The sequence below is a fragment of the Camelus dromedarius genome, chromosome 13 (assembly GCF_036321535.1).
Source record: "Camelus dromedarius isolate mCamDro1 chromosome 13, mCamDro1.pat, whole genome shotgun sequence".
Classification (NCBI taxonomy): domain Eukaryota; kingdom Metazoa; phylum Chordata; class Mammalia; order Artiodactyla; family Camelidae; genus Camelus; species Camelus dromedarius.
The window spans coordinates 10,127,436-10,670,892 of record NC_087448.1 but is presented as its reverse complement, the minus strand read 5'-3'; the positions used below and the strand labels follow the sequence as shown (position 1 = coordinate 10,670,892).

The following is a 543,457-nucleotide window of genomic DNA, read 5'->3' as shown; positions in this document are numbered from 1 at the left end:
ATTTCTGGGTGTGTCTGTGAGGGTGTGTCTGGACAAGATCAGCATTTGAATTGGTGGACTGAGTAGAGAAGATGGCCCTCCCAGTGCGCGGGTGGGCATCAGCCACTCCACTGGGGGCCTGAATAGAACAAAAAGGCAGGAAAGGTGAGCTCTTGCTCTCTGCTTGAGCTGGGATTGAATTACACCACCAGCTTTCTTGGTTCTCCAGATGGCAGACAGCAGATTTGCCCCGGCCTCCATAATGCCTGAGCCAATACCTACAATTAAGAAAGTAATTAATCCTACTGATTCTGTTTCTCTAGAGACCCCCAAATAATACATATACATGTTCTTTTTCTTGGTGTTTTTTTTGGTGCAGACTTTTTCTTTTTCAGCTTTCTCCTCCTCCCTGTAGCCTTATGTCAGTTGCTCCCCACCCCCACCCAGTAATTCATGTTAACACTGTTTCTTTACAAATGGGTGAGGCCTTTACACACGTATACATAGACATACACAAGGGGTTTGAGCTGTTCTATAAATTGGGATCATTCTATATGTGACTTTACAGCTTGCTTTTTTTTTTTTACACCAGAAACTCCTTCTGAAATAGACCCAAGTATTGGTACTCCCTTTTTAAAAAATGGCTGTTTATTGCCCTTCTAACAAAAACTAAAAGAAGACTCCCAGTCAATTTACAATATGTCCTTATTTAGTTCTCCTCTCTTGGCTCCTCAAAAGTCCCTCAATTCTGCCCTTCATCTACAAAGAGAGTGCTGAAAACCCAAGATCAATGAATCATGTGGTTTTATTTATTTTAACATAGGAACTTGGGATTGAACCCAGGACTTCGTGCATGCTAAGCACTGCATTCCACCACTGAGCAATACCCTCCTCCAATCATGTCCTTTTCAGTTGTTTTTCCAGTTGTGCTAATGGATGTACTCAGACCCACTCAGGATCAGTGACATGCCTTTTTTTAATACAGCTGAAGTCCAGGTGCAGTTCTTAACTGTGTTAGGAGCAAAGTTAACTTGTCCACATGGGGACTGAAAAGAAGGCCCAACACCTCATCACGGCCCCGCCCGGGCCATGGAGATGCCGGAGCCTGAAGACAATTAGCTTTGCAGGAAGACTCTCCCTACCCGTGGGTTCTTAATGACCAGAACAATCTTTTAAAGCAAATAAAACAAGCTCGTATTGGTTTTCTGCACTGAAATGGAGTCGTTTTCCTCAGCTTCCTCCAACCTAAGATTTAATAATGAGTTGCTGGTTTCAGAGGTTCATCACACAGGTGGTAAAAAGAAATCATCCCTTACTTCGTTCATTCAAAGTGCAGACAGCTAAAGCTCTTTTCAGTTGTCTCCAGGCAGGGGACGGGGCGGGGCACTTGCGTCCTACGTTGATGACGCACATCCGGCGTCGCGGGGTTCCGGCGTCGCGGGGTGGGGGCACACGGCGGACTCCTTCCCAGGAAGCTGCCGCCGCCGCCGCTGTGGCTGCTGGGAGAATAAGCGGGAGGGCTTCCCTCAGGAGGACGTGGGTACGACGTAATCCTCACGGGTCAGATAAAAATGGGAAACGGCGCCCAGGCTGAGCCCTGCAAAGTCACGGTGGCCTCATGTGTTTCCACCGGCCTCTCCTAGTGGATGGAAAATACGACTTTGCTGTTTACCAAAGGAAGTAAAGTAACTACAGTTTTTAGCAGGGCAAGTGCCAGTTGTCGTGGCCCTTGAAAGTTATCCAGTTCGGGGTTGGGGGCTGCAGGGCGGTGGTGACCTGAAGGAACAGAATGCAAAAGTATATTACTTATGCAAATTTTGTAAAATTTGGTGAGCAAGGGAACCCATTACTAGGGGGCCTCAGAAGGAACTTGTGCTAATAGGGAAACCTGAAGCTTGAGCTGTTTGCTTTTGAGTAAATACACCTGCTTTTGAGGAGCCCTTGTGTGTTCTCTCATTGAACCCTCTCAACAATCTTGTGAGGTAGGTGTTGTAACTTACCTCCATGTTTTCAGGTGACTAAGAAAAGGAACCAATTTATTTTTCTTCTTTATATTTTTTGTAGTGTTTGAATTTTCTGTATAATATGTATTTTCTTTGTTATCATAAACAACAGTGAAGTCATTTTCATTTTGGGAAAATATGAGAAAGGAAGAAACGTGCCTGCAGCCTTTGTGTGGGGGGCTTAATGCTGTTTCATCAGGATATGGCAGTAAGCCTGGCATTCTGTAGGTCTTCAGTAATAGTTGTTGTATATTCAAACCCATAGTAAGTTTGTCTGAAAGTTCACATTCTTTGCATACCCTACAATGTCTCTAAAGGGCTCAGTGCCAGGCCAGGGGAAAGGGAAGACCACCTCAGGGATGCCAGGTCTGTATGAAACAAAGATCATGATCCCAGAGAAATCGGGAAAGCTCTTTGCTCCCAAATTCTCAACCTCTTCACCTTTACCATTATCACCCCTGCAAAAATAAGCCCTTATTCTTACGTCTGTTGAGGCTTGATATTTCTTTGATAAGAGGCAGCATTGTTTTTGCTTATAACTGGAATTAAGGCTTTATAATTCCTCTGGGATTGTGATAGAAGTCCCCCCTCTTAATGCAGCTGACTCTTAGGAACAGTTTTGAGAGAATGGTATCCTAAGGGTAGTTAGGCTCTATGGAACTGACTTCCAGGAAAAAGAGGGGGGGATTCTCCACCAGAACTGATAAAATTGTATTGTGCCGTGGAGAGGAAAGGTGGAATAAGTTCTCAAGACACTGCGACGAGACTGCCTGTTGTCTACCTATGTCTGTGTCTATCAGGAGGGTTTTAAAACTTTCTTCAGTTAGTCTTTGCACTTTTCTGTTCAGATCACCTGTTCACCACACTGGTAAAGGAGGGATTTCCCCACCCTGGGTAGTGTGTGATCACTGAACACACAACACTGATCCTGGACGGATGAGATGGACAGCAGTTTACACACTCACAGCCCCGGGGAGGAGAGCACCACAGGCCATGCAGGACCACACGGGGGTTGTGTACTTGGGAGCTGAGGGAGGCAGGCTTCCTAGTAGCTAGAGAGTGAGGTGTCCCTTGGTTCCACAGGAGGATGTGATTGGCTTGTTTGAATAAAGGAAAGAGCCTTGTTTGCATAAAGGGATGTGATTGGCTTGTCTGGATAAAGGGAGGAGCCTTTCCGCCTGGATATCCTGCAAGAGCTGAAGAACTTATGGCCCAGCCTTTGGGACCCCTTGAAGTTGAAAGATACCAAGGTAGCAGATGGAATTTCAGAACTTCAATGCCATAGCATGGCTTGTTAAATTTATTCCTGAGTAGTTTCTCTTGTTTGTTACTATCATAAATGGGGTTTTTCTCTACCATTATGTTCTGTAACTAAACAGTATTTAAAAAAAAAAAAAAATTAACACAGGCAGCAGAGTGAGGCGGCTGTCATTCAGAGACACAAAGACAAGAAGCCTCAGTTTTACAAAAGAAAAATCAGGAAAGACATTTACAGAGCAATTTAGGACCAGGCATTACCATCTGAGGTCAGTTACCCTGTCAAGCTGATCTGCTTTGGAAGTAGAAGAGCAACATTTGTAAATCCTCAAGAACAGAAAAGGCTACCATTAAAGATCATTCATTTCAAGGATCATTAAAAATGGACAATTTAATTTGCATCTCAAATGTAGACTCAGAGAAAAGATAAATTTGTCCCTGTGACTAATGGATGAAATTCAGTGGTGCAAATTATCTTTTGTCTTAATGGAAAATGCAATATGTAACAACAAGGTATAAAAAAAGGAACTAAAAAGATTTAAAAGCACTGATATTAATGATTTAACAAAATAGGAAGAAGATAATGAAACTAAGTGTCTCTCAAAAGGAACTTCAAACCATTTTTTAAAATCCATAAATAACAAGTCCTATTTATTTATTTATCCAACAGCCATCTACTGAGTGTCTACTAGGAGCCAGGATTCATTCTAGAAGCTGGCATTCAGAGGTCCGGTTTGCAATCCTGGCCCTCAAATTGCCCGCAGGCTTACAAGGAAGATGGACAAGCAAACGAGGTTGTACCAGGTACAACAAGGTGCTCTTCAAGTTATATGAAGAGGCAAGGAAGGGGCACCCACCCCAGACCTAGAAAGAAAAGGCTTCTCAGGGGAGGAGACACCTAACCCCAAATTTCTAGAGTAGAGAGGAATTTTCCAGGCAAAGAAAGGGAAGTTCTAGGCGGAGGGAAGAGAATCCACATTTAGGGACAAAGAACAGGAACATGAAGCAGCTGTGGCTGGAGCTTAGGGCAGAGGAGAGTGTACCTGGACAGGTAGGCAGGGTTTGGATAAGAAGGTTCTTGTAGTCCATGTGAAGAGTTGGATCTAAGTCTGAAGGCAATGGGGAGTGTTGAAGGATCTCAGGCAGGGGAGTGTAGGATCAGATACGCAATTTTGGAAAACTACTCTGGCCTCATTAAGAGGAACAGACTGTGGGCTAGGAGGGTAGGAAGGAAGGTGGCACAGCAATCCAGGAGGAAAACTGAGGGCCTGAATGCAGTGGGATTGGAAGAGAGAACATGGCATGGATATGAGTTATATTAAGGAAAGAGAATCAGCAGGTCATTGACTGGACTTGTAAGGTGGGGCAGGTAAGACTGTCCCCAAGGCTTCTGACTTAGATGACTGGGCTTTTAAGAAGTAAAGAAGATGGTAAGTTCTATTTGTCATGTGCCAAATTTATTAAAATTGGTAGCACTAAAAAGTTCATTAGACTAGATATTCTCAAACTTTTATATGTATGAGAATCATCTGGTGATCTTGTTCAGATGCAGAGTCTGTTTCTGTAAGTCTGGGATGGGACCCAAGACCCTGACAGGCTCCCAGGTTATGCTGATGCTGTTGGACCATGAACCACACTTTGTGGCACAAGGATTTCCACTATGAGGTCATTTAAATAATTACAGGTCTTGGTCTCCCATGAAAGAAATAAGGAAATATCTATTTTATAATATCTGAAATTTAATGACACAAATATAAGAGGATTAAGAAGAATAAACTCAAAGAATGGTTTTGGAATAAATGCTTTATTAAGTGCTTGGGGTGGGAGGTGAGATCAGAAGCATCCAGGTGAAAGATAGCTGTAAGCAGGAGGGTGGTAAAGGGAGCAAGATGACAGCACCCTGGGAGAAGGGCCACGCGGTCTGCCCTGGTGCCATCCCCCATCAGCAGGAGAGCACCTGTGGACACTGGTGGTCCTGTTGGACGGAGAGGGGGATGGATGGTATGGGCGCCTGTGCGCATGTACTGGTGCATGTGCATGGCAGATTATTTGAGGCACCGCTGAGTTCTGCATCCAGGCAGGCAGCGCCGGGCTAAATACAGAGCCAGCAACAAGGACAAAGTTGGCAAAGAGCCAGCTGACATCGGGTTACAGAAAGACCATCTCAACGAAGTAGAACTCACATTATGATGAAATGTAGTGCCACGGGACAGTTACAACATGGGCTGAATCCTCTGAAAAGAGTCACTGAGTGAATTTAAAAACCAAGCCTAAAGAGTTAATGGGTTTGGGATGATGTCCAAGACTCATTTCAAGTAAAAAGGCAAACTAAAATTAATGCCTGTGAAGATGTAAGAAAGGTGGGAGTTTTAATAATGATCTCTGACAAACAGACTTTAAGCAAAAGCCAGAGGAAATAACCAGGTCGGCACGTTAGAAGGATAAAGAGGTGCAGTAAGTAATGAAAACGGCGATCTTCATCAGGTGCCACACATTTCGTAACAACAAAGTATATAAATGCGAAGGTGACAGTTACCCAGGAAGAAATAAGTGAACCTCTATTAGGATTCCTTAGTACCTCGCTTCAGAATATAGCAGATCAAACACAAAAAAAGAACAATTTTTAAAAAAAAAAATCACAGAGCTGAAAAACATCACTAATAAGGTGGAATTAGCGGAGTTTGAGAACTACATGAAAAATGAGAGGATCTACCTTTTAACGGTGTACATGACTCTCACACTCCAAATAATCGTATGTTAGGTTGAGAAGTTTCAAGTAAATTAAAAGAATATGCAGACAGCACATATGTTGATAAAATTAGAAATATAAGAGCAAACCCTTTGATGATGCCTTGTGTTCCTGGCTTATTACTGTTCTGTGTGTGCGTATGTTTACAAATATTAACTCATTTAATTTTCACTAAATGAAAGCTTCTGAAGCAGGTGTTGTTATGATCCTCATTTTACAGATGAGAAAACAGAAGCAGAGAGAAGTTAGCTGGCCAAAGGCCTTAGCGGGAAGTGACAGTCACTCCACTGCATCCACAGAGGCAGCTGCACAACTCACAATTCTTTATTCTGTGACCCCCATGACCCTCAGGGCTGTTCTTCCCCTTGGACCCAGAAGCAGACACCTGACCCAAGCTCGGCCAACCGGATTTTCTCTCCCAGGTACTTAAACCTGGCACAGCGAGATCTGGAAGCTTGACTTGCTTTCTCAGCTGAGCCCATTAAAGCAAAGGGAGGTGGGAAGCCAGGCATCTGCATCTGAGAGCTGGCTGTTCAGCTCTTTACTAATGAGAGCTGTCCCAGAATCCTTCTCATGCTTTCTGCTTCTGCATAAGTTACCCAGTAACCAGAAGAGCCTTAACTAATGCTCCACAGCATTGAAAAACACTCCCCACCATAGCACTGGAGTTACAGAAAATTCACAAAAATTACAAACATCCTATTTTAAAGACACAAACTCTACCCACCAAGATTCATGAGTGCAAAATGTTATTTAGAAGAAAACATGTTTCTCTAAATATATTAAGAAGAAGGCAGAAGGAAGATGTAAGATAGGTCTCATAAAGGGTTTAGGAAAGGAACAAAGTAAGAGATTAAGCATTGTTCAGTGGAATAGCACTGAACAAACTAGAAACTTTAAAAATGGGAAATAAAGGAAAGTTAAACTGGCGATTATTTCCTCAAATGATAAACCATTGAATCAACTTAAAAAATTAAAACACAGGAAAAAATTGAAGTTGGAAAGCTATTAATGCCACAAGAGGAAGGAGTTGGCAGTAAAACTAAAGCCACACCTGTGTGATACAAATTCATGGGATTAGTTGTGTTTATCAGCTTAAACTACACGTTTATTAAATCTGTGTGTGGCTAAATGTATAAGCCACTGTGTGTCTTTGCCTCTTACCAGCTAATTCCTTTGGTTTTCTTCTTTTTTAACTACTAGATTAAGGAAACCTGCCAGGAGTTACAAATCAGAATACTCAGATCTCAGAGGATGGAAACAGATCAGCAGCAAAGGGTCAAATCCGGGTGCCCGGGGCATCTTCAGGACACTGGCAGCTGCACTCAGGGTCCTCTGAGGTAAGTGGGCAGTTAGATTAGTGTCCTTACCACAGCCCATGCCACTGTCCTCAGCACCATCCGAGGGGACCCCCCTGCCACTCCCATGTGGGGTGCTGTCTGCACCCCATTCTCCATGTTTGAAATCCACCCCCAACCCCTTGGTGCTGGCACTCCCGGAGCGTCTGCTAAATGCAGAAATCCTCAAACCATACCCTGGTCCTGTTTTAGGGGAACCTCAAATCACCTCTTCCTCCCTTGCGCCTCTCCCAGCCCTTCCTCATTCCAGCTTATCGCCTCCCGGGGCCTCGGGCTTTCACAGCCACAGAAGTGGGTGGGGAGTCTCTGCTGGATGCTGGTGTTTCTGCTTTTGGCTCAGCATCCCCCAAACCACTAATGAACCCTCGGAGTAATGAAAGGCAGGCGCTTGCTTCCTTGGAACGGAGAAGAGAGAAAATACAGCAGCAAGAGACAGATACGAATTAACATCTATCCTGATGCAGTCCCTGGGTCCCTGTGACTTGTGGGGAGGATTCTCTGCTCCTTGAGTGAGAGCTGGCCATGGTTCGAGGCTGTGAGCCTTGCTCCTTTGGGCATCCACCAAGGTCTATGTTGAGAGAAGGGAGAAGAGGGGCCACCGGGACGTGCCGGAAGGCTTCACAGCCTGGCTACTGTTCCTGCACGTTTTCTGTAAGAAGGAAGATACAATTTTTAAGAGGCCTACCTGCAGAAAGAGAAACCTATTTTTACTATGTTCCAAAGAAAATGAATCCATTCCAAAGCATGGCAGTATAACAGATAACTGTAACAAAAACTAAAGAGCTGGAGCTTTAAGGATTTCCTCTGAGGACATTGTTTTTTAAATTGTTTTTAAAATTGTTAGGAATAAATTATTGCACAAAGACAATTATAACTAAGTAGAGTCCTTTGTAAGTCTTTTTACTGAAGATCTGCCCAGTGTTTAGTTATTTGTTATAAAACACCCATTTCTGTACTTCCTCAGATTAATGATTCAAGATATTCAGATTTCATGTCTTTTGGAATTGTAAAATATAAGAACATTTTAGGATCTTAATCTAAAAATATATCTCAAAATGCACAGTCACAAAGCACCTGGAGCATTGTGCTACTTTAGATTAAGAAATTATCTGGAAAGAATAACATAACAGCTTGCTAATATATTAATATTTAGTAACTTGTAATTATAATGATTATACTATAACTATGATGATAACAATAATTATTTTCTAATAGCCAGTAGACTAAGTGCTAACTCATGGCCTGTCCTTTCCTTGGCACTGTACAGACAGTAACATACTTAATCCTCACAAAAAGGGAGTTATGATTACTACCCCTTTTATTGAGATGAAAATTGAAACCCAGGAAAGTTAAGACACTTGCCCCAGGTTACACACCTACTGCATGAGCAAGCTGGGACTTGCAACACAGGAATTCCAACTCTAGCTTTCTCTCTCTTCTATTTTTATTAAAGTAATACAGACTTATTTGTTAGAAGAAATTCAAACAAAATGGCTCCATAGCAAGAGGCTTCTTCGCTGCTTGTTCCTATGGTTACAGGACACGTGGGGTCTCCACCTCCAGGGTGGATTCCCAGCGATTTCCACAACGCAGCATCTCCCTGGGGGCTTTTTTCCCTGGCATCCCAAAGGGCAGATACTCATTGAGTTCTACTGGCGTGGAACCTTAGCAAGCCCATCTCTTAGTGGACGTGGCCCTACCCTCTTCAACACAGTCTATATCTCAGCCTTGGCTGGAGAGGGGTCCCCCTTTCAGGTTTCTTCCTTTGTTAGATGCTCTGCCTGGACCCTGGAGGTAGGGGCTGCTCCCTACACCTTCTTTTCTTGTATTCTTTATGGTTCTCTTCATCCTTTAGTAGCTAATTCCCCATTATAGTTAATAATTCTTCATATTAAACTCTCCTTGTTTGGATTACTGTGTAGTTTCTTCTTCTGATTGGACCCTGGTTGACACAGTGAGCTATTCCCAAAGTTTATAATAAAGGCTACCATTTGTTAAGTGTTTCTTATGTGGGAGACACTGTCTTAAACAGTAAATGTCGCGAACATCTGCCTTAATCGTACCAATAGCACTTTAATATAGATGTCACTATCTCCATTTTCATATGAGGAACTTAATGTTCAGTGTTACCCAGGTAAGAAAAGACAAGTCTGGTCTAATAGACTCAAAGCATGTGCTCTTTTTTTTTAAATGGAGGTACTGGGGATTGCACCTAGGACGCCATGCATCCTAAGCACACCCTCTACCATTGAGCTATACCCCTGGCCCCCTGAAAGCATGTGCTCTTAACCACCATACCAGCAGGAAGTACCACTGAGGAAACAATGCCATCTGGCCTAAGGCATAGGTGTCAGTGTACCAGTACTTAGTCTCCACTACACATACATGGACATACCACATCTATCCACAGCTGAAATCACAAGCTTTCTTGGAAAACCCATAAATAAGTAAAATTGCCTTCCCTTTTAAGCATGTCTATCTTCTCCAGGGCAAATTGCCTTCCTTGATAGTTTTCAGCTAATCAGCTTGCCCAAAGACCAAAAAATTAAGGGCAATCTCTGGTCCACAGCTGGTCTGCGAATTTTACTTCATAAACCTTGCCCTGACTTTGTTCAGTGACACTTGATTTATAGACAATTGATCTCCCTTGTATATGAGTTCAGTTGCAGCTGGGCTTTTAACTAAACTCATTTCTCTGAATTATCCTTTGACAGCTCTTCCTGGAGGGCCTGCTGAGATCTGCTCACGTGTTCATGGGAGCCTGGAGGAAGATGCAGCTTGCGTGTGTACCTCACCTAGACCCCTTGCACCCTGGCTCACCTTCTCTTGGTCCCTCTGGTGAGTGTCCTCATTATGCGCCAATTAAACTCTGTATCTTGAGCACTGATTCTACTTCCTGGCCAAGTCTAGTCCTGCTCTGCTGTGTCCATAGCCATTGTGTGAGGGACAAGGGAGCTGCCAGACAGGTCACACAGTGACAGTTCTCTGGAAATACTTTGGGGGAGCTCCAGAGCCATTCTTCCCCTTCCACTGGTTGATAGGCTGCTAATTTCCACAATGACTGTGATTCCAAGTCTGGTGGGTTTCAAGGCTACTGCGGAGCTGCAGAGAGTGGGTGTGGAGTAGGACCAGTTAAAATGCCACACAGATCATTATTCTTACCAAGATTTAGCCCATTTTCTTGAATAAACACCCTTTAGATTGTTGCAAGCCTTTGGTTAATTTCCAGAGTTCTGAAAAAGTAGATTTTGACTAGTTTTGCTGGTGTTTTTGTTGCTTTTATGGAAGAGCAGATGTTTGCAGGTCTTTACTCCCTTGTTCTAGAAGTGCTTTGGTAACAAAGTTGAAATAAATCATAAATTTGAGCCCTTGATTTGACTAACATCATTTCCAAACAAGTACAACAGAAAACAGCACAGAACAAAGTAGCAGGAATTAGCTACGCGTGCATTTGGAGGTACCTTATCTTGCCTACGGAGATTGTTTTCCATTGTGGGATTTTGGGGGCATTTCTGAACAGATCGATTTTTGTTACCTTTGGCTACCTTTGGAGGAGGTTAATAAATTAGACTATAAAGTCTCCTAAATTAAAAGGGCTCCTATTCTGATTGATTTCTAGAGATGGATAAACAGGATTTTAAAAATTCTCTGAGTTGCAGTTTATCAAGTGCTTAAATTTTTTCAATGGACAAGCATTCATAAGCATGTGGAGTTAAAATTTATTTCTTCCTTAAGTACTCTTGAATTGTGTTATCTTGATTTATACAAACATTTGTTAATCTCCATAAGGTAAAGTATTGGCCTGCCTTGCTTGTTAGTTTATAAGATAAAAAAGCAAGAAAAATACAAGTTGTTATCAGGCTGAAAAATAAAGAAAATACTAAGAAAACTTCGGAACTTTGCAACAATATAAAGATTTTTAGGGTTTTGGTACATAAATGCAGAGAAATTGTATAAGGTTAAGTGCAGGTAATGTTAATAAACATGGTTAATCCTTGGACAAATTATACTGCTTTTATACTTTTGGTTTAAAAAGAATTTTGTCTTCTCCCTGATTTTTACAGCAGTTTGAAAAAAAGTTAGCATAATATTCTAGCCAACAGAAGGCCTGAGTTTATTTTCACTCAGAAAGCTTAGTCAATCTGAACTTCTTAAATTTCCTATTCTGTTTTTAATGATCAAATAATATTTTCACTAAATGTTTACCATTATAAATGATTACTTATCATAATTGATGTCTTCCAACATATAGTTGACCTTTGAACAACTCACGGATTATGTGTACCCACTCTCTGACCCCCTACACAGTTAGAACTCTGAGTATAAATTGTAGTCAGTCCTCTGTATCCCAGGTTCTGCATCTGCAGATCAAAACATCTGTGGATGGTGTAGTATTATAGTATTTACTATTGCAAAAAAGTCACATATAAGTGGACCCAGGCAGTTCAAACCTCAGTTATTCAAGGATCAGCTGTAATTTAGTCTTACGAATTTCATGTAATGCTGCAAATTATCCAATTATGGTTTTCCACTTGTACTGTATATAAAATTTCAGGTGCCAAATTTCTTTCAAAAAACTTATTTTCATTGTCTGTACCATATTCTATTGTGTGGTTTCATCATACTCAGCCTTTACCCAATAAGTCGACATCATTGTTTCCACATCTCTGGCTATTTGCTAACGATGGAATTTTAGAAGGTGGTTATTGGACAAAGACTATGAGTTCTTAAGCTCTTAAGATGTAGAGGTAAATAACTTTACAGCAGTGCTATCCCAGTGGGCAGCTCCACCAGCCCCATTTAAAAGGGTCTGTTCTAACACATTGATCCTTTCGAACAGCTTTATTGAGATGTAATTCACATACGCAATAAGATTCACCCTTTCAAAGTGTACAGCTCAGTGACTATTAGTATATTCACAGAATTTGCAATCGTTCACCATTACTGAATTTTTAAATATTTTCATCAATCCCAAAAGAAATCCTATACCCATTGGCCATCACTGCTCATTCTCCCCTCCTCGAGCCCTGGGAAACCACTCATCTACTTCCTGTCTCTATGGACTTACCTCTTCTGGACAGTCCATGTAAGTGGAATCATGCACTATGTGGCCTTTGTTGCTAGCTGCTTTTAGGACAAAGTTTGCAAGTTTCAGCCATGTTGTAGCCTGTGTCAGGATTTTGTTCTTCTTTATGGCAGAATAATATTCCATCATGTAGGTGTACCACATTTTATTTATTCATTCCTCAGTTCGCAGACACATGGATATTTTCAATTGCTTTCTATATGATTTTTCTAAAGTAGAGGTTATTGAGGAATTCTTTACATGCAGTAAATTCACCCTGTTTAGTTCTGTGAGTTTTGACAAATGTCTATAGTTCTGGAACTACTCTCACCCCTAGAAGCCCCCACTGCTCCTTCATAGTCAGTACCCTCTGGCATCCCCAGTCCCGTGCAACCACTCATCTGTTCTCTGTGCTACAGTTTGCTTTTTTCCAGAATGTCATATAAATGAACTGATACAGTATGTAGCCTTTTGAGACTGGCAACTTTCACTTAGCCTAATGCTTTCCAAAGTTTGATCAGTTGTCCTGTATCACAGGCATTTTCCGACACCCCTTTGGTAATGTTATAAAAGCTCTGCCTCCCACCTCCTTGTCCCCCTACTTGAGAATCTCTGGGCTCACTACCTTCTAAGACCCCTCCCAATATTAGCATGTTATAGCTCATGACATATGACTCATAAAGCTTACTGCAGTTTGCACAGGAACAGGTGTGCAAATACTGATAAGTGTTTCCAAACTAAAGTCCAAGAAACCTGTGGGAAATCAAGCCTGAAATGTGAGAGTGACATGTCCATTCTACTTGTCTATTTGTGAACTTCTCTATCTTTTTCATAGTTTTTTAAATTTAATTTTAATTTTGATTACAGTGATACATGTACAGAATTTCATGCACAGATAAATAGAACTACTGAAAAACAATAGTTCCCCCAACCCCACCATCAACTTCGCACTCTCCAGGGATCACTGTTTTAGTCCTTTAATTGATTACTTTTCTTTTTCTTCACCTCTTTACATAACACCTTTCTATTGATATTTCTTTCTTTTTCAGCCTTAAGCAGTACTTGTTGACTTCCTGCTTTTGGGGATATGAGGATTTAACTCTTTCTTACTCACACCCCTGTGCCCCTATCCTCCGAATACAGTAATAGTATAATTTTGGTTAGAACAGTATCCAGTGTTGTATTCCTAGGACTGTATAAATGCCATTGATATATGAGCTACATAATATATTCTGATTATTTTCCTTTCTATTCAATTTTTGTTTTAACTGGAGTTAATAATGATCATTCTTAACAGCCTGAGTTTTCTATAGTCTTATCCACAAACTCTCCCCAGTTTGTATAAATCTCCTCTCAACATTTCCTTCCTTCCTTCACTTTTAAAAGAAATCTCACCAGGAATCTTGTAACATGCTCCCAGCGAGACTGGTTGATCTCTGAACCAGCTGTACAAGTTGCTATCTAAGGATATCTTTTCACCATCAGGTTGAGAATTCCCTCATCTTTCTCTTGTATTGGAATCTTAGCTATTTTTCGGTTAACTATTGTTTTGGTAGAATGCATTGTCCAGTAAGCTACCTGGAAGGTAAATGCTTTTAAGGCCTAAAAATGTCTTGATTCTGTCCTTCTATTTGGTTGGTGGCTGGGCGAGGTATGAGGCTCCGAGTTAGATGTCATCTTCCTTAGAATTCTGCTGGCATTTCTCCATTATCTCACACTTCCAATGCTGCTACTGCTCAGAAGCGTGCTCTTCTGATCCTTGATCCTTCATAGTAAACGTGTTCTCCCTCCAGGAAGCTTTTAGGATCTTCTTGTTGTCCCCAGTGACCTGAAAGTTCAGGGTGATGTGTCTTAGTGTGAGTCCTGGGCACCGGAGAGGACGTTTCAATCTAAAGATTTTTTTTTCCCTGAGGTATACTTTATTTAAAATACATTCACTTGAAATGCATAGTTAAGTGTGTTTTGACAATTATATACACCATGTAATCATTCCACATCAAGATGTAGAACACATTCTCACCACTCAGAAAAAAATTCCTTTGTTAATCTGCCCCCAGGCCAAGTCCCAGGCAATCACTGATCTGCTTTCTATAAATACATGAGTTTTGCCTATTCCAGAACTTCATATAAATGGATTCATGTAGCTTGTATTCCTTGCATCTCACTCCTTTGGGCACAGTGTCTCTGAGACTCAGGCATATTGCTGTGCATGCTCGTAAGTCAGTTTGTTTTGTTTTGTTTTGTTTTGTTTGCTGAACAGGATTCCATTGTATGGATATACCACAATTTATTTCAATAGATGGTGATACTTGGGTTGTTTCCAGTTTGGGGCTATTATGAATAATGCTGGGATGAACATTCCCACACAAGTCTTTTTGTGAACACCTGTTTTAATTATCTTGGGAAACTCTAAATGGCTTTCCAACACAAGTGTACCATTTTACATTGCAATTCATGGCAAAGTTTAAAAGCCGACCCACAAACGTCTTTTCAGTCTGTTGTATGCCTGATGCTATCACCATTGAGCTGGTTAAACAAACAAACAAACAAAACCTGTGGAAAAGAATTTCCTCACCATTTTTCTACTGGAAAACCAGAAACACTAGAAAAAATTTCGAAAATTTTTGACAAGGCCACACATGTGAGTCTCTCCCTCACTCCTCCATCTCCATAGATGCCTATGTGCTGACAACCCTCATCCTAGCCCTGCTTCCTGATGAAGCTGCTGAGCTGGCCTACCTCTCTTCCAAAGTGTCCCATTTTCTTTTTTTAAATGTTTTAAAATGAAGTATAGTTGATTTACAATGTTGTACTAGTTTCAGGTGTACAGCAAAGTGATTCAGTTTTATATATATATATTTTTTTTCAGATTCTTTTCCATTACAGGTTATTATAAGCCATTGAATGTAGCATCCTGTGCTATACAGTAGGTCCTTGTTGTTTATCTCTCTTTTGTATAGTAGTTTGTATCTGTTAATCTCGAAGTCCTAATTAATCCCTCCCCAGCCTTTCCACTTTGATAACAGTAAGTTTGTTTTCTATGTCTGTGAGTCTGTTTCTGTTTTGTGAATAAGTTCATTTGTGTCATTTTTTTAGATTCCACATATAAGTTGTATCTTATGATGTTTGTCTTTCTCTGTCTGACTTCACAAAGAGTTCTATTTTCTAGAGCTACATTCTTCCCCTTTCCTTCCTTTCTCCTACAAATCAAAACCTGCCTCTCTGTTCAGTTGTTCATATTTAGAGATTAGGGAGGCAATCTGATTAAATGGGCCCTTGCATAAAGGATGGGTAATCCCTCATGTCAATCTGAAGACTTAGATACTTCAGTTCTGGGAGATTTTCTTGGGTTATTTCTCTGGTGATTTTTCTTACTTCAGTGATTTTTTTCTGTTCTCTTTCCAGAACTTCCATGACCTGGCAGTTGAGAATCCTGGATTGGGCCTCTGTTTTCTTATCTTTATTTTCTACCTCTTTGTCTTTTTTCTTTGTTTTATGGAAGATTCCTTGAAATGTATCTCTTAAATTTTCTGTTAGGTTTTTATTTGTGCTCTTCTGCTTTTACTTTTCAGGACCTCTTGTGTTCTATGATTTTTTAAAGTGGCACCCTATCTCTGTTGATCGATAATTCAATATCTCTTGTACATTTCTGGGGATTATAATAATAGTCACTCTTGCTCTTGCTCTGGCTTCATGGTGTCTGCTTCTCTGCTTTCTGTTTGTTCATTCTGACCACTCTATGTTATTGGGGCGCTTTCCTCTAGTAACTGGGGAGTTGGCTCTCTGGTCAGAGGGAGCCTCATAGGATTAACTGGATGCTCTATGTGTATGGGGGGCTTGTTGACAGTTGGCATCAGGGTTGGGGGGAAGTGGCTTGGTTTACATGAGGTCCCTGTGTAAGCATCTCTCTCTTGATGAGATCAGATTGGTCTGATATTATAATACTGCTTGGAAGATAGAATGATTCCTGCCAGGGTTTGGGAGGTAGACACAGGGCTCAGGCAAAAGTGGCTAAAGTTGTAATATTCTGCCTGTGACCCTCCACTTCATCCCTCTGCCCGTGACCTGGCAACCCTACCCTCAACTCTGTCTGGTATTCCGCAGCCCGGAGGCAAACGGGAAGGGAACTGGGGACTTGCTTCTTAAGGGTCTCCTCTCATCCTGCACTTAGCCCCTCATTCACCTCCTCTAGATGAAATCGACAGTTTGGTGAGGAGCCCCTAGAGGTAGTCAGGTTATTTCTCAGCTTTCTCTACTGCTGGTTTACAATGCAGAATTCTTGGTTCTAGAAAGTCAGTTTGTTCTATGTATCCTTCCCAGCTTCCAAAACTGTGTTTGTTTGTTTCTTTCTTTCTTTTTCACTCTCTCTGTCCTCACTGTTAACGACTTTGTTAAAAATAAATTCCTTCACTGAGGATTTAAGAAGATGGGGAGGCTAATGAGCACATTCAGCCTGCCATCTTGTTTGGAAGTCAGAAATCGTTCCTTTTTTTTTTTTTTTTTTTTTTTTTTTGCCCAGAACTGTGAAATAAAAACAATTAGAAAAAAAACCCCAACCATTCATGACCCTTGCCTGTTCTTCCACTCTTTCTTCACCTCATATTTTGCTGTTGTTGTACTGAAGAGAGGAGCAAAGACGTTTGGCACTGGAGACAAATGACCAGAAATAGTGCACTGTCTCCAGGCAAGAGCAGTTTACATTGTCCCCAGTGCTGTTGGGAGATGCCAGGCAGTCAGGAATGGTGTCATTCACAGACAACTCCTAAGCATAGTGACAAATGTCCAGTATAACCAGAAATGAGCATCATCCATTGTGTGTTTTCTCTGTGGCATTAAAGGTCTGACACCTAAAGTAACAACAGGGACCTACTGTACAGCACAGGGAACTATATTCAATTTCTTGTAATGAGCTGTAATGGAAAAGAAACTGAAAAAAAATATATGTATGTATGTATAGGTATAACTTAATCGCTTTGATATATACCTGAAACTAACATTGTAAATTGACTATACTTCAATAAAAAATAAGAATAAATTTTTAAAAAGGTCTAATGCCTAAAGCGCCCGCAGCTACAGGCCAGTAGATCAGCAATTTTCCCGAAATGATGCATTTTTACACTGATTCGGTTCTTACAGTTCAGAGTCACATTCATTTTAATGATGGCACCAACAAAAGGCTCAAAGGATGAGCTGCTACAAGAATCACGGGCCCAGAGGACAGAAAGTGGGCCTGGGAGGGCTTTAGGAGAGCCTCCCTCAACATGGAGGAAGTGGGGGTTGTGTCTGCAGAGCAGGTGGGGCAAGTACACAAGAGTGTGGAGAGCGGTTTCCTCCACTTGACATACACCGAACATTTTGTATAGTAAAACAATTTTAAGGGAGGGAAATGAGAATGCTTCATCCTAATGTTCTGCCTCCCTGCCGGCTGCCTGGGGTTATTCAGCTAGCCGGTCCCCAGCATCTCCTCACATTGGCCAAAAATACGAGGTCAGGCCAAGGTAAGTTTTCTGTGGCAAGATGCATTTTCCTGCTGTTTTGCTCACATCCTCCACTCAGGATGCTGCAATATCCACTCAGGAGTGTCCTTTCAGACCAGGGGGAAAGATTACTAGAAAGACAGTCAGGAAGTATGTGTTCTAAGACTTTTGGCAAATCACGTATTCCTGGGCCTTGGTTTCTGCATCTGAAAGATGGTCCCTTTCCATGATCACTAAGACCTCTCCCAGGGCAGCCCTCCGTGATTGGATCTGTGGCTGAGTGACCTGCTGGTGACGTGACCTTGGCCGTGTTAGTATCTTGCTCTTCACATCTGGCCCCAGACGGGACTCATGGTTGACATCAGCCTGAACACGTGGGTAAGAGAATATTCCAGAGCTGGTGACTGGGACCGAGAGGGCGTCGTGAAGGGGTGCCTCCCCTGGTGAGTGTGTGGTTGCCTGAGAGGCAGTGACAATCTTCCGAAAAACCATCACCAGGAATCAAGAACGCCTTAAGCATTGAAGTCCCTGTCTCACACAGGTCTGCTGGTCCTGTCTATATACCATCTTTTTACTGATCTTTTTTGAGGTAAGGAGGTTGTGATCACAGGTTGTACAGTCATTTCCCTCTACTCCAGAGAGCAGATGGAGAAGTGTATTTTGTACTCACTCACTCACAGCCTCATCTGTGCCCTCTTTGGTATTGGTCTGAATGGTGGGTGCCGTACCCAGTAATTCTTCCAGAATTTTCCCTCCAGGTACACTGATCCATGTGGTGAAGGACTCATATGCCGGAAGTTTTGGTGCAAGGTTGTCTGTAAAAGCAAAATCTTGGTTATGGAATAGGTTTCTGTCCTGGGGGTGGGGTAGGGGGAGGGGATGGTAAATCTTGACACAGGGAGGGGTTGGTGGGGAACATCGCTGCTGTGAAGAGGGGTGGGAGGTCCAAGTGCTTACAAGTGCTTGAAATAGGCCAGGCTCAGTTCCAAGCACTTTATATGCATTAATTAATTTATTCCGCCAACAACCCTGTGAAGTAGATTCTGTTCCCTTTTGACAAGTAATAAACCTGAGCTTGGTCAATGGTGCAGCTAGTGGTTGAGCCGGGCTTCAAACTCAGGCAGCCTGATGCCAGAGAGCCCTGGACTTCACCACAGAGGGACACACACACGCACACACACTCACAACATTTCTGGAATGAGATAAGTACCGGTGGTTGCCTCTGGGGAGGGAAGGTTTTAAGGGGTGTGTGTCTCAGGTGAAAGCACAGTATTTATTATTGAACCCCTTTGGTGTTATACATTCTTCTTTGTCCAAATTATAAAAATGTTAGTCCCTTTTTACAAGTCATATGTTATGAAGAATGACAAAACAGGAAGAGTTAAACATCACATCTATGACTCTACCATGTGGAATATTTTTTTTTGGTCCCTCACTCTTTACCTTGACCTCCTGGTCAGCCTGCTGTCAACCTTAAATCCTGTGAAAATGGCTTTTCATATTTAGCTGCATTTAATGATACTTTTTTGAAACTACAGTGTTGGAATAGCCTTTGTAACATTTGTATGATAGACAAAATCATTCCCTTCTAACAGCAGTTTTATTTAGTTCTACAAACCATTTATTAAACCCAGTTTAACATTGGAATAAAGATTTTTAGTAATTATTTGTACGTGGCTTACCACAAAAAGCATTGCACATAATAAGTAGACAAGGTGCTTTTTTGTCTGTGATGGTAGAAAACCCAGAATGTAACCAACCAGCCTTCTAATTCTCAGGACGATGGTTGTGACAAATCACAGATGAGTCAGTCCTGCCTCCAGTGTTTTGTAGGAGACATTCCTTACATAGCTTATATACTTCCTAGAGAGTGTTCAGTTATTCATGAAGTGAGCTGCCTGAATTATGTGACAATTTAGACTGTCGAAAAGTGTTTCAAATTGCGGAGAGTGGGCTGTAGCTCAATGGTAGAGTGCATACCTAGCATGCATGGGGTCCTGGGTTCAATCTCTAGTATCTCCATTAAAAATAAATAAATAAACCTAATTACCTCTCCCTACCAAAAACAGTATTAATAAATATAATAAAATGGACAAAGAAAAGTGCTTCAAATTGACCACTGAGCCAGAAAGCTTCTTGGGGATTCATGGAATCAGTTCATGGTAAAGGATCTCAAGACATCTGCCAGTCTCATCATTCCCAAATCTAACTGGTCCCCAGAGTCATCTGGGGGGTCTTTTGTTGTTATTGTTAACAGAGATTGCTGGCTCCTCCCTAAGAATTCAGTAGCTCTGTGGTGGGACTTGAGAATTTGCAGTCCATCACAGTTTGACTGTTGATGCTCAACCAAGTTTGGGCATCACTAGTTTGGTTTATCCCACTCTGTTTACTAATGTAGTTTGACTCATCTAACTGTGCTTTAGTGGAGTAGCTGGTTAGCCAATGAGTAGCAAAATGCCCTGTAACACATTTATAAATACATCCTGCTGCATTTGTACAGACTGTATGAATTATAATACATAGAACAAAATGTGTTGGAGAACATAAGTGTTTAGCCCTTTATAGTTAATAAACGTCATTAAGAGATATTTGAATGGAGGTGATACAGTGTCGTGATCAAGAATACAGGTTCTGGAGTCAGGCTGCTTAGCTTCTGAAGATCAGAATAGACCACCCCCAAAATGTGCCATTTGGCGTAAGGATTATTTTGAACTGAAGGCAACTGAGAATCAATAGATGCAGAAAGAGTCCCCTGTCCTCCCTCATCTGCCTAAAAGCAGGGCGTAAATTTCTCTTTGAGAAAATGTTACCCACATACCAGACCAGAACACCTCCTGTCACTGGAGACAGGGAGCTGACACCAAGGCACCTTTGCACAAACTGACCTTATTAAAAATAGCCCTTATTTTCCATTAGTTCTCCCCTATATTTCCTAGTGACTTCCCTTTGATTTATCACCCCTAAAGCCAAAACCCCGTTTCCTTTGTTAAAATGATATATTAAACCCCTGAGTCTAACTACATTTTTGAACTTCACTTCTTTATTGTGAACTCTCATGCATGTAAATATTATTAAAATTGTTTGCCTTTTCTCCTGTTAATCTGTGTTTTGTTAGTTTAATTAACAGACCCCCAGTGTGTGAACATAAGAGGGTAGAGGAAAAATTTTTCCTCCCCAACATTTCAAATCTCAGTTATACAACTTTCAGTCTATGTGACCTTGGGCCCGTTTTCTTTTTTGAATTCTCTCTGGGCTTCATTTTCTTCTTCTAAATAGTTAATCTAAATAATACTATCATCAGGTTGTAAAGGTCAAAATAGTTAATACTTTTAAGCCCTTAGACCAGAGTCTGGTACTTAGTAATTACCTGGCAGATATTAACTGCTATTTTATGTGATCTTCACAAGGTATTATTACCACAATTTTACGATTGTGAAAATAGAAGTTTGGAGAGTTTAAATTACTTGTCCCAGGTCAGATGAAAGATAGAGGAAACTCAAGGCCAGGTTTTCTGATTCCAGGTTTCATGCTCTCTAGTTTTTAAGGATTTATTTAACATTATGGCATTGTCGGTAACTTTGATTCTTGCCAAGATGATTTGGGACAAAGATTTAATATTGCTTGGCAAGAGGACTCTAGGAATATAAGAAAAATTGGAAAGATACAAAACAGCAGAGAAAACTCACTTCCAAGACAGATACTGATATCAAACAGGAGAAGCTTTAAACAACAATAAGTAAAAAATGTAAGAATAAGTGTGGGTATGACATTGCATTAGACAAGGTGAGGTTACAACAAAAATGAAAAATCAGGTGTGCTTTTGCCAAACCTGCTACAAATAAGGGTAATTCAAAGAGCAGACAAGAGGGGAAGTTCTGCATCACAGTTACTGCTTCCCAGTAACTGGGTATCAGTTTCACCGATGTCACTTGGAGACTATGCATAGACTATTACCGTATTATTGTAAAGACACAGCCCACTCAAATCAGTACAACAAATTTCAGCTTGACACTGGGATTAAATTGAACAGGGATCCAACTAGTACCATCAGCCACAGGAAACAGAAAATTATAAGCCCCATATAATTTTATTTAAATGTGGCAAAAGGTTATAACTGAAGGCAGAAACCACAGGTGACAGTTTAATTTTTTAAAAATTAAAAGAATGGGGGCATTTGATACAGGTTCTTTGAGATGACAAGCTTTCAGCCAGTGATTAGTCTCTTTATAAATCAGAAAGTTTACCAAATATTTACAAACCTGTTACCATAAAGCTTAAGTTAAAGCTATATTTATTCTGTATCTTGTTAGCATCACATTATTTTCTAAAGTTCTTGTTAAGAATGATGAAGGGTCTTTTTTTTTTAATAGACTAAGGTGTTATTTTTAGTAGGTCTAAGAAATAATCACTTGTAATTTAAGATGTAAATACTCGTTATATGAAACCTGTTTTGTTAGAAGTTCTAATGGAGAAAACCGTTCATTTTCTGCGAGTTTATAACTATGATTAGAATGGGGTTTGACTTCACCTATTATATTTGTGATGATTTACTAGGTCCCCACTAATCTATCTCCATTTAACTAAAAGGCCTGTGTAAACTCTCTTAAATTCAGGGACAAAACTAAAGAATCTTCTACTTGTATAATTGTGTGGATTGTTTTTCTTTACAAGTGAAAAAGAAAATGTCTCTGTGTAAAAATCTTGACATGTGCATCAGTGGCTATTGAGAGATGACTTAGAAGTCTTGGCCACAATATGAATGCCTATATTTGAGCACTGAAATCAGCGACACAAAAAGGGAGGAGGGAGATGTGGGTAAGTGGGGTACGCTTACTTGTGAGCTAATTATAAACCAACAGGGCGATAAGGCTGCTAGAAAACCCAGTGCAGTCTCAAGCTGGATCACTAGATGTGCAGAGACAGATGAAGGAGATAATGTCTTGCTCAACTTTCCATCACAGCACACTCTTAGGTTAAAACCCAAGGACCGCCAGAAGAGCCAGTATGTGGCTGGATGTGCAGCCATGGAGGTACAGAGCTGAGATTGTGCTTCAAGAAGAACTTGCCCTTCAGCAATGAGGAATGTAGGTGAATGGGAGCCTCCAGCTTCAGCCTCTTAAGGCTCCATTCAGCTTTTGGATGAAGCCACCCTGTGCACAAGCAGCCCCCAGCCCATGCCTGGGCTCAGAGGGAGCACGAGGGCCTGGCTGTTTCTGCCCAGTGCAAGACTCCTCTCATGGGCAGTCGCCAAACTCCTAGTTGTGTTGCTGAAACACAGCCTCTGGACCCCACTTCCTGAACTGAGACTCGAGGACAGAGTTTTGGATGAAGTAGAAAAGGCAGCTTTATTTCTTTGCCAGGCAAAGGAAGTCACAGTGGGCTAATGCCTCTAAGACTGTGAGCCTGCTGGGGAGAGAAGGCAGGGTGTTTTATAGTAAAAGTTCAAGAGTTCAAGAGGCAGGACTAGTTTCCATAGAGATTGTGTAGGGTAGCAAATTGTCACAAAGTTGTCCTTGTTTGTGCAGGTGCAGTGGTCCCCTTCCCTCTGCTGGGTATGAAGTTCACCTCTGGCTTTGGGACTCTCTTAATATTCTTGTACCTAGAACAAAGGATGTGTAGGAAGGGGCTCCATGGAAAAGAGCTCTAGAGAAAAACTTGTGTAGTTTAAAGTCAGGTTGATAAGTGCTTTTAGCCTGATAAGCAGGCTGAGGCCTGCAGCTTGAACAACAGGATACAAGGAAACCACCAGGGGTCAAAAACAATGCAGACATGAGCATTTGGGGCAAGTTATGAACGTCAAGCTGCACAAGGCATCCAGCTGCCTTTTTTGAGGTGCTGGGGTCAAGAGGAGGGCACTGGGGGCAAGAGCAGGGCACTGAGCATGATCCCAGCATGCAGCAACATAAGGAGGTTGGGTGGACCACCCAAGCCTCCCTCCTCTCCAGCCTAACCCTGGTCAGCAGGAGCATGAGAAAAATCCTTTAAATCATTATACAGCTAAGCAGTTACAAACACCATTACAGATTTCAGATGGTCATTGATGACAATAGGGTCCTTCTCAGTTACAGTTGGATTGAGCAAAACTCTGAGGACTGCAACACAGTCAAGGCTCTCTGCCGGATCCCACTTCTTCCTCCTCTCCTTCCCCAGGTGTCAGATTATCATCGTGCTCTGAAGGCTTTCCATGCCTAATTCTCATTTCTCCCCCATTTATCTCCCAGAGGCATCCCTTCCTCCCTGCCTACCTTGCTTGCACTCCTAATGCTCTCCCAGCTTCTGTTTCCTGAAAAAGCGAAAATGAAGGAGCAGATCAAGAGTTCTTAATACTGTATCCTCTAATCACTCTATCCAAGAACCAGGTTACAGCAGGCCAGAAACTAAATTCTATTTTTCTCTCCCGAAGGATGTTTTAAATGTTGTCAGCCTCCTTTTTACACTTTGATAGTTGATATAAAAACCCCAGCTCTTGCTCTGTTGCCTTTGTGTTCCAGCAGTGGGATGTACGTCTCTGGTGAAGCTCCTGCCCTGATCTCTTCAAATACTTTGTAGCTTTAAAATTCTTTGGTTCTGCAAATAATTGAGGGTTGTCACATGAAAGTGAAAGCCGATTTCTTCTGGGTTGCTCTAACAAGCGGAAATAAAAGTAGTTATGGGGAGGAGGGTTTCACTCCGTATAGAAAAGAACTATAGAATCTAAAATGGAAGGGACTGCCACAGGAGGTTGAAGGCTGCCATATGAGTCAGCTCCGGCCGCATAACAAAGCACCACAGACGGAGTGGGGTGGGGGGGGCTCAAATAACAAAAACTTATCTCCTCGCAGTTCTGGGGGCTAGAAGCTCAAGATCAAGGTGTCAGCAGGTTTGCCTTCTTCTGAGGCCTCTCTCCTTGGCTTGCTGTTGGCCACCTTCTTACTGTGTCCTCACCTGCTCATCCCTCTGTGTTTGTGCATGTCTGTGTCCAAACTTCTTCCTATAAGGGCATCACTGCACACCTTTGGAACTGTCTGACTTACTGTATGTAAACCCTATTTTAAAAGACTATTAAAAGGTATTAAGCATAGTTAAACACAGAAAGAAAAAGAACATCTAAAGAGAAGATGAGTAGAACAACAGAAGTTTTCTTCTGTGATGTGTCCTACAGGTGCCCTGTGGTTTAAAATTGGGGAGGTACATGGTGAGTCCCTCATCCCCAGATGACAAGGCTCTTCCCTCTTAGTCTCTGCTGTTTCCCGTAGGTGATAGTTTCTAATTATCATTGCTTTTGTGCCCACCATTGAAACTTCAGTACTGATATTGGCCCCTCTCTCCTTCTCGTCTCTAGACTTTTCTTTGATCTTATCTTCCCAGAATTCTGATTCCTTCCCCTCCCCCAATAGTTTTCATCTTTTGCAAAAGGGCTGGCCTTTTACGCTTGTAACTGATCAATTAGAGGACTCCTTTGCTCTCCTAGGATAAACTGATCAATTACTGTCCACCAGTGGAGGTCTTGGGTCTTCAGCATTTCTGGGTTCTGTTTGTTGACTGTCTTGTTGGAGTTGTATGCACTCACCCAGGATAAATTCAGAAGAGTCAAAGGTAAGTATATATCTATATCTTTATCTCTGTTTTTGCTTTATATGATACAGCTCTAAAGCCTTGACTTCACATAAGTATACTGAGTCCTAAATAAATATGAATAAATATGAATCCATTCAGATCTTGGTGGTGGGCCATGATACAAGATGAAAAGGAATTTCAAAATACAAAATACTTGTTCTAGAGGAGAGTAGCAATCTGATCAGGAGACATCTGCTCTGAGTCTCACCATAACGGGAATGGAGCTGCCCTCAAAAATAGCCACTGCTGTTTGCTAACTCTGTGCCTCCCAAGCAGCCTCCTGGTTACTTCTCTGGCTTTCCAAGAACCATGATGCTTGGAAATGAGAACCTAGAATGACTGTTGGATGACTGTGCCTTCCCAGAGGCATGAGCAAAGCAGTGCTAATAAATCAGTCCATGTATCCTCAGAAATTAGTGAATTGACAATCTGGTTTATATACTATTAGTCTTTTCTGAATTTAATTAGCACCAGCCTGACCAACTGTGGGACATTATAAGATAGTGCTTTAAAATATATAAGATAGAGGTGGACTGGTGGCCGGAGGGAGGGCCAGAGGGAGGGGACTATATATATATATATATATATGATGGAGTATCTGATTTGAGAGTTTGGATTCTGGTAAGTGACTGAGATGTACACAAGGTACAGTCAGGCTGCGTCTGGTGACAGCTCCCTGTCTCTCCCTGAGCTTACTTCAAAACACAGCAATTACTTCACCTTGTCTCTCCTTTAGGAACATTCCAAAGTTGTCTCACAAAAGGACTGTGCCTACAAATTATATAAAATGGACAGGAAAACAGTCACTCAGACCCTCTTTCATCCTTCAGTATTGTAACATGACATCACAAGTGGCCCAGTCCAACCTTTGCAAGAAATTCTTTTGTAAAAAGACTGGCAGTTGTTAACCATTGAATTGCATTGCTCTTTCTTCTTTCTAATATATAAAGCTGTCACTTTCCAGGATACATTCTAAATGGCAAAACAAAAGGGAAAAGTTGCACAGAGCTAATTAAGTTATCCACTCTGAATGACAATTTTTTTTTTTTAAAGGACAGCTGTCCACCATTAAGTTACTATTAAGTTTCATGGGCAGAACTGAAGCAGTGGCAGTGCTCAGCCAGGCTGTGACTCATTTGAACCCACAAGCCAAATATAAGTCAGTTTAGGTCACCTTCATAAGAATAATCAAGCTCATCACAGTAAAAGCAGTAGTAAACAAACATCTGTGACACCTTCCAAATTTCTCATATTATTCCTTTGGGGGGAAATCTGTTCTTCCATTATTTTGCATTTTGAAATCATTAGATTTTTATCTAACATCTAGAGGATGAGACTGATGTGTTGATTCAAAGTGAAGGAAGTACTGGCTTACTTCCCTGCCCTCTGCTAATTTATATAAACCAGGCTGAACAGAAAATGATTCTAATATGAATATTATTTGTTAAAATTTTCCCCAAACACCAAATGTCTTTAAAAGGCCCCCTAACCACTGACAAGCCTACTCACATTTTCATTTAAATTGGGTAAAGGAGCTAGATTATAGAAATGGATAGTAATGAACATTTGAATTCTATTAAAACTATTACAAAATGAAAATGTTATTAAAGAAAGCTAGTTTCAATGTATCACCATAATCTAATTCTTTTGAAAGAGGGAATCTGACCCAGAGGTATCGTTAAACCATTAAAAAGGGCTTCGTATCCCTTGTTAATTGAAAACTAAAGAGTTTTTTTTTTCTGTGCTGCACTTCAGGGAAAATTGTTCAGGGCTAATTGTATGGAAGGAAAACCAGCCAAGTCATGCCATGCTTGGTCTCTCTGCCTGTTACGTACTGTCATTTCTAGGTTCTACTAGAAGATGTACAGCTGACCCATGGACAACATGGGTTTGAACTGCGCAGGTCCACTTATATGTGGATTTTTTAAAATAGTAAATATTACAGCATACATGATCTGCAAATGTGGAATCGCAGATACGGGGGACTGATTATAAATTACATGCAGATTTCCAACTGTGCAGAGGGTTGGTGCCCCTAAGCCCTGGGTTGTTTGAGGTGCAACTGTAGTTAACTCTCAGTAAGCTGAGGTATTTTCAGGTAGGGCATGATTCCTCCAAGCTTCTGGATTATTCTGGAGAGTCCAAGAATTCTTGATTAGAATCTGGCCTTCAGATTGTTATGAAGGAATATTAGTGAAGGTGGGCAAGTAGAACATATTTAACTTGGCGCTTTGTCAGCTTGGCCCTTCCGCTGAAGGACTCAGCCCTGTGGACTGTGGGCCTCCCTTTGCGCTCTGGCCCTGCACCCCACAAACCTGAGGGGCTGGTTTATGCCCAAGGCATCCACATCAGTAGGTGCTGGAGCGAGGCTGTGTTCCCAGGCCGCCTTCCTCCTGCTCTGTTTCTCCTCCAAAATACATTCCACATTGTGTTGGTCTCCTAGAACTGCCACGGCAAGTGCCACAGGCTAGGTGGCTTACAACAACAGGAAGTTTTTCTGTCGCAGTTCTGAAGGCCAGAATTTGCAGTCTGGGTATTGACAGGGTGGGCTCCTTCTGGAGGTTCTAAGGGAGACTCTGTTCCAGGCTTTTTCCCTGGCTTCTGGTGGTTTGCTGGCAGTTTGTGGTATTCCCTTATAGACACATCGCCCCCATCTGTCTTCTTGTTCACAATATAAGTCTGCTAGGGTAGCATAACAAAATACCACAGACTGAGTGGCTTAACCAACAGAAATTTATTTCTTGCAGTCCTGGAGGCTAGAAGTCCGAGATCAAGGAGCCATCAAAGTTGGTTTCTTCTGAGGCCTTTCTTGCTGGCTTATAGATGGCCACCTTCTGGCACTATACTCACATGGCCTTTTCTCTGTGTGCACCTGTGGAGAAAGGGAGCTGTCTGGTGTCTCTCTCTTCTTTTAAGGACACCAATCCTACTGGATGAGAGCCCCACCCTCATGACCTCATTTAACCTTATTACCTCCCGAAAGACCCTATCACCAAAAGCAATCACGCTGGGGGTTAGGACTTCACCATATGAATTTGAGGGGGGCACAACTCAATCCATAACAACTTTATGCCTGTCTCCTCTTCTTATAAGGACACCAGTCACATTGGATTAGGACCCAGGCTACTCCACTGTGACCTCATCCTAACTTGATGACGTCTGCAAGATGCTATTTCCAAATGAGGTCACGTTCACAGGGACCCTGAGTTTGAACTTCAACACATCCTTTGGGGGAACCCAACCAGTTGTATCAAGCGTTAATCTGTATTGAATGACCCTGCCATCCTTTTGACCATCCATGTGTGCACTAAGCTGTGATGCAGTGATGTCTTGAGGAAATGCTCTAACTGATGGTAGCTGCGGACTGGCCGCTCAAGGTGGTACCTGTCAGCAGATGGATGCGCACTGTGATCCTCAAGGGCTGGGTTTGGTTGGTCTCTTGAGTGAGGATTCTAGACCAGGGCATATGCACTATATAGACTTTCGCTGAGGAATTGCTTCTCTGGCTCCATCTTCTGTCTTGTGGTTGCCCAGTGTAATGGAGAAACATTGAGCTCACAGCCTGACGCTGGACCTTGAGTCCTGGTTCTGCTAATGACAAACTGTGTGGCCTTAGGGTAACATCTATGTCAGGAGTTCTCAAACTGCAGCATCCAGAAACCCATGGAGAACTTGTGAAGATAGACTATTGGGCCGCACCCTCAGGGTCTCTGATTCAGTAGGTCTGAGTGGAGGGGTGGGGTTGGGACATTTGGATTTTTAATGATTTTGCTGATAAGTTTGGGCCTGGGGACCACACCTTGAGTACTGTCTTTATAGGCCATTGCCAACTAATGAAAATCTAGTCAACCAACAAACTCTGAAAACATTTAAGTTTTTTTAAATGTATCAAAGTAGAGAGAACTGTAGAATGGATCACTGTGCACTTACTCCCGAGTAGGGCCAGCTCATGGGCATATGACCTGGGGGCACAGAGCTCCGCATTTGGAAGGACCCCATGTTTGTTCAGTGCCCTGCTGTTACCATCTTGAAATTCTTAATGATTTAACAAGGCATTTTCATTTCACACTAGGCCCTGCAAACTATGTAGCTGATTTACCAGTTATCAGTATTTTGCCAATCTTAATCAGCAAAATTGTATTGAAGACCAGTACAGTGTGCTGACTGTTGTGCTAGGTGGTGGAGTTCAAAGACGAATAAGGTGGTGTGGGGAGGGTATAGCTCAGTGGTAGGATGCATGCCTAGCATGCACGAGGTCCTTGGTTCAATCCCTGGTACCACCGTTAAAAAAAATAAACCTAATTTCTTCCCCTTAAAAAAAGAGTTAAAAAAACATAAATAAATAAGTAAATAAATAAACCTCATTACCCCTGCCCCCCCCCAAAGAAAGCAAAAACAAACAAATAAAAACAACAAAACAAAACAAAAAGGCAAGGCAGGATCCTGGCTTTCGAGGGCCTCATGGCCTAGTAGAGATAAAGCTGTTAGAGTTACCAAATACTCAGTTAAAGAAGGTCCTAGTTTAAGTCTGCCACAGATGTAAAATTTGGTCCCCTAGTTTTTCTGATGGCCACCCTATCAGTAAAGTTTGAGGGACACACACTCCACCATACGTTCATTTGTTTATGTATATGTTATACACATATGTTATCATTAGCTAATATTTTTAAGGCAAGAAACATTTTAATCTTGAGAGAAGCTATGTGTATATTGGTTAAGGGCTTGGGGGTTTGGAGCCAGACACAGCTGGGTTCAAACCTACCCTCCCTGGCTGTGTGGTTAGGCAGGCTGTTCATCTGCTCTGCACCTCTGTAAACTCTCGACAGCAGTGACGGCTGCCTCATGGGGCTGCTGTGTGGTTACAGTGTCTGGCACGTGATGATTGTACAGTGGGCACCATGTTGTCTCAAGACCCAGTGGGAAAGTTGATCATAAACGAAATAAATGGGTCATAGATCAGTGTAAACAGTCCTGACTCCAGCCGACTGTGGTCATTCCCAGTGTGGTCACTCAGACATCGCTCTCTCAGTTTTGAGTATTAATTGTGCTCATCATGTTTTTGAAACCGTGGTAAAATACACGTGACAAAATTTACTGTCTTAACCATTTAAGTGTACTGTTCAGTGGTGTTCAGCATATTCACATCACTGTGCATCCCATCTCCAGACCTTTTTTATCTTCCTAAACTAAAACTCTGTCCTCATTAAACAGCAACTCCCAGCCCTCCCTCCCTCCAGCTCCTGGCAACAACCACTCTACTCTGTTCCTGTGAATTTGGCTATGCTAGATACCTCGTGTAAGTGGAATCATAGAGCATTTGTCCTTCTGTGGCTGGCTTACGTCACTGAGCGTAACATCTTCAGGGTTCGTCCCTGTTGTAGCCTGTGTCAGAAGAGCCTTCCTTTCCTTCCTCCATCGTCCATATAAACTCACACTTTGTTCATCTGCTCATCTGTCAGTGGGCACTGGGGTTGCCATCACCTGTTGGCTATTGTGAATAATGCTGTCATGAACATGGGCATGTGCCTATTATTTTTAATCAGTTTATTCCATAATTACCAATAACCTTAGCTACAGTTATTTAATTATTTGCCCAGCTCACACCTGTACAACGAGGCACTAGAAGGGAACATCTAAACCCTGAGGCCATGGCCATCTGATACCTGGGTCGTCTGAAACCTGACCCCTCTGTACAGTAAAATATTTTGTTGAACAAATAGGGTTGAGAAAAGGACTACTTTGTACCTACCCTAAGGAGGTGTTTTTAGGCTCAGATGAGATAATGTGCTTTGGAAATAGTCCAGGTCTATATAAAGGTATAGGCGTTGCTATTATTTATTGGTGTGACCTTTTCTGGCCCGTTTCCTTCAGTTCACCTGCATGCACTGTCCCTACCTACTTAGGGAAGGGACTAACACCCCTGTGGTCCACAGAACCCTTCTTTATCGCTCAGATTTCATTCATTTTGGTGTTTAGTGTCTCTGTTTTCCTGCCTGCTTTCCACATTCTTCTCCCTTTGGCACTAATTCCCCATGGAATCAAATAGCCATTCCCAATGGGCCAGGTAGGATTTCTGCAGCTTTCCCACGGCCAGGCTCAGGGCTGCTGCCCCACTGTCCCTAGTAACTAATCAGCCGGGGCTCCCAGAAGAAGTTAAAGACACAGGAAGCCTGTCTCCCAGAAGGGGGAGGGAGAGGCACAGCTTCCTGTGAATTATTAATGCGTTCCATTTGCTACAAGGATGCAGGACTAACTAATTATCCCTTAAATAAGGGTCTGCTCATCTTTCTGCAGAGGCCTTGGGGATGGTTTCTTAAGGTCTCTGAGTCCTGGGTTTTGAGAGCTGCGGATGTGGTGAAAATGCCAATGATTTCCATGATGGAGTCAGTCTTCCCTCCCACCGTTGTCTGTGGGGCAGGGATCATGAAGCTGAGCGGGTCTGCTACCCAGCTGATGAGAGAACGCTGATGAATTACTGCAGGTGCCTTTTATCAGTTGTTGGGTCACCAGATGACTGAAGAATTAATGGAGAACGTTCACCATTGTCTTATTATTCATGATTACGAGACATCGGGTGCAGGGTATGGTTACAGCTTATTTCCTACTCAGGTACCTGCACCCCGATTTTCATAGAGAAATGCAGGGGCTGGGAGCCTAGTTCTCTTATCCCATGTAGCCCCTTGTGTAAAGGGAAAAAAGAATGGCTTTTCATGTGAGAAGACTCACGATGACCCCAAACAGTTGGAACCCGGATGAGCCAGGGTTGACGTTCATGTTTTCTCCTTTTGATCAGACCCCACTCACCATCCTTGGGAAATGGAATGTTAGATTTTGTTGTTTGGAAATTGCTTTCCCTAATGTGTTTCCACATTATACCACGTTTTAAAACCTTTCTCCCTGTCTTTTCTCCTGTTACCTCGTTATTTTTCACTATTGTTTCTCGGAAAAATAATTATAATCAGAAAGTTGCTTTTACAGCTGGGTAGGTCTGGGTGCATGTGGTGCTCTAACGTTTTTGGATAAGAGACCATGTCACTCATTGAATATGTTAAAATTCATGAGTCCATGTTGCAATTATTTGAAAAACAGCTCACCTATCCTAGGAGTCCTATAGAATCAGTGTATTGTTTTGAAACCTGGTTGGTAAGGGGGAAAGAAGGAATCCTTTGGTCTGCCTTTCCAATATGAGTTGTTTCCTCTAGATGTTTCTCTTTCTAGAAGCATTTCAGCCTCAGCTTTTATAAATGAAGAAGGAATGATAGAAAATCTGTAAATATTTCAGTATATATCTCTAAAATGTAAAACTTTTTTTCAATGTGTGACCGTGATTAAATTATCACATCTAAAAATATCCAGTCAGTGTCTAAGTGTTTGCAGATGAAATAAGGAGTTTAGTCAAGGATCAATGAGCAAACTGCATAGAAAGAGACAACCAGATATCATCTGCCTCTTGTTGAAAGTTTACAATTTCCATTTATAAAGTATTCACCCCCCCCCCAAATTGAACTGAATTGGAACAAGTCTTTAAATCTAACTACTAATTACAGGAAATTCTGCAGTCAGAGGAATGTGTTAGTAGATGTCATCAGCAAAATCCAGAATATGGGAAACTACAGTATACAAGACAAATGACCTGATTTTTTTTTTTCAACAACAACAAATTACAAGGGAAAAAAAACATGAAATAGAACCTGTACATTAAAAGAGATGTATAAGAGACACATTGACAAAATGCAATGTGCAGATTGTTTAGACCTTGCCTCCAGCAAGCCAAGGATACAGGCATTAATGGGACAACTGGGGAATCTGAATATGAATATTTTTAATGAAAATAATAGTACCATGATCATACATGAAAATAATCACATATGCACACCCCCGTTATACATTATACTGAAATATTTACAGGTGAAATTCACTTCAAAACGGTGCCCAATTGTATGTATCTAGGGATCTGGGGAGAAGCTGTGTGTGATCACAGGTGAGACAAGATAGGCCAAGAGTTGGTAAAGGTTGAAGTCGGCTCTTGAAAGTTCATTGTTATTGTGTCTACTTTTGCATATGCCTGAAATTTTCATGACTAAAGGTAAAACAAATGATGAATGAATGAACAAGCAAACAAATACGCAAATTCTCTCCTGTCCCTCCCTCAAGAAATGACATCAGGGGGAGGGTATAGCTCAAGTGGTAGAGTGCATGCTTAGCATGCACAGGGACCTGGGTTCAATCTCCAGTACCTCCTACAAAAATAAATAAATAAGTAAGCCTAATTACCTCCCCCCAAAAAACTTTAAAAAAAACTTATTAAAAAAATGACAGCATCTAGTGATGATTATGCCACTTTCCTGTTCAGAGTCATCCCAGCTCTGACCATTTGTTCTTTTGCTAAGTAACCTCTCCCACCTCAGAGTCTGAAGCACTCAAAGCCTTGGCTTTCGTTTTATAATCCTCTAAGTCACTGAGAACAAAAACCTATATTGATTCAAATGGCACCAACCTGTATAAGCAGTTAAATGGATACATGTCATGAAGCAGAATCAATCCGCGTGTAAATGTCATCTGGTTCGTAAATATTTGATACATTTCTCCCTGGCCCTTAGAAACCCTCCCTGTTTTCGTCATGGCTCTTGAAGGTGGATACTGTTTTCCCTGGGTATTGGAATAGCATTTTTACTATCAACTTGCCTTGAAATGAGGTCAGATTGATATTTTAAGGGTGGTTTTTTTTTTTTTCTTTCTTGTGCTTCCTATGCTTTTGGCCTACTTAGTCTGTCAGTTCTCTGTCCCTTTAGCCCAGTAGCAGGGCTTCTGCTGAATTATTGTCACTGAACCCAGACCTCGGAGTCCTCAGGCTCCTTTTGCAGGACCCAAAGGCCACTCCCAAAGTCTGCTGCCCCCTCATTTTAGAATAACAAGGAGAAAGCCCATGCGCTGGATTAAGAGAAAAGGTGGTTAATTTTTTTCCTGAATAAAGGGCTAAAAATCTTAAAAGGCTGTTAATTTTCAAGAGCAACCAGAACTTGAAAAAAATTTTTAATGAAAAGACTGCAGAAGTTCTTACTTAGAGATACTTTTTGACATTTCTTTGTTGTGCTGAGGAAAAAAAAAAGTACCCAAATGCAATAAAAACACCTCAAGGCACAGAATAGGCAGAGTATAATTGTCTCTTTTTAATTGATGTAAAGTAGCTAGTTTCTAGCCTTTAAATTAAAAAAAAAAAAAAAAAGAACTCCCAGGTCCTTTTTGAGACTAATTTTATTTTAAAAGCAGCGTTCATTGCTTCAATAAAAACATGCGTTAGTTTAACACTTTCCATATTCTAATTTAAGAAACGTTCATGGGAAATGCTAAAATATTCTACTATGTTTGAAGTGGGAGTAGAGGCTGAAAAAAATAGAGATTCTTTGAAAAAATAGTTTTGCATCCAATTTTATATTTCTCAGTTTTAATTTGTCTTTCTGTCAAATTCTCTAAACTAGGGGCAATATTCATGGTTTTGGTACTAAAAAGTGCCCAGAATCCTCTGATTTTAACATGTCAGGCATATTATGTCATGACTCACCAGTAATTACATCTCTGCTCTGAATGAGTGTCACTGCTATGCTACAGTCCCAAATTCCCATACATTCTGTCAGTGAAAACAGATTTTACAGAGCAAACAGGCAATGAATCTTAGTCACAGCAAAGGGTGTCCCAGTTTTTTGAAAAGGAGATAAGGTGAAATTCCAGGACCTTTAAACTATTATGTTTGGCAAGAATTTCTCACAAGCATTTAAAAATAATGATGATTACTGGAAGACTTTATGGATTGAATTAGCATAAGTCATACAAAATTCATCACATTTTCTTTTTTTGAAGTTGAGTCTAGGCTGACAGAGTCTGATGATGCTATAGTCCAATGTTCTTAATTTTACCAGGCAATTAACATCAACTTTTATGCTATAGATGGATACATATGGAAATTATTTAGAGAAGTAAAATAAATTGATCCTATACCTAGGTTATATAATGGCAGTGCATTAATTTAGGGGGTCAAGGAATATCACAGGACATGGCCCATGACTCTTCCTAGTGATGTGAAATGAAATTGAACGTGGACATGCACGAGGCTCTGCAGGTGACACGAAAATGGGAGGGATACATACCATGATGGAAATCAACCCAGGAGTTTCCAAACATGGTGACAGCTTGGGCCACTGGGCCAAGGCTAACAGGGAGAAATGTGATGAAGAGAAATGTAAACTGTTTAAAAATGTACCCGGAATTTGTTTTAATTTGATCTGGTAAGTCATGTAGACACAGAAATGACTGTCATGAAAGCAGAAGTTTTTATTATATTTGAAGTCCCCTAGAAAGAGGAGACATGTCACACCATGCCATGCAGGGCCATATGGGGAAGCACCAGGGTCCACTAGGAGGCAGAGAGAGTGAGGGGGAAATGTGGGTGAGAGCTTTTATTGTGGTTTCCTTGGGGAAGGCAAGGCAAGGGAGGAAGAGCTGGCTTAGGACAGGGTATAGCAACCATCCCTACATGTCTGGTACCTGGCCCTGGGATGGCAGGGGAATAGTGACCTGGAATGTGAATGCCCAGTAGAGGATGTGGTTGGGATGGGGCCCTGAATTGGTTGGTTTGCATTTGAAAGGTGTGCTGGCTGGAGAGTTTACTATCTCTAGGAATTGGCTAGCCTATTGGGGGGTGGGGGGTGGGGTGGGGGGAGTGCTGTCTCTCCAGGATCCACAAAGCCTCAAGTTGCCAAAGCATCAAATACAGAAACTAGAAAACATGGTTATTTACATAAACACAATGCATAAATCTCTTACTGAAGAAAGGTTACAAAGATCAGGTTTAATAATCCATGTAAAAAGAAATCTAGGTTTTGCTTTGTTTGATGATGGTTAATGAATCAATAGTGTGATACTTTGCTCTTCACACAGCAACTTGTCATCACTCAAGTCCAGGCTCAAAAGTCACCTCCTCGGGGAGGTCCTCTTTGACCGCCCTGTCCAATACTGCTTCCCATTCCTGGTCTCTCCCTATGACATTAGACTGTCTTCCTAGCACTGATTATCTGAAATGACCTAAGGGACTTACCTGTCTGCTTGTGTAATGTCTGTCTTCCCCTCTAGAATGTAAGCTCTCTCTCTTTTATTATTGGAGTATAGTCAGCTACAATATGTCAATTTCTGGGGTACAGCATAATGTCCCAGTCATGCATATATATATACATATATTGATTTTCATATTTTTTTTCATTAAAAGTTACAAGATATTGAATATAGTTCCCTGTGCTATACAGAAGAAATTTATTTTTAATCTATTTTTATATATATTGGTTAACCTTTACAAATCTCAAACTCCCAAATATATCCCTTCCCACCCCCTTCCCCCTGGTAACCATAAAATTGTTTACTATGTCTGCGAGTCTATTTCTGTTTTGTAGATGAGTTCATTAGTGTCCTCTTTTTTCTTTTTCTTTCTTCTTTTTTTTTTTTTTTTTTTTTTTAGATTCTATATATGAGTGCTATTATATGGTATTTCTCTTTCTGGCTTACTTCACTTAGGATGATGATCTCCAGGTCCATCCATGTTGCTGCAAATGGCATCATTTTTATTCTTTTTATCTCTGACTAGTATTCCATTGTATAAATATACCATAACTTCTTTATCCAGTCATCTGTTGATGGACATTTAGGTTGCTTCCATGTCTTGGCTATTGTATACAGTGCTGCTATGAACATTGGGGTGCATGTATAGAGTTTCCTCCAAACATATACCCAGGAATGGGATTGCTGGATCATAGGGTAAGTCTATTTTTAGTCTTTTGAGGAATCTTCATACTGTTTTCCATAATAGATGCACCAAACTACATTCCCACCAGCAGTGTAGGAGGGTTCCCTTTTTTCCACATCCTCTCCAGCATTTATCATTTGTGGACTTTTTAATGATGGCCATTCTGACTGGTGTGAGGTGATACTTCATTGTAGTTTTGATTTGTATTTCTCTGATAATTAGCGATGTTGAGCAATTTTTTTCATTTGCCTATTGGCCATTTGTATGTCTTCATTAGAGAATTGCTTGTTTAGGTCTTCTGCCCATTTTTGGATTAGGTTGTTTGCTTTTTTGTTATTAAATTGTATGAGCTGTTTATATTAGAGTGTAAACTCTTGTTCACCTTCATGCCACGTGTGGGTGACTTGCCCCTGAATCAACCTGTCTGGGATTGTGTTGTGAGTGTGTGCCTAGGGGGAAAGCCCTGCTCTTCCATGTGGGGCTGGGGCTCAGCTCAAGCTGAGGTCATCGTCTGGGAGGGTGTTGCCTTCAGCAGAAGCCAGATGGGGATGGGCAACCTCAGATAACATGTGGCATGCATGGGACCCTGACTTGCTCAACCTTCATCATCTAAAGAAAGCCTCTGTCAAGGGCACTCAAAGGCTGAACCCCTGACCAGCCTGACTTCACCCAGTTTTACCACAGTCCACTTACATATAGCCTGCTGGGTACCCATGGAGAGCAGTCCCTCTAGTTTGCTTACAACACTGGTCTCATCTCCCATGGTTAGTTTCATGTGTCAATGTGACTAGGCTACGGTATCCAGTTATTCAGCTATCCACTGACTAGGTGTTGCTGTGAACGTATTTTGTAGATATGTTAACACCTACAATCAGCTGACTTGGAGTGAGGAGATCAGCTCCCATTACCTGGGTGGGCCTCATCCATTCAGTTGAAGGCATTAAGAACAAAAGCATAGTTTCTGTGAAGAAGAAATTCTGCCCCAAGACTGCAGCATCAACTCCAGCTGGAGAATTTCTAGCCTGCTGGCCTTACGAATCTCAGACTTGTCAGCCACACAACCATAGGAGCCAATTACTTGAAATGAATCTCTTCACACACACATACAGACACACTACACTGGTCCTGTTTCTCTGATAAACCCGGTTGTTATGCTGCTCCTGGGTTTTGGGGGCCAGGTGCACCAATATGTTCTTTTTCTTCTGGCCACAGGGCTTAGAACAAGCTTTCCTTTCTGTTCTGTAGAGTCTGTTCATTCATGGAAGGTCTCCACTTGATGGACACTTCCTGGGGCAGGCTCTGCCCAGGGGAGCATGACACAGGCATTGACATTCTCAGGGGTCTCTGTCCTCACTTAATGTTTTTATCACCCCTGGACGGGGAAGAAAGGAGGCGCCTGGCATCCTCCATCCTCTTCTCTCCCCACTCCCAAATCTTCCTGCTGCCTACGAGGCCCTTCTGCAGAGCAGAGTCAGCACAGCCGGCCTGACTGCTACCCTGAGGGAGGCCTGCTTGCAAGGTTAGCCCCTAGTGGGTACCTGGAGACTTGGATTTTGGGAAGTTTCCCACCGTTACTTGGTATGAGGGGCTCACTGCCTCACCTGTGGTACAGACAGTCTGGTTTATGCTGAACACCTGCCTTCCTGCTAGGAGTCTGAATTTGGATGCATGCCAGGCACAGGGTACCATGGGGTCAGTCCTCCACGAAAGCCCTGGGCACGGAGTCTGTAATGAGTCTCCCTAGTAGGCAAGCTTTCACACACATTGTCACTACATGGAGCTGGGGGAATCAGTGTGTCCCGTGTGACTCCACAGGGGAGGACCCCAGAAGTTGCATCTGGTTTCCCAGACTTCACCCCGTGCACCTTTTGTCTCTCCTCCCCTTGCTTTGATTCTTTCACTGTAATAAATCATGGCCATGTGTCTGACTATCTGCTGAGCCCGTGAGTCCCCCTACAAATAACTGAACGTGGGGGTGGCCTTGGGGTCCCATGATTCAGCCTTGCACCATGCAGTCCAGGTACCTCTCTGGCCTCATCAGGGATCATGCTGCCCCCACTACTCTCTCCAAAGTCCCCACCACGTGCTGTTCCCTCTGACTAGAGTGCCCTCCACAACCCAACCACATACCTATTTCCTCACCTCGTTCAGGAGAGCCTTCCTTGACATCCCTGGTGTACAACTGCACCCACCTCGTCAATCTCTGTTCCCTCACCCTGCTTTCCTGTTCTTGTTAGCACTGACCACCACCTGGTACGTTTACACTGATTCATTTCTTGACTTAGTGTCCTGCACTCCCAACTGTCCACACCAGAATGAATCCTCCATTGAGCAGTGATGTTTCATTTCATTCTTGACTTGAGCAAACCACCCTGAAGGATGCCTGGGTGAAGTGACATGATGTCTGGAATTTGCTCTAAAGACTTTTATCGAATTAAAAATGCGCTGCTATGTCCAAGAGAACCAGGAACTCACTTGACAAATTGTCTAATGCTAAATACGTGTCTGAGTTTATGTTACTATCACATGATAAAGACAGTTTACCATGCAATGACTGCTGTAGGTATTTTACTATGAATTTACCATGGGAAATTCAAAAGAAAGGATCAGAGAGTAAATTCCCATAAAACAAAACCGAGAGTAAGTTATCATTCAAGATCTGTCACAGGGGGAGGGTATAGGTCAGTGGTAGAGCGCATGCTTGGCATGCATAAGGTCCTGGGTTCAATCCCCAGTACCTCCATAAAAAGTAAATAAGTAAGTAAATAAATAAATAAGCCTAATTACCCTCCCCCAAACAAACAAAAGATCTTGTCACAGTGGGTTCCTCTTTTTCCCCTTTACCGTCATATTTTAAAGCACATTTCAGATTCATGTCGTTTTTCCTCCGACATCCTTCAAAATGTATCTGTAAAAATTATGGACGTTTCCTTACATAACCGCAAGGCTAACACCTTAACACCTTGTCACACCTAACAAAATTAACAATAATTCTTGGAATCATCATACCTAGACCATAATAAAAAAAAATCCCTGGTTTCCTCAAAAAATTTTTCTACGTTTGTCTTGCTGGATTCAGAATCTAAATAAATTCCACACATGTTCTTTTGTTCTGTCCCTTAAGTCCTTTTTAATCTCAAACAGTCCCCCTTTATTTCTTTCTCATGCCATTTGTTGCATAATATTTTTTTCACTAAAATGTTTTTTTCAGAAAGACAGATTAGAACAACTAGGGGAACAAAAATGAAATTTACATGTGCAGTGGGAATAGGTCTGGTTAAAAACACTTAGAACCTGGAATTAAGGAGTAAGTATCTCACTGGCTTCTTGTGTAGAGCTTGCTGTGCAGACCTTGATTCAATTAAAGCCTGCTTTCTGCTTTTCTAAAGATAATAATGATTTTAATTTATGTGCTTTGTCAGGTGCTCATGGTAGGCTCTGTCTCTGGGACGTTTAGTTTAGTGCCTGGTACACAGGAGGCTCTCTGGAGATGGTTGAAAAATCAGACAATTTCATCAATAGAGATTCTAAAATAATGCATCAGTGTTTTGTCTTAACATTGACTATGATTGTCAGAATTGAATTATGACATGTGGTGACTCAAAATGAAGAGAACATGTTTCTAGACTCAGGTTGGCTGACTTTGGTTGTGGGTCCCTGGGGCAAGTCGATAATCTCCCCAGGTCCTCAGTTTCTTCATCTATAATGTTTTATAAAATAAATTTTAAAGTATAGCTGTCTTAGGTATGAATTTTTTCATAAAACATCATTTTTGGGTTACATGGTTTGGGAAGAGTTGTCTTGAGATACCAGGTGCAGTGGAAGAGACACAATCTGGATACAAGCAGCTAGTAATCGGGTCAGAAACCTGCTTTTTGTTAGTTGTGTCATTTTCACATTTGTTCCCTCTCTACCCTTTGGCATTTAGCAAAAAATTTTAAAAGCTGTAGTGTGTCTCTAAAGTGAAGAGGAAGCAATAGCAGGGATTGGACCATGCCTAGCATGTTAATTAGGACTCTCTTGACAATAAGTAGACAAATCAGCTCTGACCAGCTCATGTTACGATGGACTTTCTTGCTGGCGAACCGCAAGGAATGAAGGACCAGGACACAACCGGGCCTTATGGATGGAACCGGGACCTGGTGAACAGCAGAGAATCCAAGAACTCATTCAGTTTTGGGTTGAAGTGTGTTCCCGACCCCACCCCCAAAAGATATGTTGAAGTCCTGACCCCTGGTACCTGTATACATGACCTTATTTGGAAAATAGGTCATTGCCAATGTCGTCAAGTTCAGATGTGGTCATCCTGGAGTAGAGTGGGCCCTAATCTAATATGACTGGTGTCCTTATCAGAAGAGGAGAGGAGACAGGCAGACCCAGATGGAAGAACGCCAGGAAAAGATGGAGTAGCGACTAGAGTGATTACAAACAATACCAAGGACTGCAGGCAAACACCAGAAATAAAGAAAAAGGTGTGGAACAGACCCTCCCTAGAGCCTTCAGAGGGAGCAGGGCCCTGCTGACTCCCTGATTTTGAGTTTCTAGCCTCCAGAACTGTGAGAGAACAAATTTCCATGGTTTTAGACCATCCCAGTCTAAGACACATTGTTACGGCAGTCCTGTCTCTTGCCTTTGCCTCCCTCTGCACACCTGTGTCTCTCTCCTTTCACATCACAAACTACGTGTTTCTGTTTCCTGGTTCCTATGGTAGAAGTCAGTTGTCGACAGCAACTTCCAAGTCTATGTGATACGGCAGGAGAGATACAGACAGAGACTAAATAGATTCTCTTCATCCCTGTTCCAAATTCTCAGGGACCGGACTCACGGTCCATCTTGGATCAGGCGGCCATCTCAGGCCCCATCCCATGCTGCCTGGGTGGGATGGTGTAGGATGACATCTGTGCAGCCGAGGGGGCCTGATGTCCACTCCCCACGTCCAACAGAGGGAGAAGGGGAGAGGCCACGTGCTGGTAGGGTGCTGCTAGGGGCCAGAGCTTCTATGTGGGTATAATTGACAAATAAAATTTGTACATATTTAGGGTGTACAATGTGATGATTTAGTGTATGTATACATTGTGAAATGATTACCACAATCAAGTTAATTAACACAGTCATCATCTCACAGTTACTTCATGTGTGTGTGTGTATGTGTGGTGAGAAAGTCTCTTAGCAAATTTCAAGCATACAGTTCAGTATTATTAACTATAGTCACCATGCTGTACATTAGATCCTCAGAACTTACTCATCTTATAACCAAAAGTCTGTACCCTTTGACTAATATCTTACCGTTTACCCCACCCCCAGCCCCCTGGCAACCACCATTCTACTCTCTGCTTCTATGAGTTTGACTTTTTTAGATTCCACATGTAAGTGGGATCATACAGTATTTGTCTTTCTGTGTCTGGCTTTTTTCACTTATGATGTCCTCCAGGTTCATCCATGTTGTCACGAATGGCAGGATTTCCTTATTTTTTAAGGCTGAATAATATTCCTGTGTGTGTGTGTGTGTGTGTGTGTGCATTTCAGTTTTCTTTATTCTTTCATCTGTTGACAGACACTTAGGTTACTTCCATATCTGGCCATTCTGAGTAATGCTGCAGTGAACATGGTGGTGCAGATATCTCTAAAGGGTACTGATTTCATTTCCTTCAGATAAATTCTCAAAAGTGGGATTCCCAGATCACATGGTGGTTCTATTTTTAATTTCTTGAGGAACCTCCCTACTATTTTCCACAGTGACTGCACCAGTTTACATTCCCATCAACAGTGTTCAATGCTTCCTTTTCTCTACATCCTCATCAACACTTGTTAACTCTTGTCTTTATGAGAATAGCTATCCTAACAGGTGTGAAATATCTCATTGTGGCTTTGATTTGTATTTCCCTAATGATTAATGATGTTGAGCAATTTTTCATATACCTATTGATCATTAGTAGGTCTTCTTTGGAAACATGTCTATTCAGACCTTTTGCCCATTTTTTAATAGGGTTATTTGTCTTTTTGTCATTGAGTTATATGAATTTCTTATATATTTTTGATATTAGCCCCTTCTCAGATACATGGCTTGGAAAGATTTTCTCCCATTCTGTAGGTTGCCTTTTCATTTTGTCGAGCGTTTCTTTTGCCGTGCAGATTTGTAGTTTGAGTCCCACTTATTGATTTTTGCTTCTGTTGCTTGTGCTTTTGGTGTCATATACAAAAAAAATTGTTGCCAAGGCCTTTGTCAAGGACATTTCCCCCTATCTTCTTTTAGGAGTTTTATGGTTTCAGGTCTTAACATTTAAGTCTTAAATCCACTTCAAGTTAATTTTTGTGAGCGGTGTGAAATCAGGGTTCACTTTCATCCTTTTGATGTGGTTATCAGTTTTCCCAAAGCAATTTGTTGAAGAGACTATCCTTTCCGCATTGAGTATTCTTGGCTCTGTTGTCAGAGATTAGTTAACTTTATATGTGTGGGTTTATTTCTGGGCACTCAGTTCTGTTCCATTGGTCTGTGTGTCTGTTTTTATGCCAGTACCATACTGTTTTGATTATGATGGTTTGTAGTATAGTTTAAAATGAGTATAATGCCTCCAGCTTTGATTTTAGTACTTCCAACCTCCAGAGCTGTAAGGCAACAGATTGTGTTGTTTTAAGCCACTAGGTTTGCACTGATTTGTTGCAGCAGCAGTAGGAAGCTAATCAAATAGGCTCAACTAGCTCTTCAGCCAAGTCCTCGTCAGCTGGTGGACACACCCCTCACTGTCCAGACACCACCTCACCTGCTTATCTCTGAAGAGGAGTCACTGGATTCTGAGGAAAGTTTAAGTCTATTTTGTTCTAAAGTTCATACAGTTGATCCAAAACTATACTGTGGATGGAGATTCAAATGGAGACATGCAGGTAGAATCAGGTACTGGGCATCTGGTCTACCTACCTCCATCCTATGAGAGGCTGAGGTTCCCTATCCAGGCTGTCTGGCATGTAGTCCTTGTGGACCATTTTAGTTCCCTAAAATTTCCGCATTTTCTCACTTCCTTTGGCCCTCTCCCAGGTCCTGCCAACCTTCTTAGTGAAAAGAATGAAATTCCAGGCCCCTTTAAGTCTTCCTCATGTCCTCCATACTTTGAAGTCTCAGATGTTCATCAGTGGCTTTTCCCTTTGGCCCAATTACTAAGAACATGAAGTCGAAGAAGTGGGTTTGGATCTAGTATTTTTCATCAGGGGAAAGGTGGGCTTGCTCCTGAGGATGGGGGGTTGGGGAAGAAATGGAAGTGCTTTTACACCAGGCTTTATCTGGTTTTCTCGTCAACCCAAACCAACACACCTTCCCCCTGCAGGATCAGTTTCCTCACAGATTCTCCTCTCCTCCCCTCCATCTGGTCCACTAGAGTGATACACATTCCTTGTATTAACATACCTTTGATTCCAGTGTTCCTGCAAGTACTCTGGCTTTAGTTTGTTATGAGAGCATCTGTCTCTCCTCCCTCCAAGACATTCTCCTGGGTTGCATTATAGAGCTTTTTGGGTTAACTGACAGTAAATTGTGTCATTCCCAAATCAACCCTTTGTAATGCCTTGTTAGAAAGCACAATAAAGAAGACTCAGTTTACTCATCATGAAAATGCTATAAAATTGAATTCACATAAAATGAGCAAACTAACAGATGGACTCCATCATTCGAACGTGCATCAATCGATGTGGTTTGGATCTAGCTTTCCCAGGGTTTAGGTAAAAGAAGAAGAAGGCAAATAATACGAGAAGTTTAATTCTATCTCATGATAGCTTTCCCTCACCAAAAAAAAAAAAAATTCTCATTCAAGGTAGGTTATCTTTCAGTCTTAGAACAGATGGCTTGAAGGACAGACATTAACTGAATGTACCATCAAATGCAGTTAGAAAGCAATTAAAAAACATTAAGTAGGAAATAACTATTGTTTTGTATTAAAAACACCTGAAAAGCTTCATTCGCCCAGAAAAGACGGGTCTCCTTAAACTCCAACGTTCTCAGAAGACACTTGACAACAAGGTTTGAGATTCTACAAGGTGTAATTAATTCCACAGATGTGTGAGTAGAGTACTGAAAAGCAATTTTGGAGTGCACCTTCCTGGAACCATCTTTTCTGTTACCTGCTGATCTCACTACCTGTTTCCTACCCCTGTAGGTCCCGGCTTAGTGTTCCTTCCGCCCTGAAGGCTCCCTATGCCCTGTCTACCTGGGTGGACTTGCCTGTCTGGTCCCCAGTCCCACCTTCATGGTGCTAACCTCACAGTACCGTGCTTGCTGTCAGCCAGTGCATCTTCCTGACTGTGCTGGGGGCTCCTTCTGGCCAGGGGCTGCATAGCACAAATCCTGTCACAGGATGTGCTCTCAGGAATTTGAGGACTGTATCAATGGATGATAGAAATTTTTTGGAGATATTCAGGTTGTCAAAAGCCGAAACTCCAATTATGTTCAATGTTCTGTGACAAGAGGGGAGAGAGAGGTCGTGCTTCTGAAGGAAACAAGAAAAGAGAAGGGATTTCCTCAAAGCTAAAAAGGAAAAGGGGTCTGTGGTCCCGCAGGCAGCAGGGACTCTGCTTTGTCTATGGGCCCCAGCTTTGCCAGCACTGCGCCTGCCCTAAGCAGGGCATAGAAATAGTAGAGCAGCTGCACTGACCCCACATGCAGCCCAGGACAGTGATGTGGTCCCCAGAGGGTCTTGTAGCACCTGGATGTACCTGTAAGAGGTGCAAAGGAGGGGATAAGGTAAGCCCCCCATGACTGGGGCTTTTTCCTGCCTCATGGGTTGAAGTTTGGAATAGAAATTGATTTAAATGCTGTTTTTTGCATGCCTGAATGTGGAAACAAATACAGAGTTGTTTCCACCATGGGGAAAAAAGTCAAAGTCTGTTAATTCCACTATGGAAAAAAAAAAAAAACAAAGTCACAAGTTAATTACAGTGTGAATCTGTTTTGATGACTAATTTCTGAGAACTGAAGAAAAATTTAGAAGTAATCAGCATCATATTGTGTTAAGATAGCTAGTGATATCATTTTTGAGGTGACAGGAAAATTGTTTAGGTGACTGGTTCATAAACACTGGAATGGGAGAATTACTGAGAACAGGGAAGAGGAGCTTTCCTTGGAAATGCCTTAAAATAAGGAAGATTGATGACCTTTGTCTAGCAAGGAGCCTGGGGGATTGACTAGAGGCTGTTAAAAAGTCCTTATTAGGTCTTCTGATTTTATATCAACAGAAACCCAACTAAATAAGAGAACAGATATGTAATGTTCTCAAGTCACAGAAGGCTTTGGAGAACTAATTAAGTGTAAATCGGAAATTTTGTACTTTTAGGTTGTGGGGAAAATGCTAGAAGTGTAATAGTTGCATATAGAGTAGTATAATTTCAAATTTGGGAAAATTAGCTCAGTTTGCAGTAGCTTAATTCAAAGAAAATGTGAAAGTATGAAATGGTAGTTTAATTACAGCTAATGATGGTATAATTGCACATCAATACCCATAAAAAGAACCATGTAGGAATATTGATAGAAAGACTTCTACAATTAGGATGTGATTTTTGAGCCATTCATCCTGATTCCTCTGTTCTTTCATCTTGCATTCATAGGATATGCTTTGCATCGAGGAGGCATTCAGTTAATACTATAGAAATAAATATGTCTATAATGATGCTTCAGGTGTGTAAACACCGTGGGTTCCTTTTGTTGAGGACTGAGGGCTTCCACTTCCTTGTCTGTCCATCTGTCCACCCACCTCCTGGTTCCTCCCAGAAGAATTGCTAACTTACTGGATGGTGTGGACAGTGGGTGGAACCACACACCCTGAGGAGCTCTTATTCTTACGCCGGCCACAGTGGATGTGAGTGAATGATCCCAGGAGAGGGAGTACGAAAGGATCTTAAACGTAGGGAAAGGTATACAAGTTCAAAGTGAGAAGGAAGTCAAGCAGACCAGAGTATACTGAAATAGCATTTTTTAACCTCTCAGACCAGCAAAAACCTTAAACGTGTGACAATCCACTTTGGTGAGGCAGTGGGGCCACAGGAACTCTCACATGTTGCTGGTCTTAGCTGTAAATTTCACCAAACCCACAGTGGGCAGTTTCACGATGTCCATCCAAATTGTAAATGCATAACCTTTTGTCCCAACAATTCTGCTCCTAGGAATTGATCCTGTGGTTATATTCATGCACGTGCAAAGTGGCAATGGACAGGAGGGTTACCCCTGGGAGCACTGGTACTCGTAGTACCAGTTAGGAAATAATTAAGTGCCCAGCAATCAGTAACTTTTCAAATAAATTTTGGTTCAGCCATATAATGGAATACCACACAGAGATTAAAAAAATGAGGAAGCTTTTTAAGTATGGATATAAAATTATTTCCAAGATTTTCCCAGGAAAAAAAATAGCATAAAATTCGACCTTTTCTGTTAAAAAAAAAAAAAAGGAGGAAATATAAACATAAATCTGGATTGGCTTGAGTTCCCTAGTAAGATAAGAAGGAAGCCATTGGCAGTGGTGACCTCTTTGGGGGTGGGAGGTGGGATGAGAATTGAACAACAAGGGGACAGGACAGAAGGAAAGCTTTTTTGTGAAATACTTTTTAATAGAGTTTGGTTTGGAATCATGTAACATATTCTCTTTTTGAAAAATTAAAAGAGGATGATGATGTCACAGTCCTGCACGTTGTTCTGATGCACACTCACTGTTGCTGATGGGACCACCTAGGGAGGGGCAAGATTCCACTGTCTGGATTCAGGTTCCAGAGCTCAGGGTATTGTTCTAGGTCACTGGTTCTCAGCCTGGCGGCATGCTAGAATCTCCTGGGGAGATTTAACAACTCTTGATGCCCAGGTTCTACCCTGCACCAATTCCGTCAGGGTCTCCAGGAGGGGGAGGAGGACCCAGGCACCAGGGTTTGTCTAAAGCTCCCCCAGGTGACTCCAGTATGCACCCAAGATTGAGAACCAGTGGCTTCAATATATAAATAATAATTTCCTTGCTTTACACGCACTTACTGCTGTGTCTTTCTCCTGCTGGGATGTTGTAGGGACCTGGATGACCAGCAGGGACTGTTCAGGCATATCAGCCCTTGCCCAAGACATTTGTTACTAGGAATTGTTAAAACACACACACACACAAACAAAAAACCCATTTGCAAGAATATTAGAATACTCCAGTTAGAATCAATTTGGCAAATGAAAGATTAATTCCATATGGTTCATGAATTTAGATATTCATTATTAAGTTTATATTAAAATATACATATTAGAATATATGATAAGGATGTTTTTTCTTCATCTAGAGTTGAGAAATCTGGAGTGGACAGGGCGATTAATTGTGTGATAATAGGGCTAATTCTAATAATGTTTTCCAGTAATTTTTATATCAGCTTTATTGAACTATATTCATATACTGTGCAATTCACTCATTTAAAGTATACAATTCAGTGGCTTTTAATATAGTCACAGTTTCACAATCATCTATCTCCACAGTCAATTTTAGAACATTTTTATCAGCCCAGAAAGAAACCCCACAGCCTTAACAGTCAGTTCTCGTTCCCCTCCAACTTCCAAGGCAGCCTCTAGTCGGCTTCGTGTCTCTATGTAATTGTTTGCTCTGAGCATTTCACATAAATGAAGTCATATAATATTCAGTCTTCTGTGAGTGGCTTCTTTCACTTAGCATCATGTTGTGAGGGTCCATCCATGTGGTACCAGGTGTTGGTATTTCAGTTCTTTTTATTGTCGAATAATGTGCAGATATACCCACTTTTGTTTATCCATTCATCATCTGATGCAGTTTCAGGTTGTTTCTGCTTCTTGGCTGTCATGAATGATGCTCATAAGAACATTTGTGTACAAGTTTTGTGTAGACGTATGTTTTCCTTTCCTTTGCATATACCCAGGAGTGGAATTCGTCATTTTATTATTAAAAATTTCAGACTTACAACAAAGTTGAAAGAATTTTATAGTGAAGTGCTTCTCGTCGCCACCAAGTTTCTACTGTTAACGTTTTATTCTCCTTCCTTTGTCACTTATCTCTCCATCTGTGTATCCCTCCAGCCAGCCATCAGTCGACCTTATTTTTAAATGTATTTCAAGGTAAATGACATCAGTACTTTCCTCTAAATACTTAAACGTGTGTATCATTAACTAGAGTTCAATATTTGTTTTGTTTCATTTCTTGTCAGATAATGTTAACATATGTTGAAATGCACAAATCTTAAGTGTATATTCACGATGTTTTGACAAATGCATCTGTCCAACCCAATCCTCCATCAAGGTACGTTACCATCACTACAGAAAATTCTCTTGTGTACACTCCTTCAGTCCCCACCATTTGCCCTTCAAAGACAACCTCCACTCAGAGTTTTTCTCCATGTATTTGGTTTGCTTGTTGTAAAATTTCATACAAATAGAGAAGTACAATATACCCTTTTTTTGTGTGTAAAGTTCCTTTCACTCTGAGAAATGTTTTTGAGATTCATCCATGTTTTCCATTTATCAAGAATTCATTGCTTTTTCTTGAGTTATAAGTCCCTTGTGTATAAATATACCACAGCTTATTTTTTCATTCTCTTGTTGATGGGTGTCTGTCCCCTCTTTTTTAGTTTTACGAAAAAGCTGCTGGGAACATTTCTGTACAAGGCTTTTTGTGGACACACGTTTTTGTTTTTCTTGGGTAAATACATAGGAGCGGAATTTCTCAGTCTCACAGTGAGTGTATGTTTAACTTCATAAGAGACTGCTAGACTTTTTCCCAGAGTGGATGTACCACTTCAGTCTCTTCAGCATCAGGATGAGTTTCAGTTGCTCCACATCCTCATCAAACTTTGATGTTGGTAGTCTTTTTTTTTTAAATTGAAGTATAGTTGATTTACAGTGTTGTGTTAATTTCTGATGTACAGCATAGTGATTCAGTTATATATATATATTCCTTTTCATATTCTTTTTCATTATAGGCCATTACACGGTATTGAATATAGTTCCCTGCGCTGTACACTAGGACCTTGTTGTTGATCTGTTTTATGTACAGCAGTTAGTAATGTTGGAAGTTTTTTTAATTTTAGCAATTCTAGTAGATGCCTAGTGTGTTTTGTTATGTCTTTAATTTGAGTTTCCCAGACTGATAATAAGCTCTTTAGTAACTGGCTATTCATAAATCTTCTTTTGTGAAGTGTCTGTTCAAACATTTTGCCTATTTTTAAAAGTTTTACTATCTGATTTATGGGCCAGTCCTGAAGAACCACTAATAGTATACAGATCTACTCTATTTTTAAGCATTTCTAGGAAAGGAAGAGCTTATCTCTCTCTCTCTCTCTTTTTTTTTAGTATTGCAAAACTCCTAACTGTAAGGACTTAATTAACTTAAGATTACTGTCATTTAAGTCCATTTTTCTTGGTTATTCCTCAGCTAGATGTAAAACAGAAATATTTAGAGATGCTCTGTGATGAGGCCTCACACACTTAGGCTGTGTTTGAACATATAATAGGGATTTCAATTTGTTAAAAGATAGAAATTATGTCATAAACGACATGCCGTTCTTTCCTCCTTTCCACTAGTATTCTCAATATGTATGAAAAGGATAAAAAGGAATCATTCAAACAAGCGACTGATATGTCACTATGTTTGTCCACCTTCAGCCCCTTTACTAATGAGCTAAAGAACAGGGCTATTCTTCGGGAAAGCAACATCCCACTGCTTAGGGAGAAGGTGTGCTTGTAGATAGAATTCACTTTCTTTTCATGAATTAAGCATTAAAGCAGGTTCGACTCCATGCAGGAGGATAAAGAAGCTGCTCCCACCCAGGCTGTCAGAAAGATTTTCCCTACAGAGTTGGTGGTAATTTGGGAGTTAATAGGACTGACTGCCTTTGGCTAAAATATGTTGAGGGAAGATGGGAGACCAGCTGTCACTCATCCTATCCAGGTAGGGCCAAGTAGGGGATTTGTTTTTTAATTTCTCTTTTGACGATCCTTCAGCATTCATTAAATTTATGGATGTCAGCAGCAATTGTTGGGGGAGGGGAGAACATTTTTCTTTATTTTTGCCTTAAAATGTGTGGACATCCAATTTAAAGAAGGGGAGAAATATACAAATACATATGGAATTCCTACTGCAGATTTCTAAGCATTAGAGTGAGTTTGTGTGGACCATCACACATGAGATCAATAGCCCAAAGAGATCTGCTGTCTTGACCACGGACACAGACACACACACGTATACTTCATTCTCATTTCTGCTTCAGTTCTCAGTGCATTTCTGAATGATGAAAAATGCTGCAAGTAACCATCAACAATGATATACTTTCCCCTTGGGTATCATTTCATTCTCTGAGAATCAAAAGGTAAGATCACAGGCCAGATTCAAGATGATTCCAATCTATGACTTTCCTCTGCTTTCCTCTCAAATGTCTCCTTTTGAAAGTGAAGTGGAAAAAATATGACCAAAAGTCCTGACTTTTTATCCTCTTCTATTTTCTATCTTAAAAGAAGTATGTATTTAATACTTTGCTCCAGCTGTCCTAGATTTATGAATACAGAGGTAAAGCACAGCAGCATTCTGTCTGAGAGCACAACCCCTGGACTCTGACTACCTGAGTTGGAGTCACCATCTCTGCCATTTATTTACCAGCATGTGACCTTGGAGAAGTTACTTAGCCTCAGGTGCAAAAGGGGATGATGATAATCTTCCTGTTTCATAGGGTTGATGTGTCAGTTCAGTGAGTTAATATTCACTAAGGTACTAACGGTTTTATGTGTTAGCTATTATATGAAGTTGAGGGTTAAAATTTCAAAGCAATTCTAATCAAAGTGCAGTACGATTATTTTTAGAACTTGACAAAATGATACTAAAATTCATTTGGAAAAACAAATAGTAAGATTAGCCAGGAAAACTTTCAAATTATAGGGTATAAGTTCTTTCAGATAATAAAATGTATCATGAACGTTTTGTTACTGGGACAAGGACAGGCAGGTCAGCGGGAAAGAACACAGACTCTCCTACATGACAGAATTGGCATTTCAGACAAGCATAGAGAGCTGGGTCATGTCAATGGTGCCCGTTTGGGCATTTGGAAAAAAAGAAAAGCTGGGTCTGCATCTCCTTTCTTATGCCAAAACAAATACTATATTGATCAATGATATAATATAAAAATAAAACCATTAAAGTGTGAAAATAGTGATTTTTAAAAAGCTTTGAATGGAGAAGACCTTTTAAAGCATTTTGCAAAAATGTGAAATCATAAAAGCAAACATGGATGAATCTGATCATGTAAAAATGACGAACTTCTGGCTGCAAAAAAGAGCATCATAAGATCAAACACAGGAAAAAAAAATTCACAACATGATAGCAAAGGGCTAATTTCCTTAACATAGAACACATAAAGATGTTAAGAATCAACAAGAAAAAGACAACCCAATGGCAAATGAACAAAGGATATAAGTCAGTTCATGGATGAAGAAATGTCAATGGATAATTTAAAGATGAGATTCCACTTCACCTATAAGACTGACAAATTTTTTAAATTTGCTACTACCCAGCAAGGGCTACAGTTTAAGTAGGCAGCATTCTCAGGCGTGGTTGGTTAGTGGATGCTCTGCTTCTCTGTTGCTTTATAGCAAGCCATGAAGAGTTTAATGACATAAAATAATTTTGTCAGAGATTTTGTGGATCAGGAATTTGGAAAGAGCACAATACAGATGGCGCTTCTCTGCTTCATGGTGTCCTTAACTGGTATGCCCTAAAGGTAGACGGTGGCTGGCAGGGCTGGGGAAAGGGACAGTGGGGCGGGAGAACCCTCTGCAAGATGCTTCTTTACTCACCTCCTGGTTCCTGGGCTGAGATGGTCAAAGATGGGCTCATCTGGGACTGTCAGTGGGAGGGCCACTGTGTGGTCTCTTGCTTCTGGAGGTCTCAGGGTAGTTGGGACTTCTTAGATGGCAGTCAGGGCAAGATGGCTAAGTGTCTACAGAGGATAAGCTAGAAGGCTTTTTCTGACTGAGTTGCACAGCATCACTTCCACTGTATTGACTAAGTCACAGCTTGTCCAGATTCAAAGATAGATTCAAAAAGGTAGACCCTACCTCCTAAAGAGAGGAGTGTCAAGGGATTGGTGGCCATGTTTAAAAACCACCACAGTGGAAGAAGAAATGACTACAGCGTCTCTGGAAGGTGATTTTGCAGCATTTACCCAAACTTAATGACCCTCTTGAACCAAAAGGGTCCCATATGGACGTTCCCTTGGTTCCTATTCTCTGCCTTCCCCCTCTCCTCCGTTAGCCTTTCCTTACCTGGTTTCTGTCACCAGCACTACTACCCCTTGCCTCCCTGAGTCTAGAACCTTCTCTGTAAAATAATTAAGTCCCCACCCCCAGAACCCTTCTTGTACCCTGTAAGTTCTGTAATCTCATGTGTTCGCTTCATGGCAGTGACTTCCTCTGCGACTCGGTGGTTCTGTGAAAGGGCAGCAGCTGTGAGAATGGGGTAGCTCTGGTCCCGGGGGTGGCAGGGCTCTGGAGAGAGGAGGACTCCTTGCTGGGCTGCTGAAATGAAACACAGCTCAAAATCCCAGGATTTTATTTCCTTCCTGCTTTCCAGGGAGATTCATATTCTTCCTATTGATTTAATTTTTAACCTGCTTCTTCTAGCTCTCCTGCGCCTACCATGCTGCACTGTATGTGGTAGCTCCGTAGTGTTGCATAACAAATGGCTCCCAGTCTGAGTGGCTTAGACATTTACCCTCTCGTACTTCCTGTGGGTCAAGAATCTGGGCTTGGCCTGGCTGGTTCCTCTGGCTATGCTGCAGTCACTTCAAGGCTTGGCTGGAAAGGAGCCCCTTCCTACCTCACTCACGGGATTGTCACAGGATTTGGTGCCTCAAGGGTTGTTGGACTAAGGCTTCATTTCCTCGTGAGCTCCCTCTGTTCCTCCACAGGACCTCTCCCAACGTGGCAGCCTGTTCCATCAAAGCTGGCAGGAAGAGAGCGCCAGCAAGATGGAAGTCAGTCTTTTGTAAGCCAGTCATGGAAATGACAGCACTTCATGTCTCCATATTCTGTCCATTAGCAGAAAGTCACTCACTAGGTCCAGCCCTCTTCCAAGGCAAGGGGATTACACAGACCGTGACTGTTAGGAGTCAAGCCAGAGCCATACACCATCAGTGCTACAGGCAAATTCCTCTTCCCTGCCCTGGGTCTTAGCACATGTCCTCGTGTTACTGATAGCGCATATTCTCACGGCCAGAGATTAGTACTGCCTGAAACCCAGAGACTTCCCTGACTCAGACACATCCTAGTGGTGGTAGCGTGTGTTGGGGGTGGCGGGAACTGGTGAAAACTATGGAATAAGAAGTTGCATTTCACTGTGACATGTCATCAATTGAGTATAAAAGATTTACACACATACACTTTTGTGTAAGCTTAGAAAGTTTCTGAACAACTGTAAAAGCTGTTGGGAAAAGGTTTTCTGAGAAGTGGGATTGGGGATGCAGGGAAGGGTTCCTCCTGTGCTTTATGCTTTACTTAATATGCTCTAAATAATTCTTTAATTATTTCTTTTTTTAAAATTGAAGCATAGTTGATTTACAATGTTGTGTTAGTTTCTGGTGTACAGCATAGTGATTCAGTTATACATATATATATAAATACATATATTTATTACATATATACATATATTATTAATATACATACATATATAAATAAATATAGATACATTCTTTTTCATTATAGATTATTACAAGATATTGAATGTAGTTCCCTGTGCTATACAGTAGGACCTTTTTGTTTATCTATTTTATATATAATAGTTTGTATCTGCTAACCCCAGACTCTTCACTGCCCTGGGTTTTAGTGCAGGTCCTAAGGTGTGGGCCCAGCACTGCCTGGGAACCTGTTACACACACACACCGTCAAGCCCCTTTGGTAACCATAAGTTTGTTTTCTATGTCTGTGAGTCTGTTTCTGTTCTGTAAGTAAGTTCATTTGTGTCATTTCTTTAGTGATGTAAGTGATAGTATGGTATTTGTCTTTCTCTGTCTGACTTACTTAGTATGATAATCTCTAGGTCTGGTCTATTTCTTAATTTACCATGTATACACATTTATTATTTAAAAAAGTTAAAATTAATAAAAGGAAAAGTTAAGGACAGGGCACCTACTTAATTCAGAAAGATTTCTAATTAACTTGATGGCATGCGTTATAATGGGGACCTAGGTAATTATAAATTTTTGTAGTCTGAAAAGTGAGACATAAATGACACGAAATGACAAGGAAACACTGCAGTTTTTCAGAGGCTGATTTTCCTGGTGGTAGACTTTCCAGGCCAGGTACCCCTAGCTTTTCAGGTAAAGGAATTTTAAAAGTACTTTCAGTGAGATTTGAGTACAAAGCCTGGAATGTTTGTGGGAGCTGGCAGGACACTGGGGGTTTGCCAGCCTTTTCCAGCTGGACACCCCCCAAGTCTGCCCTCCTTTTTCTTTCCCTTCCTCCCCACAGGCTGCTACCCTCTGCCTATAAACCGTCTCAGATTGTGTCCTTTAAAAGTCACCTTCCCGCAAAACAAAACAAAACAGCATCAGATGTTATGTATTATAATCATAAGTGTGCTAAGAGCAAAACAGCACAAACCTTATTCCAGACATAGAAAGAAGATGAAGAAACACTATAGCATATGGAAAATGTCTGTCTTTCAAAGGAGGTGGCTGGGTAAATGTCACTTTTCTAATTTTCTGTGGTTTCTGCAGTTTTTTGGTTTTAGCTGTGAGGTTTGCCGTAGCACCTTGCTTGCTAGTTAGTGTAGTGCCTGGACTAGTAAACATAAAGGCTGCACCAGAGAGCCTGTTGGAGATATCATGTCTCAAGCTTCCTAAACCAAAATCTGCATCTACCATGATCTCCAGGTCTGCCACAAACCTGGCCAGGCATTGGAATCACCTACAGGACTTTAAAATACTGATGCCTGGGTTCCAACCCTGGAAATCCTGGTATATTCAGCTGGGGTGATGCCTGACATTGAGAGTTTTTAAAATCTTAGGTGATTTTGTGATTCTGAGACCCAGTACCCTAATCCCAGTAGTTCTCAAGGTGTGGGCCCAGCACTGCCTGAGAACCTGTTTCAAACACACACCCTCAAGCCTCAGTCCAGACCTCCTGAATCCAAAACTCTGGGAAAGGGAGTTTCAGATTCAGTGGGTCTTTGAATTAGTCCTGCAGGCGATTCTGATGCCCATAAAGATTGGAGAACCTGCGAAAGCAGGTCTGGTGTGGGGCCCAAGAATTTACATTTCTTAAAGTTTCCAGGTGCTGCTGCTGCAGGTCTGGGAAGCACCCTTAGAGAATCACTGGCCTGAAACCTCTGCTCTCTGGTTTATCCAGAGCCACACAGCTGCTTAGAACAGAGCCAAACCTCCAACCCACAATATCTTTTCTTCAACCACAAACTGCCCATCTGCTGTTCTTTTTAGATTTGAGGCCCATATGACCCTCTTTACTTCCAACTTCACCAGATATACTGGCGTTTAAAAAAAAAATACAGTTTTGTACCTCAGACTCAAAATATGTCTCTTTGCTCCTCTGCTCTTTGCTCCAGAAACGACCCATACCAGCTACGCACAAGCACCACCATACTTCTAAGTCACCCTGTTCTTGTGTTAACCCACTCTTCCACGGGTCCCCTGCGCTGTTTCTCTTTTGAGTTCAGTTGTGATCTCCTGCAGAAAACTGCCTCCAGGCTGGAGGTCGAAAACCTCTTTACTGCCCAAAAAGATCAGGATTCAGGAGCCAGCAGCCATCAGGGGTGGGGGCCCACTAGCCTCGGGATCTAGAAGAGGGTCGGTTTTGTTTCCAACCTGCTGACGTTTGGCCCTTTCCCTCCAGCGTAGAGGGTCCACCCCAGCGAGAAAACAGGGCAAGACCAGGGGCCGAGGAAGGGGGTAGGGAGATAGTAAACCTCAGCTCCCAGCTGGAGGGTGGGGACAATGACTTTCCCCTTCCTTAGTTCCCTGCCTGCTCGGTCCTGGATCTTGCTCCCTCCTCCAACGAATTCCAGGAACCCCGAAGGCGAACAAGAATCTGCGTACAGTTCCTAACCTATTCCACTCCTTTCCCCCGCGGGGCACTCCTCCGGTCCCGGGAGGCGGGGAGTGGAGGGTGGGGATTGTCGGGGGGATTCGCCGGGGTGGAGGACGCTGAGCCGTAGAGGGGGGAGGTGACAACTGCCCCTCCGGGATTAAGTCCCTCGCAGCCCAGGGTGGTGCCGGAAGCCTGCTCCTGTGGCCCCGGGGAGGGGGTGGTGCCCGTGGATCCCTGCCAAGCGCTGCTGCTCGCGCGACAACGTAGTTTAAGTCCTAGGTGGACCTACGGGCGGGGCTCCCCCTTGCACGACCTCAACAACGACTTGCCGAGTCCTCGCCGCCGATCGCCCTCCAGCTGCTCCTGGTTTTGCCCGTGTGCTTGTCTCCCGCTCCCCTTATCTCGCCTTCAACCCCAGCGGCAGGATTGGCGCGTCCGTGGTGGCGCAGCGCACTCCTCAGTGCTTCTTGCGCTCGGCTTGGCGGCGCCGCGCGGGGAGACCGGCCCCGGCTGCAGGACCAAGTAAGGCGCGGATCGAGGTGGGCTCGCCGGGCCGGGGAGGGGCGCTCCGGACAGGGAGCGCCGCGGCGCACCTGCCCCCGGGGCAGAGAGGGGCGGGGCGCGCCGGCGCGCAGGTCGCAGGCGCGGACGCTGGAGGGGGCTGTGGCTCTCCTGCCGTCCCCGCTGCTCGGGCTGCGCGGGGCCCGGGTTCGCTCCCCCCGCCGAGGGGCCGGCCCAGGCCCGGGGAGGGGCGCGCCCGCCTTCACTTCCCGCTCGCCGGCCTGGAGGCGGCGGGGCCGGCGCGGGCGCAGGGCTGCGGGCGCTCGGCTGGCGCGCGGGGCGGAGACGCGGCCGCCGCCCGCTTTGCACCGCTCCTCCCCGCGCGAGTGCCGCTCGGCCCGGCGTCGAGGCGGCCATGGCGACCCTGAGCCCGCTCCCCACCCACCCCTCCTGCTCCGCCCTCCCCTCCGCCCCGCGCCACCTTTGATGGTTCGGACCTCGGCCGGCCACCGCCAGCCCCGCTAGCGCGTCCGCGCCGCCGCCCGCGGGTATTAATAGCCGAGCGCCCCCGCTGCACGCGCAGCCGGAGCCGCCGCGCCCTCGGCCGCCCGGGGCTCGGAGCTGTGGAGTCAGGAGGCCGGGAGTGGAAGGCAGAGCCGCCTGCCCCGTGGAGGTAGGAGGCGCGCGGGGAACAATGACCGCGGCAGGCGGGCGGGCGGCAACTTGTGTGAGTCGGGCACCTGGAGCCGACCGACCTGGGCGCGAGTGGAGGTGGCTGCGTAGCCCTCGGATCTTGCTCCGAGGAGGTGGCGGCGGGTGAGATCCGGGTCCCCTACTAAGGCGGGAGACTAGCCCGCCGGGCCCGGGGCAGCCCCTGCAACAATAGCCGGAGCTCGGGGGCCTCCGGGCTCCGCGCCGCCCTTTGCACCCTCCGCGGAGTCGGTCTGCGAGCTCCGCGCGCGTCCCCTCTCGCCCCACCCACCCCGGGGCGCCCTTCCCCCGCTTCCTCCTATCCCACCCGGCACGGTGACAGCGCCGGACGCCGCTTCCGGACCTCCGGCCGCAATCTCGGCCCTGAGGCCGACCGAGAGCCAGGGTGGTGGCTGTTGGCTCGGGTGCCACCAGGCTGCCGGGTGTCCGCGGTTCGCCCACGCACGGCGCGAGGACCCCAGTGGGTGACAAAGAGGAACACACCCTCTGTCTAAGTTAGATTTTGTTCTTTACCGCCAGCCTTTATGGAGAGCAAAGTTTTTTTTCTTCTTCTTCCTTTCTTTCTTCTTATTTTCTTGTCTTTTTTCTTTTTTACGTAAAGGACACAGATTTTTGTGGTGAGCATTTCAAAACAACTTCTGATTGTGGTTTAATGATTTAAGTTCCGGAAACTGTAGCTTTGTGATTCCGCCAGACCTTTGAGAGAGAGAGAGAAAGAGTGAGACAGAGAGAGAGAGAGAGTGCGTGTGTGTGTGTGTGTGTGTGTGTGTGTGTGTCTGTTTTATTTGAGGGGAAAAATGAGTTCCCCATAACCAATCTGGATTTCGTTTATGGCAGTTGGAGCCCAGCTGGAGTCTGTGCAGGATTCCCCAGAAAGGAGAGAGGTGAAGCTCACAAAGAAACCTAGACCCTAATGTCAGATCAGCCCCTTGTGATGTGGAGAGATTGCCTCTCTTCTGGAATAGTTTAGCCGGCTCAGCCTGTCTCCGAGCCTTCTGGAGTACTATGGTGGCCTCTGGCTGTTTCATTTTATTACAGTTGTTAATGTCTTCCTAGTTAGTTTCCCAGGTTTGACTTGCTCAGCCTCGCCCTCCTCTGTTTCAGGTTCCCCCTGAGCCTTGGCTTTTGGGGACCCCATCTCCACCACCCAGCAGGCAGTATCTTCAGCAGAGTCCAAAGCCCGGACTAGCAGTGGGTTATGTTTAATGTGCTCTGCACGTGGTGACTTGGCCAAGCCCATTTCAGAACATCCTCCAGCATTGTCTTGCTTTTCTTATTCAGTCTAAACAGGCCTGGAGGAAGAAAGGCCTTTTTGGTCCTGAGAGCTCTGGGGCTTGTGCCTTAAAAATTGCCCTCGTTGTTGTGATCAGGCAGGGGCCCTTCTGAAGTCTCCCACCTTTGGCTTTCTTCCCACATTCCACAGCCTTCTTCTGGCTGGGGATTTAACCTCAGCCTTTCCAAAGGGTTGGTCTTCTGGATTTGACAGTTTCTAACGATGCACTTCATGTGTGGGTTCGGCATCCACATGGCTCACTTTATATTCCTGCAGCATCGTTCTGCAGCAAGGCACCAATATTGGAGTTATTCCAAGCACAACGAAACGTTTGTGTTTTTAGAATGTCTGGCTAATAGATCTGCTTCTGGGTAGAATAAATAGATACATTATTGGCCAGTGGCTGGCTTTCTGGGCGAAGTGTTGGTGGAAATAGTAAGCTGTTAGCCCAGTGCTTCCCAGAATCTCTTCTTTCTTTTATGTGGATGAGAACCTTGAAATACTCGGTGATGATGTAGCCGTTCTCAGTAGGGTCACAGATTTGGTAGCCTTCCCCTGCCCATGAGTTAGAGTGTGCCTTTTCATTTAAGGAGTTCTTCCCCCTGAGGGAATCCTGAAGTTAGGTTTTTAATGCCCCTTTTCACATAGATAGTCTCTTCTTGGAATTTATACAGGGATTTAATTCCTTAGGTCATAATAGAATACTAATGCTACTCTGAGGCCAAATTTACCAAAAGAAGATTTAAAAATCTATCCTGGATCATTTTCTTCTAGTGCATTGCAGTTACATCATGTTAAGAACTATGAGGAACCTGGCTGAGTATTTTTGTTTTGCTTTTCATGAAAGAAACTGTCCAAGGAAATGGTTTTTAAGAAGATAAGAATTGAATATAGTATTGAAAGGGTTAGTTTTTCCCCCCTTAGGTGGAAGTCATCCTCTAAGATTCATTGAGCATAGGAGTTTAATTCATTTGGAAAATGATATATATTTATAAGAATGGTGCCTATGACAGATTTTGAAAAAGAAAACCTTTCCCCATCCTTAAGGGTGTTAGAGAACACTGGAGGAGAGACGAGAGCCCAGTTTTTTGCATGCTGAACACTCTTTAGGAAAGACGGCATTGTGACTTTCCCAGAGGATGAGGAAAGTGTGGATTTGTAAGGTACCTGGTTAATGCTTTAATAAGTATGGTGAACCGGGCATTTTAAACAAACCCTTGGTAACTGGCCTTGCTTATTGCAGACAAGTGCCTAGTGTTTTTGAGAAATGCACTTGCCCCTCTTAACTGAAGATACTGCAGATAAGGGAGGGGCCCATGTAATCCCCAGATGCAGTCACTTGAGTCCTTGCTGCTTCAGTGCACAGGTGTTCTAGGTGTTGCTTACCATTGCCTGGGAGCAGACAGGGTGGGCTTTTGAAGGTTCCTGTGGCTGTGCCTCTCTTATTAATTGGTGCTTTTGATTGAGAGGAAGGCTCTCCAGGGCTGATTATTGTATGGGAAGTAGTGGGCCAACTCTTTCTCTTGCTTTTTAACGGTTAGAGTTTCTGCTGTGGCCTCACTTCATCATAGCCCCCTCACCCTCTGTTTCCGCCAGGTTACTGCCTTAACCATTTCCACATGTCCAGGCAGATCAGAGCCCAATGGTTTCCATTCAAATTACTTGAAATACTGATTTTGCCAGTCCTTTTATGCCAAATGCCGCCTTTGTTTTTAATCAAAAAGCCCCCAGAAAATGTTTATTTTAAAGTGGAGAAACTAGCTTTTTATAGGCTGTCCTCCTCCTGGTTTAAGTCAGTTAAAAATCTTTTGCCAAGTGGATACTTTAAGCAAAAGCATACAATTGATACATATTAAATAAGAGTGTTCTAAGCCTTTGATACTTGTGAAATAAGCCAGGGACCATCGGTACAGTGTAACCAAACAGAAAAGTGAGCGCATGCTCAGTGCTGCCTATGCACTCAACTCACAAAGGCAGTTTTTTCTTATTTAACATGGAACAAATTATAGACAAACGGCAGGATTGGCAATTGAGTTAAGGTGGGAATTCATCATTTACATGAATTAATTTCATATGGAAAATGGTCATATTTGTGCATGGATTTTCAAACAAAAGAGCCTCAGGTCAAACTGGATTACCTTTAACTCTCTATTATGATAATACTCCTCACCACGGGAATAACTTTGTCATATATGCTGACTTTGGACTTTCCATAAAGGTATCTTTTAAGAGAAGACTTATCAATCTAGTTTTATGACAACTTTAATTTTTTTGTTTTCATTCTGTTAATTCTGGATCTAGTATATTGTCTGACACATAGCAAACCCTTGCTAAATACTTGTTGAGTGAATAAGTAAACCTCATTTTTCATGTCCTTTCAAGTTAGTCTTTAAGGTTTTTAAGAGGAATTTAATATTAGCCTTGACAGGTTTCTGTTCCAGGAATTTGAAAATTTGATATCTGATTTCATTTCTGTTTTGTTCTAATTTCACAGTTTCAACTAACCTTTAAAGCTAGGTAATATTGTAAAAAAGATATAGGCTCATTTAAAAAAAAAACCAAGGCACTGAAAGCATGAAGAAGAAAGTAAAACCTACCTGAAAAATTCGCTTTGGGGAGGACTTTACTTCTTCCTGAGATTTTTTTTTTTTTTTTTTTTTTGAGAAGTTCCGTTAGTGAACATCTGTTGGGGGTAACCTCAGTTTTTATGTGCCTTTAAATTTGTCCTGGAATGATAAATTACCTGGGTGTGCAATTCTAGGTAGTTGTTCCTGTGTTAATCAACTCTGTTTTGGTTCCATTGTTGTGGCGCCTGTCGGCTGTCAGGTTAGTTGTTATTTGTAAATAGTCTATCTTTTCTCTCTGGCTGCTTTTACAACCCTTGGGAATTCTGCAGGTTTTCTGTGTCTAGATGGAATTTCTCCTCTACTTGTATTCCTCTCTCTCCTCCTCCATCTGCCCCTCCCCCACCTCACTCTTGACTCTTCCCTCTTGTCCTCTTGTCCTCTTGTCACAGTATCCCTTTCTCTTGCTCAGTAGTATTCCAGTGTCTGAATGTGCTACAGTTTGTTGATCCAGTCCCCCTTGGCCAACACACTGGTTGTTTCTAGTTTGGGGCTGTCATGAATAAGGCTGCTATGAACATTTGTGAACAAGTCTTTGTGTGGAGCTCTGTTTTCCTTTTTATTGCTAGGCCTTATAATAAGTGTATGTTTATAAGGAACTGCCATCTGTTTTCCAAAGTGTTTGTACAGTTTAACATTCCCACCAATGATTATATGAGTGTTCCACTTACTGTAATCCTCACAAACTCTTGAAATTACCCATCTTTTTCATTTTAGCCATCCTGCTGGATGTGTAGTGATATCTCGTTGTGGTTTTGTTTTGTATTTCCCTGATAGGGAAATGATAGGTTTTCACGTGCTTTTTGGCTGCTTGTATATTTTCTTTCGTGATATGTCCATTAGAACTTTATTCTTTTTCTTTGTTTTTGTCTGATTGTTTTATATAGCGTTTGAGTATAACTGACGTACAGAAAGCTGCACAGACTTAACGCCATCTTATCTTACGGTTATAGTTCTGTACGTATTCCGCGTGCAAGTTCATTTAGATCTAGGTCTTGTGAATGCTTTCACCAGTCTTTTTTTTCATCTCTTCCTTTTTTGAATGGTATCTTTCAAAGAGCAGAAGTTATTAGGAAATGTTGTACATGGTCTAATTATTGAACTTATTAAAGGTCAGGGGATTTATTCAGCTTTGGAAAAATAACATTTTTGTATGTAAGACATTAACTAATGTTCTGCTCAAGAGGTCAAACTCCATTTACTCGATGGGGATAGGGCAGTTTTGTTCTTTCCTAACTAACACTGAGTTGAAAAGACACAGAAATGAGAAAACAAAACAAAACAAAACAAAAATCCCTGCTTATTTTGAAAACCTGGGGAAACAAGGTATTTAAGATTCTGATCAAATAGACAGCTTTCCAAAATTCAAAGTTGAGTGGTATTCTTTTAGCACACAGAAGGATTGTGAGAAATAAATATTTTTGAAATCAAAACAAAAATGGGGCCCTGGGTAAAAGGAAGATGTGACATTCTAAAAAGAGGTCAGAATGGCACATTTAAATGGTTGTAAAAGGACTTTAGTTTCTCTGTTTTGACATGAATTCTATCTTGCTCTGTATTCCCTTCATTTTCTGCACTGGAGAACAAACATTGTCAGGTCAGAAAGTAGGTTTTCCTCATTTTTGTTCCTCTTGCCCGTAGAAGGTAAATACATATTGGTTGACTTGATTAAAATGTGTGTAATGAAAGCCCTATGACTTTTTAGAATACAGAAGTCAGAGGATGGTAGCAAAGGTAAGGAGAACTGGAAAATAGGTATTGAAACCAGACAGAGCTGCCCTTCTGTGTCTTGTCCACCTTGGAGATGTTGGGCAGGTTATTCGTACTCTTTCCCTAAAACTTTAAGAGTGCGTTTATCTTCAAGTGGTAGAATGTCTGACCTATAGCAGTGTAAGCCATCAGATAATTAGTTGCCTCAAGTAATAAGAAGAGGGAAGGGGCTCCCTGTTCAGTGTCTCAGCTCCCAGTAGCACCAAGGACCCAGGTTCTTTCTGTCCTTCCACCCCGCCATCCCAGCTTGTTGTTCTTTGTACTTGGGCTTGTTGCCTACTGGTTAATTAGGCTGCTGTAGCCTAATTAGCTGTTATGGAGAATGGCTGCAGCCACTCCAAGCGTCTTACTCTCACACATTTGGTATTGTCAGGCCAGTGATGGCACAGCCTTCTTCAAGCATCTTTTGTCATTAAGCAGGATCCTTCCTAGAAGCCTCCAACATCTGGATGGTCTTTGAAGAGGGATCTGGGGAATGTTTCTGTGCTCTTAAAGAGAGCCCCAAGGACTGGACTGAGTGTGATGCCTGGAACTACAGCAGCCATGTTGTGATTAGCATTTAGACAAAGGCAGGAAGATGATGGAACTGAAAGATGAAAGCAGAGTTCATGTGGGCATCCTGAGTCACTGACCTTGCTGCACCTGGAGCTTAGTATACTAAATAATGCAAACGTGGACTTAGTGCATTAAACAATGAATTTACCTACTTTCTAATTCTGTTATTGCCATCCAAAGCATCTTGACTGATACATTAACTGGAAGACTTTTTTTTTTAAATGTTTTTCTTTTTTTTCATTGAAGTATAGTTGACTGACAATATTGTATTAGTTTCAGGTGTACAACATAGTGATTTGATACTTTTATAGATTATGTACTATACAAAGTATATACAGTATTACAATATTATTGATTATATCCTCAGTGCTATATATTACATCCCTGTGACATATTTATTTTATAGCTTGTAGTTGGTACCTCTTAATCTCCTTTCCCTATTTTGACCATCACCCCACCCTCCTTCCCCCTGTTAACCACTCGTTTGTTCTCTGTATCTATGAGTCTGTTTGTCTTGTTATATTTATTCATTTTGTTTTTTTAGATTCCACATATAAGTGGTAACACACAGCATTTGTCTTTCTCTGTCTTATTTCATGTATCTTAAGTCCCTCTAGGTCGATCCATGTTGTCACAAATGGTATGATTTCATTCTTTTTTATGGCTGAGTAATGTCCCACTGTGTGTGTGTGTGTATATATACACCACATTTTCTTTATCCAGTCATTTCAGAGGACACTTAGGTTTTTTCCATGTCCTGGCTGAATAATGCTGCAGAGAACATAGGTGTGCATGTATCTTTTTAAATTAGTGTTTTTGTTTTCCTTGGATAAATACCCAGGAGTAGAATTGCTGGATTGTATAGTAGTTCTATTTTTAATTTTTCGAGGAGCCTCCATACTGACTTCCATAGTGTCTGCACCAATTTACATTCCCACCAGCAGTGCTGGAGGGTTCCCTTTTCTCCACATCGTCGCCAACACTTATTTCTTGTCTTTTTGATGATAGCCATTCTAACATGTTGGCAGACTGATTTATCTTTCATCTGCCATTTCATACTATCTATGAGAAAATGAGTTTCTTATTGTTAATTATGTGGAAAGTGACTTTGTGATCATATCAGGTCATTGAAAGCAATGAACTATTTTAAAGGACTTTAAATATTTGATGGCGAGTGCAAATCTTGTCACTGAGTCTGCATGAACTTCACCTTTCCTCTTAAAATGGCCTTGCAGGACATCTGCTTAGAATTGACCATTTGGGGTTTGGGATCACAGGACATACTTGACAATAATGTTTTATTTCTTTAAGAGAACAAATGATGGCAGTACCTGCCATTTCTGTCAACCTAGAATGGCATTTATCTGCACGTTTAATATTGCTTAGGAGATTTGTGAGGACATTATTAATGAGAGATTAATATCTTCCTTTATAATCCTACAGGATCTTTTGGTCCTCTGACATCAGATCTTAGGTGGGGCCAATGTTATTAGTGGAGTGGGCTGCTCGGAAATGTCAGGATTTGGATAAACCAGAGGTTTACCAAATTAAAAAATTAAACATATGTATTTGTGAACCTGTAAAGAAAAGTTAAATGGTTTCATAATAACCTCAATATTAATCCAAGCAAATAAAGCAGGTGTAAAATATCCAAGTAAACAACTTGCAGAGTATACAGCAATAGTTATTCTCTGTTTTCACTTAATTGATACGACTTTTAAAAACAAATCTGATCAAACAGCAAGTTCATACTGTACAGCACAGGGAACTATATTCAATATTTTACAGTAACTTATGGTGGGAAGGAATATGAAAACGAATATATGTATGTTCATGTATGACTGAAGCATTATTCTATATACCAGAAATTGACACAACATTGTAAACTGACTATAGTTCAATAAATACATGTATATGTATAAAAAAAAACTGGAAGGCAGGAAAAAATATATATTCTGTTACAATAAATAAAACTGCCCACATTTCATCAAAACAACAACAAAAAACCCAAATTTGATCATTCCCCCCCTTAGCATCAAGATGGCCATGTGACCAGGGTAATTTGCATATTCATTGCTTTTTTTATTTTTACTTCACTTGTGGAGTATCAATTCAGCAGATATTTATCGAACAACTGTGTTGAATTACTAGTTACCATTGGTGCCACAGAAATAGGGCTCAGTCCCTGCTGTCAGTGTAGCATCTGAACCAAATGGGAGAAATATCTAGATAATTATAAGAAAAGGTGGAATATGACAAGAGCCTTGCACAAAGTATAGTAACGGAAGGAGTCAGGATAGCAAGGCAGTAGATTCTAGTTAGAAGTGGCGTTTCATTTCAATACAGAAGTTTTGGTTTGTTAGCTTGTTTGTTTATTTTAATGTTCCCTTTGTAGTCTGTTTATTGTAACAGGATTAGAAAAGTATTCATGTATAAAACAGAAAGTGAAAATCCCTTGCAATCCTGCCACTCAAAATTTATGAAAATTAAAATTTGGTTTATTTCCATTTGACTTTTGGCATATTCAATGTATTCCTAGTATTTTTCCCTATACACACAAACATACTTTTTTTTTTTAATTGGGAGAGTGATGCATGTCCATTTAGAAGCCGTTTTTTCCCCTTAACATTGTGTAAGTATTTTCCATACTGAGTTTTCTTTGAAATGAAAATGTTTTATGTCTTTATATATTCCCCTATGTGGCTCTACATAGCATGTATAACGCTGCCTTTGATTGGGCAATTTTTGGTTGCAGTATTTGGCTGCAGTGATCATCTGTACATAAATCTATGGAAAGAAGGTCTGTTTTGTTGCAAGGACAGATGCTCAGATTGAGCTATATGAAGCAGAATAGGGGACTTTTGTGGCTCTCAGTACTCACCCCAGACAGGGGAGAGGTGGGTCATCTCAGGTGGAGATGAGGGTCCAAAGATGCCAGCCTTCTGGGGTTGCCCTCACCATGTCCTGTTTTTTGCTGGGTATTGGCTTCATTTTTCTGGGTCTCTCTACTGGCACTTTGGGACTGTTGCTGGGGATGGTGGGGCTGTCCTGCACATCGCAGGAAGTAGAATATCCATGGCCCTGCCTTAAAAGTCAAGTGGTCCTCCAGTCACGTGAACAACTATTCACACCTTTGCGCAGGTTCTGTTCCTTTGGATGAAGCACTCGTACCGCTCCTGCTGTGATGGAGAATCCCCTAGTGGAGTTTGAACCCCCTGTCCCTACCCCTCCAGGGAAGGACTGCTGTTTAGCTCAGTTGAGGGACCCCTCTTGTGGTGGGTGTGGGAGTTTGGGGTGTACAGGCATGGGATGAGGGTGGGGCACAGTAGCCTTTCCAGATGGATAGGATTGCCAGGGGAAGAAACTTCCTGGGGGAGGGACTGGCAGGGAAGAAATAGGAAGGAGAGGCATCAGTCCATCTCCTCCCAGGGCTGTGCGGAAGCTGGCGGGTTCCCATCACATAAATGTTGCTGTCTGAGAGCACCGAGAGTAGGGATCTCACCTAATGTTCCCTTCGACGGGTGTCATAAGTGATTTTCCCTCCTTAGATATCATCCCCAAACACCGTTCCTCTCACTTGTACTCACACACACCTTCCCGAGTGGGAGGAGAGGGGCAGAGATCGAACTTGCTTGGTGTGAGTTTCTAGCAAAACTGGCCCATACAGGAGCACGCCAGTCAGGCTGGGATGGGAGGGGTGCCTCTGCATTATTTTATTCTCAATGTGACAACCCCTTACGTGATCCCCTGTCTCTGCTTTTGTTCAGAAACACTTAGTAAGCCAAGGTGTTAATTCCTGGCAGCCCTAATCAGTCCCCAGCAAACAGGGCTGTTTCAAGACAACCATGTATTGAGAAGGAAGATGCTCCATTTGTGACACATCTGAGTCTTGCCTGTTTTTCAGATTCCCAGTCAAAGCCATGTCTATGTCGCCACTCCATTGGCTCACCATTTGAGATTGTACACAGACATGTTGGAGAGCTCCCAGGGCACTCTGGGGGAGGTGACAGTGGTGCCAGTGGCGGTGGCGTAACTGGTTTCATACACAGAGTATCTGGCATCGTTGTTACTTCCTGACATGTGAATTTTGCCTTTTTCACCAGTGTTAGTTTCTGGAGGTCAGAAGCCATGTCTCAAACTTCTATCCTGTCTTCCCAGTGCTTAAAAAAGAGCCTTTCTTTGATGGATTAATGGAAATCTTACCATAGGATCCTACGCAACTAGAAGATCACAACTCATTAAATTCTCAGTAACTTTTCCCAAGTTAGAAAGAGTAAAACTCATCTCAGTTTGAACGCAGATCTGTCAAGCACCTTTTATCCGGAGGGCGCTATTCTCGACATTCACATCAGTGAATAAAACAGTCCAAAACATCCTTGTCTTCAGGGGGACCATATATAGTTTTTGGTCCAAACTGAGACATTTTCAATACTGAAAGGACTTGCTAACTGCACGGGATGCCGGAACAGGGGGCGTCTAAGTGGATGGTCACCCTCGTGCTCAGAGAGTGGCCCAAAGTGGGGGCTGATTTTTCCCAGAGGCTGTCGGATGGATGCCTTTGGGACAGGCTGGGGACAGATGCAGCTAATCCCCTGTGACTTCAGGGATGAGCCCACCATTCACTCACCCAGGACACATTTATTGAGAACTTGTGCGAGTCTGCCTGTGTTCTCCTGATAGGTTGTTTGCTCCCAGGTGAGACTGCATTTAATAGGGACATACAGGTGGGAGATTCGTCCTCAGCTGTAGAGGAAGATAACGAATAGAATGGTTTGAAAAACACTGGGCACTTGAGATACAAATCACAGACTCTAAGTAATTTGCTTGTTACTTAGAGTAACAAGTCCTTTTGATCAGCATTTTTTGTTTATTTGTTTTTTCAAGATTTGGAAAGCCACAGGGCTCTAGTCCCTGAAGGTTGTTTAACAGATACATTTCTTCTTAAGGGAAAAGGGAATTGAAATTGCTTTAGAAGGGAAGCAACTGTGTGTTAAAATTTAAAAAACATTTATGTACAGTAAATTTATGTACAGTGAATGACTTTTTCCCCCTGTGTACTGTTCTTAAGTTTTACCACCTGGACTGATTTGTGTGCCCAACACCACAATCAGGACATGGAACATTCTGATCAACTCAGCAAGTTCCCATACGTTGTTCCTTTGTGTCACCCTCCCCTCTCTCCTTACCCAGCCCCTGTGAACCGCTGATCTTCCCTCTGTCACTGTTCTTTTCCAGGATACCATATAAGTGCAGTCACAGAGGAGGTAGCCTTTTGAGACTAGCTTCTTTCACTTACTCTTTGAGATACTTCTCAGCCATTGTGAACATCCATCCTCCTTTCCCTCCTGTTGCTGAGCCGTATTCCATCGTGTGGATGTGCCACAGTTTGTGTAGCCGTTCCCTTGTTGAAAGACATTGGGGTTGCTTCCAGTTGGGTCAGTTATGAATAGAGTGGCTGTAAACGCATGGCTGCTGGGAACTTTCCCCTGCGGGTTTCCATGTGGGCGTGACTTCTCACAGGCAGACACCCAGAAGTGGGGTCCTCACCAGCACTTAATGTTGTCAGTGCTTTTCATTTTAGCCATTTTAATAGATGTGTAGTGGGGTTTCAGCACGGTTGTTTATTTTTTTAAACAAAACACGCTGAGAAAACACCTGTACAAGGGGCTTAACCAAAGATATGACTAGATAGTTTCCTGGACTATCTAGCAGAGGCTTAACAAACTCTGTTAGCTGCCCGCTTTTTGATGAGGTAGATCGGAAAGAGCAATTGTGTATATAAAATGTGAGGCCCTGTGTGTAACAGTGCCAGCAAGAAATAGAGGCAAATAAGAAACCTGAGATATGTGTGTATATAGGTTTGATTTCAGTGAGTATCTTGTTAATTCTCAATATGAATATGCAGTGATAAGAATTAAAAGATAAAATTACTGAAGCAACTTGAAACGCAGTGTAGACGTGGAGGAGGGAATACAGGCTTCGGGGCATGTATTAATATCTACTGCTGCATGACAAATTACTCCTAAACTGAGTGACTTAAGACAGCAGTAAATATTGTCTCTCACAGTTTCTCTGGAGAAGGACTCTGGGAGTTGCTCAGATGGGCAGTTCTGGTTTGGTTATTTGCAGTACAGATGTCAGCTGGGGCTGTAGGATCTGTTTCCAAGAAAGCCCATGGGCTCCTCGGTTCGGGTGCTTGAGTGTCCTCACAACATGGTGGCCAGCTTCTCCCAGAGTGAGTGATTTGTGGGCAGACCAAGGTAGAAACTGCCGCTGTGACCTAGGCTGGTAAGTCATACATTGTCACTTCCACAGTACTCTTAGTCACACAGGCCAGCCGTGGATCAGTGCGAGGTGACTACACAGAATTGTGGGTGCCGGGGGCAGGGATCGTTGGGAGCCATCTTGGAAGCTGGCCATCATGGGCCTTGAGGGACCTGTGTTCAAATCCCAGCTGGTCCCTGAAAAGCTGAGTGGTCCCCAAGATTCACTGCATTTCTGAGTCCCAGCTTCCTCTCTTATTTTAAAAATGAAGATAATAATACCTACAAAATAATGCCTATGGAGACACAAATCATGGATTTAAAATAAATTGCTTATGAAAGTCTTGATCAGCATTTGTTAAGATTTGGAATTTGGGGAATTTGGAATTTCTTTTGGGAATTGAAGATAATATCTAAAAAGGGACTGTCTGGCAATTTATAAAAAGCTCATGACATGGTAGATGTTATTTGTATTATTAAACCATGAAGCTTTGAATCTTAACTCTGCAAAGATTAACACATTATGTAATGACATTCTTTAAAAACATTTTTTTAAACTGAAGTATAGTTAGTTTACAATGTGTTAATTTCTGGTGTATAGCACAGTGTTTCAGTTACATATATACACACACACACATATACACCTTTTCATATTCTTTTTCAAAATAGGTTATTACAAAATAATGGGTATAGTTCCCTGTGCCATACAGTAAAACCTTGTTATTTATCTATTTTATATATAGTAGTTAGTATCTGCAAATCCCAAACTCCTGATTTATCCCTCCACCCCTCTTTCCCCTCTGGTAACCATATGTTTGTTTTCTATGTCTGTGAGTCTGTTTCTGTTTCATAAGTAAGTTCATTTGTGTCATTTTTTTTTAGCTCAAGTAATGACATTCTTTTTAGCAAAGGTATTGGTCACAGCTCTTTTCACTTTCAGATTCTGTGTTTTTTTCTATGTATTTTTCTCTTTCTATTTTTTCCCTTTCCTAAATGGGGAAATCCAGTCATTGTGAATTAGCAAAGACCAAATTCCTCATCTGACTTGGTTCTCAGGTCTTTATTTTTAATAATACCCCCCAAATAAGAAGTATGTTATTTGAGGTCTGCTGTGTCGTGCTGGAAGGGCTTGGACAGACATTATTGATGGGTTTAGAGATGTCTGGAGAGCAGGTATGAAGCATTAGCTCACTGCATCACCGCCTCTTTATAGAGTTTTTAGAAAATGCTTGCTTGTAAAAGTCATTTTAAAATACATAAATCAGCTCCCTTTGACTTTATCGAAACAGTCCAGAAAGCTTTCTTTTTGAAGCGATCGCGATGTGGGATAATGTAGCTCTGCTGCTTTGAACTGCTTTTGTAACTGAGAAATGTGCCTGAAGGAAATCTGGGGTCTTTACCCCATTTTCTTTCCATGCCTCCTGTATTTCACTCTTGACCCTGCCTTGCCCCCCTGCCCCATCCCTACGCTCCTGTTTGTGACGTTCGTAAAACAAACCTCTGGAGCCCTCCTCATTCACATCCTCCCATCTCTACACCTGCTGCTTCCTCTGCTTGGGACGCAAGAGCTTTCTACCCAGTCTGTCTCAGCTCCAATGTCCACCTGTTCCCTGCCCACCTCCTTCCAGAAGATTTTCTGAAGGCTAAAGTCTACCGCAAGTGTCAACCTGGACCTTCTGTGTTTGTACCTGTTTTTTTCTCCCCCCAACTCCTTTTATTTATTTGAGCAGTAACTCGTAACTAGCACCTCTGAGTCCCAGGCTGCATTCTGAGGCTTTACATGTACAAACTCATGTGATCATCCCAACCACCCTGATTTTTAATCCCCATTTTGTATAATAGGAAACTGAGGCACAGAGAGGTTAAGTGATTTGTTGAAGGTCACACAGCTTTCCTGGTGGAGCCAGGAAAAAGGCTCAGAAAGTCTTTCCCCATTTATTGAGAGCAACTTCTGCTTAAGTGTTTCACACCCTCCACTTTCCTGATGCCTGGGAAAGTGCCCTGAATGTAGTAGGTGCTCAGTAATCATTTGTTACTTTAATTCTCTTCATTCACTCTCTTGTGTCTGGGGGTCACCTGCCTCTTCTTTGGGGATTATACTCTTAGATGAGCACATATGTTTAAAATTCTATGTAAAGTATATGTGTTCATGTGCATTGAGAAGAGGGTATTACCTATGTGTTTTTTTTGGATAAGAATAATATCAGTGGTTTTTATTTTTTCCTTTGAACTTTCCTGTGTTTTCTAAACTGCCTATAATGAATTTTTATTGCTCTTATAATTAGCCAGCCATGATTATTTAACATGAGAAAAACAAACTGTTTTTCAAGAGATGGAAGAAAAGAAAAACCTTTTAAGATTTTTTTTTTCTGCAAATTGAGCCAAGCCTGGCCACAAATGTAAACAGTCATCTGAGACATACTTGGGCATTGCAAGTCTTCCCCTGCTGTATTATTGAAACCGTCTACTCAAAGATCATTTTAGTCTTTGTAGTGTTTCCAAGGTCCCTAACAGGAATATTGATGCTCATGACAGTTGGGTGAGAGGTGGTCTTCTAGGGGAGACATTATCAAAAGGTATTTTTTTATTTGTGGGTTGGAAGTTTAAGGTTGTCTGAACTCTGTGCTTCAGGTCAGTGGGATGCTTTTGTTTTGGAGGTGGAATAATTCATCAACATGAACTCAGACTCCAGGTACGGTCTGGGAATAGTCATTCCAAGGTCACATAAATAAATCCCAGTGTCAGTGTTACCAGGTCCAGAGTTGGTGGTGAGGCTTAAGGCCTGTGGCAGGGGAACGGCGAGGGAACGGTTGCTTCTTCCAGGCTGGTAGGTAAATGAGCAAGGACTGCCAGGGACAAGAAACTGTGCTGATGGTTTGATTCCTGAGAGTCTGAGACACGCAGAGATTGTTTGCCCGCTCGCTGTTGCCATGCTGTCTGGGTACCCCTGCCTGCTTGTATGCAGGAGCTAAATATCCAGGGTGGGCATTGTCCATCCCACTGGCTCTCGTCCCCGGCGTCATTCAGTGCTCGGAATGGCCTTCAGTTCTATAGGCTGAAGATGCAATTAGAAAAGTCTGTCTGCAGGGCAATGGTAGGGAAAACCTAATAACCCGTCAGAACCCATTCCCTGAAAATTGCTTGAAAGTCTGCTGTACGCACTAAAAGGACAAACAGCACGTAGCAAACACATCTGGCTTCTCTTTGGAATCAGGATACGGGCTACAGTCTCATACCAGGTACTATACTATATACTAGACAGTGTGCTTGCACTTTGCATATATTTTTATTTGGTCTTTTGCTCAATGAGGAAGGTACTATCTTCATTTTACAGAAGAGGAAGCAGCGACTTCGAATATTAGTAACATGCCTACAGTCACGTAGCCGATCAGTGAAATCAGGCTTTCCTCAAGCCCACACTCTTTTCTGTGTCTCACTTTGGGGTCCTCTTCTAGTACAGGTATCACTGAGCCTGCCAGGCTAGGGCAGCTGAGGTGGATCTTGCAAGTTCAAGGTCAGACCAGGTCTTTATTTAAAAGTGTGTTATTCTGTTCATTGTGAATTTTAAATTTGGGGGGGGGACACGTAACTAGGTTTATTTATTTGTTTGTTTGTTTGTTTCTTAGAGGTACTGGGGATTGAACCCAGGACCCCGTGCATACTAAACATGTGCTCTACCGCTGAGCTGTACCCTCCCCCACACTGTGAATTTTTAAAAATTACATTTGTTTTTTAAAAAAATTATTTGTTAAAAATGATAATCTTAGTTACTGTGTGTTTTGGTGCCCCCCTGAAATTTTGTGCCCAAGGCGAGTGCCTCACTTGCCTGACTGGGGTCCCAGGCAGCCAGAGGTCCTGGACTCAGCACGAGGACAGTCTCATCAGTCAGCCAACAGAGGAGCTCCTTGTCCTTTTTGGCATTGTGATACTATTTTATTTTCCCTTTCAAGGCATTTTGGGGGAATGAGTCACTGGACTTTAAGGCATGTCCTTGGCTTCACTTTTGAAGGTGTTGCTTTGTCTCTGACACCATGGTGGTTGGTACCACGGCTTACTGACCGAAGTTCAGCTTTGAGAAACGGAAGCCCAGTTCTGATGAAAGCCTGTTAGAGTCACCGAGGCTGGCGTTTTGTCGCTTGGTGCTGATGTCAGGGCTGGGGTGGGGGGTGCGGGATGGGAAGAAGATGTGTTTTTAAATTGAAGCCACATAATATAGGAGCTGGGCCTGAAGCTCTCCCCTGCGCGATGCCAGCCTGGCAGGCAGATGCTGCAGTTCTGATGGTGGCCCAGCCTTTGCGGTGCAGGGCAGAGGCGCAGGCCAGCCTGGCGCAGGGGGTGGCTGCCGGCCTCTCCAATGCGATGCTTGCAGAACGGCTTGGGTGGCCTTGGTGGCCTAAATCGAGCCCAAGGCTAGCCCAATGTATTTCACATGGGAACTGGCTGTGTTTCACCGAGTCTTTTTTTTTTTTTCATAAAACATTAAAAAATAACCTTGTTTCTTTTGTATCTATCTTTTTTTTAATTGCAAAAATAATAGGATCATCATAGAAACTTGGAAAAGTAAAGTAGTAGTCTGGAAAAACACACAGATTGCTCTCTTCTTCATATTTGCCTTATATAGTTTTCTTTCCTTTCCTTAATTAAAAAAAAATGCACTTTGTTTTTTAGAGCAGTTTTAGGTCCACAGCAAAATGGAGTGGAAATTATAGAGTTCCCATAGACCCTCCCACCCCCCATTATCAACATCTGGCATTTTCTTTAACTTTTAGATTTTTTACTGTGTTTAATGTTTTCAAATGTATAATATATTGTACATATGTTTTGTGAATTTCTCCCCCCTTAATGTTGCTTCAGTAGTCCCTAAATGAATGTGGTTAAGGTCAGAGGTCTCTGAGGTTCACTTCCTGTTGACCTTTCCTCAGAGGAATGCGGCTGAGCTCACAGTGGGGGGTGGGGGGTCCCCAGATGACCTGCCCTTTGAATATTTATCACGTGGAGATTTCCCAGAGCCTGCTTAGAAGGATTTAGGGGCCAGGAAGACGCCCTGCTCCTGCCTCTTTTACCGCTGGATTTTTTTCCTCTCTGGTGTTTGGGGAGGGGGTGTGGGATCTGCTTTCTGTGAGAAGTGTGAAGCCTTCCTCATGAGTTAGAAAATAGAACCGGAGAGGAATGTTGCCAGAACAGTCTTGACTGTTAAAGGAAACATCTAACTCGGATGGATGCTTCTGGCAGTGCAGACTGCCCAGGCGCAGGCCTGCTGGCCGGCTTGGAGGTGGCAGAAGGTGCAGGATCTCCCAGGGAGGGAGTGGGTGAGAACTGGGGACCCGCTTCAGTGGTGTGTGCTGGGAAAAGTGCCTTCCCTTGTGGATCTGTGGACGCTGGTTTATTTTGTTCACTTCTTTGCGACTGCTGCCTGGCACAGGCCATGGCCGCGGTCGGTGGTCATTACGTCTTGGTTGAAGGAAGGAAAATGAGATCCCCTTTGGGGGCTTCTGAGTAGAATTACCTTGGACCTCTCACTCCTGAGCTGACCTTCTCACCGGCTGTTTGGCCCCCGTGGTCTGTAAAAGCCTTGAATTTATAGTCACACATTGATGACAAACCTTGATTGTCACCATCCCCTCAGACCCCGTTTATCCACTTTAGAGTAGCTGTCCTTTGGCTTCTGGACTTGATTTCAGCCTGTCTCGGGCACGGGCTTGGCCAGCCTCTTGTGAAGTTAGAGATTCTTAAGCAATGTTCTGTGAATGGCTGAGGCGCCTTGCAACTCAGGAGCTTCGAGATCTTAAAAACAAATGCCCATTTAGAGGGAAAAAAAAGCCTTCTTTGGGGGCCATGATATCCTACATTAGTGGCCTATAAATTGAGCCTAGGATGGCCTGTCCTAATACTTGTAATTATCCCCCTTGAGCTGAATTCTGAGTAAATTACTGGGTGGCTTGACTGTGAGTCATGCCATTGGCACCAAATCCGAGAACTAGTCTTACTTTTAGTGAAGAGTAGACCTAATAGCATTTCAGATTGTGGGGGAGTGGAGGGAAGGAAAGGACAAGGAAACTGGCATGTGGGTGTTTTGCCCCCATGGATGTTTGTTGATTGGCTGGCTGCCGTGGTCAGTTGCGAGGAGTGACCGTTTGTTTTAACCCTACGGAGTTTGGTTGAACACCTGGACTCTTCACTTGCCACCCACAGGGCAGCATGTCAGGGGCTCTTGTGGAAAACGGCATTTTAATTGGAGACCGAAAGAGCCAGAAAGTCTGGAGTGCTCTGGGTGAATTTAAGCTGAAGTCTCTTGATGCCTTCAGATTGACCCTCTTGACTCTGGATTTGTATTTGATCACACAGCAGAGTAAGTAACATGCCTGTGCCCTTCCCTTTATATGCATTTTTACGTACTGCCATGAGTCCAGTGGAGGCGTCATTAACCTTTCAGAGAGCTGAGATTTTTGTTTCATAGGAAACGAACTGATATTTTTAATTGTTTTAAGAATGACAAAGAGTTCTTCAGTGCTGTTGTTTTAGCCTCCTCCTCTGCTATCTCGTATTTACTCTTGGGGGAGAGGAACCTCTCTCTCTGTCTCTCCGAGAGAGAGCCCGTCTGGCAGGCCAAGAGCTTCAGCTCTTAGCATCGTCCCAAGTGATGATCTGAGTCTTCCTTGAATCCTACCCTACATCTTTAAACTGCCATGAAGTTTAGTTTGATTTAAAATTCTTTTGAGTCTATTGTTCAGTTTGTTGTCTTTTAAAACATTTAAAACTATACTGTAATCTGGCATATTATGCTGACATTCAAGGAAATGAAGTTTTCTGAGCAGCAGTATCTGTGTTTTAAGACAAATTGTTAATTGAAGGATTAAAAGGTATTATGAGCAGGCTGTTCTGCACGTGGACCAACAGGCCTTGGTTTGCAACCGCACTGATTCAACGTTCCCAGCAGTTTGAACTCTGTCAGGCTGAAGTTTGTTTTAACACAATACTGTGGGAACAAGATTTGTTAAGCAAATAGCGAAAATCAAGTTACATGTGGAACGTTTACTCTCTTTAAGAGAAGAGACTTTCCAACACTTTGGAAAGAATCACTCATGATTCTTGCCCATTAAAACAAGCTTGGTAGGACCTTTATATGATAACCTCCCATCATTTAAAAAAAATGTATCATTCCAGAAATATTTTATGCATAGATGTTTGACACAAATGGTGGCATACGTTGGATACTGTGTTGTATCTTGTTCTCTTTGCTTAAGACACCCTGAAGATTGTTCTATATTAGTGTACAGATCTGCCTCTTTCTTTTTATTGGCAAATAACATTCCATTTTATGGAGGTACCTTGAAGTGTCTGTAAAGTTGTCCCTGTCGATAGACATTTAGGTTGTTTCAAACATTTTGCTGTCAGAAACAATGCTGCAGTGAAGATCCTTGAAGTCTCTTTGTGAGTGTTTCTGAAATAGAAATTCTAGAAGTGGGGTCTGTAGTCAAAGGGTATGTTTGCTTTTAATATAGATATTGCCATATTGCCCTTCAAGAGTTTGTTCTTTTGCTTTATTAACTTTTTTTTTTTTGGCTTGTTTTTTTGGAGGGAGGTAATTAGGCTTACTTATTTATTCTTAATGGAGGTACTGAGTTTGAACCCAGGACCCTATGCATGCTAAGCACATACTCTACCACTGAGCTATACCCTCCCCGCTTAGCTTTAATTCTTACATAGTGCGTGCTTTGTGCTAGAAACTGTTTCAAGTGCCTTCTAGATATTAACTTGTTTCATCGTCAGAGCAACTCTTATAGGTATTAGCGTTGTTACAGCTGTACAGACGAGGAAACTGGGGTCACAGAGCTGACTTAACCCGGTCCAGGGCCACATCCAGTCAGTGGTGAGCAAGAATTTGAACCCAGGCCGTCTGGATCCAGAGTCCTCTCTTAATCATTGTGTTTCACTACCTGTTCCAGAGAGGAGCCACAGTGATGTCGAATGTTTTCACCTTTCCTAGTCTGATCAGTGAGATGTCAGGTTTTTTTTTTTTTTTTTTTCATTGTTATTTGCATTTTTCCTGTTGCTTGTTGAGGTTGGACACATTTTCAGATGTTGACAAGCCATTTGGATTTAGCTGGCTTTCCATCCACTACCTGTTCCTGTCCTTTGCCTGTTTTTCTATTTGAAAATATTTTTCTTACTGATGTGTAGTAATTCCTTTGCCTATGGAGAAGATTAGCCCTTTGTCAAATGTATTTTATTTTATTTAAAAATTTTTTTGGCTGAGGGAGGGAATTAGGTTTATTTATTTTTAGAGGAGGTGCTGGGGATTGAACCCAGGACTCGTGCATGCTAAGGAAGCGCTCTGCCACTTGGGCTATCCCTTCCCCCGTCAAATGTATTTTAAATGCTTTGTCCGACTTTGTACTTTGCTTCTTGGCTCTGTGCATTATCACTCTGCTTCCGCAGCGTCTGGGGTCTAGGCCATGTTTAGAGAGAGCTTCCTCTGTCTGAGAGCATTTTTTTTTTTAAATCTCATAACTTCTTCCAGAACTTTATGGTTTATTTTTAAAAATTTATGTTGGTTCAAAGAGTAATGTGGGATTCAAGTTAATTTTTTTCTGATAATATTTAGTGGTAATGACGGGCGGCTACACAGGAGTAAAAAGCAAACGCGTGGTAAAGGAGTATTTGGTGTCAGGCTGTTGTAGCTGACTCTTGATGACTTAGCTGTGCTGTTAGCTTTGTGGCTCATGTTTATCCCATGGCTATTTCCATTTTTTGCCCTATTTTCCCTTCCCTGCAGTTAAGAACTATCTAGCTTTTCCTCTGCTTCATTTTCCATATACTTACCTAATTCATTCCATGATTCTCACCTCTGGCCTAAATCTATTTCAGTATATTCAAATTTCATCAGATGCTTAGATATTTCCTGTTTTATCCCCAGTCTTCAAGGGTGATTTGTCTGGAGGTCTTCTGAGCTGCTCCGGTCTGGCCTGGTCAGCATCCTGCCATCTCCCCCATGCTTCCCCCGGGGGTGCCCTTTGCCTCCATTACCTGGCGTAGGATCTCTGGCCTGGTCAGCTTCAGGGATCTCCCTGGCTTCTCTTCCTGAAATCTGTTTTCTGGAGCCTGTGCCTTTCCATTTCCATGTTTTTCTTCCTCATTTTGGTGGAGCCCCTTCCTCAGTGTCTGGGGAGACCCTGTGGGCTGGGTGGAACATCTGGAGACAGGATGGTGGGCTGAAAGGCTGTTAAGGTCCCTGTGCGTCCTACTGCAGACAGTGACTTAGCTCTCCAAATCCCTGTCTCACCATGGTTCTCCTCCCCTCCCGCTCCCAGCGTGGCTGTAGGACAGTGCTGGGTAACTCATCTGCGGTGTGCCTGTTATTAGCATGGCATGGAGTCTTCACTGCTGAGCCAGGCACTGTCCTATGATTGTTTCCTTCAGAAACTGTTTTTCCTGGAGAGAATTCACTTCTTAAAAATTTTCATGATTTTCTGTGTACCCATGGCTCAATTCTTGCAAATAAGTTCAACGGACCTGCCAATTTTCCTGCAGCTACTCTTTACCAAACTTTAAAACACAGCCTGTAAACATTCAGTGCCTCCATCTTTTCTCCTTGGTGTGCACTGTCTGCAGCCCCCCGCCTCCAACTCTTGTGCCAGTGGGTTGTACTCTAGGCCTGGTGCACAGCCGTCATTCACAGACTACTGTTCTTCACTCCTGGACCCACTCTTTTCTGGACTCCACATCCTCTAATTTCATGGTATACCCCATTGTTTTAATAGAACACATACTCCAGTAGCTTTCTCAGAAAGATGCAAGGGAGATAAATTTCTTTTGATTCTTGGTGTCTCTTTACTGTAAGCTTAGATTTGCTTGAGAATTTTATTGCATGTGGAATTAAAAATTGAAAATATTACTCTTGACATTTTAAAGACATTGCTTCATTGTCTTCTAGCGTTCTTTGTAGGTGATTTATTTTTTTCTTTATCTCTCTGAAACATTTTAGAGTCTTCCTATCTCATATTTTGAAGATTCACAGTTTTTGGCATATATCTGAGTGGGTCCTTTTAAAATTATTTCTGCTGGGCATTTGTTTTTCTTTTTATTCTGGAGACCCTTGCCTGTCAGTCTGGGTTATTTCTTGAATTAAAAACTTTTTCTTTTAATTCTCTTTCTGTAATTCCTGCTATTTGGGAAATTTAAGAAAATTCTCTACTTTTTAAATTTCCATGCATTTTTTGCCTCTCCTTTCTATGACATTTCCTTAAATAAACCTTTCAATTAACTATAGAAACAAAAAATTTAGTTATCCCTATGGTTGATTTCCAAGAGCTGTTGGCTTTTTTCCCATAGCATCTCTAGCTATATTTTAAGACATGATATTCTTTCTGGGGATATTAATTCCAGATTTAAAAAAACTTTCCTCTGCTCCCTGCAACATCTGGATGTTTTCACAAGGCTTATTTTCCTCCTTTGTGTTTTGGTCCTGACTTTGATTTTATAGGCTTTCCTTAAATATTTGTTCATCTTTATCTGTTATTAAGAGCACGTATTTAGAGTAAGGTACAAAAAATCAGATCTGAATCTCTGTGCCTGTGGATGGGCTTGCCGATAGCTGATTTTTCGTTAAAGTGATGAAGCAGCGACTGGTGGTCTTGTCAGAGGAAACCCTCCAGTGTTAGTGTGTGTATGCATTCAAATTCTCCAGAGAAAAATCCCGCCAGCCTTGCCTGCGATAAGCCTGGGATAAGCTATGAGTATTCTGGAAGCAGGATGGAGGAAGGGGAATATGGGTCCCGTGGGGGAGTCACACTTTTCCTTAATTCCCACCATCTCTGGCTGGGTTTGCAGATACAGATCACGTCACTGTTTCTCATTGTGCCTGCTGGCATTTCTGATGTCCTTGGTTATCTTTCTTTGGATAATAAACCTCTTAGTTGGCGCTTGGGGTAGATAGGAAAAGGGGACCTGAGACCCCAAGATCCCTCCTCTTTATTGGACCCTCATCCTCTGTTCCACCCTGCCTGTCATCCTTCCCTTCAGCGGGAAACTCAGAGGGGAAGGTTTTGTTGGAACTCCTCTGAGCATCACTTAGGAGCTAAATCATCAGCTCCATCTCTCCACTTTCCATCATCTGAGTGTCAGTTGGATGTTTTGTCTGCTGATACCTACATATATATATACATACACATTTTTTGTCCTTTTAGAAAGATATGTTTACTGTCCTTTTGGTAGGTTTTTTGGTGGGAGAGGCAGGCAGGTGGTTTCTCTGCCATGTTCAACTCAATGTTGACTTTATTTTGCCAAAATGTGATATAAAATGATAAAGAAGTTTGTTGCAGAAGCAATAAAATACGAGACCTAAATTGTTCCAAAAATTGCAAATTTTTTCATTTTCTAAGGGTGCAGATTCAGTCTGATATTTATGGATCTGTCTAAGAGAATTTCTGTGATGCGTTATAAGCTATGTCTGCCGTTTGAACATACGTGTGCCCCCACATGTACCGGCACCCTTTTTCCATCTATCTCATTTTTGTCACTGTCACAGAAAAATCAAGGACAGTCTGAGTGGTTTGTTTTTGTTTTGTTTGTTTGTTTGTTTATTTAAATCTCTTGACCACAGATGGGTTCACTCTCCCCGTGGGTGTTTGCCAGCCTCACATCAGGTTAGCCGTTCTCTGCTGGATGAAACAGAGAGAAGGTGTCACTGATGACAGCTCAGGTCCTGCTGGCTTTCTCTGTGCAGTCCTGTGGTGGGGGGTGGGGGTGGGGGTGGGAAAGAGTATGAGAATCCTAGTTCTGCTTAGCCAGGAATGAGACATTTCTGAGTAGGAATCCAGCTACTGATTTAATTTTGGCCGCGGAGGGAGTTCTGGTGGCCCCAGGGAGGAAGTGATGGGAAGGAGGGAGAAATTGGCAGGATAAACAAGGCTCTGAAAATAAGGTGTCATGGGGGTGGGGGATGGGACCAGTCTCTGCCGGGCTCCTTTGCTGGTGCCACTGAGCAGTTATGTGACCCCCTCGGAATTTCCCCATGACCTCCCCTTTTGGCTGCAGCCGAAAGAACGGGACTCCCAGGGCTGCCTCTAACACAGTGCCCTTAAAGTTCAACCTGAAGGAGCAGAGGAAAATTACCTGTGAGCCTGCCACCTGCACGCTGCTTCTTCTTCTTCTTTTTTTTTTTTTTTTTAAGACTTTGGGCAAGTGTGCTCGTTCCCCTGTTTATTTTGGGGGGGAGTGGAGAAGCCGGAGAGAGAAGGAAGTGAGCTCATAACCAGCTTTGGGACACAGTGCTGACTCGTGCGTTTCTTTGTACAGGATTTTGCCAGGCCCTTGACATTCATTTAAAGCAAAAAAAAAAAAAACTTTCTCCTTGAACATCTGTGCAAAATCAGCTAGGGTGGAGGGCTTAGAGCCCAGCAGGAATGTGGGGTAATTTAGCACATTTCTGAAAACTGGGGTGAGAGACTACAGGACCCCCCCACCCCCGTTGTGATGCACTGGCTACAACCCAGCAGCAAAGGCAGGAGGACAAATTGTGCCAAGAAGATGTGTTCAGAGTGCGGCAGAATCACATGGTGAAAAATGTGCAGGACGTAAGTGGGGGAATACGCACTCTAGGGGTTTCATGAATAAAAACAATTAAGAATGTCATTCTCAGGTTTTTTTTTTGCTCCTGCCACATTGGGTATGCACATTTAAAAAAAAAAAAAGCCAACCCAGTTCGCTCAATCAGTTTGGCTTACCGCCCCTTTCAGATGGAGCATCATTTCATTGCATTTTGGTCTTTCTCGTAGCTGTAAGCCAGGAAATCTGTTTCATTAGGTCATCTGTTCCTGAGAGTTCTGCCCTTGCAAAAGCAGTAGAGGAATTTTTATCGGCAGTTGGCATAAATAAAAAAGTCAATGGCAAATTATTCCATGGTTTGCCTTATGTTTCAGGTGGACCTTATGAAAATTCCTTAGAAGGAATTTTGTGTTTTAGGATACCCATCAACCTGGGTGAAATTTCCTCCAGTTTCGGTTTTCATTGACTACAGGATTTTGCCTTTCAACCGGGAGCCTTTGGAATCCTAAGGGGTTTGCAACCCCTGGAATGCAGGCCTGTGAGCCATTTTCAGGATTTCAGGAAGGCTGTGACCAGAATCCCACAGTCATAGGGGCTGGGAATAGGAGTGGGGTGGAGGTAGGGGTGAGGGAGCACCTCCTTAAGTCCCTGCAAATTACAGAAAATATCCAAGTGTTGGGCTTGGCCAGATCTTTCTCACCTGGGTGTGACCATGCACCGTCTCATCCTGATCAGAAGGGCCCGTTGACCGTCCATTACTTGTGCCTTTAGTGAGTGAGTCAGAAGTAGGGTTAGTTGTTTAGCTGCATCCGAGCAGATCTGCTCTTCTGACCAAGGGATTAGGGCGTGATCTGGAAAGGGTCCCCCAATCCATAGAGAATCAAGTGTTGGTAACCCCAGTCCCCACGCTGCTCTGGTCACTCCCCCATTTGCTTTGACAAAGATGGCACAGTCCGGGGTTTGCAGATAGGGCCCCATTTGCAGTTACTGAGGTGAAAACCGGAAAGGGGTCTGCCACAGCCTTGACCTTAGAGTGTGGTGATGGGGAGGACTCAGCTGCCAGTGAGTGGGTGCATTCCACCAGAGTCCTGGCTTTCTTCTTCCCAACTGCAGAATGTTTATTTCATACATTAAAAATACAGAGTAAAGATGGGAAGGAAATTGACCAAAATGTTATCAACTTTTGTTTACCAATGGTATACTGGCTAACCAGTGACCAAATTTAGCAATGCTTTTGCAGTGATCGGCTTTCTGCCTTTTTAAAAATTTATTTTTATTTATTGACTTTTTGATCACCTTTCTGCTTTAATTTTGTGAATTATCAATAATGAGACTGACTCTGTTATTTAAAATTGAGATGAAATATATATATATATTTTATTAGTGTTTATCTAGAATGTTCTCAAAGGTTGATGACTTGAAGCACTGGAGAAAGTTTGAGGGGTGTAGTTGAGTCTAGCATGCCACTGGAATTCTAAAACACATGTAAAGTGTTGTGACAGGAACGCTAATGAGAGATGGAAGAAAAACCCTAGAACAGAGGCTTAGAATTTCTGCTTATCACTGCCCAAAAGTTTCGTATTTCTTCTTTTGTGGAGATTCCAAATGTTTTTGAAAGGCTTGAAAGTGAATGAAAACCCTCTGACAGAAACTTAGGGATGGAGGGGTGTCTAGTGAGTCACTGTGCAGAAGCATTGTATTGTTAGCTTTGGCAGTGACCATTCCGAGAGAGAGCTCTGCACAGTGACTCACTTTCGGGGCACTTGAACACTCTGTCTTGTCTCCTGTCCACTTGCCATCTTCCTTCCTTGAATAACAATAACCAACACTCTTAGAGCACATACTACATGTCAGGCAAGCTTCTAAGCACGTTAGAGTGTTCATTGTTTTCTCAAAACAATATTGAGGAGTAGATACTATTACATAACAAGAAACTGAGGCAGAGAGAGGTCAAGCAACATGCCTGGGGTCACACAGCTGGTAATCGGTAGAGCCATGATTTGAACCCAGGGTGGCGACTGGCCTGTGCCCTCAGTCACTGCCCTACCTCTGACTGGAGCCTGGGCCAGTGGGGATGGGTGGGTGAGGTTCAAGGTTAAAGTTAGGTTGAGGGTTCTGCTGAAGATCTTCTCTGTAGCCGGTGTTTAGGTTGCAGACAGTGGGCAGCTTGATGTAATTGATTTTAGCTTATCAACCAGTCTTTATTGAGGGACCTGTGTGTTGGCCATTCAAAACAGGAGGGATCAGCCATAGTTTCTGTCTTCAGCGAATTCACAGCCAAAGTTGAGATATGAGATACGTTCCTGTGAAAAATGACATAACACACCACAACTCCTTGTAAGGGACTTCATGCAGGCACGTTTGTATTTGTGCAGGGAGAGGAATAGGTTGTCATCTTGAGGGAGAGATGGAGATGAACCCAGAAGAGGCAGTTTCCTCAACTGGCCGCTTCTCCTCGTCTGTAAACAGACTCAAGTCTTTCCCATTTAAAACAACAAAGGTGAACTGAAAAGCTTCCTTCCCAGACTCCCTTCTGTTGACCTGTTCTTCACTCTCAGATGGATTTCTTGAAAGACCCTTCTTCATTTGTTCCTCAGCTACCTCACTTAACATTCATTTTTCCAGCATGTCCCAACCAGGCTTCCAGTGGAATCAGTCCACTGCAATATTTGTTGTCCTGAAACACATACACTTTTTAAAGATCTAAAAGTAGTATGTACTCAGTGCAGAGAAAAAAGCACAGGTACAAAGAATTACAGAAAGGAAATAAGATACTGATCATCTCACTTCTCACAGTTCACCAGTATTAACAGTTTCATGTGTATTCTTTCAAGTATTCTTTCCACTGAGTTCTTTATTAAGACTGTCGTATATAATTTCACAGCCTGCTTTGATTTTTTAATTAAAAAAACGCAGGCACATATATATTTTTTAATTTAACATTTATTTTATGAAAACCAGCTGTCATGTGCCTCGCCCCTCTGCAGACTAATTCTTAATACCTAGAGGCGATCATATCCAAATATTTTAATTCTTATTTTTCTCATGTTTATCTTCCAAGTTTTGGACTAATTTGTTTACGTAATCTAGATTGAGTACAATTCTTAATCATTCACCAGATGTAACCATAAAGCAGTATATGTAATTTCTTGATTTCTTTTTTCAAATTTAGGTTTTACCACTCTACTTGCTAGTATGGAAGATGAGATCTAACTCACTTGCGGGGTTTCCCCAAACACCGCCACTGTGGGATGTGGGACGGGGCCGTGGGTGGGTCTCTCTTCCTGGGCACCGAAGCATCCCCCATCAGAGCCAGTGAGATCAATGAGCTTCCAGTGTGAAGAACCATTGATCATTTGTCAGTTCTCTTTTAGGGTAATAATTCTAGATTCTTCTTTCCTTTAACTGTTTGAGTGGTTCCCATCTTTCCTGCTAGAAGATCTCCTAAAATACCTGGTTATCTCTGGCTGTGTAGATGCCAGAGTGAGGCACTGCAGCAAGGAGCGGGGTGGAGTCCCTGTGTTGATGGGGCTCTTGCCCTGGGGGGCCTCTCCTTTGTGTGACTAGGTTGAAACCCATCTCTTTTTCTTGGGAACCCCAGGGGGAATCCCTGTGGGTGGGAAATGTCCTGCTTCTGCCAGGCTGCCGGGTGGGGAGAGATTTTCCCAGTCTCAGCCGGGCCTCCCATATTCACCCCCTATATGTATGCTCACCTGGTAAGTTAGCCACTCCTGGTAATTATTTTTACGGTGCATATTATTATGTGTCCTTTGCCTTGTTTCTACTCCATGATTACTCATATTTGAAGGACGGTGAGTTGTTTGCTGAATGAACTGATGTGTTGAGGGTCAGAAGGCCGGGTGCGGAGTGTTGTGAAACATCCGCTCATGTTCATTTCATCCACTGTCCTTTCACCAACTCTATTATTTCTTCTACCTTGAGAATAATCTTCCCTCAGTTTTAAAAGTATTTTGATATGTCATTTTAAAGTTTCAGGCTATAATAAGGGTGTGGGAGATTACTTGATAATTGGAAAATTGTTCACATATATTGACCTTTAAAAGCAGTTTATAAATAAACAGTATCTGTGGTGTGATCCTGTTTTTGCTTTTTTCAAAAAAGTATGACTGTGCATTCAAAAATATTGGAAGGACAAAATACCAAAATGTTGTTCCCCAGATTTGTAAAGTCCATTCCACTCTTGCCTGTGGTGGCTGTGGGCAGTGGTCCATCAGGGTGTCTCAGCAATGGTAAGCTCTAGGAGTTTATGAGAAACTGATCTTCCTAACAGACCGTGTCAGTTACTGACCCTGCTCTGCTTTTGTGGTTGAAGCAAGATTCATTTTCATGTTTTTGACTAATACTAACAGTTGGTGATCTTTCAGCTTGTGATTGATTTTTAAGGTACATAATTTTATTGACGGGGTGCTTTGAATGGGGAAGGCCCCATTTAATGATCAGCTCTCTTGAAAAATAAAAAACAACACTCTGGTTCCGAGTGTGCGCTGATTTCCGTGGTGTAAATATTCCCACCACGGCTGATTTCAGGTTACCAGCGAGACATCACTGAACACAGAATTAGAAAGGGCTGCTCAGTGGTAGGGGTGTTCTAGAACATCGTCACTGTATGGATACCTTAGGTCAGATCACCCTGAAGAACACAGATCATAATGCAAATGTAGGAAGATAATTAGGAAGTGATGACATTGGAGTATGTACTACCTTTGTTTTTAATATAGTTTAAGGGCAAGTTTATGTAATTTAGTTTTTAATGGTGTCTTTATATAACAACTGGCTGGTAAAAATTCCTGAAATTTTCGCAGTGGTTCTCACAAGCTGATACGAACTGGCCTGACCAGGCAGGTAAAGAAGTGAAGTCTCCAGGCATCGGGGTTAATCTGGCTGGTTCAGGGGCTGTTCTGTTCTAGAACTTTATTCTGGGGTGGCTTCTTTTCTGTTTGAGGTTCTGTGTGATCAGAATACCAGTGGAAACCTTGGGGGAATAATCAGGTAGTCTGCTCTTTATCGTGTCTTGGCGTTTGGAACACGATGGTACCTTATAAAGCAGCATATATTCGTTCCTTCAGGGTCCTCTTAATGCCTCCCAGATGATTTTGATTCTTTGACATTTATTCACTCATCTTCCTTTGATGTGCTGGTAATGTATACATAACATAAAACTTAACCATTTTAATCCTTTTTAAGTTGTGACATTGTCCATTCACACTGTGCACCCACTGCCATCCCTTTCCAGAACTTTTTCATCTTCCCAGCCTGAAACTCTCTACTCATTAGACATTAACCACCATCCTCACCTCAGGCTCCTGGCCACCACCATTCTACTTTCTGTCTCTGTGATTTGCCTCCTGTAGATACTTCCTGTAAAGGGAACCATACAATATCTGTCCATTTGGGTCTGGCTTATTTCACATAGTATAATGTCTTTAAGTTTCATCCATGCTATAGTATGTGTTGGAATGTCCTTCTTTTCTAAGGCTAATAATTCACTGCATGTATATACTACATTTTATTTATCCACATGAAGAGGAACAGGACAAATTTTGTGGAGAATGTGGCCTTTGAGATCATCTTTGATAAAAAAAAAAAAAGCAAAATATCGCCAGGTAGAGATTTGGAGAAGGATGATCCAGGCGACAGTAAGGAACGGGGGCTCTGTGTCCTAAGGAGAGAGAAGTCTGGAAAGATAAGTTTGGATCATCTTAGGGGACTTTGAATGTCAGGCTAAATAATTTATTCAATTTTGTAGGTAATGGAGAACTATGAAGGGCTTTTTTCAGTAGGAGAATAACACAGTTGTAGCTGAGTCAAAAACATTTGAATCTGAGCAGCTGGGTGGATACCATGCGGAGCTAGAGGTTATATTTGCAAATGCCATTTGGCTGTTGCAATAGTCTAATGGAGAGGTTTGAGGTGGAAATGGAAGGTTGGTTCTCTTATTCCTATTTTCCTCTTGTTGATGGAATTTTCATGAGCAGAGTTTTGTTAAAGTTCTGTCCATCACTTTTTTTTTTTACCTTTATTCAAATCATGCTGTTAAATGTGACATATAATACATATGTTGAATATTCTTTGGGGAATTAGTCAAATCATTGAGGCAATTAGTTGTGACTTGAGAACAATAAAAACCCAGAGGGGTAAAGTGTTCAAATGTGGTCTTCTAAGCTGTGAGAGCAAATATTCTCCAAGCTCAGAAGTTCCTTTCAGTGCATGCATTGTGTGTTCTACTCAAAGAGTTGCGGTATTACTAGCTTGAACATGGCCATTGGTCCTCCTTCGTGGTGGGTAGACTCTTGCAGTGAGGCTGACCTGTCTTTCACAATTTGGCTGGACTCATGAAGGCAGGGACTCTATTTTGTTCCTGAATGTCTTGAATAGTTCCTGTAAGAAAGAAGCCCTGATAAATATTTTTTAAAAATTGTTTTAATTGTTTTATTGGCCTGCACATGTTTGAAGTATAAAACTTGATAAGTCTTTTTTTTTATTATTTAAAAAGTTGTTTGTTTATTTATTTATTTATATTAACATACAGTCAGTTTGCAATGTTGTGTCAATTTCTGGTATGCAGCGTAATGTTTCAGTCATTCATATACATACATATATTCCTTTTCATATTCTTTTTCATTATAGGTTACTACAAGATATTGAATATAGTTCCCTGTGCTATACAGTATAAACTTGTTTATCTATTTTATGTATAGTAGTTAGTATCTGCAAATCTCAAACTCCCAATTTATTTCCCTCCTAACCCCGTAACCATAAGTTTGTTTTCTATGTCTGTGAGTTTTTCTGTTTTGTAAGTAAGTTCATTTGTGTCTTTTTAAAAAAAAGATTTCACATATGAGTAATATCATATGGTGTTTTTCTTTCTCTTTCTGGCTTACTTCACTGAGGATGACAATCTCCAGGTCCATCCATGTTGCTGCAAATGCCATTATTTTATTCTTTTTTATGGCTGAGTAGTATTCCATTGTATAATATACCACAACTTCTTTATCCAATCATCTGTCGATGGACAGGTTGCTTGAATGTCTTGGCTATTATAAATAGTGCTGCTATGAACAGTGGGGTACATGTATCTTCTTGAAAATATCTGTTGAATGAATGAAGTTTCAAGATACAAAGGTGAGGGTAAGATATCCAGAAGGTTTTGGGTAATGCCCCAGTGCCTTGACTACTTCCCAAACTGCTCAAGTTGACTTGAGGGCCTGACGTGGCCCTGGCTGGTCATGAGGGCAGTGAAGGCTGAGCTGGCCCCAGCTAATGCCCTTTGAAGGACCTCCCTTCCTAGAGATGAGACCCTATATAGTCCTCCTTCAGAACTATTTGTGGTGTCAGACAGGAGTGCTTGTCCTGGATATCCATGGTGCATCAAGTGGGCCCAGTCTAATTCGTTAATTGATATTGACCTTATGTGTGCTGGGGAAACGCACTGGCCCGTTGCAACAGGATGTTTCCAAGTTTGAAACTCTAGGTTGGCTGCAAACCGATACGGCCCTTAGAGGTTTGCCAGCACTGTGGGTGTGAGACTCCCATTGGCTTCCTGGCATCCCTGTCCACCGGATGGTAGAGAGAGTGCTTCCTCTTCTACCTGTTGTGCGATGCAGGACCACTTACCATTCTGTTCCCAGGGAGTGTGCAGGGCTGGCCGGCCTGACGGGTGCTGGCTGGTAGAGATGTCCTCGTGAACTGGGAATGAGATTTTGGTGACAGGATGGTCAGTTACATGAACTCATGCTCTGTGATGAGCCTTTTTAAGTAGATCGGGCAGCCAAGGCAGGCTTCTTAAGGTTGTGATGGTCAGAAATGAGTATTTTTGTTTTGTAATCATGAAATAATATAAGAAAAGCATTTAAATTACATGAAAGGCCTTTAATTTTTAATACATTCTTAAGTCAATGTTTGGTGTCTACCCAGAATATCACTGGCTACTTTAGACCAAGTTTACAGAAGATGCCTGTTTTTTTTTTTTTTTTTTTTTTTTTTGCCACACTTTGGTCGTTGTCACAGGTAGAGAGTAACTGCTTTTGATTATGTGCGAATAATTAAAGATTCTGTTAAGATATCTGGTATTATAATGAGCAGTACGGACAAGGATTTGAATAAGTGATACATTAGTTAGCCAGGTTATATAAATCATAGGGATAGAAATTCCCTAACCAACCCAATGTAATATTAAAATTAAATACTTATTCATTGGATAGGATGTTTACTATTGCTGTGAATACTGCAAAGACATCTCCACGTGGTCATAGTTGAATTTTTAATTTAAAAACTAGTTGAGGTTTAACACAATAAATATATTTAAAATTTTTATTTTCAGCTCTCCAGAAAAAATTTCAGAGATATGTAGTAAGTTATGACTGGTTCAGGAATAAGAGCTAAGGTTTGTGATTCTTGTTAATAGACACCTTCTGGGTGATGCTTGTCGAAAATCTTAATTATTTTTTTCTTTATCATTTAAGTTCTCCATCTTCAAATTATACAATAGTTTCTTTACTAGAATGTCTGTTTTCAGTGACTGAGATTTGCCCCTGTCTTCTGTCTTCTGCGTGTTACCACTGTGTCATGCCCTCCCCTTTGTCCCTGCCTTTTGGGCTTCTTCACCCGGTCTGTAACAGCCTTTTTTAGCTTTTCTCTTTTTGAGTTGATCTACTGAAGTGTTGTTGCTTAGCAATGCCTAGACGTCTGCAGTGGTTGTGGGATTAAAGCGATCTCCACTCCTTTGTTATTTTCTTTTAAAGGTCTTTTACAATGGGCTCCTTTCTTCAAGGATGTTTTGCATTGATATATGAACAATTACTGTGCAAAACTTTTTAAAACAGATCCTCTGCCTCTTTGGTACCTTTACATCATCTTAAAAAAAATAGTAACACTCTGAAAAATTCCTCTTCTCTGAGGCTAATACTTTCTAGAGATACTTTCATTATAAATCAGTGTTCGAAGAAGATCCTACCTCGAAGTCTTTATTAACTCTCTGGCCATTTGGTACATTTTTCTCTCTCCCAAACTTATTAGAAGCAAAAATCAAGGTTGACTGATAGGTAATTTGTAGAGTCCATTTCCTTCCCAGCAGATAATTGATAAATAACAATAGTAATAAGACATTGCAAGTAAATCTATACACAGTAGGGTCTTAGTCAGCTCAGACTGTCATAGCAACGTACCAGAGAATGGATGACTTAGAAAACAGAAGTGAGTTTTCTCACAGTTCTGGAAGCTGGGAAGTCCCAAGATCAAGGTGCTACTTAATTTGATTCCTGGTGAGGGCTCTCTTCCTGGCTTGCGGCCACCTTCTCACCGTGTCCTTACAAGGTCTCCCTTGGAGGGGAGATCTCTCTCCTCTTATAAGACTGCTGATCCTGTTGGGTTAGGACCCTGCCTTTATGACTTCATTCAACTTTAATTACCTCCTAAAAGATGTATATCCAACTATAGTTACACTGGGGGTTAGGGCTTCAGCATATGAATTTTGGGGAGATACAATTCAGTCCATAGCAGTTCATAGCATATGGTTTCGTTTCTTTCTTTCTTTTTTTTCACTAACTGTTATATAGGTCGCCTTTGGCTCCAGAGCACCAGTGACTAATGTTCTAAATGTGCAACTGCTGGCCTTTTACCACCTCCCTTAGACCGGCTCCTGTCTCTGTCACCCATCTGTGCCCCAGCCCACCCTGAGAGTGGGAACTTGACACAACCAACATGGCCAGGGCTGTTACTCCCCATGCCCTGCACCACTGGAGTTGTGGTGGGAAACCCAGTCCTGCTCCAGCTGTCACAGTTCCCTCCGAAGCTGCTGTCCTACTGGGTTTCCCACAGTGGTCCTAGTTCTTCCTGCTTCCAAGAGCTCCGACCTACAGAACCCTGACCCTCCCAACCCCTGAGGATCTGCCAGTATTCTCAACATTGAAGACGTTTCCTTGGCTGGTCCCCCCCATGACACTCCCCGCCAGTGGAGCAACCTTAGAGGTCCCTGAAGCAGGTGAAGTGAACAGTGGGCTTAGGGTGAAGAATATACTTGTCAGTAGAAGTGAAACCCTACGTAGTAGTTAGCTCTTGTTGGTATGGTTGGTGAGCTTCATTGTGGTGGGAAATGGGCTTTTCAGGACTGATCTGAGAACGCCTCCACTGTGGAACCGTGGAAAATGCTTTTGGGGTTTCAAATATTCATCAAAATGGGAGTAAATATTTGGAATATAACTTGTTCATAATCTCCAGACTACCAAGATTAATTTCACTCCAATTAAGAAGGCATTATAGAAGACTCTACTACTTTATTTTAATGTTTTTTTCCATACTCCTCCTGCAGTGTAGCAGTAAAATTAACTTACCAGTTAAAGGAGAAAAATGACCACCATCCGGAAACCTCAACAGGTCAAATTCTTTGCATCTCTGGCGTGCATACTCATTGCACAGAAGTAATTTTACCTTTTCTCCTTTTTAACTTTAACATTATGACAAGTGGATTTTTCTGTGTTGCACAGTCCTTGTGTTTATAATTTTTGATTGTACGCTATTCCAGGCAGCAGGTGTACCATAGGTTGGGTTAACCATTCCTTGGGTATTTTGAATTGACATTTGTGTCAATAAGGCTACAAAGAACGCCTTTGTACTTGTAGCCTCTTTGTTCCTTGGGATGATTTCCCAAAGATAAATTCCCATAAATGGCAAATTACAGGGACTCTATAATACGTATTATATTGGGGCATATTGGTTTCTGTATGTGTCATGTCACATTTCCAGTGACACCAGCAAAATAACTTTGAATTTTGTTATTCTACTTTCAAAAAAAATCTCCCTCAATTTTTCCTTTCCCATTTTAATAAAAATCATTGTATATAGGAGGTGTTTTAAACTGACAAGAAAAGTGAGGAAGCCAGAGGGTTTTGTCCAGGTAAGTACTAAGAAAGGACTCTGCCCCTCAGTGGAGCTTCAGTGGATATTTTATCGAGCAAAGTAGATTCTATGAGATGTCTGTGTTTCTCCAGTCCGTCATTACCTAAGCAACAAGTTGTACATAGATGAATAGATCAGTCAATTAATCAATAGATCGATCGGGGCTCAGCCAGTCTTGTTCAGTAAGATGCCATGCTGCTAACCCTGATCTTCTGATAATTTTGGTGGCCAAGCTACCAGAAAACTGGGCTGTTTTTACACTCGTCTATTTTCCCTCATAGAGAAAGTGTGCTTAAGTAGAAGCAGTCAGCTGACTTCTTTATTTAGAGCCATCTGTCAAAGTGATGGTATCGTGGACTACGAAGAGATGTAACATGGGGCATTTAGTACATCCTCATTCAATTTCCTCCTGGCACTTCTCTGTGTTAGTGTTTTGTCATCCATAAAATGATTTGTATGCTATTAAAACCTGCACTGAAGCAATTAATAAAAGATAGCTGGTAAGTTACAGGGGTGGGGCCTTTCTCTGGGACTCAGTGAGAACTGGGGAGATGTTCTTTAATTATGCAAAACTTTTTGGACACAATGTTCAGTAACAACAGACTTAACTCTCCTGTCACCCACCTTTTAATCCTGTTTATTGCACAACCGTGTCATAAGCGTTTCTTCCAAACACCTAGCCCAAATCCAGCTGTGTTATGGCTCTAACAGTCTCCTGATCTCCCAGAGTAGAAATCTGTCAAACTCAGAAAGGAAGTGATTGTGGCCTGATTTGTTCTTAATGAAGCCATCTTAGTTTCTGGTCATTGCTTCCTTTCCCAGTTCCTCTTATTTATAACGATCCATTTTGGCAACTATCTTTAGAAGAGCATTTAAATTCAGGAACTACATAAAATTAATGCATCTTTTGCTTTCAGTGCCTGCTTATTTTCTAGATGGATTTTCTATTGCTTTGTCACGCTCTATAAATGTTCTGCATGGAATTTTGTATTGCAGAAAATCTATATATTCATTTAAGACTGTCCTGGCTACCATATTGTTGGTTCCTACTGAATACTCAGAGTTCTCTCTCCACTTACCCATGTCGTCTTTAAACTGTTAATTCGCCACAATAGATTATCATCATTGATCAAGATAACTCTTCATCACAATTTAAAACTTTAATAGACATCAAATATTAATGTTGGAATGGTAATAATTTTCTTAAATAAATGGCTGTAATAAATGTAGAGCTATAAGGGCTTTCAACTCTAAAACGGTTTTTTTTTTTTGTCAAAGTTCTCCTATCTGGGGCACATATAAATAAAACCCTGGTGATGATCAGGAGTGGAGCTCTACACAGTTGCCCTTTGTAGGATCCCTACTCAGAAGCAGCTTGATTACACATCACATCCATGGCCTCCCGTGTGACTTATTCGGTAAAGCAGAAATGGACGTTGGAAGCTGAGAATGTTTGAGAGTCAAGGATTTGAGAGTCAAGGGTTTGAAAGGAGGGGTCATGTGCTCTCTGCTCCTTGTTGAAATGCACCAACATTAAAGTTTTAAATGTATGAATTCCGGATATGGGGCCATTGGAATTATAACGTGTATGTGTGTGTATATATATATATATGTGTGTGTATATGTATAAATATACATGGATATAAATGAATATTTAGGTTCACTTTTCTGTTTCAAAATAGTGACAACTTTAAGACATTAAAAGTTACATTTATAGTTTTTTTTATAACCCAACCACAGGGTCCAGTGTCCATGGCAGCCTCTGCAGATAGGCAGCCACACATCCCCTGACTTGACCCAGGTTTCACCCAGCGCTCTCACCTGGTTATGATTGGGAGCCTTTCTGGGACAGTCATCTGCTCCAGAGGATGAACTGAGCAGCTCTTCTGGGGATCCCTCACAGACACATGTGTCTACCTTCTCTTGTTGGCCAAGGAAACTTCCCTGCCATTTGTCCTTGAGAGGGCCTGCCTCTCCTTACTGGCGTCACATGGGGACCTCTTTCACGTTGACTTTTGGACCTTCTGAAAAGAAGAAAAGTAGCAATCATTTCTCATCTCACCTCCCCCTGAAGCTGTATTTTGGTGTGTCTGCTACCAGTTGCTATTCAGTGCTGATGTAAATGTTAGAGTATTAATGAAGACTAAAGTTTCCATTTTTCAATGCCTTTTTTGACATTAGTAGGTATGATTGATACTATGATTTCCAGTTATAATGAATTAAGTGGCTAGTTTTTCATGGGGTATTCCATCTCAGAATTCCCAATTTAAGTATACGCATTAGTCAATGTAGCTATTCTTCTTTGTGTTTTTGTTATGTAGATGGGATTTCACTTAGAATTTCTGAGTATAACTTTTAAAATGTTCTGCTTGGGGTCAAGTAAAGTGAATTTGGGAGTATAACATTGTTTTTTTTAAAGAAAAGATTGTTTATCTGTTGAAAGTTTGGGAAAATTTCTCAGGCTTATTTATTTATGTAGACTTGGGGGACAGGAAATTTCCATTAATTATTTTCTAATTTTTCCTTTTTTTTTTTTGATCTCTTCATGTTTTCTGTAACAGATGATATACATTTTTAAATTTAATTTTTCTTAGTTTGTTTGCTTTCGTATTCTCTCTTCAGCTTCAAAATTCTTTAGATAAAGATTTTGTTCATTTTTCTTGCTTATGTTGGTGTAGAGGACATTTTCCTTTCAGTGGGACTTTGGTAGGATACCATATATTTGTATTTATATTTTCAGTGTTAAAAGTATTCTTTGTAACTTGAACAATTTTTTCTTTCATCCAATGTCTTACCATAAAACAAGGTATTTGAACTTGCAAATAATTGGTTGAAGTTTGCCTTATTCTTTGTTTCCAATTTTATGCTTTCTGATCTGAGAATGTGTACCATATACATAGGTGTTAGAGGTAGATTTTTCTGTTCCAGCAAAATTGTTATTATTTGAGAAACTGGTGTATAGTATTTTTTAAAGTATGTTTTTCAGTTTGCCATTTCTTGCTAGTGTTGTTTCTGCCCTTGTATATTGTACTGGCTAGACTTGTGTTTCCTTCATTATTGGCTTGTTCAAGTGGGCTATGGAATGTTGATGCCTTTTAGATTTTGGCTGCTACGTGAGTGATCCTCAGGCACCCTGTTTAAGAAACAGCTGGTGGCACCTACTTTTTTAGGTGGTGAGGAGGATCAGGGGGACCCCAGAAGTGAAGGGTCACAACAGGGCCTGGCGTTCAGCCAAGAGTCCACTGGGCCTTCTGTTCCCTCTTTTGGGTTCTCTAGCTTTTCACAGATCCTTACTGGTTCCCTAGAACCATGAACAGTAAGTGAAATAATGCAAACACGTGCTTAACGAATGGTACGTGGCATTAGGTGAAAGCACTTAGTGAGAAAGTGCAGTGATTTGAATGAAAACCTTGTGTTTTTTAGCAGTTACAGAAATAGAAATTGTGCTGTGCTTTGATGTCTCGTTTCACAAGGCGACTTGTCCTTGAGCCAGAGAGTGATCTGGAACTTACTCCTTAGCCCCCCCCCCCCCCGCCCCTGCTGTCAGCACGCATGGCACGTGCTTTGTGTCCGGCTTTGTATCTGTTTCAGTCCAGCAGTGTATTCCGTGGGAACGGAGGGTTTGCCTTGGGAGAGAAAGCGTTATCTTAATTTCCTCTTGGGCTTTCTTTGACTTTGCCCAGGAGTGTCTGCTGTGTGTGTCTCAGGTTCCTTCAGAGCTCGACAGTTTTCACTTTTAGGGGTGGTGACTCTGCCTGTGCTCCGAGTGTCTTTAGTTGTAAGAACTTAACTAATTCTCAGGTATTCCATGAATGCGCTGATCCACTCTGGGAGTAGATATTTGTGAAAGATCCTTGCTCATAGAAGGGAGAAATGTTTTAAGACATTTTAAAACGTCATAATTTAGAACCATAAAAATGCAGTACACCATAGGAAAACTGCACAGCTACATGTAAATGAATGCAATTAGAATATTTTCTGACACCATATACAAAAATAAACTCAATGGATAAAGGGCCTAAATGTAGGACTAGAGACCATAAACCTCCTGGAAGAGAACAGAGGCAGAACACTGTTTGACATAAATCACAGCAGTATTTTTTTTGGATCTGTCTCCTAAGGCAAAGGAAACAAAAACAAAAATAAACGAATGGGACCAATTAAATCTAAAAGCTTTTGCATAGCAAAAGAAACCATCAACAAAATGAAAAGACAACCTACTAAACGGGAGAAAATACTTGCAAACAATACAACCAATAAGGGGTTAATATCCAAAATATATAAACAGCTCATATAACTCAATATAAAAAAAACCTGATCAAAAAAATGGGCAGAAGACCTAAATAGACATTTTTCCAAGGAAGACATACAGATGGCAAACAAGCACATGAAAAGATGCTCAGTATCATTAATCATCAGAAGAATACAAAACAAAACCACTGTGAGGTATCACCTCACACCTGTCAGAATGGCTGTCATCAAAAGAACACAAATAACAAATGTTGGTGAGGATGTGGAGAAAAGGGAACCCTTGTACAGTGTTGGTGGGAATGTAAATTGGTGCAGCCACTGGGGAAAACAGTATGGAAGTTCCTCAAGAACTAAAAATAGAATTACCATATGATCTAGCAATTCCACTCTTGGGTATATATTCCAAAGAAAATGAAAACACTAATTCAAAAGATACATGTCCCACGATATTCATAGCAGCATTGTTTACAATTGCCAAGATACGAAAGCAACCTAAGTGTCCATCAACAGATGAGAAGATGTGGATAAAGATGTGGTGTAAACACACACACACACATATACACAGGAATACTACTCAGCTTTAAAAAATGAAAATTTTGCCATTTGCAACATGGATGGAGGGTATCATGCTTAGTGAAATAAATCAGAGAAATAAGTCTCTGACAGAGAAGAACAAATACTGTGTGTTATATCACTTATATGTGGAATCTAAAAAATAAAATGAATGAATGAATATAACAAAACAGAAACAGATTCACAGATGTAGAGAACAAACTTGTGGTTACCAGTGGGGAGAGGGAAGTAGGGAGGGGCAGGACAGGGGTAGAGTATTAAGAGGTAGAGACTATTATGTATAGAATAAATAAGTTACAAAAAATATATTGTACAGCACAGGGAATTATTGCCACTGCCTTGTAATAACTTTAAATGGAATATAATCTGTGAAAATACTGAATCACTATGCTATACACCTGAAACTAATATATAGCTGTAAATCAACTATATGTTAATTAAAAAGAAGATTTTAAAAAAAGAAAGTACACCATACTATTTATGGGTCTAGTAATAATTCAGGAAGCATTTCTGTTATTCCCCTTTTGGTGTCCTTAGCAGCTCATGTGGGTGATTAGCCTAGTAGCTTAACTGGCACCTCTGTGCTGGAAAAGGTGAGGTTTGGGGGAGACTGTGATTGTATCTAAAATGCCTAAGTCTAAAGTCACTGAATATTAGAGAGGGTGACAGCTTTAGAGATGATCTTGTCCAGTAGGGCCTGAAGAGGGTGGGGTTATGAAGACCAGCCTGTCTGCGATCTGGCCCTGTGCCTGCCACTTCATACTAGCTGGCTGACCGTGGGAAAGCTGAGTTATTCTCTTTTGCCTCGGTTTCCTCATCTGTAAAAGGAGTCAGTAACATTCACCTGATGACGGTTATGAGGATTAAATGAATCAGTATTTACAAGGCTCATTGAACAGTGCCTCCTTTGCTCTAGGAAGTGCTACATCAGGGTTGGTTAAAAATGATAATAACTCATTTTTTCCACATGTTATGATTGGGAAGCCTAAAATCCAGGAAAGTTAATTGTACCACCCACTCAGAAGGTTCAAAAATTAGAATTGGAGCCTGGTAGACAGTCTGACAGTGTCTAAATCTTTTCCCCTCCAGCAGTCCACGGCGAGAACGTGCTATTCATCATCATTGATTTTTTTAATGGACAACATTGTTTAATTAACTACCTTATTTATTAACCAGGCTGACATTTGAATTTATTTTTTCAAAAGATGTTTCACTTCTTTATTATGCTCCTTTCTTCCCCACTGACATTTCATTATTTTAATTGATAATTCTAGGGGACGTGTTCTAGGATGTAATCCACTTTACATCTCTGTTGTATTTTATTGTGTTATTTGGCCTATGATAATATTGCCTAGTGTATTTCTTGAATAATACTGAAATGGTGAGAGAATTGAATGGTCTATTCTTTAATGGTTTAATAGAAATTGCTTTCCTTTTCCCACCCTGAAGGGAAGCCCTGTCATTTATGATTCATTGGATTTGGTAAGCTGTAGGAAATGTTTTTCTTTTTTCTTAAAGTTGGGTGAAATAATGCCATTACTCACTCCAGAATGAATGTCAGTAGCGTGTTACACAGGATGCAGGGCACATTTCAGTGTTGGAGTTTGTTTTTTAAGCTTCGCTTCCAGAGTGCTCGAAACTTTGGCAGAGAATGACAGAGAGTGGGCTTTTTATTAAAAATTTCCTTATTAAATAATGAGGCTATTGGGGGATATCCTGGCTTAATTGAAAATAAACTTTAAAATTCTTTGCAGTCTATTCAAGAAAATACTTGGTGCCTTTTTTTTTTCCCACATAATGGAAACATTTGTAGTTATTTATTAAGTCCTGTCACTGTCTCATGAAGTAAAGGAGGAATGGTATCTCATAGAACTTTCTAGATAAACTAAGTTACCTGCCAAGGTTGTGGGCTTGACTGAGCCTGAAATTGGCAGCACACTGTCTGCTCACTAAGCCCCCATCTTGCTAACCTCAAGTTTCTAATCACAAGTTGAGCTGGCTGCCTTTGGAGGTAACATCTGTACTCTCCCATTTCTGAAACTGAAAGGCATCTCAGGGTAGCCCCGAACTGGAAGCAGTCATGATGTGCTTCACTAAGTGAATCTATAAATAAACCATGATCCGTCCAGATGATGGACTGTTATTCAGTGATAAAAAGAAATGAGCCATTCAGCCATGAAAAACACGGAGGAATGTTGAATGTATATTGCTGAGTAGAAAGCCAATCTGAAAAGGCAGCATACTGTATGATTCCAACTATATGACTTTCTGGAAGAGGCAAAACTATAGAGACAGTAAAATGATCAGTGGCTGTCAAGGGACAGGATGGCCAAGGGGACCAGGGATGAATAGATGGAGAACAAGAGATTTTTTAGGGCAGTGAAATTACCCCATATTATATTGTAATTGTGGATGCATGACGTTATGCACTTGTCAGACCCCAGCTGTACAACCCAAAGAGTGAACTCTCACATGCACTGTGAACTTGCATTAATAATAATGTGTCCACTGGTTGTAACAAATGTACCACACTAATGCAAGATGTTAATAATAGGAAAACTGTGGGAAGAGAGAGGATATTTAGGAACTCTCTTGGTAACATAAAACTGTTCTAAAAATAGTCTATTAAAAAAAGATGAGTATAGATTATTTGCTGTCTGCATTACTAATAACCACTCCGAGTCCGCCTCCAATCCTCAGCTGATACGTTTTTCTTCCTACCACTTGACACCCCAGTAATACCGTATCTAATGAATGAGCTTTTCTTATTCCTCATTTGCCTTGTTGCCCCGACAGCATTCAGCATTGTGGTTCCATCTCTGGTCCCTGATGCTCTTGCCTCCTTGGCTGCCTGCTATGATTTCAGAATGGACTTTCAGGCTCGCTCTCGTATAAATACGGGCTTCACCCGTCAGGGAGAAGGTTGTCATAGATGCTCTCCAAAAGCCTCTCCAATTTTGAGAACCTGTAATTCCTTTACCCAGCCTACCTTCTCTTCCCGCTCATGAATGTTGGCATGCACCCCAGGCTACCACCTTGGTTACTTCTTTCTGTGCTCTTTTCAGCCTCTCCAAGATATCACCCACTGTCACATCATCACTTCTGACTCGTATGTGGATGACTTATGAAGTCCCCTTCCTGAACCTCAGGCTTCTCTGCTCAGCTTACCAAAGTTGAACTTCGGAGAAAGCATTTGGGAGGAGGTAGCCAGGGTCTGAGGAAAGGTGTGTCAAGGAAATGGAGACCATGACGTTTAGACCTCCATGCCCTGCAGTCAGCTCCAGCCGGTCACCGCGTGGACCTCCCAGCATGTCCTTGTTCTGTCTCTCACTGGCGTCTAAGTTCTGGGTTTGCCCATAATTCCATCTTCTTCCTCCACATCTGATTTGTCATCAGTTTGTAAAGATTCTTAATGTCAAAGTATTTCCCAAATATGCCTCCTTTAACTGTAGTCTCATTGTCAATTATGGATGTTTCCTAACTGAACTGTGGACTCATCTAATCAACGCTTCACTGCCAAAGCTTTTCTTATAGCCACACGGTTTCCACCTTGTCTTAAAAACCACAGTGGCTCGTCCTGAGCCGTCAGATGACCTCCTGTCCCTTGGCCTGTTATTTCAGACAGACTGAAATCGGCCTCTCACCTGCCTTTCACCTTTTCTTTTCACTATTTTCTCACCTCTGTTTGTCTGTATCCATCATGGGCGCAGCTCCTGGCACACGGCGGATGCTGGAGTGAACTCCGGTAAGGAATGTGTCTTCTCCACACTTTTCCATCTGTCTTAAGGGCTACTTAAAACCTGTTAGCCTTTTCCCAAGGACCAGGTGACTTCCTTGGCATTAGGTTTCTGTAGCTTTTAAAATTCACATCATACCAATTGTCAGAAATAAACACGTTGCCTTCAACAGTTATCTCTGACTACCTGTTGTCTAGTGCCTGAGAATCTGTCCCATAAAGACGAACCATTTTGTGTTATGTCACTGCTTCGTGTCCCGTAGAGTGCTAAGTGTACCGGTCGAACCATAACAGGTCCTTACCAATGCTTGTGAGTGGAGATGAGCCCAATAATTGTGACACTTGAGTGATGGTGTACTTGAAACAGTCTGTTATTTTCAAGGACGTGGATTAAGCAGTTCCAGTAATAAACTGCACCCTCATTATGGGCTCTACCTGGGTTAGGTGCTTTCCACAGACACTTGGAGAGGCTGACCGGTGTCAATTGGAGACCGACAGAGGGCTTGCTTTGGTGAGTGGATGAAAATCATGTGTGTCAAGTAGAGCGAGTTTGACTGCAGCCTAAGAGATGCAGCCTTGGGTTCCCTGGCAGCGCCATTGTTTTGTGGAAATCTGAGAGGCTGCAGGCTGGTTTCTTATCTTCAAGAAGACCGCCTTTCTCCTTACAGTTTATTTACCCAGGCCTTTTAATTAGAGGAAAAAATGGAGGGGGAGCTAAAATGTAATTTTGTACTCTCAGCATCAAAAAATTGACGTTTTAAAAATGTGAATAATTAGAGATTTTTTTTTTCTGGCTTCCTGATTTTTTTAGTAAAAGAGCCTCCTCCCACCACCTTTTACTTTGATCTCCATCCTACACGTTTTTGTCTCTGCCTGTTTAATGGTGGAAATAGGTTCTACCAAATGAGTGAAAATACAAACAAAAGCATTGTCTTAAATTATCTTTAGAACAAGGTTGGAATACAAATGAAAATTTGATAGGAAAAGGAATGCCACTTTTCCTTGCCAAGGGCTATTGGGAAAAAATCAATTTGGTGCCTGTGTTTTTTTTTTTTTTCCTTGGTGAAGTTATCCAGTCAAGTAAGTGCTTGATTTGTGTCAGGTGGGTTAACTTACCTTAGCCGATCCTCACTGGGACCCTTGGAGGCAGAACAGTGGTCTCCGGCTGGAGCTGCATCTCCTGGGAGGCTTGTTAACACCCAGATGCCAGCGCACGCCCACCTTTCTGATTTGGCGGGCCTGAGCCCCGACAGAGAATTTACATTTCTAATGAGCTCCCAGGTGATGCTAATGCTGCAGGTTTGCAGCCACATTTAAGAAGCCCTGCAGGCAGTGGTCGGCTTTTTCTCCATCTTCTAGGAAAGGTATGTCGGTAGTGGAGACGTGGCTGCTTGAAGTTCTCACAGCCCCCAGGTCAGAGTAGGCAGGAGGAACACCACACACCCCCAGGTAATGCAACCAGACTCTTCTGCCCCTCTGTCCTTGTAGTGTGGTTTGCAGTGCGGGAAAAGAGGAGAGAGACCTGGAAAGCAAGTGAACTCTAATGCAAATAAACTAGCAAAATCCTAGGGAGAATAAAGTAAGTTTTTTTTTCCTCCCTGGAAGAGTAGATCAGGAAAGGCTTTCTGGAGGAGGTGGCATTGGAGCCGGTAAAGAAAGACTATTTTAGGAAGAAGAAACAACAGCACCAGTACAATCCAGGAAAAAATGTAGGTGTGCTAACTGGCAGAGTCCAGTTGGATTAGAAAACCGTTTATTTACAAGGAGAGAAATGGGGGCAGGTTGTTGAAATGCCTGGCTGGGAGTTTTCACATCTATCTTAGTATTGATTAGACTCAGGTTTTTGAGTAGAAAAGGAATATGGTGCAAACTAGACTTTGGAAATAAGCTCTATGATGTGAGAAAATTTCTGTCCTGCTCTGAGCTTTCCTTTAAGTACTTTCCAGAGATTTGTTAGAGGCAGTTAAGATAGCCTATTTCATTGTAGTTTAATTTTTTTCTCCACTATGGTTGGAGAGGAAAGACAGTGAAAAGATAATCTTTATCAAGTTTCCGCAGTTCCGTTCTTGTCTCCTTACTTTGTGGGTGAAATGGAGGCCCCGACGTGCTTAGAGTCCTGTTCCACTTCTCCCAAACCATCAAACAGGCCCCACAGTCCGTTGCCTGTTTGAAGCGTCTGGTTGATGTGAAACAGCTGACCTGCAGTTGCTACTTCTGCTAACAGGCTTTTTCGAAATAAGCCAGTCTAGCTGCCCAGATAACGTTGTGTTTTTTTTTGTTTTTTTTTGTTTTTAACTTTCTCAAAACCCCTTATCTAAGTCCTGAGAAAGGCCAGACGTGGCCGCGTTGGCTCTGGGGACAGGAGCACAAGGTGGCTTTGTCACCGGGAGCTGAGCCGGAATGACGGAGCTGGAGGGGATTGCACAGCCTTCCCCTTTGCCCACCAGGGCGTCTCATCTCAGCCTAGCTGACGCAGGCTCCTCCACCCCCAGCTGGAGGCCCCTAGTGCCCTGGCCGCTCAAGACCTCAGCCCAGTTCTTCCTGCAAATCTACCTCTCTGGCCGCTTCTCCCGTGAATGTTTCTTAACCTGGAATTTTTAAGTGGCTTCTGTTTAAAACTGGAAGAAAAAACTCTTGCCCAAGTTCCTCCTCAGCAGCCTGTCTGAATCTCTAATTGTCATCCTCTTTCCCATGATTTCATCTTACTAGACTTCGTGCTCTACGTGGGGCTGGATGGATAGCAGGATTCTGTCCTTTTAGAGAAATGAAATTTAATAAATTGTCTAATTATTTCTGAATGGGTAATAGGTACATGGGACAACATTTTAGAAGTCCCGACAATTGTAGAGGGAAAAGCAAACCGCAAGGCCCTCTCACTCCTGTCCTCAACTGGGCTGGACATCTCGGTGGAGCCAGCCCTCTCCCTGACTACTTCTCCGTCCTTCTGAGAGATTGTGTGTCTGTTTACATATCCTATTTAATGTGTAATTGACATATATCTTTGACCTGTTTTAAATGTACAATTCAAAAGGTTTCAGTAAATTTACAGATTGGTGTGACCATCACCACAGTCTAGTTCCAGAACGTTGCCAGCACCCCGCAAAAGATCTCCATCCCTCAGGCCCTTTGCTGTCAGTCCCAGCTGCTGCCCTCATCCGGGGCACCCACTCTCTGTCTCTCTAGATCTGCCTTACCTGGATACTTCATATAAGTAGGGTCATAGGCTGTGTAGTCTTTTGCATCCGGCTCTTGCACTTAGACAAATGTTTTGGGGCTTCATCCATGCTGAAGCATGTGTACCTGCATTTCATTTCTTTGCGTTGATAAGTAGTAGTCCCTTGTATGAATAGACCACATTTTGTTTATCCACTCCCCAGGTGATGACCATTTGGGTTATTTCCACCTGTTGGCTCTTTTTTTTAGCTCTGAACATCTCCATACACACAAGTCTTTGTTGAGACATTTTCATCTGTCTTGGGGAGATACCCAGGAGTGAAATAGCTGAGTCACTAGGGGAAGCCAGTGCCTGGGTTGTACGCTAAATGTATGGTTAAATTTTTAAGAAACTTCCAAAATGTTCTCCAGAGTGTCTGTACCTTTTTATATTCCCACCGTAGACAGTGTGAGAATTCCAGTTTTTTCCCATTCTCAGTAACACTTGTCACTGTCCGTTACACTGGGTGTGAAATACTCTCTCGTTGTGGATGTAATTTGCATTTCCTAATGAACAATGTTGACCCTAATTTATGTGCGTATTAACCATGTGTATATTTTTGGAGATTTAAATTCTCTTTTTATTACCACTTTGAGAATGTGGTGACCGTTTACTTTTACAGGCCTCTCACATCTCAGCTCCTTCCCATGCCAATTTTTTAGTTCTATTATTTTTTTTTTAGTTGAAGTACAGTCAATTGCAGTGTGTCCATCTCTGGTGTACAGCACAATATCCCTGTCATGCATTTACATGCATACATTCGTTTTCATATTTTTTCCATTAAAGATTATTACAAGATATTAGTTCCCTGTGCTATACAAAAGAAACTTTTAAAAAATCTATTTTTATATATAGTGGCTAACATTTGTAAGTCCCAGACTCCCTATTGTTTCTTCATTGTCAGCAGTTATGATACTCCACAGCTATTACAATTATTTTAGCCTTACCCTTATAGTATGAATGGATTTAAAGCTTACCAATAATTGTTTTCCTTGTTTCTCCACTTTGCCTCTTGTTTTGCTGTTGATCCTTTGGCATTTTCTCCCAGAAGGGTATGAGTTCTTGACTAAAAATGTTTGAATGAAAATTCAGCTGGATTTCATGTTCTGATTCATCTTTAATTTCTTTGAGGACATTTTTGAACATTTAGGCATTGAATGTTTCTGTGGATGAGTCTGAACTTTTGTCTTCCCATTTTTTTTTTTTTTTTAACTTTCTGGCTAGATGCACAAATGATTCCTTTTTAATTTTTGAAGGTCAGTGATGACACAGGAAGCCTACTTGGTGTTCATTACTGCATGTTATTTCTTGGAGAATGTGTTCATTGATTATGGAAAATCACTTGTTTCTGAAATGTTTTCCCAACTTATTCCTTAAAATTTTTTTTCTTGTGCCATTATTTAGTTTTTTTTCCCTTTCAAGACACCTATTGTGGATGTATTGGACCTCCTTTGTTTGTCTTCCATATTGATCATTTTTCTGCTTTAAATCTTTTGCTTTCTTTTCTCAATCTTTCCCCTCAAGACACTCATATTTTCACCATTCCCTTTTAGCTGCTTCTGTTTTGGTAATTGTCTAAGTCTGGGCTGATATAATAAAGTACCACAAACAACAGAAGCTTATTTCTCACAGTTCTGGAAGCTGGAAAATCTGGGGTGAAGGGGCAGTGGATTCACCTCCTGGTTCTTAGCCAGCCGTCTTGTGTGTTATGTTTCCCTACATGATGGAAGGAACATGAACTCTCTGGGTCTCTCTCATAAGAATGCTGATTCCATTCATGAGGGCTCCAGCCTCCCCATCCAATCACCTCCTGAAGGCCCAGCCTCCAAATACCATCACACTGGAGGTTAAGTTTCATCCTGTGAATCTGGGGGTGACACAGAATTCGTTCTACAGCACTGACGTTTCTATTCATTCTTCTGTTTTTTCACCCTGAAGTCTGCCCTCGTGCTTTATTTCCTTCTCATGCTTCCCTGAACTCTTGTAAATCCTCTTCTGTTTTTGTAGATCGAATCAGTTATTTCATTGGTTTGTTAATTTATGATGCTATGTTTGGGCACAATTTTCATCTGTTGCATATAACATTGCTTTGGTGGGTGTTTTTCATCTGTCATTTTCATTCTTCTCTTCTCACAGCATCTTTGAAAAGGTCCTTTTTGGTGATCAGACAAGCTCTTTGTGAACTAGTTATTTGTAGGAACTTCATGTGAGCAGGAGACAGGACCAAGTCCCACGCCAATGGGAATTCTCGTCACCTGAGGTTGTGTGTGTGTGTGTGATCCTTTCAACCTTTGGTTTTCTCTTGCTGCGACTAGTGGTGTTCCCAGTGGGGTCTCTCTTCTTCACCTTGCCTCGGTAATAGTCTGCTTCCTGCAAATATGGCTTCCCTGGGCAGTTTCTGCTTCAGTTCTGCCTTTCTTGCTTCCTGAGCTCTCCCACCACACTGTGTCCAGGGAAGCTCTGAGTGCTACCTGCACACCTGTTCCCCTTCTTCCCAGAAAGTTACTGCTGGGTTTGTTGCTGGATATTGTACTTCTGTGGGGAGCTTGGCTCTGCAGGCACGGGCGGCCTGCTCAGGCATCTTCCTTCTCCTCTGTCTGACCTTCACTGCAGTTTGGCAACTCTTCCTCATGTTTGGTGGTTCAGAGTCACAGAATGTCTTCTAGTTTCCTCTGGGATGGAGTTTGCATTTTTGTGTATGTGCTCTTTATTGCTTTTGGGTGAATTCCAAAAGGAAGTCTTTAAGCCAAGAGACTATGACAAGACAACTGTAATTTTATAAATCTTTTCTATGCCAGTTAACAATTTTATTACTTTTTTTGTTGTAGTTATTATTTCCTTTTAACTAACTTTTCCAGTTGATCTAAAAAAGAAAACAGTTTGAAAAACAGCTCTTTACTTTTCAGTTTGGAATGATCATGTTAGTAATAATGTACCCTAACGAAAAAAGTATTAATCTCCTCTCCCTGGAGTATTTCTTAAGGAATTCAGGAGTCGGAGGTAAAGTCAGAATAGAGCGTGGATTGACATTTATAAACAGGAGGCTTTTAGGTTTGTTAGATCTGTTTATGTGGAGGGCTGTGTTTTATTACTGGCCTTGCCAATTTTGATATCAAGCATCAGTTATGGTTACCCATTCATGATTCGCCAGCGTTCCTCAGATAGTCCTTTGACATTCTTAGGATGCTCAACTCAAAAGTCTTGGCTGGATTTATGTTTGAGTTAAACAGTACTTTCCATGCACAGCAGCAATCTGCCTGTGAGTATAAAAACAAAAAGTGTGACATGCTTTGTTGAAATGTTAATATCCAGAAGTGGAAATAATTCAGGCATGAGGTCATTTGAAGACTAAAAAATAAAGGAAGTTAAGGTACCCAATGTCAATTAATCACTAACTCATTTAATTTTTAAATGCCAGGGTGCTAAAAATCACAGTGTTCACCTGGGGATCTTGGGCCAGAGTGGAGGGAAAAGGTTCCGTTTCGGTGACGAGGGCCTTGCTCTTGGCTTAGGTAGGACAAACAGAAAATGTGTTTGGACGGAGGGGCCCCAGAGCCTTTGAGGTGGGGCAATAAGAGAGAATAAACCCTTTCTCCCTGCTGTCAGCTCCCTGGATGGGAATCAGCACAGCAGCCCCTCCTCTCCCTGACTCAGAGCGGTAGGAGGCAGTGTGGCCAGGCCGGGCGTCAGGGGTGGCGGGATGGGCCTGTCCACTCCGATGTCTGATGGAGAGCAGGGACCAGAAGGCAGGGTTGGAGGCAGTGGGGGGGGGGGCTGCCTCCCGAGGCAGGGAGGGATGGAGGGATCAGCACCCAAGGAGGAAAGAGTGCAAAGAGGGGGCTGGCCTTGGGGAAGGCAAACTGGACTGACGTCATCCTGTTCTCTGGAAGTGGCATTTATTCTTAACGTTGAGACGATGAACAGAAGACAGGGAAGTAACTTTGCCTGGCTTGTGAAGATTATTTTCAACACAACTGATGTCATAACTAATTAGATCTGTACCACCCACATTGGGTTCATTGAATGAATAGAGGTGATGTGTTTTTCAGTTTGGTGTAAGCCACTGTGTGAGGTGCTGTGGGTGAGCAGGGTCTAGCTGTGCCTGTTAAGACCACGAGATGGATCAAGCGAAGGATAATCACACAACCAAGCAGATGGGAATTAGGTTCTTAAAAAAAAAACTTATTTGGGGCAGAAATGAGAAAGGTGCTTGTCTAGCAGACCTGTGAAATCGTAGATGGCCATTCAAAAAAGAAGGAGCAGTTCTTGAAGGGGCTGGTCCTTAACCAGCCCGGCCTTGACACAGGGCTACAACCTCAAACAATTGTACAGGAATGAATAATAATCGCTAACAGGCTTGGGTGGGAAGCTGATGGGGAAAGTGAGAGTGGGAGAAAGTGGTAAATGTTTCCTAGTGGTGGTCAGATCCTGTCCCTGTCCAGGCAAAGCTCCTGTCTTTTTAGGCAGGGTGGTTTGTATCAACCACCCAGCCTGTTGAGGTGACTCCATAGTTTCTGATCCACTCTGGACCTCAGGACCAGCCCTCCGTGTCGCGGTGAGGATGTTCGAGGTTTCACCAAGAGGGAGAGGTTTCCATGTGGAATTTGGTGGGAAACTTCTGGGAACCTGACTCGAGGAGAAGGAAGAACCTTGGGCCAGAAGAACCTTCAGAATAAGATTTACAACCTGGATGGTTTTTCCTGAAGAAAAGAGATGAGGGTGACTTACTTTCAAATGTGTAAGACGCGCCATGAAGTCCATACCTCACACCACGGTGACCCCTTGGTGCCCCTTCGGTGACTTTGTTGCTTAAGACAAAGGGTCGTTCTTTCTCTGCCTCTTCCTCATCTCCTCCACTGACTGTTGTGTGAAATTGCTGGGGCGGCCGCATCAAAGCCCCGCAGCCTGGGGGTCTTCACGGAGCTTGATTTTCTCCCAGCTCTGGAGGCTAGAAGTTTTGATACCGGTGTTGGCAGTATTGGTTTCTCCCGAGGCCTCTGTCCTTGGCTTGCAGTTGGCCGCCTCCTCCCTGTGTCCCCGCACAGCCTTCCCCTGTGCATGCTTGATGTCTGTGTGTCCAGATTGCCTCTTCGTATAAGGACTCCCGTCAGATTGGGTTGTGGCCCATTTTAATGGCTTTATTTTAACTTAATCACCTCTTTTAGGACCCTGTTTCCAAATACAGTCCCATTCTGAGCTACTTGGGGTTAGTGCTTCCACATAAGAATTTTTTTTCGGGTGGGTAGGGCACAGTTCAGTCCGGAACAACCAAAATGACTGAGCACTTTTGTTTTTTGGTTTTTTTTTTTGCTTTTTGGGTGCCATGTTCTCCCCACCCCGGGCTTTCACTTTTATAGCGAGGTGGACTCTGAACCTACAGCCCAAATCCAGTTCCACCTCCCCCACGGCCTGCTGGATGTATCCTTTTATAACCCTCAACAGTGTCCCCAGTCAGCCTCAGACCTACCCCCCCCCCACTTCCTCCCTTCTGCCTTGATTTAAAACTTTCTGGTCATTGTTATACTTTTATCTCCTTCTCAGTAGCTAACCATTTACAGCATCGGGTTAATTTTTCCATAGAAGTGGGTTTTATGGCATCGTTTTATTTCCATTGCCTCTGTTCAAGTTACCCCTTCAAGCATGAATTGTTGCAATAGCTTTGTAACTGGACTCCCCCAGCCCCCGCCATCCTGTCTCTTTCCAGCCCATTAGTATATATCATCTTCTGATTCATTCTTCTGAAGTTCTACTTTTGTTTGTGGCATTATTCTTCCTCGCTGACTCCCAACTGCCTACAGGGTGAAGACCATGTTTCTCAGCGAGGCATTTGACGTCCTTTGTAGTTTGATTCCAGCCTAGTTTCTGAACGCTTCTTTAGCTCTGCAGCATTAATTCTCACTCTTCTTCTGATATGCCACCTGATTTCTGGTGCCATCCCACTTCCCTGGAATTCCTTCCCCTTGTGTGTTTCTGCTCCTTCCAAGTATTACCTGACGTTTGAGACTAAATTGAGTTCAGTTCCTGCCTTCTCCATATGGAAGCCCTCCCCCGTCTTTTTTTTTTTTAAAAGAACAATTTTATCTCACGTTGAAACCTCAATTCTCCGTGCTCTTGGTTACATTATTAGTACAGCTGGTACTATAAACGTACTGGCTGATTGGCCCAGTTGCTACGTAGCCGTTACTGAACTCTGCTCTGTGCCAGGTGTTGTGTCTTCGTAGGTGCTAAGATCCACAGAAGATTTAAGACTGGGTTTCTGCCTTAGCATGACTGTGATGTCAAGCGGGAAGGAAACAGGCAAACGCAAGTGGGAGCGACCGCAGGGTCGAGCACAGAGGAGGCAGTGGGACCCAAGCTCCGTCCAGGTGTCAGGGAGTGACCTTTGAACTGAGGTTTAAAACCATGGCCAAAGTTTCCAGGTGGAGAAAGTGTGCAAGGCGTTCAGCCCAAGAGAGCGACACAAATGAAGGAAGACCTGGAGCAAGACAGATGCGGGGTGGGGATGGGGAGGAGAGTGACACGTGGAGTGTGTCGTGAGAGAAGAGTGAACTATTTCTCGAGGAAAGATTGTGCTTCCTCTTTAGGAAAGCAACTTTGCCAATACTGTGATACACAGAATGTTTTCCTGTATGAGAAAGGGGGAACAATGGGTGGGAGTGGCAGGAAAGAAATTAATTAGGAGGTAACTGTCATAGAAACAAGCAGAAGAAATCAAGTGAAAAGACCCCGCCTTATGTCACTTGTGTTTGTGTGTTTGGTTTCCTCAACCAGATGACAAACTTGGAGCCACAGCATATGTTTTACCTATTTGTCTTGGTGATGCCCACGTTATTTAGTATGTTACTGGGTCCATGAAAGGTAACTAAGGTATGCTAATGATACGATTTGGCGCTGTTCATTATCTTCACAGAAGACTGGAAATGTGGAAAAAGTGGTGTCCAGCTCATTGTAGACCCTGAATATGCTGAACACAACTAAATCTATAGTATGAATAATTAAGAGCTGGCTGTAAAATCAAAAAGAGTGAACTATGTAAAAATATGCAGAAGAATAAAATACGCACAAATATTTGCATGCCTCAGTGGCTGAAGGTGACATTGTCTGTGAATGAACTGGAGCTTCGCTGTGTGATTCCTGTGCATGGGATAGGGTGGGAGTGGGGATAGCCGACCCTTGTATGCTTCTGGGAAATTCCCACAGTGAAGGATGGGAGATGGCAAATGTTACTTAGGTGGTTACAGTGAGTCTTCTCTTCTGACGTCTTTTTCTTTCTCTTTGCTTCCTGCAGATATTAAATAATCTGCTTTCACCATGGGAGAAATAGAGCAGAGGCCAACTCCAGGGTCAAGACTGGGGGCCCCAGAGAATTCGGGGATCAGTACCTTGGAACATGGACAGAAGCCACCCCCCATGCCTTCAGGAAAACTCATGTCCATCAAAATCCAGATGCTGGATGACACCCAGGAGGCTTTTGAAGTTCCAGTAAGTTGGGGGTCTACCTGTGAACTCAAATGTGTGGGCATCCTTTGGCATGGTGAGGTCCATCTCGTTCCTGTGTTTTGGTGACGCGAGGTGGCGGGACGAGGGTCTGTGTATTCAGCACCTCCCTCCCCGCCTCCCCCACCGTGCTCCTCTGGTTCTGGTTCTGAGCTGTCCAATTTTTAGGTTGATGTATGAACTGCATATAGTGATATCAGTGGGCATGTCGCTAGAATTTCACTCCGCTTTCTATGTACAAGTTTGTGTGTGTATAAGCCTATGTGTGGATTACATATATATTTAGATTCGAGGGCATCATGGTCTTGGGGCTGGATCTCAGTTTAATTTGCTTACATCACACCAATCCTTCTCCACGTTGATGCGTCTGTGTACGTGCCCTGTTGCTCTAGGTTACTGGAGAGGAAAATCCCGAGAGAACCATCAAAGAGCCGTACGGATAGTCTCAGGTCAGGAGAGAGATTGACATCCCTGTTTGTGGGTGAGGACTGGGGATGGAGAAGAACCCTGATCCGAACCTACAGGTGTGGCAGCCCTAGAATTGAAGAGGCCCCATCCCAGAGGCTGGGGAAGGAGAAAAAGGGGTGTCTGGGAGCCAGGCAGAGAAGAAGGAACAGCAGCCTTGGCCTCATCCATCAGCTGGAGCCTCACACCCCCATGGTTCTGCTGTTTCCCCAGAGCCCCTGCCTCAGGGCTCCCTGCCCTCCTTTATCCTTCTTCCCAGCCTCCTCCTGAAGTCCAGCTCCTGCAGGAGGTTGAGGAACCACCACCATTGACGTGCAGATGGAGGATTTGTCCCCATGGCAGGGAGAGTCCAGGGATGTGTGTTCATCTCTAGAACTGACCACATTCTGCCTCCCAAGAGGCACTAGCCCTTCATTGATTAGCGTCCACAGAACTCACAACACACAGTTGTGTTTTCCTGTGTTCCGTCTTGGGTACTAAACACCACATCACAGATGGCTTGTGGGGGAAGAAAATAACTCTTGAATCCCAAACAACCAAATTATAAACAAACGTGGGGAACACAACCTGTTTTTAAAGTGGAGATGATCTGTCTATTGTTCCTATTGGCTTGAGCGATTGGAATTTAATAGTGTTAACGCCTGCAACCCATCATTTAATCATTTATGTGATATGATTCATGAAATCATACTCATTTCAAAGACTATTGTTCCGAGAGTGTAAATTACCATTAAGTGTCTCCAGGAAGATAAACCTCAGAATAGCTCCGTTGAAAACTGCCAGTTTATTGCACATTGCAAACAACCTTTGTATCTTTCTCATTTTCTTGTTGTGGAATTCCTGTCTCTCGGGGGCCTGGGAACTTCTTCGTATTCTGAGGAACAAAGCCGCCGCTAATCTGCTGAAATTGTAAAAATAAATTGAGGGGCGCACCTGCCAGCCTGTTGGAATTAGGCCTTCTGGAACATGCGTCCCCTCTCCTCCTCCCCCAGTTTTTTTTTCTCTTGGTTGCCAGACTGGTTTGGTGAGGTATTTAGTTTCAGCGTTCCTCTTTGGTCTGTTAAGGATTTAGCCCAGGTATCTCGCAGCACGTCCTATGTGGTTTGGACCGAGGAGGCATCCGATGCTGCTGGTGTGTGCACAGACTACAGGAAGCATTGTACTGTATTCACTTGCAGCTCTTGTTTCCTTGAATCAAAGGTCACCCCTCCACTCCTGGCTAATTTTGCCTAGGACCTGTATGGGATCTCCCTGCCTAAGAAATAGGAATAGGAGTGCATTTACATCTTTTAAAATTATTTTCCTTGATAATTTCTGATGTCTGTGCTTTGTGTTTGTAACTCCTCTGCCTGGAAGGAACCTTTCTCAGATTCCCGCTTCCCTGGCCATAAATTCCTATGCACCTTTAGAAGCCCTGTCAGTTTTACCCAGATGCTAACTCTTTGAGTCAGTGGCTGGGGCTTTTTCTTCCCTCCTTCAGCCTCCTTGCTCATAGATCTGTCTGTGTGGAGCTGGACCCTCAAGGTTCAAATCCTAGCTTCTCCTACTGACTCATTGATCTCCTGGAGCATGGTACTTAATTTCTCTGTATTTCAGTTTTCTCCTCTGTAAAAGGAGGCTAATTATAAGCCTTACCTCATTTCGTGAGAATAAATGAGTTGATAACAAATAGTGTTTGGAACAACTCTTGGCGCATCATGTGATTAGTGGTACCCAGTGTGCCTTCGCCACTTCATTGCTGGTTTCTCGAGGCTAAGGCCTTGCCTTTTCTCATTCCCAGCACCTAGCACAGCAGCTGGCTGTAGTTAGGTTCTCATTAAATGTTTGCTGACTGAATATTAGAATAAGATTATCTTACAAGTAGAATTAATGTTACTGTTTTTCACATGCCTCAGCCATGCATATTTAATTTTTCCTTTTTGAGTTTGGTCAGAATGTTCCTTCGCAACCCATGGGCCACAGATGTTTTTCATAACTGCCTATAAAAAGGCAGATATCAGCATTTTTATTGACTAAGCTGATTCTAAATTGCTACCTTGTGCTCTTTAAGAACAGAAACCGCCAGGCCGCCACGCAGCTGGAAGGCATCAGGCAGGCCATGGTGACTCAGCCCCTGTACTCAGGATTGGAGCAGAGAGACACAGGATTGCAAGAGACTCAGCTCCCCACAACAGCTTAAAACTGCTCCAAAACTTCTTGCCGTGGATTCAAGAGCAAATGTACTGACCCTAGAAGTGTCCCTCACGCCCACACATGTTCCCTCCTTGGATTGGGCATCCCATGAGGGTGACTTGTCACTGCTCATTCACATTTGTCACACAGATGAGCAGGAAAGTGGCCAGAAGTTGTTACAGCTTCCCTTGGGGAACGTTCTTCCACAAACCATTGTCTTTCCTGGGGGGATTGAAGTTTCCTGGGCCTTTTCCTAATACTTTTGTTTTAGAATAATTGATGAAGGTCAAGTCGGCATTTTAAATGCAGTTTCCGTAAACACTTCCTGGCACAGATAACCAAACCAGTCTTCATCATTTACAGCCTTGGATGCCAAGTATTATGAAAGAGTTTAATCCTTTGAAAAGTTTGGGCAGTGAGCGGCAGACTTTTCTACTTCCTGGTTAGTTCTGCCATCATCTTTGCTGTTGAATTTGGACAGTCTTTTTAGGTATTTCCTCTATAGAGTGGAAAGTTCAAAAGCAATATTTATAGTAAATTCTTCCACAGCGTTTTGTCATCTTTATGTGAAAAATGCTGTGCAAATAAACCTCACCTGTGGTTTATGATATAGAGATTATAAAATGAAATGACTCGTGTAGCTCTGAAAGGGTTAATTGACCCCCACTCCTTCCCCCCATGCCTGCCAGGACCAGCCTCCACCTCAGGTTCCTGAGAAGGTTTTATGTGTCCTGTCCTCATGACCCCACTGGTAAACAGTGTTCCTACTGACGTTTGTAAGATGAAGCAGATGGTTTCTACCCCAAGTGTTTATTCAGTTTATGTGTTTTCATTAGTAAAGCCACTCCAGGAAGAGCCGGGGAGAGCAGCGGAAGTAAAATGGAGCCGTCTTTGGCTTCTTTTAGGCAGCCCAGGTGCAAGTGCTCAGGAAGGATGCTCACAGGTGATGTGAAGACGGCTGACGTCTGTCGGGGACTGAGCAGGCGCAGAGCACGTCATGTCTCATGCGGCTGTCCCGGGAAGTAATCACCGTGCCCTTCTTGTGTTTGTGTCTTGTCATTGCTTTACTCAGAAGCTCTTACAGCTCCCAGCTGCCTGAACTTAAAGTTTGAGTTTCTTAGTTGGGGGAGGCAGGGAGAGAGCCGTGAGGGCCGACTGCAGCTGGCCGGGCTCCCTGAGCTCCTGCCCCCGTCACTCCCACCACCGTGCTGGGTGGTTCATCCTCTGCATGAGCAGCTCATGCCAGAAAATTCTCTTACTTGTTTACATGCTTATTTCTGGCCTCCTGCAGGTAGAAGGGGAGCTCAGTGGGGGCACGGCCTCTTTTGTTCTTGTTGATCATCGAATTCTACACCCGGTAGACGACATAAGCTGTGACCGACTGCCAACACTTCTGTTCAATCATTTGCTTCTCACAAATGATGAAGGTGGTTGGTGCTGTCATCTCTTTAAGGTGAGGGAACCCCTGGGGAGAGCTTCCAGTCCCTTCAGCATATTTGCCGAGCGTGAAGATAAGACTTGAACTAGAGCTCAGCTCTCATGGCCCCAACATCGTCCGCCTTCCCCTGCCCTGCACTGCCACCTCTTAGAAGATCCGTGGTCGTCCACTGTCTTGCCCCATTGGATCTTCTCAAACTTGCCTCCCAAGGCTCCCAGACAGAAGGTACCACACCCTCCCTCCAGGCTGCTGTGGTTCTTTTCCCATTCCTAAACACCACCCAGCCTCCACTTCTAACAAATTTATCAAGATCCCACCAGCCATCCAGTCCTCCCCCCATGACTCTCCCTGGGGGCCATTTCTCTCTTCTCAACAGTACTTGTTGTTGGTACCTCTAATTAGACTTTGAATCATAGGCTCTCATCTTGCCTATCTCCCTAATTATTCCCGTTAGAACCCTGCTGAGACTCAGTTTGCTTATCTGCAAAATGAGATGTTTGGTCCAGATGATATTATAAGCTTTTTCCTCCTCCCTTTCTTTTTTTGGAAATCGGGACCCTCTGTTGACATCTTGTTGATGCATTAACTTTTTGTGACTATATTTGTTAATTCCCTAGGTAGGTGGTAAATAAACTCTTTCAGAAAAGGGATTTTTAATCTTAAAAAAAATCCAAAAGCCTCTAAAGCCTGATCAGACATCGTAGTTACTGTGTAACCAGTAAGTGCTAAAAACAAATGTGATGAAGTGCTATTCATGGAGCATCAGGAAATGTTAGGATTTAATATGTATGCGTGTGCGTGTGGGTAACTTATATAAATCTCACTGAACTAATTGGGCCAGACTGAAAATCGAAGGTAGAAGATGGAAAGAAATCAAATATTTTCTAGACAACACATCATTAACGGGAAATAAACACATTTGTTGGAAACAGTCATCTAAATTTTTTAAGAAAATGCTGTAAGAGACTGCAAATGTTTCTAACTAAGGGCAGAATCACCTGTGTTACCCCTGAGACCTAATTAGGAGTCTCGCATGGTCAGTCCATCAATGACTAAACATTTATTTCACTGTCTTTTGAAATGAAACAGTCGTTGAATTTCTTTAATTTTCACTTAAACCTGGGCTTGACATCAGTCAAGGGCTTGTTCCTCCAAGTGCTTTGTTGTTCTGCAAGAGGTCTTAAACGGCTTGAGAATTTAACAACTTACAGGTTTGCACTTAGAAAAAAGGATGTAGCAGAACTTTGTCTTTTAAAGAGCTCTCCGTGTCCCGTTGGGGATGCCCAGTTTGCACCGGGAACAGCTGAGGCTGACAGCTTGGAGCTGGGCTTGGGCTCGCGCACGGCACCTGTGTCTGAAGCAAAGCACAGTCCTTTTTCTGCCTTTGTCTTATTTTGAGTGACTTGGTTTCCCTTTTTAATGTCTATTTCAGCCATCTTAAGAGAAGATGACTTTTTTGATAAGCTGCTAAATGTTTTTCTTTTCTTTTCTTCTCTTTTTCTCCCCAAAGAGGTGGGATAGACATTTAACTGAAGATCTTGGGGGAAAATACATCTTCCTTCCTTAGAAGTGTTCTTCTCACTCTCCTGGAATCACAAGTCCCTGGCAGTGGGTTTGTTCCCTCTGGTTGATGAGATTATATGATATTAGAAAGCAGGTATGAGTTCAAGGCTGCCATATTCTCTTCTTTTGCATGAACTGCACATAAGAGGAGGTGGTGATGCTGGTATTGAGTCCTAAAAAATTTTTTTTTTTAAATTTAAAACCAGAAGGGAGCCATGTGAGTTCTTAAGCAGCTGCAGTTTGAACCAGAATGAGGGGTAGGAATTTCACAAGTTCACTCAGCTTTTTGTCAATATTTCTTTCCCCTTATCAGTGTTGCTTTTGGCTCCCTGTATTAGCAAAGTTTCTGAAATCATATTTATGTCCGCTCTGCTTTGCGTGGCCCTTTCGGTGTTATTATTTAACTTGAGTGATAAATGGTCTGTCTGTATCTGGCCTCATGAGTTTAAATCTAAAGGCTATTTTAATAGATTAAAATTTTTTTTTCATAAATCATTTTGGCAAAATACTGTTAGCCGTCCTCTCTAGTTCCTTAGAAGCAGAGTTGAACTAAACGTTGGCCTGAAATGTCGGTGTGCCCCTTTCAACTTCAGTTTAGACGCTTGATCAAAGTCATTTCTGTAGCTCTGACGTGACAGATGAAATTCTCTAACAGCTGTTTGCTATTTTCTTCCAGAAAAAGTCTCTCAATAGAAACTAACAAAGAGAATAAACTGTAATTGACAATGTCCATATCTGACATTAAAAAGGGCCTGTATTCTGGGGAAACGGAGTTTGAGAAGCTGCTTTCCCCCCCCCCTCTTTTAAGTGGAGATGATAAACTTCCTTGACTAGAAGAAAGAGCAGTTATAACAAGGGGAAAATCCAGGACCCTGCGTCCGGGCTTCGTGGCATACCGCCTGGGCGGCTTTGGGCAAGTAGATAAGCACTCTCAAGCTTTCTCCTTGTTTCTAAGTCAGGAGAACACACATTTCCTGGGGTCTGAGGTGAAGCCCAGGTGAAATGCCTTCTGTGCTGACACCTTGCCGAGTCCTGCACAAAGGTTAGGTTCTCATCACAGCTCATCTTTTTCCTTCCTTTCATGCTAAGCTTTACTTTCCTTCTTGTTCACAAACAGAATGGAGACTGTGCTTTCACTGTAGAGTTGTTGGGTAGGCGAAATAGAAAAGAAGAAAGCATATGAAAACACTTTTAAATTTTAAAAAACAGCGTACTTGCATCAGGTGGAGTCATTCCTCCCCCACCTCACATTAGATGTGAGCGTTTTTTTTCCAACTTTTAAAAAAATTTTCATTGAACTGTAGTTAATTTGCAATGTTAGTTTCAGGTGTACAGCAAAGTCATTCAGTTATACATATACGTACTTTTATTTTTTTTTCTCAGATGTGAGCTTTTTTTGTGAGTCTTCCCTGAAATAGTGATGAGAATCCCAGGTGGCTTTCAGAGGTCTCTGAGAACACGGTGCCACTTGGACACATATGATGAAGTCTCAGCTTCTGAAAGGAAGTTTACTTCCTTGTTTTGATATATCTGTGGCTTCTCTGAGCTTCAGCTCCATTAGTTTTAACACTGAGGGAGTATTCTTGGAGCTTAAACGTTTTATGTGCATCTTGGCTTTGCTGAATTTTTGGTCTCCTCTGTTGACTTAGCATTTTTCTAGTGCCAGGATTTTCCTTGAGAACCTCGCATCCCTCTGGCACAGACTGGATGTAGGATTTTAAGGTGGACGGAGGGTTTCAGGAGCCCCTAAGGGGTGTCTTCAAAGCATAGACTCTGTGGGCTCGTTTAAAGGGAAAGCTTAGCTGGCCAGGTATCCCTGGACTTGAATGTTAATATAAAACGTATTAATATACAAATTAACATAGTGCTTTTTAAATTAACTCCTATTTTACTTTTTATGATTCACTTATTTGCTGTCTTTCATCAGTTGGAACATTTGAATTGGGTCTAACGGTTTTAACTCCTAAGAAAGATAATTGGAATGATTACTCAATTTGGGATCTTTTGCAGATAAAATGATCATGTGAAAGCAATTCAAGATGAATACTTTATAACTGAGTGAGAGCTTTATACGTTTCTCTTTCCTCATTTCTATAAACAGGAAGCCAGACTTGATACCCACAATGGAATTTTGGGGCTTTGGTGTTATTTTATGGAATGTGATCTTGGAAACACGATAGGAGTCCCACCAGTATTTGTGGACACACACAGCAAGGTGCTGCTGATAAGAAAATGAATAAAAACAATGGCTAGCTACCCTTTTAAAAGTCCCTTGCCTTGTGCCAGACATTGTGCTAAGTCTGTATTCACATTATCTCATTTACGGCTGATCAGTGAATCTATGAGGTAGGCGTGAATGACCCTGGTGAGGCATAGAGGGCATAGAGGCTTGGTCTAGGTCATAGAGCTGGGGACAAGGGGTCAGGGTCCCAGCCCAGCACCTCCTATACTTAATTCTGCTTTCCTCCCACCATTGGATGGTCCAGGACCATAGGGAGCCCTTGTGACAACCCAGTTAGTTGTGCTGGTCCTGGAGGCAGGTGCCAGTGATTGGTGTTTTTAAGTGAGTGGGATGGGTTTGCAGGGCTGAGCCTGCAGGAGGAAAGCCCAGTGATTAGAGGGCCTCCCAGTGTCATATACACACAGTGGTGACTGATAAGGGGTCCAGATGGAATCCCAGGGAGCTCAGAGACACAGGAGACTTCGAGGAGGTAGACTTGATAGGACTTGGCAGTGCAAGGGAGGGGAGCACCCAGAGAGGGGGGAGCATGGACAGTCCTTAGATCTACAGCCTGGGTGGCTCCTTGCTGCCATGGAGGAGTAGGACATCAACTGGCACAGGCCTTTCTGTGACACCTGTTGTACTGGGAATCACATCTTCCTTTAGCTGATGTGAAAGGTGCCTTGCTAATGTTGCTAATAAAAGGCACTGCCTCATTTTTAATCACGAAGAATCCGACTCTGGAAATGAGCCTCAGATTCATTGCGATGTTGTAGCTTGTATAAATGGGAAGTATCACATGGAGGGTGATTGCTTGCTTTCCATTTATATTAGGAAAATTATGTTTGCTGACTGTATTTCAATTTCCTTGTTATCCAGGCGCTCCTCTGTTCAACTTGCCACACCTACGCTGACCCCAGTGCCTCCAAACAGCTGTTCAAAATCCTTAGATGGGAATGGGGGGATTACTTTCATCAGCTTGTCCATTAATTTTGATGCCGTTTCCTTACAAGGTGAACTAGAAAGTGATTATGGAATCTGTAAGGCAATGATGAAATCTTCCATGGTGGTTGGTCAGAATGTGTTTCCGTCGGCAAACAGAATCAAGGGCTCAGTTACCTTTGATCTAGATAGAAGGCTGAATGTCTGACACATTAAAAAGCAAGACCAAAGAGCATATATTAATAAGGTATCAGAACAATACCCTTTTCCTGGTGGCAGTCTGTGTTAGTGTGTCTTAGGGCTGTCACAACACAGTCCCACAAACTGAGGGGCTTCAATGACAGAAACTCATTCTCTTTCCCATCTGGAGGCTGAAGTCTGAAATCAAGGTATAGGCAGGGTTGGTTCCTTCTGAGGGAGAATCTGTTCCAAAGCTCTCTCCTAGCTGCTGGGGGTTTGCTGGCCACCTGTGGTGTCCTTGGCTTATGGATGCAGTGCCCTGATCTCTGCCTCCATCTTTACATGGCCTTCGCCTGGTGTACGTCTGTTTCCAAATTTCCCCTTTTTATAAGGATACCAGTGATACAGGATTAGGGCCCACCATCATGACCTCACTTAAACTTGATTACCTCTAGAAAGACCCTATTTCTGAATAAGGTCACATTCTGAAGTACTAGGGGTTGGCACTTCAGCGTATGAATTTGGGGGGGACTCAGTTCAACTCAGGGCAGACAAATATTTAACAGCGGGGAAATGTAGGGGAGAACAGAACATACATTTCACCCTGAGCCTTGAGATGGCTTTCCCTTGATACAGACCTTTTAGAAATAAAACACTTTAGTCTTCATTCTCCCTAAATATTTTGTAGAAAGATTTCCTTTTTAATACACTTTTTTAAAAACACTGGTAAAACTCATCGTGTGTAAGCCTGTCTGATGTGTAACTTAAAGCTTTCCTTAATTCCTGATTCAGAGTATGTGTTTCTTAACTTGAAACAGCAGAAACAAGAGATAAAGGCACGTGTGACTGATCTTCCCAGGGTCCAGGGGATGCTTCGGATGTGATAGATGTCCAGTGATAACTGTTGGGTACCATTTTTATGGAAGCCCAGCCCCGGTGTCTGATACTTTTCCTTGGCTGGCATTCAGTTGCTTTTCCGAATCCTCACTGATCTGCTTCCCCTTCTTGTCCCCTTCAGCCTCGTGGCGACCTCCACTCCCTCCACCTTCTTCTCCCAGGCACTCATACTCTCCCTTGCTTTGCTGGGATTCTGGCAGCAGCCACCATCCCTTTCTTCTCTGCTGCTACATGAGGCTGTCAGGAAAAATATGCTACAACAGAGGTTGTTGCCACTGTAAATTTACAAACTCAGATCTTACCTGGTCCTCGGAGCATCCCGGCTACTAAAACAGAGCGCCCTGCTCACTGCCTTCCTGGGTCCCATAGTCGCTGTTCCAGACCTTCCCAGTCCCTTCAGGTCCACTCTCATACTCATGTGACCCCACAAGCTGGTGGCATGCTTAATCTCTAAGGGGCAGGAAGAGGGACTGGGTCTCAAGCCAGTAATACTGCGGCTACACAGGAGGGGCTGGCCATTGCCAATGGCGATGGCCATTGCCAGGGCCGGGAGGGAACCCGAGGAGGGGTGGGTGATGACCGGCCCGCCCACCTGTCTACCTGATCACCGGTCCCTGATCAGTGTCTCCTGTCGCTGAACCAGAGGCCCACAAACAAGGAAGCCAAGGCGAGGAGTCTGTAGAGGCCAGTCAGCGGGGGCAGTGATTGAACAGCCAGGACATCCTTTCTCTTGGGAGATGCCCAAGACCTCCGCCTCGCAGAGAAAATCAAGGCCACCAGGTGTGGGTTCCCAGGTTCCTATCTCCTGAAACGTAGGCTTGTCCCACTTCCTCTGCCTTCGCCTGCGTCCCGCAGCCCCGCCTCTGACCCCGCCCACTGGGAATCCGTCTCCCGCAGGACGTGCTTCCCGGAGCAGGCGCCGACAAAATGCCTCTCGTTCCCGTGTAAACCCTGTGATTCATGGGCATGCTTGTATTTAATTCATAGACAATTTAATACTAGAATCCAAATGATTTTTTAAAAGATACGGCTGTGCGTAGTTACAGTATAAACGGAATCTCTGATTTTGAAATAAAACCGAGAGATTATTGTTCGCCATCTTACCATGCTTCGGCCTGATTTATTTTTGTAAGTATCCAGATGACATATCAGAGCGGTTAAATGGAACGTGTTTCGTAATCACCAAGAATTACTCTTTCCCTTTATTAACAGAGTTTCAGGTGTGTTGAACAGCTCGTGTATCCAGGGAGGTTTCCCGGGGATGGTCAGAGGTCCTGTTTGCTGACCTCAGGAGGAGGTGCCGGGACTCCCCCTCTCCGAGCTTTCCTGGTTTAAGCTCTCACCCGTTATTCACATCACAGAAGAAAACCTTCATTCCAAGCCAAGTCTTGGTGTCAGCCACCTGTGAACTTTCTAAACCTCTGACAAAAGTTAGTCTGTCTCCCCCGCGACTGGCTTCCTTTCCGTTCCAAAGGCAGTTTCTCTAAGGTGGGCTTTCTCTGTTAGTGCCCACTGCTGCCTTCTCTTTTGAAGCCCCTGACAGGTACATGGCAGTCTTAGAAAATAAAGTTCTAATTTTCTCCAGAAAACTCGTTCAGCCGAAACCAAGCTACTGCCAGCAGCCCTCGGGCACCCTGCCAACCCGGGGCTGTTTAAAGAGAGATTTATGTGGGTATGAGCCACATTGCTTAGCTTCCAAACTTATTTTTGCCCTCTGTCTGGCTCCAAAAATGCTTGACCAAGGGGCCTGGGGAGTTGATTTTGTTTTTGGTCATTGTTTCATGGTACACAAGGTACTAGATGAAAGCAAGTTCTTTTTTCTCTGTACCCTGTGCCCATGTGAACCTTAGGGCTGTCGGTGAGGTTTCTAAGCCGTACTGGCAACACTTTCTGCGTGGCACTGAGGTGATGCTTTCCTTGTAGTCCACGTTCCTGGGCTGGTCCATCCCTGAGTGCCTCAGCTGGACACTTGTTGAAATAGAACGTTATCAGTCTGCAAGGGCTGCTGCGACACAGCACAGGCAGGTTGGCTCTCACAGCAGAAATGGTCTCACAGCTCTGGAGGCTGGAAGTCTGAGATCTCCGTGTGGGCAGGGTTGGTTCCTCCTGAGGTGGAGAGGGAGGTTCTTTTCCATGCCTTGGCACCAGCTTCTGGTGGGTTGCTGGCCATCCTGGGGGCTCTTTGGCTTGTAGGTATATCTCTGACAATCTCTGCCTTCATTGTCACCTGGCATTCCCTCTTTGTGTCTGTCCCAGTTTCTCCCTTTTATAAGGCTACAGTCATACTGGTTTAGGGCCTACCCTAATGACCCCATCCTAACGTGATCAGTTGCAAAGACCCAGTTTCCAAATAAGGTCACTGGGGTTAGGACTTCAGCATATGAATTTTGGGGAGATACAGTTCACCCCATACATACAGCAAGTTTCATCGATTGGCATCTTTATGAAACATTTGAGAAGTGGTTGGGCCATTTGCTATTGTGACTTGTAAACATGCAACTTATGTAGCCAGTTTTCTACTCTGGTTCCTTTGGATCACAGTGTAGAATGAGACATTTTCCCAGGAGGTACAGGAGAATTTTCTCACATAAAACTCTTCAATCACACGTAGGCTTGATTAAAATGAGAACTGTAGTATGAGCAGTCATATTAGATGAGAAATCTTGGCTCTTTCAATCAAGTGAACTGTAGGAGTGGGTTGGTTTTGAGTAATTTCCCTTCCTCCCCCAGCATTTTTCAGTGCATCAGTAATGGGAGAGTGCCAGCTTGAAAATCACCGTGCAGGACCTCATCCTGTTGCCCTTCCACCATCATTCACTCTGATTCTGGCAAATATCCATTCTTTTGATGTATTAGTCCAGGTTGAAAAAATAAGCCTTCACTGTTGTTCCAGCATCCTCTCCGTCTTCCAATAGTTACGGCTAAGAACATTACTAATCATTAGAGAAATGCAAATCAAAACCACAATGAGAGATTACCTCACACCCATTAGAATGGTTGTTGTCAAAAAAAAAAAAAAAAAAAAAGGCAACCCAAAAAGCAGAATACAGCAACTGTTGGCGAGGATGTGGGGAAATTGAAACCCTTCTGCCGCGTTGGTAGGAATGTAGATGGCAGCCGCTGTCGAAAATATTGTGGCAGTTCTCCAAAAAAATTAAACATAGAATTACCATATGATCCAGTAATCCCCCTTCAGGGTATATACCTGAAATGATTGAAAGCAGGGTCTTGAAGAGACGTTTGTACACCTATACAGCACCATTCACAGTAGCCAGGGGTAGAAGCCACCCAAATGTGTGTTGATGGATGGGTGAATGGATAGTATGTGGTATATATCTACTATGGAATATTATTCAGTCTTAAAAGGAAGGAAATCCTGACACATGCTACAGCAGGGATGACTTGAGGATATTATGTTAAGGAAAATAAGCCAGTCACAAAAAGACAAATACCATATGAATCTACTCACATGAGTTACCAGGAGTAATCAGATTCGTAGAGACAGAAAGTAGAATGGTGATTACCAGGCATGGAAATGTAGAGTTGTTGTTTAATGACAATATAGTTAGTTTTGCAAGGTGAAAAAGTTTTGGAGATCTGTGTGACTCTATACTTAATACTCCTGAACCATAGGCTTAAAAATGGATAAGATAGGAAATTTAATTTTATGTAAGTTGTTTTGAACCCTATTTAAAAAAAAACGGAAATGAGGTAAAATAGCTACAGCTGATTTTCGCTCTTGACAAAAGTAGTCGAGACATTCATTTCCATGCACTGTTCCTTCAGCTGAATCCTGACGCTGTCCCAGGCAAGGGATATGGGAATGGAGTCAACTGTGGGTAAAAAGACTTGAAGGAAAGAAAAAAAATTATTCAAATAAACTAAAATACTAGCTCATAAGCATTGTGACCTTATCTCTAGTGATGACTGGTGAGGAGGCTTTGAAAACATCCAGGGCAATGTTGAAGTCTCACTCGTGTCCACGGCGTCGCATGGTGCTCATGTTTGTGTTTCTCTTGTGTTTATATATCAGTTATCATTTTATGGCTGATGCCTGCCAGAGAGATGGTAAATTTTGTTGGAGCTGGGACTGGGGTCTTTGTGACTTCCACAGCAGCTGGTGAGTTTCCTGCACAAACCAGGGGTAAACAGTAGACCTTTTCTGTTTGTTGATCCTCTTGTGATACCTTCAGCAAATCATTTCAGCCTAACAGTCAGTTCACGTTCAGTTGCATTATTTGCTGGATCTTAGGCAGTCTAATGACTGAGAACACTTTGCAGTGACAGAATTTCAAAATGACACTCAAGTTTCCAAAGGTGTTATGCGTTCTTTATTTTCTAGCTCTTTCTATGTGAGTTGACTAGTTGAATAAGTCTCATAACCTCAGAAACTGTTAATATTGTATAAAACATATATTCAAGGAAGCAAGCCAAGTATTATCTTCCTGCTGCGCTTGGCTCGCAGATCTGCAATTAAATATTGTTTTTGAGTAACGTATGACATTCTAAGCAGAGAGCTGCCAAGGCATCCCATTTGGACCTTGTTCTAATTAATTCCCTTGCAAGTGATACATTTTCTATGCTTTGCCCTTCTGCCCACATTTTCTCCTCCTTTGCAAAACTTTATTTGACAGTGAAGATGAAACAAGTCAAGATGGTATTTATTCTGCTTTTGTGTTGTAGCATTTGGAAATTTGTAGGCAAGACATTTTTATAAGAAATTGGAAAATGTTGTCCCTGAAGTAGGGCATTTGGGTCAATTTTCCCATTATGAAATCCTTTCTACTTATATTTTATTCACAGCTTGATGCCTGTGAATGACCTTGTGAAATATCATTAACTTACGGCAGCAACAGGACATGGAGCATAATCTCAGAGAAGTGTTTTTCTTAGAGGATACGATGACAGCACAGCATATGATGAAAACCAGGAGATGCTGGCAGCGCTGTGGAAAGCCATGGGGCGTGCATTGTCTCACCTGGGTTACTAGACCTCATTTATCTCTACTGTATTGCCCATTACAGGTTAGAGAAGTGGAAAAAGAAAAAGTAGACTGAATATATCCTTTTCGTATATGCGTGATTTAGGAATTATTCAGAAAACATTTAAAAGCCAGGTTATGATGGTCTAATGACGTTTCCTAGCAGGTTGTGTGGCGATCACTGGTCATACCTAAGAGCACAGGCTTGGGTTCTTCGTGACCTCCACAGGTCATGTGGCCAGTAAGTCCTTGCCTCTTAATTGCCTTAGAGAACTGGGTATCCCTCCCTCTCCTTCCAAAAAGAAAGTTGGGCATCATTGAAAGATTTTTCATTTTCCATGAAGCTGTCCTAATAGCTCATTTTAATAATTGCTTCTTAACATGATGGCTTTAAACATTAGATTTGGACATCTTTGAACAGATTTAAGAGACTAGAACCAGAGAAACATTTGGTCTTCAAAAGAAATGAACCCTAAAACCCTTCTTCAAGTCCCTCAATAGACTTACCCATAAAGCAATCTGTGTCCATTGTAGAAAAATGGGAAGATGCATGAATACTAAAAAAAAAAAAAAAAATCATCCAACCAGAAAACAATATTGATATTTTATAGTATTTCTATACAATTGTTTTATATATTTTATTAATTAAAAGTCTTGGGTTGGAAGCAACAGAAAATGATTCTGGCTAATGCAGGGGGCCTTTTCAGGTCATTGGGGCAGCTCCCCGTGGCCAGATAGTGTGGACATGAATTATTGTGAGCCAAGCAACCACCCCATTTGTCTTTGGGAATATCTTCTTACAAAGCCGGGACTTACTGTATGTATTGGGTGTTTCCCATTCTGTCTGCTTTGGGAAACAGTGTTACTGATGGGTGGAGGGATTCTCAGAGAGGAAGAATCTAAGGTATAGGAGGTGCACACAGAAATTAGCTTGTCAGCAGCCGTGTGATTAGCAGGCAGTGGCTTAACACTTGACTGAGCTTGGGGAGCAAGGTGAACCCCCATTAATTCCTGGGCCAAGCTGATTTTTGGCCAGAAGACTTAAGATCTGGACAGATGACAGCAGAAAAATAAAACCCTGGACAAGCTTATTGGCAGTCGGGAGATGAGAACAGAAGCAATAAGGCAGTTTATAGGGCAACACATATGTTTTCCCACTTAGACACTATTTTGTAACCCATTTCTATTGCAGACTTAGGATTCATAAGGGGACTTGGAGTATTTTTTCCTTTTCTTGTAGAAATAAGATACCCTCTTCAACATATGCCCTTAGACTCATTTTTTTTTTTTTGCATAACAAATGAATCTGTGAATCTTTAGGGCCCCCTTATATTTCCTTCTCGTAGTCTGGCTTTCCCAGTTAAGTCTTTGTTGCAAACCACAGTTTGGTGAGCAGTAACGTCAGGTTGTCTTTACTGTTATTTTGGGCAACTGCTAGAGTTTGTAGGAAAATAATGTTTATCAGAAAGAGTTTTCAAATTTCCACTGCTGTGAGGATAGAGATCATAAATTGGTACTAACGTGCCTAATTAATAAGGCATGTAGAGATCACATACTTACTAATTACATTCCTTCTGAGAATGCAGTGCTTTGAAACTGGATGTTTGGAGTGAAGTTTTTGATCCCAGAAAACGTTCATGATAATTTCCCCGTCTACAGAAGGTCACGAGAGGACCTCATGAAGGCCTTCCGTGGTGTGTGGTGTTATTTAGGAACTCAGATATTTGACGGCCCCTGTTGGCAGGTGTGTGTGTCCTCCTAGGCCTAATGCCTGCGGGCTTTGTGGTTCTAAATGAGCGGCGTTGCCTTGGGTTTAACTCTCTGGCCCACTGGTTAGGTTTTTCTCAGCAAAGTAGAGATGGTAGAGGGCATCTCACTGAGCCCATCTCACGTTTTTCGGTTAATAGAGTTCTTTGTTGAAATAAAGGAGTGGTTTAGCTTTAAGAGAGGGCAGTGTTAATAAATAACATCTTCCTCTCCGAGTTCAGAACCAACTGAGAAAAAGTGATCTACCACTGATCACAGCATCAATCTGATGCTGGCGGACAGACTTAGTGCTGGCCAGCCAGGCTGATAACTGTCCTGAATTGGACTCAGCGCCCAGTCACTGGCACACAGACAGGGGAACTGCAGCTCCCACAGTGAGTACTGTCTAGAATGCATGCTCTCTGATCGTGGGCAGAACTGACCAGAGAGCTGAAAGTATTGAGCCCAGAAGGCCTATCTCCTCCCAAGTTCATCCATCTGATAGATAAATAACCACCCCCCAGAAAGGAGTGAGCGATGGGTAGGGGGAAAAGCCAACCAAAGGCCCTGCATAGGGAACCACAGCAAAGAAATTGTGTTTACATGTTATTACAGGTGCTGTAGGAAGAGTCTATATATGTGAAGAAGTTTGACTTCTTAGGAGGAAACTGAAAAGCTCTGAGACCCACCCACTGCTCAGTTCAATTAGGAGGTTTTGAATTCCCAAGGAATATTTTTATCACTTTTCAAACTTCAAACATTATGGTTGAGGAATGACATGGGATTCTAACCGTTAATACTATGAACTCATTTGATATCTTCTGCTAGTGCTCAGATCTCAGATGTTACTTAGATTTTCCTCTCAAAGTGACCTGCTTAACTCAGGAAGTTTCCGACTGTCAATTCCACAAGGACTTTCTCTTATATTTCCTTTTCAAGTCATAAATTGCAAGGTTGGTGAAAGTTACTGTCCCACTTCTTCATTTGGTGTGTGTAAATATGTCTGTATCATACTTGAGGACTTCTTCCCCAATCAGGAAAAAACTGACGTTTGTAACCAAATTGTCAACTGACTAAGCTCAGCTGTTAAAAAATCATTGGATTCAGATGGTTTTATAGCAAGTCTTTGAAGAACAGATACTTTGTATATTATTAAAAGTATAATATGATATAACCCCAAACCCAACATAGATAATATGGGAAAGTATAGTAAGAAAACTGTCAATTTTACTAATGAATATGGAACAATTATAAATAAAATATAATTAATTTAATGACTAAATTAGAATGAGGTATGGTATTTTTAAAAAGTCAGCCCAACTAAGGTTTATTTCATGAATTCAGGGATGGTTCAACATTAGAGAATCTTTCAAAATAATAAATCAATTAAAGAAAAAATATTATTCAATTTTAACAATGTCGCCAGTTGTTTGTAGAAGTGATTTTTAATAGCTGATTAAAATAGCAGTAGATGGAAATTACTTAGAGATGATGAAGACTGATTATCAAAACCTGGCAATGTTTAATTAAATGGTGAAATACTATAGCTGTTCCCATTAAAACCAGCCCACATGGTTGCCCTCTCTCAGTACCATTATTTAATAGTATTTTAAAGGTGTTCGCTTATACAATAAGAAATTGAAAAGTCTGAGGGGAAAAAATGAAGAAATTTTTTTTGTTTTCAAAGGTTATCATCATATACTTAAAATCCCAAGATAATCTTTTAAGTACTTTTGGAAGTAAGTGGATTTGGATGACTAAATAAAAGAAATATGGAAACCACTAGCTTTTTTTTTATCCTTGGAATAACAACTGAGAGATGGGAGAAAGTTAAAAATTGTGACTAAGAGTAAAATAATACTCTGAAATAAATTTAACTAGGAGAGAGCATGTCTGATAGGAAGAAAAATGTAAAAGTTTACAGAAGGACTTAAAACAAGATCTAAATAGTGAAAGGACAGACCATACTCTAGGGTGAGAAGATGGCATCATAAAATACTAGTTCTCTCCGAAGGCGTTTACACGTGTTACACCCTTTCAGTCAGAGCACTGCTGTCACTGGGGAACGGGGACGCCGGCAGAATGGTTTAAATTCACGGGGGAGAAGAAATGTGTGAGGATCACCAAGACATTTTTGGAACATGTAAAATGGGCTTTGTTCTTTCAGATGTTAGAATTTTGGAGCCACTATAATTAAAACAGCAGATCCTGACACAGAAATAGAACCAAGCGTCTGGGTACATCTGGGAAATTGTATATGGTAAAAGTGCACTTAAATTGATGGGAAAAGAATGGTTTCTTTAATAAATGTTGCTGGCCTACTTAGCTGTCCATTTGGAAGGGAAGTTTAATTTTTTCATCTTATACCAGATACAAGAAAAATTCTGAGATGGATAAAAGCTTTAGTTCTAAACATGAAGATAAACAAAGCATTAGGAAAACATTTGGTAAACTATTGATACAGCTTATATACCTGGTCACTCATTCATTCCATTTGCTTTTCCTGCTGGAGCTACACCAGCTTCAACCTAATCTGACCGTCCCCACACCCCAGGGTGATTTTCAACCAGGATACATTGTTAAGGCCTAATCACTTTATATCCATAATAATTACTTTCCCACGTTGTAAAGTTTTCATAAGCACTGCTTTTAATGTCAGTAAAACAATTCACTGAGGATGCTGTAGGTGCTTGGGAAAACTGAAGTTGCTACGTTCGTCCTGTAATTACTGAAATCCCATTAGTAACTGAAAGTGCAGCTAAACCTTGGAGCCAGTCACGTAGGTGGTGGATTTGAGAATTAAAGCCCCTTGTGGCTTAAGAACTAATGGCTTTGTCTTTCCACCACCTTGCAGGTATCCTGGGTACCTCGCTGCATTTTTCCGTAGCATCCTCTGCCTCCCGTGACCTTTACTGACACAGTAGACCTAGCAGTGTTCTAGGGTGGTCTTTGTCCAGCCTGATTTTAAATTGTCTATTCTTGCAACCTACTTTGCCAATGCTCTGCATCAACATTCTAGTTCCAGACTGCAGTTCTGATTACAGGAGAGAGGGAGAATTAATATCCTCCATTCGCTTGCACCAAAGTGTCTCATTGGACATTTCCAATTGTGCTGCTTTACAGAGAGCTTATTCGTAGGGGAGGATGGGTGGGTCAGGAGAGAGGAGGGGGAGGGACTGGAGTAGGCTGAACAGAGGAATGTGGCTGATGGTATTTATTTACACCCAGTAATTCTCAGAATCATGAAAACACTCTTAGAAAAGTATGCGTGTATGTACACAACTGCACACTCATCTTGTGCCATGTTTCAAAACGTAGGCCCTAATCACTTGGCATTCTTCCTGAAAAACAACAAGCAGTTGTATTTTCAGTTACTCAGATTCTGTGTAGACATCCCAAGGAATGTTCCTTCAGGGTGGGATGGGGAAGGAGAGCAGTCAGAACTCACACTTCTTGGTTCAAGAGCAAGAGGCAGAAGAGGCATGCTCAGCCTGGTGTTGCCCTGGTTTTCAGGGTTCTCAAAGTCGCTGGCTCCTTTCTATGTGGGAGGAAAGTAACACTCCCGTGTTGGTCTCTGCAGCAGAGCTCCTGGGGCCTCCCCCACCCCCAGCCTGCCATCCCTTCCCCCACTGCTTTCAGGATAGCAATGCCCCCACCTTCCCGGTCCCACAGTTCTGGAGGAGCCATCCCCCATACAGAGGCCGAAGAACCTCTGAACAAAAAGTCCCTGTTGTGGCCGTTAACTCTGTCTCCTGGGAGATGTTGTCTTTACTTAGTTTTTGCCCGTAAGTCGTGTGTAGCAGTGTGTACCCAGTCCTCTCCCACCTCATCGCCTGCATTCTTCTTTCTATGAGCCGAGAGTATTCTTTGTCAGCTCCCTGACAAATGTCTGTCTCTGGAATTGACTCCTAGTTAGTTATTTTTCTTGAACTTTTTTGGGTTTTGGTGCACTTTTCTGGGATTTGGGCTCCTTTTCTATTTTCTATGCTAAAGGAAGTCTTTGGAAGAGAAAGCCATCTTCACTGAAGGCAGAAGACACAGCCTACTCATTTATTTCCCTTGCCTTCCATTCTGCGGTCCTAGGAAGATCCAAGGGTGAGGGCCCCCCCCCCACCAGGACCAAGGGTGAAATCCCCCAAGTCCAGGGTGAGACTCCCCACTGAGGATCAAGGGTAAGACCCCCCCCCCCCCGCCCCAGGATCAAGGGTGAGACTCCCTCAGGTCCAAGGGTGAGACCCAGGGTGCAAGAGTGATTGCGCACAACGTGTTTCAAGGCTCAGGCTGAGGAGAGTAGGTGCTGGGGTTGGGGTGAGGACTCAAAGGCATCCTGTCCACTTTGATTATCTACATGTCTAGATGATGATGGAGACAGACAGGCCCACTGCCCAGAGAGGCTGTGGCATCTCTTTGCCTGCAGAGCTCAAGGGGTAGCCAGCACCCTTCTGTCTGGGGCAGAGGAGGAGCCCTTTTGGGCAAAGTCAGGGCATGGAATTGAAAACAGCCTGAGCGCAACTCTTGTGCAGTTAGCGTTGGGGGGATCCAGAAAAGCTTAAGCCTAGGGTCTTAGAGTGTTTTTATAGCCATTAAGTAATTAAGCCCTTTGGCTTTTAAGAACACCCTGGTGTGGTAGACAATGTGAATCTAGAGATCTCAGCCTCCATGTTGAAATGGGGGTGTTGGGCGGACATGGCAGACACATTGGAACTCGGAGCCTCATCTGAATGTGAATTTCCCTCACCTCTGAGGGGACTGGCTGGGTTGGGACTCTTGTGATCCTGTTTGTCCTCGTCTCCCCTCCTCTCTGCCCGCCTTCAGATCTTTCAACCTTTGGGGCAGAGACACACAGGCCAGCGGGTCTGGGGACTTCTGGTGATGGTGCCTCTATCTGTGGGGTGAGGACTTTCCTGCTCCAGACCCATTTCTCCTGGGGGGCTCTTGGGGTGCCAGCCCGCTCTTGGGGTTCCCCTGTTCTCTTCGTTTTGGGCCTCTGCTTCCTGCCCAGTAGCAGTGCAGTTCCTGAGAAGATCAGTCACAAATGACATCTGGTATGGTTAGTAGTTTTCAGTGATAGGGTTTGTTCAGAGTGGCTGGTCTTGAAGGATGCTGGGAAGTGAAATTGGTCATTTCTTTGGAAGCAGCAACAACAAGGAAGTAATAAACAGTTGTTCTTTGAAGCGGACTATGAGTTTGCCCACATTTTATTCTTACAGGTGTGTAAATTAACTGTTGGATCTTCAAAGAAGGACGCATTCTTTACACTGATGGACCTCAATATCTGAGGTGTTAGAATTTATTCCTGAGAATATTAGAATTTATTTTCCCATAATTTCCTTATTTGGTGCTGGAGATATTAAGGCTTTTCTGTCAAAATGGTGTTTCAAGCTGCCATTTGCAGTGCGTTCTCCCAACTTGGGTTTTTAGCTCACACAATAAGAGAGAGTGACAAGTCCCAGGGTCTGCAGGGGTGTTAACAAACTGGAGACCCTGGAGAGCTGATGGAGAAGCCCTAGTCTGAAGGCCAGCAGGCTTGGTACCTAGGAAGAGCTGGTGTTTCTGTTTGAGTCTGACATCAGGAAAAAAGCTGATGTCCCAGTCCACAGGCAGTCAGGTATGGGGAATTTCCACCTCCTTGGGGGAGAGTCAGACTTTGTTCAATTCTGGCCTTCAACTGATTGGGTGAGGCCCACCCACATTAGGGAAAATAATCTGCTTTGCTTGGTCAACTGTTTAAATATTAATCTTGTTTAAAACATCCTCACAGGCATATCTAGAATAATGTTTTGCCAAATGTCTGGGCACTCCATTGCCTGGTCACGTTGACACATAAAATTAATGATTACACTGTCCAAGTCCAAATAATCCAAGTCTTCTTTCTACTAGAATGTGCCACTTTTTTCAAAAGAGCCTGGCTTTCAATCTCCTGGACAGTTGAACCACACTGAAACATATATAGCATCTAAGGCAGTGATACTCAAACTGTGGTCCATGCATCAGCAGCACCTGTGTCACCAGGAGCTGGTTAGAAAGAAATGCAGATTCTTGGGCTCCATCCAGGACCCACAGAATCAGAATCTGTATAGGTGGGGCCCTGGAATCTGTTTTCGGAAGTTCTCTAGGAGGTGTTTCTGTGGGCTCAAGCTTGGAAAATTGATGTAAGGAATGTGTTTTTCATTTTCATTTAAAAAATGTGTACAAACTTAAAATTAGCAGCCATTATCTTTACTGAAAACTTTCACAATGTATTATTGCTCAAAACATTTTTAAAGGAATGGGTGGAGTACTGATACTCACACAGTTTACAATTTTCTCTCATAACTTGGGAGTTTCACTAATTGGCAAGTCGTAATTCTGACAAGGCATCCACTAATGTTTACATTTGGATTGTGTAGTAAAGATTTGCTAAATGCTAAGCAAATTAACTGAGTAAATAAGGTTGCATCAAAAATAATGGCCTAAGCAATATTATTTGCCTATAAAACGTAGATTTTTGGCAGTGCCTCTATTTATCAGCATTTTGTTAAGTTAGATTTATTGGATATAGTTAAAAATGGCAAAATCAAACGTAATATTGTCTTTTAATAAATTGTGTCATTCCTGTTCTTGAATTTTCCCTGAGAGTGCCTGAATCTTCTAATTCTGCATTCCCCCTCCCCCACCCCAAGAACAATTTAAGTATGCTTAAGTGTAACACCTACAAAGACAGGCCAAGTATGTTTAAAATCAAATGTTTAACTCTTCTTCCTTGTTTTGGGATGTGTAGATGGAAAGGAGGCTGCTCAATTTAAAAAATAGTTCAAACAGGTACTATTAGATATATTAGAGTCATTATTAATATTCTGACTTTTTCCTTTCTACACCAGTTTGCTGGTAAGAAAATCATTTGCTGAAATCTAAAATATTTTTAAATACTCAAAGAACAAACCCATCGCTTTGGTTTCATTAAATGCTACTCTAAACATCTGGGGGAAATCATCACATATTTAATAATGCATTACTTAGTGAAACCTGAAGAAGTGAAATTGTATTAGTTATTGCTGAAATCATGTGACAGTGTTCACAAGCAGAGTATTTTTTGCATAAGATTAAACCTGAAATAAGTTGCTTTTCAGTTAGAAGTGTTTATAGGGAACAAAGAAGGAAGAAAATGAGTATTGGCAATTAGCAAGGATTTTGTAGTATTTCTTTGAAAGTGTATCTGTAACAAAACAGCCTCATTTGAAGACAGAAAATTGACCTGGGAATTTCCACTGAGCTCATCTGTCCATATATGAGCAAAATGCTCTGAAACTTTTCCAACTTCTCTACTTTAATGTTTTTTAAAAAACATTGGATTTGTAATAGTACCTTTCTTAAGCCGAGGATTAGTCACATCTTTTCAACGTTAATGATATCAAACAAAAGAAATATTATTTTATTTAGAGGATAAAGAAACATAGCTAACCAGGTTTCTTCCCATATTCCTCATTAAATAATAAAAAAAATAGATCAAACATTTTGAGGTGTCTCTTAACTTTGATGGCAGTAACATTGCTAGATAGATTTTTGTGTTGGTTTCAGAGTGGGAAGGGGAGATAGGTTTGGTGGTTCAGAGAGAAGTTACATTTATTCGTGGTCCTGGAATGAGGCATTCTATATCAGTCTAAAAACTTTTGATGGTAATAACTGATTGGTTTCTAACATAATCATTTATTTCCCTCTGACCTTCCTTTTTTGTAATAGTGGTCATACGATTCTGAGTGTAATCTCATCATTCTGAATTGTTCCGAGGCTGTGTTAAGAAACATGTATTGGAGACCGTATGCAGAGCACATTGGTTTATAGAACACCCCCAAATGAACTTTTCACTATTGTATATCTTTTTGGGGGAAGGGGAGGTAGTTAGGTTTATTTATTTATTTTTAATGGAGGTACTGGGGATTGAACCTGGGACCCTATGCATGCTAAGCCCATGCTCTACCACTGAGCTGTATCCTCCCCGTGCTACTGTGTATTTTTTTTAATGATTGAGGTTTTATGTTCTTTGCTAATGGTTGGGCTCTGTGGAACCGTGTCTGGTTTTGGTTGCTGTTGTACCCCACCTCTTGGGGCCACGCTTGGAACGTCGGTGCTGTATTCATTTTCCAAAGCTGATGTAACATGGTACTTAACACAGTACTACAAGCTGGGTGGCTTAAACAATAGAAATTTATTTATTTCTCCCTGTTCTGGAAATTGGAAGTCCGAGATCAGGGTGTCAGCAGGGCTGTGCTCCTTAGGAAGGTTCCAGGGAAGGATCTGTTCCAGGCCCCTCTTCAGCCTCTGGTGGTTCCTTGGCTTTTGTGGCAGCATCACTCCGGTCTTCTCATGACCTTCCCCCTGTGTGTGCACACGTGTCCAAATGTCCCCTTTATACAAGGGCACCAGTCGTATTGGATTAGTGGCCCAGCCGACTCACTATGTTTGCAATTACCCTGTTGCTAAATAAGATCACATTCTAAGGTCCTAGGGGTTAGGTCTTCAGGATATGAATTGGGGAGGGAACACAATTCAACCCCAAAGAGGTACCTAAACATGTGCTGAATAAACAAAAAATGAATGATATTACAGTGCTGATATTTTCAGTTGATGGATCAATTTTTGAAAAAAATTTTTCTGATTGCCAATTCTTCCTTTTGTTACTGTTCTTGTTCTTGGCCCTAGAAGCATTTTTTTTGAAGCCTCTAATTTGCTATTTCTAATCTATTATTTGGGAAAAAAGATCGCAAACATTGCTAGAAACCTGTGTAAAGTAAGAACAAATTCTGATTTAGACCCTTGTAAGTCAGGTACATAGGTTTTAGAAGATCTTTGTACTAACATTGTTGGATTTTGTGTGTGTATGTTCTTAACTAGATAAAGTTGTCTAATACGTATAACCATACACAGGACTATTTTTGTGACTGCCTTGTTTATCATCCTTGATCTATACTATGAGCTGAATTGTCTGCCCACAAATTCCTATGTTGAAGCGCCCGCCCTCAAGCATGGCTGTGTTTGAAGTAAGGAAGTAATTAAGGTTCAGTGAGGTCTAAGCCTGATCCTAGAGGATTAGTGTCCCTGTGAGAAGTCCCTATGAGAAAGGGACTCCAGAGAGCTCCCCTTCTCTCCACGTTGTGGGGACACAGCAAGAAGACAGCCACCCGCCAGCCAGGAAGAGAGCCCTCCCCACGAACTGAATCTGCCAGCACCTTGATCTTGACTTTCCAGCCCCCAGAACTGTGAGAAATCTGTTGTTGAAGTCATCTTCATCTATGGTATTTTGTTGTGGCAGCCTGAGCAGACTAATACAATATATGAACAGAATAATCTTTTTAAAATTTGCTTACTGCTTAAAAGCAACAGCAGCAGTGTAACTCACAGAGCCGGGTACTAGTCTAAGCTCTCAGGGAGGTGCCAGTATCATCCCCATTTTACAGACATGAAAGATCTGGTGCCCAGAGGTTAAGCCACATGCTCAAGGCCACACAGCTAGCAGGGGATGGGGTCACCTGGACCCTAGCGTTTAGCTCCGACTCCCTGTCTGTGTTCTCCACCTACGGGCTTGCTCAGCCATACGTTGGAGCTGCTCAAGACTTCACATGCCCTCCCCTCCGATTTCGGCATCAGTTTTATGAGAACTTTCTGTGGTTCCCCGTGCAGGCCCCCAGAGCCACATTCACAGGCATCTCAACCTTGTTGCACTACCCAGGCTGTTGGCCCTGTGGAATCCAGCGTAATATTCTAATAGAAATGAAAAGTCCTAGAAAAGCCATGAATGATCTGAGAGACACTGTCCAAGGAGAAATTCTGCTAAAGTAATTTGTATGTAACCTTTTGATAATGCCTGATATTTCTAATATAAAAGAACTCCCGAGGATGTGGTAAAGGGAGCTCAACCAGTTCTGGAGAGAAAGGGGAAGGCGGCCTGTGAATGCCTTACCTGCACTCCAGGTGGGAGGACAGAGCACGGCACAGCAGCTTTGAGTCAGGTGTGGTATCTTTCCAGCCCTCCCCTCCCCAACTTTTGAAAATTTTTAAAATTTCCAATTGTGGACAAAAAACGCATCGTATAAAATTGACCATCATGCCCAGTTTTCAGTGTACAGGGCGGTGGTGGTAGGTATAGTCATGTCTTATAGCCGGGCTCCAGGACGTCGTCACCTTGCAAACTGAAACTACCTGTTGAACAGTAACCCCCCTTGTTCCCTCTCCCTCAAGGCCCTGCCAACCAGCTAGGCCCATTTATTTATTTTTTTTTTTATGTTTTTTTTTCTCCTAGCTTTCTTGTTTTGGGAGGGGAGAATAACTTAGTTTACCTATTTATTTACTTACTATTTTTCATGGAGGCACTGGGGATTGAACCCAGGACCTTGTGCACGCTAAGCACACAGTCTGCCACTGAGCTATACCTGCCCCCTCCCCAGACCCATTTCTTTAAACTGCTTTATTTAGTATAATTCACAAACTGTACAATTTACTCATGTATGTACCACGCTCAATTTCTGAATATTTTCACCACTTCAAAAAGGGGTCTCATATCTACTAGCAGTCACTCTTCCCCCCCAGCCTCTGATGACCACTAACCCACTTTCTGTCTCTATAGATTTACCTATTCTGACACATCTTATAGAAATGGCTTCACAAAAGCCTTAAAAAAAAATCATTGATTAACTCATGGTGTAACCAAAGAAAGAAAAGTTGGCTTAACCATAACCATCCAATGACATTTTTTTCTTAAAAAAAAAAACAACTTCATTTGTAGCCACATAGAACTGAGTTTGCTAAGATGTTAAGATCTCCATCTGAATGTCACTTGCATGAAGACTTAAGACAAAGAAAGAGGCTTCCAAGCAAGAGATTTAATTAGAACCATAGGGTCATAAATCTCATCATATTCTACCTGATCAAAGATTTATTACTAAACCAGGATAGAAAATGCACAAACATTGCCAACATCTCCTGCACAATTTCTACAATACTGCTTGGATTTGTAGAGCAGGTAACAGAGGAGGCATGCTTTGTCTTTGTTACATTAGGGGGAAAACCCATTTCCTGTCTGGGAAAGATGGTTCAGGGATATGGACCACCTTTTAAACCTCATGGAGAATTATACCTCCTTATGGGTTAATACATCTCCCCATCCAGCAGAGAATGATCATTTTAATTATTGAAATACAAAATCACTATCCTGACAGATACTCCCCCAGAGAGTGAAAGTTGCTTTTGTGACACTTTCTAGGACGTACCTCCTTGTCTGTAGTGAAGATTTTAGGATGGCAGGGCTAGGGCAGAATGAAAAGAACTTAGCACCATCAGGAAACTCAATATTCCTCTTAAGTCAGGTGTTGAGTTTTCTCCTTTGACTTATGGTAAGTTACAAGATACAAATCTAATGTCCCAGATAGCAAGGCAGGAGATAAATCAGTAGAATGAAATTAAAAGACAAGATCCCTGCCCCGTGAAGATTCTAATCCAACACACACACGCGACAGCTGATGAATAGTTCTGGTGTAAAAATGTGGGCAAATATAAATGACTCGAGAATGGGATAAGCTGAATTCATAAGCTCTGATGGAATGCACAATCTGGTGATGTGAAGAGTTGAGGGTTAGGGTGGCTTTCTGCCGTAGATAAGCCTGATGTGAGGTTCTAAAAAAAGGCCCTGGACCAGTGGGCAGACTTCAGGGCCCTCGGTGTGTGTGCCGGCAGGACGGAGCCCAGAGTGCTTGCAGGGAGGGCACACGATGGAAAGCAGTGGGCCAGAAGGACACTTTGGAGGTTGCCTGGCGTGGAAGTGTTGAGCAGTGATCATGGGTGAGGCCCTTGTATGCCAGCACATTATGCTGGTTGGACTCTAGACACATGGCATGTAATGGGAGGGAACCTCTTTGGGGTGAGGGTCGTGGTTAATATGCTTGGCCTGAAATGCATGCCTTGGTTCTGTTCTTTGCTGTACACCTTGTTTATTTTCCTATTTTAGGTGAGAGATGTAGCAGTGCATCTGGTATTGACAGGCTCTGCTTAAAATCATTTTGTGTTAAACATGACCTGCTTTTTGCCTGGACCACTCTGAAAGTTATGTTTTAGATCTGTTAAAGGAACATCTTTCTTTCTCTCTTTCTCTCTCTTTAATTGAAGCATAGTTGATTTACAATAGTGTGTTAGTTTCTGGTGTACAGCATAGTGATTCAGTTACACCTATACATATATATATTCCTTTCCATATTCTTTATTATTATGGGCTCTTACAAGGTACTGAATACAGTTCCCTGTGCTATACAGTAGGACCTTGTTTATCTATTTTATATATAGTAGTTAGGATCTGTAAATCTTGAACTCTTAATTTATCCCTCCACACCTCCTTTTCCTCCCCAGTAACCATAGTTTATTTTCTATGTCTGTGAGACTGTTGAAACATATTTTTTTAATACGTAAATATTTTTTGTGTTCTCTCCTCCCCCAAGGCAACATAGAGAACCAGTGTCAAGTACCTGTGCTGGAACTAGTTTTCTAGATTTTTGTTTTCCTGGAATAACACTAAACATTCGCTAGCTGAATGGGAAACTTCACAGGCGGCCACTTTTCATGTTAAAGGGGGTTTTAAAAAATCTGGACTTAGTGAACATAAGTTCCATGTGTATGTGTGTATATAATACTACATATATCAAACATATATGTTGCTTCAGTCTAAGGTCAGTGTGTTGCCGGAGAATAGGTTCTTATCTCATGCAGGAAAGAATTCAAGAGCAAGCCATGGTAAAGTGAAAGTAGATTTATTCAGGGAGATACACACTCCATAGAGCGTGGTCCGTCTCACTCAGAAGGGAGAGTGGCCATGAGGGGTGTGTGGCGGGGAGGGGCTAATTATTATGGGCTGGGTAATTTCATATGCCAATGAGTGGGAGGATTATTCCAACCATGTTGGGGAAGGGGCAGAGACTTCCAGGAATTGGGCCCCTACCTACTTTTTGGCCTTTTACGGTCAGTCTGGGAACTGTCTTGGCACCTGTAGGTGTGTCATTTAGCATGCTAATGTATTACAGTGAGCCTATAATGAGGCTTAAGGTCGACTGAAAGTCAAATTTCCTGCCATCTTGGGCTGAGTTGGTTCTAACCAGTTTGTCATATCCTCAATTGCTGTGTCATTTTTCTAATGGTTATGTCCTCCTGTCTCAAATATTGATAGCATAATTGTTCTCAAAAGTTGTTGTCCAGTTTTATTTACAAAGTAGACTTTATATCCTACTCAGAGATAGTGGAAATGCCTAGGAAAAAATATATGTGCGTATATAATAGCATTTCGTTTGTTTCTTTCAAAGATGTAAGAATAATGAAACATATAGTAACAGAAAACACTCCTCAAGAATATTTTATAATGCATGAAAGCTTGTAAAATACTGATTTTATTTTATTTGTTTTTTTATTTTTAATTACAGAAATGTATTTGAGAAGACATTCAGATTGTAATATCTGTATGTTGCTGTGAATTTTATTAAGAAGTCAAAGCTTCTACATCTGTCTTTTTAAAGTGTATTTTCCATGGGAAGAGTTTAGGTTTTAGACAGTTCGCTCCAAGAAAGTGAAAAAGAAACTTTTACTGCTCAGTTTTGACTTTTATGTCTTTGTGCCAATGCTACTGTTCTTTCACCAGTGGGAAAAAGGTGCATTATATTTTATGGATGAAAGTTTTCCTTTTTCTATGAGGATCTGCGATGTTTCTCCACAAGCTTGGAGATGGTGAGTGGTAGTTTTCAGTGCTGTTTAACACAATGTTATAAAATCAAATGCACGATAAGACACAAAAATTAATATTGACATATGTTGGTTCCCAGTCTAGGATTTGAGGTTTTGGAATGTTTATTTATTAGTTTTAATATTTTCTTCAGCCACCTTAAAGGAAAACTCAGTGCATTATGGAATATGTGTCACCCTCAATCCATTGTTCCATTCTGTACAATAAAAAAATCAGTCACGAAGAGACTCGTATTGTTCTGTTCTACTGAGTAAGATGAATCTGTGTAACTTGCATGGCCCATTGCCCTTACAGAAAATCAATTCCCTTTTTTTCTAGCCTGATAAAGGGTCTCACTATTAACCACCACTTATTATCTTTGTAATGAAAACCGGACCTAAAATTGCTTTCACTGTTGAGTTTTTTGAGAAGGGTATTAAATTTTTACTCCCCTCCCACCCCTGCACACACATGTTGGATTTCATTGTAATTATAAAACATTCTTTAAAGTACATAAAACTTATAGTCCTATTACTAAATAATTAAAAAAGAAGCAAGTTTTCCCCCACCAACATCTTGTTTCTAGAATCTTTTTGTTTTTTTTTTTTTAATCAACAAACTCCTGAAAAGAATGTCAGTGACCAGGTTCCTTTGGGGCTATTTGACCTTGATTAAAATTTCAGAGAGGCCTTTTATTAATTAAATATATTCATGTAGATACTAGAGAATTCTGCATACTTTTAGAGGAGAGTAGAATTGGGTGCAGAATTTATGATGGAAATAGAGTAACCTCACCTTTCTAGCTGATTGTTTGTTGGCCAGTTGGTTTTCCCTGCAGATGTTCTTTCAGGAGAAGTAGCATATTGGCCTCGCCCACAGATGCTGTGGTGCTTCTTCCCATCCTAGTGCAGGTCCACTTGGGGAGTTTTGTGGTCCTTGGATGCCCAGGCCCTTAACCACCACTTGCACGTCATTGAAGAGTTTGGAGAGGGCTGCCTTTTCACCCATCTGAACAAAAGGCTCTATTTCTTACGTAAATTGGGCTTGAGGTAGGCGCTTAGAGGCGGAGCCATCACTGACAAGGAGCCTCTTGCTGCAACTTAGTGAGGGCTCAAAGTTCTGTTTCATTATTTTGCTGAAAGAAAATGATTGGCCAAGGCTCAGGTTGTACTAAAATGTGATATGAACACATTTTAGTGCCAAATAAAAGTCGCTGTTCTGCCCGGTGGCTGTAGATGGGGATGTGCTCTCAGGCAGTGAAGCCACCTTAGAGCGGGGCCCGCCCACTCACAGCTGGGTGGTGGGGAGCGAGGGAGGGGCTGGGCGCTTTTCCCCAGATTTGGTACCTCGTAAAGGAGAGCACAGAGGCCTCTCCGCCGGCACTTGTTTGAGTCTTGGGAAAGATTCACTTCTATTCCAGCCATAAATTAGACCAGAGAGAGGAATTTGATTTATTGCTAGCACTGAAGTTGAAAAGCATCTCCCTTTCCCAAGTGGTCCCTTAATTAGATGCATTAGTTTTAAAATATTAATTGGAATTGCTACTGTTCAATTCCTGAAAGGTTTTCAATTCAAAGAGAACACCTCATTTACCATATTACTGTATCCTGAGAAATCTACAGTGATTTTTGTGTAATGTTTTTTAATTTAAATAATGGGTTATTAATTGTAAAGCCTTATAGAAAGACTAATAAGACCAAATATCTCCCTTAATTCATGTTTGTCTTATCAGTTGCTTGATAAGCATTTTGTAGGATGTTTATATGAGACGTTAATGTTGATAAGAGAACAAATTTGCAGCTCCCTTGTGTAATTCAGTGTTTTGTGTGACAGTCATGGTACCTGAATAACAGAGGGTGCTTTAGTTGAGACAGATGAGTAATATGTGTAATAGACATTTTCTACTTATATAAACTCAAAGCTGTATTTTAAAAAGCCTTCTCCAGTTTCCTTCCTGGAGTAAAGTGGGTGATGAGACCTGAACTAGTTAGAATAGCAGACGTTTATTTCGTGATGAATACTTAGAGAAATCTTTTGGGGTCAGTAGAACAGTTCTTTAAAAGATAAACTTATGGAGGAGGATATAGCTCCGTGGTGGAGCGTGTTGTTTAGCATGCACGAGGTCCTGGGTTCAATCCCTAGTACCTCCATTAAAAAAATTAAAATAAGTAAACAAATAAATCTAATTACCTCCTCCCCAGGGGAAAAAAAACTTACTTGGTAATTACAGAGGAATTACGTGATTACCTGGCAGTAACAATTTCAGGTAACACAGAAAATACAAAGACCCGTCCCGTTCCTCTCGTAACTTTTGGAATGAGTTAATTGTTATGGCGTGATCAGGAGAGTAAGCTCAGTCTTACTCTTGTAACTTTTTAAAAATGAGATTCTTGAGCTTTCTTGTCTAGGAAAGGTGACTAATTTTTGTTGTGGTTAGATAATTCTCAAAAGTAAGGGTGTGTGTGTGTGTGTGTGTGTGTGTGTGTGTGTGTGTGTGTGTGTGTGTGTGTTTATATACTGTATTCCGTCCCTCCCTCCCTAGCCTTCCCCATGGAAAACTTAAAAAGCTCAAAGTCCTTAGTCACAGATACGGGAACAATGCTCTAAGGGGGGCATTTAGGAAAGTTTAATTTTAACCAGGTACTTGAACTGCAAACACACAGAATGACATCACTTCAGAACCCAGCGCTTTAGTGAATAGAGGCTTTGTCAGTGCTTTTCTAGACCAGAGCACCAAAATGGACATTAATTGTTAATTAGGTTGAAGTATCCAGCTGTGCCGGAACCCGTCTGGGCACTGTCTGCAAAGGACTGAGAGCTGAGGCTCCTTGTGTCCTGCACACCTGCCTTCTCAAGAGGACAGTCTTTCCTTCCCACACCTGGGAGGGATGCGTGCCATCTGCTCCCAAAGTCAGTGACATGCAGCCTTCCACACACCTGGCTGACATGGTTGGACCCACTGTGGTTCCCACATGATTTCTTTTAACTGCGCTTCAAAAAAAATCACATGACCAGGCTAGGTCACTAACACGGACACCCTCACTCTGAGTGTGATTGGTGTGGGCCGTCCCTACGCACCGCCCTGCGGTATGGAGCATCCTGGCAGGTGTGTGACCAGACCAAACACCAAGAGCAGCTTGAACTAATGTAGAGTGAGGAAGTGAACTAATCGTAGAGGCAGGAAGAAGATAAGCTCAGGGCTCTGCTGGCCTGAAAAGCCAGAGAAACCTTTCCTAAGGCAGAGCAGAGGTCAGATGATTTGCCACCATCCCCCCAACTTTACAAAGGATTAAAGGTAACTATAGAATCAGAGTGCAGACATTGTAAACTGAAAGTAGGTTTTAAAAAAAATCAAGGCAAAGGAGACTGAGAGCATGATATAAAGTGGATCCGAAAATTTGATCTGCAGATGTTACGCTAAGAACACACTAGTTCTCAGAAGACTCGCAGATTCTGACACTAAGACCAGAAATGAACCTCTCCAAGGGCCCTTAAGGGAACATCTTGTAGTGTAATAACCAGCATCCTCAATGTCTTCAGTATCACAGAGGCAGCTTCCTTGGACTAATTGCTCCGAATAGGCCAATGGTCACACCCAACCCAGTAAACAGGGGCTTATAGTGCCGGGACATGGGCCAGGTTCACGTCTGTCTAATACCTAGCTGGGGTTAAGTAGAGATTACGTAGTATCTAGAAGAGTAACAAACCAGTTCTGTTTGAAACTTTTCTGTGAGTTTTGAGCTCTTCCCACTGTATTTGGATGCAGTGAGACCCAGTAGTGGCCTGAAGGAGGACAGGATGGAGAAGTGGGTGAGCAGATACCTGCCTAGCAGGCAGTGTCTCCCTCAGGACTTGCGGATCACTGAAGGTAGTATGTTATCAAGGCCATAGAAGGAATAGGCTGTCCTTTTATAGGATGAAATCATGTTAGGAAAAGAAACACCTGGTGTATTTTTTTTAATCAAAACAAAATGTTTAGAAACATTTTAGATTTTAATATATTAAAGCTATGCTGGTTGAACTGCGGTCAGTCCTCGTTATATGCAGATTCCATATTTGTGAGCTGACTCAGTCCTCAGATTGACAACCCCCCCATCACTGCCTGCAGTGCTTTCAGGACCACTCATGGGCACGCAGAGCAGGGACGAGTCAGAGTTGCCAGCTGAGCACGTTGCCAGCTGAGGCTGAAGAAGGCAACACCCTGCCTTCTTGTTCCAGCTCTCACTGTAAACAGGGATCTGTACGGTGCCACCCTGTCCACATATCTGTGCTCTTGTATGGCCATTTTGCTGTTGAAAATGGCCCCCAGGTATAGAGCTGAAGTCCTCTGTCCTGTTCCAAAGCACAAGAAGGTACGGTGCCGTGTGGGGAAAAATGTTATGTGTTACGGCAGCTTCACTATGGAGCTGTTGGCCATGAGTTTAATATTAACGAGTCAACAGTGTGTATTAAATATGGTGTCTTTAAAAAGAAATGCACATAAAATAAAGTTGTGCATTGATCAGTTGATGACCGTGTTCTGACCAGAAGCTCTTAGGTACTTAACCCTGTATTCTCTGTAGGAGCAGTGGTTCAGTGGTCCCTAATTCAACAGTAACTTTATGGAACATAACTACAGCAAAGAGTGAGAATCTGCTGAGTTTCAATGAAGTGAATTAAGCAAGAACTGCTTTTTGTGTCACAGTTTTGAAATACTATCTAGTAACCAAATTTCCAAGTATCTTTTACGAAAATGGGCACAGATCAGGTGATGTTTTGATGGAACGATTTTACTGTTACAACCTCACCTTTGGAAATAAGCGTGCATAAGACTTCCTTGTTATGTATTGGAAACATCACAAGAAATTGACATTTCTGATGGTGTCGTACTTTTTTTTTTTACCTGATATGGTAGGAACTTAGACATTTGTGATATAAATAAAACGCTTTTGACAAGGGTCAGTCTTTGACCCCTTTATTTAGGAAGAGGACTTCTAAAGAGGACTTCATTTTTGCTCAGGGAGTATGCCATTAAAAAGAACTTTGCGGTCTAGTCAGTCTTACCTTTTCCTTATGGCGACAGTGATATTTTTTATAGAAGAAATTTTGTGTTTCCTCCCATCTTCTCCACCCAAGTTATTGTCTTTCGATGAGATATAAATTGTTTGGCTGTTTTAAATGATTGATGCCACACAGGGCTGCATCTCAGGGAGGCAATAGGGTAACCAGAGGAATGTCTACAAAAGAGAGATCACGGGGGGTCCATGTTAATAGCTGTCTTTAAGCATTAGAGAAGGAAAAGACCAAGGAAAACCTGGAGCCAGGACTCCTTCTTAGTGACAGTTTCCAGCAGTGGTGTTTAAAAAATGAAATTCCAGTGGGAAATGAACACTCTGGTTATCCACCTCTCGCCTTTCAATGACATACATGATGTTTGACAGCTCCTTCCCCAGTTTCTTTTGGAAGTCTTCAAAATTAAGTAGAGTTTTATTGTTTGTTTTGACCTTTTTTGAAACCTAATTTTTTAAAATTGAAGTATAGTCAGTTTACAGTGTGTTAATTTCTGGTATGCAGCATAGTGATTCAGTTATACATATATATATATATTCCTTTTTGTATTCTTTTTCATTATAGGCTATTATAAGATATTGAACATAGTTCTCTGTGCTATACAGTATAACTTTGTTGTTCATTTTTGGTATAGTTGTTGTAACTGCAAATCCTGAACTCCCGATTTATCCCTCCCCCTCCACCTTCCCCCTTGCCTCCTGGTAACCATAAGCTTGTTTTCTATGTCGGTGAGTCTGTGAAAACCTAATTTCTGGTCATTATAAATTTTCAAGCCCTTGAGCCTCAGATATGGCTAGTCACTTGATAAAGAGAGAAGAGTGTTTGTTTTTGTGTGTGTTAAATAATACATTACTTTAAATTTATTTATGAGATTTACTGATGACTTCCAAACACTGAATACTGGAGCTGTCCATTAACTCAATTGGATAAACTTTGGCACTTGGAAAAAAATCTGGGATTAAACCAAAAACAGAACTGAGTTTGTTGCTCTTTAAAATGTCACATCAAAGCTATTATGCTAAAATCTGAAACTATTTAAGTTTTGGATATTTTAGATTCTAAAAAAGTGTTCTATAATGCCAGTCTTTTGGGTTTGCCCATGATTTATTTTTTTCTTATGTAATCTACTAAAACTTTAAATTTTGAAATACAGTATATTTCCAAATGAGGGGATAAAATGTGTAAGAATAGTTTAAAGAATAATAACATAAACATCCAAGTTAAAATGGAGCCCTCCCCATCTGCCCCGCACCACTGCTGCCCCCCACCCCACCTGCAGAAGTAATCATAGCCCGAATTTCATGTTAATCATTCCTTTGCTTCTCTTTATGGTTTGGTACACAAGTGTGTAATTCTAAAAAAAATAGAGTGCTTGATTTCTAAATTACTTGTTCAATGCCTATTTTCCCACTTAAGTCTGAGACAAGGAATTGTGTGGATTCTGGTCTTCGGTCTGTTCCTAGCCTCAAGCACAGCCTTGAGCACATAGCAAGGACTTAATAGATGTTTATGGACTAAATGAATACATGAAAATGTTTCTTCTTGTAAAAACTGCAGTTTCTATTTTATGACTAAGGTGTGTAAATATAAAAGAAAGGTAGGTAATACTGCAGTTTATTACTGGAACATGAATTCACATGGACGGCTGGTCCCATGTGCGCATTTACAAACTAGAAAAATGAGGCTCAAACAGATGAGTCGTCCACTCAGGGTCATTTACCTAATGGTGGCCAAAGTGGGGCAGAATTTATGTCTCCCGCCTCCTTGTCCAGGGTTCTGTCAACTGGACCATGGGGCACTCTCAGGGCGGTTTTGTTCAAGAGAGAGAGTGCTTTCTTCAGCTTAACAGAAAGTCTCTCCTGGGGAGGGAGAAGGACAAATAACTACAGAAAGCCCTCAGATTCACACATTAGTGTTATTCAATGTAATATAAGGTTCCTGATCAACTGAGAAAACAGACTAGATTGGGATAATTGTGTTGTTAATTGTATCTGTATTTTAATGTTAATAGTCTGTATACTATTAGAATAAGAAAGTTAAGAGTAACTTGATTGTCAGGAAAATTTTTCAGAATACTTGCTGGAACATAATTTTGGTCTGTCCAAACTTCTTGATGATTCAGTGTGAGAACAGAGCTGAAAGAAAATTGGTTTATGCAGTATCACCCAGTAACTTCAGATTCCAAATGTGGCCCTTATCTAGTTGATATCCAGATGGGGGTTAGTAGACTCAGTCTAAGGTTCATGACCTGAACTTTTGTTTACTTTCCAAAAGATGGCATTTCCCAAGAGTAGTATCTAGGATTTGATGTTTGGAGACTCTCCTGACCCACTTCCCCACCACACCACCCTCAGGCATGCACACATATAGGGACATGGTGGTGATTTTATCACGTGACTTTGACATGAGTCCGTAGGCAAGCTGTTGGTACCCAGCAGATGTGCAAGAGAGCTGTGATGGCAGACAGGTCGGCTTGGTCTCTTGGGTACCACAGAATGCTCGGTACCTCCGTGTTCACAAGCTGCTGCAGATTGTGCCCTCCAAAACCACCAGACGCTTCTGTACTTTGTACTTGCAACACTTTTGAAGACTTTTATCTTTCATCTCAACCCAATTAGTTGCCTTTGCCTCTTGAGGGTCTGAAATTGTGTGTAAGTCAGTATTAAAGACAGCATCCAGTGATAATTTTTAAAGAAAGTTATCTGTTAAGCCCACTCTCATATTCAAGTCCACGACTCTGTGAGCCATGGTGATAATTTATACTTCAGAGGAATATATAAAAGCCTCAGAGTCTCAGGATATTATTTTTAGAACCCTTCCAAATTGTTTGACACCGTTTTTCAACTTGATTTTGGCAAGCATTGGACCCTTGAGATTTTAAAGTAGCTTTTATCAAAAGAACACCAGCTACTTGGTGAAGAGGAGGTAGAATTCCAAAGGTTGGCACTGACGCTGCAAGTGTGTGGAGTGGGATGAATTCATAGCTGTATGTTGATTTAGGCGGAAGCAGAAGTGATTCTTAAGCCAAGTTTGTTCAGCAAGGGAAAATGTAAAGTTTCTAAGCTTTGAAAAGGGTGCTTGGGGAGATAAAGTGATGTGAAGCATTAAGGAATGTTGTTAAATTTTATTGGCCGTGGCCCTCAGTGGAGACTCCTAGCCTCTATAACCCGGTGATGGTGGTGGTGGTGATGCTGAAAAAAAACATCAGTAGCTACTGTCGACGGTGTATTGCTGCAGAGGACTTCTTGGCCGCTGTCTTGGGAAGTGACCATAGCAACCCTCTTGAGCTGGGTATTGCAATGTGACTTATCAGTGAAAAAACTGAGATTGAAGTCAAAGATTTGATGTGAGACAAAAACTGGATTCAAATCCTGCTTCTGCCACTGTTTAACTGTGACCTGGATTTTGTAAAACGAGGATAATAGTACTCACCTCAAAGGGTGAGGATTAAACGATGTGTAATGTGTGTTTTAGTGACATGTAGCTTTCACAGTAGTGCAGGCTGTGGCTGCAGTTGCTGTTTCCGCCCGAGGTCACATAACCAGGAAATGTTGAGCTCAGTTTCAAACCCAGGTGTGCTTTGCTCTTACCTTTTGATTTCAGTCCTGCCTCAGTTTACAGCAGATTTTTGGGTAAACTGGGCCATGCACTCAGTTTTAGGTTTGCTGTAATGAGTACAGGCAGAATTTCTGGGTTTGAGGTCTGAACTCACTGTCACGTGAGAGCATGCATGCACACTTTGGATGAGGGATATGGAACAAATTGATGGTTTTGTCTCATTCTTCACAACACAGACTGGGGCTCATCACGGTTATGCACAGCTTTGAAAACAGCACTTAATACTTTTGTTCATGTGATCATTCCACTTGTGTTCTGGGAACAACTCCGCTCACTCACCTGTTGTTATGGGGACCCCTGAGTTTCTGGGCAGTGATGATACGAGTGGCGTCCCTGAAAAGCACTGTGTCCTCCTGCCTTGTCCTCAAACAGCCACCATGTAATGGCACGCTAACATGTGTCATCATTGGAGTCTGTGGCATCTTACATTTTGGGTTTGGAGCAAGAGATGAGTGTTCGAACCTTAGCTCCACTCTTCATAGCTGTGATTCTGAACAACCTCCTTCACGCTGGTGAGTCTCAGTTACATCCATTGTAAAAGGTGGATGAGAATACTAGCTGTCGACTTTTGAGCTAACAGTGGTGCCTGCAGAGGGACTAGGTGGCTCGTGTGAAATGATTAGCCAATTCTGGGTACCGAGAAGATGCTCAGTATAAAGGAGGTGTTCTCTCTCGGTGCTTGAACATGAAGCTGTCGTCAGCATTTTGTCTGTTGTATTTGTATTAAATCTATTAATGAGAAATGTATTCTTCTGCCTCTGTTGCTCTAAATGCAGAATGAGATTTAAGCCAAATAAGCCAAATGCATAATGGTTTAGCTCCAGTCAGCTGTTTATACATTCAGATTCAGCCTCAGCATAAATGGCCTTTCCATGAATCCACCAGAAATTGCTGAGTGTTCAGGATCTTAAGCTCACCGCTGGGATTAATTTTTTTTTTCAACAGACTGACTGTCTAGAGAGTATCCATGATTCTATAAATGAGAACATATGTTAGGGTAACCGATGGCAGTGGGGAAATGGGAAAAGTAACCATGGGATTTTCAGGAACCACTTCGCGGAGAAAGGCTGCTGACGTGGCCACTGTGGGGGCAAAGAAAAAGATGCATTTAGTACAAAGTTCCTTTTGTGGCACTCTCTTTGTAAAAAGATTGTTTGCATTGAGAAGCAAAGGAAGACATTTTTAGGTCTAGAAGAAATTTTTTGAAACAATGAGTTTCCAAAACCAGAGGGTTTAGCTTCATTTGAGAAATGAGATTTTGAGTGAGTAAGAGGAAGCAGGCGAGGGGAGTCTCTTCCAGCCCCCTTTGGCCACCCCAGATAAGCTCAGTAAATAAAATTAAAGTGTAGGAAATGTTGATTTTTGCAGATTTCTTATGAATGCAAAAGAAGTTGCAGTATCATAAAATATTGTTTGGCTGATAGGTTTAAAATATGAAACAGTACTCATTTTAATTGAATTGCCTTTCATGGATGGGTTTTGAAAAATCTTGGTAATAAGATGGAAATGTCTTTTGTTTATTGCTTCTTTTACAGTCTTCCATAGCAAATTTCTTTCATAGTTAGTAAAGGTGATATCATATCTTCTACCTAATAGAAAAAGTACTCTTCAGAAAATCTGATTCCTAGCTCATGACTGTTCATGATGTTTGTAGATTTCTTAAACCATCCATCAGGCAGAGAGCACGAGGGAAAGATCTGTTATAACCACGGGAAAAGGATGTGCGTTAGAAACATTTAGTGGGAACTGTAGACCATTGTTTGAGTATTAATGAGCCTTCTTTCCACCCCTAAAGTTCAGAGCCATCTATTTGAATATTAGGTGCATCATTAAAACGTAAAGCAACAACCCTTTTGGAGGGCAATTTGGCAACAGGTCAGAAATCTTAGAAATGTGCATCGCTTTGCTCTCTAGAGTCTAGAATGCTCTCACAGAACTACTAGAAGGAAGAAGCCCGTGGAAAGATGTTCATGGAGGTGATGTTAATAATAAAATAAAACCTTAAGTCCACTTCAATGATTGTATATTCATATGCAGAATTCTACATAACTATTAAAAAGTTGTTAAGTATTTTTGTTGCAAATAAAATTGAATACCTATATTATACTATAGCTTAAATAATGAATCAGTATTTGAAATCTGAGGGTTTGGGTTTTTTTTTTTGTATTATTCACAATTCGTGAAACCATGGGAGCTCATTGAGATGTTGGCTTGGTAGAGACGGCGTAGAAGGGTGGTTGCCAGGGGACTGGAGGGAGGCGGGGATGGGGAGTTAGTGATTAATGGAGACACGGGTCCAGTTCTGCAAGATGAAAGAAGTTCTGGAGGTGTATGGTGATGATGCTTGCGTAACCATGAGAATATGCTTAATAACGCCACCGAACCGTCCACCCCAAAATGGTAAATTTTGTGTTACGTAACCGCACCACAAATTCTTAAAAAAGGAAATGAAATGATAAAAAGAATGATGGATCATAATTAAAAAAATTTTTTGTGTATGTGGGCATCATTCACCCCTGGGAAGTTTTGCTTTCAGAAGGAAACTTTAGGTTTCAATGATAAACATTTTACTGTGCATCTCATAAAAGATCAAGTTTTTTTTCCCAACCTAATTACTATACCATTATCACACCTAAAATACTTAACAGAAACTCCTTACCATCACTGAATACAAAGGAAGATTTTTTGCTTAAAAAATACAATATTTATTCTTCTCAAATTCTTCAAGCTTTTTTGGAGATAGACTTACCATCTGTGTGCTTAGAACACCACTGGCCTTGGCAGTGTTCTGGAAGTTTTCAGACATGGTAAGATTTTATGAAGAGGGAGGGAGAGTGTGATAGGATTTGCTAATCTTTCTAACTGACAGAGTCTAATCATGTCAAATTAAAAAACAGAAAAAATGAAAATGAGTATATGTGTATGTATATATATATGCATGACTGGGACATTATGCTTACACCAGAAACTGACACATTGTAACTGACTATACATTAAAAAAAATACACTTTTTTTGGTCCCCTTCTGTTTTCCATCACCTTCTCATCCTCCCCTGCCATCTTCCTGCTCTTTATATACCTGTTCGCCTCCTTTAAAAAGTGAAACTGTAATTGATGCATGGACCACGATGAAGATATCCAAGCTATAACTTTTCATCTATCAAATCCTGATGTTTTACTCATTTTTGACCTAATGACCAGGACCTGATACAAGCAGGTTGTGAAGGCCTCCTAGTCTCACTATGCTTTTTCCTTTAAAAATGCTCAGTAAGAGTTTGAGTTTATACAATCACTAAGCAGAATGGTTTCGTGTCAAGATGCATCAAGACATCTTGATGACGCATTAGGCCACTTGAACCTCCTGCTTACTTATTTGCCATGTTAATCAGGTATCTTTTAATTTGAGAAGGTAAAGTTTCCAAGAGTACAGGTTAAAGTGAAAAAAACCTGCGTGGTTGTAAAGACGGTAGAGAAAGAAGAAAACCAGCGGCCTACGGGGCCGCTCTCCTTCCCCGCCAGTGATCTAGTTTCTTGCCCTCGTGATTAAGTGGCAAATTCTAGATCAACCCAGTAACGGTGCTGTCTGGTAGGATTTTTCATGTGTATTTGTGTGATTTTGTTTGTTTGATTTGAGGATTTAAGATGTGCTTGATTTCTGGCTTTTGTTGTTTTTTTTTTTAAATCAGCAGGCCCTCTTTGCTAGTCTATGACAAGTCTTAGAAACGTATTTGGGGGCTTGCGTGTTGCCTGTCTTCATGCCCACCTGCCCCCCAGTGCCAGGCCTCCCCCAGACTCAGCCCAAGGGACCAGAGGTTTGTACCCCCAGGGTTTCTGGCCACAGTCAGCCCAGACGACCCTCTACACCTAGTTTCACAGGGTTTGATTATAAAAATGGCAGGGTTACATTTTTAAAATTAATATTCCAAGAAGGTTTCTTGAAAACTTGACCTCTTGCACACTTTACAGAGAGAAGAAAAGAGGGAGAGTCTTGGTATTTGAGCTGGGGCTTGGCTTAAGCTTCAAACCAAAGGTGCCAGTTGGATGGAGGGGAGGTGGCCTGGGGAAGGTTCCAGGGGCCACAGAAATGGGAAATTAAAAAATACCTGGAAAGGGTGTCTGTGTATACGCATGGGTGGATATATGTGTCTCCATGTATATGCATGTGTGTGTGTGTGTGTGAGAAGTGCTGTGTGTCCTCGGGGTGGTTACACCTCTGAGCCTCAGTTCCAGCGCTCATAAAACGGGGGAATTGGAATAACTGATCCTTCAGGAGTCTTTTCTGCTTTTAACCCTTGGGGCTGTGGACTCTGTTAGATGTGTAAACTCCTGCATCTGCTAGATGGGCAGCCCGTTTCAAGGAAAATTCTAGTATAACCGGTCCTTACGCTGGTTAAATGCAATTAAAAAAAACTCATCAAGCTTCATGATTCATTTTTTTTACTTCATTGTCCACTTGCGTTCTGAGTGCCTAACTGCCTGCTGCAGGGAAGGGATGCTTCTTAGTTTTAATGAAATTGTTGGTCTCTTCTGCCTCCAAAAGAATATTTGTGTTCCCAGTGTTAGCTGGTTGAATAAATTACAGGGCTTCTTTCCATATTCTTATGTATGACTCTGGATACTAACATAGTTGCCACCAGTGGTTCTGGACACAATGGAAAAGGCAAAATACATTCTTTTGTGTGTTATTTACTCATCACTCATCTGTCTTAACATATAGAAACCTTGTCTTATATGTTAAGATGTTCTTCACCATGTGTTGCCCATTTACTGATGAAACGTTGCATCATTTGAAATGTCTCTTTGCTCCCCTTCCTCTGTTCCGTTTAAAAATAAACCAGCATGGCCACCTTCATCCACGTTGAGTTCAGCCATTGCAAATATTTACTGCTTTCCACATGAAGGATGCGAGCAGATAAAAGATCAGAGTTATGGTACCCAGAGGGCTGGAACTCAATCCAGCTCAACCCCCGGCCTATGAAGGCAAAACATGAGTGTTAACCTCAAGCTTGCCCACGGTGCTTGTTCTTTGAAAACTGCCGGGACTCCCTCCTTCCCCACCTGCCTTTTTAGGCCCCTGTTCTTAGAATCCCTGGTGCTTCAGCTAGATCTGCTTTTTCACGTTTTCCTAAGGTGATGAGTTCTCACATGAAAACTACATTCTGCCTCTAATCAACCTGTCCCGCCAAGAAGCTGACCAGTGTTTGGCATTCACGTTTCAATCTGCTACTTGCCAGGTTGGCCAGGCCAGAGCAGTGTTAAACGAGGCCACAGACAGGTTACAAAGAGTCAGTTCAACACAGAGGCGGGAAGAGAGACTTGTGTTAACATTTACCTCCTGCTCTGTTGGGGGCCTTTATAAGGGTATCCTTAGACTCAAGGATGGGCAGGCGTGGCAGTTCCCTGAGGGAGGGTAGGATTCTGAGATCCCCACTGATGTGGTAGGAATCAGATTGATGCTGATGGAGTGTGTGGCTCGGGTGGTCTCATGCCTTTGTTCTACAGGTGAGGAGGCCTGAGGCAGAGGGAGAGGAGATGATTTGCTCAGGGTCCCAGAGGGAGCACTGGTCCTCACCCATGGGTGACTCAGCACCAGGGATTTGTTGAGAACTGGCTCATCCTTGGGGAGAAAAATAATCTGTCTTCCAGAAAAATGTCTATCTCCTTTCCAGAAAGAAATCCTGGTGTCCGTCTACCTTCACGTCCCATTTAGGTATAACTTTTTATTCCTTACCCTCAGCATCACCTCTGTTCTTTGACCAGAGAGCATTCCTCCTCGTAGATGGAAATCAGCTCCCATAAATCTGTGTGACTGTGGACTTTTTTTTTTTTTTTTTTTTTTTTTTTTTGGCTGGGGAGCTTTGCTTTTTGCTTTGAGTAGAATGGGGATGGATGGAAAAACCGTGTGTGGGAAGGAGTTTGTGGTGCTGGAGGGAAGAACATTGATTGATGTTTGTAGAAATATCAGTTTGTAATATACATGCTATCTTTCTGACACATGACATGCTGTGTAGGGGTTGGGGGAAGACAGGAAAAGAAGCAACACGTGGTTTGAATTTCTCTGTGCAGATGATCCTTTGAACAGCCCTCCTTGGGCTAATTTTGCTTCCTCCAGGTTGATAACACGTTATTCTGATTTGCCAGTGATTCCTCTTCCCCCCAGCTCCAACTGTGTGATGTACAACACACGTGGCTTATTTTAGCTACACTTAAGCAGCTGGAGGGCAGCTTGTAAATGATTTCCCTCCGGGGCTGGGTTAGGCAGTCAAGTGTTTTTCCACTTAAGAGCATGGAAAGCTGAGTTCGTCAAGAAGGACTAGCAAAGCTCTCTCGTTAAAAAAGAAATGAAAAGATTGAATTATAGTTTTAATGGAAACTAGTCATTCCAAACATATATGTTCATGGAATTTGTGCATTTTGTGTTCAGTGCAGGTAACCTGATTGCATTACTAGCACTGAGTTAGCGTGTTAAAATGCCATTTTGATAGGCTAGTCTCATTTGAATTTTAGTTGAAAATGTTTTCAAGAAGTTGGAACAATGATAGAGGATAATGAATAGTCAGTCTTTCAGACCCAAGTTTAAGTTACCAGATCATTCAGTTACTGTTCATTAGGTTGTAGAGGTACTGGGTGTTTTTTGGAGAAGCCAAATATTGCCATGATGTGATATGAACATATAGGCTTATAAACATTTATGATGAGAGGCATTTACCGAATCTTCTTTTTTTAATTAATTATTCTTTTTTTTTTCTTTAGTGGAGGTACTGAGGATTGAACCTAGGACCTTGTACATGCTAAGCATGAGCTCTACCTCTGAGCTATACCCTCCCCCTCACCAAGTCTTCTTACTAAGCATCTCAGCCACTTTTGCTGGTACTTTCCTAATTATAGTTCATCTTAAACATTGTTTTTATTTACAATGTTAATATCCAGAGAGAATCTCTGGCCATCTCCCAAGATGACAAATACAAGGATACTTATGACTGAATTGGCTTTCTAAAGAAAAATTAGAAATGACTTAAATATCCATTAGTAGGCCACATCAGAAGATGGTATATTTAAACCAACACTGAGTTAAAGGAATAAACTCCAGTTAGAGAAATCAACATAGATTGATCTCAAGAACATTGTTGAGTGGCACAAGGGTCTGGTTTAATTTATTTTAAAAAGTTCTACCTACAGTTCCCTACATTTCTGTAGATCTGTGGATGTGTGTTTTAAATAGATTGGAAAGATACATGAAATACAGGTTAGTGATTGATTCTTCAGGTAGGAAGATAGAAGGGGAATAATTTAGTCTGTAATATTGTTTTTCTATTCTTTAAAAATATTATTTGTCATTCCTTGGTGGTGGATATATAGTTTCTCTTTCATCATTCTTTGTGCTTGACCCTATTTTAAAAACTGTTGCCCCCAAATAAAAAAAAAAATCTATGCCCATTATTCGGAACTCATAAGCTATTGAACAACATATAGAAGAAAATAAAGATCTCTCATGATCTCATATAAAGTACATAACTTGAATACATACTTCTTTGGCCAGTCCTCCTTGAAGGAATTTCTTTGAAGGAAGAGCTTTGTGTAAGTGCAGAAATCTAGCCTCATAGATGTCCAACAGTCTGGAGTTGAAAAATCATGGCATGCTGGAGAGCAGAATACTCTCCGAGCCTAACATGGTATGTATCATCTTAGAACTGATCTCATGTTTAATTATGAATCTAAGCCTTTTATACTGTGACATTCTTCTGTTGGTTTTCCATTTCTTGTCAAGTTTTTTCCCCAACTTTTTATTAGTTATTCCTACCTGTTTTGGAAAGATACTGACTTGTGTTATAAGCATTGATGCATACTTGATTCTAACTTTGATTTAGACTGATTCACCAGTGACCTTGGGGACATCACCTCCCATCATTCGTCAATAAATCACCATTCCCTGAGCCCAAGGCCCTAGATGGGAGGATCAGCAGGGCCCAGGGTGGGTGCCTGACACCCACAGAGCCTTACGTCTGCTTGCCCCTGTCCTGCTTTCCTCATCTACGAAATGAAACTGATGATTCCTGTTTCAAGTCCCACAAGTGGTTTAAGGAGCACCTGGGGAAATGCCCTTGGCACTTACACAGCTCGGCGGAAGAGCTTCCATCTTCTTCTCACGTTTTCCCTTCCCATGAAAAAGGTCCATCTCTGGTTCCCCAGATACCTTACCGCATGTGCGAGGCCGGGGCCTTTGCACGTGCCGTTCTCTCCTTCCAGGACGCCTTTCTTTCATGCTCTCCCCTACTTCCCTGCTGCTGTCTTGAAAACAGCTCCCCTTCCAAAGCTTGCTCACCCAGGATCTCATGTGGGAAGTCTGTGTCCCCTCTGTGTCTGAGATGTGCTTTGTTATGGAACCTGCAAAACAGTATTGTTACTACTTCTTCCATAGCACTATACCTGCCAGACTGTAGTGCATTAATGGAAGGATGCTTAGTTAATGTTATAATCCTACTAGGTGCCAAATGCAGGCCCTGGCACATATCAGGTGCTCAGAAAGTGTTCGTGGAAGTGAACTATATTCAAGGCACTTGGAAAAGTATGCAATGCTAAGCATGTGAAAGGTGGTATCACTGAGCATCTCTGAATGTGGTGTTTTGAATCCCTGGGCATGTCCAGGTGTTACACTGGACAATGAACATGATCTTTTTGTGTTGGCAGTGTCCCTCACAGCATAGCACACTCACACCTGCTCGTGAATTTATGAAAGTCCAGTGAATTCACACCCAGCTCTCAGGCATATAACGAGGTGATTTTAGCTGTGCCTCTCCAGGCTCCTTCCAGTTCTTAGTGCTGCATTCCAAAGGTGTTCATTTCAACCATATTTTCAAGAACACATGAACCCGGGGCTCCAGTGCTGCTGGAGGCCTTGGGTCCTGTGAGGGCGAGGATGCCAGCTCAGACTCAGTCCGAAGACAGAGGCAGACAGAAACGTTAGCTCCGTGTGAAAAGCAGAGCTAATGGTACAGATGAGTCGATTTTCTCTGTGGCACATTGTAAAGTTCTCTGCCCTGCCAGAATAATCCTTTGATTCCCAAGAGTGATGTTGATCATTCTATGTGACAGGAAGAATAAGCTAAAAACTACCAAATGACTTCTAAGTGCTTTTTTCCATTTTTTTTTTTCCTAGTGTGACTGACTAATGAGGGCAAAATTGGTGCCCAGGGGCATGAAATTAATAGATGCCATAAATCAGGAGAGAGACGTGGTGAGAATAAGTGACTGACGGGCTAGTGTTTTATCTGAGACGGTTTTCCAGCTCACTCGAGCAATGATGGTCATGTTATTTGATCCTTTTTCTGTTTAGTCCATCTGGAAGGCAGCAAGATGGGGTGGGGGTGGGGCAGGAGTGTTAATTTTGATGTTAAAGATCTGGGCTCAGGTTCCAGTTCACCCCGTCTGGGGCAGGTTTGCTCTCTGGGCTCCAGTGTCCTTCTCTATACAATGAGATTAACAACCCCAACTTTGTCCTTTGAAGGAAACCATGTAGAAGGTGCACCAGGGCCCAGCCTGCCGCCCACACCAAATTAACATCAGCTCTTATTACTGCAGTTTGAACATTAACACAGGGCTTACTCATTCACTTGCCTGGTGGAGAAGCCAGGGTCTAGGTTAGCTGTGAGTCACTCTTTGGAACAACCACCTTTTGGAAAGTTTTCTGAAGTCACAGATTTCAAGCCAGTTTCCAGAATGTCCAGATATTACATGTAGATTAAAGAGTGAAAGCGACCCCAAGATACTCTTTAATTATTAATAAAACCCATCATTGAGGGGGGGGGTATATAGCTCAAGTGGAAGAGCACATGCTTAGCGGTCCTAGATTCAATCCCTAGTACCGCCATTAAAAAATAATTAAATAAACAAACCTAGTTACCTCCCCCTCCAAAAAAATAAAAATAAAATAGAGCAGGGCTCAGCAAATGTTTTAAAAAAATGAATTTTTTAAAAAAATTAATAAAAAAAGTCCATCATTGAAAACTATAAAAAGATGGAGGAGAGGCACAGAGAAAGGGGTTATTTTTTTACGAGGCATTCAACAAATTAATATTATAGTCAGAAAAAATATCTTCACATAAACAGCACATTTTAGCCACAGGCTCATTCCCAAACAAGGGCCTCTATGTTTTTCTTTAAGAATCCCTCATGCTCAAACCCAAGTTGTCCTTGGGGCTTGGCTCGCTATATCACAGTTGCTGCTTTGAGAGAACTTGGCCTCTCTGCCTCCATCTGGCTGTTGGTGTGGACATGGAAGTGTGGGATTTGTAAATACAGCCACTTTTCCCCTCAGTGATGATGTAAAATGCCTTCCAGAGCCTGGCTGCCTCGCCCCAGACTTTTAGCTCAGACCTGTATTGGCTTTGCTCCAAGGCCTCTGTTGGGCCAGCCCCTTCCCATGCTAGGACTCCAGCCGGGCATCATAAAGGGCCCAGGGGATGGCGGCTGAGCGGGAGAGTGGCGGGGCGGGGGCCGTGTAGATCCTTCCTCAAATCCAGTTTTTTCACTGTGGGAAAGGATTCCACTACATTAGGCTCGCATGGGCTAAAGGGCTGTGCCTCTCAGTTCACAGGCCCTCAGGCAAGGTCAGTAGAACTATGACAGGAATCCAAGTAATGTCTGTGCCCTCACACAAAGGACTCTGGACTCTGGTTCACCGTGGCCTGTGGTGGAAGCCGGTATCTCGTCACTTCTGACTGCTGTTTTCTTGTCACGTTCGGTCAACCTGCCGGACATCTCACATCCTATTTCAGAATGAAATGGAGAAGCAAGATTCCGGGAGGGGTCAGCAGACAGCAGCTCATAGCCTAGATCCTGCCCACTGGGTAGAAATTCTTCTGCTTTTTTTTTTTTTTTTTATCAAAAAAATTTTAAATTGTAAAATGCACATACCATGAAATCAACCATGTTAACACGACTGAACTCTACACTTAAACATAGTTAAGTGTATTTGCATCATGGGGCAACCAACCTGCAGAACTTTTTCATCTTGCAAACCTGTAATTCTGTGCCCTTTTACAGTTTTAAATGGGTGAAAAGTAAAGAGGAGTATTTGATGACACGTGAAAATGTGAAATTCACCTTTCAGTGTCCATATTGAAAGTTCGGTAGGAACACAGCCCTGCCGTTCATTTACCTGTTGTCTGTGGTGGTTTTCCTGCTGCCGTGGCAAGTTCAGTGCTTGTGATGAGACATCTGGGCCAAAAACCCTAAAATAGGTACTCTGTATGGCTCCTTACTGAAAAAGTTTGCCTACCCCAAAGCAAGTCTAATTGACTACAGGGTCTGTTTATCCCTTCCTACAACTGATTTAAGATACTCTGTATATAACCTTATTGTACATCTGTAGTATTTAATAAATATTGCTGATTTATTGGCCCTATGTTTTAATATTAAAACAGTGATAGAACCCACTCCTATGACCCAAGATTGTCACCCCTTACTTTGAATCAGTCAACCCCATAGAAATGAATCGTCTTCACTTGAAGTTCTTATGATGACCTTTGCAGGCGAATATAATGGGCTTCTTTTTTTACGCTTTCTCTCTTTAATTATCCGTGAAAGGGGATGTAAGTGGTTACATGGGTATCACAAATGTAAACCATAAAATCCTAATAGATTATTTGAGCGCAAGAGGAAAATGAGCTTGAATTGGAAAGCCCTCTCCATTAAATTCAGATGTTAAGCAGGGCGCGCCCAAAGATGATTTCAGTGACAGGGTTTCAAGCCTGTGCTGTTAAAGTGGCCTCCTACACCGCTGCCCTCCAAGGTACATGGAGCATTTGTTGATCTCTACTTTGGGCAAATGAGGTTCAGAAGAGATTTGTCAGGCTCTGAAATGTACAGGGGTCAGGACTGCGGCTCAGATCAAGACCCAAAGGTGTAGATATGGGCATACTCCCCAGAAAGAATTCTGCTTTTATAAAACTTCTATAAATCCCTGAGGTTTGCTCTGTCCTTTCCTAAAGACTCTGTTGTTGTCTTGATGTGGGCCATGCACACCTCTCCTCATGGTTGTCATGGTTCCTCAAGTTACTCTCTCCTTTCTCCCTCTTACCCTTTTTTCCTCCTGTTTCCAACTTTTGTGTAACTGAAACAGATCATCCCAGTTATGTCCTTGGACTTGGAGGTGGACATTGACTTAAGCCCCCTGGAGCTTAGAAAATTCCATCGTCATTTGGGGGCATTCACATCCCCTGATGTCTCATCAGGCTTACCCTTCCTCTTGCCAGAGACCCTGTTAGTTCCTATAAATCACTAAAACTATGTATATGGACACCTAAGAAAGCCAATTAAATTTTTTCTTTAAGAATTTAAAACACACAAAAGTAGACACCTATGTGCTCGTTCCTTGTATTCAACAATTAACATTTGCCATATTTACTTAATTCACCCACCTACCCACCCATCCGTCCTTCCATTCAACCGTCCAACCTGTTGATCTATTTTATCTGTTGAGCCTTTTAAAAGTAAATTACAGACATCAGGATCTTTCTCTCTTCTTTTTTTAAATAAAGTTTTATTATAAGTAGATAACACATGTCCATATGTAATGAGAAGCATCCAGCTCAATGAATTTTCACAAAGCTTTCACTTTTAAATGCCTAGAGTGCATCTCCAAAAATTAAGGATATTTGTGTAACCACAGTACTAAGAAACTCAATTTTAATATGAAATTCTTTGGACAATGAGGTGATCCAGAGCAGGAACCTTATCCTTCTTATGGGCCAACCTGATATTTAAGTTTCCAGTGACTGCTTGATTCTTCCCCTTGTTACTGTGTGTTAAAGGAGGGGTGGGGGGAAAAGATTTTTTGTAACTAAGTTTTTATTTAACTAAGTTGATATCTGAATCATATTGCCTGAGCGAGTAGGAGGGTTGATAAAGAATCTGCTTTCAAGTAGGAATAAAAGTAAACTATTACTTAGTTAAGACTTACCATGGACCCAGCTGTACTGTTTCTAAGTTAAAGCCTTTGAGAACAGGTAATTTTATAGATGGGGAGCTACATAATCAACATTGCCAGGTAAACTCAGGGTTGTTTTTTTTTTCCAAAGGCATGTTTCACATTTGACCACTCAGGAAACATGTAATAAGCCATAATAACCCTTTCCTACTGGGTCAGGCTTCATCACAAGTCTCTATGGAGATTGAGCTGTTTGTGTATCTTCAGTTACACATAACTGGTAAATCTGACAAATTGTGTTTGGTGCATATTTTTCAGGAACTCCTGTAGGCTGCCCTGAATTCTCCATGCGGACAGTACTAGGTTGCACATCTGGTTTTAAGCATGTGTGTACATGGGCTTTGTTGTGTCTTGGTTTTTAAACTTTATGTGATTTGCAATGCCTCAGTGTATTTTTCTTGGAAGAGCCCATTTTGTTAATGTTCAACATGATGACTGCACTCCCCTCCTAGAGGCTGGGCGCTACGTGGGATCTCGAGAGTTCCTTTGCGTTAACAGCTGTGTGCATGTGGAACTGATGAGTTCACAGATACCAGCTTCATGCTGGCCTAAAAAAAACCCGCTAGGGAATGATGACGGACTGTAGTTACGGGCACGATCTGTATCAGTCATATAGCCCACCTGTGAATATTGTCGCTCTCTAGATCAGTTACATAGCTGAATTTCTTATTTGATGAGAACGATTTTCTTAGTCTGAGAATTGGAACAGCTCAAAAACTGAAACTGAATGTGTTTTTTAATTTTTTGGGCCATTCATTTGAGGCACTATATAGAGACAGTGTGCAGAACACAGTGGCCTAAGATCAGAAGGTCAATCCAGTTTATGAATCTAGGAAGCTGCCCTCTTGTAGGAGTAACTGTGAGTCACACAGTTGTCCTCTGAATCAGAGATCATGAAGTAAGAAAAGACACATCAAAGTTGTTCAGGCTCTTTTTGTGAATATGACTATCAGTTTTGCTGGTGCCACAGTAATTTTCCAAGTCACAATGACAGAAAAGTTGAAAACGGCCTACTTAAATTATTCAAGGAAATGGAGCTGTTTCTTTCATTCAGAAATATTTGAGAGTCTGCCCTGGTTTAGACACTGTGCTGATAGTTGGGGAAACGGTGCTCAACGAAAGAGACCTGGAATCTGTCCTCAGGAAACCTAGAGTTTGGAAGAAATGAAACATTCTACAAACAATTACACAAGAGACCAAAATTTTTCAGCTATAGGTGACAGCGGTGAAGGAACCATTTGGTGTCATTTGCTAAATGTTAACAGTTTGCAGAGTCCATCTTACCAGCCAAAGACGAGAACATCATAGACCCATCTTGCGTTGATGAGTGTATCTCATCTCATGCTAACGAATACATATTGTTTTTAAAACACAACAGAATAGCCCTTTTTATGCACTCTAAAAAAAAACCCAACAGTTATTACAGGAAATAATTTTAATTAAAGAGAAAATTATTTTTTATTGAGTTATAGTCAGTTTACAGTGTGTCAGTTTCTGGTATACAGCACAGTTCTTCAGTCATACGTGAATATACATGTATTCATTTTCATATTCTTTTCCACTATGAGCTACTACTGATATTGACTATATTTCCCTGTACAATACAGTATAAACTTGTTTATTTTATACATACCTGTCAGTAAATCTGCAAATCTCAAATTCCCAATTTATCCCTTCCCACCATCCCCCCACCTCCTGGCAACCACAATTCTGTATTCTATGTCTGTGAATCTATTTCTGTTTTATATAAAAGTTCATTTGTCTTTTTTTTCTTTTAAATTCCACATATAAGTGATATCATATGGTATTTTTCTTTCTCTTTCTGGCTTACTTCACTTAGAATGACATTCTCCAGGGACATCCATGTTGCTGCAAATAGCATTATGTTGTCATTTTTATGGCTGAGTAGTATTCCATTGTATAAATATATCACAACTTCTTTATCCAGTCATCTGTCAATAGACATTTGTTTCCATGTCTTGGCTATTGTAAATAGTGCTGCTATGAACACTGGGGTGCAGGTATCTTCTTGATTTGGGGTTCCTTCTGGGTATATGAGCAGGAATGGGATTGCTGGGTCATATGGTGAGTCTATTTTTAGTCTTTTGAGGAATCTCCATACTGTTTTCCACAATGGCTGCACCAAACTGTGTTCCCACCAGCAGTGTAGGTGGGTTCCCTTTTCTGCACAGCCTCTCCAGCATTTATCATTTGTGGATTTTTGAATGATGGCCATTGTGACTGGTGTGAGATGATACCTCATTGTAGTTTTAATTTGCATTTCTTTGATAATTAGTGGTACTGAGGATGTTTTCATGTGCCTATTGGTCATTCATACGTCTTCATTGGAGAATTGCTTGTTTAGGTCTTCTGCTTATTTCGGATTGGGTTGTTTGTTTTTTACTTATTAAATCATATGAGCTGTTTATATATTCTGGAAATCAAGCCCTTGTCGGTTTCATCTTTTGCAAATATTTTCTCCCATTCCATACGTTGTCGTTTTGTTTTACTTATGGTTTCCTTTGCTGTGCAAAAGCTTGTAAGTTTAATTAGGTCCCATTTGTTTGTTTTTGCTTCTATTTCTATTGCTTGGGTAGACTGGCCTAGGAGAACATTGCTGAGATGTATGTGAGATAATGTTTTGCCTGTGTTTTCTTCTAGGAGGTTTATTGGGTCTTGTCTTACATTTAAGTCTTTAATCCATTTTGAGTTTATTTTTGTGTATGGTGTGAGGGAGTATTCTAACTTCACTGATTTACAGGAAATTTTACCTTGGGGGTCAACCCATGACCTGCAAGCTCTTCATTTTTCCTCTTAATTCCTTTCTTGACCTTCCTTTGTGTTTGGGAGCTTAAGGAGTCTTTATAGTTCAGTCTTCAACTACAAATGCATGTGAAGAACTTCACTTAATAGCCTGTAGTTTGGGCAACTATGTAATGAGTTGGTAGTGGCTGCTTGGAGCATCTTGTTCAGAAGGACTTGGAGTTTGAGTTCGGGATCAGAGGTGCTGGGCTAGGTTAATGATGTCTGCTGCTGAGATGCCACAGAGGCTACTCCTGGATCTGAGCTCTAGTCAGCTCACATTTCAGGTATAATGAGTGAGGATTACAAGGAGTGGGCTGAGAATGGAGCCATGAGGGCAGAAAGAAGACCCCGGCTGGACTAAGAGAGGGTACCAGACATAAATACTTTCCATTTGGGAAAGGCCCAGGCCACACCTGAGTGTAAAGTATGCAAGAACCAGGGCCCGGTCTGATTTTTTCCCCCATAATAGTGTCTGACCCATAGGCATTCGGTAAGTATTTGTCAATTAACATTGAGTAAAATTGTAAAGGTGGTTGCTTATTTAGCTCCTGTGAGGCAGTGAATACTGTTTTGTGTGCAGGGAAATTGAAATTCCGAGACCACACCAACTAAGCTTTGTGAAGGCTGTTTCTGACTTCCAGGAAGGAGTTCAAGGTCAGACCGTAGAGGGACCAGCAGAGCAGGGATGTGAACGTAGGTTTGTCTCCTGACAGAACCGGTCTTCTCAGTACTACAAAAGGACACGTGAGAGTGATGTGGGCTAGTGGCAGGTTTTAGCTCCTTATAATCAGTCTCTTTGTTTAAAAACTGGCAAGACCTACAGTTTTACATGGCTAGGGATAAAAAGGACGAAGTTTGTGAGATGTGCCTCCTAAGCCTGGTCACTTCCAAGGAGGTGTGGACCCGAGGAGGTTTCCCTTCAGCGTGAACACTGTTTCCACTAATGCTCATGCGTTTGCTTCTTTGGGTTTTTTGTTTGTTTGTTTGTTTTTTGCCTCATCACACTTTATTTAGATGGCATCTGTATTAGGCGTGGTCATTTTTTGTCAGTGTGATCTCTATAGGGAAAAATTTAACAGATTTGACAAAAGATAAATGAGGGCACAAGATATCCTCAAGATAGACAGGCAAATTTCTTGGCAATTTCTCAGGGTGGTGGGGGGAAACATAGACACACACGGCTTAGAAAACACACTGCTGACTGGCCAGGTTTCTCTTTGTCTGAAATGCAGAGCTTCACAGACTCCTAACTGACGTCAGATTTCCCCAAGCAGGAGAGACTTAGGGAGGAAAGAGATTGTTATTTATTCATTCACCACTACTGGGGAAGGAGCTTGTCTCAAAATTTTTGCTTAAAAGACTCTATTAGCATAGAAGCAGTCTTCTTTTAAAACTTTTTTCCTTATCCCTCCCTTCCTTCCCCGATTTGCCATTCCTGCTTCATAAGATCAGAGAATCCCTGGAGGGTCCCAGTGAGAGGATTCAACCTAAACGTTAAGCACTCGCAAAGTTGTTGCTAAGCAGCTCCCACGCCAGTCTTGTCCGTTCAGAATCGTACACGTCAGGAGAAGGGTACCAGTATCATTCAGGTAAGTAAAAACCTTTAAAATCATAGGCAAATTTGGTATTCAAATCAATTCATTTCTCTTACAAGGTTTGAATTTAGGTCAGGTAATAGGTCCTTGGCTATATCGCCAGTTGTTAGTTCCCAAGTAAGATGATTTCATTAAGCAGCAATCTTCAGCCACACAAAGCTGTGCTCGTGTTTCCATCCTTGAATTAGTGAATTAGCTCATGATCCATGCTACATCCACCTGGCGAACACCTTTCGAAAGGAAGGAACGCTGCTACGGCTGCGCAAGGTCGTAGGTGACGCTGACTGGAGTGTCTTGCGTGTGATCCTGTAGTAAGTTAATGCCTTAACCTAGTCTCTAATGTGAGGGGTTTTACAAACCACACTAACAAGTGGATTCGAGAAGTAGACTTAACACACTCCGCTGTTGATGCGTGCAATAAATGATCTTGCTTGCACAGAAAATGGGTATGTGGGTGTTGTTAGGGAGATAAATGAGATGCAGTCTGCCGTGAGTTGACCATGGTGGAAGTTGGATGATAATTCGGTACATGTTTTAAAATATTCTGTAGTCAAAAAAAAATTAATGGATTTAATTATGTTTCCCTCAAGGCAAAATTTGACTTGTTTTTAGTAAGGAAAATGCTTGTCTGAGCAGAGGAATTGGTAACATTTTTAGGTTTTGAGAGGAAGTTACTTCTCCCCCCACCACTTCCCGCCACTTTTCCTTTTTCTGTATCTCTGAAAGACTGAGCTGAACTGTGGTGACAATTAGTTAATATAAAATGTCCCACTTTCCCAGCGACTGGTTGGCGCTGGTGGCTGAACAGTGTCAGGCCGGAGCAGAGAAGAAGACCTTAGACTGACGAATGGCTGACGTGTAACCTCCTGGTCACTTTCTGGGCAGGAGGCAGCGTGATTTGTGACGTGTTTCAGCACCGTTGAGAAACACAGAACACTCTTTCATGCGTGGACCTCCTAAGGCACTTGAAAAGCATTTTCATTGTGAAGGTGCAGAGTTCCGATCTGCATGTTAAATTAACAAGAGGTTGAAGGAGACTGGATGTAAACGTCAGAAGTCCTAAGTGACGCTGGCAGTCCCTCCTTCCTTTTCCTGAGGCCTGCAGACAGGTGGAGTCCACTTTGTTTGATGTCGGCTGCTCAGTTGGCTCATGATGGCAGGTCCGGCCGGCGCGGATGTGGTTAAGCATACCTGGAGGCCAGACTGCCGTGTTCAGCCCTCCCTTGGTTAAGGTAGTTGATGGAATGGGGACCCAAATGCCAAGGATGAGACCGGTTTCTAGACTATTGAGTGTTTCAGAGTCTCTGAAAAAGACTAGAAGAAACATTGGCTCTGGCTGATTTTGCCTGGGGTGTCCAGGATTTGTAAGCAGTTGTAGACCGAGTTCCTCCTTGGGCGCTCGCTACGTTCTACTCTGCCTATTTTATGCAGTTGTTGATTCAGACATTACAGCGTAACTGTCAAGGAGAAATGGCAGAATCTAAGATTATACGTCAGCCTTGATGGCAAAAGCTGTGTGGGGATACTGCTCCAGTAAACAAAATAGAAGACCTTAACTAGCTGATAAATACAGGTGTCCCCCGATTTCTGAAAGCTCAAGTTAGGCCACTTCACTTTTACAAAATATCTACGTTAGTACCTGTTTTCATGAACCAGAAGAAATCCAAACGAACTAAAGCATGGGATACTCTTCACTTTATGACATCTCTTTTTACGAAAGGTTTCGTCGGATCACATTGCTTTGGGATAGCAAGGGAAACTTCTTGCCTGTAGTTGTGTCAGGGTAAAGGGAAAATGGGTAATTTTTTTTCCTGTTTTAAAACTGTCTTTCATGTTATGTTATTTTTCCAGTTGGTTTTTTGTTTACGAAAGAACTAAAATAAGTCGGCTTTCTGGTATTCAAAAAGTTCCAAAGATGGAATTTTCCTATGCCATGGTTTAAATAGTGCAAAGGTTTAAACAGTGGTTAGGTTCCATGATGTAATTGAAGACGATGTACTATCTCCCCATGTCTTTCCCAAGACCTGATGACAGCTCCCAAACCCTGTGCAGAGGAAGGGGTTTCTCACTGCTGCCCCACCACCCACACGGGGTATATTTCCAACAAGGCGGGCATGACTGAGAGGGAGACGGAAGTTGAGATGGGGGAAGATTCCAGTAGCTGCTCACTTGTGGGATTATTTGCTCTTCTGTTCTAATTTTAAGATTTTCTCATACTTCTTTTTGATGGCAAAAGCTAATGGATACAAAAGCCTCAGCATTATAAATACAAATACTGATTTTGTTCAAAGTGATTTGGGAACTCAAATCAGGATACAGTCCCAGAGCATATCTGGGCTCTTGGATTTCCTCTGGAAAGAAAGATTTTAATTTTACTCTTCTTTTGTAAAATGATGATCCATAGCCACATGGATCGATCCCATTTGTTCAATAAGCACTTTTCCCGTGCTGGTTGCTGCCCACATACTGTGAGGAGGTGGGAGCTGGTGGTCCAGGGGAGTTGAGTGAAGGTTTGTCCTGAGCACCTCCTGGCTGCAGCCTTGGGGATAAGTTCCTGTAGTGGTGGCAGGACTTCAGATGGATTTGGTACAATGAATCTGGTTTCCTTGGGCAGACTTTGGGCACATGGCTGCCTTTTCAATTTCCCAAGCAACCAGGCACTTGGATCACTTTCCAGGTGATTCTGACGTGCAGCCAGGGTTAAAAACCCCTGACTTGGCAGATACAAGGATGTGGTTTTAAATTGAGCTTAAGGGAAATATTGTGACTTTTAAGAAGGGCTGTGTTTTCTCCCACGGGTCCGTAATGAGGCTTTAATGTGAGCACAGAGACGATGTGAAAGCTTTGTCTAATCCATGTGGTCGTTTCCAACTCTGTCTGCATGTTGGCATCCCCCCAAGGGTTCTTGAAAAATACAAGTGCTTGCCCCCACCTCCCACCCTTGACTGACTGTGAGGGGCACAGTCTGGGGCTGGGCAGTGGTGCACCACATGCATGAGAGAGAGAGAGAGAGAGTGAGTGAGTGAGTGAGTGTGTGTGTGTGTGTGTGTGTGTGTGTGTGTGTGTGTGTGTGTGTGTGTGTGTGTGTGTGTGTGTGTGTGTGTGTGTGTGTGTGTGTGTGTGTGTGTGACTCTCCAGGTGACCTTAGCATGCAGACAGCTTGGATCCAGTGCTTTATTTCAGTCTTGTCCCTGCGCTCATGGTGTGTAGCTACTTGACTATTTAGATCATACATTTACTGGCATAACTACTACTATCTGTTCAATAAACTTACATTAAAACCCACAGGACTTGTCAAAGCTACCAATTCCTAAATGTACTTTCAGCACATCCTCCATTCTGGTTTTCTGCCCCTTGGTTTAATGGACTACATTATAAGTTTAAAAACATGCCCTCGTGAACATTTTGGAAGACTTTTTGATGCCTATCATGACTAGGCGGCAATATTTCCCTTATCATTTGGATGTTATTTATCCACATAGACAGCATAATAAATGAATGGTAAGTTTAGATATGCACTGTGGAAAAACATTCTAGCAAACTGCTCCGACCTTTGAAATTTGTTGCTTCAATTATGATTCTTTGAATATTTTATAGCTCCCAAAGAATGTCAAAGTGGTGTTTATTTTTATTTTCCACATTGATTCTCTTTGCTGAGAATGTTGAGATGATCAGTGATGCGGGAGTGGAATTTCTCTTTTTATTAGTAAAATTTAATGTGTTCACTGCTCGCATATGCTGTTGAAACAGATGCCACACAGTGTGAGGTGACAGCAGTGCTGACAAGACTTCCTGTGACGAAGGAAACGTTCTGTGTCTGTGCCACCCTGGGGCCACTTACAATGCAGCTCTTAATAAACTAGAACGGGAAAGAATCAAAAAAAGAAATATACATGTATACATGTCTGTGTAACCGAATCACTTTGCGTTGCCCTTGGAATTAGCACAATATTGTCAATCGATGATGCTTCGGTACAAAAAAAAAGGCAGCTCTTGAGACCAAGAAACTGAATTTCTAGGTTTGTTTCATTCTAATCAATTTAAATGTGCAGTAGCCACATGTGGCTGGTGGCTCCCGAGTGGGCAGAGCAGGTTAGAGGTTTGTCCTGCTCCGCGTGAGAAGAGATTTGGCCGAGCCGTGAGGCAGGGGCAGCTGTCCCGCGCTGGAGGCCGCTCTGCCCGCGGACGGCACTTCTTCGGTCATCTCCTGCTTTGGCGCTGTTGCTTGTCAGAGGCTTGGGTAAGGATGAGCAATCTCAAGAGAACACGTGGGCCGACAGGCGCAGCTCATGGGGTAGAGACACAGGCCACGTGGGAGACTTGTGACCTTGCCCTGGCCTCAGGTCTCACCCCTGCCCATGTCCTCAGAGGGCCTGTTCTGATGCCCACAGTGCCTTTCTCAGGAGATCTCAACCTCTCCCTTTGCCCCAGCTCCCTCCCTGCAGCATATAACCCCGTCACATCAGTGCCCCGGTCCCCCGCCTCTTTGCCCCTTTGATGCCTGCCTTTGCCCGTCTTCCTCAGCGTCTAGCCCGACTCCCACTTCCCTCCTGTCGGTGTGCTGCTCCCCCACCCCCACCTCCAGTACTTCCACTCATACCTTCGGAAAGGGGCTTTCAGGATCAGTTCGCTCCTAGTACCACCTCTGCCCCCTTCCCCAGCCCCAAAAGTGCCACAGTAGAAACCCCAAACTGTTGCTGGCCCACCAGTTCCCAGCTTTGCCACATCCATAGCCTGGTGCCTTCCTGAGCCAAGCCCAGCCACGGTTCATCCAAGTCTCCCTCATCCTTGTGTTGGCCGAGATGCCCCCTCCTGCAGGAAGCCCTCCCGACCCATCCAGGGCAGTCAGGTGTCTGTCCTGGGTACCCCCCAGTCCCCAGTGCTCCTGCCTGTTTCCATGTTGCATCCCCAAGCCGAGCAGTGCCTGGAGGGACACTGAACCACTGTCTGCCCTGTGACTGTGTTTGCTAAATGAGCAACATGAACAAGTTAATCATTCAACCCAGCCCTTAGGTGATTTCTGTCTGCGCACATGTCTTTAAATCCTAAGTCTGATAAGTTAATGATATTTTACAGGAAATCTGACTGCAAGAACTTTATTGATTGGTTGCTCAATTTGATTGATTTCATAGTTCTCTTTTTAGAAAACACAATATTTAAAAAAAAAAAAAACCCACAATATTCTTGTTCACGGTGCTGTTCACCCACTCGCTTAGGGCCCATCGTATTTTATCCATAGACTATAGATAGCCAGATCCACATGAAAGAAAGCAGAAATACAGATAAGCTTGCCTTTGTTATGAGTATTTTTTTCTTTTTGGGAGATGGACGGGGATTAGGTTTGTTTGTTAATTTATTAATGGAGATACTGGGGGTTGAACTCAGGACCTCAGGCATGCTAAGCACACACTCTACCATTGAGCTATACCCTCCCCCCGTTATGAGTGAGTTTTTAAAGGACTTCATGCAATACTGTTTAAAAAAATCTTTTTGGACAAATATTATAAATAATAAAAGCAGAAATGAGAACATTTACATTTATGGGTAACAGGTGATTAAAAAATCATTAGTTTCATGAAGAGTTTTCAGAGGAATGACTTTTTAGCGGCATTCAGTCTGTTCACCATTCTCCTGAGTGAGGCGAGTGCTCGGGCCTGCCTCTGGCTCGCATTTCCTTGCTGCCCTGCGTTCACTCCCTGTCCCTACCTGCCCAGAAAACCAGCACAAGGAAGTCACTGACAGCAGGTCACCCAAATGCATTAAGCAGCAGCGAATTTGAACCAGAAAAAGTTGGCACTAACTGCAAATGACATTAGCTCCACGGTCACCATTGAAGATAAGCCTTTGGCATTTGGAAATTGATGACAGGCATCCCTAAGCTGTTAATGAGCTACAAACCTCGCTGATTATTGCAAGAATTATATGGTAAACTGAATTCTGGCTAATAGTAAATTAACCAGTTAATTTTATATTAATTGGAGTTTGGACTTGAGGTGTTTGGAGGCCACGCTTCTGGCCCCCCCCCCCTGCTTCTTTTAGCACATGTAAAACTAACGCAGATGGGGGTGGGAGGACCCGGCAGGCGGGTGAACCTCTGAATGCTTCACTTGGCAGAAATCCTCCCGCCCCTCAGTCCTGTCCTTTACTCTTTAGTTCCTCATTCAAAGCATGATTAACTCAGTTAACATCCAGCGGCCTAGTTATTGTTCCTCACACAGAGAAAGCTGGAAGCTTTTATTGGGCAGAAAGTGGATAGCTGATGCTCTGACTTTGAAGAAGTAGACGGTAACTCAGAAGCAGGCACAGAGATTTAGAGTGCTACAGTCAGAAGGGTAGTAATGAGAATGAATGCTCAATAAAAAGTTTAAAATTCAGCTCTTTAAGCACCCAAGGAATCATAACCATATTTAGAAATGACTTCTATCAAAGAGGATTAAAAGAGATTGGATCTTAAAAAAAGGAAGCTCTACCCTACCCCCACAGCCAAAATCTCTCAGACTAGAAGAACCAATCATGACTTTGGAAAGCAGTGAGAAACCTCGAAGGGGGCCTATTTATTGGTACCACTAATCCCCTTTGGGGGAATGAAATAATTTCATAAAGTGGTTGTCAGCTGAACACTGGGCCACTTACCTCCGCATTATCCCAAGTCCTCAGTGATTAGATTCTGGGCTTTGCAGGGAACTGGGGCGTTCAAGATTTCCCTGTGAAGACACCATCTTTCACCTTTCTGCTGGACAGTAAATACTACATTTTACAGTGCCTACTAGCTTAGCAGAAGATTCAGGCTGTTCCTTGGGCCCACTGTGAAACAGATCTGCGTGTATGCAGCTCAGTTTCAGCCTAGCAGTAACTCCAGAGCAGAAGCTGGCTCTGTCTCCCTGTTTAAAACTTGTTTTCTGTTGAGGCATTACCTCTCCCTACCTCTCTGTTTCCCTCCTAGATGTGAGTTAATATCCTTATGGCTGGTTTGTAACCTCAGTAAGAGAACTGATGTCATTTACTCATTTTGGAGAAAGAACCTGCCTTGAATTTTTCTAATCTCTTTTGCTGAAGGTTTCCATTTGGAAAAACAAGATGTCAGACAACCCCCTCTCCATTTTTTATATCTTCTTTATTATTTTACCAGATAAAAGTTGGGAATTGCCGGACCCCATTTCAGTTACTATCTAATCAAGGTAGAAAACCTGAATTTTACCCTTTAGTGCTCTGTCCTGCCCCTCATGGATCCTTGGTCTTAAGTATCATGGAAACATCTAATTCTTCCAGTTATTCCATGGCTTTTGCTGGGATTGTTCTGAGATTTCAGTTGAGAGTTGTTTGAAAAGCCTTGGATAGCTGACTGGTTCATAATACACTGGAATAGCTGAATCCACACTAGTAAGAGTAAGCTGTATAGGAATTAATGCACAATATATATTGTATAAATTTGTCGAAATTTTTTGGATGTGAATGTGTTATTTCAAGTGGCTCATATTAGTATTTTCTCAGACTTACTTGGGTGTTAAAGCAAACCCAAATGTGTATTTTTTGTTACAGAGCTCTGCTTTATAATTTTGTAATAAAGTTCCATTATAGATGCCTGTTCCCCCCCCAAAAAAAGGAAGTTCTAGAAAATTCTCTCCTGTTGAATGCTTTATTTCTTTGACATTGCTGTAAATATGAGATGTCATTGTACTCACTCTCTTAGAAGATGCATTTTACTAAAATTATGTTAAGTATGCATGTTATTATGCATTTCTGTGTAATGAAGGGCTTTATGTGCACTTGAGAGAATTCGTCTTCCTATACTTTAGAAAGGATCATTTTTCTTGATTAAACAGGATAACACTACATAAATGCTGTAATCTGTGTATGTGCTTTGGTGAATGAAAATGGCTTTCCTGTAATTTGACTTTGCTTGAAATTTTCATAAGGAAAATGAGGGCATCTTTAGTCACTCCAAGGAGGAAACCAGTGGGGAGTTTGAGGGGAAGCTGTTTATGCAAAAGGAATGTCAAGAAAGGCTACAAGTACTTGGGGTGCAGACCTATCCTCAGGCTCCTCAGGACTTGGACTGCAACAGGCATTCCTTTTAGAAAATGTTACTCATGGTAATTACAACCTTGGTGTGTCCTCTAAATGCGCAAGGGACCAGCAGAGTTTCCTGAGGTGTTGGTGTAATCAGAAGGCCTCGGAGGGAGGCCAGATAATGAAGACGAGGCCACAGAAATGGCTGGAATGTGGGTCACGGGTCCTGACAGCAGCCAAGCCTGAGATTTGTTATGGAATTCTAGGATGCTGTTGTTTTGGTTTGTTTGTTTTTTTATCTTAATTTGTTTTTTGATGATAAACTTGATTTTTATCAGCCAGTCCAGTACTATTTTTTCAGATAGTCCTTCTTACTTTGGAGAAGTAAAACTAAAGATCTGTGCTTTTACGTAATTGATGTACCTTTAACTGAACATTTGCCAGTATGGTTAGTCTGTATTTCTGAAGATGACAATTAATTAATTAGCTTGTTTATAAAACACACTGCTCCAAGTACGGGTTTTTGCTGACTATACCTAAGGATATACACTTTCCTTAATAAAATCCTAAAATTTTTAAGGTTAGAATTTTGTATTTGGATGTGCAGCTGACAAAGATGTTAGATTGTGTCTTCTAAGGCTACACTGTCCAATATGGTAGCCACCAGCCACATACGGCTATTTAAATTAAAATATAATTTCAATGTTAGTTCCTTGGTCACCTCAGTCGTGTTTTAAGTTCTCAATTGCTACATATGGCTAGTGGCTACCATATTAGACAGTGCAGATATATCTAGAACATTCCCGCCATTGCAGAAAGCTCTGTTGGTTAGCATTTGGTTTGCCATAGTCACCACCTCCCGACTATGTATAAATGTCTTAAAAAAATCAGAGATGATGTACATACCATAATTTTACCTACCTATGCCCTGGCCTGGCTCTGCCGTCACTACCTATGTAGTGAAACTCCATAAGAAATGTTTGTACATAAGAAATGAGCTTGAAATTGATCCCTAAGAACTCGGTGGTTAAGTTGGCTTTAGCAGGCACAAGGATACTTGGAAAAAATAGTAATAACTCTTTACAGTCTCAGTAATTGATTGAACAGGTTGCCCCTAGTATTCTCCTGATTATCCTAGGGATTCCTGGACTTTTTAGAATTACAAATCCCAGGTGTATCTTAGATGGCTGGCTCCTTTCTTCCTCACTGTCTTTTTCTGGTTATATTTGCAAGTGGAGCTTGATCTCACAAATGAGTTGAGAAGGTTAATTTTTAATATTATTCTGAGGCTCTCGGTGTGCATCAGGGTAACTTGTACATGAGATTAAAACCAGGCACAGGACCTGCACTTTCGTCAGCAACTGCTGGCTATTGATTCCCCCCTAGCTAAAGCACACATCGAGCTAATGCTCAGATACTCATTCCCTATTGGATAGATGAGAAAACTTTATTCCTGTATCAGAGATGAGTTCCCTGGGACCTGAAAGCCACACTAACAGTCTAACGTGGTCTGACTTGTGATCTGATTGCAGAACAAAAAATTTTGAAAGCTACCCCCACATTGCTACTTTTCAAAAATGTGCTGGTATTTTTATTTTAGTATCTAAAAAGTAGTGCTGATATTCTCATTCACATTTTTCAAGAAAGCTGGTAATCTAGATTGTGATAATGTACATTTCCCTTGATCAGACTTAACAAAGCTGTTTTAATTTTGAAGGGGGAAAAAATGTACACCTTGAAAATTTTTTTCTACGTTTGTTCTAATATGAAAGAGGTTCTCCTTCCCTCCCCAACCTGAAGACTATCTTACTTGTAAGGAGTTAACAAGATTGAAAGAAAACAGATTAATTTAGATTTTCTGAATCATGACCCAACTTCTTCCCAACAGCTACATTTTCTTTTCTCCTAGATCAGCTGTTCATTTATTTCATTCAGAATTTTCTGAGTGTTTTTGCTTCTCAAAGAGGCTCTGGGAAGATGTATGGCTGCCTAGTGATGTCACTGGCAGTCTGGGAAAGCCAGGTGCGTGCTAGACGTTAAAACATGCTCATTATCTTTCCTATAATCTGCCCCCTTGTTCTCACAGAAACTCAGAACCTGACTGGATCTTGGTTGTAGTGAATAGAATCATCATCAGTCCTTCTTACATCTGCCAGTGGGGTAATTTTGTTATGCATGTTTGTTCTCAATTGCTTTTTAATCCAATAGCCAGCATGCAAACTGCAGTCTTCTTTGTGGAGATAATCTAGTTCATGCTCCAGCTATTAGCAATCTTAAAAGTTGAAATGCTTATAGCAAATAGTTGTTGCTTTCCAACAATTGTTTGTGGTTAAAATAGTGAACTTCATAGGAGTCGTTATGTGGCACAAAACCATCCCAATGAGACATGAGGGAAGGAGTCAGGGCACAGCTATTAAAAAAATGACACAGCATTTGAGAATAGGTTAACTGGTTAGAACCAACTAAGTCCAAGATGGTGGAAGACTTGACTTCCAGTGGCCCTTGAGCCTCATTATTTGCTCATTGTAATGTATTAGCATGCCAAATGACACACCCACAGGTGCCATGACAGTTCTGAGGCTGGCCAACAAGGCCAAAAAGTGGGCGGTGGCCCAATTCTTGGAAGTCCCCACCTTGTTCCTAAAATAGTTAGAATAAGTCTCCCACTTGGTAGCGTATGAAATTACCCAGCCCCTAAAAACTAACCAGCCCTGTACCCTCGGGCCTCTCTTGCCTTCTCAGGTAGCCTGTCTGTGGAGTGTGTATCTCCCTGAATAAATCTACTTTCAGTCTACTCCCACTCACTCTTGAATTCTTTCCTGCATGAGTCCAAGGACCCTCAATTAGTGGGGTGGGCCACAGGGGCTCGCCAAAGACCTGGGACTTGACCATCCTCACGTGCCCCCATTCTCCTGCAACATCAGTTTTCACAACGTGTAGACTGAAGTCTCTCTCCAGGCTACTGTGTTCTCTCCAGTGGCCTCCTGGCCTCGTCAGTGGCCCTACAATGGCTGCCTGAATTGATTTTAGGCCACATATCCCTCTCTGTGTAAGCAGACCCAAGTATGACTTGGTAGCCCCTCTTTGCTGTTCCTTAGACATCAGATACTCCAAGCTCAGTGTGCCTGAAACTGAATGTACTCTCCCTTACTTGTCCCTAATGCTTTGTTCTTGAATCTTTTAAAATCACTGTTGCTTACAATCAGCCTCACTGGCCATACTGAGAGTCATCTTTGATTTCTCCCATAACCAGGCTTAGAGGAATCCTTAGACTGGCTGGTCTTACTGCCTCCCTTAAGGATTCCACTTTCAACTCACCCCTCCCCCAAGACCACTCATTGCTTGATTGATTGATTGATCCGTTCAGTGTCTACTCAATACGTGCTCTATCCCAGATACTTTATTAGGTAATGGGAACACATGGGTCAACAAAACAGACTCGATCCCTGCCTTCAGAGAGCTTCAGGTTTCTGGGGGAGGACTAACATTCAACTAGCAAGTGGCACAGTCAGGAGTAATGAGCAGTGTTCCAGCTGCGTTTATATATATCTGAGCATGTCATTCTTCAGTGGTTTTTCTTCATCTTTGGAATGAAATCCAAACTCCTTAGCCCCGTACACAAGGCCCTTCATGAAGCAACTGGGATCTCCTGAGGGGCGCACAGATCCCCAAGCTCACTGCGCCCCCTGGGTTTCACATCTGTGCTGCTTTGGACCGTCTTGGCCCCTTCTTTCTTGAGCAGACTTGAGTGTGGACCTCAAGCACTGTCACTTGTGAGCCCTTCCTGATTTCTTACGTGGGATGTTTCTCCTCTGTGCTCCCAAAGCCTCTCTCTACCCCCTCACCGGCCATTTCACCTGCAGAATTTTTTATTTTCTCCTCCAATAGATTCTGAGGCCTTTGAGGGTAGAAACAATGTCTTCTATCATTTTATCCTTGGAATCCAGCGTGACATCTGACATTTAATTGGTGCTGTTAAGTCTAATGGTAAGGGACGCCTGCAAATGGAATACTTGTTCTGATGAAGTTAGTAAGACCTGGTTTCCACAAGTGTTCGGGCAGACATGTAACCCCCCTTCAGAGAGCCAGTGAATGAGATTTCTGTATTTGGTGCGATATTGGCCTACGTGACATTTACATTTTCTGATTCTGAGTCGTTTCCCATTACATCATTATTTTTACCAAGCTCCCAAATGTCTTCATTGGGCCGTCATATGTTATGAATTCTATTTCTGGGCCTTGTAGGCACTGCTGTCCTAGTGCTTCTTTCTGTGTATGAGCGATTTGACTCAGTGGGAGGATATTTTATTTTGTAACTCATTAATGTTTGTGATCTGTGTACTCAAATATTCAGGATCAGCTGTCAGCTACTGCTGGAATTGATCCCATGGACCATTAGCATGTACTTCTATGCTGTAATGGTCCAATGCTGGGAATCAGGAGAGCACAGCACGTCCCATGGCAGACGGGGATCCATGTGCCTGGCCTCGTCTGTGTACACGTGGGCAAGTAAATCCAGTCATGGCTTCCTTTTGCCAAAGAAAGAATTAGCTTTAATGTTACTTGGGCTAATGCAGAGTATTGAGATTAAATTAAGCACAACATAGGAAATTCTAAGAGATTTTCCTCTTAGAAAATGGAGAGCAGTTTCATTGCTACTGAGTGTAAATCTGGCTGCGTGTATGGCGTCTAAGATCGTACACTTAATGTGAACTCCAGTTAACACCATTGTGTGAGGCTTAAAAACAAAACAAAATATCTTTTACAGACAGTAGATGACAAGCATTTATTTGAACTATCCTTGTAAGTAACCAATCTGTAAAATGTTCAGGTAACTGTTAATTTTCATTTGGTCAGTACCTACCACATCCAGTGACATTCTTCAAGCTTTCATTGAGCTTTTATTATGTGTAGGTCTTCTGTGAGGCACTTGGGTTAACAACAAATGGGACAGAAGTCTGCTGTCTGAGATCACCGTCCAGATAAAGAGATACTCTGAGTACAGTGATCTCCGTGTGGCTGTAGGCCTGACCTGTGCTGTATGCTTTCTCTCCTGCAAAACTCTAGAGGAAGACCTGCCGTCTTAGAGGTTAAGCCGTTGAGATTAGTCCTGAGGGGATAAGCAGCTGCTCTCCCTGAGGGCCTGGCATCTGGAACTGTCAGCATCTATTACGAAGGGACCTGATGAGATGGAATTAAAATTAGCCCAAGCAGAAACAACATGGGGACCATCAGTGAGATGCTTACTGCTGTCCTGAAAATAAATGGGAAAAACGTCGTATGTGGTCAGCTTTTTCTAAGAGGTGAAGGCAGCCATGTCCCCCGTGACACCTCACGTGCTGCAGGGTCCAATCGGCCTGAGGATTGCTGTGGACAAGCTCCCCGTTGTTGGCTCCTAGCTCAGGACAGGCATCCTCATTGCTCAGCAGACATTCGCTGATGCCCCTGCAGTGTTCCTGGCCCTGGGTCTGGACCAGTGACCCTGAAGGACAAGTCTGCTGTCTTCATGGAGTTTACAGCCTTCTAGGGGGACCAAGGTCAGGAGCCGGCCTGGGGGAGCACACAGCCCCTTGCTTGTGGGAAAGGAGAAGGGAATTAAGGGTTGAATAGGCTTCCTGACACAAGGGCAAGTATTTGACACACACACATTTACTTTCATGACTTAGTATGCGACCCTTTTATGTAGACAGATGTGCCCTCCCCTTTGAGAACTCAAGGGAATTCAAGGGAGTGCTTCAGAGAAGGATCTAGATGAGGATATAGTGAACCTAAATTTGAGTCCAGATCCAGTTATGCAGAACCATATTGGGTTTTTACTTTTTGGAGGTGGCGGGAATATTACCTTTATTTATTTATTTTGGCGGAGGTACTGGGGATTGAACCAGGACCTTGTACATGCTAGGTGCACACTCTACCACTGAGCTGTACCCTCCCCTCAGAACCACACTGTTTTAAATTCATTTGCTTTGTATAAATTAAATAGCGATTTTATGATCCATAGCTTATTTGATAGGTACCATTGTCACGTGACTCTCATTTTGCGAGAACTCTGCTTTGCGAAGGTGGAAGCAAAATATTCAAAGAGAAAAGCTACAGATATTAGTTGAGCACCAACTGTGTGCCAGGTAGGCCCTGGGGATAGAGGGTGACCCAAATAGACAGTACTCATCCCCGTGGAACCTGTGTTCCAGTGGAGGAAGAAGCAGAATCAAATGTATCATATGCCAGGTAGTACTGAGTTCTAAGAAGAAAAAAAAGCAATGGAGAAAGAAGCATGGATGTGGTGGTGGATGTGGATGTATGCACATCCATATTTTATTTGAGAATTTGTCAGGGAAGCCCCTCAGATGAAGTGACATTTAGCAGAGACTTACGGGAATTGAGAGAACAAGTCCTGCATTTGGGGGGTGAAAGTCATTTCAGGGAGACAAGGATGTGCAAAGGTCCTGAGGCAGGAGCATGTTCAGTGCATTTGAGGAACAGCAAGGCAGCCACAGTGGCTGGAATAGAATGAGCAAGAGATGGAACGGGAATGAGGCTCCCAGAGAAATAACCGGGAGTTCTGGTCAGCCAGGAGAAGGAGTATAGGTTTTATTCTGAGTGGCATGATCTGGCTTGACCTTGTACAGGGACCACCCCAGCTGCCGAGCTGAGCGGACAGCAGTGGCTGGGTGAGGAGGCCAATTGGAAAGTTGTTGTGGTCACCCAGGAGACCCATGGTGGCAGTTAGTGGTTGGGTCCTGGGTAGATTTCGAAGGTAGAGCTGAGAGGATATGCTAAGAATTGGGGAGGAGGTGTGAGAGTAAGATGTGCTGAGGATGACTTTAGGGTGAAGCCTGGGCAGGTGGCAAAATGGAGCTCCAAGTTCCCAGTTGGGAAGGACCAAGGAGTAAGCATGTGGAAAAGAAGTTGGCCCCTGAATCTTACCTGTTTGCTTTGCTCTGGGCAAGAGGAATTTGGTTTGAAAGGATGTACATCTCTGAGAGTAAGTCAATGTTATAACGGCCTCATTTTTGAGATGATTTGGGTGTGTGGCATTGGCCACAGCGTTCCATCACCGGCAGGGCTCTCTGACCATAACTGTGTTCAGTGCAGCTTGTATGGGCGGGTTTCAGGTTTGAAGGGTAACTGACTCACAGTGGGCATGTTTCTGCCAGCGGGCACCTTGCACACTAGCACGAGCATTCCTCACACTCAGCATGATTCTGTATCCCCATCCTGAGTGGAATTCTCTGGGACCTCCCACCTGCTAAGTTCCCCTCCCCAACAGCCAGGTCCTCCCCACCCCCCACCCCCCGCCCACTACTGGACATTGCCTCTAAGTCTCAACTCCTTGGCACTCAGTGACCCCACCACCTCTTCCTTGGTCATTCCGAGAACAGTCTGTGCAAACACTCCAAGTGGACACAGTTTGGCCCAGTTATTCAGTGGCATTTTCTCGGAGTGCGATTGTCTTTGAAAGCATTGGGACCGAGCCTTGTCGGAGGAGGGTGGCTGCGGAGAACAATCGCCCCTGTGTTCTCCAGTTTGCTCTCCAAAGAGGCTCTTGTAAACTCGGGTGGGCGGACACTGAAAAGGCTTTTCCAAGAGTGGGAAGCAAAACGCAATTCTCCTCCCCTGTCAGGCCTTTGCTGTTGATGCTTCCTGTTCCTGAACAAAGTGCAGTGTGTGCTCGGAGCGTGTGGTGGTGGAAGCATCCTACACACTGTGGATAATTGGAAGAGTGCCCAGTGATCACACCGGTGAGGGAAGGAAAATCGCTGGATTCAATATACGGCATCAGTATTAAGTAGAAACCTGAAGTTTTAATCTACCTCCCATTTTTCCATCGAACTGATTCTTTTGGGGGGGGGCGTGTAATTTGGCTGTATTTATTTATGTATTAAATGGAGGCACTGGGGATTGAACCCAGGACCTCGTGCATAATAAGCATGTGTTCTACCACCGAGCTATACCCTCTACCACCCCCCCACACCCCCACAACTGACTCAACATTTTCTTCAGTCAGGGGAATGGGGACTCTAAGTGATAGAAAATGCTGGTAAGTACTTTGTAGGAAAGCCCTGAGGGGAAGAGAACAGTCTGTGCATATTTTTGTCAAAACATGTTACTAAGGTAACAAGAAATGTATCTCAATGTCTGGGAGTGCCCCGTCCGATACACTGGTCACCAGCCACGTGTGACTGCTTAAATTTAAATTCAATCTAATGGAAGATACAGTTGCACTTGCCATCTTCAGGTGCTCAGTAGCTGTCCGTGCTAGCTCAGATGGGGAACATCTCCCTCGTCGTAGAATACTGTATTGGACAGTGCTGGTCTGGGACGTCACATGAGGACCATCGGTAAGAAATCGTCATACATTTCGCTTGTTGTCTGAATTGGCCCAAGGCCTGAGGGTAGAAGGTGTTGAAAGGCTTGAAGAAAATCTCCATTCTTATGAAATGGCGTGATCTTGGTGGTGCTGCGAGTGCTTGGTGAGGACAGAGTTTTTCATCCTTCGAAGCAGACCCCTCTCTCACTGGTAACCCTGCTTGCAGACAGTACTAATTACCCAGGTTGGAACGGTGCTCGCTCTGCTTCTTAGCAAGACGCTTCAGTAGAAACATAACCTGTTTTAGTCAGAAAGTGACGGACTTGTTTAAATCCATGGGGTCCGAAGACGTAGGCAGAAAAGTAGACGCAGAGGGGAAGGGAATCTTTAAAATCCTACACGTGTTGTCATCTGATTGATAAAAGCTAATCAGATGGAGGGATCTTTTCTTAACTGGATTGTCGATGGCCAACATATGATTGCCCAATTTATCAGTTACGTTTAAATAGAGTCAATTGTTTTTTAGTGTGAAAAGCAGGCAAAGGGTGGTTATTGTGCTTTGCAGCGGCCAGGCCTGCTGGATAAATGTTTATTAAGCTGGCTGGGCCGGCGAGGGCAGGATGGGGGCGAGGGGCCGGGACTGGGGAGTGTTCCCCTCCTCACAGGGCTGCCTCACACCACTGCTGCCAGGTACACCAGGAGCCTCGAGGTGATAACTTCAGGGGAGGTGAGTCCAGGCCACCTGACAGCAGGTACAGTGGTTTCCAAATCGGGACCATTAAGGAAAAGGGACCCCTCCTAAGGTACCCAGCTCCGTGCCTTGGGTGACCCCAGTGCCCATGGAAGAACTTGCGGGTGTGATGCAGCTCACCCACGGAAAGGTTTGGAAGCCGGCTTCAAATGGCCCAGGGACACAGTCAATACAACATGAAACGTAGTCAGTGTAAGTGACTGAAATTTCTAAGTTTGCAGCTTATCAAGAATGTGTGTTGGGTGAGGCCGGGTGCGCTGTGGGGGGGTGTTGTAATGACCAACAGTAACAGGAGGAGCCTGGAGAAGGGCAGGGCTTGGATTGATCTGGGTAGCTTGGGTCAGCAGAGAAGGTTCTCTTTCTGGCCAGAGGGGGACTGGACAGCCTTTGGGGCATGCGGGGCCATAGGGTGTAGTTTGATGAAGACGGCCACTTTGCTTACCCAGATCTTTTGCTTACATTCACTATTGAGTCAGTGAATCCTTTGATCATGGTTTCCAGATGTTTTGAGGACGGTGAGATAAATGTGATGACCCCTCAAGGTATGCTGGAAATCCATCTTGTAGGAACTACTGTAGGCTTGAGCCATTTCCCCCAGATCTGAGCCGTCTCAACATGCTGATCATTTTTCCTTTCTGAGAGGGCAGAATAAACACATATGTCCAACTGCATCATGCTGGCCCCAGGGCTGCTTCCCGTAAGTCTCATTTGCCCCTTGGCCTCTCCCCCAGTGAGGGCTGTGGGAAGCACAGCCCTGTGACATTCCCATCATGCTTGTCAGGAGCAACGGCCAAGCTGCAAACTTCAAAAGCACTGAACTTAAAGAGGGCAGATCTTTAGAGGGCTTGACAGGGTCAGTCATCACTGATCACGCCTCCAACAAATTTTGATAAATATTATTGTAATATTTTTATAAACTTTCTTTGTATCGTGTCATGTGGTTGAGTTGTTCTAGATGTCATCTTATTTTGAAAAAAAAACTGGCAAGGTAAAAGTGGTACCCTCACCACTTCTCTGTGAGTCTTTGCAGAGAAAGTCACAATGAAACGATACAAACTTGACCCTTGGCATGAAGGTGAATCTGATATTCTAACTTTTGGAGAGAGTATGTTCAAAGGCTATTAGGAGTTCAGGTTTGTTTGGGTTTTTTTTTCTTTTCTTATTTCTTCTTCCTCTTCCAGCAGAAGTGAAAAGCATTTCATTCTTCCCCACATATTTACATCCACAAACATTTTTTGTGCGTCCTCTTCTTTTTCTCTAAAAGGCCATATTGTTAGTTTGAATGAAAGGGATCAATGTCTTGGGTTCTTGCCTGATATAAATTGGTATTCTTTCCAAGTAGCCCTAGTGAGTGGCTCTTTTCAAAGTCATATTAAATCACAGGGCAGGAATCATAAATCGATTTGGATTCCATTGCTGAGTTCAGTTGATTCATGGTGGCTGTGAGAACCGTGTTGAAAGAGAATGGGCCAGTCCATGAGTGGTGGCCCTACTGGATGTGGGAAGGTCTAAGGGGCGGTAGACGTGACCCAGGTTTGCCGACCTGGCTACCTGGGGAGTGCTAGCCATTTAGACTTATGGAGGTTTGCTGGATCACAACCTCTGTTTTACCTGTTCTGCTTATAAATCTAGTTTGTCCATAAGATGACCTTTGAAAGCACTGATGCTCTTCCGATAAGCATCGGCTCCCAGGCCTGCCTCTCCCCGCACCTTGTGCTGGCTGATGAGTCAGTTCATGAACCCTATTTGACTTTTTGATCTTGTTCAGCAAAGCATCATGGCCTTAGAGAATGGTTTGAGGCATAAAGAGATTTTCAGAATTTTTTTTTACGCAGTCCAAACACATAATCAAGAAACTAAGGTCAGTTTGGATTTGTTAGCATCTGCAATAATAGGACATTTTGCATATCAAATAACACATGCGGAAATTTTTTATATCATAATGAAGATGGGGGTATGGGTGTGTGTGTCATTCTAGGAGCCTTTTCTCTCCATCCTTAAAAAAAATTTTTTTTTGCATTCTTAAAATTGATACACAAAATTAAAGGGAAATCATTGCTGCAATTCAAAGCCCAAGAGAGAGCCCCAAGCGTGGATGACCGTAGGTGGCTGCTTAACTTCTAGCCCAAGGCTCGTGTGCACCTACTGCACAACAGACTCCCGTGGGGGGCTTTTTTGAAAGAATACTGATGTCCAAGTCCCACACCAGGCTAATTGAGCCAGAGTCTTTGGGAGCAGACGGGGCATCAGTACACTTACAAAAGCTCCCCCGCGGAGTCTTGATGCATTTCTTGCTTTGAGAACAGCTGCTCCAGCAGATCTTTGTCTTTGGCTTCAGGTCTGTAAACCCCATTATCACCTGCAGGGAAGACCTTCCTGGATTTGTCCTGTCTACTTCTCCAGCCTCATCGCCCATCGCTCCCTCCTTTCTCCTGGCTCCCCGGGCTCCCGGCACACCTGGGACAGGCCCATTCTCACTTCGGTACCTTTGTATTTGCACACAGTTCTTTCTGCCTTGATTGCTATTTCCTCAGGCTCTCTGCACAAAATTGTTTTCCCCCTAAGAATCAGATGTAGTGTCCCTTCCCTTGTGAAAACCCTCCTTCTCCTCGAGGCAGACTTGGCCCTCTTCTCCTACGTGTCCGTGGCTATTGAAGACTGGGACCACCTCTGTCCACTTGTGTCCTCCACACACAGCACAGTCTGTGTTCAAAAAGCACTTGCCTAATGGATGAGTGGATGGGCAGAGCCGTCTGCCTTTCCTTGTCCGAGGTCTGAGCCGTGCTAAAGTGCTTGTCAACTGTATACACCAAAGTGGTTTGTGGTTATTACTGGTTCTGATCTTTAAACGACAGCACATGGATATTCATCTGCCACCTTTCTGTAGACTGCATTCCTCTTCCAGCCAGAATGTGGGACGTTGTGCTTTATTTACTGTTGAGAACGCGGTCTAGTTGCCCTCCAGGTGATGCAGCAGCCCCACCATCCCCCCGGAAGGACAGGATGTGGGATAGCCCGCCCCCTTGGTCCACCGCCAAGTGCAGCTCAGCTAATCAATCGGAGCTAATTAGATGATGTGTTTGCCTTGGGCAGCATCTCCGTAATCCCAAAACCTTGTCCAAATAACCGAGCCGCCCGTGAACTTTTATTATGCGGACTTATGTCTCTCAAAGCCATCTGTGAGCGTGGTCTTTTGAAGCAATTATGTTGCAGGTGTGCAATAGAAATGAAGTAATAGCTTAATTATTTGGAGGAGCAGCAGGCATTTTTGGACCGGAGACTGGCTGCACAAACTTCCCAGGCTTTCTTCATGCTATTTTGTTCTTTGGAATTTTAACACAACCTAGAGAGAGAGTTATTGGGACGGCAGCCAGCTATGTGTACAGTCATCTTAAAAAGTCAGCTTGTTCCATACTTAAATCATAAGAACTATGTATGTATGTGTATAATTGAATCGCTTTGCTGTACACCTGAAACTAACATGGTAAATTGACGACACTTCAATAAAAAATAAGAATAAAAAAACTATAAGAAGTTCTGCCTGATTCTCTTCCAGCTGTGGGAGAGGGACTCAGGGTAGGGACATGTGGTAATGAACTGTCTGAAATGTAAGCAGACTTGGGGTACACGTGTATGTTGGGGGAAGGGGCCTCTTTCATCAAATTCTCAGAAAGAGTCCTGTGGAGCTTCCTCCCGCCACCCCTCCAAGACAAATGCGAGTATTAAATGTTGTCTTATGTTTATTTGAAGTTGTCAGTAGTACCTAGAGGGGTAAAGATAGATCTTGAATAGATCTTGAAGGATCTAACTCTATTAAGGTAGATCTATTCTAATCTCGACAGACATAGATCTCCGTCAGAAGCCAGCTCAGTTCTAACTTGTCCGTTCTCCTGTACCTTGTTTGCTGTTGTCCTACGTGTTTGCATTTCGACCTTGACATTTCTGAGAACGGGCAGAGAGGTAGAAAATGAGATGAACCACAAAGCAGGATGTTTAGGAAAAGGATGACCCAGGAGCTCCTTGTAAGGCCGTGCAGGGCCGTAATGGGAACTCCCCCCACCCCAGAGTTGTGTGACACAGTCGCCCTGGGTGTAACCCAGCTTTCTGAACACTGACCATATGCCAGGCACTTTGTATGTACTTCCATTTTAAAGGAGGCTGGATCATCCCCATTTTACCAAAGAGAAATGAAGAAACTGTGGCTCATGTTTAAACATCCTGCAGTTTGGTGACTGTCCCTATTGCACGGTATGAGGATTGCACCGGAGATGGGGCTGCACAGAGATGGGGCTCCAGAAACAGCCGTCAAATTTAACTGGCTGGACTGGAAAACACGGTTCCCAAAGTGGTAGGTAGAACCTTTCATGGACCTGCACTTGGTGTTTCTTTTGGTACCATGAGCTGGTGTGAAAGATTTGGTTAGGATGCAAACATCAGCTTAATTCTGTGAGATTTACCCATGGTTTTCAATTATTGTGAGTTCTGCCAGCTGTCCCCAGTAATACAGCAAACTCCTCGTTTCGTTTTTATCTGTGTGTTGATGCTGTTGGCCTTTCACTCGGAATCTCCTTCATCAGACATTTATTAATTCTCTGGTTCTGTGTCTGTATAAGAGTTTTCAGACTTTGTGCTCAGTGAGGCTACCATGTTGTAGGTGGGGTGAGTTGCCAAATGCAGAGGCGTCCTGCTTGGATGCCATCTGGCTGGAGGGATGGGATGGGAAGACGGGGCTTCGGTTGGGAGCTCAGTGAGCAGGCCCAGGCACGACAACTGTCGCAATTCACGACTTCAGAAAATACCAATTCTGCTTTATTTTTTAAAAATTCATTGATTTTAATTCTGAGTAAGAAAGGCATACCTGTTTCTGTCTTTAAAAAAGATGGAACCCAAAGAAAGTGAAAAGAAGGGAAAGAAATTCTACTCTGCATAGTTGACTGTTGTTAGAAAATTCTGATGTCCATCTTTCCCTGAATAGGACATCCTGTTAATACTGACCTTTGCTAAAAGCAGCCTTTTCTCTTCACACCATCTCTGCCGTGCATTGAGAAGAAGGAAACCATTACCAGCCAAAAGACACAAAAGCATGCCCTGGCCAGCTCCCTTTGAAAGCTTGATCCCAGCAGGTGAAGTGTATGAAAACATAGGGGCCGCCTATTGAAGGGAGGAGTTGGACATTATGTGTGCAAATGATTTCTCCCTTGGCCTGTTCTACAGAGAACTCGGCAGCTTTGAATGCTGTGTGTAGAGTCATGCCCCTGGGGGGACAGCATAGTTCCTAAAGAAGGAAAAATGTTAATAAAGATATGGTCTCATCCAAAAGAATTACATTTAAGTCTTAACTCCAGTAATCTGCTTGGATACCAGAATTCACCAGTTACAAGAACTCTACACGGAAGATGCTTCCTTCTTTCCTTCTTTCTTTTTCTTTTATGAGGAGTCTTAGCCAAAAATGTAAATCTTTAATTATTTTCTCTTTGAAAGTTTAAGATGATAAATAGTAACAAAAAGTTGTTTGGCGGAGCAGTGTGGCTATAAAACATGACTCCATGTGCAAAAAGAGTGCTGACATCATTGCAACTTTAAAAACTGTGTGTTTGATTCTGGCTCTTTATTATTTTTTAAAAAACTTAATGAGGGTACTGAGGATAGAACCCAGGACCTTGTGCATGCTAAGCACACACTCTAGCACTGAGCTGTTACCGACCACCCCACAAGCACTTTATTATTTTTAAATAGTTCTTCTCTGTCTGTCTTTGCTTGCTTTGGGCTCCCCAGATTATCTGCTACTTCAGGTGTATTGTGCTAATCAATTGAGACTTAAATGCTACAGGAACATTGAAAATTCCCTCTTTTCTTCTGATTTCACCTTTGAATACTCTCTAATGTTCCCCCAAATGATCTTTTAAGAACTTACTGACAAACTCCCTCCAGGTCCCTGAAGTATGGCAAGAACCCCACCAAACTCAGATTCTGCCCGCACCCTTGCCCCGAGAGCACTGGATCTGGATGAAGGTATTTACTTAGGCAAAGAGGAAGTAGGTCTTAGGTTAGCATGTGCGGGTGTGATGGGAGAGTGGTCTGTGCCGCCCTACGGGTTTGGTGATGGCACCAGGCCTTCCTGCAAGTCACTGGGCAGTCACTGGGAACATATTCTTAGGGTCCTGGTCCACCTGTGTGGACCCTGTGACTCTCCAGATTTGGTGGTCATTATCCAAACCACATCGTTATCTTATTTTTAATAGGCTGTTCTTTGAATGGCAGTGAAGGGGGTTGGGCAGATGCTTGGGGTCCCTTTCAGTGGAGCATCCAGGATGTGTGTGCATTAAATTCTATTTTGAGTGGGTTGATTCCCAGGGGGGATTTTTATATTCTATAAAAGAGTATTTTTTAAAGCATATTCGAAGTGGAGCCTGTAAATGTTCTGACAGTGCCTCTTGCATGACGGCCGCATCAGCTCTGCCATCTTAGCAGCTGGAGAACTCATCCCAGTGGGGCCAACTCTCCTTGTTCCTTCTATCCTTTTTCTTTAAATAAAGAGGACAGAACAGCATTGTTACTACTGTTTTATTTACCAAATGATGGTTTTGAATATGTATGATGCTCTAAGTAGTCATTTCTTTGAAAAAAGACTTCTCCAGCCATGTTGGCTGCTTGGATACCATGGCTTCCTCTGTGCGGCCACTAAGTAGGGGCTCAGTGCCCTGTAAGGGACTCCGTGAACTCCTGAATGGTCGGGCTTGGCCTCGGTGGTCTCATGGGTCTCTCCAGCCCTGAAACGGATGATTCTGTAGTTGGTCTAGACCAGGGGTCCTCGTCCTCGACGGGGGCCCAGTTGGCAATGTCTGAAGACTGTTTTGGTTGTCTTCTGATGGCATCGAGTGCATACAGGCCAGGGATGCTACCGTCATTCTGCAATGTGCAGGGCAGACCCCTGCAGCAAAGAATTACCCACTTAAAATGTCAAGGTTCTGTGGTTGGGAAACTCCCTGTGGAGGGAGCCAGGGGAGGGGCAGTGCCTTCTCAATGCTCCTTTTCTCTCCTGTGGGCTTGGTTCATTTACCATCTGAAAGTTCTCTAGGTGAAGTGATGGAGGAGCTTGCTTCTGGGATAAGCCTGATGGGCCCGATTCAAGGAAACAGAGCTTCTATTGTGCGGAGCTGCTGGCGTGTGTGAGAAACCCCGAGTCACCACGGACACGGAGGTGTCGGCTTTCTAAGCCACGTGAAAAACGTGTGGCTCATTTTCTTCTCTGACTTAGAATTTTCCTGGCAGTCATTTTGAAACTTGGCGTTTGTTTACTTTTCCATCTTTCCCGTACATTCCTGGGACGTGGATTGTTAGAAGCTTAGCGGTTTTCTGGACTATAGTGTATCATTTAATCTTCCTAGGGGCTAATGCCTGAAGAAGAGGCGTTTTAACAGAATAAATTAACATGATTGTGTAAACCTTTTGGCAGGCTTTTTGGGGGTGGGTGGGGGCCAAGCCAAGAAATGGTGGTACATTGAAAACCCATGCAGAGGGACTTAACCTGCTTAAGGACCCCATGTTTTTATTGTTTGTTTTAAGTGCACATGTACTCAGTAGCCTATGGCTCAGACCTCTTTAAAAAGCAGAAACTGAAAACTGTCCTCTGAGCAAAAGCTGGGGCCAGGGCGGGGAGGTTGCCCAGAGCAACCTTGTTAATTAGGGTGACTGGATTTCACAAACAGAACAGATCAGCCTGGCTCTAGCCATTAACATTCACAGACTGAACATTATTTTCCCTAAGGAAGCTGCATGCCTTTTAAGGCAAACTTACTGTAGACACACCTCCATATTGACGGCATATGCAGACCCTCTCTGAGCACCTCCTGAACTCCCCTGCCGAGAAGCAGGAAGCAGAAAGGAATTTCCATGTTTGGGTTCAGCTGCCACTTTTTTTTTTTCTGGCACAAAAGCTGGGGCCCTGCCAGTTAGCTGTGATTCCACTCTTTGATGGAAAACCGTCATCACACCTCCAGGATAACAGGGTGAGTGCACTTACAGAATTTTATTCCTGCCACTTATGTAGCTTCTCCTGTGAGTACCAAGTGCCAATCTGGGTTTGTCATTTCGCCTGTTTCGAGAAAATCAGTTGTGTCTCAAATTCATTCCTTCACTCCCCAGTTGCTGCATTTGCCCTCTCCCACCACCTTTTTTAACCACTGCAGCCACAAGTCACCAAAGACAGTCACTTTTGCTTTCTGTGAGCCACTTTTCCCCAACCACGGGCAGACCTAGTTTACCAAACCCCATGTATTAGGGGCATGCTCAGGCAAGTGTTGTCTCTCTTCCCTGTCCTCCAGGCAGATAGAGAAAAGGTAAGATGAAGAGTAAGGAAAAACGTCTCCAAGATCTCATTGGGGCGACAACTGAACAGTTAGATCTCAATTGTGGGCTACATCTGTCCTCTCTAGAGAGCGAGGGAGCCGGGCAGCCCGGGTGATGCTGACCTGGGTGGAGGCAGGAATATTTCGATCTGCATCTGTGGATATTTTGAAATCAAGAGCGGTGGAGATGAAGGGAGTGAAAAGCCCACTTGGGTAAATGAGAGAAAAAGAGGTATCAGAGGGGCCCCGATCTGGGGAGTTCCTGGGCTGAGAACCAGCTGGGGTGGCTGTGCGGTATCTGCTGCAAGTCTGGAGGTGACCAGATGGCCTGGTGGAGTTTTCGATTTCCCTTGGATTTGCACTCTGGTTAGCAGGCTTTTGACTGTAAAGGGAATCTCAATAAAATTTACTTTGATGGGGCATGCACAACAAGTATGAACCTTAAAAAGCATTGTGCTAAGTGAAGGAAGCCAGGTCCAAATGGCTCTGTGTTGATTCCATCCATACGAAGTAGTTTATAGAGGCAGAAGTTGGGTGGTTGTCTAGGGCCGGGAGTGGGAGCAGGAACCAACGGCATACTGGCTTAACGGAACGTTTAGGGGAGATTAAAATGTTCTAGAACTGGATTGTGGTAATGTTGGCAGCCCACTATACAGTTACTAAAAATCACAGACTTGAGCACTTACAGTGATTGAATTTTATAGAATGTAGAGTATACTTTAGTGAAACTGTTGCATTTTTACTTTGATTGGATTTTGTTCGGGGGCTTGTGGGAGGACTTGAGTACAGACAAAAGGATTTCCATGGAATGGGCTTGGTCCCCATTGATAGTAATTCCGATTTGGGGAAACGTGTGTACGCATGATGATGTTACCGTCAGAACTGACAAGCAAAGTCCTGTTCTGTGAACTTGGTCCCTCAGCTTTAGTAAGGAGACCTTGTGTAATCCTTGCTTCATCTTCTGAAATGCTTAATATAGAAGAGCTCATCGTTTCTATGTGCAGGATATACACCCACACGTACAGGAGAATCTCAATAATTTGGGTGTTTGAATTTAGTCTGGATCACTAACATCTATATGTACGGAAGGAGTGAAATGTCCTAGAACCTCAGCATTGGGCAGGGCTTTAAAGGAGAAGAACTGGCGGGACGCACATGGTGAAGAATAGCAGACGATTGAGAAATTCAGAGACTCTGGAGTGTGTTTGGCTAGCGGACTGAAAGACCTCACAGTTAATGCATGCCCCTTTCATCACGAAGTTCATTCGTCAGAGATCACACGTTATTTGGCCGCAACGGTGGTCTGAATTTAATGGCGAGTCTCCTTTTCTTCTGGCGTTTAGAAAGCTCTCTACCTAACGATAGTCCAGTGTTTATTTTGGGAAATGCTGTGATTACTAGCAAGGCTGCTGACAGTCAGTTCAGGTCTGGTGAAAACGAGCACAGTCTCCCCTCCCATCCCCGCTCTGGTGGATTTGTCTCCGTTGGCAACCAGTGGGGGCCTGAGCCCCCTTCCCGAAGCTTCTCCTGCCGGATTTGACTATGGAGTTTCTAGCTGCTTCACTGAAGGTTTATGTTTTGACCTATATTCACCAGGAGTTTTGTCTTTTTTTTTAACTATGATTTATCTGAGGACCAAGTGGGCAAAATAATGATCTTCAAAGGATGACAGATTATAAAAGGCCTTTAAAGTGACTTCGTTGACTTGGTTCATTCATTCAGTCAGTCAACAGACATGTACCTTGCTAGATGGTGGGTCCAGGAAGATGCCCGAGTTCCTGCCTTGAGACAGCTTCAGGCTGGTGGGGAGGAGGGCTGCCAGGTGGTGGAGGGTCAGAGCCCAGAGACACAGAACAGGAGAGTAGCTGCGTGTGGTGGGCTTGGGCTGGGTGATGCGCAGACTTGTGTAAGGCCGGCAGGCACCATAACTTTAAGTGGCAGACTCAGGGACACCCGAGGAGTGGTTTGTGACTCGGCCCATCTCACATGTCGAAAGGCCTGCATTTGTCTCTGTTTCACACTCTTCCCTGCCCCTTTTCTCAGTACTAAGAAGTCATGACCTCGGCAGGCCTGGACGTAAATTCACACATAACAGGTCAGTGTATTTGCTTTTCAGCCAGCCAGTTAAAGCACAGCATTTGTATCGTTTGATTTAATCCGGAAAAATAAAAGAACATCTGCCACAAAGTAATGGCCTCTCCTCTTGCGTGAGCTTCTTTAAGCCTGTTTCTCTGGCTGGCCTGTATATTTTATGTTGAGTAGTGACCCATTAGGCATGACCATAATGTTTTTTGCAAGAGAGAAAGTGAAAGTAATGTTCTTTGTTTTAAAAAAAAAAAAAAAAAAGAGGGGTGGTGCTCAGTTAAGTTTTAAATGTGTGTCCTTTTCTCCCAGGAAAACCTTTCTTCATCCGCTGATGCTGTGGATTCTTTGTATTGATGAGACCGGCTGGTAGAAATGGAATCCTAGTACTGGCCCCCACACGGGTGCTTGTCACATGCCGGGCAGAGTGCCGGTTGCTTTAGACATGTAAACATGTCCCCTCTCATCTTCCCCAGAGCCTATAAGGCGGTAGGTGTATCTCCATTCCGTAGAGGAGAAAACATGGGCTTTGTTGGGTTAAGAAACTTGGTTAAAGTCACACAGCTGGCGGTGGAGCCTGCATTTAAAATGACAGTTGTTCTATGACTGAAAACTTTCCATCAAAACATTAAAAACTCTTCTTACTGTTAGTTCTACATGTACTGGGAAATGAAGACAATGGTAAAGCTCATATGTAGTTAGTACGCTGTCACTGAAAACACTGGAAACGCTGAGAATTTTAAATGTATCAGAGTAGTTTGAACAGTGAGTGCTTTCCTTCATCTCGTCCTATAATTGAGGACCCAGCGCCGTGAGCATCCTTCCTCTGCTGCGGTCGGTTGTCATACTCCTTTCTTAACGTTAGGATCAGCTTCCACCATTGTATCCTCTGTGCTTTCACTGTCTTGAAATATCTCTGAGGATTTCTTTCATTTCTCCAGCCTCACTTCTGAAGACATCTTTACCCTTTTCATCACAGCCCACTTTCCTCGTCGATGCCCAGAAACTCACCTTCACTGGGTTTCTCTGGCTGCATCTTTAGCATCTCTCGTGTGGCAGCAGCATCAACATTCTTGTGGTCCAGCTGTTTCCTGAACATCACTGGTGTTGATGTCTCACTTTGCTACATGTTTTATTTTCCCTCCTTTGCTGCACTTTTCATCTCTGTTGGTCAGTCCCCTCTTCAGTGATCCGTTTTTGTGAAATGTTATGTGAATTTATCACTGGGAGACAAGGTTGCATGGCCACACACTTTGCTGTCTATAGGCACTGAGTGTCCAGTGACCCATCACCTGGAAACTGACAGAGATTTGTGATTGGTCATTGATCATAACATGCATCTGTTCTTGACGGAGTGATTTGTGGGACTAAAGAGCTAGCGGCAAGGCTGTACTTGGTGCCAGTACTCACAGTTAAATATATTGTGGTAACTGACATTGAAACCGTGTTTTCAGGAGGGAGCCTGGTTGTACTTCACCAGACCGTGTACCGGACACTGGTGCCTATCAACCATCAAAGCTAGTGTTCTCAAAAATGCAGGGGAAGAGGAAATTGCCTGACATACCCCCACTTCAGTTCTCTTATTTAGAAGAAAGGGCAGGGGACGAACAGTTTCTCAACATCTGTTGTATCCCTGTGCGCAATGCTCACGTATTGCATTTTACTGGGAGGAAAAACAAAGCCAAGAGTTTTAATCCTTTGCTTGAATACAATTAGAAAGTGGAAGACTTAACCATTCTAACCCAGATCTTTCTAGTTCTGAAATCCATGCTTTTAACACTAGACCACTCTATGGGAAAGAAACCAAATATTGTGGTGGGAAAAAGAAGGAAGCCAACATTTATTAAATAGTGGGCTTGGGCTATGCCCTTCCAAGCTGTCACCTCTGTTCCTCACAGCCCCTCAACCCTTTGACAGTCTGCATGTTACAGAGGAATAAACACTGCACAACTCAGAGAAGCCACGAGACTAACCCCGTCACAGAGCTGGTCAATTGTAAAGAGTTAAACTTTGCAAAAGATGTGCAGAGTCTGGTCTTCACTCATGACCAAAATGTTTCATAGGTTTTGTTCTGCAATTTAATTCATCATTTATGGGCTTCAATGATTAGAAAGCTGGAGGGGGGAGGGTATAGGTCAGTGGTAGAGCACATGCTTAGCATGCATGGGGTCCTAGGTTCAGTGCCCAGTACCTCCACTAAAATAAATAGATAAATAAATAAACCTAATTACCTACCTGCCCCCAAAATGCTGGAAAAAGCAAAGGTTTAGGGTTTTACTTGTAGACATTGATTTTCTTTTTCCTTAAAAGGCAGTTCTGGCTGATATAAAATTGTCTATTTTGGAATTAGGTGGGGAATTTTACAAAATTGATTAGAAATTGAATTTGAATACCTTGCACATATCTTGTTATGGATGGAATTGGTGGAACTAATGGAAGAAAGTGTCCTTTTCCACTGAAGCGTGTTCCTTGCCCGAGGTCCATCATTGTCTTCCCTGCATCTCTGACTTCCAGTCCACCTCATGGGCTCATCCCTCACCCTGGTGCCCAGTGGGGTGGGTGTGCCCGAGGCTCTGTCCAGACTCCTTTTCTCTGACCCACAAGCCTCACGTCTGAGAGATTCCCACACCAGACACACGACGAGCCAATGTGGTTTCATTGGCAACCACTTTTCATCACGGGTCCCAGTCTCCTCCCGCTAAATAAAAACTTGTCACATCAGGGTCCTCATTTATCTCTTGCATCTCTCTGGTGCTCGGTTTAGTTCTTCACAGCCGCCAACTGGAAATGATGAGGACTGTTTTCCTTGTGTTTTTTGTCTCTCCCCCTCTGGTATTATTATACCCTTTGCCAGAGCTTCTAAATCCCAAATCTGATCACAGCATGCTCTTGCAAAACACCCCTCAGTGATGTTTCACTGCTCACAGGATAAAGGTCCAGTACCTAGCAGGGTATCCAAGATCTTTTACAGTCAGGAGGCTAGTCTACCTTCTTGCCTTATCCCTTCCCCCACCTTTTTTGCATCCTCTTTGTTGTCTGGGGGGAAGACTCTGCACATTCATGCTTCTCAGCCTTTGTGTGCTCTTCCCCTTGCCTTGGACCAGCCTCCCTCCCCTCCCTTGGCCAAACTTCCCGGTCTCCTGGGCTCTGAAACCCACAGAATTCATCGTAACTTCACCCGCAGTGGTTCCACAGCACAGACATTCCTTGAGTGCATTATGTATCACACTGGGCTTTGTTTATGTGGCTTTTCCCAAAGAACTGTGTACAGACCTTGGGGACAATAACAGTCATATCTGCATTTGTCGTACAGCGGGTATGGGGTAAATATTTACTCAGTAGATTTCAAGACCACTGCTCTTTCTGGTGCTCATTCAGGGCAAGTTAGGGCTGGAGGACTGGATTATAAGGATGTCCTTTGTTGATCCAGCAGCCGAGAACTTTGACTTGGTGAGATCGACAGATCTGATGCCCTCTGACATGGTGAGCTGAGTGACTCAGGAAGGACGGGCAGTGGAGAAAGACAGAAGATAGGATTATAGGCTAGACCAGCACAGTCTGACCGGCCACACCTGGCCAGTGAGCACTTGGAATGTGGCCCATCCAAAGAGAGATGGGTTCTAAGAGTAAAATACACACTGATTTTGAAAACTTAGTACCAAAAAAAGTAAAATAACTCAATTTAAAAATATTGATTATATGTTAAAATCATATCTTGGATATACTGGGTTCCATAAATTATATTAAGATTCATCAGTTTTTTTACTTTAAAAAATATCACTACTGGAAAAATTGAAATTTTATTTGTGGCTCACACTATGTTTCTCTTGGACACCTTGATGGGAGAGAAGCTATAGGAAGCTAAAGGGACCGGAACAAGGTAAGAGGCCAAGAGCCAATGCTTAAAAATGAATCAAAAGAGCAAAGAAAGGGGAGGGGCCCCATATTGGGCAGAACCAGGAAGAGCAGGTGCTGAGGTAAGTTAATGGGAGGACAGAAAACGCAGTGCAGTAGCTGCTGGTGGAGTAGGTGGTGGGCCACACAGCCTTTGTGGGCAGCCCCTTCCCGAAACAGGCCACCTTGGGTTCAGGCAGTAGAGGAAGACTTGCATTGTTTTTCCCATATGATGAAGTCATCTCTTTTTACTGCAGCATAATTAGAGGAGGAAACAAGCAAAAGGAGAAAACATACTTACCACCCATAATTCTAGCCTTCAGAAAGAATCCCCTTCAAGCTTGGTCTGTTCCCATCTTTCAGATCTTTTAAACTGTATTTGTGTGCATTTGTGTAGGGTTTTTATGCAAACGGGACCATTCTTTATATAATCTGCTTTTTTGTCTGCTTTAATAGAGCGAATATTTTTCCACAGTTGCCTTAGCTTAAAGATAGTGATTGACAAGTCCAGAAAATAGAGACGGGGAATGAGGGCTGTCTCCATGGTGCAGCGCGCTTGGCATCCCCCACCTGCTGGGTGTCCTCTCTTGGGGAGTGGGGCGGCAGCAGCTGTGACTCCCCGACCTAGATCTGGATCCGTAGACTCCTGAGAGACAGGTCGCCACTGGGCCTCCCTGCAATCGCTCGGTTAGTGGTATTTCCTCAATTCCACCGCTTAAACCCTTCCTCCTTCAGAGGATCATAGCTGAAGACTAGAGTAAACCTGAATATCAGTGCTTCAGGATTCAGGATGAAGCAGACACCGTTGTTACATGCAGCTGCTCACATGGCCTTAAAGCAGCCCAGAGCATGTCACATTGAGAAATTTGAAGCTAAAAGAAATTTTTTTCAATTACTATTCTTAATGTAATTTTTTTATTGGGGTATAGTTGATTTACAGTGTTGTGTTTCTGGTGTGCAGCACAGTGATTGAGTTATATATGTATATATTCTTTCTCATTATAGATTACTACAAGATACTGAATGTGGTAGTTCTCTGTACTATATACAGTAGGCCCTTGTTGTTTACCTATTTTATATATAGTAGTTTGTATCAGCTAATCCCAAACTCTTAATTTATCCCTCCCCGCTGCCTTTCCTCTTTGGTAACCATAAGTTTCTTTTCTATGTCTGTGAGTCTGTTTGGTAAATAAGTTTATTCCTTTCATTTTTAGATTCCACATATAAGTGATATCATGATATTTTTCTTTGTCTGACTTACTTCACTTAGTATGATAATCTCTACATCCATCCATGTTGTTACAAATGGCATTATTTCATTCTTTTTATGGCTGAGTAGTATTCCATTGTATGTATACACCACATCTTCATCCAGTCACCTGAACATTTAGGTTGTTTCCATGTTTTGGCTATTGCAAATAGTGTTGCTATGAACATTGGGGTGCATGTATCTTTTTGAATTAGAGTTTTCTCCAGCTGTATGCCCAGGAGTGGCATTGCTGGACATATGGTAGGTGTATTTTTCATTTTTAAAGGAATATCGATACTGTTTTCCATAGTGGCTGCACCAATTTACATTCCCACCAACAGTGTAGGAGGGTTCCCTTTTCCTTACACCCTCTCTAGCATTTATTGTTTGTGGACTTTTTAATGATGGCCATTCTGATCGGTATGAAGTGATATTGATATCTCACTGTAGTTTTGATTTGTATTTCTCTGATAATTAATGTTACTGAGTATCTTTTCATGTGCCTTTTGGCCACCTGTATGTCTTCTTTGGAGAAATGTCTATTTAGGTCTTCTGCCCATTTTTTGATTCGGTTGTTTGGTTTTTTGTTACTAGTTGTATGAGCTGTTTGTATAGTCTGGAAATTATTATTAATTTTAAAATTACCTAATACATAGGTTCTATATCATAGAGGTTATAACCTGAATTTGAAGGTGGCATGGTTATCAGCTACAAGTAGGAAAACATCGTAGATTTGGGGCATGGGAAGAAATGTTACCTGCAAGGCTGTGTGTAGACCCTCAGCTCAACTGGTGATGGTGAAGTGGGTCATCACATAGATTTGTTTTAAACAGTAACTTGATCTTCCAAGAAATAGAGTGCCTTTTAAATATCCTTGAATTGTTTGTTGAGATTTTAATTTTCCCGTTGGAGAAGAATCTTAGTTTATACTTCTTCCTGCACCACCCACTTTGCAAAGTGGTCAGAGGCATCCTTGGGACCCTAGGTCAGCTCATCCCTCTTTCCAGTTACCTGGTAAGGAGAGGTAAAGGGTGAGGACTTGCATTCCCAGAAATTGTTGGGAACGTTTGTGGGCTGGGGAAAGTAGGGGAGTTAGGAAGTTCAGCAGGAGACTTGCCTTAAGGTCTGATCATAACATCAGTGACAGTTACGGTGGAAATGATACTGCTCACAAATCAGCCATAGCAACAATGCCGTATGTCGAACTTCCGCTGTGGGCCCGGGGCACACTTTTACCTGGGAGAGTTTCAACCTTCACAACAAACCTGCAAGGGTCGTGGTATGATCCTCATTTTACAGACAAGAAAACTGAAGCCCAGAAAGGTCAAGGCCACATCAGAATCGTGGCTGCAGAGAGGCTGGGTGGGATTTTAGCCCAGGTTCCTTCCTTCCAAAAGGACTGTGGTTGCCAAGGTCCCAGCAGATCTGAAACCCACACCCCCAAACCCCCGTTCACTTTTGTGAATTTTGCCCTTTAAAATGTGCCCTTTAAAAAGTGCCTTTTAGTTCCGTGACAAGCTCTCTTAACCTTTTTCTGCCAGCTGAGAGCAAGGAAAATTGATAAATGGCAAATCCGGGGTGTGGTAGCTTTTTAAATGCAATTCCAGTGTTTTGGTAGGTGACCCTTTTCTACTTCAAAAATCTTCTCTTTCTAAGAGAAATTTTAAATATAGTTCTCAACTCCCAGAGAGGCCTTGTCCTTGAAAAACTAAACTTTGATGAGCAGGACTGGCCGTCTGTAATGATAGGTTTTCCTTGCTTGCAAATTGAGCACTGTTTTTAAGATGGTCTTTAAGATGGTCTTCCTGGGTTCAATCCCCAGTACCTCCAGTAAAAATAAATAAATAAACCTAATTACCCCCCCCCAAAAAAAGATAGTCTTTGCTAAATTATCAAGGTTCGTGTTTGCTCTCCAAATTGTAAAGATTAGAGACACAATAGGTAGATATCTTCTAGCATTTTAGTTCTGATATCGATGATGTGTGAAAAAAATGTTGGAATGCTTTTTTTTTTTCATGTGAAAAGAGGTTCACATAACTCAATGGAATAATTAAGTTACTCCCAGCTGTGCCAGGCTTGGGTTTTTTTTACCCCCAAGTAGGAGGATTTGGAGGATAGGGACATTATTTATAAGCAGAAAATTTAGAGAACAAAACAAGTAGACCAGCTCTCGCCCTCCATGTGCTAAGTGGAGGCAGCTGTGAAATTCACATTCTCCTCCCTGAGAAAGTGGAAGGAACAAACATTTTCCCAAGAGCCTACTCTATACCTGACGCTTTGCTGGGCACCAAAATGTATTCCTTTATTTAAATCTTTAAAAACACTTCCAAGCAAGTGATTGATCACAGTGCTTCTGAAGTGATCGAATAATAATTAAAGTTTCCCCCAAATAATTGCTACCTTTCAGGGCACTGTGAGGACAGACCAGGTAAAGTATACAAGGTACAGACATTACTCAGGAGGTAACTGTGGTTTCGGTTCTACCACACTAAAGCAAATGTCACAGTAAAGCGAGTCACGTGAATGTGTTTGGTTTCCCAGTGCGTGTGAAAGTTGTGTTTATACTGTAGTCTGTTGAGGGTGCAATAGCATCGTGTCTTAAAAAAACAATATAATTTTTAAATATTGCTAAAGCATGCTAATCGTCATCTGAGCCCTCAGCAAGTTTTCATCGTTTTGCTGGTGGAGGGTTTGAAATGTTTCAAGGATTACCAAGAGGTGACACAGAGACATGAAGCAAGCGAATGCTGTTGGAAAAATGGCACCAATAAACTTGCTCAGCGTAAGATTGCCACAAATGTTCAGTTTGTAAAAATAAACAACACAGACAAACAAAAACAGTATCTGTAAAGCACAATACAGTGCAATGCAGTAGAGCAAGGCATCACTGTACCTAGTGCAACTTGCACCATTTCAGTAGACACTCAGTAAATGCTGGTTTTTCTTTGCTTCTTCTAATAAACCTAAGAATCAAATAATATACTGTAAGGGACAGTGCTGTCTAAATGGTATTTATTATATTCTTCAAAGTACTGTTGTTAATTTTTCAATTGCATGGTAGCTTAAGAAAGAGGGAAAGGAAGTCTGTGGTGGAATCCTATGTCATTTGACGTGGCAGCAGTATCTGCTGTAAGGAAGTTCAGACCGAGGGTGGCATTTCCTGGGGTGACCCGGCCACTTCTGGGAAAGAGGATGGATCAGATTAGGGAAGAGAGAGCAGCAGCCCATCTGCACATACTGTGTTTATGTGTTGTCGAGAGAAACTTTTGGTTTTCCTGAGGACTCAGATTGGAGGCAGCAGATGGTTTACAGATCGGGAGTGAGGAGCCTGGAAAAGGACCAGGGCGACGACGTGGGGGAGAGAGGGGCTGAGGGCAGAGCAGCAGATGGATGACAGCACGGAGGACCTCTGGGGCTCAGCCGCGTGCCTCTTTGGGCCTTTTCAGATGGTTGCACAATAACAGTTGATTACAAATTAAGGATGAAATGTTTTGAGCAACATTTAAGATGGTCTATTAATATGGCTGATGGAGGGTCAAGTGAACTGCACAATTCAAATTATTTACCTGTGCCTGTTCGTTCCCCACTCCAAAGGGACTTTCAGGGCATAGATGGAGAATATGCAGCCTTAGATAAAAGGACCGTGTGCTCTGGAGGCATCAGCCTGTGTTTGGGAGACCAAGATAAACGCAGGCAGTGGTTCAAGTCAGTGATACATATTTGTGCTTTTCCTTCCTTCCCCTCGTGATGTTCCAGGGAAGCAAAGATGTAAAGGTTATCTTTAATGTGTGAGTCACTCCAGTGAGGAGAATTCACTGATGGTTTTCTGAGTTCCAGTTCAGCAGATGAGCATTTGGGAGGTAAGGAATTTCAAGCTGATTTTGGTTTCAAGTCTGAGTCATAATTATTATCCTCAAACAAAATAGCTCTGAGAACTTTGTCTTTTAGCCCCTAATTATCACTAATAATCTTAGACAGCTTCAAATATTCAGCAAATTCAGGCCTATCCCTCCTACAGATAGTACAGCTAGACCTTTCCGGCTATAAAAGTAAATGCAATCTTATGTAATGGGCCTGGGGGTCGTGGGGGAGTCTGTGGAAGGAGACAGTTTAGGGTGGATTATACAGTTCTGCTGACTATGATTGAATTCCTGTCTGTATCAGTGTTTGGCTGGGCTCTGTCCTCATTCAGTATTTGTGTCAGTCCGTATCTCGGGAAGCTGCCAGGCTGCCTGTACAACTGTGTGAATAGAAAAAGGTCCCCGTGTCCATCGAAAGATGACTGGATAAAGAAGCTGTGGTATATATATGCAATGGAATACTACTCAGCCATAAAAAAGAGTAAAATAATGCCATTTGCAGCAACATGATGGACCTGGAGATCGTCATACTAAGTAAAGTGAGCCAGAAAGAGAAAGAAAAATACCATATGATATCACTTTTATGTGGAATCTTAAAAAATGATGCAAGTGAACTATTTTGCAAAACAGAGACTCACAGACATAGAAAACAAACTTATGGTTACCAGAGGGGAAAGGGGGTGGGAAGGGATAAACTGGGAGGTCAGGATGTGCAGATACTAGCTACTATACATAAAATAAATAAGCAACAATGTTCTACTGTATAGCACAGGGAACTATATTCAGTATCTTGTAGTAACCTATAATGAAAAAGAATATGAAAAGGAATATATGTATGTATACATATGACTGAAACATTATGCAGTTGACACAACATTGTAAACCGACTAGACTTCAGAAGAAAGAAAGAAAGGAAGAAAGGAGGGAAGGGAAGTTCCCCTTGGATGGATGAGTTTTGGAAAGGTGAACTCCCCAGCCAGAGACAGGAGCCCCATGTGACTTGCTTGGAGCCCAGACAGTCCCTGCTCAGCTCCTTCCCACAGACTTGACTCTGCTCTGGGACCAAGGCAAGAGCATCAGTATCTTACCTGCTCCATCCCTGTGGTCCTACCCCTGGGACTGTGCTGTGCCCTGGGATGAGCTTGGTAGTCCAGGGGCCCAGGGGCCACCCCTGGGCCTTTGTATTTTGGTCTGGTTTGTGTCTTTTTTCCTTCCAGTCCCTTGGATTCCCTCGCAGAAGAGAGGGCTGCCCCCTTGGCTGGGACCAGCTGTCCCACACCCTCTTGGCCCCTTCTACCTGGCCTCTGGCTGTCATCCTGCTTCTGAAGCAGATGGGCTTTCTAAAAGAACAGCTGTAACAGCCTCAGTGAGCAGCAACACCTAACCATAACTCCTTGAAGTGAGTCCCTGCTGATGGTTAACTTTTAACGTAGGGGTTATGAGCCCCTATTTATTCTTCATGAGAACCCGGCTAGGTGGATGCTTTTGTCACAGATGAGAACATGAAGGCACAGAGGGGTTGAGGAACTTTCCCAGGGTCACACAGTAGAGGCACAACACACCTGGCACTCCAACAGCCATAGTGGACCCCGGCCCCGCCAAGCTTCTGATGCTGTACCCCCTCTCCATACAGGGCCCAGAGCCCCCTCCCCAGCACCCTGGAGCAGGCAGCCGACCCCAAGCAGCCCCTCGTTTGCGCAGTCATATTCCTCTCACTTGGGGAGCCTCCCAAGCCAGGTACACCTCATTTTTACTGCTTTTCCCACTAGAGCACCTCTGAGTGACAGGTTGCTTCATCACCAAAGCCATCTACTAACAGAGCTAAAATTCCATTCATAACAAGCTGATTCCAAAAAACCGCATTTCAAGCATGTTTATAATTTTACCCAATGACAATATTATTGGAAGATTTCAGTGAAATGGATCTTGTCCCCTCAAGTGGCATTTGGGTGGCCACTGATGTGATAGGCAGACATCAATTTAGGCCTGACATTTGAGCATGTGTGATGTGTAGGATCACTGTGAGGAGTCAACTCCTGCTTGGAAGCAACTGATGGAAAGCAAAGAGGTGTGTTCTTCTCATCCTGTTTTTGCTACTTGTTCTTGGTAGATGGTAAACCTGAGAAGGAAACCCTGTAAGGCTGATTCTAAGCAGACATCCGGTATTATGGTTTTTGCAGGAGAAGCTCTGGGGTAAGTGTAGGGCTTCCTCTGCAGGCAAAAGCCCCTGAGCTGTGCTGGGTTCGGGAAGTTCCTGTCTGCCCCCAGTTGCCCCTCGCTAGTCCCACCGTCACCTTGGAAAGGTGAGCTCTTATTTTGACCAGTGCTCAGCATCAAGGAAATCTTGTAGTGGACAGGAGAGATTTACAAATGAAACCCCATCTCAAGTGGTCTGCACTGTTGCTCAGAACTGGAGGCATCCAGTCGGTAAATATATTGGAAATGGAAATTTTGTTCTTGAGACAATTTCTTTTCCTTAGATTCTAAGGCCCCTTTCTGCTGTAAAGGTGATTGTTTAGTTTCTATCTACCTGTTTTCCAAAGGAAAAATGGAGTTGGAGTTTCTCAGTGGATCCCCTGTCTTTTGGGATAAGTGGCTATCTTGATCAGCTCCAGCTGCCATAACAAAATACCACCAACTGAGTGTCTTATACAACAGAAATGTGTCTTTTCACAGTTTCGGAGGTTAGGATGTCCAAGATCAAGATGCTGGCTGTTGTGGTTCCTGGAGTGATCTCTTGTCCTGGCCTGTAGACAGCCACATTCTCCCTGTGTCCTCACTTGGGAGGGGGAAAGGGAATGGGGAGAGAGAGCTCTCGGTTTCTCCTCTTATAAGGACACTAATTCTCTAGGATCACAGCTCCACCCTTCTGACTTCATTGGACCTTACTTACTTCCTTAACCCAAACTCAGCCATATGAGGGTTCAGGGCTTCAACATAGAGGAATTTTGAAGGGACACACAATTCTATCCGTATGCTGTCATCTCATGTAATCATGGAGAAGATGAGACCCAGGGCAAGAGACTGGGAGGTGGCCAGACCACCCTGTTTCCCCGGCATCTGCCAGTTGGAGGTGGCTGTTGCTTTACTGGGCTTCTTGCCACCTTCCCTGCCCAGTCTTGCTTTCTCCTAGGTGGTGAGGTGAGCTGGGGAGACCTGGACTGGTACACAGGCTGCTGTTGCTACCCAGTTCCTCTAGAGTTTCCTTCCCTGCCTCCAGTTCCAGGCAGTGGGTGATGAGGTTGCCATGGCTCATATGTGCAACTCACGGCTTTTGCTTGTGTGTGTTTCATTCATGCATCTATGTAATATATAAAATACATATGTCTTCAGATATGTTGCACCCTTTGGAGTTTAGTATTTAAACAAATAGTAAAATACTAGGAAGAGAAGACTATGATCCATTATGGAAAACCAAGAATAAGTTTACAGTCTACTTATTCCTCTACTTTTCCCCCATAAATTTATATATAAACTCGCAGTAGAGGATGTTTAAAAAAAAATTCACAACTCAAGTATAACTTGGTAGGAGCAAATTATTTTGGTTTCTCAAACATCGTGTTATAATCCACCATTCTAGAAATTTTTTAAATTTCAGCTTAATTGAGGTATAAATATAAAATATAACATTGTAAGGTTTTAAAGTGTATATTGTGACGATTTGACATATGTGTATATGAAAGGATTCTCCCCATTTAGTTAATTATCACATCCGTTGTCTCACATATTTATCTTTGTGTGTGGGTGAGAACATTTAAGTTCGACTCTCTTAGCAAATTGCAATTTTATACAATACAGTCTTATCAGCTATAGTCACCATGTTATCCATTAGGTCCTCAGACCTTCTTCATATTGTAACTAGAAGCTTGTACCCTTTCACCAACCTCTGCCTTTCCCCCCTCCCCCCTTGGCCCTTGGCAACCACCATTCTATTGTCTGTTTCTATGCGTTTAACTTTTTTTTTTTTTTAAGAGTCCATGTATAAGTGATACCATGCAGTATTTGGCTTTTTCTGCTTGGCTTATTTCACTTAGCATAATACCCTCTAGGGCAAAAATATTCTAGGATGTTTTTAATATAAATATAAGCCTCGTCTTTATTTTTGAAATCTGGATACCTGTATTCACTGAAAAAGACAGTCTTGTCTTGAAATAAGTTGGAAAAAGAGTTAAAAGTGTATTTCTGAATTACTTAGGACACCCGAGGTTATAAACAAAGGATAACTTCGATGGAAGATGGAAATTGATTTTCAGGCTACAAGAGCATCTCAGACACCAGGTTAGGAATGCATTTGAGGACTATGATGTTATCTGAACCTGGTCTGGGGGTCAGATGCACTTTGCTTCCCTCATGGCCCTGCTTTATTCACTCTATCTGGAGACCTGCATTCCTTGCTTCCCCAGGCCTCGTGGAAGGTGGAAGACGCCCATCCTGGGACGTGAGCCCAGAATCACAGCCCTTCCCCAAAGAGAGATGCAAGATCATTTTCTCAGTTGCAGTTCTGAATTCTTTTAAAAGCTCTGTGATTGGCCCAGGTGTGCTCAGGACTCCGTCTGTGTCCCCATCCTCTGAACAATCTGGACGCAAACCTCTTGCTGCCTGATTTTTGTTCGTCTGAATCTAGTTTTGCTCAGCTCGCTGGTTGCCTGTATTCGTCCTAAGCCTTGTGAGGCTGAATTTTTAAGATCATCTTTAGAAGGTGACAATGAAATGGAAAGGAGAACAAGGGTTCTCTTCACCTTTCCCTTCTTCTATCTTGGCAGCTGATGGCACAACACCTAATGGGATACTAAGTCAGATGAGAATGAGCAGATTCAACTTGCTTTCTTGGTGTCCATGTGACACTTTAAACCATTAGATAAAGCATAGGATTTATCTGTATTGAATTGTAAACAAAACTATCTTTAAGCAGTCATTTATTTGGAACTTCTCCAACAGTGACCTTTGGAAAAATGAAGGCGCTGTTCTTGTCCTTTTATTTCTTTCTTTCTTGCAAATTTATAACATTGATTTTCTTTGCTTTATTCCTTTTTTTGTATTCTATATATTTTATTTTTGTTCTAAATGCATTATTAACTTTAATTCTTATAAGCTGAGAAAGTAGGCTAGTTGGTATTTTATACTCATGCCTAACACCGTTCAAAAATATATACATATTTAAATTTAACTGTAGGTAATTTACAATATTGTTTTAGTTTCAGGTGTACAGCTTCGGATTCTTTTCCATTATAAGTAATTACAAGATATTGAATATAGTTCCCTATGCTATATAATAAATCCTTGTTGTTTATCTATTTTAGACGTAATTTGTATCAGCTAATCCCAAACTCCTAATTTATCCTTACCCCTCTCTTTTCCCTTTTGGTAACCATAAGTTTATTTTCTCTGTGAATCTGTTTCTGTTTTGTCAGTAAGTTGATTTGTATTATTATTTTAGATTCCACATATAAGTGATTTCATATGGTATTTGTCTTTCTCTGATTTACTTCACTTGGTATGATAATCTCTAGGTCCATCCATGTTGCTGCAAATGGCAATATTTCATTTTTTATGAGTAATATTCCATTGTATGTATATACCACATCTTTATCCAGTCATCTGTTGATGGACATTAAGGTTGCATCCATGTCTTGCCTATTGTGAATAGTGCTGCTGTGAACATTGAATGCATGTGTCTTTTTGAATTAGAATTTTTGTCTTTTCTGGGTATATTATACCCAGGAGTGGGTTTGCTAGATCACCTGGTAACTGTATTTTTATTTTTTTAAGGAACTTCCATACTGTTTTACATAGCAGTTGCACCAATTTACATTCCCACCAATAGTGTAGGAGGATTCCCTCTTCTCCACACCCTCTCCAGCATTTACTATTTGTAGACTTTTGGTGATGGCCATTCTGACTGGTATGAGGTGATACTTCATTGTAGTTTTGATTTGCATTTCTCTAATAATTAGCAATGTGGAGCATTTTTTCACGTGCCTGTTGTCCATCTGTGTATCTTCATCAGAAAAATATTTGTCTGCTGCCCATTCTTTGACTGGGTTGTTTGTTTTGTTGTTGAATTGTACAAGCTGTATATTTTGGAAATTAAACCCTTGTCAGTTGCATTGTTTGCAAATACATTCTTCCATTCCATAGATTGTCTTTTTGTTCTGTTTATGGTTTCCTTTGCTGTGCAAAAGCTTATATGTTTGATTAGGTCCCATTTGTTTATTTTTGCTTTTCTTTTGCCTTAGGAAACTGATCTCAGAAGATATTGCTACAATTTATGTCCAGGAGTATTTTGCTTGTGTTCTCTTCTAGCAGTATTATGGTGTCATATCTTATATTTAAGTCTTTAAGCCATTTTGAGTATATTTTTTATGGTGTGAGGGAGTGTTCTAACTTCATTGATTTACATGGGACTGTCCAGCATTCCCAACACCACTTGCCAAAGAGAATGTCTTTTCTTCACTGTATATTCTTGCCTCCTTTGTCAAAGATTAATTGTCTGTAGGTATGTGGGTTTATTTCTGGGCTGTCTGTTCTGTCCCATTGATCTATATGTCTTTTTTCGTGCCAGTACCATGTTGTTTTGATTACTGTAGCATTGGAGTATTATCTAAAGTCTGGGAGGGTTATGCCTCCAGCTTTATTCTTTTTCCTCAGAATTCCTTTGGCAATTCTGGGTCTCGTGTGGTTCCATATGAATTTTAGCTCTGTGAAAAATGTCCTGAGTAATCTGATAGGGATCACATGAAATCTGTAGATTACTTTGGTAGTATGGCCATTGTCAAAGCCACCAACTCTGCAGGTTGATAGGAGTTGCTGGAACTAAGTCTGGTTTCGACAGGAGCTAAAGCTGTTTGTAGTGGTCAGTGCTAACTCGCCATCTCTTCCACGTCCTCTGCACCAGGCCTGGGAGTCTAAATGCAAAATGGTTGTTGACGTTTTTCCCCTGAGGGACACCTCCAACTTGGGAAAATGCAAGTCTACCTCTCCCCCAACCCCAAGCCCCTCAATGTCTGACTCACAGATTGCAGTCCTTTGAGTTACATAAGAGGAGTGTGGACATAACCTCTCGCTGGCTCCTTTTACATCATGAAAGCTATGACATGGGAGTGTGCCTGTGGCTGTTGGTCTGATGCAGACAAACTGTCCAGTCCTGCTGGTCTGGAGAGCCAGGAGAGCCAAGCCACCACCGCTGAGCTCCGGGAATAGAGACCCCCTTCTCTTTTGGTCATTTTGCATCTGTCGGCTTGCTGCCCCTATGCCTTGAAATCGAGGATCCCATTTCTTTCTGTAGAGTCATCAAGAAACACAGCCTTCTCAGCCCTCCATCAGTGAGTTAACTTACTAAAGGTCTTGAGTCCAGGAAACTAAAGCAAACCCGAGTTACATGTCCAAGTGTTCACCTAAGTGTGAGTTAGCCTCACAGTTCGGAATGGTTGGGTCTGGAAAGAGATTCTAAGACTTGAAAGCAGCTCTGGGGCAAGAACACAGGTCACCACCTGATGGATCCAGGGTTTTGGTGGCATCCTGCTCTTCAGGTGACGGGTAGGATATGAGTTGGGTGGCTAAGGCAGCAATACTCGAAGACAGCTCTGGGGGAAAGTGGCAGAAGAGCCAAGGTGACTTGAGGTGGAGATAGGAAAACTGTGAAAACTAACCTTGACTAATAAATGGCCGACCCTTCTAAGAAATCAGTTAAGGAACGCCTCCTTGCCTCAAATGACCTTCGGATTTTAACTTCTCAGGTATTGAAACCATAGCTTATTGGAGCATTGCTGTTTGGAAATCTTACAGAATAGAAGAATGCCTGACGCCATCATCCCCCGGAGGGAACTGGATTCCTCCATGTACTCAGCCAAGGCTTCGGAGTCAGGCAGATGTGAACTTACGTCTCCAATCTGCCCATTAAGAGCTGTGCCACCCGGGGCAGACTACTCTTCCAGCCCCTTGGTTTCTTCTCTCGTGCTTCCTAGTTGGCTTTCTGTGAGGGTGAAATCAGACAGTGTTTGCACAGTGCCTGGCATAGGGTGTAGTGTCCGTCAGCAACACCTGAAATGTACCTGATGAAAAATAACTGCCAATGTTCAGAATCCTCGGTGGCGTGTGGTGACACCCAGGTCCCATGCCAGCCCGCCTCTGGCTGAGCTCACATGCCCCCGGATCGCTGTGGTGTGAGCTGCTGTCTGTCTTACCTTGCAGCAGCCGGGGGGCTGCGCCGTCTCCCCTCTCGGCTATCAGTGCTCCTGGGATGAATGTGGTTCTCTCGGAATGCCACAGGGTCCAAGACTGGGGTGCGGCTCAGGTGCCCCTTACCGGGCACAGAGGGAAAACTCTTGAGGAGCATGGAAAAAGTACAGGCTGTTGCCTGAGATTTATCCGAGGATTGCAGCTTGGTAGAATTTATAGTGCTGTGGAATTGGCAAATTTTAAATTTCGTTTGTCGTAGTAGCCATTGTACACAGAGACAGCCAAACCCAACCCAGTGAAAACACAAACACACGTACACACCACACACTCCACCCACATTAATGCCAGCAACACACAGAACTGCATTTTGGAAGTGGGTGTGTCTATCAGTTGTGATCATTTGTGGTCAAGGAAAGCATTTGTTGCTTACAATCAGTAAGATGAGCAATATATTAACCACCTTTGAGGGGGTGTGGGTTTTTTTTGGTTGGGGGTTGGGAGCAATTGCCATACACATATTTCATGAAAGATTTTAGATTTGTCCTTGCAGTTTTCATTAAGTAGTATAAGCAGGTGTGCCCAGGTGGTGGAATCAGAAAGGTGGCTAGATTTTATTTAAAATGTGGTTCACATCCTCTCTAGCATGAGAAATTCTTTGATTCATAATGAGCTTTTTAATTTTTTTCTTGTGGAGTTTCTTGCTGGCTTTGTAGATGTGGTTGTTAAGATAGTCTTTTTTCCCATCAGAGACTACCATTATTATATCATTAACAAATATGTTGAATTTATGCCTGTGAAATATTTTCCAGCCTCTTCCTTAGACATGAAAATATTACAGACTTGTTTTGATCTACATGTTTATCTGTTCATTCTGGATTGTTCTGTCTTAAAGGGAGATTCTTGAAGACCATCTTTGATGGTTTCACTAATTGCCACTTCTTTAGTTGTTTTTTTTTTTACTTTTAAAGGGGACTAGAAAGACAGGTCTTCATACAAAAAAAAAAAAGTCTATAGTTTATTTTGCTGCTATATACAGAACAAAAAACTTAGATTCTTACTACTTGTGGTTAACTTTATCCAGTCTCTAGGGGGAACAAAATGTCTCTCCTATTCTAGAATAACTCAGAGAATATTTGTAAAAATCCCATATTTTTGTCTTCCTGTTGAATGTCAACAATGTGATTTTTTTTTTTAGCCTTTAAGGAAGTTAACTGCAGAGCAGTTAAATACACAAGAACCAGAACAGAATGTAGTCATCTTTGTATATAGTAGACATTCTGAGCTGCATCACAGCTGAACTGTGTCTGAAGAATTGCTTGTAAGTCAGTCGTGTTACTTGGTTCAAACATTGAAGGTACTAGGACGATTTGCTCTTGTGGTCTGTGATTAAGGGTTAACATGATCCCTCACTTTATTCCACTTATAAATTTGAATTTTTATATAGTCCTGGTTTCGAAGATGTTTTCTCCATTCCAGGTGGCTCTTGGTTTTCTTTGTTCTAATCTGTGGCTTGGAAAAAAAATAAGAGCTCAAATCTCTCAGAGACTTTACTGCCCGATGTTTCATGAAGGAGATCCCGTTTTCATGAGGAAATTTTGCTCTGTCTAATCCAGCTTGTGTGTTTTGGCAATAGAGACAAGGAAAGTACAGTTCTTACTGCTCCTTATATAAGATTGATTTTGTAATGCGTGTCCTGGGTATTCAGCATTTTCACGTTTAATTTATAACTGTCTGCAAACTGTTACTGAGCTGAAATTCATGATTCAGTCATTGAGTATGAATAGTTGGATGGCATAATGATTTGACACGTTCTGAAAAGAGTCTACTTTGGGATATGTTGCCTTCCAGAGCTATTTTTCTATTGTCTTTAAAAGAAAAAAAGTATGACGCCCTCACTGGTCTGTTTTCTGTGGTCAAAGTATGTTGACCAAACCTGGTGTGTTTTTTGAGCATCTTCCAAATCCTGTGCCTTCACAACCATTGTTTTCTCAAATTCCTTTCCTTTTTCCCTTTGGGCCAGTAAGACCCCTGGAGGCATCAGGTCCTGATGAGCTGGACCCCATTTTGGGGGTCAGTGGGGTGTTACGCTCCTGCCTTTCACCGTCCAGCGAAGCCTCTCCAACCACTTGGCCTCAGTGACTCTTGGCTGCCTTCCTAACAACCATGGAGAGCATCGCAGGGTTCTGTTTGTTGAGACATTAACAAGGGAATTGAAATTTCTTAGCCAAACTGGATAGAGTGAGTGAAGTTGATGTTGTGAAAGCAATTCAGGACACTGTCATGAACTGTCGGGAAATAATGAACGTTTCCCAGCCTGACTGGCAAATAACTTCTAAAGAACATCCGTGGAAATAAAAAAAAAGAATAATAATCACTGGCTACCCAGTGACAGTTATTATTACAGAGTAATGAACAGCAGTCTCCTGAAACTTCATTATGCTTTTGTATGTGATGACTGTTATAGCCAGTCCTGCGTGTTTTCTGTTTGTACTAGAGACCCTTCGAGTGCATGATTTTTTATTATTGTACTTCAGTAGAAGTTCAGTCAGTACTGGGGAGTGGTCCTTCCCCTTGTTATCCGCGTTTCACACCTCTTAACCAGGATTCGAGTCTCTATGCTCATTCTTCGCCCAGCCTGGGAGGGATCCTGGCAGAAACGCACAGAGGCAGCGAGAAAAGCTGCCTACATCCAGGACAGAATAAGCATTCTGGTGAACGTCCAGAAGATACCTTTCGAGCCAGCCGTGTGTGAGGCTGGTGTGGCAGAGAGCTCTTCAAAACTCTTGCATGTTGATGTTGCAGAAACCTGACTGGAGGAGGAAGAATTCAGGGCTTAGGTGTTACATTTTAGGAACATAGAGTTAGGTTAATCATAAGAATAGATGAATTCTATCAAGTTATAACGATGACTTTTAAAAAACATTATTATCATAAAAAACTCATATAGAAACATGCCCAAATCACAAGGTGAACAACTCAGGTGTCCTTTATCCAGATCGAGTAATAGAAGACATTCAACCCCACAAATTCTCTCCTGGTCATAACTACTGCCCTGATCTTTAATACCATAGTCTTGTATGACACATGGGTTCATGATCAGTGGAATCAACTAACATCATCCCTTGCTATCTGCAGGGGATTGGTTCCAGGACCACCCCCCTCCCCTGCAAAACTAAAATCCACAATGGCTAAGTCCCTTCTATAAAGTGACAGAGTACATTCGGTCCTCGATATCTGCAGTTGGTGGAATCTGCAGACGTGAAACCCGTAGATGCAGAGGGCCAACAGCATCGATTCTTTCGCGTGAATTCTTTCACTGGGCGTTATGTTTGAGAGATTCATCCATGGTGTTAGGTCTGGCCACAATATATTCATTCTTATTGCTGGAATGAACACCAGAATTTATTCATTCTACTAATGAAGGATTGTTTCTCATTTGGGGTTGTTACATGTCTTTTGGCGAATACATACATGTACACTGATTTCTGTGCATGTTGATGAACTTCCTGGGTGTGTGCATACATTCAGCCTAGAAACTGTGCAGCGGTTTCCCAAAGGAGTGGACCCCTTTCCTCTCCCAGCAATTCTAATTGCCTCACGTCCTCACCAAAATTTAGTATCATCTGTCTTTCTCATCATATCTTTGAAAAGGTTTGCTAATTCTGGTAAAATACATGTAACATAAAATTTGCCGCTTGCACCGTTTTGAAATTCAGTGGTAAGTACATTCACATTATTGTGCAGCCGATTCCTAGAACATTTTCATCCTGCAAAACTGAAGTATATTTGTGAGCACCCAGAGCACGTGACGTAAGGTAAAATGCTTTGTGCAGAGTAAATCATACTAGAAGCTTAGTGACTTATTTCAGATGGTACCTAAAATGACAAATTGCAGTATGTTTTTCTTTAAGCTGGGAAACATCGAAGGGATTTATTCTTTCCATAAACGCAATTCATTTGCTAGCCTCCTTCCTTTTCCCTTTGGGCCAAAATTGGCTCCAATTTATGGGGAATCCAAACTGTATGCCTCCCGCCTTTACTTCACTCCTTTTATAACTAATCCTCTTAATCTTTAGGTTTTTTTCAGATGTCTTTTTACTATCATGTGTTTTCAATTCTGTGACTTCTTAGAGAATTTAAATAGACTTGACTAACCTTTGGCGGAAATTTTTTTCAAAAAGTGGCCGACTTCAGGTGTCTTTTAAACTGTGGTGGTAACATTGTTTTACTGGGGACGTGGGATGTATGTGTGGAAGTCAGTATGGAAAGATCTTGAGTCTTGGATGCAGGGGGAGGAATCAACACAGTGTTCAACCTGGACAGACAACCTCTAGACAGACAGTAGGAAACCAGCTGTCTCCTACAAGATAAATATTTATTCAAGATACAGATCACTAAGCCATCTGTAAACTTTGTTGTGCAAATAATTTGTGGGCACGCACACCCAAGCAGGTAGTCAGATCACCATTAATCAATAGATCCATTTCATTCCTTTCAAGTTGCTTGTACCATGTTGTTTTCAGTGATTTTTCTATTTCCCCACCAGATCAGGGTCTTCGTATCTGATGATACCTGAGCTTATCTAGATATAGAATATGCTGCCTCATATTATATAACTGTAAGCTTTCTTTTAAAAAAATAAACCAGCCATAGGCCCACCCAGGAGCAAGAAGAGAACTAGTATCTGACTTGGGGAGAAGAAAGCCCCCACAGGCAGGAAGGGCAACATTCTTCCTGAAGCCAGCATCTTCTCTCTTCCCCCATTTATGTTTAAACCCTGTTGGAGGTGGCAGCTCACTTCTTTCCAAGACAAACTGTTAAGCTGTTGAATATTTTTATTTTAGAGTGTTCATTCTCTCTAAACCAAAAATCTACATCCACAGTATTTGTCACTGGAATGGTCCCGGGTTTGCTCTCCTCGGGCCATTCTTAGGAAGCGGAGAACTAGATGTTCATTTTGCTAATGTTGAACTTTTTTTACCAGCCCTGCTCCCTGCTGAATCTCTTACCTCTCCCCTTGAACCCCTCCCACTTCAGCAGGAGCCTCTCTGCAGAAAGACAGTAGCAGATGTATTTTTCATGGATGGTCACATTCCCAGGAATATGGGTAAAGTCCTCCTACCACTTCTCTTTGTTCTAATGTAAAATTTGTTTTGTTATGGTCCCCAGGGATCTTAGTTGGGGCCGCTCTAAACAGATGCCATAGACTGAGTAGATTATAAACAACAGAAATTTATTTCTCATAGTTCCTGGAGGCTGGGAAGTCCAAGATCAAGGTGCTGGCAGATTTGGTGTCTGGTGTCAACCCAGTCTTGGTTCATAGACAGCTGTCTTCTCCTGTTGTCCTCACACAGAAGGGACAAGAGAGCTCTTGGGGATCTCACTTAAAAGGGCACTAATCACATTCATAGGGGCTCCACCTCCTAATACCATCACAATGTTGACTAGGTTCTAACGTATGACGTTTGGGAAGACACAAACCTATTCAGTCTTCTGTGCCAGCGGGTCTGAGTTTGTGCATTTGATGTTGCAGTGGGAGAAATTATTTCTTTCCTGTATTTCTACAGCCATCTTCCCGTGAGTACTGAAACAGTACTTCTAGAAATAGATACTGATTTTTTTTTTTTTACAATATCTTTAGATCCAACTTTACACTCAACTTATTACCGATTTGATTAATAATACCACCAACCATTGTTCCTGGGCCTCTCATGTAGTGTTCCTGGTATTTGGGTAACTATATGATCCTAAAATGAAGGCTCCTGCGTGCTTCATTGGGTGGCTGATTAAATTCAGGTGAGACTGGTCATTTTCGTATTAAACAGCCTCATCAGTGCTCTCCCAGCCTCTTCAGTCGTGAGCAATTGGAGACTTCTGGGTGGCGCTTGACAGGCTGAGATTCGGGGAAAGGCTTGTCCAGCCTTATCTCACTAATCCATCTGGTACCCATGAACGCAAAATCAGGTTCCTTAATTCAAAATTACATGTGTGTGTCAACAGGCATTGGTAAGTCGGAGAGGCACCTTCTTAAACACCTACTCAAAAGATGTCTCTGGAGTATTTCTCTATTTGTAGCTTTTCCAGTTTGGTTTTGATAGAGCTGTCATACAGAAAGAATTTGTAGCTGAGTACAACACAGCATGTTGATTAGAGGTGTGTAGTAATGTTTAAGAAGAAAGGAAGGAAAAACTGGAACCACCGAGTCTGAACTCAGCTGCACTTTGTTCCTCATACCCTGAAACCAGCACAAGCACCTCCACAGAGAAAACAAAGCTTTTTTCATCACTGCTCTTCGTAGGTTTGCCAGACAGGCTTGGAGGCACATTGAGCTAAAACGGAGGTATTTACGATATAATAAATGCCTTTGAAATTTTTCCAGTGGGCGATCCGTCAATAGATGACTGCTTCAAAAAAAAAAAAAAATGAATGAAAACCAAACATAAAAACACAAATGGCTCCCTCAACTTGGTGACGAATAAACATGTGTGTCGCCGGCCTCTAGTGTTTTAATTATGCTTTAGACTTTTGTCTCATGCAATTAATAAACCAACCTGGCTTGTATTATCCTTCAGGAAGGAAAGATCCGTTTTCACAGGCTCAGACTTGGAGATGTAGTCTTCCTGCTTTTCTTTCTTTAAATTGTGATTAAAAACACATAGAAAATTTCCCATCTTAGCCATTTTTAAGTGTACCCCTCGGTAGTGTTAAGTATATTCACATTGTTCCAAAACACATCTCAAGAATTTTGTCATCCTGCAAATCAGAAATCCCCAGCCTCTGCTAACCATCACTCTGCTGTGTTTCTGTGAATCCGTTCTCTGCTTTCTTTTACAAATATATTCATTTCTGAGTCTTCTCTCCTGTTTCGGTGCAATTTGGGCTAATCATGCCTTTAAGGAAGAGAGAACAATCTGTAACTTTTCACAGACATTTCGTAAAATAGAGTGCCAGCAGCATATACCTACGAGGATATGGGGCTCTAATTAGCAGTTTTTTTGGCATCACTGTTTAAAACACGTTAAAGTCATCTTGCACGATTAACTAAGAAATTAGTTGGTGAAAGGCCGATCCAAGCTTTAAAAACTAGACCTTTTTCCTGCCTCTCTCAGCCAGAACTAAGTCTATCCAGTTTCTAGGCAAATCTGTGAACTCTATTTCTTCTTTCTATCAGGGTGTATTTAATTTTCGACTGATGACAGACTCTGTTTCAAGAACAAGCTTATTGCCCTCTGATATTTTAGTTTAATTTGGCTTTATTTTTTTTTTTAACTTTATTTTCCTTTTTGTGGGTTGAGGGTAGGTAATTAGGTTTATTTATTTACTTTTTTAGTGGAGGTGCTGGGGATTGAACCCAGGACCTCCTGCATGCTAGGCATGGACTCTACCACTGAGCTATACCCTCCCCCTAATTTGGCCTTAGCACTAAGGTCATTGTTTATAAATTTGGGCAGAATTCATTTACTGAGTCCATACCATTGATAGAATGCTGTCACCCTGAAGAACTCAAACTCTTTACTGAGGGGAACACACTGAGTTTTCAGTTCCTTGCATCCCTTGCTGTTCATCACCACTGCAGATGAATGTTTCAAATGCTGTTAAACCATGGAGAACTGTTTTACTATTGTTATTTTAGTTTAGTTGATTTACAATGTTGTGTTAGTTTCAGGTGTACAGCAAAGTGATTCAGTTTTTTATATACATGTGTATTCTTTTTCAGATTCTTTTCCATCATAGAGGACTGTTTTTAATGAGTTCTTATTGCTTGCTTCTGTTTTTTTCAGAAACATCTGTATGTTTTGAAACGTGGCTTTTCTCTCAGTGGTGATGTTTGGATGCCGTAGACTGCCCATGTTGCTAAATTGTAATTGGGCAGGATTTTATGTAAGACATAATCTGCACCCATGCTTTTTCTTATATAGCTCACTTTTTTTTTTTTTTTTTGTCTTTTATTTTCCCATCGCTAACTGGGCAGTGGTGAGGCTACAGGAGAGTGAAGGGTCACTAAGATGCTGATTGCTCTGCTTTCAAATAAGGTTTCATAACAGGGGCTTGAACTGAGCCAAAACCTGAAAGCCAGTATGAATTAACAACAGAATGTGCTCCATCCAAGGGATCTTTCCCTGGACTGAATTTTGAAATAATCACACACAAGAGCAGACTAGTGAACCAGTTCAGGAGAAAACTGAAGTTCTGGATGCCTCAAAAGCACTGCATCAGGACTAGTCGGCTCCCTCATGTACTTTCTCGGGAGCATTAAGAAGAACACAAACCCTCCTTTTCTTTCACGTATTTAGAATATTCACAAAAGCTGTCTGAGGTGTAAGGCGGAGACGCCCCACAGCCAGTTACTGTTTGTGACGTGAGGGTTTCCCTCTGCCAGTGCGGTCTGCCTGTAGGTGTTCCTGTCCCTGTGTGACTGTCCCATAGCTAGATTGGTGCATCATGCCCAGTTTGACATATGATTCCTGATCAGTAGAAGATCGTCTTTTGTTTTCTCATATTCCTTTTAACATTTGCCCTGATGTTGGCCTTTCATGAGTGTTTTACATGCGTGGCTTTTGGAAGATGTTGACTCTTTGAGAAACAATTTCTTGAAATAAAAATAGATTCTCATTTTGGCTTTAGGATCTAGACCCCAGTTTAGAGTTGTTTTTGTTAAGTCTTGTGCTATTATAGTCTCTTCATGAGAATTACAGTTTTAAAGTGATTTCATTTGTTCACCCATCAGCAAATCTTTGAGTGCCTTCTGTGGGTCATCCTGTTCCAGTGGACAAAACAAAAGATTCATGTCTTATGGAACAACCTAAATGTCCATCAACAGGTGACTAGATAAAGAAGCTGTGGTATACTTATACAATAGAATACTGCTCAGCCATAAAAAAGAATAAAATAATGTCATTTGCAGCTACATGGATGGACTTGGAGATCATCATTCTGAGTGAAGTAAGACAGAAGGAAAGAGAAATAGCACATGATACCACTTATGTGAAATCTTAAAAAAAAAAAAAGACACAAATGAACTTATTTACAAAACAGAAACAGACTCAAAGTTGTAGAAAATAAACTTATGGTTACCAGCAGGGAGAGGGGTGGGAAGGGATAAAATGGGAGTTTGAGATTTGCAATATACTAACTACTATATATATATAAAATAGATAAACAACAAGGTCCTAACTGTATAGCACAGGGAACTATATTCAGTATTTTGTCATAACCTATAATGAAAAAGAATATGAAAACAAATGTATGTATGTGTAAGTATGACTGAAACATTATGCTGTACACCAGAAATTGACACAACATTGTAAACTGACTACTTCAGTAAAAAAAAAAAAAAAAAAAAAAAAAAGTCCAATTCTAGCAGAGCATGTGTTCTACCAGAGAAAGACTGCCAGATCTAAGAAACATTATAAAGAAATACATTGTTTTAGATGCTAGAGAGTGATAACTGAAAGCAAAAAAAGAAAAGAAATAGACCAGAATAAAAGGATGGGACCTGTAGGGGTTAATTGGAGTTTTAACTGGGGTGTTTAGGGTCAGTCCTATTGAGAAGCTGACATTTGTGTAAAGATTCAAAAGAGGTAAGAATTATCTATGAAGATTTCTGGGAAGAGAGTGTTCCCGGCAGCGAGAGCAACCAGTGCAAAGGCCCTGAGGCTGGTATGTGCCTGATACGCTCAGAAAACAAGGAGGCCAGAGTGGCTGGAACAGAGTGAGCAAGAGGGAAAGCAGTTGGATATTACCTCAGATGTGGGTGACGTGGTGATATAGGGTAGAGCAGGCCCCCTGGGGCTTTGTTTTCCATTGTAAGGACTCTGGCTTTTACTCTGAGTTTCAGAGGAGTGACAACATCTGATTTAGTAGATGACTGTTTCTGATAACTGACTTGAGAAGCTGGGAATTATTTATGTAATAAGTCAGATGGTAATCATAAGGGACAAAAGTCAAAAGCAGCAGAGAAATACAAGGAAATTGTCATGAAAAATAATGTCAACAAGGTATTCAAGGGGAAAGGTGTAGCTCAGGAGTAGAGCACGTGCTTAGCATGCATGAGGTCCTGGGTTCAATCCCCAGTACCTCCATTAAAATAAATAAGTAAAAAACCTAATTACCTCCCCCCAACCCCAAAACAAAACAGAACACCAAGTTCTTCAAACTGGGAAGTTCGAGGAGAATGCTGTAAAAGGGTAAGCTGGATGATGTCCAAGTTCTTGTGTGCCACGAATGTGTGTGTGTGTGTATCAGAATTGTTGGGGTGTGGGGTCCTTTTCCAAACTCTTCACACGTGTGAGACCCTGGATGTGTATGGGGTTAGAGGATGTGGATGATTTGAAGCCTCTGGGTAAACCTGATTTTCAGAGTCCCCTCTGAATTATTTCTAGACTGGAATTAGTTCTTCAATTAAATCCTGGCTGGTGATCAACGTTCCTTTCTGTTGAGTTTGTAAGAACTTAAAGAATCTGTGTGTAAACCATGCAGAATGATCTTGTCTGTCAGCACTGTGGTTTAGTAACCCCCAAAGAGCTTGTTGTCTGATTCTTAAAGGAAAGATGTGTTTAACTCCGACTGTTTCAGTCTTTCTGGTAGACTGTTAGTGTTTGGGGATATGCTTTCTACACTTTTGCTATATACATTTCTTTCTCTCTAAGTCTAGGGTCTGTGTGCTTATATTTTGTCTTAATATAGCAAGTTGCTGGTGGGAAAGGACTGTTATCAACAGTGAACGCATGTAATTTTTTTGCTTCTTAGTGGTTTCTTAGTCTGTAGATCATGTAGTCTGTTCCCCACTCCCCCTCCTTCGTCTAATGTCCGTTATCTCATTCCTCAGCCCTTCATTAGAAGATACTAGAATATAAGGGCAAATATAAATACTATTTCATAGTGGTTAAAGTGTGAGGTTTAAACATGCTCAAGAGGGAGTTTTCATTGGTACCAAAAGTTAGAAATAACTTGGAAAATGTTTCTACTAAAAATGAAGCATGATGGTTAACTATGATTTATTGAGTCTCTGCTAAATGCTGGCTCTGGTCCTTGGCACTTTATAGGTATTCATTTAATTCTCCCAGCCATCTCTTCAGGGAATATCATCATTCCATTGCTTGGAAAGGAAAATCAGTTCTCATCCTGGGCTCCGTAGCCAGGCATTGAAATTATAACCCGACGACACCAGAACCCATGTCTTCCCCCTCTGCGTGCTGCTCTCGAATGTAATCTCACATGTATTTATATGTAATGGTAATAGTTTCATGCATGGGAAATGTCGCAAGTGTTTGCTTCCTCTCTGTCTTTATTATGAAAATACTTTTTATGGTACTTGATTTTTTTCTTCCCCTTCACCTCTAAATTTACCAGTTCCTTCCATAGACTGTCAGTATTTGGGGGTATTTTTCCCATACTTTCTTATTGTGGTAAAATACATCTAAAATAAAACATACTGTCTTTAGCACGTATAAGGGTACGGTTCAATGACAGTAAGTACATTCACATTGTCATGAAGCCATCACCACCATCCGTCTCCAGAGTTTGCTTCATCTTCCCAAACTGAGCTCTGTCCCCATTAAACAAGAACTCTCCACCCTCACCCGACCCCCTCCCCCTGGAACTACCTTTCTACCTCCTGTTTACTTCCTGTGCTGCCTGCTGTCTGTCTCTTAGATATGCATCCTTTAGTTTTGCCATGTACTCATCTCACTTCTGAGTTCTCTTTCCCCAAGACTAGAGCCTCTGTGCTTTAATTTATCTGAGCTTTTCAAAGCAAGAGAAGTCCTAGCTCTTTGCCTAGAACTCTGACCTCCTTGCAAATACATAAACCTGGGGCTGCAGCCCACTCCCACCCCCCCATCACTTCCACAGTTAACAGACTATCAAACCCGAGAAGTACATGAAGAAGACTGAAAAGTAATCGTATTTGTTTGGGAGATTTTCTAGAGACTCTAGAGCCAAGAATTCTTAAAGGGTCCCTGGAAGCTATGTTTTCACACTTGATTGACATATTTTGAATGTAAAAGCCTTCTGCATAAGAAATAATTTTAAAATCCCTCTTCAGGATTGAGAAAATGTTCCCGTTCTCCCTACTAATTGAAAAACATTAAAAATGTTTTCTGTTGAAAGTGTCTGTGAACATTCTAAATGATTTTTTTCCCCTTTCATTTAATGTTCTTGGAGGTTCTCCAGGAACCTCAGATATTCGTTCTGGGGAAGGTTGTGTTCAGAAACCCAGCTGACAAGCTCTGTCTGCACATGGAGGTAGATGAGACACGGGAAACACGCGTGTCCCTTGTTTTACAAAGTCTTCATCTTTCTGTTCAAATGTTAAGCTAAAGTCAATAAAATATCTGCTTTGCATCTTCCTTTGGAAGAATAATTTTGTAGACCACGGTGTGATATCAGCTGTTTTCAGAGAGTTCAGGCTCACTGGGCTGAATGTACTTTTGAGGCTTAATTAGACCATGGAGTCCAGAGAGAAAAGTGCCAAACTAAACAGACAGGAGAAGGCCAGCATTTTTCTCTTGCCCTAAAGGGCGCAGTGCTTTCCTTGAGCAGTCAGAATCTGGCTTATATTTATTTGCCATATCCATTATCTGCGGGATACATTATTCCTGTCGAATGGATATTTAAAGTGTCAAAATGTCATGCAAGTTTTTTTTATTCAGTAAATCTTGGACTTTTTTTATTCATCTCCTTCTAAAAGTGACCAAAAGACAGTGAATTGATGAAGGTCAAGAGTGGATAAACGCAGCGCTACGAATGACCGAATTCTCCAGAAACATTTTTCTTCTTTTGCTCACACATGAAGGGTTTGCAAGAAGGCACTAGAAATCTTGTACCACGTGTGCATGCGTGCGCACGCTTGCGCGCACGCACATACACATCTCAGAATGAAGGAAGAAGGGGAGCTCTGTGCTAATGATGCTATGGGCTTAATGCAGCTAAATTATAGCAAAGGAGCTGAAAGGGCCCATTCTCTTCGTGGCCTGGAGTTGGGACTCTGAAATCCAATCTGTAGTGTGTTTAATGAGTGTTCTGAACGCAGGGGCTCAGTGCAGCAGGAACAAGGGGCACAGTGTCTCCCCACAGACGCCAGGGCCACCCTTGGAGCCTCTGCGAGGAGGAGGAATCGCCGTGTTTGTGCACCTAGTGGATGGGCAGGTCTAAACATTTAGCTACATCCTCCCTGATTGAAGACCTGGTCCCAGCGCCCCAGACTGCAGTTCTAAAGTTGTCATTCCTGTTCTCGTTCTGGTTGGCAGCGCCCAGCGTCGGTGACCACACTGCTGCCGAGGCTGCCACTGAGTCCGCTGTTGGGCTTCTAGTCATTTTCCTCCTCATCCTAGCTAATACTCAGTAGAGCTTGCTGAGTCCTGGGTACCATCCTCAGGCTTGGTGTATACTAAGTCATTTAGTATTCTCCACAATCCCATGAAGTGTTTCTGTCACATGCCCATTCTACAGGAGTGCAAGCTGAGGCCCAAAGAGCAACTCACCCCAGATCCCACCGCCACGGAGTGGACTTACGGGATTTGAAGACAAATGTCTCCAGTTCTTGTGCTTAATAATTACATTATGCTGCCTCTCTAGGTCTCTCAGGGGCTGGAAACAGCATGAGAAACACCTCCCACATTTCAGCTGTCCTATTTCTTGGTTACCTAAGGAGTCCTGCGTTTGCAGACGAAGGTCACAATTAGTTTATATGACACTCGCCCTAGTCTGCAGGGGCTGTGTTCTATGCGTTCATACTAACCATGTGCATCAGACTCTGTGTCCCAGTGACCAGCTTTAGTGCCTCAAGTTACAGGATTTTCAACGAGTCAAACTTCCCTTGGTTTTACCAACACATTTTCTCCATGGCAGTTTGGGTCATCAAAATTAGGGGGTGGAAGTCTTAAAAGAGTTTAGAGGGAACATTGTCTCCGAGGCGTAATAGTTCAGAGCAGATGCCCTGAAGCTGGGTTTGAATCCCAGCTCCACAGTGAGCATGACCTTGGTGCCAGCTCTGTGCCCTCTGGCCCAGAGTGTCCCCAGGTGTGCAGCATAGGTGAATTGCAGGTGTGCAGATGTACCTGTTCCTCTGCCCCCAGGGCAGTTGCATCTTTATTTACTCCGGCAGGTCGGATGGTCATAATATGGTCGGATCTCTGTTCTGGCTTCCAATGTGCCATCCGGAAGTCCTGAGCCATTCTGACCCACTAGCTTTTGCCTTTCTCTCTCCTAACTTTCAGAATCTTCTTTTCATCACTTGGGTTCCAAACCTTCCCAGTAATTTGCTATGAAATGGATTGTACTCGTTTATGCTGTGAGATACTCTCTCTGTTTTTCAACTTGAAAGTTAACACTCCTCAGTTCTGAAATTTTTCTGTATATTACTCTCAAGTAATGTCCCTTCTCCGTGGGTCTCTCTGTCCCAGAGTCACGTTAGTCAGATGCTGGAACTCGAGCTGAGTCTCTCCATGTCTTGCCTCCTCTCCTCACTGCCATCCCTTTGTCACCAGGTCTAGTTTCTAGGAGGATTTTCAACTGTGTATTTAAACTCTTGCAGTGACATTTTTATTTCTGCCGTGCTATTTTTTATTTTTAAGAGCGCTTTCTTGTTAACCAAATATTCCTTTTTATAACCTTTTGGGGTTATGTTAGTTATAAACTCTTAGCTATATGAGGAAACAAATTACAGTGTTTTCAAAGGTTTTTCACTCTGCCCTGCATTATCGGAAGTACCTGGCGTCTCCCGTTTCTGGGCTTTTGGGGGACTTCTGCGCAATTTGGCTCCTTCCTTATTGCAGCCTCTCCTCTCCTCTGTAATTAGGCTGCAGCTTTCTCCACTGTCATCTTCCTAAATTTGGGGGAAATCTCTCACCTGCTGTCTCTTCTCATTTTCTCTCTTTTCTGTGAATATATTCCTTTTCATTTTTTTCTCTTTTAAATTGAAGTATAGTCAATTTACAGTGTGTGAATTTCTGGTGTATAGCATAATGATTCAGTTACACATATATATATTCCTTTTCATATTCTTTTCATTATAGGCCATTACAAGGTGTTGAATATAGTTCCCTCTGCTAATCAGTAGAACCTTGTTGATCTATCCTTTTTTCATTCTTCTACTGTTTTTTTAAGCGGGATTTCTGGATGTAGTGGAGATAAACCGCGTGTATTCAGTCTGCTGTCTGTAGCCACAAGCCTCACCTTTTAATCATTTATATTAAGCCCAGTCTGGCAGTGGCTTTGTGCTAAAATTTGTAAGAAAAGTGATATTTATGGACGGATAGGTGGGTTCCCATGAAATTTCTCAATTTGTATCCTTGGACCTCTGCTTCACCGACAGCTCCTGACTCCATGCAGATGGGCCAGGAAAGGGGAGCCCTGGATAGCGGCAGGGGTGGCGGGAGCATGTGGGGGCTATGTGATGTCAGCCTGGACCCCACCCCTCCCACCTCACGGATGGGAGGGTCGAAAAAAGACTGTTGTAAAAAGAACTTCGTTTGTAGACTACTGCTCACATCTAGAGCAACAACAATGAAAAGAGGAACAGCACTTAACAGTTAGCAAGAAAAATCAATTACCTCCTATAATTAGTCCCCTACTTACTGAGTTTATTTGATTTTCGAGTTAGAGAAATGTTAAAGGCCAGAATGTTTCTGTTACCCGGAATCCACTTATTGGGTTATTATTTTGTTGTAATCCCTTAATCCGAAAGGGACTGTGCTGGATGTGACCACGTTGTCTCTGCCCCCGCGTGGCTAACGAGATGGGTCGCAGCGCTGTAGAAGGGGGCTGTACTGAGTTGGCTCAGGCTGTGGGAACGAAGTACCATGACCGGTGGCCTGAAACATCAGAAAGCTATTCTCTCCCAGTGCTGGAGGCTGAAAGTCCCAAATCAGGGTGTCAGCGGGGCCCTGCTCCCTCTTGAGACTCTGAGTGAATCCCTTTCCTGCCTCTTCCAGCTTCTGTGGGGGAGGCAGTGGGGGGCATCCATCCTGGGTGACCCCTGACTCACAGCCCCACCATTTGTCTCTGCCTCTGACCTCACCTGGCCTTCTCCTTGCATGTCTCTGTCTTTGTACCATCTTCTTATCAGGACACCAGTCGTGTTGGGTTAGGGCCCACCCTAATGACTTCATCTTAACTCTGTCAAGTCTGCAAAGACCCCATTTCCAAATAAGGTCAAGTTCACAGGTACAGGGAGTTAGGACTTTACCATATTTTTCTGAGACACAATTCAGCCCATAACAGTGGGTTTGGTGTTTTTCCTTTGGTTGAGTCTCAAGCTTGATGTTATCCCCAGATGGGAATCAGAGCCAGACACCACAGTGCGTGCCAGCCCTGCCTGTCAAGGGTCCACATGTCATTCAGCAGTGACTCATGGACGTGCCTGGCACCTTGGTCTCCAAGCAGAGTCTTTGCACCAGCAGCAGCCTCCCCTTGGAGAGTCTTGGGCCTCACCCCAGCCCCCTTGAATCGGCACCTGCAGCTTATCAAGGTCTGTAGATGATCGGGGGCACAGAAATTGGAGAAGCACTACTCTGAACCAGTTCCAGCAGAATTCTAGGGCAGAGTAAGCTTAGACCTAGCCATGGACTCTGTGCTGGGGGACACAGTCACATAGTATGCAGACTTGGTAGCCAGGGTCTCTGTTCTGTGACACTGCAGAGACTGCCTCTGGGGTTGGGAAATGGGACATCCTTCCCAGTGTCAACCCATTCCCCTGCCATTAATTCTATAAATTATCATTTCCCCCATCACAGTGGCAGCAACCGAAGTAGAAAACGTGTGTTACCTGCCAGGCCCTTTGTTAAGTACTTTGCGATCATAGTTTTATTTCATTTTCACATTGATCCTGAGGGGTAGACAGTACTGCCAGTCCTTCGTGGCCCGTGTACTGTGGACTGAATTGCATCTCCCGCTTCCTCACATTCGTAAGTTGAAACCCTGACTCCCAGTGTGGCTATCTTTGGAATAAGGAAGTAAGTAAGGTCAAATGAGGTCATAGACGGGGTGGGGGAGGGTGGCAGTAATAGCTCTGTGGCTTAACATGCATGAGGTCCTGGGTTCAATCCCCAGTACCTCCAATTGAATGAATGAATAACATAACATAACATAACATAACATAACATAACATAACATAACATAACATATAAATAAGCCTAAATGCCTCCCCCTCACCACCAAAAACAAAAAGTCATAAGGGCGGAGCCCTGACCTGATAGGATTAGTGTCCTTGTAAGAAGAGACATCAGAGTGCCCACCCTCCCCCCCACATAGCACTTACCATGTATTCTGATTTAGCTGGTTTATTGTCTCACCCTCTGACTCAGTGACACTTGTGTTGATTTCCATTCCCTCAGCTGCCAGCATAGTGCCTGCACATGGCTACTCACTTAATAAATGTACTGTGGCTCCTTAAGGCATCATAATTATTAATACTTCTATCCACCTGATCAAAAACTGCCAGAGGGCCAGGAGGAAATCTGAAATGTTAACGGCACCCTAAGATCAGACGTGGGTTATAGAAATTAATGGTAGGAGAAAAGGGGCCGAGGCCTTTGAGAGAAGCCATTGCCTTCCGCTGGAGAAGAGCATGCCCTGGTTGTCATGGTTACCTTAATCCCGATCCAGAAAAAAACAGAATGCTTCCAGAAACAGCTCTCTGAAACCTCAGCAGATGCAAATTTTGTAAACTTGGTCAAATGTTATCTTTATAGATTTCTGTCTATGAGGTTATTTCAGAAAAGCGGACATTAGCTTGTATCAAGGAGGGCAAACCCTTTGAGGAGCTGGGCGGAGGGGGTAGAAGATACCCCGAACCTGGAAAGAATTGTCTTTATTCTTATAGAGGAGAAAGAAAATACTCCCACATAAAACTTGATGTAATAGAAATAACCTGAAGGCACAGGCCTGTTTTAAAGGCACAATAAACCTAAGCAACTTTGATTCACAATTTTTAATAGCTTGAAGCTCTGTGTGACGGTTCATACTATTTATTATTCAGTGCTTAGTTGCCAGACACTCCTCAGGAATGTAAATCTCCTCCTAAAATTTAATTTTATAGGAGTCTGTGAAAAGCCTGCTCAAAATGGAGGGAGCAGGAGGGACACAGAGCAATCAGCCAACTTATCTGTGCACTAGATTGAAATTCAGATGCCTTTTGGAGCGTAATTAAAAGTAGCCAGTATGAAAAAAAGTGATTAAAATTTGATTATGTGGTTTCACTAATCACTGGTTTGTTCTCCAAAATAGAACATATAATTACTATTTGGTTTCTTTTCTGGAAAGAGGACACTGCTGGAATATTTTAATCGAGACTGGTGGTGAATGGTCAGCCAGACTCTTAGTTTATTAGACGTCTGCCCCTTCAGCCTCAGTGCAAATAATGTGGGGACAATTTTTAAAAATATCCATCACAAGATCCCTTTCATGTTAAACCACTGCTAACATCATATAGGTTTTCAAATGATGCTCAAGGGACTTGGTTTCCCTTCCTCATGTGTGATCATTTGTGCAGCCATAAATCTAAGTGTGTGTGCAGGTGTGCATTTTAAAGTAAGTTACTCTTTGAGAAAATACCTTTACAGATTAGTTTTCCTGAGAGTCTCTTCTTTGTTTTCTGCCAGGTTAATCTGTGCTGTTGCCACCTTTTCCCACATTCAGACTTTATTGAAACTCATGTACGGATTTGTTTTAGCATCAAAGGGCTAGTGGATTGGTAGCTGTTGGACCCCATCACCTCTCTAGTGCAAAGCCTGCCCCAGGTGCATAATTTGCGGTAACTTCCAACGACATTCAGATTGTGCCTTTTTTGCCAGATGCATAAAAGAGCCCTTTGTGCGGAGAAATATTAACAGCCATTTACTCGTACATGTGGGTATTCATTGATTCTCCCCAGGTGATAAGGCTTTCCACAGCTATTCTACTTGAGCTGGTCCTAACCCCTCTATTTTTCTAAGATCTAATGTAAAAAAAAAAAATGGATACTTTATTTTCTGGTTCAAAAAAAATTGTTTAGATTCTATTGGGAGTAACACTCTTAAATCGTTTATAAATGTGAACACTGGCCTCAGTTCTTTCTTTCCTTTTTTTTTTTTTTTTTTTGCCTTTTTCAAAATTTTGGTAAAAAACACACAGCAAAAGATGTACCATTTTAGCCATTTTTAAGTGTACAGTTCAGTGGCGTTCAGTACATTCACAATGTTGTGTAACCATCACCATCCATTTTACATTCTATGGTATGATTTTGAACAGTATTACTTTTTTATTGCAGTGCAGTAGATTTATAATGTTATGTTGGTTTCTGGTGTACAGCATAGTGACTGAGTTACACATACATATTTTTTCCTATTTTTAATTATAGGTTATTGCAAGTCATTGAATATAGTTCACTGTGCTATACAGAGGACCTTGCTTATTCTGTATATAGTAGTTTGTATCTGCTAATCCCAAACTCCCAGTTTATCTCTCCCCTCCTCCCCCTTTGATGACCATAAGTTTGTTTTCTGTGTCTGTGAGTCTCTTTTCAACAGAATTACTTTTAATGTGAAGTTGAAAAAATTCACTGGAGACAAATGTAAAGAAATGATGTTGTGGATTGACTAAGTGAAGCCACCCTTGGAAGGAAAGGGGAGATCATTTTCCTTAAAGGATGAGGATAAAACGCTTTTCCTGCTTCCCTTCTCTGAAATGGTTTCTCTGCAGCAGAATTTGGCCCTGGGTGCATCAATAAACCCAAACACTTCTACACCAACTCCTAAAAAAAAGGGAAACAGAGTCCCTGAACTTTGGTATCATGATGTCTAGAAGCACTTTAGGCTGGAGCTGCCTGGTGTAAATTGGGATGTTAGTGCTGTGTCCATTTGCCCGTGAAATTATCATGTAGTGACTGCATTTCAGCCCTTATAACCTTCTAGTAATACCACATGCTGGCTTTCCTTATATCCCGGAATATAGCCAGTGTTCATAGGAGAATTCATATAATGCATTAAAGGCATCTATTTTATAGATGAATTTTAGGAGCTAAAATATCATTCAAACTCTAACTTCTCCCTGTATAAAAAATTTTGTCCCATGAAAAGGCCTTTTGCATCAAAGATTTATCCAAAATAATCAATTTTAAGGAAATTTTTAAGACTTGAGAACAGACTTATTTATTAGGTAGATTCCAAGCATCTATTTCCAGTCTCTTATTATTACCAACATATGCTCAGTGCGGTCACAGAAATCTCTGCTGACTCAGTAAAGGTCCTCTGCCTCTTAGTGTATTGTCCAAAGAGCTTAGCTGAACATCTTCCCATAAAGCCATCCATTGTAGATTGATTTTTTTACATGTTTAGACTTCCAGCAATGAACTGTAGAGTCATTTCCCAGACTCTGTAAATCCAGATGAAGTTATCAAATTCACTTGGTTCCGGGAATTCTTTGGGAAACGCAAGTGCTTGCCAGCTGGTCAGATAATTGGTGGTTCATTTTGTAACAAATAGGAAACATCCAGAATTGTGAGAAAGATGGTGAAACTGGAATGTGGTCTTCTCCTCAAATCTTATGATAGAGAAATTTTCCCACAAATTCTTAGCCCCTGGCCTGTTTTTATCATGGTCTGATTAGTGTTTGCCGACTTTACTGGACAGGGAGGAGGGCCTCAAACAAGTGGCTCTTTGGAGGTAGGTGTGAGAACTTGAACCCAGGGCCCCCGTGAGCTGGGCTGGTGAATTCCCAAGTGCTCTCAGTATGACCTAGGGCGCCTTGCTGTGTGCCAAAGAGGTGAGAAATAATTTGGTGACCAGTAATGCATGCAGCTAGTAAGTCCACTGGGTAAATGCAGGTGTGTGTGTGCAGGTGTTGGGTATGTATGTCTGACAGACATGAATGGGGTTTTCACACATTACTTCTGCCACCAGTGCAAGTGACATGACTCTTCTGGTTACCCCTGGACCAGACATTCAAAGTCTAGAGCCTGATGAGTTTAGGATTATCCATGGAGAACACTTCCTGCCCTTAGACAGCTGTGAATATCTTCTGGATTTCAATAAGGAGGAACATGGGAGCATAAAGTGGTGTCGGTTTTTTTTTTTTTTTTTTTTTGAAGCTTTATCGTTGGACGTGGAAGCATCTTTGAGGTCCCTCAGATCGCACTGTTGGGCAGCCTCGTGGACATGCCCATCATGGTACTTGCCAGGTCCTGGCTCCTACTGCTCGTTGGTCCCCTGGGTGACTGACTGGCTCCTGCACTGCTCTGCTCTTACCAGAGGGGAGGTCAAAGTAGAAAACCGGTAACTGGAGACAACAATGTCTTTGAAACATTTTTCTTGCAGTGTTCGATCTGTGAGGTGGAATTGGATCTGTTTTGCTAGCGAGTCATTAGGAATCGACCAGATAGTGAAGAGAAACAAAAGCGTATGATTCTAAGCTCTTCAGAGTAACAACCGGGTTCTTGTATATGATCTTCCCTTTCCCTATAGATTCAGTATATGGAAAATACACATACAGTGTTGATTTCAGCAGAGGTTGAGTGACAGGTGCTTTGCTAGCCAACAGGAATATAGAGGTGACAAGTGGCCCAGAGTTGAACTGGGAGACAGACTTACAGATACTTAGCTACACATCATACAGTGGAATGAGTCATTTTATTCATTCATTCATTCATTTCAACAAAACGGGTTGGTATTTAGGCATCGCAGGTAGGAGGCCTTTACCCTGAGTGCATATGTGGTCTAGATGAGTCTGTACAAAGTCTAGAGAAGAAAGTCATGTGTACTGCTGCATTTGTGGAAGGGGGCGAGAGGAACAGGGCCAGGCTTTCAACTGCTGCAGAAAGGGCTGGGCTGGTGAATTGAAAACTTAGAGCCACACAAAACTGCCCGCAAATATGTGTAGCAGCTTTATTAGTAATTACCAAAACTTGGGCAACTGAAATGTCCTTCCGTAGGTGAATGGACAAGCAAACTGGGGGTCCATCCACACAGTGGCATATTATTCAGCAATAAAAAGGAATGAACCGTCAAGCCATGACAAGAATGGAGGACGCTAAATGAAAGAAGCCAGTCTGAAAGGTCCACACACTATGATCCCAACTCTGGCATTCTGGAAGAGGCAAAACCATAGAGACAGTAGAAAGATCAGTGGTTGCCAGGGGCTTGTCGGGGAGGGAGGTGAGGGTGAAATGGGGGGCACGGGATTTTTAGCTGGTGAAACCCCCCCGTATGGTCCTGTTGTGGGGCCTATATGATATTATGCATTGGTTGAAACCCATAGAACAACACAAGAGTGAGCCCTAATGTACACGATGGACTTCAGGTGATCATAGTGTATCAGTGTTGGCTCAGCCATTATAGCAAGTGCACCACATTATTGTGGGATGTTAGTAACGGGGGACATGTGGGGAGAGGTGTATGGGAACTCTCTGCGTGCACTTCCTGCTCAATTTTCTGTCAACCTGAAAATGAAATAAAATTAAATGAAGAAGTCAATTTTTTTTTAAAGGGGGATAGTTCCTGGGTCTGGGGTGAAGAGAAGACAGCAGAGAGTAGCGTCTAAGTGTGAGAGCAGCAGGACGGGCGGACCAGCAGTGTGCACGGGGCTGGTGGTGGCTGGCCTGCTGTTACAGCCTTGGGAATGAGGGACTTTTGTGGTGGGAGCCGCGGTTTGTTTCCATAGCTGCCTGTCTCAGAGGCGTAACTCCTGCTGTTTCTGTTCCCAGCAAAGAGCCCCCGGGAAAGTGCTGCTGGATGCCGTGTGCAACCACCTCAACCTTGTGGAAGGAGACTATTTTGGCCTCGAGTTTCCCGACCACAAAAAGATCACGGTAGGTGATTTCGATGTGATGTTGCTGTTTTGCCCTCTCTTCGACCTGGGAGAGGGGAATCACTGAGACCTTTCCTTGCTATACAGAAACGTACACAGGAGGAAGTACCCAGAAGGCCCTTGATAATGTTTTTGAAAGTACTGTGTGCTTATGATTAGCAAGTTCAAAGAGAGCATGGCGAAAGGACTGTCTCCCTATCACCCTCTCCAGGAGCCACCATCCCCAGTGTCCATGTATCCTTCTGGTAAAAGTCTTGAGTATATGTGCACACAAACGCAGACTGGTGGAAGAGCTTTCCTTTGCAGCATATAGAACCCACTTTCTTCCTTTTCACAGTTTCCTGCTCTTCCGCTGAGTGAATGTGCTGTAACGTCCGACCTTTGCTGTAGAGGCTGGGGTACTTAGGTTGCACTGAATCGTTGGCCATCACAGATAATGTTTCAGTGAACGTGGCTCCTGCGTTCATGTCTGCACTCATGGCCAAGGGTTTCTTTTAGTGATTCAGATCCAAAGGCACGGAATTGTGTCATCCATGAGTTCGACCATGTTAAAGTGTGCTAAGTATGTCATGTTGTTCTTTAAAAAGGTTTCACTGATTTGCATGCAAATTTTAGAACATAGCTTTACCGTTCTTTTTTTCTCTTTTGGCTGATGGCACTTTCTTAAGGCTGTATTCGAGTCTACCTCTCATTAGACACCCTTTGTGGGTATAAGTTCATTGACTGTATTTCTATTTATCCTTTCATTCAGTGCACACTGAGTGCCTGGAACTTTTGCTAGCCACTGCACTGGGGACCCAATAGAAATGAGATGGAGAGAATGTGGAATCCAGGTGGGGCATCAAACTGAGGAGGTGGCCAGTTCATGACACGTGACAGGTGTTCCACTGGAGTCAGGGACCATTGGACAGTGAGGGCAGCAAGCGACATTTTAGGAAATCCTTCCCAGATACTGCAAAACTGAGTCCTGTGAAGCCAGTAGGAGTTGACTTGATAGGTTGTTCCTGGGAGAGGGGACACCAGATGCACAAAGACCAGAAAGTGAGTGGGCTACCCAGGGTCCTGCAAATTGGGCTGAAGTTGAGAGGTGGGGGGAGGAGGGCTCTGCTGAAGGACATGAGAGAGAAAACATTAAAAGGTAAGCAGGGAGCCAGGTGTACCTCAAAGAGCTTTCTGTACCATTGGTATCCAGAAGAAATAAATAAATTGTGAGCCACATACTTAAATTCAGTTTTTTAGCAGTTATGTTAATCAAGTTTTTAAACAATAAAATCAATTTAAAAGTCAATTAAATTTAATTTGTTTCATCCAAAATCATCATTTCAACATGGAGTCAATATCGAAACCTATGAATGAGAAATTTGACATTTTTTTTTTCATGCGGAGTCTTTGAATCTGATATGTATGTGACACTCACAGCCATCTGGATTCAGATGGGCTGTATTTCAAGTGCTCAGTGGTCACGTGGAGCCAGTGGCCATTGTGTTGACAGCACAGTTCTGCACCAAGCTAATGTGTTTGGGAAGCTGTTAATGCATTTTAAAGGGAGTATGATATGATCTGATTTATGGTTTAGAAAGAGAACTGTGGCCAGATTGGAATAGAATACGACTTGAGTCGTGAGAGCTGTTCGAGGCTCGCAGTATTGGGCTGGAGACGGTGAATCTGGAACTAACGCAGAGTCGAGGGCATGGCTGAAGGGAGCGGGTAGCAGTTAGAGATGTGATGAAACGAATGGGCTTGTGAGAGAAAGGGGCTTCCAGAGCTCAGTTTTCCAGCTTTGCCGCCTGAGCAGGCAGGGGTGCCAATTGCTGGCATTCTGACCCAGACATGAGGGGTCAGGGGATCAGTGGACGCTGCAGTGGAGACGTCCAGCAGCCAGTACCAGTAGGTGGGTCTCCTAGAGCACTGGAAAGAGATCTGAACTGAAATTCAGATTCAAAAATTACATGATTATTTCAGGTATCAACTGAAGCTCTGAAACCAGATGAGAGTGTAGAGAGTAAGAAGAAAGGAAGAGCAGAACAGCAGCACTTAAGGGATGGAGAGAGAAGGAAAAACCCTCAGCGGAGGCATGTAGATGGGGAGGCAGGAGACCAGGAGGAGAATCCGAGAGCACAGGCAAGGCATTGAGGGAGGGTGTGGACAGGAGAGGAGGTAGGTGGTGAGCGAGCCACCTGGTTATGCACTGAAAAGTGGACACAGGTTGTGTTTCTCAACATACTCCTACCTCCAAGCACTCTACCATTTTCTAATACTTACACTTAATCTAAGCTGCCCTGACTCCCAGTCGTCTTTCTGATGGGACAAATGACCACAGACAGGCCGTATTCTAATTCCACATTCATTTATTCATCTAACAATTATTTTGTGCCAACGCGGTATCCAGCCTCACACTTCATACTGCAGAAGGCACAGGATATGAAGGGACAGATAGCAAGTAACAGCTACAGTTTCCAGTCATTAGAAGTGCAGGCTTAGAAAGGTTGACAAGGAAACAAATAATTATAATACGATGTACCAAATTCAGTGGAAGACTGTTTCATAAGCTTGTTTTCTGTTAAAATAATGATTCTCAGAACACCTGAAGATTTGTTGTCTCATTATTTCTAACAACCTTGCCCGCATTACTCAAGGTCCCAGTGGCTTTCCTGACTCCAGTCTTGTCCTGTTCCAATCCAGCTGGAGTTGCCTCTAAACCACAAATCAGCCGGGATGAGGGTACTAAGACTCTGAGAATTGTTCTCTATCTGGGTCAACCAAGTTGCTAATGGCGGGGCTACAAGTCTAACCGTGTTCTTTGGGCCTCAAGTTCAATGCCCTTTGTGTTAACCATAGGTGCTTCTCTTCTGCTGGATTTACATACCTGTTGACCTTCCTCCAGGGCTGACTTGTTGCAAGTTTCATCAGGCTTGATTTTCATGGCTTCACCATTTCCTTATCATACTTTTCAGGAATGTGTTCAACTGCAAAATTCAGCAAACCCACCAGTGATGACTTTAATAGATATTGTTACCAGTGGTGCAAAGAAAGCCCCCTACACGAGCGTTTACTGTGTGCCGGGTGCTTCTAGTCCCTGTGGACACAGTGGCGAATGTGGCCCACGTCCTTTATAAAGCCAGGACCAGCAATCTTTCTCTGTAAAGGGCCAGATAGTAAATACTGTAAGAGACTTTGCAGGCCAGAGGGTGTCTACTGTGACTGTTCAGACCTGCCCTTGGGATGTGCATGAATGGGCATGGATTTGCTCCAGTAGAGCTTCATTTATAAAATAGGAAGCTATAGTTTGCCAGCATACGCGCTAGGGAGTATTAACTCTGTACAAGGCACCAGAAATAGGCTGATGTGCAGTATTTCATTTATTCCTGCTCATTTATCCCAACCCATTATACCTCCTTTCTCTAATAAGAAAGATAGGGCTTAAAGAAGTTAAGTCATTTTCACAAAGGCACGCAGCTAGGCCACGATTGAGCCGGAATTCAAGTTCAGGTCTGTCTAAATACAAGCCCACATGCTCTCAGTCACCATTCTGCTCTGACTGTATCTCTAGTTTGCTCTATGTCAATTGAAAATCACAGTTTCACATAATTTTTTTTAAAAGCTAAATTCACATAATTTTACATGATGAAAGCTAATTTCACATAATTAAAAAAATAGGTGGTTGTGACAAAATGGATCTGTGATGTTAGATGGGGTGGTGTAAGTGACTGGTTTGGGTACAGGGGGGCTTCTGGGGTCCTGGCCATGTTCTGTTTCTTGATCTCAGTGCTGTTTCCGTGGGTGTAATCAGTTCCGTGGGTGCAGTGAGCCAGTGGGAAGGGTACAGCTCAGAGGTAGAGTGCATGCTTAGCATGCACAAGGTCCTGGGTTCAATCCCCAGTAGTGCCATATTAAATAAGTAAATAAATAAACCTGATTATTTCCTCCTAAAAATAATAATAATAAAATAAATTTATTTTAAAGAAAAAGCAGTGAGCTGTACACTTACAACATGTGCACTTACAGCACGTTGTGTGTATAGACACAATTTCCAATAAAAGTGTACCTTAAAAATACAGTAAAATAATAACACAGGAGCAGAAATAATGACCCAGAAGCACCCAGAGGCTGGCTGATGGACTCTGTTTTGAAAGAGCCAAGGACAGGTCTTGATTGCATGCACTGAGGGAGAGCCACTCACGGTGAGAGTAGTAAACAGTAGCTGGTTTCCCAGGAGGTGGGTTTTTGAAAGGATCAAACATGATAATATCTGTTGGCATGTAGCCCAGTGTCTGGGTCCTGTATATGTGGTGTTCAGAAAGTATTAGTTACAGAAGCTATCATCATCATCATTTTCATCATCACTGTTTTTTTTTATTGTGATCAGAAACAGATAACATGAACCTTACTGCCTTAACCATTTTTAAGTAAGCGTACAGTACCTGAGTGTTAACTGCCTTCACATCTCTGATATGCCTCTAGAACTTTTCATCGTGTGAAACTGAAACTCTGTACCTGTCAGCTCTCTTTCCTCCTCCCTCCAGCCCCTGCAACCACCATTGTACTTTCTGTTCCTATGAATGTGGCCACTTTAGATACCGCATATAAGTGGACTTGCAGAATTTGTTGTTTTGAGTCTGGCTTATTTCACTTAGTGTAATGTCCTCAAAGTCCACCCTGTGCTCCATCTGTGTTGCAATGCGTGTCAGAATTTCCTTCCCTTCTGAGGCTGATGAATATTCCATTGTGTGGGTGTACTGCATTTTGCTGACTTACGTCATCATCTGTTGCTGGCCATTTAGGTTGCTTCCCCCTCGGTTGTGAATAATGCTGCAAGGAGCATGGGTGTGTTGTCATGATTATTTTAAATACCACTGTTGTGATTATTACCTTTGCCAGGCTTCCTTTGGGGGGCTGCTCACATATCTGACAAACCACTACGAAGCTGGGTTGGTCTCAAAATGCCCAGGCATGGCTGTCAACTGGTTTTACCCATTTTTCTGTACGTGATAAATGAGAAACGAATTGTTCCCCCAAGGTCCCCGGCATGCAAGGTCATGGACCTGTGTCCCTAGGTGGGACGTTCAGGCAAACTGAGTTGCAGCTCAGCCTTCTGCCCGCTTCTCATCATTTCTACCATGTAACTAGACCACATCAGAGCATTCTTCAGAGTAAGGGTTTGAAAAAGCTTAAGGGGAAATCAAGTGATTTCCATGGCCTAAGATGTGTTTCTCAAGATTGGAAATAAACTAGTGATAATTAGTAAGCAATCAGTTGTGCCCTACCCTCAGTTAGACTTGCCCCAGGGCTTGTCAGTTAATAGAGTTGATGGCTGTCTTTGCATGCAAGCTGGCTCTTGAGTGCAGGCAGTTGCCCCATGGAATGGCCCCACAGGAGCAGAGAAGTCTTTGAATCAGCTTTTCTTCCCTCACTGATTTGGCTTCCCATGGCAGAGATGCTACTGAGCTTAGGAACCAAGACCCTGTGCTTCCTATGCCAGCTGACAGGTAGCTGGTAAAAGGCCAGGGGGACATTCAGTTGCCTCTAGGGTGGACTCAGAGAGCTCACTGTGCTTCAGCCTCTGCTGTGTGCTGGGGACTGTGCTCTAAACTGAAACGCACTTGGTTCATCCTTCAGATTAGGGGTCGACAAAAAGCCAGAGTCAACGTGTTAGGCTTGGCAGGCCACGCCGTCTCTGAGGCAGCCGCCCAGCTCTGGTGCTGCAGTGCAGAGCGGCCGTGGATAGCGTCAGTGAATGAGGTGGTTGGGTTCCAATAAAACTTTATTGATGGACATGGATATTTGAATTTCAGAGTTTTCATGTTTCATGAAGTATACTGCTGCTATTGATTTTTTTTTTTTTTTTTGGACCATTTAAAAGTATAAAAGCCAGTTTTTGCTTTTGGGCTACACCAAGACAGGCCATCGGCTGGATTTGGCCCGTGGACCTCAGTTCACACCAATCTTCACTTTATAATATTTCTCCGAGGTAAGTATTTTATCATCCACGTTTTACAGTGAGCAAATTCAGATGAACTGTCTGACCAGGCGTATGACCAGGACTCCCACGCAGACCTGTCAATGCAGGTGCTCTCTGCTTCCCTCGGCTGCCTTCTTCACATCGCCCCATCTCAAAGAGCTGCACAGGTCTGGCCTGCAGCAGAGACAGGTGTAGCCATAAGATCTATATCATAGGTCTGTTGCGGAAAGTGGGAAAAGCTACGTTCTGGCCTGTAAATCTCTGTTTAAACATTTGCTTTGTCATTTAGCAGCTGGGTAGTTTCTGAACGCCTTTGATTTTGTACTTTACCTGAAAAATGGGATTAATAAATGACTATTTTACAAGGTGATCATGGGGACTAATTCAGATACTTTACAAGAATGAGCCCAGCAGGATTCCTGGCACAGCAGTTGCTCAGATACCTGTTGTGTTTTGTTCTCGCATCCTAGCTCAGAAACCCGTGAGGCCGCCCACCAGTCTTCTATGAAAGCTGCAGTGTTCAGTGACCTGAGAAACAATCCTGGTTTTGTATAAATAAATACTGGTGAAGCTCGGGAAGAAGATGGGCACCTTTTCATTCATTTTGTAATCTTTATGCCAGGAAAAGTGTTTTGCCATTGGCAGGTGTCTTAGCTCAGACTGCCATAAAAAAATACCATGGATGGGTGGCCTGAACAACAGACATTGATTTCTCTCAGTATTGGAGTCCGTGATCAGGGTATCAGCATGATCAAACTCTGGTGAGGACTCTTTCTGGCTTGTAGACAGCCACCTTCTCACTGTGTCCTCAGACTGCAGAGAGCGAGAGACAGAGACAGAGAGAGATCACTTCATTTTCTTATAAGACTACAGCCCTACTACATCAGGGCCCACCTGTATGAACTCTTTAAACCTTAATTACCTTCTAAAGACTCTGCCTCTAGATACAGTCACATCGTGGGTTAGGGCTTCAACATAGGAATCTGAGGGACACGATTTAGCCCATAGCCACATGCACGCTTTCTAGGGCAGGAGGTCACACAAGGCACTGCTGCTTGGGATGACAGACACCCCTCACTGGTGGTTTCCAAGCCCCTCTGGGGTCTGATGGGCCTCCTTCATCTCTGCTTAGTTGCAGCCTCCTGACCTGGCTTCTCCCTGGGGGCCTGTGGACATCTGAGACCAGGAGGGGCTCTTTGTGGAACATGCCAGGTGTGAAGTATGAGGTGTACTGCAGACCCAAGGACAGAGGACAGTTTGGGGGCCAGCAGAGGTGGTGTGATGGAGCAGCCCCACGGTTTGATCCAACAGTGGCCATGTTGGCAGGGCAGGTGCCAGGAGAAGCAGTGCTTTCCTCCGGCCGAGAGTCGGGAAGGGCAGATCACTGGAAGAAGCACAGCGGTGGAATTTCACAGAGAACAGTTTCACTGCCCTGAAAACCCCCTCTATCCCTGTGCTGAGCCTTCTCTTCCCTCTGAGCCCCTGTAGCTGCTGATCTTTCCCTCCCGAATTTTCTTATTTTCTCTGTTCTTGGTGATCTGGCATCGGGAGCCTTGCTTGTGGAGGAGAGACTGCCCTGGTTCTAGCAAGTTCTTAGAGATAGCAAACGGTTCCCCTGCCGGCACACCTCCCATATTGCAACCAGACCAATATAGAGCCCACACCCTGAGTCACCACTTTTGTCTGGCTTACAGACAGGAGACAAAATTCCTCTGCCGTCATCATCCCAGGGCCAGATAGCAGACACCCGGAGACAGCTCTACACCCCATGGCCTGCTTAGATGAATCAAGTTTAGCCCATCGTAAGCTGCTTACCCTGACTTACCTTGTCTTTCCCCAGCAGGTACAGTCAAGGCTCCTGCCTATGCTTTCTTCTCACCCTTTCTGCCTCCTGACCAACCCTGGTGCTTCCCCATGTGGCCCTGCATGGTGTGGCATGTCCTCTCCTGGGGAACCATGGGTAACAAACTATCTTCTCAGTAGCAGTCATCTCCCAACCTGTTGGCCCCACCATCTCTGAATAATGAAGCCTAATTGGGTTTAAGAAAATATATGGAAATAGGTTTAAAAATGGATAGTCTTGAGAAGATGGAAGTGGAATCATAGTTTTCGGACCTTCCCAAATCCAAGATCCCACATAAAAACATCTACTTAGCAAAATCAAAAACCCACAGACAACATTTGTGGCAAAACTAGGTGCCAGAGTGTAAGCCCTAGATCCCAGAGTACAAGCAATTGCAAACAAAACATCAGCCAAACATAAAGTCTGCGTGCTGTCGAGGTCGTACAGGAGGAAGTAGGGGGAAGCAGCAGGGCATCTGTGTGGACCAGAGAAGAGAGCTCCCAAAGAGCCACTGGAAATCACGGGGGGACAGTTTGAGAAGATCAGTGGAAACTGTGAGGCCTGAAGGGGCTGGAACAGTTCAGCTCTAGTAACAGACCTTTCAGGACATATCACCGCTTAGGAGAAATTGTAGAGAGTAGGACTGAAATTGAGCTGGGTAAGGGCAGTAGAGAGGAATAATAGAGAAGAGGAGGGAAATAGAGCCAGGAGATGTTAGAAAGCAAGCCACCATATTTAAAAACATTTTTTATTGAAGTATAATTGATTTACAGTGTTAGTTTCAGGTGTACAGCAAAGTGACTCAGTTATACATATACATAATGTATATTTTTTTTCTTTTCAGATTCTTTTCCATTATGTGTTACTGAAAGAAACTGAATGTAGTTCCCTGTGCTATACAGTAGGCCCTTGTTTATCTATTTTATATATAGTAATGTGTGTCTGTTAATCTCCAGCTGCTAATTTATCTCCCCCTGCTCTCTCACCTTTGGTAACCATAGTTTGTTTTCTGTATCTGTGAATCTGTTTTTGATTTGTAAATAGAATTTGTATCATTTTTTTAGATTCCACATATAAGTGACGTTATATAATATTTGTCTTTCTCAATCTAATTTCACTCAATATGATAATCTCTAGGTCCATCCATGTTGGTACAAATGGCATTATTTCATTCTTTTCTATGGCTGAGTAATATTCCATTGTGTGTGTGTGTGTGTGTGTGTGTGTACACTACATCTTCTTTATCCAGTCATCTATCAGTGGACATTAGGTTGCTTCCATGTCTTGGCTGTTGTAGATAGTGCTGCTGTGAACACTGGGGTGCATGTGTCTTTTCAAATTAGAGTTTTCTCTGGATATATGTCCTGAAGTGAGATTGCCTCAAGCCACCATATTTTTTAAGGCTGCCCAAAAACAATAGAAGGGGAAGCTTTGGGAGGTTAGGAGAGCTACTGTAAACTGTACCTTATTCTCAGAAGGTTAGGAAATAATTTTCTCATAAAAATGAGTTATGGAAAGGTATCACAGTCATAATATTAAAAAGAAATACATGGCTTAAATGTGTTCTTCCTGACAACACCATGTATGGCCCTGCCGAAGAGACCAGTTGGATCCAGCTGCCAAATTGCACTAAATATAAAGGATAGAGGAACATATTGAACGGCACCATGTGTGTGCAGTCTGCAAAATCCAGCTTCTGGGAAATTCTACAGCTCAATGGACAAACTATAAGGAAAAGAGAGGGATGCAGGAAGAAGCTATAGGTGAAAAGATACTTGAATGACACAACATTTTTGAAACTAGGGAAGACTAAACACTAGTGTATAAAGATGCACCATTCGGGTAAATAAAACATCAAGGAATGTGCATGGTTACTGTAAAAATCTAGATAGTGGTTACTCTTAGAGCGAAGGGATTGTTTTTAGAATGAGGGGTCTGACAGTTCTGCTTCTTGACTTGGTTGATGGTTACAAGGGTGTTTGCCATTTAATAGTTCACTAAGCTATACATACGTTTTCAGTAGTTTTAAGCATCTGTTATTTTAACTTAGACAGTTTTAAAAGGGAGGAAAAAAAGAAAGTTAAAACAGAAGAAGCAAACTATAGATTAAAGAGGGAAAATCCAATTAAGTAACCAGAATACCCAAGTGAAATCCTTTGAACTGAATTTTTTTAACTAATGCAAATTAAACAAATGATTTTAAATTAGTTGAAACCAAGTAGTTGATGTGTTACAATTACTATGCCTGAGGTCTACTGCTGAGCCCTTCTTAAAAAATAAAGGTTCCCAAAGGTTAAAATTTCCCTTTGGGCAAAGGCCCCTTGAAGCCCCAAGCATTATATTATAATATTAAGTCTTGGTTTTATTTCAAAACTTTCCTTTACATGTATCTGGGATATCAAATACTGCCTAATGAATTTAATACACTCATGCATAAAGATAGCTTTCTTTATCCATTTCATTTCATACTTTGGTTTATAGATCTGTCTTTAATTCCTTTTTATTGAAAGCTTTCCTTGTAAATAAATAAAAACATATCCTCAGAATTTCAGTTCAGATTTTATTCATGCATTCCTTCAGTGGTTTATGTTTTTTTATTTGTTTTGTTTTGTTTTTAATGGGGGTTGTAATGCAGGGGACCAGACTAGATTAAGAGAGACTTAATGGACATAATCAGATATGAAGCATGGTCCTGGATTGGAGATTAGTTTTGGCCAATCACAGTAAGGACATTCTCTATTCACATGAAGGAATTTGAATATAGCCTCTGTGTTTGGTGAGATAAAAAGCTTACAGAATGGAAAGATGGAAATCATTGATGAAAAAAATTAGCTTATAAACAGTATGATCTTATTCGGGTTTTTAAAAGTGTGTGTATGTTTATACACACACACATCACTCATAGAAAAAGATGTGGAAGGATATACACGAAGGCAGCGGGTCTTAAGGCACAGTCCCTAGGCCAGCAAGCAGCATTAGCATCACCTGAGCAAGGCAGATTCTCAGGTCCTCACCCAGACGAGGAACCCTGGAGCAGGGCCACGCATTGTGGGTGTTCTAACAAGCCCTTAGGGTGATTGTGATACGAGATCAACTCTGAGAACAGCATCACTAAGGTGTTAACCAGTATCTCTTGGTGGTGGTCGACAACTTTTAAATTCTCGCTTATCTGAATTACCTAATTCTCTAGTGTACATATAGATGAATTATATACCAATAGGTTATTTTTAAATTAAGAGGGTTTTTTTAGGAGCATTCCACAAATTTTGATGTATTGTGTTTTCATTTTCATTTCAGTTTAAAATATTTTCAAATTTCCCTTTGGTTTCTCCTTTGACACATGTTTTTTAGAAATACGTTATTTCATTTCCAAATAGACAAGGATTTTCCACAGTTCTTTCTGCTATTGACTTTTAATTTAATTCCATGGTGTTTGGAGAATGTAGTCTGTATGACATGAAGACTTAAAAATAATTTACTATATCTCTTTTATGGCTCAGAATATGGTTTATTTTGGTAAATGTTTTATGTGCACTTGAAAAGAATGCACATTCTGGTGGGTGGGATGGAGCATTCATTCTGCATCAGTTAGATCATCTCCATCCTTACTGAATTTGTGCCTACATGTTCTATTAGTCACTGAGTGAGAGGTATTAGAATCTCCAACTAGAACTGTGGATTTGTCTATTTCTCCTTGCAGTTTGATAAGTTTTTGCTTCATGTATTTTGAAGTTCTGTTCTTAAGTGTATAAAAAGTTAAAAATTTGTATATACTTTTAATTAATTGACTCATTTGTCATTAAGAACTTACCTTCTTTATCCCTGATGATATTCTTTATTTGAATTCTGCTTTGATACTAATGTAACCATTTTAGTTTCTTAAAATTATTAATGTTAGCATGATACTCCTTTTCCATCCTTTTCCTTTTAATTTATGTGTGTCTTTACATTTTCAGTGTGTTTCTTGTAGTCAGCAGAGTTGGGTCTTGCCTTTTTATCAAATCTGACAAAATCTTTGCTTTTTAATTGAGAGTGTTTAGACCATTTGCATTTAGTGTGATTGTTGATATCATTAAAATCAGTCATCTTGCTGTTTGTTTTCTATTTATCCTATAGCTGTCTTACTTTTTCCTGTCTGCCTTTTGATTAATTGAATCCTTTGATGATTCTATTTTACTTTCCTTGTTTGGTTTATTAGTTATAGCTCTTTGATTTGTAACTTTAGTTGTTGCTTTAGGGTTTATAATACCCATCTTTAATTTATCACAGCCTGCCTTCAAGTGATACTATTCCACTTCACATGCAGTATAAAAACTTAAGTATTATTCTTCCATTTTCCACTTTTTGACCTTTTTGCTACTGTTGAACAGGTTTTTGTCCATATGTTATGAACCCCACATTACATTGTTATTATTTTTGTTTATCAGTTATATTTTTTATTGAAGTATAGTTGATAACCAGTTATCTTCTATAGAGATTTAAGTAGTTTAAATTCTTAAGATGTATATTAACCACACAGTTGACATTTTGGTGTTCCTCAGTTCTTTGTGTAGACACAGATTTCCATCTGATACCATTTTCTTCCTGCTGATAGAGGCCTTCCTTTAACATTTCTTACTATGTGGCTCTGCTAGTGATGAATTCTCTAGCTTTCATGTTTGGAAAAGTATTTTGCCTTCCTTTTTGAAAGATGTTTTTTGCTAGGTGTAGAATTCTAAGATGTTTAGAGTATGTTAAATCTTACACCATTTCATTCTCACTTACATTGTTTCTGACAGGAAATCTACTGTCACCTTTATCTTTGTTCCTTTGTATATAATGTCTCTCTTTTTGTTTTTTTCTGGCTGATTTTTGAGATTTTCTCTTTATCACTGTTACCACAATTTATGATGTGCTTCCATGCAGTTTTCTTCATGTTTCTTCTGCTTGTGGTTTGCTGAAATTCTTGGATCCATATAGATTTATAGTTTTCATCAAATTTGGAAAAATTACAGCCATTATTTCTTCTAATACTCTTTCCCCTCCCCTGCCATCTCCTCTCCTTTAAGACTCCAATTATAGCATATTAGGCTGCCTAAAGTTTTTCTTTAGAATTTAAAGTTCTTTGATGCTCTTCTAATTTTTTGGTAATTTTCCTTTCCATGTTTCATTTTGGATTGTTTTTATTTCTAGGTCTTCAAGTTCATTAGTATTTCTTCTGCAATGTTTAATATGTTGTTAGTCTCATCCAGTGTGTTTTTCAACTCACACCACATCGTTTTCATCTCCAGAAGTTTAGTTTTGATCTTTTAAAAATCTTTCATATTGCAACCTTTTGAACATAGAGAAAACAGTTATAATCACTGTCTTCATATCCCTTTTTACTAATTCTAACATCTGTGTCAATTCTAGGTCAGATTTGATTTTCTTTTTTTTTTTTTTTTTGTCTAATTATGGGTCATATTTTCCTGCTGCTTAGTATGTCTGATGATTTTTTTTTTAATTGAATGTCAGATATCATGGATTTTACTTTGTTGAATGCTTTGGAGTTTTGTATTCCTATAAATGTTGTTGAATTTGGGGGATGCACTTAAGTTATTTTGGAAACAATTTAGTTCTTTCAGATCTGGCTTTTAAGACTTGTTAGTTAGGACTGGTGTAGTGTATAGTCTGGGGTGAATTGTTCCCTACTCCTAAGGGACGACCCCTCAGCCTGCGAATCATGAAGTCTTCTAGTTTGGCTGGCGATAAGAGGTAGTAGTATTTCTGGCCCTTTGTGAGCCTGTTACCTCTGATCCTTCCTTCTTTTTTTTTTGCCCCCATCTTGTGTGCTTTCTTTACAAGCATGCATTGATCAGTACTCTGCTGCTTCCTCAAGGGTAACCCTCTGTACTCTCCTAAATGCTCTCTCCTCTCCTGTGAACTCTCTCTACCTTGATCCCCTGCACACTCAGCCCCAGCTCTTCAACTCACGGAGCTTGCCAGGTTCTGGCTGTGTTCTCCCTCCCTGTGCCATCACCTGGAAACTTGCTCCAGGCAGAGGCTGGCGCATTCGTAGCGATCATGATTTTAGTTTCTTGTCTCCCAGGGATCAGTGTTTCTCACTGGTGACCCAAATCTTCAGAACTGGCATGTGCTTTTCTTCTTTTTCTTTCTCTCTTTCTCTTTTTTTTTTTTTTTGATTGTTTCATGTCCAAAGATAAATCTAGTTCCTCTTATTCTATTTTGACCAGAATCAGAAATTTCTAAAAATTAATAGGTTTTTTAAAAGAAAACCACACTTAACATATAGCCATATGTAAAATTAATAACATAATTAAGGTCAATGTGAAAAATTATATTCATACAAAATATTACAAAGAAAAACTCCATTTCTTGTAGGACCCAGTCTGCAGAAAGATTCTTTGGTTGCAGTGAGTTCTAGACACTGGACAATTGTATCATATTTTATCTGGTTCCTATATGTCTTACAGTTGATGATGAAATGTTTTTGTTGTATACGCTTGATTTTTAAATAAGAAGAGGAGAGATGAACTTTTGTTGAGTCTTTTTAGAGGAGCAGCATATTATGTTGCAGAAAAAGCACAGATGTGGAGTCAGACGGGCTTGCAGTGGAATCTCAGCTGTTTGACCTTGGGCAACTCAAATAAGCTCTCTGAGTTTGGCTTCCTTCATGTGTGAAGCAACCACATTGTTGTGAATATTAAATGAGAGTGTATAAAGCACCTATTAAATGCCTGGCACACAGTGGGTGCTTAAGAAGTCATCTCTTCCCTGTGCCCCTTGCTGATGTCCTGTAAGTGACTCTTTTAATAAGACCCTTTGTGAAATAGCTCAGATGTTTCAGTTGCCTGCAAAATCCGTCTGAGGTGTCACTCACCAAAGTAATAGGGGAAAAGATGTTTAGGGAAAGAACAGAATGCATTTGGGGACAGTGATTCGTCTTGCTTTGCCTTTGATACCAAGGCATTAAAGCATTTCTTCTCACTGACCAGTATTTCAGTGCAGAGAACACATTCCAAAGGGGGAAGGTAACATTCACAGGGGATCAAAGGAAAATAGGGAGGCTGACTGATATGTAGGCAAGCAGGGGAAGACGGGGCTGGGCAGCTGTGTTGAAACTAAATTGTGGAAGATACGTGTTACAGGCTGCATTGTCTCCCCCCACCCCCCCACGTGTATGTTAAAGCCGTGACACTCAGGACCTCGGAATATGACTGTCCTTGAAGACGGGGCCTGCAGAGAGGTGATTAAGTTAAAATGGGGCAGTTGGAGTGGGCCCTAGTCCAGTCTGAACAGTACCATTTTAAGAGGAGGAAACTGGGAGATAACTCAGGAGACACCTGGGCGTGTGTGCCCAGAAGCAAGGCCTTGTGAGGACACAGCCAGGAGGCGGGCATCTGCAAGCCAGTGAGAGAGGCCTCAGGAGAAACCAGACCAGGGACGCCTTCAGCCCCCAGAACTGCTGTTTTGGCCTCTCAGTCCACAGTCCTTTGTTACGGCAGCCTGAGCAAACTCTGACTTACAGGCCCTCGGGCCCCAGCAGGGGACGTTCCATGATTCAGTGGGTCCTCCTGAGTAGGAATGGCATTTCTGGAAGCCCATTCATTTTAAGCAAATCCCTCTGCAGTCAGGTATGTGGGTCTGTAGCTGTGCCCTGGAGGCCAGCAGCATGATTTTAGTGAGAACAGGGATGTATGGCTTGGTTGAAGGGGCTGGGGAGGTGAGGTTAGAGATGGATGATTACAAGTCTGAGCCTCTAGAGACCCACTGGCAGGAAAAGAAAGATTATGGGGCGTTTGTTGCCTTTTGAACTCATCTGGAACTTGTTTCTGTTCTGCTTAGGTCGAATGAACAAGTGATTTGTCTAGGATGACCTGGTCCAGTTCAAATGCTCCCCTGTAACCCTCCCTATAAATCAAACTTGAATGCTTTCACTCTAGCCAAGCAGCAACCCTATTTTCCTTCCCGCGCGCTCCAGCTCATCCATTTCTAGTGGTTTAGGTCCTCCCTGTGCAAGGCCTTCCCTCTCAGCTCCACAAATGCCAGTCTAACCAGTAAACGGAGAGGTGCTTGCAGGCACCGCATTCTCACCCAGGCCAGTTTAGCTGTGACGTGACCCAGGCCTTGGAGCGCTCTGGCTGCAGAACTCGACCCAACGGGCTAATTCAGGCCAGTCTGATGTTCCCAGGCCTCCATGTTCGAAAACCATATGCTCAATTGGCTCAAATTGGTGCTTGTATTTGATGCTTTCCACAGAAATGCCAAAACCAGAAGAGAGATGTTTTAAAACAATGCCTGAAATTGGCAGCTACACTGACAGAGCAGAGCTGTTCTGTCCCGCATGGCCCGCAGCCATTTAGGTGGGCTCTGTGGCAGGGCTGGCCATGGCGAAAGATCTCAGAGATGGCTCCCCTGAAGCAGCCCTGGAGGCCAAAAGAGCACAGGGTGGCAGGCTCGTGAGCGGGCACTGGGCAGCCATTGGGAGCCCTCTAGAATTCTCTGGTTAATTCGCTCTGACATGCAGACACAACTGTGTCAGACCTTCTCCACCTGCCTCAGTCTTCTTGATGTTCTTCCTTCTGGAAACACGGCCATCCCATGGCTTCCACGACACAACTCTGTCTTCTGTTCTGTCCTCCTGTCCGGTGGTCGATGTGTCATCAGTGCTGATGCTTTCCCCCCCCCCGGGACTCTCCCAGGCCGGCCTGTCCTCCGTGGAGTCGGAGTTTTGGATGAGTGTGTACCACCATTTCCAGCCTGTCTCTTCCTCACGAAATCCAAGGGCACCTCATACAATGAAAGCATCTAGAACCCTCCGTCCTGGCCCTCTTCCAGTGCTCCCTGTCTCAGTGGGACCAGCATCCATCCAGATGCCTGCAGCAGAAACCTCAGTGTCATTCTGGTCATTGTCTCCTCTCTCGACCACCATTTCTAGCCCATCAGTAAATCCCAATGTATTTTACCTCTTAAATTTTTCTTGAGTCCACCTACTTTTTCCCAATTCTGCTTCTGCCCTCCTGGCCCAGAATACCATCCTTTTTTTGCCTGGACAATTATAGCCGGTAACCTGCACCTAGTCCGACCTCCTCTAGCTGGTCTCACACTGCCAGACTGATCTTTTAAAAGTACAGATGTGATCCTATCAGCCCCATATTTAAAATCCTTCCCAGTGCTCTAGGGAGAATGAGAAAGGATCTTAACATGGCCTTGGTGGGATCTGGCCCCTTCCAGACCCGCCAACCTTGTTATGCGGTCATGTTGGCCTCCCATCACTTTAAGTCACCTGGACAGGTGTTTTTACTTCTTGTCTTTATATGTTCTCCTCACCTCTCTTCCCCTTCGGATCTCAGCACAATGTCACATTCAGGGAAGCCTTCCTCCTGCCTCCTCCCCACCCGAAACTAGGTCAAACCTCTCTATCCTGACACTCACAGTCCTCTGGGACTCACCTTTGTTTCCTTTGTCTCAGGTGCCTCTTTTGTTAGGAGAGTTTTGGTACTTGTCTTTCTCACTAGACCGTGAGCTCCATGAAGCGGGGACTGTGGCTGGTCTCCCATCGTAGTGTCCCAGAGCCCAGCAGGGGGACACAGGGATGTGTTGTTGAATGAGTAAAGGGGTTTCACTTCCAGTGGTCTGCATCTCAGTTTTCTTATCTATCAAATGGAGATGTTTTTGCCATCTTTTAAGATTCTTGGGAGGAAAATAATGTGTCTTGCAAATAACGATTGTTGTTTTGGAGGATTACTCTCAGTTTAAGGTCGAGGCTTATACATAAGACAGTGGAGATGGTTCTAAGTCAACTCATGCTTTTTTTTTTCATATAAGAGTGTGGGAGAGGATGGGAGATACAAAAATGAGAATTTCATTATAAAATCGTATTTATTTGAAAAAGTAATGGGGAAGATTAACCTGAATAAGATGATACTTAAAATTTTTACTTTTCTCATTATGAGAATTCTGAGTGATCGTTTAAGATAATTTGGATAATGTAGAAAGACTGAAGAAAAGGCATCACCCTTCTGCATTGGTAATGTGTCATATAGACACATACTATATCATTTAATTGTTTATTTTTAATTTAGGCTATTGTAAAGTTTTTCACTATTATAAAAAATGCTGCAATTAGCATTAAGATAATTGCATAAATCTTGATTACATAAATGCATAATTTACCAAAGTCAAGTTACTGGATGCAAGAGTATGTGTATAAATACTTTAAGGCTTTAGATAATTATTCACTAATTATTTTTCAGAAGTGTTGTAGCAATTCATACATCCACCAGGAGTAAGAAGGTGCCCATTTCCTTGCACCCTCGCCAAACCTCAGGTTTATAAAATACAAACATGCACTGCAGGCAGGCATATCTAGATGTGTATTTAATGGGTGGAAATGGCATTTGATTAAACTTGCACTTGTAGTGCAGATTACTCATGAACTTGGGCATTTTCTCATTAGCCATGAACATTTTTTCTTCGATCAGTTACCTGTTATTCTTGGCATAGCTTTCTTCAGGAGCGTTTCTCTTTTTCATATTTATTTATAAAACTCTCTTTCCATTAAGCCCATTAACTGTATTTTTATCATAGATGCAAATAAGAGCTTCAGTGGATCCCTTTCACATGGTCACAAGTTCAAGGGTTAACTTTAACCACTTACCACTTTATTAATAAGGGCAGCTGGCTTCTCTCTCTCTCTCTCTCTGTCTCTCTCTCTCGAAAATTTTGCCACTCAAACTGCATGCTAAGAATATCCGTTTAAGTGTCTGGACTTTGAAATTGGACAGACCTGATTTCAGTCCTAGCTCTGCCGCACTCCAGCCGAGGGCCTGGGACAAATTACTGGGCCTTTGTAAGTCTCAGATTTCTCTCCTGGGTAACGTGAATCCTTCTGGCCTTGTTTTAAGAGGTAAATAGCTTATGGATGGTGCCTGGTACAGAGGTGTATTCTATAAATACTCGCTCTCTTTCTGTGCCCCTCAAAGATGTGCTGTTCTGTACATACGTCTACAGACATGTGTTTTGTTTCATCAATGAGCATGTATATTTTAGTCCATTGATAGCCAGACATGCAGTTGCTCATTAGTATTTGCAGAAAGCTGCGATCATCGTATAAATGAAAATAGAAAAATTCTTAATGAGCTCTCTGAACTCTTTAAGTCTAGGAGAGATTTTAATTTTCAAGCTCGGGGATAATATTAGCAAATTCAGATCTGTTCTGTAAGCGTGGGAGACAATGTAAGTTACAGCATTCTGGAGAAAGAAAGAAACAACCTTAAATACTCAAAAATACTTTGATTTTAAACAGCTCCTAGTAAAGTCTCCAAATACCTGCACCCTTTCACTGAGAATTTGTCTCATTCTGTCCTTTTTTTCTTTGTAGGTGTGGCTGGATCTCTTAAAACCTATTGTCAAGCAGATTAGAAGTAAGTATACGCCCCGTGTGTTTCACAGTGATGTCAAGTAAGAAGCCAGGCGTTTTCCTCGTGCAGACGTCCTGTGTGGCGTCGAGCCCTGGCGCTGCATGTTCTTTTTTCCCCATGGTTGCTTTTTCATCCTCCACTAATCCACATATTATTAAAATGTGTCTTCTGCAATTTTTCACATGTAACAATTTGGCAATCAAAACCTTGCTTGGGAAATCAAATGTCATTTTGATTAATGACCAAAGCATGCTATTAAGCCCTAGTCACTGAGCTTGTCCTGTCAATGCTTGTGTTTCTTCCTGTCGATTTTGAAAGGAGAGGGTGGACCCGTTTATTCATAAAACTGCTGTTAGTTTTTTTATCTTGCCTTTTCAAAGCCCGTGAAATCAGAATGCAAGTGGTGTTTGGAAAAATGAGGCACCCCAAAGTGTGTGTGTCTGTGTGTGTGTCTGTGTCTGTGTATCTGAATGGCAAGCAGGACGGAAGGGAGTCTGACTTTGCATTTAGACTGTGGTCAAGAAATGATTAAAGAGAGTCTAGGAGAGAAGTAGGGAAAGAAAACACTCTTTTCTATCTCTTTTTTCTTTGTGCATCAGCACTGGACCATCCTCCCCTCTCTCTGCTTTGAGGTCAAGTTCAGAGACAAGCTCTGTTCTCCAATTCATCCCAACGGTCCCTCACTGTGGCCAGAGACCCAGCAAGAGCCTGAGGATGGGAACCAAACGGCATGCCCTTAGTTGAGCATGAAACACAATACCTTGTGGGGCCGTTTTTATGTCTGATTAAGAAACCCCATCGGGCCACTTGCAGCAATTTTTGTGGGTGTTGAATGGCCCTCATGCGATTGACATTGATGTTGATCTTGTATCATTTAAATTAAGCAATTATTAACGCAGAAACCAAAACAGCCACTGTTTACCGTTTACTGGGTGGCTGGCTGCGGGTAGGACACATTGAGAGGAGCCCCCACTCCTGATGGCTGGAGGCAGCATAGTGTCTAGAATGATGATGCTTGTCCCCATGGGAACTTGCAGTGGGAGGTGCCGGCGGTGGAAAGGTGTCGCTCCAGGCCGGCGCCTGCGGTTTGGGGTCAGCACCAGAGCGGAAGTTCCCCTCCTCATCTTGTGCACTGTGACTCGCCCTGGGTGACAAAGCTGTCATTTTCCATTTGAGTGCCAGCATCTTCCTAGCTTTGGGTTTTTGAAAGATCCCAGTGGCCTCATTTCATTCCCCAGCTGTGAAGACTGTGGGAGGAAAGAGCTGGCCTTCCATCTCCCCCATTTTCTGTCACTTTGTGACCCGGAATCGACGTGTGAGGATTTCTGTTCATTTTTCGCGTGGTTAGCGGGAAAGAAGCCCCACTTCTCTTGGCTTCGGTGTTCCCCTGCCTTGTTGTTTTCCTCCCAATTTTATACATATTGTGACATCTTCACCTTATGATATCTCGTTTGGGGAGTTTTTTCTAAATTTGATTGTGTTACCATAGACATTATAGTACAGCATCTATTTTCTGTGATAGTGAGAGGTAGAGCAAAAAGACATTTTCTGCTTTTATGCAACTGCTGTGAAAATTTGGATTTTATTATAATACCTTATATTTCATAGAACATAAATTTACTGCTGTTATTCCAAATGGTAGAACCTGTAAGGCTGCCCTTGTATAAGTAAGTGGTAGCTTACGCAGCAAAACAAACTGTGACTCCGGTTACAAATTATTATTTTACAATCTATTCAATGTTCTGTTTTAATTCTGAAAAGTTATCTGTCTCACTCCTGGTCTCACCCTGTCCACCTCTTCCCAGATCTGCTTCCTAATTTCATCAGAACATTTCAGTAAGACAATGTATAAGACACTTAATGAAGGCTTTGGCTGGTCTGTGATAAACACATTAGCAGCTGTACCTTGGAGATAATTAAAATAATAAATTACGTAACTGATTTACATTTTCATTATCTCTTCCTTAAGTTATCCAAAGCCTACACTTGGACTAAGGCAGACAATTAGATAAATTTTTGTAAGACAAATGCCTGCTTTTAAAACCTGGGGTACGAATTAAATCTCCAGAGAAAAAGGTTAATGCCTCGATGTAATACCCTTTTCACAGTGTTTTTAAAAACAGGTATCTGTCTCCCCATGATATGAAAATGTGAATTAGTAACTGAACCCACCGAGCTGTTCAGTGACCTGGCATTGGCACATGTACTCTTTTTGGGGGGAGATGGGGGCAGGGCAACTCAATATTTATTTACTTACTTACTTATTTACTTATTTACACAGAGGTGCTGGGGATTGAACCCAGGACCTCGTACATGCTAAGCACGGGCTCTGCCACAGAGCTGCACCCTCCCTGCTACTGCCCGCCCAGCAGATGTACTCTTGGCAGCTTGGAATGAGACATTATCTGGTGTATAATGTAGCTTCTAAAGTCTTTTTTTTTTTAATGGTATTTGAAGCCCAAATCAATAAATGCTTTATTTTTCCCCCTTTTTTTAGGGCCAAAGCATGTTGTTGTTAAGTTCGTGGTGAAATTCTTTCCACCTGACCACACACAACTCCAAGAAGAACTTACAAGGTTAGTGATTTGGAAACTGGATATTGATGGATGTTCTAAGTTGACTGATAAATCATTTTCACAGTGTTTCCTTGACCAGCATCTGCTCTGGGCTGAACAGTTTAACCTCCCTCTCTCCCAGTTGTGCTCACAAATGTTGGGAGAAAGAAAGTACCTTGGTTTCCTTGAAAGTTGGTTTCCTGAAGACTGTGCTATGAAGTGCACTGGCCTTATTACCTGTTACTGTCATATTTTCCCCTTGTATCTCTGTCACATCACAAGACAGTTTGGGAAAATGAATCTCTTCTGTGAAACCAAGGTGTTAAGTCAGAGTTTCTCTCTGTTGCTGCAACAGATGAATGGATATGAGCCGGAGGTCAGTTTCTTTGAAAGTCTGGCCAAGCCCTGCCCTTGGTAGCTGTGTGACCAGCCAGTTACTTAATCCCTCTGCGCCTCCACTGATTCCCACGTCAATGTGATTGCAGTGCTTGCTTGGCCAGGGTTGTTTTGAAGATAAGCACTGTTCTACATCAGGTGACTGGAGCCCAGGAGGGATCTGTGAATGAGAACCGTCATCCTCCTCCTCGTCACTGCTGCTACCCATTTTATAATTTGCAGCAAGACACAGAGAGCAGAGCCTGGTGGGAACACAGGAAGATAAAATGCTCACCTTTCAAGGGTGCTGTCCCTCACGAGGACACTAGTCTGACCAGCCAGATCCTTGCCACACACACCTTTCGAGCTTTAGCTGTCATATCAAAGGCTGTCACTGCTTTCTCATCCCTCTTGGTCAGAGCACAGTATCTTGGATGGTTGACTATCATTTATTAAAGGGATGAAGACATGCAGGCAACAGTATTGATGAAGGGCACTCTGTGGGAAAGCCTCGTTGTAGGGACGGGGAAGATACCGATGAAGACAGGCCTGACTCTCATGGGAACAGACGGTGATTAAATAAACAAGGAAAATAGCAGATAATCGTAAGAGGTCTGTAGGTAATTGAAGTAGGTGATGTGATGGATGGTAACTGGGCAACAACATTACAGTGCTTGGTCTGAGGAAGTGACAAGGAACTGTCAGTCATTTTCGGAGGAAGAGCCTTCCAGGCAGAAGGTCAGCAGGCAGTGCCCAGGGCAGAAACAAGCTCCAGATTCTCAAATTTTTAAGAGAGGGCCTGTGTGCATGGCAGGGCTGTAGAGGGCAAAGTGCAGTGAGGTGAAGCAGAGGCCCGATGGTACATAGTGTTGAGATCAGTTGCCATGGAGACCAGGCGGCGGAGGACAGTGAGGAAGAGGCTGCAGTCACCCAGGCCAAGATGATGGCAACGGCACCAAAGGAGGTGAGAGGAGTAGAAATGGAGAGAGTGGTTGCATTTGGAATGTGTGCTGGAGGCGAGGTCAGTCTGAATTTGTGGTGGGTTGACGGTGGAGACCTAGGGAAGTAGAAGGGAGGTTTAAATTTTTGACTTAGGCAACTGGGGGGTGGGGTGATGACTTGAAGGGGAAGGGGTGGAGAGTCAAGAGTTTTGTTCTACAGGTCTCGGTGGTGGTCCCTGCTGGGCATCCCGTGGCTGTGTCAGGAAGGGCACCGGGCATGCAAACAGGCGATTCGAGGAAGAATGGTTGGCAGAGGCTCTTCCCAGGGCTTCACGTGCTTAGAACGAGTCCCCACTAATGGTTTACCTCCGCTTATGTCCCTCAAGTTAGTGAAGCAGTTAAGTGGCTAGGACCACTTCTGAGACCTACCTGCTGTCGGCTAGGATGCTTCACGTAAAGGAGTGACCGCTGGGGCTGCTACCCCGAGCTCCCAGCCGGGGGCGCCAATGCAGTTGCATCTTCATTTGGTGTCATTATCAGGGCTTCTGTCTCAGTTTCTGGGGCTGGTTTTCCCGTTGTTGGCACACGCATTGCTCAAAGCTCGGAATATTGAGATAAATCTATAGGCGAGTCCAGCTGTCGGTCAGCAGTGTATCTTTTTCTCCTATGTCTCACTAAGCCTTCATCCTGCTTAGGAAGTTGGTGGCGTAAGTCTTCACCCCAAACTTTTTCCCTGTTTTCTATTTTGCCATGAGTTTTGCCCCTTTTCCAGTTTTGTGCATCATCATCTCTAGAGGTTCATGCTTGTCTGACATCCTGGTCCTTGTTATAAAATTCCATACAACTTGGTACCATCAAGCCATGTGCCTGGTACTTTGCCAGCTTCCCCATCCATGTAACGACCTCCTCAAGTGACACAGGCTTGGCTGGACGGAGCAGGTTCCGGGTTTTGTTATCTCTTTGCTGGCTCCCAGTGTTAACTAGCATTTAATAAGTCTTTTCCGAAGAGAGAATCCTTCTGGCTCAAGGATGATGAAGTCGATAGGAAATTTAGAAGCTCCTTGCCACTTTCCCCTTTGTCTCAAGGTGGGACAAGTAGGGGACCTCCCAGATCCAGTTGTTTGACTCCCACACTTTCAAATTTCTGTTTTTGGCAGAAATTCAATGATGTGACCATTGAGATTCCAGGCAGTTTTCCTTGGCAGATGGCAAGGGAGGGTTTGGGAGAAGCTCTATATGGAAAGTACTTTAGGCAAGGGACGTGTGGACAAGAGTGAGACAGACAGGAACGGGCCTGCGGTTCCGCAGACGTTAAGTGCCTTGAAGCTGCAGTTAATTCTTCAGGCCTCCAGGAATAGCTTTCCGCTTCTCATTTATATAGATAGAAGATTGAATTGCACTTTGCTCTTAAACAAGAAGCTGAATTCCTTTCTATTTATTGAGCTGCACTTTCAGTAGAACTCTTGTCCTGCCGACACCAGGGCCCAGGCTTCTAGAAGGAGGCAAGTACTGACTCTTCGGTGGAAGTTTAAAACAGCAGGGGAAGAGTCTCTGGAAGAGAAGTTACCAGGCTTCCTTTGGGCAGAGCTCTGAGTCAATTTGCTGTGCCAGCGAGGCCAGACGTGCTTCTCTCTGAGCATCCCGTCTTCAGGGGCATCCGGTTTCTACTTGGCTGTGTTCTTCTAGGTGGAGGGGGCCTCTCAGAATTTGCCGCTACGCAGGGCCTGCTGCAGTGTTGTCCTTTGGCCTGCAGAGAAAGCGTAACTGACGCTAAATAAGGAAAGCAAGATCAAATGAAATAGATTGAAATTGGCATGTTCAAAACATGGCATCAGATTGGTGTGATGTGCAACCCCTGCGGCCCGCAGAAGTGGCAGTCCTCTGACTGGCCCCACTACCGTTGTCGCCTCCTCCGCACGCCCACCCTTCTGCCACGGAAAGTTCGTTCTGTTTGGAGCACTTTGGGTGAATTTGATTGGAATTTGCTTCAGTCTGTAGTACAAAAGGTGCTACTGAATTTCTGAAGTTAGCTCTGCAGCCAGCGCGCCTGACTTACAGCTGCTGTTAAGAGAGGACGAGAGTCGATGCCCAGGAAGGTCTTTCTCATATTACAGGGACCTTAGAACAGGATGAGTCAGCATAATCAGGGAGAGACGAGTTCTTCCCGCAGCCTTCAGCATTTGCCTTCTAACTAAACATGCAGCCCACATGAGACCCCCACCAGAGGGCCCCAAAGCCTGATTCTGTCCCTGAACACAGGACCCTGCGTTTGAACTGGTAGCTGGGAACATCTCGGAATGCCATGCTTTTCAAACATAAATTCTTCTATCTTATTTAGAAATTAACCACACAGATGAAAAATAAAGCCTGTAGTTCTAAGAAGTGTTGGCTTCAAAAAACAGTAACCACTGCCTAATCCAGAGAGATGGTTTGTGCCGCTTCTTCCCACATGAATCTATGTGCTGCTGTTGTGGTGGTTTTATTTTCTCTGCTTTTCTCCGCTTTGACTCTCCAGGGAGAAAGACAGACAGACAGAGACAGAGGCAGAGAATGAATAAACATTAGGGGGGTTGGATTAAGTTCAACTGTTGTCGACTGGTGGATCTGTGGGGATTTTTTTGGTTTTTTTATCTGGGCTTTTTTCTGGTTACAGAACGTCTCTATAGTTTTTTAGTTTTTAATAATAGAGTTTCCTAAATGATGTTTTTCTTTTATAAAAGAAAAATTGCCAACATGTATTGAATGTTTTTGTTCTAGTCACTATGCTTTCTATGTATCATCCCATTTAATTCTTACGGAAACCTCTATGGTTAATCTTGATAAAAGCCCTTATTTTTTTTTTTGATTCAAAGGAACTTTTTGTTATTACAAAAGTAGTCCATGTACAGTGTGGAAAGTTAGAACATACAGATAAACAAAACTGAGAAGCTAAAAATACCGTAATCCTGCTGCCCGGAGATGAGCACTGCAGACACCGCAGCGAGTAGCGTTTCTGATTTTTTTTCTCTACATACGTATGTACTTTTCATCTCATCTTGCCATACTCAGATTTCCCCTTTTGTCCCCTAGATGTCCTTTCAATTGTGTTTCAGTTCACTTTGATCCTTCTGTTGCTACTCAGGTTGTCCCGGCTTTGGCCAGTGGACGCCCCTTCAAGACTGTTTTCCCCCTTTTTATACAAACCATTTATATTTGAAAGCTGCCTTGCTCTCTGGCATAAGTAGATATTCCAGGCTACTTCGTACTTTCTCTTTCCCGCATTTGGAATCCACCGTTTGTTCAGGGACTTACCTCTTTACCCTTCCCGTGGGGAGTTGCACGAGAGCCAGAATCGGGTTGCTAAGGGTTGCTGCTGAAGTAAGGCTGCTTCTAGACAGTGGGCAAAACTAGCAAATTTCTTTCAAAAAAAAAATATGTTCATAATGATATTTTCAAATTGATTTTATCATCACACTGGTTTTATTTGATTTCTTTGATTTATAAAGCACCTATTTTCTCCTTTACCAAACGTGTTTACTTGCTTTATTCTATTATGTAAAGAAAAGAGTTTTTAAATAACTTAAGTTGATTTATTTAACCTCTGGCAGCTGAGGCTCATGGAAAAAGCTGAGTGAGTATTATACCACAAAAAAAAAAGATAGTCTTGGGTTTCCAATTCTATTGGCAAAACTTGTTCTAACCATAATAACCTACTGTTATCATAAAGCCAGTTTTTAGTGTATTCAACTGATCTGTGAAAAAATTTGAAGTGTTTACTATACCTTGCAAAAATATATAGGGTGGTGAGTTACAGTCTTAGTTGCTTATGGCTATAGCTCTCTGTATAAAATGAAATGCATTACTCATCATGTGACAAGATTACAGCATGTGTCTCCCGATGCTTTTAGGGAGTGTGATTGTTGACATTGCAGGCAGTAGCACCAGGAATTCGTTCCTGCCCGTGCAGACTTTTTTATTCCTTGGTTTATGTACCTTTCTTTAGGTCTTCCATGGGTGGACAGGTTGCCAGAAGTGAGCCAGACCTCCCCGCCCTCTTTGCTTCAAGCCTAGTCTCTATGTATATGATGCCATCTCTGTGTAAATGACATCATCTCTGTGTAAATGATGCCCGTCTCCATTTGTGTTTGCAGGTACCTGTTTGCTCTGCAAGTGAAGCAGGACCTGGCTCAAGGCAGGCTGACGTGTAACGACACCAGCGCTGCCCTCTTGATCTCACACATTGTGCAATGTGAGTTCTGTTGGCTTCCTTCAGAAAGCATGTGGGAAATAACATAGTGATCTGCTTGAAGGGGGAAAAAACGACACCCACCCAGTAACAATGCCTTTGTGTTATGTTGCTGTTAGCATGAATGCTGATGGGTAGGAAACAAAACTTGATTTCACATTCTCACCCTGACAAAGGTTGACCCGGGAATCCTTTGTCCTGGTGTTTGCTCTTTCAAGGATGAGACGCAGTTGTTGGTAAGTCGGTTGACTCAAAGGAGAAGCTTGGCTGGACAGTGGCCAAGTAGACTAAACTTGTTCTGCCCTATTCTTGGATTTAACGTTCATCATTGAATACACATTTGCCTTCACACAGAAAACTGTCAAGATTTCGCTTCTTGGATTCTGCTCTAGAGTTCAGTAAACCAAGACACATGAAGCTGGACTGAGTCTAAGTGAAGCTTAAAACTAAATCTTTTAACTTTCTTCATCTAGACAAAGGATAAATTAGATTGTGCTCCTTCGAAGGCTTATGATGATTCACCTGGGCGATTTTTTTCCTCTTGATCAAGGTGGAAGTTACTTGAAATGGAATGAACACACGTTTCAGGAAGGAAATTATGTATATAGACCAAGGTCGACATATATAAGCACTAGGACAAAAAAACTGTGCTGTTACATAATTTTAAAGTTTCTGTTGTATACAAAACAGTCCCATGTAATCAGCCATGTCCTGTTCAGATCATTGCCCAGTTAGCAAGATTTCCAGAAGTTGGTAGAAAGTGTCACTCCCTGTAATCAACCAGTTACCTTAGTCTCAGACGGCCAGGTGTTTTTAGAGACCATGCTTATCTTGTTATTTCTTGTACATGGGCATTGTTCAATATCTACCAGACTTAGCAGATAGATGTTTTCTTATTAATTTGACAAAATGATGTGAGAAAAAGACAAAAAGTGTGTAACTTTTATTAAACCTGAACTATGTTCCAGCTCTCTGTATATTATCTTGTCTAATTCTCATAACAACCCCATGAGATCATTTTACAAATGAGGACGCTTTGTCACAGAAAGTTCTGTCACTTTTCCCTTTCCCATGTTTGGCCTTGCCTCTTCATGCCGTGCGTGATGGGGGAGAGCGGAGGGCTTTGAATCAGGCCGACCTGGTCTCTGTTAGCTCACCCTGGCAAATTACTCACCCTTCAACCGCTATTTCTTTTGCAACATGGGATTAATAGAATCTTCCTCATAAGGCTGTGAATATTAAGTGATAGCATAAACATTCGGTATATGTTAAGTGTTCTATAAATATACTCTCCTTTCTTTATCCTCACTTACCTGTGCCCCTCCCTTTCCAAACGATGGGAAATTTTGAAATAAAGCTTCCTTATTAGAATAGCAACTTCAGAAAATGCCTCTGGCCCTGGGCTTTGGGTGAGCAGAAGAGAAATTTGCTAGACTCGACAATTCCTGATGCCATTTGGTCTTATACCTCCTTCCTCCCACGTTCCTTCCTTTTTAAAGTCTGTTAATAGAGTGAATCTTACTCACACATATGGGAAGTGGAGGTGCACTGGCATCTGGAAAACTGTGTGCTTGGTCTGATAGATCCTTCATCCCCAGATGCCAACAAGGGGCTCAGAATCCCGAGAGTCTTGCTTTCTCCAGTGGAAGTCGACGGGCTAGGAAGGTCTGCTTTTTGCATACTATTTGATGCCGTTGTGTGACACAGTATTCCTATAATCTTATCCTTACAAAGCCCCATTTCTGTATTTGTAAGCATCCCAGACATTCTGTCATGGGAGGAGAAATTTCAGAGTCCTGTATGAATAGCATGTGCATTTAAGTTATTGATAATTATTTACAATATCATTGAGGTCTGAGGGGTCAGCTCGTCCACCTTCTGCAGAAGCAATATTAACACTGACGGAAGTTTTTCTCTAATGAGCAAGATTTTCATCTCACCTGTTTCTATATATACAATCTGAATTTTTTTTCTAATTTTCTCCCTTTCATTTGAATTCACAGAGTCATCTTTCAGATAGCCTATATTTTTTTTCATCTGCTCCTCTGTGGGTGGGCTTAGATATCCCCTGTATATATTTCAGACTTTTAATTTTCTCTAATTTATTATGAATCGACCAAGTGGGACAAACTGATGAAGAGAAGACTCAGACACTAGAGAGGGGACCACTCATGTCACGGGGAAGCATGGGCGGGGCCACACACCTGCAGGTCGTATGTGTCTCCACCCATTATACCTGGCAGAACCAGTTTGTCCAAGCTTGTCCTCCCAAGATTTCATTTGGTAAAATGACAGGATTGGGGATTGTTGTTTTTCCTGGGTTTTTTTTGCTGAGAGTGGACTGCTAAGGAATTTATTATGTACAGCAGCTAATATGTAGTATCTAATAAATTAAATAATATATAGTAGGTCATATCTTGCACATTGATCAGTTCCTAAACTCTCCAGGCACATAAAAGTGCCTGTTTCCCATATTTCTGGGAAGAGAGCACATGGGAGAAAGTGGACTTCATAGTCATGTGTTGCCCTTGCATTTTAGGAGTGAAAAGCAAGTGTATTGGCCCTGATGCCAAAGGGAAAACTGGAATGCTTGACTCTTTGATGTCGAATTATGGAGAAGACTGTTATAAAATTCGGAAGTGTTAAGAAACCCAAGATTAAAGCTCATTAAGAGTTTTAAGTTGTTAGGTGAATTCCACCCCCCCCCCAATTTGCATTGTTTTCATGACTGTAGATTTCATGTTTGCAATTTCACCAACTCTCTAAAATTTATTTGTAACCCCAGAATCAGCACTTTCAGTGCTTTCATGGTGCCTTGTAAACATGCACAAGATGGTGAAAAATTTAAGTTGCCCTGACACACGTCCCCCCAGCTGAGGTCAAACGAGGTGACCCTCTGCGTTCCTGTTTTCAGCTATCAGATTATAAACAAGTGTCCTTTTCGTGATCTGTTTAGTGCCATGCTTTTTACATCTCTCTGCTTTTTGTTGGTGATTTCCCTGTTTAAAATGGCCCCCAAATGTCATTGCTGGAGTGCTATGTAGTGTCCCTAAAAGCAGGGAGGTTTTGATGTGCTTTAGGGAGAAAACAAACGGCAGGGTATGATAAGCTTCATTCAGGTGTGAGATATATAGTCCATGTTAATGAATCACCAAGGTACAAAGGGTAGGATGTCTTTCAAGAGAAACACACATAAAGCAAGGTCAATTGATAAAATGTTTCAAGTCTCACAGGAACCTAACCCTGTATTTCCACTGGGAACAGTGGTTTAGTGTGCACGAATTCGCTATTTGCGAGGACTTTATATAGCACCATGACCATGAATAAGGAGATGAACTGTGCTTTCTTAAGGCCAGATAGAAGGATGTACAGAAAGGACAGTGCCACCATCATCAAGGCGACCACTGAGGGTGGCAGTGTGGCAAGGAGGTCCTCCCACTTCTGTGCTGTTGTTTGCGATGGAGGGCGCCAGCTTTACTCAGGGCGAAACGCTTTCAGGAAGGGCAATGAGGAAGTAACGTTACTGACTGGCCATAGCAGCATGGGGCTGGTAAGTGAGTGATGCTTCCAGTGGCCCCCTGCAGGTGCCAGGTGAGTTGGCGCTGTTTGGTGCAAAGTAAACATTCTCATTGGATGTGATTTATAGCCACATAGAGGCCACATCCTGCGTGATGATAGGGGGAGTGCATTGCCCAAAATGTGACAAGCTGCTTCAGGTGACAAAGCGAACAGTAGGTTTCATAGCAGTGGTTTACTCGCTTTTACTCTAAACAGCTGGGCTCTGGCCACTAGGCTACTTTTATTAAGCTTGTTGCACAGACTACGTGATAAGGCGCGCGGTCCCAGCTGTAATAAACTGCTATTGGCTGAGCTTGGAGCTAGTGTCATTAAGGGACAATTATTTTAAAGCTCTATCCTTTAAATTTCCAGATGGCAGCAATTTGGGGACTATGTTGAGGTTACCCAAGAAAAATACACCTCCTATTTCTTGAAGATGAAAAATGTATAAGAATTTTCAATCCGACTGATCATTTCCGACAACAGAACTACATGAAATTTAACAAACTTTCATTTATTTTTGCTGAATTTGATTAGGTACCTTTACCCTTATTTATAACCACCTTTTCTCTACATGATAAAGCGTTTGGGGTTTGCACTCATGATTGTCATACGTGCATTTCCAAAGTTGATTGTGTCAAGTCCTGAAATTCTGGGGCTTTTTTAGAAGTCAGAAGGCCTTCACATACCAAGAATTTATTGCCTGAAATAGAAGTGACCCCTAGTTGGCTGTGGAGGAAGGAAAGAAACCAGGAACGTGGATGGCGGAAGATGGATGATTCTGAAGTCTTCTTCCCAACTGGTAGAGATGAGACAAAGTGGAAACTGTCATCTTACATTACAGCAGCGTTCTTAAATGTGTCCCCGCATCCACATCCTCCACATCCAGCCCTTATGATACCTACCAGCTGGAATTGCCTTATGTTGTCGGCTGGTTTTTCCAGTTTACTAGTTGAGCAACGGTCCACTGGGAATAGAACAGATTGTGAGGTATTAATCATATGTGGCCGGTTTTTCTTTCCCTCTTTCTTTGTAGCCGAGATTGGGGATTTTGATGAAGCATCGGACAGAGAGCATTTAGCAAAAAATAAGTACATACCTCAGCAAGATGCCCTAGAAGACAAAATTGTGGAATTTCACCATAACCACATGTAAGTCTCCTTCGTTGCTTCCAACTTCCTTTGAGCTGTTTCTCTCTGTCCTTTGATGTATGTGGGCGTGTGCGCACACACACACATACACACACACACAGTGACTACTGGGAAGAAATATGCAAAGAGTGAGGGAGAGGAGCACAGAGGCTCCCATGAGTGTTGTTACTCATCCTGGGCTCTTGGAAATGCAGGTTACCTACTCAAGACCAGACCTCTCGGCTCCTTGCTTGCTTTCCTGGGAGACCAGAGTAACCATGGAATTCTAGGACACCCCATGCTTTGGAGTAAAAGGGAGAGGATAAGACCAAGTCCTGGGAAATCAGAACAGGGACATGGAAGACTAGGGACAATTTAAGACTATTGTGGGGTGGGAGGGCAGAGAATATTGTGAAATTGGAGAACCTTTGTACTGTCTCTATTTTGTTTTTTTTGTTTTGATCGATAAAATATTTTCAAAGCCTTTTGTTTTTGTTGTTGTTTTAAGGAAGGCACTTGAGTCTTGGTGATAGCATGAAAGTGTTGCCTTAAACTTTGAAAGTTTAGGGCTGTTATAAGTGACTGCAAACTTGTTTCAACACAATGGTGTTTAGCTTTTATATGACCTTAAAGGAAATTCTTTGAGATTCTGAAAAGCTGGCCGAGTATGAGATAGACTTGGGGGTTTTGTGTTACACGAGCAATAGAGCTTTTGTTCTAGCTGCTCGACTTTGGGTTATAATGAATGGGAGGTTGGGTGTCATCTGATCAGGTGGCCCCATTGTTTGTGATGAAATGCCTTTTTATTTCCCAAGAGAAGGTGCTTAATCTCAAATTATTAGACACAGGGAATTCAAATCTCCTGGCCTTTCTCTTTAATTTTTGTTTTGTCAGTGGACAAACACCAGCAGAATCGGATTTCCAGCTCCTGGAGATTGCCCGTCGGCTGGAGATGTATGGGATTCGATTGTACCCGGCTAAGGACCGGGAAGGTACTAAGATCAACCTGGCTGTGGCGAACACGGGAATTCTAGTGTTTCAGGTAAGAGCGTTTAGAGGCCCGCTTGGTTCCCTTGGCAACGGAGAGATAAGAGTTGGTCCCTCGACTCTGATTCCATGTTGGGTGGTCCCAGCCAAGACCTCTGATTTTAGTTGTTTTTTAGGTGAACAGGGGAAGACTAACCTTGTCTTGGGGTTTCCCGTTTCTTCCCTTGCTCTCAGCTTCCCAATTTGATTTCCTTTGCCCTTGGTCTGGTTGGGGAATCCACAATTACAGATTTGTTGGCATTTATTGACTTTGTAGGACCACAGAAATCTGGATCTCTCCGTGAACCTTTGCTGGGAACATAGTATAATGGAGTCAAGATTTCAGACCCCCAGATAAACACCGTTTTCACACTTAAATATGATATTCATCTGGTCTTTTTTTTTTTAAACCTAATTTGTGTTTTACCTAAGTCAGCTTATTTGTGGTTTCACATTTACCTAACTTAAAAGTGTAGCGTGTTTGAAGCAACATGGATGGACCTGGATATTATCATATTGAGTGAAGTAACTCAGACAGAGAAAGAGGAACATCACATGATATCACTTATATGTGGAATCTTTAAAAAATGATACAAATTCTATTTACAAACCAAAAACAGACTTACTAACATAGAAAACAAACTATAGTTACCAAAGGGGAAAGAGCGTGGGGTCGGGGGTGGTTAATTAGGGGTTGGGGATTAACGGACACACATTACTATATATAAAATAGATAAACAACAAGGACCTACTGTGTAGCACAGGGAATGATATTCAACTTCTTGTAATAACATATAATGAAAAAGAATTGAAAAGAAAAATATATTTATGTGTGTGTGTGTGTGTGTATAACTGAATCACCTTGCTGTACACCTGAAACTAACATTGCAAATCAACCGCACTTCAATAAAAAAATTTTTTAAAGTATAGTATGCACTTGGAAAATGTGGCAGTTTTATAAATTCATAAAAACTACAGCCACGTCCTGCTGTAATTTTGCAGCAGAACACCTACAGCTTATGGATCCTTACCTGTGTTTTGTATAAGGACATGACATTGTACTCAGAAATGTGTGCCCCCTTGGATACTGTTTCATTGATTAGTGCATCTCTTTTTTGTAACAACTCCGTTGGAAGAATTGACACACAATAAAATGTACACATTTAAAGTGTAACCATTCTTAAACAGAAGTTCTCAAATATGTATATCCTGTGAAAGCATCAATGAAATCAAGACTGTGAATGTATTCACCACCCCAAACGTTTCCTCAAGACTGGGTTTTTTTACTTTTTTAAATTGAGATATGGTTGATTTATAATATTATATTAGTTTCAGGTGCACAACATAGTGATTGATGATTTTACAGATGATACGTCACTTAAAGTTGTAAAATACTAACTATGTTCCCTGTGCTGAACAACATATCCCTCAAGGCTTTTGTTTTAAACAAAAGTGGATAAATCCGTGCTTTGGTTTCAAAGGGGCAGGAAGAAAGCGTCTGACTTCCTCATGAAAGACGGTCAGCTTTCACCCAGCTCTGAAGGTGTATGACCTGAAACTCTTTTTTTGAGCTCTGCCGGGTTGGGTTGCATTTCCTGCTTTGTATTTTACCGAAATAACCCCAGGGATTCTCTGTTCCTGTATCAGTTATTTATGATGGACGTTAATTACCTCAGATTCATGTCCCAAGAGCAGTTGAGGGTGAGTTTCCTGTGGGACACTAGGGAGTGACATTTTGAGAGCAGTGTGGTATTTGAGGAGCTGACTGTCCCTAACAGTTAACGACCTACGGAAATAATCTTGGAGTCCCTGATGAGCAAAAGGACAATAAAACAATGTAGTTTTCAGTCCTGCCATTCCATTTCAAAATTAAAACCCTTAAAACATTTCTGAAAATCACGGAGATAAGAAGTGCCTGACAATTGAATTAATTTGCTTTGATTGTGTTGGATAATCTGAATGTTGAGAACTGCTCAGGGGTGCAGTCACGTACAAAGCCTGTATCTGGGAATTCACCTTCCGGTCGGTGCCTAATTGCTCCATCCTAACCAATTTAAATAAGTGGTCCTGGTGTTCAAGTGGGCTCGAGAGGCATTCTCATTTCAGCTGAGACGACAGGGGGGATGGGGGCCGGAGTCTGGCAGCTCCCCGCTGGTATTCCACCACGACCTGGCGAGCAAAGGTGCCAGTGTGCGTCCACTGGAGACCACTCTGGCCAGGAAGACACCTGGGGGCGGGGCCTCCCCTCCCCAGACCTTTCCGAGCTGGAAGTCCCCTGGGCATGGGAGCCAGACCAGTGTGGTTGCCGCTGTGGATATTAAGCACGGCTGCTGGTTCGGGCCCACACCCGGGAATCTCGCTCTGCCTCAGTAACTGTGTGATTTGGGACACATTAAAATCCAGCCACGCTGCAGTTTCCACATCTGTAGAAGGGAGATAATAAATCCAGCTGGCTGGGTTTTGTGTCAGGCTTGACGAGATAAGGTCTGTAACGGACTCGGGACGGCGCCCGGCACCCCGTTGGTGATGGTCGCTAATAATTGTTTGTGGTGGTTGCCATGGTTTTTATTTGTATTTATCTTTCTCTTTAGCAAGCCGCTTGGCCAGCCTCTTCTCTCCCTGGCGGCAGACTCAGTCTGAACGCCAAATCACATAATTAGCGAGAAGTACTGATCCAGGCAGGGAACGGGTGTCATCCCAGCGCTGCGGGTCCTGGGATTTCTCCAGCAAGAGGCGTCCTTCCGAGCAGTCGCACATCAGTCCTCCTTTCAGCTCCCCAGGAACAAAGCCAGCCAACCCCCAGCCATGTTGCTTCTTACGCGTTTCCAGGCTCACTGGCTGATACTTTCCTTCTCAGGGCTTCACTAAGATCAATGCCTTCAACTGGGCAAAGGTGCGGAAGCTGAGCTTCAAGAGGAAGCGCTTTCTCATCAAGCTCCGCCCAGATGTGAATGTGAGTGCCTCGGGGAAGGAGGGGGAGGCCTCCCGCTGGAGCGCGTCCTGGAGCCCGACTTGTGGCCAGCAGCCATGTCTGCGTGTCCCCACGGTGTATCCCAATGCTCGGTCACTCCCGAGTTGTCACCATCGGTAGGCAGAGGGTGAAGAAGCAGCAGCACAGATACGTGCCTGGGAGGGGCCCTGCCCTGGGCACCTACAGGCTGTCCCCTCCTCCAGCCTCGGCCACCTTGAGACCGCAAGCAGCATTCTGCCATGTTCCAGGCCTGTCCCTGCCCACACAGCAGCAGTCCCCGCTCCTGTCCCCAACCCCTGACAGGGCATTCTCACGAGCTAACCAGGCCCCTCTCCCAGCACACTCCCCGAGGTAACACACACGGCACCTGGTCAGAAGGAAGTGAGCCGCATCTTCCTCGGCCATAAATGGCAATGGAGGAGACAGGTGGCGTATTGCTGATGTCCCCAACCAGACCTGGAACGCTTTTCCCCGAGGAAGAAAGAAAGATGACAAATGGCAGTTCAGGCTTAGAGTAGCTGGGCCACATGAAGGGTGAAATAGGCTTCTCTGGCCTGAGCTGGGAAGCAGACCCCCATGGTAAGTGGTTTTCTAAGTGAAAAGTGTTGTGAGTCCCGAAGGCTGTGTACAAGTGACGAACTGCACCACAGGGTGTCAGTAAGTGGGGGCGGCCCTGCCTGGACCTGCGAGATTCCCTGCAAGGAGCTGGAGCGGCTGGGAGTGTTCAGGCCTGTGGTCACTTCTGTTGGTGTAATATGACCACTTCAGTTGGGAGCCTGCAGTCTGGGAGTAGAAAATGTCCATATCCCCTTTCCCAAATCAAAGGACATGAATTTTTCAGCCTTGAGTGATACTTTTGTGCTCCAGAAGAAGTGCTCATTTCCTGTCTGGGCCCTGGGGCCACCTGGAGGCTGGAGCCTTATGCTTTTTAATGGAGAAAAGGCTTAAGAGCAATATTCAAAGTTGGCCTGAGCCGTGAGGGAGGAAACAGAGAGAACTGGGTTTCAGTTACTTTAAGGAGGCCAAAAAGGAATTTCAGGACTTTTTTTTTTTTTTTTTTTAAGAAGGAGATGTAAGCTAAGTAAACAGAGTTTGTTTATGAATTCTGTCAAAGGAGATGCTTTGACTTCTGCTGAGTCCAGTTTGTTGTTTGTTTCAATAAGGAATTAAGTGGGGAAGAAAATGGTTGAACAATGACTAGACTTTGTCGTTAGGGGCAACCGTGTTTTACTAAATAAGTGAATTCATGGTCAGGCAATAATAAAATACACAATTGCAATTTTACCGGACACATTTATTTTCTGCCCCCTTTTCCATTTTTCAGCTGCATGCCTATGGGTAGTGGAAAAAAACCAAAGGGCTATTTTCTCTTTCTAGAGCTCATACCAGGATACCTTGGAATTCCTAATGGCCAGTCGGGATTTCTGCAAGTCCTTCTGGAAAATCTGTGTTGAACATCATGCCTTTTTTAGACTTTTTGAAGAGCCCAAACCAAAGCCAAAGCCTGTTCTCTTTAGCCGGGGGTCATCGTTTCGGTTCAGGTGAGGCGTCCCCTTCACATCTCCCCAGTTGCCAGGTGATCATTTTCCCCGAGACTTGCTTCGGGGGAGAGGTGGCTTCCAAGAGATTTGGTCGGTGGCATGCTTGCTCTGTCATCCCAGCAGGCTCCTGGCAGACCCTCGATGTGTTCCATTTGAACGTTGGCTACCTAGCCTCAGTCAACTCCTAAAGGAGCTAATTCAGAAAGGATTTTCTTTCTCTGTAGAAGATAAAGCACCTTGTTAACATTTGGTGTACCTTTCCCAAATGCTACATAGACTTGCCCATCATTAGTTCAATTTCTCACTTGTTCTTTCAACAGATCTTTGAGTATCTGTTGTCAAATTCTGTCGAGGCTTTGGGGATATACAGTGAACACAGCTGTCCCCGCCTTCAGGAAGTAGACAGACTCTTAGGATGGTTGCCTCATAACCAAACACAGGATTATTAAGTGATTTAGGTAAAAACTTTTTCTGTTACTGATAAGGGAAATATCAAAAGACAGAATAAACACAAAAGCATGTTTTTCCTTGGCGCTGCTTTTATTCCTGGCTGGCTGAGAAACCCATTCACCTCCCAGTTCTGGAAGGAGGGGAGGTGAAGATGGCAGAGTGCTGGGGTGGGGGAAGCGGTGTTAAATGAGAATGCCTTAGTGTCTCCCCTGCTTCTTCTCGTGCTCTTCCTTTTAGTGGTCGGACTCAGAAGCAGGTTCTCGACTACGTTAAAGAAGGAGGACACAAGAAAGTGCAGTTTGAAAGGTAAGAGAAGGTTCGATGCTTCTTCCAATTTGAGAGGAGTCATCCTCTCAAGGGAGCAGTGCCCTGCTGCTCGGCACCGCTTCCCCCAGGCTCGGGGAATTAGAGCCTCAGCCAGTTCAGTGTCAGGAACCTCTGAGGGCCTGGGGACACTCACTGGAGGATCAGATGAGACTCGAAGAATGGACTGAGAGTACCAAGCGAGGGGGAAGAGGAAACCAGCAGAGGGCAGGGCTGGAAGAGGAACAGGAGGTTACAGAGGGGATAAAGCACTGTCCAAACTTGCTCATCAGTGAGTCCTTAAGTATTGGAGGATTTGAATTGGAAGTATTTTCTATAAACTTCTTTTTTTTTTCAATAAAGTTTGAATGAAGAGAAGCAGGGTTTATCGCTGTTAGCAAATGCTCATAGCCCTTACTCTGTGCCACCCCAAGCTCTGGGAGGTCGGTGCTATTTTATTCCCTTTTTAAAGATGGAGACGCTGCAGTTCAGAGGTGCTAAGTAACTAGCCCAGGTCTCAGAGCTGGTAAGCGGCCCCTGGTCTTCCAACTACAGGGGCCACTACTCTTAAGCATTGTTCTGCCGCCAGAGAGTCACAGAGAAGAGAGTAAAGGGGTGAAATGATCCTGTGTCAAGCACTATTTAGTTGCGAGTGTGTGTTTATTTGTCATAACGTTTTTCTTTCTTCACTCTAACACATTTAAAAAAATCACGGCAAGACAGGATGCATGTTCTACCATGTTCCTACTACTTAGAATCAACTGTTAACATTTTAACATTGGCTTTGAGAGTTTTATTTCTTCTTCCCTTATTTGTAGCTATTGTGGTTACAGATGTAGCTAAACCCCTCTTTAACCAACTGTCTTCATTATTTCCCTCCTCCCCTCCCCGGAGGTAACAACCACCTAATGCATGTTACGTCTGTTGTAAACATTTATGCATCCAAAAAGAACAGGCAGCATTGCTCTGGGGGTGTCCTTTTTCATCTGATTCCCAGTTGATAAACATTCAGGTTGTTTGGTGTTCTGTTTTGCGTTTGCTGAAACAGACACACTGCTGTGACCATCCTTGTCTGTTTCTCCTGAAGCAGATCTGAGGTTTCTCCCTCCCTATATCCAGAAATGTAATAAGGAAGCTTATTTGCACGCGTTATCTAAATGGAACAAACACCCCATCATTTTCTTGGATGATCCACAGTTAATCTTTCAAGGATCATATAAGAAGTGGCCCACCTCTCTGTGACTCAGAATATGGGTGCTTGGTGTGGGGCACACACTAAGGGAAGGAAAAGATTAGAGAAAGAGGGGTTGATGGTGTGAAAAAACACTGTTGAATCTATAAATTCATTCCTGGGGCAGCCTGGTCTCTGATCTGAGTGCTGTGAAGGAGTTTGCTGCTCAGTGGCAATAGCCTCTATTATAGAACTGATCTGGAAAATTAGACCCAAACCACACACTGATTTCATATTGTTAGACCATTGCTTGCAATTCAGAGTGTCCGCAGGCCCAGCCAACTTCTCCCTCCACTGACATTTCCCAGAACTATAAAGTTAGTGTTCAGAGTCTGGTGCTCCTGACAAGCTGGCCCACCGCTCCAGCAGGACCCGGCAATGGCTGAGAACTTTGTCAAGGCTGAAGCAACCCCTGAATCCTACGAGTGCTGTGGGGTGGATGACTGGGTCTGTTTCCAGGGCACATTTATCCAAACTAGCTTGGGTGCCTTCATGGTGGAGGAAGTGCCTTGGAACAGTGGTTATTTTTCCATTAAAAAACAAAACAAAAAAACAACTCACCTAACTTTAGCTGTCTTCTGTGATTTCTCCCAGGAAACACAGCAAGATTCATTCCATCAGAAGCCTTGCTATGCAGCCTACAGAGCCGAATTCAGAAGTGCCAAAACAAGTCAGTGATGATGGTGTTCACTATTACAGCTCTGTCTGTCACCAGACTTCCTCTGCTGAGCCCTGTGTCGCCTAGCATGCTGTTGGATTCTCTGTCCTTCCCCTCGGGGGTGTTGTATGGAGGAGAGCCAGACACAGCCTGAGCTCTGGGCCCTGGGCTGTGTCCTTCCCCAGCTGACTCCCTCTCCCGTGCTCTCGCCCCAGGGAAGCTGGCTCTATTGGCCTGAACTCAGCTTAGGGCTGGAACCACCCATGGGAGCCAGAGCTGAGCCCACCCTCCAGCTAAAGAGCTGCGCTTGTGCGAAGAGGTCAGGACCTACTTCGCAAGTGCTGGGTGCAGCTCCCCTTGGGTGCCAAGGCCAGAACCTTGTGCTGGCACCGGACCAGGCGGTGAGTTCCCAGGGCTCAGATTACAGGGCAGCGGCCATGGTTGGCAGCAAGACACATGATCACTCTTGCCCAGAGGGTGGCCCGAGCTCATTTTCCCTGGCGTTGGTATCTGGATGAGTTTTCAGGGTTTTCTCTGTGGTAGAATAAGAACTTTGTTGGAGAAGAACACGAAGGCGATTTCATTGTGTGAATCTGAAGCAAGTCCTTAACCTGCCCATCGTACCCTTAGGAATCCAGTCAAAGAAATCTTTGTCATTTGTCTGAAGTCCATGTCAGCCGGCCTTGGCGGGGGTGGGGAGCGATCCATGATATCTTCTCTTCCTCCCCCTGCCGGCACCTCCTTGGGAAGCCCTCTGTGGGCTGGAAGGGCTCCCTTGTTGCACAGAAACTTTAGAAACCCAAGGTGAGACTGTGAGTCCCGGAAAGGAGAGGCACTGCCTCACCTGTGCTGCTGGGGACTCCGCAGTGTCGGCTTCCACACCGTGAAAGAATATTCCGGATCCTGACCAGACGCCCCGGGGAGTGCCCTGGGGGTTGCCCACTTACTGGCAGGGTGCTTTGTTCTAAGCCCGTGGAGGGCGGGCTTTATGTGGCAGTCGTTTGGGCCGCTTGATGCTGAAGGAGGTGCTGTTAAATTAGCCCCTGCGTCTCTCTCTAACCCTCTCCCTTTTCTCTTCATCTCCCCACTCCTTTTCTTGCACCACCCCACCCCCGCCCCAGGCTCAGCAGAGTGCCAGCCTTACCCTCGGAGAAGGTGCTGAATCCCCAGGCAGCCAGAGCTGCCAGCCGGGAAAGGAACTGAATGTTTCCGCCCAGGAGAGCGGGCCACCACGCAGCCCCGCTGCGCAGAAGAGCCCGGCGGGGAGCATGCCGGCCGACGGAGCCGTCAGGGCGACGGTGGAGGAAGAGGAGGAGGAGGTCGTTAAGGACAGGACCCAGCAGAGTAGACCTCAGCCCCCGCAGCCAAGCACAGGTCCAGCATCCAGGGCTGCTAGAGGCAGCAGCGCTTCCATTCCTTTCATTGACTGCAGTGACGTAGACAGTGAATCCGACCTTCTCAGGGAACACGCATCCCAGTCACGGTCCCAAACAAATGACAACTATGAGGGTGATTTGACCAGTGGTGTATATCTGCTCTCCAGGGAGGAGAGGCGAATAGAAGCTAGGCACAGGGCTTCCCCACACTCTGTGAAGTCCTCCCGGCCTCCTTCCAGAGAATTCCTTGACAATGATTCGGCAGACATATCCTTTGATGTGAGCGGGAGCCCCAGACTCCCAAGACATAGCTCTCTGATAGATGAGATGTTCGGGGGCTCAGGCAGCCACAGTCCCTTGGCCACCCCCTTATCTCCCAGCAGCAGAAGCTCAAGTCCAAATATGACTTGGGGCCGGACCAGGTCTCAAGGCTATGTTTCCGAAAACGGACATGACCCTAGAGAGAGAAGTGTGGGAGAAGGTACTCTCCCAAGCCCGGGTCCTCATTATGAAAACTGTTCTCCCGTCTTACAAAGGCCGTATTTAAAGAATCTTCCCGATAGATACAATAAGTCAGAGACAGATCCACTCATTCTTAGCCAGGCAGCATCACCCCCAGAGGCAGCGGATAGGCTTGATGGCCCCGGAAAGGGAGGAGTGGTTGGCCCAGCTGGCTTGGAAGGTAGGATGCTGGCTAATGGGACCCCTCTCGTGGGTCCAGCCTCCAAGACCCCCACTGCGCAGGCAGCCCATGCCAGTCGCCTGGGAGACCAGCTGGCCCCCCTGCAGGTGACCGAGGGCTCCACCAGCAGTGGGACTGAATCCAGCGATTCAGACTCCGAGATGGTGACCCCTCTGAACCAGCCCCTCGTGTTTGGTAATCCAGCCGTGCTGGGTTCCCCCTCTGTGGAAAGGAAAAAGAAGTCCCTGAGTGGCCTGCGTGTGAAGAAGGAGAGGGAGGAGAATGAGTGAGGAGACTCGAAGTCATGTCTTCAAGTGTCGGGAGCCTGGGTTCCTGAGTCCCGGCTTTCGGTGGAGATGATCTGTGCTAGCGACTTGTGCATTTTTAATCGACATTTGTTAGAGGAAGTTTGGGGCAGGCACACTTTGGATAGGGCATGCCTGACTTCTCAGAGAAACCGAACTTCACAAAGCCTGACAAATTACCAAGAGCTTGTTTATCTTTCTGGTGGAAGGCTAGAAAGAAATACTTTATTACGAATCTGATCAGTGTGTAGCGTGTCATATTTATGTGGAAATTTTCTTGTATGTTCAGTTCTGTAGACAGATCACCCTCCCATTTGGTTGAGTCTGGGGACTGAAATAGCACTGAGACCCCAGGAAAAGTGTTGGTTTTACTTTTAACCCCCTCTTGAAAAGGGGGGCTGCTTTTCTGTGCCTCGTAAAGTGAGAAACACAAAATTCAAGGCCAAATGTAAGTTGATTGCTAGTTGAGGTGAAGTGTTTGTGAAATCTTAGTTAAGACTAGTGAATATTTTAATCAGAAGCACATGGAATTACTTCTTTGCAGACTTTGTATGAAATGATACAAAAGTCATCGAATCTTCAGGAGCTGTAAGTGACATGAGATTGCTGGTTTGGTTTGGGTTTGCTTTGGTGGGTCAAATTTGTTGGTTATGTTTGAAGAAGCTGTAACTGGCGAGCAGAACCTCTTGGTGAAGCACAGACATGCTGTCAGGCGATGGTGCAGGAGGAAGTACATACTGTTGTCACCAGGAGGTTGGCAGACTGAATGCTGCCTTTGAATAGTGCACAGCACAGAGAAGGGCCGAGTCCCAGTCTCATTGCCTTGGTTGAGTTTTACGCACATTCTTAACATTCACTCTCTTGGGAACAGTGGCTTCTCTCAGAAGCTGACTTATGGCTGTTCCTCTGTGCAGGAAGAAAGAAAGTGAAAGTAGCAAGAAGTCTGGTTTCTTTTTAAATCTTGACCACCTACACCAGTGCCTTTCACCCAGCACTCCTGCATTTCAGATGAAGAGCCTGGTTTGGACTTGCTTTGTGTCTCAGCCTTAGCTGCACCTTGGAATCACCTAGGAATTTAAAAATTGGCATTGCCCGAACCCTGACCCTAGAAATTTTAAGCTCATTGAGCTGGGGTGCCTCTTGGGCTCCCCAGATGGCTCTGCTAGGCAGCCAGGGTCACTCCTCGGCCAAACACGATTGCCTTCTAGACTCTGGTGGAGTGTAAGGAAAGCACTGGCTGAAATTCTGGCTTGCTTGCTGAGTAAGAAAAGGGTCACAAATGAAGTACTTTACTTCATGCCTGTTATTTGGTACTTTTTAGTCTTCGGTACTTTTTTAAAAAAGATAAATTGTAGAGTAAAAGTTTTAGATCCTAAGTAACTATAAAATCCTCGAGCAGAGTTGTAACAATGATACATCTGATGTCCACCATGCCAGTGGCCTTAGTAAAACCTCATCCTGTGGCTTTGTCATGCGGAAGGGCTGATCATGGGTAAGAAACGGCGTAGAATTTGGCAGCAGTATTTCACGAACAGAAATATTGACTGACCTTGTGGTTCACAAGTGATTATCTGTCCACATGAATGTCCAGAGGTTGGTTTTAAAGATTCTGAAAACTTTAATCCATTTTTACACACACTTTTGCTCTGTCTTCCTAATCATTTGATTCAGTGCATGATGGATGAATCAAATTGATTATCGGATAGCTTGAAAGATGTTCATTGAAGTAGTCTATTCATGTCTTGCTTTAGAATTACATACTTAACAGTCACAGAATTTGAAAGCCAGAAGGGACCTTAGAGATCACCTAGGTTAAACCTCATTTTATAGATGAGAAACCTTCTTCCAGTGAAGAAGTCACAGAAGTCATACAGCTGTTGCATGACAAAGCTAGAGCCAGACCCTTGGTCTCCGGGCTTCAGCATTTTACTCTATGTGACGTCTGGATGCAATAGGTCGTTTTAGATTTAATACTTTATTTTTTGAGACTCTTGTATGCATTAATAATTAAAATCATGTGGAGACTAGGAATCATGTAGACTTGACTTAGGCAATGACAGTCCTACTAGGTAGGAAGACCTGCTTTTTTATATTGCGGGGTTTTGCATTATAACACATTTTTGCATATTCTGTTTTGAACTTAGAGAAAGATGTTAATTTGCTGTAGAAAAATTTAGTTAAATGGGAGTGTAGCGCAGTGACACTTGGAATCCTGGAGTTTATTTGTGAAGGTGGTCTGTTGAAATGAGTTTTCTTTTTACTTCTAATCATACAGCAGTCTGATAGTGAAATACGAATGAGCAAAAGGGTTGAACTTACCCAGAACAAAATGTGAATCATCGCCATGTCAACCCCCAAAGCAAAACACGCTCCAGTAATTATTTTGTTTGGCTTTTTCCCTAAAGAAGTGATTTTTATCTGAAGTGTTTTAAAAGCAGCTGATCAACAGTGGTGTCCCCTGTCCTGCACTGACAAGATTTTCCACTGTCAGGGTCACTGGTAGAGTTTTTCTCAAGTTGGTTTCATACCAGCCACGTAACTGAATTTTCTGCTTCTCAGCCAGCGTTTATGAAAGTGCCAATCCTGGTGTGGTTAATGGTGCTTAAAAGAAAGGAGGGGTGTGGTTTGTTCAAAAGCCACTTACCCTGAAGTGCTGAGAATACTCACTAATTGCTTCAGGGAGCGCTTGCCCCGTGCTGGTAAAGAGCACTGGTGGGACAGTCAACCTCCCGCCAGCTTTCTTTGGTCCTGGCGGTAGAGCCAGCTGACTGAGGTGGAGAGGTCAGGGAAAGCCACGAGTGTCCACCATCCCACCTTCTGTGCCCTCTGCTTGTGAGACTCCGGTCCCCAGGTCCTTACCTGGCCGCTGGAATCTCACTGCGTGGCGTAAGAAGGGCGGGCAGATCAGAGAGGGGGTCAGGTAGGAGGAATAAGCAGTGGAGATTAGAGACCTGTGAATTCTTGCAGATTTCCAGGCGGTTTCCCAAGACCTTCAGCCAGTTTTTCTAAGACAAGAGCTAGTGTAGGGTCTCCTGCATCAACAGGGAAGCCAAGGCTTCAGATCGCGGCTGCTCTCTGAAACAATGTCTTAGGGGCTTGGATAGAAGACCAGCTGTATAGAGAAATAAATCTTCAAGCCACTCAGGGCTACTCCAGGGCCTCCTTGCACTAATATCTTTTGTTAGATAGTGTTTCAAAATATGTAAATTATAGATAGACCCTTTTGGGTTGATTTTTATTGCTGCTTGTTCAAGGCAATATAAAAATGCAAGAAATTCTCTTAGCGTGAAGAAATGCGTTTAATGGGTTCCAGAACTTAAAACGCGTTGCTCCAGCTCCCTCAGCAGTCATCTGTGTGACCTTGACGACCTTTTATTAGACAGGCATTTAATTAAAGGAAGTCTGTGGGCCAGATTCTTCCCCACACATGTGGTTCCTAGTTGGAAATTCCTCACAGATTTATTTTCTGTGTTGCTGTGGCCTGCACTTAAAATGTGAATACTTCCAATTTTATTCTCGAGAATTTCTTTGAAGATTCAAACCAAGCAATGCTGCTTTAAGAAAAAAAAAAAAAAAGCTAGACCCTGCAAAACCAAAATGCAGCGTGAGCCTCTGGAAGTTTCTACCAAGTATATGAAGTCGGGCTGTCCTCAGTTGAATAGGAGCTCCACTTGCATCTTGGCTCTGGAATCATTTTGATTGTGCTGTAAAGCAGTTCCTAAAAAAAAAAAAAAAAGAAAGAAACACTGCAAATACTAAGCTGTCATTTTAAGCTTTGTTAAAACTGTTGTGAATGTGCACAGCTCCCTTTTTTCCTAACTGTAATCAGTGTTCACATTCAAATGCTTTTAATCAATGTTTTCCACTTAAAATGCTCTTCCATATTTCATCACAGTATGGGTTTGGTGCAATTGGAATCATTAGTGAGTAACTGAGTTCCAGGTAGGACCAACCTTCAATTAGGAAATTTGGGGGCCCCTTCGTTAGATTTATTTTGAGTTTATCTGCTTCTGTCTCGATCACTCTTCTTTACCAGGTCCTTGTTACTAGCCAGAACGTCAGAGCTTTCCAAGTTGTATCCCCAAGGAAGGCTCTTTTTCCCTAGGTTTTCTCCTTTGTAGTCTGTGAATTTCCTTCCTCTGATAATCAGGAGCTTAGTTCTCTAAGGCTGGCCTTCCTCTAGTTTCCTGGAGATGCGTCTACAGTTGACTCTTTTTTTTTTTTTTTTTTTTTTTTTAATTTTTCTTTAATGGAGATACTAGGGCTTGAACCCAGGACCTCATGCATGCTAAGCATGGGCTCTACCACTGAGCTTTATCCTCCCGCCTTTCAGCTGACTCTTGAACAACACAGGTTTGAACAGTGCAGATCCACTTACACTCAGATTTTTTCAGTAGTAAATACTACCCAGTCCAAGGTTGGTTGAATCTGCAGATGCAGAAGTGCAGTTACACATGGAGGATGGACTATAAACTTCATGTGGACTTTCCTCTGCTCAGAGGGTCAGCGCTGTATTTTATTGCTGCCAGTTTTACAAATCAAACTGCAGAAGAGTCCTTCCGTGCGGTCTCTGCAATAGAGTAAGTTTCTTTGAACCTGAAAGAGATGAACATTTCAAAACAGCCCATCACTGGTAGCTCTTGGATGAGTTTTACATTCAGCCGTGTTAGCCAAGTTCATAAGAACGTGTGGGAGGATTGGTCCTAGTGAGTGAACATATATAAGAAGGAAGTGATTAAAGAACTTGACTCTGGCAACATTTAAAGAATTTCCTGGCCCTGCTTCTTCCTTGTTAGTTTAATTCCATCTGTTTCTGTTTAGCTGAACAAAATGTAATACAGGGAAATGGGGTCTCTAGTGCACACCGTGCATACCTCTAACACCAGTTGCTGGTATTTAACTGAAGCCATGACTTTTAGATCAAAATAAGGCAACCCCTTAATGTAGCAGCTCCCTTTTTATTAAAAGTAACAATAATAATGAAAAGCAAAAAATATACATATCCATGATGACTTGACCTAGTGTTGTCAGCTCAAAGATCAAAAGTGGCCTGGTTGCCACCTGTTTGGATACATACTTGAAAAGGGTTACATCGTGTTTCCTGGGGGTAACCTAGGGATTTTGAATATTTCCACCATGAACAAAAGTTGCAAATGCTGATTTGTGCATCATGTATATGTTTGGGAGGAGGTGGATAGAGTCTTGTTTTTGAAAAAGGGTCTTCCTTCATAAAATTAACAGCACATCAGTCCCAAAAAACAGATGAAATCTACTTCCATCCTGGGGAACTTTTTTTTTTTCTTTTCCAACAAAAGCAGTTAAACACCCTGGTAGAAGCTAGGGTTGAATTAGAAAAATCTCCTTTTCCTGAAAGCTTTAGAAGTTGAGTAGACTGTTCAGGACGGTTTCAGTGTGGACGGACTGATACAGATGTCACAGCTTAGCCTTGGAAGCGGCCTTGGGCCGTAGTCCTGGGTTAGCACTTCTGGTAGGAGGCAGCTCATTTGCATCTTCATGTAGGTTCTAGATCAGGTTATTCTGATAGGTCTTGGGCTGGTTTTTATATTTGCAAGTAGGGAGAATTCAATTAACTGTTGACATGGGATAGCTGATTTTGTATAGTTGAGAGCCCGGGTGAAAAGTCAGCTGCCAGGCAAGTGCTGTTAATGCATCATGGAAATGGCATGGAAGAGGCTTGAGCTTGCTGCTGGGGCCAGAGGCAACGCTTTTGGAATATTGAAGCGCAGTTAGAAATCACTGCAAAACGCAACACAAACCAAGGGTACTAAGGAGGATAGGAGGGAGTGAGGACTGTGTGCACGTGTGTGTGTGTGTGTGTGTGTGTGTGTGTAGAAAGCATCGAACAGTGATTAACTCTACTTCTGAGTAAGAGGTAGAGGTGGCAATGGTACTGGGACTTTGGAGGCAGTGATTCTGCTTTATTCTAAATCGGGGTTGTTAACTGACTCTCAAATAGGAAACAGTGGAAGGGTCATTTTGGAGCCTGTGGTGGTGCAGTGACGGGCCTGTCGTTATTCACAGATGACCTTTCTGGCTCATGAAACTGGGCTGACGATTGCTTTTTCCTGGGCCTCAAAGTTCCTTTGTGAGAAATGAAGCATTTGTCACTCTGCCTGTGGTGATTTATGGAAAGACCAAAGATAGATTTTCCTTAGTCGAGAACACACACCCGCTGCTCTTTGCACACGCGCCTGAATGGCCGGTGGATTCAATCCCTTACCTTCTTTCTGCCTGGAAAATTGCCCTGAAAACCTGACTAACCCACTCTCACAAGCTTGGCCTGTATTATTAATCCAGTTCCTTTCTGTTCTCTCTGTGTGTATATTTAATATTTTATTAAAAATTTTCTAATATGTGGAATTAATTTTAAAATAGAAAAGGCTGGGGACTTCATTCTCATTTTTGTCATTTGTTGGATAAATTCGAAAGGACATTTTTCTGTTGTGCCATGGTATGCCCTGTTGTGTCAGCATGTACCTATCCAAGAGAAAAAGCTTTTTTTCCAACGTTCTGTCTTTATCCTCAAAGCATGGTGTACCTTCTATTCCCTGCATTGTTGGAGCACTGTCTGATGTCTTTTTTTTTTTTTTTTTTTAACACAACTGAATACCAGTTTGTACTTTGGAATACCTGTTTCCTCTAGAATACAGTGATCCTGGTCTGTAAACAGCAGGTTTTAACAGGCGGGCATCCTGGGCGGTCACACTTGGTGACACCATATTTCTCTAAAGGTGGGGAAACAGAAGGTGAACAGAAGACTTCACTTTTCTGATCTCATCTTCTACAAGCCTGCTCTTTGCACTGTGTGTGCCTGGAGCGGGTGGTGTTTGGACGGGAGCAGGATCACTGTAGTCTGGGAGAGGGCTCATGGAAACAGAGAGTATCTGTGGTCAGGCTTACATAGGGGGAGCCCGGACGGCCAAGCAGAGGATTGGCTTCTTGTTTGGAATGGGAACATCTATTCAAATGGGACTAGAAAACTGGATGTCGTTTGTAAAAGGATTTAGCTGTGTCTTCACTTTGTTGGGGAGTGCGGGTAGGTGGAAATAGAAGACCTCATCTAGCATAGCCCCAGTTGGCTTCCTCACCGCCGATAAGCTGTTTTTCAGTTTGCAGTCTACCCACGATGTAGGCTGTCACAGATACTGTCTGGTTTCATCTTCTCTCCACGGCCTAAGAGTGCAGTATCACAATAAAGCATGGATCTCTACCACCGGGAAGGTGGCCGGCTTCTCCGATAACAATGAGCTTGGTGATTCTTTTAAGCATGGAAGGCCAAACTCATGTAACAGTGTATGCACGGTGTTAATATCTCTTGTTAATCTCAACTGAAGAGGCTTTTACTTGTCCTAACAGGTATCTTGCTGTAAAAACTGTCAATTGTAACTGTGCTTTCCCTCTGATGGCTGAAGCTTTATCCTGAGTACAAGATGGTATTTTTCATTGGTACGAAGCACCATGTTCCCCAATCCAAACAATGCCACTGCTGCCGCCGCCGCCGCCGCCACCGCCACCGCCACCGCCGCCACCACCACCACCACCACCACCTTCAAACAGAGGAGAATCCTTTATCTTTTCCCCATAAGCAAGAACAAGCTAGTGCATTCCCTGTCATTTTTCCATTAGCATTTCTCTTTATTTTTCGGCAAGTTGCCTTGCTGTTGCTTTTCTGAATTGCTTGATGATGAGTGGTGACACTGATGGTTAGCAGCTTGTAAAACTCTTCCTAAAGGAACTTGGTCTAAGAAGTACATACCTTACCTGCAACAACCCAAGTTACCAAGAAGACCCCACTGCTATGATGGGTAATCGTATAATCTGGTTTTTCTTGTGGAACCTTGTCATTTCAATAAAACAGTGACAGCTCTTTTCCCATATTCCACTGTGGTGGGACCCAGCTTAGTCATCAGACTAGAGTGAATCCTGCCTTTTCTGGAGATGACCGGTAGTTAATCTATACAACACTGACCTTTTTTTTTTTTTTTTTACCGTCCGATAACTGGCTTTCAAATGCAGATGGTCTCCAGGGAGAGTTCATGGTCTTCTCTTTCAGAGGGATATCGTGGACTTTAAAAAGAGCCTTTTAAAAATAAATGAGAACCCGCCTCTGTAATGTATTTCCTCCGCGTGCCTTTGCAGCACCTTCTGGGTCCACAGAGATGTGATCTCCTATATTTTAGAACCAAGTAACAGGAGACAGGTCATCACAGATGTGTGGCATGTAGAAGTTTGCCACATATGTAACTTCAGGGGGATACTGAGGAATCCACACAGATACTTTTTTAGTAACTGTACTTTCTAAAATTTTGAAAAGAGGACTTGAGAAAGCAGTCAGCATCCTCATTTTCATCAGTATTCTTATTCTCAGATATTTTAATATTTAGCAGATCTCTGGATTACTATTTTTTAAATTGCCCAATTTTATAGTTCCCTCCTTAACAGGAAAAATAAAACTTACGGAATTAAAAATAGGACGTGCCAAAGAATGCAAAAAAAAAAAGCGGGGGAGGCCCAGTTAAAAACATAGGACAGGTGCAACGAAGTATTCAAAATGCCGTTTTTATTACTTGAAAAATAGATAAAAATTCTCATCTCCCAGACTTGCGTGCGTCTGTTCTGCCTTTAATATTGTCGGAGGAGGTGGGTGGTTACTAGGCGCCCTGTGCCCAGTCCTAAAAGGGGAAGACAGGTATGAGTTTGGCTGGTTGACTCTGTTCCTGCTGTGGATGTAGCTCTGGTGAAAAGCTGGTTAAGAGATGCTGACGTCTAGGTGAGGCTGCAAATCCAGCTTCCCCTGTGCAGCTGGGAGAGAAGAATTATGAAGTTCTCTTACATTCAAAAGATAAAGCAGCTAAGCTAGTTTCTGGGCTGGGTGATAAATGGAAATCCATAAATACGGCAGTGCTAATTTCAAGTTGCATAGTTGTTTGTGCCATGAGACCGTGTACACTTAAAGGGGTTTTTAAAAGCAATTACCATAAATGCCTCCCTCGAGAGTAGTATGTTTAGTCCGTGGGAGCGACATAAACTCAGGCCTCTTGATACAGATTGAGGGTGGGGAGGGGGACATGGAGGTTGGCTGGGGGAGGGGGGGTGGGAACTGTCACGATGTTATTTGGAAGAGGTGAGGAATTTGAGAGTTATTAATCAGAAATACAACTGAATGCCTAAAAAATGCAGAGCATTTTCTGAAAAGGGGGAAAAGTTTTTTAAGCCAGCATTTTGTTTTATTTAGGTTTTGTTTGTTGGTTGGTTTTCTTGGGGGGAGGTGGAAGTAATTAGGTTTATTTATTTATAGAGGAGGTATTGGGGATTGAACCCAGGACCTCATGCATGCTAAGCATGCACTCTGCCACTTGAGCTATACCCTCCCCCACAGGAAAAAAATTTTAAGAATCAAAAGGTTCCAGACTTTTAGGCTATAACTGATCTTTTTCTAATTCTCTTGAAACTTCTTTCCACCTCTTGCCTTAATATCCTGGTGCTTTCTCAGAAGTTTCCTCCAAATTACTTACCTAGAGCTCTTCACTGAAGTGAATTCCTTTGTGCCCATTTGACCCCAAGGAGCAAAATGATCAAATTCTCAGGCATTAGTAAGTTCATTGAGCAGCAGTGAACACCAGTCACCATTTCTCCTCCTCCAGGGCTGTGCCTTCCAGGCAGGTGACGGACTATGCGGGGTGAACAGGCTTCATAGGGCTGCACAAGTCGAGTGTGGACTCATTTCATCTAATGATACACCCGCGTGTGTTTGCTATGTTGCAGAATAGACTACTTCAGTGAAAATTGGTTACAAGTAGTTCTAATAACTGTAACCTTAGCTACTAACCATCTTTAAGACATAGCTCTTAACATGTGCCTGAGGGTGAGCCCTGCGTGGACACCAGTTTGTACAGACCTTTGGCATACACTGGCTGAAAGTCAAAAGAGAATTGTAATTATTCATCCAGCTGCCAAATTCTACCGATGACCCTTGTCAGCAATATCCCTTTGATGGCTGAGTGATCAATGAGCTACCTATTTTTGTTGGGAACCATGTCAGCTGTAAAGTTTCAAAGCCTTGGGTAGTTTGTCTTGCAAGGGGAGAAAGGGGGCTGTTCTCTGTGGATGCAGCTCAAATTAGTAAAATCAAACCTGAGTTTTGGACCTTTCCCTTTGTTAGCACTGCTGATAGATTTCTGGAACAAGCTGCTTGGTATTTATTGACTTATTGGTCTTACTGTTTAAATACACTCATCACCTTGGGTTTCTTAGGCCCCATAAGTAAACACTAAGCCCGCTCTGGAAACAGGAATAGGCTACCCTGATATGGTCATTCTCCGAGGTTGTGCGGTTCACGTGTAACGTCAGTGTCGCCCATCTGTGAGTGAGAACGTAGCTGATTCTTACCCAACAACCCAGAACTGCCCTTGACTACCCAGGAGCATGGTTGTCATTGAGTTCACTTTCAGTGTCCCACCTTCTGAATCGTCTCTCCAATGTGGTCCAGTGGGGATTCTTCTAGATTGCTATCTTCTTGGCAATGGGTCCTGCCTTCTTGGCAGGTTGGCACCTCTTCTGGATCTGTTAGCGAGTCTTCCCAGCGCATCAGGTCTACAGAACAGAAGTGGCCCCTGGGAATTCACAAGGGCAACAGCTTTCGACCTTTGGAGGGTAGACATGGTGGTACTTGAACTGGTTCACCCTTACTTCCTCCCTTGCCCTGTGGCAGCTGGTTTTTTATCTGCTGCTGGTTGCTGACCAGGGCCTGACTGGTACGGCTGCCCCACCCCCTTACTCTTCCTTCAAGGTAGCCTTTTTTGTTCTTGGCTCCAACTCTTTCAATGATGAGGCACACGCTTTCTCTGTTCCACATCGCTGCAAATTCAAGGCCCAGCATGTTCTCCCTTACACCCGCCTCACCTGGTCTCACACACAGAGTGTGAGCTGAAGGTAAGCCCCCAGATTCTGCCAGATGATGGCGGACAAATACAAAGTGACTCTCTGAACAGCGACTCACAAATGCATGAAATGTTTTGATCTCCAGACTGCCAGAATTTCTCTTTTCTGATTCCTATTTGTAGTGATAACATTTTTTTCTTTTTGTGATTCTTAAAAAAAAAAAAAAAAAAAAGAATAGTGTAGTACCTGAATCAATTGCAGTTATAATTGTTGTCACTATTTCTATCTGACAAATTCCAGTTCTCTCAAAATTATTGTATCCAGTTGTGCACTAGTGTCAATAAAATTGACATTTGTGAAGCAATTTCTGGCCTTTTTCTCCGGGTTTCACTGGGTCTGATGGTGTGTGGGGTGATTGGGTCTTGTCTAACATCAGGACTTTGTTTTAATGATGTGTCTGAAAATGCAAGGAATTTCAATGGAGGGTTTTTGTTTCTTTTTTTAAAGCGCACTTCTTCAACCTGACTTTTCCTGACGTTTCCTAATCTTGTTCTTCAGTGGGCAGGATGTCTGCTTTTCGTCGTTTTTGTGGGTGTGGTGGCTTTTCCCCCATGTGTTGGTGACACAGCTAGTGGATCAACCTGGGACCCGAGGGGAGCTGGTGGTGGTCTCTGCGTGGTTCATTCATATGGGGATGAAATTCACTATCCAACGTCATCAGCTCCATTCTAGGCTGACCTATCTTGTAATTTCTGTGGACAGGAATGAATCCAGAGAGAGAGGGTAGAGGTCAAGAAAATGAGGGGGACGCCCAGAAAACAGCACTTCTCCTTTCTCAATGAGATCCTTGATTGTGTGCGGAGTAGCAATGAGCATGAATCTGTATATAGGAAAACGGAGAAAGCACATGTGTAGTCTTTTCCTGTGACAGTAACTCACCCGACTGCGGGCTACGTGAACTTTGACCCTAATCCTAGTTTTTGCAAATCTGCATATAAATCTGTTAGGCAGAACCATTTGGTTTAGAAGTAGATTTTGAAACATCCCATTTAGTTTCAATAAGTTGAGATATCTGTATTTGCAAAAGTCTGTTGGCAAAGAGTTTCAGGTGCACGTCATCTCGTTTGGCTGACTCATCATGGGTAATTATGCATTTTCATATTATTTATTATAGTATCCTTTGCAGAGGAATAATTAATTGCCTGTCATTTTTTGACTCATCAAGGGGAATTGTGATCATGTAATGACCTCCAGCTTTGTGTTTTTAAATGATCACCTTTGCCTGTAAATGTGATGCTAGTGTTTCTGTCCCAAACAGTGAGAGAGACATGGAGTGACATCACCAGGTATAACGAGCTTGCTTCTGTTCTTCGTAGAAGGGGAGGTAGCTGCTTTCCCTTTAGCTGAGCCCCACTGCTCTGAGCCGTAGTCTGTCCTGGGTGTCCCAGTCCTTTAGTCTTCTATTAGAATAGCTCTGTTTTCTAGTCCTTTCCCACGTCTCCTTGTGATATAGACACTGTGTCTTTCTCGAGTAATTCTTAGAAGCTAAGGCAGTAGTTAGGAGGTAATGACTCTATTGGGGGATACACGATGCTTTTAAACTATAGTAATTATTCTCAAAGCAGAGTTCTCCAACTTATCATTAATGATGTAACTGTGGCTCCACTGAATGGTATCTTTAATATGAAGGCAGCTGCAACTTAGGACAGAAAAAAAACTAGAAAATCGTGAAGTGCATTAAGTATGTCATAAGGTAGTCAGGGTTCTTAAAGATTTGAAAAGGTGAAAGTTGTAAGTAGAAACCAGGTCCCAGAAGGAATTACTTTTTTTTTTCTTTAATACTTCTCATCCCCAAACAGGCTCCCTGACTGGTAGCCCTCACCTTTCAGAGCTGTCCATCAACTCGCAGGGAGGAGCCGCCCCTGCCAACGCCATCCTGTCCCCCAACCTGAGCCCCGACACCAAGCAGGCATCTCCCTTGGTCAGCCCACTGCTCAACGACCAGGCAGGCCCTCGGACGGACGACGAGGAGGACGGCCGGCGAAAGGTGTGAGGACGGGTGTGGGCTTATCTGCTCATCTTTTTTTTTTTTTTTTAATTTCAGTAATATACATAACATAAAATTTGCCATTGTAACCATTCCTAAGCATCCCATTCAGTGGCATTAAGTGCATTCACAGTGTTGTATAACCCTCATCACGATTCATTTCTAGAACTTTGTCAGCCTTCCAAGCTGCAGCTCCATGCACATTGAACACTAGCTCCCCACACCGCCCCCAGCCCCCGCCAGCCACCATTCTGCTTTCTGTCTCTGTGAATTGATGACTCTAGGAATGAACCTCCTGTAAGTAGAATCATACAGTAACTGTCTCTTTGTGATGGGCTTATGTCCTTGAGCGTAATGTCCTCAAGCTTGATCCATGCTGTAGCCCGGGTTGAAATTTCCTTTAAGGTTGAATGGTATTCCATTGTATGGAGATACCACGTTTGGTTGATCCACCCATCCATGGATGGCCAGCTGGGCCCTCTCCTCCTATTGGCTATTTTGTATCAGGTGCTGGAAGTATGTTCACAAGCATCTGTTCTCATCTCTACTTCGCGTGTATCTCCAGGGGTGGAATCTCATGGACTCTTGTGGGAAGAGAGCAAAATGGTTAACAATGAGGGATTTCCTTACTCTTTGGTCAAAAAGAAAGTGAAACCTATGGCTGGCCGGCTCTAGAGCGGAGCTGCCTGCCCACCTAACCCATGGACTTCTGCTTCCACCACCCTAGTCCCTTGGGATCCACCACCCTCCATGCTCCCACGAAGAACGTAGCTTCCATTTCCTGAACACCAGCGTCATCCACAGCACCCAGGCCAAAGGCTGCTGTGGTTTCTGTTTCCTTCCTTTCCTTGAAGGCTGCATCACTTTGATATTTTACTAAGTAGATTTTCAGACGCCCATTTCTGAATGACTAGTCCTGAGTGGTGGCTCGTACGCCCAGCCGGGACCTTTCACTGCGGGTGGTATTCACATGGAAGGAAACATTCCTAGACTATTTTCTCATCTTGGAAATCCATTCTTGTACCCTCATTCCTCTCACACAAAAAGGAGAATAAATAGGGTTTATTTAGCCTTGATAGTGGTCAACGAAAGATCAGAATGTAGCACTTTAATGAGCACTTTCTTATAATCAGGACGTCCTTAGAGACTGAGACTCAAAAATGGTATCTTTTTTCTTTTTATGGATTTCGCAGAGATTCCCAACGGACAAAGCATACTTCATCGCCAAGGAAGTCTCCACCACCGAGAGAACATATCTGAAGGACCTTGAAGTCATCACTTCGGTATGTGTATTCCCCTCAAGCATTAAATTACATAATTTATCTCGACTAATACTCAGCTTGAGGAGAAAAGCTGGATCTAATTAAGTGTTGGGTTCTCTGACTCCAATTAAAAGGATTTGGCTCCTGGGTTGTAGAAATGAGGCAGTAACAGTGTGTTTAATTTGGAATACGCTCTATAAAAGTTGTATCATTGTGATTTTTAAGTGCAAAAGGAAAGAAGTTTCTCAAGTGGAGAAATTTAAAAGTAAGCATTTTACCGTCAGCCTGCACCGACGCAGAACATCTCATGTTTTGCTCATAATTTTTGCCACAGGGAGACCTCAGAGGTAAATTAGAAGCCTCATTTTATCTTTGATAACAAATCGAGCCATGTCAGCAAAAGCTGCCAAAAAGACTGCCTTTTATTATTTTAATCAGTCCTGTTCAGTCTTGGAAAGGAATTCAAACCCTTGTGGATGTCCTTATGACCCTGGATTCTGCGAGGGCACTAGTCCACCAGAATCGCTGGGTTTCTGTGCCCCTGGGGCAGGCACTCACATAGAACCTGGCCTCCGCTCAGCAAGGTGAGTGATGTGTGCGAAGGCAGAGGCTTCACCTCTCTGGTTCAGCCACCTCCCTGCTTAGCCTTTCAACAAAGAGGCAGAGATGGAAGTTTCTCAAGGGCTGAACCAGGTCGTGCTCAGTGGCTTGAGTCAGTGATGACCAAGTGAGTTGGCCACGATGGAGGCTTTGATTTGAGCAGCTACCTGCTTGAGAGATTTATCCTGACTCCAGCAGGCAATTGATAACAAATTTCAGGGAACAGTCATAAAGCGCTGGGTGCTTCTCACCCAACCGAGTGGAAGCAGGGAAAGCAGTAAGGCCCAGAGGCCTGATGCGCTCAAAATGCTACAGGTGCAGCGGGAAAGGCCACTAGCCTCCCTGCGTGGCCACCTGCCGCGTTACCTCGGAAGAACTGCAAACCTTCATCCTTCGCCTTTACCTCTGAGTGTGTCCTCTTTTTATCCCCAGTGGTTTCAGAGCACAGTGAGCAAAGAGGACTCCATGCCCGAAACCTTGAAAAGTCTCATATTCCCGAATTTTGAACCTTTGCACAAATTCCATACGAATTTTCTCAAGGAAATTGAGCAACGACTGGCTCTGTGGTGAGTACAGTGGCTGGGCGTGACCGTCCTGTCTCGCCCCCACGGCCCTCCTCTGTCTTCCTCTCTCTCTCTTTCCGATATTACTTATGTGTGGTTCCTTAGCAGCAGCAGCCGTGAGCAAAGACAAAGCGAGAAGCTGGCTGAGAATAAGCCAAGCTTACAGTGATTTCTGGTTAAATCTACCTGGACTGGATCTCATCTTGAATTTCTTTTTTTTTTCCTTTGGCTTACAATTCTTCAGAATGCATGTCTTCTGCCAGGGGTGGAGGGAGGGAATGAATTGCAGAGGTGGCCCCGGGATGTTTTGGGGATGATGGAGTTGTTCTGTATATTTATATATAATCGATATTATATATATAAAATCTGTATCATGATATGAAAGCGGTGACATGCTATATACCATACACAGTTGACTAGGGGCGGTTAGAGGCACCAACCCTCCACACAGTCAAAAATCTGAGTATAACTTTACAGTTGGCCCTCTTTATTAGCCTCAGAATCAACCAACCGCCGATCGTGTACCAGTGTACAAATTTAGTGAAAAAAGCCTGCAGTGGGTGGACCCACACCGGCCAAACCCGTGATGTTCGAGGTCAGCTGTACACTTACTCACTGTTATTGTGTGTAAATTCTGTTTCAATAAAGCGGATTTTTAAGATGCTATAAACATATTTAGTATAAGTTTTGAAAAAGTCTAGAAGAATATACATTAAATTGTTAACAATGGAGATGAGATTACCAAAAAAAAAACAAACATGTTCTCTGGTGATAATTAAAGAAACGCCACAAAATAGAGATAGTAATTACTTCTGGAAGGACAATAAGGGTTTTAAGGAGTAGAGGCATATATGACAGACCTTTAGGGGTGTTGGTGATATTTTACTGGGTTTTGCTTTATTGTCATTGAAGTAGTATGTGTCTGAGTACTAAATAGTTCAGTATTATATTTCACAGTGTTTAAAGAGTGCTTTGAAAAATAGAGCCCTGTGCACCACACACATGCACACACATGCTTTTACCTTGAATCCCACTGCCAGGAATTTATTTTAAGGATATATTCTAATGTGAAATGACAAATGGCAAAGATACCCATGGCAGACTTAAAAGATGGGAAATGACCTAAATATCCATGAATAGCAGACTGATTGAAACTCGTATTAAGTCTGTTTATTAGACATCATATAATATATTAATCTATGGGTGCAAAAACTCAGGAAACATTTTGTATACTGTAGAATGCAAAGTCTGATATTCTCTTGCCTAAAATGGAATCTTTTACAGAAAATTCTCATGGGGTTTTTTTTAAAGATAGTTTTATATGTAGACGTAGGAGGTGATGGTCTCCTAAACATGCATTTGAAAAATGGCAGGAGATAATAGTGAAAATTTGCTACTGTGTTTTGGGCAGAAATGAAACCCGCTATGGAGTGTATCATCATCACTAGAGGTGGGAGTTTGGTTCCCAGTAGTGTCAGGGGCACTGAGTGACTGCGGGAGCCCTGGATGAGGCAGTGTTACCCCAGGCGATCCCAACCATGGGACTCAAGCATCAGGTCACAGATTCACAGAGCTGCTCCCTGGGTCCTGAAGCAAATATGCTTAGACGTTCGTCCTTGTTTTTTAACCTGGAGATAATTCATGTGAAGTTCTCTCTCCTGTGATAGAAGGAGGTGGGAGGTTTCACTAAGATGCCCCAGGGAGGAGGGCACAGCCAGGATGGACCAAAACCGAGTCAGCCTCACTGAAGTGGGGAGAGACTGAAGATGCCAGTTTAAAGTCTTACTCTAGCTTCACGCTGTGAAGGCAAAAGAAGGACCACTTCTCAAAATTTAAACAAACAAACAAAATCTACAGCATCTAACTTTATTTTACCCTCCACAAATTTACCTGAAAACTTCCAGGTGTATCCCACCATACGGCCTCCTCATTCACACAAAGCTGAATGATGCTTTCGTAATGGAGTCAAAAACCTCACAGTTCCGGAGAAATCAATTAACTGTTGGTTTTCTGGCCAATGAAATGTGTGTTAATGGTGTCTTCCCGTCGGCTCAGAGCATCTCAAGCTGGTGTCACTAGAGCAGTGTCAGTCCCCCTGGCAGTTGATTTAAATAATGTTGGGGAGGTCATGCACAGGGAGTGTCCTCAGTTGGCAGTCCCCTGGCAGCCCCGCGTGGTGGCCTCAGCTCCTGCCGCCAGGGAACTTGGGAGAACTGTAGGAAACCCTCGGGGTTTCTTGAGCTGAGGTTCTCCGTTTCCAGAAGGTACTTACCTGTTGGGTGAAACCCCACTCCTGGCTCCACATCAGGGTCACCTGGGGTTGGTGGGTCAGGGGAGTTTTGAAAAATACAGATTGCCAGGCCCCACCTGGCCCTCCTCAATCAGAACATTGGAATGAAACCCAGAAAAGTGTATTTTTAAAGTGTTTCTTGGGATGATGGTAATGAATAACTTTTCTGGAACAGATGTTGTGGAGTGCCTGTGACAAACTGAAGACCCTGTGATTCTTTCGCTTGCATTTTGCTTATAATTCTTGTTTCTTCTATAAGCAGTGAGTGAATGAATGCATGTGTGGGTGAGTGAGCGAGCAGGCATCAGGCTCTGCCTGCTGGGGACCTGCTGTCTCTGGGAGGAGGCAGGCTCATGGTGCAAGGAAGGCCAGGCCCTCTGGTGGACGCACAGCGACGAGTGGGCCACACCCAGTGTGGGCGGAGGGCATCCCTGGCCAGTTCTGTCTTGGAGGACACGTGCGCCATTTATGCCCACAGAGAAGAGGCAACTCAAAAGTGACTATGTTCAGTGCAAAGAATGGATCACAGGGAAGTTTATTAAGAAACAACTTTGCTCAGGGTTACTGACAGACCGTGCCTGTGTATGTGTGTTTGTATGTGACTTCACACCTTGAGATGGGAGACACGAACTGTCTCATGTCCAGGGGGATGGCTGCGTCTGCCTCCACCGTCACCCGTCAGGACCAGGACCTGAGGTCCACGTCCAGCTGTCCGTGGCCTTGGACGGCCTTGTCTCCTCACCTATAAGACGTGGGTATGGTCTCCACCTCGTAGGCTGTTACGTGACCTGAATGAGTCAGTGTTTGTAAGGGGCTTCCTGTTCGCCCCACACATAGAAAGAGAGGAAAGCTGACCATGTGTTTATATCAACTTTATTTTGAAGTTTTAGAGAGAAGCTGCTGTGACAGGGGAGTTTCTGCACACATACCCCCTCCCATCCCCTGAGGCCAACTTCTGTCACTGTGCACTAAGAAACCAGTGTTGGTTCTGTTAGAAACCAAAATTCAACTGTGCAAGTGTTAAAGACCTAACTGGTTTTACTGAATGATTCGTGAGTGGGTGGCACCCCATCTAGCAAGTGGAGGGGGGCTCCAGGAAGCTCCAGAAAGGAAAAGGTTTTTACAGGCAAAACAAGGAATAAACAAAAAACATGATTTCAGGCTTAGGTAACCTACCCGGAGGATGAAGGGGTCTGGCTGATGGCTTCATCTTCCTCTGGGGATTAGAGGGGCCCATGTGACAGATGACCTCATTGGTGCTGACGGGAAAATTCCGGACTAACTGGTTATGGGAACATTCCTGGGAGAGGTTGTAACTGCAGTGAGGTTAGGTATTAAGTCTTGATTTTAGCCCAGGTGACTCCATATTGGGCCTGTCCTTTCTCTTTTAATAGCATATTACTATCGACTTGACTCAGTGATAATATTTTAAATTATTTTTGTGAATAGAAAGAAAGCTGAAGTTCACAATGCTTGGGGTCCCCCAGATTTGGTGCTTAAGTGACACAGCCGCCGTGCTCTGCCTTTGCAGTCCTGCGTTAGGTTGTCAGGTACTTCCATCAGCAGTGGGAAACTACAGGGCAGAAAAAGTCCCGGGAAGACTTCCTAAGCAGTTAAGCTGAGCCCCGGCTCAGCACACACACCCGGCCCCGGCCCCACAGCTCGTGCTCCTAAGTCAACACACCTGAGAAGGGGATGGAGTGTTTCGTTCTGGTGCAAACCCACATTACCCTGTTCCTTCAAAAACAATGAGACAGGTTTGGTGACCTGTGAAACCGTGAAGCATTCTTCTCCTTTTGAGAGCAAAGATGTTTTTACTGAGCTGTTCAAATGCATTCAGAGAAAGGCACTAACAACCTTTGGCCTTCAGTCAGAAGCCCTGAGTTCCAGCCCTGAAATGACCTGCAGGTGCAGAGTCCAGGCTGGTCAGGTCCGTCCCCAGGGATGGATGCAGACCTGGCCCGGTACAGGGCGCCTTGGCTCTGCTGGGTACAGAACTCGGCTGGCTGCCAGGGAGCTGGAATCCGGGGGAGCCGGGGGCAGACAAGGAGGCACTCAGGGTTGGCTTCCAAGAGGGATCAGCTGAGTTTTTGTTGGATTTTTTTTTTTTAAGATCCTTGAGGTTGAGCCCCTTGAAAGGGGTAGAGAAGTGCAGCTAGGAGGGCTGGGAAGACGGGATGTCGAGATTCACCAAGTCGGCTCGTGGGACAAAGGAGGAGCAGGGGGAAGCCCTGGAGCTTTGAGCCTGGTTAACTGGGAGGATGTTCGTGAAATTTAAGACAGGCATTAAGAACGAAAGGGGAAAAGCAAGTAAAATGGAGGGAACATGAGCTTGCTTTGGGGCACATCAGTTTTGAGGGGTCAGTGATGAAATCGTACAGGCAGGTGGAAACCCCAGTCTCAGACATGGGGAGGAAGTCAGGCGCAGTGGTGTAGGCATGGAAATTATCCACAAGAATCAGATCTTTAAGGAAGGGAATAACTGAGACAAAAGAGGGCCGGGGGCAGAATCTTCCTGAATATACTTTGGGGGCAACTTTCCATAATCATAGCTTAGGGCGGAGCACGAGCCAGCAAAGGAAGCTTGAAGAAGCCACCAGATACGGGAAGAGAGAACGAGAGAGCAGGGGTGGAGGGTCCCAGAGGAGAGCGTGACTTGGGGACTGATGCCCAGGAGGGCAGAGATGGTTCAAGGCGGTGCAGGGATGCAGGAGTAGGCTTAGGGTGCCAGGGGGCTCTGCAGCGATCAGACACATGGTCGGTGTCTGTGGGGGATCACGTGCCCATCCAGAGCGGGAAGGAGGCTCCTCTCTCAGGGCGGTGACGTTCTTGCAGCCTGCAATTAGGAATTTCATAGGTGGACTGGCTTTGTCTCACCATTAGGCTCCAGGGGCTGAGCTTGAAGTGGAGCAGAAATGACTGAGTGGGTGAGAAAACTGTTGGTATCACCCCCAGAAAGATGTTCACGGGCATCTTAACAGTGGTGCCTGTGAACCATCATAGAGGAAAATGAATAAATCTTTTTCTTATCCTACCAGCTCTGGGTGTCATTGAAAGGTCACAGGGATTCCTCAAAAGAGTCAATATAGAATTACTATACAATCCAGCAGTTCCACTGTTAGGGATATACCCAAAAGAAGCGAAAGAAAGGACTGGAACAGGTAACTTGTAGTCAGTGTTCATAGCAGCGTTATTCACAGGAGCCGAATGGTTGAAACAAGCTCCTATCCATTGACATGTGAATGGATAAACCAAGTGTGGTCTATCCATGCAATGGAACGTGATTCAGTCTTTAAAAGGAAGGGCAGGGAGGTGGGTAGAGCTCAGTGGTAGGGTGCATCCTTGACATGTGCTAGGTCCTGGGTTCAATCCCCAGTACCTCCATTTTAAAAATGAATTAAAGTTTTTTTTAAACTAATATAAAACAAAAGGAAGTTCAGCCTGACACCTGCTACAACGTGGGTGAAACTTAAAGGCATGATACTAAGTGAAGGAGAAGTCAAGACCAATACGATTCCACTTACATGAGGTACCGAGAATACTCAGGTTCAGAGAGACAGAAGAGGGGATGATGGCTGCCAGGGGCTGGGAAGAGGCAAATGGGGAGTTAGTGTTCAGGGGATGTGAAATTTCGGTTTGGGAAGATGAAAAGGTTCTAGAGGAGGATGGTGCTGGGGGTTGCACAACAATATGAATGTATTTAATGCCACTGAACCGAATAGTTTAAAAAAAATGGTTAAGAAGGTAAATTTTAGGTTCTATATATTTTGCCACAATTTTTTAAGAAAAGAAAAAACAAATCATAGGGAATCCAGTGCAGGAAAAGACAAGAGGCTTCAAACCAGTGCCTCGTGTGTGAGGGCCACCATGCCTGTGGGGTTCTCTGAGGGACTCTGCCCAAGTGCTCTCGCGGATTAACTCATTGGAACCTCACGGAGGGGGCAGGTGAGCCTCAGGTGGCAGGTGTGTTTGCGGATCAAATTGCCTCCATTCGGACCCAGTCAGCATTCACAGCCAGGCCTTGATGGGTTAAGGTAAACGTAGGACCCCAGCTGAACGCTAAAATGGTAGCTAAGCTGAGAGCAAGCTCAGCTCTTATCATCCTACTGACTGAGGACACTGTCGCTGGTGGGCGGGGCTCACCTTTCCAGGTGCTTTTCTGTCTGAATGCAGAACTCCAATGCATCTCCCTTCTCTTCACCTTCCTCATTCTTGGAGGCTCTTTTCATCCCCCACTGCTGTTTCCCTGTATTGCGCTACAGCTCTGTGAGATCCAGGGGCTTGCTTTTAAACAGATGGGGAAGTGAAAACAGGCTTTTTACCCTCTTATGTGACCCGGTGAGGGGTATGGCGAACAATCATCCCAGGTGGTCACATGCCGCACTTTTCTCTCAAGGTGGAGATTTTTTTTTCTTCTTTTTTTTTTTTGTGGAGACTTTTTTTATTGAAGTATAGTTGGTTTACAATGCTGTGTTAACTTCTGGTGTATAGCACAGTGATTCAGTTACACATATATATGTTATTTTCATATTCTTTTTCATTATAGGCTATTACAAGATATTGAATGTAGTTCCCTGTGCTACACAGGAGGACCTTGTTGTTTTTCTATTTTATGTATAGTAGTTAGTATCTGCAAATCCCAAACTCCCAGTTTATCCCTCCACTTGCCCGCTTTTCCCCCTGGTAACCATAAGTTTTTTTTCTATGCATTTGCTTCTGTTTTGTAAAGAAGTTCATTTGTCTCTCTCTCTTTTTTTTTGATTCCAGATATAAGTGATATCATGTGGTGTTTTTCTTTCTCTTTCTGGCTTACTTCACTAAGTATGATAAAATCTCCAGGTCCATTCATATTACTGCAAATGGCATTGTTTTGTTCTCTTTAAGGCTGAGTAGTATTCCATTGTGTATATATACCCCAACTTCTTTATCCAGCCATCTGTTGATGAACATTTAGGTGGCTTCCATGTCTTGGCTATTGTATATAGTGCTGCTATGAACATTGGGGTGCATGTATCTTTTTGACTTAGAGTTCTCTCCAGTTATATACCCAGGAGTGGGATTGCTAGACCATATAGTAACTCTATTTTTAGTTTTTCAAGGAATTCCGAGGTGGAGAATTTTGATGTTAATAAACTCATCTTCTCTGGCCTGAGCTTGAACTTGGGATCATTCCAGGAAACGTAGAAAGGAGCCATGTGGCTGGACAGCCTGTGAGCTTGCTGCACCCCTGAGGGTCCTGTAAGCAGGGTGGGCAGGGACACTATTCTTTTTTCTGGCCCCTGAGGTGGCCACCATTCCCAAAGGCAGCCACCTCGACCTTCCATCAGAAGCAGTTTCTCATAACATCCTCTCTCAGTCGGGACAGCATCCCCTTGTGGTGGAGGCAGGAGCACACGCCATGTACTGCACACGCATGCCCACCCCTCCCCTCCTCTCAGCTCTGAGAGTCAGCACCACCACACTTCATCTCTGAATCACCAACAGTGGATCGAATCCCTGGCACCATACTTCTGAGAGGTCACCAGTGGCTGATGGCTGCTGCCCCACAGTGAAGCAGTGGCTGTCTCTGCCCCAGCGGATAGTTTATACGGTCCCCCACAAAGGGGATGTCTGTGGACTGTTTCCCACATCCACCTAAGCATAGGATCTGATTATTATTTTGTTGTTGCCCACGATGAAAACATTCATAGAGGCTGACTGTGGAAAATCCCTGTAAGTTATTCCACGGAGTAATCATTTGTGCCCCACACCCTTTGCTTCTGGCCGGCTGATTCTCACAGTGCAGCGGTCTCCTGTCTGCCCGTACTCTCACTACTGGCAATGCAAACTTGACTCAGAGTAAAATCAGCTGCAGGGCTGATTTTTCTTGTGGAACTTCCTCCCACTGCCTCACCAGCTTGAAGCGCTCCCAGCACGCCAGCAGTCATGAATTTTGTCATGAGTAGGAGGTTGGGGTTATGACCCCCGCATGTCAGGAATCCTGAGTCACTCTGTAATCCAGCAAAGTCAATTAACCGCATTGATTTTTTCACCTGTAAAACTGAGCTAGCCCAGTTCAGAAGCCATGAGTCCTCCTTCCCTCCCCCACCAACCTCCATCCCTCCTCCTCTGAACTCCCAGGGTAGTTACTAGCCTTCCTGGGTTGACCCCACCAGTCAGGGCTCGCCTGGAATCTCGGTTCCTCGTGCGAGCGTCTTAGCATCTGCCAAGACTGTAGTCTCCTTGGGGGTGGGGGTGGGGCTCCCCCGTGCCTCTTACTGTAGGGTGGCACTCCTGATAAGGGCTGCTTGTTGGAACAAATGGAAACTGTACCTCATCTCTTGTTCAGGCCCATTTTTATTATGGTTCTAAATCCTATGCCTCATCTTCCACATAGATTCTGAAACGGTTAACAAATGGAAAACAGTGTAAGAAAAAGAGAAACGAAGACATCTAAAGCTGCCCTGTCCCAGATGGTAGCCGCTAGCTGCTTGTAGCAGTTTAAATTTAAAATAATTTAAATTAAACATTCAGTTTCTCAGTAACACTAGCCATATTTCAAGGACTGTTAGTCCCATGTGGCTAGTGGCTACTGTACTGGACAGCAGACATTAAAAAAAAATTTTCCGTCATCATAGAAAGTTCTCTTTCACAGCATTGGGAGTAAGTAATTTCACAAACTATAGATTGGGTGTAAGATAGACTACAGAACTATATGTACAACATGGGGTACAGAGCTAATATTTTGTAATAACTGTAAATGGAGTGTAACCTTTAAAAATTGTATTAAAAATGAATAGTATGCATTACAACAAACGCAGGACCCACCACACAGTAGTTGCTCAAAATACTTAACAAATTCATGAAAATGTCTTGGTTCCCTCCAAGGTAAATTGTGAAGCATATTAAGCCTGCCTGTTGTTGTGTTTCAAAGGCTCAAAGCAAAAGGGGCCTGGGCAAATGAGGATGGACAGTGCTTTTATACTTACAAAACTAATATTCACATGCATTTTCCACTTGATCTTAAAAACCAGGGGTTGGCCCACAGCCAGATCTGCCACCTGGGTATGTTAGTAAAGCTTTATTGGAACACAGCCATGTCCATCCTTTTCCCCATCGTCCCTGGCTGCTTTGGTGCTGAATCCGCAGAGTTGAATAGTTGTGGCAGAGCTTGGATGGCCTGCAAAGCCTAAAATACTGACTCTCTGGCCCTTTACCGAGAAGCCTGCTGACCCCTGGTGAAGAACTTCTCCAGGAGGAGGTGTCATTGTTCCCATTTTGTGATTGAAAAAATGAGACTCACAGAGGTCAAACCCCCTGCCCAGGGCCACGCAGCTCATAAGTGACAGAGGTTTGACTTGGACTTTGGTCTGAGCTGATCTAGCTTGTGTCTTTGAAGCTGTGTCGTTGAAGTAGCGGGTTTTACACCTGCAAGGGGGCTGGGGCAGCATCTGCCGTGACTGCTTAATCTTCAGAGGAGAAAACGAGAGAGTGGCTGGCCCTGGGCCACACAGCAGACGCCCGCAGAGCCCCATCCAGCACCCGGGTCTCCTTTGTCCCCGCTCCCGGCTCCGGGAGGTCAGCGCTGCTGGTGGACAGGCCCTTCTGCTGCGAACACCCTCTAGTGGTGTCTGTCCTCTCGAAAGTGGCAGGAAGCACATGGCATCTTGTCAACACTCGCCTGTGGTGACTTTGTGGAAGTATCACCTTTAGGCCTGGAGTCTGAGGAAATGAATTTGAATTTTTTTCTAATCTACTAAGAGTTTCTGTGGCGAGGTGGCCACCGCTGGGATGGTAACCCAGAGTGACTCCTGTAGAATTTGACCTTCCACTTGCCCTGGGAGCCTGTCTGTCCGCTCCCAACCGATTGTGGTAAAAACAACAGTAATAACAGTGCCCGCCAGGCACTGCTCCAAGCACGTACACACTGTGTCTAGTTTAATCTTCTCCACGCTAAGATGTGGGTCCCGTTAAGGAAACTGAGGCTCAGTGAGACGAAACACCTGCCAAAGGTTGCAGAGTTAACCCTGGACTTGAACCAGGCAGGGTGGCTTCCCCGTCCTTGCTGTTCACGGGGCTCTGTGCTGCCTCTTAACCCTCCCGTTTGACTTCCTGACACAGCCTCTTCTCTCCCTGTGGCATTTCTTCCAGGGCCTTGGCTGTAAAACCATACGTACAGACTTTTTGCTAAAGGAACAAAAGGAAGAAGAAAAGTTAGCTCTCTCCACGCACTAAGTTTCTCCAAACCACATTAGCTGTTGGATGTTCTTCTGGTTAGCAGGCGTAAACTACAGGCTGTGTCCCCTCCCCTGTGAGTCTTTGGGAAGCTCTTGTGCTCGTTTGTTTCCTAGCACGTCTGTGATGTCTTAAGTTCTTTTGAAAACCCGTATTTTGTGTCTGTTTTCTTTACTTCCCGTAGTGTCTGGGGAATCCTGGAGCAGTGATATCTTTTGCTCTGGCTGAATCAGGCAGGAGGTGAGGCCTGGATGACAGAGGGATGTCTCCTGGACTCTCATTGGCTCTGATTGAGGTCAAGACAGGTGCTAAGACCTTACATCTCCTTCTGGGGTGTTACTGCTGAAGGAGGACTTCAATCTGCTCAATTTTGGAAGAAGAGTTGCTTTAGGATCTTGGTGATGGTAGCCTTTGCTCACAGGAGTTGAATGTTTCTGATACTCCAGATGCTGTTAAACCCTGTTCATGTATCTTGTCATTTAATCTTTACAAGAACACCATTAGGTAGATGTTGGGTTTTTGTTTTTGTTTTGTTTGGATTTTTTGTTTGCTTTTTTTAAATGGAGATACTGGTGATTGAACCCAGGACCTCGTGCGTGTAAGCATGTGCTCTACCACTGAGCTGTGTTCCTCCTCCTAGATGTTATTTTTGTTGTTGTTCTCCCAGGGGAGGAAAGGAGGCACAGAGAGGGTGAGTAAATTGGCAAACGTCACACAGCTAGTTCGGAGCACAACTGATTTTTGAAACTGGGTGGTCTGGCTGTCGTGATGCCTTTAGTTCTAGAAAGTTTAGGCCTAACTAACATTTGGACGGAAAGAACTCCCAGCAGCAGCTCCATGGCTGTTCACTTATAACATGAGAGCAACCTCCTGGCTCCCAGGAAACCGCAGCCCGATGCGGGCTCTAAAATAGTCACTTCCCCTCCCGCTCACCTGCGCTGCACACGCAGCCCACGCCGCGCCCAACCAGAGTACACCCAGGCACACAGCCTGCCAGCACGGGGACATGGATGGGACACTTTTCCTTCCTGGTTACACACTCGGGATTTTGGCGGCAGGAGCCATGTCTGCCCTGCAAGGCCTTGAGCTGTGGCCTTTGCGTTTATACTGTTGGTTTTAGGCCTTGCCGAGAGTTAAGAGAAAACAGGCCTTGGAGTCCCACAGACCTGAGTTCTAGTCCCGCCCCCACTCCCCCACTGACCACTGTGTGCCCTTGGGCAGATCCCTGAACCTTTCTAACATCCATGTCTTGAATTGTAAAGTGGAAATAACCTCTTGTCTGTGAGGGATGAAGGAGCTGATAAAGCATTTGGCATAGTTTCTAGAATGTTCGACACACAGTGGCTGTAACCCTCCCCAACAAAAAATCTGCAGCCATTCCTCTCCGCCACGCCCCCAACTCTGGCGCTGTCCCGAGAGCTCCGCCTTCCTTTGATAATAATGCCATCAACCGATGAAACAGCCCAGGTCCTTTGCCTTTTTGTTTTGTTCATAGGCAGTGGGGTCCGTGCAAATCCTCAGATGAGCAAGCTTGACTGGTGTGAACTTCTTTTGTTTGTTCAGCAAATATTGGCTGCGCCCATACTGTACGTTAGTCATGCGTCTCAGTGTTCAGGGAACAAAACAGGCCACGGTTGCGTTCTGCTGGAGCTTGCGTTCCGGTGACGTCTCTCGCTCTGCTGTGCACGGAGGAGGCAGCCGGACCCAGCCTGGCGAGAGGGAAGTGGAGCCTGGGGAGAGCGCAGGAGCTCCCGTTCTGTTTTCTGTTCATGCCAAGCCGGGAGGCCAGTGGGTGTCTGACCCCTTTCTCAGAACAGAAATCCTCGTCTGTCTTCTCGACGTGTTAGAAGAAAATCATAGCTTAAGACCAGAAGTGTGTAGACAGTAAAGCACTTTGCATCTCTGTGGTATCTTTTCGTTTTCCTTAAACTGTCTCCTTTGACAATCAAAACAATCTTGGGGATGTATCGCCATCTGTCCCCCTGTGGCAAGTGAGGCTCTGAGAGGGAGAGTGCCTTGCGAGATCGTTGTTCGGTACAAAGCTAGGAAGGACCACACCCCACTTCTTACTTTCCCTGGAGCCCGTGAGCCTGGGGCAGGAGAGGTAGTTGTCAACGTGCCTTGTTCTCCAGTTCGATCTAGAGCAATGCTTTCCAGCAGACTTGCGGTGGTGGGAATGTTCTGTGGCCACATTGTTCAGTATAATAGCCACTAGCCACAGGTGGCCATTGAGCCTTTGAAATATGGCTGAGGAATTGACATTTTCAGTGTCATTTCATGTGATGTAAAATTAAAATTTGAATAATTGTACATGGATACTGTATCGGATGGCACAGTTTTGGAGACTTAAAGGGAAGGACCTCTGAGTGGAGAAAAGACAGTGGACACAGTCTGCCTTTCCTACCATGACCCAGTGCCCCACCATCCACTTTCTTAGAATCCACAGTCATTGAGGTCGTATTCAAAAATGTAACTCAAGGGCGGTTCTCCGAGCCCTCCGTTCCCTGCTTCAGTCAGAGAGATCAGGGCTGCTTCTCGTGTGCAAAAGCTTTTGTTTGAAGATTGTCATTGGTTTTTAAAACAAGACTGCAAAAAGGGTTTAAAATCATTACTCTCAAACAACAATGAACTGAATTGCTTTGCTGTACACCTGAAACTAACATTGTCAAATGACTACATTTCAATGAAAAATAAGAATTAAAATAACAGTGCAACTCCTTGGAGACAAGGCAGTGCGAAACCAGCCTGGAAAAGTACACAGCGGAGGAAAGATGGAGGGAAGCCACGGCAAGATACAGATCACGGGTAAACCCTGAGGGGGAACTGTTTGTACATGTACTTTTTTTAATATAAATTTATTTAAAATTTCATCTTTGTTTCAAAGGCAAGAGAGACGTGTCAAGGACACCGTGGTCTCCTGACTGTATTCTGCCGCTGCTCGGCTGTGCACTGTCCACCTAGGGTTCCAGGGGCAGCGGCTGTTGGTGACTGCTTCATTTTAACACGAGTAACAGTGCGTGTTCTCACGCGTATGCAGGAGCTGTTTTTCTCAGGTTATCTGCCTTATTCCTGACTGTATAACCCCCTGTGCTTTAAGAGCAAGTTACTTTTATTTTAGAAAAATGAAAATGACTTTTCCAGTGGCCTGAGTTGCAGGTGGGTTTCTGCTGGAAAGCACTTGAGAGAGCACACTCTCCAGGCCACGGATGAATTGGAAACGACCCTTCTGTTCTGCTGCTTTTTAATACATGGCCCGTTAACAGCACTGAACCCGCCTCTCATCTGGATGCTACCAAGGCTGACCAGGAGCGGGCTGTCATTTCTGTACCTCTTGTTAGACTAGACCTGGTGTTAAACCTCAGAAGAACAAAAGTCATAGCTGTAAGCAGCCCAGTAGTGTAATTGATGGAGGTGAGACCCTGAGATCAGAGGCTGTCCTGTCACTGGTGCCGAGGGGCAGGATGGATCCCTTCCCCACCCCTGCAGGAGAGAAACTCGTGCACCCCGGCCCAGGGAGGACGCCTCAGGCACAAACGCCTTCCTCACAAGTGAGGATGTGAATTAATGTTCAAATGAATGCAATTTTCCTCTCCAGGGATTTCAAAGGATATTGAAATTCATCAAAGAATATTGAGATCCACGTATATTACACACAGCTAATATATATATTAATCTAATCTATTACTGTGGCTAATTTGTTTGCTTTTTGAACCCAGCCACCCTTCCCACCCTACATATTAATGGAAAATTTGTCTTGATTCATTTGCTCATTTACATGCTATTCTTTTATTTACATAGCTACCCAAACACACATTTAGAGTCACAGGATCCACAAGGAATAATAAGAATTAGGGTATGATGTTTGTTTTGCAAATGAGGCCTAAAAATGAGACTTCACAGTTTAATCTATTTTCCCAGGGTCAGAGAGCGCCCCAACACAAAGCCAGGTTAAAAAAGTCAGCCCTCTAGCTCTGAGCTGCACGGCTCGCCTCTGGGTTTTAATCTGAGGAGATGAGTCTTCACTTCGTTGTGAGAAGGGGAAGCCTGAACCTCGGTCTTTCTGCTGCTGAGTTGCTGACCAGCTCACGGAGTGGTGAATGAAGTGTTTGCAGAGGGTCTGGAAGACTCAGATTGTGTGTGTGTTTAAACCTGTGCTGAGATAACATGTAGCTGCTCCTGGAAGCACATTAATCATGGTGCAAGGGTCAGAATTCAGCATCTGGAAGGCTGCTTTGGTACGTGGGTTTCCAAAGTGAAACTGTCAAGAGAATTTTCAGCTGTGTGGCCTCGCGGTAATTACACAGACAACAAGTATGTGGCCCTATCTTCCAAACAAGGACCCTTTTCTTGTGAGGTTAACATCCGGAGGCTGTTCCGGAAGAGTTGTAATTACTTTTTCATGTTCCCCACAATAAAGTGACCTTTTAGCTCTTTACAATAAAGCAAATGCTTTAGACTCGTGGGTTTGCTGGCATTAACGTCTAGGAAGTATAAACACAACAGTGAGTCTATACAGGGCAGTGAGAGCACTGGGTCTTGTCCCCTTTCCCATGGGCTGAGTCCATATTCTGGAACCAAGCAGGGCGGCACGTGCCCTGTCTCGGTGGGGAGGGGACAGACCTGCCAGTACAGGCTGCACGAACTCCCAGGGCCTCAGCCTGGTTTCACCGCGTCACCTAGAGCTGCTCCCTTGAGTGGACTGACATCAGTGTCTCCCCTGCACACAGGGGACTGGCAATACTGCCCAGAGCAGTTTCTAAAATGAAAGTGAAGATGCTAAAGGCTCCGCGAAACAATAAGGTTCTGCTAGCAAGCCAGTGCAGGAGAGAAGGGCCCCTCGCGTCTGGGGTTTTAACATCAGTACATTTTCTTCTAATAAATAGTTGGCGAAAGAAGAAAGGAAGTGAAGTCAATGAAGTTTGGTCCCCTCTGCCTCTCCCCACTCCTCCTCCCAGTCTGCGTTCCTGCTTTTCATTTCCCTTGGGTGGGGACGCTCTCCGTGAGAGGGAAAAGGCTGCTCATTATTAATGGAAGCGGAGACCCCTGTTTCTCCCTTTGCCCACTCAGTCCAGAGGATTCTCGCTAAAATGTCTAAATTACATCCTTTAGATTAACTAGACCTTTCTCAAATGGCATGCCCATTTGAAGGTTTGGGGGTCAGTGATTTAAGTTCCAGATAATAGCTGCCTTCCCAGAAATCAACTGTAAATTGTGTCTTGCCTCTGTTTATTGATGTGTGGCATGTAGTCAACCTCAGGCCCTTCTGCCTCAGCAGTTGGGTCCTCCTTTGTTGTTCAGACGTGGGGAAGAGGGAAGGAGAACTTCCCAACCCCTAAGAGCTTCCTGTGATGCTGAAGGTGAGGTAGGGGTGGAGGGTGGTTCTGAATAGCAGAAAACCTCTGTTTCGGGCTGAAGCTCCTTTTTGTCCCAAGTGTGTAAGGTGAAGAACAACCAGTAAGTTTAGGTCTACACCCAGACGCACACAGGAGCAACAGAATGGCCAAATGATAAATGTCTCCATTGTGACTTCATTAATAATCATTTGCCAAAAATCCAGAGATGCCACAACCCTGTAGCTGACAGGCTGGAATAACACGTGGTTGTTAGCAGAGGGCTGAGGACTGTCTCGGAGGAGAGCCTGGTCCAAGGCAGATGCCTGAGCATTCTCCGGTGACCTCATTTGGGGGGAGAATGGGATCCGATGGATAAGAGAGACAGACAAGTGAGGGTAACAGACGCTTCTAGCCTGAGACTGAGGCCGAACGGTGAAGGAAATGGAGGAAGAAGACTGGGTTTTGGCAGCAAGATAATTAACTCTGCACGGAACATCTTGAGTTTGACATACCTGTGGGGTCACTTGAGCAGTTCCTTCAGGAAGGTATGAACTGCGGTGCCCGAGTCAGTAGCTACGCAGAACACTGGGGTACAGATTTGGCATCGTGAATCGAAACCACAGAGAGTAGAAGGGGTTGCTTAGGAAGAAGTGAAAACTTAGGAGAGAAGCAAGTAGTAATTATTACCATCATCCAACACGTCTATTTTGGCCACTAAGAGGAAGCAGAGGAATTGAGGGACTCTGTGTCAATGGGAGAGAATAGAACAGGTAAAGAAAGACAGCCCTAGGGGAGCTGCTGAAGACCCAGGCAGGGCTGGGAGCGTAATGGGTACCCCGGCTCCTTTTATTTTCGAGAAGCTTGAATTACCTAATGGGTCCTGGTGCTCATCTCCCCTGTGATGTAATTCACAAGGTATGCCCAGTTAGAACTGAGCTAGTGGAATATACGGTGTTCGTGCTGCCTGGTGGGGGCAGCCAGGGGCTAGGTGAGGAGCCGGCCTCCTCCCGCTCCCCCACCCCATTTTTGTCTGTCCCACCCTTGACTTTTCTACCCCCTGATGTGTTTCTTCAAGTTCATACATGTCTCTCTGCCCTCTTCTCCCCATCCTGGGATCCCTTATGAATCAGAGATGGAGCCAGCAGTTGTGGAAGGCTCCGAATGCCGAGAGGGGAGTCACTTCTCCCGGTGCTGGAGGTGTTGGAGTGGGGCATCTGTGGAGTGTCCGTCACTACCCCATCCCCCTGGGGCCTCGGGTTTTATTCCACTCTGAGCGCCCCTCACCTCTGACGGGAAGCCTTGTGCCCAGATTTTTACCTTTTTTTTCCCCCCAATCCATTCCTTTCCCTTTAAGTTGGCAGAATTCTAACTATCCTGAATGGTTGGTTTGAAGACAGTAGCCAGGTTCATTGTTGAAAATCATGTTATAATCGTCACTGGGAAATTCTTTTCTTGTCAGCAGGTAGATTTGCAGATATGCACAGGTATCCAAGTGAGAGGAGTGTAGACCGGGCTCCTGGGCTCGCTGCCTCATGATCACTGACATGAGACGAGTTGCTTAGTTTCTTGGTGCCTCAGTCGTGAGCATGGGAGTGATGGTGGTACCTGCTCGTAAGGCTGCCGTGAGGATCGAGTGAGGTGATGCCTGCCATGCGCTCAGCACTGTGGTCAGTACTCAGCCACTGCTGGCTACCAGTATCCTATTATTTTTCTCACTGCTGTCTAAGCCCCGGATTATCAACATCTGATACAACCAGGAGCCGGAAGAAATAGGAATATATACCCAAATACTCGGCTGAAAGTGCCCACATCTTGGTCACCTACCCCCACCTTGTCTAGGGGACCCCGACCCATCTCCGTACCTGGGACACCCATCCCGCTCTCTTCCGGGTCATTCTCCCCACACCCCTCTCTGTGCCTGAGTTTCTTGTACTTTCTCAGATAGGTTTCTCTTCCTAGGGGCTCTTCACACAGCCCTTTGTCCACTTCAGACTAAGGGCCCTTGGGAGCAGACACCTTGATTCTGAGGCTCAGTCTTGCTTCTTAAAATGTCTGTTAGTTCCGATCTGTAAGAAGGAATGATTTCAGGAGCTTGTTCCTGCAAGTCATCTCCATGCTGTTCTAACACTGAGAAAATCACCCAAATGTGGATGGAAAGAAAAAAAAAAAGTAAAATGAGACCAATTTAAAATGTCTTTCAAAGCAGAATTCTTTGCAGAAGGAGTGGGGTCACTTCAGAGTCTCCTTCTGGCGCTGACATTCTGTGACACGCAGAGGGGTGTCTAAATGTGGTTGGAAAGGCAGGCATCAACGTTGATACCTTGTCATCAGGGGCGGGAATGCCGTCCGGTGGTGTGTTCACTGCTAAGGCTCTGCTCTCCAACCCTCTGCTCTCAGGGAAGGCCGCTCGAATGCCCACCTCAGAGGGGATTACCAAAGAATCGGGGACGTCATGCTGAAGAACATTCAGGACATGAAGGTGGGCTGCTCAGGGGCTTGGGGGGTGGGGGTCCCCCCGGGGGACATGCCGCTGGGGCTGCCCGAGGCCGTGGCCGCGGTCCCCCTCCCACGAACACCTGATTCGGCAGTCTGCATGCAGCATGCCCCTGGGGACGCTCTCTGCCCCGCCCAGATAACTTTATTTGGCAGCATCAAGGAAAATCCAGTCACCCCGCGTAAGCACCGTCAGCATTTTTCCTCTTCGCAAGCTCCCTGTTGTAACCAAAACAACAGGTACTTTCTGTGTCTGAGTCATTCAAGACTCTTTTGAAAAATTACATAGGCAAAACGTGGGTTGACTGAACATTTCACTTTCAGTCCGTTCTTTTGGCTTCTTGTGAGTGTGAAAAAATGTTGGATTCAGGGCTATGTAGGAATTCCAGTCAGTTCTGTGATTTGAAGCAGCTTATCAGGTAAATGTATTTTTAACCATCCAGCAGTATCGACAATGGTACAGGAGAGTGAAAGTCCGCGCAGAGAGCTCAGGATTCCACCTCATGTTTGAAATCTGCCCCAGCTCTTCCATCTGAAATGTTCATTTCTGCATTTTCATTTTAATCCATAAATAATTCCTTTAATATGTACTATTTTGATTCACACAATTTGTCTTTTCAATACGAAGACAGCCTGTATTTGCATTTTAAAGCAATCTTCCTGCCCAGAGCCTGCCTAATAACCTTAACTAATAACTAAGAACAACCTTGTAACCCCCTAAAGAAGGCAGGTCACTTGTATGCCACCATTTCAGTCCGCCCAGCCATCCATCCATCAGTCCATCCACCCACATCCACCCAGCACTGGCTGAGCACCTAGAACATCTAAGGCACCCGTAGAGTAAAAGTTACTGTTGAGGTTTGAATTAATTCCCAAGAATCTAACTGGTGTTGAATTTGTTCCCCTTAGAATGATGTATCTCATGAGAGAGGACAGTCGGGGTGGAGCAGGGGGCAGGGGACACAGAAGACATAGGATCTGAAGCTAGTCAAGGGATTTCCTGTTTCTCTCAACGAAGTTCAAGGTTATTATTTAACAGACCCTGAGCCTACTGCTCACTTTTACACGGTGTTCAGAAAGCAACACCCCCCCTCTTCGGGGGATATCAGAGAGAGTCCCCAAAAGCCATCAGGATGGCAGAATCCTATGCAAAAAAAAAAAAAAAAAAAAAAAAAAAAAGCAAAGAGTTATCTCCAGTGTTCCGCAACTGCAGTATTTTTAATGCCATAGGTAAGGTAGATTACAAAACTCACACGTAACGGTAACTGACATCTTTTCACTTTCCTTAGTGTTTCCTATTAATATATCTTATTTTTAGAGCCATTTTAGGTTTACAGAAAAATTGGGCAGAAAGCTCACACTGAGTTCCCATATTCTTGGCACCCCGCCACGTGTCCGTCTCCCGTTAGTGACATCCTGCATTGCTGTGGTTGGTTTGTTACAACTGATGAACCAATATCGCTACGTTATTGTTATTAACTAAAGCCACAGGGTGCAGTAGGGCTCACCCCTGATGTCCTGCGTTCTGTGGGCTTTGCCAAGGGCATGATGTCCTGGACCCACCGTGACGGCAATCACACAGGGTGGTGTCACTGCCCTAAAACATCCTGCTCTCCATGCATTCATCCCTCCCCTCCCCCAGCTCCTGGTAACCACTCATCTTTTACTGTCTCCGCCATCTTTTACAGAACGTCATACAGTTGAAATCACACAGCGTGTAGCCCCTTCAGACTGGCTTCTGTCACTTGCTAAAAGCGTCTTCTCTCTCTAACGTGTGTCTGTGACTGGTGTTCTTCCCGGTTACTTTCCTCGTAGGAAGCATCTTTTCCCACGTGGTGCCCCTTTTCTTGACCCAGTTTTGTTTTTACCTTATTTGATGGTGCTCCCTGCACCTGAGATTACCAGAGCGGGGGCCATCACAGGCCTCGGGGGACAGTGGCGGAGACCTGCCAGCTTGCTCCCTGTCTCCTCAGGGACAGCCTGAGATTGTCCTCTCTCCCAGCTCTCGTGTCCCTCCCACAGAGGTCTGACGTGCAGTAGGCATCCTCCCTCCTGTTCCCCGAGCACCCAAGACCTCCTAGAATACACCTGATGTCCACCCCTGGCGAGTCTTCCTCTCGTCCAGTGAGTTGGCATTTTTGCATGTAGTCAGCTGCTTCTGCTGGGCTGGCGTCTTGGTTACTGAGCCGATGCCACGAGCATTTACAGCGTGGAGCTCTGGGCAAGCAGCATGAAAACAGACGGAGAGGCTCAGAGTCACTGGCAGCCTTTTGGAGAAACGTGTTTTGTTTTGTTTTTTAATTGTGGTTGTTATCATTAGTTTTAAATAATTTTTGTAAAGGGTGGAGGGGCGCAGCAGAAGGTTCTAGAGATGCAGAAGCCCTGGTTAGTACTTTCATCCAAGATGCTTAGGGTGAAATCCAGCTTGCAGTGTCTCCCCGTCTGAACCGTGCACTGACCGGCGCGCGGGGCTCAGCAAGGATTCCCCTGCAGCTGTTCCCAGACCCTCCACACAGGACTGAGGGAGCCGGGCCAGGGGCTCCAAACCCTGCCCAAAAGTCAGAGATACCCTGCTCGTGATCGCTAGCCCGGGCTGTGAACTTCCAACTGGAAACATCTGCCCAGGTGCCCAAAGGCATTCCAGACTCCGCACAAGCAAAGGGCACCATTGCCTTTCGTCTTGACCCTTCACCAGCTGTCCAGGCTGTGACCTTCACTCCTGGGCCCTGTCTCCTGAAGCCTCCAGGTCCTGCCTCTTCTCCTTCTTAAACTCCTACCACTTTATTCCCTCTGGGTCTCAGTTCTCTCTGTCCACGATGACTCACCCAGCTGCCTCCCAACCACACATCAGCCACCATTTGTATCACAGCCAGACTGACTAGGCTCAAAACTGTCCTTGTCTCTCTGTGGTTTAGAGAATGCAGTCCAAACGCTAAACATGACAAAGAAAGCCTTCCCTTGACGATCTTTCCAGAGCCCTTACCACCCCCACCATTCACATTCTACTCTGCATTCTGACAGCCTTGAACTCACCTCTCCAGGCACTCAGGGCTTGACAAGACCCCTGCCTCGGTGGGGAGCAGGCATTGGTTCATTTGTTCATTTAACACGTGCAGCCAGCAGGCATCTGTGGAGACCTACTGTGTGTCTCAGGCCCTGAGAATGTAGGACAGGACAGACTGCACATGTGAAAACATGCACAGAGCTAACACATGCGCGCGCGCGCGCACACACACACACACACACACAAGCGAGGGCATGTATGAGTGGCGGAATCCAAATAAACTGGATTGTCCCAGTGTCAGTTCCCTGGCTGTGATGGTGGGCTGTTAGTTAGACAAGATGTGAGCATTAGGGGAGGCCGGGTGAAGGGTGCCTAGAACCCCCTCTACCTGTCTTTGCAACTTTCTATGAAACCATATTTCAAAAAATAGGTCACAAAAGAAACTCGACAGGGAGACCATGTGATAAGGGTTAAGATGGACAAATGCAGCGGAAGTACAGGAGGAAGAGGAGGCACCAAGTTCAGGGAAGGGCTAGAGCTGACCCTGAACGTGGGCCGGGGCTTAGGGGGTGTCTCGGAACGGGCGTCTCCTGTGCGGAGGCTCTGGGCACGAGGGCCTGGCACATTCGATTGCAGTTGGTTAAGCAGGTGGCCCGCTGAGTGGTAAGAGGTGATGATGGAGGGGCGGAGGGTTTACACGATGAGGGCTCCGTGTGCCCTGAGACCCTGCAGGTTGTCCTGACATGGTGGGAGTTCTTGTCCCAGTCCAAGCAAGAGGTGACGTGCTCAACTGCAATTGATGGAAGTTCTGACAGACGCCAAAGTCAGGGGTCAGGTGTGCAGGCAGAGACCCCGATTCAGACACCACTTCAGTGGCCGAAACGAGGGCAGTGACCGTGGGGTGAAAACAGGAGCAGGCTTGCTGTTTTTAGGAGGTCAAACTGGTAGGACTTGGTGAAGGATTTAAAAAATGAGGGCATCTGGAGTCATCTCCAGGTTTTCCTGTCCTGAGGAACGGGCTGGTGGCAGAACCAGCCTGGGGTTAGTGAATCACAGGCAGCTGCAGTTGAGCAGGGGTTGTGGGCTTGGTGTCTGGACTCACTGCATTTCCAGCTCTTTATGAGCCTGGGGGTGGAGATTGCTGGACTTGGGAGTCCAGACAAGGGAGTCGGCTGCACGCAGTGAGCCCACTTCTGGGATGTGACCATGTAACACTTGAGGACCACAGCTGTTGTGAGGGATGAATTCCTTCTCAAATGCTCTGTCACCAAACTTCTTACCCCGCATCTGTCTCCACCACCCCGTTAAAGGAGAAAGATCTGCAACAACACTTGTTACAGGTGGCAGAGCACACTTCATTCAGGACCATCACAGTAGGTGTGGGGATGCCACAGGGCATTTTACAGTGGGGGAGAGACTGGGCTCAACTCCAAGTGCAGCCGCAGCCAGTGGGAATCTACAGCCAAGGACAGGGCAGGGCCCAAGGATGGAAAATTACTGTGAGGGGACGTCACAGGTGAGGGGGGATTCTGGCTGAGCCGACTTAACAGGATGCTTTGCTGAAGACGAGCCAGGTGCTGAGACATCCCCTGGGGGTGGTTGGGGGTGCAGACCCCAATGTCGAGAGTAAACAGATATCCAGGGTGGGAGGTTCTGGTGAAGTGACTTGGCAGGGTTCTCACTAAAACTGGGTTGTATGGGGAAGTGCACGATGGGTCTGGGAGAGAGTTCAGGAGCCTGGTGGAAGTTTGCTCAAGCAGAGGACCTTGGTCAGAGCCCGGTAGAGATGGATGGAGTCTTCGTCCCGTCCGCTCCCCAGAGTCCTGCAGGTGGTTCATGGCAGATGCTCGGTCATTATATGAGCAGAGTGGGGGAGTTGAGCAGAAATATGTACTTTTTAACTATGTGATGTTTATTGAGTGGCCCTGGCCTAATTTGTCACTTTTTGACATTTAGGAGAAAACCCCAAGCCCCCTGAAGGAGCTCCCATTCATTTGTTTCCCCACAGTTTTGCCAGCCTCCTTTTTAAAAGAACACTTACATGTCTAATGTTATGCATACATCTCTAGTATCTTATAATCCCTGCGTTATTTTAAACTGCTCAGCGCATTAAGAGCTTTTGATTTCGTCCTGAGAATTTAATTTGTGAAATATTAAACTTCAAATTAAATAAATGGGATGAAGTAATGCATGCAAAGGGGAGCTTTACTTCTGAGAGTCAGGCTGGGTGGACCACGTGGTTGAGTGGGACTCTCCTCCCCCTCGCCCCCTCCCCCTCCTCGCCCCCTCCCCTGTCTTCTGCCCACCAGCAACTGGCAGCTCATCTGTGGAAGCACAGCGAAGCTTTGGAGGCGCTGGAGACCAGCATCAGGGGCTCCCGGCGGCTGGAGAGCTTGTGCAGAGACTTCGAGCTGCAGAAGGTGTGCTACCTGCCGCTCAACACCTTCCTCCTGCGCCCGCTGCACCGGCTCATGCACTACAAGCAGGTCCTGGAGCGGCTGTGCAAGCACCACCCGCCCAGCCACGCAGACTTCCGGGACTGCCGCGGTGAGCGTCCTTCGGGGCGGCGCGGGGATACTGTGTCCCCAGGTTCCATAATGACCCGGGGCCGATACTTTTTAGGACCTGGTCCAGTAGTTTCTGTTTTCTCTTGCTCGTTCCCATAAAGAAAGCAGTGATGATCGTGACGGCTTCTCTTTTCCATCCCCTCTCGCATGCATTTTCTCCTTCCATCCTGAATGGTTTAGGGCCAAGAACCCTGGAGAAGCTCCACTTAGAGTCAGCCCCCTCCAGGAAGCTTTCCTCTACCCACACAGTGGAACCTCATCACTGCCCCCTTGGACAGGCCTTGGAAAATGACTTGTAACAAGTACTACCGCTCATTGCTGTGGGGCGTTTGTAAGGTCACCACCACAAGCACTTCACCTGTATTAGCTCTCAGTCTTCAGAAGCCGACAAGACAGGAGTGAGCTCATTTTACATATGGGGGCTGCTGAAACCAGAGAGGTTAAGGAATCTGCCCAGAGTCACACAGCGGGAAAGTAATTGACTTGTAACATGAACCAGTGTTCTTGACAATCTTTATCCTCCTGGCTCCTGATACTATTACCCTCTGTCCCTCGCTCAGCACCTGGGCCAGGTACTCTGCCAGGCATCTTACTTACCTAAATGCTTTGTTACTCCTTTAACAACCCCATGAGTGTTGTTAGCCCATCTTACAGATAAGAAAACTGAGGCTCAGAGTGGGTAAAGGACTTGGGAGTGTTGGCAAATATGAGCTGGCATTCCAGACCATGCTTTCCCCACTGTGCCTCGTGTTGTCTTTCTGACCTGTGTCATCAGTCTTGTGTTGTATGTGGTCTTCTGATGTTTGAGCTCCCCGGCCTGGACTGCAGGTCCCTCGAAGGCCAGGCCTGAGGCCTGTTGCTGGGGCCCCTACATTCTCCAGCTCGTCTGTGCGCAGAGTGCGCCCTCCGCAGGTGGCTCGACAGATTACATGAAGTCGCACACCTGTTAGTATGTCAAGGCCTGTCTCTTGCCTAAAGTACCGTACACTTAATCTTTGTTTTTAGAAAAACCACCCAGAAGATTTGGCAAAACAATTAAGACGTTGGCAGTTATGGAAGGAGAACAGAAATGCATCATGATGGGATTTTGGTTTGCTTTAGACGGCAGTCTTTAAAACAAGCCCTGCTGCCTCATGTCTCGGCATATTCTGTTCCTTCTGCTTGGACTCCTGGCCACCAGCTCCTGGTCCTTTCCCCAGTGCAGTCCTCCTCCTCCTTTAAGGCTCTGTCTGTGCCTAAACCTCCAGGCTTGGTGCCCCTCCCTGCCTGCCAAACTGTTGACTGGACTAAGTCAGCTGATCATGTCTGAAGACAGAGCACGCTCTGGGTTTGTCACTTTGGCTGAGACAAGGAGCACTCTGTGATAAGAAGCTGGAGGCATTCCATTTGCACCCCCAGGAGAAGCAGGAGAAAGGAGTGTCTCCCAGCCAGGCTGGAGGTGCGGGGGGAGGGGGTGTTCAGGGTCCTGAAGATCGCAGTTCCATGGACAGATGTTTCTTGCTTTCCCTTGACAAGTTGACCAAAATGCTCAGCTACTGTGGATTGGCGTGCCACCCAAACTCGTACCAGCTGGGCACTAGCTCCTTTTCCATATTGGATGCCCCTGGGTAGAGGGGAGATGTGCCCACAGTGGAGAATTGAGTTTGCAGTTGTTCTTTGCAACCATCTTGGTAAACATGTCTGCAGAAGGAGGAACTGGAGTGTGCTGGAACGTTCGTTACCCGAAGGTGCTGCATTATCAGACCTTTTGCCAGAAAGACCCTTCCTTTGCCCTAGATTTTCCCGTGGTCTCGCTGCTTTCTGTGCTCACTCTGCTCTGTCCTTCCCAGGTAACAGGGAGGAGAGAGAAATCTCTGTCCTGGGAACCAATTCTAGGCACTTTTATTCCTCTACTGTTGCCCTTGGATACCAACAAGAGATTCTCACTGAAGGACGGCTGTCCACCCGGAGCCAGGCAGGGGGCATTAACTTTTTCAAGATGGTTCAGGGGAAACTGAAGCAAAGCAAATCAATACATAATGTAAATCACTCACTTTCTGTTGCTGAGAAACAGCAGTGTTTTCTCTAGAAGAGGATGGTTTCTGACAGTTCAGCTGTGGGAGGATTTTACCCTGCAGAACTGAGCGTAAAGACGATGGGGGAAACGACCCTTTTCTGCCGTTAATGCTGAACTTTCTGTGTTTCCTTCCGTAGCTGCTTTGGCGGAGATCACGGAAATGGCTGCACAGCTTCATGGTACGATGATTAAGATGGAGAACTTCCAGAAGCTGCATGAACTCAAGAAAGATTTGATTGGCGTTGACAATCTTGTGATTCCAGGAAGGGTAAGTGGCCATGCTCTCTGTAGGCTTTGGAGGTAAAGCCAGAAAGGCAACATTGAAGTGACTTAAATGGGAACCTTTTAAATGTGGACATCCTGAGTTAAAATAGCCTCCTTCCTAAGGGACAGCTGGGAAAATGCCTTGAACATTTCAGTGTCAGTTTAAAAATCTTGTGTTAGGAGATAAGTCCACCCTTTGACCTCATATTCTGCTTTTTCTCCTTCTTGGCTGACTTGCTTATTTACTTTTCCCCCCACCATTTTCTGAGGGGATTTGAGACTGCTTATTTTTAATTTAGGGAAATGAAAATGGAAGATAAAGCATTTTTTTCAGAATTGGGTAAAATGGTGCTAGAAAGCAGTGTGTGTGAAGGCAGGCTGTCAATTTCCATGTAAATAAGAGTATTTTTTAAAGACGCAACTTTCTCTTAGTAATTAAAATACCATTTTAGCCAGAACACGATTCTGGGAGAGGCACACCCACTTCTTACTGACCTCACCTCCCGGGCATCCTTCATGACATGTAGGTGATTCACAGTTAAGGAAGCCTGGCTGCCAGATGTGCTCCCTCCAGGCCAACAGGCATTTTATGGTTTTGTTTGTAGTTTTTTTTTTTTTTAATGGAGGTCCTGGGGATTGAACCCAGGACCTCATGTGTGCTAAGCATGTGCTCTACCACTGAGCTATATACTTCTCCCACCCCCGTGAGCATTTTAAAAATCGAAGGTAACCTGCCTTTCTCCAGGTCTCACCCTAGGAAGCAGTCACTGCCCAGGAATTAAAAATACGAGTCGGTTGCTGCGTCTCATCGAATCTCTTTGTGGGCTCTTTCTCCAGTAGTGCCTCTTCTTGAATGACACCTCACCCTGGTTCAGAAGGCAATTTCCGCCTCTTTGATCCGCCGCATACCTTCCTTGGTCTTCAGACCAGCATCCAGTTGTCCGGGGCTTCTAGTCATAGCTGACAGGTCGCCTCCCTGGAAACTTTCACCCTGTGTAACTCAGGGAAGATGCAGCAACGTCCTTCATCTTCTGGATATTTGGGTGTTTCTGTTGGGAAGCCTAATTACAAAACTGACCAGAATACCGGCTATCCAGGCTTGTCAGAAGGGTTACAAGGTCAGTGCCAGGTGGAAATTAAAGCTGGGATTTACTTCAGCTCTGCCGGGGAGCAGATTCTGCCAGGCCTCAGCCCGTAACAGTCACGCTGACCCGTCCACATGGGGCCCTTAGTCAAGCTTTGTGGAATCAGTGGAATTTTCCCTTAACTTTGGATGTTATAAAATATTTAGCACATTATGCCATGTGGCAAACAGAGCATTTGTGAAGAACTGCTTACCCTGAGGCATAGTTTCCATGGGGCTATGAAAAGACCAGTGGATTGGAGTAGGTGGCCCTGGGTTCAATTTCAAGTTGAACCGGGGTGCTGGTTATGCACCGCAGACCCGCCTTATCTCTGTATTCTTTTGTCAACCTGCCTGATGGCCCTTCACGGTTTCAAGGCAGCCCTGAAGGAAATGGGAAGGAGGGACTGCGGCCCGCAGAGGGGCAAGTTCTAAGATGCCGCACGCCGCAGCTAATTGAGTTGCTTTCATTTCAATGACCGAATAACCCAATGAGCGGTAAGACGGCTCTGAGAGATTTACCTCCTTGTGGAATCTGAAAGATTGAGACAGAAAGGCTAGCAGATGATGTCAGAGCTCCCTGCAGTCCAGTTCCTACCATAGCTCCCAGCCGTAACGCCATGGCCCTCGGGGTTACCCTGCGGGCGGACTGAGCTGGAGTCACCCTGCCAGGCAGAAGGCCCCAGCACACCCTGGCCTGAGCCAGGCCCCATGCTGTGGTCTTCCGTCCTCGGAGCTCTGTGCCTGAGACCTGTTCCCCGAGGGTAGTTGGGGTCCGCTTGATTAAAACTCAGAGGCCTGGACACTGCACTTCCTTCCAGAAGGAAGCAGCCTGAGCTTAAGGACATCAGGGGCCTTTTCGTGTTCTCCCGTTTCATGTTTTTCTTAAAAAACAAAACAGAAACAGAAATACCATTCTGAGCAAGAGACATGTCTGTCTCCAGCCCTCAGACATTGATCCAAACCCTTCGCCCTTCTGGGGAGGCCCCTGCCCCTCGGGCTGAGCCCACCTGACCTTTTGCAGTGAGTGACTCATGCCAGCTGTCCTCCCCACCCCACGTCCCTAAGATCCGTTAAGACAGCACATGTGTAACATCAGCTGTGTGGGCTGGGAACAGGAGTGACGGCACCTTAAGGTCACCCCTCTTCGTCCCAGACCCCCTACTGGGATGAAGGCAGGCCCTCAGACGCCATCTTTTCACACCAAATTGTTACTGTCTGTTTAGCATCCATCCCATGGACCAGCGAGTATTCGATTTCTATCAATTTGCTGAACTCCAAAATATGTTAGTTAAATCACTAGCAGATATAGTCTTTGATCGCCATTTCATAAAGGACCAAAGGAAGAGTCGAGTCAGGCTGTGCAGAAAGTCTACAGAATCAAAATGAACTGGATGAGTCCCTCTTCTTGGCTCGTGAGCTGCCATGGGCACAGGGAACCTGTGGCAGGTGTTCAGGGACCTACCGGCACGTAACAAACTACCCAAGGTCTTAGTGGCTGAAAACAACCTTTGAGTATGTCATGGTTTTGAGGGTCAGGAATGGGGCAGGGCTCAGCCCGGGGATTCTTCTGCTCCAAGTGGCAGTGGCAGAGGGTCAGCTGGAGGCTGGGCTCGTTGGGGACCACGTATGAGAGCACACGAGGGGCCTCCTGAGCCTGGGCTCAAGGGGGTCTCGCTGCTTACGTGCAGCTCAGGGTTCCCAGGCACGTGTTCCCTTGGACAAAGCAGAGGCTCCGTGTAGCTTTATGACCTAGTCGTCAAGGTCACATAGCGTCACTTCCATACTCCGTCAAATCGGTCACCAGTCCACCTACATCTAGGGAAGGGGACAGAGACTGGCCGCTATGGAAAGACAGTCAAAGAACTTGCAGCTGTGTTTTAAAAGCAGCTCTGGGGAAACATAGTTGGGCAGTCCCTTTATACGTTAACCACAGAACTTCCATATGACCCAGCAATCCCACTCTGTACCCAGAACAGAAAATAGGTGTCAAACAGAAACTTGCACATGAACATCTAGAGCAGCACAGGAGCCAGAAGGGGAGACAACACCCGTGTCCATCACTAGGTGGGAGGACAGTGTGGTCTGCCTGTGCCACGGACCACTCAGCCACAGGAAGGACGTTCTGACAGACACTACAGTGTGGATGAACTGACTGCTCAGTGAAATAAGCCAGTCACGAAAGGCCACGTATTACATGTGTGACTTCTCTGAAATACTCAGACTAGCTAAATCCATAGAGACGTAAGACAGATTGGTGGCTGACAGGTGCTGGGGGAGGGGAAATGGGAGTGACCGCTTCACGGGCACGGATTTCCTTGTGGATGAGGACAAATTCTGCACTTAGGTGGTAGGGATGAGTGCGCACTGGGAACGCACTGAACGTCATGCAGTCTAAGTTTTATATGTATTTTGCCACAATTTTTTAAATGATAGTCTTGTGGGTTTTTCTTTTTAAGTGCCCCCAAATGGTCCTTGCCCTCAAGAGTGTACAGTCAGAAGGAAGAGCTCTTCAGACACATTTGCTTCTGGTTCTTTAATTCTGGAACACAGCTACTCGTTTTTGAGAACCAGATTATAAGTCATGGAGAAAATTCTTCTGTTCAATTCTCTCCTGGGGCCCGTCCTCCCCATCCCCTGCTGCCACTTTGTATCTGTTGGGGGTCCTTATCGCCTCCTCGCAGCCAGCAATGCACAGGGCCTGAGGGTTAAGCATAAGCCCGAGTGTGACCCAGCCCCACCGCCTGGGCCATTGGACCTCTGACTGCCAGCTTCCTCTCTGGCAGTGGAGCCGAAGGTGGCCCCTGCCTTGCAGGTGGCAGGGAAGGACACGAGCTTAGAGAGGGCATGGCACAGCATTCAGTAAACTGGAGCTATGGTCGCTGTGGTTTTTAGTGGGAAAGGGACCACGGTGTGCGCAGGCATCCCGCACAGAGCTGAGTCTCCGCGTGGCAGAGGGGTCACAGGCCCCCTGCCAGCTCATGGGTCTCTCTTCCCTGCAGGAGTTCATCCGCCTGGGCAGCCTGAGCAAGCTCTCCGGGAAGGGGCTCCAGCAGCGCATGTTCTTCCTGGTAAGTGGTGAGAGCTGTTTGTCATCACCACAATCAGTGACTGGGGCTGTGGAACCAGCACGGGGCATGGGGCTAGGCCTCCACCACCCCAGAGAGGGGACCCGGGCAGCAGGATAAGCAGCCAGGGCTGCTCAGGCTGGAGTTGCTGAGGTCCACGGACTGTCTCACATGGGATTTTGAAAACGTAGTTTCTGCACTTGTGCATTTCAAACGGGGCCCTTTCATCTCAGCCGCACTTGTCCTTGTTGTTCCAGTTCAACGACGTCTTGCTGTACACGAGCAGAGGGCTGACAGCTTCAAATCAGTTTAAAGTTCACGGGCAGCTCCCACTCTATGGCATGACCGTGAGTATGCGTCCTGGGCTCGGGACTGGGGCCTGTGCCTCCAGGGTACAGACCTGGCTAAAGGAGGCAAGAGCCAGTGACCATGACACGAGGAAGGAAAAGAGGGACTTGACAAGGAAATGAGAACATCACAGGCACCATGAGAAACCTGGGCCAAATTAGGGCCCTTAGAGGGTCTCTGGGACGTCAGCCCTCCTTCTGCATGTGGGATACACAGCGATGTTCCTTCTAGAACCTAGTGAAGAGGCAAGCTGCTGTGGCCACGTGGCGTGAACTTGCCTCTCACTGCCGGGGGCCTGGCCCCAGGGCCCTGAGGGGCCATCCTCACCATTCCTGTGCAGTAAAGACCAGGAAGCTGCCTGTCCTTCTCCCAGCATGTCCAGTGGACGGATCTCCGTCTTCTGCAGCCCTTGGGTGGCAGAGACAGATGGGGCACCAGTGCGCACGGGATTATTTGCCTGGATTATCCCCACTCTCCTCGGTGGTCGGCTAGAGGGAAGTTTACGGCTCAGCCAAAAAACTTCAATGCACTTTGACCTTACCTTCACCTTCCAATTGGGAATTTTCTAATGGGGTTCCTCCGACCTGTAACCAGTTGGGTGAACGTTTGAAAACACACTGAGTGTCCTGCTCCCTGCTTGGCAGTAATGTTACGAACACTCGCCCCACAGATCGAGGAAAGTGAAGACGAGTGGGGCGTGCCCCACTGCCTCACCCTGCGGGGCCAGCGCCAGTCCATCATCGTGGCTGCCAGGTAACTCAGGAAGCCTGCCCGTCTACCTCGGTACCCCACACCCCAGCTGCTGTGCCCTGAAAACCTGACCATCCTCTCTCCTCAGTTCTCGGTCGGAGATGGAAAAGTGGGTGGAGGACATACAGATGGCCATTGACTTGGCAGAGAAGAGCAGCGGCCCCGCCCCCGAGTTCCTGGCCAGCAGCCCCCCTGACAACAGTAAGTGTGCCCCGCACAAGCCCAGGGATTAGCCAGGAGGAGACGGATCACTCTGGCTGTCGAAGGGGATCCTATTGCGTTGAAAATCACTTTTCCCAGTGCACCCCGATCTGTGGTCTAAGTTTGTGTTTTAAGCTAAAAATCAAGGAAGTTACTTTTTCTAAGTTTATTTTTTAAAAAGCCTTAAAACAGTATGAGAGAGTGGGGGAATCCTGGTTTCTGGGCCAGCACTGCCACGTGTTGGCGTCCAGGGGGAGAAGGCTGTTAGGGGAGCCCTGGCCAAGCCCTCGGCTGTGAGTGTGACTTCCTGCTCAGTGGGTACCTGGGGTTCCCCAACTTCCCATTCGGCTCCGGGGAGCAGGTAGGAAAAGGGCCCTTCTTCTGGCACGCAGAGATGGCAGTGCTGCCTCTTGCCGCAGAGTCCCCCGAGGAGGCGGCGGGCGACCAGGAGTCGGAGGATGACCTCAGCGCCTCACGCACCTCGCTGGAGCGCCAGGCCCCGCACCGCGGCAACACCATGGTGCACGTGTGCTGGCACCGCAACACCAGCGTCTCCATGGTGGACTTCAGCGTGGCCGTGGAGGTAGGGCGAGACCCGAGCATGCGCGGCTGATGAGCTGGCCTGGACCTTCTGGGAACACAAGGTCCACCGTTTCTGGCCTCCATCTGGCCCCAGGCTGCCTATGTTGTTTTCTCTCGTTCTCCGGGCCATCTCCCCCATGTCCTCTTCTCTGGTGGAGTCAGCCTTAGAGTAGAGGCTGTCTCTGGGTGTCCGCGCAGAGAATTCTGGACGGACCACCCAGGTGCTGTGCTTACCACGCCCTGGAGCAGCCCCTGGAATCGGGTGCCAGGAGGCGGTGTGGTCTGAAAGTTGGTGCCAGCCAGGTCCACAGGGGATCTGGGTCATGGGAGAACCTGCGAGAAGCTGGCTCTGGGAGTTCCCTCAGAGTTGGCTTTGATTGGCTTTCCCCCATATCGCCACTGTGAACTTTCCCCATCCCCTAAGCGGCCTCCAGTCCAGGTCCATAATCCCTTCCCTTTCCGAACATGCCCAGCTCAGAAAGCTCTAAAACCACAAAGTTCTCTTCATATCTCATTGGCAGCAGAATGTGACCTGACCAGTCAGGGGGCTGTCAGTTGGTTCTGTGAGTGTCGTGTTTTAGTACAGAATCACTGTGTTTGATTCTGGGCTGTGGCCCCAGACCCCTCTACCTGGGGTGACAGAGTGCAGGCACAGGATTATCTTTCTGAAGCGTTCGAATTCCTGAATATGCCTGGCCCCAGAAATGTCATGTAAGAGACTGGGAGCCAAGAACAGTAGTTTGTTTGCTTTTTGAACCAGCAGTCTTGGAAACAGGCCAGTTTCGTTTTCGATCGGGATTCTCTGAGCTGCTTCTCTGGAAGTGACCTTCATCGTTCCACGGAACTGCTTTTGTTGAGTTTCCCTGCTGCAGATAATAATCTGAAACCCCTGCTTCCTCCTGAAAACATCTTTATCCTCAGGGGCTGTGTCCCTGCCACGTTGGTGGGGCTCCGCTTGCCATGAACCTTCCCTCTCTTCCATCCCCAGCAGGGGTGGACTTTCTCTCCCCTAGGGGCTCACTGTCCTCAGAGTCTCCCTCCCTTCACACTTCTACTGCATCCATTGGTAAAGTTGGCCAACTGGAGATTCCTTCCAGGGAGGCCATAAGTCTCAAGGTGTCAGGGGATCTTTCCAGCAAGAGGGAGCAGGGAAGAAGCAGTGACCATCTGATGCCCCCCCCCCCAAAAAACCTAATCAGAGCTGTTCTGTCCAGTTGAGCCCAGGGAAGCCAGGGGGCAGGGCAAGGTGTGGGAGTTTGGTGGGCTTAAAACCATCGTGCAGGCCCTTCAAGAATGCGGCCCAGACACAGCTTCTCGAGCCCGGCTCTTTGGGCGGACAGGCTGGCACAGGGGAGCCTCTGGTCGGGGTGGGTCAGCTGAGTGTCAGGGACCGGCCCGCACACTGTGGCCTACAGGTCAAATCCTGCCTGCCCAGACTGGTTACGGCCCGTCCACTAAGAACGGGGTTTCCCTTTTTTGAATGGTTGCTACAAGTATCTGATTTTACTTCTTAGCCCAAAAAACCTAAACTATTTGCTGTGTGTGGCCCTTTGAGGAAGTTTGCTGAGAGCTGCCACGCAGCAGAGCGACCCCCTGGGCACGTGTGGTCTGAAGATGGCAATGACAGACATAACCGTTCTGTCTCTGTAATGGGGATGATTGGGGGCAGGGTGGAGCTGAGCTGGCCTCCACAGAAAGTTCCTGGGCCAGGCAGGGCATGCTGGGCGCACAGCCGACGTGAGGGCTCTTGGTTCCTGTGGCTGCTCTAACAGTCTCACCAACTGCTTAACAATAGAAATTCACAGGGCTGGAGGCCTTAAGTCCAAGGTCAAGGTGGAGGCAGGGTTGGCTCCCTCTGGAGGCCATGAACAAAGATCTGTCGCAGGCCTCTCCTGGCTTCTGCCATGCTCAGCCTTCCCTCAGCTTGTGGACACATCACTCCAGTCTCTGCCTCCACCTCCCTGTGTATCTGTTAGAAAGTCCTCTTCCTATGAGGATGCCCGTCATTGGGATTGGGACCTACCCTGCTCAAGTATGACCTCATCTTAACTTGATGACATCTGCAGAGACCCTGTTTCTAAATAAGGCATTCACAGGTACTCTGGACTTGAATATATCTTTTGGAGTGGGACATAAGTCCGTCCACAGTAGGGATGGAGCAGCTGGGAACCAAGCAGAGGGAAGAGCAAAGGCCATCCTCCAAGAAGGCAGTCCAGGTGAGGGGGGCTGCTGACCTCCCCTGTCCAGGCAGCAGATGGAGAACTAGTCCAGGTTGGGGACTGACCCAAGGGTCAGCCACACAGACAAAAGGTTCAGGTTCTTGAGAGCACTGCTGACAAAGGGGGTGGGGGCAGAGCTCAGGGGCCATGGCACCTGAGTAGGAGACTGAAGTGGATATGGGAATGAAGCCCAGGGGTGCAGGGGTTCAGTGAGGGTGGCAACTTTGGAGGCCGCTAGGACAATGGGGAGCAAGGAAGGACAAGTGGATGCAATTATTAAGAACCAACTGGTCTCTAAAGATGGCAAGGCCAGAAGGACTTAGAGTCTATACCCTGGCATGTTCCAGGAGCATTTAAGGAGGCTGGCGTTAAGAGCCTCCTTGTGAACGTGCCTTGGGAAGAACACTGGCCTGGAACCTGACTCATTGGTAACTTGTGTCAACCACACTGTGGGATGGACTGTCTCTTGTTCCAGAGGTAACTGCATCTGAGAGAAAGGCTTTTTGGACTATCTGGAGGAATGTATTTGAATCGGTGTAAAAATATGAAGTAAAAGGAAAGGAGGATGTGCTACTGGCCTTCCCACCATACTAGACTCGCAGTCTTGTGTGTTGGTGCAAAAACATCAACCCCAACTCTGGCTGCCACCGTCCCCTGCTGGAACTCACCTCACCAGCTGCCACTCTTGGAAAGGCACAAGAAAACAGGGCACTCCATCTGCAGCACCACCAGCCCCCAGTCTCCCCATCGGACCGTGAGCAGCTCGAGGCTGGAGCCCTTCAAACTCAACTCCCGGCAGAGGGGGCCTTCCTTGAGAAAGCTTATTGGAGTAAATATGAGTTACTGGAGAGGCCCCAAAGGGGCAGAGTAGACACAGGGATATGTATTTTTAATTGTGGTGGGTTTGCCTGTTTAAACCACTTTGAAGTGAACGATTTAGTGGCAATAATTACACTCACAAGGCTGTGTGACCACCACCGTCCATTTCTCTCTGCTTTGGGGCTTCCTGGTAATGAGCTCCTGGCATGCCGAGGCCATGGAGGAGTCTTCATGTCCTCTGAGAGGTGACACTGAGGGGAATTTACAGCATCAGCAAGGCTATGCATACTCCACTCTGGGCATCCTCGCTCAGGAGCCCACAGGAGCTCTGGAGTTAAACTAAAATGCCTGCTTCTACCAGCATTCTCTCCTGGATGAGGTCCCTTTGGTGCAGGGGAGAGGATAGTCTGGAAGTACCGCGCGGACATCCAGTGTTCCAGCTGTGGCCACTAGGTGGCAGTTGGGAGCTGCTGGCACAGGGCTCAGGAGGGCATGTAGTTGAGGGTAATGGACCCTTTCCCTTGGAGACCTGAACCATTTGTCTCGCTATTCAGGAGGGCAGAAGTCCAGAAATCAAGGTGGCAGGAGGGCCAAGCTCCCTCTGAAACCTGCGTGGAAGGCAGCTGCCTTGTTTTGGGGCTTGTAGCTACATTCACCGCCGTGTGCCTCCAACATCTCTCTCCCTCCTCTTTTTTCATACAAGCGCATTAGTCATAGGGGATGACTGGCCTCTCTCCCTCCAGCATGGCCTCCTCACCAGTTACACGTGTGATGACCCCCGTCTCCAAACACAGTCACATTCTGAGGCACTAGGGGGTTGGGACTTCAAGGTATCTTTCAGGGACTGTAACTGAACCCATAACCGGTGACAAAAGTCAAAGCAGCTCCCCTCAGTCCACTTCCCAGGGGCTTCTCCCCTTACCGGGAAGAAAGGCATCTCAGTCACTCTCAGGAAGCCTGTTCTCAGACCCCCGGCCTGGGGGCCTAGTGCAGGGGGGCTGCCCAGCAATGCCACCGAGGGCCCCCAGGACTGTGACCAGGTTCTCCACTTGTGCTCCTCACCTGCCTGCTTGTCTTGCAGAATCAGCTGTCGGGGAACCTGCTGAGGAAATTCAAGAACAGCAATGGGTGGCAGAAGCTGTGGGTGGTGTTCACTAACTTCTGCCTGTTCTTCTACAAGTCACACCAGGTGCATGCCCGGGGGGGGAGAGCCTCACGGACCCTCACACACCCTCACACCACAGCTTTCCTCTGGAAGGAGGAAGACCTTCACCCCTGAGCCGCCCCACCAGGCGTGGAGGGCCACGGCCATCAGGACCCTCCACTCTAAGTGAAGGCTAACTGTTTCCACCGGGAGCGGGGCCGCGTGTCCGCTGGCGGGACAGGGAGCGGGGTGGATTCACCTATGGCTGAAGCACGGCAGGCCCACTACCGCATTCAGGCCCACACCGGTGGCCTTGGCTCCCAGAGTGGCTGCAGGCGGGAGGTTGCAGCCAGACTCAGCGCCCCCTCCTGTGCCCCCTTCCAGGACAATCACCCCCTTGCCAGCCTGCCTCTGCTGGGATACTCACTGACTGTCCCCTCGGAGGCCGAGGACATCCACAAAGACCACGTGTTCAAGCTGCACTTCAAGTCCCACGTGTACTACTTCAGGGCTGAAAGTGAATACACGTTCGAAAGGTAACTGTCCCCCTGCACAGGGCACCTGCAGGAAAAGGACACTCCTCTTCTGGGCAAAAGGCTTTCTCCCAAGCGAGTGAGTGGGTCGGGCCCCGCCCTGTCTTTACTGCCTACCAGGATGGGCTTGTCACCCCAACCCTGCCCGTTCCGAGCTGGCACAGATTAGTGAAGTTAGTTCACTGGGGACAGCACCAAGGTTTGAAACCAGGTTGGACACCTCCCCCAACCCCTAGAGCAGCGGTCCCTCAGCTCCATTGGTGCGAAGTGAGCCCAGGGCACAGCACTTCTCAAATGCGACCCAGGCTGGAAAACAGCTGGGAAGGCTGAACTTGAGGGCTGGGTTTACTGAAGCTGGGATCCTGTCGTGGTGCAGCAAGGGTCACGTGCCATTGCCGGGGAAGAGCCTGGCATTAGCGAATTTCAAAAGTGCTGCTCTAAGCACCACGAAGGCAGGAAGCTGGGCCCACCCAGCACTACTGACATTCTGGCTCAGATCATGCTTTGCTGGTGGGGCACCAGCTGTACCCCCTCCGTTGTGATAACCAGAAATGTCTCTGGATGGCCCCAGGGTATTTGAAAGTCACTGGTTACAAATGCTCAAGTATATAAAATGGAGCTCCCACAAAGCAGGGCGGGCTGCACCCTCTGGTCCTGAGAAGGACATAGCTCAGTTGCCAACAGCACCCCCCTCCCGGAACTTCTGCCGGGTCAGCGGTTCTCAAAGTGCATTCCTCTGATGTACCCGGAGGAACCCTTGGCCCCTGCTTTCATTTACTTGGGTGCTGGGCGTTCCTCTCAGGTCTCTTGTGCTGAAATGGCAGGACCATGTGTCAGGAAGCGGCTACAAGCAATGGACTCTCAGGGACCTGGGTTTCTGAACAGTGGTCCCTGACCGTCATGTTCTTGACTTAGGTGGATGGAGGTGATCCGAAGTGCCACCAGCTCTGCCTCCCGGGCCCACGTGCTGAGTCACAAAGAATCTCACATGTATTGATGGCAGGACACGTTTGTCGGTTTGTTCCGGCAGCGGCGCCTTTCCTGGAAGAAACCTCCTGTATTAATGAAGCCTAGTAAAATTAACACCTGTCTGGAAAACAAAAACGTGGTTTCCCAGCAACTCTCATCTGTCTCTGCAGAGCCGTTTTTCACCTTGTCTTTTCAGCTGTTAATCTCTCATCTGAATGGGACCTCAGCCGTCATTCTCTGGGTGGGCTGTCTTGAGCTTGTGCCAGTATTAAAACACTGTCATTAGTAGAGTGCCAAATGACATTTTCCCCTCCCCAACTGCACCTTAAAAGCAGTGTCAACACATCCATTCAACCGAAAGACAGGGCAAGTGCTCTTTTTCTTAGAAGATAAACTTTTGATTTCTAGGCTGCTGCATTTTAAAAAAATGGATTTTCCAGTGTTTGTGATACACGTGGCACAGTCTTAAGCAAATGAGATCATTTTCAGATTTCGTGTTTTTCTTCCCAATCTTTCTACTTTTATAAATGATAGAACGTTAGTAAGGTTTACATCTTTGATTAACAAGCAATTTGCAGGACCCCACATTCCACTCGGGGCTTGTGCTCCGGTGAAACGCTGGTTCCCAGACCTGCTGCTTGGCACAAGTTGACCAAATTGTGTGATGACTATTTACAAGCTGTAGCGGGCTGGCTTCCTGTCATGGGAGGTAGGCGGCCGGCGCACCCTCGGGACTATCAGTGTACTGTGCGTGGTGTGTCCGGTGAAGGTAGTAGCTGTGCTGTTTTGCTGTCTGTTTCATGAGCACCTCTGTGTCAGTGACCGGCCGTTTGTGAGCTGTGACGTCCACGCGGGTCTGGGAGCCTCCAACGGCCGCAGCTGCACAATGGGGCGTCGTCCTCCGGCTCCCGTCCCCTTCCCTCGAGCTCCCGTGACTGTGGTTTGGAACTGCACCCTCCATAGTGGTAGATACCGTGCCCATCTCCAGAACTGTTCTTTTCTCCTTATACTCATTCCCCCGGACCTGGGGTATGGACCGTAGGACACTGCACATCCTTAATAGTCGGACAACACAGGGAACAGGGTCCAGTAACCGCTGGGCCTGCCAGTCAAAATCCATTTGCCTCTTCTCTGTGGGGAGTGGGTGGCTGCTGGTCCCTGCGTTTTGTTAAGCCCTTTCTGATGCAGACCCCAGAGGGGGTGACCCCCACCACCACACTTCCCTTCCCCGAGACACACAGGGCAACCCCGACTGTGGAGCCGTGACCGGCACACGTGGAAACGGCAATACACAAATGGATGAGTAGCTTGAGATGTGTTAATCATTTGCCTTACAATATGTACCAGATGGTTCTACGTACTAACAAAAGGGAATAAAAATACCTCACGCCACAATCCAGCATATTGAAGTTTTAAGGCAAAACCACCAACCTTGTCTCTTGTCTTTAATCGCATCTAATGCGGGTGCGTCAGGGAGGGGCGGTGGGCTGGTCACTGCTGGGCGAGTGTCAAAGAACAGAAGCAGCTGCTCAGGGAGACCGACAACGTGTCTGGGAAACTTGCATTTTAGTTCCCCTGCTGCTTCAGCCTGGGGAAGCAGAACTAGGAGGCTGACCGTCCAAGGGGACAGAAGACAAGGGGAGAGCCCAGTGGGCAGCGAGGGGCTCCCTCTGCTTTCTGAAAAGGGCCCTGAGGCTCCTCCCACACCTGGGGGCCAGAGCCCTGGGGCTGGGAAGCATCTGTCCCCAGTCCCCAAACAGCTGAAATGGCAAAATCAAATTCTCCCTGCAGAAGTCACACCTGTCACACAACTTACTACAAGACCCCATCTGCTGCTCCCGTCCGTGACTCACACCCGTGTTCCCCTGCAACTTCAAAGAAAACCTAAGTCCAAATCATGTGGGTAATGTAGACCAAGCTGCCAGAAACACAGGGAGTTTTAGAGATACCCTGTCTCAGTCCATGCAGGCTGCTGTAACAAAAATACCATCGATTGGGTGACTTATAAACAACCAATTTCTCTCACAGTTTGGGAAGTCCAAGATCAGGGTGGCAGATTCAGTGTCTGGTGAGGGTCCACTTCCTCGTTCATAGACGGCCATCTTCTCTCTGTGTCCTCATGTGGCGTAAGGGATGAGGGGTCTCTGTGAGATCAGGGCGCTAATCCTAGTCCTGAGGGCTCTACCCTCACGACTTCATCACCCCAAAGACTCCCACCTCCTGACAACAGCACACAGGGGCTTAGGGTTTCAACATATAAATTGGGGGGGGGGGCATGGGACACAACACCACAAGACATCTATTCCCTCAACACACAGAAGTAATTGTTTCTGGGAACTTTACTGACCCCTGCATGATAGACCCTGTACTTAAGAACACACCTTGCAGCACGCCCCAGTTATCGCCATATTTTATAGCAGAAATACACACACCATGTTCTCAAGGAAGAAAGTATAAAAATGCTGATAAACAGACCATGTTTTGCCAAAAGATAAAATGCTGCATAAAAGAACCGAACCAAATTGGAAAATAAAAGACCAATTGGAAAATAAAACCGTCCAATTCAGAAGGTGTGTGGCACTTGGGTACAGGGAGACCATCACAAGACTGAGTGTTGCAGAGCCAGGGCCCCCAAACCACACCGGTAGCCACCTCGTTTCGTGCAGCCAGCCAGACACGAAAAGACAACTTCAAAAAGGTGTAAACAGCCAGTCAGCCCAATGCCTCCACTTCCAAAAGGCTGTCATGCCTGACTGAAGTCCCCCGCCACCTGCAGTGGAGGCAGATAAGGCACAATCTACTGGGGTTTAGCATCGGAGGCTTCCGAGTGTGAGGCAACTCCCCTTGAATGCCAAGTTCACAGGTCTGGCTGCACACCAACAGTGGTTCAACTGCCCGCAGTGGGTGCTGTTGTAGCCCTGGTACCTGGTCTGTCTTTTAAGAAAGGACCCGGAGTGGACAAATGCTAGCCTCCTTGGCTAAACAAGATGCCCTTAAAAACACATCAGCTGATTCTGTTTGTCTACAGCAAGTAACAAACCAGGAGAGACTGTATGCGGCGGTGCTCCACTTTCAAACGCCATTCAAATCAAGTCTTCCCCAAGAAGCTTCATCAACAGAAGCCATTTCCGTAAACTCAGTAACGTGCCGCTGTGTCAGACAGTGCCGTGTGCTCTCACCGCCCAGCCGACACACAGCATCTACTAACCGTTCGCACCACTGTGTGGTTGGAATCCAGTCTACGGTCCGTGTAACCGCTCCTCCTGCTTGAGGCTGGCATCGGCATCAGGTCTGGACACTGCTGCCCACGCGCACATCTGGAACGGAAAGCTGCCGTCCACGTGGGCTCTGCAGGACGAGCTGCACGTGTGGGGAGATCAGCTTCGTTTCCCTGAGGGAGTCTTTCTCCAGCCACAGACAGAACTCACCTTTGGCTTCTGCTCACACAGGGACACAAACAGCTCCCTCACACAGAATACTCTCCCAAACACAACACGAAACATTCTCAGTTTTTACCATTCAACTTGAACAGTCCTGCTGCAAAAAAACATGCACAGGAATGAGCAATTTGGTTCTATTTCCTCTAAGCAAAATGTATCCCTTATAGAAATTAATGCCAACCCAAATCTACTTGCAATTTAAAAAGCACAGCTTACTTTAAGAGTTTAAAAACTAGACTCCATTCCAGTAACAATCTCAGCAAAAACCACCCACTCAAACATCTCTGGCTCAGGCCTTTGTCCTCCCCCGTCACTGAGCCAGATGACTGACCTTCTGTCCCCAGTAACTTCCCTGTTTCCAAAAATCCTTTCTTTGTATTCCCCATCAGGAACTACTACTCCAACAAGTCATGACAGTGGTTCACATCAACAAATAAGAGAGGCTGCCACACGTACTCGAGTCAGGGCAGAACTGCTTCGAGAACTCTATTTCCCATCCCAGGGACCCAGGGACCACCAACCCCCGTGGAAGGCAAGCAAGACCCTGCCACAAGCCAAGAAAAATACAGACCCTGAGCTGACAAACCAGCGGACAACAAAGCAGCCCTCCATCGAGGTCCCTAGGAAGACAGAGCAGTTTCACAAAAATCAGCAAAATTCACCCATTCCTTCTCAGGACCATTTTTTAAAGTTGCAGAGGGAGCTGACCGGGACATGGAGCACTGTGAACGTAGGCACTCCTTCCTGGTGCCACACACACACACACACACACACACACACTCGGCAGGTACACTGCCCTTGCAAGAGTCACGTTCCAAGAAGAGGGTGCAAAATAAGTGTGTTACAAAATTTATTTGTGTAAGCATTCAGACATTTTTAGGTGGGAAAGATGATATGCAGATTTCACTACAAGGTGCAACAGAAAATCATACTGAAAGGACGCACAGCTGGCGCACAACTGGCAGTGGCACGATTCCAAACAAATGTCAGACGAGAGAGAGAACGCTTCGTTGGGGAGAAATTTAAAAATAATAATTTAAAGCTTCATGAGGCAAGGTATGTTCCAATTTAAAACACTAAGAAATAGTACCATCGATGAAAAAAGAAATCAACTTCTAAGTGTACCAAAAGGGCAAACAAGAGGAAAATTTGCATCGGCTGAGGTACAAATATAGGAGTGTTCCACGAGAGGGGCATTAATTATTATTAATGGCAAACCCTGCAAATACAAAATAAAATCCAAATCACTGGTCACATAATTCAAAATTTACATGTAATAAAGGCAAGGCAATAGACTCAAGTTATGGCCTGTCGAATATTTACTCCACTGACATTATCTACAGAAGCACTTGGCCAATTTGTACACAGTGATTCCTATGCACGCCAAAAGGGGTTCCGTAAAAATGACACTATATACAATCTGTACACTGACCCACCAGAGCGGTTCTCCGTCTCCCGGGGAGGGGGAGTCATCGACTTAAAGCAGGATACCTGAGGTTTCATTTCTTCAGTTGCCTTATCATAATCCCAAATATACATTTCAGGGCTTATTTTTTTGTTTTTAAAGACACTTTCCTTGATATGTGCACTACGGTTAAAATTAAAAACAAGAAAAATAAAATAATCGCTGGAAGGAGCTGCCCCTCCCCGCCCCACCAGGAGACGTCGTCAGGCCGAGGCCAGCGAGGGGCCACGTGGCCGGGCCGGGCGACCTCGCCGGGCGCACGGCCCCCCAAGGGCGCGCCTCTTCAGCGGAGTCAGCAAAGGCTCTCATTGACTTTTAAGAAGGAGGATGAAGAGGAAAACAAGGAAAAACAAAACCCCAAACGCCAAAGGAATTTCAGTGGGACGAAGTTCCTCCACCACTGAGAGAGTATCTAGGAAAAAACAGACAGAAGGAAATAAATGTCATTTCTCTAAATTAAAAATATTAACTTGCAAAACTTCAAACAATAACTGAAATCCTACTTTCTATAGGCAACCCCAAGTCGCAAACAAATTAAGCAGCACAAGTCCAGTTATCGCATAAAGAATTCATAAAAATTAAGAAAATCATGATTCCAGCACTAAAAACTTCTCACAGATAAGTTAACAAAAACTAACAATGTGCGAAGCCTCCCAAGAGAGAGGAAAAAAGAGAGGTGAGTAAAGTAGTTACTGACATACCTTTACTTACAATCAGTTTTTAAAAACCAGAAAATCAGTAACACCCAATGACCCGTAAGATCCCTGGGAGGCATGCCATGCCGGTTTGAGGATCTGTGCGAGACCCTTTGTGACCACAGAAACAGTGGTGCTTAGCAGTTCACGTAATTCGCTTCCTAGAACCGTTTCCTACATTTTTTGTAATTATAATAAGTAAGCGGCAATTCCGATGTCCAACAATAGAGAAATGGTTAAGTAAATTAAGCAAGCTCAGTGAAATAACACAACTGCAGACATGTTTAAGTCTAATGAACAATATACACGGATAAGAAGTGAACACAAAATCACACGCGTGCAGGTTCACCCGGTGACTCGTCCACAGCAATGGAAGGCCACCCACCAACACCACGACGACGGCCACGGGGCTAGAGAGGTGGGACGGGCATGCTCTTCCGCTCCCCAGTATCTCCACACAACTATCTTTGGAATACAAAAAAATGCGGGGAAGGTCCCTTCATGGCCAAATTCCCTGAGTCACAGGAGATGGCTGAGGACGAGTTTCTGGAAACTCACTGCAGACAGTCCAAACTAGAGCTCCTCTTTGAAGGAGTTTAAAATACAGGGCACTCGTCCAGAGAACAGACCAGAAAAGCACTTCAGCCACAGACCCCGAAACTCATTTTTCAAGAAATGCAAATGCCTAAGTCACAGGAGGAGCTGGTGCCACACACAGGGACCCACATGTCAGTTCAAACTAAGACACACATGAACCTCTGAAAACTCATCCGACAAAAGCTGGTGCTCCCGTTTCCAAGGCGTCCCCGGGAGTGACGCTTCTGGGAGCAAAGTGGGTGTGTGGTGCAAGCAGCAGCCCCTGTGGAAGGGGACACACGGGGAGAGCTCGGAGGGCCTGAAAGGGACCAGACGGGGACAAACCCCCCAGAGCACGGTCATCTGGTGGCTGAGGAGATGGTCACATGTCCTTAAGGACAAGAGAGAACTGGAGGGAATGGGAAGCAGAGTGGGAACAGCGAGCCGACGGCGGGCAGCTTGTCTGTGTCCCGTGGGAAACGCGACACCCGGGAAGTGGCGCGTTCACACGGACTCAGGCGGCTGACTGTGAAGCACACCGACTGCAAAGACTGAGCCCCACAACGGAGGCCAAAGGCCTGACTGGTGACCATCTACGCTGATGGCATTCTGAGATAAGATTCTGAAGCAGTGGGTTAAGAAATACATTATTAAAACAAATTTTACGTGTTCCTTTTTTTAAAAACCATTTTTTAACGTGACTACTAGAAAATGTAAAACCACACGTGTGCCTCGCGGTGTCCTTCTATTGGACAGCGCCGGAAAAGATCGCCATATATGCCAACTAGAGGAAGGGAACAGAGACACGGATCAGTTAAACCCGCACAGGCCACCGCAGCCACACCACCTGTGCCCGCAGCTGCGGGGAAATCGAGCCACATGTAGACGTTGTCAGTAACAACTTCAGGCAATTCGGGACAACATGGAAAATGTCTGTCCTAAGAGCGACACCACAAACGCAAGAAACAAAACTAAAGTCAGCACCAGTTTCTGCTCTGGTTCTACGTGTTTGACTTAAAGGATTTTTTTAATGAGAAATAAATGCCGCCGGAATGAGGTGTGGAGTGGTACCAAGTTTCTTGAGAAATCAGAAAAATGGACCACTATTAATTAACAGGAGAAAGTCTATGTGGTACCGTCACAGGATAAAACATTCAAGGGGTGTTATAACAAAGCTGTTAGAAATGTGATTCACACGTACTGGATGGACACATAAATGTGGTAAAAACAACGTGTGGGAGAGCATATGGGAGACGTTTTAATTCTATTTTCCTTTATTCCTGTAATTTGTTGTATGAAACGTGGGAAGGAGGAGGGGTGTTACCCAAAACGCAGACCTAACTCCTTCAAGTGCCTCAAAATTGAAGGTAGTCGAGTACACAGTCCTTACTCTCTAGCCTAGAGGTGAGAGCAGGTTGGGATCATCTTACGAGGGAGCCTGAGCTCCGGAGAACAAATCTGCAGGGTCAGGACTGAGATTTCTGAGTCCCACTTTAGAGGGACCCCTCACAGGGCGGCAGGCAGCCCCTTCAATCACCACTTCCACACGGCAGAAGTGACCCCACAGGCCCCAAACTGCTCTATATGCTGGCAAGTCAACATCTCAGAAAAGACCGGAGACACTCGCTCTTAATTCTCGTCCAGCCCAGCCGTTCTTTGGAAGGGGCTCAGCAGCTGGGACAATTCACCGGGAAGGTCAATACACGCCTGGGGTTTGGGTAAGAGAGAAAGGTGTGGAGTGTGGAGAGCTCGGGCTGCTGGACAGTACACCCCTACTCTCTCCAAACACCCCTAAATGACCGCACACTGGTGACCTCCTACACAGGGAGGCTCCTCAAACATGCTTGAGATAGCAGGCGGGGGTCCGATCAGCACCCCCACTTCCTCCTACTCACCCTGGAGCACATGGCACCAGGCCCACTGGTGGGGACAGGGAACTCCCTGCCACCGAGACAAGGCTTCCTGAAAACAGGCAGAGCTGTGAACAGGCAGAGTCAAGCCAAACAAAAGAGCACAGTGAACTCACTGAGTCCCAACTTCCAGCGTTTCTGGACACCTGACTTTAAAGCATAAAACCCAATGGAGAGTTACAGACATCTGGCTCTGGGTGCACTCCTCTGGCTGCTCATGAGGTCACCAGGAGAGCAGGCAGGTGTCCTAAAACCATCCTGTACTTATGTGACAACAGCTACAACCTCAAAGTTCTGGGGTCCTTCCCAGCAGCTTCCAGATTCAAATGGTTCACCCACATTGACTTCTCAAATTCAGAAAAGTCTCCTCTCACTGGGTCCTGCCTCCACCCTGTGGCCTGGGAGGGCACAGGCACAGGCCGGAGCAAAGTGCCAAAGTGACTGCTGCAGAGCCACCAACTCCCCCACCCCCGCCACCTGTCCCCACAGCACCCACCTCTGCAGCCGCTGCACAAGCTGGGCCACCATGGTGTCGGAGATGCCAGGGCTGGCCTCCTCTGCCAAGTAGATGGCCCCGCGCAGCTCTTCTATGGACCCCAGGTGGCCTCCGCACGCCTGGCTCTTCTCCTTCAGCTGAAAACACACAGACATGGACAACAGCATGACACACCTGACCACAGGAAGGATGGCAACTGTCTCAGCAGTCACACGCCGTGCGGCCCGGTCACCTCGGCTCCCTGGAGGCTGAGAGCACTAAGGCGAGGAAAGGGCCTGAGTCGAACCGAGGTCACTCCCTTCACCAGGGAAGGACACAGACGACCAGCTTCATGTGCACCTTCTCAGAAGGGGATCCCGGCAGCTGCCCTCTGCTTTCTTTTTCCATTTCCCCCGCATCTCACACCAGAAAAGCCCTCTGGTCTCCCCACTGAAGCTGCATGCGCACCTCCCAACGCTCATCCCCTGAGGTGAATGAGCTTCAGCCCCCAGGGAGAGTGCCTTTGGGGGCTAGAGTCCTGCCAGAATGTTTCATTTCATGTAAATGAGCAGTAGCCCTAAATCCTGCGAGTCCTCCGTGTCCCTCTCAGCACGCTGTTCCCACAGGAAACCCTGACTGTCCTCAGGCAGCTCTTGTCTTTCTGGGATGCGCCCCGAACACGCCAGGTGGAAGGGGGGCTGCTCTGGCCAGCACGCAGCACCAAGGGACCCAGAGCCGCTGGAACCAGCTCCCTTAGCGGCCGTGGGGACCACCGACCTGGCCTCCCCTCGGGAGCCCCTCCTCCATCTCATCTTCAGGAAACAGTGCACAGAGCACTCAGCCGTGGCCTCTCAGGCCGTTGGGACCACATGCCATTATCCCCGGCTTCTCCCCTCTCCCATCTACAGGGACAGACAGGGACAGACAGGAACCAGAAGGCCGTCTGCTCAGCACCTCCCAAAGCGTCTGTCCCCGAGTCCCACCCTGTGTGTCACCAGACATGACACAGTCAACCTGGAGACGTCTGTCTGGGACTCCCCACACCCCATAACGTTAACAACGAATCACAACAGGCTTCCCAAGTCCCGAGCTGCCCCCGCTCTGCTCCCTCCCACCTCCTGCAGCTACCTCCTCACCGCCTGCCCACCTGGCCTCCAACGCTGCGGGAGGCCCCGCCCCCTGGAGGCTGCGGCTGGGCTCCGCCCCACCCCCACCTGAGGGAGCCCCGCTGAGGGAGTATTACACAAACGATGCACTCTCAACACTCTGAACATGAGGTTAGCAAACAATAAAAACACACAGGAAGAGATGCCTTTGAGTCTACCTTTAGCACAGCTGAAAAAAATCAAAGTATTATTATACTTAGATTAGCTCATTAATTCTGAATAATGACTTCAGAATAGCTTTTTTCCATGTGCCCAATAAAAAACAGACGGCTTCAGACAAACGAGAAAACCTGTGCCGTTTTCCCGAACCGCCTGACTGATCCCAGTAAAGTGTGAGGTCAGGGTCGTAGGAAAGCAAAGGAGCCTCCGGAAAACCTGAAGGGCTAATGGCCCAAAGAAGCTAACCAAGCGTGAAACGGGGTCCCATGGGCGTCCCAGGAAGAGCGGAGGGCCTAGAAAAACCAGCTGAGGCTGCGGGCAGAGCGACACAGGCCTCCGCCTGCCCTGCAGCCGTCACCTTCCCACCTGGACCCGGTGTAGTCGGTGGTTTCAACCCACACGCCAGGCTCCAGCCACTGCCCACCAGCTGAGCCCTGACTCGCCAGGCTGGAAGGGCTGGAGGCACCACAGGCCAAGCTGAGCAAAGGGATGAGACCGTGGGCGGCCTCCCTTCCTACCGTAGACCACCCACCTCCAGCCCAAGAGCCCTGTGCTCCAGCTGCCCTGAGAGCCCTGCGTCACCACCCAAACAAAAGGCACTGAGTGACTCATTCCGAATTATCTTAAAAGGCAGCCTGAGCCCGGAAAGGGGCACAGAAAAATGACAGAAAGTGGTATTTCCAACCTATTTTCCATTAGCTACTAACAGAGAAAGGATAACGTTCATCTTCATGAAACCCACTCGAAACATCTCCACGTGTAGTCGGCATATACGTACTTAGGGGAGTGGGGGCCTGAGAGGGGACAGGTGGGGCAGTCAGTCATGGAACGGGGAACAGTGGCTGCTCACCTAGCAGTCCGGGGGCCCTGCGGGGCAAGGTGACTACCCAGGAAACACAAGGACTTAAGGGACTCCAATGTGTCCTTTAAAGTAAAAATCCACTTTCCACATCTCCATACATACATCTGTCTGAGGCAGAGAGAGGCTGCACTCAACTAGGTTTTGTAGAAAGCAGCACAACTGAAGCCAAAATCGCCTGGGGAACATAAGGACTGGGGTTGGTCACTGGCGTCCCATGTGTACACTCCCAGCAGTGGCACAGCGACACGTCCCAGGAGAGGGTGGACAGAAGACGGCCCCAGGGAAAGCAGGAAGCACTCGTGGAAGGCCGAGCCCCACCCCGGCTGGGCTCTAGGAGCACAAGGCACCCTCTCCGCCCACGTGTGCCAGCTGCTCCTATTACCCCAAATCCCACGGCCACACTGTCACAGAGCGAGTGCCCCCGTCCCCACTTCTTCCCCTCAAACCTCCCCCAAAAAGTCAATCGGGTATCTTACCTCTGCAAATAGAGGAGAAATAATCGTAGATAAACACTGAGAGAAAGGCCTCTTTGGGATGTCTTTCATCTTGGGGGAGAAAAAGGTAATTAGAAAAACGTAACATTCACACTTGCAATAATTCAATGAACTTAGACATGCGTTTGCCGTAACACCTGAGTAGGGCCACGGAGCACCGCCCCAAGTGCAAGGGCACTGGGGGGCCGGGAAGGGCGCCGCTGACTGGGCCCTGCAGGTGACAAAGGCCTGGGAACGGGGCTCCGGCCGGCGCTGGCTGCGGCAAGTGGCCGCCACAGGGCTGCCTGTTTTCTCTCCTCAGCCTCCATGTGAACACAAAGTGATCCAACCTGCTTCTCAAAGCAGGCCTGGTGGGATCACCAGGGCACACAGCCACCGGTCTGCATGGCCTCAGAGAAACTACACCACTGCCTGTGCTTTAAAAAGATCCTAAAAATATAGCTTTTCATAAACTGAAACAGGCACAAAACCAATTCATCAAAATTAAATTTTACTTAAGTACCAAAAGCAGTATTTACTTTTAAGACTCCTTAAATAGAACTTAATCCCAAAATTATGGTGCCTGTATGAGTAACATCAATATTCAACAGACAGAGTCCCATCAAGAGAGCTAGAAAGTCATTTCAAATGTGAAACCCGCCTCCCTCCGCCCCGCACTGTACGTCCAAGTGTCAGGAAACGCTGATCTGACAGCAACGCCGGAGAGAAATCAGCACTGCAGAGCAGACCCAAGTCCAGACTCGCGGGTCTGACTCGCTGGGTAGTCAGACAGAACATAATCTCTTGATCTGCCAATTCCGACAGCAGAATTCCACAACAAGCTGCCATGAGGGACCACAAAGCCCACGGAAAACAGCAGGCTTCACACAAAAATGACTCCAAGATGCTGCTGACTGATGACAAGTGTTAGCCACTCTAGATGAGCAAACATACCTTATTTCTTTCTAAATCCGATGGCTGAAGAGCTCCGTTCTCAAGACTCTTTGGATCTTTCTCCCGGATGGTGAAGATCCAGTCCCCAGAGTCGCTGCCTCCGGATGCTTGGCTGTCTGTGTCCGTTTCCCTTAACACAGAAATCTGGGTGAATCCAGGGGCAAGGGTAGGGGATGGATGACGGGGTCCCACTTCATGGGGAGACCCGCCAGCCTTAGCCCACCTTCCCCACTGAGCATCAACGCCACCCAGCAGCCCGTGCCTGGGCTCCTGCCTCACCCCCATGCTCCACACCAGCTCCCATCTTTTCCACCCCCACCAGTCCCTCCTGGGCTGCAGAAGCCGACCTTGCCTCGCGCCTCAGAGGAGAGACCCTGTGAGAACATGGTTCCCGAAACTTCCCCCAGAGCCAGTGGCCCCCATGCCATCCCTCCCAGAATGGATGGAAGTATCTCTTCTCCAGAACAATCCTCCTCTCCTGCCCTCCACTCTCTTGGACCTTGACTTCTCTCCCTTTAGGGTTCTTCCCCCTCAACACCTCCACTCATACCCCTTCTGCTCACTCCGTGCCCCTCCCTCCCTCGGCCACAGTGCCTGGATGCACTCACTCCACCATCCCTCCCCTCCCCTCATTCCAAAACCCACCCTATCCCTGCAACCCCAATGGCCACGGCAACCAGTCCTCTGGACAAGGGAGCCACCGTGCAGTCCCTCTGCTCAAACTCTCAGCAGCAAACAGCCCACCGATGACCCCTCCCCATCCAGAGTCTCAGGACTCCAGGGCCACTCTGCACCCAGATCTCCTCTGACCTGCCTCGTCCCCAGGTTCCTCCTTTATGCTCATGTTTCCTGGGGTTTGGTCCCAGGCCTCTGGTCCTACTCCCTCTGCAAATGTGTCCTGAGTGACAGATGTGTCCTGGGCTGTTCACAGAGAGGGGACTACACCTGCATCCTCTGCCTGGACATCTCCCCTCAACACCAAACCTCAATGTCTCCCTGAACTGGACACATCGTCCTGGACCTCCAAACGTGTCCCACATCAAACTCAGCTCCCTGTACCCTGGCCTCCTCAGACCAGCTTCTTCTCCAGTATCATCACCTCTCTAGACCCACGACATGGCTGAAGCCAGGATTTTCTCTGCTGCCTTCACCCAGACCCACGGTAAACGCCTGTACTCCCTGTCCGTCCCTTCACCCCCACGACACTGCCCTCACCTCTCAACGCTGTGACCTCAACAACATCCCAGTCAGTGGTTCTCATCCTGACTTTACAGAGGAATCACCTGGGGACCTTGAAAGGTACTGTGGGTCTCATCCCACCAGCCTGGCATGTGGCCCTGGCGCCAGGTGAAGGAGCACAGACCTGGAGCACCTCCACTCCCGGCGCCTCCCTCTCAGCTCCCTTTCCTCACAGCCATCAGCCCAGCCCTCCCCTCCCCTCCCCCATGTTCCAAAACAGCCCCAGACCCAACTCATCTCTTCAGCAAATGGAATTCCTAGACACTTAACCTGACCCCAGCATTCAGTAACTTTCTGGCAGACCTGCCCAATGCCAGGCATACACCAGAACACAGAGCAGAACAACCACAACACTCACTTCAGGCATTTTCACCTGACTGGTATTTTAAGAGCCGGAGGTATAATGAAGGAACAGGAAACCAGGTCAAGTTCTTGACACACAGCTCTACCACAGAGTTTACTTGGAGAACTTCCACTGGCAACAAAAAGCAACTCAAGGACTCACAAACACAGTCCCACACTAACACGAGAAGCACCACTGGCCTGGACTGGCTTTTAAAAAGAAAAAGAAACCCCGAAACCAGCCCAATAAGAGATGAAGCCAACAGGCCCCCATCACTGAAGTGTGTGGCTCCCACACGGCACGTTGCTCGGGGACAAGGGGCGGCGGCGGCGGCGGCCATGCCCGCGGCTCACAGGCGTCCTGCAGGACCCGAGCGAGCAGACTTACGTGTCTGAGTCCTCGGAGCTGGAGTCCTCGTGGCTCTGTTCGGCCTTCCATCGCTTGTACCTGTCGATGAGCTCGGTCAGGTAGGACGTCTTCTTTGCATTGCGGATTATGAACTTGTGCTTCAGTAACTCCTTGGCAGTGGGTCTCTGGAAAACAAGCCCACCAAACAAACAAAACAGGAAAAGCATGAGACGGTGTGCTCTACGTGCTACTGGATTCTGCCCCGAAGGACAGGCTTCCGCCTCAAACGTCCAACAACCACGCTAATACGTAGAGGTGAAGTCCGACTTTCAAGTTTTTTTTCTTTAAGACTTGTTCAAAGAATGCCACTCAGCACCTGTGGGTGGGATTCAGTGTACAGTGTGGACAAGATATCGAGTATCTAAGGGGACCCTTAACATTGTTGGGGTAACCATCCAGTGAAAGCCGAGAGCTTCCCGCAGGAAAACCACGCACACAGAAAGTGCTGCGGAGAATGGCGCAGAGATCAGTCGTCATTACTGATGCTGGCAAGAGAGAAACCACGTTCTGTGCTACCTTGTTAACTTCCTGTATCGTTTGGCTCCACCACCCCCACGCAAAAAACAGTAAGATAAACATTAAGTTCACCTAGAACAAACTAGACAGGAACCAGGAGACACCCTTTCCTTGGATGCTGAGAGAGGGCCCGAGTGCTCTTGGTTACCAGCTTTCCCAGTGGAGAAACTCCGGCTTCCTGGCTGTGCCTCCTTCCCTGTGATCAGGGCAAGGACTTCACCCAGGCCCCGGCTCCGCACGGCCACAGCCAGACGGCCTATTCTGACCTCAGCCAATCGCTTTGTCCTGGAGGATGGGAAACCCAACTACAGGGAGTCTGTTTCCCAAGAAAACCACACAGCTCAAACTGGAGCAGACGGCAGGAACAGAAACCACACGAGTCCGACCGAGTCCCCACTTGCTCAGGGTTACAAAAGCTTCACTAGCCAGAGCCAGGCAGGCTTCTCATACGCAAGCTTGTGGAAAACCCAGGTCACTTCGGGCACCTTGCTCACGCCCTGCCCACGTGAGTGTGCAGCTCCAAGGATCTCAAAAGTGTCCATACGCTCAGCTTCATGTCCTTCTCAGTGCGTCTGGGATGGACATGTGTGCACGGGGCAAGCAGGCCGATACCAGAAACACATTTTCAAAGGGAAGACGTTCGTGCAGGGGGCTGTGTCTTCTCGGGGGCTGGTGCCTTGTGGCTGGGAGCAAACTCCTGTTAACAAAGCCCAGAGCCCCCTGGACACGGAGAACATCGGCCCCCACGTCACCTGATGAGCTGTGCACTCTACATCCCCCAGAGGTGCTTAGAAAATGATGCTTTCCCCATTTATTCTGTTACCAAAACTGGTAACATATTAGCAAACCATGGTGCTCTTGTAAATCTAACCATCTATTTTTAAATACACATTCATAAGTGGTTGGCGGGGGCAGACTAACTCAAGGCTAACCCTCCTAGAATATTCACAAACAAAACAAGGACATACGATGGCACACCCAACACCAAAATACACAGGTAACTTCAAAGAAATGTCCTAATTAAGAGAGAAGCAGGCTAAAACCATGCCGGCATCATCGCCACAAGACGCTGCCAGAGAGAACTCAGCAGCCGAGACAGTGAGAGGGAGGGGGGACGAGGCGACCGGTGGGGTCATGTCCTATTCCTCATCTCCTTCCTAAGACGTGTCAAAAAGACACCGAAAACATTTACTTTAAAGACATATTTAGCCATTATTTTTCAGGCCAGGCTTTGTGGTTACTAAAACAGCTAAAAATAGCTCAATCTTCCACTATAAATATTTAAAATGTTTGATTCCACATATAATACTAAGGAGAAGAGTCTCCATGCTCAGTGAAGATGAGACGCTGGAGACTCTGAAAGAAACCAGATTTTTAATCCTTAAAAGATAAACTAACAATAAAAACATACGCATAATTCAAAGCAATCAAGGATACCCATTTAGAGAAAGAGAACTACACGAGATCATAAAGACAGCTGGTCGCCACAATTAAAGACAGGCCAGCAGGACAGACACGTCTAGACCAGAGAGAGGCCCGGGACCGGGAGGCACTCACGAAGCTCGGCTCCTTGTTCAGACAGGCCTCCACGAACTCCTTGAGGGGTTTGCTGTAGTTTCCTTCCAGCGTCGGGGGGTTGTTCTTTGGAATGAGGAATAAAACCTTCATGGGATGCAGCTCGGAATGAGGCGGCTCCCCCTTCGCAAGCTCGATGGCCGTTATGCCCAGGGACCAGACGTCTGCCTGCAACAACACAGCACCGTCAGACGCAGGCAGCGGTGAGTTCCACCGACGTGCCTCTGGGGGAGAAAACCACCTCAGTGTGCTTCCAAAGAGAATCATTTTTTAACTGAAAATTAAAAAGACAAGCCTTTGATGTAATTTCAGAATAGGCAACACAGAAGAGAAAGTTTAACGTACAAAACATCTTCAGCCTGGACGCGGGGGGTGGCTTTTGTGCTGACTCACTCTTCCCTTTGCTCTTGGAGGTGTGAGACGCTCTATGTTCGTTTACATCCCTGAGTCAACCGGATAGATAACCGGGCGTGAGCAGGGGTCGCGTCTGGGGAGTTTGTGAGTCACCCCGACAAGCGATGATCAAAAACAAGCCCAGCTCTGCAGTGGGAGCAGGCACCCTGGTCTCAGCTCTACAGCCAGTCCTGGGATGCCAGATGGAACCCTAACCCGTGAGCCTAGTTCCTGCTCTATAAACGGAGACTAACACTAGGTTGTTGTGCAAAATACTCCACATGGCGCCCAGAATTTAAAAGACAGGTGTGTTCACCGTGAAAGTGGAGAGCATCAGTACAACACACCCATACGCCCAGCACGCGGCTCAATCATTAACAACCTGCCATGCAGGCTTGGTCTGTTTTTTCACCATTGCAGTTTAAAGTAAATCACAGACGTCATGACCTTTCCCCCAAGTACTGCCACTTGCCAGTGTGACGGCTTTTTATTACGTATCAACATCTAAAACTAACAGTACTTCTCAGTATCATGTAATAATTAAATTTTCTCTCAAGTGTTCAAAACAAGCCTTTTCCCAGGTGCTCTGTGTGAATCAGGATCCGATCACAGCCCGGATGTTGCAACGACCGTTAGGTCACCTAAGGCTCTTCTCATCTGGAACTGTCCACTCCCAGTCTCCCCAGTGCCACTGACGTAAGGGAGACACAGGCCACCAGCTCTGGGTTCTTTCCACCGTCACGCAACGTGCTCTTCTAGCCACTCACTTCCTGTCGAGGGACAGGCTAGTCACCACGAGGGGCCCGGCCGTGTTCACTGTGGGCCGGAATCGGGGCCCGTGTGAGGTGGCCAGTGGCTGGTGGCCAGTGGCCAGCACTACTCATGCTAAACCTGACAGGAATGACTGAGTTACTAAGGAACGTTAACTTACTGCCTGCAAGTTACCTAGCGCTCAGCAACAACGCTGACAGAGAATCTAAGCATAACTGAGTTTGTCTATTACTCTACCTGGGAAACATGGCATCAGATTCAGAACACGTGTCCACGTTTTAAAATAAAAGTTACCTGGGGATGGGCACTCATTTTCCAAAGCAATTAAAACTGAGGTGTAAGAAGAGACCTGTTTTGCCACCATTTGGGAAAGACATGAAATTAGCTGTAAAGGGAAAACTAACAGTGGTTTTCAATCATGAGCCTAAGTCAAAAGTTGCAAAGGCAGGTGCTCTGAGCTGCAGACACCTACTTGTGAACAGACTTTTCCCCCATGTGGACAATCCTAGGTACCACCGTCCTAAGTGACAACACAGAATTATCCATTACTGGTGAGGGACAGGGTGAGAGGATGCCAGGGGCTGCGACTAACACATGACAATTCTCTGAACCTTGGAAATATCGTGTCAAGTAAAGTTAAGCTGGCCACAAACCTGCAGACAAAATACAATCTATCCATAGAAAATATTCCAGAAAGAACCACAAGAGGAAGGGGGGGAGAACCATGGAGAATCCCAAATCACAGTTATAACTAGTCAAAACACAGCTCAAAATGGATTCGGTGCAACCTATTTAATTAGATGCAGTATCCCAAAGGAACACGTTAATAAGTGGCATCTGGAGGTATACAAGCCTGAGCACCTGCACAGTCAGACCCGGCCCAGCCGTCACCAGGGCCAAGAGGAGGACTGCTAGTCTCCGGGCCGGACGCTCTTCCTGCCTGCACCCTTCTCCCACCTCCAGGGTGCATTACTCACAGCCAGGAGGTGGGTGATTCCTGCTCCTGAAGAGGGACCAGTGGGCCCGGCATCAGGACAGGAGGGCCAGTGAACAGGCTAACTGCGGATTCCAACAACTGATGGCTAATCCCACCGTGTTTCCACTCATCTTTTTTTTTTTCCATCAATGCACCACCTGTTTCCATTTTTCACCGTGGTGAGATTGCAGAACAGTTATTTCAGACATGACTGGACACCAAAATAACTTAGCTTGTGCTTGGATGCTAGGCCTACAGATGTTTTTCTTTTTATCTCATTTTTTCCAGTGTTTTCCAGATTAAAGACTATGTATTGTCTTTAAGACCAAAAAAGGGAAGTTATTTACAAGAGAATACTGACAGCGGCCCATTCAGCCTCTCCAGGAGTCGTCTGGTTCACAGCAAGTCTACCGCGTGCTTCACCTGGACCTACAATCCTGACACAGAGTCTCCCCTTCCCCAGAGAGGAATTGGTCTGAATGTCCTTCCCGATGCCTTTGAAGTGGTCCCCAGGTCACTCTGACATGCTCTCAGACCCCCTGCAGCCCCGCTTACTGTCAGAGCACCGGACACCCAGCACCACAGTTACTCAGGGAAGACATAAATTGTTCAGCACAGCGCTGGGCACAACTACAGCCAAGAGGGAGTGAGTCCAGAGACAGTGTCTTCACCCAAGTCCAATCCTTTCACTAACACACCACTGTAATACTCTTACAAGAAAAACACAATAAAGATAAAGGGTCTTCCCAAAATCGGCTCCACCACTGAGCCCACAGGCTTCTTGCTGGAAGAGCAGAGTTCCCTCCCGTGGCACCAGCTCCAAAGTCTGGGGACTTCTTAACCAAGCTACCCCAAGTCACCTTAAAAATAATAGTAACGATGAAGGTTCCTAACGGACATGGGGCAACACAACTCAGTAATGCTGTGCTTAGACCAAGAATGCAGACACATTCAGAACAGCTAAGCAGCCAGGACAAGCAACAAGGGGCAAAAGTACTGGTCCTGGCGTGACTGTGTTACACAGGGCTCCAGATGCAGATGAGACTCAGGGCTACAGCCCGTCAGCCCAGTGAGGGGAAGATGCTGGGGGTCATTCCATCCTTACCCACTCCACCTCCCCAGGAGGGTCAGCGTGTGGCCCCCAAGATGAAGCTTCCTCGGGGACCCTAGGGCTGGAAGCTCTTCACCTGTAACATGGGCAGTAGTGGGGCAAGCCGTCCAGACGTGCAAGCACGGAAGGACACAAGGCAGAGGTGGAGGGAGGCTGAGGAGGTCTGTGTATCCGGAGACCAGGTGTGTCCGGCACAGAGCACAACCGCCCTGTCAGACGAGCCAGAAGGACACCCCCATACAACGTGGGAAGCAGGCTGGCGACAAGCTGCTGGCCCCGGTGTCACACCACCCCTCGGGCCCCGGCCTCATCTGCACTTCCCACACCTCCTATGTCAACACACCTGGAAAGCAAACTTCACAAACATTTTCTCACGTGAGTTCCAGCTAAGAGTTCCTGGGTCTAATCCAAGTAAATGAAAGAATTAGCTTTTGAGAGACGCCAGAGGGAGGGAAAAGTCGATAAAAGGTGAGCAAGGAACATGACACATTTGTTCCCCAGCCAAGGTGCACGCCCGGTGGGCTTGAGACAGCAGCTTCATCCACCGAAAAAGAGCACGTCAGAGAAAAGCTCCCAGCCATGCGGGAGCATTTCGCTCCTGACAGCTCCAGGGGACAGGGGGCAACGCTTCACGACGCAGGGGAATCAACTGCTCAGAGGCCGCCTTTGGCAGACACCCAGAGAGGTCCTGCCCTGGAAGGAAGACGGGGAGGAAAAGGTCTCAGGCCAAGTCCTGAGGACGAAGAGCGAGGCGAGCAGCGATGAGTAATACTGAAAGCGCACTATCTGAGTCCTGAGTCACAGGGGCCACCGCTGATCACCTAACTGACCAGAAAGGATGAGGTGTGATCAGACGGGTTAAGAAACTCAGATTGTAGTCACAGCCCTACCAAAATCTAGAACTGTGAACTTTGATAAATGGGCCTCAGCTTGGAATAAAGAGAATGAACTGAACATCTTAAAATAATACAACCCCAGGAAAAAGCCAACAGCACAAGTGGCTGCCGAGGGGACAAGCAGCCATGGGCCTAATCCGTCCCACAGGGCAAGTCACTCACAAGCAACCAACACGCCAGGGGTGACAGCTCTACTGTCTTGAGGGTTGAGAACCCAGCAGTCACCTAATGGCCCATAACCACCAAGGCCATCAGCGTGCCATGGGAGTCACAGCCGCCACCACGGCTCAACAGCGAGAGCCAGGTCCACCCCGCGTGCTGGGACCAGGCACACGTGCAACCGCAGCACCGACGTCCCAGGAAAGGTGACTCTACGCCCAGTGGGCCACGTTTAACTCGGGGGGGATCTGCCATGTGCTGCGAAGACTTCCACTGAAAGAGAGGAAATCCTGTTTGGCTTGTCAATGTATCTGAATTAAGTATTTGCCTAGAAATACTGGTTTAGAGAAGCTTTTTCTCTGTGGAGATCTCATGTGGAGATTTGCTGTGTTCTACTTAAGAAAGCTGAAGGGCAACAGGGAACAAAGAACACAGGAAAAACTGGGAGAGCACAACACATGGCAGGTAAAGAGGTTGAAAAAGAGGAATCAGGACTTAGCCTCATGTCGTTAAGGGGCCTCTGAGAGGAACGACCCCCACTGGGAATAAATACAATGAAGGAAGAGCCTGCAGCAACCACTAAAAGCGCTGCTCTTTCCAGATGCTGGGCTCACATTTCTGTCGATTCTTCCTTGCAGGATCCTTTCTGTACTTGTCTCTTAAATACTGTTCAGAGTTCTGTTTGAGGCCCTCCCCCCGCCTCACTCTTCTACTCCAACTACCACCTGCACATCCTGACCCCTCTCTGAGGACCCACATCCCACGTGCCTCCGCCCGGCTGAGCTGGACCCATCCTCACCACCCCGGTCCTCAGTCCCCCTACATGCTGCTTCTCTGGGCTCCCCACCATCAAGCAGACATGTCTGAGCTAAAATACTCAGAGCTCTCAGAGCCCTCATGACCTACATCAAGGTACCGGCTTCACCCCAACAGGACAAGCTGTAAGGTTCAAGCACAGGAGTGACAGCTCTGCAGACCCACGAGCTGAGGTGCCCGCCCTCACCTTGGAGTCGTAGGCCGACTGTTTGATAACTTCGGGTGCCATCCAGAACGGGGTGCCCACGAAGGTGTTTCTCTTTATCTGGGTATCAGTCAGCTGGCCCGCCACCCCAAAATCAGCCAGCTTCACTTCTCCGTGTTCAGAGAGCAGCACGTTGGCAGCTGCAAAATAAAACCAAAGATGCCTCCTGACGTCATCTGCTGGACAAATTCCAACCGCTGTCATTCTGGGAACATGGGCACCCTCGCCATGGTGACATCACACGCACAACAAGAACAGGCACCGAGGGTGCGGTTTTGGTGAGCAACCCCCTCCCCGAGGGCCGCCACCCCCGGGGATGCTGGAGGCACTGTCCCAGTGCCTGCAGGACAGCTTCCCTGGAGAAGAGAGGCAGAGCTAAAACTCCACAACTCACCCCACACCCCAGGTATTTCAAAGGAATATAAAGAGGTTTGCTCACCTTTAATATCTCTATGAATTTTCTTCTCTGAATGCAAATAGTCAAGTCCTTTCAGTATTTCTCGTAATATGGTAGCAATCTGGGTTTCATCTAAAGGGCCAGGTTCTAACTAATAAGGAAAAAAATGATTAAAGTTACTTAAATGATTAGGGAAAAAAAAGTTTGAGATGACAGAACAGAGTCAACGTTACCTGGACAAGAATAATCAACATGTGAAATCTTCTTCACTCCAAAACAGACATATGGCCCAAACAATTAAAACCCATTTAAAGGGCCCTAAAAACAAACAAAAAACAAAAGAACCAGAGAAACTGACTTTGCTGAAAAAAGCGATCAAAGTCGGGCCAGTGAGAAAGGCGTGGTAGCCGGCCGCACCCGCGGCCTGAGCCGTGAGGGCGGTCAGTCCACAAAGCAGCAGCTGGGGACCTCACAGGCCTTGCCGGGGCGGGGGGGGGGGGGTGCAAAGTAGCCCAGCTCTGTCCTAACATGGGTGACAGTCACCAAAACAGCAGTGGTCAGCAAGAGAAGGCCTGGGAGCTGACTGCTTCCTGAGGTGACCCCTGCACCGGAATTTTTTAAATCTGAATTTTAAAACTTGAGGGAAGAGAGCTGAAAAGAGCTCATTCCCTAATGATTGGCATTGCGTTATGTAATACACACAAACACAGGTGTTATGTAATAAAAAACATCAGTTAATATATTACCCCAAATGGCATAGTAATTGTTTCAGAAAAACCTGAAGGAATTAACACTGACTCCTCAATATTCTTCACTGTACAAAGACGTAAGGCAGACATGTCACATATCCCCATTTCAAAAGGAAAAAAACAGACAAGTTCTAGAGCTCAAACGGGATAGTGAGTCTGCCATCACCTGCAGAGCAGGGAATTCAACCACAACTAATCACGTGAATTACTTCCGCAAAACCTCCTAACACTCCCTCCCGACGGACTAACAGTAGAAGCAACAGAGGAAGGGGCAGAATTCTAGTAATTCACTTTTCATCTGAATGACAATGCTCGGTATGACGTTTTCAGACCTGACCGTGAATGCTGTCATAACTCCAGTCCCCACATGTCAGTCACCAGGCAGCCACAACCCCGTGACACTCACCGAGTAGGTTTAAAAAAGACAGATGTGCTTAAACCAAAGGGCATGGAAATCAAGACGCCCTTTCTTCTGAGGTAGCGTTACGACAGACACTTTCTGGAGCAGACAGTTTCACTTGTGTGTGTCTGAGCCTTCAGTGGGACAGGAGGATGGAGATGGAACAGTTGATCACTCCTGGGCCCAGGGCTGGGGCTCGAGCCAAGAGCCCCCTCCTCACTTCATACAGCTTAATGGTGCCTGGTCCACCCAGCGAGCTGTGCCCCTCTGCTCACGGGCCCAACCTGGTCTCCAAGAAAATCCACAAAGCCCAGGGGGCAGGAGGGTGGCCTGTGCGGCAGCTCAAGCCGCCACCTCACACTGAGAACCCAGGAGGAAGGGGCTTAAAGCCATCACGCTGCCCAGGTGACTAGCCTCCCGAGGGTCCCCCCCCAACATGGTAACTGAGACACGGCCCACGATCCGCAGACGGAGGCCTGTGCTGCACGCCTGGCTCCGCAGGGACCTCCTCCCCTCCTTCCCCAAGTTACCTCACCCATGGTCTTGTCCTCAAGAAACACACGTGGAAATGACCATTCCTAAGGACACAATTTAGAAACCCTGCCTGGTCTGCCTTCTCCGTGCTTATCTGTGGGTGCACAGGTTGTAGGAATTTCAACACTCAGAATGAGGGAAACGCACTTTTCTCATAACCAGGGGGAAAGGTGGGGGAAAGCGGAGATTCCTGCGGATCTGCTTCTCCTCACGGCACCTGATGGCAGGAGGGTGATTGTTCAAGGTCGTTCAGAACCCTATCCCAGAGCACAGGTTCTGTTTCCTCCTCCAGCAGGTTCTCGCCCAAGCAGAGGATCAGTAATACTTGGCTGGACTTAGGCTTAACCGCCTCCCCCTCCTACAATCAGGTGTCCGGAAGGGAGAGCAGAGCAGCCTGGAGTCACCGCCGAGGGGAGGGAAGAGCTGAAGAAACCCAGAGAACCCTCCCTTGATCACTAAGGGCTGGCTCTCTGATTAATCTATGCCCGGTCCGCCCTTCTAAATCTGGCCTGGGAGCCACCCTCAATGACCACTATCTACGCGGGGGGCGGGGGGCGGGGGACACACCACTGACAGCGGGGAGGTCCTGCGGTGAGCGGTCAGAGGTACTTGGCTGTCCTCTCCAGCACAGGGCTCCTTGCTGAGGGTGAGACCAGGCTGAGCTGAGTCCTCTATTTACATTCTCCACCATTAACACTTCTAAACAGTATAAACACGGTCCTCTCGGTCATTAAAAGGACTGTGAAATCTTCAAATAATGTTTTTAAAAGAAAGACTCTCAGGAAAACGCAGCCAGTACCCCATCTCTGGATGACTCTGGACACCCTCTCCCAAGTCTGCTTCCCCTTCTGCCTCTGTAACGGGGACTCTCAGCATCACATGGCTCCCCTGACTAGGGACCACAGCCGCCAGCAGCATGTGCGGGCCCGTGACCAAGGTCTTGCCTAACGAATGTGAGAAGTGACACGTGCTACTCACCACCCCCTGCCCCGGTCCTGGCTTTGAAACGCCAGCAGCCGGAGAGGACGATGACAGAAGACCACGGGAAGCCCCCCCACCACAGCAGGGCCCAGAGACCACTGACCCACGTGTGGGAGAGAAATAAATCCCACTGCATGTGAGACACTGTTTGGGGGCCACTACAGCAGCAGCTTGGCCTAAACATCACGGAACACGCCACCTCATTTTAAAAGAAATCATGTTGCAAAGTAAGTCTGTCAAACATCTCTGCCTGACTGAGTGGCCAGTTTACACAGCCAAGCTCCTTCTTTTAAGAGTCCAAGGTGGTCCCTTAGATTCTCGGGCAGCGAGGACAGACTCATCTTTTCATCAGGGAAAGTCTTCCAGTCCCAGGTCCTCCCAGCTAACCCACGCCCCAGGTCTCCCGCTTCGCCTCCCTCTGCTTTGTTTCCCTGTAGCGCTTTCCCACCGCGTCTGACCACGTGCCTCCTTCCCCCAGCAGAACGTAGCTCCTAAGAGGGGCTTCCTGCTGCCCTGTTCACTGCTGTCACTCCCGACGGCCAGACCGGCGCCTGACATGCAGCACACAGCAAAAATTTTGAGTGAAAAATGAATTTACCCAAAATCTATCACATTTTAAGTTATATGGTCGTGGACTTACATGATGCCTACTACGCTCCTAACTTATGGTTCCCTAGAAGCAGATGGAATTTGAGAAATTATTCATATAGTGGTTTTCAAATTATATTCACTCAAAGGACCCAGTATTTCCTCAGAGTGGTCTTGGGGATCCTGCAAATGTGTGTATTCAATTTATTCAATTTTCTTTGAAATTAAAAAAAAATAGCAGATCGAACACACTCAAAAGTGCACAGGGCCAGGGCTTTGAAGCCAGTCAGAAAAAGGTCCAAAGTCCAGCTCTGTTTGCTAGCCAGGACCCCTAACTTCTGAGAGTTTCCATCTCCTCAATTAAAACGAGATGACTCAGGGACATTCAAAAAGGGATGCCTGGTTCTTGTCATCAGAGTCACTCCTGTGGAAAGTAGATGGCACTCTGCTGGGGCTCACACCACACGGAATTTTCTTTTTAATAAGTGGAGATAATTTTATACTTCCTTCCAACTGCAACGTCTAAAATTTCACAGGCTTCAAAGCTCCAAAGAAAGTTGCCACTAAATAAATTAAATCGTTGTGGCAGTAAGAATGAATAAACTAAAGCATTTAGAGACTAGAATTGCTGCTCTGAAGGACTCAGTGCTGGAAAAGAGTCCCCACACGTAACTTTCTGTATGCCACAAACGAAATTCACTTAAGATAATAGTGAATCTAATTATACAAAACGAGGCAATTTTCTGCATTTCTGTAGTATTTCCCAAAAGAGTAAAAAAAATGAAAAGCTCTGTGTATAATACGTATATTTATAGAAAAGCAAAGCAAGTCATAAAATTTATTGAGCTGTTTCATTGTTTTCTCCATTTAAATATAATTGTTTATACCATATTAAATTTTTTTCTTGAAATTCCCTTTTGAACACTATTTTGACCAAGTGCTTACATGTTTTATGTAACCCAATGTGATTTTTCTAATTGGGCACGTAAGACTTTTGGAGATACATATAGTTTGAGAGGTTTACCTCCTCCTCTCCCCAAAATAGTATTACTATGAGAAAGTGAACTCCTTTTAATCAAAGGGTATTTCTTAGTGAATAAAATCTGTGTCGACTATAACCACTAAAAAACACGGGCATCTTCCAGCCCTGAGAGCAGTGAAAACCACAGACCCATCACCCTGACAAATCTGTAGCAAGCAGGACACATCCTCTTAACACGAAAATGATAGATCAGGCCTGACCTGGAGATCAGCACTCACCCAAAAAGCCCAGTTTTTACAGGACGGGCAGGGATAGAGCGCCGATTACAATGACTTCCCTGCACAGGTACGAGATGTCAGGGGCTAAACAAATCTTTTAATTTGTTAACTGTTAAAACTTGTTTTGCATATACTGTGTTTCAGGGACGACTTAAGTAACACTTATGATTTGCTGGTCATTTCTGAGCACTTTGTCAGAGACCAACAGGTAACCATGCTCTTCCATGAGAATGGAGCTGCAGGCCGTGACGCTGAGGTCACCCTACACCAAGCTCCCACTCTGGTGTGAGTGGGCTGGTGCACCCAGTGCCACAGCAGCGCCAGGCTGGGTCGGAGACACAGCCACTGGTGGGGATCCAGCCTCACCATAAACACACTGTGAGCCCAGCAAGGCCTCTGCGTGTGCATCCAGGAAACACAAGTGTACGCTCCCACTAGACCTGACCATTGCCTCGTGTGGTGTCATGCCATCCCCCACCCCTAAAAGCAAATTTAAATTTTTAAAAATTCTAATTAATTATAAATGAAAATGTTCCACATATATTTTAGGAGCTACCATCTAAAACATGAAACAATGATGGGGTATCAGCTCCTCAAGGTTAAAACCAGTTTCAGAAAATAAGAAACTGTTCTTAGGTCAGACAGTGGTGGGCAACAACCCGCATGGCTGCTTGGGATGAACTCACTGGTTTCCCACAAAAGAGCAAAACTGGTTTCAAAAGGAGACCTATAATTTTCAGCAATATTATCAGAAGCAGATATTCCTACCATAAGGCATAGTTTGGTCCTTTCTTCATGCAGCTGAAGAGGGAAACAGAAATGGATAAAAACAGAATTATCTTTGTAAGCAAGATTTACTGGTAAGCAGACAGCTTCACCAGGGAATTCTACCAAACATACAAAGAAGAACTCATAGAAGTCTTTCTCAAACTCTTCCAGAAGATTGCCAAAAGGAGAGAATACTCCCAAACTCATTCTATGAAGCCATCATCACCCTGATATCAAAACCAGGCAAAGACACTACCAAAAAAAGAGAATTACAGACCAGTATCACTGATGAACATAGATGCAAAAATCCTTAACAAAATATTAGCAAATAGAATTCAACAGCACATAAAAAAGATTATACATCATGATCAAGTGGGGTTCATCCCAGGGACACAAGGGTGGTTCAACATATGCAAATCAATGTAATACATCACATCAACAAGAGAAAGGACAAAAACCACATGATCATCTCAACAGATGCAGAAAAAGCATTTGATAAAATGCAACACCCATTTATAATAAAAACTCTCACCAAAGTGGGTATAGAGGGAACATATCTCAACATCATAAAAGCTACATATGACAAACCTACAGCCAGCATAGTACTCTACGATGAAAAACTCAAAAGCTTCCCACTATTATCTGGGAGAAGACAAGGCTGCCCCCTATCACCACTCCTATACAACATAGTCTTGGAAGTCCTAGCCACAGCAATCAGGCAAGAGAGAGAAATAAAAGGGATCCAAATTGGAAAAGAAGAGGTACAAGTGTCACCATATGCAGATGACATGTTACTATATATAGAAAAACCTAAAAGGTCCACACAAAAACTACTAGAACTAATCGAAGAATTCAGCAAGGTAGCAGGTTACAAGATTAATGTTCAAAAATCAGTTGCATTTCTTTACACTAATGATGAATCAACAGAAAAAGAAAGTAAAGAAACAATCCCCTTTAAAACAGCACCCAAAGTAATAAAATCCCTAGGAATAAATCTAATCAAGGAGGTGAAAGACTTATACACAGAAAACTATAAACCATTGATGAAGGAAATTAAAGAAGACATAAAACAAATGGAAAGATACCCCATGCTCCTGGATTGGAAGAATCAATATTGTTAAAATGGTCATACTGCCCAAGGCAATTCACAGATTTAATGCAATCCCTATCAAATTACCCAGGACATATTTCAGAACTAGAACAAATCACAATAAAATTTATATGGAACCACAAAAGACCTAGAATTGCCAAAGCATTTCTGAAGAAAAAGAAAGAGGCTGAAGGAATAACTCTCCCAGACTTCAGACAATACTATAGAGCTACAGTAATCAAGACAGCATGGTATTGGTACAAAAACAGACATATAGACCAATGGAACACAATAGAGAGCCCAGAAATGAACCCACAAACTTTTGGTCAACTAATCTTTGATAAACGAGGTAAGAATATACAGTGGAATAAAGACATTCTCTTCAGCAAATGGTGTTGGGAAAACTGGACAGCAGCATGTAAATCAATGGAGCTAAAACACTCCCTTACACCATACACAAAAATAAACTCAAAATGGATTAAAGACTTAAACATAGACAAGATACAATAAACCTCCTAGAAGAAAATATAGCCAAAACATTATCTCACAAACATCTCAAAAATGTTCTCCTAGGGCAGTCTACCCAAGCAATAGAAATAAAAGCAAGAATAAACAAATGGGACCTAATTAAACTTACAAGCTTCTGCACAGCAAAGGAAACCATAAGTAAAACAAAAAGACAACCTACGGAATGGGAGAAAATTTTTGCAAATGAAACCCACAAAGGCTTGATCTCCAGAATACACAAGCAGCTCGTACAACTTAATAAGAAAAAAGCAAACAACCCAATCCAAAAATGGGCAGAAGACCTAAACAAGCAATTCTCCAAGGAAGAAATACAAATGATCAACAGGCACATGAAAAAATGCTCAGTATCACTAATTATCAGAGAAATGCAAATCAAAACTACAATGAGGTATCACCTCACACCAGGCAGAATGGTCATCATTCAGAAGTTCACAAATGAAAAATGCTGGAGAGGCTGTGGAGAAAAGGAAACCCTCCTACACTGCTGGTGGGAATGCAGTTTGGTGCAGCCACTGTGGAAAACAGTATGGAGATTCCTCAAAAGACTAGGAATAGACTTACCATATGACCCAGGAATCCCGCTCCTGGGCATATATCCAGAAGGAACCCTACTTCAAAAAGACACCTGCACCCCAATGTTCATAGCAGCACTATTTACAATAGCCAAGACATGGAAACAGCCTAAATGTCCATTGACAGATGACTGGATAAAGAAGATGTGGTATGTTTATACAACGGGATACTATTCAGCCATAAAAATGACAACATAACGCCATTCGCAGCAACATCGATGTTCCTGGAGAATGTCATTCTAAGTGAAGTAAGCCAGAAAGAGGAAGAAAAATACCATATGAGATTGCTTATATGTGGAATTAAAAAAAAAACATAAATACAAAACAGAAACAGACTCATCGACATAGAATACAAACTTATGGTTGCCAAGGGGGCGGGGGGGTAGGAAGGGAGCCTGGGATTTCAAAAATTGTAGATACTGACAGGCATATGTAGAATAGATAAACAAGATTATACTGTACAGCACAGGAAAATAGATTCAAGATCTTGTGGTAGCTCACAGCAAAAAAAAAAATGTGACAATGAATATATGTATGTTCAGGTATAACTGAAAAACTGTGCTCCACACTGGAATTTGACAACATTGTAAAATGACTATAACTCAATAAAAAAAGTTTAAAAAAAAAAAGATTTACTGGTAAGAGCTTCGATGCGTATTAAACATCCGACGTGATACTTACTAGATCCAGTGCGGAGCCTCCACCAAGATATTCCATTATTATCCACAATTTAGTGTCCTACAAAAACAAAAAAAAGGGAGGGAAGTTATTTTTTTTAAAGGCAAAAAAGATTATTTTATATTTTTCACCGTGGAGCTTTTATACATATGCAACAGCAAGGAAAGTGTGTCTGAGGGAGTTCCGTGTGGGAAACCTGCATTGTGTCAGCGGGGATCCCGCATCAGACCCTCCCACCCAGGCAGGGGGTCCCACACCTACTGAACCAGAGGGTAAGGACACCCATTTCCACACAACCTCAGCAAGTGACCTTCAGGTGCAGGAGGGTTTGGAAACCAGTCCCCAAAACCAGGCAAAGCCAGCAGCAGCCATGCAGGTCCTGCCACGGGCGTCAGCCAGGAGGTGCCAGGAGCACAGCCATGGGGACAGGTCCCCTTCCTCCGGCCTGCAGCTCTAAGACGCACAGAGAAGGCAGCACAGCTCATGTAGCCTTCCACCTGCTGCCCAGAGCCTGTCCTCCAGCACCCCTCACCAGCCTCCAGGTCTGGTGTCTTTTCCTTTTGTCTCTCCTGAAGCCACGCAGCCCCCATGACTCCCAGAGTTCTCTTTTCAAACACAAGTCCCAGAGGACTAGAAATCAACTCTCGCAGGGGTGGCCAACACCATTTTGGACAGCACAAGAAAGCTCAACTGTTTTTCTACAAGGAACATGGAAGTTCACATTTCTACTCCCACACCCTTTCCTCCGGCGCCGTCTGGCCCAGCTTCCATCCCTTTTATTTGATGGTGTTGAGGGTGAGTCCCCAACAGTGAGAGAAGCTGTTGCCCCCTCCACTCCCACCTGCAGGGAGCCGGGGCTGAGCAACAGGACCGCCTGGGAAACAATCTGCTCTGACTCTGAGGTGTGGGGCCACCACGCTACTTCCGGAAGCAGCAAGACAAGGGATCCACCTCGCCCTCCTTTCTGAAGCTCCACATTTCTAGTCCTTGCTGGGCTGGCCCCGCGGCCAACTGCTCACCTGCCTGCCTGCCTGGGAACAAAGTGACCCTGCATATGGCTACCTTCCCCTTTCAGGGAGCCTAAAAGGGGACAAAGTGACCCTTTATCCTGTGTTGTCCTAAACCCTCAGGGGAATTTCAGCCAAAGCAAACAACTGGCAAGCCTAGGCTCCCCAGCGGAAAGGCTTTACACAGCCCCACCCTTCGCTGTAAAGGCTTCGCCCCCCGGGAGAGCTGGAGCAACAAGACCAGCCCAACTTCCACAACAAAGCAGCTCGTTCCTGGAACCAGACACACAGGGTCTGAACGCTACCCACCATGAGGTCCGCCAGACTGGGGCGGGGGGCGGGAGGGGGGCACTTAGGAAAATATCGCTAGGTCCTTCATTCAGGCCGCTGCTTTTTAAATACCTTGGCCAGGTCCTAAGACCAACGAGCTTTTGTCCTTGGTTCCACCAGTTCCACCAGTTGGGGAATGGGAAATGAATCATGAAAGGTTCCACTGGTCCCCACCTGAAGCTGCTTCCCAACCTCACTGAGTGTGGCGCTCACGGCAGCCACTGTATTGGCCAGAAAATGGGGCGGCAACTTCCCCCCACCAGCTCCTGTGTGCTCTGCTTGGCCAGTCCCCGCTCCCTCCGGGCAACGCCTGCCCTGCCTGCGGGGAGCGGGGAGCCCTGCCTTCTACAGCTAAGACAGACCTACTCAACCACTGACGCCTGACAACTCCCAGAGTGGGGCCCAGGAGAGAGGACAGCAGGGACCAGCCAGATCTCGGGGGTGGAACCAAGTGTCTTAAGATAAAGCAAATGAGCTGGCACCGAGGTGGGGGAGGCAGCAAGGGGACGAGTGCAGGTGCCAGCAGATGGTCAGGAGGGAAGCTGTAGAAGGAAAGAGCCTACAGAGAAAGGTCTATCTTGTAGCCTGTGCTAAGCACTTTGCACCTTCTCCCAAAGGTCACTGACGGCCACCAGCGCAGATGCTGGCTCCTAAAGAGTGCTCGAGGTGTGTGGAGAAGGGCCGGAGACAGCAGTGAAGGGTGTGCGGTCAGGGGCCCAGGAGGCAGAGGGGCAGCCATGGGATGCAGAGCCCGACAGGTCAGGGGGCCTCACTCGAAAGGATGCCTGGCCACTCCCTTCACCGATAGGCAGCCCTGGAGGGGGCGGCAGAGGACATGCTGACAAAGGTGCCCACAGGCCATCCCTGGAGGGAGAGTGAATCTCCTTTCCCTTTAACCCAATTGCTGGTTTTAAAGTAACTGATAACTTCTACCAAACTTCAGTACGAACTCCGAACTCCAGCCCTGCACAAATGTCCATCTACCTCCTCCCTTCCATGCCCGGCTCCAACACCACAGGCTTGGAGTCCTCCTGCCCGGCCTCCTGCGCATCACAGCTCACAGGCCTGGCCTCTGAGGACACGCACCGGGGTGCCCACCCCCGGGACTCCAGGCCCAAACTGTCCTCACTCTCCCTGCTTCCAAGGAGGTCCAGCTCGGCCGCCACCAGAGGGCAGCCTGGCCAGCAGTGTCCTCCGTCCCCCACCGCCTCCCACTACCAGTGAGCCCTAGTCCCAAGGGGGACCTACTCACACCAGTGACCCCCAGCCCAACAGTGACCCCTCCACTCATTCCTCACCTTCCCCCAACACTCTCCTCCACTCCTCTGGGCTCAGCTACTTTCCCACTTTCTCTGGTCTGACTCTCCCACATCCCAGTGCACCCTAAGGCTATTGGTTCTGCTTGGCTCCTCCCTCTCCTGGCTCACATCCCCAAACTGTAACCCCCAGATGCTGCTTTCTCTTTCCACCCGAAAGGGAAGGGTGCTAGAAACACCTCTGCCTGGCTCACAAACCAGGTCAGGACAGAGATGCTGCGGATGTTATGAAAACCAGGGACAAAGTGAAAGGCAGACTTCAGCATCTGTGGAGGCCTTGGTGCAAATGCAGGACCGTGTGGCACCAGGTGGCACACCCGCAGCACCACAGCTCCAGGGCAGGACACACACTCAACACAGGCAGAGGAGGCCTCTTCAGTCTGCCATCAGTCGTGATCTCAAATAATACTTTCTACTACCATCAATCCTTAAAGAAGACACGTTCAAAGCGGAGTAAATGGACAAGCTCAGGTAAGTGAGGGTTGCGGGTGAAGCACTCCCGTCCGGCTTTGACAGGATTTCAAACCTTCGGTGCTCCTGACCTTTGAGGCTGGAGATGTGGGGGGTGGGGGTGCACTGCAGGGTGTACAGCAGCATCCCTGGCCTCCACCCACTAGACGCGGGCACTACATGCCCAGTTCTGACAATGGAAAACATCCCCAGGCACCGCCAACGTCCTGTCCTCTGGGGGCCAGAGCCACCCCCACTGGAAACCACTGAACTACATGATCCACATCCATAAGCTTGACGTGTTACTGCACCGCAAGTGCTGACCACAGTCCTCTCCGCATCTTGGCAGAGCCAGTTTATACCCTGAGACCCCCAGCTAGACCACCACCACTACTCACTGTGAGACATCTAAGCTCTGAATTCCTCATCCATAAAAAGATGGCGATAATCTGTGTTTCCAACCCTCACAGTTCAACTGACAATAAAATGAACGTGAAAGCCCTTTGCAAAGCTCAAGATACTAAACATTAACACGATCACCCGTAAGTGCCTCAGAATAAGCCGGTAAAACCAAAACAGCCCGATTAACAAGACTAAGTGGTATTTCTCTGCATGGGAATTTCTGAGCAAAATGAAATCTGGAACAACGACTCATGCACGTTCTACACTAGAATGAAAAAATAATTACTGCCCTGCCAGTCTTGAAGCAAGAGTATCTGAGAAGGGTGGTCTGGTCAAGGGACACATTCCACCTGTTCCTGGTGACCAAGTATTGTCACAGCCCAGATGCAGAACCACTGCCCTCATAAAACCTGCCAAATTGTGACTTGTGGGGTACCCTAAGAAAAATATGTAAGATTTCTTAAAAATAAGAATGATTTTAATCAAAATAATTTCATTTCTTAAAAATGACCTCAAACAACAAAAATTATGAATGAGCTTGTGACAGAATTTTCTGATAAGGGAAAGAAAATGGGTTATTTATTTAATAAATTCAGGATCCAAAATTTAAAAGGTACTGAGTGTATAAAGTGAGAAGTTTCCCTCTCACCCCTGGCTCCTGGCTGTCCAGCCTCCACACCCAGCAAGTTTTCATCCCATCTTCTGTAACCTCGGAGAAGCATCTTATGCAAACACCTATAAACTCTTTCTCGCCTTCTATCCAAGTGTAACATTCTATACAGTGTTCTATGCCTCGCTTCTCCTTTGAGCATTCTATACTTGCCCATAAAGGAATCTCCCCTTAAAAAAAAAAACAAAAAAAAAACTTTTCAACCTATTGACAACATTAGGTTGTTTCCATTCTTCTGCAATCATGAGCCAGGCATCAGCTCAAGAACCTCACAGACGTATCATTTGGGGAGTTCCTGGGAAAGGAATCGCCGGGTCAGAGGAATCCACTTGAATTTAAACAGATAATGACAGATAATGACAAATTATTCTTCAAAGAGGGTGGCTCCATTTATACTGCCTCCAGCAATGTCTGAGAGCCAATTTCCCCTTTTCTTTGCAGACAGAGTGTGATCAAACTTTTTTTGGTCATTGTTAGGAACAGAATTGTGCCCCCTTCTCAAATTTGTATGTTGATGTCTAAACCTGAAGTACTGAAAAATGTGACCGTATTTGGAGACAGGGTCTTTGGAGAGGTGATCACGTTACAGGGTATCACAGAGGTGGGCCCTAACCCAGTCTGCCTGGTGTCCTTGTAAGAAGAGATCAGGACACAGGCTCACACGGAGGGAAGACCACGTGGGGACACGGGAGAAGCCGCCAGGAGAGACAGGCCTCAGAGGAAACCGCCCCTGCCGACCCCTGGGCCTCGGCCTTCCGGCCTCCAGAGCTGCGAGGGAACTAAACTTGTGCTGCTGACGCCCTGAGCCTGCGGGACTTTGTTACAGCGGCCCCAGCGAATGGAGACAGTCACCAACCCACAAGCAGGGGCAAAAAATAAATAAGGCATCTCGTGGAGCTTATCTTTCTCTTATTGTAACAAGACTGAACTTATGTGCTGAAAAGTCGTGCACGCTTCTCTTGTGAATCCTCTTTCATCTTTCGTCTATGTTTCCATTGGGTTACCAACCTTTTTTAAAGTAGCAGCTTTTAACATAAAGTAGCCTCTTGTAATATGAGCCACAAACACAGCATTTTCCTCATTTATCTTTCTATTTTGCCTTTGGTAATTTTTACTTGTAGAAGTTAATTTAATGGAGACACATCATCACTAATGGCACCACTTATGGGCAGACGCCCTGACTGTCTGGAACGGGTGACTGAAAGCCGGCGCTCCCCACCCTCACAGGGGCTTGACAGACAGACAGATGACAGGAAGGTTAAAAGAAGGTAAGAGAAGCGGGGCGGATTCCGCATTGTTAACAAAGAACAAGATTTTTTCAATATGAAACTGCAATGAAGTGAGCTGTTTCTGCTTCTGCACTGCACTCCCTGGCCCCCCAGTCACTGGGAAAGGCTGAGCCCAAGTGGTATTAACCATGCACAAGGTCTTATCAAAACAGACTTCCTGAAGAATGTGGTTTTTACAGCAAAGGTACCCTTCTGCTAAGAAGCTGTGCATGACCACAGAATCTGGAGATGGGGTAGGATCCTGCCTCTGACCCTCATCAGCTCCGTGACCCCTGACACCACGCCTGCAGTCGCATTTGGTTTCCCATCTGTGGGGGCACTAAAGACCACCCATGTCAGAGGGGCAGGCCCAGCACACATCAGTGCCCGTGAGCTGGAGCTGTTAGTGCCACATTAACTCCAGAGTGCCCCACTGGCAACGTGGTTTGTGCCCTTCAGGAGAAGCTGGGACCAGCACACAGGTGACAACTGACAGGAGTGAAAAGAGTGTACAGGGGGCCCTCCTGGAACCTTAATTTGAAATGGAAGTAATTTTAAGCTGAAGACACTTCGGATTCCAAAGACAAAGAAAGCAGCCTCCTCAGAGCCTCCTTGATCTGAGAGACGAGGCTGCCACACACCACTCTTTGGGGCCTGTCTCAGGAGGCAGGAGGCGTGCAGCCCCAGGGGGACCAACGTGACCACAAATTGCACACTGTGTTTGTCCTTCTGAAAACCCACCTGTCTTTCCCGCAGAAACTTCTGTGCTCTTCCCTCCCTTTTCCCTATTGAGCTCTGTATATAAGCCTCTACCTTGAATAGTTTAATGAGAGTAAATACTTATAAACTTTTTTTTCCATGTTAATCTGTCCTCAGTCATTTTCATTTGCAGGCTCCCTAGTCAAAGAGGAAAGAGAAAGTTTCTTCTTCCAGACAAGTGGTAACACATGAAGCCAACTTTTTTTTTTTTTAACTCAAGGGCACACTGCAAACCACCCCAGGTAAATCAAGTTCAGCCCCTATCACTTAACTGATCTTTACTCACTCAGATGACCTGCAATCACAGGAGAAGGGTGGATCCCCGTGGCCACCCTGGTCCCCAGCTGCATTCTGAGTTTCTCTGTTATTTCAGCAACACAGTTAAAGGTGGTTGGGGAATGACACACAATGCTGACTTCGGGTGACATCCGGGATCAAAACTTTCACACAAGAGGGAGGGCCCTCTGGCCTTTAGCCCTCTCCAGGTGGTCATTACCAAAGCCAACCCAGCACCGGGCTCTGCAGTGGACAGGACGCTGACTCTTCCATTACCCACCCCCCCAGCCTCGCCCATATCCTCTGTGTTACTGAGCACATCCAACTCAGAAACAGTATCTCTAACTCGCTTCAATAGGGAAGAAGGCCTTTACATGTAAAATACAGGAAAATGGAATTTCTGTAGCAAATCATGTCGGTCCATATCATCTGAGGAGGTTGCCCCAGGACGGTCGCACGGGGAGCAGACTGCAGCACAGAAGGGCCATGGCCTGCCTGGGTAGAGGCAGGGAGATTGAGACCCACTGTTTGTTGTGTGCCTGGTCTGCACTGGGCGCCGCCTTACACACACTATCCCACCAGTCCCAACACCCCCGGGGCCAGCCCACGTTCCAGGAAAGGAGCCAGCAGGGTAGAGCAGCTTGCCAGGTCCTAGAAGGCGGCGGGTGCTGGAGCCGGCGCTCAGTCTGCCCACCCCTCCCCCACTGGCCACTCTCTCCGGGGGCAGGGAGACCATCAGCACAGCTAAGGATCAGCATGGGGGCAGCGGGTCACCGCTGACGGTGGGGGGGGGGGGGGGGCCCGCAGCCCGGCCTGCCCTCTTCCAGGAGGCCCTGAAGGACAAACATGCCCCAATGCAAGGAAAGTCTTCCAGTGCTAGAAACAAGGACGGAACAGGAGAAAGGCCACCACATGCAAATACCAGCTAAAAATGACACTAAGCTATAAACCTGAAATGGCACAAAGAGAAGCAAATCAACTCAAAATCATCGAATCAAATCCTTAGAAAAAGTCTAAATCATCACTACAAACTAGCCAAAAATATTGGAAACACTACACACTCCAAAAGCTATATAATACAGCCAAAGATTTATTCAGAGAAAAACAGAGCATTATATATTTTCATTACCAAGCCAAAAAAGAGAAAGAAGGAGGGAGGAGAGAGGGAGCCTGGAGGGTTGGGGAGGGAGGGAAGAGGGAAGACATTTTACGTGTTCAACACGGAAGTTAGCACGGAAGGGAAAAGAAGGAAACCTAAGGAAAACAAAGAATAAAGACACATGCATAATGGAAAAGTTTAGAATGAAATCCATTTTATCCTTTAAATAATAGATAAACTTCAGCTACTATAACCAAGAAAAAATAGCTAACACTCATTTGCAAATATAGCAATAAAAAGATTAGAGATGGAAACATTTTTAAACACAAACAGAACAGATCACAGTAGTTTATTATAGTAAGTTTGAAAATCTAGAATGAAATAGACAATTTCTCTGTAATGTATGAACTAACATTTACTCAAGAAAGAAAAAAGGAGTTGGTGAAAAAAACAAATCAATTAACCTCCTCTAAAAATATCCATATAAAGATAAAGGCAGGCAGGCAAATGATTCTGCCCTTGAATATTTTGGAAAAACAGAATATTCCAGCAACCATTCTGAGGCACTGGACTTCTCATGACATCACAACCTAATACCAACACCTGGAAAAGGTACCAGTGGAGGAGGAGGAAGGAGGTGCATCTCTACGTGTCAGGGATGTGGCGCTTCCTGGGACAGGGGGTTGTCATCTAATGTAAAGAAAGGGGAGCTTTTGGAAATGACTATAAAGTGTGAGAGTCTCCATACACAAAATTTTTTCATCTTTTTTCTACCACCACCTGCCCCCCTCCCACTAATTCTCGGGACTGGCTCAGCACAGCTTGTCTGCTGGACGGCCGGGTCCACAGTGCCTTTGGGGGACCTGACCCCTCCTCTGTGTCATAGGCAGAAACCTTACAGACCAGAACACAGCCAGAGCTGCTGCCCTTCCAGGCCACCTCTCATCCCCCTGACACCAGGGTCCCAGTTGGCTGGGACCAGGGTACTGGCTGAAGACGGGAGAGCAGAGGCCACAGCCTCCTTCAATACGGGGGAGTGGCCGCAGGCTTCCCGAGGGAGCAGCCCAGAACCTCGCAAGTCCCTGTCCTGGTCCCATAAGCGGGGCCCAGCACCATTCACAGGGTGCCAGCAGCAGCCCCATAGCTCACCAAAAGGCTCCAGAAAGAGTGCTTGGTGTGACTCTAGGTAATCAGCCTCTTCCCACTTTACAGAGTCAGAGGCCTGGTTGGCACAGGGAAGGGGAGCAGTAGGGGCTCAAATCCAGACTTAATGCTGAGTCTGAAATCTAAACAGCAAGAACCACAGCAGCAAACATCACAGACGCTAGGCAACTTCTAAAGGATTCCAGTGAGGAGGAAAATGGTTCTCATGCAACTAACTGTTCTTACCTGGTTTCCTTCCAGACACCAATGAACTCTAATCTGACCGCCTGAAAAGCACATAAATTTACAAAATGTTTGCCTGTGACCTGAGGGATTCACACGCCCCGCTCCATCATATCACAATTAAGAACATTTGTCCTTGAGTCCTGCAATAAACCGGAAACTGAAGCTTCCCTAAAACGCTCTTCCTGGGGTTTGTGTCAGAGGAGTGCGTCTCCTGGAAGGGGCTGCCGTCTAACTGTGTGCGCATGTGTGTCCGTACACATTAAGTCTCCCCAGATGGGTACCAAGATCCTCTCTCTTTCATCAACACAAACTTGGTACAAGGCAGTAAGAAATCTGCTAATGGCAACTTCCCGTGCTGACTGCTGGTAGACACTAAGGTGAATGAGAACACTCCGCTAAAACCTAAAGATCCTTACCAGGGAAATCAGGGAAACACAAATGAACTGAATCTGAGGGAGAAGAAAAGAAGCAACAGACAGAAGCATGGCAAAGCGCCCTGGGAGGCAACGCAGGAGCACTTTCCTTTCCCCGCTCGAACCCATCCTGGTGAACGAGCGAACAGTCAATGCTCACTCCCTGCTAAGTCACACAAGTCTGTCATCACTGTCAGAAGCTAAAAATGCACTCCTCCTGCAGAAGTGAAATATTTCTAATAATTACAAGACTGTCCTTCTGACAGGCGAGGATTTTAATGGAACATTACACAGCATGTGTCACAAATATCCATCACAAAACCATGAAACCAAAAGAAGTGATTACTGAGGACTTAGTATCACTTCAGGCTGGGAGCCTGAAGAGATCAGACAAGACCAAGTCAAAGGGCGAATGTGGCCGAGAAAGAACACTTTACTGTGTTCTGCAAATTTAAGAGATGCCTCAGGGTTAAGACAACTTACGGAGTTGGTGAATCCATGAATAACAAACGCTGTATCTCAATGCATGGGTGGCAAATTCATATTTACACTTTTACGTCCACCCTTTAGGGTATTTACCATACCTCTAAAGGTAAACAGCTTCCAAAGTAAGGGGCTTTTTCCATTGAGTGCACTTGTCTGTTCGAAGCTGGACTGTACCGAGGAGACGCTTCTGCTGCTCTTCCTTCCAACGTTCTGGACACCTCACCCACCTTTATTTTCTGCACAGTTCTACTCCAGAATGAAGTTAGATACAAGTACATGGTATTGATTCAGAGTAAGTGTTAGTGATGAGCTACTGGACACAGTCAAGTGGCACCTGAATCAGGGCGCCCTCCCCGAGGCTGGCGAGGAGCTACGTGTTTCTTGCCCTACACCCCACCATGCATGGCGTGAACCACCATCGATACCCCAGCCTCACTCCTGCCTTGGTGAGAAGACTGTCACAGCATCACAGCATGTAAAAGTCCATGCAGCCCAATGCAGACTCCTAGAAAGGAGCCAGCCCACTCGCTCTGCCCACTGCAAACCACGATCGGTCAGTAACAGCCATGACCACGTGTGGCCCCCAGACAGGGTGCATAAGAGGGCCTGGTGCCAGCAGTCCGTCCACTTACTTTACTCACCCACGTGCCTAGAAGTCACGCTGTGCTGCACGAATACTGGGCGAGGAAGAGTTTACCGCCCTCGCCGGGAAGAGGTCTTTTCTTTCATTACACAGCAAGCAGCTTCCTCATTACATAACCTATGTAAGAGTTGTGATCTCATATACGATACAATTTCTTAAAATAAATTTACTTAGAAATACAGAAGTTTTAGAAAAGAGAGCATTTGGCATAATTATTTTCTCTAAATACATCAGCTGCATTTAGATACTCCAGACGAAAGTTTAAATATGCAGAACATGCATGCTGAGGCAAAAAGAACTAGAAATACAATTAATACTTATTTTAAATTGTAGGTAACACTAGCCAGAAAACAGAGAGAGTATCCTTTTGGTGAAGTAAAATATTTAGCCTAATTGGAATTTTAATCCATTCAACTTTCTGGATAGAAAAACATAAAACGGAGCTGCCAGATGTCTTTGGGGACTTTCTTCAATCACACCAGGACAGTGTGTTCGGGAGAGGGGAAGGGATCCAGTCCCCATTCTTCCAAACGTTTCAAAGTTTTCTATTACCCTTGGCACTGAGCCTGCCATTATTTTCCCCCGTGACTGATTGTGAAATGAAATGTATCCCCTTGTGATTTCAAAGCAAGACTTACTTGTGGATCAGTGTGGTCCACCCAAAAGTAAGTTGTTTTGCTTCTACACAGTCACCCTGGAGTCTGATACAAAGGGCCCCAAGTATCATTTCTATTTTTCCCAGAAACGCAGGGACAGATGCTCGTGTCCTAAAAAACTGCTCTCAGAGAAAACAGATGTTCTTGTCCCTCTCCCAGGAGTTGCAGCTGCTCCAGGCCACAGGGGAATGCGGCAGATGACTTCCAAATGGCCAAGGAAGGCTGGGAGGGTGGCCGCCACGGAGGGGGTGCACATGGAGGGGGCGGGGGCTCACCCCACCTGGTAGGTGGCTGTGCAGACGAGCACCACTACTGCAGGGAGAGGAGAGCTCTGCTAGCCCTGGGGCAGCGGTCAGGCTCACCAGGAACACAGGCATCCTCCACTCCATCCGCACTGGGAGTGACGAGTACCGCCTCCAAGACCTGACGAGGCAGACGAGGTGGAGGGAGCACACTTAGAATCTAGCTGCAGACTGCAGGAAATGGCTTTAGTTTACTGCTCAGAGAAGGCGAATCAGGCCTGACCGTATCTCCACAGCAGACAGCAGGCTGGGCTGCCAAGCGAGGGAAAAGCTGTCCCTCGCGCAGCTGCGGGACATGGGACTGGCTGTTGCTGCCAGTTCTCCAGGCGACCAGAAACCAACAACTGAACAACTCAGCAACCGTGGACTCAAACCCTCTGCGTCCCCAGACAGGCTCTGCTCTGGGCCAGCACCGCTGGTCATCTCTGGCTGTGGACTGATCTGGCTGTTTGTGAAGAACGCTAGGCCTCCCCCTCCACCAAACAAATAAACAAGTCCAACACCTGGGAAACCGCCACTCAAAGAGGTCTTAAAGAGCCGTGCGTCTGAGCGTGATTATTAAAACTTCCACGAATTTCCTCTTTTCAGAGACTCCTTATATTCACGTCACTTAAATGGAATCAGCAACTCCAAACCCATTCTCTTTAGGGAACATAGTAAATTAACTGAAGGCAACAAACAGCAAACATAGAATCAGCATGGAAACAGGGCAGATACTTGGAAATAACTCTGAAATCAACTGTGTTTAAAATAACAAGCCAGAAACCTAAGAAAATAACCCAGAGGAATCACAAACAGAAAATAAAATGGACAAATCGTGTCATTTCCTGGCACACAATCCACTCTCTCTTCCAAGTCTTAACATACGTAGAGTATAACTGTGGGGTTGCGCGTTTCTAAAAGCAACAAGCACCTTCCGGGTTCCTCCCGACTCCACCAGGTTCTGGCAAAGGCCGGCCCCAGGGAGGCGAGGTTGTGGGCTGGCTCCTGCCTGTCCTCTCCGGGCCCCACTTGGAGCCACCTCCCTGCCCTTCCTGTTAGAAACCAGGCGCATCTGGCCCCACCGCGTGTTCTCCGTGTCCATCTGCCGGTGCCCTCCTCGGGCATGGTGAGGACGGGCCACAGAATTCATTATCGCAGTTCTTCCTGCTCCTTCCAGATCAAAGAAAATAAAAATTGGGGGGGGGGGGGCGTAATTAGGTTTACTTATTTATTTTTAGAGGAGGTCCTGGGGATTGAACCCAGGACCTTGTGCACGTTAAGCATGTGCTCTACCACTTGAGCTGCACCCTCCTCCTCTCAGATCAAAGGAAGTAAGACGCCAGTGTTTTCTGTCCCTTCATTTTACCTTCCATGCCACAGAAACAGTGATGGTGCCCCCAGAAACCTAGGGTGCCTCACATCAGAGGCTAAAACCGACTGTCCAGTCTCACACCGTTCACCTCCAATTACGAGGCCAGACCTCTGGGGAACTGGACTGAATGGAAGAGCTCCCCACACACCCACCAGGTCCCGGAGAAGGTGGGGGTGCCAGGCACACAGAGAAGCTCTAGAGGGCAGACCACCGAGGAGGCTTCTCCTCAGGTCCCCTCCATCCTCGTGACGCCAGCGAGACTGTACGGGGGATAAGCCGTGTGGAGTTGAGAAATCAGAGCCCCCTCTGCAGCCCCGAGCCCACCTGGCGTACTGGAACCTCCCAGCCAGGGCTGAACGAGGGGCCTACATCCCCGTCAGAGGTAGGAGGGCTCCCTGCTCCAGCTCCAGCTGCCTGCAGGGCCCCGCGGGCGGGAAGGAAAGCCGTGAGGCCAACCACCTGAGACAGCCGCTGGTGGAGAACACGCTGGTAACTCCATCTCCAGATACTGTCTCCTGGAGACCACTGGTGACCTGACGAGGGCCTCCGACACTGGCCCCTTGAAAACAGCTTCAATTAAAGGCCTAACGTTCTTGACTGGTTCACCCTTTTAAAGCCTGAGCACATTTCTAAGGCATCTCTGATGCGTGGCTGATGGGGGATTCTGCGCCTCAGGAATTTAAATTGGGTTGCTCATGAACACAGTCCAGCCACAGCCCCAAAATCCCCATTCAGGGGTGGAATGGGGCATCTGCGGTTTTCAAAGTCCCCCAGTGTGTTCCTGCTCTAAGTTACGGCCCCTGGATTAAATAAGGACCTCCCACCGACCCCTGAGACTACAGAGACCGAGCTTATCAGAGGGCAGGCTGGACATGAGTTCCCGGGGTCATTCTTGGGGAGCCGTTCAGGCGGCTGTTTCTCTAAGTGGGATCCAAGGCCTAGGGAGGGTCGGGGCCAGGCACTGAGATCTGGGAGCTTGGGTGGTAGTTAAAGGCTTGGACTAGATGAGAGCGCAACGACCAAGCAGGAAATGGGAGCCAACCACCAACAGTGACCAACGTACAGAACGTCGAACAGAGACACTAGAAATTCCGAGCAGCGAAAGGCTGTCACACTTCCCGGATGTGAGGGGTCCTCGCTGCCTGGCCCACACTGTACTCCACGCACCAAACAAAGTGGCTTATTAATATTCAAGTGTTCCTTAAGTGAACAAAAAGTGAACCACACCCCAGCTGGGGCAGAGGAAATCTTAGAAACTTCTTTAGCAAGAGTTTAAGAAAAACCGAGACAGAAAGATTTTGCAGTAATATGATATTAATCAAATGCCCCCAAACCCCCAATAGTTTGTTTTCATTAAGATTTTAAACCTCCCATGGGTCTCGGCTCTGTAACCTTTGTGTGTGTGCTAACATTACTTTGTGTTTCCTACGCAAAAGACATGCACAGATACTTTACAGCTTATTTTTCCTAAATCCCCCAGTTTCACTCAGAAAACTATTTACTGAAAAGTGAAACTGTTTAAAACATTAACATGCTATTTCAGTAACTTTTATTTCATGCTTCACAGTCCTTTTGTCAATTCATCCAGTTTTTAATCCACCAACATTTTAACAAATGCTTTTCTCAAGGAAGCAAAACAGCAAGAGAGCCACAGAAAGTTACTTAGTGCTAACGTGGCACCTCCGGCCTCACCTTCGTAACCACACATGATGTCTTCTAGGGCTCATCCTCCTACTGCCGACCAGGGAAGTACTTCCAGAGGCACCCCGCAGGGACTTTGTAGAATTGAAATGTATGCTATGGGGGCGGGGGGAGGGCCCACAAAGAAATACACTGAGGAGATGCTGCACATTAAACTTCCCTTAAGAGAGTCTCAAAAGCTCTGAGAATACCGTAACAGAAACCTACTGGCCCCAACGTGCCCAAACATTTCATCAGGCAGTACCTACTAACATCTTCAAGAGTGGGACTCAACCAGAAATGCTACCTTAAGCTCAAAGCCCCTTCAGAGCGGTCCCTGAGCAAGCCAGCAGCTCCAGTCAGTCTGCGACCCTCCCAGCCATCCCACCACCGCCAGTCCGTGGAGCCCAGTTGCATGGTAGCAGTGAGGTTCAGCCAACAAAGACTGGGCAGGTCTGACCACAGCGGGAATGACATTAGTGGCAAATTTCATTATTCAGACTCATGAGAACCATGGGATGCTTACATTTTTTGATGACTTTAAAAGTCAAACACCTCACTGTCCTCCAGCGCCCACCCCTTTTCTTACCACACAGGACAAGGAAAACATGTATTAAAAAACAGGTCTGTGTCAGACTAGCCAATACACTGTCTCTCTAGGAAGAGTCTGCTCATTGAAGTTACTGCTTAAACTTTGAAATGAGAATGCGAGAAAAAAGAAAAGGAAACAACAGAGGGTTCCAACAGTATTTACATCACATCATTCACACCTCATGTGTGGTTTCAAACTCTTGAGTCTGTAATTAACCAAAGCGACTGAACACAGTTGGGTTTTCAGGAGCGGAGGTAGGGGTCGCTTACACAGCCTCACAGGGCCCCTGCCATGGTCTGTGGGGAGCAGGACCCCCGGCGGGGCCCTTTGCACACTCCCAGAGCCCCAGGGCAGCACGTGGACAGCCCCCCTCCTCCTCCTCCTCAGCTAGCACAGGGGTGGGGAGAAGGGCTGGGAACAGCCAAGAGGGGCAGGGAGAGAATCAGGGCAGCAAAGAGGCCAAAATCACCTCCGTCAAATAATTTTTCAAGTGTAACTTTTTTTTTAATTCAGGAGCAGAAAACCACACTACCTTTATAACAAAGGAGGGGACTTGGGTGCGTGTAGACAAGTGACTGGTGTGATGGAACACACTTCACACTAACTTATCTGACCTCCAACATGCCACTAAAAAGAGCCAAGCAGTGGGCGAGGCAGCTCCCGTGATGGCCCCAAGTCCCAGCCTGGCTTTTCTTCTCCTTCAGTTCAGAGTCTTTGTGAAGAGCATCTCCCCACCCTCTCGCCCTCTGTCCCAAGGGGTGTGGTCACCTGGGCTTCTCCCAGAGTCTCCAAAGCCAGTCAAGGCTCCTTCCTTCTTCTGAGCTGCTGTCTTGGCTGAAAATCCTCAGCCAGCGCTGGAGAAACTCTGAGGAACGAATCCAGGAGGCCACGGCCCTGCCTTGCCCTAGCCCCGACACCACACCCCTGCCCCTCACTAACCAGAGCCGCTCCAGGTGCAGAGCACTCACCTGCCCCCCTTGCCAGTGAGGCAAGGGCAGCGGGGCTCTGGGGGCGCAGGGATCAGTGTGTCATGACAGGTGGTGGCAGGAGGGACAGAGGGACCTGTCGCGAGGTCTTGGAGCCCCAGAAACTGGATCTTAGGATCAAGAGAGAGGATTACCTTCAGACACCAACACAGGCGATTTCAACACAGTCACAACACGCTACTGGAGGGAGAGGGTAGCACTCAGAGGCCCAAGTACTTTCTTCACATGTGTGAAATCCCACTAACAACGTTCAAAAAGCAAATCCCTGTGAGGGTTACCTGTGGGGAAAGACACTTCACATCCCAAGTAACTAAGGGCTCACACACCTCACGAAATATACTGGAAATATCTTCCATGCATTTTTTCAGTACGGCCCACGTAAACACTAGTTAAATGTGCTCTAGGGGTCAGTCCTAAACCCAACTGCTAAATAGATCCCAATTTGCCAAGAGACACTTTTTAGAAACAAGTTACAGACAGACACAACTCTGCACATTTGTGGCACACCCAGGAGAGGGCTCAGAGACCCAATGATCATCTGCTCAAAGAAGACACACAGAGTCAGAGATGAAGGACGTGCCACTCCTGCTGACAGCTACTCCCATGGACCAGTTCTAATTTCCCAAAAATGAAATAGAGGCAGAAACGTGATTAAAACCAGAAAAAGTAACATCAAGCATTATTAAACCAAGGAGTGAAGCCAGATTAAATTCACACAATAACCTTGAGTTCATAACCTCCTGCTATCACACGAAGTCCAGTCTGTACTGGCCACCTGCTGCCGCCTTGTTCACACGGTCCAGGCAAGAAAGAGCAAGGGATTGCAGGTGCCTGAATGCGCCTCTTAGAAAGTAAACACAGTATGGGAGACCCAGAAAGTCAGACCAAGTAAGAAGCAGGAGATAATCTCCCTGATACTCTCCACACTAGCCAGAGCCTCACAAGGGCACAGCTCCCAGCAGTGCCCCTGACTGTGAGAGGAGATCCTTACGACAGTCAGGATGATCTTAATGGGTCAGAATAAATCACTCCCTCCCCACAAAAAAGGGGGGGGTTGACAATGAAGATTTTTCCCTTTTGTAGAAATGAGTTAAGTTGTCATAAAGGAAATGTTCACAGTGAGGTGCCTGCCTGCCCCTCACTAAAACCCCGCGATGACTCTCCCTGACCAGAGGCCCCAGCAGCCCCTCTCGTGCTGAGGACACAGCCGTGCAAACACCAAAACCACCCTGCTTCCTCCGACCTGCACGGCCAGCAGTCTTGCAACAGCAGGTCACTCTCTTTACCATCAGAAAGAGTGCTGTGAGGTCCAGTAACAAAGTCAGCAAGAGGACACTTGCGTTCAAATCCATTTCTCTCAGCAACCATACTTCGCCTTGCAAAGTCTGACATTCCAACAGTACAACTGAAACTTTACTCTCAGCACATTTTCCCAAGGAGACAAGTTAAAATTTCTCCTCTTTTAAACCCCAGAACCTAAGCTCTTAAAGACAAAAACAAAACAACAAAAAATCTGCTAAGAAACAGACTAATTGATTCTGATACATCCATTTCTTGAAGAACAAAGCAATATAGCCAACAACAGTCAAGCCTGTCCAGACTGTGATCCACCGTCTAGAGAAATGCAGACTTCTGGTCTATCATGCTTTCCCTGGGTCAAGATTTGGAGCAACACATCCTAAAAGTTCAGAGCTTCGTCTGTGTCATTTGCACACGCTGGCACCAGGCTCGGCAACCCCATCAGAAGTGTCTCCACCGATACAAGCAAGAAGGGAGATACTCTGTGTAACTTGTCCCCAAACGGCAACAAGGGCTCACGATGAGCAGCACTGAGCCCAATGTGCAGTGAGTGAGACACAGAGCCATGCAGGGCTGACCACGGGCTCAAGACCATCATCCCAGGACCTCCTGTCCTCTACCAGGAGGTGCAGCCACAGCTGCCTGGCGCTCCACTCATCTCTGAGCCCTGCAGATGTGACGCGGCACCCTAGCCCTGGCTGGAAACACAGAGTAAGCCTCAGGGCCTCCGGCACATGTGCCCGAGGTGTGGGTGGAGGCGGAGCCTGGGGCTGACAAGGAAGGCACAGGTCTCTCTGGGCGGCACTGACAGCAGCTTACCTCCGTGGAAGTCTGTCCATGTTGGGGTCATGTGCCCACTGTCCATCGGGCTGCCATCCCTTTGAGGAGAGGGAGACATTGATGGGAACCAAAGGATCTTCTAAAGGCAAGTTCTTACCGCAAGCTGGCCCAAAGGTCCCTGCAATCAAAGAAATCATTGTGGTTTTGCATCTGGCATATTTCTGCCCTCTTTCTCCTATGGACAAGTCTGTCAGCCTCTGAATGGATCTCAACTTTCAAAACACAAAGTGCCCAGCAATACAGATGCACCTAGGTAAGTGATAAAGGAGATGAGAGAAATGCAAGAGGTCTTCGACGCCACACCTCCACGCAGAAAGTAAACGTGGTAACATTTCCTTCTCAAACAACAGCTGATCATTACTTTTAAGGAACCAATGTTTTCTAACAAACATTTCAACACAAGCAAACTCCACCTCATCATACCTATTTAAAAAAATGTGACCAATAATGACTCCAAAATCCATGTGGCACTCTATACCAGCCTTGGCTAAAAGCAAGAGAAAAGGCTTAGATATAAACAAAAAACTGTGAGTGGTTAGCTTCTATAAGCCCTGGTCTATAACCAACCTTGCCATTGACCAATCTCCGCTGATTCCTATTTATAACGAGGGAAAAGTCATTAGACGCAACTGAAGCATATAATCAGAAAGCCAGTCTCACACTAAGTCAAGGAAAAATCATCAACACCCAGTAAACGAAGTTAAATACCTAATCCAGTGTAACAGTGCTTGGTTTACTGAACAGGTTACACAAATTGCTTTTAGCAATTCAACCTGCAGTTAAGTCAACAGACACCCAATACCAAACATGAGCACTTCCCGACTAACCGCACAGCCAGAAAGCTGTCTGTGTATGTCTTACTGCTCATCATACCACAATGTCCTTCTTTTCAATAAAAAAAAACCCTTTCTTTCAAAGAAATGCCTGAAGATATCTGATGCTTGCCACCACAGTAATGTGAATAACAGAAATCAGAATTCTGTTTAGTCATCTGTGCATCAAGCATACAAAGAAAGGAGGGGGGCCATCTACTCACAAAGAGTTTTATGAATACACGGGAGACCGCAGACCCATCCATGACAGAGCAACAGGGCAGGTGGCACTGACAAGGAAAGCCACAGGACCACAGAACACAACTGGGATTCTTGGCAGAGACGGGGTGAAAGCAAAGGTGTGGGAGGGACAGGGCTGGCCCGCAGGGCTCGTGTGACAGCCAGCTCTGGCCGCTGAGGCATGGGCCAGGCATCTGGATCTATGTCAGAGTGGCCAGAGCTACTGAAGCACATTCAAATTCTCGACACACAAGAGCTACAGAGGTGAACATCATGTATGCATTAGAGAGAAAATAAAACACTTTACACGTGCGAAGCTAGAATTTCTGCTGTTGGACTACCTGAGAATTAAGGTGGCAGTAAGTAAGAATTCAACACTAGGATCATATGGTCCTTTGAAGATGACACCAAACAGCCTCAGATTCAAGGCAAGTGTGACATGGTGCCCTTGGGCCAGGGGCCTGCAGGTTCTCTGTCCGGCTAACTTGCCCAAACTCCCGGTGGGACCTCACTGGCCACGTGCACAGGGAATGCTGGCGTGTAAGCAGATGCCGGATTCTGCAAGATGGTGTTGGCGCAGTGGATACTCCAGAAATGGACACATCATCCCTCAAGGGCAGGACCTGCCAGGAGCGCTCCTTGTCAGAGGCACTGCTGGCTGAGCCATTCAACCAACCCCTCTCCCTCCCCCAACTCTGTGACTCTGGGAAGCCCACCCTTCTTCTAGCTCAGCAGTAACTCCTGCCTGGTGGGGGCCAATGAGGTGGCCCTGTATACCCCTCCACCCCCGCCAGGGGCTGTCGCGACTGTGACCCAGCTCTGATGAGTGAAACCTGAGGGCAGGTGCCTGCACCACCTGAGAAAGGCTTCCTGAGCCTTAAGAAACTCTTCCAGGAAAGAAGAGCCATGTATCCACACACAGGCAGAGTCAGACCCCGAGGACTGCGATGAGAGAGGACAGGAGGAGCCCAGATCCCCCAGTACTGCTGACCAGCCACTGTCCCCACCTGCAGCCGCCCTTCTTCTGGGATTTCTGCCACATAGGGAACGCACACTCTTTGAACCTTCTGAGCTGGCATTTTCTCTAAGACTGAAAGCATCTTGGTGGTAACGACCTTCTGTGTGCTGCTGGTCTCTGCTGATGCCCGTTCCCTGAAGGTGACCCTACACATCAGGGGTTTTCACCCCTGACTTCACATTACAATCTCCAGGAAGCTCTTACAGTTTCCATCATCCAGGCCCCACCAGCTGAGAACAAAGACAAGCGAGTCTGAGGGTGGGGCCAGGACTCAGGAACCTTAAACTCCTCAGGTGATGCCACCAGATTGCACTCCTGCAGGTGCTCGATCATCCCCGAAGGGGAGGAGAGGGCGGCAGGCTCACTAAGCAGCCGTGGAGCACTCCCTCCTTGGGAAGGAATAGTTTAGCGTCCATCAAATGGGCTCAGCCACCCACTGAACATCGGCAACCCTCTGCAGGAGGGTTTCCCATAAGGACAAAGGAGAGCAGAACCTGGCGGGACAGCAGTCAGGTGCAGGGTGGCCAGTTGTGCAACAGGAATCAGGAACCTCTGGCCCTGTGCCCCAGCTCAACCACCCACCCTGGGAATCACGACTTCTCCGCGCCACCATTTCTCATCTAGAGAATAAACAGTAGGGGCCAGGAGCCTTGGAGGTCCTTTCCTGCCGTAATAACCAATGGTTCTAATTTCTCTGTGCACAAGAAATGCTTTATTAAATGGCAAGCTAAGCCAAGACAGAACTGGAAGGAGTTTAAATGCACCCAGTCTCTTTATTTGCAGAAAAGGACACCTGGTCCAACCAGGTGACCACACTGCTGGTTTCACTCCGAGTCGGGACCAATCTTCAGAGGTAGGTTGTCTCCAGATCTCGAGCATGGGGTCAGAATGGCTAGAAAAGAACGAAAAAGGCAAACCATCGCCCTCCTTTCTAACCAGACATCATCTCCAGCTCATTCATGATATTTCTCAAAACCAAACTTGCAGACCTTTACCCCCGAGCCCCAAACTCTGTTCCCTCAAGCTGAAGCTGTATTATCCCATAAACCCACTTGGTCCAAAACACAGAGGGAAAGTACCAAAGTGGAACTTAAAACCAACGTATGAAGCATATTTAATATGACAGTAAGTTCAAACTTATAAAGAACTGTGCAGGAGTTCAGCAAGATTGACAGAAACAAGGTGGGGGAAAAAATCATACTCATTCCCTTAACTAAGCAATAACCAGCCTAAAAATACATCATTCAAAATAACAATAAGAACTACGTGTCCAGGAACCAACCTATGAATCTGCAGGTTCTTTATGTAGGAAATTTTTTAACAGTATTAAAGCTCACACAAGACAACCTAGGCATCCGCAGGTGAAGACGGGATGATTTAAGGTGTCAATTCTCCTCAAAAATCCATTTTTAAATTTCAGTACGATTTTAAACAGAAAGTGTACAAACTCATTCTAAAACATATGTGGAAGGACAAAGGCCTTCAAAGACCTCACGGACTTCTTAAAAATAGCAGAAGTTGTATGTGGGCAGAGGTGGAGAGGGTTATCACTCCAGACATTAGGACTTAAAACAGGGCCGAGGTAATAATAATCTCACACACACACACACCATGAATGAACGATACTGGTCCAGGAATAGAACTAAAAACCCAGAAAGAGGCCTAGAAATACATGAGACTTTCGTGTATAATAAAACATCATATATGAGGGAAGAAAACACTATTTTATACAATAAATACAACTTATCTCTACATGGAGAATAAAAAAATCCACACTTCGTACTGTACACCAGACAGATAAAAGACCTAAATGTAACAGGTAAAATTATAAAGCCAACAAAAGAAAAAAATGTATTCTATTTTTAACCTTAGGGAAACTAGTGGATTCCTTAAACAGGATCCCCAAAAGCAGAAATCAGACAGTTAAAAATTAATGGATTTAATCACATTAAAATTAAGGATTTTTTTCAACAAGAGACACCTCAACGTTAAAAGTGCAACACAGTCAGAGAAAATACTTGTGATATCTAGAACTGGTATTAAAATAACAATGCAACACGGGAAAGCCAGTGGAAAATTTCACAAAAGATGTGAACAAAATTCAACCGAGCGAGAAATCCTAAGAGCAAAGAATATATGGAAAGACACTCAAACCTATTAAAAGAAATTCAAATAAGCATAATAAAACACTACATTACACTTACGAGATTGAGAAAAACTGGGAAGTTTTACATCAGTGTTGGCAAGAAGTAGACAAACCAGGCCCAACATGATTAGCCACGAGGGAAATGTAAGCCAAAGCTACAATGAGATGCCACCCATACCCGCTAGGGCAGCCGTGATAAAAAATTCAATGAGGATGTGAAGAAATCAGAACCCTTAACTCACTGCTGGTGGGAATGTAAAATGGTGCAGGTACTTTTGGAAAACAGCCTGGCAGCTCCCCCGAAAGGGTAAACACAGAGTTACCATATAAGCCAACAGTCCCAGTCCTAGGTATACACCCGACAGAAATGAAAACATGTCTACACAGCACTTGTACATTCATGTGCATCACAACATTATTCATAACAGCCCCAAGTGGGAACAAATTATACAGAGACCATGGAGTGATAACACAGTATGAATATGGGCAAGGGAAAGACTGCAATTTTGTTTTGGTCTTTTCTGGGTATAAAGCGTAACAATACAAAGCTTAACAAGATGATTGTAGTCTACTGTCCAAACTAGGATGCTTCTGAAAGTAAAGAGACAGCTGTATAGTCATGCTGGGACAAGAAGTGAAGACGGGGCAGCCTCCCCAGGAGCCTCAGTCACAAGGGGCCCATCATTTACAGAAGCATTTCTTTACCTCCTTCCCTAAGGGTAAAACAACTGGGTTTTCTATTTCATCAGGAACTACTATTTCCCCTTTGAGTAAGGAAGACAGGAATAAAAAAAAAAAAAAAAAAAGGTAAATCAGAAGTCCAAAGAACGTTAACTTTAAAAAATTACTCTGACATGTGTCTGTAATGTATATAATACACAACCAACCCCTTATTGTAATAACCGTACTTACATACAACACCAAAACGTATCAGAGAACTTGCCTGTACTAGTTTTCAGATGAATCCCATTGGCAAAACAACCCTAAAAGTTTTTAAGTCAAGGAAGTGAATCACTATCAGACAACTATTCACTCAAAGGACATATTTCCTTCATATCAATACCATAACAAAAATAACTAGGAGAAGTAAAGGTTTGATAAACGCATTTTTTTTTTTTTTTTGCATTGCACCTAGTTTGCTTTGGCTAAACCAGCCTGATGTTTGGGAGTATTAAATAATTTACTGCAAAAGAAAATAATAAGCCTAATGTTTAGAATGCTAATAATGTTTTTAAGACTTGTGATTATGAGTCATTTGGCAAGGTAATTTAAGAATTTTCTTATTAAGGGAAAAATTATCATTTACTGAAAATCTCCTAACATGCCAGGTATTTTACCTATAATCTCGATCTTTACAGGAGTCCTGTAAGGTAAGTATATTTATCTGCATCTGTCCTTGAGGAAGTCAGCAGTGGGAAAAACACGCAGACAGTTAAGTACCTGCACAGGGATCACAGACTAAAAACCCTGGCTTATGACTATAAGTGAATCTCAAAGCAGAGATGCTAAAAGGCTGGCAAGCTCCACATTACTGCTGAACAAACGAGCAGCACGCATGAGTACTGCTTAAAAAGAAATCAGACTTAGACTCCATGACATCATACTGTCCACTGCTACAATCTTATTATGTCTTCACTGCCTAATTAAACTATAAAACCGAAAGTCTCTCTCTCTCTCCTGCACACCACACCCAAACCACCCCCCTCCCAAACACACGCACGCACACGGTTACATCATGACACCGTGGGTGGTATTTCTGCGGGAGAAAGCACCAGTGGTGTAACAGACGGGCTGCAAAGGCTTCTGGCTAGTAGTCCAGCTGGTTTAATCTCCCCAGAATCAAACAAACTACAACGAATGGGGTTCTTCTGTGGTACATGATCATCTTCAAGACCTTTCCAGGCCTCAGACTCATCATATAAACATAAGTTTTCACTGATGCATTTACTCCCCCTCCTCCCTGAATAGTCAATGTTGGTTTTGTTTTCACCATTTGGGGAAAAAACAAGCTACACAGCAATTCTGTGGTTTGATCAGAGCTACACAGTCAAAATTAACTCCAATCTCCTGATCTTCAGCAACATTCAGCACATTGTGACCGCTTATCCATTGTCTTTAATCTCTTCTTCTATGACTAAAACTAAAACATAATTATGAGACCTCCTAATGCTAACCCAGCAATGAAGAAGCCAGCTTCTGCTAATTTCTTTATCCAATCCCGCCATGTAAAAGTCCCTAACACAAGGTGAATTCCTGAGGCCCTCTCCCCATCACCACCCAAACAACTAAGAATCCCAGCTCTGAAAGCCAGAGGCTGTTTCAGAAGGGCAATGAAAACCTCACAAAACAGTTATTCCCAACTTTGTGTCCAAGACCATTTGTTTTATATGACGCATTAATTTGTATCTTACTCAACAGTTTGGACCATGCTAATTAAACTTCATAATCCCCAGAGATGATGGGAAAACAGCCCCTGGCTCATCACTGAGGGTCTCCTCTGGGCCCAGAAACTTTATGAGACTCTGTTACACGAGAACAAGCAGAACCACAGGTCTGGAGTCTTGCCCTGTTTAACTTACAGCGATTAACACTGTTCAACACAGCAGTTCTTTATTTTTGTCAGATTCAACAGAAAGGTTTAAGAAATTAAGGGCAACTTTTCACAGTGGCGCTATTACTCCTGGAATTCTTGAGGCAGTTATATTTCCTGAAGGCCAGTCTGCCTGGTAAAATATATACAGCACTACAGACAAAATTATTACAACTTCCCATCCTACCTGAAGACAGTCAGAGGAAAAAATCATTCCAGAAGTCATTCTACTTCCTCCAGAGTGAGTGGCTTTGTGGAAAGGACATCTAGTGAAGCATCAAGCCCACCTCCTCCTCCACATGGTACACAACTGGACGGCACTTTCCAGCCTCTCCTGGGTGAGGCGTGGCCATGTGCCCGAGCTCGGGCCGGGGGATGTGGACAGAAACAAGGTGCTGTGCCCAGGCCTGGGCAGGAAAACTCCCCACAGGAGCCTCCAGTTTCCGCCCCCACGATGACTTACACCTGATGAGCACAGCCACATGTGGAGGATGGAAGGAAGGAAGAACCACAGGACAGAAGGAACTCGGGTTCCTGAGTAACTGGAGGAAAACCTCCCAGGATCAGGGCGCAAGAAATAAACTTCTATCATATCTGAGCCATTAAAAACTTAGGGTGTTTATGCTAGCAGCTGATATTATGTTGATAAATCTGATAAGCTGATAAACACACTGGGAAACTCTAGATGAAGGTTAGACTGACTTGGAATTAGTGACTCAGGGAAGAAGGGACATACCAGGTGGACTCTCTAGACACGTACAGTCAAGGTGACACCACATTTGGCCACAATAAAGCAATCTACTCCAGCATGCAGTAAGAATTCTGCTGAGGAGCTGAAGTTGAAGGAGATACTTTCGAACCATTGATCCTTAACTTCTATAGTTAAACATCAGTTGGTGTAAGTCAGCAAAAATTTGTGAAGATCTTCACACTTCCTTTGCCAAAATTACCGTAAGTCATATTAAAATACAATGTCAGCAGACCACATGAAACCCAGCTCTGACTTCAGTATAAAACTACTTTGAAGTCATTTCACAAAGTGATACAGTAGACAGAGTTCAAGTTGAGTCTCTGTTTGCTTTCTCTCAATAGAACGTTAACATCGAGAAGACCTTTGCTTTCCCATATGGAAGTCACGTCTCTCCTCTTTGCATCGTGAAAATGGTAAAACTTACAGGGTTTCCCTTTCGGTCAAGACCCAAACTGGCTGCTCCCCACAGCCACACCCACTGCTACTGTTGGCAAGCTTGCTCCTCCTTGCTTCCACCTTAGTGGATGCGTCCTTCATCGTAAGGTAATTTCAGAGATGAGGTGGGATAAACCCAACCAATTAAAGAAGGAAATTTATGCTTGTTAAGTACTTTCTATATGCCAGGTACTTTAACATCCTTAATTCCATTTAATCTTCACAACAGTGAGGTGTATACCATAATTTTCCGTTTTACAAATGAGGAAGCAAGGGAGCTTAAACTCAAGGCCACACAGCAAGACAAGCAAGATTCAAGTCCAGGACAAATGGACTCCAAAACGTATTCTTCCCATTTCAAAACGCTGCATTGACCTATGTCATACTGCCATTCTTCAGGCAATGGGAAAACACAGAATTACCAATCGATTTTTATTTCCTTTAAATATTTAGTGACGCAATGGTTCTCAAATTTTGCATCCTTCCACCCATACCTTATCACCACATTTCCACAACACCTAAGCCTGCACTATCCCTCTGACATCGCAGCAGGCATAGGGCTACAACACGGAGAATTCAGAGGATCAACCCAGGAGGAGGCAGGGTCTCACGCTGTCAGGCTTACTGCTGCCCCCCTCAGGAAGTTGTTCTTTCTACCCTGTGAAGGTTTGTTTTCCACAAGAATTATTTCAAAATTTTCTTTTTTTTTAACCAATACTTAAGATTTCCAAAACTCCATTTGAAAGATACTACATTTCTAAGTGAAGTAAAACAGGCGTATGTCAAGGAACTAGAAACACAAGAGGCAGTCTTAGACCTTTTTAGTGGTAGAACATGATTACTACGACACGGTTCTACACAGGATTGGGGGACCATTTTTAATACAATTCTTTAAAGAACTGTGGGGAAGGTCAAAGGCAATTTGTAGTGCTGTACTGCAACTATTTTATCTAAGTAATTATCTACTAACCTAGAATTCTTAGGAGTCAAATGGAGATAAACCAGCTCACTAATCAATATTCTCAATTCACAGCAGCTTTTAAAAACAGCATTAAAATTAAGTCACATTTGATAACTGAAAGTATCAAAAGGCTAATCATCTTAGGTTGGCCTGAGTTTTTATCATAAACTCATAAACCATGCTAAAATTGGGTGATTAATGGTTGTTGTTAGAATAGCTTAATAAGAAATGTGTTTCTGATGACAAAGTCTTAGAAATACTTTCTAATTTTGAAAGGGAATGTCAAACATCAAACACTTACTAAAAATACATTTCTATCAGTGACATTTAAGATGGTAAAACCGTCAGAGCCTGGTTCTTCTGACTACAAAGGTCGGAACATTTCTCTTCCTCTGAAAACCTGCTGTGCTATTCACTGAAGTCCTTCCCGCACGCCGCTCGCATCTTGGGCAGGTGCTGCGTCATGGAAAATCGCGTCTGCATTTTTAAGCCTTACCTTCAGGTAGGATCCATAATATTTGGTGACGTACGGACTGTCACACTGACTCAGCACTGTGATTTCCTGTTGAATGTCTTCTATCTCATCTTCAGCCTCTTCCAGATCAATGATTTTTATGGCAACTACTTTCTGAGTCCGATTGTCAATGCCTTTGAACACTTCACCAAAAGAGCCCTTCCCAATCTTCTCCAGTTTGGTAAAAAGCTCTTCAGGATCTGCTTTTAGGTTCTGTAGGAGAGACAGAAAAGGAGGGAAACTTGAGTAACTCGCAGGACTGACTGCTCTTCCTTGTGGTGATAACACACAGACCATCATCTTTCAAGGACTGATCCTCCACGCACAGACTCTCCCTGTGCTGGCCTGTCATTAAGGCCATCCACCCCGCCACCTTACCCCAGGTTCCAGACCTGGCCTCTGGTTCTCTCTGTCCTTCTTCTCCCCAGGCTTTGGGACAACGTTTCCTCACACCTGGCTGGTCAGAATCTCCTGGGACACTGAGAGATCCCCAAACACTCTCACAATCCTAAGGGGGGTGGAGGGGGGTTGCATAATCCATATTTTTAAAAGACCCCCACTGCGTAGGCACTTTTGAGAAAAAACTGTTGTAAATTATCATGTATATGGTAACCTTCCAACTGCTGGCTCCAGCCCTGCCTTCTGAGTTTTTAACTCCTCAGATCAATCACTTGCTAAGGTACCTCTTTTGACCCGGGTGCCGCAAGCTCGGCATGTATGAACTGAACGTGTCATCGCGCCCGCGGGACTGGCTACCCTCCCATGGTACACTGCCTCCCATGCCACACTGAGGTGTTCAGGGCTCACGTCTTACTTCTATACCCCTGTGCCTGGGCACAGGGACGGATGGTCAGTAAGGGTCCTCTGGGCAATAAAACAAAAACAAAAACAAAAAACCACAGTCTTACACTGACACCAAGAATACACTAATTCCAGGAGACAGAGAGCCTGGGAGAGGGTGAACTGGTCAGAAAGGAGATAAAAGCCATGTGTATACCCAGGAGCAGTGATTCTCAAATCTTAGCGTCAGGCTCTCCTGGAGGGCTTGCTAGACTCCAGACTGCCTGCCACCCCCAAAAGGTTCTGCCTCAGTGAAATCTGGTGGGGCCCAGAATCAGACAGCGCCCAGGTGACGCTGGTCTGGGACCAAGCTTTGAGAACCACTGCTTAGAGACCCGAGGGAGAAGCCAGGCAGCCCTAACAAGACAACGTGCCGAGAAAACAAGGCTTGTTTTTAGGTCAGCTGACCCGATCCCTCCATTAACTGCCCCACCACCACCCTAAGAAAAACAGTAGCATGTCCTTTTCGTGAGTTAATAAAAAAAACAAAGTCAACAAGAATTTATTCAAACCTCTACAATGTCAGAGATGAGAGTGTGGGAGGCTGTTACAAAAATAACTGCCAGTGAGTCCTGCCTGTGTCCACACCCTTTTGCAACATGACTTTGGCAGTCCTCCAGCAAGAAAGAGTCTGGGGCCCCACCCCTTGAGTCTGGGCTGGTTTCGTCACTTGTTTGACCAGCAGAAGGTATCAACCTCTGAGCCGAGGCCCCAGAGGGCTGGCAAGGCTGGGAGTGAGAGAGCCAGCAGCAAGAGGCCCATCACGGCCAGTGCAGGGATCCCAGCTAAGGCCCAAACGTCGTGCATGAGGCAACTCTTGCATAACCTCATTACCATGCACTGCAGCCCTTTGGTGACAAGGAAATCCATGCCAGAGATGACCAAGTCCAAAAAAGGAACTCTGAGATTCTGCTGCCAGAATCTGTCCTCAGAGGAAAGTTGATCTCCTTGGTGGGAAACGTGCCAACCTGCCAAGCATCCTGAGAATTCTTTTTTCAGAAAGATTTAAGCTGAATCACGCACGGGTCATCATCCCAGATCAGAAATATCTGCCGGCCCCTCAACCCACACATCCCATGTACCTGAAGGGCAATCGGTCCCCAGGCAGGAGTCAAAACACACAGAGGACCCTCACCTACCTACCGTCCCCCTCTCCCAGAGCAAGGAGGATGGATGACCGGAGGACTGGGCCGGGTACTATCTGCACAGCCCACTCCTCAGGTCCCAGACTGTTCGCTCCAGAACATCACTGAAAGGTCCAGTGCAACCTGCCCATTCACAAGCTGAGCTGGGAGATCAACATTCGAAGGCAGAGAAGGAAGACGCTTCTCATGGGTCGTGAATCTCATGCATATGGTTAGTAACCTATGTGGTCCATGAACTACTCAACATCTAGCAGTCTGTGCTTCCTCCTCTGTGGGAAGCGCTGGAGACAGAAAAACAGCAGAAACAGCATCTGTCTACAGTAAACGCAGGTAAGAGGGGGGACCCACAAACCGAGGGATCAGACATGTCCCGGGCAGTGTCTGCAGAACAAGGCCCTCCAGGACTGCTGTCTCTCCTCCACACACACCTCTCCATGTCCCTCCAAACCTTCCCCTCTCTGTCAAGAAACAGCCCAACTTCCCACCTGGGGCAGCCTCAGGGTTAAGTGAAAATTTCCAGGAAGTGACACCTGGTTTTCCTACTTCTCGTAGCTTCATTTTCTCGTCTTTCTTCATCACCCTTTTCATCATGACAACACCAGGCCATCTGTCTCTTTAATCTTTAGTCCACTAGATCCTGCGTCTTTCTACACACTCACACCTCGTCTTGTTTATTTTTCATTTCAAGATGTAGGAAAAGCAGGGCACTGTTATGCATAATCACCCTAAGGTCAGGATCCTTGAAAACTGATCAAAATAACGAGAAGACGCATTTCCCGCAGGTCAGGAGGCCCCAGGCACAGGTCTGGGCTCTGAAAATGCTCCCAAGTGCCGTTCCCAACAAGCCCAGGAAAACCTTCACTGGGCTCCACATGGTGGGAAGACCAGAAAAGCCAAGGGCACGTGCCGCCTGGAGGTCTGGAATCAAGGGTTCCACAGACATTTCTCACTGGGATATGGAAGTTTCGGGGTGACCAGCTGCCCCAAAGCCTGGGGTCTCTTAGCAACGGAACAAGCATGAGCACAGCACGAGCAGCAGCCCCCCTGCCACACGGCCGCGAGGGTCCCCAGACCTTCAGGATTCTGACTCCTCCAATGGGAAAGTCCAAGGGTATGATGCTCGGCTCCCCACACCAAGCCCAAGAGGCCGTTCCTGGTCTCCCTTCTGGAGCTCAGGCTTCTGGGGCAACTCAGCCTGTTTCATAATCCTTGAGAGAATTCATTTAAATACTTCTATGATGACTTAAGTATTTTATATTTTTAAACCTGAACAGCTATTACTGTGTTCTTTTGATCACTTCTGGCAATGAAAAATGCATTTGGCATCACTAATCAACTTTCAAAGTTCCTGAGCTTCATATGTACCACGTGCACAGCCACACACACTACACTGCTCTGGGCTGAAGCCAAGCTCCAGGAAGAGAAAAAGAAAACTGTCTAGATTTGACGTGTTCTAATGCCTGCACCTTATCACATCACCATCCCTGTGGCAAGCAACAGGCGAGAGGGCACCACGGTCCAGCTGGGTCTGGACCAGATGTGCCCCCTCTTCTGAACTTGGCAAGCATCCCAGGTGAATGGCAGAACTCTCCTCCTGGAGCTGAACTCGGCCTCAGAATCCCCCTCACCCCAGCGCCCCAGGCAGCCACCACCAAGTCAGCCGGCACACAGCCTGGCGCACCTGCCGCCAACAGGTCTCTGCTGGCTGTTTACCACCTCCTCCTTCCACATCTGCCCGACTCTCCCACCCCGGCTTTCCTCGTGGGCCCCACTGTTACGAGTGTTACTATCTACCATTTCCAAAGCTGGAAACCCTGCACCTCAGTCCCTTTTCCTACCTCCAAACTGCCTCAGCATGCGGTTCCCCGGCCGCGCCCTGCTTGACCCCCAGCAGGTAAGCCTCCAGCAGACCTGACTCAGGACCTCCCTCTCCGCTCTGCAGGCAGAGTTCAGCTCCCCTAAAGCTCATGGTTCCCCTTCATTGCTTAAAACAACCCAGAAAACATAGCGTCTCGAGACTTAAGTCACACATGCCCACTGTCAATCTGAACTCGCAGTCCCTTCTTAACCTGACCTTCTGCCACTCCCCCCAGCTTCCCCTCCTGTCACCAAATACGACGCTGTGGGGCGGGGGAGTGGGGTACGTGGGGGTTCTCGGTGTAGCAATGGAGGTCTGCACCCCGACTGCGGTGCTTCTGCTGGAGTTTTGTGTCCTTTCTGCACCTTATTTCTTCTGTCCCTAACGAGGCCACTATTACTTCACTACTATAGGTGAAAAGTTCCTTATCTGCTGCTTCAACCCACTAAAACCTGACAACTCCCTTGAACAAAGACTCCTTCTCTCCAGAGCATGTTTTTTGATGCCACAGGCTGAAAACTGTATTAACATCTCACAGATTACTTTCTCCCTCAAGATTATGATCTAACAGTTTAAAACATATCATAATCTTGCCAACCTAACGCAGCAAAGAAGTGAACAGCATGGGGACCTGCAGGCACCATCAAGTCCCCTCAGAAAGCAAATAATAAAAACAAAAACCCAGCCCAAATTCAGAGCATTACATGATGGAGACAAGGAAAATGCAGCTGTGGCCTAAAAAATTATATGAGACCCCATGTGCACCAAACAGAGGCTCGGCTCTGATTCTGCAAAATACCATTTGGGGCAGCAGCTATACGAGATGTGGAGAGAAAAGACACTAGATACACCCCCCAAAATAAGCTGGAGAACAGATATTCACACTGCCCTCCTGAATGCTTGAATTATCTGCCAAAAATTCAGGTTTCTAAGCAGCCACAGGCACTTGGAGTCCAAACAACACAAGTTCAGATCTCAGCTCCACCCAGTTACCAGCAAGTCCCTGAACCACCCAGCCTGTTTCCGTATCTGGGAAACGGGGTAACACTACCTACTTCTTCAGATGCTGGAAGGGTAAAATAAGACCACAAGGAAAGCTCTCTGCATGGTGTCTGCTAGGAAGTCAGTCCTCAGCAGAGAGAGGCCATCTCTGCTGCTGCTGTTTTCTGCTCGTCTTAATTCTGAGCTGTTCTTTCTGACGGTACTTGGTCAAGATTCAGTAGTTTCTTAGAAGCCTCTCACTTAAACTAGAGCCAGAAGCAAAATCCAGATCACGGGACTCACAAGCCAGCGCACCTCCCAAGGCACTATCCTAAAAGCAACTAAAATAACGAAGCCTCTTCTCCCTCAGGAAGGGGACAAGGAGAATTCTAGGGGGCCCGAGTGAGCATCCTCAGAGAGAAGGAAACGTCTGCAGAACTCCCGAGGTGCAGAGGCCACACGTGGTGCAGCTAAATGAACCACCAGCCAGGGAGGCCAGAAGGCCCTGAGGCCTGGAGGGTGTTGTGACATGAGGCTCCAAAGGAGGCGGTCCCTGAGCCACTGATGCAATGACCCCACCGGAAGGATTAGGCTCTTAGGGCTAAGAAATGATGCTCAGAGCTGTAAGCAAACCAAAGATCCCAACTATGAGAACCTTCCATAAACCTCTCTTTAACTTTCCTATAATGGTAACTACTAAGTCCCTTAAAATAGGGAAGGAAAGAAGGCTCAAGTCCCTTGGTAGCCTCAGGAGAAGGGCCTCAAGTTACATGAATAGAAGGGATTTTAAATGGGGAAGCACAGCAGGCCCCGCCCAGGGAGTCGCAGCAAAGGCAAGATGCAGAAGGCACAGAGCCGGGGCACAGGACACCCGACCAGCCTGTCAAGAGGGCTACACGCTTCGTGAACAGAAACACGTATTTTCACAGTTTGTGAAAGAGGAAGCCTATTGACAATTTCTGAGCAGAAACTTGAACCTAAGAGATCATCTTGCAAAACAATCTGCGTTAAGACTCGAATGCACAGGCAGTTGCAAGCTGACTCCCATAAATGAGGGTCCCGGCCTCCCCTCGGTCACAAAGAGCTGCAGTCAAAGGCCGTGAACCTCTGGTCTTGGATGTGGCCTGGGTGGAACAAAGCCGCAAGAAAAACGAGTGCTATTTCTGAGGGTGCGCCCATAGGAGGAGCCATCCCATCTTCTGGCGACTGTGGGGTTGTGGGATGTGTCCAAGGACACAGTGCATGTGACAGACCCTGAAGCGGAACTTGTGGTCCTCTGATTCCCAACGGCAAGCATGCTGAGCACCGGCTGCCCAGCTCCACCAGCAAAACCCAGCAGAAAGAGCACAGAGTCAAGACTCCAAAGCCCCAGCTTTCCTCTTGCCGTGACACTTCGCTGCATGGCCTTGAGCAAGTTCTTAACTTCTCAGCAAATTACAACAATGGTGTCTGAAGTATTTGTTTACCTCACAGGTTTGTCAAAGGATCAAATCAGCCTAAGAGCGGGGTGCACAGCAAACCCTCCTGCAGAGATGAGGCGCCGTGTGACCTGCAGCGCCGGCATGGACACGCCGCAAGCACACCTGAGACCACGTGAGACATCTCTGAACAGCACTCGGTTTTGGAGACATTTTTAGAAATCACCTAAACACTGGCCATAACAGTGACTGAGAACAGACCGTTTGTAGTAACACAATGCAACAAAGTCCCAACAAGACTAAAAAACTATTGTCATTTTAAAGTGGGGCTTAACTTTATATTCCTACTTTTTTGTTTTGTTTTGTTTTTTGTTTTGGGGGAGGGTGATTAGGTTTATTTATTTATTTTAATGGAAGTACTGGGGATTGAACCCAGCACCTCATGCATGCTAAGCATGCACTCTACCACTCCCTTACATTCCTACTTTTTAATACAAATTATTCTTTCCATAAAGAAGATATCCTTAAGCTAATCAGTAACAAATAAAATGCCCTGAAATCATGTCTCATCAGTTTAATCTAACCGTTATATTTCAAGAAGAATTCTGTACTCAAAGTGAAATTGGGAAGTTTGCCAATCAAGCCTATCAACCAATAAAGGTTTTCTCTCATTCTAACAAGTTTAAAGCTCCCTCTTTATCATCGGGTCTCTCCCACACGTCCCCCAACAGAAAATCAAGCTGCCCTTTTAATAAAATATATACAGGAATACACACACACACACACACACACACACACACACACACACACACACACACACACACACACACGACTAATGCAAAGTTTATAAACAAAAAAAGACCCCCAGAAGCCAAATACCCTTTTATGGGGACTGTCCCAGAAATCCTGTAAGCAGAAATTTCTGCCAGGCCCAAAGCCCATTCAACACTGGGAGTGGAGGCAGAAAGGAACATGGGGGCACAGCCTGGGCTCCTTCCTGGCCGGGAGCCCCTCACATCCTCCTGCTGTGGGCTCACGTGCCCATGCCCCCAGCAGCCAGCCCCAGACGCAGCCGGAGGAGAACAGAGCGGGGCAGACTTGGAGCTCCTGGCTCTGACCTGACGAGGTCTCAGGTCAGGACTTTCTCTCTTATCCCAAACGCTGACTCAGGACCCCAGCTCCCCGGGAAAAGCAGACTCAAACCTGCAGCATGTTTCCTTCTCAGTCGGCCCACACCCCTCAAGGGTACTAATGACAGTGGTGGGGTCCTGGCTGGAAGAAAGAAGGCCCCACACAGTGGTGTCTGCCGTCTCTGTGATGGCCTCAGCCCCCTCAGCGGGGAGCAGAAACCATAGGGACGGAGTAGATACCATGAGGGTCCACACGGACGGCCTCCCCATGCAGGATAGGTGGTTCCCAGCACAGGCTGCACGCCAGCCAGCCCCACCCTGGACCATTAAATCCAAACCTCTGGGGAAAGGACCCCAGCACCAGTATTATTCAAATCTCCCCCCAGAAGATTCCAGCATGTGGCCAAGGTGGAGAGTAGTGGTCTGGTCCAGGAGGCCGCCAGCAGGCACACCTGGAGAACTCCTGGATCACATCGGAGCAGGGGGCGCGGTGTCTCCCTGCTGCTCATGTCTCCATCCTTCCCCTCTCCAATCCTTTCCCGTCCTCCTGCCTCGCTGACCACCGAGGACGCCCCTCTCTGCCTCTAGCACCATGTGTTTCATGCTAACTAGTTGGTTGATTTAAGGTCTCCAAAATAAAAACATTCTCCGAATAAAGAGCTTTAAATAGCAGGTGGCTCCAGTTAGTTCAAAGAATTGACATTTCTCCAATTTTCAAATATTCTTCAGAAGAAAAGTCTCAGTCCTAGCTAACTGACGAAAGGTCATTTTTAAATTTGAGGCCTAAATCACAGGTGTACAGAAACACGCATTTCTCTACAACACACTAAATCTACCCATCACTACGGTGTGAGTTCCCCTGACCTGTTTCCACAGCAGATAATTTCCTCTTCTAAGGAGCACGTTCATTCCAGTCTCTCTACCTGAGCTCTCTTCACACATTACAAATACCCCACCATCCGGCTCAGTGAACTCATTTCACCATAGTCTACACCTTTGTTTCAATCTATCTGCGTAAACATTCTGCAGTATTTGACAAAAAAGAAAACCGAGACAAAGAGATGTAAAATTTACAACTTTATATCTAGACCTGCCTATTCAAATTACTAGAAATTTTCCTAAAATTCTGTCCTTAATAGGTAGGGAATCCTAGTAGGAGCATTCTAGTCCTCTTATATGGATGTTTAAGATAGAGGCTACTCTAGCTAGTAAGAAATACAATTTTTAGAAAATGTGAAAAAGGTGACAGCAAGCACTTAGGTGAAGCTATGACTTCTGGCCTCAGTACCTAATCAACACCCCCAGCCCCCACGGGTGTCTGGAGCTCGGTGAGGTCAGAGGTCAGGGAGAAGCCACCCTGGGGAGAGCACGGCTCCTGGTCTGCATGGGGATGAGGGCCAGGCCCCAAGGCCGCCCTTGTTTGCTCAGGGTCAGGCTCTGTCTCGGCATGAACTGAACACAGGGCTCCAGGGCTCTGGCTACTCTTCTGCCATCCTCCCGCCCAGTGCCCACGCTCCTGGCACAGTGCTAGACTTGCTCAAGCCCCCTGGATGGCAGAGCCAGCCGAGGAACCAAGGCCCTGGGGCTTCAACTGGCCCAGGGTCACAAAGCTCAGTGCAAACTTGGCCCCGACGAAGCTTCCACATCCCAGAGTCTCCCCACCAGGCCTCCCCAGGGATGCTGGAAGCACTTTTCTTCAGCAAAAGCCTCCCTGGCTCAAAGATGAAGTCCTGGGGTTTCTCAGAGGTGATGAGCAGGCCCAGATGCCAAGTCAAGGACCGAAATCAGGCCAGCTTTGTTGGGCAAGCACGTGATGAAAGACATGTAGTGCATTCCAAATAAATTATACCACTCACTGAGAAATGAATCCTGGCATCTCCTTTATTAAAAACCAAAACATAAATAACAAACCTGCCCTGGAAAATATTCTGACCCTACCCTACAGTAAGAAGCCCCGACAAACAGCAGCAGCTCCTGTTTCCAAAAGCCCCGCCATGCAAAGCCTGGCGCTAAGCACTTGTCATAAATACCCCCTTCCAGATCTCACAACTAGCCCAGGAGAAAGGGACCACGATCCTCATGCCACAGCCGAGAAACCCGGGGTGCAGAGGGCAGGTCACTTACACAGGGCCCCCCACAGCTGGTGAGTGGGGGCAAAGCCCTCTGTCTATGCGTGGTGGGTCAGCCTCTAGACTGAAGGTGCAGGTAAGCTGCCAGCCTGGTGGGAGGCCCAACGGGAGAGGCCTGAGCTGGAAGGCCTGTCCTGGGGTGACCACGCTGGAATGCTACCCCCAGCAGTGGGACTACTGATGCTGCCTCCAGTCCCCTGTGGGTGAACTCACCTTCCTGTGTGTATTTTGTACAAGCTTGCAGTAACAACAGTGAGTATCTGGGAACTCTGACTATTCTAAAAACCAGGCCAAATACATTTGGGGATATCTGTATTTCAATCAGTAATCACGTTTCCTTTACCTGAAAATCCTTCAGCTTTTAGAGGCATCAGGGGAAAATGGCTGGAATAGAACAGCTAAGGTCACGGAAAAAGTTGATTTATCACAATAGGAAGGCACGCCTCCTGCCCTCGGTGGGGGAGGTGGTCCCCGAGCGTCCATCTATCCCTAGGAGGGGCGGCAAGAGAGGGTGTGCGATGCATGCAGTCAGCCGATCTCACGTCCCACAGAAGTCCTGTGGCCCCGTGTCACCAGGGAGACGACTGTCACCCAGTCAGCCATGCTGTGTCACCTCGGGAGGGCAAGGACTGCGGGCAGTGGCAAGGGCAGGGTGGCCAGCCCCTTCTTCGAGGGCCAGACAGCACACACCTTCGGCTGTGGGCTCTGTTACATATTCTCTCTCTCTACAACCATCTGAAAACATAAAAACCCATTCTGAGCTCAAAGCCAGCAAAAGCAGCTGTACTCTGCCCATTCCTACGCCAGACCATTAAGATGGTCAGTATGTAAGACTATCCACTGCCTCCCACACTGTCCGATCCCGTGGAGGGAACCCATTTCCAGCGCGCAGCACAGGAGCTGTCGTGACTGCTCAGAAATAACTCCCATGCATTACTCAACGGAAGTAAGAAACGCCCGTCCCCGTCCTCACTGCCACACTCCTCCACCCGCCTGCCCTCCAGCTGCCCAAAGGGAGAGGAAGAAAGCAGCATGGTGTGAGCACTTGTAATGCACCCAGAGCTGCCTTCACTTGGGGAGTCCATCACCTCCTTCCCCAGCCCTCTGAAGAGGCTGCCCTAACAGGTGACAAAGTGGAGGTTTCGTGTGTGCATCATGAACTCGGGGACAGAGCCAGAGGGGTGGAGCTTAGCTCTGAAGCCAATGTTCTTTCTGTTACCTTACACCGAGACCCCTAAAACGCCAGCTCTGGTGGAATGGCTCCCTGTTAAGGACATTTGTACAGAGACAGCTTTGCACCATGGTCCTCAGGCAGGTTCAAGCCAGCCCTCCAGGTACGATGTTCGGACGTGTGAAGGACCACCGGGATGTACACAGGCTCTCACAATGAAAGCACACGTCAGGCTAGAGCAAGACTCTTCACCCATGCCGGCTCTAACCTCTGGCCCCTCCACTGCTGGCTCTGGGCAGTGCCTGTGTACATCAGTCTCCCCTCCTGCACAGAATGGGCTCATTTCAAACAGTCTAGGCCTGGCATGGAGGAACCCTCAATAAATGTCCGTGGCATGAATTAGCGAGGCCCAAGCTGCCCCTTCGCAAAGAGGAGGCAAGCAGACCCTCCCGGATTAAAGAACCGGCTGGTGCACCCAGGGCACAGACGGACAGCCCAGATGGTGACCCCCGGGGAAGGGAGCGCTGCCCTCGTAGGTAGGGAACCTTAAACAGGAAGCGAGATGTTATTTCTAGTGCTCATTTGGGTCCATTCCCGCTGTCTCTCATCTTGACAGCAGCAGAGAGAGCAGCCCCCGGAGCCCAGTTGCCTGGATCTGATTCCCAGATCTGATGAGGGACCCTCCAGAAGTCACGTTGTTGCCTGGGGCCTCAGTTTCCGCTTCTGTAAAAGGGGTAAGGAGCACCTACATCAAAGGCTGTGGGAGGGTGAAATGAGCTAAGCTACGCGTCTGTGTGGGTTATCCCCTCTCCCCGTCCTCCACCATCAGCCCAGGGTTCAGCTCAAGCTCACGGTCAGGCCACCCTCTGCTGCATCACCCCCAACCCAGCTCCGCCATCAACAGAGACCTGCTTTCTGTCACCCTGCATCAGTGTCGCCAATCCACAGGGAACCAGAACATTCTCAGCACTTCCAGAACCTCCTTCCTGAGGATCACAGCAGAGTTCAGGTTTCAGCAAAGAGAAAAGTCACCACCTGGGCCATCACTCTGCTTTAGGGTCACTGCTAATCCCCCTTCCCTTAGCTTATCTGCACCTGAAGCTGACCTTCAGCTCCAGGGGTTGTCAGCCCATCTTATATGCCCCGTCTCACCATCTCCCCCCATAGGCCTTTCTTCTGCTCCTCCCATCCTCTGTCTGTCTGTCTCTCACACTCACACACACACACACACACACACACACACACACACACACACTCAGGAACACTCCCTGTGCTGGAATCACCACTCTAGGGAGCACTTCCCGCAGTGGCCCACCTAGCACTTCACCCCCCAAGGCTCACTATCTTGTTCCCACACAGCCCCTGGTAGCCCTTCTGTCTTGCTTGCTCCTTCATTAGACAACAAACTGATGAAAGAATTTCATCATTATTGGAAAAAACCACGGTAGAGATACTGAAAAAAACCACAGTAGAGATATCACTTTGTTCTGCCCTCTCAAAACCTGTCATGCTTTCTGGAAGATGCCATAAGGAAAACCAAATGAGGGGGCAAAGGAGTCTAGGGCTGGGGTTCAGGGGGATGATTGAAAGAAATGAGTTAATAACCGAAAATTACATAAGAGAGTTATTCCATCAACATAAAACAGAAAAGACAAATTATTTCTATTATCTTGGCCTGCTGCCCACCTTGTGCACGATTTTTCAGGCTCCATCCTGCTCACTCCAATCATGTTGCCCTGAAGCCCTCACCTCTTCTGTGGGTGGGTTAAGCTAGCTGTAACCCTAAAATGCCCCCAGAAGAGTGACTAATGTAATCCAACTCTTTGTTATTAGACTGCTGGTCTCTATTTTGCCATATTGATATAACATATCAATGTTATATTGGAAGTAGCAGTAAATCTATGAAAATCACAGTAAGTCGCCCTTTCCTTCATTAACTTGCTGGAGGGATGCAAAATGCTGCAGCCAGTTCAGAAAGCAGTTTGGCAATTCCTCAAAAGTTAAGCATAAAACCACGTGTCCCAGCAATTCCACTCCCAAGAGAACTGAAAACACACGTCCACTCAAAGACGTACACGCGAACGAGCGTAGCAGCTCTATTCACAACAGCCAAACACTGGAGACCTCAGTGTCCATCAGCGGGTGAACCGACAGAAACACAGCCTTCTATGGGATGTTATTCAGCAATAAACGGGCATAAACTACTGACGCACGCTCTGTCACAAGCCTGAGAAACACTACACCAGGCGAAAGAAGCCAGTCACGAGGGACCACATATCATAGGACTCCACTGACACGAAATGTGCAGAAAAGGCAAACTAATGGACACAAAAAGTAGATTAGGGGTGTCCTGGGGCTGGGGTGGAACGGAGGCTACCTGTAAACACGCACAAGGGATCATACTGGGCCATGAAAAGTTCTACACTGATTTATGGTGATGGTTTCACGACTTGGCCAAAGTCACTAAAAATCACTGAACTGTACACTTGAAGGATGGGCATTTTATGATACATGAAATACAACCACAACAAAGCAGTTTAAAAGAAAAACGCACTTTTTCTCTATTCACCTGTCTCCCCCAAGTGACTGCGGGAGAGGTCGGGCAAAGACTTCATTCGACTCGTCTTATCTGGCATCTAGCGAAATCCCTGGCACGTGATGAGCGCTCAATGTCCGGTGGACGAATGACTTTTTGAAAAACAAAACAAAATACAAAATTTCGTTGTCTTCTATTGCCTCATGATTTACCGAAACTGTGCATCCCTGTCTCCTCTTCCACACCCTCGAGCACCAGAACAGATCAGCTGTACAGGCCGCCAAGCCGGCGTGTGCCGGGGCCCCAAGCGGATCACCGCGGGACCAACACTTCAGGGCGGATACCGACCGACCATCCACCAAGTGCGGTGTTTGTCTCTGTTCAAAGTTTAAAAAGATAAATTGTTTTCCTTATGTTTTTGTAACAGCAATATTATAAAAACCTTTGGGGCTGTGGGTAGTGAGGAAATAGCATGACATAAGTATCAGATTTCGAAAAAGTGAAGGTTCAAGAAAATTATAATCTGAATTCAGTTCTTTCATGACAGATTCGTTATTTTTGACTTACAAGCAGCCAAATGATTAAGTGCACAAGACACTGTCCCAGGGGAATTAAACACCGTGAGTGAAACCATTCTGTCTACCAAGTAGCGCCGGACAGGAGGGTGTTTCAGTAGAGCACGATTATTAAAGGAAGGACTCTATCGATCTTGCTTTGCAGTTTAAGCTTTTATTTTCTCAACTAGCACTGCAGCAAAAATCATGCAGCAGTGAGTAAAAATATACTGCCTGCTACATTTCTCACTCCGGAGAACTCATGTGGTAGGTCCTACTTAATCCCAGGTTTCCAGCATCTGCTGTTTCGATCTAGGAACACAATACACTTCCTCCTACACTTCCTCGTGGTCTAAGTGTGAAGTGTCGAGCTGAAGGGTGTAGTTCAAAGCCTGGCAGGGCCACATTCTTGCTGGATGACCTCTGGCAATAACCTTTGTGTTGTGGTTTCCGGATCTTTGAAGAGGGGATGGTTCAGTGATTTAATTTCCTTTAGTCATCAGCCATTTATAACTTATTTCTTCTCCCAGCTTGAAGACTGAGATCTTCACAAGACTGCTTCACTTTCTGGACGTGGTACTCAGCTCTCATGAGTTACCTTCTCTCAGCACCACAGTCCACCAGCCCCGGTGTTGACTGCTCTGTCGGCCACTGTAAAGTACTGTCAACGGGGACTTAATTAAGCAAACTGTTAGAAGGTGTGCAAAAAACCTAAGTAATACAGCTGAGTATGGACTATTCCAGCTGTCTTTCTTGTCTGTCAGGTAACGGGCAAAAAGACTGACAAAAACAATATACTCATCCTTTGCACAGTCAAAAAAAAAAATCACTCTACCTGGAGGTTGGTTCCAACTTCCTCCCCGTCCTGCATGTTACTGATAACTAAAACCGAACCAGCCCTAACAGATTCCAGTTCAATTCAAAGAGCACCATGGAATTCCTCACACCCATCTACCACTGCATGCTTTTCGGAAAATCATCATATAGCTGATCTCTTAGAGACAAGAAACACCATACGAGAGAAAGCCCATTTACTTCGGCTGAAGAAACACACAGTAAACATCACATGGCTGAAATCTGTAAATACTCAGGCTTCCTGGCGCCCAGTTTCCACTGCACCTTTCTGTATCAAGTCGTCTTCATGGAGGGGAAACAGTGAAGCTGAGGGGAAGCAAAGCAGGCCCCCGGGAAAGTGGACACGGGAGGGTGCTTTCTGAGTCTTTGTCCTTTACTGTGTTTCTCCATCCACATGTCCAAGTATTAACACTCACTGTGTACGGCTGCAGTAACTCAGTTTAAGTCCAGATCCCACCATTTACAAACTCAAAATCCTAACACGCAAGCCTGACAAGAATGGGGTTGCTGTGGAGATTCCCAGACAGAACAAAATCTCAGACCTTGCAGCCAGGTGCAGGGGAAAGTCACCTAACGGAAGCCAGCATAGGGCAAGGAGAGGGTACTGATCCAACACTGCTCTCCAGCTGAGGAAGAAGGACGGTCAGTGCGGCTCTCCAAAGCTTACCCTTTCCCTGAGAACTCCGCCCCACAGGGACCCCCAGAGCTGCCGTGTCCCCGAAAAGGGACCTAAACCCTTGAAGGACAAATAAAATGAAAAATGCAACAAACCTGCCCTGGCTGGAATGCACCCTCAAGTATCGTATACTTAAGTGAGGCTCACACCTCCACCCAAAGTAGAGTGACTCGGCTTTGATTCAGAGGACAGAGTTTAGAAACCTCAACCCTCCAGAAGCATGAAGCAAAAAAAGACTTCTAAGCACAAAATTAGCTGTCACTAACTCTGAGGTCTGAATTCCCAGGCGATGCTCCTCACAGGGTCCTCAGCGCTCCCACGGAACATTCTGGTCCACAGTCATCACACTCTCAGCCCAGCCAAATACCTGGGCTCCTGATCCACAGCAGACTGGGCAAGGGTGGTGGGGCCCCAGAGGGTTTCCGGCCACTGTGGGAGAGGACGTGCAGACGGGAAGGGGGACAGCTACCTGTGCCCCCACTGTGGCAGCAGACCCCTCCTGGCCCAGGACATCACTGAATCCCAAATGACTCAGGACCCCTCCCCTCCGTGAAAGGGGAATTACCGCCCCCACCGGGACAAGTCTGAAGATCTGGGTTGAAATAATAAAGATGTGCGCCCAAAAACAGGCTTGCTCCCGACACAAAAGGACTCCAGGCCCTGCCCCACAGGTTCTTCTTAAAGTTACCATCTTTTCAGTAGGCTCTTCAAGCTTCCAAACGGAATCAGGGAGGCAATCTCTTCGCAGCCCCTTCAAGAAGGCACCTGTGTGTGGCTGATGTCACATTTGCTGCCGCAAGTGGGGTCAGGCCGGCTCAGAACCACAACCAGAGCAGGGGCATGGTGGGGAGGGGGGTGGTCAGAGGACCCGAGAGCGCGGGACACCTGCTATCACAGCCCGACAGTGACAGTCTCCCACTAAGGGAAACTGATCAGTAAACACTGTTGAAGGAAGTTTTAAACTAATAGACTTTAAAGATGCAAATCTTTAAAGAATTTCCATCAAAACAGTTCACTGCTGGACATCTAGTGAAGTCATCCATGCAGCTCTACTCCCCATAAACCACATATCACACAGACGAAGCTTCTTTTCACTTCTGGGTCGTTCTTGGTCCCATGCTTAATGGGAAAAGCATGTGTGGACGTCCTGGCTTCCATCAGAAGCCGCTCCCTTACTGCTGATGGAGCCCAGGCTTAAAGATAACGAGGAGGACATCTCAGCAGAAGGCAAACGAAAGGCAGGCTTACCCTCCTCTCCTCCAACCTACACAGAAGTTAACAGAACGAGATTAGAAGAAAAGTCCAACTGCAATCAAATAGGACATGGTCGCCAAGTCACCCGAAGGAAGGGCGAGCGGAGCAGAAGACAGCATCCGGCAGGGGTGCAGGGCAGAGGCGACCGAGGCGGACGGTGCACCCGTGTCCCTGCACTGGTGCTGCAGACGGATGGCAGGACAGAGGAGCCGCCCTCCAGAAACACCTGGAAGCCAGAAGCAGCCCCGCACACGCATGCAGAGACACTTCTAAAATGAAAGGGACAGAGAAAAAAAATACAACAAGCAAAAGGCAGAAGGAAAATGGTATGTCAGGGGCACTCTGTCCAAGGAAGAGGGGAGGCGTTCTAGGCAAATACTTTTTTTGACTCGAAGAAATTAAAGAAAACTGGGACTCTCTTTTTTAAAAAATCTCATAAAAGGCTCAACAGTTGGAGATAAATAAAAATCATCACAATAAATATCACGTTAATAGCAAAAGTAAACAAGACACCATTGAAAACAATGACAAAACAACAAAAAAACTCCTAAAAATGAAAAAACTAAAAAGATAAAAGTGAACACAGAAGATGCTAAATATGGAAGCAAAGATGACTCCATATATATGTACATATATCACTACTCCTGGAAATGGATATAAGGAAATAGCAAAAAATCGCACTTCTTCCAGTTTATCCTAAGGAAATAATTAGATGACGGGAAAGATTCATACATTTCACTGGAGATTTACATAATTTCTTTTTAAAGCTGCAAATTACCTAAGCAGACATCAATTAATTACAGGAATTACCCTGCGGCCATACAATGAAATACCAAGCAGCCACTCAAAATAATGTTGATTTACTGACATGGAAAAGCTTCTCAGTATTTAATAAGGAAAAAGCACATTACCCAGCAGCACAGACAGAACGGTCCCCTTTTTGCTGTGTGTGGAGGGGAGGCAGGTAATACACTCTCACAGAGGAACACTCTGGAAGGATGTACACTGAAATATTAACTAACAGTGGTTGACCATGTTTTTTTGGATCTGTTTTTCTACATCATCCCAATTGTTTAAAATGAGCTTATTTTGTAAATTTACTAAGAAAGGCAGAGCTTATAGTATTTCCATTTTTAATGAACACAAACACATACAGACACTAAAAGATCAAAAGAGGCCAGGCCTAAGTTCAGGAAGAAGATTTTAAGTTTACAGTCCAGAATTCTTGGATCAAACCATTCTGGCTACAAAAGATCAGCTGTCAGACATCTCCAATCTATTACTCTAAACCAATCTGGAGACTAATAAAGAAGCTAAAAGCAGCAAATGTCCTTCTGTATTAGATTTAACATCCTGAATTATATTATACCGAACACTGTAATTACTCCATTACTTTTAAACTATTCTTCCATAAGGAGAACCAATAAACAAAATAAAAATAAAAAAGATAAACCATCTGAAAATCTCAAGAAAACATTAATTCCTGCTATATTTGCATTTATTTTTAAACCCATTTAATTTTTCTTTCTGAAGCTTAAACAGGAAACATGAAAGTTTAAAGAAATTGGGAGCCCTTGGGAATTTCTTAAGAGATGGAGGTAATTCAACATTTCTCTTAAAATCTTAGTCTTTCTAGTTCACTGAAGAATAAGAGAACAGAAATAACTTACATTATATGAAACCATTCCATTAAAAGACAGCACATGCAACTACATGTGGTTCTCACTTTCAGGCAAAGAATCAGATGTGACACAGGATGATCACGGAAGCCGGGGCCGGGGGTGCAGGGGTCCAGCCGATGAGTAGGACTCACCTCCTACAACAGACCTTCCGAGCCTGCACGTGTCACCCATCACCTTCTCCCTGAAGACTGTGTTCTCCCACCAGGTGTGTCCCCACCAGTCCAGGCAGGCCTCAGTGGCCGGGCCCCTAAATGAAAAGCCGCTCCCTTACTGTCAAAGACCTACTTACCTTCTATCCAACAATGCCACAAAAATCAAATAACATTTGAGTCATTCATTTTAAAAGCCTTTTTGTATCTGCGGGGTTCTTTTTAAGGATGAAATGATCAGACCTGTTAGGAAGCTTAGGTGATGTGGATGACACTGCCATAAAGTGACCGAGTCTGCCGAGAATACAGTGAACAGAGGCTGGCTTCCCTGCACCCGCCAGCTCAAGCACTTACCAGACGCAGCAGAGGCCTCCCCACCCCCAGGCTGCCCGCTGTCCTTCTCCTGGGCCCCCTTTCAACTAACCCAAAGACAAGTGGGCTGGCTGCACACCGTCCAAGTTATCACCCACAACATGTCTTATCTCCAATCCCACAAGTGCAGGTGGCACAGCCTCCAACCTGGAAAATTAAGTCCCCGTTCCTCATTCCAAAAAGGTATCGAGAATCAAGTAACAAGCTCAAAAGAGCCAAGAAGGTGGATCCTCTCAACTAATAACTAACACATATACTCTTCATGTTTGCCACGTGAACCCTTTAAGAGTTATGCATCCCTCAATATCTGAGGCCCTCTCACACCTCAGAGTTCCCCTTATTCCCATACCTGTTTTAAGGAACAACATTTTTATATTAAAAAAAAATTAAGCAAATGATGCAGATGAAAAACATCACCAGGCTGCTGGCTGTGAGTTGTTCTCCCAGTACTTGGACCAAGACACTTCCTGTCTACTGATTCTCGAAAGGTATGTATGCCATGAAGTGGGGAAGGAAGGTTAGGAGGTACAGCCTTTAGCTGCAAAGCACTGTTCTCTCTGTAAGGCTCCCGGTTTTATTTGGCCAACGCAATAACCTTGGCCTTATTATCAACTCTTTCTGACCAACTGAACAAACTGAAAAAAAAAGCATTACACACGCAAGTAATCTTTCCTAGATGTCAGCGTCTCAATCACCTGTGCAACCAGCTACTCCGCCAAATCAGTCCCCAGCTGCAGTTCTTGTCCGTGCTGAACAGCCTGCTGCTGAATCCTCAGGGAGGTGGTGCCATTTATGGAGCTGGGCCACCAGTACCTCCCCTCTCCCTTGAGAACTCAACTGAAACCCTAACTCTCCACTCCAGCATGCAAATCCACTGGAGAAAAGACTCGGTGGGAAGAAATGAACATGGCGCCTGAGGCCAGAGTTCAAATCCACCTCCTCCTCCTACTAGTTATTTGTGTCTCTAGGACTTAGTTTACTCATCTGTAAAAGACAGAAAAATGCATACATACTATAGTTTTCCTGAGAATAAAATATGAAAATTAACTTTTTTAAACTAGCACATAACAAATGATCCCATGTTCCCATTACACTTTGACCTGAAGCCTTAGCTACATTCTTTGGAGTCAAATTACATGCAGTGGTACTTGAAATGCAGACAACCAGCACATGGTAAATTTCAACTAATGGCTGGATATGCAGAGAGATCATGCAAGTGTCAGGGCACTGACCCATCTCAAGGGTTTATCCTCAAATCATACACCTGATCACACACACACATCACTGGTCTTCCTTATGCCACATCTTTCCCTATGAAAAATGAACAAACTGCTTCATCTACTGTATGACCTCCAATGTGTATCCCTATCTCTCAGGCAAACCCTAGTAATAACAGACCAGTCCCCATTCGTGACCCCGGGCTAGGACCACAGTGGTCCCGATGCAGGGGCCTCTGCAATTGGGCTGTTGCTAATACAGCTTCCCTGTAACTCCATCCTGAGACTGTAGGTAACACATGCTGGGGAACACAAAAGTTTCAGTTAAAAGAATTTTTTGCTCCAACCATTTGAAGTTCAGTCTGCTCACCATCACCTGAGCTTAACAACTGCCTCCATTAGCCCAACGCAACCCACCTCTTCCCTGCCTGCCTCTGCTCCATGTAACTTCACAGAGTAGGTTGTCACATCTCACAGCTCTTTAATTTACTAACCCTGACTTTTCTACAGGAATCCCACTCACTCATTCAACTCATTAATACACTTATTTATAGTGGCTAGAACTGTAAAGCTGCAGGGTCCCCCATGACAGCCAAATGCAACCCTCCGCAGAGGGACTTTCATCCTAACTCGGCAAACATCACTGTTCGCCGTTGCCAACTGAGAGAATTCTTCAGAGAGGGTGAAAGCTTGATTCTTCTGCCCGCCCCCCACCCCGCCTTTTCTTCAAATAGGGGCAGCCTCCTCCCTACAGTTTTGTCTTCTCTAAAGACAAACCACCAGTAACCATCACCCAAGTAAAACTGTGCGTCCTAACACCCTGGCCTCCCATGAACATGCACGGCCATGGCCATCCTCTTCCCGGATGAGAGATGCCCCAGAGCTCTTGGTTCTAAGGCAGAATCACTGATCTGCATGTCATTTTTCTATAAACTCTACTGCTTCTCTCCAGAGGCCCAGCTCTAAGTATGCAATAGAAAATGAAACCATCTACACGGGCCCACTCTGCTTCAAGGGAATTCAGCCCAACTTAAAAGAAGGAAAAAACCAAAAACTCTCTCTCTTCTGAATCGGGAATGAAGGTTAAGCTCAATTTAAAAAAAAAACAAAACAAAACAACAAATACACAGAACACTGCGACCAGCCTATAAAGATATCAAGCCCATCCAGGCTTCCAATCTCTCCTTGTTATCTGTCCCTCGAGTAAGTCAAAAACAAGCTAAGCAGCCAGCAAAGCCTCTTCAGGGTTGATCTGGACTCCAATCCATTAAAGAGACACCACCTGGCCTGAAACGCCCACCGACTTCCCTTCCTTTGTTAGCACTTTCTCCTACTCCAAACTAAGAGCTTCCCCACACTCGCTCTCTCCGGCTACCTCAGGTAGGAGGAGGGGAAGGAAAAACCGTAACTTGCTCATCTACACCAGTCACCCAAACCGTAGCCCGTCCTATGAACAGACCCCATCTGTCTGGAATGCCCTTTACCCACTAAAGCACCTTAAAGAACTACTCAAATCCATGCCCAAATGCCACCTCCTCCAGGAGGGCTTCCTTCCTTTTGCCCACTTTGGTTAATGTCACCCTGTACTCCCAGTGCTTGTTGTAGTCGGCCAGATGCTGGGCTATGAGCATTAAGGAAGGGCAGCGGGCGTAGCTCGCCCACTTCCACAGCCTCTAGTACAGTGCATTAAACATAGCAGACATCCAATAAATCTCTGTTGGCTGAAGAACGAGCATCATGTCTACCAGGAGTATGAAAAGCACTTAAGCGCTGGTAGAAATTGGACTGCTTAAGGGGTCTTGGTTAGAGGTTAGTGACATTTCTGATGGAACTGCTGCAACAGGGAAGAAAAAAACATCAAATGGAATTCCCAGCCTTCCCTTCAGCTCTAAATGTAAGACAGCAAACAATCCTTTGCAATTATGGCAACCACAGAATCCTTGCTTTCAACATTAGTTAACCCTGGGGAATAAAATCATACAATTCTGCATTGTTTGGTGTTTTTTTTTTTCAACTAGTTATACTACTTCTACAATATCTTAAATAAATTAAAATTTATAATAGCTCAAATTTTTTTTTTAAGGAATCTACATGAGCTGGGGGTCGTGGGCACCATGTGATATTTTTCCCTTCTTACAGTCCCCAACCATCTCCCACAGGAACTGGAGTTATGAGAAGGGACTGAGATCCTAAGGACCAAACTGAGACCAGGAACATGAGAGCGGCCGGCAGGCAGGCCCACAAGGTGAGGGCAGCCTCGCAGGGACCGCAGGAGCTCCAAGAGCAAGGACAGGGCTGGAGGCGAACCCCTTGCAGAGGCTGAGACAGCGCCCGGTCCATCCCTGGGGGAGAGCTCTTTCCACCTGACCCAGCTGGGAAAGGACAGGATAAGGGAAATGTTTAGGGAGTCAAAACACAAAAGGGAGATGTACTTAGAGAAGGAGGTGCCTCCATCCTCAGTGTGGACTCAGACTTTTAACTTAGTCTCAAAATAACTGGAGGAGCAGAGAAGCAAAAGTGTGCAGAACTGGACTTGTCAGGTTCCTGGGAGGCTGACAAGAGCCACGTGCTTCCAGAGATGTCATTTTGGATACATGAGCCTTGAACCCCAAGTACACGCAGTGTTCAGGGTCACAGAGACATGGGCGACCCAGGCTCCACCACACCGAGAGAAACCACTTTTGGTCAAATCAGAAACTGAAGAAGCTAAAGAGGAAAAAATAGGGTATGTATAGAAAAATATTTCAGTAGAATCAAAATGACATGTTTTAAAAATACCCTCCTTGATTTTGAGGACAGTAAAACTATTCTGTACGATACTCAAAGGGTGGACACACAAACACTTGACCAAACCCGCAGAATGCACAACACTCATATAAACTGTGGGTGACAGTGTGTGTCAACAGAGGTTCATAACAACACACATAATAAGGTGCGGCATGTCGACAGTGACACGGAGCAGAGTCGCTGGGAAAACCTCTGCACCTTCTGCTCAATTTTGTTGTGACCCTAAACTGCTCTAAAAATAAAGTCTGTTTTAAAAAATGAGTATCTTCATTGTTCCATTTACCCACTCCCCCAAAGAGCCATACTTCCCAAAACACATAATGCCCAATGCTCTTTATAGAAGAGAATTTTTAATGGGCCATTTCACTTTAATTATTAAAATTACCTCTGGCTAAAATAGTAATAAAACAGGAATGCTGACTTAACCTGCCAAGTTTTATAAATTGTCATCTCCAGACCCCCACATTATTCTAAAACATCATGCCTCTCAGAGCTTAAACTTAAACTAAATCAACTAGATCAAACTCCAAAGTTCCCTCTCATTAAAAAGTGGCATTTAAGATGCTTAAGCTGTACATATATGTTTTTTAATTATTTTAATAACACAATCCCAAAACAGCCCACCCCTAAGACGGCTTCCCTTTTCCCTGATAACCCTGCAGGGTGCACCAGGCTGGGGAAGAAGCACCACGGGAACCTCACCCATCGGGGGAGAGCCGATGGGGCGTGCTTGGATTAGTCAGCCTAGATGCTTCTACAGCTGTTTTTGCAGGTATAACCAAAGACTAAGATGTTTGAAGAACATCCCTGTTAATAAATTCTGCTATTCATTGGAAAGTTACTCTCTGATCCACTCCACAAGTGATATCCATTAAACCACACATTAAAGAGTTTCAGGGTCAAAATTAAGTATATACTAGGTATTTGGAACTCCAGCATATGATTCATCTAGTAAAACTCCTGTCACCTAAGAAACTACAAGCTGCTCCTGACTTACAATCAGCTCATGAACTTCTCCCACTGGTAACAGATCAGCCACGCAGCAGCCCTCCCTCCCCATCCATCCCCGGGGGCCAGGGTGCAAATCACGGACACCGTGACAGCCCTGACACTGACATCAGAGTTCAGAGCAGAAGAACTCAGGTGAAAACAGGTAAGATCAGGCAGAGCACCTAGGTGCCCGGGAGATCTGAAACTCGGGCTCCTCCCTTGCCAATCACCCTCCTCACGGGGCTCACACACACCCTCCTATTGCTAACCACCACCAATGACCTAGTTAATAAATCACCAGCCTCAGTCCCTAACCTGGACTCTTCCCCCAGCTCCAGGCCAGAGCATGTTACCACCTATTCACTTCCTCCACCTACATTCCAGTGTCTGAAACAGAACTCCTTATCTATGTAGGTTCTTCCTCATCATGGCCCCATGATTCATGCACCCACACACCCAAGCCAGAACCCCAGAGGCCACTCTAGGACTCCTCCCTTCTCCACCAGCACCATCACCAACCCGGCCCCTTCTGTGTCCACCCCCCCCACTTCCTCTTGAATCCCTCCCCCTCCTCCCCCCACAGCCACTGATGTCTCCCTCCAGGCCCCAGGCTGAGGGACCTGCCTCCACCCTCTTCAGCCCAAACAAAATTGTTCTCATTCAAACATTCCCGGGAATTTCGCATCACCTAACAGGCTGATGGTCCTTCATGAGCTGGTCCCCAATCACCTCAACGTCAACTCTTTTGTTCCCATTTTTCTTTTAAGTCCAACAATATTGAATTCCTTGCACTTCTCCAAAAATTCAGTGCTATTTAAAAACAGAAAAACTCTTATGCTTTTGAACACTATTCTGTCTGGATTCCTTCTGTCTTTAAAAAAAAGAGCTCAGGCATCATTTCCTTTATTGATCTTCAAACTGCCACCTCTTGATATTGAAGTACTTCGTCCTCTGTGCTACTTCTGTGCCTTATGCTTCTACAACTGCACTGATCCCAGTAAACTGTACGTTTACACACGTCTCTGCTATTGGACTGTAAGCTGCCGGAAGACAAGGTTATCATTTATCTTCCTAATCCTAATGCCAGCACAGTGTCTGACGCACGGCAGATCCCTCTTCAACCCCCAAACATCATTCCTTTATCACACCCTCAATTTTTCACCGCCTGATATTCTACCTATTGGATATCTATTTAGATCAATACATTCTCTCTTCCCATAATTAAGATTGCTATTTAAGATTAACTAATATAAATGCTTTACTTCCCAGCATCTAGCTAAAATCAATTTTAAAACAAGGAGTAAGAACTTCTGAAACCTACTGAAGGGGATATAGGCAAGAGAGAATGACCCTAGAGCTGCAGTGTCAGAAAAGCATTAAAGGATGGAGGACAAGGGTCCTGGAGGTAACGGTGAGGCCCAGCAGAGTACAAGAGACCCATCTGAATTCAGAATCGCTGCGCAGGACCAGTCCTGCACCTGGAAAACTCAAGTCTCCCTTCTCCAGTTCTCTTATACCAACTAGCTTCCTGCCTTCAGAACCAGGAACTTACCTCCTAAGTTATAGTTCAGTTAGGTTTTTCTGGCCTAGCCTCACAACTTAACTATCATTCATAAATTTATTTCTGTAAGAAACCAGGCTGGACTTCTAACCAACAAACTTACAAATCAAATCCAAGATGCACTAGGGATCTGCCCATATTTTAAACTTATTTCTGACACATGAAAAAATCTGCTTCTTTTTGTATCAAACTGTAACAATGGTAATCATGGAAATAAATTACAAATCAAAATATTAATAAATCCTTTTTCCGTTTTATAAAATACTGTAAAATAAATGGCCATATTGACCACATTACTACATAGTTTCAGTTTAAAATAGCAAAGATCTTTACAAAGTCTGATAACAATTTCTTTTTCTTTAACTATACTTCTATCCAACAAGTTTAAGGTTCCCTTTCCATGATCACTCTCATAAGAGTTAAGTAACTAAAGATAATCAAGCACACAGTAAAAAAAAAAAAAAATTAATTAATTTAAATAAAAAGGCAAACAAGTTCCAGCAAAATTCAGTCATGCCAAAATTTCATATTATTGCCTTATATTCCTCCTGAAGTTTCTCTATTCATCAAATATATATACGTGTGTGTGTATATGTGTATATCTCTCTATATACATATATATCTGTTAAAAAGCAAACTGGTCCTATTTTGGGGGGGATGCTCATTCATAGCAGTAATTTTAAGTCAGTATTTGCACCTGTGATGGTTAATTTCCACTTCCACTTTTCATTAAATCAAGAGAGATACAGGATAGAAAAGCTCTTTTAACACTAGAAACATTAGAATATTCATCACTCATACAAAATATTCATATGAAGAACAATCGAGAAGAACACAGCTAGGCCAGGCAGGACTCCCAAGGCTCGTCATCCCTGGGCCTTACACCTGCTTGTCCACAGCGGAGAGGCAGCCTGGAAAGGAATGGTTCTCTGGTTCTGAGTTAACACTCATGCTAACACACGCGTGTATGCACACCCACGGTCTCTGGGGCCCCAGTACACACATGGGCCCCTGTTTAGGACACAGCTGTTAAAGGGCCGGGAGCCCAGCACAAGAACGTTAATACCACAGGGTGAGTGTCTCACTTGGTAATGTAAGCGAAGCAATTACCCACAAAAACTCGTTAAGTAGCAACAATCACAGTGCTTTCCAGTAACACTATCTTGGAAGGAGGAGGATGACTAATTTTTTCTTTCTCCAAAGGCAGAAGAAAGCAGCAAGGTGATCCTTTCTAGAAGCAGAGCCAAACAGGAATGTACTTCTGGCTAGAACTCTGTCCTAAGGATGGGGCACGCCTTACATTAAAGAGGTGAGTCAGCCATGTCGGTAAAACCAACACACGGAAACCGTGTGAAAGCGGGGGACAGTATTTATGACCCCTTTCTGGGGGGAGAACAACATACAAAGCGCACCTACTTATGAGGGCTGTTATTAAAGATACACACGTACAGAGTCAGCAACTGGAAAATGAGCAAAGTGGAAAACAGCTCTGTTCAGTAGTGGGATTACAGACGCTTTCACTTTAAAAATAATTTAACACGGGATGGAGTGAGGGTGTTTTTCCACTGAGGCAGGGGTTTCCCATTTCCGTACCCATCTTCAAACCCCCAATTCCCACCATGTGAACAGACCATGTATGTGCAGACAACGTGGCCAGGGTGGGAAATGGGGCTCCAGCCCTGCAGCAGATAAGCACCCAGAAGCCCTTCTGCAGGTATCAAAGGCCTTCCCACCACACACCCTACACAGAAACACAGGGGGTCATCGCTGCTCCAACACAGAAGGACGAACATGAGAGGCGTCATTTTCACAGAATTTCAAAAACAGCCTTATCTTATTGCTACAGCTAACATATTAAGAAACAAATCTATGCAACAGGCCATGTATAAAAATACTGAGATTTTTACCATTTTAAAAGACTAAAAATATCATCTCAGTGACTTTTCACTCCAATTATTTTCCGGGACATTCAGGGTTTTGTTCCTTTTGGAAATACAGAATATATATATATATATAACCGTTTCTTTGTAAATACAAAGAGGAAAAATTCTTTCTGACCAGGAGTGCTCCAACACAAGCTTCTCTTAGGCTACTTACTGATAAAGTCCAATTAAAATGAAGAAAAAAAAACCACATTTTATATGCACAGATATATATAAATACTTGTTTATTAAAGAAGGAGGGCCAAGAAGGCCTCCTCTCAAAAAACCATTTGCTTCCCATAAACAGTAATTCATCCAAGGGAAAGGAAATATGTAAACCACCGGGAAAACTGCTTTTCAATTAAAAACGATTTCAAACTATGGAACTTTTTTTTATTATTATTATTGTTTGAGTTTCTGTCTTGGGGGGAGCTAACTAGGTTTATTTATTTACTTATTTATTTAATGGAGGCGCTGGGGAACTGAACCCAGGACCTTGTGCATGCTGAGCAGGCACTCTGCCACTGAGCTGTACCCTCCCCTTCGGACCACTTTAAATTATGACTCTGTGTCACAGTGTGGGGCAAGGGAATTCTGTTCCATAGCGTCCAGGGCCACTCCTGCCACACTGGAGAGTGTGACCCGAACCCATGCCACCACCAGATGTGCAGCCCCAACCACACACGCCCGCCGCACAAACAGGCAGCCAGGGTCGCCAGGCCAGGAAACGCAGGCACTTTCCCTTCATGGAAGCACTTCACTTGTCTTGAAGAAGACAGTATGGAGGGAGGCGTTCCGAAAGACACAAATGGGGGTCCTTTAGAACCACTTTGGATTCTTTATTAACAAAGGCAAGTGAAGAGCCAAACCTTACAACGATCTTTCCTGACACAGTAGATCCCCTGAGACAGCTGAATATGCTGTTTACCCTGATACTGGAAAAAGTCATAGAATGAACCGCAGAAAAATTACAATGCACTTAAAAACAAAAACCAAGTCCCCTACCCACCTCCACAAAAAAACCACCCTCAAATAGGCAGGTCTGGTAAGATCAAAGTCTAGCTAATCACAGTGCCCTCTAATAAAAGACTGCTAACACAGAAATACAGATCCTTTTTTTAATTCAAAATCAAATCAACTATTTATACATAAAATCACAAAACCTCTGACATCTCAAAACATTAAAAAGACTATTGGTCTGGAATATTATTCTCAGTTTGGAGAGATACATTTATCTTCAGTTAAATGTTGAGCAGAACCACAGGAAAATCAATTTTGCCCAAAGGGAGCCTCATCCCCTAACTGACCCCCCCCCCACAGGCAAGGGGGCTCCTCCCGGAGTGCCCGGGACACCTTCCCTGAAGGTCTTCCCTTACAGTCCAGTCAAGGGAGGAAAGGCAACATAAATACTAACAGCTCACCAGGGGTCACCGGGCTAAGGAATGGGGGATCTGGGGGGCGGGCAGGGATAAGCGAGGGGGGAAGGCAGTTCAAGAGGAAGCCGGATACCCGAGGCCCCGAGGAGTTTATTTATATTTGGTCAGGAAGATACCAAAGGTTTTTAAGCAGAGGTGACGTGATGAAAACAACAGTTAAGAGAGAGGCTCCCGGCAACGGTGAGTAAGAGCGTCAGGCTTGGGGCTTTTGTTCTAGCTCGAGGTTTTCCAAAAGAATCGTGGCAGGCTGGCTCTGCAATGCATTTCTTCAAAGATAAGGTTCCAAGGTCAGAAAGTCATGGAGCACACATCTGCCTCTGCCCCCCAACAGGCGTGTAATACATACTAAAACAGTAAATAAAGGTTCTAATCATTCTTTCAATTAAAAAGAAAGAAAAAAAATCTATTCAATTCCCAAAGCTAGACTGGTGGTTCCAAAGTCAGTCTGAAATACACGCCGTAGGTCACAAGCACTAACTTCCCACGGAGCTGCTGTCCGAGTGGGCACCGCCGTGGTCCCCTCTGGGGAGCCCAGGGATGTAAGGGTTTTTAAGTCTGCAGTGCAGCGGTTCTCTAATTGTGGTCCTGAGGCAGCCACACACCAGGAAGCTTGTTAGAAATGCAAACTGCACCACAGACCTAGAGCCTATGGCCTGCGTTTTATCAAGCCCTCGAGCTGACGAGGATAAACGCTGAAATCTGAAAAACACTGTTAGATCACAGGGCACTTTCTTCAGTTAATACTTCTGCACAGTTCAAAACAACCCGGGCAACATCTGAGAGGCAACAGAGGCCCCTCAGGGGCTCCAATCCCTCCCTGAAGGTGGCCTGAGGGCTCAGCTGAGAGAAAGAGAACAGGCATCCATCACCTCCCCCCACATCCACAATCCAAAATTCAAAAAGGACAATTAAAATAACACTGGAACATGAACAAAATCTTCTTCAAAAGTCAAAAAACGAAATCGTGGGAATAAAGGTGCCCAAAATACCATCAATTCCTAGCCCCAAACTGGGCTGGTCTCATGCAAGCCGGATGCACAATTTGGTCGTTAGGGAAACAGGAGCCACGCGGCCGGAGGTGGTGGGGGGGGCACCACAAGGGGGCAGGGGTGGGATCTAAAACGCCTGGTAGGAGGCACACGCTAGCTAGCACCAAAAGTTAAGTCGGGGCTCTGCTCGAGGTGGGAAGCCCTGGTCAAGTTTCACTCAGCCTCAGTGTTCTCATCTATAAAACTGGTCTAATGGCCCTTTCCTCAGCAGAGGCCCAGGGGACCAGCCACGGGCATTAAGACATCCTCCAAGTGTGACCCTTGGGAGGAGCGCAATAAAATTTGGCTCCCTTCCTTCCTACAAGGCTCCCACTAAGGGTAGCATCAACGCCAGAAGACCATTTACTTTCACACTGATCTGTTCAGGTACCGCGGTAAAGCAGAGGGGAAAAGTCCCCGCCTCCTGGGAGGAACTGCCGAGGAAGTGAGCAACTCTGTACGTATCTTTTTCTTTTTAAATTACCTCTCAACAAGTGTTCAGTACAATGAAAGGGCACCAAACACAGGAAAGGAATGCTCAAACACCACCCTTCCTCAGCAGGTTCTCAGCTCATCAGGAGTTCAGGTAGCAATTAAACAACTTTGCATCAACTACACTGAACTTGATGTTAAAGTGATGCTAGGAAACTGCGCCTAAAATAGCTGCTGACCAACGCCCAGTCCCCGAGTTCTGGATTACTTTTCATTTCCACTCGTTTATCATTGTACATTTGTACCCCAAAAGGTACTTGGTTCCTAAGTAGGAAGCAGACCCATGGAGCCACTTATCCACCAACATGTGTACTTAAGAAACAGCACCGTGCCCCACACGGGGATTTGGGTGTGCCCACTCTTCATTCCTGAGTCCCCAGCACCGAGCCCCCAGACACCTACACACCAGCCCCCCCCCCCCGAGACACTCTGACCCACCCTGGCGGCCCTGCCTGCCCAGGAAGCCTACGCTCAATCCCGGACCACGGGCTGAACCCCCAGAACACTAGTCAGCTTAAGCAAACGTTTCTCCAAGATACTGCGGGGGGGGGGGGCCTGAAATGGCTCTGTGCCCACAGGATCCTGAGACTAGAAAATGAGAGAACAGAGAAAAAGCACTGAAGTCAGATAAGAGGGGTCACGGACAGACACATGGGAAGACAGGGGTATATTTATACTGCCTTCTTACAGAAAGAAACCAGAAAGTAAAACTCACATACCGAAGAGGACAGTGGCTCAGGAGTCCTTCTCGCCCCAGGCACCAAGCAATCCTGACCTTGGAATTCAAATTCCATTCATTCATCTATAAATTGAAGAGAGTGACTTCCAGGTGGAAAGCTCACTGAGCATAAGCATCTACCTTGGTCAATCCTGAAACCCCCTCAAAATCACAGTAAAGGGTACTAGGAGGGGAGAGAAGACCTACAGCCAGGAAACTCCAGAAGCTGGAAAGTGGGTGGTAGAACGAAAGATGGGGAAGACAAGCGCCAAGCCTGAGGTGGAGAAAGCAGAGAATCAACTCCACCCACAGTGCCGAATCCCCAGGGGAGGAGAGACTGAAAGTCACTTCAGAAGTAGTTAGACACCCAGATGGTCTTCCCGCTCCCCACAGCCAGGCAACTGCCTCCAGCCTCCCCAGGAAAGGAAATTGAAAGCATATTCTGGAAAGGAAACAAACGCTTCAGGAGCGGAGTGAAGCTACACAGGGCACTGTGCCCACACCAGCCCCCTCCACTCAGAGCTTCAGGCGGGAAGAGGTACCAGCCCAGGGGCGCACCGAGGGTGGCCGACCACCAGTCCAGAGGTGAGCAGGCCAGAAGGCTTGGGGCAAGACTTCTGCAGGGAGGCAAAATGTACACAAAGCTAAAGGAAACTGATAAAATCCATTCCTCACCTCTCCGCACAGTAGGAGCACCTACATCATTGTGGTTAAAAAGCCCCAGTCAAGGGCTCACACTTCCAACCAGCCTGGGAGTCCACCACTCTTAAATATAAGTGGACCCTCCAGGGTGGCCTCTACCACAAAAAAAAGTGACCAAAGCCAGCTGGCAGGGAGACAGGGGTGGGCAAAGGGGCCTTTGGGAGAAAGAGAATCTATTCTTGGGGGAAAGAAACAACATAACTACAATGAACACACTCAGGGAGATTAAGAGCAGATATTTCATCTGAAACAAGCAAGCACCAACATTCAGAGAACCAAAAGAGCCCTCAGAATTTAAAAAACAAGCGCAGAAACAAAATACTTTCTGGAAGAGCTGAAAGATAAAGTTGAGACAGTCTCCCAAAAAACCACAGAAAAAAACAAAGAGCTGGAAAATAGGTATAAAAAGATAAGAATATTTGAGGACCAGTCCAGAAGGTCCAGCATCCAAATAATTAAGAGTTTAGGGAAGAGAAAACATAGAAAACGGGAGTGGAAAGGAATCAAAAGCTCAACAAAAAGATCTGAGTTGCCTGATTAAAAGGGCCTACAAAGTACCTGTCACAAAAAGTACAAGTAAACTCACATCAAGACACAACATGATTAAACTTTAGATCACGAAGAGAATATTCAGATTCTATAAAATTCTGGAAACATAAAACAGCCTGCACAGATTTCAGTATCGGAGTGGCATTGTATTCTTCAACAGCAACACTGGAAGCTAAAGCACAGTGGAGATGCCGTCACGATTCTGGGGGAAATTATTTTCATCCCATGACTAGATACCATGCCAAAATATCAATTGAGGGGAAAGGCAAAAATAAGAAATGTTCAGATATCCAAGACCTCAAAAAAAAAAAAAAAAAAAAAAACCTATCTCCCATGCACTCTACTCACAGGAAGACCACAGCAAGATATGTTCCACCAACACAGTGGTATAAGCCAAGGAAGCAAAGACAGGAGACACAGAAAACAAGGTATCCCAAGAGAGCAGCAAAGGAATCTCAAGGATGAAAGAAGGCAAAGATGACCAGGGACGCCAGCAGTTCAGGGCTGAAGGCTCACGGGAAGGACTCTCCAGAGCAGTGAAATGGACAGCTAGCCTACGCACCCCACTTGAACAACTCATACGTTGTAAGTGCTGCTACAAGACTAAATGTTTATGTGCCCCCAAATCACACAGTGAGACCCAGTCCCCAGTGCAATGAGAGATGATGAGGTCATGAAGGTAGAATCCTCAGGACTGGGATTAGTGCCCATATAAAGAGACCCCAGAGCAGCCTCTCGTCCCTTTGCCCGGGAGGACACAGCCAGAAGCGGCCCCTCAAAAGACATCAAATCTGCCAGAGCCTTGATCTTGGACTTCCCAGCATCAACTGTGAGAAATGTTTGCTGTTTAAGCCCCTCAGTCTACCATATCTTGTAATAGCAGCCCAAGTAGACTAAAACAATTACACTTGCAAAAAAACAACTTCCAAGTAAGATCTAAAAAGTGATTCTGGTTTACTAACAGCTAGCTGGGAACAGTGTTTCCACAGCCACATTAAGGCGCGCACTAATCTAACCAAAGTTACAGTGTAACTCCACGGGGACAGGGCAGGGAGATACAAGAGTGAAGGAGGCAAGGAGAGGAGAACTAAATTCTCATCTTCAGGGTCCGAGGTCCACAGATAATGCCTGAAACTAGAGGGGGAAGTAGCAGCGAATTTTAAATGTTCTTTATGAACAAAGAACAAGGGCACCAACCAGCCAAGAGCGATGGCGGGGCTGCCCTGGGGGAGGAGGGAATGGAAGCAGGCGGTAAGTAGCCGCTCTCTCCCCAACAAGCCTTGTCATGTGCATAACTTTTCAAGTAAAAACTAAACAAAAATCCTAAATACTTAAAATAGAACAAAGGACTTGGACCTATACCGTCTGTTCAAATCTTAGGGCCAGAAAGTCTTTTTAAAAACAGGAAGAGGCTTAAAATAATGGGAAGATAAACACCAGCTACATATTTGGTGAACATTAATGTAAAACTCGAAACGTTCCCACGATGAATTCAGACACCAGTAGGGAGCTGAACAGAAAAGGCTCCTCCTCCAGAAAACATAATGGAAGGTCTGTGAAGTCTACAGTGCGTCCCCAGGGGGGTGGACGTGAAGTGGCTTTGTAACCCACAACTGGGATGTTTTATACTTTGTTGCAAACAAAGGTACATCTCATTTTATTTTCCCTCCTCTAAAACTTTGGAAACCAGGGAGCCATTTAGGATTAGGAAACTCCAAGTTCACCCCAGGAGCCAGGTGTTCTAATAGCCATGTTTTTCTTCTCAAAGCATTTGGCCATGAGTTTTCAGTGTTACTGCACTGCAAAAACACAAGTTACGGGGGGGGGGGGGGGGAAGACTGGTCCAGTGACAGTGGGTGACTCTGAGCAGCAATCGAGGGGTAACAGTCAGCTTCCATTTCCTGCGCTTGCACCAGCAAGATTCCATGAAAGATAATGAACTCAGGCACAAAAAAAGCCACAGAAGGGCTGGCTGGGTGTGGTCCATTTCCTGCAGGTATGGAGTTTCCAAGCAGGCAACTCTGAATCAGCAGGAGAAATCACCCCAACAGAGAGCAAAGTGGCACATTTCTCAAGAGATCCTCAGGCTCCTGGACTCTGGCTTCATTCTGACTATAAAATACACTAGAATGAAGCCGCAACTACCAAGTGGTTCACGTCTCCAGAAACTCCTCACACCACATCTCGTACTAAGGTCCCAGAAAAATACCGTTCAACTAAAAGCAATGTCAACCAGAAGCAAAAAAGTAAGCTAGCTCTGCACACTGGAACAGTAGCTCAAAGGAGACCACAAAAATTACATAAAGGAACAAGAAAGCAATGGTGATGGCTGCCACGTATCCACAACTAACCTCTGCCAGGACCCTGGGCTACATTAGCAGCCTAGAAAAATGTAATCTAACCAACTTCTACTTGAAGGTCATTGGTTCTACGGGAAATACTATCAAGAATGTTCCCTGATATGGGATTAGAACCAAAATGTCCTGGACTCCTTCAAATTTTATTTTTAATTTTAAAAAAAATCTTCTGATAATCCCTTTCAAAAACAATTTAAGCAAAATAAATTCTTAACATTGTGAAATACTAATGATAGAGAAGAGGGAATATGAAGTATTGAAACAGATTATTTTTTTAAAAAACTTAAAGATAGGCTACAACAGTGACAGAGAATGTGCCTTTATTTTCCTTATTACTCTTTCGTGTAGAGCAGCAAAAAGGATCAAAAGCAAGGGGCATGGGCGAGAGTGATAAAGACTATAAAATGCTCGCTAAGAGTTCAAATTACAAGGTTTGAGGAAACCTTGCTAAAAGCTGCCCCGCAGACATGGGAACCCCACCAGTCTCCTCCTCCGCTCACTATTCAGGGGTCCCTCTCCCTAAAAGGCCACCACAGCCTTCCAAGTGGTCACCCAACAACTCCAGCATCCTTCAGCCATCTCCAACCACATGCATGGAGGACGAGGAGTTCCAACAGGACCCCGCCCTAGGCAGTCAGCAACACAGCCCCCTCCCTGCCCGCAGCCCTTCCAGCTCCAGCTCTGGGGTCCCGGCATCACCTCCCTCAAGCCTGCTCTCCCACCACAAGCCCTGCTCTGTGCGCCCGGCTCATCTGAACCTTCTTAGGTAGATTAGCTGACTCGGCCATCACTAGGCTGCTGACTTCTTGAGGACCAACCAGGAGAGTCTCCCTAAACTTGCACCCTGTCTGCTCCAACCCTGGACCACATCGTACAGATCAGCCTTTCTCTCAAGGTGCCTGCAGGACCCACATCTCACAGATACCCTGACTATCCACATACTCAAACGCCAACCCTTCCCCAGGGGCAGTGCTAACAGGCCAAACTGGGGAGGCCTCTTCCATGGAAACAGGAAAAAACTATGGAAATGTGAAACTAATGAGGAAAAAGAAGAGCACTTAGGCCACAATTAAATGCAGCTGTCCTGTCTGCCTTCATTTCCCAAATTTCCAGAGCACACAGGTTTCCCCAAGGAGCGCTGGAGAAAGTTCCCAACTCGTCCAAACTGGCCCTTAAACGGCTTTCTTGCTCTCAGCACAAAGGGGCATTCTCAACAAAGCTGCTTCCAAGCAGCCAGAGAAACGGTGATGTTAACAGACACTAAGTTTTCCAGCTATTCCTGTAAGTGGTCTGTCTGCACTTTCCAGCGTGAGTGTATCTCACATGTATGACATCCTCAAGACATGCTACAACTTAGGCCCTACTATACACTTGACATGGCTAATCAGTGTATTTCCAACTTGAGTCAAAACGGTCAGCCGTGAAATCAATTTACTTTTGCAACAGCTCCTCTCTTTTTTTTTTTAATAAAATGCATCACACACCAGTACCTCAGAAGTAGAGAGGATCAGGATTGCCTTCTGAAACTTTTAGTTTCAGGTCTTGATGTAAAATTTATTTCTTATGTGGGTCACGGTCCAGAAAAGTTTTAAAGTGAATGATAAAATTCTATTACAGAAACGTATAAACCAAAATCTAATTCTTTTCAAATTACAACTTAGCCAACTAAAAGCTGATTGGTGCTCTGCCTCCAGCTGAAGCTTGTTTTTCTTTAATCTGAAATAAATTGAGCAAAACAGCAAATATTCAGTGAAGGGCAGGGAGTAGTTAAATCCAGAATTCAACCTAATTTCTTTATGTCTATTTGTAGATACTACATTCAGTTCATGATTTCTATTTTTTCCCCTATACTAATGTGAAACCAGGGTGTGGGAGGTAAAAAAAAAAAAAAAAAAAAAAAGGAAAGGCCCCCAACAACCCTCATGAAATAGTTATTAAAAGGATAACACATTCAGATTTACAGTCATCCACCCCTCGCCTAGCACCCAGCACAAGAGTGTCCAATAACGGTTGCTGATTGAACAGATAAAGTATCAATTTCATATTTCTAATTTCTTCAGCAAACCAAAGTTGGAATAAAATAAACATTAATTTTTGCAAAAGTAGTAAGAAAGCAATAATACACCATGGTGAGGAGCATGGTCTTGAAGGCAAGAAACACCTGGTTTCCAATCACAAATTCTCCACATAATACACTATCTCACCTTGGTCACTTCAGGCAGCCACTGTTGATTTGCACATGTAGAAAATGGTATAAACAATACCGACATCTCAAGTGGTACCAGTAAGAATCAAGAGGCATAAAAATGATTTGCAAAGCAATGAAAATGGTGTTTATACTGAAATTATTCTTTCATTCAGGTTTACTTTTTAAGCATCTTTGCCTAGGCTGCCTGAATTCACTCTGCTGTCTTTCTGAAATTTTTACGCCAACTCCTTGCAAACCCTGGTCAGGAGATGAGAAAGGAGAAAAGGGAGAGATGATGAGATATTATCAGGACAAGGCACAGAAGGGCTGGTACTTCTTTCCTCCTGTTTTATCCCAGAGAACAATCAAAGGCAGGTGCACCTTTAATTTAAACCTCAACAACTCTGAGGAAGACCTCCCTGGGCAGTAGCAGCTGCTGATTCGAATTAGAAAATAAATGTGCTCCTTGTTTTTCTTTGGAGTGGAAGAGAGAGGAAAGGAATGTTCTTCCCCGAATGGCACACCAAAAACAACCATCATACAGTGTGTAGACGTACTTAAACACACGGATGACTCTGTCAGAAGCCACCTTCGTGCCCCTAAAACTGTATCAGCTGAAAATTTAGTTGTTTCAACTAAATAAAAACTTGTCAGCTTTTCTACTAAGAAAGCAAAATAAAAACAGTTCCCCAGTAACACTACCTAGGAAGTACATCTGGGAAGCAAAGTTCCTAAAAGAAATGTACCTTCTTTGAATTCTGGCCCACACTCTTGAAGGAAAAAGGAAAAAGTGAGGACCGAAGTGAGACGAGATACCACCTGAAAACCATGTGATACTAACTTCAGGGCACCAGCCAGCAGGGCTTAAGAACCTTTTTAAACTGATTCGCTTTCCACAAAGGCTGAAGACTTCCATGGTAAACTCTGAAGCATGTGTGCTGGATTACAACCTGATTAACAGCGTTAAGAGTCAATCTAAAGTACTGAGTAAATGTATTTTTTTATTCATTACAAGAGGTCCTTCTTGCACTACGGGTCAGAAATAATCTTCCCCCAGTTCACCCTGCCTTCCTGTCTGTAAATTCGAACCAAACTGAAGCAAGAATTTTAGGAAATACCAAGAAAACCACATCTGACTTTTACCTAGTGGTCAGCAGCAGCTTAGGTTTTAAATGCATGTTGAGTTTAAAAGCTCTTTACATTCAAGGGCAGTTTTTTTAAGCCCAGTCAAGTTATTAACGTTACTCTATTAAAAAAAAAAAAAGCTAGAATTCTGGTAACTTTGTGGTCCTATTTTTTTAGATATCAAACCTGAACAATGAAATCGAGTTTTCTTTTTCTGATTTAGAGAGAGGCTCCTAAGGTCAGTTCCAAACACTGCATTTCTCAGCCCTCAAGAGTGGGGGGGGGGGGGGGAGAAAATAAGCCCATATAAGTTTGTAAGATAAATAACCCACTATAATCCACTGGGATGCTTGTGGTTGTTTTTTGTGTCCCCCTCCCCCGCCCCAAACTCGTAGGTTCACTAGCTTAGCTAAATCTGGAGAGCAAAACTTTAAAGACATACCCTAACCACAGAGTGAGATTTGATCCCAGTCATTTTGGCATCATTTACGCTCTCACAAACATTACAAATTAGCCAAGGATGGTGGTTTTATTTTTCAAAGGGCTAAAAACAGTCCCCAATGGCGAAAAACTTTAATGCATTCTTGTAAATTTGAAATTCAACTTCTGTCCCCCGCCCCCACTCCAAAAAAGACACCGGTAGGCCAAGAGGCCACAAAGTAGCAAGGGAGAGGTTTACTGGGAAGGGATTCATCTGGATCCCATCAAGTCTCCAAGTAAAAGCCCAGTGTCCCGGGATTCACGAGTGCACGTAGTCCGACTGATTCCTTCTCCCCAGAGGTTTCCAAGCTCGCACTTTCCCCTCCGCCCCGCGCGGAGCAAACGCGCTGGAAGTGGAGCTGGCAGTTACACCTTCCTCCAACCCGCCCTGCCGGCCCGGGACGAGTCGGGGCGCGCCCGGGGCTCCCCTCCCTCCCCACAACTTTACCGCCAGCTCGCTGGGGCGGGGGGACCGGGGCCTCCACCGCCCCCCGCCCGCGCCAGGGCCCAGAGAGCCGACCAGGCCTCCAAGGGCATTTCTCCACATCACTTGTCCCTGGGAATGGGCCGCCGCGGGGCCTGCGGCTCGAAGGCGCCGGAGGGGCAGAGGGACGCGGAGAGGCCGAAGCGGCCGGCAACCCCAAACCCTCCCGACTCCGACCACCGCGAATCTCGACCGGCGAGGGCCGCCTCCAGGCCGCGGCCCCCAGGTCCCTGCACCCCCCCGCCCCGGGCCGCGGGGCCGGGCAGGGCGCCCTAGGGGCTGCGAGCGCGGCGCTGGAGGCCCGCGCGACCCCGGAAGGGGCAGCGTGGGGGGGCAGTGTTTACACTGCCAAGTTCCCCGCTTCCGCCCCGGCCCGCGCATCCCTCCCTCCCCTCGGTAGCCCGGCTCATGCCTACCTGCATGCCAGGCAGGCCCGACTGCACCGGGGAGTGAGCCATGGCGGTCAGGACGGCCACTTCCTGGGACGGGACGGCCGGGCCGCCGCGATCCGCGCGGGCGACGAGGCCCGCGGGCCGCGCGCAGCCCTCGGGCGGCGGTGGCGGCTGGTCAAGCCTGAGTCCGGCTTCGGCAGGGCCGGACGGAGCCCGAGGCCACCCCAAGCCCCCGCGGGTCCCGGGCCGGGCGGCGGGCTCAGGGGCGGGCGGCGGGCCGCGTCTCCATGCACCGCGCCGGGGAGGAGCTGAGAGGGGCGCGGGGCCTCGCCACGAGCTGCCGCCGCTACCGCTGCTGCTCGGCTGGAACCAGACGGCCTGGGCCCGCGCGGTAGCCGCCTGGAGCCGGAGTGGGCGCGCACTGCCTGCCGAGCCCGCGAGCGCCGAGAGTCGAGCGCGCCGCGCCCCGCCCCGGCCCGGCCCCCGCGCCCGCCCCCGCGGCCCGGCCGGGGACCCCGCCCCGCGCTTCCGGGAGGGGGAGGAGGCTCGCGGCCGCCAGGCGCCCTAGGCCGCAGCCGCCAGCGCCGCCGCCTCCGGGGCGGGTGGAGGTCCGCGCGTCTACCGCCGGCTGCACCCCCGCCCCAGCTGGCGGGGCGGGGCGGAGTGGGGAGGAGGGCGCGCGAGCGGGTGCGGGGAGTGGGCCTCAGTTGGGGCGCCCCCCATCCGCCGAGGGGGCCGGTCGGAGCCGGGGGTGGGCTGCGTGCCTACGCCCTCCCCCCAGGCCTGGGCCGGTCGGGTGCCCAGCGGTCTGGGCGGCGAGGGAGCGGTGAGCGCCAACTCTTATTCTGCCACATTCCCCCTAGCCCTCCAGGCAAGCCCGCCTCTCTCCGCCTGGCCCCGGGGAAACGGGCTCCAGGCGACCTCCGAGGGCAGAGTCTAGGGCAGGGGGACCATGGGAGGGAGAGTGCCCAGCGGGGCCTCAGCCAGTGGCCGGTTCAAAACTACCGGGGCGGAGCTTCTTCGGTGTTTGGGTGAAGTTTCCAACCAACCCAAGGAGGAAACCGAGAGGAGAGAGGCCGAGAGCTGTTAATTCCCAGTGCTTTGGCTACTTGGAAATACCCCGTTTGCAACGCTAGGCGCTGTAAACGTAGCTAAGAAGTGAGAGGGCTGAACCCCACCATCTCTGGGGCCCGGACGGAGGCGGGAGCGTCCACCCACGAGAAGGGAAAAAATGGGGGAGGGAGAGGCAAGAAGAAAGGGAAGACAATAGAAGGAAACCTTGTCTAGACTTTCCCCTGGCCCTCTCCCGCTATTTCGGCTGCCTCCACCTTTTAATCACTTCTCCAACTACAGAGGAAAGAAATAAGAAGGCATGAGTCAGTTCTGCCTTCAGAAAATTGTGTTTTATTTACAACGACAAACACAGTGGCAGCCACTGAAGTGATCTGCATTTCAGAGTGTTAGGACCCTGGTATCTTATTCATGCCTGTGAATAACCAAGTTGGACCATGGCTGGGCGAGGTTGGACATACAAAAATGAGCCCCTGAGAGTTTACAGACTTTTGGAGGAGACTAAAAGTTCCCCCGCCAAAGTATGGCGTGTTTATTCTCTGAAGCGCCACTACAGTCACAGAGCCCTCTTGGGCGCTCTGGGTCAGACGAGGAGTGAGATACTAACATGCGATCCCTGCTTTCCCTTTGGAAATATGTGTGTTTTTCCTTGGTGTCCTCCAGGATGCTTTCAGATACTTCCATGGTTATCATTAGTGCAGCATCGTCACTGCGTGGTGAAGCCCTGCCACCCCAAAGTACTGTGAAGAGAATGCAGCAAATACAAAGTTAAGAAAAGCATGCACCCTGATACCGAGGAGCTCACCAGCTTGTGTAAATTTTGTACCTCAAGAATGGGTATATGAAGAGATGGACAGCAAAACAGGCAAGAGCATGAATCTTAAAAATGTTCAACATCTTCAACCCAGAATTCCTACTTACGGTAACACATCCTAAGGAAACAACGGAGAAGGACAGAAGAATGGATATAAAAATATGTGGTGCAGTGATATTTATGATTATGGGGAAACTGGGACCAGATTCAAAGTCTAACAGAGATTGTTAAGTAACTTATAGTATATTCATACAGTCATTTAGCATGATGATGTATTTAAATATTTAGTAACAGGGAAAAATATTTGCATTATATATTGTTAAGAAAATGCAGGGTATAAAGCAGTGTGTACACTCTGATCTCAAGCTACTTCATATATATGAAATTATATTTAAATTACCTCATTTACATATATATAATTTTATGTGTAAATAGAGAAAACCTGGAAGTACATACACAAGGATTTAGCAGTGGCTATCCCTGGAACTGATGACTTTTTTCAGTCAGTCGACAACCAATAGAGATCATGCTAAGAGGTCTCCCCTTAGGGTCAGCCATCAGGCCAATAACATAGCAGTAAGACGAGAAAGAAACAGGACAAGTGGACAGAAATGTTTGGGGATGGATCTAAGGCATTACAATAGGAAACTCAAAGAACCCTTGGGCCCACTTTGCAATGGGTAATTTCCAACCAATGAGCCACAGGGGCATTGGACCATAATGGTTTGGGCATAAAAGTATTCAGAGTCCCATTTTGTATCCAGAGGCTAGTGAGGCTAGGAACGTGGAGGTCACAACAGGACAGAATCTATCTAGATACAGTGACTTGCATTCATTAGCTGGTCTGTTTCCCTAAGCCCTGTTTATCTCCTCACCACAACTAAACTTCGTTTCCTCCTTTGACCATATTTATACAGTTGAGCAGTATTCTCTTTGAAAGAGAAGAAAGAAGCAAAATAGGAGTAACTGGTTCCACTTGGTCATATGCAGACATTACCCACATTACCCAGGATTCCCCCACCAGTAGCCCTCTCCCTTTGTTTTAGCAGAGCAGAGATAATTGACAGAGCAGAGACTGAACCAATGATGAGATCCTGCCTGGTTGTTCGTTGCATTCACCAGAGATATGAACACATTTTTGGAAAGCCAACTTATGTCAAACATCTCCTTCAGTGCTGGGCATATAAGCAACTGGGTCGTCCAATGCCTCATTCTATCCTGGGTACATGGTCTCCCAGAATCCTAACTTCAGAATTTTACAATACCAATTGATTGAAATGAGAGTCACAATAGCCATAATTGCCACTAAGGAAAGAACAGGATTATCCTCTCATCCTCTTCATCTTGTCAATTTCCCTCCACCCTCAATTAAAATTACAACAGATCATACACTAGTGTAGTTTCAGAAGGAGAGAGTTTGAGGGTCTCCATAGAGATTATGCATTTTCTGGTCTCCATGGAGATACTTACTAACCCATGGAATTATTTTCATCCCCTGACCCTCTTTGTCTTTTGTGTTGACTTAAAGACATGAATTGGGCAATGAATTGTGCTCTCACATATATTCGGGACCACAAAGGACATTTGCATACCCCTCCAAATATAGAACCCTTGTGTATTGACTTCCCCTAAGCCAGCTCGTCTTCTCAGCAGAGCTCAAAAAGCTCAGATGAAAACAAGAATTCAACAATCAGTCCCTTCACTTCTCCTTCTGAGTTGAAAAGATAAACACCCCCAAATGCCACTTTATAAAGAACAGCTAGACAAGAAGCACATTAGCAATTTAAATTTACAGATTAAAGAAAGGGACTTACATGGTGAACTTTAAAGAGGAATATGAGTAGCTCGGATAAGTAACTAACAGAAGGCTTAACAAATTTCTACACATGTTAAGCAGGTGAAGACACAAAAGAGGAAGACAGATAATTCAGATCAGTATGAAGAAGCATGTCTCGTCACAGTTGGATGAGATGACAGCAAGAAAATATATGCTAAAGCCCTAGAAAAGATCCAGCTACAATGAGGAATGGGGCGAATGAAGTTTGATTCTGGGGTGTGAGACTCAGAGGGCACGGTCTCACAGCAATGTCACCCTAAGTCAGTTTGGGTGCATCCTGCATCTTGGGCTCCATTACAGAGTACCACGGGCTGGGTGGCTTAAACAACGGAAATTCATTTCCTCACAGTTTTGGAAGCTAGAAGTCCAAGATCAAGGTGTCAGCAGGATTGGATTCTTCTGAGTCCTCTCTGGCTGACAGATGACCATTTTCCCCCTGCGTTCATACACGGTCTTCCCCTGTACCTGTGGGTGTCTGTGTGTGTGTGTGTGTCCTGATCTCCTCTTCTTGTAAGAACACTCATGATATTTGATTAGGGTTCACTCTAATGACTTCATGTTAATTACCTCTTTAAAGACCCTGTCTCCAAATCCAGTCACATTCTAAGACACTTCAGATCAAAACTTTAACATAGAAATGGGGCAAGGGGACAGGATTCAGCCCACAACACACTCCTTTCACTCTGTATGCATTTCTGATCACCCTCTTTCACTGGCTCTTCCAGGCTCAGCTCCACGCAGGAGCACTTCCTTTCTCCTCTCCCAGGGCCTGGGGACCTTTCTACCCACTTCACATTTCACGTTTCTGCTCATAGGCATTGCTTCATATTTCCTTGGGCGTAGTCCCTAAACTTTATCTTGCATAGAAACCAGAACACTAACCTCCAATCACTGGACAACTGAGAGCGGAAGCAGGTGCTTTCAAATATTTCTAATTAGAAGGAATCGTCTGGAAAGGATGGCAAAACGTACGGGAAAAGAGTTCAGAGTATTTTTCAAGGAGCACATCAAAAGTAATAAGCACTCATTTCAACCAAGAGGTTGTTCTTTAATAGGATCTGTCTTTCTCTCCTGTGCCTCCTTCGCCACTGAGTATCACTGCACATGCAGGTGAAGCTGACCAGGCGGGTTGGAGTCTGAGCCCCCAACAGGCCAGGGGGCTTTTTATTGTTCATTCCTGGTGGGACAGTTCTAGGGGCTCACAAGAGGGAAGCTTAGGCCGCTCAGGGGGGCCTCACTGGAACCGGCTCACTAGAAGAATTCTCATGTGCAGTTTTGCCTGGCAAAGAGCCAATTAACAGGGCTCATCACCCTCTGAATAGTGGCCACTTGACCCTGCCAATCAGCTTATAAAGGCTTCAGTACACAAAGACTTATCAGGTTCTGTGTGTGAGTATTTCCCTCTCCTCTGAGGCTGGGTTTGCTTTCAGATGTATCCAGAAAGGGCATAAATGAAATCATCCCCAGAAGGGTGATGTCATCCGTCTTACAGTCACGGAACTGCAGCACCAGTTCTTAAAAGCCCTTGGCCCTGTTTTCTGACAAGGAAGACAAATTGTAGAAAATGACTTTAATTTTCACTGCAAGGAGATCGAGGGAATTAGATGCTTAAGGAAGACTGTATAACCACACAAAGGTACCATGCACTGGTGAGTTGCACACATTAACTCCAGAATGCACAGAACCAAGGATCCTTGAAGTCCTTGTGAAAATACAGGCCTAATGCCACCTTGCCATCAAGACGTCGCCTACAGAAAGATAAGCATGTAGTCTCATACCTTGATTTTCTGGCCCAGATTTATTTGGTTTCCTAAGAAGCTATGTTAGTGAGACTGTTAGTCAGAGTTCTTTGAATAAGTGACAGAAACCTAGCTCAAACCTCCATAAGCACAAAAGGGAAATTTTAGCTCAGAGACAAAAATCCAAGCTTGGCTAAATCAGGCATGGATAAATCCAGGAGGATGGGTTCAATATTAAATCAGAATGCTGTCTCTGTATGTCACTCCTGCGAACCTCTGCAAGGCTTCATCCTCATATACGTTCTCTCAGTGTGATGTCAAGAGTCACTCTGTATGGTCCTTGAAATTCCAGAGACAGTGACTTTCTCTTACCCAGTGCCCCTAGGCCACAACTAGTGGAGGAACCCAAATTTGTGTGTGTGTATCCTTGTGACCAGAGGATAAGACGCAGAGGTGGCAGAGTCCAATCCGAATAGCATGCTATGTGGAAGGGGCAGTTTCCCAACGGAAAAAAGACTCTTGGCCTGATACATTCCACTCCTGGGCTGCCCATCACGAGCATACACACACACACACACACACACACACACACACACACACACACACACACACACACACACACACACCTTCTCTTTACCATACATACAATTTCTTCTGCCTCCCCCCCGCCCCAACATGGTACAGCCAACCTACACATATCCATCCATGTACTTACCTCTTCTCCAAAGCCATACTGGTTAGGATTTGGGATCCTGGGGATTGTCCTAGTGCAGAGGTACCAAACTTTCTCCTTTACAGCACCCTCCATATCTTAATTTTCCATGGCGTCTCTGAGGCAAAAGAAATACCTAGCAATTAATTAACTAGGAAGCTAGGTACACACAACTTAAGTATTTCTGTCTTCATAACTTAGAAGCCATTTGAAGAAATGATACTGTAAATTAGGAAATGATAGTATTTTAATTTCATTCTTAAGTCATCACAATTACTTGGTAAGAGGACACGTGTTCCTGTTGGACACTACGCAACTTTGCAAATCTTAGAATCAGATTGGGCATCACCACCCTCAGTTCTTGTTTCACATTGATTTTTGTGCTTTTTATCATAGCATCTGCCAAAAATATAAGCAACTGCTTTGCAGATATATGACACCATTGAAAAGGACATAGCATCATCTCATATTGAAACACGCTCCCTGTCAGTATGGTGTCTGAGAGATGTTTCATATTGCTGTATTTCCTAGAAATTTTAAAATATTCCATGGAGCCTCTATAAATTCTCTGCAGTACTCAGGGCCCCTTGGGGCAAATTTTGGGAACCGTGGTTTTGGGAATTAAATAGTCACAGGTTTGTGATTGCCCTAGTGACATAACGCCCTTGAAAACTGAGTAGGAGATCAAAAGCCATAAACATGTTTAGTCAGGGTCCTTGAATCTAAAGACCTTTTCATTTTTGGTCTTTTTTTTCAGATTTATTTATTTATTAATTATGGAGGTACTGGGGATTGAACTCAGGACCTCCTGCATGTTAATTTAAGCATGAGCTGTACCACCAAGTTATACCCTCCCCTCCCCCCTTTTCTGGTTTTTTTATACCAACAGCCTCCTAAGTGCTGGGCTGTGGCACACGGGTATGGCAGAGGTCCATGCCTGAAGTCTCTGGCAGTTGGGCAGTGCCAAGGCATCCAGAGCCCCAGGCCAGTAGACTTTGGTGGGGAGCACCCTCTTGTCTCCAGGCCAGTGAACCATATAAATGCTATGCTTCTTTTTATAGATGTGGATTTCATGAATTTTCATCCCCTGTACCTACTGAGTCCAAAGTCTACCAATGACCCAGGTCCTACATCATGAGAGGTAACAATTCAGCCAGCTTCAGATCAAGGAATTCAGAGACAGAGGATAGTTTCACGGGGGAAGGAGGGATTGTACCCTTAATAAAATGAGCAGACAAGAGCCCTATGCCTGCTGGAGTCGGGGAATTGGAGGTTTGCTCTGCACAGCTGCTTAATCTGGTGGTGGGGAAAATCTTTCTTACTAGGTTCAAATCTTCTTACAAAGGTATATGGGTCAGAGATTGGCAGACTTTTCCCATAAAGGGCCGAACAGTGGATATTTTAGGTTTGTGGACCACACGACCTCTGTCACAGTTACTTAGCTCCACTGTGGTGTCAGCAAAGCACCCGCAGACAATGTGCATATAACCCAGCACACTGTGTTCCAAGGAAATGCTGTTTACAAACGCAGGTGGCAGGCCAGATTTGTCCCTGGGGCCTTGGTTTGTTGAACCCTCATCTGGATGAGTGACCTTGGTGAGTTGGGTGAGTGGTCAGACCACTGAATAGAGTTCAAGCAGGACAAGTTTAGGGAAGTACAGGAAGAAGGAAAAAGAAACTACAGTCACGCCACATGGGTAGGTTAGAGTTGAGGCCAAGGCGCTACCCTGGGAGATGTATTGTAAATAAATCCATCGTACATGATTGCAGTTAAAGATAAAGGCAGGGTCCGAAAAACATATATAACTGGTGAGAACACAAGGAAGTCATTTTCCATACGGAGGATTCAGGCCTTCCAGGAACATTACCAATAAATGTTCATAATAAAAAAAGAATTATAGCATATCTATGAAGAATCATGAGGTCAAAATTAAGGTCAGGGTCCAAGTTTAGTTCTGTTTTTTGTTTTTCTTATAATCCCAATAGTGTGCCTGGTATGGGGAAACAGAAGAATCGCCTAATAAATATTTGTTTATTTATGTCAGACACAGGCAAGTTTAAAAATTAAAATTCTGTTGCTCAGAAAGTGTGTAAAAATATAGGGAAACTGGCATTTACACACAGCTGGTGGAAATATAAATTGGTTTGATTTTCCTAGAGGTATCTTTAGTAATACATAACAAAAACCTCAAAATATTCATACTTTTAAATTTTTATTTCAAATAAAATAAAGATTTTTATTTCAAGATATAATTAGGGAATAATTACAACTACCTAGGAATGTGTATATGAAGACTAGCATCATATGACTGTTTATAGTGGAGAAAAAATATAAGCAGCTGAAATGCCCAATTATAAAGGTTTGTCTAAAAAATTATCATTAACTCATGGAATGGTATAAATTCTATACAGTGGTTTTAAATTATTGTGTAAATTAATATTGGCATATTTATTAGAGATATACATGGTTCACATAAGGATAAGTGAGAAAAGTTATAGGAATGTAAGTATATTATAGTAACATTTTTCACTAGACTATATGTAGAATTCTGCTTCTGGCAATGGCTCACAATGACTCATTATTATTTCAGAATAATCCTGCCATGAAGAACAACTAGAAAAGCTAGGCAAATTAATTAATAGATGAATTAATGGAGAAGAAAAAAAAAATCCCATGTGATTGAGGCTGTCAGAGGACTAGCAAGACAATTTGTGGAGCCAAGATCCAGAAGACAGGGAAGCCAAGGGAGGTGAACCTGGCATTTGAAGCTGCTTTTCTCCTTGAGGCAACTGCTAATTTGAAAGAGGCAACTTAGTGGCAAAAGAGCAAAGGAGAGGTTTGGCAATTTCACAGGGCCAGGCAGGCAACATTGAGATTCCAGTGCCCTCTAGGGAAAAGAATTTCTGGCAAACAACCCAGAAATTTTGGTTGTTTGATTTGATTGGGACCACAAAGCACTACTTCCTAAGAGCAAGGGTGAATCAGAAATAGCTGAACTTCCACAAGGAGTAAGTCTGGCTTCCAATCAGCTCAATGAGTTAGCTTAAGATGTTCTGCCCTAACCTTGTTCTGTGCCAGAAGTAAACATAAATCCTTTCTGGGGAAGATACCATCATTTGGAGTCTCAAACCATCTCTATAATTTTTTGTAAACAATGTATGGCCCTCAATTTAAAAAAATAACCAGGACTAGTGTAAGAGAAATTATAGGATATAACCAGGCATACAAGAAGGCAAGACTTGACAGGAAACCAAGAGAAGAAATATACAATGGAAACATACTCACAGGAGACATCTAAGTAATCAAAATGAATCTTAAAATAAATATGTCTAATATACTCAAGAAATTGAAAAGATGGAGAATTTTCTAGAAAACTGGAAACTATAAAGAATAAATCAAGTAAAAATTCTAGAAATAAAAAATATAGTTGAAATTTTTTTTAAAAATTGGTGAATTTAAAAGCTGATTAGATACAACTAAAGAGAGATTCAATAGAGAAATTGTGTAGTGTGTGTATACACTGCAGCTCAAAACAAAACGTTGAGTAAAGAAGGCAGACACAAAAGAATACAGCATATATGGAGTACTAACTAGATAGTTCCACTTGTATGAAGTTTAAAAACAGACAAAAATAACCTACAGTGTCAGATATCAGTGGTTAAATTTAGAGAGAATAAAGGAAATAATGTGGGAATGAGGAGGGCTAGTTCTTGACCTGAGTTGTGGCTACCCTGGTCTATGGACTTTGAATTATTCATCAAGCTGTTTGTGATTTCTATACTTCTTTCTGTGTGTATTATGCATCAGTAAAATATTTATTATTAACGTATATGTATACACACATGTAAATAAGAAAGGCTATTAATAGAGATTATCTTTGAGGATAATTTTTTTCTTTTTTCTTTTCTTTGTTTTTTTCTAAAATGATCCTGGATTCCTTGTGAAAAGGAAAGAAAAGAGAGAAAAAGAAGAAAAAAAGAAAAGAAATACTTGCCAGTTTTTTGTTTGTTTCTTTAAATTGAGGCATAATTGACCAGTTTTATTTATTAAAATTCTTCTGATATCAGAATAAAAGAAAATGAGATTTAGATTTGGCTTAAGAAAGAATCTCCTGGACTAAAAGTTGTTAAACAGAGAAAATGATGGATTCTTCTCTCCTGGTGGCCTTTCAAAATAGAGTATGTGTTAAGTGTAGTCTTCCCTGATGGCATGGCTGTGGACCAAATACGCCTTAAGATTCATTTTGTGTCTATGATCCTACAGTTTTCCATATGAGGGAGGGAGATATATTCAGAGAACTTCTTTTATAGTGAGTTTACTTTCCACATAGTGGGCTGGTGGCTGGGAATAATATGTAATCATGTCTTCAGGACTTCACAGTCTAGAGAGGTCATATAATTATAGATGAAATGTGATAGAGTAGAATAAATGCCATTCACGCCTTCATTTATAATTATGAACTGTATAGGCATAGGTCAGGCTCTGAATGAGGGACTGGGCTAGTGGGGTAAACAAAACAAAATCTATGCTTTCATGGAGCTTATACTCTAGTACCTGTATAAGACAAATATTATAACACAAGCATATAAGACATCAAGTGGTGGTAAGTGCAGCGAAGAAAAACATAGCAGAGGAAGGATAAAGAATGATGGCGGAGATTGTGGTACAGAGTGCACTATTTTAGGAAGGATAGATGGACAAGGAAGACCTCTGTGTTTGGGACATTTGGACAGACACCTGAATGAAGTGAGGGAGTGATCCATGTCGGTTTTTGGACTTGAGCAATCCCGGAAGAGGGAGTGTGCTTGGACCATGCCTGAAGTCACGAGGTCAGGCGGCAGGAGCAGTATGAGTTGGCAAGAGAGAAGGTAAGAGATGAAATAACTTGGAATAAATCATGTAGGGACTTGTGGTCCATGATGAGAACTTTCAAATTTATCTTTGTGAAATGGCAGGCTGTTGGAGAGTTTCAAACAGAGACATGAGAGGATCTCACTTTAGTTTTAAATATGTTTCTCTTGCTGCTGAGTAGAGAATTGATGGTGAAAAGGCCACTGTGGGAAAAGACCATGAGAACACCCTAGCTCTTCCCTCACCAGGTCACGATAGTGATTTAGACTGAAAAGGTATTACAGGCTCTACAGGAAAGTGATATAATTCTGGATTTGTTTTGAAGGCAAAGGCAATAGAATCTGTTAAAGGAAGAGACATGGAATGTAAGAAAAAACAGAGAAGTCAAGAATAACTCCAAAGATTTTGGTCTGAGAAACTAAGAGATTTGAGATGCAACATTTATTGAAAGGGTGATAAGTCTTGAGAAGTGCACTTGAGGAAGGAAATGGGACTTATATAGCAGAATCAACTCACTGTCCTTTTAATACAAAGCAGGAAGCAACCAAAAAGATGAAATTAGACAGGTAACCCTTCAGAATGGATGAAGAGAACCATTCTCACATTTTAGTAGCACCTCTGCAAATTGTGCATACCACAGAGAGTTTGTGACGCTAATAATATCAAAAACTATTTGTTATTAATTTTGCTCAAATTTCTCTTTTCTTTATTGTTGCATTTTAACAGGGTCATAATTAATTGGTTAAATTGTAACATTCAGACCTGTAAACCATTTTAACTCATAAATATCCTTTACCACTGGCCTTTAATTGCCTCTTCTATTATGGTTAAGTTTTCCTCCTGTAGACTTCCACAGAACCCCAAGGATCCCTTTATCATATTTCTTTCCAGATACCTGTATTATCATCATCTATTTTCCTGTCTGATCAAATGGACAGGTCCAATTATTTTTATGCCAGTCGCTGACTCAGGACTTGTAGCTGACTCAGGACTTGGCACTCAATAAAAAAATGTGGGAAAGGAAGGAAGAAGGGCAGGGAGGGATGGAAAGTGGGAGGGGTCTAGAATATAGTGTCTCTCCATTACCCGGAGATTATTTCATTACAATAGGTCCACTTTGCTTCAGTTCATTCGTGGTCCTTTGAGCCAGGTGAGATGTAGGTGTCTTCTAGAAATGTTGTCCTAGTGTGATTAAGTGGAAAATTATAACATGATGGCTTCCGGAAGCATCTTAACATCTTCCCTCTGTTGCAACTGTATTAAGACTAGAATTATAGGCGCCTCGCCGCCACCCTGTCTCTCTCCCTCTTTGGAGACGGCTCGCACTCTGTCTATGGAGTGTGTACCTACTTTTACTCTAATCTGAGCACCCAAACCCAACACCTCATGGCCTTTCTCTTGCCTTTTGATGTATCTCTAAATAAACCTACCTTTACTCAACAACAACAACAACAACAAAAGACTAGAATTATAGATAAGAGCTGTCCAGTAGAACTTTCTCTAATAATGGAAATGTTCTGTATCTGTGCTGCCCGGTAGAGTAGCCACTAGGTGCATATGGCTATTGGTCACTTGAAACAAGGCTGGGTGACTGATGAACTGAATTTTAAATTTAATTTAATTTAATTAATTTAAATTTCAGTAGCCACATGTGGCTAGTGGCTAGCATTTGGAGTTAAAGTGTAGTTATAGACTCTTAATATTGGAAGAAGAAATTCAGCCTTAAGAAAGCAGTATTATTTGCCCAACTTCCTAATTCCTTGTACCCAAACATGTTCCTGATTTTGTCACTAGTCATTCATAATGTGACCTTTATGCTGAAATCTATTTCTTCTATAGAAACTTCTAATTTTCGGATTAGCAGACCAAAAGCAATCCTTACAAACTAGTAACAGTAATAAACCAATTTAAAGGGAAAAAAAAGACCTTAAGTGCAACTATATTTAGAAAAATGTGATTTTCTCCATAAGGAATCTCAAAAAAATTATTATGATTATAATAAATTATATACCACGGCTCATCTGATGATTACTTTTCTTAAGTGGAATCATTTGTTGAAACTCAGAATTAGCTGCACATAACATTACTCCAGGAGTAAACTGAACGTCTGAACAAAGAACCCAATTTCTGAGACTTTATAATTGTCCCTGAATAATAATGAGGTGGAGACACAAAATAGCCAAAAAATGACCAATTATATATTAAAAATATCACATCTACCTCCAAAAGCACCTCCACATTCTGTCCAAATATCTTGGGAACAAAGTGGTTGGAGTTGTCTGTGTAAGTGATGGTGGTCAAGCTGCCATCACAGAGGGCCGGAGGAGGCAAGGAATTGTCTCTCTTCTCCTGTAATAATAAACACAATTCTTGGGAACCTTGCTGTGTGCCAGGCCTGATAATCCACAGAATGTTCTTTCCAATAGCTTAAACTAAACTCTGTATCTCTTTGGACTTTCCTTGCATATCCACCTAGCAATCTCTGAGCCTAGATGAACCAAATGTCCATCTTCTTCTTGCCACCAAGAAGCAGAGCATCTGGGGTAAATCTCCCTGCAGGATGGACAGGTTACAGGCCTAAGATCACCAGTCTCAACTGGGGCCCCAACACCCCCTGTATACCACCTCTGCTGTTCTCAGTGGTCTTTCTTCCCATACTTCTCACAGCTCAGCCCCCAGCTTCTGGTCCATCACTCTTAGTAGATGGCTTCCTCTCCTGCTTCACCAAGGACAGATGGCGTCAGATGAGAAATCCCTCAGTATCTCACCTCCAGGTCTACAAACCTATTGACATTGGCCCCGGTCCTCTCTTCCCATTATAAGAGGGTACATGCTCTTCCTCGCATCTAAGTCCATTTCCTCCAGTCCTCCTCTCTTCAGTGACCTTATCTTATCTCTTGTTCTCTATCAATTCTACATCTTCAGTTTCTCTTTGCTCAGTATTTCTCATCAGCATTTAAACATTCTATTGTCTCTTCTATTTTAAAACATATAAAAACAATCTTCCTTGGATCCCACATACCCTCCCAGCTACCAGCCCAACTGTCTCTCTCCCTCCACAAACAACTTCTTAGAACTGTGTTCTACTTCCTGACCTTATCCCCTCCTCTCAGATCCTTCCAATAAATACATCCCCACTGCTCTGCAGAAGCTGCACTAATTCACCAGTGACCTAGGTAGATATATCTCATGGCAATTTACAGTCTTTTATCTTTTCATTTTAGCATCTATGCCATCTTCTTGAAGCCCTCCCTTCTGTTGGCATCTGTATCACATATTCTCCTGGTTTCTCTTACCTTTCAGGTTTCTTCTTCTTAAGTCTCCCCAGTGGGCTCAACCTATTTTACCAAACCTTTAAATCCTGGAAGCTCTTAAGGCTCTATTCCACAGCCCCTCATCCTTTCACTCCTCTTTGCCTCCTTGGGTCCATTATACCATTTAGTTATCCTGATGACTCCCAAATATGTATCTCCAGCCCTCTCTTTTGAGCTCAAGACTTACAAATCCAACTATCCACCTGTGATCTCCATTTTCATGTTTGCCAAGGTCAAGATCTCCCATCGCAAACTTGCTTCTCCTCCTGCATTCTCAGCATTGACTAATCTGATCACATGAGCCCACTTGTTCAAAAATCCCTGGCCCTTGCGTCTCCTTCTCCTGGTTAATCAGTTAGCTGCATTATCCTATCCTCTACATTGTTCTAAAATTCATCCATTCCCTCCATCTGTGCTGTGACTGTGCTGCTCTAAACCGTTGCCACTCAAGTGTGGTCCATGAGCAGAAGCATCCTATTCACCTGGGAGCCTGTTAAAAATGCAGTGATTTGGGCCCCACTCCAGACCCACTGAATCCGAATTTGTATTTACTAAGAGCCCCGTGTGATTTGCATGTACACAATATTTGAGAAGCATCTCTCTAAACTACTGTAATTTCTCCATCTGGCCTCCCTGCTTTGACTCTTGTTCCTTCTGACAGATTCTTCACACAGCAAAACAAATCGCATCCCTCACATACCAAAAGCCTTTCAACAACTTTCTATTTTTCTTAGAATAAAGTGTATTCTAGATAGTTTTCCTTTTCTACACTATGGTTTAAGATACTGTTGTCCTTTGTCTAACTTTCATCTTTATTGTATCTTTTAAGACAGGAAATATTTGACAACCTTATTTTTTTAAGTATCTTAAATCAAGAAGTGTCTCATTTGATTTTGTCCTTTTTTGTATCAATGCTATATTTGCATTGCAAATAGGACTATTTCTCAGTTCATGGAATTAGTTAATTCATATAATAAATGCACATAAAAAGCCCTCAAGCATTAAAGACGTGTATGTGTTTTTTTCAGAATGCCATAAATTAAGCTCTGAAAGCTTGAGAGAAACCCCTTTGGATGAAGGCTCAAAATCTGAATGTCGTAAGCATGGAAAATAAAGCTCTTTCTTGTTTTGTTTTATGAGGAAGACGATACCCTGCACATGAAGGCCACTGCATTGGAAGAACATCATCTGATACACCTAGATGTGCTGAGAACAGGTTCCACACTGTTTTAATCCTGTGTCAAATGCCAGGGGGGAAAAAGGTTTTGCTGTCATAGGTCACCTACAGGCCTTTTTCTTTTTTTATTGAAATATAGTCGATTTGTAGTGTTGTGTTAATTTCTGGTGTAAAGCATAGCGATTCAGTTGTGCACCTATATATTCCTTTTCATATTCTTTTTCATTATAGGCCCTTAAAAGGTACTGAATGTAGTTCCCTGTGCCAAAAAGTGGGAGCTTGTTGTTTATCTATTTTATATATAGTACCTGCAAATCCCGAACTCTCAATTTATCCCTCCCCACCTCCTTTCCCTCCTGGTATTGTTTGTTTTTTGTCTGTGAGTTTCTCTTTTGTAAGTAAGTTCATTTGTGTCATTTTTTTTTTTAGATTCCACATATAAGTGATATCATATGGTATATTTCTCTTTCTGGCTTACTTCACTTAGTATGAAGATCTCCAGGACCATTCATGTTGCAACAAATGGCATTATTATTTTTTATGGCTGAGTAGTATTCCATTGCATGAGCACAGGGGTGTGTGTATGTGTGTACACCACAACTTCTTCATCCAGTCATCTGTGATGGATATTTAGGTTGCTTCCATGTCTTGGCTATTGTAAATAGAGTGAGCACTGCTGCTGAATCTGTAAAATTCAAGTTAAAACATCCCTTTCACTGTTTGAACATAAAAGAGAAATTTAGGAATAGAAGGACTTCATAAGGCTACATAGACTCTAATCCAAAATTAAAAACGCAGTGCAGATTCTCCTTAAAAGCCCTCTGTAACTTAGCTTTTTTTTTGGTGGGGGGGTGAGAATTAGAAAAGAACAGCTTTATTGCTTTGCCAGGCATAGGGAGTCCCAGCAGACTAATGCCTTAAAGACTGTGAGCCCTATACCTTATCGTCTGTAGTCAGGGAAGAGATGCCCCTGATAAACTTTAAGTTGTCTGGCGTGTAGGCTGAAATCCCCAGGCACCCCAGCTTCCAAGAAGCAGAGTAAAAGATACTTCCAGGAAGACTCAAGGGGTTCCTGCAGAATGTCTCTGATTCATTTAAAGTGCTGGATGGCCATCACTGGCGGTGTCATAGGGAAGTACCTTCTTGCCTTGGAGGGCCACAAGCAAAGGCAGGATTTCCTAAGAACAACTTCAAGAGGGATGTCAGTGGCTTCTGCAAAGTTGAAACCAAAGAACCTGAAACTTCAGGACAGGCTTTAAAGGACAGAACTTGGGGGAGAAGGGTAGGAGGATCAAAAAAAACCCACCCCAAAACAGTGAAGTAAAAAGGCCAGTTACAGAGGACAAATACTGTATGAGTCTACTTATATGAAACACTTAGAATAGGCAATTTCATAGAGACAGAAGTAGATTATTAGTTGCCTAGGGCTGGGGGAGTGGGATAGAGGGACAGGGGGTCGATGACTAAGGGGTTCAGGGTTTCTTTTTGGCTTAATGAAAATTCTAAAATTGGTTGGAGTGATGGAATATACTAAAAGATACTGAATCATACCCTTTAAATGGATGAATTGTATGGTACATGAGTCCTATATCAGTAAAGCTGTTAATAAATAAAAATAAATTCTAAAAAATATCCACCCAACAAAGATGAGGAAGAAAAATTTAGAGACCTTGAGTAAAAGTAATAGGGATGATTGCTTCTTATAATGCATATACAGCTATTTCTTGTTTTTTTTTTTTTTTCCAAGTTAGCTATCAACCATTGACTTCCTGCTGTAGACGATGAAGCTTTCACTTCTTATAAAGCATCCCACGCCACAACGCACATGTATACTTTTTCTTTCCACCATCCTCCCATCACAGCTGTGTTGTAATTTTTGGTAAGATCAATATTCAGTGTTGATGACTCTCAAATTTATATCCCCAATGAAGTTCTTTCTGGAGTCTGGACCATATCCGAGTGCTTACTAAACATCTATACTTTAATATCTAATAGGCATCGCAAACTTAATTTGTCCAAAACTGAGCTCTTGATCCTTCTCCATAAACCTGCTCCTCTCATTGCCTTTCCCATCTCAAAGGTGATGCCATTTTCCCAGTTGCCCAAGTGGAGAACCCCAGCGGCATCTCTGGCTTCATTCTTACTCTCCCATCCCATATCTGATCTGCCAGCAGACCCATGTGGCTCTGCCTTCAAAATATATCCAAAATCCGACACCTTCTCACCACTTCCCTGGTACACTCACACCCACCCCAACCCCCACCTAACCCCTAGACCCAAAACACAATCATCCCTCCCTTGAGTCACTGCAGTGGCCTCCCAGTTCGTCTTCCCACTTCTGTCCTTAGCCCGTTGACCTATTCTCAAAAGAGTGATGCAGTTAAAATAAAGGTTAGATTATGCACTCTTCGGCTCCAAAGCCCCCAGTGGGTCTCCACTGCACTGCAGAAACATCAATGATGCTGAGATTCCTGAACCAGTAAATCCATCTGGCCCCTGGCTCATCTGTTACCCAAGCGCACAAGCCTAACACCTCTTGTCTATAGTTTTCTGGAAGAGCTGTGAGGTTAAACCTCCACTTAAAACATCAACCACAAGAACAACTCAGGCTTTTCTTGTTAAGTTTGTAATTATATCCAATAAGGACTTTTTTCACCCTGATAAACAGAAGTCCTCACCACTGCCCTGTGCATGGGACAAGGACTCTGGGCTATTTTTCTACTCAGTCTAAAGCAAATCCAGCTTTGATTTCCTTAATGAGGAGGGGAAAGCACCTGCTCATTTTCCAAAGCTACTCTCCATGTATACACTCCTCTGGCTCCTTACACAAAGCATGTGCTGCCTTTTCTGGGTCTTAACTTGGGATGCAAACAAGACTTTCCAAAATGAGACTGAGGTGCACTTACTGGGGCCACCCTTTGGATGTCTTAATACCTGTTTCTTTTTGTTTACAAATGTCTTAATTAACGTGACGTTGGACCCAGTAATTGTTCTATTAACCCACAGTAATCATCTTAATCTGTGAAAACCAAGTATGTTGTCTAGGAAGTGGTGTCACCAGAATTGAGGTATCAAATTTCCTTCATGGATAGAAGCAGCGCTGGGAGGATTTATAGAAAAATTGCTCTAAGCTAATTAGGAAGTATGCTCATGAAGTTCATCTTTTTTGAACCTATTTTTCTCTGACATACTGGGAAGGGGCTAGTGGCAAAAGCATTACCTTCTGCTGAGGCTACCAGACCCTCCTCCCTCACCTTCCAGTGAAGGAGGGTCTGCAGGGGAAGCCCCCTTCCCTAGGTCTCTTGAGGGTTAAGTTACTTCTTGCCCCGACCCTATCGCTCATGTGACTTTATTTATTCATTCAGGTTCCTGGCGGTTCATTCTGCTTTTCCTTCCTCTTCAAGTCTTTTACTAAGTATCTATGTCTTGGAGTTCTTCCTCCAAAATTGACTGCAGCTTCCTCAGCTTCCCCATTCATTGCTGTCCATCACCCTCTCATTCACAAACATTTGCTGAACACTGACTATGCTTTTATAAGTGTTTACATCAGACTCCATCTCTGCCCTGGTGGAAATCACAAGAGTGAAGCAGGCAGAGCGTAAACAACCAGACAGCCTACACACTCACACAGAAGATGCATCATCTTGTACTTTTCAGTATTTCTGAAGTTGAAATGCCTCTTATAGGTGATGAGAGAGAAAGGAGGAGGAGGGGGGGGGGAGGGGGAGGAGGAGGAGGCAGGGGAGGGGGAGAAGAGAAATTTTCCAGTCTCCAAGTAAGTTAGAGAACACCGCAACATTGCCATCCTTTAATACTTTGAGTTTTTGCGTCTGCTACTTGCCTATGTGTTCCTAAATAATGTGCTGAAGCTGCTCTCTTACGCTGCGTTCCTCCCAGGAGCAGAGCCTGGGGCAGAAGCTTGCATGTGGACAGTTTTTGGGGGGCCTGATCTATCTCGGGGAGCAGGAGTGAGGCCCTGGGCAGAGTGCAATGGGGGAGGCAGGAGAGCCATTTCAAGGTCACTGTGATCTTACCACGTGGGCAACAGGAGTTCAGTCCTGCTGGGGCCCCTGAGGAGCCAGGTAGAACATGCCTCAGAATTATCTGCCTGCAGATAGAAGGGGAAGCATTTTCTTCATGTTTCCACATGCATGAGCACTGCAGTGCACGCTGGGAAAGTCCCAGATGTGTGGTGCCACTGAGGCGAGATGCTGTCAGATTACACCTGCTCAAAGCAGGTCTCTGAAGCAGTGTTTGGAGAGAGAGGTGGGCTGAGAGGAGGAGGGGGGCAGAAAAACTGTCCAATGCAACTGCTATTTTTTTTCTCTTGTTTCTAAGAATATTCATAGCAGCTTTATAGCCAAAACCTGGAAATAATCTAAAATCCCATCTCTAGGCGAATGGATAAACAAAATATAGTATACTAATCCAATAAAAATCCTACTCAGCAACAAAAAGGAATGGAGCACTGAAACACAAGCGACACTTAGAGGCAGGGCAGTAAGCAAAAAGAAGTTGAAAACCAGAGTACGTACTGTAGGATGCTTCTTATATGAAATTACAGAACAGGCAAAACTAATCTATGATCAGGGGGTCAGAACACTGTCTCTGGTGGGCTGTGGGTGGTAACTGCAAAAAACATGAGAGAACTTTCCAGAATGATAGAACTTTCCTTGATAAAGGTATGGATTGCATGGGATTATGCATTCATCAGAATTCATTGACTTGCACATTTAAGGTGTACACATTGCATTCTATGTACATTTTACCTTAAAAAAAACCTAAAAAGAAATATTTAGCCAGTAGAAATATTCAGCAGTGGTATAGGTCAGTAGCTCTGCAGTTAGTGTCTGTGTACTCAAGTCTGGAGCAAATGAATAGGGTATGTTTACAATAATGAGAGCTAGGTTCTCCCTGCTGAAAAAGGGGAATTGGGGACAGCCCTGCATATATATATGTATACGCACACAAGTACACGTGCACACATACACACACGCTTCCTAATTCTATCTGCTCAGAGGGCCCAGAAGCAATCACGTACTAGGAATAGCGAGCATATGTGGAGCCCAGATCTTGGTTTCTAAATACCACTCTCTACGAAAAGGAACCAAGGTTCTTTGGAGAAATGGCTGACTCCAGGGCTGGGGCAAGGAAGGCACAAAATGACCCGGACATATCTTGTGCTACTAAGTAAGAAAGCGGCTCAAATGCTGACGGGGGATATCAAAAGAACAGAGGGGCCAGCGTCAAGGAGTTCCCAGGGGTCAAATCTGGAACAATTTGAGCATCACGATAAGTAACAGTTGTGAAGTTAGCTGTCGTGGAACCCATGAAAACTAACTTGGAGATGATGACGCTAGAGTAACAGGAACGAGTAAGCGGAGCAGGAATGGCAGCAGCTGGGGACCATGTCCTACTCAAGACAGTCCTTACTGTTAACGCCCTGATGAATAGCATCCTTTCCCCAAACTGCAGGAATGCCAACCCTCCAAGTACACACAAGTGCTGCCAAGTCTAAGAGCTTCAAGGCAGCCGGCCAGACTTCTGCCCAGTGCCCCTACTTAGAGTCCTATGTCAGTCCTGTCCTCGCCACTTCCAACCCTCGTGACAGCGACTACAGCACACCCAAGCAACATTGGCATAAGGTTTAGGCCACAAACTCCAGGTGTGCAAAAAAAAAAAAGTCTCCGTTTTCTTAAATTAATGTAAATCTTCCAACCCTCTGGCCTCCTAGTCTGGAAGAAAATGACATTTCCGTTGTTACGAGGTCTCTCCTCTCCTCCGAGACCCCCCCACAGAAGTCACAAGTTCTATGTGCTGCTGGGAACAGGCAAGGCCACCCTCCTGGGTTTTGTGCCCTCTCTGATATCTTCATTTCCTAACCCATCATGGACTCTTGAAACCTCTGCTTCCTTGGGGCTGGGAGCCCTGCAGTTAGGGTCCAGCCTCCCGTGGCCCTCCCAAATCTGAACATTTCTGCTGGGGACAGAAGCCAAAGCCTGGAAGAAATCCCTCCTACTGTCCTGTTTTTGCCTCCAAGATGCTCCGCTGCCCACTAGTGTCTGCAGAGGAAGAGAGCATTATTTCTCTATTAACTCTGGTTTTTGGAAGACAAAGGCCTGGAGGAAAAGCATCTTTTGAGTAACTTCCTTTTGGGCACAGTAGCCCCCAAGTTCCTCTGAGGCACAGTGTTAAAGGGAGAGCGAGGGAGCACAGAAGTCCTGCCCACCTTGGTGGGATTGTCAGAAGGGACACCGCAGTAAATTATTCTGTCAAATAGAATACATGTATGTGACCCTGGGTCATCTGTAAAATGAACACCTATGATTTGTACTTTAATCACCCGTAAAAATCAAGAGAGAACTTGCATTTTTAGATCACTTTAGGTTCATCGGAGGAACTTTATGGTCCACCGACCTTAATTCAAGATTCCTGACCTGATCCAACCTCCTGTCCCTGGAGGATGCCCATGACAACATGGTCATGGGGCGGTCACCCAGATCCTGCTCCAACATGTCCAAGCACAGGACACAGCTGCCTCTTTCTGAAAGCTCTAATTTAAGGCAACTTCTGCTTCTTTAAATTCTTTTCACTGATCCACATTTCACCCTTTGAAGCTGCCCTGAATTTGCCTAGTTTACTAGCAGCGGTTTCAGGGACAGAATTTTAAAGTTTCTGCAGAACTTGGGGATAACCTGCTTGGGCCTGGAGTCTCAAACGCATTTAAAACATCTAGCTCTTCTCTCAAGGCCTCTTCTGTCCAGGACTTTGTACCCTCTTAAGGATGTCTGTTCTCTCAAACCCATTCGAAAATTTTCCCATTAAAAAAAAAAAACTAAATTGAAATCAACTAGTTCTCCTTTTTTCTTTTCATTGTTTAACTTTATTCTCATCTAAACAATGAAAGTTCATAGTTTCTAAAAATAAGGAAAACAGATAAACCAAAAGAAGTAAAATTACCTATAAACACAATACCTAGGTCACTCTCTTCTAATGGATAAATATAGGCATAATTATATATTTACCGAGCACCTCACTGCCTGTGCTGTTTTGAACCTGCTTTCTCCACTGAGCAACATGTCTTGAAAAGGCCTGTGTTCTCACCTAGTCATCTGTCATTATACCCCACTCTCAAGCTGTGAATTACCTCTTTGTTATTCTTCTTATTTCAAATATATATTTTTAAGCTCCTAAATATTTTGTCCTTTGGGTTCCTGTACTATTTCTTTGTTCCATAACTTTCATTGACTTGATTCTGTATCCATCCTTCTACATAAACAATACTATAATCTAAAAACAATGGCTTATACTCTGTCATCCATGTACAACCTGATTTTCTTTAGGTGTCTTCCCATTTTTTCATCAAAAAAGAACACCATTTGTAATTGCTTATTCAGAATTTTGCTGTTAGTAAGCCCTCATCCCGACTGAGTCAACTAAGCTTTTCGAGTTTCTGGCCTTGGAGTCAGATCCATTTCTTCCCTCCAAATATTTTTGACATCTGCCTTCCTAAGATCTCGGGTACGTAGCTGATGGAGCCCAGAGCTGGGGATCCAACACAGAGAGGGCCATGTCCAACCTGAGCCTTCCTGAGAACTTGCTGCTCTTTCCATCCCCTCACCCAAACACGAGCGCGCGTGCGCACACACACACACACACGGTAAGACCCTGCACTCAGTGGTTGATTTATCGACTATCCTTGGCTCTAGGACCACAGTCAGTTGGACTGGAGTGGAGATGCCTGGTTCAAGCCAAGCCAGTAGATTCTGTCTCCTGGGAAGACAGAACAGGGAAGCAGGGACTATCAGTCTCTTCTAGGCACTTGTGTGGGAAGTGGTAGAAAGCAGAGCCTGGAGCAGCTACATCTGGCCCAGATGTGGGCAGATGACGGAGAACTGGTTTTCAGAGAGAGAACAAAGCAGGCACAGCAAAGGAAGCAGAGACATACAGCAAACACAGCTGTTGCCCCGCCCAGAACCCCTTTTACCAGCTCTGCATGCCCCCTGCCAGCCTCTGCAGCCTTGTCATTCATGCCACTTCCCAGCGACTTTCTAAGCACTGCCCTTGTGCACCAGAGCCACCCCATCTGTATGGGAGCTCGAAGCCCCTGGGCGATTTCTGTTTTCCTCTGTGCCCCAACCCCGTGGGCTGTAGTCATCAGCTGATCAGTGTGCAAGTATAAAAGTCCAGCTCCATTGCTTGAGGGCTGATTTACACCCCTCAGCTCCCGTTCCCCTAAGTTCCCCCTGGAGCTTCTTGCTGACACCTGAATTCTTGGCATTTGGGAAAACCTGATGCAGAAGAGATGGGAAACCAGGTAGCCAAAGAGATGGAGAGAGTGGCCTGAGAGATTACTAGTCCTGGTTCAGGTCCCCATGAGACCCGAAGCTCTTCCCGTATGTGTTCTGTGTGCTGCTCCTTCAACTCACTTCCCCATCTGGTTAGGCTTAAACCAGCCAGTTTCTCTGATTTGTTTCCCTGAAGACCTGACTCAGGCCCCCAGCATGCCCTCCCAGCTGGCAGCTGGCATTCACTGTCCTCTAGGGTTCTCAGGCTTTAACTTTGATCAATTATTTATTTCCAATTGGTCAGCATCCGGGAGATGAAATTATCAGCAAGACAAGTTTACAATTTATCAGGGGCTCTGCTTTGACTGGAAAGTGGCTTCCAGCAGAATTTCTTGACCTTTAAGTCACGCATCACTGCTATTCTTGGCCATGATTATGCTTTATATTTATTTCAGATCTTTATAGGCTAAATATACATTATATTTATTTATTTAAAAGAACTATGTATATAATATATATTTATTATATACGTATGTCACTCCTGTCCTAGAACACATTTTTTACCCTAATTAATAGCTTTAAAAATATTATTTTCATGGAAAGTTCATGTCCTTTGCCCTTTTACTCAAAAGTCTATTTAGATAAATGAAAAAAAGGAAACAAGCTTGTGTTCCTTATATGGTGTTTATGTTTCTTTTATGAAAGCCTGCCTAGCAAAGATATTTTTGTTACTGACAGAGATTCTATTTTTGTTTTTGTTTCGTTTTTTAAGGTTCTTTACTGAAAGTCATGGATTTCTTTGTATGTTACTTATCAAGTTTCTCCTTGGCTATGATAAAAGGAATATTACTTAATAAACTTTTCTGTCAATAGATTAGGTGATTTCATTGAGTTGAGAACACATTACATGATGGATAAATACAGAAAATCAGGAAGAAGGGAGGGAAACCACCTGGACCTTCCAGAAGCCTGGTCTCCATCAGGCCACCTCCCCACCCAGGCAGGCTTCACTTTGCTCCTTAATGAAATAATGGAGTGGATGTAAAACGATTCCTCGACGATTCCTTACGATGCTCAAAATCAAGATTTTTAATATAAGAGTGTTTCTTTCTCTTAAAAGTAAATAAATAATGTATGCCTTTATTAAGACATCTTAAATTTGATTAAATATATTAAGATAAATATCTTAAATTTGCAGATATAGAAACCAAGGATTGAAGAAATTGGCTTATCTGCCCATTTCACCTGCTAGGAAATTACAGAGACAGGATGGAAACCCCAGCCAGTCTGACCGTAGATCTCATGGCTCTAATCACAAAACTACACCACCCCTCACGGGACTTAGCACAAGGTCTGGTAAAATAAATATTTGTCAATATAATATATCCAGAGAGAACCTTAATTCAAAAAGATACATGCTCCCCAGTGTTCATAGCAGCACTATTTATAATATCCAAGACATGGAAACAACCTAAATGTCCATCAACAGATGACTGGATTAAAAAGTTGTGGTATATTTATACAATGGAATACTACTCAGCCATGAAAAAGAATAAAACAATACCATTTGCTGCAACATGGATGGACCTGGAGATTGTCATTCTAAGTGAAGTAAGCCAGAAAGAGGAAGAAAAATACCATATGATATCACTTACATGTGGAATCTGAAAAAATAATAAGGCAAACAAAATTATTTACAAAACAGAAACTGACTCACAGACATAGAAAACAAACTTATGGTCACTGGGAGGGAAGACAGTGGGAAAGGATAAATTGGGAGTTTGAGATTTGCAGATACTAACTACTATACATAAAATAAACAATGAATTCATACTGTATAGCACAGGGAACTATATTCAATATCTTGTAGTAACTTACAGTGAAAAAGAATATGAAAACGAATATATGTATGTTCATGTATGACTGAACAATTATTCTACATCAGAAATTGACACACTTCTGTCACACACAACATTGTAAACCAACTATACTTCAATAAAAAATGTATATACAAAAAAATACAAAAGCAAACTGTTCAAAGAGGGTGATTTCTTGATGAGACAGTAATCAAATATGTAAAGAATATCTCTAAACATGGAAACACCATTATTTTGATGGGAGAAAAACTCAGAGCTTAACTGTATCCAAAGCTGAGAGCCCAAGGAGAAATGGGGATCCTTCCCACTTCCCTCCTCAACCCCTGGTAACCTCAATTCTACTTTCCATTTCTATGAATTTGTTTATTTGTGGTACAGAGTCACATAATATTTCCCTGGCTTATTTTACTTAGCATAGTGTCTTCAAGGTTCGTTCATGTTGTAGCATGTATCAGAATTTCATTCCTCTTTAAGGCTGAATAATATTCCTCTGTGTGTATATACCATAATCCGTTTATCCATCATCTGATGATAGACGTGTGGTCGTTTCCACCTTTTGGCTACCGTGAATAATGCTGCTATGAACACTGCTGCCCGAGTGTCTGTTTGAGTCTCTGCTTTCAGTTCTTTTGGGTATATTCCTAGAATTGAAATTGCTGAATCATGTGGTAATTCCACATTCAATTTTTCAGGAACCACCCAACTGTTTTCCACAGTGGCTATACCATTTTACATTCCCACCAGCAATGCACAAGGGTTCCAATTTCTCAACAATTTCATCAACTCTTGTTATTTTCCATTTTCTCCATAATATCATTCTCACATCTATTAGGATGTGACTAAATTTCACATTTGCAAAGATCCCATTTCCCAATAAGGTCACATTCTGAGGGTCCAGGAAAGATATAAATTTGGGGGGGTGTGTGTGTCAACCCTGCACATGTGGTAAAAAAGATTTCCTATAGGCAGAGTAGGCTTCAAGGGTACAATTTCCAGAAATCAAATTTACTAAAGATAGACTGTGATATACATTTTTGAGGCTGAATGAGGAATGATGGAGGTTAAATGAAGGAAATAAAAACTAATGTTTTCCTTATCTTAGTGACTGAATTGCTGCCCACTGTAAAAGAAAACAGTGTTAAATTAACTGGACTGATAAATGGATTTTTATTTTGTATGCAATGTATCATGGGTTCAAAATAGTAAATGACCATTTTGAAAAAAATAATTCGGCAGATGAAAGCCAAGAAAAAGGCATTGGTAGACTAATCACCTCTTTTAATCTATATAGTGTGTTTCTGGACGTGAGAAGTAACTTTAAATGCATAGTAAGAAAATGCTCAAATGTTAGCCACTATATATATAAATAGACTTAAAAAACGATTTTCTTCTGTGTAGCACAGGGAACTGTATTAAGTATCTGTAATAACCTATACATGAAAAAGAATATGAAAACGAATATATCTACGTACATGCATGACTGAGACGTTGTGCTGTACACCAGAGACTGACACATTGTAACTGACTATACAGCAACAACAAAAAGAAAATGCTACTTAACCCCACCAGAGCCTTTGTGTACACATCCCACATCCCCTTCAGGAACACCTGATGGGTGCACAGAGCTGGGATGCTGTCTGTAGAGGACCTTGAGAAACTGCATCCCTTGGATGTGTGCTCTCACAGTTTACCCTGCAGAGATTACAGATGACTTTGGTTGGGTTAATGCTACTGAGACACCGTGTCTGCGTGTTTGAGATGTTTCACTTAACAAGTTAAAGTATTGATTAATCCTGGGGCATCATGTGGTCCCTTCTGCTTCTCTTCCTCTCTTTTTTGGGGGGAGGGGATGGGTAGGTAATTAGATTTATTTATTTATTTTTGATGGAGATACTGGGGATTAAGAACTCAGGGCCTTGTGCATTCTAAGCATGTAGCTCTACCCCTGAGCTATTTCCCTCCCCCTCTTTTCCTCTCTTTTGATTGTTAACTCCTTGTAGGTAAATTTTTAAAAAACACAAAAGGAGTTCATCAAAATCCGTAAAAAGAAAATACAATTATCTAGTTATTTGAATGGAGAACTGTTTTCTAGTGGATTAATCAGTAATGAGTTAGCTAACAGGGGAATAATTAGGTAGTTAATTAGGGTCTGGGATTCTGGAATGACCGGTGGACTTTAGTCACCACCTCAGTTTCTAATCCAGGGCCTGTTTCTGACACTGACCAAAGGAGATAATCATGCCTCTTTCCTAACCCCACATGGCATTTGGGGGGGATTAAATAAAGCAACGTTCTTGACAGTTTTATCTCAGATCCCTCTCATTCTACATCTACTCCCAGGCCCCAGCCACCTGCTCACAGGCCTTCAATTGGTATTTGCAGGTAGATGTCTCTAGCCCTGCATTCTCTGCTGAATTCAGACCCTCAGATCCAGATACCCACCAAACATCTTCACTTGGCACGTAACCCCTGGCACCCACCATTCTCAGAAGTGGACCCACCATCTTTCCGTATCAATCGTGGCTTCTTTCAGGGCAGAGGGTATACCTCAAGTGGTAGAGCTCATGCTTCACATGCACAAGGTCCTGGGTTCAATCTCCAGTACCTCCTCTAAAAATAAATAAGTAAACCTCATTACCTCCCTCCTCACTCCACCTCACCCCTCCAAAAAAATCTGGGCTTACTTCTACTTTCTGTCTCAAAGAGTGGTAATGACATCCCACCACTTGGCTGCTCAGGAAACCACCTGGGAGTCGTCCTGGCCTCTCCTTCCCACCTGCCCTCGCCCATGATACACCATCAGACACTCACCAGACTTTTGACTGAGATTCTCTCCTTGAGGACCAAACTCAATAAGGCTCCGCTAAGCCCTCTTCTCAGCTAGGTCTGTAAAGACTTGAATAAACACTAGCATGGTTTCCAGTGTCTCAAGACCATGCCCTAGGATGACCCTAGCCCCTCTTGAAGTGTCTGCCTGAGAAAATTCTAGGCTGCCCAAGGAATTGACTGTTTCAGCCACCACCTGAAGATGGGAGGCCCCCTTCTCCCAGCCTCTGTGGGAAGTGAGGAGCCTAACTTTGACAAGCGCCTGTTAGCAAACCCAGATGGTTTCACCTGGACCAACCCCCTTCCTGCTTTTGGTCATTTTTTACTTCCCTGACTCTTCTCAAGCCCCCGCCGTTCCCTCTCCCTTTAAGTCCTGGTCCCCTCTGCACAGGTCAGAATGAAGCTCAGCACTTGCCTTTCCTGCCACTAGTCACTGAATAAGGTCCATTTTCACATTAACTAGTGTCTGGCTGTGCTTTTCTTTGACACCCTCTCAGTCCCCCTAAGCAGCTCTCAGTTCCATCCACATTTTTCAATCCTTCGCTACAGTTCCAACAACCATCACCTCTCCCGGAATGCTGCGGTCGCCTCCAGGACAGGTTCCAGCCCCCGCCTCACCTTCCTCCAACCCCCTTTCTACACAGTGCATCTTTGTTCAGTGCCTCCCCACCACATCACCCCTACTCAAAGCCCTCAAAGGTGGCTTGCCTTGAGGACATCAAACTCTCTGAAACTGGCCGCAGTCAGGGAGCCCATTGACAACCAAATGAGCAAACTCAGAGTTTGGTCGGGAAGCAGCATCGTCTGGGACGGAAGTCATGTTCTTTCCCTCCCTGCCTGCGAGGGGGATTCTGACGTTGTCCCTCCATCCTCTACTGTCTCCCCATCCTCCAAGGTGGGTCTAGCCTTGCCAGTTCCACTCTTGGGGACTTTCTTGGTGCAAGATCCCAGCTCTCAGGGAGAAGGGGGATACTGGAAGCTTTTCTGTTTTCCCTTGTTTATTTCTTAACACAGCATTGTTGGCACAGGGCCCGACTCCCTGTCGCAAGGTGTTTTAACATTTTTCCTTCACTTAACCCTTACAATCACCTTGTCAAGTAGGCTTTATTCTTCTTTCCATTTCATGTATGAGAAAATAGCCTCGGAGAACTTGAAAGACAAGCCCCAAGTCCCCTAAGTCAGCATAAAGAAGACCTTAAATCCAAGCCTTCTACGCCAAACAATTCTTTTTCCTTCACTGTATGATGCTCACCAGCCCCCAGTTCTAGGACTCACGCTTTCTGCTCCTTTTGAATACATTTCCCCAACACTGCTTCCTTCTGCATTTTTCCCTCATGCAAGGGAAGCACTTCTTCCGGTTTCCTGTCTCTGCTCGCCCATACTGAGGCATGACTTATCACTGAAATTCACCTTCTTATTTGAAAATATCACTGTTAACTTCTTTCTTTGAAGAAGTAACTTTTACAAATGGCTCCAAAATTAACCACACAGCAAGAAATAGAGTGAAAATTTTGTTTTTGCTGTTATTCTCTACTTTTCTGTCCCCTCCCTTCTCTTCCCCACCAGTAAGCACTTCCAGTATTTTCTTGTTTGTTTTTCCAGAGTCTCTCTACGTGGTACAGTATTAATATCCATGCTTATAACCCCTCATCTTATACGGAATGCACACACCAGGCACACCATTCTGCACCTGGCTTTTTTCACTTAACAAGAATATATATTGGAAATCGTCCATTATAAGGGCATAGAAAGTTTCCTCATTCCTTTTTATAGCTGCAGAGCAGTTCAATAAATGGATATATTCTATGATTTATTCACCTTCTCCCCAACTGATGGAATCTGGCTTGTTTCCATTCTTTGGCGATCATAAAAAAAATACTGCAAGGAGTAACTTTGCATATGTTGCATTCTGCATAGAATAAATATGTCTGAGTCAAAGAAAATATTTGATAGTGTTAAATTTTCTAATATACATTCATTCCAGCAATGAATGAGAGGGCCTGGCCAACAATTTATGTTGTTAAACTTGGAAATATGGCCAGTCTGATAGATAAAACAATAGTACATTGTTATAGTTTTAGTATGCACTTTGCTTATGTGTAAGGGGGACCATCTATTCATATTTGAAAAGTTATTTGTATTTACTTTAATTTTAACTGTTCATATTCTTTGCCCTTTCAGGAAGTGGGTATTTTGGTCTTCTTATTGACACCTAAGAGTTTTTTGTATATTAGGGCGACTAGTGCTTTGTTTGTGATATGAGTCATATAAATATTTTTTCTAACTCTTTCATCTGTCTTTTGAATTTGCTCATGATGCTTTTGGCCATAAGGGTAGTTTTCTTTTTTTTTAATTAACATAAGTTACCACTGACCATTTTTTGGTGTACAGTTTTACATGTGTATAGATTCGCGGAACCATCACCACAATCAGGATACAGAACAGTTCCATCACCCCAAAAACTCCCCAGTGCCATCCATGTGTATAGTCTGCCCTCCCCATTCCTAGAAACCATGGATATGTTCTCGCTGTCTACAGTTTTTTCTTCTCCAGAATATCTTATAAATGGAATCATTCAGTATATAGCTTGTCTCAGCATAATGCCTTTGAGATCATCCAAGGTGTGGCTATAACCTTAGCTCATCCCTTTTGACTGCTGAGTAGTAGTCTGTTGTATGGATGTACCACAGTTGGTTTATCCATTCACCAAGGACATTTGGATAGTCTCCAGTTTGGGGCAGTTATAAACAGAGCTGTATAAACATTCATGTACAGGTTTTTGTGCAAACATATGATAAATACCCAGGAGTGGGGTTTCTGGGTTGTATGTTTGACTTTATAAGAAGCTGCAAATTGCTTTCCAGAGCAGCTGCATTATTTTGCATTCTTGCCAAAGTTGCTTCTCATCCTCCCTGGCAATTGGTGTTAGCATTTTTATTTCAGCCATTATAATAGGTATGTAGTGGTATTTCATTTTGGTTTTAATTTGCATCTCTTTAATGGTTATGATAGTAAATATATTTTCATGTGCTTATTTGCTGATGTCCTCTTGGACAGTGTGAGAGGGGTTCCAAGATTCTGATAATGTTCTGTTTCTTGACATGAGTGCTATTACACCCTTAGGTTCAATTTGTGAAAATTTACCCATTGTACCCTTATAATTTCTACTCCTTCCTGTCTGTATTTAATCCAGTTTTAAAAATTCAGTGTGTTTTTATCAAGTGAGTGTAGAAGCTAACAGGTGGCGTAAGAAACAACTGGCATCAAAATCTAACCACATCATGCATTATTTTTAATGTGCTATTGGATTCTGGTTGCTAATGTTTTATTTAAGATTTTTACATTGTTACGCACAAGTGAAATTGGTCTACAGTCTCCTTCGTTGATGCAATCTTTATCAAGCACTGGGATTAAGGTAACACTTGTTTTCTTGGAAGTCTGCCTCTTTTTCTACGGTCTGGACTATGTTAAGCAGCACTGGGATTATCTGATCCTTATCCTGATAGAATTACCCTGTGAAGTCTGGACTGGTGTAGTTTTGAGGAGAGCTCTCTATTTCCTGTTTCTTCATTGGTAATTGGTCTGTTCAGACAGGTGTTTTTCTTGAAAATTATACATTAGATCACTAACTGTGTTATCTTATGCTGGTTACTTAATCACCAGAAGCTTCTGTTTCTGTCTGAAAAAAGAGGATAATGTCTGAACCTCCTTCACGTGAAAAACTGCCATCTGGTAAATAGTAAGTGCTTGGTAAGCGTAAGCCAGTAAGCTAGCAAACTTTAATACAGAAAAAGCATCTTTCAGAACAATCGACCTACCTTGGTGTTTGAAGAATCAGTAAGTAACACCTAAATCTACTTACTGTCTTGCTAGTAATGGCCTTTCCTTGGATAATAACCAATTATGACACATATGAAAAACTTTGCTTTTTCAATTTTCCTTATAATCTTTAAAGCAATTTCACATATCCTATATTCACTGGTTTTACTTAAGAATTAACAGAAAGGCAGTGCCTTATAAATAAGCACTTAAATTTTTTTTTTCTGAATAGAAAATTCATGGATGCTCACTGAAAAAACTTTTAGACAGATTTTTTTATGAAGTGAAAAAACTTCTAACACCAAAACCAGGGACTCAAAAAATGGTGTTTTTTTCTCCCAAATTTTTTTCCTGTACATTTATTCAAGACTCAAAAGTTGTGGTTCAGTTTGTATGCAATCTTGTATTCTGGTTCTTAAACTTAATATAATGAAAACAATTTACCATCTCCAGTACAGTCTCAGCACAGTGTCCCATCCAACAACATGTGTGTGCTAGGCATGGAGATCCTTTGTTTCTACTGTAGTGTCCTCCCAGCTCTAACAGACAAGAGAGTCTATTAAGCATTCTATTAAAAGTGGTTAAATCCTTAAAGAAACAATATTTTAATGGCTGAAAATATTTCATCCTATCATTTTTAAATCACCCCTTATCGTCAGATAGTTTTTAAGTCAGTAAGTTTTTTTATAACAGATTTATTGAGATAGAATTCACATAACTCATAATTCACTGTTTTAAAGTATAAAATTCAGTGGTTGTTAGTATATTTACAAGGTTGTCACCATCACCACTACCTACTTCTAGAACATTTTTTGAATCCTAAAAGAAACCCCTTGCCCATTACCAGTCACTCTCAGTGTCCTCCTTCTGCCTTCAGCCCCTGGTAGCTAGTCTAACTTTCTGTCTTATTATTTAGTTTGTTTTCAAATATTTGCCATTACAAAAAATAATCAGGCATAGTAGAAAGAAACAAGCCGTGGAGAGGCAGATGTGAGTTTGACTTCAGTTTCTATCACTTAACCATCTGTGTGATTTGGGGCGAGGCATTTCTCCTCTCCAGCCCCTTTAGTTTTTTCCTTTGTAAAATAAACACAATAACCGTTTCTGATTTGTTATGAAGATTAGGGACAGTTGCATGAAGCAGCTAGGATGGCCAGCAGCCCCAACACATGGCAGGCTCCACAAATCGCAGTCATAAACAAAGGGGTGACAGTACATTTTTGCACGTAATATTATTTCTGCATGCCAGAATTTTTTTTATATGATAAAATTCCCAAAGTGTAGAATTACTAGCTCAAAGGATAGACTGTTTTTTAGATTCTTAATATACACTTAGTAGGAGCTATTATTGACATTTTTCAAATTAAGAAACCAAAGATAAGGGAAGTTAAGCAATTCAGCTAGGGTTTAGGTACTCATAAATGGTAGGGACCAGATTAAATTCGTATTTTCTAACTTGTGGTCTTGGGCAATTTCTACAAAACGTCACAGACCCAGAACCCTAATCCTTGCGGTGTGGGAAACTAAATGAAACCTTTTGTGAAAATCAGCTGCGTGCAAGCTTCCTTATAATATCGTGGTTTCGTTCTGATTGGTCTTTCCCCTGTGTAAACTTTTATGGGTGTGCAGGGGGAGGGGGTGTGCTGCAAAGCCATCAGCTTTGGTCAGGCAATCGGGACCCCTGGGGATCCTTCACTGCCCTGTCTTTACTCTTCATGTTACCTTGGCAGAATGGTCAACATAGCTGGGTCACAGTTAATGGATCTGTGAAGTGAGCCCTCTGGTTAGTTGCTAAGGCCATTTCTGGTTTAAAGTCCCACCTCCTTACGTAGAAAGATGACACTTCTGGGTAATCAAGACTGAAACTGGCTTCCTAGATGCCCTCTACTAAGTACTATGCTACAGCTGAATTCACTGCTGCAAATGTATGCACATTTGTTTACATTAAAAAAAAAAACTTCAGAGACCAAAAGAATAACAGATGTATGCATATCCCATAAATGTTGCTTAGAGGGCGGGGTTGAGAATCTGAAGTTGGATCTCCTCAAGAGTTTCACGTGTAAGAAAAGCATGCATTTGTGCTAAGAACGAGAAGGAAAATGAAAAAGGAAAGCCTCAGATTTGGGGGCTGGCCTACGAGGAGGCTTTTTTTCTTTTCGATTCCCCTCAGGGTTGTTGGTGCAACAGCAACGCTACTTCCTAAGACGCTGGTGAGTTCTGGCTTTGAGAACTTTGCTTGGAGCGTTCTTCAAAAAGTAAAGTCTTATTCTTCAAAAAGAAAAAATTTCACACAATCTTGTTTAGTTTGAGTCAGAGTGAGGAAACCCCATAGATGTAGGTAGCCTTCGGGGTCTCTGAAATTGGCCAGAATCCTTAAAAGGGCAGATTTCTGCACTTAGCGTATTTAACGATTTGCTGAATAAACAGGTTTCTGAGAGGCAGCGACCCGGGATCATCTGAGCCCTCGGGTTCAGGATATTCCGCTTTCTCCAACACTCCCCTCTCTCCAACCTCCCTCTCTCTTGGCATCTGCCTGAAATCAGTGGCAACTAGTGCCAGCTGCTTTCCCTCCGGACCTCTTCCCCATGACTCTGAAAGCACAGGATGGCCTTTACACCTGCGGTTCTCAATCAGGGGTGGTTGCCTCCCCAACCCAGCTCCAAGGGATTATGTAGCAGTGTCTGAGGGTACTTTGGGTTGTCATAAATGAGGAAGATGTTTGCTGTCTAGTGGGGAGATGTCAGGGATGCTTTTAAACACTTCCCAATGCACACAGCAGTCCCCCCTCTCCCAGCAAAGAATGACCCAGGCCCAAATGTCAATAATAATGTCCTTTAGGGACAAGAGAAGTGAAGATACAGTGGGGGCTTCTGGCCTTGTTGCCTTTGGTAGGGTGTCATTTGCAAAGGGCCCAGGAAGTAAGTAAGGGGTCATGGCAAGTCCTGATGTTCTGCCCCAGTGACATCATCAGCCCCTAGAAATCTGTTGCCTGTAAGCTTTGCCTGTATGAAGAGTGACCTCACCAGGGTACCCGCCCATGGACAAAGAGGGTTGGACCTTGCCCCAAAACGTGCCTGTGACACACATTCCTATGTCAGTCGCAGTTTCTGTAAAGCCTGTTTCTTACCACAGCAAGTTTCCTTCAGAACCAGTTTCCCCCAGAACCAGTTTCCCCAGCCTGGTAGCAAAGCCCTGATATTTCCAAATCTCCTCTTCCTTGACTATGTGAACTCAAAGGCACAAGAGGGCATGGAGACAAGGAGGCCAAGGATTGTGTGAAGGGGAATTTGGCCAAGAAGAGAAGCTATCAGACACAATCATAAAATCATAAAGTCCTACGAGGAAGTACAGCTAAAACTGGCACAAACTCCACCCAATGGGTGACAGTGAAACAACAGTTCTGGGAAGTTAGTTCAGATTGTCGGCTTGTGGCACTGAAAAGGGAAAGACAAGGGAAGGGAAGCGGCCAGAGAGCCAGGAATCCGAGGAAAGGGCTTGTGGACAGGATAAAACAGTATCGAAAGTAAAGAACAGACACTCATAACCTGTTCACGGTTTGGTGAAAACATTTCTTACAGCATCTGGTTTCTTTTACTTTAATTCTGTCTTCACTCCAACCTCTATGTGGTTTTCTAAGGTCATGTTTTCCTGTTGAACAGCTAGGATGAAGACTTGACTGTTTTTATCATAAATTTATAAAGGAGGGTTTTGGTTTTGTTGAGTCCTGCCCGTTTACCCCCGGGTGAACCTGCTTTCCAGAGCCTGCAATGCTAAGGATCCAGGAATCAGAGCTGGAGGTCTTGGGCAAACTTCATGGTGGCAAGATGAGGGACCACCTTGCTTCCGGGGGAGTCTTTCAGTAACAAAGTATTAAAAATGGTTTTCAGCATGAGTGGGTCACTGTGCAGGGATTTGCACGGCAGAGTCATGCTCCCTGAAACCAAGGCCCTTTGTGGTCCTTAGTGATGACGACACTGATGGACCACAAGGTCGCTGAACCGCAGGATTATTCGGCTCTCGTCTCCCACAGAAGGATTGTGTCCTCCCATCCCTCTGGCTGATGACATAATCTTATTAATTAACCAGGACACTAAAGGATAAAGAAAAGGGAGGGCCTTTTAAATCCGGGAGGGTGGGGCGGTGGATGAACCTGAGATGGTCAGTAGCTTTAGAAGGTTTTTACTGCATTAAACTCGACAGAAAGTCTTGAGCAGTAGTCATGGCAATGAGGTTAACAGAGCTGGGACCAGGCGAGGCAAGCAAGCCACTGTCCCCTGGGGCATGGGGCAGGATGGGGGTGAGGGGGAGTGTGCAAGGCCACGCCTCCTGACATTTTGAGCTCCTGCACCCACTCACCCTAGTCCCTCCCCTGGTGCTTTGAGTCTTATCCAGTGGCTCCAACCATTGGCTTCTGGAATTTCTTCAGTGTTAAATCTTCTGCTGCAGACTTGGACTTTGCCCAGTGGATTGAGCCTGCTCAGATTCTGGGTCCGCTTCTCAACCCTGGACCCCAACTTGGCTAAATCACACCCAGACCTGCCGGGACAGCTTACACGGATTCAGTGGGAAGGTTCTGTCAGAGGTAAATGCCTGTGCGTCCCCTTGAATGAATGTTGTATTCCTGCACCCTTCATCTGAGGTCAGTGTGGCCACAGAGCCTGAGCTGGCTCAGCTAGGAAAATGCACGCATACTGTGACAGGTGAGCATTAGGACCCGCGGAAGCCCCTAGAGGCCAAATTACGGTCGTGAAGCCTGTGTGGCAACCAGGAAAAGTGCTTGTGTTTCCAAGAATAGGCAAAACAGGATAGGAATGTGCTTGATGCTGCAAAGGTATTTTTCAAAGACAATGCTATCGGGAGCAGCTAGGTGTCCAGCCCTATGTCTGGGGCAAGAGCTCAGGAGACCGAATTTTACCCCAGCTGTCCTGGTGGTTCTTACGGACCCTAGAGCATGAGAACCACGATGTAAAGAAGTGTATGCTGAGGACATAACCCTGTGGCAAGGAGTTGCACCAGATTTAGTGGGATTATTGATGGATTTTTCTTACCCCACAGTTTTCACTACTTCTATTTAACCTTGACAATGGAAAGTAAAGTATTTAGCTTTTACGATGAAAATTACACTAAATAAAAATAAAGGCTAAATAAAAAAATTTAAATATATAAATAAAAAGGCAGAAAGAGGAATTGGATGAAGAAGGACCGAGAGACGGGGACACACTGGTAAGCTGCCACTGAATAGCCCAGGTGCGAGACAATGAAGACAAGACCGGTGTGGGTCAGGTACAGGTGGAGAGCACCTTCCGACCTAAACTTAGAAAACTCGGGTTCAATTTTGTGAAATCCAAATGTAATCATTGCTGACATCATTGCCCACTTTCTAAATGCCAGTCACTATTCCCAGGGCTCTACATGCAATCATCACAGACACACTGGGATAGGTGTTGGGGCCACTGACACCCTTCAAAGTCCAATGACCCCATCTGGGCTCTCCAGTGTCTGCCTGTGATCCCTCAACAGATAAAGTACAATCTTTACTGGGCGTGTTTCCCCTAACAAACTAATAGCCCTAGGTAATGCCTAATCTCACAATAGCTCAGGCTGCCCACTTCATCAGAGTCACAAACCCCACCGCCCTTCACGGACCCTAAACTTCTTACCTCACCTACAACCAATGAGAGACTTGCGCACAAGCCGATCAGGCACCTTGTGACCCGACCTTATAAAAGACCCTCACAACCAGCCCTTGGGGCTCACATGGCCTCCTCTTGTCTGTGTGGCCCGTTGTTGCCTATGGCAGCGTGACTTAATAAACTCCTTCCTATCCCCACACTTACTCTCTGGTAAATTCTTTTACCAACCCGCGTGTCACCATGTCACCGACTGGCCGCCCCATTGTGCCCACAACAATGGGTACTATTACTATCCCAATTTTCCAGATGAGGAAAGTGAGAAATAGAGAGGTTAAGTAACTTGCCCAAAGGCACTCAGCTAGGAAGTGACAGAGCTGGTAAATAAGTATGAATGTGCTTCGTTCATTATACAGCCCTGTGTGTTGTCAGGAGGTAGCTTTCTTTTTCTTTTCTCTTTAAGTGGCAGAGTCATCCCTTTAATCAAAAGACAAACTTTAGATCCTTCTCTGGGACTTCAAACATTGTCTATTCCCCCAAAGAGTTGCTCCCACTGAGATCAGCAGACTCTGAACAGGGATCTGGGAACGTACCATCCCTACGTGACAAGTAAGTATTGTCAGGGGAAGCCCCGTGGAGGCCGGCATCCTCTCACTGCCCCTGCAGTGTGCCTCACAGGTGTTACCTGTTACTCCCCTGAGCTGGCTTGGGTTTCAGCATCAGGATACCTGGGCTCAAGTCCCAGCCCTGCCACCTGCCAGCTGTGGGATCGTGGGCAACTCACTCACGCACTGGTTTCAGCCCTGGCTGCCCCGAGCGCAGGTGGGATCTGTGGGCTCTGCAAAGCCCTGCTGGTGATTTCAGCATGCCACCAGCTTGAGCACCTCTGGTTGGCCTCTCCAAGCTTTTAGTTCCTTATGTGTAAAATGGGAGCAACCATTCATAACCAAAAATTACTTCTTGAGCACTCATTAGGCATTTTCTCCTCGAGTCATCAGAAAAAGCCCACGAATCCACTACTATTTATACCTTATCTCACAGTTAGGTTATGCTCAATTGGAAGAGCTGAGACCCCCAAACCAAGTTGTCAGACTCCAAGCACAATTCTTTCCACTGCCTGCTACTTCTCCCACAGCAAACATTTTCACACACTGCTGCTCTACAGGTCAACCAAGAAACTAGCACGATGCCTGGCACATTAGTCAATAAATGCAAAATACTGAATTATTAACTTGAGATTGGAATTTATTCTAACCTACTTCTTCCCAGCTGTCTTGAATTTCTCTCTTGCTTGCTTTCAAAACAAGGCAATCCTTGTTAGTGATTACTGGATGCACAAAATTCAAAATCAGGGCCCTTACTTACCTCCAGTCCTGGATTTCCCAGATCAACTTTTCTCAGCCGTTGTCTTCACTGGGTGGGCCTTTGGGGCCACCACCACGCGGCCTGTTTTCTGGAGTGCAGGAGCCTTCCAGCCAGGGCGGTGATGCCACGCAGTTTGTGCTGCATCTCCTCTGTCTTCAGAGGCTGTTCCAGGAAATCTTTACCTGTTGTCTTTGGGTATCTGGATGACTTGCTGATGCGCTCCACAAGTCCCAGGCTGTGGTCAGGGCCTGCTGCCCCAGGGGGCCAGCTGAAGTCTGTGTGTTCTCTGGGTGACAGTCTGAATCACAAGGAGGTATATGAAGGGCCCAGCGCGTCAGCAAAGCCTCCCTCAAAGCCCTCTGCCCACTTTCCCTGGATGTCAGAATCACCTGCAGGCCTCGTTAAAGTACCCGCTGCTGGGCCCCAGGCCCAGAGTTTCTGATTGAGTACAGCTGTGCATTTCAAACTAGCTCTCAGATGACGCTGACGCTGCAGGTCCCAGGACCACACATTGAGAACCACTGGATTCCAGAGACAGCCGTCATGATAACCTGTCTCTGGTAAGGCTGATTCTTGGGGATTCTAACAATGACTCTGAGGCCACCTCATGTCTGCCTGGTCCAGGAACTCCTCCTCTCTTGTCACACTGAGGAGAGAGGCCCATGGGGAGATGCGTGAGGCAGTGATGCTGGGCAGACCCAGGACCAGGATCAGGAGTCTATGGACTCCAGCTTGTTGGGTAGGTGATACCCAGGGCTGAAAAGGGATGGTCTGGCGTTAAGGACATCTTATCTGATTGTAGTGAAAATCAAAGTCCAGAAGAAATGCACGTATCCAATTAGAAAGTCTTAAAGATAACAGTGGACAAAGCCCAAGGGCAGCATAACGGGGGACACTGATGCTGATTGGTGGGGATACCACCCCTAAGATGGAGCCTCTGGCAGTCGGACTTGATAACCTGTGTGCTTTTACACTCTGGGTATCACGGCAGTGGAAAGGGAGGTGTTGTCCTGTGCTCCAACAAGAAAAGCCGGAGGAAGAGTCGGAAGACTACGGTGCACTCTGCTCCTGATGAGGGCTGAGGCAGAGGGGCTCAGAGCCCCCAGGAAGCAAAGCCATGTGAAAACACCCATGTGATGGATGTGTGCTTGTTGCCATGGGAAACCTCAAAATGTTTTTTGTGTGTGATGCTTAGGCAAGAAACTGATCCTGAGAAACCATTTTGGTAGAAAACGTCTGATGTCAGTGGCTTTTGCATCCTGGGGACGATTAGCACGCAGTCTCTCTGGCTGATATGGAGTCTGCCACTGCCTTGTATCTGAAGCCTTGCATCTGATCCAGAAGCATCACCTTCATTCGTTTTGAAATTGCATCGTATTTTCCTGCAATATGATTAAGAGCCAGTGAGATGAGGTCAGGAGTGGTTAACTGCTTTCCTGTGGAACCCAGTGAAGCATTGGTGGGGCCCTCAGCCCCTCCTAAGCACCTCCATTAATCATTCAGACTCTCTTTGACATTTCCAGACCAAATGAGGACACACTGCTTTAAATGTGAAAAGAATATGACCTGGCTTAGGAGTAAAATTTTTTTATTAAGAGAAAAACTACATCCTGCCTCCATAAAAAAAAAAATCAAAAACCAAACAAACAAAAAAACATTTTCAACTGTTCTTCAATTGGTAAATTGTTTTTATTGGAGCATCTCTGTAACGTTAGGCCAATGCACATGCTCCAAAGTACACTGGTATTCAGGTCAGAGGAAGCACATTTTCTTTACTGAGAACACCAGGCTCTGAATGCTTAGCGTCCTCCATGGGTAAGCATGTTTCAGTTTTGTCTTGTATGTGCTTTCTTCCAAATGGAGTTCTGATTTCATTGAACACTGTATTGGCTAAAATATGGTTCATTTCTAGATAGGAAGTAGTAAGATGAATTAGCACAAAAATGGAACAGGACGTGAAAAAAACTTTCAGTGTGATGACTGACAGTTAACAACGGCAAAGGCCGAGAAAGACTCCCGGCGCCGATGATGGCCTTCAATGTAGCGGTTATAAAAGGGGCTTGGAACAGAGTGGGAGAGACGGGGGGTCTGAGAATGCTCAACACTGCTCCTCTGAGGAATTTCTGAAAGCATTTTTCCTAGCTCACAAAAGGTCCATAAAGTGAAATTCAGGGCATCCCCGGGTTGAGTATTCGCGTGGGCACCACTCTGAGAACATTCTCAGACCAAGCCAACATGACTGCCATCACTCTCCACTCGGGGCAGCTCTGCATCCGCTTTTGGCTACATTTCGATGATGAGATCAAGCCCAAACACCCCCATTACCCAGTGGCTTCGGCACATAGATGCCTGTTGGCATTTACTTTGTTGATTATTCTCCCTCCAGTGCCTTAATCCTGTAAGGGTTGCAGGATCTTTGTGGACAGTAACAAAAAACCAAACCAAACACACACACAAGAATGGTGCCGACTAGTGTCCCATAGTCTCTGCCAGGTACAGACATTTGAGGATCTGGTCATGAATATGTCTTTATAACCCCCGGGGACATCCACACATGGCTGAATGAACACTCAGAAAATATGGGAGAATCTGTTTCAGTGAAGTAGGAGTCTTTTCCCTAAGACTTCAGTATAAAGGATGAAGGCAATGGGGTATCTCCTCGGAATATTTTCATGGAAAGTTATTCCATGTCAGGAAGGAAGAGCTGGAGCAAGTCCATGAAACTCTACTCCATGAGGTCTGACTCACTATCTCTATGGGGAACCCGGTTCCCTCTTCATCTAAGGTGGTGGTCGGGTGAGAAAGAGGAGGCTGCCTGTGTTTTGCATCTGACCATCACTGTCACCAGCCACCAGATTACCCCAGGTGGTCGCCAAGCATACTCCTGCTAATTCCTTTAGGCTCTTTCGTAAGGTTCTCCTTCCTGCCTCCAGCCCATCCGGCCACTTGCCACACTGCCCGCAGCTCTGCCAGGGGGACTTCCAGTGGGACTTTTGTTTGCTTTCCAAAGGAGTGGGCCAGAGAGTCACTTCCGTAAGACTCTGAAGTGGTGCCCACAGATTTGATGGCTCAGTACCTGAAGCATCTAGGTGGAGAAGGTGCTTCCAGAACAAGTGAAAATCACCACACGCTCTGGTCTGATCAGCTCCGCCCTGGGGAGGGCAACGCGAGAATTCTGGAAGGAAGAGCTTCATGCTCAAGCTGGCACATGGCACATCTTTCACAAGCCTCTGCCCGCAGTGATCACGAAGGTTGTTCCTGATCCTAAAAAAAGCATCTCTGGCCCCCTGGATGCGTCACACAGACTTACCTTGGCAGGAGGGGAGGACATGGCCCCGTCTCTCACTCCACTCATTCTCCACTCTGGAAGGAGCTTCTCTCTTCTGAGACAGGAGAGGCTGTCTTATCTTTGTGGAAATAAAGAGCAATCAAATGAGAAAAGCAGAGGCTATTTATTGAGCACTTGCTGTATCAAGGGAGGCGGCCACCACCATTTGCATTTGCACCATTGGCAGAGACTCAAGGGCCTGCAAGGGGGTGGGAGAGCTTCTTAGAGAAGACACAAGGCTCTGACTGGAGGCTGTCGGCCTGGGAAGCTGGAGGCGGGCCAACTAGGAGTGCAGCTCCCATGTGATTGGTTGAGGTACATGTTTGGCTTTCTCTGATTGGCCCCAGGTGGAAATGATGACAAAAAGTAGGGAAGCTGGCAGATGTTAATCAAGTCCTGGCCATCTTTGCCCAATTGCTAGAAGGATTACCGTTCAGCTTTCTGGACTAGAGATAGTGGTCCGACCGCCTACAAGTCTGACTTATACGGCAGGCTGGTTTCCTGAGCTGTACAGAAGCGTCCTAACATACCTCTCCCCTTGCCCTCTATTTACATGTCCAGCTCTAAAGTAACTTTTTTCTTACATTTTTTTTTTAAATGGAGGTAGTGGGGATTGAACCCAGGACCTTTTGCATGCTAAGCATGCGCTCTACCCCTGAGTTATTACCCTCCCCCACTAAAGTAACTTTTTTCTTAATCCATCTTTCTTCTGTCCTCACCTTCTTCCAAAGCTTGATCTCAAAATGAGAGGTCTTGGTGGACATTTGCAAAAAGCAAACAGATTGAGGTGTGAGTGTGCCCGCAGAGCCTTCCTAGCTGATTCTGTATCACTAAAGAAGACGCTGGTTAAAGCTAATCCAGCTCCAACTCAGGAGAGTCCTGGGCTGTGACTCAGGTAAAGATGCCTGGCAATAAGGGAGGGGAGTATCTTGGGGCAGGTAATTACACCCTGTGCAGTGGGAGGGCCTCTTTGATTTCGCTGGCTTGCTGAATGGGAGGACAGGCACAGTCAGGGACAGGCTGCACAAGGATGAGTGAGCAGGGGATTTGATGCCACCTGGGGTGACGCAATTCATAGGAATCTCCCTGGCCTCTCAGATTGGAGATGGACTCAAAGCACGTGGGCCATCAGCATCCTCTCGGGACACTTATGAAATCTTGTTCCCCAAGATTTAGGCTCAATATTTTGATGCTCACAGAGCATGTTCTGCCCACAAGTAAAAAATCAGCGGCTGAAAATCTGGGAGAGAAGCTGCAGAGGGCTGGGCTGGGACAGCCTTTGTCTGGTCAATAAGAGGATTCACGTCTCCGTGCTGCCCTTGACATGAACTTCATTCCTGGTGCTGTAAAAAGTGTGGGGAATAGAAATAAAAACAAAATCTGCTCCTAATCCCCTAAAACCTCTCTACGATGGGGAAAGAGAAAGAAAACAGTTTTACTACCGAAAAGGCATTAAACCAGAATGTGCTGAGTAAGGCAGGCAACCTGCTGAAGAGGTTGCAAAGACAGACAGACAGGGAAGTAGTCTCCCTCTTAGGCGGCTGAGTGGGTAAACTGATTACATTTGCAGGTTTTGCAATGCAGACTCAGGTGACAATTCAGGCCCATCTCCTCCCCGGAAACTGGGAGATGGGGCTGATCTTCCCTCACGTTAAATTGCAAAGGAGTGGCTCCAGGTCCTTGAGGAAACCATCCTGAGCTATGAGACTTCAAGTGGCTTCTCTGGCCATTAAACATATTTACGTACATTTGAAAGAACAGAGATGAAGAAATTCTGAAAGAGAAGGAAAGGTCTGGGGGAAGGCTCCCCCCCACCTTTCAACTGGAAGAATTAAGCATCTTACTTTTAATTTATGTGCCCTACAAAAGTCACACTTGTCAGACCGAGAAAGACAAATACTCTGTCATCACTTATACGTAGACTGTAGAAAAGAAAACAAATGAATGTATATAACAAAACAAACATTCACAGAAACAGAAAACAAGCTAGTGGTTACCAGCGAGAGGAGGAAAGGGGGGAGGGGCAAGATAGGAGAAGGGGATTAAGAGACAGAACCCACCCTGTACAAAACAGATCAGCAACAAGGATACCTTGTCCCGTGCAGGGAAATACAGCCATCATTTCCTAATAACTTTCAGTGGAGTATAATCTATAAAAACATTGAAGCATTATGCTGTACACCTAAAACTAATAATGTAAATCAACTATACCTCAATTAAAAAAAATAAGCCACCCCTGATTCAGCAGTCAGGGACTCCTGGTTTAGAGGGACCAGCCTGGCAAGGATGACCCCGCAGAAAAACCAGAGGGTGTGGGAGCGGTTTCCTCTTTCAGATGAGCTCCTAGCTCCCTTCCGCCCCCCGCAGCCCCAAGTGAGGGCAGAGGGCTCCGTCAGGACGAGAGAAGCCCTCTGGGGCAAAGAGGGCATTTATGAGGGGCTTCTTCCCTCCTCCCTCCCCCCACGCAGCCTTAACCCCGCCCCTTCCCCCCTTCTCCAGCCTCACGTTTTTATCTCTGATCCTGACTCACAAGATAAGGTTTCTATAATGGAAAGTAGGAGCAGAAACGAGCGTCAGGTGATGAGTCAGAGCCATTCAACGGCAATTTAAGAAGCCCTGCTCTGAAGGAGACGCCGGGGCTGCAGCGGGAGGCGTCCGCACACGTTTCGCCCCTTCCCTCCAGGGAGTCTCTTTCCAACCCCGCGCCGCCCCGGAAATGCCGCCCGTCCTCCCTACCTTGCCTGGGCTCTGGTGGAGTGGGCCACCTGCTTGTCTAAAACCTCCCCCAGGTGGAGCCCCAGGAGTCCCCAATGTGTTTCTAGCAAAGCTCTTGGGGGTCAGAAAGGATCTCAAATCAGAAGGTCAAACCCTCTGCCTTTAGATAGGTCATGGCCCCACGTCCTTGGGCAGATAAATGCTGGTCTTATCTGAAACAAAATGTTGACACTGCTGCCATTTACCCGACATCCATTCATTCCTTCACTCATTCGTACCTTCAACAAAAATGAGTTGATGGCCAGCTTGGTGTTGGGCGTTGCTCTGATGGTTTGGACACAGGACAGATTCCGCCTCGGCGTGTCCCTACAGAGAGATCAGATGTGTCAAGCTGTGGGGTCAGAGCTATCCATCCCCCAAGGATGCTTAAGTGAGCCCCCAGTAGTCACCTGACATGTGGTCTGAATCTTGTTGTAGCTCACCTTCCCAAAAAATGTTCAGCAGAGAGACCAGGAAACCTTTCTTGAAAAATACCCAGTAACAGATAAGGCTTCAAGGATGCTTAGTCCTGGCTTTCAGCCAAAATCTGTGATTCAGCTGTACAATCAGCAGCACCTTTGGAAGGTCAAAGAGCCAACTTCTCTGTCTTTGCAGGCATCCTGACCTCATGCACCTAGGTTACCATCAACTCTCATGAGCACAGTGACACCAGTAATACAAGGGATGCTATTTACATGTATTGTTATTCCTGAATATTTACTTTCAAATATGAGAAAACATCAATGTGTAATAAAGCATCGTTCTTAAAGCACTGCACAGTTCTTAGTTTGCAAGATTGCTACAGTGAACTTGCATCATTACCATTGATCAATCTAAGTTCAGGAGTTAAAGAATAGATACATCTTTACCTTTGTCACTTGTCACTGGAGAGGAAGGGAAGCTTAATAACTTGGCGACAGTATTATCAACATCAGGACCTTGCCCTGCAAAGCTATGTCAAAAAAACTCCCCCCTCAAGTTCGGTTGAAAGTGAGTGACTAATATTGGGAAAATGTATCTTCGTGACCACAAGAGACATTGTTTCAACATTAAAATGTCAAAATTTAAAAATTGCCTTCTAAACAAACTTTAATATAACACTGCAATAATAATTACATAGTTTTTGATGATATTTCAGATTTATCTTTGTAGCCCATGAAGTTGAGTCTTTGCTATTTGGCTTCAACATCAACTGGGTATTGATTTTAACACTCTGTCACTCCTGTTCAGCCAAAACAAACATTCAGTGCATCTGTGTCACAGAGAACACCCTCAAACTGAGTCTACACAGTTCTAAATGACGGGTCCATGGGGAAGTCGGGGCAGGGTGGGGGTGAGTAAAGGACAATGAAGGCAAAGGTCAAAGGGTAATCAAAATAGCTGAAGGAGTGGTGAACTCAAGAACTTGTGACAATGTCGGTCTTGCAGCTCACCCTACAATGAAGCCCCCTAAAGTTCGTTTTTGAGGCCAGTGCCCTGTGGCACAGGCATTCTAAAAAACAGCTCTTGTACCAAGCTGCTTAATACCTGGCTTTGAACTGATACCGATTCCATCAGGTATAGGGAGTGAGGACCCCAGGAGGACTCACAGCAGGCAACTAGGGGCGGGCAAGTGGACAGCTGACTGTTACAGTAACCTTACTCCATCTTGATTACATGCCTAGAATAGTGGTGTCATGGCTCAAAAAATTTTGCCATATAATTAAACGAATTGGAAATCTTTCTATGTCTCTCCAAAGCAGATTTATTAATATTTGATTGAAACATTTACAGTACTTGCGTTTCCATTTTAAACTTTTTATCTTGAAAAAAACTCGGACATCAGGAAAGTTACAAGAATAGTATAATGAAATCCATGGACCCTTCACCTGAATTCTCCAATTTTTCTTTTTGCTTTCATTCTCTCTCTTCCCTTCTCTCATAAAAACAAAGACAATCTCTTACCTAACTACAGTACAATTCATCAAAGTCAGGAGATTTCATAGCAATGCCATTCTAGTATCTATCCAAATGGGCAGTAATAGCCTTTATAGTAATTTGTTTTTCCTAATCCAGGACCTTGTCCAGGCTTGTGATTTGCATTTAGTTGTCATGACTCTACTTTCCTTTCAACAGGACCATTCCTCCGCCCTTTTTTTCAGTCTTCAATGCCATAAGCACTTTTGAAGAGGACAGGCCATGGGCTTTGTAGAATGTTCCTCCATTCTAGCTTTGATTGTTTCCTCATGATTACAATCAGATTTCCTCTTGATTAGAATCGGGTTGTTCAGTTTTCTCAAGATTTCTACATAGATGCTGCTGGATTCTTCTCAGCACATCACCTTGGGGCATGGATGCTGGTTCCTTCAGTATTGGTGACTATTCAGATAAGGAACTACCCTCCAGCTCTCTCCATTGCAAAATTCCTTTTTCTCCTTTTGCAACTAGTAAATCTTTTTCAACTTTTTTTTTGGGGGGGTAATTAGGTTTATTTATTTATTTATTCTTTTTAATGGCAGTATGGGGGATTGAACCAAGGACCTTGAGCATGCTAAACATGCGCTCTACCACTGAGCTCTACCCTCCCTCCTGCAATTAATAAAGTAATTGTGGGGACATATTGCATTAGCCAGGGTTCCCCAGAGAAACAAAACCAATAGGATGTGTGTGTGTGTGTGCCTGCATGCGCATGTGCACATACATACACGCAGAGAGAGATTGATTTTAAGCAATTGGCTCACACAGCTGTAGAGGCTGTTGCGTCCACAATCTTCAGGACAGGCTAGCAGGCTGGAGGCAGAATCCCACATCCTCTGAGAATGTCAGTCTCTTTCTCCTACTTCCTTCTACTGATTGGATGAGGCCCACCCCCACTATGGGGGATAATCTGCTATACGCACAGTCTACTGATTTAAATGCTAATTTGGTCTAAAAAATACCTACACAGTGACACTTAGACTGGCGTTTCACTAAATATCTGGCCCAGCCAAGCTGACACATGGAATTAACTGTCACATGCCTCAAACTTTCATCCAGTGGCTTTAGCACCCTTATTAATGTTAGCTTTAACCGGTCATTCAAGTTTTTTTTTTTTTCTGAAGTCAGTTTATAATATTGTGTTAATTTCTGGTGTACCACATAGTGATTCAGTCATATGTATATATACATATATTCATTTTCACATTCTTTTTCATTATAGCTATTATAAGGTGTTGAATATAGTGCCCTGTGCTATACAGTAGGACCTTGCTGTTTATCTATTTTATATATAGTAGTTAGTATCTGCAAATCACGAACTCTCAATTTATCCCTCCACCCTCGTCTTTACCCCCTGGTAACCACATGTTTGTTTTCTCTCAGTGAGTCTGTTTCTGTTTTGTAAATAAGTTCACCTGTGTCATATTTTAAGATTCCACATGTAAGTGATATCATATGGTATCTTTCTTCCTCTTTCTGGCTTACTTCACTTAGTATGACAATCTCCAGGTCCATCCATGTTGCTGCAAATGGCATTATTTTGTTCTTTTTGATGGCTAAGTAGTATTCCATTATATAAATACACCACAACTTCTTTATCCAGTCATCTGTTGATGGACATTTAGGTTGTTTTCATATCTTGGCTATTGTAAATAGTGCTGCTATGAACATTGCAGGTCATGTATTTTTTTGAATTAGAGTTACCTCTGGATATATGCCTAGGAATGGGATTGCTGGATCATATGGTAAGTCTATTTTTAGTCTTTTGAAGACTCTCCATACTGTTTTCCATAATGGCTGCACCAAACTACATTCCCACCAGCAGTGTAGGAGGGTTCCCTTTTCTCCACAGCCTTTCCAGCATTTATTGTTTGTAGACTTTTTAACGATGGCCATTCTGACTGGTGTGAGGTGATACCTCATTGTAGTTTTGATTTGCATTTTTCCAATAGTTAGCGATACTGAGCATTTTTTTCATGTGAAAATGGCAATGTTCTAACTTTATCATTCCACCCTTTAAAAAAATTAGAAAATTGCAGATAAAGCTAAGTTTCCCAGAAGTGTGGTATATATCATCATTACTTTGATGTGCATAATTCCACATTGTTTCACTTTTTAAGTATTTAAATAATCTTCTTCACTTGGAACTGATTCGAAATACATTGTGACATATGGAGCCAACTTAATTTTTTCCCAGATAACCACTCTATTTTCCTAACAACACTTCTTGAAAAGTCAATTTTTTTCCCCAATGATTTTCTATGACACCTTTATCAAATTCTGAATTTCCATATATTTGGGTCTGTCTTGAACTCTATATTCTATTCCATTTGTTTCTCTTTTCATGACCCAGATTCCCTGTTTTAATTATAGAGACAGTTGTCTTTGGGTCTCTTGCATTTTTTCACATCTTTTGAGCCAAAGATGCCTTTGTTCTGGGCTGTCTTCCAAGGATATGTGTATACCAAACAGCCTTGGAACTTAGAGGCAGTGTCTCCCAGAAGTAAAGGGCAGGCGTGGTCCTGCCTGTTATAAAAGATGTGGGCTTCCTGAGTGCGGGGTTTCTCCCCCTTGATGCCACCCACCTGGCCCTCTTCAAGTCACCTGTGGGAACTAGGGCTTGGGGAAGTCACACAGGAAAATGCTGATGATGCTGATGCTTTGGACTTACTGGGAGTCTCATGTCTTCTCACCGGCCTCATGGAACAGTGGGGGGGGGGTAGCTTGTTGGCTTACATGAAGGGTAAGATCTCCAGCTCTTCCCAGTTCCTGACTTTATCTTGTAGGGTAGTGCCTCCTCAGTGTTCTTCTTGTTTAGGGTTTTCCTGGGATTCTTGCATGTTTATTTGTTCATATCAACTGTACTATTAGTTAATCTAGTTCCCAGAGTTAATCAGACATAAACTTGTATTTTTGTAGGGAGTGTTAACTTCACAAAGCCATTTGGGGGAGAATCTATGACTTCATTGTTGAAGGCTTCTTTTTTCTCTCATGGTCAATCATGTAATCCAGGTTCTTATCAATTTACCCTTGAACTAAAGCTTTTCTTAAAATCAAATCTTGGATTTTGTTTTACACAAGAGGGGAGAAAATCCCTTTTAAATCCCAGGATGAAAAGCATCGTGGCCCAAACACGGCCCATCATTGAACAGAGCCTGGGCGCCACCTGTGAAATGGGTAACAGTAGAGCCCACCGCACAGGGCTGTCGTGAAGATGAAACAAATTCATACATTTGGGTCAGGCTCGGTGAGCACACACTAAATGGTAGTGTTTGTTATTTCTTTTTTGTAATAATGATCTGTCACCTCATTTGGTCAGAACAATCCCAGCTCTCACCAGTTTAATATGTGCAAATCTGTTAATCAGGAAGCTCAGGATAACTTTTACAGTATGGAAATGATTTCTTGGACACCTCTCCAACATGGCTACATTAATTTGCCTAATCTGGTTATGATCGTCTATAAATAAAATCCTCTCCCTCAAATGACTCTTTTAATTGAAAAACATTCTACATTTCTCAGGGAGGCCACCACTTCATCATTTCTACGATTGAATGAGAATGAAAGACTTTACTTATGCAGAAAGGGATAGTAATGGATGGTTTTGTTCTGTATCAGAACTATTATAATCCTGAGTCCTCTGTCCTTGGAAATGTTTGGTTCATAGATTACTGTTGACTTGAGCTGTTTTATAAAATGCCTCTGTAAAAGCAGGCCCTTGAGGTAGTTCAGAATTAAATAGAATTTTTTTTTCATTTTCTGAACATGAATAATCCAGATAACTTCATTGTCCCCTAATAACCAATTAACACAAAATATGACAAACAATGCAAAACTTTATAAAAAGTTCAATTCTGAAATAAAAACAACAACAAAAAAACAACCCCACAACCGATAGAGGACATAGCAGGCTTCCGAGTTTTTAACTGGAATTTGGTTTTTCCAAGGTATATTTTTCAATTCACATGATTTAATTTGGATAGTGAAAGTCCTGCTTTTTATGCTGTAATGAAGAGTCTGAATGATTTCCATGCTAATATGCTAGCATTTTGCTTTTTTTTAACGCCTAACTCTGAAATTCGAGAGGAGTCCTGAGTCGATAAGGAGAGGTCCCTGGGCACAGTAACCTTTTGCAGAGGCAGGAATAAAACTCAGGCAAAGCTCGTGTGGGCAGTTTGGAGCAGCCTCCTGGGATCTGAGGCATGACGTCCCAGCCCCAAGCCGTCCCCTTCCCCCCAAGACCCATTCCACCTGGGGAGACCAAGATGCTGGTTAACTTCAGCTGCTTAGGTATCCAGCCTAATAACAGTTTCTCTCAGAAGGTATTGGCTAAATCATATTCCCCATTTTTCCCCAGGAATATTTTCCACAAGCCCCCTCCACAGTCCATTCTCCGCCCACCTCCACTCTGCTCTCTGCCCGGGAGGCTGTCTAAGTGAACTGCACCACTGGGCTTCTTTGCTCTGGCATCGGGTTGGGTTCAGCCAGTGGGACGTGGGAGGAGAGGGCAGTCAGGGTATCTCTTCTCCCAGGATGCCTTGGGTTGGCTGCATTCCTCCATCAAGGACCACAGCCCTCTCCCACAGCTGAGTGCCTTCTCTGGTGCCAGTAACTGCTCCCTCCCTCTGTCCCCTAAGTGTCGCACCAGTAAGGTCTTTACTAGATCCAGGAGCCTGACCATGCCGCGCGGGTCCCACCAGCCTCACCCATGCTGTTGCTTATGGTTCCTACAGACTCTCCTCACTTCCATGCTTTGAGTGCACCATCTGTCCTGCTGGGGGCCTGGATGAGTTTCCCGTGGCTGCCATAACAAATTACCACAAACTGGGTGGCTTCAAAGAGCAGAACTTCATTCTCTTACAGGCCTGGAGTCTGAGAGTCCAAAATCAAGGTGCCTCTCTGAAGGCTCTGGAGAGACTGTTCTAGGCATTTCTCTTAGCTTCTAGTGTTGCCTGCGAGCAGGCCTGGGCATCCCTGGCTTGTAGCTGCATCCCTCCAGTCTCTACCTCCATCACCACATGGTCCTCTCCTCTCTGTGTCTCTCTGTCTTCTTTTCTTATAAGGACACCCACCATATTGGGGTGTCCTTATAAGACACTCATCTTAATTGGTATGACATCATCTTCATTGGATGACATCTGCAAAGACCCTATTTCCAAATAAGGTCATAATCATAGGAAACAGGGGTTAGGACTTCAGCATATCTTTTGGGGGACACAGTTCAGCCCACAACAGGCCCTGACCAAACAGTGCTCTAAGGAGTTTTTTCTTCTCCCTCCTGGCTCTCATTTCCTCAAATCCCTCCACTGATCCTTCTTCCTCCCCTACCTTCTTCAAGTTCCTCTCCTGCTAGATTTCCCAATTATCTCAAACAAGGTCCCCCTGATAGCTCTTCTTTCAGTCTGTCCAGTCAGAAGAAGGCTACCCTGAGGACTTCTGGACAGAGATGAGAACTGAATATAAATACATCTACTCCCTCCTTACATTCATTAAATGACAGTAAAGATGGTGAAAAATTTTTTTTTAATGTATAAACTCACAAGAATTGGAGAGAAGACAATATTGACAATTTTGGAAGCTGAAAAGCAGAGAGATGGGTGGTAAGTAACTCAGCCTATTCAGAGCACTGGATCCAAAACCAGTGGTAAGGAAGCTATAAAATAACTCCAACTGCACACACACGTGTACACGCGCACACGCACACGCATCTTAGGAATGAGCAACATTAGCACCTTAGGAAGCAGGCGTGAGAGTGGGACAACCAGTGGAACTGAATCGGTAAGCACCCCCCTCTTCCTGCCCAGCAGGGTACATCTCCTGCCCAACCTCCCTGGTGGTTTAGTCTCTGGAGAGGGCAAAGCCAAGGGCCAAGGGCTCAGGGACAGCTGGCACAAATGGGGATGGGGCTAAAAAAAGGTTCACACACTGAACGCTAAGTTCCTCCTTCCTCCACCCCATTCAGAGTTCAGGACAGTCTTGCTGTCACCCTCTGGTCTGGATTACTTAAAAAAAAAATCTAAAAATGCCACCTTCTGGCTTTCTGCAATAAAACGGCTCATCCAGATTTCCCTGTGCGTGGAACTTCCAAGCAGCTTTTCAGACCCCTCCTCTTAAATATGAGCAGACAGCCAAGAATCATAAAACACTTGAGGAGAAGCAACTTGGAGGGAACGGAGACTCTGCAGGGGAAGAACACTTCAAAATCCCCATGGGCGTGGCCTAAACCTTAGAGAGAAGACAGTGTCATCAGGAAGCACAAGCTGGATGCTATTGAAAATAACAATTCAGATAATTAGAAAGACGGGATGAAAGCGGGCAGGAATGAAGAAAAATAAATGAGGGAATTTGGAAAATAAGTTGAAGGTTTCTCACGAGTAAAACAAAAAGAAAAACAGTGGGAGAGAGGATAAGAAAATTAGAGGCTGGTCAAGAAGCAGTAACATCTAGCTAATAGGAGCTCTAGTGGGAGCAGAGGAAATGGAGGGGAGAGAATTAAAATGCAATTCAGGAAAATGACCCAGAATCCAAGGACATGTGTTCCCAGATCAAAAGGGCCCACTGAGTGCCCAGCATAATGCATAAAAATGGACCCACACCAACGTAGGTCACCATGAAATTTCAAATCACTAGAAGCCAAGAGATGATTCTACAAGCTAGAGAAAAGAACTTTTTCATGCAAAAGATCAGTAAGCAGAATGGCTTGGGCTTTTCAATAGCAACATTGAAAGCAATAAAAATGATGGAGTGATGCTTTCAAAATCCCCAGGGAAAATGGCTTCCAACTGGAATTCTACAGCAGCTGAGTGTCAATCAGATGGGAGAGCAGAATAAAAACCTTTTCAGACATTCAAGACCCTAGAAAAAAATTTACCTCCCATGTTTCATTGCTCAGCAAGCTCCTATGGAAAAGTGACCCACCAAAAAAAGGAATGTATCTAGAAAAGAAGATGACATGGGATACACAGTACAGGAGGCAGAGTGGTGAAGGGAGCCCCCAAGACAGTTTTAAAGGGATCTTTCTGGCCTCCAGATTAGAGTCCCTCAGAAGGTTCCAGGAGAATCTTCTTTATGGTGATGAAATCAATGGAACATCTAGTGTATTTGATCAGATTGAGAGGAGATTTGCTAAACCAAGGAAGATTTGGAGGTTGATTTAGTAAAAATATATAGAAAAGTAAACAAATTTAAAAGACAATGATTAACTCCTGGGAAACCAAACAAAAAAATAATCACAGCAACCATGTTGCTTATGTGAAAATCGCTCTTACCTGAGCATAACAATGTAACAGTGAATATTAGTCTAAGTCAAGTCACTATAAAAGTGTATTCGGAGGATGGGGACCCCCTCATCCTATGTAAGTGTGCATCTGCAGCTGGTGTGAGTGGCAGGGTGTGTGCAAAGAAGAGTTAAATTCTCATCATCTACAGTAGGAAGTTAGTATATAAAGTTGAAAACTGAGAAACCAACAAGTAGTCATATAAGCATGCTGTTTGGAGATGTACAATGAGATTATTTGAAACAGTTCAAAGCTGTGCCTCTAGGGAGTGCGAATTGGCCGGAGCAGGGAAAATGGTGGATTGCTCTTTTTCAAAACAAGTCTTGTAGAGATCTTTGCCTTTAAAAAGTGTAAAGACTTCGCACGTGCTGACTTGACTTTTCAAAGAAACTGTAACATATACTAAAGTGGTACAGAGTATTCAAGATTGGACAATCATTGTGATACAGCTGGGTGTGGGTAGATTTCAAGCACCCAGAGCTCTAGTGAGAAGCTGACTGGGTGCCTTACCTCCCTTTTGTGAAAATAAACTTGAGAGGCCAGGCGACCAGCCACTCTGCACCCAGTCTTGTCAAGCTATTGATTAAGAGAATGTGACCTGAAAGCCCACCGCCACCATTTACTGGAGAAGAACAAAGGGAGGGCTAGTGCAGCAAAGTTTCCTGTCTCTGCTGCCAAAACCACATCATTTAGGGTCTACCATTGCATGATTTTTTTCAATTGCAAAGAGTAGAAATTTCAAAGACCAGTCAGAAGACTTCACATGCACTTAATCACTACTAAACGCCACACCTAATTAATGTTTGATTTTTATCCAAGTGGATTTCAGCTTTGAGCCTGAAGATGTGAAATGTCAATTTCAGCATCTATGCTCTCTGGCTTCATAAGCCCGGGGGGATTTTGCTGCCCAGTGATTGGAGGAGAAGGGCTGGGAAGAAGGATGGTCCAGAACAGAGGCTGGCAGAGTTCAGCAGCAAATGGAGTGAATGTCTTTGCTGCACACCTGAAACTAAGACAACATTGTGAATCAACTCTACTTCAGCTAAAAAAAAAAAACGGAGGGAATGTTCCAACTTGTTGGTAATCTTACCAGGGCAGAGATGGGGACCCCAACTCAGGCCATGAGAGAACCCCATCACACTTAATTTTGCAACAAAATGGGGTCCAAGCAGGGCATTTGTTTCTAATATTCGAAGTTTCTCTATGTGGATGTGCTGATATGTCAAAGTTTATGCAAGGCACATTGACCTTGGCTGGCGCACCTTCCTTGAGAAAATGATGTAAAAATGATACAGGACTGTGTCAGGATTCCAGACACTGCTGAGGATGTTCCTTAGGAGACTCCCAACACATCTTTTTTCAAGTCAAAGTCAACAGGTGTTTGCTCAATAAAATTAGCATTCTTATTTCCACCGATGCCTTCAGCAGGGCACATGCCAATATGAGCAGAACAAGAGAACGAAGGACCAGCAGGGAGGGAGAGGCTGTGAGAGGTGTTTTGCAGTTTATGGGGATGTGACCACCAGCCTCTCATCATGCTTGTTATAAACAACAGCCACAGGAAATCCAAACCTTGCCCTGGAGAAGTTTACATCTAAACACACCTGACAAATTTACGGAAACAGAGACACGCCCGGGTTTTAGCTGTATCACCCTACTTATTATGCCAGTCGTCACAGCTTCTAATGACTCATGATGCTTTAGAAATTGCATTTTCCCTGGTAAAGATTCATTTGGGAGACAGGAGTTCCAACTTAAAGTTCATAGTTTTAAATATCTGTCCTCAGTGACCCATGCCACGCTTCCGCGAACTTAACTAAATCCAATGTTGTTCCCAAAAGGCACAGATTATCACTAATCATCGTGTTTGCATCGTGTTCTGGCAGTTTTTACTGTGCTCTCACGTGATATCGAATGTTGCCATGTCAACGTTGGTTGCTAGTAACTGCTGGGAGCATTTAGAAAAAACCAGATGCCCAGGCTACAACCCCAGAGCTCTGGTTCCATGGGGTAGGAAGGCCCAGGCATTGATTAGAGCTCCTCAGATAATTCTAAGGAGAAGCCCGCGTTGAGAACCCTGTCTGACAGCTTCCCAGCACACACAGGGCAAAACCCAACATCTTGTTATGGCCTCCCAGGATCAGTCCGAGTCACCTCACTCATCCCTCGCTCACCACACTCCAGACACAAGAGCCTCAAACACACCAACCATATTTCCATCTTAGGCATCCACCCTTGTTGAGACCCCTTCCAGAATTTTCTTCCCCTGTCTTGCACCCTTACTCCATTCAGGTCTCTGCTCCAATGTCACCTCTTCAGAGAGGCCCTCCTTGGCCACTCCATCTCAGATACCAGCCTTTACCTCTTACTCTGTTTTTGCTTCATAGCGCTTAGCAACACCCAAGTCTATCTGGCTTATATCAATGCCTAGAAAACTGAGATGTGTTGAACAAATAAGTGAGTTGATGAGGATCTATGTTAACCGGTGCAAAGGCTGGCTTGTAGGAAGTACTTGATTAGCATGTTCCTCTCCCAACTCACACAAAGCCCGTTGCTTCCACCTGCTGCCTGGTGCCATTCCGAGGAACAGCGACCCCTGCTGGAATCTGTACCTGAGTCCCAGAGAGAACAGAGGTCCACTAATGCCAGTCCCAAGAACAAAACTTCCAGAAATATAAATACACAGTATCTGGCAAGGACTCTTGATACACATTTGTGAAAAATTCCTAAAAAGATATTTGTGACATTTACAAAAGCCTTTTGTTGGCAGGTTTCCCTGTTCCTAAGCATGTTCTCTTCTGCCATCTTGTGGCCGAGCAGGGGAACTTCCAGGCGGGTAGTTGGCAATGCCCTTGCTCAGTCAAAAGTGAAGTTCTGGGCTGGGCTTGTCCCAGAGACATTTGGCAAAACATCTGTGGGCATCTGACCCGGCCCCAGAGCTACCCAGCTTCTCAGGCTTCTGTTTCTTAGAGACGGAGGGCAACTGAGGTGACCACCTTGTTTGGTGGCTTCTACTGGGGGACAGCAGAGGGAAGGGCCCGAGGACTGCCTCCCCAGAGCCTAGCACTGCCTGGCCTTTGACCTACCATCCTGACACAGTCTCACGTAAACCCATCACAGCTAGGCCCCGATGATCTGGCCTGGGTGCTCAGTAAACACTTGTCAACCCCACAAAGTCAGGCTGATCTGTTTTGTCCTAGTATATTAAACCGCATTGAGCACAGTAATGCAGGAGCAGCGCGTGCTTACACTGAAGGAATGAACAGTCATTGCAAGTATTCATAAGCCCTTACTACACGCCGCGTGCTGTAGGAAGACCAAGCACCTCAGTGCGTTGTCTCATGAATGAGGCTGACCAACTCGTCCCAGTTTGCCCAGGACTGTCCCTGGAACTCCCTCAGTCCCTGACAAACAGGGACGGTTGGACCCTGTTTGTGTTAGTCAGCTGGGGCTGCCTTAACAAAATGCCACAGATGGGGTGGCTTAAACAACAGGAACTTATTCTCTCACAGTTCCGGAGGCTGAAGTCCAAGATCAAGATGCCATCAGGGTTGGTTTCTGGTGAGGCCTCTCTTCCTGGCTTGCAGCTGGCTGCCTGGGGGTCAGGGGTCGGTTGAGAAAGAAGGGGAGACGGGGAGGGGGAGAGGGGAGGGAAAGGGAGAGAGCTCTTACTTTTTCTAAAAGCACTCATTCCATCATGAGGGCCCCCTCCCTCCCCGGCTGCCTGTCGTAGGGCTTTAGTACTTATTGGACACACATGCGTTGTAACTTTTAGTAGCTGAGTGGGACATATTAAGGATTCTTTGCAGGTTTATAAACCAGACCAAGGATCCAGGTAAGACTTGTTGAATAGTTGTCTCAAAACTAAGATAAAATCCGGCTGAACAGCAGGGGGCAGCTGAGAGTGTCACCTCTGCCCAAAGGCACAGTTTAGGGAAGGGCTCTGGACACCTTTCTCAGCAATTGCAAAGCTGGGGAAACCTGAGTTTTGTGACAGCCGGCAGCCCCTCCCTCCCCCTTCCCTGTGGTGACTGGGGTCAGAGAACCTTTTGGAGCCACGGATGAAATGGAAACTGTTAAGGGAAACACTTTCTTGACCCGGCCCTTAGGACAGGACAGACCCCAGGCACAAAGGCCTGACTCCCACACCCGTGGAACGCCCTCAGGGCCCCACAGTGGCCCCCAGAACTTTCTTCCTTAAGAAGTGAAAGGCTGTCTGTTTGAAGGGCACCAGAACAGCAACCTAACAGATCCTGCTCCTGCTCCTTTGGAGCCTTTAAACACATCTATGGAGCCTCTGAGTCTCATTAGAACAAGCCAGACGTTACTTAAAATATAAACTCCGGAGGCTCTGAATGGCCAGAGGTTTGCAGGGCTCGGGAAAGGGGGACGAAAGCCACGTGGTCAGGCTGCAGCGGCCGGAGGTGGGCTTTGTCCTCACCGACAAACCTCAGAGCCCCGGGAGGCCCAGGCTCTCTCCTGTTTATTGCCTTTGATCAGGTCTGAGATGGCGGCGCCTGACACACAGGGCTTCTCCAGACAGCCTGCAAGGCCCCTGCCATCCCCGACAGACAAGCAAGAGGAAGGAGAATTCCTGGAGGCCTCCGGGAGCGGGAGGAGCAGAGAATTAGTGTGTAAGGGGGATGAAGTTTCAGTTCTGTAGGATGAAAAAAGTTCTGGCGCTGGATGCTGGTGATGGTTGCATAGCAACGTGGATGTTCTAAATACCCCTGAACTGTGTAGACTTAAAAATGGCTCAGTGGTAAACTGTGATGTGTATATTACCACAATTGAAAACAAAACAGGCTGCCCCTTCCCTGAGGCCCTTGCTGTGACTTGCTGTCCCCTCCAGCATGGCCCTGAACACTCCTCCTTTGTGGTTCACATATACCATTGCCCTTCAAGCCAGCGGCCCCTCAAGGTGAGACACTGGCCCCTGCAGGGCGCACTTGGGAGCTCATCCCCATGACCTGGGAGGAGCCACCGCCGGGACTCCCACGGGCCATGGAGGTGTGCAAAACTCAGAGCTGTGGGGGAGGGGGTCCCGTGTTTCCAGAATGTCACAAGGTCTTTATAGGAGGCCCTGGCTCCCTCTAAGATGGTAACTGTGTTTTGGTTTTTCTGTTTAATCCTTTGAGAGCAGGATTTACCAGCATCTCCCCCTCATACTCGGTCTCTCTTGTCCACCTAGGCCAGCCCTGGTGTGTCTAACCCAGGTTTCAGGAGTACCATGTCTCTCTGAGGCCGTCCGGTGCCCCCTACGTCCTTGCCCCTATTACAGTGCCCCTGACATCACATGTTTGCACTTTACCATGTGAAAGGAGACAGGATAGCCTGGTGATTAAGAGACAGGTATTTCTCCCTGCTCAGACATGCTTGGGTTCAAATCCTGGCTCAGTTAACTGCTGGGTTTATGGCCTTGGGCAAGTTACTGAAGGTGGTTATTCCTCAGTTTTCTCATCTCTAAAATGGGGGTAATAAGACCTTCTTTACAAAACTAAATAAAATAAATCTCAGGATTGCACAAGCCATGGTTAAAAACAAACAAACAAACAGAAACCTTCTTTAGTACTGTTATAAGGATTACATTGAGTTAATCCATACTGTGCATTAAACCTTGGCAGTGAGAGGCAGGTCTGTGTAGTGACTGCTAGCCTGGCCTCTGGAGCCAGACTGTGGATGTGACCTTGGGCAGATTACCTGGTTTCTCTGTGCCTGTTTTCTCTTCTGCAGAATGGGACTAATAACAGTAATCGACATTATAGTGCTGGTGCAAGGACTACATGCTTGTAAACACACACAGTACAGTACTTCCCATGCTGTCTGCACGTATTCGGCATCCAATAAACGTTAACTACTGTTATTTGTCATAAAAAAAAAATGAAGCTGTGTCTACAGTGATACCATCCTGAACAGGCCTGATCTTATCTGATCTTGGAAGCTAAGCAGGGTCGGGCCTGGCTAGTACTTGGATGGGACACCACCTGGAAATACCAGGTGCTGTAGGCTTATCGTTGTTTTCAAAAAAAAAAAATGAAGCTGCAAAAAAAATTCCAGAATATGTAACAAAATCTATGGCTAAAATGGTCAATAAAAATCAAACTGGAACATACATTTGATAATTTTTATAAAATCGACCACAAAATAAGTATCTTAGTACCTGGAAAGAAAAAAAGAATAGTCACAAAATGAAAAAAAAAATTATGGAGAAATGTGGAAATGAAACAAAAATAGGTGGAGAAGAATTCATATGTACATTGTAAGTACTTTTCAAAATATTCTGTCTTTTAGGTACAAGCAATGAAATCCGGCTATTTCCAATGACAGCATTTTCATTCCAGGTGCTCTCTCCAACCCCACGTAGAGTCACACTTTAACACTCAGCCAGTGTCCAAGCCAGTGTATTAGTTTGGTTAAATCCTAATCAGCCTGGAACTTAGAGTAAGTTGTAAAGCAGAAAAAAATGGGGGCCAAGGAGAGGGCGGGAGACCAGAGGTTGTGGATCTGGCCTCATGTATCCCCTCCGCCACTCCTGCCTCATGACACCTGCCATTTTCCAAACTCTTGCGTCTAGAACACCATGTTGGCACCCGTCAGTCTTGATTCTGTTTGGAAGAAATGGTCCAATAACACCTAGAGGGAGGATTACTCTGAAAAGCCATCCCTGAGGAGCAAAGTGCCCCGGGTCCCCCACACTCCCCTCTTATCTTTAAAGACCGGTGAAGATCAAACACATTGGCATGGTTCCCATCCAACTGCAAAGAGAACTCAGTGTTAATGTCAGAGTCGACTGAGGGACGGGCCTTCATTCAGTATTTGCAAGGCTGGTGTTTGACAGGCACCCTCAAACGAGGATTTTTTAAGACCTCAGGTGGTCTCGTGTTCTCTTTGTTCCACAGGAGAGGAAAATGAGATCTCAAAGGTGAAGAGATGCCCCATGTGACCCAGCGCTGTAAGAAGAGTTAGGACCAGAGCATCTCTTGAGGGTTTAGGATTAGTTTGCTTTGGATCATTGACAAGAGCAGGGTAATAAAACCGAGTGCCCATCACTGTGACTACTGGTCTCCCCCCATCAAAGGCATGTTATGTAAGCTGGAGGGCAGGGATGATCGGAGAGGCCAAGTCAGTAGTCCCTGATCACTAGTCTCACACGAGACTTTGTCAAGGAGGCTCAATTAAATCACTGTTGAATGTTCAGCCTCTTCCATCTCACTCCTTGTAGTCCAAGACATTACAAACAGTTATTTAACCCAGAGAGGCTGACCATGTTCTGGAGACTGAATGGAGAACGGGACACACGTGGAGAGTTTTCAGTCCAGGGAAGGTTGTTGGACAGTCATAATACACAGAGGGGTATGTGATGGGAGGGAGGGCAGAGGAGGGACACAGCCAATGGGGAGATGAGAAAACCCTTAGCGGAAGTGGCCTGGAACCTGGAGATGAAGAGGACATAGACAGGAGGGGTGCGTGGGGAACAAGGTGTGGGTAGGGACTAAGGGTCTCGGGACCTAATTGTTCTCTTGCCTTTGACCTGGAAGTGAGAACCCACTGCATTCCAGGAACTAGGAGAAACTTGATGCTGGTGGATCAGAGTGAGCAGAAAACAAGGAGACATAGCCAGAGAGGAAAGAGCCTCAGTGAAGGGATGAGGACTTGGCCTGAAGGGTAGAAAAGGTCCTAAACATGATTTGATCATCACATTTGCGTCTCTCACTCTGGACTTCAAGTCTCTGCTTTCTTCCGTTTCCATGGTACAATGACAAGCTTGTACACAGAGCATCTTAGAGATCCAGCCTCCTATTCCAGGAACCAGTTCCCACATTCAGAGCAGGGCACAAGTCCGTCTAAGAACCGTGGCTTGTTTTTATAGGAGTGCCAAAGTTGACTCGTTCTGGGTCTGCCACCTGGGACTGGTTATGTGATGAATACCTCTAGGATGACTTAGGCTGGAAGTGTTTACAGTATTTTGGAACAATTTGTATTCAAGTAAAAAAAAACGCTCGTGAGTATTGAGAAAAGCACTTTGAGACAGTACAGAAAACAGGCACATGGGCAGCACCTAGGAACAGCAGTGTCGACAGGGACATCCCCGAGAAAACTGGGACCGGGAGAAGCAGACCTCGGTATCTCACGTTCCTGCAGTGTGTTGTATGTGGGCGTGGCTTTGTCCACGTTTTTATCAACTTCTGATGAAGCTCTACTGAGTGTGCACAGCTTTTATAGTCAGGAAACATGTCCAGGATTTCTCACCCTGCCCCCAAATACACAGACACTCTTAAGAATGAGAGTTTATTTCATACCACTGAAACTCCAAAAATCATTACTTGCCTTTACCTGAGTAGTTTTTTGAGTTCTACATAATTTAAAAAGAGGTAGGGACTGGAAAAACGAAACTGAAAACAAAAGGTAACTTTAGCAGTTAACACTCGCCAGGTGCTTCTTTACCTTTCCAAAGTCCGATCCTTCACTTTCCGCCTTGGCTCCCGCCTCATTGAACGTCCGTTTCCACAGGGTGTTAGAATGCAAGCAATAGAGAACTTGGCCACCATTTCAAAAATTTAAGTTAGTCCAAAATAACTTTGTGTGTTAAGAAAGAGTTAAATGCAGGGTACAGATTCGGTGTTGTGAAAGTGTGTGTGCGTGCGCGTCTGCGCACGCGTGCTTTAAATAAGACTTCTTTGAAAAAACAAAAGACTTCTTTTAGAGGTTTTGGTTCATTGCTGGCTGTTTCGAACACAGCTTTCCTGGCTTGGTTCACAGTCGTGAAGAGTACCCACCGGGGGGTCCTGCTACCAGGGGACAGAGGCCTGGCACGCTCTGGCCCCAGTCCATCCTCCACGTGCTCCCTGACAATCACATCTGTGTCTGTGAGAAGGAGTCCGACTTGGGATAGGGGTTGCTCTTTTCCAGGTACTTTTTCTTTTCATCCTCATCAAACTGAGCTTCGATCTCAGCTGGATTGATGTACGTATAGAATCGCGCCATGATGGCAAATATGACGCAGACAACCAGAAGCAATGCCGCAAACAGAACGTACTCAGCCCACTTGGAAGGAATTGGAGTCGGAGCAAGAAAGAAAACCACAAACAGGACAGGTTATGGTAATGTATGGATCGCGGGTATAGTTCCTGGCTACACCCAGATGCAAGCTGCTTGGAAATTAAGTTGTTAGGGAAAATTGGTAGGTTACTGCCACAGATACAGAATGGCCAGCTTTTCTTGGATGTCCAAGTGTAGTGATAACATTTTTCTTACAGCTCTCGAGTGCAGACCCCCAAGACTCTGGGAAGATGAGAGAGAATTTCTGAAACACCCAAGTCTTAAGGCACACAGCTGGCCCCTAGAAGGATGGGGACCAAGAGAACACCAAATAGTACTCTTGAGGGTAAAAGACTGTGCTGAAATATTCGAAGCTAAGCCCCCTGTGTTACCCTCTGGCAATACCACGAGGTCATGGCCGCACAGGGTTAGCACAGGCTCTGGTGTGACCTGGTGGGGGAGGTATGCATCTGATGGGGGAGAGGTAACTCCCTTGTGAGGTCGAGATGCTGAAGTCCTGAAGGAGAGAGTTTCAGTACCAGAGAAGCCCTCATTTTATTTTAACTGGAAAAATGACAGCCACCTTTAGAATGGCTTCAACTTTAGGTATTATGAAACTTTCTGGATAAACTTTCTGGTTTGGGGCCATGAAGCTGCATTCACCGAAGCCAGGAAAGACCTTTCCTTTGACAGTAAACCACACTAGGGTGTAAGTATGTTCACCCCATGTGGTGATGTCTGGCTATTTTCCAGCTGTGGAACGCCAAGTGGAAATAAGAAGAAACAGCACATGTGTGGCCATATGACTACTTGGTAACCACCCTATCCGGCTGATCAGGCAGGTTTTTTTAGCCATTAGCCAAGAGGACCATGAGTATATATAGATGGCTAGGGAGGGAGGGAGGGAGGGTCATCACCATGACCAGTATCAGAGAAGACAGAGGTACCTGTTCGCTGAACTGGCCTGCTCCTGCCACAATAAGCACAATGATGTTGCCAACAGCCACCGTCAACAGCCATCCTGCTTGAAGCACCGACTTCATGTTGGAAGGAGCCTGAGGAAACAAAGGATCCTGAGGTCAACCTCAGCTCAGAAGGACACGCCTCACTGGTTCATTTAATTAGGCCATCTACCACCCGCCCCTCAAATGCACATGAATGGTCAGGTTGGTTTACATGTAAAAAGGCTCCTCTCCTGGATAGTAAGACATCTCGAATGCTCACGTTGTATGAACATACAAGAACCCCTTGCTTTTCATTCACCACATGCCTGCAAATTGTGAATTTGCAGTGAATCGGACAATCTGCAGATGAACTGATTCCATTTCTACAGAAGAGTTTTTCAGGCAAAGCCATCCAGCTCGACATTTTCTTCCCTCTAAATGGAGGCTGCTCTCTGTGCTGTAATCTTGCTATTCTGGGAGCTTCCCAGCCACGTCACCAAAACCTCTCTCCAAACTCCTGTTACCTGCGCTGTAGTCCTCTCCTTAATTAGACTGTGAGGCCACTGCAGAAAGGGATTATCCAATCCTATTTCCAATGTTTACTGCAGGACTGGAAGGTACCAGGCCTGGCGGGGTCATGAACACTGTAACGACTGCAACTGTATTTTGATAAAATTGTTCAGAAACTAAGCTCTAAATCAGGTATCGGCAAAATCTGCCTCATTAGTCCAATAGACACAAAAGCAGTACTGGTTTTTTTTTAACCTTTAAAAGCTAGGCCTTGGGCGGGGTACAGCTCAGGGGTAGGGTGCATGGTTAGCAAGCACAAGGTCCTGGGTTTAATCCCGAGTACCTCCATTAATAGCAACAAAAATAAAGTAAAGTAAAATAAAATAAAATAAAAGCTAGGCCTTAATCAGTGTGTTTACTAGGAGCTACTTAAGAGAAGTCAACTGACTCTTAAAGATAATGAGGACACAGGTCTACACACGAGCACTGTTATGAATGGCGTTGTTTCAGAATGTGGGATCGACTGACCAGCATGACCCTGGCAATGGTCATTAACACAGGTTTTCCTGCTTAGGACTCCAAATCTCTAGTATATGACTGGGCGTTCAGACTATGCTATGTATACCCATGATGCTAAATTGAGTAATATTCTTATTCAATAAATAAGACTTGGTGACCTCCAAAACCTTGTTTGGTTGAACCCACCTTAATGCTTTCTAGATTTTTTTATACTGTAAATATATGGGTACTCCAGTTTTTAATTAAGTCCCAGCAGCATCTTTTGAAGGCAGGGTTGTAGGGAGAGGTGTGAGAAACAATAGGCAAGAAACCTGAGAATATGAGAACTCCAATCCCGTGACAGAGAAAACCACCTCGCCGCAGGTGAGGAGGAAATACTGCGGGATCTGCAGAGCCATGTTAACGGTGTTGGGTGCGATATCTTCAAATATCTTCACTTCGGGGCAGCCATCATTCTAAACCAATGAGGCAAAAGGGAGAAGAACTGAAAATCAAGATTGCTTCCAGAATAAAAATTGTTCACACAGGCAAACTGAATTTGGATTTCCAGGATTACACCATATGATCTATCCAGTAAGTACACATTTTAAATGTAAATATGCAACACTGCATTTTATACTTGGGATGGAATGGCCTTGGTGGGATTTGAAAATGTGTTCACTAGTGTTTTCCTCTTAAATAAGAGAGTAGATTGGAAGTCAGGTTTGTTGAAAACACTGCCAGCTCTTTGAACTAAGAGTTTCTGAAGTCCATGTTAACAGTCTACAAGGGAGTTACAGATACTGGTCAATGTGAACTTTTAGAGTAAGTCAGTCTATTTAATTTTATTCTAATGGCGAACTTAAGACTGATAAACTAAGGAATCAGTGGTGAGCTGAATTAATTCTAAACCCATTTAAAATACAGATCCTAAAAAAAAAACACAGATCCTAATATTACTTCAGTTAAGTCATTACTATGTCGTGTTTGTGAGGACTTGTATCAATGAAGTTTGAGTAGAACTTCTGACTCAACACAATGAGTTACTAACCTTCCTTGCGATTACATAGGTATACGCACTACCGTATTCAAGGTAGGATGATTTGAAATCATTTTCACACTGTTGTGAAATCTCTGCTGAGTTTATTGTGAAGCTTTTTCTATGAAAAGAAAGAATAATATACATTAACATTCTTGGTATTAAAAGCTTCAATGTATTCCTTAAAGAAAAAGACTTGAAACCCTTGAACTTTGGAGCAAAGTGTCCAGTGTGGGTACTTACACGCCAGAAGGAAAAAACTGATATTCGCTGGCATTGTGACTGGCGACATTCACATAAACTTCCCCATTCATCGTGACGTTGAAGCTCTCATCAAAAGTATTTACAAATCTGAAATACAAAACCATCTGTCTTGTGACCTGTCTACGGGATAATTTGCTCTAGGTCGCAGTCCGCGCACCTGAAGTTGGACTCTGTGCCCTTCTGGAAGGAGGTTAAGATGTCTGTGGAGGATTCCTAGAGCGTGAAGGCAGAAAGGAGCCAACCCCAGGTTTGCCCTTGCTCACCTGCAAGGCGAACACATCTAAAAGGATGTATTTAACATAGTCAAGTGCCTGGAACAGTTCTAAGTATTTTGTAACTAGGAAATATTTTGATGATATTTGAGGATATCAAGCACGGATTGAAATAGGTGCTGGTCTCTTCCCCTTCAAGAAGGCGGCTGTGGCTTTGTGCTCCTTGTTTCAGAAGCTTGAGAGCCCAAGTGGTGAAGGATCCAGAGCACAAGTTGCTGAGGACCTAAAAGACCGCTTCCAACTGGGATTCTCTGGGGGGCCAGGGAAGCCCATATATTTCCTTCACCTTTAAAGAGGACCCTGAGGCAGGGAGGGGCTCCGAGGAGTGGAGAGGAAGAAATGGGCCAGCCCAGCAATCAGAGACAGTTTGGAGGAATTCCCTTCAGACGGTAGAGACCTGGGTCTGCAAGTCGTGGAATAAAGTGATCAGCACTAGAATATGGTGACGAATGGAACACTTAATAGGACTGGGTGCTAGGTCCCAAGACCACCAGCCTCTATAAAGTCCCCTGTGCCCAAGCTTCACATGCAACCAGTTGAGTTGCCTGTCTCCAAAGGACCATATAGGCAGTATCTGTGTGAACAGATGATTAGAGACCTCTTCCTGAAATGTTCCAGGCTGGAGAAGACTCTGACTCTCTGGGACTACCCCAGGAGGAGCAGGATGCTGCCCAAAGTAAGACCAGTGGATCTTTCCTACAGATAGTGAGTGAAAGCACACAGAAGACTGTCCATGTTAGAGAACGAGAAGTCATCATGGTCTACACCTGAGTACCATAAAGAACAATTCAGCTTTTATATTCCTAAAATATATAGTGATGGAATAAAATTTATGTTATAAGGCAAAATAAGAAAATGTAAGCATAACACAGTCCCTGCCCACACTGAGCCCTCCCTAATGTGCACCTGCATTATACATTAACCAGACCTCCTCAAAGCCGGGAATGCTGGCTCCACTGTAAAGATCAATGGTTTTCTGTTGGTTTTTTTGTTTTTATTCCCCCTTCTTCTGACGCCAGCAATGTAACTCCTTGGAAGATAACATTCTTTCCTAATTCTGTAAGGGGTCATGATGACCTGCTGCTTGCTTTTTCCACTGAGATCTAGATTATATGTCTTTGGTGAACTTTATGTAAAAATGTCAGTGTGTCATTTTGATGTACAATCTTTTGTCTCGAAAATGCGTATGATTGTACCTCTGACTTCTAACAAGTGAAACAGTCCTTAGTTTTCTGAAAGACTGTGTCCTGGGTTATAATCCTTAGATCGGCTGGAATAAAACTCTCTATTTCTTCTTTAGATAGACTATTGATTTTTTTTTTTTTTTTTTTTTTTTTGTCTACAGTGGCCAAGTTTCATCTACTTTGTAGCAGTATGTAATACCGGTCAAATTCCAGGGAGTGAGAGAATATTTCTGTGAATTAGTCTCAGGTCCTGACATCCTTGGGCATTTGACTTGGTGTCATTTGACAGGTGATTAATATAGAAAATTCAGCCTGATGTAGGTCGACAGAAGTCTAAGAAAACTGATACTGCTCCAAACTGTAACTGCCACTTTTATCAAAGATGAAGATGAACAATTCAATAGACAGACAATGGAAATAGTATGAAATTAGGAAGTAGACCCTTGGCCCTGGGTCCTGGCTTTATATAGTATAAGCCATAAGACTGAATAAATCTTTCCCTAAAACGTGAGGACTACTGCCTGTCTCACATATGTCTCAGGGCTGGTACAAGACACCAATAAGAATGAAAATAATCTGGGGAAAAAAAAGCAACATCACACACATCAGATATGTTTCCATGTACACACAGAAAATAGTAAACAGCAAACTCATTCTGAGAGCTTTGAAGGGCAAAGAAAGCAGAGACTGAAGATCTGGCGTTTTCTCTAAGAGCTCTGATTGGGCATATCCTAGGGTTCCACGAAGGCTTCAGGTCAGCTCCGGCATTTTAGGAGCACTAGGATGTAAGCTATGAAGTGATCATGGGATGAGGTGTGGAGAGTGGGAACCAGCTGAGAAAATGACAAGATGGGACCAGTTCCTTAAAGAATAACCAAGGGACACTGATATTTGTTCCTTTTCAATTTAAAAAAAAAAGCTTTATGAGATATAAGTCACATACTACAAAATTCATCCTTGTCTCATGTAAAGTGTACAATTCAGTGACTTCATTATACCCACAGGGTTGTAGAACCATCACAACAATCCAGTTCCCATCACTCCAAAAAGAAACTCCGTATCTGTGTCCATGTCCCCTCCCCCCGTCCTTGGCAACCACTAACCTGCTTTCTGTCTCTGTGGATCTACCTGCCACTTCATGTAAATGGAATCATCTTTGTGACTGGCTTCTTTCACTTAGCATAATGTTTTTCGGGTGCGTTCACCTTAGAGCATGTATCAGGGCTCCACTCCTTTTCATGGCTGAATAATTCCATTGTATGGACAGACCACACTTTGTTTACCAGTTGATGGGCATTTGGGTTGTTTCCCCATTTTATTTATTGTGAATAATGTTGCTATGAACATTTACCTACAAATTTTTGAGTGGACATATATTGTCATTTCTCTTGGGTGTATACCTAGGAACAAAAGTGCTGGGTCATATAGTAACTCTATGTTTAACATTTTGAGAAACAGTTTTTCAAAGTGGTTGCATCATTTTACATTTCCCCCAGCAGAGTATAAGGATTCCAATTTATCTGCCTCATCAACACTTGTTAGCATGTGTTTATTTACTTATTAGAGCCTAGTGAGTGTGAAGTGGTATCTCATCATGGTTTTGATTTGCATTTCCCTAATGAGTAATGATCTGGAGCATCTTTTCATGTGTTTTTTTGCCAATTGTATATTTTCTTTGGAGAAACGTCTATTTAAATACTTTGCCCATGTTAAAAAATAATTGGTTTGCCTTTTTATTATTGAGTTGTAATAATTCTTTATATATTTGGGATGTAAGTCTCTTATTAAATATATGATTTTCAAATATTTTCTCTCATTCTGTGGGTTGTCCTTCCACTTTCTGGATGGTATCATTTGTAGCACAAATGTTTTCAATTTTGGTGATGTCTAAGTTGCTATTTTTCTTCTTTTGTTGTTTGTGCTCTTGGTTTCCTAAAGAAACCACTGCCGAACCCAAAGGTCACAAAGATTCAGTCCTATTTTCCTTCTGCAAGTTGTATTGTTTATGGTCCACGGACTTAGTTTCTGTGTATGGCATCAGCTGGGAGAGTCCAACTTCAGTCTTTTGCATGTAGATTTCCAGTTGTCCCAGTACCATTTGTTGAAAACTTCACCATTTTTAAAATGAAGATATCTTTCTGAATCTAGTTATGGTCAGTTATGCTCCACCCACACTCCCACCTTAAAGCATATTTTTCAGTATGGCAGCTATGAAAACCAGGATTGAAATAAACTGAATTGACAACCAGGCTTTCTGCCCAGACTTCAAATCTTGACTTGAGATGTTTTTAGTAACCAATGAAGCATACAATCACATTATCTACCCTAATGATTTTTATACCACTAATGAATAAAAATATTTATAAAATATTGGGGTTTTTTTTTTTTTTTTTACTTTTCTCACCCTTTTTATATTTCTTTTTTTGTATTACTTATGATACACATATTAGTTTGGTACATTGGTTTACATATATATATAATTTATAAAGGATACTATATTCATACATTGTGGGTACATGCACAAAATATTTTTATTGAATCTGATAAAAGGTTTAAAGGTCTCTGCCTTCGAGAAACTTCCCACATGTGGACAAAGAAACATTTTTGAAAGTGGATTGTGACAGTGGAAAAGTGAAACTAACCTCAATTTCCTTGAATAGAGGAATGGATTTTTTAAAATTGTGGTATATCCATGCAATGGAACATTATACAATGGTTTAAGTGAATGGGTAAGGGACACATATATCAATATGACTGAATATTAAAATAACATTTTTAATGTAATATATTTTATAATACTATTTATAATATTATTGTAGAATGACATATACATAGGGTAATAACATAGTAAGCTTAAAAACATGCCAAGAACATATTGCTTATAGATACCTCTATATGTAGCAATACATAATGTTTAAAAAAATGCATGAGAAAGATGAGTACCACATTCTCAATCACTTTTTGACTGATGTATTGCCACTTCATTTAAAAGACTGATTTAAGGTAGTCTATTTAAGTCCTGTGGCTTCCTGATACCACATAATTAAGAGGATTCCATTTTGCTTACGCTTCTGGGGACCCTTCCTTTATTTCATACATTGCTCAGAAGTCTGACTTCCTGAAATTATTGAAGTTGTTCCAGTTATCAGTTTGTTTCTGATGCTAGTTTTTCATAACTTCCCCCAGCCTTTTTAAAAAAAAATGTATAGTCTTCTGGGCATCAGTGAAATAATAAAACCTTTGATTTATTAAAGATTTGCTATTGCTAATTAAAAGAAAAGGTTCTGGTTTATCTTTTACCACATGGGGACTGGTGGGGTAAAGTGTTGCTGACCTCTGTATCTGTCTTCTTTTCCAAGATCTCATCAAAGACAATTTAAAAGAAGGGTAGGGGAGGAGGAGGCAGCTTTAATGGCATCAGGACAAGAGAGGATACCACACTCTAAATTGTCCGATTCATATGGAGTCCTAACCCTACCAGGACCTCAGTATATGACTGTATGTGGAGACAGGGTCTTTAAAGAGGTAAAATGAGGTCATTTGGGTGGGCCTTAATGCAACAGATCTGGGGTCTTTATACGAAGAGATGAGGGCCCAGGCACACACAGAGGGAAGGCCATGTGCAGGCACAGGGAGAAGCAGGCATCTACAAGTCAGGAGAGAGGCCTCAGAGGAAACCACCCTGCCGACACCCTGGCCACAGACTCCAGCCTCCAGAGCTGCAAAATCATTTTCCGTTTGTTTAAGCCTCCCTCCCAGTCTGTGGTGCTCTGTTATGGCAGCCCTGGCAGACTAATACAGAAGGGAACAAAGAAGACGAGGGAAGGAACTAAAAATTGAAAGGGCCTAGTGCTGGCAAGATGAATAAAATCATATCCAGATTTAGTTACGCTGCAGAGAAATGTGAGAACACCAAGGAGAAAGAAGATAACAAAAGCTTGGAGAAGAAAATTAAATCAACTAAAAAGACTGGCAGGCACTTTTTTTTTTTTTTTTTAAGTCTACACAACTAGATACTAGATACCAAGAGAATCAATATCCAAGGTTCTGGGGGAAAACTGCATCCCACCTATGATCAAGCGCAAGAACAGAAAAAGGCATTTCCAAGCACGCAAGGGCCTGCCATCCACCTCACAGCTTCTCTTGGCAAGACAACTGAGCATAGCCTGCAGCAAAACCAGAAAGGTGTCCAAGAGAGATGCCGCGGAATCCAAGAAAGCAAGGCAGAAACCTGCGCATACAGTGACAATTCCATGAGGACCGTGGCACCACAGGATCACACAGCAAAGGCTCCAGTTAGATCAAAGAGCACGTGCAATGTTTCCAGAGAGAAGCGTATCCCTGGATCCACTCCCTGGCTTATGTTGGGGATAAAGGCTCATGTTTTTGTCAACAAGAGGCCAAGTAGACTATAGCAAAAAAAAAAAAAAAAAAAAAAAAATGCTTTGCAAGAAAGCTTTGGTTACGTTAAAGCAGCCAAGATGCAATACCACAGAACAATTCATGGAATGTCAATTAATCTTGACATTCAGAACACTTCCTTTTGGGGATACATTTCAAAGCTATAAAGTTACATTTCCTTCTCTTTCAGACTGATCACTTCTATTACATTGTGACTAATATTTATATAGTCAAATTGTAAATCCTGTTATTGATCTATTTTTTGGACTCCACCTAGCATATGGAATCCACAGGAAAATAAATATTATAAATATTAACGATGTGAAACATTGGCAGCAAAGAGGGATGAAAAGTCCATTAATTTCTTTACCATTTAAGTTAGTAGATGGCATCCTAATAATAAATTATTTCTCCATTAATTTGTGTTTTGGTGGTAACTAGTAAAACCTAAAATCAAAAATTCAGGTGTGGCCACACAGATATGGGAATTGGGAGTGAAGGTTCAGGCAAATAGGAGCCTTACTCCCATTTTTCCCCAATTTATTCTTATTAAAAAGTATATTTATGGTAAATTGGCTTTTTGGGGTATGGTTCTATGAGTTTTTTAAACACCTTTATTGTGGTAATATTCCTGTTCTGTATATTACACATATTTCAGATGTACAATTTGATGAATTTTCATAGATGTATACACCATCTATGAATTCTAACACATCTAGATTTATATAAACACTATCTCAGTCAGAATACAGATCAGTTCCATCGCCCCCAAACTCTCTCTCAGGCAGCCCTGTAGTTAAACCTTTTCTCCACTCCCACCATGACAATCACTAATCTGTTCTTCATTCTTACAGGTTTTTTTTTTTTTCCCCACTTTCAGAATGTCATGTAAATGAAATTGCATGGTACGTATGTAACTTTTGGAGATTGGCATCTTTAGTGGCATAATGCATTTGAATTTCTTTTATATTGCATGTATCAAGTTCGTTCCTTTTTTTCCTGAGTAATATTCCATTGGATGGATGTAATATAGTCTGATGTCTGTTTATCCATCGCCCACTGAAGGACAGTTGGGTGGCTTCCAATCATTGGTAATTATGAATAGAGCTTCTATAAACATTTGTGTATAGGTTTTTATGTGAACATAAGTTTGCATCTCTCTAAAACAAACACCTAGGAGTGAAATGGCTGGGTCATATGGTAAGTGTACATTTAACTTTATAAGAAACTGCCACTGTTTTTTAGAGTGGCTGGACCATTTTGCACTTCCACTACCAATGCATGGGAGGTCCAGATGCTCTGTATTCTCACCAGCACTTGGTATTATCACTTAAAAAAATTATTATAGCCATCCAATAGGGGTGTCATGAAAACTCACTGTGGTTTTATTTGATACTTCCTTAATAGCCAATGATGTTGAACATTTTTTCATGTGTTTATTTGTGTATCTTCTTCAGTGAAATCTCTGTTAAAATCTTTTGCTATATTTTTTAACTGGGTTATTTTCTTAGTACTGAGTTTTGAGAGTACTTTCTATATTCTAGATATAAGTTCTTTGTCAGATATGTGACTTATAAATATTTTCTCCCTGTTTGTACCTTATCTTTTCATTTTCTTAACAGTGAGATTTACAGAACAAACGTTTTTAGTTTTGAGAAAATCTTTATTTTTTTCTTTTGCGGATTGTCCTTTGGGTGTAATATCTAAGAACCCAAGTTACAAACATTTTCTGTGTTTCCCTATAAAAATGTAATAGTTTTACATTTTACATGTAGATCTATAATCAATTTTGAGTTAATCTTTCTATGTGACATATAAGAATTTTAATATAATTTTTATATAAGAATTTTGTATAAAATGTGAAGTTTCGGTCAGATTTGTTTTTTACATATGAGTGTCTAAATGTTTCAACACCATTTGTTGAAAAGACCATCCTTAGGGGAGAATATAGCTCAAGTGGTAGAGTGCATGCTTAGCATGCACAAGGTCCCAGTAACTCCTTCAAAAATAAATAAACCTAACTATCTTCTCCCCCCAAAATAAAAAAAAAATTAAAAGCAATACAATAAAAAATAAATAAAATATTAAAAAAAAAAAGAAAAGAAAAGGCCATCCTTAGTCCATTGATTGTCTTTGTACCTTTGTCAAAAATCAGTTGCCTGTACTTGTGTGGGTCTTTGGACCATTCCACTGACCAATTATGCTAAGTGAATTGTGCCAGACAGAGAAAGACTGTATGGTGTTACTAATATGCAGAATCTTAAAAAAAAATTGAATTCATAAAAACAGAGAGTAGAATGGTAGTTGCCAAGAAAGGAGGGGAATGGGGATGGGAGATGTTGGTCAAAGGTTACAAACTCTCAGTTATGAGTAAGTTCTAAGGATCAAAAGTACAGTATGGTGACTACAGTTAAACTGTATTGTATACTTTAAATTTGCTAAGAGATTGGATCTTAAGCATTCTCATCATAAAAAAAAGGTAACTGTGAGGTGATGAATATGTTAATTAACTTGACTGTGGTAAGTATTTCACAATATATACATATATCAAATCATCATGTTGTACATTTTAAATATATCCAGTTTTATTTGTCAATTATACCTCAATAAAACTGGAAAAAAATCTTAAACCAAAAATCCAATTCTATGATTGAGACTGGAATTGCACTAAACCTATAGACCAATTTGGGGAAGACTGACATCTTTGCTATATTAAGTCTTCTAATCAACAAACCCAATATATCTCTCCATGTATTTTGCATTGATTTCTTTCATCAGCCTTTTGTAATTTCAGCTGTCAATCCTATATATGTTGTATTAGATTCATAATTAGTATTACATCCCTTTTTGGAGCTATGGTAAAAGGCAGTTTTAAAATTTCAGTGTCCAATCATTTACTGCTGGTATGTAGAAATGTGTTTGTTTCATCATTGGCGTTCTATCCTGTAACCTTTCCAAATTCACCTATTGATTCTGTGAACTTTTTCTGTAGAGTCCTTGGGACTTGTGACACAATCATGCTATCTGTGAGGAGGGATAGTTTTATTTCTTCCTTTCCAATCTAAGTGCTTTTACTTCTTTTTCTTGCCTCCTGGCACTGGCATCTGAAGGATTTTGAAAAGGAGTGGCTTGGCCTAGTTTCCAGTCTTAGGAGGAGAGCCTTGAGACTTTTGCCATTAAGTACAATGATAGCTTGGGTTTTTTCAGATGTATTTTTTCAGAGTGAGGAAGTTCCCTTCAGTTCTTAGTTCGTTCAGAGTTGTTATCATGAATGGATGCTGAATTTTATCAAATGCTTTTTCTGCATCAATTGATATGATGATGTGGATTTTCCTCTTTAGTTTATGAAGATGACAAATTTTATTTATTGATTAAAAAAAATATTGAACCAGCCTTACATTCTTGGGATTAAATCTCATACTCTCCTTTGATATCCCTGTTACAGTTGGATTTTACCACGGGTATGCATTACTTTCAGAAGCTGAAATTAACTGAAGTTTTAAGGAAATATACATACCTGATTCCATTTTCTCCTTTTACTGGCTTCTGGTTAAGGCCATCCTTTACCTGAGAAAGAAAACATGTGCAAATCTAACTCATGAGAATAAGTTCAGAGGAACATTTCAGCCTTTGAGAAGGAGAGTGATATTAGCATTTATCCTCAGAGCTAAGGGCATAATGATTACACTTGCAGGGCTCCACTCATCATCCCTGGCTTTTCTTGAAATTACCATGAGCTGCTACAATTTTGAATGTTTGCTTTTTAGTGGTTCCACAGAACACTGCCCTCCAAGAATTTAGGACAAGCCACTCAACAGCTCCCTAATTAAACATGTTACCCAAGAGTCTTAATTCCATATTGCAGTTTTGTGGAAGCCCAACTAAACTCACCCTACAGAATACTCACGACTCTTTCACTGCTTCTTTATAGGCTGAATGGCATCTCTAGATGCCTCAATTTTGTCATGAACTCATTTATACGTATTTTTATTGCTTTCACCTGTTATATTCACTTTATTTTTCCAGAGAGTGCTCTAACTTCCCAATTACTCAGTGCAAACTTTTAAAATAAATGCTATTAAATTTATATTTAGAATTTTATCTCAGAGAGGAGGGTATAGCTCAGTGGTAGAGAGTGTGCTTAGCACGCAGGAGGTCCTGGGTTCAATCCCCAGTACCACCATTAAAACAAATAAATAAGTAAATAATCTAATTACCTCTTCCCCCCAAAAAAACCCTAAAGTAAATCAAGTAAAAAGTAGAGATGCATTAAAAAAAAACCTTTAACTCAAAAAGCCTCAGAAGGCAGATATGTATTCTGTGTGACTTGTGTACACACACACACACACACCATACCATGCCCAGAAGTTCTTTAAAAAATTTTTAAAATTACTTTTAACCATTCCCATCCACCAGTCAAACCTTTATTGGACGTCAAATGACTTACGTCCTTGAAGAAGGAAGAACTGAGGATTCTCTAATATAGTACTACGTGGGGGTAAAACAAAGTCACACCACTAAATAGCCGTATCTCCAATAATACAAATAGCCAAGAGTCAGCTGTAGATGTCCAGCTACTTACCACTCGGTGGTGATTAGGGGCCCACACTAGAAGGGTGTGGCGATGGCCCTGCTCAAAGCTATGAGTTACTGGAGTGACTAGTGATCCAGCAGAAGAAATGTTGATACTTGTCAGTTTATCTACATCGAAAGTCATGAAATCATTTGTCTATAATGGGGGAAAAGGAATCACAGTTAATACCACAGAGCCTTGTTCTGCACCATGTGACTGAACTCTGCCATGCACATTATTTGACATTCCCAGGTCACGTTCATAAACATCAAAAGATGCCTTGTGGGGAGCCGGCATTGGTCTGTCTCAGCCCCGACCCCACCCCACTTGTGTGGACTCCATCCTCAAGTTGTTTAGTGTTAACCACAAGAATTATGCCTTTCATCCAGCATTTTACTTTTATTTCATTTTATGAAGATAAATGCTGTGGAAATTATTTCTACCATTGGGCAAAGAACAGCATCGGGGAAAAGCAACAGCTTGGGTGAAAATCAACACTGGGAAGTCAACTCCCGCCCCAGGCATCAGGAGTCAAATGTGCTTTGTTCCTTCATGATTATTATTAGTTTGGCAAGATCTAAGGGCGTGGTTGTTAACGGTGGCTGAACAGGAAGGAGACCAGTTAAATCAGCATCGCTACGGTTGGGATGCAGGTGTCAGAACTGTCAAAGCTCTCCAGGTGATTGCAATGCAGACTTAAGGGCCAGATAATTCTTTGTGAAGGGAGACTATGTATCAGCTTCTCTGGCTTCTACACAGAAGATGCCAATAGCACACTCCCAGTTGTGACAACAGAGACTGCCAAGTGTTCCCTGAGGGGGAAAACAGCCCTGGTGGAGAACCACTGCCCTAGAATTTGGTTCCACGTACCAGCCAAATCATTGTCACCTGAGAGCTTGTAAAAAATGCAGCATTTCAGCTCAAGAATCTGCATTTTAAGAAGCTCCACAGGTGATTCACAGGCATCTTAAAAAAGCACACTAGCAAGGGTGACGCCAAAATGAGATCAGGATATTAGGACATTTCCCTTCTGGGCTCATCTTGGGACTGATAATGAGGACCAAGAAGATGAGCTTCTCCGAATCCTATTTTTATCACTTGGGTCAGAAGAAGGAAAAACAAAGTTGCATTTCCTTCTACTTACTTGAGACATCTGGTCAAGTGTCACTGTCGTTCCAGGAAAAGATATAGTCATGTTATCATTTCCTATATTCATTACTTTAACTTGGACTTGACTTCCTCTGGGGAAGACTGGGAGAGTTTTCTGAGCAAAATAAGAAGAGAACTGGCAGTGAGGTCTTCAGTGCATATTGAAAGTGACCTTAACCATGGCCCTGGAGTCACTGTCTCCCTGGCCAAGGAAAGCTGTGCTGGCTGAGGCTCACCAAATACCCACCACGAAGTCCATGAGGCTCCAATTCCCACACCCATGGCCCCCATAGAAAGTGATGCTCATCCAGAAGGTGGAAGCAATCAGAAGGAGGCTGCTTTTGGTCCCACCTAGCCACCTCCAGGTCAAAGGATGCCAGGTTACAAAGCCTACTATCTGAGGGGTCAGAGTAACCAGAGCCTAAATGACTGCTGATCTTGTGGTGGTGTCTGCTCTCCTTGGATGCCAATGTCACCCCTTGTAACTCTGGAAGCCCAGACTCAGCCCTGGACACAGTGCTCTAAATATCACCTCACAGTGCTTTCTGCTTTCCTGCCTCACACCCTGCTCAGGGCTTCTGCATTCTCCCTACAATGCCCTCTCTCAAATCCCAGTGTCACTGAAGCAGGGCATGCTGACTCAAAGGGTCTATTTTGCCCCATGGCACATTGTTCACAGCTCCAGACTTGGTTTAATCAGCAAATCCCTGGCCTCCCCTGATTACTCTCAGTCCTGGAGAAAGAAGGCTTCTGAATGCCCCACCAGCCCCACCAGGAAAGGCACTGCAGAATCAGGGCAACTCACATCAATTTCCACCTGCACAACTGCAGCTGCCACAAAAGCCATGGAAGCCAGGAACATCCCAACTGTCATCTTCTTCAAGGGACTGGCAGGACAAGCAAGAGAAAGAATCTCCATCGGCTGCATTCAGGTGAGCTAATGGAAACCTCCAAAGGCAGCACTCCTCTCCCACCCAACCCCCAACAAAACCAACTTCCCCTCAAAGCACATGAATTCAAAGCAGCCTTTGTCTCTTATGCATGCCCAAGACTAAGGAGGATAAATGTAATACAGCTTCTCATTTGCATTTTTACATTTAATTTCTAGAAACTATCATTCAAGTGCTACTTTGGGTCATAGTTAAAATTTCTATTGAACACATATACAAGAGAGCCTTAATAAGAGGCGTTTTCAGGCTGCCATTAATAGTACTTTGGAGGGCAAACTTTCAGAAACATTGGCACAGAGACATCTGATTCAAAAATATTTCTTTGAAAAGCCCTGCACATGGTGGGTGTTGTGGGAGGGGAGCCGGACATTCCTTCCACCAAGGCTCTGGGAGCTGAGGGAGCATAGCCTGCTTGCAAAGCCCTAGGACAGATGGAGCCCCAACCCCGATCCCAACCCGAGGTCACCTACGTGAAATTGAAACCACACTTTGCGATCAGAGGGTACACCAAAGCATCCGTGATGGGGACCATGATAACGATCAAGATGGCGTTCACGGTCTGCAGATGAAGTGGAGGTGAACTGTTACTCTTGTCTCAAAGGTGGCTTTGATCTCTGAAAGGGACTTAAATATTTTCTCCTACCTGCATCTGATCCGGCTGAATCTCAATAATTCCCTAAAAAGAGGGGGAAAAATTTCATGGATAAGTTCACACAGAGGAGCAAATGCGGGGGGCAGTTTGGAATGTTATGAGAGGGGAGGAGAAAGAGGGTAAAGGGAGTAAAACAAAGGAATAGTGACCAGGGGCCATGAAACATCTCCATGTGCCAAACTTACAATCTTCCCGCTCATAGTTGCTGCTTGCAGCGTCCACCTGGAGCCCTTAAAAACAAATAAGTTTACTGCATCATTTGGGACCGTGGGTCTTAAACATTTCACAAGTCAGTGTAGGGTCTTTTTAAAATCAGGAAGGAGGTCCGAACTGTTACAGGGTTTAAACATTTTCTTTCCAACATCAGGCTCATCTCCCAGCTCCACTGTGATTATAGGTAAGAAGAAATGACATGCATTTCCGCTGTTGAGTTAACACAACATATAGTACTCCAACCCCTCATGGAGAATCCAGTGAGTACTACTCTGGGATAAGCCATCCTTAGGAAAGACAAAAATGCATTTCTGAGGTTTGCTGGGAAGCTGACATCACCTGCCAGGTGAAAGCAGCTTCACACCCTGAGGATATTTTACATTCAATGGTATGGTAACTTCAGGAACATTATTATTGTTGAGTCTACTGTTGACAGGCTCGGCTGTCCTAAAATGTAATTCCATCAAGAGCGGAATGGATTTAAACCTGGGTAGCCTACTTATATTCAACCTATTTTACAGTAAAAGGTGACACAGGACTGTATAAGAATATATCATACATTCCATGGAGGACTGAACATGGAAATGTCTCAACACAATCTATCACTTACACTAGGAGGACATCATAAAAAGTCAAGAAATATGTCACTGGCTGAGTTCTTAATATATGCCAGCCACTGATTACTTAATGTACAGTCTCTGTTTTGATCCTCACAGCCTTACCCTGGGTTATTACCCTTTTCAGAAGGATTAAAGGATTACACAAAGTCACACAGCTAAAAGGTACCGAGTGCATTTGTAGTGCAAGTTCAATTTCAATAACTGGTCCCTACCCAACATGCAAAACTGATTCTTAAGACGCATACTTACAAAAAAGGAGATTAATGTCTACACTCAAAAATTTTTTCCCAAAAGATAGTTTACCCTAATAATCCTTCCTGCACAGTAAAACCATAAATGTTTGTAAATCTTTTCTTTAACTCCAGTTTCTAAAAGAAATAATATATTAATACTTTGGTGACTGAATATCACTCACGGGGTTTTTCTAACCCTATTTTGAAAAATTCCCAGGCATGTGTTCTCTAGCTGTGGGAGAAAGAGCAGGGGACAAGTCAATGATCTCTTTTAGTTACTGCTCTGATAAGAGTGACTCGGGCAGAGTCATTTCACATCCCTGGATGGTACTTCTAGCCCAAGCATCCCATTTCACTTTGAAAGGTATCAAGTCTCTTTCAGTTTAAATATTCTGTGGATCCCATAAAAGATAATGCATCTTTTACCCTGCTGCGGGGGGGTGTAGCTCAGTGGTAAGGTGTGTGCTTGGCATGCATGATGTCCTGGGTTCAATCCCCAGTAGCTCCGTTAAGAGGGAAAAAAATCCACTCTTTTAACACGCTGTATCAGTTGAAAAACTAACACTTTATTCTCACTTTGACTGGCAGGAGTCCTGGATACTTTGATCAGATCTTTCCCAAGACGCTCTACTTGACTCCACCTAATTTTCTTCATTGTTTTGCCACAGAAATGTGTATAGAACTAACTAGCATTGTTTTTTTTTTTAAAAAGAAAGCCAAGGTGATCTAACAATTACCAAATAAATGAAATATACAAAAGGACCTGGAAGAGAACATTTTTACTAGCTAAGGACTAAGTGAGTACCACTTGGTGCCTGGTAATGCCTGAAGAATGTTTTGTTAAATGAAGATGTACAGAAACATGGTTTCCTGTTACCTGCTGGTCAAACAAGGCCCAGAACATGGGGAGCGGAATGTACAGGAACATCACCCTTGTAACCATCTTGATTTGAGAGACTAGCCGCTCCTGTAGGGACAAATCAGCCACGACTTGTGTCACTCACAGCCACCACACAATGCTATTTTCAGCACAGACATATTTGCATCTGGAGACAAGCTGGGAGGTGATTAATTATTCTAAGAACCCTACTGCAGGTTTCTTTAGAAAACCAAAAATTCCTAAGGCGTTTAATACATGAGTGAAAACATCTGTTCAGGCAGTAAATTACTCAAATTTAAATATAAATTCCACTAAATGTAAATCCCAACACCACCACTTAACTCTTCCATATTCAAACCAAAGTAATGTGATCACAATGACATGTAACTAATGGCAGATTATACCATATGAAAATCTATGAAAGGTATTATTGTTTCCAGATAAATTATATCCATTGTGTATCCAGTTCTTTTCAATATAAATAAACACTCCCACACATAGTCTTATTTAAAATGCTAATAAAGTTTATGAAGCTACAACTGATAATTTTGTCCACGTAGCCTTAATAATGGGATTTATGATTACTGGGACCATCGTAGCAATAATAATCACTTACATCATATTTCTCGTTGGCCCAGTCCAGCCAGTGCTCCCTCTTAGGAAATTCCTTACTCCGATGCCTAAACCTATTTTTGATGGCAAACTGAAGAAAGGAAGAAAGATCAAATTTCAAAACAGAAGTGACTACTTTCAGTGAAGCACACTTCAGTTCAACTCCTTTTAATGGAAGACTTATGAGAGAAGCAAAATATGAACTTGGAGATGATAGTATCATGAAGACGCTAAAGACAGAACATGCATTTATTTCAACCCCTTACTAACTGAGGGTGTTTGAGTTAGGGTAAACGGCATCATGCTGTTACTACTGCGCTCTCCAGATTTTCTAGAGAGGAGTGTTCAGTAGAAATATAACACGTGACACATAAGCAATTAAAGTTTTCTGGTAGCTGTATTAAACAGTAAAAGAGAAACTGGTGAAATTCATTTAAAATATATTTTGTTTAACCCAACAAACCCAAAATATGATCTTAATATGTAATCAGTATTAAAAAATGATGAAAAATTTTACATTTTCTTTTCATATCAAGTCTTCGAATTCCAGAGAATATTTCACACTTAGACCACATTTCAATTCAGATGCTAAATTTTTTATCAGAAGTGTTTGATCTGAATTTACATTTCATAAAATTTATGTTTGAAAAACTAGACTTACATACCTAAGTTGTTTCAAACATTTTAAAAAGTTTTCCAATAACTTAATTGAACATTGGTTTTTAAACTTAAGAGAATCCACTACGTAGAAATACCTGTATAACAAATTACATAATTTAAATTAATTTAAGTGAAATCCAATTTGAAACTCTGTTCCCCAGTTGCACTTGCCACATTTCAAATATTCAATAGCCATGCATGGCTAGTGGCTACCATATTGGATAGCAAAGGTCTATAATAATGTATTAGAGTCACACAAAGGAGAGTGAGAACTCACCACATAGAAAAAGTATTAGAGGAAAATAAAGATTATGGTTGAACATATTCTAAAATATGTCAACACTGATCAGAAAAATATACTTACCCACCACTACCCATTATAAAATTAGAGGCTTCCAAAATTCCTTGTTGGTAAGAAGCCTTCAGTGGAGCACAGTGCATTCATAATGATGTGACAGCAAGAGGGCGATAGTGATGCCAGTTGGGGACACGCCTGTGACTTAAAGGCAGTAACTCAAGGCTGCGGGCTGACGTAGGATACTGGGAAATATAATTCTCATAACTTGAAATAGCTTCAAGTTGTTCTTTTGGAGTTTTAAACTAAGTCACCCATTACTTGGGAAGGAAGGACTTGGAGAGGTCACTGGAACTGGACATCCCCTCTTAGCTTGGGAAAAGGTTTTCGGTGTGACTAGCTCTAACGTTAGAGGAAAGTGCAGGAGGAAAAGGGAAGACACGTGAGGCGGGGGAAGTTTTCTTGACCCTGAGAGGACACCTTTGTGTCACAAAGTAAAGCACATGTACAATTTAACACGATAATGTCAGGAAAAGGGGAAAGGAGGTGACTAAAATTATCTTAAGGCTACCTTGACATCCAAAGGGTTATCCACAGTTCTTAATGAATGAGTAACACATTTCCCCCTTGATTATACAATGTAGATATTCCTTTAAAAAAATAGGCAGCAAATTTGGGAATACAGTTATTTGACTCCATTATTTAAAGATTCCCAGGCTCAGCATTTATTTCCTGCCTTTGAATGTGCCTGTGTGGACATATCCCTGCAGAGGCACATGGAAGAGACCACACCCTGCACATTCCCATCACCAAACAGTCTTTGAAGACAAGACTTCTCCTGGCTGCATAACACGGCATGGAGGTACTGTGTTAAGCACTATTCTATTGTCAGCAAGTTGCTTGACTTAGATTTTTGTCGTACATTTTTTTTCTAAATATTACATTGATAATCTTCTCACGTGAATCTGTGTTCATTTTTCAAAGCGATTTTCTTGGCCTTTATTCCTGAAAGTAGGATTGCTGACACTCTCCATGCCTCAGACTCCTGACAAGCATCACAAAACTGCGCCTCTCCATTGTTGTTTCACTACTCTCCGATAAACATCAGACACAGTTTGTCATTTTGACAGGTGAAGAGTCCCTCTGGTTTGCTTTTCTTTCACCATTGATCTTTTAAGTTCAAGAGCCATTTCCATCCCTCTCTTTTCGAGTTCTGTTTGTGTCCTTTTTCATTTGATGAGCTTTATAAGAAACTTCAATTTCTCAAAATAGTAAAGAACACCAATACAATGCTTCAAGGAAACTCAAAGGTTCACTGAATTTTAATTTAAAGGAGGCAGAAGGTTCTAGGGTGACTAATATGATGGAGAGAGAGCTATTGAAGTACTTACCCCAATGCACCGGACGACTTTAGCCATGACGTTGCCCTGAGGCTGGAACTTCTTGTACATCCTACTCCCAATGACAAACACAACTGGGGAGGGCAAAAGAAGATGGGTTAGCCAGGTGTCTGACAGAGCTACTTGTGACCCAGAAGATGTGCTTCTGTATGAATTATAACCTTGTTTTAGAAATACTGGGATTACTCATAAAATGAGTTTACTTAGGTACCTCCCAGTTTAGAAAGTGCTTTTGATTCTAATAATCACAGGAGCTTCTGAGCAATATTATATTGTGCTCTCACATACAAACACTGAAACCTTGGGGTGGAGGGTATTGCTCAGCGGAAGAGTGTGCGCTTAGCAGGCACAAGGTCCTGGGTTTAATCCCCAGTACCTCCTTTAATAAATAAACAAATAAATACATACAGACATATATAAATACATAAATAAACCTAATTACCCCCCCAAATAAATAAATAAAATAAAAAATAGGTAAAAATTGGTCACAGTAATTAATGTGAGGGTCTGCCCTGATCATAGGACTGTATTAATTCCACTGATTCCTACTTACTCAGAGACACAGCCATGAGAGCAGCAGGAACCCCAAACGCCAATGGGTAACAAGCTTGTTTACTGTGAATTCCACACACTTGAACTGAGGAGAAATTACAAGATTAAAGTTCATTATGATAATGGTAATGCTCATCAATTTCACAGTTTTTTAAATCCCTAGCTGGTTATTCCATACTATTCTCACTTAATGTTCTAGACTTATCCACATGCCTTATTGATGTCATTGCCAGCAGAGCAGAACAGCTTTGTGGTAGGAAGAGCAGGAGATGGAGGCAGGTTCTAATCTCAACCCCTACGTAGATGTCTGATACCAGCTAAGCCAGAATCAGTGGGAACTCTTCTGTTCTGCTGACTTACCTAGTCGGGGAGATAAAAATGACCTGGATATAGTAACTTGAAGAAAGTGGGATTCAGTCAGTAAAATCAAAGGACTCTGGAAAACCAAGATTGTATGTTCCTGAACACATGCTAGTTAGCAAACAATGAGATGACCCCGGGCAGGGGTCAACTAGCTTTTCTGTGAAGAGTCAGAGGCTGTGGACAGTCCTAACTGCGCAGCCCTGCCTTTGCAGGGTGAAAGCGGCCGTGGACAATGCACACATGGATGGTCTTGTCCAGATTTCTGGATTTGGCCTGTGGGCCATAGGCTCCCAACTCCTGCCTGAAGATCTCTTTTAGCTCTGAAATCCTAGGGCTGGCAGGAAAAAAATTAAGACTTTGGAAGGGGCAACAGAAATTACTGGAAATCCTTTCAATGGAGTGCTGGAGCCTCTAGGAGACATCTGGTCCTATTGGGCTTGACTTTGTCTTTGACTAGCTGTTTCACAGTTTTGCAGAGAAAGAAGTTACCGAGGTAGAAAACTATAGTCAAGCATTTCCTGTTCAGAACAATACAAAATAGCAATGCAAAACAATTTCCCCCCATAAAGAACAGAAATCTCCATTAGTCAAATCCTCATTTGAACTGATTATATCAGCTTTCCAGTTTCCTCATTAACCAATAACTTATATAAAATCTTGGTGACATGCTTCCTTTATATGGGTACGAGAGTTATGATTTTTCCTTCAAAATGATCATTTTACACATTCAAATGCACACAGTACATATTCTAGTAGAACCTGGAGGTGGGGGAGGGGAGGGGAGGTCAGGGAACAGAATGCAAGAATAAAAGCTAGTAAATTTTTATATAAAGCAAGTTGGAATGGGGTTTCTGTGTCATCTTCAAATTACTACTCTAGGCAGAAATACATAAACCCCACAAATTATCTTGTTTCATAATTTATTCTGACTTCTAGTGTAGGCACCATGGTCTTGCTTTGGTCTAATTTGTCCCCACATATACCCTTGCATGTGGGAAATTCACAAACTCTCACTGGAGCGTCTGCAAGCACAGAAATCTGAGTGCTGCTGATAGTTGCTGTCCCCTTGTCTTTCTTGGGGTAGTTCTTTTAGAAACACCTGAGATGATAGGGAAGCAAAGAATAAAACCTTGCCTGCTAAATTCTTCGTAACTCACTGAACGGCACTGGGGAGCCAAGCCTGAAGGCAAAAAATGTCATCTATGGCCCACTTATCCGGCATAGTTTCCAAACAGCCTCTCTTATCTTATCTCTTACCACGGATAAGGACTTTGAATTATTAATAATGATTTAGAAAAATCAATTGCTATGCTCACGATGGTCTAGATTCTTCAGTGGCCACTGGGATAAGGGATTCAAAGAAGATTAGCAAAGGAGGTAAATCTTGAAAGAAAAGCAGTTTGCATCAAGGGTTTCACTATGTCCTCCAGGATATATGTGACAGCCGGCGTAGGGAGAACTGAACAAAACCAGAAGAGACTAAACTTTTCACCTGACTTCTCTCCATCATTAAAAAAAGAAAAACCAAGATCTCTTTCAGATATTTTTTACCTCTGAGCAGAGGAGTGATGATCGTAGAAATCAAACTTCCAGCATTAATGGCCAAATAAAAGATGGAAAAAAATCTGTTTCTTTGCTTTTCCTGTAATAAGAAAGATAAAGTATGATGACTTGGGCTATATGTCAACTGATCAACTGTGGCAGATGATCTGACTTGACTTCTAACTTGGTTTCAGTCAGTGTCTTATATATACTTGAAAAACCTCCAATGGAGAATACACTGTGTCAGTGGAATTTGATTATAATCACTTACATGGTTTCTGTGGAGATGCATGCTCTTACCTGGCCCTCTTCAAACTGATCTCCACCAAATGCAGACACACAAGGCTTTATCCCGCCAGTACCCAGAGCTATCAGGGCCAGGCCAACCATGGACAGCGCCCTGTGGAAAGTGGTAGGTAGGAGAAGGGGCAGGATGTGAGATCCTTAGATGCAGGAACCTATCTTTCCACTAATTTCCCTCAGAGGACAAGGCACAATGGTAAACAAAGAGAAGGGATTCACCCCATATGAGAATATAATTCACAGGAATGCAGTCTTGACAGCTGAATGAAACTTGAACTCAAGGACCTTCAAATTCATATCTTTATCTAATAATTTACCATCTAGAAAATTTAAAGCAATGCTTTGAATACTGAACAAAGCTTTATGTATGGTTCTTTTGTAGCCTAAATGGGTAAGTGAAATGTTTAAGCATTGCCTCTGGTACAATCATAATAGACTCATAAGAGTCATTAAAAGACATTGGAAACATGATTTAATTGCAAAGCAGAGTATCAGGTTATAGAGTATGATCTTAACTTGTTTACAAAGTACAGAAGACTGGAAAAAAGTAGAGCAAAAGGTTTATTATTATGATCTTTTACAATGAAAAGAGTTTATAATAATAAAAGGGGTTAAGGATTATTTTTCAATTTGCTTTTGTATTTTCCAAGTTATCTGTGTTTTACCTCCTGAATTGAAAAAAAAAAAAACCATTCATAGAATTTACCAAACCTCATCTTGTAATTTTGTTAGATTTACAGTAGTCACTACGCATTTCAGGTTTTATAAATGTTTATTCCATATCTTCTTGGTTGCTAATATTGTTTAAAAATGCTAAAAAAATACTTTGTGAAACAGATAAAGTCAAGGAAGACACTGCCCATAGAAAGAATTCTTAAAAAAAATCATGCCCGTCTCCCTGGACTGACTGACTGAAGCACCTCTTTTGTCTTGCTTTTGCCTCTCTACACAACTTGTGTTTGATGTTGTCGCTCTAAGCATTTTAAAGAACAACAAAAACACGGCCAATTTAATGTTATGTACCATGCAGTCTTTTTAAAATACTTAACTATTATTGTATTATTTACTTATTATTTTTTGGGCAGGATTAGGGGGAGGTAATTGGGCTTGTTTATTTTTAGAGGAGGCGCTGGGGATTGGACCCAGGACCTCTTGCATGCTAAGCATGCGCTCTACCACTTGAGCTGTACCCTCGCCACTATGTAGTCTTACGAGGCTTGTGGGCATGTTTCAGTACCTAACTCCAGGAAATAAAATAAGTAGCCAGGCTCTCTTGAATATCTATCGCTTGCCAGGCAGGGTTCTAGATGATCTACCCAGATTAATGCATAACAGTCCTACAGATGAGGACACATGAGCACAGAGGTTAAGAAATTTGCTGAAGATCACACAACTCATAAGGGGCACAGCCAGAATTTGAACCCATACAGCCTGGCATCAAAGTCCATGTCTTAATCGATACTGTAGATTATAAAACTGAGGGAGGCATGGGGAAGATAAGTTGGCCCAGGTCACACAGCTGTTCTGTGGGACTCAGAGCCGGGACTCAGATCCTGGAAGTCTGAGCTGTGGACTATGCTCGTAACCACTCCCCTCCACTAACACATTTCCGCCACAGGTGTCACATCCAGGGATCTAATCTGGATGGCTGTCTGATTGACTAGTAAACCAGAAATACAGGGATGGCAGATACTAATTTGAATTTCAATTATATTTTCCCAAACCATAAGATGGTTTACTCCTAGATCAAGGAACCAAAGCCCAAGAACAGGGAACAGAATAAATCTTTACAACTTGTCTGCTAGGCCAGACTGCAATGAAGGGGAGTTAATCTCACAGAGGACCTGTTGTCAACAGCACTTTTCACCAAGAACGCAGAACCCAGGGCTGGAACAAATGTTTATGAAACTGATTTACTCAAAAATGAGCAGTAATGTGGTCCAAGACAGAAAACTAAAGGTACAGAATCTTGAGGAAACCTGGTACAATTAATGATCAAGGTCTGTGGGAGTTAATGCCGCTCTAGGGAAGACTCCATGCACTGACCGTGCCTGATGGGAGAGGTACCCAAGACAGCAAGCTTTCCAGTGAGCAATGACACTGACATACTGAAGACCCAACTCTGAGTCAATTAAACAGCTTTCTCTACGCTGATGGAGGAGGAAAGGCCTCCTTACACTTACAGTGAAGTTCAAGGAAAAAGGTGAAAAATTAAAGCACCGAACAAGCACGCAGTGGGAGGTAAGGGGTCAGGGTAGGGCCTCCGTTAACATCAACTCACACATGTGCAGAAATACTGTCCGGGGTTCCATCGTGGTTGAAGTCCGTGAGGTCATTAATGGAGCTCACTGCAATGACTGCCTGTCCAATGGTGTAGACAATGGAGAGAGACACAATTGTCCTGTGTTTCAAGAGGCCAAGAGAATCCAAGTCAACTGTACAATAGCAGTCCACTTCCTATTCCACCACATGAAGGCCTCTGCTTCCAACTTTCAAAAGCCCCATTAAGAATGTCCTTGTTTCTCAAACTGTGTAAACCTGCTCATGCTTTGAAAGGCAGCCTACTGAAGAACTGTTATGCTTAGAGCAAAATTTTGGCCACAGGAGCCAGAGGAATGGGGAAGATCTGTTTTCTCCTTGACCTACTTGAAAGATTCAATGTCTCATTTCACTCAACTACTGAAATTAGTACCTGTATCTTTAAACAGTCAGAGATATCTTGTGCCTGGTAACAATATTTAGCCAGCAGTGGTCCATTAGTTATTTTTGAATTATATTGAGTCATTATGAGACAGTCACTGAATATTCCTGCTTCTGCCCGTGTTGTGCATTGGACCTGGAAGAGCCTCTACTTCCTTCTGCATTAAGTCTTAGGAAACTTCCAGATGACCCCTCCCATTGAGTGCACCCCTAGAGCTCTTCCTGCAGGACTGGTGAGCGCCCCAAGTCGTTTCTGCTCATCCGGCCGCTTGAGACTTTCAGCAGCTGGGATGTTTTGAGAGAGCTTCTTTGTTCTTAACTCTTCATGCATCATTAATGACAGATGGCATTCCAGCTACTATTTCAAGATGAGACAAAGATGTCATAAGTGTTTGGAGGAGGAAAAAATCCTACCAAAGCTACTTGCATTCACACTGCTAAATGCCAGGCACGGTATTAAACTCTGGCGACACGAGGATGAGCAGAAACAGGCTCTGGCTCCATCTCCTACCAGTTCTATGCTCCTTGATTCCTTGTTCCCCAAGTCCACCATCCCAAAGCCCAAAGCTTATAATTACTTTTTGGCTTGCTTGTTAACAGGTAAGTTGCCATGACTCACTTGAATTTTCCCAGCCAGGAGTCGGCGATGAGAGCTCCTAGAATTGGTGTCAGGTAACACAGAGCAACAAATGTGTGGTAGATGGTGGTAGAGAGACTGTCGTCCCAGCCGATGAAATATCGAAAGTACAGAATCAGGAGTGCTTTCCGCAGAGAGTGGTGGAGGAAGAGAGGGCAACAAAGTTAGAAGTGGCTGCAGTAACTCACGCTTTCCACCGAACGGGGCAGGGTCGAAAGGAGTTACCTCTCATTCCATAGTAGGAAAATCTTTCACAGAACTCATTGATCACGATGAAGAAGATGCTCAAGGGATAACCAAAGCAACTCTGAAAAAGAGAATCAGGCTGGGATCGAAACACACTCCTCACTGGTCCCTATTCACAAATGAGGGCTAACATTACAGGAAGTATCTGATGCATGTTTAGCAACTTACCAGGGACCCTCCAGAGGTGGAGCTGAGAATTTAAACATTTTTATTCCCTTATACTCCACACAAGGACAAGAATGAAATGAGGCTTTAATAGTTTTATTGTTAGTCTGAGAAGGACTGTACAAGGCAGACCTCGAAGATATTGTGGGTTTGGTTCCAGACCACCACAATAAAGCAAATATTGCAATAAAACAAGTCACATGAAGTTTTAGGTTTCCCAGTACATAGAAAAGTAATGTTTACACTATACTGTAGTCTGTTAAGTGCACAATAGAGTTATGTCTTAAAAAAACAATGTACGGGGGGAGAGCACAGGAGAGTATAGGACCTAGCAAGCATGAAGTCCTGAGTTCAATCCCTAATATCTCCATTAAAAAAAAAAACCTAATTATCTCCTCTACAAAAAAGTATACAGTGCTGTATGTCAGTTATATCTCAATAAAACTGAAAGAAAAAAAAAGAATTATTTAAAAAATTAAAAGAAAACAAAAAAATGCACTTACCTTAACTAAAAAATGTTTTATTGCTGAAAAATGCTAACCATCATCTGACAACACAGGGTTGCCACAAACCTTCAATTTGTAAAAAACACAACATCTTGCAAAGCACAATAAAATGAGGTATGCCTTGCACTCAGCACGTCCTAAAAAGAAGAAATGTTACTCAGAAACTCAGGAGTGCCCCTCATTGACGTCAGCTGCACGAGATGCATTTGTTAAATAAGCGAATAAAGCACAGCTGTGAACACTTAGCAGCAAAACAGATGGTGGAGTTCACATCATGAAGCCACATGGAGAAGTAAAAAGGATACATACCCACGATTTGGATGTTCCTGAAAGAAAAACAAAAATCCCACTGTTAAAGTCAAGCAATTAAAATCTTTTTCTTTGTTTGCTGAGTCTAAACTCAGACCCTCTGACTTTCCCTGGCAGTCAGATATGTCATCCAGATGGCTCCAGCCCTGCCCGTGATTCCGGTCCGAGGCCCGGGTCCTTTATCCGGAGTGCGGCTGCAGGCTGCATTTTCTTTTAATTAGCCCCTTGGGCCACTGTCTCGAGTCGTCAGAATTGAGAACCAGAGGTTCAGAGAATCTGCCAAAATCATGTCCTCCTTGAACACTTCAAAGTCTGTCCATCGTCCACAGGATAAAATCCAAACGTTTATCATGTTCTTTACTACCTCGCAAGGTCAGAGGGGTTTGGGTGAAGGTTAAAGAACAGAAACACTGAACACTTCATGGTGCCCAACACGGAGGGAGGATTCCACCATCGTTCCTGTTCCCTGGGCTGCTTTCCTTCCAGCCCCAGCTGCCCCAACCACACAGGGCTCCCAGGATCCCCCAACCCACCCAAAGTCCTTAACACAAGAAGCAAGTCCTTTGCCAGGAGTCCCCTTTTAATGTGCCCTCTTCCTTCGTGAAGGCTCCTCCGACCTCCCTATGTTACCAGCCAGTGGTAATAGCAAGTTTCTATTTCTCCCTCCCCTTCCCAGACAAACCACGCGGTCTCCATCCCCACACCCCTGCGTCTTTCCGGCACCTGCCCACGGAGGGGGCTTGCTGTCAGACGGATGACTTCGAAGAGAAAGAAGAAAATGGGTGAGAATCCAGTGAGTGGTTGTAAACCAAGTGCCACTGAGCACCTTCTAAATCATAAGCGTACCCCTCATCTTCTTGGCTTCAGCCTGTCTCCCCGGAATTTGGACCAGAGCTGACCCGTAGTCTCGTCTGCATTTTAACATCTCCTCGAGCTCTTCCCGGTACCAGCACCTTGCCCTGTATTTATCCGGGTCTGTCATGTGCTGTTTCATATGTCCCTTTCCCTCCCTCTCCTGCCCCTCCCCGGCCCCAGTAACCACAGCCTAGTTCTCTGTGGTCAGTGACCCTGCAGTGGTGATTCTCAAACAGGAGTGAGCCTCACAGCCACCCCGAGGGCTTGGGAGAGCAGCTTTCTGGACCGCACGCCCAGAGCTGCTGACTCTGTAGGCCCAGGGTGGCCTGTGGAGTTTGCATGACTAAGTTCCAAGGTGGTCCAGGGACCCTGCTCTGAGACCCACATACAGGCTATGATATCAAGTTGTCTGACTGCTCTTTGCAAGTAAGTTTTATCACGTCTCTGGCCCTGAGCCCCAGAGGGAGCCTTCTGTGCCAGCTGTCTAGGGTGGGACCTGAAAACAGAAGCTGGATTGCACTCTGGAGTCTCCACCCCCAGCTCTCACGTCTTCCCCATTGGGGCCCTTCCTTTCAGACTTGCCACCTTGTAATTTCATTATGTGCAAGCCCCGGGCCCCATCCCACAAGAAACAAAATCACAACTCTGCCTGAGCACCACATGGTCCTCCAGGCCTCCCTCTCACCTCGTGGGTCCGGGCCTGCCTTCCTGAGTCCGGTCACGTGTGCTGTGGGTATCCGCGCTTCCCCCGCTCAGCACCGCCCCACGGCCTCACAACCAGGCTGTCTCCCACTTTTACCCACTTAAAAGCAGTGATGCTACTTCAGTCCTTGTCCTAAGGTGGGAAATAAACTGTCTTGGTCTCACAGGGCTCCGATACCCAACTGTTCCTGTTGTCATTTGAAGTTCTGGAAGGAGATTCCTCACCACTAATAGACTGGTTTTCTCCCCAGTTAGACTTCCTCATGGGCAGGGGCTGCTCTCAGGGGCTACATGTGAAGAATTCAGGTATGGGGTCAGACATGCAATGGGATCTCAGCCCAGTTACGGATCCCTGTGACCTTGGGCAAGCCCACCATCCCTTTGGACAGCCCGCCTATCCCATGAAAATAACGCCACCCACCTCTAGGATTGCTGCATGAGTTCCAGAGGTGAGGGCCCAGGATGTGATGCATCCTTCAGTGGGAGATGCTGCTACCTCAGAATTTCCATCTCTGTTTGGTACCCCTTCCAACAGGTGGTGACAGTAAGGCCACTACTCCAGGCACCTGCACAGTTACTTACATCCCCGAACCCCATCCTTGTCTAAATGTCTTTCTGTGAATAAAAGTCCCTATGCTGAGTAAGCCACGTGTTTCCTGATGGGACCCTGGTGAATGCACAGGTCGTGTTTCATCACCAGACTCTACCTGCTGCCATGTTTCATCACCAGACTAGGGAGAGGACCACAATGCGGTGATATTGAAGGACCCGCCAGGAACATGATTTTGTAAAGCTCTACATGAGGAGCCTGTTGGCAGTATTCGAAGTCTGTTTCTTTGCTCCATCTTCCTGAGGACTCAGTGGGACTGTATGATGCTCTGCCTACTTAGACTTCAGATAACATGGCCTTACCCAAAGACCAGACAAAGCAAAGGTGATGCCCACACAAGGGCTCAGGTTGGTTCCTGTGATAGCCTTCTAGCGAAAAGCAGGAAGAAGGTAAGGAAACCCAGACTCGACTAAGACCACCTGGATCTCACTGCAATCCCTCTTTTCACACATTTCTCAGGATTTTGGTTTGCAGGGAAACACTTTGCCTGGCCAGGGTAGCACTTGTAATTTTTTTTAGTAAATATTATTTTGCAACAATTATTTGCTAAATAATAATGGCAAAGGTTTTGTTTACTTCAAATATAAATGGGGTTACAGAAAAGAGAACTTAGATTCTTGTTACAACAGCCATCACACCCAGATCTACGTTACGGAAAAATGAAATTTCTAAACTCAGGTGCAAGTCTGAGACAGTACCCAGTCATCACTCAGAAAGCTTTTTATTTTCTGAAAGTTGTGAATTCCAAAGGACTACTTTTATTGCTGTGGGGCAGAGGTTGCTAAGTTCTTCTTTTACAGAATTCAAAGCTACTTACCGGATGTAGCAATGTGGTCAGCATTTCTTATCATAATATACCTGTGTGTGGGTTGTTATCTGAGAAAGCTCGAGTCTGGAAGTAGCGTTTATACTGAGCCTTAAGTCTGAACACAAACTGCACTGTCACCAGATTCTGTTTACTCTGGTACAATTGTGTCTGTCCTTGGTACCGGAATTGTAAATCTGATCAGCATTTTTGAGTGGTCCGCCATGTCTAGCATCATTCATGGGTCACTTGGATTTAACTACTGAGCAGAGTAAAACAGCTTAGCCAGTACCAGGCACACAGTAATCTCAAAATCAAGGATGGATCTTATTGTTATAATAAGCCTAGCAGTGCTTTTGTCTAAAGAATTTAGTAAAAAAAAAAAAAAGTATACATTAGAAACTTCTATGATTACTGACTTGTGGGGACAGCAGGAAAAACAAACAAAGACACACTAGTTGATGGAATCTCTCCATTAAGGTGAATATTTCCTACTACTTAATAAAGCACATTCCACGTTTTTAATCATTTAGGGATGGAAACCCTAACCTTAATGTTTTATTACCTAGAAATGAAAGCCCCTCAGCAACACGATGGGTGTAAAGAGTGCACTTCAAGGACTTAGCCTTGGGAAGGAAAGAAATGAAGCATCTTGCTGAATCTAAGAGAGATGCTCTCACCCGGAGGCAGAGAGAAAATTGTTGCCTATCATCGCCGAGACGGAAATTGATGGAAAGATTTAAGTAATGCGTGGTATGTTAGGGCTGGCGTTTCTGAGGTCGCATGGCGTGGAAGGCAGAACAGGGGTCCTTGAAGATGCTCACGTCCTAACCCCTGGGGTTTCTGGCTGTGTTACCCTCCATGGCAAAAGGAACTTTGCAGGAGTGATTCAGTCAAAGACCTTGAAATGGGGCATTTGTCTTGGATTATCTCAGTGGCCCCAGTGTAGTCAAAAGGGTCTTTAAAAGAGTCAAAGGAGGAGATGAGAAGAAGGAAGCAGAGGCTGGAGTGATGGCAATTGCTGGAGGGCCACCACGAGCTAGGGAATGTGGCAGCTTCTAGAAGCTGAAAGGTCAGGAAGACGGATTATCTCCCGAGAGCCTCCAGAAGGAACTGGCCCTGCCAACATCTTGATTTTGGCCCAGTGAACTCCATGTCAGACTTCTGACCTCCAGAACTGTGAGAAAACAATGCTGTGTTGTTTTAAGTGACTAAGTTTGTAGCGATTTGTTACAGCAGCGACAGGAAATGAATACACATAGGTTTGTCTCAAGCTCCACAGATGTAAGTTTTATCACTATTTACATAGAACTAAGACTCAAACTTCCCAGCAAGTTTTATTTGTTGGCAAAATGTCCTTTGTGTCATTTTTTTCCTAAGCTACATTTGCTATTTAGGGGCTTAGGAGTCCATACCTGGCACCTGCCTTTTTGATGGGATTTGGCAGATCGGAACTCGCTTTGCTAACTTCCGCAGGTACTGACTTCTCATCACCCATCTCTAAAGTGGTATTCTGCCTTACAGGGTTGCTGCAAGGACGAAGGGGGTCTGAAAATGGTTTCATGAACCAGGAGTAACACAAATTCTGTTGATTGTGTTGTTTTAGGCTGTGCACGTGCCTCATAAAATAGGTCACGTGAGACCCCAGGGAACGCAGTGGTCCTGCTAGGATACATTAGCCTACCTTAGCAGAAGTTGTTTCTGAGTTAAGGCAAGAACTCCTCTGACAGTACTGTCCCTGCATCTAGGACGTGGAAGGACACGGGACTCTGGAATCAGCTTGGAGACAATCTTCCCAGTCATGAGGCTTTGCTCAAAGTACTCAACCACCATATCTCCCTCCCTTCATCCAGAAATGCTAATACCTTCTTTGCAAGTTGGTTAATAAGATCAAGTCTACATTAATAAAATGAAGTTTTGTTATTTACTGCCTCCCCTGAAGACATCTGTGCAGTGTGGCTGGACGTCTGGGATGGACTGATTTAAAATTAAAATTAAAATAAAAATATGGACAAAAATTTTCCATGGGGAGCCCTAGCAGGGGTGAGAGGTGGCCCTCAAAGAAAGAGGCCGTCCCCTCCAAGGTTACTCTCTCATTGACCAAAAGCAGAAGGTCCTTATGATGTCACCCTGGGGAACTGGGCCATGGGATGAGGAAGTTGTGGACAGAGCAAAGTCAGGCTTCTCAAACACAAGCCACAGTGGCAGGCACTGATTTTTCAATCAAGCTGTTTTCAAAGGGGCAACAGCAGAGGATGTGATTATGGGAGTGGCTGCAGGGGTTAAAGGCACATTTAAAAATCCCCCAGCGCAGTGGTTCTCAAAGTGTGGTCCCTGGACCTGCAGCAGCAGCAGCACTTGGAAACTCGTCAGAAATGTAGACCCACTGAAATTAGAAACTCCCAGGGCTCTCTGTGCAATGTCATGCCTGCCCAGGTGTCCCTGGGATATATCCCAAACCCTGAGTTTGGGAGCCATTCTCAGCTCCAGAGCAGTGGGGGCTGTGTACGTGTGCGTTGAGCCATGCTCCCCTCCAGGTGATCAGCTCCTGCCACTCAATTCCAGCCTCCACTCTCCATTCCTGCTTTCTGAGTTCCTGTCCTCCGTTCACGAGGATGACAATGACAAGCAGACACCTTGCCTCACCCTCCCATTCCCCCTTCCCTACCCAAAGACCAGAGAGAACCCCGATGGAGCCTCTCAGGACTACCCTCAAACCTCATTGGCTCTGCTACCTGCAAGATCAGGTCTCTGACTTCTATCAGCCTCCACCCCAGCAGTGGAGCCAGGCCTCGTTCTTCTCCCTTCCTCCAGCCTCCTTCATGGCTCCCTACAGCATTAGGGCAGTTAGCACCTCACTGCCCCCTGGCTTCCCCACTGTCCTCCCCGGCTTAGATTTCTTGAGCATCTTTACAACTGTGTGGGACACAGCCAGCTGTTCTGACTTCAGGAAAATGTTACAGACCTCAAGTATCATGTGATCCTTTTTTTTTTTTTTTGAGAAAATAAAGCATGTGCCACTTCAAACAGAGTCTAGCAGGAGATGAATTGGACCTGAGTTGGCCTGGAGGCACCAGGGAAAGGGCCGGAGTGTCTGGTGTTACTCACTTGCTTTGATTTTTTTTTCCCCCCTGAAATTGATCAGCTTTGATCAAGAAGTGAAAGGGCTTTTCTTTCCTTCTATGGGCTTTTTCAGTAGAAGTCAGGGTTTTTTTTTTTGGAAAAGGTTCTGTGCCTGTAATCCAAGGCCCTTGTGTCTGGAGTGGCTCGTCTTGAGGCTGTGTCTTGTCTGACTGGATTTTTTTCCTTCCCTGAATGTTGTGACACATTTCCCACCTCAGGGTCTGGCTCATCCACAGGACACCCCTGTGCACTTTAGAAGATTGTGATCTTTTGGGCAGGATACATCCCTGGGAGGCATGGCTTGCCAGCAGACAGGGGCTTGGCTTTATAAGAAAACGTGGTCCTGGGCGTGTATACTGCTCGGAAATGGCGCAGGTGCATTCCAGCCTTGGGGCCTCCTGCGGAATGCACAGCTCTGGGCAGTGGCCCTGCCCACCTTCACTTGTTTTTATGGGAACAGCCTCCTTTCCACAATTACCTTCTTCTCTAAGACCGAATCTATTTTTCCTCTGATACATGGACAAAGAGCTACATAATCGTAGAACCTAGTGATGTATGGTTTTCTAAAGTCACTTTAATCAAGCTCCTGGATGTCCTGCCTGCACCGCTGCTAAAAGCAGATGAGATATCAGGCCTTTGAGAACTAGAAACGTCAACCCAACCCTAGTACCAAGGGGCTACCTTAGAAATAGGGGGAAGCCAGCGCTAATGGGACAGTACAGGTTTTATGAAGCGACTCTGGCATGATGTGGGGGCGGGGAGCAGCTCAGCCTGGGGCGCTGGCGACCTTGTATCCACGCAGGCCACGAAGGCGAAGGCGCGAGCCCAGCTGTCCAGGCAAGGGGCCTAGATGCGGGATGTGAAACCATTAGGCTGCATCTGCCCCTGGCTCCTCAGCCACCAGGTATCTCAGGATGTGTGTGGCCGTCATCAGCCCCTGTCGTTTCTGGGTCGCCCTTTAGTGGGGACGGGGAGGCCAGCAGCTGGCTCATTTGGCTAGTCTTCCTCCACTGCCTGTGTGAGCAGTGAGCTGCCTTGTTGCATCTGTAACCACCCAGCAGCCGGGCCTTCATCTTTCTGAAAGCCATCCTCTCCCTCCCTCAGCAGGGCGTCCACTAGTCAGGGCTGTGGGGAGCAGCCCTTGGTCAGCACATTCGTTTTCTGGGGCTGCCTTAACAATGTACCATGAGCAGAGCGGCTTAAAACAATGGAAACTTTTCGTCTTGCAGTTCTAGAGGCTAGAGGTCCAAGATCAAGGTGTGGGCAGAGCTGATTCCTTCTGGGGCTGGGAGGGAGAATCTGTTCCGGGCTTCTCCCCCAGCTTCTGGTTGCTTGCTGGCCACCTCTGGCATTCCTTGACTTGTAGAAGCATCACCTGATCTCTGCCTTTATCGTCACATGGTCTTCTCCCTGTGTGCATGCCTGGGCCTAAATCTCCCCTTCCCATAAGGACACCAGTCATATTGGATTAGGGGCCCATCTCCTCCAGCCTGACCTCATCTGAACTGATTCCATCTATAATGACTCTATTTCCACATCAGGTCACATTCTGAGGCCCTGGGGGTTAGGACTTCAATATGTGAATTCAGGGCTGACGCAATTAAACGCCTAACAGTCAGAGAGCATTTGTAATGCACAGCCTACAGCTTTTGGTTACAGATAGCCTACTACCTTTTAAAAAGTCTTCTACCTATGACTGTCTAAAATCATGGACTTAAAAAAAATAAAATAAAACAATGCCAAAGGCACATAAGTGTTACTAAATTAGAAAACAAAACAACAACAAAAAAACAATCTCCTGGTCTTTTGGGGAGTTTGTTTAGAGGCAATTAAGTTAGAGACCACAACTTTTAGACAGAAATGTTTTTTCACTCTTAGATGCTAAATCATGACTAGAAGCGTTGTTTTCTGATCAGGCTGCAAAAGTATGTGCAGAACGTAGCTGTGTTCCTCTGTTGATAGGCTGTATCACGAAAATATATGGGAATATCTATAAGAAATTTCTAGGCGTAAAATGCTGGTAAAATATTATGTGTGTTTTGAAATTTGTCAGATATTACCTAACAACTCTCCACAGAAGTGTTACGTGACTTATTTTTTTCCAGCCTTTATAATTTTAGAATGAACACACATAGATGAGGCAGCTATAAAAAAAAATAAACAAAAAATTAAACACTATTTGTTGTTAAAGATTGCCTGGAAACTTGATCCACAGATCCATAATACAGTATAAACAGAGTATGAACCCTATTTTAAAAATTACTTTGGGGTAAATTACCCATGTCTATGACATCATTGTGAACATTTCTGATTCATCTAATATTATAAATGGGGGATGCGTTTACATACTGCTTCTGTTATTAAATAGATTGCTGTTTAGAACCGATTAGAGCTACGACCAGAAAATCCATCTGTGTTGCTGGGGGAAGACACTAGTGACTAAACGTAGCACCTAAGCTGAGGATGTCGGCCACAATGGAGTCATCTTTGCACACTAAGAATATTTTCAAGCTAAAGTTATGGATAAACGATACACATATTTCAGAGAGAATATTTTCTATAACCATGTTACTGTGTTGAAGTGTCCCCCCAAAATTACTGTCCTTGTCTCAGAGTCTCAGGATGCAAACTTATTTGGAAATGGGGTCGTTCATTGCAGATGTAATGAGTTAAGATGAAGTCACACTGGAGTAGGGTGGGTGCTTAGTTCTGACTGGTGTCCTGATAAGAAGACAGCCACATGAAGACAGACAGGCACAGAGGGGAGTTGATGGCCATGTGATGATGGAGGCAGAGACTGGAGCGATGTGTCTACAAGCCAATGCATGCCAAGGCTCACTGGCAACACCAGAAGCTAAGAGAAGAATATAGAACAGACTCTCCCCTAAAGCCTTCAGAGAGCACAGCCCTGCTAACACTTGGATTTTGGACTTCCAGCCTCCATAACTGTGAGAGAATAAATTTCTGTTGTTTTAAACACCTCAGTTTGTGATACTTTTGTCATACCAGCCCCAGGAAACAAATATATTATGTGAGAGTGCATATGTGTTTTGACTAAATGAGAAAAATGTTTGTTAATCCAAGAATATCTCAGATGTACTGCCTGATACGTCCTAATAGAGCTTACAATAAAACTATACAGATGGTAGACATTTTAAATGCTCCATTTGAGAACTTTTAATAGGTCTTCTTACGTTTCATGAATTTTCTAGTCTTGAGCCTGATCCTCGAACCAAGTTTTCCTCATGTGCACCTGTTCAGTTTCATCCATCTCCACCTAATGCCTCGGAATCTGTCTAATAAGAGGCTTCTGTCAGCTTCCCAGTGAGAAGCCATGGCCGGTCTCCAATCTCAGAGGAACTTGACATTCCTCCTTTAGTAGAGTCTGTGGAAGATCCTATCCCTTTCCCTTGGCTGTGGCCCCTTCTACCTGCTAAGACCGGCCTGTAATTCTGCACTGCCTGCTGAGGACGGCAGCTCCTGGACCGAATCTCGGCGGCAGCAGAGGCAGGGCCTGGCCCATCTCACAGCCCCATTCACGTCAACCCCATAAGCTGACCCCACTGTGCTGTTTCCTCAGTGACATATTTCTGACCTCTGAAACCCAGGGGCAAAGTTACAAGACAGTGATTCTCTGGTTCTTTATGTTGCTATCCCAGAGTTATGAGTCAAGAGTTCTCACCCATCTCCTGATAATACTACCCTTATTCTTTCACCATCATCCTGGAGGAACGTGGAATGTCTCTCAGATTCCACCCTTGTTTTTACTTCCTTATCATCTCACCTGGGACACCTACCTCCTCTCTCTCCTGCCAGGGATGGAATCAAGATGCAATTGTGTCTAACAGTTGCCCACACCCAGGGAAGTGGGAACAAAGTGGGCTGGGGAGTCCACAGCCCATTGTTCCATTCATCCTCGGTCGTTAGCAGCTCGACCCTGGAGAACAGACAGCTTCCTAGAGAACCAGACTGGCAGCTCCACCAGCTGCCTGAATAGTCCCTGTCTGTTGGCAATCTTTCAGTAACTCAAAGGGCAGCAGGAAAAATTATTAATCAAAAATCCAAGTAAGCCAAAAATGGAATAATGCCACTCAGGACATTTTGTAGAGGTGGGAAGGGCTATGTCAAAATTTACCATTCAGATGGCAAATCCCCCGGCTTTGACAAGACACTGTTATTAGCTACTGTTTTCACCGGTCTCCCAATACTTTATTCACCTCAACTTTAACTCAATGTGGAAAAATGTTTATGGGCCTGTGTTCCTGCCTCTGAGGATATGAGTTTCTTCAATGATGGACTGTTTTATACCCTCATGTGGTAAAACAAAACAAAACAAAACACAAAAAAACTTGCAAAAATACATGATTTAGGACCACATCCATCATCACCCCCTTTCCTAAGACGTTGCAACTAATTTTCAAATTCTAGCTTCTAAGCTACTAATTTACCCCAAACTTGGCCATCATGGACCATCCAGGGGTCAGACTGCACCAGAGCTTCTTGCCATGATCTCATTGTGGGGGCACAGTAGCAACACTTGGACATGCGTGAGGGTCAAGAAGAAGAAAGTTGTCATTCAGGGTCACTCAGGGCAGTGGTTCTCAAAGTGTGATCCCTGGACGGACAGCAGCAGTCGCAACGCCTGGGAACTTGTGAGTGCAAATCCTTGAGCCCCATTCCAGAACTCTGAGGCAGATTCTAGGGCTGCAGCCTGGCAGCCTTTTAGAATAAGCCCTCGCTCAGGAGATCCCGATGCACGCTGAAGTCTGAAAACCACTGATTCCGAGTCATGCCAGCCTGAAAGAACCCAGTGAAAGCAGCTCTCTCTTCTTGCCGTCTGGAAGGAAGAAGTTTCTTCCTTCTTGTAGTTCCCCTACACTTACAGCCTACAGAAGGAATGTCAGCCTCCCTGGTTCTTTGGTTCTGTTCATAAGTGTACCCCAAGAGCTTCTAGAAAGAGGAGAGAATGTGGGAGGACTTTTAAATGGCCAGGTTTGAGGTACCTTCAAGGCCAGTCCCTCCTTTTTCACTCAGGCAGGAAATAGACTTGAAAATCTCTCTTGAATTGCATAAAGGTCTGCAGGGAGCTGAGAGTCGTGAGGATGCGGGCAGGAATATAATAAAGCATCCTTCACTAATTGAATGAACCTCTCAAGTCAGCCCGGGGGCCCTGGCAGAGGGAGGCAGGAGCTTGCTTCTAGAACCTGAAGCTTCCTCAACCTCCAGGGTCAAATATGAGCTAAAGGACAGATCAGGGTTTTCCAGGACCAAAGGGAGGGAAGGAATATGTGAGAACAACAACTTTAGCATAGATCTTTGCTGAGCTCTGGACCAGGGAGGGAGTAGGGTGCATAACAGGAAAGAGACCAAATATTTGAAATCTTAAGCAAGAGCATCCCAGCCCTCCAAATCCCTGCGGCTCGCTGCCATTCGGGACCTAATTCCACAAGGCAGGTTGGGAGCAGAGCTCCTCTGCACCCCGGCCCTGATCAACACACACACTTTAAAGCAACGATCAGCAGCTACGGCTCATGCGCCGAATCCAGCCCACAGCCCGATTTTGTACAGCTTACAAGCCAAGGATGGTCTCCACATTTTTAAATGATTGAAAAACAACTTCTAAAGACTATTTTGGGACCCCTGAAAATTATATAAAATTCACATTTCCATGCCCATAAAGTTTTATTGCAATACAGATTCACGTGTTTGCTTCATATTTCAAGTTACAAGGGCAAAGTTGAATAGTTGCCACAGAGAAGGTGTGGCCTCCAAGAGCCAAAAATATCAACCATTTGGCCTTTTGCAGAAAGGTTTGCTGACCCCTCATTAGAGGGAAGGGTTTGCAGGTGTGATTCTAACCAGACGCTGCAGCCAGGTTTAGCGATGCATTCTCACACCCCGAATAATTTTCTAATCCAGTTTATTCTTCTGGATTCTTGCCGCTAATGTTACTTAGTCTAAAACAAGCCTGAATGGTATGGTCCTCATCATCGCACCCCTCACTTTCCTATTTAGTCATAACTTCTGCCCTGCCAGTGTGAGTAAAGAACCTCTAGAAAAATCTGTTGCAGTTCCCCAGTGGGAGGATGACAGCTCAAGGCAAATGTTTCTCTAAGAATTCTTCTTGCTTCTTTCCCTCCTGCTGGATTCACCAAGGGTTCCAAGCATGCCCCTTCCAGTCACGAGGGGCTCTGAGACAATCTTGGCATCAGCTAAGTAACAAAGATCTGCTCTCAAGAAGGGAAATTACTGCTGCTTTCTTATTGAGAGACATTTCCTAATTATTTGTTTCACTTACTAACTAAATCCAGATATTGAAAATTTAGGACTGGAGTACACATAAAACTGGTGTCTGAATATAAACTTTTTGGGGCTACTCACATTATCTGCCAATCTCAGTTGAAAAAAAAACACCCCCCCCCAAAACCCTTAAGGGCCAATCTGTAAAGCAGAAAGCCAGTTCACTGGGGGCTACATTTCAAAAGCTAACTTTGTGCTCATTCACCCATAATCAGGCTGCAGACAGCTACCCTGATTGGAACTGTGTTAGGGAAGTTCTAACTTGGTCCAGAAAATATTCAGGTATTTGGTATCTGAAAACCAAAATGAATCCTTCAGAGCACCTCCTAGAAAGCTACACAGAGTGACAAGCAAATGGTCTTTGAGGCAGGACACTAAACTCCAGCCCAGGAGTGGGTCTGCCCACGAAGCTGAGCACACACTACTGACAGCCTGCACCGGAGAGGTGAGCTGCAGTATCTTTCTGGGATGAGTGGTTAGCCACCACTGAAACTCCCAAGTGTGACCCACTCAGTACTGCTTATTCAGATCCATAACTTAGTGTGGCACAGTTAACTGAGAGCCAGGTGACTGTGCACACCAGGAGCTGAGCTCTGACACACCTCAGGGCAACCACTGAAGTCGGTAAGGACACTTCTGCCTAGTGGTTGAAGTCGAGGGCCACAATGCTTTAACTCACTGATGCAAGAGTAGGGAGGTAGCAAGTGGCAGAACAGGAATACAAGTGCAGGCGGGCCAAAGTCAGACCTGGTACTCTCCACCATGTGGCCACATTGTGACAGCCAGGGCCCATCATGGCACAGTTTCGGTTGGAGGGGGAGGGGGTGTCACTGACTCCTCTCTCCCATCCTTGAGGGAGAAAAAAGCTGGGCTGACCACTGGTCTCTTGCAGCTCTGCTCTTTGCTTCTGTGGTCTTTCTAGAGCTGTTTATTCTGAAGCAGGCAGGTTTAAGTTGTTTTCTAGATGTTTTGCTGACCCTTCATGCCTGTGGAGGACCCGCTACACTCCTGTGCCTTTATTGAAGCTTGAGGACAGTGGCAGAACGTTAGGAAGTGCCACGACGGGCCAGCCCCACTTTCTCTTGGACCAGGGCTCCCTCTGCAGCTCTGAGGTCATCTGGCCAGCCAGAGTCTAGAGAAGGGCTAAGACAGCCCCTGAGCACCCACCAGAGGGATGGAGGCTCTGCCGGCCCTGCCATCACCAGCACGACTCAGTCCAGCTTCAAGCCAACGCTCAGCCAACAGGGTGGGAACACAGAGAACCAAGGATTCCCAACAGGTGGGCAGGTCAAAGTTACCGCGTTCCGTTCATTCTTACAACCGGAGTCTGGGCGCTTGGGGGCGGGGCCGGGCGCGGAGACCACCCGCGCTGCAAATTTCCGCGGAGCCTGTGAGCCCCGGCTCCGCAGACCCCCAGTTCGCTTCCCGTCGTGGCGATGTGTCCCTGCCGCGCACCCTGGCGCCAGCCCGCGGTGCCAGCCCGTGCATCCCCCCCAGCCCCCACGCTCCGCGCCCAGGTTCACGAGCCGCCGGCGACCGCGGGGACCCGTGTGGCAGGCCGGCCCGGCCCCCGCGGCGCCCCCTCTGCAGCGCCCTCTGACCGCACCGCCTTTACGCCCGGCTCCCCTCTGCTCCCGTGACCCTAGCCCGGCCCCGCGCGCCTACCCATGGTGGCTGCTCCGAGAGCTCCCTGCAACTGGCGATTAAGTTCAGATGGGAAGACTTCTTACTAAGGTGTTGCTTCCTATGACTCGGTTTCCAGGCCCTGCCCTGCCACCTGTGCAGCTGGAGGTGTGCAGGCGGGGCGGCCGGGCTCCACCCTTGGAGTTGGTGGAACAGCAGGGGGCAGAGGTCAGCGCCCCTTGAAGCTTCAGCAGGGGGGCACCTGTCCGTGGCAGCCGCACCTGGACTCAGCTATCCCGCCCTGGCCCTCGGAGGACGGCCAGAGGCACAGCTTGGGTGACAGCGGGGGCCTGGGCCGGGCACGCTCCGGCGTGAACGTGCATCACTGAGCCAACTGTTGGACATACGAAATTCAGGGTCGCGGCCTCACCGGGATTTGCTGACTCAGTAGGTCAGGGTGGGTCCCGAGAATTTGCATTTCTAACAAGTTCTAAGGTGAGGTTGATGCTGCTGCTCAGAATCTGGCTTTGGAAAGCACTGTGGTAGGAATGTGCTACTTCTGTGCAGGGGAGAAAAGCAGGTGGGGGGTTGGTCGGTTTTATGTGTGCTCATGCGTGTACCTGCGGCTTTACCTGGAGGGTGAGGGTGGAAAGCATTTCTAGAGGATTCTACACTTCTTTTCTTTAAGAATAACAAAAACAAAAATAACAATACAGCAATGAGCTTCATATCATTTTTCTGTTTCCTTGTCTGACTTGAGGAGGGGTTTTGTGCTCTGCTAACACTGAAAGGAATATTAAAAAGGGAAATGAAGGCACATTTCTATTGTCTTTTCTTAAAATCATGATAAAATATATGTAACATAAAACTTACCATCTTCTCTCTTCCCCAAGGTTGAATTTGCTTCTTCTGGTGTTTTCTCACAAGACTTTCAGGATCAAGCGATTCCTGGCCAAGAAACAAAAGTAGGATCATTCCATTCCCCATTGGATTTGAATGAAAATTGTAATAAAATCAGGTACAACTTCAAAAAAAGGCATTGGAGAAGAACCAAGCAGGGTCTATGAGGGGCCCCGCACATTAGATGGCACACAGATTTATGCTGTGTCAAGGTCACTTCTTCAAAGTGCCTCCCTTTAGAAAGTCCCTAAATGGCTTTAGCCAGATGTATTTATATCTGATCAAACTCTTTCTTAAAACACGGGATTGATGGGCCCACAATTCAGGGTGTGGGGTCTTGGTTGTGAGTGCACAGCCTGGAGAGAGCGGGGAGGAGCTGGGGAAACACGAGCTTTTGGCAAGTCCTAGTGGACTCAGGCTGTTCCTGATATTAATTAGAAAGAAAAGCCAATGACAACAACAGAATGTTTTATGAGCCTCTTCTGTGGGTCAGGGAGCCATACATTCATGTGGATTCAACAGCCTGATGGTGGATTTGAGAGGGTTGTTGGTCCAATGGTGTTACCCTGTGTGACCTTGGGTGAGTCACCTTCCCTTGCTGGGTCTCATTTTTTTCTCTTATCAGATGGAAGATTTGCCCCTCTACAAAGAGGTTAATTTTCTTCACAAAGGTTCCAAAGTAGAAGCCGATTATGGTATTAGGTTTACTGAGAGGGACAGATTCTTATCACTGCCAGAAGGTAATTACTTGTGATCTGAATCATTATCACAAATACTCATGTTTTCTTGTTTTCTCTTGTGTCCCTAGCTACAAGTACGATGTCTGGCACTTAGTAAGTGCTCAACAAATATTTGTTATGTAACCAAAGTGCTCACTCTTACAATGAGGTGAATCAATTTCTTACCATGTTAAAAAATACATGTGTGTGAGTATAGATGTGTGTGTATATGTAAATAGTTCATAAGATGTACCCACTCTAAGAATTTTTTAAGATACATTTTTATTGAAGTATAGTCAGTTTACAATGTGTCAGTTTCTGGTGTACAGCATAATGCTTCAGTCATACATGAACATATATATATTCATTTTCATATTCTTTTTCACCGTAAGTTATTACAAGATATTGAATATAGTTCCCTGTGCTATACATTATGAACTTGTTTATCAGATTTTGTGAGAATCCTACTGTATTTTGAAGTGAGAGACACTCTGCCAGAGTTCAGTAGGTGTGCTGTGCGATTCAGTGGGTTTGTAGATGTAACTCTTGGTGTATTTGTGGGAAAGGGCGAGCTGTGAGTCTCTCTACTCTGCCATCTTGGCACCTACCCCCCAAGAATTTTTTTTTTTTTAAAGAAAAACCTTGCAAGATGAAGGTCATAATATCAGCAGTCTAAGTTTTTGAAGGTAGGAGTTAAATACCACCTGGATTAACAGGATTCTCTGGAATCTTGGGGGTACTGGAGGGGCGATGGTGGGGTGAGGCTGGGATCCAGAAGGAATTAAATTTTCCAAATTCTTCAACATGGTGTATGGAGAGATTCTGTCCCAGGAGGTCATATTACTCTCTCTCTGTAACAGCTTTATTGAGATATAATTCACATACCATATAATTCATCCATTTAAAGTGTACAATTCAATAGTTTTTAATATATTGACAAAGTTGGGCAGCCATCATCGCCATCAATTTTAGAAGATTTCTAACATCCTGAATAGAACCTCCAGATCCATTAGCAGTCCCCCTCCTCCCACAGTCCTAGGTGACCACTACTCGCCTTCCATTTCTATCAATTTGTTTAATCTGGACATTTCTTACAGTTGGAATCACACAATATGTCCTTTGTGCCTGACTTGGTTCATTTAGCATAATGTTTACAAAGTTCATTCACACTGTAGCATGTGTCAGAACTCTCTTCCTTTTTAAAGGCTGAATAATATTCCATCGTATGGATAAACCACAATTTGTTTATCCATTCATCATCTGATGCACATTTGGATTCTTTCCACTTTTTTGCAATTATGAATAATGCTGCTGTGAACATTTGTGTACAAGTTTTTGTGTGAACATGTTTTTCTTTTTCTTTCTTTCCTTCCTTCCTTCCTTCCATTTCTTTTTCTTTCCTTTTTGTATATACCTCAGAGTGGAATTGCTTGGTCATGTAGTAACTCTATATATAATCATTTGAGGAAATGCCAAACTTTTCCAAAACAGCTGCACCATTTTCCATTCCTATCAGCAGTGTATCAATTTCTCCACATTGTCACGAAAACTTATTATGTCTTTTCGATTAGAGTCATCCTGGTGGATGTGAAGTGATGCTACTTATTTTTAATATTTTAACATATCTTTACATATGTTTATGTATTTACATATAAATATTAACATGTTTACTATATTTTAGTATTAGTGGAAGCACTTGAAATATTTCTTCAACCTATTTTCTTTAGAGTTCCCCAAAGTGTACTGAGAGTGTGTCATTGGTGTTAGCAGAGTTACTGCTGGGTTATGTCTTTACTGGGGCGGGGGTTCGGGGAGGTGGAAGCTGTGGGGAGAAGAGGTCATGGGGATGGAGAAGGCAGTGTCCCAATTTACAGATGAAGGATAAAGAATGGACAGATCATTATACTTTGAACAAAACATCTATTTTAGGATCATCTATGAAATGTTGATTCCCTGTGAATAGCCTGAGCTTTCTGAGTTGTTTTCCATCCACAAATGCCTCCTGTTCCTTACTTGTCAAAGTCTTCACATTCTCTCCCTCCATCAAAATCTACTCTCAGGAAGGAGTCTGATAACTCACGATGAAGTAAATGCCAAACAAGCCTTAAAGTGTTATTTTTTCTTAGACTATCTGCATATTAACAGAAGGTAGGGGGGAGTCACTTATTTAAACAAAATAAAGTCTAGTTATGAAACTGAGAGACGAGAAGAAATTGTCAGATGCATGAGTCTCTTCCCAGTATTTAGGAACTTCGATCACATGGGCCACACCCTACACACGAAAGTGGGTGAAGCAGCCGAGGTGCCCCTGAGTTGTGGTTCCTCTTTCACCCACACAACACGGCCTGGTTTACCAGCCACTGAACCAAAAGTTATGGGAAATAGGGATGTGAGCAGAGCTGCGGAAAACAAGGATGCATGACCCAAACCTGGTACTCTCAGGTGGACCAGCAAAGAGAGAAAACAGGGGGTCCCCATCTTAGGAGGTACTGAACAGTTTAAGCTCTGTCATCACCCAAGGGGCACACCACTGTTTTACTTCAAGTTAAGAATAAAACCAACCAAAAAACCATTTCTGATATTAAAAATTGTATCACTTTTGAGGGAGGTAAGAAATAAAAGCTATCAAATAATTCTTCACCTCCATTATGTTGAGAGACCAGCAAACATAATTAAAGACTGTATTTGTCATTCTCAAATACAGTTGACCTTCTTAGGCACCAAGAAACTACAAAGAGTTTCGCATGACAGTGATACAAGGAATTGTAAACATTATCCACCTAGATCAGCAGTAGATGCTGGAAGCTTTTCATTATCTGGAATGTCACTGCTTCAAAAAGTTAGAAAAATGTATTTTGGAAAAATTTCCAATTAATTAATATGAAATCCCTGGGACATACATCAAAATAAAAGGGACACAGAGATCCTTGTAATTTCCAGTGCACTCTCTTTACTGCTCTTATTTTTTAATTTAAAAAAAACTTCATTAGTAGTTGCTTTCAGAAATGATCTCAAATTGCCAGACATAAAAATGGTTATGCCTTATGCAGTATTGATTTCTGTGCCAATAATATTACAATGTATTTATCATCTGATAGAAGAAATACAGACACAAATGTCCCATTTATTCACTTCATGTTTAATTACACAAACCACAGAATTTGTCTAATGACATGCATTTATCTAATCACCTGCTTTAGTGAATTACTACAAATTTAAAATAATATAGATAATGGAGTCTTGGGAATTTACTGTGAATAAACATATACTTTTGATGTCTGATTTGCTCATAAGCAATTAGTTAATTTTATTTTCACTGTTCTCATGGGAATGTAGATAGATGTGGGGTTTTTTTTCAATCATTCATTTTCCTAAGTCTTTGTAATTGGGAGGCATCTTGAGCTCTGGGAAATTTTCTTCTGTCAGGTCTTAAATAATTTCCTTGGTTCTTCTTTTCTCAAAAGCTGTTTCTTTCTCTTTTCTTTTATGTCACATTGTCTCAGCATTATAGGAGATTCAAAAATTTTTTCATGACTTGAATTTTAATTTCGTGAAAAACATTTTTAATTTCTAAGAGCTCTTTCTTAATTTAAGATGGAATATCTCCTTGAATCTCTCTGAGGATCCAAATTGAAATTTTGGAACAGAAAATCCCCTTCTTGACCCTAAGTCATCTCAGCTCTCCTCCAGGTCTTGTTCATTCATCCAGGGCCCGTCTCTTTTAAGTTGCTGGATTTCTCCTATGTTTGGTGAGCCTTCTTTATTTGTCCCTTTAAAGCATGAAGGAATGTGTAGAATTTTCTAGGCAGCTGACATGGTTTCCCCGTGGTTGGGCAGGTAGACCAGTTGGCCCTTCCTCTGAACAGCGAGGCTGGTGGTGGCAGTTCTGGTGTGTTGGGAGCACTGGTGCCCTGCAGCTCACCCTGATTCAGGAGCCAACTGTAAACATCTTTCCCCGATGCCACCTTCAGACCACACATGGGTGGCTAGATATCAGCCATGGTGGGAGTATTTACACCAAGGAAACACCTGGCAAATGTTACTGGACAAGGCTGTGTTCCCGACTGAGAGTCAATTGTTAATATTTGCCAACACATCACTGGTGAAGGGGGTGACAGGCAGGTTTCACTTTAAGGGTGTGTGGGTGGAGTTTTAACTTGCATTTTCCTAATGACTAGTAATATCGAGCATGTACTTAATAGCCATTTGTATATCTCTTTTGAGGAAATGTCTATTCAAATCTTTTGCCCATTTAAAAATTGAATGTTGGTCTTGTTATTACTGTTGTAAGAGTTCTTCATATATTCTGAATATAAGTCCTTTATTAGAAATATGACCTGCAGTTATTTCTCCCAAGTCCATTGTTTGTCTTTTAATTCTCTTAATGGTGTCTTTTGAAATGTAAAAGTTTTGAGTTTTGATGAAGTCAGTTTATCAGATTTTTTTTTTACAGATTGTGCTTCTGTTGTCATAGCTATCCTGAGCTATTCAGACATATTCTTAGCCTTTTCCTTTTCCAAGATCACCAAAACTTGCTATTATTTTTTCTTCTGTAAGTTTTATACAGTTCTTCCATGAAGGTCAAATAATCCATTTTGAGTTAATTTTAGCGTCTGGTGTGAGGTAAAGGTCAAAGTTTATTTTCTGCATATGGATATCCAATTGTCCCAACCGCTGAAAAGATCATTCTTGTCCCTACTGAATTGCCGTGGAAACTGTCCAAAATCAATTGATCATAAATATAAGGGGTTATTTCTGAACTTTCTCTTCTGTTCCATTGACCTCTATCTCTGTTCTTAAGCTAATACCACACTCCCTTGATTACATAGTAGCTTTGCAGTAAGTTTTGAAATCTGGTAGTGTAAATCGTCCAATTATGTGCTTCATTTTCAAGATTGTTTTGGCTATCCTAAGCCTTCTGTATATACATATAAATTTTAGATCAGCTACAAGAGGAAAGGGGCAGTGGGGGGAATGGAGGAGGAATCTAATTGG

The 543,457-nt window shown here is 44.3% G+C and overlaps 3 protein-coding genes, 1 long non-coding RNA gene and 2 pseudogenes across 8 annotated transcripts; 3 read left to right on the top strand and 3 right to left on the bottom strand.

Moving 5' to 3' along the window:
- The first annotated feature begins 57,638 nt into the window (after positions 1-57,638).
- Positions 57,639-334,914, top strand: FARP1 (FERM, ARH/RhoGEF and pleckstrin domain protein 1). 5 transcript variants are annotated; one of them, XM_064493014.1, is made up of 27 exons: positions 57,639-57,847; positions 113,545-113,738; positions 237,503-237,607; positions 256,771-256,813; positions 259,308-259,386; positions 264,812-264,909; positions 269,501-269,615; positions 270,489-270,636; positions 273,478-273,573; positions 274,969-275,132; positions 275,820-275,888; positions 277,711-277,786; positions 278,896-279,148; positions 292,899-293,086; positions 294,280-294,369; positions 295,381-295,514; positions 313,746-313,827; positions 319,155-319,392; positions 321,606-321,736; positions 325,858-325,926; positions 326,181-326,270; positions 326,942-327,024; positions 327,110-327,222; positions 327,615-327,805; positions 331,924-332,031; positions 332,371-332,522; positions 333,435-334,914. In XM_064493014.1, exons 2-27 carry the CDS (start codon positions 113,568-113,570, stop codon positions 333,514-333,516), a joined length of 3,168 nt encoding a protein of 1,055 aa, XP_064349084.1. In that variant the 5' UTR covers positions 57,639-57,847; positions 113,545-113,567; the 3' UTR covers positions 333,517-334,914. The 5 variants fall into 5 exon arrangements, with proteins under 5 accessions (XP_064349084.1, XP_031322100.1, XP_064349085.1 ...); XM_031466240.2 differs by lacking the exon at positions 57,639-57,847 and adding an exon at positions 58,183-58,499 and having other exon boundaries at positions 292,929-293,086; XM_064493015.1 differs by lacking the exon at positions 57,639-57,847 and adding an exon at positions 58,183-58,499 and having other exon boundaries at positions 327,642-327,805.
- LOC135322761 (uncharacterized) lies at positions 138,525-140,583 on the bottom strand. The gene is made up of 2 exons (XR_010383580.1): positions 140,296-140,583; positions 138,525-138,713 (listed from the first exon to the last, which is right to left on the bottom strand). It is a non-coding gene; the product is annotated as an uncharacterized LOC135322761 (long non-coding RNA).
- Positions 334,915-337,761: 2,847 nt separating the features above from the next.
- STK24 (serine/threonine kinase 24) lies at positions 337,762-430,901 on the bottom strand. The gene is made up of 11 exons (XM_031466241.2): positions 430,503-430,901; positions 391,283-391,513; positions 363,620-363,676; positions 355,511-355,619; positions 355,054-355,211; positions 349,727-349,912; positions 347,633-347,778; positions 345,664-345,793; positions 344,713-344,781; positions 342,071-342,207; positions 337,762-338,805 (listed from the first exon to the last, which is right to left on the bottom strand). Exons 1-11 carry the CDS (start codon positions 430,542-430,544, stop codon positions 338,769-338,771), a joined length of 1,302 nt encoding a protein of 433 aa, XP_031322101.1. The 5' UTR covers positions 430,545-430,901; the 3' UTR covers positions 337,762-338,768.
- Positions 430,902-491,004: 60,103 nt separating this feature from the next.
- On the top strand, positions 491,005-491,123 carry LOC116157283 (5S ribosomal RNA; annotated as a pseudogene).
- Positions 491,124-493,389: 2,266 nt separating this feature from the next.
- SLC15A1 (solute carrier family 15 member 1) lies at positions 493,390-536,965 on the bottom strand. Its single transcript, XM_010980239.3, has 23 exons — positions 536,886-536,965; positions 522,826-522,842; positions 521,825-521,906; positions 521,582-521,723; positions 520,544-520,663; positions 518,260-518,359; positions 517,969-518,059; positions 516,056-516,139; positions 515,494-515,576; positions 513,152-513,238; positions 512,533-512,622; positions 510,775-510,819; positions 510,581-510,613; positions 510,408-510,496; positions 509,793-509,874; positions 508,983-509,102; positions 507,848-507,994; positions 506,783-506,832; positions 497,388-497,495; positions 497,157-497,265; positions 496,438-496,581; positions 495,101-495,208; positions 493,390-494,159 (listed from the first exon to the last, which is right to left on the bottom strand). The coding sequence occupies exons 1-23, from the start codon at positions 536,887-536,889 to the stop codon at positions 493,968-493,970; spliced, it is 2,127 nt and encodes a 708-aa protein (XP_010978541.1). The 5' UTR covers positions 536,890-536,965; the 3' UTR covers positions 493,390-493,967.
- A 488-nt stretch (positions 536,966-537,453) lies between these two features.
- Positions 537,454-537,910, top strand: LOC116157129 (large ribosomal subunit protein eL39-like; annotated as a pseudogene).
- Positions 537,911-543,457: the final 5,547 nt, after the last annotated feature.

Bases quoted from the DNA above. Each gene is read 5' to 3' on its own strand.
- SLC15A1 (XM_010980239.3), bottom strand. The intron at 518,360-520,543 runs GTGAGTTGATGT...CACTTTCCACAG, and splicing joins GACAGTATTTCTGCACATGT to GGCGCTGTCCATGGTTGGCC. The intron at 494,160-495,100 runs GTACCTCTGTCT...ATTCCTTCCAAG, and splicing joins CAGGCCAGTTCAGCGAACAG to TGGGCTGAGTACGTTCTGTT.
- FARP1 (XM_064493014.1), top strand. From the start codon at position 113,568: ATGGGAGAAATAGAGCAGAGGCCAACTCCAGGGTCAAGACTGGGGGCC. The intron at 259,387-264,811 runs GTTAGTGATTTG...TTGTGTTTGCAG, and splicing joins CTCCAAGAAGAACTTACAAG to GTACCTGTTTGCTCTGCAAG. The intron at 293,087-294,279 runs GTGTGAGGACGG...TGGATTTCGCAG, and splicing joins AGGAGGACGGCCGGCGAAAG to AGATTCCCAACGGACAAAGC.
- STK24 (XM_031466241.2), bottom strand. From the start codon at position 430,544: ATGGCTCACTCCCCGGTGCAGTCGGGCCTGCCTGGCATGCAG. The intron at 347,779-349,726 runs GTGAGTGCCTCC...CTTGTTTTCCAG, and splicing joins TGAACAAGGAGCCGAGCTTC to AGACCCACTGCCAAGGAGTT. The intron at 342,208-344,712 runs GTAAGATACCCG...GTGTGTTTTCAG, and splicing joins TTTCTCCTCTATTTGCAGAG to CTGAAGGAGAAGAGCCAGGC.